This window comes from Ciona robusta, chromosome 6 (assembly GCF_009617815.1).
Source record: "Ciona robusta chromosome 6, ASM961781v2".
NCBI lineage: Eukaryota > Metazoa > Chordata > Ascidiacea > Phlebobranchia > Cionidae > Ciona > Ciona robusta.
In genome coordinates this window covers 13765-580759 of record NC_143240.1, presented here as the reverse complement: position 1 = coordinate 580759, position 566995 = coordinate 13765, and the positions used below count along the sequence as shown (strand labels likewise).

General features: G+C 33.8%; 59 protein-coding genes, 1 long non-coding RNA gene and 1 other non-coding gene across 126 annotated transcripts in view; 31 read left to right on the top strand and 30 right to left on the bottom strand.

Annotated features, from left to right (window-relative positions):
* The window catches only part of LOC149734630 (putative methyltransferase-like protein 24), a 5720-nt gene extending 589 nt beyond the window's left edge, over nt 1-5131 (top strand). The window contains exons 2-8 of the mRNA XM_089879876.1: nt 511-552; nt 808-840; nt 1550-1638; nt 2314-2518; nt 2760-2873; nt 3245-3324; nt 4391-5131. Of these exons, the coding sequence (XP_089736002.1) occupies nt 511-552; nt 808-840; nt 1550-1638; nt 2314-2518; nt 2760-2873; nt 3245-3324; nt 4391-4705 (878 nt within the window). The 3' untranslated portion in view covers nt 4706-5131. The remainder of the gene's footprint in view (nt 1-510; nt 553-807; nt 841-1549; nt 1639-2313; nt 2519-2759; nt 2874-3244; nt 3325-4390) is intronic.
* The window catches only part of LOC149734623 (7SK snRNA methylphosphate capping enzyme-like), a 113952-nt gene extending 57924 nt beyond the window's left edge, over nt 1-56028 (bottom strand). Inside the window, exon 1 of the mRNA XM_089879872.1 lies at nt 56014-56028. The gene's annotated coding sequence lies outside the window, so the exon portion shown is untranslated. The remainder of the gene's footprint in view (nt 1-56013) is intronic.
* Nucleotides 6374-14762, top strand: LOC149734628 (putative methyltransferase-like protein 24). Its single transcript, XM_089879877.1, has 8 exons — nt 6374-6532; nt 7127-7168; nt 7623-7655; nt 8148-8236; nt 8694-8898; nt 9715-9828; nt 10870-10949; nt 11955-14762. Exons 1-8 carry the CDS (start codon nt 6421-6423, stop codon nt 12267-12269), a joined length of 990 nt encoding a protein of 329 aa, XP_089736003.1. The 5' UTR covers nt 6374-6420; the 3' UTR covers nt 12270-14762.
* Nucleotides 12770-13543, top strand: LOC149734629 (thiamine pyrophosphokinase 1-like). Its single transcript, XM_089880204.1, has one exon. It carries the CDS (start codon nt 12770-12772, stop codon nt 13541-13543), a length of 774 nt encoding a protein of 257 aa, XP_089736330.1.
* LOC149734627 (thiamine pyrophosphokinase 1-like) lies at nt 14766-15893 on the top strand. The gene has a single exon (XM_089879879.1). The coding sequence runs from the start codon at nt 14766-14768 to the stop codon at nt 15534-15536; it is 771 nt and encodes a 256-aa protein (XP_089736005.1). The 3' UTR covers nt 15537-15893.
* LOC149734626 (uncharacterized) lies at nt 15705-19404 on the bottom strand. Its single transcript, XM_089879873.1, has 4 exons — nt 19111-19404; nt 18059-18281; nt 17057-17169; nt 15705-16612 (listed from the first exon to the last, which is right to left on the bottom strand). The coding sequence occupies exons 1-4, from the start codon at nt 19287-19289 to the stop codon at nt 16030-16032; spliced, it is 1098 nt and encodes a 365-aa protein (XP_089735999.1). The 5' UTR covers nt 19290-19404; the 3' UTR covers nt 15705-16029.
* LOC149734625 (uncharacterized) lies at nt 21673-26089 on the top strand. The gene is made up of 4 exons (XM_089879882.1): nt 21673-22414; nt 23109-23193; nt 23584-23767; nt 24425-26089. Exons 3-4 carry the CDS (start codon nt 23594-23596, stop codon nt 24551-24553), a joined length of 303 nt encoding a protein of 100 aa, XP_089736008.1. The 5' UTR covers nt 21673-22414; nt 23109-23193; nt 23584-23593; the 3' UTR covers nt 24554-26089.
* LOC149734624 (gamma-aminobutyric acid type B receptor subunit 2-like) lies at nt 29238-49725 on the top strand. Of its 2 annotated transcripts, XM_089879862.1 has the most exons (20): nt 29238-29854; nt 30284-30442; nt 33507-33644; nt 34368-34538; nt 34935-35051; nt 37956-38021; nt 39291-39461; nt 39800-39916; nt 42176-42286; nt 42465-42606; nt 43385-43538; nt 44469-44601; nt 44900-45007; nt 45298-45420; nt 45976-46086; nt 46907-47043; nt 47530-47680; nt 47889-47941; nt 48520-48691; nt 49219-49725. In XM_089879862.1, exons 1-20 carry the CDS (start codon nt 29279-29281, stop codon nt 49327-49329), a joined length of 3021 nt encoding a protein of 1006 aa, XP_089735988.1. In that variant the 5' UTR covers nt 29238-29278; the 3' UTR covers nt 49330-49725. The 2 variants fall into 2 exon arrangements, with proteins under 2 accessions (XP_089735988.1, XP_089735989.1); XM_089879863.1 differs by lacking the exon at nt 33507-33644.
* LOC149734622 (uncharacterized) lies at nt 49868-59517 on the bottom strand. 2 transcript variants are annotated; one of them, XM_089879870.1, is made up of 13 exons: nt 59241-59517; nt 58440-58526; nt 57373-57480; nt 56707-56870; nt 55306-55679; nt 54744-54943; nt 54253-54421; nt 53621-53820; nt 52936-53037; nt 52040-52217; nt 51424-51613; nt 50728-50881; nt 49868-50365 (listed from the first exon to the last, which is right to left on the bottom strand). In XM_089879870.1, exons 1-13 carry the CDS (start codon nt 59346-59348, stop codon nt 50165-50167), a joined length of 2235 nt encoding a protein of 744 aa, XP_089735996.1. In that variant the 5' UTR covers nt 59349-59517; the 3' UTR covers nt 49868-50164. The 2 variants fall into 2 exon arrangements, with proteins under 2 accessions (XP_089735996.1, XP_089735997.1); XM_089879871.1 differs by having other exon boundaries at nt 52085-52217; nt 59241-59516.
* Nucleotides 59518-60379: 862 nt separating this feature from the next.
* On the bottom strand, nt 60380-63201 carry LOC149734621 (uncharacterized). The gene is made up of 3 exons (XM_089879880.1): nt 62963-63201; nt 61977-62076; nt 60380-61298 (listed from the first exon to the last, which is right to left on the bottom strand). Exons 1-3 carry the CDS (start codon nt 63171-63173, stop codon nt 60908-60910), a joined length of 702 nt encoding a protein of 233 aa, XP_089736006.1. The 5' UTR covers nt 63174-63201; the 3' UTR covers nt 60380-60907.
* A 1109-nt stretch (nt 63202-64310) lies between these two features.
* Nucleotides 64311-68233, bottom strand: LOC149734620 (uncharacterized). The gene is made up of 3 exons (XM_089879534.1): nt 67848-68233; nt 67124-67229; nt 64311-66898 (listed from the first exon to the last, which is right to left on the bottom strand). Exons 1-3 carry the CDS (start codon nt 68041-68043, stop codon nt 66454-66456), a joined length of 747 nt encoding a protein of 248 aa, XP_089735660.1. The 5' UTR covers nt 68044-68233; the 3' UTR covers nt 64311-66453.
* Nucleotides 68234-69995: 1762 nt separating this feature from the next.
* LOC149734619 (uncharacterized) lies at nt 69996-72938 on the top strand. Its single transcript, XM_089880020.1, has 5 exons — nt 69996-70220; nt 70386-70615; nt 71385-71462; nt 71901-72015; nt 72539-72938. The coding sequence occupies exons 1-5, from the start codon at nt 70064-70066 to the stop codon at nt 72661-72663; spliced, it is 705 nt and encodes a 234-aa protein (XP_089736146.1). The 5' UTR covers nt 69996-70063; the 3' UTR covers nt 72664-72938.
* A 601-nt stretch (nt 72939-73539) lies between these two features.
* Trnas-uga (transfer RNA serine (anticodon UGA)) lies at nt 73540-73621 on the bottom strand. Its single transcript has one exon. It is a non-coding gene; the product is annotated as a tRNA-Ser (tRNA).
* A 1383-nt stretch (nt 73622-75004) lies between these two features.
* Nucleotides 75005-100105, bottom strand: LOC149734617 (uncharacterized). 3 transcript variants are annotated; one of them, XM_089880006.1, is made up of 13 exons: nt 99716-100105; nt 96426-96486; nt 95756-95868; nt 82782-82863; nt 82086-82170; nt 81106-81348; nt 80479-80656; nt 80002-80109; nt 79706-79751; nt 79016-79091; nt 77576-77657; nt 77006-77245; nt 75005-76322 (listed from the first exon to the last, which is right to left on the bottom strand). In XM_089880006.1, exons 1-13 carry the CDS (start codon nt 99893-99895, stop codon nt 75777-75779), a joined length of 2040 nt encoding a protein of 679 aa, XP_089736132.1. In that variant the 5' UTR covers nt 99896-100105; the 3' UTR covers nt 75005-75776. The 3 variants fall into 3 exon arrangements, with proteins under 3 accessions (XP_089736132.1, XP_089736133.1, XP_089736134.1); XM_089880007.1 differs by lacking the exon at nt 79016-79091 and adding an exon at nt 78747-78816 and having other exon boundaries at nt 99716-100104; XM_089880008.1 differs by lacking the exon at nt 79016-79091 and adding an exon at nt 78762-78816 and having other exon boundaries at nt 99716-100104.
* A 2584-nt stretch (nt 100106-102689) lies between these two features.
* Nucleotides 102690-115276, bottom strand: LOC149734616 (CUGBP Elav-like family member 3). Of its 3 annotated transcripts, XR_016385188.1 has the most exons (17): nt 115138-115231; nt 114695-114810; nt 114388-114468; nt 114176-114328; nt 111438-111520; nt 110309-110357; nt 109958-110066; nt 109122-109224; nt 108625-108768; nt 108058-108166; nt 107134-107337; nt 106800-106859; nt 106266-106403; nt 105846-105989; nt 105373-105521; nt 104797-104925; nt 102690-103559 (listed from the first exon to the last, which is right to left on the bottom strand). XR_016385188.1 is itself a non-coding variant. In XM_089880018.1 (16 exons), the coding sequence occupies exons 2-15, from the start codon at nt 114807-114809 to the stop codon at nt 105394-105396; spliced, it is 1620 nt and encodes a 539-aa protein (XP_089736144.1). In that variant the 5' UTR covers nt 114810; nt 115138-115276; the 3' UTR covers nt 102690-103559; nt 105373-105393. The 3 variants fall into 3 exon arrangements, 2 of the variants coding, with proteins under 2 accessions (XP_089736144.1, XP_089736145.1); XM_089880018.1 differs by lacking the exon at nt 104797-104925 and having other exon boundaries at nt 115138-115276; XM_089880019.1 differs by lacking the exon at nt 104797-104925 and having other exon boundaries at nt 108058-108163; nt 109958-110063.
* Nucleotides 115277-117105: 1829 nt separating this feature from the next.
* LOC149734615 (platelet glycoprotein 4-like) lies at nt 117106-126898 on the bottom strand. The gene is made up of 14 exons (XM_089880017.1): nt 126767-126898; nt 126179-126348; nt 125073-125223; nt 124091-124321; nt 123682-123776; nt 123161-123210; nt 123033-123102; nt 122284-122468; nt 121620-121741; nt 121279-121352; nt 119694-119789; nt 119048-119174; nt 118273-118369; nt 117106-117530 (listed from the first exon to the last, which is right to left on the bottom strand). The coding sequence occupies exons 1-14, from the start codon at nt 126887-126889 to the stop codon at nt 117445-117447; spliced, it is 1677 nt and encodes a 558-aa protein (XP_089736143.1). The 5' UTR covers nt 126890-126898; the 3' UTR covers nt 117106-117444.
* LOC149734613 (lysosomal alpha-mannosidase-like) lies at nt 126779-155359 on the bottom strand. Of its 2 annotated transcripts, none has more exons than XM_089880005.1 (24): nt 155163-155359; nt 153698-153800; nt 152478-152651; nt 151940-152129; nt 151404-151540; nt 150173-150318; nt 148775-148891; nt 148017-148211; nt 147368-147443; nt 146967-147059; nt 146399-146514; nt 145627-145755; nt 145052-145162; nt 144611-144700; nt 143866-144007; nt 143367-143443; nt 142842-142898; nt 142065-142162; nt 141528-141599; nt 140998-141166; nt 140593-140805; nt 139461-139610; nt 138903-139017; nt 126779-126904 (listed from the first exon to the last, which is right to left on the bottom strand). In XM_089880005.1, exons 1-24 carry the CDS (start codon nt 155232-155234, stop codon nt 126897-126899), a joined length of 2850 nt encoding a protein of 949 aa, XP_089736131.1. In that variant the 5' UTR covers nt 155235-155359; the 3' UTR covers nt 126779-126896. The 2 variants fall into 2 exon arrangements, with proteins under 2 accessions (XP_089736131.1, XP_089736130.1); XM_089880004.1 differs by lacking the exon at nt 126779-126904 and adding an exon at nt 136919-137200.
* LOC149734614 (uncharacterized) lies at nt 129995-135205 on the top strand. Of its 7 annotated transcripts, none has more exons than XM_089880010.1 (13): nt 129995-130386; nt 131112-131258; nt 131318-131424; nt 131484-131561; nt 131637-131734; nt 131794-132089; nt 132154-132255; nt 132320-132618; nt 132690-132863; nt 132921-133027; nt 133218-133326; nt 133711-133899; nt 133966-134308. In XM_089880010.1, exons 2-13 carry the CDS (start codon nt 131192-131194, stop codon nt 134140-134142), a joined length of 1803 nt encoding a protein of 600 aa, XP_089736136.1. In that variant the 5' UTR covers nt 129995-130386; nt 131112-131191; the 3' UTR covers nt 134143-134308. The 7 variants fall into 7 exon arrangements, with proteins under 7 accessions (XP_089736136.1, XP_089736140.1, XP_089736141.1 ...); XM_089880011.1 differs by lacking the exon at nt 129995-130386 and adding an exon at nt 134876-135205 and having other exon boundaries at nt 130393-131258; nt 133966-134138; XM_089880013.1 differs by lacking the exon at nt 129995-130386 and having other exon boundaries at nt 130393-131258; nt 131794-131916; nt 131977-132089.
* A 2271-nt stretch (nt 155360-157630) lies between the features above and the next one.
* Nucleotides 157631-158679, bottom strand: LOC149734612 (uncharacterized). Its single transcript, XR_016385189.1, has 3 exons — nt 158507-158679; nt 158252-158293; nt 157631-157743 (listed from the first exon to the last, which is right to left on the bottom strand). It is a non-coding gene; the product is annotated as an uncharacterized LOC149734612 (long non-coding RNA).
* A 3873-nt stretch (nt 158680-162552) lies between these two features.
* On the bottom strand, nt 162553-185495 carry LOC149734611 (uncharacterized). 4 transcript variants are annotated; one of them, XR_016385187.1, is made up of 25 exons: nt 185126-185492; nt 183688-184131; nt 183176-183289; nt 178379-178437; nt 177899-178020; nt 176690-177353; nt 176175-176259; nt 175330-175390; nt 175197-175235; nt 174516-174649; nt 173746-173911; nt 172961-173222; nt 172368-172504; nt 171786-171842; nt 170441-170627; nt 169775-169854; nt 169115-169280; nt 168269-168424; nt 167274-167468; nt 166582-166690; nt 166041-166167; nt 165531-165635; nt 164620-164701; nt 163487-163583; nt 162553-162726 (listed from the first exon to the last, which is right to left on the bottom strand). XR_016385187.1 is itself a non-coding variant. In XM_089879998.1 (25 exons), the coding sequence occupies exons 1-25, from the start codon at nt 185299-185301 to the stop codon at nt 162702-162704; spliced, it is 3822 nt and encodes a 1273-aa protein (XP_089736124.1). In that variant the 5' UTR covers nt 185302-185495; the 3' UTR covers nt 162553-162701. The 4 variants fall into 4 exon arrangements, 3 of the variants coding, with proteins under 3 accessions (XP_089736124.1, XP_089736123.1, XP_089736122.1); XM_089879998.1 differs by having other exon boundaries at nt 163487-163562; nt 183688-184125; nt 185126-185495; XM_089879997.1 differs by having other exon boundaries at nt 163487-163562; nt 177899-178017; nt 185126-185491.
* Nucleotides 185496-186041: 546 nt separating this feature from the next.
* Nucleotides 186042-188030, bottom strand: LOC149734610 (uncharacterized). Of its 2 annotated transcripts, none has more exons than XM_089880003.1 (3): nt 187601-188030; nt 187188-187340; nt 186042-186471 (listed from the first exon to the last, which is right to left on the bottom strand). In XM_089880003.1, the coding sequence occupies exons 1-3, from the start codon at nt 187707-187709 to the stop codon at nt 186278-186280; spliced, it is 456 nt and encodes a 151-aa protein (XP_089736129.1). In that variant the 5' UTR covers nt 187710-188030; the 3' UTR covers nt 186042-186277. The 2 variants fall into 2 exon arrangements, with proteins under 2 accessions (XP_089736129.1, XP_089736128.1); XM_089880002.1 differs by having other exon boundaries at nt 186042-186474; nt 187601-187864.
* Nucleotides 188031-188691: 661 nt separating this feature from the next.
* On the top strand, nt 188692-190885 carry LOC149734609 (NADH dehydrogenase [ubiquinone] 1 alpha subcomplex assembly factor 4-like). The gene is made up of 3 exons (XM_089880001.1): nt 188692-188966; nt 189656-189757; nt 190091-190885. Exons 1-3 carry the CDS (start codon nt 188786-188788, stop codon nt 190378-190380), a joined length of 573 nt encoding a protein of 190 aa, XP_089736127.1. The 5' UTR covers nt 188692-188785; the 3' UTR covers nt 190381-190885.
* A 3-nt stretch (nt 190886-190888) lies between these two features.
* LOC149734608 (tryptophan--tRNA ligase, mitochondrial-like) lies at nt 190889-196459 on the top strand. The gene is made up of 7 exons (XM_089880000.1): nt 190889-191030; nt 191682-191843; nt 192624-192803; nt 194168-194276; nt 194769-194867; nt 195479-195678; nt 196115-196459. Exons 1-7 carry the CDS (start codon nt 190929-190931, stop codon nt 196379-196381), a joined length of 1119 nt encoding a protein of 372 aa, XP_089736126.1. The 5' UTR covers nt 190889-190928; the 3' UTR covers nt 196382-196459.
* Nucleotides 196460-210696: 14237 nt separating this feature from the next.
* LOC149734607 (inactive serine protease 35-like) lies at nt 210697-216288 on the top strand. Its single transcript, XM_089879922.1, has 2 exons — nt 210697-211472; nt 214947-216288. The coding sequence occupies exons 1-2, from the start codon at nt 210897-210899 to the stop codon at nt 215607-215609; spliced, it is 1239 nt and encodes a 412-aa protein (XP_089736048.1). The 5' UTR covers nt 210697-210896; the 3' UTR covers nt 215610-216288.
* Nucleotides 216289-217797: 1509 nt separating this feature from the next.
* LOC149734606 (kelch-like protein 25) lies at nt 217798-224793 on the bottom strand. Its single transcript, XM_089879916.1, has 11 exons — nt 224480-224793; nt 223160-223313; nt 222884-223101; nt 220912-221058; nt 220494-220566; nt 220206-220294; nt 219727-219931; nt 219408-219551; nt 219185-219343; nt 218517-218661; nt 217798-218456 (listed from the first exon to the last, which is right to left on the bottom strand). Exons 1-11 carry the CDS (start codon nt 224708-224710, stop codon nt 218339-218341), a joined length of 1683 nt encoding a protein of 560 aa, XP_089736042.1. The 5' UTR covers nt 224711-224793; the 3' UTR covers nt 217798-218338.
* A 3331-nt stretch (nt 224794-228124) lies between these two features.
* On the top strand, nt 228125-233655 carry LOC149734605 (kelch-like protein 12). Of its 3 annotated transcripts, none has more exons than XM_089879918.1 (12): nt 228126-228435; nt 228540-228693; nt 228768-228985; nt 229363-229509; nt 229570-229642; nt 229847-229935; nt 230197-230398; nt 230762-230905; nt 230964-231122; nt 232331-232475; nt 232562-232693; nt 232902-233061. In XM_089879918.1, exons 1-11 carry the CDS (start codon nt 228211-228213, stop codon nt 232680-232682), a joined length of 1677 nt encoding a protein of 558 aa, XP_089736044.1. In that variant the 5' UTR covers nt 228126-228210; the 3' UTR covers nt 232683-232693; nt 232902-233061. The 3 variants fall into 3 exon arrangements, with proteins under 3 accessions (XP_089736045.1, XP_089736044.1, XP_089736043.1); XM_089879917.1 differs by lacking the exon at nt 232902-233061 and adding an exon at nt 233120-233655 and having other exon boundaries at nt 228127-228435; XM_089879919.1 differs by lacking the exons at nt 230762-230905; nt 232902-233061 and adding an exon at nt 233120-233655 and having other exon boundaries at nt 228125-228435.
* Nucleotides 233656-234405: 750 nt separating this feature from the next.
* On the top strand, nt 234406-249803 carry LOC149734604 (uncharacterized). 4 transcript variants are annotated; one of them, XM_089879907.1, is made up of 26 exons: nt 234407-234588; nt 234717-234803; nt 235409-235573; nt 235926-236027; nt 236798-236935; nt 237819-237912; nt 238640-238753; nt 239419-239537; nt 239824-239878; nt 240053-240154; nt 240390-240601; nt 241380-241539; nt 241679-241786; nt 242204-242331; nt 242794-243273; nt 243936-244112; nt 244660-244708; nt 245254-245337; nt 245665-245818; nt 246048-246249; nt 246770-246959; nt 247489-247599; nt 248144-248215; nt 248274-248431; nt 248771-248975; nt 249265-249803. In XM_089879907.1, the coding sequence occupies exons 1-26, from the start codon at nt 234535-234537 to the stop codon at nt 249393-249395; spliced, it is 3651 nt and encodes a 1216-aa protein (XP_089736033.1). In that variant the 5' UTR covers nt 234407-234534; the 3' UTR covers nt 249396-249803. The 4 variants fall into 4 exon arrangements, with proteins under 4 accessions (XP_089736035.1, XP_089736033.1, XP_089736034.1 ...); XM_089879908.1 differs by having other exon boundaries at nt 239419-239540; nt 241691-241786; XM_089879906.1 differs by having other exon boundaries at nt 239419-239540.
* Nucleotides 249804-250066: 263 nt separating this feature from the next.
* On the bottom strand, nt 250067-259022 carry LOC149734603 (uncharacterized). The gene is made up of 12 exons (XM_089879921.1): nt 258812-259022; nt 258259-258380; nt 256956-257100; nt 256300-256443; nt 255596-255757; nt 255036-255197; nt 254626-254682; nt 253372-253451; nt 252966-253062; nt 252085-252290; nt 251420-251570; nt 250067-250861 (listed from the first exon to the last, which is right to left on the bottom strand). Exons 1-12 carry the CDS (start codon nt 258995-258997, stop codon nt 250757-250759), a joined length of 1617 nt encoding a protein of 538 aa, XP_089736047.1. The 5' UTR covers nt 258998-259022; the 3' UTR covers nt 250067-250756.
* A 6629-nt stretch (nt 259023-265651) lies between these two features.
* LOC149734602 (galectin-6-like) lies at nt 265652-272107 on the top strand. Its single transcript, XM_089879925.1, has 9 exons — nt 265652-265801; nt 266242-266330; nt 266602-266809; nt 267469-267597; nt 268111-268146; nt 268220-268302; nt 268487-268694; nt 268987-269115; nt 271766-272107. Exons 1-9 carry the CDS (start codon nt 265769-265771, stop codon nt 271805-271807), a joined length of 957 nt encoding a protein of 318 aa, XP_089736051.1. The 5' UTR covers nt 265652-265768; the 3' UTR covers nt 271808-272107.
* Nucleotides 272108-272892: 785 nt separating this feature from the next.
* Nucleotides 272893-277992, bottom strand: LOC149734601 (galectin-6-like). 2 transcript variants are annotated; one of them, XM_089879924.1, is made up of 10 exons: nt 277728-277992; nt 277171-277367; nt 276774-276862; nt 276295-276502; nt 276006-276134; nt 275657-275692; nt 275515-275597; nt 275184-275391; nt 274885-275013; nt 272893-274083 (listed from the first exon to the last, which is right to left on the bottom strand). In XM_089879924.1, exons 2-10 carry the CDS (start codon nt 277201-277203, stop codon nt 274045-274047), a joined length of 954 nt encoding a protein of 317 aa, XP_089736050.1. In that variant the 5' UTR covers nt 277204-277367; nt 277728-277992; the 3' UTR covers nt 272893-274044. The 2 variants fall into 2 exon arrangements, with proteins under 2 accessions (XP_089736050.1, XP_089736049.1); XM_089879923.1 differs by lacking the exons at nt 277171-277367; nt 277728-277992 and having other exon boundaries at nt 276774-276919.
* A 289-nt stretch (nt 277993-278281) lies between these two features.
* Nucleotides 278282-279539, top strand: LOC149734600 (S-methyl-5'-thioadenosine phosphorylase). Its single transcript, XM_089879931.1, has 2 exons — nt 278282-278601; nt 278665-279539. The coding sequence occupies exons 1-2, from the start codon at nt 278378-278380 to the stop codon at nt 279281-279283; spliced, it is 843 nt and encodes a 280-aa protein (XP_089736057.1). The 5' UTR covers nt 278282-278377; the 3' UTR covers nt 279284-279539.
* LOC149734599 (microsomal triglyceride transfer protein large subunit-like) lies at nt 279469-289782 on the bottom strand. Its single transcript, XM_089879910.1, has 20 exons — nt 289238-289782; nt 288857-288988; nt 288551-288633; nt 287555-287683; nt 287195-287302; nt 286729-286845; nt 286132-286277; nt 285690-285775; nt 285231-285316; nt 284843-285003; nt 284393-284561; nt 284221-284334; nt 283595-283810; nt 283080-283294; nt 282738-282836; nt 282152-282272; nt 281524-281751; nt 280997-281121; nt 280484-280654; nt 279469-280190 (listed from the first exon to the last, which is right to left on the bottom strand). Exons 1-20 carry the CDS (start codon nt 289293-289295, stop codon nt 280046-280048), a joined length of 2709 nt encoding a protein of 902 aa, XP_089736036.1. The 5' UTR covers nt 289296-289782; the 3' UTR covers nt 279469-280045.
* A 2737-nt stretch (nt 289783-292519) lies between these two features.
* LOC149734598 (uncharacterized) lies at nt 292520-301332 on the top strand. 2 transcript variants are annotated; one of them, XM_089879913.1, is made up of 11 exons: nt 292522-292808; nt 293121-293305; nt 293809-293934; nt 295544-295679; nt 295796-295963; nt 296555-296664; nt 297242-297292; nt 298043-298178; nt 298735-298803; nt 299214-299659; nt 300253-301332. In XM_089879913.1, the coding sequence occupies exons 2-11, from the start codon at nt 293124-293126 to the stop codon at nt 300689-300691; spliced, it is 1863 nt and encodes a 620-aa protein (XP_089736039.1). In that variant the 5' UTR covers nt 292522-292808; nt 293121-293123; the 3' UTR covers nt 300692-301332. The 2 variants fall into 2 exon arrangements, with proteins under 2 accessions (XP_089736040.1, XP_089736039.1); XM_089879914.1 differs by lacking the exon at nt 295796-295963 and having other exon boundaries at nt 292520-292808.
* Nucleotides 301333-301692: 360 nt separating this feature from the next.
* LOC149734597 (prohibitin-2-like) lies at nt 301693-309265 on the bottom strand. Of its 4 annotated transcripts, none has more exons than XM_089879926.1 (10): nt 309071-309265; nt 307943-308040; nt 307356-307426; nt 306525-306634; nt 304461-304544; nt 303956-304085; nt 303325-303428; nt 302795-302872; nt 302285-302361; nt 301693-301847 (listed from the first exon to the last, which is right to left on the bottom strand). In XM_089879926.1, the coding sequence occupies exons 1-10, from the start codon at nt 309161-309163 to the stop codon at nt 301835-301837; spliced, it is 858 nt and encodes a 285-aa protein (XP_089736052.1). In that variant the 5' UTR covers nt 309164-309265; the 3' UTR covers nt 301693-301834. The 4 variants fall into 4 exon arrangements, with proteins under 4 accessions (XP_089736052.1, XP_089736053.1, XP_089736054.1 ...); XM_089879927.1 differs by having other exon boundaries at nt 307921-308040; nt 309071-309166; XM_089879928.1 differs by lacking the exon at nt 309071-309265 and adding an exon at nt 308358-308509 and having other exon boundaries at nt 307921-308040.
* Nucleotides 309266-309579: 314 nt separating this feature from the next.
* On the bottom strand, nt 309580-311541 carry LOC149734596 (uncharacterized). The gene is made up of 4 exons (XM_089879932.1): nt 311173-311541; nt 310483-310627; nt 309998-310104; nt 309580-309943 (listed from the first exon to the last, which is right to left on the bottom strand). The coding sequence occupies exons 1-4, from the start codon at nt 311422-311424 to the stop codon at nt 309710-309712; spliced, it is 738 nt and encodes a 245-aa protein (XP_089736058.1). The 5' UTR covers nt 311425-311541; the 3' UTR covers nt 309580-309709.
* A 1387-nt stretch (nt 311542-312928) lies between these two features.
* LOC149734595 (alpha-(1,6)-fucosyltransferase-like) lies at nt 312929-322788 on the top strand. Of its 2 annotated transcripts, none has more exons than XR_016385181.1 (10): nt 312929-313161; nt 313609-313682; nt 313816-314023; nt 316398-316506; nt 317630-317876; nt 318428-318680; nt 318952-319146; nt 319588-319754; nt 320291-320432; nt 321477-322788. XR_016385181.1 is itself a non-coding variant. In XM_089879915.1 (10 exons), exons 1-10 carry the CDS (start codon nt 312962-312964, stop codon nt 321647-321649), a joined length of 1752 nt encoding a protein of 583 aa, XP_089736041.1. In that variant the 5' UTR covers nt 312932-312961; the 3' UTR covers nt 321650-322788. The 2 variants fall into 2 exon arrangements, 1 of the variants encoding a protein (XP_089736041.1); XM_089879915.1 differs by having other exon boundaries at nt 312932-313161; nt 319588-319738.
* A 1003-nt stretch (nt 322789-323791) lies between these two features.
* LOC149734594 (troponin C, body wall muscle-like) lies at nt 323792-326318 on the top strand. The gene is made up of 6 exons (XM_089879349.1): nt 323792-323913; nt 324089-324113; nt 324482-324625; nt 325063-325232; nt 325664-325763; nt 326170-326318. The coding sequence occupies exons 1-6, from the start codon at nt 323911-323913 to the stop codon at nt 326214-326216; spliced, it is 489 nt and encodes a 162-aa protein (XP_089735475.1). The 5' UTR covers nt 323792-323910; the 3' UTR covers nt 326217-326318.
* On the bottom strand, nt 326292-331718 carry LOC149734593 (uncharacterized). Of its 2 annotated transcripts, XM_089879347.1 has the most exons (6): nt 331223-331718; nt 330320-330694; nt 328714-329786; nt 328225-328433; nt 327912-327985; nt 326292-327294 (listed from the first exon to the last, which is right to left on the bottom strand). In XM_089879347.1, the coding sequence occupies exons 1-6, from the start codon at nt 331299-331301 to the stop codon at nt 326423-326425; spliced, it is 2682 nt and encodes an 893-aa protein (XP_089735473.1). In that variant the 5' UTR covers nt 331302-331718; the 3' UTR covers nt 326292-326422. The 2 variants fall into 2 exon arrangements, with proteins under 2 accessions (XP_089735473.1, XP_089735474.1); XM_089879348.1 differs by lacking the exons at nt 330320-330694; nt 331223-331718 and adding an exon at nt 330082-330233.
* Nucleotides 331719-333336: 1618 nt separating this feature from the next.
* Nucleotides 333337-370898, top strand: LOC149734586 (uncharacterized). 2 transcript variants are annotated; one of them, XM_089879630.1, is made up of 31 exons: nt 333337-333570; nt 334054-334173; nt 335201-335290; nt 335517-335706; nt 336075-336278; nt 336627-336841; nt 337468-337671; nt 338337-338502; nt 338867-339140; nt 339424-339573; nt 340129-340300; nt 340728-341003; nt 341329-341477; nt 341649-341837; nt 342458-342561; nt 342615-342745; nt 342874-343006; nt 343409-343527; nt 343915-344130; nt 344600-344784; nt 364192-364369; nt 364825-364986; nt 365380-365568; nt 365787-366071; nt 366332-366519; nt 366996-367135; nt 367357-367505; nt 368589-368711; nt 369107-369226; nt 369694-370012; nt 370569-370898. In XM_089879630.1, exons 1-31 carry the CDS (start codon nt 333451-333453, stop codon nt 370760-370762), a joined length of 5454 nt encoding a protein of 1817 aa, XP_089735756.1. In that variant the 5' UTR covers nt 333337-333450; the 3' UTR covers nt 370763-370898. The 2 variants fall into 2 exon arrangements, with proteins under 2 accessions (XP_089735756.1, XP_089735755.1); XM_089879629.1 differs by having other exon boundaries at nt 336060-336278.
* On the bottom strand, nt 346304-348048 carry LOC149734592 (uncharacterized). Its single transcript, XM_089879642.1, has 3 exons — nt 347151-348048; nt 346946-347058; nt 346304-346864 (listed from the first exon to the last, which is right to left on the bottom strand). Exons 1-3 carry the CDS (start codon nt 347728-347730, stop codon nt 346385-346387), a joined length of 1173 nt encoding a protein of 390 aa, XP_089735768.1. The 5' UTR covers nt 347731-348048; the 3' UTR covers nt 346304-346384.
* On the top strand, nt 349558-350994 carry LOC149734591 (uncharacterized). Its single transcript, XM_089879645.1, has 3 exons — nt 349558-350171; nt 350264-350376; nt 350459-350994. Exons 1-3 carry the CDS (start codon nt 349592-349594, stop codon nt 350930-350932), a joined length of 1167 nt encoding a protein of 388 aa, XP_089735771.1. The 5' UTR covers nt 349558-349591; the 3' UTR covers nt 350933-350994.
* Nucleotides 353034-354510, bottom strand: LOC149734590 (uncharacterized). Its single transcript, XM_089879646.1, has 3 exons — nt 353852-354510; nt 353647-353759; nt 353034-353565 (listed from the first exon to the last, which is right to left on the bottom strand). Exons 1-3 carry the CDS (start codon nt 354429-354431, stop codon nt 353095-353097), a joined length of 1164 nt encoding a protein of 387 aa, XP_089735772.1. The 5' UTR covers nt 354432-354510; the 3' UTR covers nt 353034-353094.
* On the top strand, nt 356217-357660 carry LOC149734589 (uncharacterized). The gene is made up of 3 exons (XM_089879643.1): nt 356217-356830; nt 356923-357035; nt 357117-357660. The coding sequence occupies exons 1-3, from the start codon at nt 356251-356253 to the stop codon at nt 357588-357590; spliced, it is 1167 nt and encodes a 388-aa protein (XP_089735769.1). The 5' UTR covers nt 356217-356250; the 3' UTR covers nt 357591-357660.
* LOC149734588 (uncharacterized) lies at nt 358532-360139 on the bottom strand. Its single transcript, XM_089879648.1, has 3 exons — nt 359355-360139; nt 359150-359262; nt 358532-359068 (listed from the first exon to the last, which is right to left on the bottom strand). The coding sequence occupies exons 1-3, from the start codon at nt 359932-359934 to the stop codon at nt 358604-358606; spliced, it is 1158 nt and encodes a 385-aa protein (XP_089735774.1). The 5' UTR covers nt 359935-360139; the 3' UTR covers nt 358532-358603.
* On the top strand, nt 361652-363186 carry LOC149734587 (uncharacterized). The gene is made up of 3 exons (XM_089879647.1): nt 361652-362374; nt 362467-362579; nt 362666-363186. The coding sequence occupies exons 1-3, from the start codon at nt 361795-361797 to the stop codon at nt 363134-363136; spliced, it is 1164 nt and encodes a 387-aa protein (XP_089735773.1). The 5' UTR covers nt 361652-361794; the 3' UTR covers nt 363137-363186.
* Nucleotides 370899-371031: 133 nt separating the features above from the next.
* On the top strand, nt 371032-376670 carry LOC149734585 (neuronal acetylcholine receptor subunit alpha-3-like). 3 transcript variants are annotated; one of them, XM_089879637.1, is made up of 10 exons: nt 371032-371347; nt 371399-371538; nt 371976-372130; nt 372390-372525; nt 373062-373195; nt 373429-373633; nt 374082-374285; nt 374351-374482; nt 374878-375018; nt 376048-376670. In XM_089879637.1, exons 1-10 carry the CDS (start codon nt 371290-371292, stop codon nt 376201-376203), a joined length of 1461 nt encoding a protein of 486 aa, XP_089735763.1. In that variant the 5' UTR covers nt 371032-371289; the 3' UTR covers nt 376204-376670. The 3 variants fall into 3 exon arrangements, with proteins under 3 accessions (XP_089735763.1, XP_089735765.1, XP_089735764.1); XM_089879639.1 differs by lacking the exon at nt 371399-371538; XM_089879638.1 differs by lacking the exon at nt 374082-374285.
* Nucleotides 376671-377103: 433 nt separating this feature from the next.
* Nucleotides 377104-379155, bottom strand: LOC149734584 (rhamnose-binding lectin-like). Its single transcript, XM_089879652.1, has 4 exons — nt 378996-379155; nt 378831-378942; nt 378426-378598; nt 377104-377826 (listed from the first exon to the last, which is right to left on the bottom strand). The coding sequence occupies exons 1-4, from the start codon at nt 379123-379125 to the stop codon at nt 377672-377674; spliced, it is 570 nt and encodes a 189-aa protein (XP_089735778.1). The 5' UTR covers nt 379126-379155; the 3' UTR covers nt 377104-377671.
* Nucleotides 379156-379861: 706 nt separating this feature from the next.
* Nucleotides 379862-382805, bottom strand: LOC149734583 (uncharacterized). Its single transcript, XM_089879641.1, has 7 exons — nt 382611-382805; nt 382293-382476; nt 381698-381842; nt 381502-381623; nt 381391-381441; nt 380530-381053; nt 379862-380474 (listed from the first exon to the last, which is right to left on the bottom strand). The coding sequence occupies exons 1-7, from the start codon at nt 382708-382710 to the stop codon at nt 380209-380211; spliced, it is 1392 nt and encodes a 463-aa protein (XP_089735767.1). The 5' UTR covers nt 382711-382805; the 3' UTR covers nt 379862-380208.
* Nucleotides 382806-384682: 1877 nt separating this feature from the next.
* On the top strand, nt 384683-395971 carry LOC149734582 (uncharacterized). Its single transcript, XM_089879635.1, has 18 exons — nt 384683-384913; nt 385177-385274; nt 385342-385493; nt 385848-386024; nt 387038-387171; nt 387896-387999; nt 388317-388499; nt 388945-389094; nt 389721-389873; nt 390516-390665; nt 390982-391143; nt 391552-391704; nt 391972-392127; nt 392956-393108; nt 393545-393700; nt 394118-394270; nt 394742-394900; nt 395412-395971. Exons 1-18 carry the CDS (start codon nt 384813-384815, stop codon nt 395531-395533), a joined length of 2616 nt encoding a protein of 871 aa, XP_089735761.1. The 5' UTR covers nt 384683-384812; the 3' UTR covers nt 395534-395971.
* On the bottom strand, nt 395960-422422 carry LOC149734581 (cubilin-like). Of its 25 annotated transcripts, none has more exons than XM_089879603.1 (55): nt 422209-422407; nt 420294-420478; nt 419912-420050; nt 419789-419836; nt 419314-419495; nt 418858-418996; nt 418735-418782; nt 418261-418442; nt 417802-417940; nt 417676-417723; nt 417046-417227; nt 416552-416690; nt 416438-416476; nt 415963-416144; nt 415505-415643; nt 415379-415426; nt 414747-414928; nt 414253-414391; nt 414131-414178; nt 413657-413838; nt 413159-413297; nt 413033-413080; nt 412402-412583; nt 411908-412046; nt 411782-411829; nt 411307-411488; nt 410814-410952; nt 410688-410735; nt 410213-410394; nt 409721-409859; nt 409595-409642; nt 409120-409301; nt 408662-408800; nt 408536-408583; nt 407905-408086; nt 407414-407552; nt 407292-407339; nt 406818-406999; nt 406327-406465; nt 406201-406248; nt 405726-405907; nt 405268-405406; nt 405142-405189; nt 404510-404691; nt 403990-404128; nt 403864-403911; nt 403389-403570; nt 403026-403164; nt 402903-402950; nt 398554-398722; nt 398202-398274; nt 397836-397984; nt 397374-397479; nt 396842-396975; nt 395960-396609 (listed from the first exon to the last, which is right to left on the bottom strand). In XM_089879603.1, exons 1-54 carry the CDS (start codon nt 422288-422290, stop codon nt 396853-396855), a joined length of 6600 nt encoding a protein of 2199 aa, XP_089735729.1. In that variant the 5' UTR covers nt 422291-422407; the 3' UTR covers nt 395960-396609; nt 396842-396852. The 25 variants fall into 25 exon arrangements, 24 of the variants coding, with proteins under 24 accessions (XP_089735729.1, XP_089735731.1, XP_089735730.1 ...); XM_089879605.1 differs by lacking the exon at nt 422209-422407 and adding an exon at nt 421697-421826; XM_089879604.1 differs by lacking the exon at nt 405142-405189 and having other exon boundaries at nt 422209-422408.
* Nucleotides 422423-425556: 3134 nt separating this feature from the next.
* On the top strand, nt 425557-427363 carry LOC149734580 (EF-hand calcium-binding domain-containing protein 10-like). The gene is made up of 4 exons (XM_089879654.1): nt 425557-425851; nt 426613-426777; nt 427000-427090; nt 427150-427363. The coding sequence occupies exons 1-4, from the start codon at nt 425731-425733 to the stop codon at nt 427190-427192; spliced, it is 420 nt and encodes a 139-aa protein (XP_089735780.1). The 5' UTR covers nt 425557-425730; the 3' UTR covers nt 427193-427363.
* LOC149734579 (small ribosomal subunit protein uS12) lies at nt 427271-430382 on the bottom strand. The gene is made up of 4 exons (XM_089879653.1): nt 430212-430382; nt 429837-429996; nt 427847-427967; nt 427271-427458 (listed from the first exon to the last, which is right to left on the bottom strand). Exons 1-4 carry the CDS (start codon nt 430213-430215, stop codon nt 427312-427314), a joined length of 432 nt encoding a protein of 143 aa, XP_089735779.1. The 5' UTR covers nt 430216-430382; the 3' UTR covers nt 427271-427311.
* Nucleotides 430383-432585: 2203 nt separating this feature from the next.
* On the bottom strand, nt 432586-440068 carry LOC149734578 (NFU1 iron-sulfur cluster scaffold homolog, mitochondrial-like). Of its 2 annotated transcripts, none has more exons than XM_089879650.1 (8): nt 439906-440066; nt 439102-439295; nt 437272-437416; nt 436516-436579; nt 435000-435138; nt 434430-434542; nt 434226-434366; nt 432586-432904 (listed from the first exon to the last, which is right to left on the bottom strand). In XM_089879650.1, the coding sequence occupies exons 1-8, from the start codon at nt 439974-439976 to the stop codon at nt 432878-432880; spliced, it is 894 nt and encodes a 297-aa protein (XP_089735776.1). In that variant the 5' UTR covers nt 439977-440066; the 3' UTR covers nt 432586-432877. The 2 variants fall into 2 exon arrangements, with proteins under 2 accessions (XP_089735776.1, XP_089735775.1); XM_089879649.1 differs by lacking the exon at nt 432586-432904 and adding an exon at nt 432911-434054 and having other exon boundaries at nt 439906-440068.
* A 447-nt stretch (nt 440069-440515) lies between these two features.
* On the top strand, nt 440516-442457 carry LOC149734577 (mediator of RNA polymerase II transcription subunit 18-like). Its single transcript, XM_089879651.1, has one exon. The coding sequence runs from the start codon at nt 440811-440813 to the stop codon at nt 441453-441455; it is 645 nt and encodes a 214-aa protein (XP_089735777.1). The 5' UTR covers nt 440516-440810; the 3' UTR covers nt 441456-442457.
* Nucleotides 442458-442493: 36 nt separating this feature from the next.
* Nucleotides 442494-448274, top strand: LOC149734576 (beta-secretase 1-like). The gene is made up of 8 exons (XM_089879640.1): nt 442494-442700; nt 443056-443292; nt 444176-444354; nt 444833-445034; nt 445707-445880; nt 446230-446400; nt 446718-446807; nt 447273-448274. Exons 1-8 carry the CDS (start codon nt 442494-442496, stop codon nt 447411-447413), a joined length of 1401 nt encoding a protein of 466 aa, XP_089735766.1. The 3' UTR covers nt 447414-448274.
* Nucleotides 448217-450782, top strand: LOC149734575 (uncharacterized). Its single transcript, XM_089880203.1, has 6 exons — nt 448217-448235; nt 448570-448650; nt 448858-448948; nt 449036-449226; nt 449284-449507; nt 449686-450782. The coding sequence occupies exons 1-6, from the start codon at nt 448217-448219 to the stop codon at nt 449899-449901; spliced, it is 822 nt and encodes a 273-aa protein (XP_089736329.1). The 3' UTR covers nt 449902-450782.
* A 1349-nt stretch (nt 450783-452131) lies between these two features.
* Nucleotides 452132-461157, top strand: LOC149734574 (uncharacterized). Its single transcript, XM_089879655.1, has 13 exons — nt 452132-452286; nt 452355-453164; nt 453607-453751; nt 454546-454633; nt 455056-455132; nt 455544-455581; nt 456019-456068; nt 456443-456489; nt 456836-456947; nt 458875-459029; nt 459399-459582; nt 459958-460064; nt 460611-461157. The coding sequence occupies exons 2-13, from the start codon at nt 452435-452437 to the stop codon at nt 460792-460794; spliced, it is 1917 nt and encodes a 638-aa protein (XP_089735781.1). The 5' UTR covers nt 452132-452286; nt 452355-452434; the 3' UTR covers nt 460795-461157.
* Nucleotides 461158-461303: 146 nt separating this feature from the next.
* LOC149734573 (dynein axonemal heavy chain 5-like) lies at nt 461304-519297 on the top strand. 6 transcript variants are annotated; one of them, XM_089879598.1, is made up of 86 exons: nt 461304-461837; nt 465501-465598; nt 465811-465935; nt 466329-466498; nt 466776-467009; nt 467406-467531; nt 468072-468248; nt 468912-469018; nt 469386-469500; nt 469905-470027; nt 470423-470638; nt 471230-471423; nt 471991-472133; nt 472549-472749; nt 473338-473525; nt 473831-474002; nt 474177-474322; nt 474788-474901; nt 475138-475265; nt 475706-475821; nt 476281-476468; nt 476687-476995; nt 477598-477799; nt 478079-478314; nt 478720-478938; nt 479766-479871; nt 480405-480600; nt 480986-481133; nt 481778-481924; nt 482421-482566; nt 483646-483799; nt 484074-484237; nt 484687-484843; nt 485822-486034; nt 486398-486622; nt 487149-487321; nt 487679-487857; nt 488685-488833; nt 489193-489329; nt 489813-489909; nt 490639-490825; nt 491600-491809; nt 492211-492421; nt 492598-492811; nt 492946-493057; nt 494016-494153; nt 494638-494754; nt 494967-495100; nt 495506-495616; nt 496144-496266; nt 497099-497191; nt 497434-497598; nt 498144-498281; nt 498922-499040; nt 499572-499775; nt 500273-500412; nt 500854-500993; nt 501679-501813; nt 502202-502325; nt 502728-502885; nt 503394-503510; nt 504139-504321; nt 505027-505226; nt 505589-505790; nt 506125-506292; nt 506721-506840; nt 507038-507251; nt 508066-508169; nt 508451-508585; nt 508974-509129; nt 509520-509702; nt 510668-510838; nt 511144-511331; nt 511842-512032; nt 512439-512560; nt 513007-513156; nt 513433-513678; nt 514243-514462; nt 514811-515050; nt 515510-515679; nt 516325-516540; nt 516809-516889; nt 517363-517494; nt 517676-517828; nt 518047-518281; nt 518921-519297. In XM_089879598.1, exons 1-86 carry the CDS (start codon nt 461661-461663, stop codon nt 519073-519075), a joined length of 14040 nt encoding a protein of 4679 aa, XP_089735724.1. In that variant the 5' UTR covers nt 461304-461660; the 3' UTR covers nt 519076-519297. The 6 variants fall into 6 exon arrangements, with proteins under 6 accessions (XP_089735724.1, XP_089735727.1, XP_089735723.1 ...); XM_089879601.1 differs by lacking the exon at nt 461304-461837 and adding an exon at nt 461976-462241; XM_089879597.1 differs by lacking the exon at nt 461304-461837 and adding an exon at nt 462347-463628 and having other exon boundaries at nt 466332-466498.
* An 852-nt stretch (nt 519298-520149) lies between these two features.
* Nucleotides 520150-544350, top strand: LOC149734572 (uncharacterized). 4 transcript variants are annotated; one of them, XM_089879631.1, is made up of 27 exons: nt 520182-520901; nt 521431-521622; nt 527265-527412; nt 527581-527647; nt 528209-528242; nt 528394-528465; nt 530858-531025; nt 531543-531620; nt 531712-531774; nt 531833-531970; nt 532476-532608; nt 534824-534883; nt 535700-535768; nt 536949-537011; nt 537323-537514; nt 537910-538057; nt 538457-538593; nt 538833-538895; nt 539334-539396; nt 539737-539772; nt 540144-540317; nt 540640-540816; nt 541224-541383; nt 541927-542031; nt 542928-543066; nt 543568-543681; nt 543902-544350. In XM_089879631.1, the coding sequence occupies exons 2-27, from the start codon at nt 521434-521436 to the stop codon at nt 543998-544000; spliced, it is 2889 nt and encodes a 962-aa protein (XP_089735757.1). In that variant the 5' UTR covers nt 520182-520901; nt 521431-521433; the 3' UTR covers nt 544001-544350. The 4 variants fall into 4 exon arrangements, with proteins under 4 accessions (XP_089735759.1, XP_089735757.1, XP_089735758.1 ...); XM_089879632.1 differs by lacking the exons at nt 520182-520901; nt 521431-521622 and adding exons at nt 525307-525337; nt 525640-525800; XM_089879633.1 differs by lacking the exons at nt 543568-543681; nt 543902-544350 and adding an exon at nt 543184-543554 and having other exon boundaries at nt 520150-520901.
* A 6134-nt stretch (nt 544351-550484) lies between these two features.
* Nucleotides 550485-551291, bottom strand: LOC149734571 (uncharacterized). Its single transcript, XM_089880202.1, has one exon. It carries the CDS (start codon nt 551289-551291, stop codon nt 550485-550487), a length of 807 nt encoding a protein of 268 aa, XP_089736328.1.
* Nucleotides 551292-552386: 1095 nt separating this feature from the next.
* On the bottom strand, nt 552387-553220 carry LOC149734570 (protein CFDP2-like). The gene has a single exon (XM_089880201.1). The coding sequence runs from the start codon at nt 553218-553220 to the stop codon at nt 552387-552389; it is 834 nt and encodes a 277-aa protein (XP_089736327.1).
* Nucleotides 553221-566995: the final 13775 nt, after the last annotated feature.

The following is a 566995-nucleotide window of genomic DNA, read 5'->3' as shown; positions in this document are numbered from 1 at the left end:
GTATCCCATCTTACACCACAGTACTACATTCCCTTTGTACTAGTTTTATAGCACTGTAAAGTTACTGTAAACTACATAGGACTAGACGGGTAGTTAAATATTAACTGGATCTGGCGTTTGTATGTCTGACTATAACCGTTTCTTTAAAGAATGATGAACTACTTCGGGCAATGTTTAAGCTTGAAAACCGTTCATGAAAAAGCCCATTGTTGTTACGCTAGGCTAGGGCTATTATTTAACGTCTAAGTATGGTGTTTTGTTTTATTTATTTTTATAGCGCGGTCTTCAGGTAAATTGGAAAATAAAATTTAAAATTGTTGAAAATAACTTTTGTACATTACATACGCCCAACATCATTTGTTCCTGGGTAGTATTTGAATTTTAAAACATAACCATTGTTTTGTAACACGTATAAAACTATAGCGGTTAATTTAAATTACATTACATGTATTCCCCTATGTCGGAAAACGTTGTCGGAAATTGAATTAACGGTTGCCATTTTTTTTGTAGAATTGACGCTTGCTGTAGAACACGAAGAGCAGGAAGTACACGGTACGGTATGGCTTCGAAAAATATAAGAGAATTTTAGTAGGACCAGCTTTGTTTGCCTTGTCAAAAAACCAAAATGATGTATTTGAGTTCGCTTTGTGTTCTTGTCTAACCAAAGCTATTTACATATCTATTAATTTAATACCCAGGACGTTTTTCTGTGTATTTTACCAATGGTTTTCGCCCCTTTAAACAGTTCATTTATAACCCATTAATAACGTATTGTGTTTCTCCGTTTTTTATCACTTTTCTTTACAGAATTACTTCAAAAGATTCCACCAGTGCAAGAGAGTAAGTATTTTCTAATCTTCTACATTCGTTTAATTACAGTAGTGTGGGGAAAGATGGGACACCTTATCATTCTATTTTTCGTCACATTTAGTCGTAAACAAAAAAATCAAATATATAGTTATAAAACCGTATCCCCACGACTCCTATATACCGTTGTTGATTGTTTAAAACGCGATCAGTACATTTAGATTCACTGTGCTTAACGTGTTCCATCTCCCCTCAACCCTACTATATAAATATTGTGGTGCCCGACTACTTATTTAGAACCAAATGTGCGTGCAACATGTATTATACCAAATACCAGGTCTTATGTCTGGGCATGGTAGAAACTGTGTTTAGACCTAATTGGTCCAGCATTACTTGAGTTAACATGTACTTAGCTTGGCTATTGGTCACGCAGTTCTTTACGTCCAGCAGTTGTTCTTGTTCTTTCTGAATAACTTATACTTTCTGAACTTTTTAATAATTTTTCATATTTAAAACCGCAGAGTTAGTGATTATTATTTAAATGTAATGCTTTAAACTCGTGCAACACACAATTCTCGAATATTTACATATATTTTTGATTAGTCATTGTATAATGAAACGTGCCGTTTAATAATGTTAAGCACTTTTATTGATAAAACGTGTATTATTTGCCCTGAATGTGCGTGTATTTTCCTCTTGAGTAAGCAATCTAAAGTTATTGTTTTTCATTATTTTTTATTAGTACATGAGAACAAAGGATTCGCGAAACCCGGTGAAGCAAGCCCAAAAGAAGAATTTGAACGACTATGGAACTATGTATATACCATGCAGGTAGCGCTATATCCGCACTAATAACACATTCCGTATCCAGACGATACTAGCTTTAAGGCTTGATGTTGCCACAATAGTGAACGTGTACTTCCATGGGCCATTGTGGGCGTATGTGTCCTTGGGCAAGACACTTAACGACAACTGCTCCAACCCAGTGGTCACTAATGGGTTGTCCAAATTATCAGCCATATATAAAAAAATGAAAAAATCTAAAAAAAATAATCACCCACAAAGTAACATACATGGTAACTCGTAAGCTGGCACGAGGTGTTAAACCCGTGTAATAACGACTGTCGTTTTCCGGCCACGCGAGGATAAAGTAAGTTACATTCATTCATTCATGTACCAATACACTTAACGTTCGTTGCTCCAACTCAGCAGTCACTAATAAGTTGTATAAATCTAAACAAATTAAATTATCAACAGACAACGATATTTAATATTTGATAATTTATAAGCCAGTAAAAGGTGTGAAAATTTTAACAACTGTGCTATAAAGCGACTGTCGTTGTACCGCCACACGAGGATAAATAAGTGACATTTTTTTTATTCAATAGGGCATATAATTTATAAAAACACGGAATTCGTTAACATACCTGTTAACATATATTAAAATAAAAAAATAAAAATTTTTGTTGCAAAATAGTCATATTAATCACCCATTTGTTATCGCAGTATAACTGCTCGCATGGTGAATATTTGGGCGGAAATCCAGGAAATGGAGACGGAGCTTATTGGTTATGCAGCGAGCCAAGGTTCTGGCCAAGAGAAACCGACAAGGAATACAAATGCTTAATGTATTCGTTTGGTGTTGGCGGAGACTTTACTTTTGATGATGAAATTGCAAATAGAGGCTGTGAGGTTCACTCGTTTGATCCAAGTAAGAAAAAACATAGATATACACAAAACAAATCTGAAAGAATCAGAAACTCAAAAAAATGCGTCAAAACTTGGTGTTGAGCGAATTTGATTAGAATTTGACTTCATTTTTTTACCGTGTTCAGAAGCACTTAAGTATATATTTCGCTCTGCGGGAATTTCAAAAACTCATTCTGTAAAAACTGGTCATAGAGTTTTGCTAAGAATTTTTGGTTTAGAAATATTTATGTTTCTACTTTCAGCTGAACAATTGGAAGACGGGCTCGTACGAGAATCAGGTGTGACTTTCCATAAGATTGGAATATCAGCTACCGACACAGATAAAGATGGAAACGGATGGAAAATGCGAACTTTAAGTAATTTGAGTCATATTTTAATATAAAGAAAGTTTACCTTTGCGAAGTAACATAGGGGCTAACTTTGTTTCCCTATTTCCATTGCCTGGGAATTTTATTTTCCCTATTTCCAATGTCCGTGGGCAACATGCTTAACGACAATTGCTTTAATCTAGTGATTGTTTATGTCCAAATGTAAGCCATACATAAAAAAAGCAAAAACAAAATCCTATAATAACACTCACGAAGTTATGTATATGTACTGTTACTCTTAACAGACACAAGGTGTATGAACTTATACAACGCACTTAAGTTACATTTTTTTATTCATATTTTTCGGACGTATGCTTTAAGTTTAAAACATATGCTTTGTCTTATAATTTTATTTTTAGAAACCCTAATAAAAGAGCTCGGTCATAACGGAAGGTATATTGATTATTTGAAAATGGACACAGAGTCTTATGAAGAGGGTGTAAGTTGTTTTTGTTGATTTATTTCTTTCACAAATGTTATTTTAACCCACAAAGTAACATACATGGTAATGCAGAAGCTGGCACAAGGTCTATATAGGAATATCCGTGTAATAACGACTGTCGTAGGCCCCGCCACGCAAGGTGAATGAGTACATTCATTTCGGTTCTTTTGTGTTCTTAATTTTCCTGTTTCGTATTGCATGAATGAATGAATTTAAATTACTTTTATCCTCGCGTGACCGAAAAACAACAGTCGTTATAATAACATGGGTGTTTTGTTTCACACACCTCGTGCCTGCTCACGAGTTACCATCTATGCTACTTTGTGGGTGCTTATGTTTTTTTTCATGTATAGCTTCCAATTTGGACCACCCGTTAGTGGCCACTGGGTTGGAGCAGTAGTGTCAGTGTGTATGTGTTGCACAGCGTTGCTTTCTGATAAAACAGTACTTGACGCCCTAATAGGTTTCTGTCTTATTAAATTTTAAAGTTCAAGACCGTTAAACTGCCAGCATGGTTGACATGTATGTACTTGGATGGGATTTAACGCTAATTGCAACAACCCAGTCTTCCATATTAGCTTGCTTATTTAGCAGTCACATACAAAAATAGATATACCCTCCTACATCATGTCCCATGCTTGGTCATTTTTATTGCTGGGAACAAGGGGTATAAAACCACTATATATACGGATAATGGGCATTTCTGTTATAATTATGCACGACCACTCGCATATGGCGTATTATTTTGCTCCTGCTGTGACTCGGTCACTCGGGCTACTGTCTGTTCCACCATACGAGTATTATCGTATAAATAAATTAGTATAGTGGGGTGGGGGAAAATGGGACACCTTTAGCACAAAATATATAAATATCCTGGTCTTGTTTTAAACAAATAACAATGGTCTATGAAAGTCGCGAGGGCAAGGTTTTATAATTCTTTAAATGTTCTTTGTTTACTACCAAAATGTACGAGAAAATAGAATGAAAAGGTGTCCCATCTTCCCCCATCCTACTATATTACCATGACCATAACTCGTACGATAAAACCCGATTTACTCTCCAGTTAATGCAACAAGTACTAGACAACGACTTGGCCAAGTGCGTAAGGCATTACGCTCAGGAAATTCACCTTTTTGGGCCAATATCCAGCCCCGGCAAGCTTGCTAAATGTCGACACCTGTATCGGGCCATGACACAACTGAACGACCACGGCTGGAGACTTTACAATACAACAGATAATTGCCGATATCTAAAATCGCCAGACCCGCACGCAAGACAGCTGCAAGTAAAACCGTCTATGGTGAACAGTGGAAACGCTATTTTGTGGGAAACAATGTTTGTAAACTTTGCCGCTACAGAACCATGCAGAGTTGAATAAACTAGCACTGCATTTTTTCCCCTTGACATTTTATATATAAAAAACTAGGACTGGATATCAATCACTGTCCCGTAAACTTTAGTTCAAGGGATATTACGCATGCGCCGGAACGCCACTAAGCATGCGCAGAAGGTCGGACCAAATATTCAGCAAGATCTGTAAAATTTCATCCGCCATTAAAAAGTCCGAGTATTATATATAAATATTGGCAAACCACTTTTGCATCGGTTCAAGCAGATTCCAAATACAAATATCTTTACACGGACTTAGTATCAAGGAAATTTAACATCCAGAGGACTACATTAACGGTAATCATTGCATATATTAATTAACCGGTAATAAAATAAACACCGAAATCGCTTCATTGTTACACTTGTCATTATATTGTTCTATTTTGTAAAGCAAATACATGGATTACAGTTTGTATTTATAATTCTAATTCTTGCTGGCTTTCTATTAAACAACCTAAATTAAGCACCCGCCGCCGCAAATATTGTGACATTACCTTAGACACGATGACATTTTGAATTAAAACATGTTAACTGATGTGGATTCACATTTTGCCTTCAGTTATGCATTATAAATTGCCCATTTTTGTGTGAATCCGTCGTAAATAAAGAAGTGGGGTGGGAAAAGATGGGACACCTCTTTATTCTATTTTCTCGTTCCATTTGGTAGTTAACCAAAAACATTCAAAGGATTATAAAACCATATCCTAACGTCTCCCATAAACTGTAGTTAGTTGCACTTTACCACGCAGTACTACATAGTAGGATGTGGTATGATAGGATCTGTTTCCTTCTAGTTATTCCAGCCATTTGACATTTAAAGAGAGCTGGTATTTATTGTTTCAAATGGGGGGGATTTAGCTGCTAACAGTATTTTACCCCACAGTACAATAAATAGCGGATGTTAGTTATTTGGCACCTGATTGACCCGCTTCCTCATTGCTAGCATATTAGGTTTCATTCATTTAGATTTTAGAATGAAATCGCTTTACATGTAGCCGGGCTACCAAAATGTACAGCTTCGTAAGTTTTTAAACTCCAAAGTCTAACAGCAGAGATACATATGTTTGGAAATTAACAGTAGAATACATGGCTTTCCAATGAAACGACTAAGGTTAATTTTCTTCTCAACGCCTGGCTGGATACACCCGCGTGAATTATTTACATAGGTTTTCGCATGGATAGAACCATTACACCATAGTACTTCCTAGTCTAGTGCTACACCGTTACAGTCCAGGACTCTAGGCATATTGCAGAAGAATATATCGTATTGTTTCTATAATGTGTTCGGCAACAGGCCGTCATAATTTCCTGGCAATAAAGAAAGACGATCCCACTTCTAGAAGAAGGGTCCGCCCCGTTAGACAATATTGGAACAGTCAAAGTTTCCCCTCTTAGTTGAAAGTTAAGCTAGTAGCGCGCAGTAATTAGGGGGAAATTATCAGTTTTCTACTTCAGTGTACACTGCATCACAGTATAAACGGCTATAAGCTTTCGGTTGCTGCACAGCTTTAAACAACTCCGGAAGTACATAAAACTGGTCATAACATTCTAGGCAAAATTTGTATGATTATGTCATAATGGTATAATAGTAATAGACTGTTACGTCAAAAAAGCTAAGAAGTGAGTGACTAAAATGTACAGTGCGTGTAAATAAAGTAAACTCTAAAGTTTTAACACTAACTTGTACAGTTTCAATGTAGAAAAATGGCGCCGAGTAGAAATGTCTTAGTTGTAATTTTGATCGCTTTTGTAGCAGTATTGGTTGTTATTCATTTAAATTCGTCAACTTTAATGACTCAGTTAAACCAAGTCAAAAGTAAGTATTTATGTCCTTATTTACGCTTGCTTATGTACGACAACGAAAATAATATAATCAATACTAATAGCATCATCACCATGCAGGGTATATTTTTCATGATTTTAGTCATATTCTTGCATGGCGCTTAAAAAACGTAATCGTTCCCTATCACGACGACACTAAATTGCATAATAAATGAGTAAAAACTTTATGTAAGATGCTATAGATACCGTTTAGTTAAATATTAACTAGATCTATTGGTCGTGTAACTGTTCTAAAGCAGTTTTTATTCGGTTCTTTGAAATTAAATGACGTTGTTCACGCGTGACGTTGCTTCAGCAACTTGCTTACTTCGTGAGTCGTGACGTAACCTGCCTTTCGGTTCGAGGAAATTGCTGTTGTTAAAATTAAAGGCAGTTCAATCGTTGTCTTTTCGAATTGCTTGGCTTAGTATCGTTTAACGGATTTACTAATTTTGGCGATTCTGTAATAACATCGCGTCCAAAATTCACATATTTCTAATTCCCGACTTTGAAATGTATAACCACCGTTATTAAAAGCCCACTTAACTCTTGTACCCAATTTGAATACAAGTTGCCATGTTTTTCGCAGAACTGACGCTTGCTGTAGAAAACGAAGAGCAGGAAGTACATGGTAAGTCTTGTCAGTAATGCAGTATGTATGTCTAGAACGAACCAAAGTTAGTGTAGACGACGTTGGCACGAACGCTTTTATATAATAGGTTGGGGGTAGATGGGACACCTTTTTATTCTATTTTCTCGTACATTTTGGTAATAAACAAAGAACGTCCAAAGAATTATAAAACCTTATCTTTGCGACTTTCATGGACCGTTGTTAATTGTTTAAAACACGACCAGGATATTTATATATTTTGTGCTAAAGGTGTTCCATCTTCCCCCACCCCACTATATCATTTAATTTAACCTCCCATTTTGAGTGAAACATATAGGTTTTAATAAAAGTTTTGTTTTGATTTTTCTTAACCAGTCGTTTGTGCTTTTCGGTCGTAACTATTTTCGGGGGTTTCCATACCCACGTTTGAAAACCTGTTTATTTTCTTACTTTTTTTAATTAATTTCTTTTACAGCATTGCTGCAAAATATACCACCGGTACAAGAGAGTAAGTATTTCCTTATCTCATATATCCGTTACTTTATGTGTTTTTAAAATTATGGCACAAAGCTACTTTTAACTGTAAAAACCAAAAGAACGATTTACCATGTATTGTTTATACCCGTGGGTTAGGTCTAACTCGGACCTTTACCCAAAGTTATCATGTATTCGCTTTTTAGTATTGTAAATAGGAAATATTTGCGTTGTTATCTACAAATTACCAGACAACTATTCAGCAGATGCTGCATGATATACTTCAGTAGGTACATATAGGCGCAGGTCCTTATTTATGAGATACTGTCACGCTCTAAAAGTTACGAATTCTATGTTTTTTTACAACGTGTCGTAGGCGAAACTCCTTTTTTGCCTCGTGATTTTTGCTTGTTTACGAGTTACATACACTGGCAACTATTATGTTACGTCACTTGATTTCATTTATAACAATAGCGCGTTCAAATTACCGTTAGCCCTTCATAATACTGTTCTGTACATTGTCTAGTACACGAGAACAAAGGATTCGCGAAACCTGGTGAAGCAAGCCCAAAAGAAGAATTTGAACGACTATGGAACTATGTGTATACCATGCAGGTATAAACAACTTATGTGCACTTTGTGGCTTTACCCGCAGTAACAGTGCTTGTCATATCCTATATCCAAATAAAACAATTTTGAGGCTTGATGATGCCACAATTGTATCGTTCGTCTGGCGCCGTGGCAAAGTGGTTGTCGCGCTGCTTGTAACCCAGGGGTAATGGGTTCAAGGCTCGAGAGAGATATTTTCATTCCGTTTTATCGTCCCAATTGGTAGTAAACAAAGAAAATTCACACAATTATAAAGCCGTATCTTCGCGACTCCCATAGACCGCTGATTATTGTTTAAAACACGATCAGGATACAGGATACTTGAATATTATGTGCAAAAGGCGTCCCATGGTGTGAGATGGGACGCCTTTAGCACATAATAGGTTTTAATGCGACCCAGATTTGGGTGGCGTTAAAACCTTGATTTGATTGCTGTAATATAATCACCCATTTGTTATCGCAGTACAACTGCTCGCATGGTGAATATTTGGGCGGAAAGCCAGGAAATGGAGACGGAGCTTATTGGTTATGCAGCGAGCCAAGGTTCTGGCCAAGAGAAACCGACAAGGAATACAAATGCTTAATGTATTCGTTTGGTGTTGGCGGAGACTTTACTTTTGATGATGAAATTGCAAATAGAGGTTGTGAGGTTCACTCGTTTGATCCAAGTGAGGAATATCTTGGTTTTTATGACACAGATGTTTTTTTATTCACAATTAAGAGCGAAAAACACAACATTTTTTAAACCCCGTTCAAGAAATTGGACGCCCGTGTTATTTTTCTGTTGTTGCCCTGATAAATCACTATCACTCATTTAAAGTAAACGTGGAAGCATCCATGCGTGCTGCTGCGTAAGCTGGCATTTGGCTCATAAGCAAAAATGGGAGTTTTTCTTGCCACAGCAGTGACCGCCATGCAGTACAGTTTGAATGTGAATTTTTTAAAATGAATTTAACTTGACTTATTTTGGCGTTCCGAAACGACTACAGTTATAACGTATATGTAAGCGATTCTGGCTATAGATGCCTTATTAATTACAGTGCAATAGCCTTTTTGGGCCGGCGCCGTGGTTAGCGCGCGCCTGCCTGTAACCCAGAGGTAATGGATTCAAGGCTCGACGCTGATACAATTGTGGGCGTATGTGTCCTTTGTCAAGACACTTAACGGCAATTGCTCCAGCCCAGTGGTCACTAATGGGTTGTCTAAATTATCAGCCATATATAAAAAATGAAATAATCAAAAAACTACTAATAATTACCCACAAAGTAAAATACATTCTAACTCGTAAGCTGGCACGAAGTGTTAAACCCCTGTAATAACGACTGTCGTTTTCCGGCCACGCGAGGATAAAGTAAGTTACATTCATTCATTCATTTATTCATTCATTCATTCATTCTTTTATATTTCAGTATATTCTGCGGGTATCTCCATACACTAACCTATATTGACACCCAAAAATTAATGTCTTTAAAATGTAATTCTAGCTGAACAATTGGAAGACGGACTTGTACGAGAATCAGGTGTGACTTTCCATAAGATTGGAATATCAGCTACCGACACAGATAAAGATGGAAACGGATGGAAAATGCGAACTTTAAGTAACTTAATTCATATTTTACCTACATTATAAAGCTTTCTAGTTCATTATTGTTATTAAAGCCATATTGCCTACCTCCAGGAAAGCTACTTCGAATCTCACAAATGTGGTAACTCGTGAGCAGGCATGAGGTGTATGAAACAAAACACCCGTCTTAAGGTGGCAGTACACAGCAGTATCCGGCGTGCATATTCGCATGCGAAGTCGTATGCAAACCCGTGTCCAATTCCGCATGCGGCAGCGAAATCCGGACAAAACAGACAAAACGGACGAATTCCAGATACTGTGTACAGCCACCTTTATAATGACTGTCGTTTCCCCGCTACATGAAGAATGAATAAATTAGATACGTGGTAACTAACTTGTAAGCAGGCACGAGGGTTATGAAATTAAACACCCATTAGCGCGCATGCCTCTAAACCAGAGGTAATGGGTTCAAGGCTCGTCGCTCCAACCCAGTGGTCACAAATGGCTTGTCCAAATTATAAGCCACGCTTAGAAAAATCGAATAAAATATGACCACTTATAAAGTAACATTAAGCTGGCACGATGTGTATAAAGTATAAAACTAAATGGCAATGAGCCGATTCTGGTCAAAAGCACAGCAGGTCTCTTGGCATGCCTCATCAAGTGACCTTATCCATAAAAGTGCTAAAACTATCTTTGCTTTTAGAGGACAAACAAGTTACATTCTTTCATTTATATATTCATTTTTTACTGTCCAATGCCTTAAGTTTATAAATTTACCCAAAAGAAACTTTTCCCCACTCTATTATATAGTATGGTGGGGAAAGACGGGACGCCTTTAGTCCATAATATTCAAATATCCTGATGTTGTTTTAAACAATTAACAATGGTCTATAGAAGCCGTAAGGGTACGTTTTTATAATTCTTTGAATGTTCTTTGTTCACCAACAAATGGGACGAGAAATAGAATGAAAAGGCGTTCCATCTTCCCCCACCCTACTATACATTAGTTTATTCATAGGTTTCGTGCGAAATGCTTTAAAACATATGCTTTGTCTTATAATTTTATTTTTAGAAACCCTAATAAAAGAGCTCGGTCATAACGGAAGGTACATTGATTATTTGAAAATGGACACAGAGTCTTATGAAGAGGGTGTAAGTTGTTTTTGTTTTTTAATTGGTTTTTGTTCGTAAACAGTATAGTATGGTGGGGTAGATGCGACACCTTTAGCACATACTATTCCAATAGTTTGATCGTGTTTTAATTAATTAACAACGGTCCTTGAAAGTCGTGATATAGTTTTGTAATTCTTTGAATGTTCTTTGTTTACAACTAAGTGGGACAAGAAAATAGAGTTAAAAGGTGTATTAGGGTGGAGAAAGACGGTACACCTTTAGAACATAACATCCAAAAATCCTGATAGTGTTTTGAACAATTAACAACTGTCTATAGAATTCGTCAGGATATATGATTGTATAATTTTTTGAATGTTCGTTGTTTACTACCAAATGGGACAAGAAAATAAAATGAAAATGTGTCCAATCTTGCCCCATCTTACTGTATATATAATCTAGAATTTCTTTCTTAGTCGGCGCCTTATTATGTTCACAGCCCATGACTAGTAAATACATGTGTGTCCTTTGGTATGATTTAAGGGTAATTGCACCAACCCAATTGCCAATAATAAGCTGTCAAAATAACTGCCATATATAACATATAGTGGAGTTGGGGTAGATGGGACACCTTTAGCACATAATATTCAAGTATCCTGATCGTGTTTTAAACAATTAACAAAGGTCCATGGGAGTCGTGGAGATATAGTTTTATCATTATTTAAATGTTCTTTGTTTACTAATAAATGGGACGAGAAAATACAGTTAAAAGATGTCCCATTTTCTTCCACCCTACTGTATAAAAAATACTACTATCCAGTATCCACTAGGTTACGTGCTTTAACTCGTCGCAAAGTGTGTGTGACCGCTTGCAGAAATGGGCCAAATCGGCCCTAAATCCAAGGCCGTATACTCGTAGAATATGATGTAACCGACACCAACGTACAATATCATATGTGGTAAACTCCACGCTGTCCCATTACAAGAATATAAATAAGTGGCCATTACTTTTATTATGGTACATATAATGAGTCTCCTACACTTTAGTTAATGCAACAAGTTCTGGACAACGATATGGCTAAGTGCGTAAGGCATTACGCTCAGGAAATTCACCTTTGGGGGCCAATATCCAACCCCAACAATCTTGCTAAATGTCGACACCTGTATCGGGCCATGACACAACTGAACGACCACGGCTGGAGACTTTACAATACGACAGATAACTGTAGATGGCTACAGGCGCCAGATCCGCATGCAAGACAACTGCAAGTTAAACCGTCTATGGTGAACAGTGGAAACGCTATTTTGTGGGAAACAATGTTTGTAAACTTTGCCGCTACAGAACCATGCAGAGTTGATTAAACTGCATTTTGCAATTTTCGCTGTGAAAAAAAAATGCTTAAATGCGCTATCTCGATATATTTTTAAATGTTATAATTTAACTGAAAACCCCCCTTGTAACATTTTGCTTGATTTAGTATCTGAATTAAGGAAAGTTTCTGGGAGCTCTAATCTGCAAAATCCTGTTTTATGTAGCACAAGTATCTAATACAACCATGCAGCACAAGTATCTAATATTCTAATGCATGTTGCGCAAGTGTGTAATACAACCATGTAGCACGCTAATAAAATGTCTTTTTTTCTCATGGTCCCGTTGTACGCACCAAGGACCTTTTTATACTACGCTAAGGCTACTAATCTTTAAATATACTTGGAAAGGAATTCCCCCAATATTATCAAGGTATCTAAAAGCGTTGTAAAGAAAAGACGAATATATTCTATTAAATTTAGGTACGAGTTATGCATATATAAGGTTATAACTATACTTAGAGCTGATATATAAATGTATATATAAACTTAAGATGAGTTGCAATTCGCAAACAGAGGTTACACTTTCTTTTACGCCCCTTGGGTTTATGGACACAAAAAAGTACAACAAGAAAATCGCTATAGTTGTTGTAAAAGACCACGGATCAGCTGGTTGCAGCACTAAATTAGACTTTTTAAAGGAACTATGGAAACATGCATGTTACAGAACTATCGTGAATCTGGACACGAAACCTTCAAGCTGCAACTGGCTTAAAAAGTTAGAAACCGGAAGTTTTTTATACTTCAATGATGGAAAATTTGATTCTTTATCTATAGAAGCTAACAGTACCATGTTAAGTGCGCAAAAAACGGATACAGAGGGTATTACAAATTTAAACCTCTGTCTAGACCACATTGTTTCTGAAATAAATATGAAAAAATGCGCTGCAACTGAAATACTGATTGTGTCTACTGGAGTTAGGACAACTACAGATGTAATTGAGTATCTACGTACAATGTACTCTGCTCAAAATGCCGCAAAAATTGCTTTGCCAATTTCTCTTGTTGTAAGCGAGTCTTTTATTTCTGTTTTACCGAAAGGTTCTTCTAACCTGGCAGTGGGCACAGGTTTTGAGGGAAAATGGTGCGGCCTTCTGCCTTTTGGTGGAGAAATAGTAGCCACAACTAAAGGTTTAAAATGGAATTTAACTGAGAATATATTACAATACAACCAGCTTATCAGTACTTCAAATGAGCTAGATGGTTCTGGGATTGTATTAATTAAAAGTAATCTACCTGTTGTTTGGACTCAAGGAATTAAATTTTAACAGCAAAAACTTAAATTGTTAATACATGTATAATATAAAAAGTTATATTTCATACGGATAATAATGTTTAACACCCTTTTGCATATATTTCTACTAGCATATATTTATTATGACTTAACACATTAAGATTATGTATGGCCTGTGCATTAATTTTTTTCCTAAATTGCAATGATTTTTGAAAAACTTTGGCACTGTTTTTAATCAGGTATATGGGATTTTGGAATATGTTAAAATTATACATGCGTTTTTAGTACAAATTTACAAACATTTCAGTATGTTTTAGTATAAATTGACACTTAAGTTCCAATTTATTGAAATATTGCTGTTAATGTCCATACCTGACTTGAATGTTGTATGGTATATTCTGTTAATCTGTTACCATGGTTTTTTATTTTCCTAGGTTATTTTACTGCACTTGCGGCAATTTTATTCCAATATTTGCTAAAGGCAGATCATTGTATTTTTAATGAACTTTAGTTTTATTGCGTGTATATTTAGATAAATACAATCCACTATGCAAGGATTATTTTGTGGTTATAATCCTAAACAGCTAAATTGTTTATTGATGCGACATTTATATACAAGGTATAGCTTTATGTAGTATGATATATTCAGAATAATGATGTACAGTCCGTTATTTAAACCATAACGTGTGCAATTTTGTGTATTGCTACTGTTTGGCATTTTTCCATTTGAGTATGTACTAACTGTCACTTTCTTGGTGTTTATATATAATCTGTTTTATAACAGTATTTAAATTTTGTTTTATAACAGTCTATTTTTATTTTTTTTGTGAAAATAACTGTTTATGAATTACTTTGATGTACTGTTTCACTAAATAAATCCCAAATCCCCAACTTCGTAAAGGCAGTTAGTCAAACACTAATATGGTCAGTGGCGCAGCCAGGGGGTTTCGGGGGTCGTAACCCCTCCTTTTAAACCAAAAAAAAAATAATTTTTTTGATTAAACTTTATTTTTTTTTTGGCTGCGCCACTGAATATGGTATTTTAGTATCTAGTTTATGCAAACTTTTAAACTTAATATTAGTTTACATTGAACTAAATTAATTCTTATTTTCGATAAACCAGATTTTGGATGAACTAATTAATTTCAGTAAATGTTTGTCTAAAATTTTACCGCTTTCACACGAAACTACCGTTTTTAAACACGCATTTGAATTATATAAAACACAAACGTTTATAACTTAATCATTTTAGAGCAATGGAAGACACACCGCTAGGATTTTTAAACCCAAATGTTAAAAAGGACATAGTTCTTGTTCTCTTAAACCAAGACTGGTCTTCTGGACTGGAAAAAGATTTATTTCAGCAGAGATTTGATCTCTTATGGAAAAAAGCATGTTTTAAAGCCAGTGTAGATGGTGGTACCAATATACTACACAATATGAATGAAACATTATCAGTACAACAAAAACTTATACCAGATATGATTTCTGGTGATTTTGACTCGGTAACTACTGACTTGTTGGAGTACTACAAGAATTTGGGGACAGAAATTTGCCCCACACCAGACCAGGACTATACTGACTTTACAAAATGTGTTGCTATATTAGGAAATAAGTATAAAACTGGTCAGATACCGAAAGTAATGAAATTAGTTGTGTCTTTGTTAGGCACTACAGACCGATTTGATCATTGTATGGCTAATATAAATACTTTATACACTGCTAGAGACAGCCTACCTCATGATGTAATAACATGTCTATTATTTGGAGACTCTTATGTTAGATTATTGCCTACTGGTAAGTCAGTATTACATGTCAACACTGGATTTGAAGGCTCATGGTGTAGTTTCACACCATTAACTGGGCCAGCTGTTGTAACAACATCTGGATTAACAGACAATCTTTCCAAAGCTTGCTTGAGATTTGACCTTGTCGATAAATTAAGACACGAATTGGATGGCAGTGGGACCTTAACTGTACAAACTGATTGTCCCATAGTGTTTACATTGTCAATATTAACTACTTGACTGCAGAATAATACACTCTATTTGTGTAGTTTAGGTGAATTAAATATTTGTGTTTTATTTCATTATGCTTTTACGTTTAATTTGTGCAATTGTGATGTTTATGAACTAAAAACCTCTTGAACTATTTTATTCATGTTTCGTACAATACTAGTGGTGTTTAAATTTAGGCTGATAATTGACTTATTATGCATTTGCTTTTTTCAGGCATATTTTTAATCTGATTACATTATTTGTAGGCACCATTTTTTGAATAACATGCTTTTATAGATTACTCAAGACTAAAAAAAGATGCAATTGCAACATATTAACAGTGAATCAATGCTTTTGACGGTATATTAAACTGGAACTCCTATTCTATACACAGTGATTTGTATAAAAGTGCATAAAAATGTGATTTCTGCTTTTAAAGGCATTTAAATCACAGTCACAGCTGTAGTTTCCATGAAGTGTGGTAACAAAAAGTGTTTCACTTAAAAATTAAAATATCAATTTGTCATGTCTGTACAGAATATGCTGCAACCCGTTGGCGGCTTGGGAGATGTGAAGCCACATTATAAAGCAGAATAAAGAGCAAAAAAACAACAAAAAGCAAGCAAAGATCAGTAATTAGCATGCTTCTCATTAGAGATGTAAGGTATGGTACATAATAAGTAGCGCAAGTTGTCGCGTATATATACTCGTATCGTGGATTAAAGCTAAAAGCGCAGTCTATCAGTGGTTTTATACCTGACAAGACGACATATCCTTCGCCATTTGCAACTTTTCTGCCAACGAGTGCAACGCAATGTCGTTTGCTTCGAAAGTCAATAAGGCATGAGTTTGGTAGTACAGCATAGGAACTATTTAGGTTATTAGTTCTGTAGATATTTTTTGCCCATTTACTGTACTTCCAGTCTGTATATGAAGTAGTACCACAGCATTCCCAGCGTTCCTGCATTTCTGACCATCCAGAGCTTACTGTGTGACCAGTTAAAGTGTCGTTTATTCCGAGAATAACTTTACTGACAAAGTCTTGGTTCGTAAACTCCGAGACAATAATAGCCGATGCTCCAGCAAATAACAAAATGTAAATGTACCTGTAAATAAAAAAAACAGGTAACTTAAGCGTTTGAAATGTGGTGTAAAAAAATTGCTTTTCATGATAGAATTCGTTGTTTCAATTTATGTCACCCAAAAGCAGGATACGTAAATTGTGTTATAATGATAGTCGTTTCCCGGCCAATGCATTTTAACTTGTCCGCATGTTCAGCGCAATTCGATTATAGTGGGGGGAGGGGGAGACGAGACGGTTATTATAGTGGGGGGAAAATAAAACCTGTTTTCATTCTTTATTTTATAGACCCATTTGTTAGTAAACGCAAAATATTTAAAGAATTACTTATCCGTAGCCTAAACAATGTACGAGAACGTTGTTAAATGTTAAAATCTCGATTACAAAATGTATGATAATGTGTGTCAAACGGTATTCGATCTTACCCCACAGTACTATATATTGCCAAAGAATTAAATATATAGCTTACCCGATAAGTAGGGTACGAAGTCCAGTCATACTCAGATTTAATGTGTCCGTTGTAGTTATTATCGTCTTTAGAGTAAGGAGACTAAGCAGGGAAAGTAGGACACCTCCTATAACCTAAATGTAGTTTGTTTGAATAATTAGAAATATAGTTTAAGTGTTTTGTCAGGTGCTGTGGTATTGTGGTAAGAGCGTTTGCAACATATATATATATAGTAGGATGGGGGAAGTTGGGACACATTTTAACTCTATTTTCTCGTCCAACGTGGTAGTAAACAAGGAACTTTCAAAGAATTATAAAACTATACGCTCAAGACTCTTATGGACCGTTGTTAATTGTTTAAAACACGATCAGGATATTCGGATATTATGTGTCAAAGGTGTCCCATCTTCCCCCACCCGACTATATATTGTCTAAATAAACATACAAAGTACAGCGCTGCTACTTTTGTGGGCGTGTTTGCTTTCACAACCGTTGCTCCAGTCAAAGTTATGTTCATAAAGTAAAAAAAAACAAAATAAAACCAATCCGCTATAAAGTTACATACATGGTAACTCGTGAGCAGGCACAAGATGTGTGAAACAGGACACCCGTGTAGTAACAAATCTTGTTGTGACGTGGGAACAAATGAGTCACACCCAAGTTGTGAATAACGTCACAATCCAGGGTATGGGCCGAGCTGTTTCAAAGGCCGTAAAAAGGAAAAAAACTCCGATTTATTTAACTTTGGCTGATTTTATCAATAGTAGGATAGGGAAAGACGGTACACCTTTAGCACATAATATCCAAATATCCTAATCGTGTTTTAAACTTAACAACAGTCTACGAGATTTGCGAGGACAAGGTTTTATAATTCTTTTGACTGTTCTTCGTTTACTACGAAAGGGGACGAGAACATAAAATGAAAGCTTGTCCCACCTTCCCAACCCATTACAATTAACCTGGATATAGAAAAATAGCTCTTTTATTTTAAGTCAGTTAAAAAACAGGTATTTATACACCCACCATGCATATTCCGAATGTATTTAGTGATAAAATTCCTGAAAGAATAGATACGGCGCTCCCCTCGACGACAGAAGCGAGCCCAATTCCCAATTGAACAAATCCAACGATCATCATAATAATAAAACTGACAATTATGATTATTTCTGGCTTTCTTCTAGTATTGGTATCACAGCACTCAAGGCACAGCATTCGTTTCAACGATTTCATGCAGTTTTCCATATTACTGAAACAAATAAAAAAAATGTGTTTATGTGCCACCCTCGAAAACACCGTGAAAATAAAAGCAATCTAATCATTTGGTATAAGATGTGATATATAGTTCTGTGGGGTAAGATGTGACGCCTTCAGCATGTAATATCCTAATTGTGTTTTAAAAAATTAACAACAGTCTGTGGGATTCGTGTAAAAACAGTATAGTAGGGTGGGGGAAGATGGGACACCTTTAGCACGTAATACCGAAACATTAGATCGTGTTTTAAACAATTAAAACGGTATTTGGGAGTCGGGAGGATACAGTTCTATGATTATTTGAATTTTCCTTGTTTGCTACCAAATGTGACGAGAAAATAGAATGAAAGGGTTTCCCATCTTCCCCCACCCTAGTACATTACATTTCTTTAAATATTCTTTGTTTACTAACAAATGGGGCGAGAACATAGAATAATAAATGTGTACCATCTTACCCAACGCTACTGTCTGTTTTATTTATTTTTCTTGTCGTCCAAAATACGTTGTTAATCGTTTAAATCAAATTCAGGGAATATGGGATTTAGATGCTAAAGGTATCCCATTTTACCCCACTCTTTTATACATTTAATTTGAACATACCACGTATCTATATATAGTAGGAAGGGGGAAGACGGGACACTTTTAGCACATAATATATAAACATCCGGATCCTGTTTTAAACAATTAACAACTATGGCAGTCGTGGGGATACAGTTTTATAATTTATTGACTGTTTTTTGTTTACTGTGAGACGAGAAAATAAAATTAAGAGGTGTCCCATCTTCCCCTGCCTTACTACATACCAAACAGCATCGTATACATACCTTATAGAATCTGGTAATCTTTCAATTTCAACGACCCTATTGGAGTTAGCAAATCTCACGTGATTTCTCGTCGATGGATCACCAATTTGAGTTTGTGTATCTGGCTGTACTGAATCAGTTGGAACTTGAATCGTGACATCGTCATAATTCGGCGGAAGATCGTCGTTTATAACTCCCATGGTAAAGTTATAGAATCCAAATTATACTGAATTGCCAAGGTTTTTGAGTAGTCGTTTTATATCCATGCGAGTACACTTAAAGAATTATGTATTTAACCAATTAAATACAACACGTTTTTTGTTTGTATAGGCTGTATATTAAGAAAGTATAAGCGGACAATACCTTTAATAGGGTGAACTAAGTTCTCCTATGCTTTTATAGTACTGTAGGGTAAGATAGGATACCGTTTATACATAGAGCCCATCAAAATGGGACAAACAAATAGTCTGAAAATCTTACCCCGCCTTACTATAACTAGTAGGGCTATTGTGTATATGAACAGAAACAGTCTATTTTATATAACTTGCACTATAAGCCTACTGTAGGCATAGAGTCAGGATTCTAAACCTGGTTTACCTATGTAAGCCCACTTCAAGGCACATAATACGTTTGGTGTAGATTGCCCGTCTTACAACACAAAAGGACAATAGCAGTCTGTCGTCATAACACAAAAAAAGAAAATGGAATGTTCGTACCGTATCCAATGACAAAGCAATTTCTATGATTTGAAGACACAATAGTCTTAGAAATCGTACCATGATTTTGCTGACCAATCTAGACGGTGTAAAATGTACATATATAGTAGGTTTGGGGAGATGGAACAAGTTTAGCACATAATATCCAAATATCGTGATCGTATTTTAAACAATTATCAACGGTCTACGGAAATCGTGAAGATACGGTTTTATAATTCTTTGAGAATTCTTTGTTTACTTCCAAATGGAACGTAAAATAGAATCAACAGGTGTTCTAACTCCCCCACCCTAATATATGGAAGCAAAATACTTATGATTTACCAGTATTTATTTGTCCAAATTAAAAAAAAAGAAAAGCGTGTCAGTTACAAACCAATTCGCACGTTTAAGGTAAACTGTACACGTTCTGTTGGAGATATTTTTGTTTTAATACTGACGAATGAATGGGCATCACATACTAGAAAACACATACAGTAGGTCAGGGTAAAATGCTGGTCAATATTTACATTCTCTTTCAAAGACATTTACAGAATTTGACAACCGTATTCTCACGACTTTAAAGGGGCATTCTTAATTGATAAAAACACGATTGGAAAATATGGAATATTTGTGCTAGGCCTATAACGAGATTCCATCTAACCCCACTTTACTATACGGCCAATTAACCTCTAAAAATTGCCCAAACAACTATTTATTCCTAAATATACAAAAGCGAATTTACGCATAAGCATGATTTCTTTTATACAATATCTCAATTACTGTTTGCTTTTGAAACAGATATGATTTATGTAACTATATGCCATTAAATACAAGGAACAAACAATTTCTAGGTTCCCAAGGAGCGACATCAGATTTGGTTGCCAGGCTTCAATATACTGCTCTTCCAGCCATATTTCAACCACATTATTTAAACCACTATAAGCTATACCTTTCGTTTCGCTTATGAAACAATGAAATGAATGAATGAATGGAATTTATTTCGTTTCTTCAGTCACAATAACGAAGAACAAGAGAGTTGATAAAAAGCGAAAAGACAGGTAGTAACGGTAAAACAACAGTTGTTAAAATACGCTTATTGATAAAAAAGAAAGAAATATTGTTTTGAATAAAAGGCGTGACCGTTACACCCTTAGTATCGTTTTAGACAGATTATATACTGAAACCTTGCAGTTGGAAAAACAAGATAAGAATTTAGATTTTAGTGATAAAAAAGAAAATTTTAATAAAATTATATGCTCAAAAATGGTTGCACAGTTTAAAATCAATAAGGTGTGTTAGTCGTAGTGATAGGCTTAAAAATGTGGAATTTCTGTTTGCTTAATCTAATAGCTTTCGTCATGTTGGGTAAGTACCTACATACATGGATAAATTTTAATCAACCTATATCATAACTGATTGTTTAACAGTATTTGGGGTCTTTGGAACAGTTTTCGGTGATACCTCAACAACAAGCGCACCAACAATAACTGTATTAACAACTAGCGCATTAATAGCTGGAGTATCAACATCACTCCAATCAACAAAATACGCATCAACAGCAGGCGTTTCAACAGTAATTTGTCCGGCGCCGTGGCATAGTGGTTAGCGCGCCTGCCTGTATACGTAATGGGTTCAAGGCTTGTCGCTGCTACCATTATGGGCGTACGTGTCCTTGGGCAAGACACTTAACGACAATTGCTCCAACCCAGTGGTCACTGATGGGTTGTCCAAATTATTAGCCATACATAAAAAAATGAAAAAATCCTACCAAAAAATAATCACCCACAAAGTAACATACATGGTAACTCGTAAGCTGGCACGAGGTGTTAAACCCGTGTGATAACGACTGTCGTTTTCCGGCCACGCGAGGATAAAGTAAGTTACATTCATTTTACATTCAATCTCCTCAACAAATGTTGCATCAACAGCAGGCGTTTCAACAGTAGGCGCTTCCACAGCTGGTATTTCAACAGTACTCCCATCAACAAATGCTACATCAACAAAATACGCATCAACAAGCGGGCCATCAACAAATTCTCCATTAAAAGGTGGCTTATCAACAAATGCTGCATCAACAAATGCTGCATCAACAGCAGGCGTTTCAACAATAGGTGAAACAACAGCAGGTGTACCAACAGCTAACGTTTCAAAAGTTCCCCCATCGACAAAATACGCATCAACAAGTGCCTTATCAACAAATGCTACACCAACAAGTGGCTTATTAACAGTAGGCGAAACAACAGCAGGCGTTTCAACAGTAGACGTATCAACATTATCCCCAACAACAAAATACGCATCAACAAGTGGTTTATCAACAAATGTTTCATCAACAGCAGACGTTTTAACAGTAGACGTATCAACATTATCCCCAACAACAAAATACGCATCAACAAGTGATTTATCAACAAATTTCGTATCAACAAATGGCGTATCAACATTACCAGAATCAACAAAACACGCATCAACAATTGCTCTATCAACAAATGTTGCATCAACAACGGGCGTTTCAACAAAAGAGGGGGCAGCAGAATCAACAACAACTAACCCATCAATCACAGAAACAACTTCATATATAACGACCGATGGAACACCAGCTGTTAAAGTTCCAACAAATGGACTTTCTACAGGAGGTGATCATTTTTATGTTATTTTTATTGCTTAGCATATAGTAGAGTGGGGGAAGATGGGACACCTTTTTATTCTATTTTCTCGTCACATTAGGTAGTAAACAAATAACATCTAAAGAATTATAAAACCGTATTCTCATGACTCACATAGACCGTTGTTAATTGTTCAAACGCGGTCAGGATACTTGGATATTAAGTGCTAAAGGTGGGGGGAGATGAGACACCTTCAGCACATAATATCTAAATATCCTGATCGAGTTTTAAACGATCAACAACGGTATATGGAAATCGTGGGAATACGGTTTTATATTTCTTTGAAGGTTCTTTGTTTACAGTCAAATGGGACAAGAAAATAGAATAAAAGGGTGTCTCATCTTTTCCCACTCTACTATATGATACTGCTGCCAGGTATGTAGTACTGTGGGGTAATATGGCACATGCCACATACTACCCTATATTTCCTAAATCGAGTTGTTAACCCGTTCGAGTAATGAGGATACGAGAATACAGAAAATAATAAACTGTTAAAAAAAATAAAAAAAACGCTTGATAATATGCCTCACACCAAATTAAAAACGACTCTTAAAGTATTATAGCATGCGTCCTTATTCCAAGGCGTGTATACAAAATAGTTTTTTTAAGAAATGTTTTATAAGATTTAAATTCAAGAATCTATCATAACATGTGTCTCTTTTAGAAATTGTTGCAATTTCTCTTTTGGTGCCTCTTGCTTTTATTCTGATTCTGTACATAACGTTTTCTTTCTGCACAACTTACCAAAGGTATGTATAGTACATTGCAAAACTAAGACTACTTTAGAACTTTATTTATTTGTTGTGTACCTTCAGCGCTGTGGCACACTGCTGGTTAGGGCGACGCCTCTGACCTAGGCTTTACGGGTTCAAGGCTCGTCACTGCTACCACTGTGGGCGTATGTGCCCTTTGGAAAAACGCTAACGGCAATTGTCCAACCCTGTGGTCACTTTAGATTGTCTAAATTGTAAAAAATATACAGAAAAAAACTTTACAATGTTGCATACGCGGTAACTCGTAAACGGGCACGAGGTGCATGAAAGAAATCACTTGTTTTTATCACTACCTTGTTTTCCCGCGAAGCGAGAATAAACGAAGGTAAATTCACTCACTTATTCGTTTATTCATTTATATTATAGAAACAAAAGAATGAAAAATCGTAACGGCGGCATGTTTACATTAACGCCACCAAGCGATAAGGTTGCAGTATATTCACTTGACAGAGGAGGGCGCCCTGAAAACGAGTATAACGTTGAAATTATCGACATCGAACCACCAACCATTTCTACAGGTGAAGCTATGTCGACGTTCAAAAACCTAAACGTGAGTTTAAACATTTTTACAGAGGCTACATGTAAATTGGTAAGTCGTTAAGTTTTAAAACAGTGCATGGCTGGGGGTATTATGCAATCTTAACTTATGAATCCCGTTTTTACACCGGCGCCTTGGCTTAGGTTGATTAGGTGCTTGCATTATTACTAAAATATGCGAAAATTATTCGATACTTTTACTATCGCCCGCACGTGTGACCATGGGCATGACACTTAACTTTTCTTTAACTCAGTAGTGATTAATGGATTGTAGCACATTAGGTGAATGAATGAATGAAATTTATTTCGTCTCTTCGGCCACGATAACGAATAACAAGAAAGTTGATAAAAAGCGAATATACGGGTAGTAACGGTAAAACAACAGTTGTTAAAACACGCTTATTAATAAAAAAGAAAGAAAGAATGTTTTGGATAAAAGGCGTGACCGTTACACCCTACAGACGATAGAATGACAAAATTAAATAAATAACATTTTAGTGTTGGGACAATGAGCTAACTCTGGCTTAAATTTCAAGTACCTCACCCATATAGAATAGAATAACCAAACTGCCACAAACTACCATACAATATTACCCTGCGTTACGTGATTTCGTCAAAAATTTAAAACATATTTCTAACGATATTTGTTTGTTTTTCAAACGTTTTGTAGGTGACTGATCTTGAAACGGCTGATGCTGGTAGCTTAACCAATCAAGCGCCCGCTGCCATGGCAACTGTTGCAAATGAAATAATGGAATTAGCGCCAACTACCGGCGTATCGTATCAAGTATTGGACTAAATGAGCGACAATCTAAACCTTTCACATTTATATTATATGGTGGGGTAAAACGGGTCTTGTTTACAGTCTATTTTCTTGTTCCATTAAATAGTAAAAAAAAAATATTTGTAGAATTGTGTAACCGTAGCTCCGTTACGATAAAAGAGCGTTCTTAAATGTTAAAAACACATCAAGAAAATATGAAATTTAGGAGCTAACGACTTACCAGAGTACTGTACTTTGTAATGGCATTTGTCTGTACTTAAGAGTGTGCCCTGTTATATTGGCCCTTGGCTTCAGACACCAAAAACGCTATCTTTGTATTAACGAATATTTGTTGATCAATATGAACTGACATTATTCTGATGTTAACTGAATCATATTCCTTATACCAAAATATGTGTTTTCTTTATTGTGCTTTTCTTCATAAAAAATCATTTTTTTTCTGCATAACATAATTTTGGAATCGAAATACTGTTATATATTATTATAATTATTATCATATTCTTTGTGCAATCAGATTATATCTTTAAATCGGTGAAATTGTTATATATCGGAATACACATGCAACATGCAACAAAGTAAATAGATAAACAACAAGTAAGGACACCCATTGTTTGAAAACAATGGTCAATGGACGCCATCTTGTTTCCCACATCAGGCGTGAAATGCATGCATCAGCATGGGCGCCAGACGGATATTTTGCGTTTTTTAACGCTTTTTAGACCTTTATTCATTTTTTGTTTCAATAGTTGTATTATAGAATACGGGAAACATTTATGATTCATCAAAATTGAAAATAATTGAATATTTTACAACCCAACCAAAACTCAAGCATTCGCATTTTAAACGTAAATACAGTATTTAAAACTTATGCAATGCCGGTGCCAAATACGTTAAATTTATATATATATAATTGTGTAACATAAATAACCCAAACATTGCTCAAAAATGAGCAAATGTGTCAGTTTACGCTTGTGAAGTTCAACGATGTTTGAGCGGGAAACATGTGGGAAACAAGATGGCGGCCTTGTCCTTTCTTGCTGATATCTGTTCTTTGACATGCAACAGTGGTCGACGTGTAAAAGTATAACCAGAGGGTGCCGGATTTGAGACCCGGTGCTGCTACCATTGAGACCATGTTTCTTATTCAGTAAGACACTTGCATATAAATAGCTTTATGCCCTACGTACAGCAAAACAATCGTTATAATACGGGTGTTATTCATACATCCCATGCCAGCTTACGAGTTACTGTATGTTACTTTGTGAGTGATTATTTTTTGTGTACATGAAACAGAACGTTAGTGTTATAAGGACTGTCTTTGCCCCGCCACGCCAGGATTAAGAAATGCGCTTTATTTATTTCGATTGTAATAAGACAACGTCTTTATTATGTACATTATCTTCTTTATTTAGTTCACCTGCTTGTAAAACGAGTGTGCTTACATGGTACCTAAAATTCATTACTTTAACACAAAATTGTATTTGTTGTACAAGTGGCAATTTATTGCATGTGTCATTTATAGTATATTATCACGTAAAATGGGATACCGCTAGCACCTATGACCCAGATTTTCTAATTTTGTTTTGAACAATTTACAACGCCTTTTTTATAGTCTCACGACTACGGTTTATAGTTTCGTAATGCTCTTTCTTTCCTAGCCAAAAAGACAAGAAAATGGAACAAAAACATGTCCCATCGTGGTTAACTGTTAAAAACGAAACTTTAAAATATAGAATAAAAGTTTTTTTAATACGGTATCCATCTTACCCCACAGTACCATACTACCAATTGTTTGGTCCAATCATTCTTTAGCCGTGCGCTCATTTTACAAGGAAACAAATGCGTTGTACTAGATTAAGAAATCTTTTGACCCACTTGGCAGACATGTTTTCCAGAATGAAATGCCATGGAATTAGATAATGCGGATCGAATCGTAAAAAAAGCAATTCCCGGCAGGATCCGATTAATTTGTTTATGTACACCGCCCGACGTTTCTTAGCGTCTCCCGCTTAGGGAATTAATTGCAAGCCATCAATAGGTCAAATCTGTCTCGGCCAATTGACACAAGATTACCGTTGCGCTAAGATCGGATGCGACAAAGGACCATCCGTGATGAGAATAAATTACTGTTGCGTGCTATGCGCCGAAACGTAACCACACAGCGAGTTTTCAGCAGTTTTTGCAACACGCAGCCTTAAAAGAAAGTTTCGTGTAAAGGTTCAGGTTATCTGTCTTAATTTAAACAACTTAGATGCAAAAAAGTGGTTTCGTTTGATTTATTTTTAAATTCCAGTACCTAACAGCAGCCCGTTTAGTTTTAGCTGTATCTAATATGTGTATACGGTGTATATGAGTTATATGGTTTGCAGAACAACAGTCAGGTTACTACATCAGCATTTTAAAAATGTAATGTTTTAGTATTAATTTTGTTTTATGGATTATTGCTATTTGTTTAGTCTTGTTGTGGGAACTTATTATATTTACCGGCATAAAGGTGTACTGTTTGTATAGTTCTGTCGGGTAAGATAGGACAGCTTTTAGCACATAATATACAAACATCTTGATCGTGTTTTAAACAATTAACAACAGTCTATGGGAGTCGTGAGGATACGATTTTATAATTCTATGAATGTTCTTTGTTTACTATCAAATGGAACGAGGAAATAGAATAAAAAGTTGTCCCGTCTTCCCCTACCTTATACTATGCAACAGTGATTGTTTGTAGTCACAAATATGTCAAATACATAAGCTATTTGAGTCGCATATAGTATATAGGGTTGGGAAATACGGGACGTCTTTTCGTTCTATTTTCTCGTCCTATTTGGTAGTTAACAAAGAACATTCAAAGAATTATTAAACCGTATCTTCACGACTCACATAGACCGTTGTTAATTGTTTAAAACACGATCAGGAAATTTGGATATTATGTGCCAAAGGTGTCTCATCTCCCCCCACCCTACTGTATAGTAGGTTGAGGTAAGATGGTCCATGTTATTTACTCTTATTGTCAAACTTGTTAGTAAACAAAGAATATTTGCAGCGTTATTTTAACGCGTCCCAACCACCCTGTTAAACAGCATTGTTATTTGTAAATAATACGATATCGAAATATTAGATAATATATGTGCCAGCAAGAACCATCTTACCCCACAGTACGGTATGCATATTTATAGTAAAAGTTAAATACACAGAACGTAATACTTCGTAATGAAGACAATGTTTAACATTGTCAATGTACATTTGTGGGTTGACGTCTTTGTCGCCGTTTTATCTTATCTCTTATTTACGTAAAGGCGCGTTTCCAGAAGCGCATTTCAAAGTGCACGTATCTCTTTTTTGTTGTTCTTTAAATCTAGGAACTAAAATATTGATTATGACGTCACAATCCTTGCCGTTGTCTTCTAGCATAGTTGAAATTTAATTTCGGTAAAAGCAAACGAAACATTGCTCGCCAATTGCTGTACATGTAAGCAGAATAGCAATTACATTTGGTTTTTAACAGTATATTTTGGGTACTGTTTATATACAAAAGAAATTTTTGCATATTAAACTTAAACTGTTGCAAAAAGGTTTTAGATAATAAAAGGCAGGAGACAGTGTTTAAGTTTACGCTAAACTAGCGTTAAAGAACATATAGAGAAAAATAAGATAAATATTAAATACGAATAACAGAACGAGGCAAAATAAAATAAGAGTAGGATGGGGGAAGATGGGACACATTTTTATTCTATTTCTTGTCCCAATTGGTAAACAAAAAAACATGATACCGTTGTTTATTGTTTAAAACACTATCAGGATATTTGTATATTACGTGTTAACGGTGTCCCATTTTACCCCACACTGCTACAGCATTACAGAGGAGAGAATAGAAAAACCAGTTCAAACTTAGAATATCAATACATTATTTATCCCGTCATGTAACTAAGACGTGAATTAAATGTATAATCGATTTATTTTAAACATTAGCACCGGTATAGTCTTTATTAATACCCCAAAAATTTACAAAATTTAAAATACAAAATTATAACCTAGATTCCAGTAGATTGTACTTATAGCGAAAGATATAGTAGGCGGGTGGGGTGAGATGGGAAATTTTTCTCCTGTCTCATTTGGTAGTGAACAAAGTATATTTACTAAATTATATGACTGTAACTTAACGACTCTAAAAGAGCGTTGTTAAATGTTAAAACACGTTTAGGAAATTTGGGAATTAGGGGCAAACGCTATCCCATCTTACCCCACAGTGCTATATATTCTTTTCGAAAGTATGAGGTTTTGGAAATGGCTGCTTTTAACTAATTCTCATTTGATCTCAGTATAAGGCGCGCATGAATTATGTATATTATATTCCCAAGCTGTCGGAAACGGGTTTGTTTTCTTGAGATTATTACTCGGCCTAGTTCAGGGCAAAGTAAATGCATACGGGCATGTCAGATTGGCATAGTCTAGACAATGTATTGGATTTATGTCAATTTGAAGCAAGAAGAAGACATTTCGTAACCGAAAGAATTTAGATGATATAACCCAAATAGAATTAATTTTATTTCCCGTTAGCGGTGGCTCCATAATTTTGTCGGCATTGTGTAGTACTGTGGGGTAAGATTGAATTTTGTTTGCACCTAATTTCTATATTTCTATATTTTATGATTTTGTTTTTATATTGAATTTATTTTACTAATGTGCAATTTAAAATTCTCTTAGTTTTACGTTTTATTTTCAGACAATGTTTATTCTGTAAAAATGGTTAAATTCTTTTGTAAAAAACTGGTGATTCTTTTGAGCATTTTTCGAACCGCTTTTCCGCATAATGAAGACTATAAACTATTGAGTGCCGATTCAGAAACCTTACCGGCGCATTCTGATCGACGTACATTAAATTTTAAAGCCGATGGAGCTGTGGTTTCAGCGCCCAAACCAAAATTCACGCTTCAAACTGCTTCGGCTAATACTACGCGACAAGGCATACACTTCAACGGCGTCGCTATTGGTACGTCGCTGCTAATTAAACAAAAGACAAGGCTCACTGAAGCAAGTCCTAAAGTGTTACGAAGGCATCAATACAAAACATCGACCATAGAAAGCCCTCCCAAAAGGACGCGCCGGCACAGCGCTAGGAAAAGACAAATCACATTTTTTCCACCTACGCCCTCAGAACCACAGACGCGGATTTTTTGCAAAAATAACAGACTCAAGGGTACTCAGATCGAATATCACCCACAACCTATGAGAGGAGACAATGTAGATCAGATAACGCCAAAGAAATCGCTCTGGGTTGCAGTATTTCTGCCCTTTCCCTCGGAATGGAGTTACAGCAATGTAAGAGAACCTGTTCTGTTAAATTATTAATCTTTTTATAACAACAGATACACGCACACAAATGGATACAGATATACGAGATGTATTAAACCACATATATACACACGTTGGTTATTACCAACCTATGTATTTGTATTACCACGTATATATCGATTCAAAGTGTTTACTTTATTACCTAAAGCAAACTAATAACGCAACCAGCAATGTAATACTATATGATATGTATTCAGCATAACCATTCATCTTGGTTGTGTGGGGTAAGATGGGACATGTTATCTCTATATTGTTCCATTCAATACTCGTAACCTCACGACTTTAAAAAAAGGTATAAATTGTTTAAAGCATGATTAGGAAATATGGGATTTAGGTGCTAAAAAAATCCCATTTTACCCCACAGTAATATACTATTACAAAACTGTATTTTGACAGACCAATACTTCGAAAGAAAATTTCGACCAAAACTACGATTTGGGTGAAGACAGTTTAATGTCGATTTGGAATGGGATAATTCGTTCTTACACCGATGTTAACAGCGATGTAAACCTACTGGAAGATTACGACTTCTGCTTGGAAGCCGTCCATACACCCGTGAGTATATAGATGTACAGTATAGTGCGGAAACGATATCGCAATTTAAAAATGGATAAAAATCACGGCCTACTATAGAGGTATGGTAAAAATACTAAAATTGACCTGAGCCGTAGTATATTGGTTGGCGCGCCTGTCTCTTTTTAGCTCAAGACTTTTATTTGAATGAATGTATTTACTTTATTCTCGCGTAGCCGGAAAACGAGAGTCGTTACTACACAGGTGTTCTGTTTCATACACCTCGTGCCAGCGTACGAGTTACCGCAGGTATGTCACTTTGTGGGTGATTATATTAGGCGGGGATTTTTCGTTTTTTTTATGTATATGGCTGATTTGGACAACTCATTAGTGACCACTGGTTAGAGCAATTGCCTTCAAGTGTCTTGACCAAGGACACATTTACTGCTGCAAATGTGAGCATATGTGTTCTTGAGAAAGACACGACAATTTTGTTTCAATCCAGATTTCCGTTACAGGTTGTCTTAATTGTCTGCCTTACACTACAAATAAAAAAATAAAAATATTCACCCACAAAATAACATACATGGTAACACGTAAGCGAGCACAAGGTGTAATAAACAGAACACCTGTGTTATAACGACTGTCGTTGCGTTTCACGCGACATAAAGCAAGTTACATTCTAATGTGGCAAAAGGGCATTTATTATGTTAGAAATATTAACAAAATCCACAACAAGCTTACAAAATGCGAAAAATTGGTTTAAGTATTTCTTTACACAAAATCCTTTTTATTTATCCTTTCAAAACAGTAAATAAGATTATTTTATTTAAACACCGAAAAGCAAACAACCAACAACAAAATTTCAGTTCATTGTTCCGAATTTATAAGTTTAAATCAACAAGCATAAATGTCAAACTGCTTTAAGAATTGATTGAAAACAACGGTCGGCAATTCGCTTTCATGGCAATCGTAGTAAACCGCTTTATTTTTATTAATTGTTCAGATAAAAGAGCTATTTCCGTATTGCATGAGTGCCCGAAACGTTACTAATAGTAAACCATTAGAGTATAAGTATATATATATAAGATGTTAAACACGCATTGTGTTTAGTTCCAACGAATCGAATTATGCAGAAAAAGAGCTTCTTTCGCTTATGGAAGAATGAATGAATTAATATAACTTACTTTATCCTCGCGTAGCCGGAAAATGACAGCCGTTATATTACAGGTGTTCTGTTTCATACACTTCGTGTCATCTTATGAGTTACCATGTATGGTACTTTGTGTGTATATATTTTTTCTTTTGTATGTATGGCTGATAATTTGGACAAACCATTAGTGACCACTTTTTTTCTGTCCTATATTACTATTTACCGAAATGTAAATTGTGGGACACTAAAAGAGCTTTGGTATTTGTTTAAAACACGATTAGGAATATGAGATTAATTGCTAACAGTATCCCATCTTACCCCACAGTACTATGTTTTACTTAAAACTTTTTCTTAAAATATATTTCGTAACCATCCGGGCATGCAAAAAAGAAAATTACGGGTTACGTTAGGTCAACTGTGAAAAAATAGTGACATATCACGCAATTAATATTTATATACGCCGGAAGAGACACGCGCTAAAAACTGCCTATTGGGAACAGGTCGATAAATTAACACTGCTGTATTGATCTATGAACTGGTAATAATTGGCACGGCATAATATCCTATAGTGCAGCATAGGAATTTCAAGGTATTTTTCGTCGATTAATTGTCTACTGGCGTGTAGCTTATTTTGTTTATTTGTTTTAATGATCTGGTCAGAAGCACCGACAATGTTTTGTTGTTGTACTGTGGGGTAAGATGGGACACCTTTAGCATATAATATCCAAACATCCTGATCGTGTTTTAAACAATTAACAACGGTCTATGGGAGTCGTAAGGATACAGTTTTATGATTCCTTAAATGTTCTTTGTTCACCCAAACCAAATAGGACAAAAAAGGGAATGAAAACATGTCCTATCTTATCCCGCCCGACTATATTTAAAAACTTGTCTGATGTAAAAAACAAACGTGGTAACTTTATATAACATGAAACTTAGGTTATTTCGTCAAATACGATAACGGTGAGACTTTTTTAATTAGCAGTATAGACGGCAGTAATTAAACACGGTAAGGATAAAGACTAAATACGCAGTAAATATAAATCGAGTCGAACTAACAGTATACGAACAAGTGATAACGGTTTTACTCTTTGAATGTTCTTTGTTTACTACCAAATGGGACGAACAAATAGATTGAAAATGTGTCTCATCTTCCCCCACCCTACTATAGTAGGTAGGCGGCGGATGGTCTATACGTTTTAATTCTATGTTTTTGTCCCATTTGGTAATAAACAAACACAAAAATTATAGCATTATGTAACCGTATCCTCACCACTCGTATAAAAAAGCGTTGTTAATGTTAAAATGAGATTACAGAATATGGAAAATTCTTTTCTAACGGGATTCATCTTACCCCCACACTATCTTCTTTAGAGAGTAAAACAAATATAATTGAAAACTTTTTTCGTTTAAACTTTAAATCTGGTACTTAATTCATTCTATTCAATTATAAATCTCCTTTAATAAAGTTTAAATTGGTAGGAATAAAACAAGTCTAAAGTACACATCAAAATGTGTGTATTCTTTTCGCACGCTTTTATTTTTATTAGAAGTTTAACTTAATAATAATTAAACATAAATGGCTCGTTTGTCTTAGTTTTTTTTGGATTTTTTTATTTCTTTTAATTTATGGCTGATAATTTGGATAACCCATTAGTGACCCATTAGTGACCACTGGGTTGGAGCAATTGCCGTGAAGTGTCTTGCCCAAGAACACATACGCCCATAATGGTAGCAACGTCGAGCCTTTAACCCATCACCTCTGGCTTACAGGCAGGCGCGCTAACCACTATACCATAGCGCCGGACAAATCTTTGCCAGAAATCTTTGCTACCGTAATCAAAGAGAAAAATAGTGTTATTAATATTACCACTATTATGTTATTTACGTTAAAAATATTCATCTTTGATAAATAGAGTGATTTAAATATGAGAATAACTGTTACACTTTTAGTGTAATACGGCAAGCGGCATTCGTAGCCTTTTCACACAAATGAAGCGTCGTCCAGAGACCTTGGCGATGATTGGTCCGTCCTGTAACCACGTGACTAGGGCTCTTGCACAAACGGCACGCTGGTGGAATTTAATCCAGGTGTTTTATTATTTCATGTTTTACTATTGTCAGTTTCAAAATACAGTTCTTCGGAATAAGATGGGATACCGTTAACGCATAATATTTCACATTTCTTTACTGTGTTTTGAACAATTAACAGCACTGATTTAAAGTCGTGGTAATACGGGTATATAATTCTATAATTTTTTTAAATGGGACGATACACGACTATAAATATGGTGTATTTTGTGCTAACGGTACCCATCTTACCCCACAGTACTATATACATTTTTTGTAGCTTTACGCACGTTAACTAACAATTTAAAAATGCTGTAACACATATAACTTATTAACCATACAACCTCCTCAAATTTGGAGGTTTGGAAATGCATGGCAGGGTATACCAAAATATACAAGCATGCGTCTACTGCGTTGTTATTGTTGGTACGAACGACTGTTGGCAATTCCCTATACCGATAATATAAATATATACAACATATTGCTGATTTAGGCACGCTTTTTTGAACATTTGGACTACCCATAAGATACCACGTAACTGAGCTATATTGGCAAGTTCTGTTAAAAGCCTTGTCAAAGGACACACGCACGCCCACAACGTTGACAGTATTAAGCCTTTAACCCGGCAACCTATGGTCATACGATACTCACATAAATGATACACGAATGAACTTAAAGACCATTCTATCGTTTTGATTAGTTTTCAAAATCGATTATTCTTATAAGGGGTATCATATTTTTTAGATGTCGTTTAGTGTCAATGACGTTGCATTGTCTAACCGTGACCTGTACCCTACATTCACTCGTACTATACCAAGCCTAAGGGCCCAGTTCATTGCTGTTGTGTCAGTACTGCAACATTATAATTGGTCCGTGGTGGACGTTATACACTCCAATTCACCAAGCGGATTCGAGGTATTTGTATAAACAGGTCTATTATACCATCCTTAATTTTTAGATTTGTCCATCTTTATTAAAAAAGAATGAATAAAAATATGCCAGAAGATCTCTTTCAGTCTTTTAATATACTGTGGGGGAAGATGGGACACCTTTAGCATATAATATCTAAGTATCCTGATTGTGTTTTAAACAATTAACAATAGAGCTGTGAAGATACAGTTTTAAAATCTTTAATTTTTTCTTGGCTACTATCAAATAGGGCAATAAAATAGAATGAAAAGTTGTCCTATCTTTCCCCACCCTACTATATGCCCGACAGAAGCAACATATAAACATATATAAAATATCATAATTTATCTTTTTACGTGCTCATTATAAATCGGATTTTTATATCTTCACCTTATCTAACAGAACTTCAATAGTTTTCTTGAGGTGGTGGCGAGCACAGGGATTTCAATCGGTACCTCAACACCATATCACCCATACAATGCTGGTGTTTTAAAGGGAAACGGCCTTGACCGTCTAAATGTGAGCAATACATTGTTGTATTGATATTATGCCTGTTTTTTTTGTGAAGGTATATATATATATAGTAAGTTGGGGGAAGACGGGACACCTTTGGCATATAATATCCAAACATCCTGATCGTGTTATAAACAATTAACAACAGTCTATAGGAGTCGTAAGGATACAGTTTTATGATTCCTTAAATGTTCTTTGTTCACCACCAAATAGGACAAAAAAGGGAATGAAAACATGTCCTATCTTACCCCGCCCGACTATATATGAAAACTTGTCTGATATAAAAAACAAACTGGGTAACTTTATATAACATGAAACTTAGGGTATTTCGTCAAATACGATAACAATGAGACTTTTTTAATTAGCAGTATAGACGGCAGTAAATAAACCTGCTATGGATAAAGGATAAATACACAGTAAATATAAATCGAATCTAACTAATAGTATACGGACAAGTAATGTACTCATCGTAGTTATATTTGATTAAAATACTGATAATAATATCGGTAAATATGTCAAATTCAGGACTAGACTTACGATTATGTGATTTTTTTCTGTTAATTTTGTTTATGCTGCTATATTGCGTACGAGAGACGATTAAACTATATAAAGGGTATATAGGGATAAGCTTTTAATATCTTCATGTATTGATTCTGGATAAAGCAAAATCCTGGCAGACACCGCGGTTTCTAATATATGATCAAAACATAAACACGTATGTTACTTTTCTGTGGAAATTGGTATAAGTATTATTGCTATAATAAGTATAGTAGGATGGGGGGAGATGGGACACCTTTTTATCTTATTTTCTCGTGCATTTTGGTAGTAAACAAAGAACATTTAAAGAGTTATAAAACCTTGTCCTCGCGACTTTCATAGACCGTTGTTAATTGTTTAAAACACGATCAGGATATTTATATATTTTGTGCTAACGGTGTCCCATCTTCCCCACCCCACTATTTATAGTTATGTGGGGTAAGATGGGATATTGTTAACCTATACTCCCATATTTCCTGATCGTGTTTTGAGCAATTAACAGAACTATTTAAAAGTCACCAAACTATACGGTTTCATAACTGTAAATATGATTTTGTTTACTACTAAGTGGTACGATTAATGAGAATGAAAACATGTTCCGTCTTACTCCATATCACTAAACTACACCAATATGCTTTAGCAGAGTCCATATATAAACATGAGTTATTTCATCACCATAGAAATCTTACAGGGCAACCAAATGGGGCTAATTTCGCCGATTGTTTACCCTAGCAACGGGAATTTTTAAACAGATTTTTCTGCTAAGTCGCAGTTTATTTATAAAACTCAAAAACTTCAAGTCACTTTTGGGCTTTAATAAATCTACACATCTACTTGAAAATTTGATTTTCTTCAATCTGCATCCTGTATTTGTATTAAAAACATAAAATATATTAGACTTAGCTATATACGTTCATATTTATATTATGTCTATGATCAATTTAGCCCCATTTGCTGTGTGCTATGTGATTTCTATGGGCGACATGAAATAACTCATGTTTATATACGGACTCTGTGCTTTAGCCATTGATAAATAATACATTGTCTAAAATACAAGTTATGCGATGTACACGGCCTACTTTGATAGAGATATCTCTAGTTGTACCAAGTCTAATTCACCTAACGGATTTAGACGAGCGTATCTGCTACACTAAGACTTATGTCAATACGAAAATAAATTATTTACATTCCATCAATCAAAATTTCCACGCAACAAAATCGACAGATCGAATATGCTGTTCGTACACATTGTACTAATATATTGTGACTTTTATGAAATCATATTAAAAAGAATTGATTAAAAGCGCAAAAATCAGTTAAATTATCGTTTCAGTTATAATTAAATAGACACTCCAATTGTGTAATATAACAGTCTATTGGTTTAACAGACATACGCTTTGGAAAAATTAAATGAATGTAAGACAGTTAAAGGTACTAACCTATTGTATACGTCAGTATGGCTATATGCATGACACACAAGCGAAAAAAGTTGTGCGGTTTAGAATATATAGTAGGGTGGGGTAATATGGGACACCTTTTCTTTCTTTTTTCCTTGTCTCATTTGGTAGTGAACAAAGAACATTTAAAGAATTATAAAGCTGTATCCTCACGACTCCCAGAAACCGTAGGTAATTGTTTAAAACATGATCGGGAAATTTGGATATTATGCTTAAGGTGTCCCGTCTCCCCACCCTAAGACTCAGTGCGCGGTTCAAATTATTTAATTAAGACAAAACAAACATCCGTGTTGCGGTGTTCCGGTTGTGGAGCCGAACCTATGCATAATTTAAGCATAATTACGTATAGCTCCTTGTATAGTTAACTTATCGTGGTGTTTAATAGCATTTCTTATCTCTTCTGCAGTTATTTTGCCCCTTGAGGCAGATTGAAAAAAATAAATTCTATAATTCATTTTTAACTGGCAATAATTTGTTTTCTGTTAAGCGGTTATATAGTTCTGTATGGTAAGATGGGACCCCGTTAGCACGTATTGTCTAAATATTCTGATCGTGTTTTACACAATTAACAACGGTCTACCGGAGTCGTGAAGATAACAATTTTACAATTCTTTGAATGTTCTTTGTGTACTACCAAATGGGATATAGACACGGCCTGCAAAAAGAGTCGGCATTCGTTAAGACAAGGCCTGCAAAAAGAGTCGGCATTCGTTAAGACACGGCCTGCAAAAAGAGTCGGCATTCGTAAAGTAACGGCCCATACGAAAAAAGTTGACTGTAATGATGCCTGTCTCTAAACCTGCCACACTTTCATGCTTTATTTATCTATCATTAATCTATCTACACAACAATTCATTGACATATGTACCAATACTTGGTATAAAAAATCTAATTATGTGAATATTTATTTGAACAGGAGACAAGAAACAACGTGAAGATATTCCTCGGGGCAAGCAAAGATGCGTTTGACATGTTTTGCCAGGTAAACAATAGAAAATTCATTGAATAAATAAACGTAACTCATTATCTTCTCGTGGCGGGGCAATATCAACAGTATTAACACGACTAAATTTATTTATGCAAGCAGTTTGGAGTTTCGGTTGCTTTGCAAAACTTCTTACTTTCTGTCCTAATATATTTGTGAATTGTTAAGCATTGCAAAGTTGTTGCTCCATACAAAACTTATTGTACAGTAGGGTGGGGGAAGATGGGACACTTTTTAGCTCTATTTTCTCGTCCCATTTAATAGTAAACGAAGAACATTCAAAGCATTATAAAACTATATCCTCACGTCTTCCATAGACCACCGTTAGTTGTTTTAAACACAATCAGGATACTTAGATATTATGTGCTAAAGGTGTCCCATCTTCCCCCACCCTACTATATGTTTTAAAAATATGCCAGAACCTTTGCATTACGTAAAGAAACGACAACTTTGGTTTACAAAACGATTACAAATATATAGTAGGGTGGGGAAAGATGGGACACCACTAGCACATAACATAAAAATATCCTGATCGTGTTTTAAAGGATTACCAACGGTCTATGGAAGTCATGAAGATACGGTTTTATTCTTAAGATATTCTTTGTTTGCTACCAAATGAGACTGGAAATAGTAATTAAAACGTGTCCCATTTTCACGCCACTATATATGGGTTTCATTGACTATATAATTTAATGTTGCCAGCCCCGCATTTTTTACCGATACTTTAATGTTAAAAGGTGTGGGGCACTATTAAGGTGTCCTAATTATCGATCGCCCAAATTTCTCAAGCGTGATAAAAATGACTTGAAAGCTATTAGTCATGCTATTGGTTGTATTGAAATATTAATGACCACGCCGATTATTATTGAAGGTATTAGAACCGTGGCGGTTTAGTTGGGCGCCGTGGTTCAGCGGTTAAAACGCTCAGTTATAGGTTACGGGTTCGAGGCTCAGTGCTCTCACCGTTTTTGTCGTAAGTGTGTCGTTGGGCAGTTGCTCCAACCCTAAGGTAAATTACGATTTGTCTGAATAGTCCACCATAATAAAACGTATTACCGTTTATAAAGATACATATATGGTAACTCATAGACGGGCACGAGGTGTATCATACAGACATTCGTGTTATAACGAGTGTCGTTGCATGTACATGGTGACTCGTAAGTGGGCACAAGGATAATAAAACACAGCGTGTTATAACTACTACCGTTGCCCCCGCGACGCGAGAATAAAGCAGTTCTATTCATTCATTAGCTGATTACTTTTTAGATTTCCCTTCATTACCCAAACCTCAAAGCCAGTCGAAAAGTGTGGATATTAACTGGGTACGTAAGTGACCATTGGTGGAAACAAAGCGTTGAAAATTGTTCGTCGGATGACGTAAGAAGTGCGATTCAAGGACATTTCCTTGTCGACGCTCGAAGCGTGAATAATATGAAGGTATGTGGTAACATAGCCTATTCAATACATTGAGTGTAATATAATACAGAGGTGTAATTAAGCTTACGTAACGGCGATCTGTTAATTTCTTGCTAAAATTCAGCACACATACATATATAGTAGGGTGGGGATGACGGAACACCTTTGGCACATAATATACAAATATCTTAAGCGCATGTTAAACAATTAACAACAATCCATGTGAGTCGTGGAAACACGGTTTATAATTCTTTGAACTACTTTGTTTACTATCAAATGGGAAGTAAAACTAAAATAAAAAGGTGTTTCTGACTATAAATATTATACGTTTAAACACTAACTAACTTATTTTTTCGTAGAATAAGACCGCAACACAAGATTTCAGTAACGAACGAACCACAGTAACGTCGTCGCTTACATCTTATGCATATGATGCTGTACTGTCCGTGGCAACTGCTCTGGATGAAACGATAAAGGTATTATGTGTAATCTTTATACCAGAGTTCGTATATAAACATATTAGATGCAACTTCCGGCGCCGTGGCGTAGTGGTTAGCGCGCCTGCCTTTAACCATTAGGTAATGGGTTCAAGGCCTTTCGCTGCTACCATTGTGGGCGTATGTGTCCTTGGGCAAGACACTTAACGACAATTGCTCCAACCCAGTGGTCACTAATGGGTTGTCAAAATTATCAGCAAAGTAACATACAAGGTAACTCGTAAGCTGGCACGAGGTGTTAAACCCGTGTGATAACGACTGTCGTTTTCCGGCCACGCGAGGATAAAGTAAGTTTCATTCATTCATTCAACTTTTATTTACGGACTGTTTATATGCGGCCTCTGCTTTGTACCGATGATGTAATACTATTGACCATTGAGAGGGTTAAAGTCGATAGTGGTTTTGTGAGTAAAAAATATTCAAATATACGTCCAACGCAATGCATATAGTTGCGCACTTAGAAGTCTTTAAACGATTTCACTACTGTCCATTTAAAAATAAATAAATACATTTTTAAATATACTTTTTTTATTTTGAAAAAACTTGAAATTTCGGAAATTTCTCAGGGCAAATTTTAGGACTACGTGAAAGGACAACAGTTTTAATGTTCTTTTGTTGTGATTGGTATATAAGCCAATGCTGTTTTTTTTTGTTTGTACCAATTGATAACATTGTATGTCAAATAATGGTGCACCTGCATATGTGCTTACGTTTTGAAACATCTGCTACCAATGTCTTGTAATGAGTTTTTGTAAGAGTTAAGCTGTTACACTGCAGACAATGTTAAATTAAAGAACTGTACTACATTTGAGATTACATGCGGAAAGCGAAAATCATTGCAATACACAATAATGGCAATTTTAAACTGTACTTATACTAAAATGAGCTGTCATTATACCACAAAAAGTGCCTAGAATTTGGGTCCCACATATTTACTTTCAGAGAGGCCCATAAATTTGTTGTAATTGTTTTAATTTATAATGTTAATGTTATGATATAAATATCTGCAAAACATTAAATTAAAATCTTGTAGTTTTTTAAAGGGGTTATTTACATGTCTGTAAGAGTCATTTAGGGTTCAGAACCAAAACTTAGAAGGTATTGGATTTACCTAAATAAAAAAAATATGGTTTTAAGTTGTTTTTTTTTATAAATTTCTTTATTTGTTTGCTTTTTAAAATTTAATATTGTTTTTCAAAGCAAGCCAAAAACTAAAAATAAGTCTATATATCTACATTAAAATCTAATTAGGTGTGAAAGCTTTTGTCTAAAGTGTAATTTGACATTGATATAATCATTGTATGTAAACCTCTTTAATAATGCAATGGCATGAGATTGGCCCTGAAACCTTATAAAAGTATATTAAGGTTTGAGAATACACAACAAATATTTGAGAATACATAACAAAAATTTGTTTTATTTATAAATTTTTGTACATAGTTGTTTAAATATGTAAATTTGTAAGTGATATTTTTTGAGAGGGGCGTGATATTTTAAGACGACCTTTTTGTTTAATGGGTTGAAAGAGAATCTGTCTTGTTAAGGTACACACACAAGCCCAAAATGATGTCAACATTAAAGCAAGATTGTTGTTTCCTTTAATATATGCATGTACAGGCACAAACCTGGGGTGGCGGGGTAGACAGTTCCACCCTGTAATTTTCTGCATTGCATTATTTAATAAATATTCGAACCAAATAAAAACAAAATAATTTTTGTATCTCTGCCCATGCATTTTAAAAAGTTTGAGGCCTATGCAAGCATGCATGTAATGGTTAAAAATCTCTACATAGAAGAATTACTTTCACTACTAGCATTAAAATATATAAATATTAACTTTATTTGTCTAATCGATCGATTACTGTAGCAAAGGATTAGAAATATTTTAATTGAAAAAGTAAGATATAGCGACAAAACAACAGTTGTTAAAACACTCTTACAGTTTTAAACAAATTCACATTAAACTGGAAGAAAATAAGTATAGTTGCTTCACATAGCAGACAAATGTAGCATTTATTATCAATAAATTAATGTTAAAATTTTATTAATTAATTCCTAAGTTTGTAAAACTTATGACTTACTTAACCTAAATTGTATAAATGCCAGTACCACTGCTAGAATATGTGGATAGAGCATTAAGTACTTGTAACTTCCAATCAATAATAAACCTGCCATGCTTTTTGACCAATGAATGATGTATCTTCATAAAATATTAATTAAAACATTTTTTTTTGACAGATGAGGGAAATAAATAAGATTCAGAACTTAAACAACTTATCTCAAGGGAATGAAACTTTTCGTACAACCTTCCAATCATCGTTTAATTTTGTCCAACTTTCAGGAATCTCTGTAAGTCAAAGTAATTGTATTTTAATGCATTGTTTTTTAGAATCAATAACTGTTCAGAGTTTAGCATTTATAAATATTGAATAAATGGGCAACGTCGTTTTAAAATGATTGTTCTGTTTCCTCCACCTTGTACCTGCTAAGGAATTTCCACATAGCAAAGACTAAATTCTATTTGCAGGGCAATGTTAGTTTTAAGAATGGAGAACGAATTGGCACTCTTACAATTCGTCAGTTTATTAACGAAAGTTACGCCAAAATTGGAAACTATGAAATGATAACGTCACAGTTTGTATTGAACAACAGAAAGGTGGTTTGGCCAGGTATGCATTATGTTAAATGAATAATTGACCCACCCCTAACCATAATCGGAGAGAAAAATAAAGTTATTATTATTTGTCTTAGCGTACACCATTTTGAAACATTCTGCCGAAAAATCAAACAAATCTATGAGCACAGCTTTAATCAGTGATTAAATAAGAGAAATATTCCTAGTTTGATATATATAAACCTTATATATAAAATTTTCCATCTAAATTCTAAACCTGCTTTTTATTTGTCTTTTTAATTACTGTAAAAGATTTAAAAGTGTTTTAAACGAAAAGACAGGATATAGTGACAAAACAACAGTTGCTAAAACACAGTTATAGATAAAAACATATTTACATTTACTGTGAAGAAAATAAGCGAAGTCATATTTATAGGAACAAAACAGTAGTTAACACGTTAACTTGTAGAACCGGCGTCGTGGTATAGTGGTTAGCGCGCCTGCCTGTAGGGTAACCCAGAGGTAATGGGTTCAAGGCTCGACGCTGCTATCATTGTGGGCGTATGTGTCCTTGGGCAAGACACTTAACGGCAATTGCTCCAACCCAGTGGTCACTAATGGGTTGTCTAAATTATCAGCCATACATAAAAAAAAACTCCAAAAAAATAATTATCACCCACAAAGTAACATACATGGTAACTCGTAAGCAAGAGGTGTTTAACCCGTGTGATAACGACTGCCGGCCACGAGAGGGTAAAGTAAGTTACATTCATTCATTCATATCATAATAAATTACCATTTAACATGATTTAGCACTATAAAACATTCAACAGGCAATAGAGGGCCACCTTTAGCTGCACCAGAAACAATATTTCGAATCCGATATCTTTCAACTTACGTCATGACTGGTGTTGTATTGATGTCATTCGGTGGGATTACATTAGCATGCGGATTTCTCGGTTTTAACTTCAAACACAAAGAGATAAGGTATTTTTGGTTTATATGTTTCAACACTTAAAAGAAATCAGAGTCAATGCATTACAACTGAATAAATAAAATTATGAAAAGGATACTAGATTCAAAGCTTGGTACTGCTCTATGTAATACAAATATTCAATTTTAATTTGTTTGAGTCGTTTTTTAAATGTAAAAATATTGCCAAAATATTAAATTAATGCTGTCTTTTAATTTCTAAAGTTAAATGCCTATATTTCATAAGATATTATGTAATGCCTTTTTTGTACATTTCTGGTAATTTTAGTTCATTTATTATAGCTATTTTTAAAAAAGCCTCAATCGTTATTTTACCAATTTAGAATGTCACTTGTTGCGTACATGCAAATCAATAGAAAGATTTTCTGTCTTACATTAAGATTATTTTGATAAAATGCTTTTTCATTCTCTGTTGTGTTTTATTTTAGTAAAAAGATAGACTTTGGCCTTCTGCATTTGATAGGCAAATAATTTCGAAAAATTAATAATGAGTTGTAAGGGTGTTTTTTGGCTTTAAGCTAAAGCTTTTTTTAGCTTACAGCAAAGTAAAATACAACTTCTGAGCTGCCCTATTTAGTCAAGCTCTACCAAAGTATTTTTGGTGTTATTGTTTTTTCCAAATTGTCAAGCAAAGGCCTAGGTTTATTAAAAAGTTAAATTTAGCTTAAAAGTATGTTTTTTGCCGCATAATCTGTAAAACTTAATTGCATACTGTATAATAAATGCATGATAGTTTTAAAATTAAAGGAATATATTTTATTTTTTCATACACCCTGTGTCCTTGAACGTCTGGTAAATTTTTGAACATCTGGTAAATTTTTGAATGTTTGGTAACCTTTAGCGGAATTAGGCCTGAGCCCACTACCCTAATTAGGGCTGAAATATTTAAACAAACTTAAATTTTAACGATGTTTTGAATTTTAGGATCATCAAAATGTCCAGCCCCAATCTTAACAATGTGATAGCAACTGGTTGTGTGATTGCTTACATTTCATTGATACTGATGGCAATTGAAAGCAAACAAGTATCTCCGTATATATTTGATGTTCTTTGTAAGGTATGTCTTTATACATATTTAGTTAATGAATGAATGTAACTTACCTTATCCTCGCGTCGCCGGAAAACAACAGTTTTTATAACAACAACAGTCGTTTTGTTTCTTACACCTTTTTCTTGCGTCTTATGCTAGAGTTACCATGCATGTTACTTTGTGTAGTGCATTTGCCTATCTGCTACATACTTTTATTAGGTATCCTCATGACTTTAAAAGCGTGTTGTGAATGTCCAAAATGATAAAATGAAATCTTATACGCTAACAGCATCAATAACCTTGTGTTATATATATTTTTATTCAGGTGCGGCAGTTTTTACCCCCTTGTGCATTTACGTTGGCATTTGGAACAATGTTTCTAAAAACGTGGAGAGTGCACGCCATCTTTACAAATGTCACAGTAAAAAAGCAGGTAAACAGGTGTTAATAAAAACTCAATAGTGTTTTTAAAATCTAGACAATGTTTTTTGGGGTTTGTTTTAATAATTAAAACTTAAATTTGGTAAGGTCTTTAGTCCAACTGTACATACTTATAGCAATGTGTTGAAAAACAACCACAGCGATTCAGAAATAATTAGTCGAACCATTTTGTTAAACTTTTTTTTGATTTTTCGTTGGTTGGACTAATTTATTAGTTGGATTTTTTTTTTTTTTTTTTTAGTAACATATCATTTTTTGCTTAAACCTTTGTTACTTTTTTAGGTTATAAAAGATTACAAACTGTTTGGAATCTTGAGTATATTTCTCTTTGTTGATGTCATAATACTGATCACGTGGTTCGCAGTAGATCCAATGAGGCGCGTTGTAAAAAATTCAACCAATGAGGTAAGATCAGAGGTGACAATCTTTTACATTTGTTGTCGCCCACTGGTCATTAATTAGTTGTTTAAATTTCTATATGAGGAAGTATTAAAACAAACAGAGATCTTCTAAACAAGCATCAGGTGTATGGAAACTATCTGTGTTATTATAACTGCCATTAATGTTTGTATAAAAAAATATTTATAAGAAACAAAAAATCACAATTTACCTATAGTGTTACTCATAAACTAGCATGTGTTGTATAAAATATACCCCCCATATTATAAATTATAACTTTCAAACTTGCCCTGCAAATGCGAGTACTTATATTATTATAACAATAACTATATTTGTCTCTTCGATCATGGTAGCGAAAGTTTAAAAATATTTAAACGAAAAGACAGGATATAGCCAAAAAACAACAGTTGTTAAAACACGCTTACAATTAAAAACATATTTACATTTAATATGAACAAAATAAGCGTGGTCTCTACACCTAGCACTCTAGCAGGACAAACGAGCCATTTATATACTATTATAAGTTAAATATCTAATAGAAACAAAATCCATGTATTCCAGATATGGAAGGAAGGTGGACAATATGTGATTATTCCACAGAATGAGTTCTGCACAAGTGACTACACGTTTATATGGATGGCCATTGTATGTTCATACAAAGGGATACTGCTGGTAGGTTTAAATTTTTTGTGAAAACACAGCATATTCTATTATGTGTGAGAACCTACAACATGTTAGGGAACCTGGGAATAGTCACAGCATAGTTTTTAATATGTGTTTTCAACTAAGATTTCAGAATGTATTTTATCATGAAGTTTTAACTAAAATTGTAAAATAAACTAAGTATCTCATGTAAATGATAATGATCACTTTTTAACCTGTGTCAGACAACTAAAATTTATCTTGTTGTAATATACTGTAATGCATATGAGTATAAGATTGCTTACTATATGTGGTGGATTCACATACCTTTTGCTACTTCCCAGTAAGCAAATTTCCAATTTTGACAAATTTGCCCACCTATCAGAAAAAAGTAAGTTATTTGTTAGTGTTTTAAGTCTTACCCAAAGACACACCCTCCATAATGGTAACAGCATTAAGCTTAGCACCTAATCATTACCACATAATCTACTACATTCGCTATATGAGTGAATGCATGAATGAATGAAATTTATTTTGTTTCCTTGGTTGCGATAACGAAGAACAAGAGAGGGCTTTTTGATAAAGAAAGAAATAATTTTATGCATAAAAAGCATGGATGTTACACCCTACAGGCGATACAATCTCAAAAATAAATAACTAACGTTTAATTAAACATATTAAAGTTCTTCTAATTGAAAGAAAAGTGTGCGTAAGAATAAGTGTGCGTAAGAAAAAGTGTGTGTAAGAAAAAGTGTGTTTACATACCATCTTTTCGTTTCAAATGTTTCTAAATCTTAACTCCCATGATCAAAGAGACAAACATAGTTTTTATTAATGATATTTTATACAGGTTTTTGGTCTTTTCTTGGCATGGAACACTCGACATGTTGCGTTACCTACGCTCAATGATAGCAAGTACATTGGTGTGAGTGTTTACATAACGGTGATTACATGTGTCATTGGACCGACCACTTCATTTGCTCTCAAGTAGGTTTTAATGTGCATCTCCTTGTGCTTAATGTATAAACAGATATATTAATACCCGTATGAGAGAAAAGTTAGACCGGTGATTTTTAAAGAAACGTTCAGAAATTTGTCAACTTTAAGAAAATTCAATAAAATCTTTTTTACTAAAGACTTAATACGAAAAATGCTTATTAGGCATGTATGTGTTATTTTGTTCATGTTGTTGTTTTTGTTTTTCCCAAATAGGCTTTCTGTTTAATGAATAAATAAACAATGGATTGTAACTTATGAACCCTACGGGTTACAATTTTTACAATGCATTAGTAACCAGAGTGGGTTGAAGCAACAACGTAGAATATTTTGCCCAAGAGCGGATTCGCTCACATATTTTGCACATGCCACAATGGTAGCAACATCGAGACTCAAACCCAGTGTCTTTTGGTTTCATTGCAAGTGGTGTAACCACTGCAACGTTTTAAATAAAAAGACCATTTTTTTATTTTTTAGAGATTACCATGATATTTCGTATGCCATTACATCAGTATCAATACTCCTGTGCACTACTGCCACCCTGTGTTTGGTGTTTGTACCCAAAGTAACAGCACTAAGGCGTCTGGGTGACAGGCCGGATAACTCAATGCAGATACGCTTGCATGGGGTAAGTATTCAAACATCATCTAATGCTATCAATCTTTTTAGCGCACCATCAGTTGTTTTATATATAATCTATGTTTCCTTCCCTTTTTAAACAGTTTTTTGGGGGTGAACGTTCTTGATTATTTTTTTTTACTAATAGTCGTTCACTATGAATTCCCATTTTATTTATGTAATATTGTTGCCCATTATTTCTAACTTTGCGCTTACAGTTAAAAAGCAAAGAAAGGCAGCCATTGAGAAGTCTTGTGTCTATGACAGTCAGGTAAAGTATCCAACTATTTTTCTGACAAATAATAGCTTTATTTTCATTGCTTGGTTTAATGACTGTAATTTACTGTTAACCAACGGTTTATGTTTAATATAATAAAATAATGAATGGATGAATGAATGTAACTTACTTTATCCTCGCGTGGCCGGAAAACGACAGTCGTTATCACACGGGTTTAACACCTCGTGCCAGCTTACGAGTTACCATGTATGTTACTTTGTGGGTGATTATTTTTTGGGGATTTTTTATTTTTTTATGTATGGCTGATAATTTGGACAACCCATTAGTGACCCTTGGGTTGGAGCAATTGCCGTTAAGTGTCTTGCCCAAGGACACATACGCCCACAATGGTAGCAGTGTAATGTAACTGATTTATTCCTATGTGATGGCCTAACGTAAGGTTGTAACTTGAAGTGTATGAAACGGAACACCCATGTTATAACAACTGTCATGCGCTACTATGCCAGAATCAATAAGTTACATTTATTCTAAACCAAATGTATACACCTTTGTAGTTGCCTGTTTTTTTCTACTATTTGACGATTCATTTATTTTTTGTAATTTGATTTCAGCCCATTTTCTGGTAATATGTCTGGCTACCCTGCACGCTCTGGAACGGGAGAATCCACTATAGAAGATAAACAAAGCAGTTCAACATCTGAACAAAATGGCTTACTAGCAAATGAAGATATAGTTAAAAAGCTAAAAATTGAGAAAACTAAACTAGAAAAAGATTTTAAAAAGGTGATGGAACTAATATTGTGCAAGTTTTCATTTTTTATGGAACCCAACTTTAAAAGTTATTTTATACACCTCATGCCCATTTACAAATTCAATATTTGTAACTTTGTGTTTTTTTTGGTATGGCTGACAGTTCTGATAATGCATTAGTGATCATTAAATTTGTAAAGTGTCCTTTTTAAATTGTTTTCTGCTGCATAGGCGCCAAACCTGGGTGGCAGAGTAGGCCAGCATACCCTGGAGTTTTTGTACTAAATTGGTAAACATTACAACCGCTTTTACAACGTTTGGCAGATTTGGCTACTATAGATACAGTTTAATATATAAAATGATTCCTTTGGAATATTGGTGTAAAGTGTAGTTAGTATCTATAACACAATAATCATCCACAAAATAACATACATGGTAACTCGTAAGCTGGCACGAGATGTTAAACCTGTGTTATAACGACTGTCGTTTTCCGGCCACGTGAGGATAAAGTAAGTTACATTTATTCATTCATTCATTACATTTATTCAATCTTTTTTTAGGCTTGTGAGCTGCATGAACGACTAGAAAAGACCACACTATCACCAGACTCGTGCTACATACAGATTATGAAAGAATCAAAACCTACACATCAAAGCTTGTCCGGCATATGACATAGCAAACTGTATTAATACCGTTTGCATAAGCTCTACTTTTTACAAAGTATACACTACCAACAAATGTGATATATAGGCAAAGAGACAGTTTCATTGCTCTATGTCAGAGATATATAAAGCAAATGATACTACTGTGGTAAAACTTGGAGCTTAATCATAAGTCCCTTGGCTTGCCTTGCTATAGGACCTTGCTCTAGTAGAGTATATTACACCTGGGGGTATTGTTTTAAATGCACATATGTCAATTAAGGAGCAGAGGTGTCCTGCTTTTATTTATTATGTAAGTCACTTGAGTTTATTGTATTTCTTCCACTGTGGAAACTCTGATGAAATAAGTTTCGTGATCATTCATAAGTTGCATTTCGTCCATTAAAGAGTTTAAAGAATGAATAATGAATGATTGAAAGTAACTTAATTATCCTCTTGTAATAGGGCAAAGATAGTCTTTATACACGAGTTTAGTTTCATACACCTCGTGCCAGCTTATGAGACGACGTATGTTTATGAGACCAAGTATGTTTAGAAATTATTTAGCTTTTTGGTGAATTTTGTTTATTTTCCATAGTTTAAGAACCACTGCTTTAGGCTGTACAAAGCTGTGAAAAAGCAAAGTTGATTTTTAAAAATCTTGTATAGTTTCAGCACAGAGGAAAGCAGTTTACAAGTACTTTTGGGTTTAATGGCCATGGTTTGACTCTTTTCCACACCTTTTACCAATAGTGTGTTTTAACGACTGTCATTCTGTTGATTCCCTTCTCTGCATTTATAATAATAGAATCTTGGCTAATATTTTTAAAGAATTAAACAGAAAAAACATTATATAATATTATCCTTAGGAGTAAGTTAAAAATATTGATGGAAAAACTGATAGTATAAAAACTAAAATTTGTGGGGAAACAGCAGTAGCAGATCCTCTTGGTCTAATGGTAGTACTTGTTCCAACAGTGCTGTGAGGTGAAAACCAGGGCTCATGGTTGCGAAGAATTTCAAGGTTGGGAAAAACTGCTTGATACTGAAGTGCAGCTACAGCGCCCTGGTAATGTAGTTTAGTTTATTTTGACTTATTTACTAAACGTTGGCACCTTGATTTTTTTCCACCTTAGTTATTAAGAGTGTAACCTTATTTTAATGTCTGACTTTTTTAAATTTTTAACAAAATCTAGGGGTATATTTATAAAATGCAATTACACTCATTGTCATTTACCAACTGTTGTTTTATCGTTATATAGTGCCTTTTTGTATAAAATATTTCTAAATCTTTGCTACCGTAATCGAAGAGACAAATAAAGGTATTATTATTATTATCAAACATAGTAAATCTTTTTCATCATTATGATGAATGGGGTAAACTGTGGTTAAATGTCTCGCCCACACTTAACACAATAATTCACTCACTTGAAAACCAGCATTATAATCTAAAGCAACTTCACTTTGCTTAAAATTATTTCTTCTGTCTTGAAAATTATCATTATAGTCAGGACCCCCTACAAGTGCTCCATTTAACACAAAGTGGTTTGGTTGTGGACTCTCTTCGCTTGCCCAGTTACATCTAAAATATATTCAGCATTTAGCCTTTTGAGTGACATGCGGCAATTGCTCCAACCCAGTGGTCATTAATGGGTTGTCCAAATTATCAGCCTTACATAAAAAATCCAAAAAAATAATCACTCACAAAGTAAGATACATGGTAACTCATAAGCTGGAACGAGGTGTATGAACACTTATGTTATAACGACTGTCGTTTTCTGGCCACCCGAGGATATACATTTCATTCATTCATTTTTATGCTGGAGCAACAACAGTCGTTATAACGCGGGTATTCTGTTTCATACACCTAGTTTTGCTTGCAAGTTACCGCATATGTTACTTAGTGGGTGATTATTTTTGGGAGGAGGATTTTTTCGTTTTGTTATGTATGTATAGCTGATAATTTGGACAACCCATTAGTGACCACTGGGTTGAAGCAATTGCTGTTAAGTGTCTTTCCCAATGACACATGCGCCCACAATGATATCAGCGCCAAGCCTTGAACCCATTACCTCTGGGTTACAGGCAGGCGCGCTAATACTCAATGTCTATAAAACTACATACTGCTGTGGTCTAGGTGGGCATGAGCTTGATCTATGATGAGGTCTTTGTGGTGATCGGGTTCCAAACCCAACAACATAACTTCTCCCACTGTCACCTAACATATAGTGGATCTGACGTCGTGCCCAAGCTGCGTTCACCTCCGAATCGATACCAGCATTTGATGCCATCAAGCAAATAAATGCTGTGTTTGCTAAGAAAAAAAACTTTTTAAGTACAGCTATGAAATAGACTCAGATTCTGGATGTGTTGCAAAAGTTTCATTCATTTACAATAAATTATGGCAAAGTTTATTCTAAGTTGACAGGACAACGACAGTCGATATAACATGCATGTTCTGTTTCATACACCTTGTGCCAGCTTACAGCTACCCTATATGTAAAAGAGCCAGGCTTAGAACTAGTATTTTTTTAGCTAGAGGCAGGCCCTCTAACCACTGTGTTATTATTACCATTAGTTAGCTAAATCAATCTGTATAATGTGTTTGTAGCAAACCAAAAAATCACCACAAAGTAACATACATGGTAACCCTAAAGCTGGCACAAGGTGTAAGAAACAGAACACCCGTGTTATAACGACTGTCGTTTCCGGCCAATTGAGCAAAAAACAAGTTACATACATTCATTCATTTGTATTCCCGAAATGTTGATAACACTTATCTCACCAGCATATCTTAAAGGGCTCCATTCATGAAGATATAAAAGACCTCCTTCTGTGTAATTAGTGTTTCGTGACCTCACAGAAGAACAATAATTCTTGACAGTACGTTTTGCTCCATAACCAAGATTCCTGGAAACCTGTAAAATTTGATGGTTATGTTTTGTTGATGTGCGGGGCCGTAGCAAAGTGGTTAGCACGCTTGCCTTCAACCCAGTCTTTGTCTAAATTGTTAGTTTAAGAAAAAACACCCTCAAAGTTTCAGAAGTGGTAAGCTGGCACAAGCTGTATGAAACAGAACACCTGTGTTATATTGACTGTCATTTCTGCGCCATGGGAGAATAAAGTTGGCTAGAAACGGCTACCATTGTGGGCGTATGTGTCCTTGGGCAAGACATTTAACGACAATTGCTCCAACCCAGTGGTCACTAATGGGTTGTCCAAATTATCAGCCATACGTAAAATAAATGAAAAAATCAAAACAAATAATCACCCACAAAGTAACATACATGATAACTCGCAAGCGAGCACGAGGTGCACGCCCGTGTTATAACGACCGTCGTTTCCGACCACGCAAGGATAAAGTAAGTTACATTTATTTATTCATTCATTTATATCTGAACAGTGTTTGCCTATTAATGAATAAATAAAACTTATTTTTCCTTACATGGCAGAGCAATGACAGTCAATATAACATATATTCTGTTTCATACACCTCATGTCCACTTACAAGTTACCACATATGAAATTTTGTGAGTGTTTTTCTCCTTTTTCTAAAACTGACAATTTAGACAACTTCTTGGGTTGGAAGCAGGCGTGCTAACAAACCTACGGTGGCGGATAACTTTAAATTCTTACCTGCACCATTAACATCTGAACACCGGCTTTTTTATCATCCCATGAAAACCTTAACTTATGAGGAAGCTGAAACAATCCCCAATTCATGTATTTTCCCTCAGCCTGTGTTAAAGTAAATATACAAATAATTGCTTTAGTAATCTCCTTGGTTGAAGTAATAATAACATTAATAGCATTTTGCTATAATATTAATAACAAGTTAATAACTTAAATAAACAAAATTAAAAACAGCCTTATTAATCTCTTTGAAGAAATAAAGGTAATATTAATGAATAATAACAGTATATTCGAAATCAGTAAAAAAGGTCAGAACAGTATATAACTATACATATTCAAAATTAAAAAGATGACAAATTATCAATGAAATGACAGTTGTTAATCAGAATATCACACTAAAAGTTTAAAGAGAACTATAAATTACCGTTATACATAACAAATAATATGCAGTATAATCAATAAATTGGTAAAAAATCATAATCAGTATTGAAAGCATAAAATGCCAATAATATGTGTTCAGTAAATATGTTTTTAATTATAAGCGTGTTTTAACAACTGTTGTTCTATATCCTGTCTTTTCGTTTAAAATAGTTCTAAATCTTTGCTACCAAAATCAAAGAGACAAATAAAATTTGTTATTATAAATATACACAACCATTTAAAACCAAACATTACATTGTTAACTTACATCCCTAATATATTTGTCCTCTCCAGTAGCTCTATATATCCACAATGCAGCCCAAATCAGCTCATCTTTAAAACTTGTAGATTTGTAAAACTTTTTAGCTCCAGGAATTGAAACGTGATACAGCTTACGATAAGTTGTGGCGAAATTAAAAAGTTGTTTTGCATGAGTTATTAAGTTTCGAACATAAGGTGTCTCTGAACCTAAAAATTAAAATATTTTCACTTTTTGAATGTAACTTGTTTATAGTCCGGTGGTAAGGCAACAGAAGACGTTTTAAGAATAATTTTTAGTTTCATACCCTTAATGCTGGTTTCGAGTTATTATCTCGTAAACAACTTTCTGGGTGATTAGTTTTGGAAGATTTTTTCACTATTTTTTTTTAACGCAGACAATTTAGAAAACCCAAAGGCCACTGTATGTATAGCAGACAATCCATTATTAACTACTGGATTTGAGTAGTTGCCGTTAAGTGTCTCACCCAAGAACACACATGCCCACAATAGTAATAGCTTGGACCTATGGGCTAGAGGTTGGTGCGCTAACCTCTATCTCTCAGCGCCAAATTACTCAACAGTAAGCATAAGGTATCAAGAAAAACATAAAAAATAGTAAATACACATCCTAAATGTTACCATTTGCTTTTCTTCTTATCGCAAGTGAAGTAGCTGCCATTGCTGCTGCTGTTTCTGCAGCCAAGTCTGTGCCTGGCTTCCTTCTATCCACTTTAAATGCAGGTCTGTTACCAGAAGGCATATCTTCAGGTCTTCCCCAATATCTATGGTCAGCTACACCATCACCAACCTGCATAAAAGCAAGTTAAACTTAAGTTGACCGGCACACACTGGTTTAATGCTTATCACGATACCATTAGGGGTGTATATGTATTTGGACAATATGCTTAACAATTTTTGCTCTCTAAAATTATCTAAATTTGTCACTGTCAGCCATACATAAAAGAACTATCACTTATAAAGTTACATACGTTGTAACTCAAAAGCTGGCATGAGGTGTATAAAACAAAACACCCGAGTTATATCCTCTCTCATATTCCCCCCACACAAATATAATGTAGGTTTCTTACATTCATTCATTCATTTATTTAATAATAGCAACAATAACACACCTGGCCATACAATACATTAGGAGCGACATGAGCCTTTAACAAGTAATCAGTTCCCCATTTCAATGCATCAATTGCATTATCCAATTCCCCTGTTGTTCTGTATACGTCCCAGTACTCCACCACGCCCCATGCTAACAAAGTGATGCTGAATGCCATAGGAAACCCAAACTTTACATGGTCACCTGCATCATAGTAACCACCTGCAAAAAAGGCAGACAAGATTAAAATTGATAATATAACAGCTCTTCTGGCAATTTATCAATATAGTAGTATTTAACCGGAATAAAATGAATTATGGTTGTCCAAATTATCACCCATACATACAAAAATGAAAAAAATCACTTACAAAGTAACATACATGGTAAATTGAAAGTTGGCATGAGGTGTATAAAACAGAACATCCCTGTTATATCGACTGTCGTTTTCCGGCCACTTGGAGATAAAATAATTTACATTCATTCATTCATTTTCTGTTTCATATACCTCATGTCAGAGTTACCATGCATGTTACTTTGTGAGTGATTAATTTTTCATTAATTTTTCATTTTTCATTTGTACTAACCAGTCAAATCTTCCCCATTATTTCCTCTGTCATTCATGGCTGAATTTCCTCTCCAAGGAATTCTATTTCCTGTTGGTAATCTACCTGATCTCTGGGCTTCATAGAAAAGTAAAGATTTGTGTAGAATTTCTGTGTAGTTGTACTTTGTAACTGCAGGAATTGGAACTGGGTTTCTAGGGCGTTGTGTTATTATTGTTGGTCTTGTTGTTGTTGTTGTTGATATGTTTGTTGTTGCTGAGTTGTTTTGAGATTCTGTTGTTGTTGCAGAAGGTTGAATATTATCAGCATTTTGACCGCTGCCATTATTTTCAGTGTTCTCAGTATTTGTAGTGTTGCCATTATTTGTTGAATTGGAATTTATTTCTGCTTCCAAACTGCAATACACTCATGTTATAACTTATAATGACTGTTATTGCCCACCATGTGAGGTTAAACATGTTTTATTCATTAAATAAAAATAATTTTATAAAACTAAAAATGTTTTCCAGATAAAATATTATGAACACGCAAACTGTTTGTTTTGACAGTGTTATACCAACTTTAAAAATGACAAATATCAACCAAACTTGCTTAGTGCTGTCACGTGTGTCGGAAGGTCACGATACGACGTGGTTTAGTTTGGGATTCTGACTCGGAAGTTCTCTTAAAAGACAACACACTAGTACCTTGATCAGATGGTACACGACGTTTATTCTTAACATACACAACCTTATTCAAATAGAAATACAAACACCTTTCTAGAAACGTACAACACATAACAATAAACTGTAAGCCATATAGCATCATGACTACTAAACTCCAAACACTTGCGATACTTTGAGTTTTGAACCAAATGGGACGACGATTTATATGCGAGATACAATGGCTAGCGCACGAAGTGTTAAACTCCATGACTGCTCGTTATCAAGCATACAATAGACGTTTCCATACGCAAATTATCTGGGGCGTAAGTTGCTCCGATGAAACAAAAGAATTAGGCGAGAGGCTATACAGTAAAACAAAAGGCAGACGCGTGATTAATCCGCAGGATAACCACGTTAGCGGTCCAGACAAACCAATTCACAGGATATCGCTTTGATTGATACAAAGCATTTGTGACAAGTGCTTTTTTATTCACTGTAAACTGTACTCTGTACATTTTGAAACCTAAACCACAGGAATATTTATCTGTATTTTTCCAAAGGTTAAAAATTTGTGTGACGTTAATTATAAACAGTCTGTACTTATTCCTTTCTATGTTCCATGAGAACAGTTTTAAATTGTTCTTGGCTAACCTTATATTAAAACTATGAAAAAAATGTTATGTATTTGTTAAAAACTTATGGAATAGATTAGTTGTGATAATATAGTGAATAGTAACAGCATATTAAAAGTTTTGTTTGTTTTTTTTGTAAATTTAACCTGTTTAGAAATGAAAGCAAATCTGTTGTTGAAATTGCCTCTGGAGTCCTCGCTGTACGGGAAGCCCCGGAGCTGCGAAAAATTATGTTGCCTTGAAATCTTATAACAATTGGTGGAGAGATTAAACTGTAAACTCCTGTAGGAAAGCTTGCGATGAAGTTTACCTGCGAAGACATAATAGTATATTAACCTAAAATTTCGCTTTGTTAGGAAAAACTTTTTGTAGACACTGAAAATGCATTAACAAATGCGTCAAACGTTTGTTAAAATCCCGTTTATGGCGGTTAAGAAACTATCATACCAGTTTCTCGCCAACATGCTGTCTTTTAATGTTAAGGACCATCATACGTGTGAATTTTACGTCAAATATGCGTTAGGGGTATCTGTTTGTATTTGCCCTCGTAGTTTTAACTTCCATTGCTTTCATGCGCCCACTAAATGCATTTTTTTATCTACAGTAGCATGGGGGAAGATAGGACACTTTTAAACTCTATTTTCTCGTCCCATTTAGTAGTAAACAAAGAACATTCAAAGAAATATGAAACTATGTCCTCGTGACTCTCATAGACCGTTGTTTATTGTTTAAAACACGATCAGAATATCTGGATATTAAGTGCTAAAGGTGTCCCATCTTCCCCCACCCTACTATATAAAGATTTTTCTTACCAGTAAGATTGTTCCAACTTGAAGCACTTTATTGTAAGGTTTATTAACGATTGTAAACTCGCTTGTCGTTTCGCCGATTTCTGCTTCTTCAACAATGCCCGTCCAACACTGGTTGAAACAGAAAACAACATAAATAGTTCGTATGCTCTCGTTTCTAATACAACAGCATTATAAAGACGACCAGCATGTTTCAGTACAAACATTTCGGAAGTGTATGAAACAGAACATCCATGTTATTGCTGCTGTTGTCGGCCCTCCATGCAAGAAAAATAAATTCACATTTACATTAAATTCTTGTAATATACAAATGAGACAAAAAAAAATGTTCCGCCTTGCCCCAACCTACTATATATTTTACAATATTGTAGACAATTTTTTCAAGCTTATTACAAAACAATTGTATACGCTTCCAAAAAAAATTACTTTCTAAGTTGCATACGTGGTAACACGTAAGGGACACGGGGTGTATGACATTGGACAGCTGTGTTATAAGTTATGACGATGCCCCCCGCATGAGGATAAATAATTTTCATTTATTAATTTTACAAAAAACAACAACAGCATCTTAAGACCTATAAGCAACGTCACTTTACCCATTGCCTCTAACTACAATTGACACGTGGGGTAAAATGGGACATGGGGTAATATGGCACCTTTTATTATGTTTTATATAAGAAACAAACAAAAATTTGACAACATTGTACGACAGTTTGTCAGTAATTTATATAGCGCGCGTCAAGCTTATTACTTTTATTACCTATTAAAATTCACTGTTAAAATATGTGCTTAAGTGTCCCAATTTCCCCACCCACTATATATATTAATGTGGAAAAGATAGGGCGCTTTCATTCTATTTTCTCGTATCATTTGGTAGTGAATAAAAAACATTCAAAGAATCATAAAACCGTATACCCTCACGACTCCCATAAACTGTTGTTAGTTGTTAAAAACACGGTCAGGATATTTGGACATTATGTGCTAACGGTTTCTCGTCTCCTCGACCCTACTATATATCGTTTAAATTAAAAGTTAAAAATAACGTCGTTTTAATATGCCTGACAACATACCTCTATTCTAGGTATAGGTGAATAAATCAGTAACCTGATTCTCCAACCATTGCTTGTTTGTTGATTAATTGGTATTTTGATATCACCCTGCAATGAAATGAATGTCAGTCGTAATTTAAAATTGTAACAATTTCCGTTTTATAGATTACTTACTAGAAAAGAGTTAAATAATAAAATTATGTGTTTATGTGGATTTTTACCGCTGGTTTAGCTTTACGAGAAAAAGTAAATGGCTTACATACATTGTTATGTAAATGAGTTTCTACGGTGAGGCAAACCAGGAAATCCAGGCCTATACGTTAGCCTATTATCCTAACACCCTGATAGCGCACTCATGCTAGAACCGAATTGATACATTCAATTGATATATTCACGTACTATCTATTCTTTTTTTTAAAAAAACATTTTTTTCGTACAAGCAAAATTACAAAAATATCAGAACATTTAATAAACATATATTATTTATTTGTTTTTCAATGCGATAACGGAAATTAAACTTATTAAACCTTCGAAATTGGAAAAATTGCAACAAAACGACAGTCGTTGTAACACGCTATGTGTAAAAATGATATAGTAGGGTGGGGGAAGATGGGACACCTTTAATACATAATATCCAAATAGCCTGATCGTGTTTTAAACAATTAACAACGGTCTGTGGAAGTCGTGAGGATACGGTTTTATAATTCATTGAATGTTCTTTGTTTACTGCCAAATGAAAAGAGAAAACTAAACGAAAAGGTGTCCCATCTTCCCTCACCCTACTATATTAAAACCTATACTATAACATATATACATACATACCTTAAACGCATCTCCCCATGCCGTTGGTGTGTATATTGTACTCGTATTCGTGTTTTGTCCATACGAACACGATATAATAACTGCAAATATGCTTAACGACAAAATCATAGCTGTATATATTTTCTATCAGTGTGTATTTTGTCCATCAGATGGTATTCCAAACTTGTTTACTGACTTGTAAAGTGGGAGTTTTTTCAGACAGTTTTTGGGTAAAAGCTTTTTAACTGTAACTTTGGTAAAACCTAAATATAAAGTAGTTTCCAAATAACATATATATATATATATCCTCGCTGTCGATAATAAACACTGTCACTAAAACTATTGCTTGCAGTTTTGAAAAAAAGGTAAGTTGACAATATGTGAAATACACATATTTACTGAGTTCTTAAAGTTGACAATTTTTACAATTGTATTAAGACAACACTCTCTTTGAGAGGTTTTTCTGTTTTAAAACGGGTATATTACTCTAAAAATATTCTTTATTTACTACTTAATGGGATAAGAAAATAAAATAAAAGCAGGTCCCATCTTACCCCCACCTTACTATATTTTCAACATACCATCTATCAAAAGACCTTTTCTATTTTTTTAATGGTACATCCTCGTTTTCAGCGTACACAGTAAACAACACCTGTGACAACTGTACAACGCTTACAGCTCGCAGCGTAAAACGACTGAATTTTAGTATAGTCATACAACTATACGCCGTGGGCAGTTTTAAAGGCGAACTTGTCGGATTAGTTTTAAATTGGTCTAGTTTCCTCGTGTTTAAAGTTAGACTAATTGGAACCACAATAAAAACAAGCATGTTTTACCGCGGTTAATTTCTTGAAGATATACACGTAATTTGCGTCGTTTTTTTCATAAATCAGCATAGCGAAAAAAATATGTATAATCATATTGTACACTTTACATTTTGAAAGGCTGTTTAAAGTCGTGTTTTTTTAAATGATTACTCATTTAATAAAATGTTACCCATTTATCGCTTGGCAAGGTGCAAAGACAGTTTTAATAACAAGTTTTCCTGTGGCATACACCTCGTGTCCATTTACGAGATAGGCTACCATGTTTGTAACTTTGTAAATATTTTTTTTTTTAATTTTTTACCTATTTTAAACAGTTTTAACAGGAAAATAAAATAAGGTTGCTTTTTATATTTCACAGTTGACAATTTATTAACACGCTTTACATCAAGATGTGATATATAGTAGGGTGGGGGAAGATGGGACACCTTTCCACTCTATTTTCTTGTTCCATTTAATATAGTAAACAAAAAACACTCAAAGAATTATTAAACCGTTTTCTCACGACTCCCATAGACCGTTGTTAATTGTTTAAAACACGATCAGGATATTTGGATATTAAACTAAATATGTCCCGTTTTCCCCACCCTACTATAGATGTATTTGTAAACAGTATCCAACAAATGCGTTGCATTCATTGAAACACGATTGTGTGTGATAAAGATTGTGCTTGTCATACAGTTGCTCGTCCTATAGGAACCAGATTTCCGTGACACCGATAAGAGTCATTGCAATTCAGAGCCCCACAGTATATTTTTAGTTTAGTAATATTTACATTTTCTAATATATAACAATCATTTTAGATTTTCTTAAAAAAGATATTTCACTGTTAGAATACAAACAAAAAATCCGACTAGGCAAGCGTTAATTTACAACAATAAGTACAATTGACAAAACAGAGAGAATTATCTTGGCAGATACTTGTAAATTTGTAGACCCTCCTTTCTGCGTTGTGGCATCTCTTGAATCCAAAACAGAAGTGGTAACTCGTGAATGTACATTTATTTTCGTTGGTCTTGAACTCGTGACGTCAGTGACAGCTGACGTCATAGGACTACCATCTGTTGTTACATCAGAAATTTCAGATTTGGTAACATTAGGTTCTGTGGTCGTTATATTATGCAAAGGCAATCCACGGTTGTCTGTTAAAATACCAGTAGGCACAGTTGCATTAACTGTTGTTGCGGTAGAAGCAGCTGTAGTTGCCATGTCACCGTTACAACCATCGTACGAACAGCAGCTCGCTGTACAAGACCTGTCAATAATCAAACCTTTTATTTGTCTGAAATAGCTGTAGGTATGTAGGTATTGCCCTGCTATTGCATTTTCCTACGTTTTTATGCACAGCGTGTCTAACCACTGCCGTTTTGCTGTTAATTCTTTCGATTTGTTCTTTCATGGTATAGTATCGTTATATTTACTGAACTATCTATAGCCATATCTTAACGAGTCAAAAAGAGTATTGGTAATCGGTAAAAACACGATCGGGAAATATTTATTGTTTGCTAACGGTATAGGTATCTATCTTACTAGACAGTACAATATAATGTTATACACATCTCTTCTGTTATTCGGGTAATTTAAATAGAATTGAATTTAATGTAACTTACTTTATCCTCGCGTGGCCGGAAAACGACAATCGTTATCACACGGGTTCATACACCTCGTGCCAGCTTACCACGTATGTTACTTCGTGGGTGATTTTTTTTTTCATTTTTTTATGTATGGCTGATAATTTAGACAACCCATTAGTGACCACTTGGTTGGATCGATTGCCGTTAAGTGTCTTGCCCAAGGACACATACACCCATAATGGTAGAAACGTCGAGCCTTGAACTCATTCCTTCTGGGTTACAGGCAAGCGCGCTAACCACTATGCCACGGCGCCGGTATTTGAAGTTAGTATATGGCATATAAAAACAAATTCACTTACAGCTTTCTAAAAAACGGATTGATTTGATCCACACGTAGAGTCGAACATAAATCTTCGCTGCACTCGCTCGTAGGTACGCATTTTCCGTACAAAACTGTACCTATATATGCAAAATGGATATGCTTTAGCATAGTAGAGTTGGGGAGACTGAACACCTTTAGCACATAACATCCGAATAACCTAATCGTGTTTTAAACAATTACCAACGGTATATGGGAGTTGTGAGGATAGGCTATACCGTTTTATAATTCTTCGAATGTTCTTTGTTTACTACTAAATGAGACGAGAAAATAGAATGAAAAGTTATTGTCCCATATTTTCTTGTCTCGCAATATTTAAGGATGATGTTTTATGCATATATATATACTTTTTAAAGCTTGATTTACGTTTTAAAGTGCATTTTAAGAATTTCGGTAGCTAATTAAAACAGCGAGTTTATTAAGCTGGGGTAAGATGGTCCATGTTTTCATTTTTTATCGTGCCATTCGGCAAACAGAATAAGCAGTTACATAGTTATATAACCGTATCCTTAAAGTTCTAACATGGTGTTTTTATTAGTTTAATTAAAACGTATTTAGGAAATGCGAGATATTATCTGCAATACACAGCAATATCCATCTTATTTCACAGTATACTATATCAAGTAAAGATTGGTTGTTTCGTGAATGTGTATTAAAATATGCCATTTCTACGTACTATCTTTTCTTATGTGTAATATTAGCGGGAAGTCCAAACCGACACACACACCTATAAGAACCACTATATGATAATCAGTTGCACAAACCACAAAAACGCACCTACTCTGTAAATAAATTGGTACTTATAAATGTGGGCACTTAAACAGAGAGACAACTTTTCGTTGGATTTTTTTTGCTTAATTTGTACGAAGGACAAAACTAAAACAAGTTGGTTCTAAAAATGTTACGATTTTTTACGATTTTGTTTAATTTACATTTTTTATAAAACAATATTTTTAAATTTCTTACCGAATCCGGGTAAGGCTTTTACTCTGCTCTCAAACCTTACACAAGATAAATCAACCGTCGAATTTTCGATGTTGCATTCGCCGATATTGTAATGTGACACGGACCACATAAAACTCGTTACCGTGTAATTTTGGTAGCATCGTAAACCCACAGTTGTTGGTGCTATGGACAAAATAATGCAGATAAAGACGCTTAATTTGCCACAGGGCATGTTAATATCTTGATGTTCTTGTTTACAGTTTTCTGCAAATAATAAAACATTACGTCTTGTGGTTATATTTTTTTTCGATGTAAGTTTCCGCATTAATATATCTTATAAAAAAATTCAGCTTAGTAATTAAATATGGTGGGTTGGGGGGAGATGGGACATCTTTAGCACATAGTATCTAAATAACCTCATCGTGTTTTAAAAAAATAACAACGGTCTATGAGATGTTTTGTTTACTGCTAAATGGGACGAGAAAATAGAGTTTAAAAGGTGTCCCATCTTCACCCACTGTACTGTATAAAGTGAATCACCTAAACTAGTTCTAAAATTTTAAACTAAAAATTATGGCAATTTGACTAGATATCAACATACTAAAAATACGTTTTCACAAAACGAATACAGTCGTATATACGTTCAAATGACTATAGCTCTATTTGCTTATACTTAAGTAAATCTGAATCTTTACAGTTTCTGAGCAGTCGTTTTTCTCTGCGTCTCAAACCTTAATGCTAAGTGTCTCGTCTTCCGTTTTCTTATATTGACCAGACATAAGATATATGGTTTTCTGCGGCCAAAATCATGTCAAACCATCACGCATACGTCAATGCAGCACGCACGGTGTATTCTATTTGTGCGGGAAAATTGCAGGCTTTTATTATCTCATGCGTATTAAAGTTTAATTGTTTTTTTTTATCACGAACAGGCATTTAGGTTCTTTTTCTTATAACAAGTTGATTAATTTCTGCGTTAATAGTTTTACACGTCTGAATTACCAAAATCTAAAGTTCAAAGTTATCACAATAATAATAATATTATCAATTACGGTAGTCTCTTCGATTACGGTAGCGAAGATTTAGAAATATTTTAAACGAAAAGACAGGATTTAGCGACAAAACAACAGTTGTTAAAACACGCTTACAGTTAAAAACATATTTACATTCAATTGTAACAAATACGCGTGGTCGCTACTAAAATAAAAACATAATTTATATTAAAATATGGTATAAAAGGTTACCAATTATACCAACGCGAGTCGCGGAGCTACAGTTATATAATTCTGCAAACATATTTTTACAACAAATGGTACGAGAAAAAAGGAAAATAGATCCCATATTACCCTCCATCTTACTATATATTCCAAAATTCTGGTCAAAAATACAGACAAACCGCCTGAAAAGGCGAATTTCATTATATTGGCAAGCATGAAATATTTAGAGTCAGACCTTCAGTTAGCTGTCATAATCTGGCGTAGCTTCAAGCCGATCTTACTATCTATATACGAATATTTGCCTTAGAATTCCCATAAAACGTTTTAGTGTTTATAAATAATAAAAGCATTTTATAGACAATATAGGTTGCGGTAAAAAAATCCGTAAATAAATGATCTTAAGTACCTTTTGTTTTCGTGTGGCTGGGTAACGACAGTCATTGTATAACACGAGTGTTCTGTTTCATACACCTCGTATACGCATACAAGTAACCATGTAATACATAATATAAATATAATAGGGCGGGGTAAGACGGGACAGATTTAACACATAATATCTAAATAGCCTGATCGTGTTTGAAACAATTATAACGGTCTGTGTGAGTCGTGAGGATACAGTTTTATAAATCTTTGAATGTTCTTTGTTTATTACCAAATGGATGATGAAGTTGAATGAACAGGTGTCCCATCTTCCCCACCCTACTATATGTTAAAAAAATCAAGTGTAACTAAATCGTTTTTTACAAATAGTCAGATGGTAATTTTCAATTTCGTATTTGCTGGCAATAGCAACCATTTCTGTTTGGCAGTTTCATAAATTATACATTTAATGGTACATACATGCTGGGTAATTAGTAAACCACACGTTTGCAAACAATAAGGCATAAATAAACCACTTCTATTTACAAGAATGTGTCATTTCAAAAGCGGGTTACATTTTATTTCGTTGAAACGTGTGCGCTTAAAGAAATGATATAACGACAGTTCAAAGAAATTCGACAGTAAGTTCTGTAACCGTAAACAAATTCTGCAGAAGAATTTAAAAAATGTTACAACTGTATTACGTTTAATATAGTGGGTGGGGGAAGATGGGACACCTTTTCATTTGATTTTCCCATCCTTTTGGTAGCAAACAAAGAAAATTCAATGAACTATAAAACAGTATCCTCACGAGTCCGATAGACCGTTGTTAATTGAAGCACGATCAAGATATTTGGATATTATGTGCTAAAGGTGTCTCGTCTTACCCCATTCTGTAATATTTAGTTATAATCATCCTGGTTGTAATTTGAGATTTAATCATGTTTTGCAATTTCCCTTGGGAAGCATTTATATAGTTAACATTTATATCATCGTGGCGTAAAATTGGATACCGTTAGCATCTAAATACCACATTTCCTGATCGTGTTTTAAACAATTAACAACGCGTATTTAGAGTCGTGAGAATACGGTTATATAATTCTGTAAATATTCTTTGTTTTCCACCAAATGGGATAACAAAATGAAAATATGTTCTGTCTTACCACAGCCTACTATATAAATAACCTGTTCGAGTTTTAAACGATCAACAACATTCTATGGGAATCTTAAGGATACGGCTTTACAGTTGTTTGAATGTTCTTTGTTTACTACCAAATAGGACGAGAAAACAGAACGAAAAGTTGTCCCAACTTCCCCCACCCTATACTGTAACGTTTTCGAAAATATTTACTCGACTTATTGGAGAAAAAAACATATAAAATTTCGCAACTTTCAGCTCGAATTTTACTTACTCACAGTTAAGTTGAATTCTAAACACCAGCCGGTTGATAAATTAGTTCCGCGTCTGTGTTGGAAAAAGTGCCAAAGATTTGTCACATAATTTATTGCTTACGGAAGTCAAGAGCGCCTGAGCTCCAACAACGTATTTGTCTTGTTAAACCGCTTTAACCTATAATGCGCCTGCGGTCTATTTATACAATCTTTGGGGTAGAATCTTTAAGATTCTCAGCTTTTAGATTTACTCTAATTTACTGAACCTATATACGTAAAATATGTTCCTGTACATAAAACATCAACATAGAAATAAATACAAAACAGGAATGTAGAAACAAGTTATTTAGGAATTCATTCAATTTGTAATCGTTCAGTTTCATTTTGTCTGTTCGTAACATGTATAAAACAATAAAAATACAAAAAAAATAGACCTTTATCATGACTATATTCGTGCCACAGTAGATTATTTCCGCTGTCTACTAGTTTAAAATCACAGCTAATTTCGATGACTGTTTTACAACCTCATTTGGACAACATGATTCAGAATGCGATAAATGCACTTGCAACTAAAACTAGTACATAAGCTAAACCTACATGCCTCGTACTAGACGCAGAATTCGTTGTATTGCCTGTATGCGGCCGACCAATCGGTGCAAAAAACGCCGGTGCGTCGCCTCGCGAGTCGTCTCTTGGTGCATTAGTGATTAACATTGTGCCGGCTGGCGTCGTCGATCTGGTTCTTGGCACTTCAAACGCTGGGGCGTCACCTGGCGACTGGGACATTTCTGTGAGAGGTGTAATGGGAGCAGAAATGGTCGTTGTTGTTCTTGTTGTAGTTCGGCCTGTGGGTGCAAATCGTACTGGGGCGTCGAGTGTTGTTGTTCTTGTTGTTGTTGTCGTTGTTGTTGTTGTAGTTGTTGTGGTCGTTGTAAAAGAGAATGGCAAATTACAGTTGTCATCGTAGCAACACGTTGCGTTGCATTTTCTGTTTAAAAACAGCATTTAAAATTATGAAGCTTCCTTATTTTACTAGGGAGACGTTTAACATAACTTAATAATATAAGGTCATTTTAAAAGGAGGCTCTTTCTATACGTTTTAGTTATTTCTTTAATTGAAATAATTGTCTTAAAACATTAGACCAAAATATCTGTTTTTCTATATGCCTATATGGCTTACTATAATCTGGTAAATTTTAAGTGCATTACTTACATTACTTTAATTGTATCGTTTATAGCTTTAAACTTCTTCATGTAACCGTTGCAACCCAAATTCTTGCATTTCATCTTCGATATGCATTCACCATACGCAAGTCGGTCTGTAAAAAAATGGCGATATATTTTGTGTGTGTGTGTGTGTGTAACTTACTTTGTCCTCGCGTGGCCGGAAAACGACAGTCGTTATAACACGGGTGTTCATACACCTCGCGCCAGCTTACGAATTACCAAGTATGTTACTTTGTGGGTGATTATTATTTTTTTTTTTTGGATTTTTTTCATTTTTATGTATGGCTGATAATTTGGACAACCCATTAGTGACCACTGGGTTGGAGCAATTGTCGTTAAGTGTCTTGCTCAAGGACACATACGCCCACAGTGGTAGCAGCGACGAGCCTTGAACCCATTACCTCTGGGTTAGAGGCAGGCGCGCTAACCACTACGCCATGGCGCCGTGCACTATTTTACAATATAATATAACGCTGTTTATACTCGGTACAAATGCATTGAATGTATCTATTTGTGTTCACACCTTTATTTCTGGCGCCGTAGCACAGTGGTTTATGGGCTACTATTTCAATGTGAGTTATTTAAACAGATTGGCAACGACAGCCGTTATACCACGGGTGTTTTTTTTTGTTTCATACAACCTATGCCTGCTTACGAGTTACCACATATGAGACTTTGTAAGTAATTATTTATTACTTTTTAATAATTACCAGGTCCAACAGCGTACACAATGTCGGCTTCTAGTTTTACGCAGCCAGGACGCTGCATTGTACATTCTTGAGTTTGGAAATTCTCAGTTCCGATTAGACCGCTGTCCAGTGTATAGTTAGTGTAGCACTTTAGACATAACACGATTTGTGAAGTAGTTAACATATACAGAGTAGCGTATATACCGTACATCGTCATTTTGTCCTATATTTTTGAAATCTTTATGGGATGCAAAAAAAAGTAATTTATTTTTCTAGTGGGGTAAGATGGGACACCTTTAGCGCATAATATCTAAATATCCTGATCGTATTTTAAACAATTAAAAACGGACTACGAGAGCTGTGATAATAAATTTTCATAATTCTTTAAATTTTCCTTGTTTACTACCAAATATGACGTGAAAATAGAAAGAAAAGGTGTGCCATCTTACCCCACCTACTATATTTTCTAATTTGTGTGTTTTTTAATTTTTTTTAATTTGTGTGTTTTAACAATTAACAACGCTATTACAGAGTCGTGTGGTTACGGTTATATAAGTCTGCAAACATTCATTGTTTACTACCAAATAGAACAACAAAAACAAATAAAAAATGGCCTATCTTACCCCACCTATACTTTATTTAGTTTTGGATGTTGTTAATATAAAAACCTGGCATGCAAAACATGCATATCGTATATTTCCTATTTTAAAAACGCATTTTTTAATTACAAAAACGCTTAAATTGTCGGTTTGTAAGTTAGCCATTTTAGAATATTTCATATTATCAGTATAAACACTTTAACCGGCAAGTTACGTATGGATATTGGATCCATTTCTGAATATAACTATTTTTCTAATGCTATTCTTGTATTAGTAAAATGTATCAACTGTATACTATACCTTTAATTGAAAACTATTAATTACAGAACTGAATTTTACGCAACAAAAAGTAAACAATATTAAATGTAAATTTTTTTCTTTCCTAAATGTAAAAGTAAAATTTGCATAAACTGTTCGCAAAATTCCTCATCAAGTTACTACTGGTTTATACCCTTCCTGTATTCTTCTATTCAAATCTCAAGTTTGGTCTACATTTATAAAATTATTCGAAAAGTACAAATTAACTATCATTTCTGTAAAACATGTGGATTCGACTGTCTTGTAAAAATGTCACACGATTTCTAACTTGGTCCAAGCAACTACGTAATATCCGGGTATAGGTGCGTCAACCCATGTTCGTCACGTGATAGTCACAACATTTTCGGTTTTTCTTTGCAGAAAAATACACACAAAGCGTTTCTATATTTGTAATACAATAGGGTGGGGTAATGCGGGTCTTGTTTTCATTTTTTTTCTCGTTCTATTTGGTAGTAAACAAAAAATATTTACAGAATTATAGAACCGTTTGCTCGCGACTTTAAAAAAGCCTTGTTAATTGTGCAAAATACGATTATAAAATATGGGTTTTTGTTCCTAACAATACCTCATCTTATCTCATAGTACTTTATACTATTTTTTTTGTTAAATGAAATTCTTTTTTTATTATAAAAACCAAAACCACAAATTTGGCTTAACAACAGTTCTCAAAACGTTCGTACATTATTTTGCATTTTCTTAATTGTACAAAAAAGTTTCTTGAGTAAAATATTCAATATGTTGTTCAACATTATATTATTATTATAAAGTTATTTAAAATTGCTGTTGTTTGTGAGTTCGTTAGGTTTAATCTAAACAAATATAAACAAACGTATTTGTTGTTTCTCGTGTGTTGCATAATATTCGTGTCTATGTTTATAAGATACTGCTGTGCGTCAAGTCATGTCGATTGCATCAGATAAAAAGTATTTCTTTTGTGGATTGTATCTTTCTGATGTGGTTTCATACGTAATTAACCAAGAACGCTCTTAAAAGGGGGGCACCTAGTATTATATTTCGCAATCGAAGATCTTGTAAATAGCAAAAATTTAAATCTCAAGTGTCAAATTTTAGATTTTTGATTTAGTCGTAAACTACTTGTGACGTGTTGTAGGTAAAAATACAATATTTTTTGACTGATTTCTAAAACTAGGCACCACATATGAAGCAGTGCCTATCTAAAACCCCATCCCACAAAAAAAAAATTAAAAAAAAATTTTTTTTGGCATCACTTTTTAGCGAATTGATTACAATTCTGACAGAATGATAGAAAAGTTTTATTATATAAATGAGAATACTGATTAGATATTTAACTTATAAAACATGGATGTATCAGCGCACACGCTTTCCCTTCAACAAACTTTAAAGGGAGTTGAAGCCAAATTGTTATTTCTCGGCAATGGGCCACATAATGCCCAACAAGCTAACGAACATCAAACTTTAACAGCTTTAAAACAACGTCTTATGGAACAAATACAAGGTTATTGTCAATCTCATTTTAATCTTGGTATTCTATACTTAAAATCAAGTAACTAGTATTAAAACACTGTAATTGTAAAGCAAATATAATAAACCTTAATAAATGCTTGTATAATTTATAAAATTGATAATTTCTAGATTTTTTGCACAAATGTTTATTTTTCAGCATCAATACAAACCACGGGCCAGCAGCAGCAACAGCAAACCTCTCAAAACACAGCAGTGTTGACGAACCCAAGCCCCCAATCTTCGTCACCCCTAATAACGCCACCCACCCTACCAAACCAAACTGTAGTCAAACCTGCAATTTCCCAACTTCCACAAGTTGTCCTCAGCAAGCCAAGACCACCAGCCCCTCAGTTTATCACCCAAGTACCACAGGAAAAAGATAACAAGGTAGTTTGTTGTTTTAATTCACAAGGAAAAGATATCGAGGTTAATTTGTTGCTTTTAATTAATTTGCGATGTGCAAGAAACCTAGTCTGCAGAGTATGGCAGTTCCTGGCGAAATCTGGTGGGTGCAAGACGGTTATTAAAAAATTCGCGTGCAAACCACATACATTTCCAAGCAACAATACGAAATCCTACTTAATTTAATTCGTTTTTTTTCATTGTTTAATTAATTGGCGTGCGTGGGACAAATTATGGAGTGCATAACCAAAAGTTTGTAAAAAATCGCGCGTGCACCTGCCATACTCTGCAGACTGGCGAGAAACTATGGCGTGCCTAACTATAAGTTTGTAAACAAAATCATACATGCAGCTGGCAATCTCTGCAGGCTAGATAATAGGTTAACCTAGTTTGACCATGAATATTCACATTTGTATAATATCGTAATTGCTTCAATAATCAAGTATTGTGTGGGCAAGTGGTAAGATCACTCGTTTTGTAACCAAAGGATACCTGGTTCAGAACTCAACGCTGTCCCCTTGGCCAAGTCGCCGAGTGAAAATTGCCTTAATGGTCGGCAACATGAAAAACAGTAAAAATCAATCAGGTACAAAGTTAATACTGGTCAATTATAATGGGCACAAAGTGTTTAAAATATGTGACATATGACAACCATGTAATAGCAACAGTTTTCTTTAACATTCGTCATTTGCCAGTTCAATTCTTTGGTTTGACTATCTTTTTTTTTTGAACTAACCAATTTGCATTTGAATAGATTCTTAACAGACAGAGGTTGCAAGAGTTGATAAGAGAGATTGATCCGGCTGAACAACTGGATGAAGACGTTGAAGAGGTTAAAAACTCAAAAATGATTCTTTTAAATATTTTTTTCAGCTGTATTTTCAGCTACAAATTTATAATGATTACTTTAATCAATTTTTCAGCTGTTAAAGTGGGAACATATTCTAACAACTAATAAAACTTAAAAAAAATAATGTTTTTAATTTAACAGTAAAATATAGCCAAAAATAACATTTTCTTTTCAATTTAAGCTGCGTTGCATTTTTCCTGATGTAGAAAGCTGTTTTTTGCTGCAATTCTAATATAAGAGTGACCGTGATGTTATGTTTCTGCAAAACTTAGCTACCTATACTAGAATATGTTTTAAGTTTTATTGCGGTATTTATTTTGACCTACCTATAAAATCTAAAGAAATATTTAGAATATATATGTTATGTGTTTGGTTTAATGCAGTATTTTGTGATTTATCTAAATTTTGAAAGTTTTACAGATGCTGATGCAAATAACGGATGATTTTATCGAAAACGTTGTATCTGCATCATGTGAGTTAGCAAAACACAGGAACTCAAATACATTAGAAGTTAAGGATCTAAAGTTACACCTAGGTAACATTATTTAACATATATATATATTTATATATGGTCCCTTTAATTAAAGCATGTCCACTATGTAGTGAATATTGTGGACATATCGGACATATCGGACATAGTGGACATGCACTAATTAAAGGGACCCCATATATATATATATACATATATATTTTACTTTCTTGATAAAATACAGCTACTGCAAAAAAGGATAAAAGAGAATGAAAACATGTCTCATCTAACTCCAACCTATTATATATATAGGATATTACAATTTCAATTTTAGGAAACACTTTTGTGCAGTTTATTTCACATAAAAATGGTCACTATTGGGTTTTCTAAGTTATCAGTCATACATAAAAAAATAAAATAATCACTAACAAAGTAACATACATGGTAACTCATAAGCTGGCACGAGGTGTATGAAACAGAACACCGGTGTTATAACGACTGTCGTTTTCCGGCCAGGCGATGATAAAGAAGTACATTTATTGATCCATTTTTTATAATTTTCAACATGTATATATTTTGTTTATAACAGATAAACAATGGAATATTTCAATACCTGGTTACGGTTCAGAAGAAATTAAGCCATTTAAGAAACCAACAACAGCGGATGCTCATAAACAACGTTTAGCGCTTATTAGAAAAGCTATCAAAAAATGAATGTCCTAATTGTCAATACTATTGGTCAAGATAAGCTAAAAGCAGTGCAATTTGTGAATTGCAAATGTATATTTTCCAGATTGGCACAGACTGAATCTTTGTTGAAAACATTACATTTTGCTGGAATGCTATTAGTTTAGTTTTGCGTTGTTTATATTTTCTAAATGGAATGGTATAAAATACTGCTGTAATCAAAAGTATTTTGAACTAGTAAGCAGGTTTGAATTATGTGTTTAATATATGAATAAACTTTTCTAATTATCATAAACTATAAAGGGTAAAGTGTTTCGAGGGAATTGGTCCAAGGCTTGTGGCTGCTACCGTTAAAGCTGTATGTGTCTTCGAGAAAGACAATTGCTCCAACCCAGTGGTCACTGATGGGTTGTTGAAATTATGATAAAAAAAATTTAAAAGTAATCTCCACAAAGCAACAGACGTAACTCGTAAGCTGACACGAGGTGTATAAGTACGTGTTATAACGACTGCCCGTGACTGGAAAAGCAAGCTACATTCTTTCATAAAGCATTAAAAAATCTCCCTAAAAATTCCATAGTTGATAATACGTAAGCCGGCAAAAGTACAGAGAAGAGAACAGCTGTTATAACTTTTAGGAAGGTAAATAGATGTCCGTTATTTGGATGTTAATAAAATTCATTCTATTTTCTCGTCCTATTTGGTAGTAAACTAAGAACATTCAAAGAAATATAAAACCGTATTCTCATTTCTATAGATCGTTGTTAATTGTTTAAAACACGATCAGGATACTTGAATAATATGTGGTGAAGGTATTCAGTCTTCCCCTACCCTACAATAATACAATAATATGTACTGTAACAAAAGTGCAAAGATTTGTACAGTTTTAAAAATAAATTCGACCGCTGCGAGTAGGGTTCGAACCTACGCGGGAAGATCCCATTAGATTTCAAGTCTAACGCCTTAACCACTCGGCCATCGCAGCTCGCATATTTTGCAATCGTATTCTGCGACACTTCCTTATCGCTGTTTGACCACAAATATTTTATAAATTCGTCATTATTTAAACAAAAATTAAAACACCCAACATTAGTCAAATCTAATATGAAAGTTTTAAATCAATTTCTATACCAAAGAGTTTTTACTAAGCTAGAATTTTCCTAGCGATTGATGGTAACTTACAATATACAGTAGAGTGGGAGAAGATGGGACACCTTTTTATTCTATTTTTCTGTCTTATTTCGTAGTAAACAAAAAAACTTTTGAAGAATTATACTATATACTCACGACTCCCATTGACCGTTTCTATTTGTTTAAAACACAATCAGGATTTTGGATATTATGTGTGAAAGGTGTCCCGTCTTCCCGCACTCTACTATATCTTTTTAATATCGAGTAAGATCTCTCGATTGATCTGTTTAAAAATCGCTTTGTAACTAATAAAAGTGTGTAGTAGTGTGAAAGAAGAATGGACACTTTTATCACATAATATCCAAATACCCTGATAGTGTTTTAAATAGTCAACAACGGTCTATGGGAGTCGTAAAGGATATACTTTTATAATTTTTTGAATGTTCTTTGTTTACTACAAAATGCGACGAGAAAATAGAATGAAAATGTGTCCCATCTTCCCTCATCTTATACTATACAACTACATATATTCTGCGGACGTTAAACGAAAACTTTTTACCTTGCTTAAACTGTCAAGAGAAGATCTCCAACCCGTTTAAAGCCTTTGTCGCCAGTAACAGGCTTTAATATCAAGTGTGGTACTTTGGGTGTTGGGGTAGTTGGTCAATTCTGCCTGAAACCTCAGGTCCTTTGGCGTGCTCTCCGCAGGACCTTCCTAAACGGAATAGAAACACGATTTGCTTTTGTACGGAGCTGTGATATAGTGGTTAGAACGCTTACCTTTAGCCTAAACTGAAGGATATATGGGTTCGAGGCTTGCCGCTGTTGCCAGCGGGTATAGTGTTCTTGGACTACAGATATTTAGTCCAATCCAGTGGTTCCTTATATGGCCAAATCGCTATTAATATAGTAGGATGGGGGAAGATAGGACACCTTTTCAATCTATACTCCTCCAATTTGGTAGTAAACAAACATTTAACGATTTTTTATAAAACTTTATCCTCACGGCTCCCATAGACCGTTGTTAATTAATTAAAACACGATCAGGATATTTAGTTATTGTGTGTCAAAGGTGTCCCATCTTCCCCCACCCTACTATATACGAAATAAAATATTCCCCCACAGGTCACATACATGGTAACTCCGAAGTGGGCACGAGGTGTATGAAACAGAACACCCGTGTTATACAACTGTGCCATGCCCTGCCATGTAAGGATAACATTCAATTAATGATTGCTTCGTGGTACAAAGGCATATTTATTCACGAACTGCAACGACTAGTAAAGACAGAAGTACACACGGTTAGTGGTTTATGCACGGTACCTAGCTGTGTACAATGATTAGCGTATAAGCGAAGCGAACTGTAGCGTGATGCTCGAGTACTGGAACCTTATTTTCGCTGATTGATATTGGCGTGGAAGTGTGAAGGCCTACGAGATCACCGTTAAAATCGTTCCATTTCGTGTCGCGTGCTAAAAAAGTTCAAAAATACTGTTGGATTGTTCAATACGAATAAAAGGCCACGTGGTAAAAAAAAAACAGTAAAAACGATGCGTGACATTACTTTCACGTGTCCGGAGTCAAAAAAGTTGTCAAAACAAAGCAGCAACGGTACGGAAAAGTAAACGCCCGTCCGCAATCTCGGGTTTAAAAAGACAAGTTCGAAATGAAATGAAAAGAAAAAGTTGAGAACGAATATTCACTGCGCTAAAAGTAAAATTGCGATGGTTTTATAATAATATGCTCCACGAGAGAAAAGATAAAAAAAAAACATGATTTAAACGTCGTAAAAAATCCGAGGCACGAGTAAGGTATGGTTGGCAATTCATGCGGTGTTGGCACCACGCAAAGGTCGCTACACAAAACTTGGACGTGACGTCATCACAAGTGACGTCACAACAAATGACGTCATCAAGCCGGACACGCCCTCTTTTTATCCCACTTGAAGAATGCTGCGTGTTTGGCAACGCTACGTTTTTGGAGGAATCTCGAAAAAAACGACTGAGATTTCAGGATTTTCCTTCCAATGCTGATGTTGCACGGCGGGTGGAATTTGTACCTGGGTGCCCCCCACCGGGGTTAGCAGTCGTTGCTGCCCCACTTAGACTCATGGGTGACTGTAAGCCTTTGAAACCGGGTAGCCCCATGAAACCGTTCAAGGGGGACGGCGGTAAAGCGGCAAGTGTACTCATTTGCAGGTACGGTTGAAAGTGGGGGAAAAAGTTGTTTGAGTGGGGTGAATTCAGACCCCCAATGGGTGAACGGCCGGGGGAAAGTACGGTGGGTGAGAATAGGTTATTGCTATTGTTGGGGTGACTATGGGGCATCGGGGAATTCCCGAACGAGTTCGATCGCCGGTTGCGCAATTCGGTTTGAGTTTTTCCTGCAGTGTTGCCGGATTGAAGATGTCGCGATTGGACGTCGGTAAAAGATTTTGTGCTGGCAACACTGGGTTCTGTCGTTCGAGGTCTCTTTGCACAGTTGTGTCTATCAGCACTATGGTTGCTGTCGGTAGGGGAAGGTTCGTAGCTACTTGATGGTTGGTACATGTCTCTCTGTTGTTAATAGAAAACAAATTTGTAAAAGGGCGGTTACGGGAAATTAAAATACAGTAGGGTGGGGAAAGATGGAACACATATTTATTCCATTTTCTTGACCTATTTGGTATTAAACAAAGAAAAATTGAAATATTTATAAAACTGCATTTTCACGACTCCCATAGACCGTTGTTAATTTCTTAAAACACAATCTAGACAATATGTGCTGAAGGTATCCTATTTCCCCCACCCTACTATAAACTTATTAATATTTCTTTTGGTCAAATTTTCAGTCTTTTGTTAAAATATTTATTTTTATTTTTTTGACCATTCATACGAAAAAAAGTTTTTAAAATCCAGACGAGGACATTCGAATAAAACGTGGGTAAAAAACAAAGTTGGGGAAACAGCTGTTCTAAATTTATATTGTGTCTCGCAGTAACAGAATATAACAATATTGTACTGTGGGGTAAGATGGGACACGTTTAGCACATAATATCCAAATACCCGGATCGTGTTTTAAACAATTAACAACGGTCTATGGGAGCCGTGATGAAACGAATTTATATTTCTTTGAATGTTCTTTGTTTACCACCAAATGGGACGAGAAATGGAATGAAAACATAAAGGTCATCTCCCCCCACACGACTACATAAATTGTCTTAAATCAAAGTCAACATTTTAAACAAAGGAAAACTTACCGCTGATTTGTGGGCCTGCTTGTTAACATTATCATGCGATAAAGGTGGCGACTTTTCTTGCTTTATTAAATCACAAGGTATTTCCACATGCCCCCTGTTAGGTGAGAAACGGTCCCCTACTACAGACGAAGTTGATTGTCCGCCATTGTTGCTGCTTATGACGCTGGAGGTCGATAGTGACGTCATAGAGGGGTCGTCGAAGTTTGAGGGGGGACCGCCACCGTTGTCGGTCGGGGAGGGCTGTTAATCAAATTTGATTAATTATTTTTTTGTTGATGTTGTGATATTTAATATAGAATAAATTAGCTCGATTTTCAGTATATTTTGTTTGCATTATTGAATGAAATGAAACTACCAAGCAGGGTAATAAAAAATAAATCGTAAAAAGCAAAAAAGTTAAAAATTACAGAACCGGAAAAATTAAAAAAACCAAACGTTAAAAATCGAGAAAACAGTAAAACAAAAAAATAAAAACAGAAAAATTACTTTAAAAAAAACAACAAAAAACAAAACAGACGTAAAATACGTAATCTGGAATAGTTTAAAACGTATTCGGGCACATTTGTATACCTGGTAATGAATTGAATCCGAATCGTCATCTGAATCGTCATCGTCGTCATCATGTTGGTATCTTATGCATTTCTTTTTCCTCCTGTGACGTAACAATGTGTTATATTGCGCAACATACACGATGGCTTCATACGCATCGGGGTGAATATAGTAGGGTAGGAGAAGATGGGACACTTTTTCATTCTATTTTTTCTTATTTGGTGGTAAACTAAGAACATTCATAATAAAACCGTACCCCTACGACTCCCATGGACTGTTGTTAATTGTTTAAAACACGATCAGAGTATTTAGATATTATGTTCTAAAGGTGTCCCGTCTTCCCCAACAGACTTAAATATGTGTTACTACTGTGGGGTAAGATGGGATAGTGTTAGCACCTAAATCCCAAATTTTCCGATCGTGTTTTTAACAATAACAACGCTGTTTTAAAATCGTGAGAAAAAGAATGTAAAGTTCTGTAAATATTCTTTGTTTACTACGAAATGAGACGAGAAAACAGAATTAAAAATGTCCCATCTTACCCCCAGTAACATATATATAACTGCGATAAGTTGTCTATATTATATGGCTAACAATTTGGACAACCCATTGGTACACATACGCCCACAATGGTAGCAGCATCGAGTTTTGAACCTGATAACCTACAGTTACAAAACTTTAACCACTATTACATTTCTGGACACTTAGAAAAAATTATTTTTCGCTTTAAAGTAAATCAACACACACATTCCGTACTGGAACCAAATTAGTGTTTGAAAAATGGTCTTATTTAGGTTTAGGCTCTCAAAGAGGGTTTAAATATTCAGTTAAGACTGTGGAAGCTTTTGTCAGTTGGTATGCGCTCAACGGAAGCGGGAATTATAATCTCAATCAGCAGACACGGTCGTAAAATGAAATTAAAATTTAAATTATGCTGTGTCAGTTACGGTTTGGAAATAACGTGGAACGCTGAGTGATTCGGGAGTGCTGTAAATACGAACAATTCAATTAAAACACAGCGGCATGCAATTGTTTTTTTTGTGATTTTTTTTTGGTGGAATTAACACGCACACTTCTACACACTGCAAACCACAGCACGTCTAGCCCGCCCCACAATTTTTAACCCTGTGTGACGTCATGCGTTACGCTTGAGTGCGCACGCGTAGGGGGCGGGCGATACAACAAAGTCTACCTGCACGGTGCGCACCATAATTGCTGTTGTTCTAGACCAAACACAGCTCGGCATTTCTTGGGGTTCTGAGCTGTAGCGTGGATGTGTTGCGCATGCGTGGGTCGACACGGGCATGAGGTATTCCAATTTCGTATGACGGTTTTATGAAAAAGACACAATCCAAATGAAAAAATGCACAAAAATTTTTTTTTAGTAAAAGTTGTTTTTTTAAAAAGGGAAAAAAGGCAGTTCAAAGTGCAAGCATGCATGAGAGCGGACGCATAAGATACCTATCACTTAAGCTGTAATGTTGCATTATATTTGATCGGGGGTAGTGTCCTTGTATTGAAGGAAAGTAACTTGAAGCTGAAGGTAAGAGAAAAGAAAGAAGAAATAAATGAATGTAATTTATCTATTTATCCCCGCGTGGCCGGAAAACGACAGTCGTTATAACACAGGTGTTCTGTTTCATACACCTCGTGCTAGCTTACGAGTTACCATGTATGTTACTTGGTGGGTGACTGTTATTAATTTATTTCTGTATGGTTAACAATTCAAACAACTTAATAGTGACTTGCCAATAACATATCTACTATGGTGAAATAGTGGCAGCAGTGAGCCTCAAACCCAGTACCTTCTGGTTACAGCCATTAAAACAACTGTGCTATGATACCAGTTAGTTGTGTAATTTAAGGTGTCAGACAGAAAAGATTGTAAAAGATCAGAAGGCAGAAAAGAAATAGTAAGTTTTAAAGTGAACATTATATTAACAGGGTAGAAAATAGTTGTTAGATAAATACAGGGTAGAAATTAAATATTACTAAAACTGATAGTATGTGCTTATTTTTAAGGTGTAATAAATTCAGTTACTTTTATGTTTTGCATGTTACACCTATTATCTTGGCAAACAGAAATACTTTGTATAATTTATTTAAATAAGAAAAACAGTTATATAGTAACAGCACAAGTTAGAAACTGACCTGTGCAATCTTGAGTTTTTTCCTTTTTTCTTTTCTTTCTTTTACCCTGTTGATAAAACGTGGATTTCACATTATTTAATGATAGTACGAAATTTTTAAAACTTTACTTTTTTTTTTTTACCTTTTTACACAATTTTTTTTTATAATTTTACACATTTTTTTTTTTACATAGTTTCTCACAATACATGCTGAAACTATGTAAAAAATTGTTCTTAATTAGTAAGTGTTCTAGCAGATATAAGACACAGTTTTTTTGGTAAAAAAGAATTTTTGATAAAAAGCCAAAAATAACTTACATAATTATCTCTGGCACTCCAACCTGGAAACATCTGTTGGTGAAGTTGACGTTCTTTTCGAGCCATCTCGTAATATTTTTGTTGCTCTTCACGGTTAAGACTGTGCCACTGTAGGGTATTTGGGGTTATTTCTATATTTGAATAACCATTTTTGCCCATTTTTCTAAGGAATTACCCATTTTTGATAAAATATTATCCCATTTTTTTGGAATTACCCATTTTTTGATAACTCGTTTTTGCCCATTTTTTTGAGGAATTACTGTTTTTAAGTTATTACCCATTTGTCCTCCATTTTTAGGGTGAATTCAAGAGTTATAACAGGGGTGTTTTATTGTGAATCAGATGTTTATTATTTATATAACAGGGGTGTTTATAATGCGTTAAATGCAGTGGTTCGACACACCTCATGCTTCGACACTTAAAATGGACCTACAAAAAAACTTCCTATTTCTCGGAAATTTAGCAAAAAAAACGAACCTTTCTTCCAAGTATTTGGTTGATTGCCGCACTTTCTTTCAGGGTGCATTCAGCGACCACTTTTGCCCGTTGTTCCTTCATATAGAGCATGAATGCATTGAGTGGTTTCTTCACATATGGCCGACTTGGTTTGTCGCCTTTTTCGCGTTTCTTTGAGCCAGGTTCAGGTCCGAAATTTCTAGGGAAAATTTATGATTTAAAACTAATTTTTTAAATAAATAAATATTTCACTGGGAATTTTCAGATGCAGAAAATTTGGATTTTGGTTTTTAATACAGCAGTGCAAAAACATACATTTGTAACGCATGGACTAGAGTATGATGGGGAAAGATGGGACTTCTTTTCAATTTATTTTCTTGTCCCATTCGGTAGTAAACAAAGAACATTCAAAGAATTATAAACCGTATCCTCACGACTCCAATAGACGGTTGTTAATGGTTTAAAACACGATCAGGATATTTGACTATTATGTGCTAAAGGTGTCCCATCTTCCTCTACTACACATTTTGTGTAAATTATAAGCTTTTTAAATTTGCTGTGCAAACAAAAAATATTCAAGTATGTTGTGGGTCTAAAAAGTTAAAAAAAAACATATTTCTGAAAACAAAATTTAAAAAATGCACTTACTTTTTATCTACACCCCCTTTACTTTGGTTGTGACCATTAGGTAAATGACCAGGTAATGCCATAGCAGGGTGTGGTATCATAGTGGAATGCATGCCACTAACATGGGGGGGCACCAGTGGAAAAGGTGTTATGGCACTCATACCACCCGAAGTTGATGTAAATTGTGATGCAAATGGATATGGATATCGTAACATGCCCGCCATAGCACTAGCAGTACATATGAATGGTGTTGGGCTAGTTGGTCTGAAATAAAAACCATAATTATGAGAAAAAAAAAATTTAGTTGTGCATATCTTTAAGAACTATATGTGTATATATATATGAATGAACGAGTTTAATTTATTCTGTGATGTAATTCTGAAATGTGAATCACTATTACAAAAATAAATTAATTTATTTAAATTTAATATATTTACGTGTGCATACCTTTAAGAACTTATGTCCTATATATATACATATATATATATATATGAATGAATGTATTTATTCATTTTTTTGCATAGCCGGAAAACGAAAGTCGTTATAACATGGGTGTTCTGTTTCATACACCTCGTGGTTTCTTACGAGTTACCATAAACTTTGTGGGTAAATATTTTTTTGGTCATTTTTCCCTTTTTTTGCATTTTATGGCTGACAATTTGGACGGCCCATTTAAATAAGTATTAACATATCCAGTGGTCTAGGCAGCAGATTTTTGAACAAACCATTGTGCTAAACTAAAGTAATATATATGTTTTGTATAGTAAGGTGGGGGAAGATGAGACACATTTTCATTCTATTTTCTGGTCTAATTTTTAGTAAACAAAGAACATTCAAAAAATTATAAAACTGTATCCCCAAAACTCCCATAGAGCTTTGTTAATTGTTTAAAACATGACATGTGCAAAATGTGTCCCGTCTTACCCCACAAGACTATACACCTATATTATATAAAGCACCATGTTATATATATATATATATATGCATTTCAATGTTCTTACCCCCATGGACTAAGTGGGTTAGGTATTTGACCAAGTTGACCAGGTAGTGGGTACATAGCTGGTACATCATTATGTCGTGGTAAACCTGTGTGGGGAAATACTTTGTCAATAGGACTTAATAATATAGTTTATTTTATTTTTTACGAAACTTTATTTTTTCTATATTTTTTATGACAAGAACCATTTTTTTTGATGAAATCCACCTTTTTTGGGCTTTTTCCACTTTCTGTACCATTATACACTCATTGCGTTGGTGTCACGATTTTGGGATTTTATAAAATATTTCGGTTATTGTACCTATTTATAAATTTTCTACTGTTTTGTGCAAACAACAGCTTAATCTGTATACAGTTTTTGTATTGTGGAGGTTTTAGATGACATTAGTGAAACACTTTATATTGTTTTTTTTTTTGTTTCTGAAAGTTGAGTCTTATTTAATCATGTAATGTGGTAACTGATTCAGTATTAAAACATACACACAAATTTATAAGTCGCCAAGTATAGAACTTTTAGGCTTTTATTCTTATTTTGGGGGCTATTTTTCCTATTTCAAAGCCCCCAATTTAGTCAACCTATTAGTGACCACAAAAGAAAAGGAATAAAAAAGTGTTTTTAAGTAAGTAAACACACACGCTCAATGGTAGCAGCACCAAGCCTTAAACCCAGTACCCTCTGGCTATGTAATAAACATCTTACCTGGTTTCCCATCTATATCTGTAGGGGAAGGTGTACCATACAAGAAGTGGTGATATGCATAAGGGTTATAAGGCACTTGACTCTGTAATAAAAAGTTTCTTATGTTATTCAAAATCTTATGTTTAATATTCCACAACTGTCTTGAAATTGGCTTGGGCCTTTGGGAAATTCTAATTATCCTTTTTTGGTTACAACTGTTAGGGGATCACAAGTTTAATTTACTTTAAATATTATCTTCAGGCAGTTATTGCTATGGGGGTATGGAGAAGTACTCTTCAACTCCATATGTTATAACCAACTAAAGAGCTAGAGTTCATATATATGAGTAATGGTCCCATGTGCAATAAGTTAGGTGATTACAGAAGTAAAATAGCTTCATATAACAGATTGCATTACAGAACTGTATACATTTATTACATAGTATGCATATTGATCAGGCTTTATTAAACTACACGCTATGAAACCACTGATAGGCTGCATAACTTTCACTAATTAACAATGATCTGTATAAAAATTTTGACTGGAAAATTTGTAAATATACAAAAATTTTGGGTAAAAAATATGAGTTTTGGGGTCTTGCAAAACTGATTCAAAGTTCCCTAGTCAGTTGGGACCCTAGACAATTAAAAAAACACTAATTTAAAAAAATGTGGCTTTCAAGAACAATACACCATATCACTGACTACAGACAAAGTTTTAAAGTTTTTTTTCCAGAGTTTTTTTTAATTTTAGTGTGTACATTCATAGTAAACTACAAATAAATGATTAAAGTTTTTTTCCGTAATTTTCGCGTGCACATTTTTAGTAAAGTGCTGCAACAACAGATATTTTGTGTTGTCTTTAACTAGCCCTTGTAAAATCGTGTTGCACAATATACAATGTAGTGTGTTATCATAGCACAACATTGGTGCATCATGAGTGGCTTAAAAGTTGCAACAGTAAATTAGTTTTCTACATTTTGTTTGTGTATCTCGCAGCTGAAGAGGATTTTAAGTGAACAAGTGGCGCGAAGGGACAGGGCTTGAAATGGGAACAAAAACTGAAAGTATCTTGTTAACTGTTCCAACTGCACTGAGAGCTTTTGAAAGCAATTAGGAAATCACACACAAAACACTTAAGTGGGGACTCCAATGTATCTCACACTGGTCAGAAACAAAAAAGACAAGTTCAAAGTACACACAACAGTATTAAGTGCCTGGTTGGGCTGAGCTGTTTCAAAGTAACATGTTCAACTAATTAACGTAGCCATTGTGACGTCACACAGAAACCTGGGCTCGAATTTGAACTCTCGTGTGAGGCGCTATCACTTGAGCAACAATAAGCGACCATAATACTTATGTAAATATTTAGAGCGTTACAGGTTAATCCGATTTATCCGTTGCTGTGATCGTAAACTCGTGCGTAATCTGCTCTGTCGTTTACATTCTATATGCGGTTGCCAATTACAAAAATACTTATGGGTTGAAACCAGACGTCGGGTTAAGCACTGAGCGATGTTGGGGCATATACATACGGATATAAATGTCCAAATACTTCCTTCAGCGGCGCATTACTGCGATTTTGAGAGCGAAAGACAACATGCCTACTGCGCACTCACGCATGTGAGTCTCATGTCTATTTTCAGGGAGACGCGTGTCAGATGCGAACCCGAATTGGCTCCGGAAACCCAAAGTGCACCACAAGATAACAGATTTTACGCCCCAATGCGCACTGGTGACACACTGATAAATGTGACAGTCGCGCGGAAAAGTCAAACAAAATCCCACACACGTAAGTATTTTCAAGAAAGAACTGGCAAGATGTTCGTATAGAATAAATCCCACAGCCTTGCTAAGCAATTAGAATCGTTATATAGGTGCTAACGCATGTAGCGTTGACGTATGTAAGCATGTTAGTCAATCTCCTATAACAACCTGTCGTTGAATTAACACCTAATGTGTAAAGGTTGACACGAATTGCTTCAATCGTCGGCGCTGACAGCAAGTTTTCGTATATCCAGTTAAGTTTGGTCTGGACCGGTTTCAGCGGGTTATTTATCTTCGGTTCGATCTGCGCGGCACCATATACACGTCCCACGCGTTGATGTAATTGTTTGTATGGGCCGTTTTGTCAAATATTAATTCGGCGCAATTTGACAAACGAGTCACAGCGAATCAAGGGACACACTATTTGTCTGTGAAGCTATGCTGGGTAGATAGCTTGCGTGTAAGCCAAGATGCCACAGATAATGCAAATGAATACAAACATGTCTGCAGACACCTTGTCAGTGTAGCTTAATTGCCGGCTTGTTCACGCTGAACTAAAGCGTATAATCCAGCTGTGGCTTGAAACACGACTTTAGTCGGTAAATGCCATTACAGTTCGAAAGGTAAGTTTCTGCGGCGGTTGCGAATTTGTATTACAGGGCATTAAGCGCAGAGGTGGCGGGCCCGAAACTTGTTTTGAAAATACAGATTTAGACCGAAAACCGACGCAACTTTACGACGGTGAACGACTCTCTGGCTGCGTCTTAAGAAAACAAAACGGCACGAAGACACCCCCCACCGTGGTATTGTTACAACAGCTTCTGGGGTTGGCCAGCAAAAATATGACCACGTGATAACATCAAGTTAACATACCAACAGCTGGCATTGAACTTAAAATAGGGCGGAACATTATTACAAGTTAAACAGCACAAAAAAACGGTTCCGCAACATTTAGCAGTCTTTAAACAAAGTGAACTTTTCAAAACAGAATTTAATGGGTTGGTGGTTTAAAATGCAGTGTGTGGAATAGACAGTGCTTCAGTTAGGACAACTTGGTAAAAAATCAAGTTTTAATAGTCCAAGTATTTGTATGACTACATGTGCGAGTACCGCGCAGTCGGGCCACTTAAACTATTTTACAATTATCTCAAACGGAAGATCCCACTATGGTGGTACTCTCTTGACATTGTTTATTTTGTAGGAAGTCTCTGCGAGTCGTTCGTGCGTGATTCCGTTGATTAATGGCCCATGGCATGAGAAGTGTCAAGTACAAAAACTCTCCTTTGCGTATTAGCAAATGAGTGACAATACAAAGGCTTAGTGTACTTAGATGCCCAGTAGGGTGACTGTATTGCGTACAAGTGGCCTGTTTCCAAGGCCTGTGCACTTTACCGAGCGTTCGGTGTGGGCTAAATTATAACGCAGTGGGAAACCTAATACAGTGGGCTCCTATAAGTAGGGGGTCGCTTAGTAACTGTGTAACTGAGCGTAGTTTTTAGCGGACAATTGTGCGTAAATGTGCCTGCCAATCACCATGAATTACCCGACAAAACAACGTTTTTAACCTGCTCAGCAGAGCCAAAAACGGCACGGAAATAGAAGACAAATGATTCAAAACTACGACAGTGTAGACTAGGGCAGTTAATTTTAATAAACGATACGTTATAATAACGAATATTTTCTCTTAATTTGTCTTAACTATACCCATATTCACTTAACTATTATGTCAATACTAAAAGGCAAAATTTAATTAAATCTATTTTTCTTGTGGAATAAACGTTACGAACTCATCGTAAGTCAATGTTTTTGCCCCTTTTCCAAAAATATCCAAAAATTTAATGGTCAACGTACGCCAACAATTCAAGTATGTCCTTATCTTTTGAACAATGGGCCAGCCCTGTGGCTGAGTAATCGTAGTTATCTACAACTAATATAGTACTGTGGTGTAAGATGGGATACCGTTAGCACCTAAATCCCATACTTCCTGATCGTGTTTTGAACAATTAACAACGGTATTTTAAGGTTATATAATTTCCTAAATATTCTTTGTTTACTACCGAATGGGGCGAGAAAAGAGAATGGAAACAATACTGTACATCTATAAATAGTTTGGTTGTAATTTTTCGCAGCAAAAAAATGTTCGAATGTGGTAGCATCGTGCCCACAGAGCTATAACGATAGAATAGAATACGGGGATTAGTGGTTCGCGACAGGACATGATAGATTTCACTGTACATTCATTCCTACAGTACAAACAAACACACAAGACAGGCGTGCACTCTAATCGGCTAGACAAAGTGTGAATGGGACGGTAGTCGAATAAAAGCGTAACGCGACACTCGGTAAATAGATAGGTCAATTAATCGCAAGGATAGTGACAGGGGTAGGGGGGAAGTAACACCCACCTTTAGGAGGGTAAGTGATGTTTACAACATAATTGCGTCAACCCCTTTTAATCGAGCGCTTTTGAGCAGGACGACAATCGTGGACGGGGAATTTGTCGTCAAGTGCTGTCCAGCACCTGCGCAAGTGGTTCTACCCTTCTGGTCGCATTTATTCATCTCTTACTCTATATTTCGAGTTTCGAAGGGCTTGAAATCCCATTTAAGCGACACTACCGCAACCCCTTCTATTTAAAACTATTCTCTCAAGAAAAAAAACGACCAATTTAATTTAGTATAAATTATTAAAACGCGAAAGTAGTGATATAAATTGTTTTGGAGTATACAGAAAATTTAGATTTTGTTGGACACAAAACGCACTGTGTTGTTTTAAAAATGCACATATTATGTAACCGCACAGTTAAATTTCAACTGTACTGTTCATAGCACCTTCTAAAAACGTCTTAACCTGACGGGAACTTGGAAACCAAGACGAGAAAAACTACTCGAAACGTAACATAATCCTTAAAATTTTAGCTGCGACGCGTAAAAAAATTAGACGAAAACGCTACTTTTCGAAAACACCCCAAAAACGGTGACTGCTAGTTTGGCGTGACTCAAATCTTAGCGGTCACGCCTTTGATGCGCAGCGTTATCGGCAAGGACAAAACTCATCAAAAGTTAGAAACCGTGGATTTGGAGCCCCTTTGATGTGGCGTGTCGGTAGCATAGAAAAATATACGAATCAAAATGAACGGCCTTGTTGTACGTAATAGGTTACAACAGTCAATCGACTTTTTTGCATTTTTTACATCTTTTTTACCGTTTTTTAATACAAATATACACCATACTTGCGACACTTTCCTTTTGTGCATTTAGCTTAAAAAAATGGCATCCTTTTTAGCGTTTTTTTTTTAATAAAAAGCGGACCGTACCATCGTATAAGTACCAATAGGCATATATTGGCGTTTCCATTTGGGCATTACGTTAAATTGGCTGTCATTTCATGTTGCATTTAGCCGAAAAGATGTCAGAATTTTTTTTAATAGATTATATTAATTTAGTACTTTAAACATTTTCAGTTCATTTTTGTCGCATATACAGCAAAAAATATAGCAAAAATGTCAGATTTATCGGGTAAAATGACCAATAGATAACACTAGGTACAAACTAAGTCACATACATACACATAACGAATAAATCAGATCGGCGTTGGGCTATATATTAACGAATCATATCTGAAAATAAATGATGGTTATTGAAAGCACACACGCCGATCAATTAAACAATTTCTCTCTAAATATGTACGGGTCAACGTCCGTTTAAAATGACAGACTCAATCACACAAGTGTTAATTGAATATATTTCAAGTCCTAATATCCCGTCCTTTTAAAACCCCCAACATTCAAGTACGGAACAATTGGTTACCGCATTCAATCGATTTGGCAAAACTTTGATTAATGACAGATATTTGATATTGTGGGTTTCAGGCCTTTAAACTATATACGTGTATTCCTAACACTACATGTATTGGACTTCTATATATGGTTGAGGTCCTATATGGCGAGGTACGCCGGGGACGTGGCATTTAGGTCAGAGTTGTCCCATTAAATCAGTTCAAGCATATTAATACTGTGCATAAACAAAACAGGACATTTTTTTAATTCTACCCTATTTTTTGGCATCAATAAGTAGGTGTACCGTTTGGCGTATACCATGTATTTAATATTCCTATTTTCTACCATGCATTTATAGCTACTTGTTACGTTATACCAGTGTCTCCTAAGCTTTTGTAGGCGTACCACTTATGTTAAATGATTGTCTTCCAGGTTGTACCTGAGCGACTCATTTAGGTTTACCAATAAAAAATAACGGTAAACTTTAAAGCATGATTTTTTATCTTTTACTACTTTTTTTAAATAAGTAAAAACAGTATAGTTACTTTTGCAAAGGGGATATTCATTTAATACCCGATAAAGAAAACCAACCCAATGTGAAGGTTTCGCGGTTAAAATGGGTTGTAACTTCTAAGTGTGGTAAACTACATTACAAGTAAATTAATCCTTCGCTATTTACAACCAAACGCAAATAACACGGTAATTCTACGACAATAGACAGTTAACACGAGACTTTTCCGCAGTAATCGCCCCGTTTCTAAAGCTATAAACACTTCGACGCCGGTGACCGGCGGCGGGCGACGGAAATTTTTACTAATTGTTATCAAAACACTTCCCAGCGTGGTGCTAACTAATTGAAGATTAAACAAACGAAAAGCGTGTGTGCGTTACGGGATGGGCGAGTGTTCTAACGAATTCCGAGATAATATGTAACATATTTATACTTTGACTTAACTATTTTACCCTAATGAAAGCGGCTTGAATTTGGCGCCGAAACGTCGGTACAAAAAGTAAATTTGCCGGAAGGACTTTTTCAGATTTGTACCCTTTTACCGAAACGACTGTTTTGTGCAGAATTTTTCGAAGGACTGTTTCAGATTTACATGCTATACTGACAGCAACAGTTTTTTTATAAAGATTTCAATTAAATCTTAACATTTCTACAAAAACGAACGACTATACGACTAATTTAAATGAATTCCTTAAGAGATAGAAGACAGCGATTAATTAATGTCAGCTGTTGAAGGATAATACTAAACGTAACCTTGCACTTTTATAGTGCCATAAATAATACGCCATTATTATGATTTAATACCCGCAGAGCGACGCGCCATTTTGCTTGCTGTTAATAGTCTTCAATTTGACAAATGAATTTAATAGGCAGTTTGTGGTGCTTATGCAAAACTTGTGTATATTCGCATTTCAGGGCAATCGATACAAACAAGCCGGTTTTTACGTTGTTTTACCACAATTAACTTATGCGCGCGCTCGAATTGGCGCCAGTGTAACATTCAAAACTATTAAAATAGCCTAATCACGATAAATGACAACAGCATTATAGGATTTAGTGTAGATAATGCAGATATTAAAATATAAATACTTAGGCCAGGGTAAGATAATTAATGCTTTCATTTGACTTATTGTACCAAAAAGACTGTTTACAGAATTTTATAACTGTATATATCCTCATGTCTCCTAATTGTTAAAACGCAAATACAAAAAAATATGGGATATTATGTGCTAATGGTATACATCTTACTCCACAGTACTATATACCTTAAACTAAACAACGTATTTTTTTATAAAATAAACTTAAACTTACAGCTGTTACATAACCTGGTAAAACCCAGATTATACAGAACATAATGTAGTACGTGTGCCATTAATCCCGAATGCAATCGCTCTTATACTGTATTATAAAGCTGAGTCGCTTAAATCTCTCAATATTAATAAACGCCATAAGCATTTTGTGAGATAATCCCAAAACATAAACCGTAACAGAAAAAATATATAGTAGGGTGGGAGAAGACGGGACACTTTCAGCACATACCATCAAAATGTCTTGATCGTGTTTTAAACAATTAACAACGGTCTATGGGAATCTTGAAGGTACGGTTTTATAATTCTTTGAAAGTTCTTTGTTTACTACTAAATAGGACGAGAAAATAGAATAAAAAGGTGTCCCATCTTCCCCTATTCCACTATATAGCTATACATTAAAGCACAAAGCAGCTGCCACACATTCAAGGCATAGTTACAAAGAGCCGTCGGCTGTTTATGTTTTCTTGCATAACTTAACCAACGCAACGCACCATTAAATACCACAGTTCGAAATTTTGGAAAAAAAAATACATAGATATCTCAAACAAAACACACTTTTACTTTAAATGATACAAAAAAAGAAAACTATTTTCACAACTTTCTTAATTATAAATAAACATTTATTTTATAAATCTAAAACAGTCTTTCCGGCAATATATTTTGCGAACCGACAACTTATTTTGCGCACCGACATTTCGGCGACATGCTCGCTTTTATTTGTGTAAAAGGTTACCTAAATAAATACAACGTATGTTTTTAAACATATACATAATTATTGGGTGTACCTATTGTAAAAGTCAAGGTCTTATTGTAGCGGCGATTCGGTAAACGAGCATGGGCGTATATCCGGTCGCATCAACATCGTTAAGCACAAAATAAAAGCCGCTTATCTGAACTGGCGTGTTTGCGCTGGCCGGACAAATATGCTTCGAATATTATCCAAGCTTTTGCGCTGTTATTGATGTGACATGCGACAGATAAGCGGAATAAAGTGAATATGTTTGCAAAGTAACTGCGGGCAGAGAAATACACCATTGGGTAAATGTTTAAATTTAACACATATAGTACTGTGGGGTAAAATGGGATACCGTTAGGAACTAAATTCTAAATTACACAATCGTGTTTTAAACAATTAACAACATTTCAATATGAAGAGTCGCGGAGCTACGATTATATAACTTCGTAAAATTAATTTGTTTATTATCAAATAAGACGAGAACACAGAATGAAATGTCCTATCTTACCCCAACCTACTATACATGAATTGTGTAGTGTATACGAATAAAATTTAGCATTATTTTCGGATATATTGTGTTTAAATGTTTTGCTTTGCACGTTTGCTTTGTTGTACAGTGGGAATTAGGGAACCAGAAAAACCTGAGCACTTTTAAAGAGGGTATTTCCGTATAGAGACTACTGTTCGATATATGATGTGTTAATATATGGGTTTACCGTATTAATATAGAACCCATTATAATAAGATGTTTTGCTGCAGTTGTTGCCAGGCATGTAATACTGAACAGCCTTTTTGGTAATATTGCACAAAAGTTGCATGGTATATGGCAATACGTTATCAGTGTAATATAATCAAATTTACGTTAACACCATCAGTTTAAAATAAAATTTATCTTTTTTTACCAGGAAGGTCATTCGAAAATTATAATATTATGCGTCAGGTATTAGTAAATGGCCTTTCCAGGCTGGATAGGCTGTTTGGTTTTTAAGCTACTTTCATGACCGGGCAAGCGAAGCGAAGAAAATGTCAGCGCAGAACTGAGGTACAATGGTAGGGCAACGGTGCGTGAAGGCCTGGGTAGTGAGTACAGAGTGTACGGTAACTTGTTGTACCATCATATCACTATAATGTCAGATAAAATGACCAATACGTGTAATTAACACGGCCCATTATTTCGTAAAGTCATTTTTTTAGGAATTCGTCCATTTTGATACGAGTTACTACAATAAGCAATACGGTTTAATGATCATAATTTTTCTAAGGTTCCAATGTAGTATAGCGACCATATAAGCCAGTAAGCGTGACAAAACACAGCACAAGCGCATGACACACAGGAAAATCGAGCAGTTCAATTAGAAGGAGTGATGGCCATGCACCGGAACCAAACAGAGTATGTTTAATTCGGGGAGATTTCAAAAAAGGCGCTCTGAACTGTTTCTGCGTATATTACTGCGGGGTAGTATACGATTTTTCAATATCTTGTTTTATAACAATAAACAACGCTCTTTAAAAGTCGTGCGGCTGCGGTTATATAATTCAGTAAAAATTCGTTGTTTACTGCCAAATGGGACGAAGAAACAGAATGAAAATGTCCTATTTTTTCCGCTTTGCTATACTATGCAGCGGTTTATGACTGCCTGGTGTAAATCAGACCTAAATTCGCGCCTGTTCACTGTGGTGAAGTGTTATTTGCCGAGCGGGAACAGAGCGATTTATCCAGCAATAAAAACAAGACAAATTGCGCGCCTTGAGTAATCCACTTCAGGTTTGACACAATTTTTCCGCTTATAAACAGTAGGGGCATTAAACCGGTGATTCTGAATGGGAATAGGCGACCTGGTGTAAAAGCGGGCGTTTGTATGCGACGAGGGTCGTGGTGTTTGTATGAGTTCGTAGATTAAGTTAATCTAGTTCAAGAGACTCCAGTGGACGGTAACCACTTGTGACCAGGACTAGGTATGGAGAAAAGATTTGTGCTTTAAAATCACATTTTCTCTCTTAAATATATGGTACGTTGGGGTAAGATGGTACAGGTTTTTCATTCTCTTTTATCGTTCTATTTGGCAGTAAATAAAGTAAATTTACAAAACGTTAATTGTTAAACACACGAAAATATTAGTTTTAGGTGTTAAAAGTATCTTACCCCACAGTACTATTTAACGAACTTTAAAACAGCAAATAAATTCACAAAAAAAACACATTGTAAATTAGCAACGTTTTTTTCCTGGTGGTCCATACGGTCTTAATACGTTTGTAGCTTGATAAAGAAACTCGGACGCGAGTCGCAAATTATTTTAATGATTATCGTGAAATCCCGTCTTAATCTGAGCGAGCTCACCACTTCACAAGTCATTAAACAAACGAGGTCTGTCTCCGTAATTTGCGTGGGAATTTTAAAACACTTGGTAAATTGTGCTTCTCGTGAGCATTACAGCCGACAGTAGAACGGGTATTCCGATTACTGTCTGAGTGCTTCTTGAGCAGAGTCATTTCGGAAAGATTTGGGTCCCGCTTCCGATGTACCGTGTTCATTGAGGTTTAGCGGATCGTGGCAGTATTATGGACACGAGGCGTCTTTGTAGACATGGGGTTTTGATTGTGGTGATACGGAGTGTTGGTCTGCGAGGCGCGCAACCCTAATTCGTCGGTGAGTCACTCTTTGAACGGAAACCCTGTCGCTTAGTGATTGACACATCGAACATGCATGCTATGGACGACACAATTAGCATCAATTAACCCCACCCTGCCAGTATCGCTGAAAACCGCACTAATTGTGAATGATATTAAACAAAAGCAATCGTGTAATATGTACCGCTCAAGTTTTCGACCAACAGCTGCGGATATTCAATGCTCGCAAACCACTAAGGACGTTGTGAGCGGTAGGGTTAGTCGCTTTTCCACGAAAGTTAACCGAGCTTACTTAAATATTTGTTCGTTTGGTCAATCATTGCCCGCCCCGGCGATTACAGATTGCTGCCAGAATAACATACATAGCATAATTTGTACTGAGGCCTTATTCATAAAACACACAACCACTAAACCAGTAACTCAATGGTCAAGTCATATGCCAACAATTTGCCGAATTTTCTAAATTTTCTTAACCCAACCTCAATTGCGTAGCTGTATCAATGGCGTAATGGTACCGATTCTTGGAAGAGTGTATAGGAAAAATCGTGTCAATCAAAGGAATTTAATAAAGCGAAGTTCTGGTTTATAATGATAGTGGACGTCTACTTGAAGACGCACGGCCGGTTTTAATTTCTTGCGCCACCACAAATTAGCGGCTGTCAGAATTCGGACGCTTCTGCTCAAGCGTCTGCGTGTAATTAGATTGCAATTCATTGCGCAGTAATAAACTAACATACGTGGCACGCATTCCAGAAGCCTTGCCCATCGAACATTAGACGTCAATATTTCACTGATTGAGTTACATTGTTTACGTGTGCTTTGCCATGAGGCATAACACAGCAGATACGGCGCTGGGGTACGTCTGTCAACGAGTACTTCCATACAAACGCATGAGCACTGATACATAAATTATCTACATGGAAATACCTGTTATATCCGACGTGTACTTAGTTACGTGTATATAACGTAGATTGCTTTTGGTCTATGCCGTTTAGTACGCCTTTCTGCATGAATAGCCAATGACACGCGTTGCGATCCGCCCCGGTTTTTGTGCTTTAGGCGAGCCCGTGTTATCGTACATGTATGGTTTGATCCCCCTATGATGTATGACCTAATACAGGCTATTGTTATGCGACAAAGGCACCCGACCACCGACTATCGGGTTGGGTTGTACGTAACACGAAGCAGCAAACGTGGTGAATACGATAGTTGATGGTTTATTTGTGGGCGGTGAGTTAGAGTTACATTAAGTCGCTTCTCACGACGGCTAGATATCTGATATCCCACTTGGCACTCGTTAGGCGCTGGTAGCGCAAATTTTGGCACCGTTAACGCGATGTAGCACTTTGCATCGGCATGCTTAAAATCACAGAATATCTTGGCAATGAGCCAGAAAAATACATTATGGATCGAATTTTATGTTTCGGCGTCAAGGCGGTCGCCTGGAAATAATAAACTTAAAAATTCTGCGCTTTGGTTTAAATAAGATTGGCCAATTTAGAGTTTATTACACAAACTGAAATATGGGAAAAAGCCGGTGATGGACGAGCTGATATAAACGGTGACCCTATGTCTGACCGTTGTGATTACGGCAGATAACAAAACAGGTCTGTCCCTGCCAGACTTAAACAGAATAACCTTGTTATTTCCGAAACGTATCTCCATTTAGTGCGGATTAATAAGCTGGGGTGAAAAATTGGCGCCATCAAGTCATAAAAGGAGTTTTCAATCTCACGGGAGGGACAGCGGAGATTGAGAGGAAGCGGGTTAGATCTGGCTCAAACCGGTATTGTGTATACCACAAGTATCTAAGCGCTGATAAAGCCAGGCGATGCGAAGCATGCTAAATATTGAGTTTTGTGCTGCTTGCACTTAATTAGGGGGTGGCAATGCACTCGAAACTATCCAGGCCATGGTGTAGCATTCTGCCAACGGAAATATAACACGGCGGGGAAACAGGGAAGCACAAGTTTCATTTGTGTCACTCAAATAGGGAGTTAACTGCGGTATTGGAATCTGACATACGGGCAACACAGTAGCGATTCAACACATAGGCGGATTTAAAAACCTTAAATATTCATATAATACAAAAATAGTACCAAAATAAGTCTCGACTCCCGCATGGGTCAATTAAAATTCCTGACGATACCTAACTAGCTAATATACAGAAACTAAAAACAACATTTAAGCTAAGACAAAATAAAAAAAACTATCACAAAATTCGACTGAAATTACATAATGATCCAATAAAAATGATCCAACTTACAGACGATGGTAGAGACGACAACAACGACTGCTGGTTTAAAGCAATAGCAGCTCCTATATCTTGCTGAAGATAAGGGAAGTTTGGACGTGATGATGCTATATCACTTGGAAGATCTGTAAATTAAAATTGATTTGTAATTTTTTTCGAGTTTGTTGGTGAATATGTTTGATAATATTATACGCTACCAAAAAATAGTTCAGTGTTGATTGTATTCAGAAAAATAGGGTGGGGAAGATGGGACACCTTCAGCACATAATATCTAAATATCCGGATCGCATTTTAAACAAATAATAACGGTCTATACGAGTCTTGAGGATACAGCTTTATAATTCTTTAATGTTCTTTGTTTACAACCGAATGGGACGAGAAAATAGAATAAAAAGGTGTCCCATCTTCCCTCACTCTACTATGTTACATATTTTATGTAATTTATAATGGTTAATTTTGAATTGGTGAACATAGAATACTAGTTACGGAAGAAAAATAGAAAACAAATAGGGTGAAAACAAAGCAATTTATATCAAAACCTTAACATTGTAAAATTTTCGCTTTAACAAATCGTTTTTTTTGGGGGGGAATTTTCCTTTACCCAATGAGCAAGTGCCCTATGGATATCAGCTATTTTGTGTATGCTGTCAGTGAGATTAAAATATACGATGCGTTGTTTTACCTCTGTCTAAATCATCTGTACTTCTGTGGCTGGAATCTCTGTGTCGAGAGTTTACTTTTGCCTGTAATTAAAAGAACAGAAAATTAGAATCTAATACCATGCCCAAGGGTGCACTGTATATAGCAACATGACCCAGCGGTAATATCATATTCAAAAGATTTGTCAAACTGTCAAGAGCTAGGGGCTTGGAAAGTGTGAAGTTTAAGCCACATCACAGGGAATAGCAAAAGGGTATGAGGGAAATATTAATAATGTGTTTGTCTGCGGTGACCACCAGCTGTGAGAACATGTGTCAATCATATTTAAATTAAGATATGAAGTCACATATCACCCCAGCGTGCACTGAGGCAATCCTCATGTACACAGCCTCTAAGACAGGAAACCCACATCAATTAATGGAACGCAAAAGTAAAGAGTGTCTAAACTAACCCCCCAAGGATGCAATCTATACCGCTTGTCATATTACTGAGTGGAAAGGTTAAGATTGTAAACTCAAAACACGACTTTCTAAATTGGTAATACAAATACTGCCATTAATGCCTTGTGTACATATATACATAGTGGTGTAATACATTGAAGCAGCATATGAGTAGCTTGTTGTGTGCTTTGTGGCATTTACAGCGATGTAGCCGAGCTGTCAAAATAACTCAAACTGGTTACGCACTGTTGGATAGCAAGAATGGTTTGGTAACAGTTTTCCTTGTGCCCTACAAGATTATACCACCAAAGGTTAGAACGCAGCAGTTTCAAATTCCTATGCCTCACTGCGGTTAGTGCTCGCGAAACCAGCAGATTCTATGTGCTGTCATGAGTCTGAGTGAATGTTATTCAAATTGGAAAATTGAAGATAACACTAACAAATTATGACACTAACATTATATACTCATGTTAAGAAATTTTGTTGTTTTTCTTTAAATAATTTGGAAACAGTTGTACAATATACAACAGAAAGTTAGAATACAACAAAAATGTCATAGTTGAACCAATAAAAATAATCATAGAGCTCTTTTATGCAGATAAATACATAGACATCATTGTAGCACAATGTTCAGATTATGTGGCATATGAACTGACGTGATGTAACTGAATAAGTTGGCTAAGTTGTAGCGCAAAGCCTCAGGCAATTTGACTTGAACAGAAGCACTGGTGCATAAAATACTAATCTTAAGTTACAGGAACGTTAATCGACAGAGCCATCACTGTAAGAAGTGATATCATGCTGTGGCAGTTACTTTTAACAACATGTTAAATACATATGTCATGGATGTCACACTAATGTGCCAAAAAATGCCATAACCAACCACAAGGATATAGTTTACTTTCATGTGAAATGTTTTTAGTGAAAATAAAAGCATTTTGTAATTTTAATAGTCATAAATTTTAAAACTGCATTTGTAAAATTTTGTTGTCAGTATTATATTAATTATTTTTAAATTTACGAAGGTACAAAATGGCTTTAAAACAGACAATGTTACACAGTGTTTGGTTAAAACATAATATTATCACTGATTTCAAGTGAAATGAAACTCTTAATTGAAAGTTAAAATCTAATATGTAGGTGAAGGCTGCTTATTATTATGAAGTCACGAAAGTTTGGCAATTTTAAAAATCGGGTGTAAATTACAAATTTGCAGTCAAAATTTTAAGTATTTGAATCAGAGCCTTGAATTAAGGAGACACCCAGGGCAGTTGCTTCACCATGCTGACTGATAACACAAAGTCAGCCAGGCATGGTAAGATAAGCTGCTCAAATAAATACACCCACAGTGGTGTTTGCTTAAGCCAATTGTGCTTTCTGGAAGGGAAAGCATAGGCACCCACTAACCATGGCAAATTCACATTGAACAAGATTTTTGGGCAACCTTTGAATGGCAACTGATTTATTTGTGTACAGACTGAACAGTTCAAACAAAACACATTACAACCACATTACAGAGAACAAACTCTTTTAACTTTTATACCATGTACAAACTTGATTGGCAATTCAAGTCGCACAGACTTTGGAATTACAATACTTTAAAAACAACAACATTGTAGTGCATGTTGCTCATATTTTTGTAAAAACAAAAGCCTAAAAAAAGTCTCATAAACAACATTCTGTGCCAAGCACACATTCAAGTAAAACAAATTATCTGACAAAATATCTACTTAGCTAATACAGTTAGATTTATTCAGCTAAATATGAATTACATTGACAGCTTAATGCCAAGCAACAGTATGTTTACTCCTGAAGATTTACACTTACTACACAACTTAGTAAGTCATTAGTATAATGGATAACACAATATATAGTTGTTTACTAGAATAACTTGAAACATATTATGTCCACTTTAAGTTGTTGTATCATAATATACATAGTTCAGATTTTTACAACTTTTTTAAAACACCGGTTATTTTTAGACAAAGTAATACTATTCCTTGTAAGTTTACAAGTTTAATTTTTACTTTACTTTAATTGCTACAATTTGATTTAGAGTCTTGACTTTGTTTTGATCAAGCCATAAAACACATGGGACTTCACTAGTCAGTGCATGATACAAAATGGCCACCATAGACAAGAAAGCACTTAACATTAAGTGGCCTACAACATAATTTGATAACTTGGTGTACCAGTACTTAACCAAATTACAAAACTAACCAGTTTTTTAAACACAAACGGACAACAAAAAATTCTCGTTCTTTACCAAAATTTAAGTCTACCCAAACAGAACATTGAAATGCTGCTACAAAATACTTCCCAAAAATAGTATAGCAGTTTTGAAATATAATGTGCCTGGCTGTAACAGTTAAATATTTCTTAGTCAGTGTAAACGCTAAAGGGCAGTGAATGGCTAATAATTTTAACAGGTTTTTGTCTCAAACCATTTGCCATGCTGTACCAATACCATTACTACAGAACACACCATTTTACTCAATATATCACAGCGTTCTTACATTGCATGTTTGATGTTTCACGCATTTCATTAAATACAATTAGTTAGGAAGTTTACACATTCACCATTAACACCCACATGATAAAATTTATCTTCGCAAATATTTTGAGCGCTTAAAAACTGACAGTTTACAAATTTTACCAGAACATGGACAATTTTTGCTGAAAGAACTGATGAGTGTAAATTTTCAAATGTGGTTAAAAAGTAGCCCTATGTAACTTATTTAAGGTGCTTTACTGAGCCACAAGTAGTTTACACACCAACTAAAACGCTAATATGTAATTTTAGAATTACTTTTCAGCCTGCAGCATTCGATTTTCACTGAATACACCAGTTTAAAAGCAGAATTTAACTTACCGGAACATCGTAAGATTGTCGCCTGTGTGGGTCTCTGTCTTCTTCCTCGACTAAATCACCCTTTATGTTGTCAAGTTCATCATTTTCATGCCACCCTCGTTCGTCCTCTTCGCCTACCCTTTCATCGTTATAGGTTTTTGGCTCATCATTGGCAGCTTCATCCGAGTTTAACTGAGGCATTCTTTACTCCGACTCGCTCCAAGTAATCCAGTACGCGCTGTTATGCGATCAAAACTATCTACCGCATCAAAACCAGAGATGCCAATCACCGTGCGAGCGTTTCAATAGCGCCGTATACCGGAAGTTGTTGTGGCAATACCGCCTATCAAACGCCCCTTTTCAAAGGAAATCTGCTAATTCTGTTCGAACACGGTTTATTTATAAATGAATTGAGGTGGGGTTATTTATAACCTCGACACCTGAACCCGACTTATTTTAGGCTGCAGCAGCATACATATCGGATTTCTAGAATTATTAAAATACTGAAAACAGACCGCATGGAACCGGTAGATTTTATAGGTGAGAGCATTTAAGAGAAATGTCTTGATCAATGCTCACAGTACTGGAACCGCATGTATGCTGCAAAAGCTTAGACTCATTGCTTATTCTTGGCTATAATACCATTTAAACAGCGGCCCGACGCGTGCTATTGAAGTATAATGTAATCTTACAGTTATATCAACACACTATACTTAAGATTTCTGCCTTTTTCTTAAATTTTGCGCTAATAATCTGATTAAAAACTCACGCTTCCTACTCTGTAATAATTGCCACATGCGCTCAAGGCCTTCAAACGAGAGTTAATCATGCGGCAGCGCATCGTGTCTTATGCTGCCTGTCATCTGCAATGCAGACTTTGCAATCCTCACAACACACCTACGCATGTACCCTATCATTCCAACATATGGTGTACTGCCTAACTTTTAAAACCTATTTTATAATGGATACCTTTACAGTTGGAAAAAAATAGACGAATTTTAAACATTTAGACATATTTCTAACCAAAATGTTAAATTTTTTGTCTGTACACTGAAACAGCTCTTGGTATGCAAGTGCTTATATGACCAGACGCAGCAGATGAGACGAGACGCCTTCGTCCAAAGACTGATGACCCCAATTCCGTGCGAATAAAGCCAATAAATGGCAATTTTAATCTCGCTCACAAACACAGTATTAACGGATAGAACAAAGCGTTTATTCTTTCCTATTTGCAATATTGCAATCAAAATAAAATCCCGATAAGTGGCCCAGTAGCTTTGATGTAAAGCTAGTTGTCAATTAAAGTGGTTATTAAACCAGCTAGCCAACCGGAAAACGAAATCTGTAATAATATTGCTTAGTGTAAAACAGATTGCCACGATTACGCCAACACAATATGTTAATACTGTTTCTTTTAAGCCGGAATTTAATGCAATGTGACTGCAAACGCGTTGTTTCTCTTAGATCAAGCATAACTTATTATAAGTTTGATACAATACTTGTAAGACCGTGGGGTAAGATGGGATACCGTTAGCACCTTAACCCGATACCTCCTGATGGTGTTTTTAACAATATAAAAGACGCTCTTTTAGAGCCATGTTTACTATAGCAAATAGGGCGGGAAAAGAGAATAAAAACATGTACCATCTTACCCCCCTATTTAACGTACTGTAACTACAAATCTGCTATTTCTCTTTGAATAAGTATTACTTTTTACATTGTGTAAGTTTAATAATATATTTTTATCATTTAAAAACACAATGTATATGCGCTTCATAAATAGTTCACCTTTGTTGAATACGAATAACACGGAGTCTGTGCTATATGGCTAAACGACACCTATAATGACTTTCTGTGCATGGCGTTATCACCACGTGAATGAGTAAACCTATTTATCTGGCTGGTAACTTCTGAATTTATAGCGGGTGGCACACCCTTATATGTTTCATACGCCTTTATATGTCCGTATGTTGCGTATTTAATTCACAAGTGAAAAAAATACAAATGTACAATACACGGCACTAATATATGATATAAACTTATGGTTGCTTTAAACTACAGGCAAATGGAGAGCCCATTTTTTGTTGGTGTTAAAATATCGATGTGGTAGCTTTCTTTTTCGTGCCATGAAACAGCATATTTAATGACAAACTGTAAGTAACACTTTATTGGTTGATACACTAATACAGGTTTAAGCGTGCCTAAAATCGAACCCCAACAATAATAAAGCTCCATTAAGGTTTGACCTAAGTTCCATCGGATTTTAAGAAGAACGCTCTAACTAAACAGCACGGATAAAATGTGCTGCATGCTACAGTCTATACTCTATTTATAAAGCTGGATCTTTTATCTACGATACTGCATATAGTAGGGTGGGGGAAGATGGGACACCTTTAACACGTAATTTCCAAATAGCCTGATCGTGTTTTAAAGAATTAACAACGGCCTGTGGAAGTCGTAAGGATACGGTTTCATAATTCTTAGAATGTTCTTTGTTTACCATACCAAATGGAAAGAGAAAACAAAATGAAAAGGTGTCCCATCTTCCCCTACCCTACTGTACATAGAGGCATTTAGCATTTCACGGTTCCTTTACGGTTTGGTAAAATAGTATATCGTTAGCAATTAAATCTCATATTTCCTGAGAGTTTTTTAATAACTAACTATAATACAGTCGCGGGGCTACGTTTTATATAATTCAGGTAAATAATCTTTATTTACTACCAAATGGGAAGCGAAATGGGTATGAAAACGTGCTCATATTTACGCTATATACATTATGTACACTAGGACAGGGGAAGATGAGACACTTTTATTCTTCTATTTTGCATCCCATTTAGTAGTAAACAAATAACATTAAAAGAATTATAAAACGGTATCCTCACGACTACCATAGACCGTTGTTAAATGTTTAAAACACGATTAGGATATTTGAATATTGTGTGCCTAAGGTGCCCGGTCTCCCCCACCCTACTATACAATAAAATACAGAATACAACGTGCTCTTAATTCTTGTAATTTTTCTCTCACTTTTATGTACACAGGTCCGAAGCACCAAGAAATACCTGTCAGTATGAAGTAATAAAATGACGATTTAGTTCGTTACAGCAGCACACGTGTTGATATGTGAAAAATTTGAGTTTTCAAGCTAGTACCGATGAAACGCACAGTGCGTATAGCGTTCAAAATGGCAAGCGTCCAAAAAAATGCCCAGTGTTGCCGCTTCAAAAATCGAATTAAATTTGGTCAACACTTTTAAGTTATAAAAATAGACTCAAGTAATAGGTGGAGAGCAGCATACGAAAATGAGGGTAATAAATATTTTAACATGTGATATAGCTTCGCGATTTTGAAAGATAAAAACTGCAAATACAAAAAAGGAAAAAACGAGCAAAAATTGAGAACTATATACTTCATTCGGAAATTAATGGGGAATTTCATTTTAGAACTGATTTTAAAATTGAGTACGTTTGGTGGAATGTGTTGCGTAATCACAGTCGTGCACAGTGTGACGTCATACGCAATGACGTCATTATTCAGAAATCTCGTTAGGTTAGAAAACCAATTGAAGACGAAAAACGGTGGTAAGTGGTGTAGAAAGCAGCGGTTCAAGCAGAAACTAGATAGTTGTATGTACAAAAGTAAAATCTCGGTTGCATTGAGCACTAAAAATAAAGTCGCAAAAATACTGAACTAGAAGCAACAAAATTCAGTAAAATTCAGCAGAATTTCGATGCTTCTCGGCGCTTGAAGTCAGTTCAAATAAAAATAGCATTGCACGATTCCCATCCGCTAGAGGCAGTCGAGAGCAGCCAGATAAAAGATGATTGTTGTATGTACATAGTGTACGAAGGTAAATCAACGTCTGTGGGAAAGCATAGGATTTTAAATATATAGTATGATGGTATAGTAGGGTGGGAGAAGATGGGACACCGATATTATGTGGTAAAATTATCCAAATATAATAATCGTGTTTTAAACAATTACCAACGGTTTATGGGAGTCGTGAGGATACGGTTTAACTTTTTTGTTTACTACCTATTGGAAGAAAAAAATAGAATAAAGTGTCCCATCTTCCTCCACCCCACTATAATATAGTGGTTTGAGGTAAGATGGGACATGTCATCATTCCATTTTATCGTCTTATTTGGTAAACAAAGAATATTTACAGAATTAAATAACCGCATCCTCACAACTTTAAAAACCGTTAGTAATTTTTCAAAACATAATGAAAACATAGAACTCAAATTTAATGGTATCCCATCTTATCCCATAGTACTATTAATAATACATTATTATTTGTACATTAAAGTTATTCTTCTGGTAAAATCGTTTTTATTGTACCAACATTTCATATACCATACGACAAGAAACCTTTTTTGGGTTATTTTAAATATTTTTAGTTTATCGTTATTAATATACTGTGTTATATAGTAGGGTGGGGGAATATGGGACATGTTTTTATTTTATTTTTAGTCCTATTTGGTAGTAAATAAATAACATTAATTTTTAGAATGAAAAAACAATATCCTCACGACTTCTATTGATCGTTGTTAATAAGTAAAACACGATCATGATACTTGGATATTATGTGCTAAAGACCTCCTATCTTACCCCACAGTATTATATATCTACGCATGGCATACGAAACGTTGGTGAAATTAAAGTTACTTTTTACCAGAAAAAAATATACATTTAGTAATATTTAGAAATTAAATTTCTTGGAAACAATAATGCAGACAGAACACTGTAAAATAAAATCACCGACACGGACGTTTAAATTTGTTCTGACCAATCACAACGAATAACAGAATACACGTCACAAGGAGACGGCCAATCAGAAACATTTTTGTTACCAAGCAACACAGCGCAAGATTGACATCACAATTTTGAATTTAAAAATAAAACAACGACAAAATTATTTTCACAACATAATAATTTATGCCGAAAGTGTAGTATAATAACCATATATAAATAAATGAGGACAATTTGACCAAGACCACGACGTTTAAGGAACAGAAATCGGGATTTACAAGACGGAGGCACACTGCGCCACCTGACGGTTAACATTTTTGACAACGGTGAACGACATTTATTTTAACCTTGGGCTTAAGAAATCCTTTATGCGAAAATTCCGGGGAAGCCCCGCACTTGATACTTTGTGTTTGGAAACCAAAGTATATTTTATCCCCAGTGGGACACCATTGGTGTGGAAAACACTCTTATGCGCACTGTCGAGTGACAAGCAATATGTGAATATGTGATTGATTTTGGTAACAGCTATGATTAACTTTATATTTGTATTTGTTAGTTCTGAATTCTTTGGTCCAAGTTTGGGTTTAAAAAATGAAAAAAAAATTAGGAGCTTTAAACTGACTTATAACCGGTAAATTCGAATCTCACTAAAAAGCTGTCAGCCAATTTTCAGCGGCCCAGAGGTGTACTGCAGTTAATGTGGTACATACTATGTAGCTTGGTAATGCGCATTTCTTATCATTTCTCTGTAATTGTTTTTTATTTTAAGCTAAACAAGTTACTATCGTGTATTACATATGTACCACAATACGCGTATTTTAGATTTACGGCTAACTTTACCTAGTATACACGCGCGCTAGCATATATATGCATTTTGCATACATAGATTATAACTATAACAAACACGTATACAGTTAACTTACTTGTAAACAAAAATGAATATATTAATACGGTCGACTCTGCTCCTTTGGCCGTTTAAGCTGAACCTTCAGACGTTTCATCCCGATTTGAAACCCGTTCATGGTTTGAATGGCAGCTTGGGAACTAATAGCGTTATCGAAACTGACGAAACCTGTGAATATATTGTTATATACAACCTTATAAATAAATGAATGAATTTGGATGTTTTTTGCCGGCGGGGGAAACTGCAGTCGTTATAACACGGGTGTTCTGTTACATACACCTCGTGCCAGCTTACGAGTCACCATGTATGTAACTTCGTAGGTATTTTTAAATTGTTATTTTTTAGGTATATGGCTGACATTTTTGACATCTAAAAATAGACCAAAATGGTACCAGCGTCGAGCCTCGAACTTAAAACCCATACAGCAACCACTGTGCTAAGGCTCCAGACTAGTCCGAAATCTCTTAAAAATCCAGCAATACAGATACTAACCGAAACATTTGCTTTGGTTGGTTGCTCGGTCTATGAACACTTTTGCCGATATAACATTCCCAAACGGTTGGAAAACGTTAGCCAGGTCAGCGTCGGAGAATTCTTGTGGTAGGTGGTAGATAAATAAGTTGCAACCATCAGGCCCTGTGGTTAAAAACAGTGTTTAAACTACCGTGGTGCAGTGGGGATAAGTTCAAGGCTCGTTGCTGCTACCGTTGTGGGCGTATGTGTTTTTGGGCAAAACACTTAACGGCAATTGCTCCAACCCAGTGGTCACTAATGGGTTGTTTAAATTGTCGGTCACACAGTAAATAAAAATAGAAAAATCTAAAATATTAGGCTCAAAATTATAACTCGTAAGTGGGCACAAGGTGTGTGAAACAGAACACCGGTGTTGTAAATTCTTTGCAAAATTTTTACCTTCTTTTTGTGGGGCGTTCGTGCTACTGGCGAGCAGGGCATTTGTTTGCAGTTGGTTTGCCGTAATACTTTGTGCTACAGGTGCTACAGTTGGTGCGTATTGTGGCGCACCATACGATTGGGCAGGTACATATACCACTGTGGATAAATACGTAATACGGTATTAAATATAAAAGTAATATAAGTATACGTATAACATAAATTTAAAACAGCTTTTCTGGCGTCCCTTTCGGAAGGGTAAAACATGGGGAAAGATGGGACACTTTTCATTCCATTTTCTCGGCCAATTCGGTATTAAACAAAGAACGTTCAAAGATAAAACAGTATCCTCACGACTACCATAAACCGTTGTTAAATGTTTAAAACACGATCAGGTTATTTGGATATTGTGTGCTAATGGTGTCCCGTCTTACCCCACAGCACTATAATAAAAAATAAACAACTAAAAATTCATTGGCGGCATTGAATTAACGGCTTTAAATTGGGGCTTTAAATTTGCGGCTTTTAGATATCAAAATAAACTATACAACTTACCTGTATACGGCTGCGGTTGAGCGTATGCTTGCGACAACTCGATCGAAGGTGGTGACTGAGCTGCATTATTAACGTGGTTAGTTTATATAATGATGACGTCACAAATGACGCATGCAGTACACCATATAGGCCATAAGCAGCAAAAACGAATTTAATTTTAATTTTTTTTCAAATATTAACATTTTTTTTTACTTTTCAAGTTGTAACATAATTTTTTTTTACTTTTTAAAATTTTTAAATGATTTTTTTTTTTTAAATTTTAACATAAAAATGGCGCACATGCATTATGATATGCTTAATGACGTCATAGTGCGACTTATGACGAAACACTTACACATTGGAGTGCTGGCATGCTCGGGCACACGGGGTGCAACCCCTTGGGTACCTGGGTAGGCCTGAATGGGGTAAACCCCTTCTGGGGTCGAGGCAGTAGCACTGGATGGGGGCGGGAGCAAGTTAAGCGTAGTTAGGGGGGCTACGGGGCTTTGGGGGGTGCTAGGGACCCCGCTCATAGGTGTAGCGTGTTGGTGATGTATCACTGTAATAAAGAATAAGTTATTGCTTTTTTGTTCACGAAAATTTGCAATAATATAATATAGTAGGGTGGGGTAAGACGGGACACAACTAGCTCGTAATATTTAAATATAGTGATTGTGTAAACAATAATCAACGGTTTATGGATGGGAGTCGTAAGGATACGGTTTTATAATTCTTAAATGTTCTTTGTTTACTATCAAATGAGCTTAGAAAATGGGAAAGGTATCCCATTTTCCCCAATTCTACTATGTAGTATGTTGGGGAAAGGTGGGACACATTTTTATTCTATTTTCATCCAGTAAAATTAAGAAAAATTAAAGAATTATAAAACGGTATCCTCACGACAGCCATAGACCGTTGTTAATTGTTTAAAACACGATCAGGATATATTGATATTACGCGTTAAAGGTGTCCCGTCTTCTCCCACCCTACTATATACTGAATAAAACACTTCATGATAGAATATAGTAATGTTATTTGATTGAATGTAACTTATTTATCTTCGCATGACGGGACAATGACAGCCGTTATAACAAGGGTGTTCTGTTTCATACCCCTACGAGTTACCGCGTATCTTTGTGGGTGATTTTATTGAGAAAATACAACAAGTACAAAGTGTAGTAATAACTTCCACTAAAAAAATAATTACTCTACAAACAAAAAAGCAAAAAGGGAAAAATGCCATACAACTTTAAAAAAATAAATGAAATTAGTGACTTACCAGTCGGCTGTTGTATAACAGTAGCAGCGGCAGGTGCAAGGCCATTAATAGCAGCAGGTTGGGGAGAAGCAAGCGAATTCCACCCTGGTGTGGCTGGCACCACGTTCTGCTGATAAATAAGCAATTTTTAGGTATTATAGTAAAGTACTGTAAAATAGGGTAATGTTAGCATCTGTGTTTCAAAATTGTGTTTTAAACAATTAAAAATATTTTTGTAAGGATACGGTTATATAACTGTATAAATATTGTTTGTTTACTATCAATTGGTATAAAAGTGAGTGGAACGTTTGAAAACGTGTGGAAACGCCTTGAACAGAGACCATAATACGGTTAATACTTTTATAATTCTAAAGGAAAAGCATTACAGACAGTAAGTACTAATGTTTTGGAAAATGGGCCAACCAAAGTTATATGTCCCATGGCGTGCCTTGCCGTAGAACCTTATTCATACAGAACACAACAAAAGTATTGAAGCTTCACTAAATACGCAGTATCTTGAACAGAAATAGTGTTTGAACAATATCACCTAAAAGGCAAATGTACTCTAGTAGGAATAATAGTATTTACTTGTGCATATGGTAGACCATATGTGCCTATTTGCAGTGGAACTGGACTGATAAGACCATAGGTTTGAGCCATCTGTTGCATTCGACGAACTGCTCGTTCTTTATCCGTGTCGGCGAATTTCACAACAAGACTCGAAGACGCCCCCTACCGACAAAGAAAAATTGTAAAAAAATTGTTTTGAGTGCTAAAATTTTTTAAACTATATGATTTGTGGCAGAAAAAAACAATAAATATTTTGGCGTAAAATGTATTTTAGCATATGTTTCGCCGCTAAAATTACATCATGTGAAATGTTATCATAACAAATTAGTGCTCTTAAAACGGTAGTTAAGTAAAAAACCTAAATTATTTAAAGTTTAGAAAAAAGGGTGTTACAGACAAAAAACAGGTAAATCAGTTCTTGTAAAATGAAAATAAGTTTTAAAAAAACGTTTAAATAAAAATTTACAATTTAAACATAGGGAATAATAGTAATTTACAAAATAATCGAATTTTACCGGCATAGTCTGGCTCCCATGCAAAGCTTCCATGGCAGATTTAGCTTCTTGATGACACGATAGCTTTACAAACGCACAGCCTTTGCTTTGACCTTCTGGAGTTCTGAAAAAAATACATTATTTTAATTATTATGTTATAAGATGGGATAACGTTAACACCCAAATCCAATATTTCCTGATCGTGTTTTGAACAATTAACAACGCTATTTTTGAGACGCGGGGCTATACAGTTAAATAATTCTTTTTTACAACCAAATAGGACATCCCATCCCACCCCCATCCTACTATATGTTTAGTATATAATTGTTCTTAAATTGTTATATAGTAGGGTGGGGGAAGATGGGACACCTTTAATACATAATATCCAAATAGCCTGATCGTGTTTTAAACAATTAACAACGGTCTGTGGAAGTCGTGAGAATACGGTTTTATAATTCATTGAATGTTCTTTGTTTACTACCAAATGGAAAGAGAAAACTAAACGAAAAGGTGTCCCATCTTCCCCCACCCTACTATAATAAAAACAATCTTAAATGATAGCATAGACTGCTTTAAACAAGTTAAGAGTTTTATTTATAAATGTTTAGCAGGCGTAACAGTAAGAAAATTGTTGATACCATATTGAAATGAGCACACTTAAGCTTCATAATTTATACTGAAAAGAACAATTACCCAGAAAGTTACATACATAGTAACTCGTTAGCAGCCACAAGGTGTATGAAATAGAACGCCTATGTTATAACAACTATATTGCCCCTACAGGCAAGGATAATAAATGACAATCAATAACTTAACATAGGATTAAAAGTAGTATAATATAAATAATAACAACAAACCTTAATATAGTGCACTCTTCAATTGTACCGAAAGGCTCGAATAAAATGCGCACGTCGTCTTCGTTCTGTCTTTTACCGAGCATACCAACGAATAATTTTCGATCTTCTGCTAGAAAAAGGTATTTGATAGTCGTGTGTGCGTCATGTTACGTCGGACATCTGCTACCCCCATGCGCAGTTGCCAAGCAACGCGAGTGTATCATTAATTATGAAAGAGCTATGACGTCACGGGTACATATGGTACGCGGCATGCATTATTTATAATCCTTATTTCGGTGAGCTGCATGGTATAAGCTAGCACACGGGTTTAAAGCCTTAAATATATTTATTTTGAAATATGTTCCAACTTACCTCCTTTGCTCACAGTATCTGCTGGTTTGACTTGAATAGGATGATTCATCTGTAAAAATTAACACGTTATATTACTATTATGACCCAAAACTTATTGCAATTTGGAATGGTATATAGTACTGTAAGGGAAAATAGAACACCTTAATGTCCAAACATCCTGATCGTGTTTTAAACAATTAACAACGGTCTATACGGGAGTCGCGGAGATACGGTTTTATATTTCGGTGAATGTTCTTTGTTTACTACCAAATGGGTCGAGAAAATAGAATGAAAAGGTGTCCCCTCTTTCCCACCCTACTATATATTCCTATAAGCTCACCATTTTATTCCTGTTTAGTAATACTCAACTGAATGAAATCTAAAACTGTATTCTGCTGTACTGTCGCTAATTTCTTGCCGTTATCTGATATTTCTTTGTTCTAACTTCGCTCTTGCAAATGTAGCTTACTGCGGGTGTAAGTGTACTGAGTGTGTATGGACGCCGCGGAAGAAAAAAGTCGATGCACAACGACTGAAATATTGATGAGGCAAAATCGATGGAAAATTAATGGCGTGCACCGTCTTTGTTTTAAGCTGGCGTACAAAAAATTGCGTGCGTTTAAATATTTTTTTGTTACTTTTTCAGTCCTGTGGGTAAGATAAATAAAGCTGTCCCTGACTTTTATAACTGCTTATTAGCGCCGTCTCGCGGGAGAAAAATCGTGTTGAACTAAGCTAATTAGGAGAAATATCATTAAAAATATTATTAAAAGATCGATTTTAATATTCAAGTATTACACTGGAAGCGTTATATAGGGTGGGGGATACGGAACACCTTTAGCACATAATATCAAAATATTCTGATCGTGTTTCAAACAATTAACAACGGTCCATATGGGGGTCCTGAGGATATGGTTTTATAACACTTCAAATGTTCTCTGTTTACTACTAAATGGGTCGAAATAATAGAATAAAAATGCGTCCCATCTTCCCTACCCTACTATAATATAACCTATAAATACATTAAATGTTATATTATTTGGAAAAGTAATTAAAATGTGGTATTTCTATACCGTTAAGGTCCGACAGTGAGGCACGCCATTAGACTGTACATTTATGTTGTCCCAAAATATGTATAACGGTAACTTACCCCCGGAAGTGTTTTTCTTTCATGTAGACTGTTTTGTGCGTTCATAGCAGAAGTCTTTTGGGTATATGTAAGAAAAGCACAGCCTGTAAAAAGAAAGGGTAACATAGCCATACGGTCAAATGAGGCCAGCATCGATTTTAACAATCCATAAAACCTATTTTAAACTAAACCGCAGTGGAGAAAGTATTTTGTTTGGTCATTAACATTAACAAAGGCGTATGGAAATTCAAATTCGTTGATTTGTAACCCTTATGGAACATCGGTAGGCAAAATAATTTGCCGGAAGATTTTTTAATTATAGTACTGTGGGGTAAGATGGGACACCTCATATTATCCAAATATTAAAATCGCGTTTTTAGCAATTAACAACGGTCTATGAGAGTCGTGAGAATATGGTTTTACAAATCTTTAAATGTTCTTTGTTTACTACCAAATGGGACGAGAAAATAGAACTACTATATAATGTCTAGAATCTACATTTGACAAAACCTGTGTGTTTTTAATATATTTTCAATTATTTTACGAACTATTTATGATAATATGACTGGAGCTACATCTTCAATAACGGTCGTAGGCTTTTCTTATATAAGTAAACATAATGTTATTTTAAATTTAACAGCGGTGAGTATACAATAAATATCCGGCTTAAAAAAACAATAGTAATATATTTAGCCTACATTTCATCATGTGTTTGGGAATGTATATTCACGAGATTTTTGTTTTTGTTTTTTCATTAAATCAGCCACGTTCTAGTAGATTAAAACGTATTAGGACATCTGTATAGTGATGTTAAGAGCGATCGTACTGTTAATTGGGGCAGAATGAATGCATTGTATAAGAACTAGGTTAAACATGATTGATAAACCTGCCGTACAGTCATGACTTTACAGCACAGAATAGCGAAAACTGGCGGGCATATAAAACTGAATATCCAATAGCATTGGATAATAAATGACTCAAAACAAAGGTATTTGATATGAATAATTCATTGCGTACACTTTGAAAATTAGTGACGGATAAAGAATTGTAAAAAAAAGAAAGCGTGTTCTATTGTAAGTACCGTGCGTGGATGACGCGACGAACGCCCTATTTAAAGTGACGCTGTCCCAGCTTTACGCGTGGCAGATTCTATTGTAAACCGTACAAAAGCACCGAGTGACATATGCGAGTGCGAACGACGAGACGTACACCATATGCTCTCATATAGAAAAGCAGGTGGCCTTCAAGAAAACAAGGTTCTGTACCCTCGTTTACCATAAGGCGTATGTATATACTAAAATATGGGAAATACTCATTTTGGACTACTTGCAATTTGCGATTCTTTTATTTTAAAGCACGATACGTTGTATTGCATGAGTGCACGGCGTAACATAGCGTTTTAAGCCCCTTTTCCGATGGCGTACCGTTTTATACGAAGCTTGTGTACTACATATTTGTATATAAAAACTTTAATTCCAAAAATATGGTAGTAAAAAGTATGCTTTATTTCAAAAACTTGATATATTTTAGTTAACATTAAAGTAGGTACTTCTGTCTTACTAAGAAATCATTTGAGTACCGCAAATGGTAAGCATACCATATGTTGAGATACATGATAGGAAGAAATAAAATGTTATGTATATTACTGTGGGGTAAGATGGGATATCGTTAGCACCTAATTCCTATATTTCCTGAACGTGTTTTGAACAATTAACAACGTTCTTTTAGAGTCGCTGGGCTACGGTTACGTAAATTTGTTAATATTCTTTGTTTACTACCAATTAGGACGAGAAAAGGGAATAAAAGCATTACCGATGTTATTACAACATACGATATATTGGTAGATTTATAACGAACGCCAGTATGTTATTTTCCAGAACAGGTCGACTATTCAATATATTTGAGATTATAATGACTCATAACGCAGTGAAATTGCAATTTATGGCGTTAATTTGGGCCCCAGTAAAGCAAATGCCGCGTGTGGGTCGATTCTACGTTAGAGCCAACCAATCACAACAGCGTATTGATCCTCTGTTACGTCACAATCCAACCGTGGTCGATAAACCGATCGAGAATTGCCATTAATTCGCCAGCGGTCGGGACGACTTTCGGATAACACGGGTATTAACAAGCAATGCTACTCGTACAGGATCATGTCTTGGAACCAGGGCATTACGCGAATGTACAAATACATTTGAGAAACCCATTAGTTAAAGTGCATATTAATAATCGCTTCAGCATAACGCATCAACGTATAGTGTTCGTAATTATTGTATTACAATACAGCAGGTGCTTTGTAATTAAAGTCACTTAGAAACGTGGTTGGAAAGCCTATTGATGACCGCTGTTGTTTCCTGCTCACAACGCTAATAGAGACTCCTTGGTTACCAACATAATTACACCACATACAGGACACGCACACGTTATACGTGGTAAAATAAGCGAAATATGATCGTCCAAACAGCGTTGAACGGCAATCCAGAAAATTACGCCATGTTTTCGTTTATATTTCCTCAGGTTAACTATGATGTATATAGTATTTTTGTGTATTTTTAAGGTCTTACGTAAAGATGTTATTTAAATAACCTTACTTAGGGAAACACCAGAGCTATATTTGTATTTTAGTTTTCTGAGCTTTTACATAAATGCTTTCCTTTAATAACGTTACTTAGGAAGGACCAGCGCTAAATTTGAGCGTATTTTAGTTTTTTAGGTTTTAAATAAAAAATGAAGTATTGTTACTCGCTGTATATACTAACCTTTATGCATGCCTGTATATTTGTCTCGTAAAACCGAAAGTTCGAATATTTCACCGAACGGTGCAAACACTTGACGTAGTTCTTTTTCCTCCCAATTCTTTGGCACTTGACCAATAAACAGTTTAACAGCGTCGTCGTCTTTTTCCGGCGTTTCTGTAGTTTGGTACATTAGAATACAAAGTCCAAATACAAATTGAGAAATAGCGACATACCTTTTAATGGGTGAGAATGTGTGTTGCTCATTATGCTACCGCAGTGTTGTGGCAGTACGGGAACTTGGGGGTATACAAAACCTGGGATTAATGTGGAAAATTAGACTAAATACATGTTTAGGAATAAAAATGTAAAATATATTACTGTGGGGTAAAATGGGATCGCATTAGCACGTAAATCCCATATTCCTAATTGTGTTTTGAACAATTAACAAATATTCTTTGTTTACTACCGAATGGGACGGGCAAAAAGAATGAAAACATCTTTCCCCAACCTACTATGTGGAAAAATGAAACATAAACTTACTGTGACCACCGAATGTTACTGCAGAATTATCATGGTGTACTGCTACAGGTACGTTACTACTCATCACTGGCGTTAAAGCATGTTGCATGTACTGTCCATGGACTGTCATTGCCATTCTGGATAAAGCAATACATACGAGTGAATACAATACAGAGAATCTGCGCGGAATAGCCAGGCAGATCTGACGCACGTCGTTTATCCCCGCTTTGGCGGGCCATTCCACAAGTCAGAACATAATGGCAAAGTATAGGAAGTGGTATAACTAACAGGAAACTGGCGCTTTGTGGTGTGGGCGCATCCCAATGCGTTAGACTAATACTAGCGAACGTTTATAGATAACGCAGTGTTAATTCCACAAAAAAAAGAAAATTAAATCTACTATTAACGCACTTTAAAATTAAACTGAATTTACACGACTAATATGCTTCTATAAAGTCACTTACATATAGAACAAGCAATTCAAATATAATATACTCTTCCAATTTGAACTAAAATGCACTTAGAAAATCACAGCTTATTAAAAACACGACTCCAAATCTGCAAGAGAAAATTTGAGAGTCAAAAAAATGGCTATATTATTGTGACACTAGGCTAGTACTATACTGATAATATAACACACAATACAAAAATCACTCTCTATTCTGTGGTATAGTATCTGTAGTTAACAAGAAATGACTGGGGAAACAGAAAGGGGACAGAATATAAATCTACCAAAGTGAGAGAATGCATGATCTCCAACCAAGAAAAAAGAGAAAAAGGCAACTGGGGTCAAAGAGAGACTTTGTTTTTGCTCAATGACACAAGCTGGTATACCACACAGCTGTCCTTTGTCTATTTCCCAGTTCTCTCTTTGTTTAATTAACTGCAATTAAAAGATAATTATACTGTGTGGTCTCAGCAGAGAGGAACAACCCATAAATTGATGTCACACTATTTGATAAAAACTCTGCTGTATATATTTGTCATTTGTGTGCGTTAACTTAAATGTCATGTAATTTATTAACCATTTAAAGAAATAAAAATAATTTGTTTAAATTCATAAAAAATAGCACAAAAATCGAGTACTATACCTTGAAGAATTGCATTGCTTTAAATATCCCAGTTCACTGTAGCAGCCTGTTTTTAAAGCTTTGTCAAATACATTCGCTGCTGTAATACACATGTACAACACCTATAAAAACAAGTTTTATAAAAAGCATAAGCATATCAAAATTATAGTTATAACTGAAAATGGGACTTAAAATCACCTAATTTAATATAATTGCAAAGTTTGTACTAACATATATTGGTAAGTAACCTATATATTGTCAATATAGTATAGCTAGAAGGCATTATCAGTATCATGACTATAAACATTATCTGATTATTAATACCAATACTATACCAGACTTGCTGGTTCTGCCTGTATACACTATATGCCATGGTTTTTGCTTTTAAAACCATATAGTGCCAATGATTACAGTTGCATGCTTTACATAACCAGTAACCACTACGGTTACATAACCACTATATGGTTTCATAACATAAGATTTTCTCCTTTAAGCAACAAAAACAGTTTCTTTAAGGAGCTTCTCCAGACAAATCTAGGTTAAAATCTTATACAGTTACATAATGATTATAAAATATATTAAAATGCCTTGGGTAAATGAAGCACACGAGAAAACTGTACACCGTATACTGCGTCTAGCTATCACATACAATTACTAACCACAAACGGCTGCCAAATAGCTTCATAGGAAACGGGATCACGTGACGGTACGCATGATTTACGATTACGTAGATAGAAATACAGCAATTTGAATTTACCCATTTTTCAAGAAATATGCAAATGTTTTGGAATATTTTTTACATTTATGTGCGAATATAAGCAGCATATGCTTTCGCTTCCTCGTTGCACAACACCAGTTATTCAAATAATCGATATATCGTGTTTGGAACAAGCCAGCATCTGGTAAACGTCGATATTTTTCGGCAGCCGTCGCCTGATAACTTATTGTACCCGATAGTTGTTTGTTTTGTTGTTCAAAATGTGACGCGTTTAATTGAAGGATTTCTTAAAGTGTGCATGGCGCGTGTCTTTTGTTAAGTAGTGTCTCGTCCGTAGTACATACACAACCATACGTGCTTTTGAACGCAAGCTTCCCTACGGGTATAAAAACTTTTAGTTTAATTGCAATATCCTGTTGCTTGTATCACTGTGCAAGTAAAGAGAGGGATTAATGCAGCAGTCGTGTTTATATAAGGAATATATGCTCGAGCAATCTCTGAATACGCCCGGGGTGCATCCTTTGTGTACCAACGATAAACTGAAAGGCAAATAAGATGCTAAAAGGAAAAGGATATTAGCAGCTTTAAATCTAGTTTATTACAGCGAGAATGGATCTACATAAAAAAAACGTTTTACTAAGATAAACTGAACGTGGAAATGAACTCTCTTTTTACGAAACAGCTGTACACAAAAAAATAGGCTACACGTAAAATCATGCAGTTTGATACCTATTTTTTACATTACTTTTTATGGTAATGAAAAAGAAACCACTATCATTACACAACTGGCCTAAATGCAAAACATTAAGTTTTCGGAAATTTTGCCGAAAGTAAAATTTCCGAATTTCAGAAAATTTCGGAAATTTTACTTTTCTGAAATTTTACTGTTATGTTCTTTGCGCTTCAATAGGTACGGTAAAAGTTGAATACAATGTATTTAAATGCACAATGTGTGACTTCAATATTCGAGGTAGGCTTCTTTTTTAAAACTTCATTCCTTTTTGGTTTTCAATTAACTCCGTGGTCGACGTTGTCGATGTTACACGTGTGTTAGTATGTTCAGGTTCGCCTGTTTTTTGGAAGATTAATCATATATACAGTAGGGTGGGGGAAGTTGGGACACCTTTTTGTTCCATTTTCTCTTCCCATTTAGTAATAAACAAAAACCTAAAAGTTGTAAAACCGTATCCTTAGACCTCAGTTAATTGTTTAAAATACGATCAGGATAGTTCTATGATGTGCTAAAAGTGTCCCATCTTCCCCCACCTCACTCTATATATAGTTCTGTGGGGTAAGATGGGATACCGTTAGACGCTTTACTGATTTTATTTTGCCTAATTACCAACCTTATTGAGAGCCGCGGGGCTATAGGGTTATATATAATGGTTTTCTTTGTTTACTATACCAAATGAGACGAGTAAAGAGAATTCACATCTTACCCCAAACCCAAGAATTCACATCTTAATATATGCTTTTCCTATAGACTATAGGGAAAACATGCAATATATAGTAAACCGCAGCGGTTCCCAAACTGGGGTCCTGCAGCAGTTTCAGACAGTTCGCAATGTACAGCAATAATTGTGATTCGATAATAAAGTTTTAGTTTTTTTTCTTTAATTGGTGTGGTTTTTTTCACTTTTCCTTTAATTCTAATAGGGCCGCGAAATATCAAAGTATTGTGAAGGGTCCATCAGAAATATCTTTAGAAAAGTTTGGAAACCGCTGGTATAGAGTGCTTATACGAATTTCTTTAAATGCCGTCTCTTTTCTTAACTCCTATCGTAAATATCAAAAGCTTTTGTTATACTCACCAATTTTATATTCTTTAACGTCATCAAATACATTTTCATTCTCATAAACGTTATAAGATTTCATTTCAGGCACTGCACCGTTTGGTTTACGGGTGTCCTGTGGAAATTGAATATAGCATATAGTTAAAATATTTTTGTATTGTAGGGTGGGGGAAGATGGGACACTTTTCAATCTATTTTCTTTTCCAATTTGGTAGTAAACAAACATTTCACGATATTTTTATAAAACGTTATTCTCACGGCTTCCATAGACCGTTGTTTATTGTTTAAAACACGATCAGGATATTTAGTTATTATGTGTCAAAGGTGTCCCATCTTCCCCACCCCACTATATCATTTTCTAAATGAGCACGTAACGCATTATAAAGCATTGAACACACGTTTTAGTGTTCAATTACCTATAATAGTAGGGTGAGGGCCGGGCCATTTTGCACAAAATACCCAAATAATGTTCTTCGTTTTTTAAACAATTAACAACGGTCTATGCGGAAGTCGTATATAGGGTTACAGGTTTATAATTCTTTGAATGTTTTTTGTTTAATACCAATTGGGACAAGGAAATAGAATGAAATGTGTCCTATCTAGTGGGTAAGGTAGAACACATTTTCATTCTATTTTCTCGGATCATTTGGTAGTAAACAAAGAACCTTCAAAGAATTAAAAAAACGTATCCTCACGGTCGACGTTAATTGTTTAAAATAACGATCGGGATATTTGGATATTATGTTGTAAAAGTGTCTCATCCTACCCCACAGTACTAAAAAGTATTAAATACCTTTTCGTCAACATTACTGTAATGGAGAACGACAAAATAGAACAAAGGTCCAAGAAATAAAAGCGAACCAAGAATACATAGAATAATTTGTAGAATGTACACAACTTCTGCTGGCAGGACAAGTAACCTGTGTAAAAAGACGTTTAAATATTTGGTTTTCGTATATATAGACTACAGCCGCAACGTAACTTTGAATAGTGATGCATGTTATAGACATAGGGAATTGTAATTTTATTTTATTTGGCGTAGAGTTATTAAACATATATCCTACAAAAGAAAGTGCAAACGAGCTGAAATATACGTTCCGGTGGGGCGTTTGACCAAAACAACAAAATTTTTAATTTTTATGGTACTAATAAATGCAATAAAACGAAAAAAGCGAAATATCATTTCAGGTATACACGACTTATTTACCATACGTTATTTCAAAACACACATTTTAGCTTGTAAAAATTATAAGACCGGAATTTATGTAACACGCGGTAGCAAAAAAAAGGCCGTAATATTTGTTCTTACCATCTGCTTTAATGCACAGTAGCGCGGGAACATTTTTTTTACGATATCCAAATATTACGTAACCATGCATGTGTACTTCATATATTCGACTTTAAGAGAAATATAAAAACTGTATAGTTATACGACTCACCCATACAGTAGATCTGCATCAGATTTACCAACGGTTGCACTTTCGTTTATCCAAACGACTGGAAAAACTAATTCTTCGTTGATTTTACTAAAAACACTGCAAAACACACAATACAACAATATTTATAGTCGTTTACAAATACAATGATAGCTTATAGCTACAGTATATTTTTAAGGGATACCGTTACGACCTAAATCCATATTTTTTATTATGTTTTCTCAAGACTATTTGGGAGTCATGAGGATACGGTTATATATTTTTGAAAATAAATCCTCTGAAATAACGGCTAAAGATGTCGCCCTTGGTATAACTCAAGCGGGAACCAGGTATAGTAGGGTGGGGGAAGATGGGACACCTTTAATACATAATATCCAAATAGCCTGATCGTGTTTTAAACAATTAACAACGGTCTGTGGAAGTCGTGAAAATACGGTTTTATAATTCATTGAATGTTCTTTGTTTACTACCAAATGGAAAGAGAAAACTAAACGAAAAGGTGTTCCATCTTCCCCCACCCTACTATATATATATTTTTTTTTTATCCTGACCAGAGTCAGGTGTCGAAAAATAGTCAAAGTCTCATTTAAATGCTCCCCTCCGCGGAATTCTTTAGAACCAGGTATAAGTCCGGCGCCGTGGCCTAGTGGTTAGCGCGCCTGCCTGTAACCATTAGGTAATGAGTTCAAGGCTCGTCGCTGCTACCATTGTGGGCGTATGTGTCCTTGGGCAAGACACTTAATGGCAATTGCTCCAACCCAGTGGTCACTAATGGGTTGTCTAAATTATCAGTCATACATAAAAAAATGAAAAAATCAACAAAAAAAATAATTACCCACAAAGTAACATACATGGTAACTCGTAAGCTGGCACGAGGTGTTAAACCCGTGTAATAACGACTGTCGTTTTCCGGCCACGCGAGGATAAAGTACGTTACATTCACATTCAAGAAGCACCTCGGTTTTATAACGACTGTCCTTGCGCCGCCACGCATGACAATGGATAACATATAGTCGGTTAGATGGCACGTATTTAAAAATACTATATAACCGTATTCTCATGAAAATGAAGGATTCAGGTCCCAGCGGTATCCCATCTTAATCGAGAGTAGTATATTTATCTATACAGTAACGAACAAATATCAAACATTTTAATTTATTATTTTTTGCTCGTAGAAGACCATTTTTGCTGTGATTTTAGCCGCAACTTATAACATAAACCATTTGTTCCATATATATATAGTATATGGAAAGATGGGACACCTTTTCTTTCTACTTTCTCGTCCTATGTCTCGTCTGCCCTATTTTGCAGTAAACAAAGAACATTAAAAAATTATGAAACTGTATCCTCACGACTCCCATAGACCGTTGTTAATTGTTTAACACACTATCAGATTATTGGGCACGTTAGTGACCATATAGATCCTTTTTCGTCGAACAGTTGTTTTTGGCTTTGTTGTTGTTGATAGGGCGATTTTTTCCGCATTTATCTTAATTCTCAATTCTAGCATTTTTCTTTAATCTCTTGTTTTGATATAATGTGCTAAAGGTGTCCCATCTCCTATATATACTTACTTTATTATACTTACTTTATTTTAGGAGTTGGCTTTAAAAGGATATTGATTTGTAAACGTTTGTCCGCCTTAATTGCTGCCCCTGTAAACTGTAAAAACAACAGCTTTAAGTATACCAAACAAAACATATATTTTTTTACTGAATATAAGCGCTATAGCTTGTGTGCGCTTTATAATCTCACGACCCCCATAGACCGTTGTTAATTGTTAAAAACACGATTAGAATATTTGGGTATTATGTGCTAAAGGTGTCTCGCCTTAACCCACAGTACTATATAAAAGCCAAACTTATAAAATAAAAAGATCAATAAAAAAATAAAGAAATTCTTTTAAAAGACCAATATCATAATACGTACAGGTTCATACACAAGTGCAGCTTCATGTTCTAATACGTTTGGTGGTTCGATACCCGTCGTCATGTTTAGGTAGAAACCGTCACCGTACAAGAAGTGTGGTGAACTTATCATAATGGGAGCACCTGGGATTACAAGGAAATGTATGAAAATTTAATGTTATTTGTGTAACGTTATTTTGAAATTAATTTGATTTTATATAATAGGATGGGGGAAGTTGAAGCACTTTTTAATTTTATTTTTTGTTCCATTGAGTGGTAAACAAAGAACATTGAAAGAATTATAAAACCGCATCCTAACGAATTTCAGCATAGACTGTTGGTAATTGTTTAAAACATGATCAGGATATTTGGATATTATGTGCCTATCTTTCTTCATAGTACTATATACAAAAATATCTTTAGTGTTTACGCACACTTTTGTTTCTATCAGAAGTTTAACTTAAACATAAATTGCTCGTTTGTCTGCTAGGTGTAGTGGTCACGCTTATTTTGTTCCAAATAACTTTGTTTTAACAACTGTTGTTTTGTCGCTATATCCTGTCTTTTGTTTGCAATATTTATTTAAATGTTCTTTGTTTACTGTCAAATAGGACGTAAAAATCGAATGAAAAGTTGTCCCATCTTCCCCACCCTACTATATATAAATACAAACGTCAAACACGAACCAAATTGGCATCTGTTGATCAAAATAGCTCCATCATGATGACATAACGGGCTGGTTGTATCCGGGCAAAAACAAAAGTTGTTTTGATTTTTATCAGGGCACTGAAACACTTCTGGTGGTACAGCGTACTTCCAACCTGGTACACGTTCAAGTACAACTTCTTCAACAAACGTGGCATAAATTGACCTTTTGTAAATGATGACGTTTTAGGATATTGGTATAGCGGTTATAGTGTATACGGTAACCCGTAAGCGCAAACAGAACACACGTGTAATAACGATTATCGTTTTCCCGCCACGCGAGGATAAAGTAAGTTACATTTAAAATTAAGTTACTCTATATACTGGTATTTATATGTATATAAGTTAGTAAGGTAAAATCAGAGTTAAGAATGCAGTAAAAAGTAATAAATGAATAAATATAACATTTAACCTCGCGTGCTAGAACTACGACAGTCGTTATAACACGGATGTTTTGTTTCATATACCTCATGTCCGCTTACGAGTTGCCACATAGCAAACTTTATCTGTGCTTACATATTTTTTTGTATATAGGTTATAATTTTGGCAACCATAAAATGGGACCACTGGTTGGATTTTCGTTAAGTGTCTTGCTTAAGGACACAATTAACGCCGGCAATGGTAGTACAGCGCATTTTTCCATATAATCTCTGATGCAGGGACGTATGCACATAATCATTAGAAAAAAAAACACAAAAATGGAAAAAAGCCTTAATGCTAATCATATAACCTGCAAATATCATCTACAAAGAAATAAACTGGGTTTTCTTGTGTCATGAATGGCGGGGTAGTCGTTCCATCTGTAACGATATTTGTGAGTTAAAAGAAATGAATGTCAAATTCACAAAACTACTCTACCAGTTCCGTTAAGCATGTTGCATTCTTTTGACCCCCAGTAATTTAGTTCCCTGTAATAGTATATGGAAACTGGTAAGTAATGGAAATATGGATTACATGTTTCAACCAAGTAAAGTTATGGTGGGGTGAGGGAATGAACATCTTTACCACATAATAATATCCATAAATGTCCTGAACTTGTTTTTAACAATTAACAACGGTCTTTAAATGTTTTTTTATTTACTACCAAATGGGACGAGAAATAGAATAAATGGCTGTTCTATCTTTCCCAACCCTTGTATTGCTGTGAGGTAATATGGGATATCTTTAGGACCAAAATCACATATTTTCCGATTTGTTATAAACAATTAACAACGCTCTATAAAAGTCTCGAGGCTACGAATATGTTATTCTGTAAATATTATTTGTTTACTACCAAGTGGGACGAGAAAAGGGGAATGAAAATTTCCCATCTTACCCCACCCAACTATATAGGTTTTAATTGACATAATTCACTTTATATAAAAGTAATATTTTCTTACGTTTGATTCTTATAGGCAGTTATTATGTTGGTTAAATCAGTCGCATCTTTTCCAGTGTATACTTGGTAGTCGAACCAGCCGCGGGAATCGTTGTACTGGAAATAAAAATAAACTTGAATGAATAAAAGAACGAATAAATAAATGAATGAATTAACGAATAAAATTTATTTCGTCTCTTCGGTCACGATAACGAAGAAAAAGAGAGTTTACAAAAGCGAAAAGACAGGTAGTATTGGTTAAACAACAGTTGTTAGAGCACGCTTACAGTTAAAAACATATAGTTAAAGAGATTAGGTATAAAATAAGACAATTGTGTTATAACAACGCCAAGTTTCCGATCCTAGGTAAATATATTTAAATCATTCATTCAACTGTCGTTAAATAAAGAACAAAATAGTTTCGTACTTACCGTTGAAAAAAGTCCAAAATCTGGAATTTCAACACCCGTTGTTTCATTCACAAGATTCGCGATCAAGTCAAAAAAATTATCTTGAAAACCGAATAAGATGTCGTTTACGGATCGTGTGAATATTAATTTGGTTCCAGTAGTACGGTATATAGTGTTCAAAGCGGAATAGATTGCATTTGGTGTCGTTTGGTTTCGTTGAGAAAATACAAAGTCCACGATTGCGGGCATGCTCTGTGATATACAGTAACGTTAAACATAGAAATAAATATCATAATAAACCATGTTGAACATTATAAACTAAAAACTAAACTCTTCAGTAGTGCTTACTATAGTAGGATGGGGGAAGACGGGTCACCTTTAGCACCTAATATCCAAATATTTCTGATCGTGTTTTAACAATTAACAACGGTCTATATTGCGGTCGTGAGGATATGGTTTTATAATTCTTTAAAAGTTCTTTGTTTACTACCAAATGGGACAAGAAAATGAGTGATAAGGTGTCCCATCTTCCCCCACGCTACTATATATATTCACGTTATTTTGCGCCGAAAATAGAATGAACAAAACAATAACTGTATTTTGTATTCCGTTAAACTGACCCTCTTTTAGGTTCGTGAAGATGTAGATTTAAATTCTGTAAAATATCCTTGTTTACTACCAAATCATCACCTAAAAGTGGCATACATGGTATAACTCGTAAGCTGCTGGCCGGAGGGGTGTATGAAACAGAACACAGGTGTTATAACGGCCGTCGTTTTCCGGCCACGCGAGGATAAAGCAAGTTACATTCATTCATCAAATTATTTAAATCCAAGAATGTAATAAATGTAACTTACTTTATCCTCGCGTGGCCGGAAAACGACAGTCGTTAAACACGATTTTTTTGTTTTATACACCTCGTTACCATGTATGTTACTTTGTAGGTGATTATTTTTTGATATTATACTAGGGTTATAACATTAACTTGCTTTAAAGTACTCACAGCGCCAATAGGATTAACAGTGGTAACCAAGTCACTTAGATCTCCTGCGGATCTTTCACGGTCGAACACAATCATTGTCTTTTGTCGATAATATACTTGTTGTGGGACGTCATCATCAAGAAAATGCACTGTGTCTTTGGAAAGATACTCCCTTGAAATAATACATTACTGATGGTTTAACTTGTACCAACATATTCTTTATGGATGATAGGCAAAATTTTGCTCTATTACCGCAGCACCCGAAAATTTACGTATTTTCATGTCTTGGAGCATCGAACAGGGTATACCATTTGGTTACGACGCAAACCCCTAAACCAGTGCTTTTCAACCTTTTTTGGGTTGGTGAACCCCTAAAGCTGTTGCGACGAACTCATGCACCCCTGATTGCTTTAACGTAAAAATAATGACGTTTCTCGATTCCCAGTTAAATATATAATTCATATACAAAAAAAAAACTGTGGGAAAGTGGCTAAATATGTTAAAAATGTTCAAAACTGAATAGTATTGCTGGAAATTGTTAAAGTTTGTGATGCATCCTTGTATACCCTTTTGCACTGGTGCACCCCTGGCAAATTTTGGTGCACCCGTGAACCGTACACACCGGTTGAAGAGCACTGACCTAAACCACTGAGCCACAGTGCCGACCTAACTGTACGAACATATGATGAATCGGCCACGCTTTTTAATTGACACTTTTCCCACAATTTTTATCCATACCGTGTTTTAACAAATGTGGTTTTGCTATTGGTTTCCGTATATTCCTTTTTTTTGAATAACATGATTAAATGAATGAATGTAACTTACTTTATGATTTTTGCTATCGTTTTCGAAGAGATAAATAAAAATTATGTTATGTTATGTTTTATTAACTTGTTCGAATAACTTTATCATTGTTTGTGGGCAAGATAATTAACTTTCATTGGTTTAAATCAGTAATCACGAATGGGTTGTCCAAATTTTCAAAAAAAATCCAAACATATCCGAAAAATTACGGGATAGTATGAGCTAAAGCTCTCTTGTGTTATAACAGCAAGGCTCTATCACGCCAGGATAAATAAATTACTATTTTATTAAAATTATAGCACTTTCTAATATTTTAAACCCACCTAAAAACATAAGGTCCGACTTCGTGTAGATTTGGTTTCACGTATGGTTTTCTTGGAGCTAGAAATTCGTCGCCGTTTGTCATGTTATACAGGTAGTAAGATAAATATGTTGGAGTTGCTACTTCGATCCAGTTATCATACATAAGCGTACCAACTGCGATAACGCTTTCCTAAGCAAAATAAAGTTGGTGTAAATTAATGTTTTTTTTTTATTTGGAAATATTAAAAATATGTTGCACGTCGTGGAAAAGTGACTATATATATATAGCGTGTCTGCTTTTAACCCGGAGGTAATGGGTTTAAGGCTCGTCGTTGCTACCATTGTGAGCGTATATATGTCCTTTGATAAGACACTTAACGACAATTGCTCCAACCCAGTGGTTACTAATTGGTTGTCCAAATTATCAGCCATAAATAAAAAATGGAAAAAATCACCCACAAACTTACATACATGGTAACTCGTTAGCTGACATGAGGTGTATAAAACAGAACACCCATGTTATAACGACTGTCGTTTTCCGGCCACGCAAGTATAAAGCAAGCTACATTCATTCAAACATTCAATAGATAAAGTAAATGGTATCTTACCTGTAACAGTATTTGGTTGAAAAGATCTTCAAACACAACGTTAATAATCCCACCAAGGATAACCAATATACCACCCACAATCACTGTAGCAATCAAACCACATTTTTTGTTACAGCAACCCATGTGTGTCTTATTCAGCTAAAAAAGAAAAAGTAGAAAGTTGAACATATATATATATAGTAGAGTAGGGGAAGATGAGACACCTTTGGCACGGAATTTTCAAATATCCTGATCGTATTTTAAACAATTAACAACGGTCTATCGGAGTCGTGAGGATACGGTTTTACAATTCTTTAATTGTTCTTTGTTTACTACCAAATGGGACGAGAAAAGAGAATGAAAAGGTGTCCCATCTTCCCCCACCCACACTATATATATATATATATATATATAGTATATATAGTGCATTAGAAAACATAGCTGTTCTCTGTTCTTAAATAAGGCTATAGTAGATTGTGGTAGATTGGGACACATTTTTATTCTCTTTTTTATTTCCATTTATAAAACAAAGAAAATTTACCCTACCCGTATCCCCCCTGTTAAAAATACGATCAGAAAATGTGGGATTTACGTGCTAACGGTATCCCATCTTACCCCACAGTACGATACATTACAAAACTGCTTATCTAAAAGCTTACCCGAGTTCTCATAATTTATAAATCTTAACTGTAAACCTTTAACTACAAAACTCTGCTATAGGATTGCTTAAATCTGCTAAAAACTGACTTGAATGGCTAAAAAACTTCTTAAAAACCGATTCGCTTTAGGTTGAATAATCATTACACCGCAATTAAGTCTAATTTTTAAACTGTAATAACCCATAACGTTAGCCCATCATATCATGTGTGTGCGGCCAGATTAACCACGTATCGCTTAACACTGGTCGTGTGGTAATGTTAATCAGTTACTAACATTATTTTTTCTGTTGCGTGCGAGAAGCATTAGCAAAAGACAATAAACATGTCAGGATATTTAATCAAGCCAGTGATTTATTTATTTTTCTGGGGTTCCTTGCTTAAAGAAAACATTTTTTAGCGCCTTCGAAAATTCACAAGGTATTTTTAACGTTTACAGTCATTTTTTTCTCAATTAAATAATATAATATATATAATAGCTAGAAAACTAGTAGCCCTATGTTTCTCAATAGTGAACTGTTAATGTGAAACTAAAGGACATTCCCGTGTATTTTCCTAAAAGAGGGCGTTTGCTTGACAGTGTACATAAGGAACACGCGGGGGGTTACTAAAGGTTACTTTTCTGAGGTTACATTCGGCCGGTAAACAATAGCTCTGAGCAACCAAGTGATTAACCACAAATGCCCATTACTAAGCAGAAAAATATGGCATAGATATTCCATAACTTGTATATAGTAGGGTGGGGTAAGACGGGACACCTTTAGAACGTAATATCCAAATATCCTGATCGTGTTTTAAACAATTAACAACGGTCTAAACTCCAAAGGAATTTATAATTCTTTAAATGTTTTTTGTTTATTATTAAATGGGACGAGAAAATAGAATAAAAAGGTGTCCCATCCCATCCCCTCCACTCTACTATACATTATATCCAAATATTCTGATCTTATTTTAAACAATTAGCAACGGATAATACGGTGTCGTGCGGATACGGTTTTAAAATTTTTTGAATGTTATTTTACTATCAAATGAGACGAAAAAGGGAATAAAAGGTGTCCCATCTTCCCCTATCCTACTATCTCACACCTTAACACGCTTTTTATTTATCTCTTTGACTAGGGTATTGACGATCAAATTAATATTTAAACATATATATTTTGATGAAAAAGATATATATTTTGATGAAGGATAAATTATAGTAGGATGGGGAAAATGTGACACCTTTTCATTCTATTTACTCGTCCCATTTAGTAGTACACAAAGAACATTCAAGGAACTATAAAACCGCATCTTCACGACTCCTTTAGACTGTTGTTAATTGCTTAAAACACGACCAGGATATAGGAAAAATATATGCTAAAGGTGCCCCACCTTCCCCCACCCTACTAAAACTAATAAAATTCAACTTAAATAAATGACCCCTCGCATACCAATAGTGGACGATCCAAACGAATTCTAACAGAAAACGAAATAAATTAAAACAATGTTAACAACTGTTACAACCTTTGTCTTTGGAAATTGACTACTTTGCTGTCGAAGCAACTTTGTAGAAAATGTGTGTACCATGTCTCCTAATTGTGTATTTAGCAAACATTTTTCAAAATAGCAATCAAAAGAGTGTATGCAGCGATTCCCACAAACCAAATGTGCGTCATAAAACACACAGGGGTTATTAGACAATGAGTCGGCATATACTTATTAGTGAATTTTTGTTGTTTTGTCGCTATATACTGTCTTTTCGTTTAAAATATGTTTAAATCTACGCTACTGTAATCGAAGAAACAAAACTCAAGTGATTAGACTACTGTTGGGGAAATGGAACACCTTTAGCACACAATATACAAATATTCTGATCGTGTTTTAAACATTTAACAACGGTCTATTGCAGTCGTGGGAAAACACATAAAACTTTTAATTCGAATTAATGTAACTTACTTTATCCTCACATGGCCGGAAAACGACAGTCGTTATTACACGGGCGTTCTGTTTCATACACCTCGTACAAGCTTATTGAGTTACCATGTATGTTACTTTGTGGGTGATTATTTTTCTGTATGGCTGATAATTTGGACAACTGATTAGTGGCCGCTTTTTAATTGTCTTGCCCAAGGAAACATACGCCCACAATGGTGGTAGCGGAACCTCTGTATAATAGCATGGCGCTAACTACTTTGCCACGGCGCCGGAATTTGAAAATATAACGGACATCAGTTTAATGCAAACTTTGTATTTCATATATTGCATGAGAAAATCAAAACAGAACAAAATATTACATTAGCATGATAAATAAACTATATTTCTGTAAATAACATCTGAACTTGCAGGTCGGTGAAATGAAAATGAAAATACACAAAAAAAACAAAAAAATTATTTGATCAGGAAAGTTCTGATTTGCATTGGTTCCAAAGTGACGTCACAGCTGTCCAATTGTTGACGTAAACCAATAGTGACGTCATAGGGCTTTTCGAAATTCGAAACACTATCAATGCCTGGTGCTGCAAGCAAAATGAATTACTTTTATTTATCCTTGCGTGGCGGGGCAGCAACAGTCGTTATAATCCGGGTCACGGGTGTTCTGTTTTACATCGTTACACCATAGTACTCTCTTATGGTAGTCCAGCTCTTTGCTCCTGTTTGTTTCTTTTGTTATGACGTCACATTGTGGTCACGCATGAAAGGTTCGTTACGGGGCAACTGTTGTAAACGAATAACTTCAAAACAAAGAAATTGATTTTACTACAACAGTTTGACGTAGAACGATATAGTATTAATTATGCCTGCAACTCATTGTGCCGTTCCCAATTGCAACTGGTCATCCAAAAAAGCTAAACAAGGTAATACCAGGACATTATTTACCGTATATCGCCCCGAATTTGCCAAAACCAACGATGAAAAAGAACATCGCGAACAGCTGACAAATTTTCTGTTATCTGTACGGGATGCTGGTAAAGGTGACTGCATAAAAGAAATGCTACACAAAGAAACGTAAGGATATGTTGTTTTATTTCCCATATTTACAATACTGTTAAACTTATACTACAAGACTTGAGAAATTTATTTGTACTTTAGGGCAGCTATTTGTGAAGCTCATTTCGACCAGTCTGATTTAAATAGAAGTCATGGTAGTGGGAAATATGTCAAACTACGCAGAGGAGCCAAACCCTGCAAACATCTTCCTAAACAGTCAGCATATTTCTCAGCTCCAAGAAAGCAGCCAGTAGTTAGGCACCACATACCAAAGGACCGACATAGGTGCCTTGAAGATCTAATAAAATCTGCAGAAAAGTTGCCAGCTTCAATGAAAGGTTAAGTTTTAGCAAAGTTTTTTTGTACAGCATATTTACTCAGTTTGTTTAACTTGCTTTTTTTTTATTCAGATAAGTGGGTACATTACCACAAGGGCTCAGATTTTTATGAAATGGTCTATCAGGAGAAAGACATTTTAATTCCAAAAATTCGGTCAGTTCAGTTTACATGTTAAATTTTGCAATTGTGTTCTGATAAAATTTAATATTATACAGGGTATTATTTAGTTCTGCAGCTTCGATACATAGACTCTCAATTTATGGTTGGCCGGTGGATATTAAGGGTTTGTCAGTTGGTGACAGTCGCACAGAAACATTATACTCCATTTTAAGTATGTTTTTAAATGTAACAATACAGTTACTAGTTACAAAAGAATTTGTAGCTTGACATCCACAATTTTACAGCGGGTCTAGAAAATTTGTCAGTGTGTGAAGGTGTTGGTTCAGAGGATATTGGAAGTAGTGAAGTTGTTAATTCACACCCTATGCTTAGTTGGAATGGATCAAACATTTTAACCACAGTTACTTATCGTTCATTGTCATGCAAAATATGTAAGCATATACATTAAACTAAGTGCAAAACATAATTCTAACATGGAATGCCTATGCAGATAGTGATTCTCCAACTACCACAATCTGTAAAGCCTGCTCTGCACATAATAATAAAAGACGAACATCAAGTAACAATACTTTGATAGCATTTTCCAACCTCGATGAAGTAAGTAATTGTTTTTGGGAATGAAATGGATTGTTTTAAGTATGGTAAATTTTTTTCAGTCTGATGATATTGACAAAACCTCCAGTTTCTTTGAAAATGAAGTTGTAGTACCAACAGATTTTCACTGTTCTGTACAGGTACTTATTTTGGGTGTTTCTGTGTAACAGGAAAATATTATGTGTCCATTTAAGGTTAACTCCACTGTTTTGTAGACTATATTTACAAATGAGGTTTCTTCGTTAAACTCCTGGCAAAAACTTTTCATTGACCAGCAAGTAAAGAATGCAAACTCTTCTTCATCCGGTCATCGGTATATGCTTGATACTGTATTTCGTGTTTTAAATATTAACTTCATTTTGTTGTTCTCAGTTACCATCCAGATGTTGTCCGCTGGGCAATTGAACTGTTTAGCAGATCACCTTCTGCATATGAACACCTCCGAACGACTGGAGTTTTAACATTACCAGCTAAGAGTACAATTGCTTCTTATCGGTATGGGTTTCTTATTTTTTCTGGACCAGTGTCCTGCATGTCTAAACTTTTTTACTTTAGCAATAGCATTTCACCTGAACCTGGTTTAAATACAAAGGCCCTGGAAGAAATAGAAAGGGTGGTTAAACTAAACGGGAATTTATCTGCATATGTGACACTCGATGAAATGAAAAGTAAGTGTTTTACATTATGGACAATGTGTTTAATAAGTAATATTTTATATTATTGTAATTCTAGTTCGTGAAAATTTAATCATCAAAAATGGAAAGCTGATTGGTTTTGTTGATTTTGGAAAAGATCTTGTTCAAACCAAGTCACAGCTTGCAAGTCATCTTCTAGGTAAACTGCAGACTATTTTTATAGTCATTGTGATTCACCAGTTGCTTCTATTTTTTCTGTTTAGTGTTCTACCTCCGATCAAGCGATCGCGAAATATCTATTCCCTTGGCATGGTACCCAACCCACAGTACACCACCCCATGTTCTAGCCATGTTGTTTTGGCAACTTCTCTGGGAGTGTGAGTCGAGAGGAGTTCAAATACATGCTGTGGTGTGTGATGGACATCCCAGCAACAGAACTTTTTTCAAACTCATTGCTTGCCGTCCTTTAAATGTGTCAGGCCCAGATTTGTACACAGCAATCAATCCTTATGCATGTGACAGGCATATATTTTTATGCTCTGATCCTTCACATTTGCTGAAGGTATGGTGCCAATCAGTATTTGGCTGTTATCAAAATGTTCATTAATTTCCATGACTGTTTTATTTCCACAGACTGCACGTAATTCACTGTTCAGTTCAAAGCCTGGTGGTTCTAGGTATATGAACAACAATGGTGACATACTCTGGACACACATCTTATCAGTTTATAAGACTGAGCAACAAAACCTCATGCTTAGCAGATGTCGTTTATCTTCAGCACATATATACCTTAACTCCTACACAAAAGTAATTATAAGTTTATAATAATTTAATTAACTTATTTTTAACATGAATAATTCTTAGATGAAAGTGAACTTGGCAAGAGAGGTTTTAAGCTGGAGTGTAGGAAAATGTTTAGAACAAATACCTGCTGCTAATGCAACCGCAAAATTTGTTTTGCTGTTTGCCAAGTAAGATAGCCTGTAGAATCCACACATCTAAATGACTAATATAAACTAGATATAATAAGTCAATTCAATTAATAACTAATTTTATAAGGTTAACGCATAATGATTTAGGATATAATAGTGGGCAATAATAACTGTAATAGCCATTTCTACATTGCAAATTGAAAGTGTTATTATATTATGTTTGTTGTAGATGGTTCGACATTATGAATTGTAGTCGATCCAACCCAATTAAAACGACAAACGATAATCGGTTAAATTGGTTGGAAAATGATTTTCTCAACTATCTTTTGGAATGGGAGGTTAGATATTTCTACTATGAATGAATGTAACTTACTTTATCCTCGCGTGGCCGAAAAAAGACAGTCGTTATAACACGGATGTTCTGTTTCATACACCTCGTGCCAGCTTATGAGTTACCAAGTATATGTTGCTTTGTGGGTAATTATTTTTTTTGCAGATTTTTTTATTTTTTTTTATGTGTGGCTAATAATTTGAACAACCAATTAGTGACCACTGGGTTGGAGCAATTAACGTTAGGTGTCTTGCCCAAGGACACATTCGCCCACAATGGTAGCAACTAGCAACAATGAGCCTTGAACCCATTACCTCTGGGTTAAAGGCAGGTGCACTAAACAACTGTGCTATGGCGCCAGTACTAACGTTCTTACGACCTAATTTTGCAGAGGCTGGTCAATGAAAACCACCCAAATGAGCGAAAAAAGAGATTAATGGCACAGCCGACTTTTGACGGTCTCATTTTTTCAACGAAAAATTATATAGCTCTGGTAAAACAGCTATTAAATGCAGGCAGTAGTTGTGTTTGCCTGAATGTGTTCAGCCAAGATGTTCTCGAGGCAGTATTTGGTAACTTGGTAAGTAGGATTTTGCTGTCGAAACTTATTTCATTATGCTAAATTACTAATCTTTACTTTATATAGAGAACTATTGGCCGGAGGTCACAGAACCCAGATGTGTTTCAGTCTGGTTATGGGCTGGAACACATCACAACTCGCAAAATTATAAAAAAAATAAAAGGAGGGAATACTACTTTTGGGAAAAAAAATGCGTGGACAGAAGTCTGTGAAGAGCCCATAATAAAAAAGAAGAAATGGTAATGATAATATCCATATATTTTATTGCTTTGGTTTAAGGTCGCCCCGAAGACCCTTTGTATTCTTATTGGAGCATTTTAACAATTTTTGCAATAATCGTTTAGCAAAGGTATAGGATAATACACGCACATATAAATCCATCATGTATCGTAGAATACTGCTTACTATTTCGTTATCTATAAATTTTAGAGATAACTTGTTTAAAAGTGTAATATATGATGGATGGGCATATACATTTTGTAGAACTTCATTAAAGTTAATAGATTTTGGCATGTTATTGTGACATTTCTTGCTGCACTTTAAATATACAATTTGCAATAAGTGCATAAACTCCACTGACGGATACTTCAATGCCCCTTTTACCTTTTCCATAACTGGTATTAATTTACCATTTGGTGATTCTTGGCAAAACTCTTGCGCAATTATTGAATTGTTAAATCTTTTTAAAACCTTAAAAATAACATATCCCCTAAATATTCAATAATATCTTTTTCCAGCTCGTTTATCTCATCTGCTTGACTAAGTTCCTCATTGGTTATATGAATTTCAGACTCATTTAAAATTATAGTTAAGACATCCAGCAAATCTTTAGGGCACTTAAAAGTATTTGAAGAAGCTTCAAATAATGAAGATGCCTCACCACACACTTGAGAATACTTTTTGACTAGATCGTTTTTATTTCTTGTCTTTGCAAAATCTTTAATCCAAAGACCTATAACTTTTTTTCCTTTTTCAGAGAAACGAAAATGGCTAAGAGCCAGCCAAAACGGGTTGGTTTCAAAATCTTGTACAACTGGCTGTGCTAAGCAAGCTTCTGTCTCATTAGTTTCCAGACACGAATAAAATTCTATTACCACATTAATGTGCTCTATATTATAATGCGCTTCTTGCGAATTGTATTCCATTATGCATGGATTCAGTCTGCAAGTATTTCACATGATGTTTAGATAAAACAGATACGAGGTATTAAAAAACCTCTATTCGTATAAAGCAAAATAGTTCTGGATATCAAAACCACAGAAATATGCAATAAATTAGGTAATAAAACCATTATTACTGCTTCAAATCTGTATTAACGCAAAACATCCTGTACATATACATTAGTATCGTGGTAAAAATAACGTTTCTTCGCGCACAACTACGCAGAATTTTAGTTAAACCTGTACGAACACTGCTACTTTACCGCCGTAAATTACGTTAGGAGCAAAAGAGAATAGCGAACCTGTCATGCGTGACGGAGACAATGGAGTAAGGAGCTGGACTACCATAAGAGAGTACTATGGTTACACACACTTTTGTTTCTATTAGAAGTTTAACTTGATAATAATTAAACATAAATGGCTCGTTTATCTGCTAGGTGAAGCGTCTACGCTTATTTTTTTCAATTAAATGTAAATATGTTTTTAACTGTAAGCGTGTTTTGACAACTGTTGTTTTGTCGCTATATCCTGTCTTTTTGTTTAAACTATTTCTAAATCTTCGCTACCGTTTAATTTTTGGCGTATTTGTTTCATGTATGGCTGATAATTTGGACAATATATTAGTGACCACTGGGTTGAAGCAATTGCCGTGAAGTGTCTTGCCCAAAGACACATACGCCAACAATGGTAGAAAGAGCCTTAGAATATAACCAGTACGTTGGAGACAAGTGCGCTAACCACTTTGTCACAGCGTCGGGTCTGTTACAATTTACCAAGTACGCAATTTGGCGAGAAATTCTTTCTTCCACAATGTGTACTGAATATAACATGCTTTATCCTCGCGTGGCCGGAAAACGAGAGTCGTTATAACCCGGGTGTTCATACACCTCATGCCAGCTTAGGGAGTTTCCATGTATGTTACTTTGTGGGTGATTTCCTTTTACTGCCAAAACTTATATTTAAAATTTTTATTGACCACAGAAAAACTAACACAGTTACAGCCAGTAACGTATTTCCTAACCATTTATTTTTTTACTCATAAATCAAATACAACTTGATGAAGTCATTAAATTTAACTAGCAATAAACAAGGGGTAATAAAATGTTAATCGTTTAAAACTTTCCAAATTTATATTAGTTCTGTTTTACAATGATTACATAACCTTGAAAAATAAATTTGTTTTGGAAAGTAAATGTTATTGGTAGTTAAAGTCTATTTTTTAAATTTTGTGTGACTGTAATATTGTATGGGTCTTGTTTTTTGACACTTTTTCTGCTATTAGCAATCAGTTTAAATTGATCAGTTGCAATTTAATGGGAAATAAAACATTTTCTACAACCAAGAGATTGGAAATTCGTTTTGCAAAATAAGTATAACGGCGCCGTATTTTCTATATATTTCTAAATCTACGCTACCGTAATCGAAGAAACAAAACTCAAGTGATTATAGTACTGTTGGGGAAATGGGACACCTTTAGCACACAATATACAAATATCCTGATCGTGTTTTAAACATTTAACAACGGTGTATGGCAGTCGTGGGGAAACACATAAAACTTTTAATTCGAATTAATGTAACTTACTTTATCCTCACATGGCCGGAAAACGACAGTCGTTGTAACACGGGCGTTCTGTTTCATACACCTCGTACCAGCTTATTGAGTTACCATGTATGTTACTTTGTGGGTGATTATTTTTCTGTATGGCTGATAATTTGGACAACTGATTGGTGGCCCTTTTTAATTGTCTTGCCCAAGGAAACATACGCCCACAATGGTGGTAGCGGAACCTCTGTATTATAGCGTGGCGCGCTAACCATTTTGCCACGGTGCAGGAATTTGAAAATATAACGGACATCAGTTTAATGCAAACTTTGTATTTCATATATTGCATGAGAAAATCAAAACAGAACAAAATATTACATTAGCATGATAAATAAACTATATTTCTGTAAATAACATCTGAACTTGCAGGTCGGTGAAATGAAAATGAAAAAACACAAAAAAACAGGAAATTATTTGATCAGGAAAGTTCTGATTTGCATTGGTTCCAAAGTGACGTCACAGCTGTCCAATTGTTGACGTAAACCATTAGTGACGTCATAGGGCTTTTCGAAATTCGAAACACTATCAATGCCTGGTGCTGCAAGCAAAATGAATTACTTTTATTTATCCTCGCGTGGCAGGGCAGCAACAGTCGTTATAATCCGGGTCACGGGTGTTCTGTTTTACATCGTTACGCACACTTTTGTTTCTATTAGAAGTTTAACTTGATAATAATTAAACATAAATGGCTCGTTTGTTTGCTAGGTGCAGCGACCACGCTTATTTTCTTCCAATTAAATGTAAATATGTTTTTAACTGTAAGCGTGTTTTGACAACTGTTGTTTTGTCGCTATATCCTGTCTTTCCGTTTAAACTATTTCTAAATCTTCGCTACCGTTTAATTTTTAGCGTATTTGTTTCATGTATGGCTGATAATTTGGACAATATATTAGTGACCACTGGGTTGAAGCAATTGCCATGAAGTGTCTTGCCTAAAGACACACACGCCAACAATGGTAGAAAGGGCCTTAAAATATAACCAGTACGTTGGAGACAAGCGCGCTAACCACTTTGTCACAGCGTCGGGTCTGTTACAATTTACCAAGTACGCAATTTGGCGAGAAATTCTTTCTTCCACAATGTGTACTGAATATAACATGCTTTATCCTCGCGTGGCCGGAAAACGAGAGTCGTTATAACCCGGGTGTTCATACACCTCATGCCAGCTTAGGGAGTTTCCATGTATGTTACTTTGTGGGTGATTTCCTTTTACTGCCAAAATTTATATTTAAAATTTTTATTGACCACAGAAAAACTAACACAGTTACAGCCAGTAACGTATTTCCTAACCATTTATTTTTTTACTCATAAATCAAATACAACTTGATGAAGTCATTAAATTTAACTAGCAATAAACAAGGGGTAATAAAATGTTAATCGTTTAAAACTTTCCAAATTTATATTAGTTCTGTTTTACAATGATTACATAACCTTGAAAAATAAATTTGTTTTGGAAAGTAAATGTTATTGGTAGTTAAAGTCTATTTTTTAAATTTTGTGTGACTGTAATATTGTATGGGTCTTGTTTTTTGACACTTTTTCTGCTATTAGCAATCAGTTTAAATTGATCAGTTGCAATTTAATGGGAAATAAAACATTTTCTACAACCAAGAGATTGGAAATTCGTTTTGCAAAATAAGTATAACGGCGCCGTAGCACAGTTTATTTATTGCTTCTGCCTTAAACCAGAGGTAATGAGTACAAGGCTCATCATTGCTACCATTGTGGGCGTATGTGTCCTTGGGCAAGACATTTAACAGCAATTGCTCCAACCCAGTGATCACTAATGGGTTGTCCAAATTATCAGCCACACATACAAAAAATAATCCCCCCATTAATAGCAAAGATTTGAAAGTAGTCACATAGAATAATAACAACTTTCAAAGTAACATACGTAGTAACTTGTAAGCGACGAGGTGTATAAAACCACCAACTAATATAATATATTAAATATTTTCAACACATTGAAAATAAGTTTTAAAAAAAGCATTTTTTTTACTGAAATTATAAAAATATATTTTTTAACCCGTTACCACTAGGCACTACCCCAAAACAAAATCTCATGTTATATTATAACAACAGTTGTTTTGTCGCTTTGTTTAAAATATTTCTAAATCTTCTCTACGGTAATCGTAAAGACAAAATAAAACTATTACTACTTACATATTTTGACACAAATTTAGGGCTATAAATTATTAACTTTAAAATTTAAATTGAAGACACAAATTTATAAAACTTACCAAATGTAAGTTTTTCTGTTGTTTCCCAATTTAATCTTGTAATATCTTGTTTAAATGCATTTCCACCAAGTAATAACTCCTCACAAGAGCTTACATGAAAGTCAGTAAGCAAATTCTGAAATGTAAATTTTGGATAAAAATTTTAAAACATTTTTTTTGATAAGCATTTTTTTTACAATACATTTTTTATGTCAGGCTGTAATATACTTACAAAACCCTCTGGCTTAAATAGCAGGTCCCCAGGTATGCCTCACTATAAAACCCAGACTTTACACATTTAAAATATGACATACACACCAGATCTTTAGTATATCCACTAAAGCTTTTCCTAACAATTGTATTTCTCATAAATTATTTTTTATTACATTTTTATTTTCCTACAAATTTTTTTTGTTACAAATGTTTTTTTACGATTTTTTTTTAATTTTTGTTTTTTTACAAATTATTTTTTTGTAACAATTTTTTTCTTACAATTTTTTTCTTATAATTTTTTTTCCTACAAAATTAGTTTAAAACTTATACCATCTAACTACAAAGCCAACAAAAGTAGTCGAGTACCTTCAAAGACACAGTAGCGGGTTTAGATAACGTAGAATCTTCATTTTTCTCAAACTGATGTTCGACCCTTACTATATATCCACCATCAGTTGTTGTTGATAACGTGAGTAAATGTAAGTTTGGTGGAAGGGGCGAGGTGACGTGAGATTCCTGAAGAAACTTGTTTTATTAACATATATTTTAATATTGACATTATACATAGTAGGGTGGGGGAAGATGGGACAACTTTCGCATATAATATCTAAATATCCTGATCGTGTTTTAAACAGTTAACAACAGTCTATGGGAGTCGTGAGAATACGATTTATAATTCTTTAAATGTTCTTTGTTTACTACCAATCGTGGTAGAAAATAGAATGATTAGGTGTCCAATCTTCCCCACTCTACTATACCTTCCAAATATATAGTAGGGTGGGGAAAGATGGGAAACTTTGTCAGACAAAACCTTTTTTTAATTTTCTTTTTACGGACCCCTAAAATTCACCTGTTGTGTGGATTTCTAAATAACTCCCCGTGTGTTTTATTACATTTTATTAAATTGGTGTCAATTAATAAAGTAATGATAGTACTAATTCGTGGTATTAACCAAAAACCGTCATCTATTTTGATTTTGGAAATATTTGGCAATATGTGCTTAAGTGTCCTATCTTCCCCCATTGTACTATATATCATTCTAATCACTTTCTTATCATCATGTGGAATAGTAAGTCAGAGTTATAACAAGAGTGTTTTATAAAAACTCTTACAGCAATTTATTATTTAGAAATATTGCCAAAAAATAATTGTATCGTCTTTGCTTAAATATTTGTATCCCTAGATATCAATATAAGTGTCATATTTTTTTTCGCGTGCGTTAAAAAAAATAACCTAACTGTAAAAATTGTGTACAGTTCTTAGTACTTTCTACCCTATCTATGATAGGGTGGGGGAAGATGGTACACCTCTTTATTCTATTTTCTCGCCCCATTCGGTAATAAACAAATTAAATTCAAAGAATTGTTAAACCGCATCTTCACGACTCCGATAGACCGTTGTTAATTGTTTAAAAGACGATCAGGATATTTGGAAATTATGTGCTAAAGGTGTCCCGTCTTCCCCCACCCTATTATATTTAACATAAGCAGTCAATTACATGTGTAGTTGATGGTGCATGGTGTTGAAACGCCACAAGTGGAGACATGTATATTTCTTCTGCCAACAGACGATGTTGTTTTGCTGATGATGTCACTGTATCTAGTAGCAACCAATGTTTTCCTCTCGTAATTAAACCGTCACCAAATTGTCCGGTTTCATTCAATGCTTCACCAACCCCTTTGGAATCCTCTCCAAGAAGTCTTCTGTGTATCTGAAATTAATTAGTTATATCATCAGTTTTTTAGGGAAACCAAGAGCTACAAAACATGTGTCATTTTGTACACATATGCGGTAACTTCATACACCTTTACCCTAAAATGTAAATCCCTTTTTCAATAATTAAAAAAAAACCTAGATGTAAAAAAAAAAATTTTTTTTAAATGTAAATTTCTGTCATATTTACCATTAATTCAAGCTGTCCGGTTGAAAGGCTACTGCCACCTTGTGATCGATCATTAAGCACAGTTAGCTGTACTTGATTATCGTGAATATAAATCCTTGAGTTGACTGGGTAGTAATTACCAGCTACAGACTCAGATTGATTAAGATGCCAGGTTGGCCTGTAATCCTTCCTGGTATTAAAGATATTTAAAGTAAAAAATAGTTGTTTTATTTTGATATTGTAAAGTTTTTGGATTTTTTTGTAGCATATTAAACTTCAAAACTTACAGTTTACTACTTTTTATATCATATTCCAAAACTTAATTAGAAAAGGTTTCAGATTAAATACGCGACAAACTTTTATGTAAATTCACCCTAAGGTGACAATCTGATAATTGAAAAAGCTAAAATGTTAATAAAGCGACATGATAATTCATTTGTTATTATTTTGGACCATCATTTAAAGCTTCATTACGCCAGTTTAAAAACCCTGCCCTGTGACAGTAGCAAAAATACAAGTATTTAAATATTATTATTATAAATATTAAATACCTTCTTTCTAATATTTCTCTTCCGTTTGAATCAGTGTAAAAATAACCATTTGTCTCCAAATTAGTTTCATATCTGTTTTTAAATTGTATATTTAATTACTCATAAGTGGGTACAATGTGTATGAAATTTAGCACCCATGGTATAATACCTGCTGTTTGCCCCACTACGTCAGGCCTAAATCAGTTACACTAAAAATATATCATTTTGCAAAAATTAAAAAAAATTGAACCCACATTAATTTCGCACAAAATATTTTGGCAAAAAAAAATTAAAATTTTGAAAACCCCTAAAACTAAACTGAACAAGCAATCAAACTGTTTGCCAACGACTTGACAATTGACAACATTCATTTTTGCAAAATTTCACAAAATAAAAACAAAATTTGAACCCATTTTATTTCACAGAAAGTGCCAGTTTTGAAAAAAAAATCAAAATTTTGAAAACCCTTCATGTTAAACTGAACACGCAAAAAAATATTTTCCAATGATTTGTTTGCTGGCCCTATTTATACACAGCAAACATTTCTAAGAAACTGACCTTGAAATTATCTCCTTGCCCCATTTATCCTGTACAGGTATTGGACCAACTGTCCATTCTACTTCAATTTGTTTCTTACCAGCATATAATCGTATAACCTGGGTTTATTATAAGTTTTAATAAAACAGGAATGTTTTAATATGAACGTAACTTATTTTATTGTCGTGTGGCCGGAAAACGACAGTCGTTAAACATGGGTGTTCATACACTCGTGTCTGCTTACGAGTTACCATGTATGTTACTTTGTGGGTGATTTTTTTTCTTTTTTATGTGTGGCTGATAATTTGGACAACCCATTGGTGATCACTGGGTTGGAGCAATTGCTGTTAAGTGTCTTGTTCAAGGAAAAATACACCCACAGTGGTAGCATCAACGAGCCTTGAACCCATTACCTCTGGGTTAGAGGCAGCATGCTAAACCACTACGCCACGGCGGCAAATCGAGGTTTGTTTTTTAGTTTAAAATTTAGTAGAAGACCAACAGTTTATGTATTGTAGAGCAACATATAAATATTGTATTGTCACAATACATATATTATAATATAAATATATATAGTAGGGTGGGGGAAGATGGGACGCCTGTTTATTGTATTTTCTCGTCTAATTTAGTAGTAAATAAAGAAAATTCAAAGATTTATAGAACTATATCCTCACGACTCCCGTAAACCGTTGTTAATTGTTTAAAACACGGTCAGGATATTTAGATATTACATGCTAAAGGTGTCCCATCTTCCCCCACCCCACTATATAGATATATTAATAAAACCTTAATACTCACTTGCCAAACCCAATCGCTAAACTTTTGATAAACTTCTTGCACAAGTAGATTGCTACCCTGAATATTAAATACACAACCAATAAATACTAGAATTTACTTGGAAAAACTATCATAATTTATTTAATCTTGAAATGGCATGGCCACGGCAGTCGTTATAATGAGAGTGTTCTGTTTCATACACCTCGTGCTGCTTACAAGGTACCACTTATGTAACTGTATAAATAAAGCAAAGCATAAACATTTCAAACATAATACATTTCCTAACTTTTTCAGATTCTAATATTTGATTACCACATTATAATAAAAGTAATATAATAACTTTAATTATGTCTTCGATTACAGTAACAAAGAATTAGAAAAATTATAAACGAAAAGACTGGATATGCTTAATTTTTTCGGTGTATTAATGAATTTTTTGACACATTAGTATATACAACATACAGTTTTAAATTAAAACCCTGAGATTTAAGTATAAAGTGTAAAAAAAAACAGCAAACAGTATTAAATGGAAAACCAGAAACTTACTTTAAATATAGAAAGCTGTGGTTTACCATTAGAACACTGAAATGGTGTTGAAACATTAGGTCTGAATATGTAAGCACCTGTATGGGAATTTATATCTATGTTTTATTTGTTTTGAATGAATGAATGTAACTTACTTTATCCTTGCGTGCCTGGAAAATGAAAGTCGTTATAACACAGGTGTTTTGTTTCATACACCTCGTGCCAGCTTATGAGTTACCAAGTATGCTACTTTGTGGGCATTACATTACATAATTTGTTATTTATCTCTTTGAAATGATAGTGAAGATCATGTTATTTAAAGAACGAAGTGAAAGAAAACAACAGCAAAACAACAGTTGTCGATAAAAGGGTTCTGTTTGAATAAGAGACTGACGGTGCCATTTAGGCGAAATATATACATTTTATCATACAATTTTTTGAACTATAAGTGTCTTTCCAAAGACACATATCCACAATGGTAGCAGCAATAAATTTCTAAAGCCGTTTTAAAAATATTTACCTGACTGTTGTTTGCTTTCATCGTTCCCCATGCTAGCATTATACCATAACATGTCCTGTTTAACTGGTACAGTGATGCCAGATGCAATATTTTCAATGGATGCCATCAACCCAGTGTTGCCATCAAATTTCACTTTGTAAAACTATAGAAATAAAATAAGTTTTAGGAATAAAAATTAAGACACTATGAATTAAAATTTAACGAAAAAAAAAGTCTTTTAAATTTTAAAAGACAATAACATTTTACAAAATTTTGAAATAGTTTTTGTGGTAAAAATAAAAAAGTATGGCAGATGATATTAATGTTATTTTTTCAAAAAGCAGTTTTGTTACATTATGCCTAGTAGCAAAGGTAGAAAAATGAAAATATGTGATAAATGTAACTTGCTTTATCCTTGCCTGGCTGGAAAACGACAGTTGTTAGTTATTACACAGGTGTTCTGTTTCATACACCTCATGCCAGCTTACGAGTTCCCATGAATTTTAATTTGTAGGTGATTAGTTTTTTGGATATTTTTCTTAATGAATGGCTGACAATTTGGACAACCCATTAGTCACCACTGGATTGGAGCAATTGACGTTAAGTGTCTTGCCCAAGGACACATACGCCAACAATGGTAGCAACAACGAGCCTTGAACCCAATGCCTCTAGGTTAGAGCAGGTGCGCTCTAACTTACCAATGTGCCACATATTTTATTAAATTGTAACTGTAATGTTAATTTTAAAAATAAAAGCAATAGTTCACCTCGTTAGTTATAGTTACATCTTGGTTAATTACTTTCTCAACTTTTGTTTTCAACAAAGAAACAGTTTTTGAAGTTTTATGTTTGGTGACCTGTAGGTAAAAGTATATGGAATTAATTAAATTGTATTTGATTAAAATAGCATTTTTTTTATTTAACTCCCTGATTACAATAAGTGGCTATTAGGTGGGAGAAGATGGGACACCTTTTCGTTCTATTTTCTCGTCCCATGAAAACCCATTTTTTTTAAAATCAAGTTAAAAACACATATTAGACAGAAGTCTAAAATAGCATTTATATCAGATAAAAACGACCTGCATAAGAATTCAAATCTTCAACATTCAAATTTTTATTACTTTTTTTTTTAAATCCCTTAAAAAAAACATTTTTTTTTTGAAAAATTTGGTTTAGATTATTTTAATGCTTGGTACAAATTAAAGTACCTGGAATGTATTATGTCCGAGTGCTGGCAGCTTAGCAAGGAAAACTAATTCACAATTTGCGCTTCCACGATTTCTACGAACAGATAATGTTGCTTCGCTCACGGGGACCAACTGTTGAGCAAATTTGTTCAAAATATAAAAAACAACAAAAATATCAAAGTGAAATTACATTCTACTATTGTTACTAGACATATAGGGTAGGGTGGGAGAAGGTGGGACAGTTTTAGCACATAATATCCAAATATCCTGAATTTGATCGTGTTTTAAACATTTAACAACGGTCTATGAGAGTCCTGAGGATACGGTTTTATAATTCATTGAATGTTCTTTGTTTACTACCAAATGGGACGAGAAAATAGAATGAAAATGTGTCCCATCTTTCCCCACCCTACCATATGTATTAAATAGAAATTGATTATACATAAAACATGAATTTAGTAGGGTAATATTTCAGATTTATAACGATAAGGCAAAAAAAAGTAATTTTAATGAATAAATATCGTCATGCATTTAGAGGTGCAACGACAGTCGTTATAACACAGGTGTTCTGTTTCATAATATTAGTATGATAGTACCTGTACAGTCAACCTTGTACTTGTAGCAAGGTCATCCACCACATACATATAATGATCATCGCAATTAATAGGAATGCGAAGATATTTTGAAACTCCTCTTGCGAGTGGGTTGTATACCATTACTACAAACTAAAAATTAAAGTCTTTTTTAATAAATATAATGTAATCGGTGGAGCAGCCAGGGGGGTTTAGGGTGTCGCAACCTCCCCTTTTAAACCAAAAAAAAATTAATTAAAAAATTTTTTTTAACATTTTTTGATTAAAACCCCCCCCTATGTTTTTTTTCTGGCTGGTCACTGAATGTAATAATACAGTAATTCCTTGATTTTTTAGTTTATTTGGGGGTTATTTTTTACAAATATATAAGCACAAAAATAGGAAGGCCTATTAGAAATCTAACAGATGGAAAATCAAAACTATAAAGTTTAGTGTGCATTAAGAATGTATAAGACCTTAAACCTGTTTCTTTTATTATATTTTCTTCGGAAAAAGACACTTTTGTGGAAAAACTGGTACTCAAATTCAAACTGGTATAGCCTTAACATAAACAGAATATCATTTTTACAAATACAAAACACTTATAGTCAGTGGCACAGCCAGAAAAATAATAAGGTGGGTTTTAATCGAAAAATTTTCAAAAAACTTTTTTTAATTTTCATTTTAATTATTTTTATTTTGGGGGGGGGATTTAAAAGGGGGGTCGTGACTTCCTCAACCCCCTGGCCACTGCATATAGTATACTGTCTTGTACATTAATTATTACTTTGCTAACCTGGTTAGAAGATTGTGTCAAGTCACACAAAGTTATATTGAGATAATCACAGAATATTAATTGTTCATTACCACCAGTCAATGCTGTGCTTATAACTTTGTTGCATTCTTCACGGCCTGCCATATAGAATATTGAATGTAACTTGCCTTATCCTCGCATGGAGTTACAACACTGGTGTTTTGTTTCATACACCTCGTGCCCACTTTAACACATATGTAAATTGGGTATAATTTGCCTGTAAATGTTATATCTGTGAAATTGGGCAAAAGCTGTCTATACCATGTTGTTTTTTGGAAAAACATAAAATGTTTTACAAAAAAAGAAAAATTACGAATAGATTTACAAACCACAAAATAAAGCTAAATTTAAATCTGTTATTTTTTATAAATGGCATGACAACCAATAAGAAACAACTGGGTAGGAGAAATTGCTGTTAAATGTCTTGCACAAGAACATATACACACATAATGGACACAGAGCAAGCCTCAAACCCTCTGGGCTAAAGAAAGGTGTGTTAACTACCGTGCCATGGCATTGAAATGATATGAAATTTAAACAAGTAGCATACCTTCATAAAGTCTTTTTGCGTAATCATTAGCCACATGTTGTTTGCTTGTACCAGACACTGCATCGTGGTGTTGCGCAACACCCATTGCATCTCCTGGAAATGATAAGACACAGAATTAAACATAGTATGGTGGGGTAAGATGGGACACTTGTCATTCTCTTTTCTTACCCCATTTAGTAGTAAACAAAGAGTATTTTCAAAATTATATAAAAGTAGCACCGTGACTCTAAAAGGGCATTTTTAATTGTTTAAAACACAATAAAGCAATATAAGATTTAGATGCTAACGATATCCATCTTACCCCACAGTATATTATCCAAGAAAATGACAATTGGCCATCATAAGATTTATTGCCATAAAAACTGCAGCAAACAATAACATACATATATATATTAACTTACTCAAAACCTTTGAAGATGATGTCAATTTATGTGAAGTTAATTTGAAATGCATGAATGTTTCTAACTGGTTGCACACCTGTTTTATGTAAAAATAAGTAAAACTTAATTGATATTAGTAATTTCGGAACAATAGTCCAGCACTGGTCTTTACTCAATGTATTATATTTTATTTTCTTCTAAAAATTTCTATGTATATATTTCAACTTTTTTTTCAAAAAAGTACATTTAAAGATTTTTAAAACAAGCTTATATTGAGTATTTATTTTTATTAAAACAAATTAAAATATAATTGGAAGAAAGGTGTTGCAAAGACATGAACTGAACGTGAAAATAAACACAACTTTTACACATCACCTGCAAGTGTTTGTTACTTTTACAAATACCTGCAAGTATTTGTTACTTTTACATATCATCTGCAAGTATTTGTTACTTTTACATATCACCTGCAAGTACTTGTTACTTTTACATATACCTGCAAGTATTTGTTACTTTTACATATCACCTGCAAGTACTTGTTACTTTTACATATACCTGCAAGTATTTGTTACTTTTACATATACCTGCAAGTATTTGTTACTTTTACATATCACCTGCAAGTGTTTGTTACTTTTACATATACCTGCAAGTATTTATAAATTTTACACATCACCTGCAAATATTTGTTGCTTTCTCTAACATATCCCTTCAATCCTGGTCTGCTGGTGAAATATCCCGTCCAATACTGGTGTGGGGCATCGGCGTATGGGAAAAAGTCATCCTTTTTAATATTCCACATAACATTAGCTCGGTTTAGTGCGTATAAGTAGCAAGATGGAGTGGAATAAAACAATGTCATGTTTTTATCCTGAAAAAAATATGAATTAGAAAAAGATTTTCGAATGGGCTTACTCAGGTATTTTGGACTTTTATGTTATAGAAAAAGAGCATTTTTTATTTACCCTTAAAAACAAGATATTAACCTGACTCTGCAAATTATAAATGTATATAATATGCATTTACCCCAGAAAATTATATCTCTGTAAAAATGCTTTCAATGTCATTTTTCAGGACACTTTTATTAGGTTAAAACAAAAAGGATATTGAAACATAGAATATAGAAATTTAAATTTTAAAATACAATATAAAAAAGTAAATAAAATCAAGACTTTCTTTAACATACTAACTATATGTATAGTTAACTCTTTTAAACCCCCCAAAAAATATATATAGCAGGGTGGGAGAAGATGGGACATCCCTTCATTTCATCGTTCAAAGAACATTTAAAAAAATATAAAACCTTATCATCAGGACTCACATAGACCATTGTTAAAAATTGTTAAAAATACAATCAGGATTTTCATATATTGTGCACTAAAGTGTCCCATCTTTCCCCACCCTACTATACATTGTTTGTTTTTATTCACTTACAGCTGCATTGACATATTTAATCAACTTATCCAAGTTCTTGTACCAAACATTAGAATTGCTATATTCAAAGTCAGAACCCATCGTCATCATTATATGGTTGGTTTGGAAGTGGTTTGCCTGCAAGTGAATAGTAGGTAAGTAGTGCAAACAATTTATACCAGTATGGTGCAGGGTATGCCAGCCTTTAGACTACTACGCTGAGAATTTTGAAAAAATAAGGGGGGTTTAATCAAAAAAATTTCAAAAATATTTTTTTTAATTAATATTTTTTGGGGGGTTTAAAAGAGGGGGGAGGGGTCCAACACACTTAACCCCCCCGGCTGTGCCACTGGTTGCTGCAAAACCTGGATTTTCAAATTATTAAAGCAATTTACCATTGAGTTATTTTAAAATTTTTTTTTTTTAAATTAAAAAAACCCAGAACACTTTTTTAAGAATTCAATTCTACATAAATCACATACATTTCGCTAATTTGTTAAGACTTAATTGTTTTTTACACCTCATTCTTACTTTATTTTACACCTCATTCTCTCTTACGAGTTACCAAACATGAAAAATTGTAGAAATTGTATTTTATGACTGGCAATTTGTTTTTATACATTTGATTAGTGACCACTGGTTTAAAATAATTGCCATTATATGCCCACAAAGTCAGCAGCACCTAGCTGGTATAATTTTATATGTTAAAGCCCTATTACTATACTACATATGGTGTACAGTACAGCAGTATCTGTACTTTTCCTAGAAATTTAGAAAAGCTTGAAGCTACGGCAGTCACAATAGTTTCTATTGTAAAAGTGACAGCTTTTTCTTGCTGCTTTGCTTAGTAAAGTTACTGAAGTACTTTTAAAATGTTTTTATATTCCAAACAAGGATTTAATACAAATAAAATATGTTCTAAGTGAAATGTTGCATAACCTGTAGAAATGGTCTAAAAAAATACTGTAATACTGTAGTGTGATAGTGTATAATAAAAACATTAAAGAAAGAATGTTTTAAAGCTTTCAAGGCTAGTCAAAATGACAGGCATTTTGAATTAAGGCCTACATATATATATTTAAATTTAAAATATTTGATGTCCAACATACAAAACAGAATACCAATCAAAACTGAAGTTCTGCATTATTTTAAAGCTATAAATATATAAAATATATTATAACCAATATTCCAAATCCTTCTGAAGTCTATTATTTCTAACTACTTTAACACCCAACTTTGATAAAAATCTTAATTTTAAACTTTAAGTTCCGAAATTGCAGCTTCGAATAAGAATAATATAATAATAATAATTTTTATTTGTCTCTTTGATTCAGTAGCAAAGATTTAAGAATATTTTAAACGAAAATACAGGATGTAGCGACAAAACAACAGTTGTTAAAACACGCTTGGCATACACACCTGTTTCAAGGCTGCAGCAACAAATTTGTCAACTTTTTCTTCCACATTATAATCTTCCAAAGCCGGGTTATCCATTATTGGCTGGTCACGACAAAATGCATCAAAACAAAACCCATCAGGGGGGTTGTACCCATTTTCATCTACACCTAGTAATGTATGGGTGATTTTTTAAAAACGAAACAAAATATACTTAAAGTGAGGTTATGTATTAATTTTTGTTAAGTTTTAAGTTTTTTTAGTTTTTGAATTTTTTTTATATTTTTAAGGTTAAAAAAAAACTATCTGCAAATTTTTTTGTAAGATACAGCAGAACAGATATTGCTCCAGCCTAGCGGTCACTAAAAAGCTCTCTAAATTAACAGTTGTCCAAAAAATATAAAACACATCTAGAAAGTTAAACACGCAAGTGAAAACATGGTGTATAAAGCCACTACATAAAGCACTTAAAACACATGTGGTATAACCATAGCACAATGATAGGCACCAAATCTGGGGTGGCGTTTTACAGGAATGAGTGTCTGACTACCCCTGCCTCCCCTGTGTTGTAAAAGGATTTGCGCCGATCTGTAATGAATTGAGCTTTTTCGCACCATCGTTCTCGTGGTTTTGAGCTAATTTGTGGGTAGGGATGCACATTACAGAATAATTAGGTATTCTAGCATATCCTAGAATACTCTATTTCGAATCTAGAATTTCTAATCTTTTTATATTTATGGGAAAAAATAATTTTACCAACATAAGTCAGTTTAATGACTCTTTAATAGCAGCCTTGTTGGATCATAAGCTGTAAAATGATAAAAAAAAATTTTGGGGTAGTTTTTGCGTCATGAATTGGGTAGTTTTTGCGTCACGAAACGTATAGCAGGCTTTGAAAAGACGTTAGGAAACGTTTACTCTCGAAAGTCCCACAAACACAAAAATATTTTTTTTCAAAATTATCAAGTTTCAAAAATTGTTAATATAGTTTTATGAGATGACGTGTGATGACGTAATTAAACAGAATACCAAATCTCGTAATTAGATTTGAATACAAAAGAATTCGAATTTTATAGATCCGGAATTCTGTAATGTGCATCCCTATTTGTGGGTGAAATTGATATTGTAATATAAATAAAACAATCCGTATTTAAAAAAACGTTTTCTTGGATATCCTAGAATACCAAATTATTCTGTAATGTGCATCCCTGGACACAAGCATACGATAATATTAAATTAAGCACAAGCATGTTACCTGTGAAGAGATCAGCATGTGGAGAATTCAAACTTTGACTGCCCCTCCATATTTCTTCCATGTTTCGTATTTTTTCACGGTTTTCTTTGTCTTCGTAATCAAGTCTTCCGAAGAACAGGCCGTCAAAACCCATTTGACTTAAAACAAAAATTTCAAACAGGAATGAACAGGTGTCCTACTTTAACTTTGTAGGTGATTTTTTTTAAATATGTCTGACATTTTGGACAGCCTATAAGCAACCACTTGGTTTAAGCAACTGCAGCGTCAAGTGCGAACACATATCTTTTGGGCTGGAGGCAGATGCACTAACTTCGTCGGACACATTAATCAGTTGTTTTCGATTTTTAATAAATGAGCGCCATATTACATATTGGAGGTAAATCTGATAAGCATCTTTGATAAAAGGGTAAAGCATACAAAAAAGTTTAGGAACCACTGCATTAGATGCTGTTTTAGTTACTAAACTTGCAACTCAAAAGCGGACATGAGGTGTACTATAAAGTAGAACACATGTGTTTAAACAACCTTCAACTTACGCAAAAAGTGATGCTTGTTCCCTCGAGTGTCCAAAAGGGTCGATTTGCCACGCCACACGGGGGCGAGCACAAGCACCAAACGTGTCGTTTAAATATCTTAATCCATGCGTCATTTGATCAATGATTGCATTATAATGTGTGGATGCTTCATCATTCATACACCATCCACCAAGTATAAATTCAAGACGACCTTAGCAGAATATAGATATATAATATATGTATATACATATTATAGGTACAATAATAATATGACGTTATTTGTCTCTTCGAATTTGGTAGCAAAGATTTAGAAATATTTTTTAAACGAAAATACCACAAAGTAACATACATGGTAATTCGAAAGCTGGCACGAGGTGTTAAACCGTGGGGCCGTGTGATAACGAATGTCATTTTCGGCCACGCGAGGATGAAGTAAGTTACATTCATTCATTCATTAACATCCAAAACAGGATATAGCGACAAAACAACGGTTGCTAAAACACGCTTACAGTTAAAAGCATATTTACATTTAATTGGAAGAAAATTAACCCAACATTACCTTCTTGTACAAGTTGTTTCACATTTTCTTTCATTGCATCGTTCTGTTCCTCCCACCAACGAGAGAAAAAAGCAATTTCAACGTAAATAAATCGCTTTGAAGGATCAGATAACAACTGTGGGATCACGGAATCAAGAATATATTGCACACCAGCAATCACTATGCTAGAGTTTGCTGAAAAAATGAATGAATATTATATTTACTGGCGCAGTGCCATAGTGGTTAGCGTGCCTGCCTGTAACCCAGGGGTAATGGATTCAAGGCTCGTTGCTGCTACCATTGTGGGCGTATGTGTCCTTGGGCAAGACACTTCACAGCAATTGCTCCAACTCATTGGTCACTAATGGCCTAATGGGTTGTCCAAATTATCAGTCATACAATAAAAAATGAAAAAAAATCCAAAAAAATAATCACCCACAAAGTTACATACATGGTAACTCGTAAGGTGGCACAAGGTGTTAAACCCGTATAATAACGACTGTCGTTTTCCAGCCACACGAGGATAAAGTAAGTTACATTCATTCATTCATATAACTTATTTCTATCCTTTTTGTCAGGGATTATTTTTTGTATGGCTGATAATTTAGACAACAACCCATAAGTGCCCACTGGGTTGGAGCAATTGCCATAAAAGGCCTTGCACAAGGGCATGTAAGTTGACAATGATAGCAGCAGCGAGCCTTAAACTTATAAACACTATGCCACAGTGCTGGAAAAAATTAAAAAAATTATTTTAAAACACCCCTGGCCTTAAACAGTGTTTTAATTAAATACAGAGTGTGTTATTACAATTAATTACTTCATTTTGACTTTAATGGCACTATTTTTAACTGATGCATATTTATAAGTTTATAACACAAGTTGTTTTGTTACTTTATATATGTGGAAACAATTAAAAGTTTTTGATATATTTGGATATAAATAACTGCGTAATTAACAGTTTTTAATATATTTGGATTTAACATTTAATAAACTGCATATTTAACAGTTTTTGATATATATATTTGAATATAGTTAACTGCGCATATAACAGTTTTTTATATATTTGGATTAAATAAACTGTATACATAATTAACAGTTTTTGTAGTTTTTATAAACTGCTCTTTTTTTAGTGATTGTTTTGGCTTTCATAACTAACTGTACAATAAACAGAAGATAATAAAACTTCACTGTTAGTACAATAAGTGTATATATAAAACTTAAATAAACCTTGCACTTACATCCATAGTAATATTGGTCGACGGTTTTTAACCAACCAACGTCATCATGCGTGTGTGGAACAAGATGTACGTTCAATTTTTCTGCTTCTCCAAGGTTGCATGACTTCAATTGTCATTATGCAACAAAAAATATATATTACAAATAAAAAATGTTATCTTAAAGAGGTCTTTATTCTCTGTAAGGTGGGCCACTCAAGAGTTATAACACAGGTGTCACACTGTGTAACATTATGGTAGTTTCTTATACCTCATGCTAAGATTGAAAACAAAGGTTTGGTTGAAGCATTTAACCTTAGCGGAAAGTTCAGGTTTTTCCTTAAAAAATTCTCTAAACTTGGAAAAAATTGATACCACTGTTGTAAACTGTTTATCGTGTCTGCTCACTGTAGACTTATCGCGCCTTACGCGCTCTAAGCATTGTTGCCCGAGGTTGCCTTGCCGCCGCGTGTCCTTTCCTTGTGTTAGACTTATCGTGCTGCAGTGTTCACTGTATTATAGTAATAGTATGCGAAGGTTGTTGTGTTGAGTATGAATGTAGTACCTTAGAATTACGTTGTATATATTGTGCGCTTTGTGTATTTAACGTTGTGTGCGTTTGCAGATGTAGTCCAATAAAGCCTATATTATTAAAACTTGTAATTAGGTTACGACAACCACATGACTAATGACTTCAGTAATACATATTTCTCCATGAAAACAGCGGTGATTTTGGTGCTAGTGAAGAATTCACCCCACCTTATTTGATAACATCTATAACCACAGAACCACTAACCTCCTAACGATCAACCTCTAACACTTTCCTGAGGATTCTTTACCAGGGCCATTATTTCAATAGGCTTGTCATTTGGAACAAGTAAATAACCCATTAGTAAAAAAAACATTTAGTTATAGCAATTTTACATATCTTGTCCAAGGACATACAATAATAAGCTTTGAACCTTGTATCCTATTGACTCATTCATTCAACTATGATTTTAATGAAGCATGTACTATTGCACTGGTAACTAACAATTTGCAAAGATTCATATTCAGAGTAATGTGAATGTGAATGTAATGTGAATGTAACTTACTTTATCCTCGCGTGGCCGGAAAAAGACAGTCGTTATCACACGGGTTTAACACCTCGTGCCAGCTTACGAGTTGCCATGTATGTTACTTTGTGGGTGATTATTCTTTTTTTTGGATTTTTTCATTTTTTTATGTATGGCTGATAATTTGGACAACCCACTAGTGACCACTGGGTTGAAGCAATTGTCGTTAAGTGTCTTGCCAAAGGACACATATGCCCACAATGGTAGCAGCGACGAGCCTTGAACGGAACCCATTACCTAATGGTTACAGGCAGGCGCGCTAACCACTACGCCACGGCGCCGGAGTAATAAACAACCAGGTTAATTATGCAACTTGTCCACTGTATATATATTCGTCTACAACTCTCCACTACGTGACTACTAGTATAACTTACATGATATCCACAGCTTACATCAGCAGATGCAGTACAACAGGAAGCTAGTATAACAATAAATAAACCCAACATTGTGTCAACTGTGAATTAACTTCAACTAAAAAAAGCAAAATTTTGATATAAGTAAGAGCATTAAAACTCAACTGCTTACATGGCATTGAAATATATATAATAGGCTCAAGGCTGCACAAATGGTAATCCTTAAGCTGGTGGCCACCTGAAATTTTGGTTTCAAAATGTTCTATAGCCCCCACTGATACCTGCTGTCTAATTTTTTTTTCAAAAACGTCGGGCGTTCGTGTCGAAAATTAACTTTAAAAATGCGCAAAAACATGCTGTGTCACCGTAATTCGTCTGATTTGCGTAAGGTTAACGATTTATTACGTCACAATAGTGGTATATTACATACGTTATAAGACGGTATAGCCTTGTTTTTCCCCACTGTTTTAACGTAGGAATCAAACGTAACAATACGCATTCTATGACGTAATAATCCAACCTTGGTTTAATTCATAACGGCTGATGTGGAAAATACGGTGACGCAGCACGATTTCGCGCACTTTCAAAGTTAATTTTCGACACGAACGCCCGAGTTTTTTCAAAAAAAAATTATACAATGAGTATCAGTGAGGCCTAAGGAACATTTTGAAACCAAAATTTCAGGTGGCCACCAGCTAAAGGATTACCGCACAAATTTGTAAGAGCGTGTTGCAAAAACTCTGCTGTGCGTGTCAGTTTTACTATGCTCATTTGTGTGGCATGAACGGCGTCTGTATAGAACCGTTGTTTTCTAACTTCAACGTGATACCATAGGCTTTACATACAATGCACATGTATGTAAAGCATGTGCGTGAAGGCTATCTATACTATAGTTACAAAAAAATGTTAAACAATTTATGGGTCCTACTACAACGCGCCCGACGGGCCCAGTAAGGTCCAGCGGGGCACGGTGGAAAAATATATACTAGATAACGCCCGGTTGGACCCCAGATCTAAAAAGAGCAACGTTTATTTTCAGTTGATTAATTGACAAACTTGTTTATCAAATATATGTCTCAACTTTATTTCATTTCAAACTAATATCTATTCAGATTGAAATCCTCTACAAAGTAACCCAGAAGTTGTGTTTCTTTTTCGCCGATTTCTTGATTAAACATTTAGAATTGAACAAGTTAAATAATTAGCACAACAAGCGTGTTAGTAAAGGTATTTGTATTTCAATAAAACTTCACAAATATATTAACTTATCTCTTGACCAGTCGTCTCTTCTGATTTACAGGTTTACAGTAAATGTATAAACAAAAAAAGCAGAGCTTTAACAAAAAACTTATGTCACAATTGAATCGGGTGCGTCACGCGACTGTAAATAAATTACTTTTAATTTATTATTTGCATTATTAGTTTCTGAATACATTATTTTCGAACCCTTACGTCGCCCAACTTAAATCACATCATAATATATAGTGGGGTGGGGGAAGATGGGACACCTTTAGCACATAATACCTAATAATCCTGATCGTGTTTTAAACAATTAACACCGGTCTAAGGGAGTTGTAAAGGCATAGTTTTATAATTCTTTGAATTGTTTTTGTTTACTACCAAATTGGACGGGAAACTAGAATAAACAGGTGTCCCATCTCCCCCCGCCCTACTATATAGGGGGTGGGGTAAGATGGAACTTGTTTTTATTCTCGTTTCCTGTCCCATTTTGTAATAAATATTTACGGAACTATACAAACGTAGCTTCGGTGTCGTGATATATTCGTTCCGATTAATATATTTGTACCGGGCGCTTCTGCGCATGCGCCGAGACGGAACTAGTGAAGAATCCTCTGGTACATAGCAGAATAGGCCGGTAGAAAGTGCTTATTGTTAAAACACTATTAGCAAATATGGGGTTTAGGTGATAAAGGGATTCCATCTTACCCCATATTACTAGTATAGCCTATGTTTTTTTTTTTAATTTCAAAACCAAAAGCACAGAACTAGTGAGAAATTAAAGATTGATTTGATCGCAAACGTCATTTAAAATATGTTTTAACCTTGATCACAACAAATACAATGCTGTAACTGAACGGATCAATACATTTTAATCTTTTAGGTTACATACTTATAACAATTATAATGCATAAAAACCTTGTGGCAGACAAAGTCGCACAATAGGTAAATATTATTAATTACAACTAAGGATTCGGTACACTAATTCCGTTTTGATTGACCAAATATATTTTAATTACATAACAATGTACCAAGACACTCCACAACAAAAGCATTTCTTTTTTTAATAAGCATTTCATCACGTGTGGTTATCGTTACGTCTTTAAAGACGTGCTGGTGTAAAATTTGTCTGCATATTAAGTTGATTATGATCATAATTATGTGTTTAATATTCCAAATGTTGTCGAATGAGTGTTTACATTTCATCACTAAAATGTTGAATATTTATTTTTAAATTATAAACAAACACATAATGCCATGGTTGAATTTATTTCTGATTGATATTAAATCGTGAATGCGAGTGACATTTATTAATACTTCAACCAGAGGTGGCCATCTTCTGCTTATTGAATGTTCTCTTCAGCTGAAAACAATGGAAATATTAAACAGTCATACGTCGTAAAAAATATAATTCAGTGAAAGTAGCCTATATATGCTCTGTCATTGTTTGAAACTTCGAAATAGTTCATATTCTACATATTTTAATCTATGTATCGTTCGGCGCCGTAGTGCAGTTGGTTAGCGCGCCTGTCTTTAACCCAGCAGAGGTAATGGGTTCAAGGTTAGTCACTGTTACCACTACGGGCGTATGTGTCCTTGGGCAAGACACTTAAAGACAATTGGTCGAACCCAGTGGTCACTAATGGCCTGTCCAAAATAACAACCAGATCTTTAAAAAAAATCTCCCAAAAATAATTACCTATAAAGCAATATACATGGTAACTCGTAGGATGACACGAGGTGTATAAACAGAACACCCATGTTATAAAGACCGTTGTTTTTCGGCAACGCGAGAACAAGTAAGTTACATTTGTTCATTGATATATTTAAATATTTTCCTTCTTTGTTATTTCAAAATAGTTTATATTTACCATCAGAGGAAAGAGCATCGTAATGATCTTCGATATCTTTGACTGAAAAGTAAAACTTGTTTTTATGTATTAATTGAAGCAGCTTATTTTACTGCAATTTTATTCTATGTATTATTACTTATTTCCCTCTGTTTGCTGTTTCTAAGTAATTCACAATTAACGAAATTGGTTCAACGTAGCGACCATCATTGCCCCGCCACAGATAAATAGCCTAAATGTTATTTGCTGTTTTATTTTGTTTGTTTATTTACTTACGATTTTGCTTCTGGCTGTCTGTGTTCCAGGGATGACGACGACGACGATGACGACGACGACGACGACGACCCCACAAACCGTTGGTTGTATCTGTGAGGACAAGAAGTCCGACAAGAAGCAAGATTAGAAGTACTGACTTATTCATCTGTAAAACAAACAAATAAAGCATAAAACATAACTACGTAACTTACATTAATCGACTTGCAATTTCAATTGCAAGTAATATCAGAGAAGTTGCCAAACTCTGATGCTGCTTAAAATATACAAGGCCTTTATATTTGTTTTAACGTGCGAACTATTCTGATATTGCTTCCTTTATGCAAGACAACACACAATCCATTAATCTTTCCAATAACTGTTAACTTTAAGTGTAGGAAAATATATATAAAGTAGCTGATAATTTCCTAATGCTATTGTTGTTCTCTGGGAATGCAAAGCAGAACTCAAGAACAATACTTCGGCTTCACCATAAAGCCCCGTTCCCATTAGTTGTGCTTTGACAAGTATGTGTTCCATGTAAGTTGCCATCAGCAAACCGGATAAGAAAGATTCCATATTCCATTGTTGTATCATGGGAATCATAATAAACGCTGAATAGTTGCAAAACGGCTGACCAACACAATAGGTTTAGAATCTAACCAAACTCATTCTTTCGGATCGTTCTGAAAATTGTTATTTCCAATTACTGGAAATGTGTCATCTCCGCGAATATTATACTGGCGTTTACAAAGATGTGGTGAGATTTTCTGGTGGGAAATACAGTATAGAGATTTTGCAGTTTGCATGAGCACAAACTTTATGAAAATAATCTTGCAGCATCGGTGTCATTCCTGCAGATTGCAGATACACGTCAATAGGAATTAACATTCAAAACCACCTACAATCAAATATATACAACAGATAGCAAACTCGACTTTGCGAGGGTTGTAAATTATTAAACCGTTAACATGCCTTAGAAATGAATAATTTACAATTATTCTTTTATTCACACTAAGTTGTTTACAAGTTATACAGTTGGTATAGTAGGGTGGGGGAAGATGGGACACTTTTTGCGCATGATATCCGAATATCCTGATTGTGTTTTAAACAATTAACAACGGTCTATGGGAGTCTTGAGCAGTTCTACAATTCTTTGAATGTTTTTTGATTACTACCACACGAAAGGAGAAAATAGAGTTAAAATGTCTCCCAACTTCCCCCATCCTACTATATAAATAATTGTAGCGTATAGCCTATTTGTCCTCGCATGGGCAACAACGACAATCGTTATAAAATCATTTTTGTTTCAAACACCTCGTGTCCACTTAGCAGTTCCCACATGTAACTCAGTGGTGATTATTTCAATATACAAAGTATGGCTTGTTCTACGCTCTCCAATTAATTACACAATTAACCAAATATTTATTAAATTAAGTAGGAATTTCTAATGTGCTTTTGAAATGCATATGCTTTACACGCCAAGTTTCAATGATAGCACGCGCCCACGCTAAAATAGCCATTTAGGACGCGCGAGATCTCGTCAGGAACTGCCATATTGTGGGTTAAAATATAATATCCCATATTTCCTGGTCTTGTTTTAACAAGTAACAACGCTCTTTGGTGAGGATACGGTTATATATTTATGTAAATATTCTTTGTTTAGAATCAAATAGAACAAGAACAGTAAATGAAAATACATGTCTCATGTTCTGTCCCACGATACTATACATCGGCGTATTTATAATGGTATAGTATTGTGGGGTAAGAAGGGACACCTTTAACACCTAATATCCTTATTGTGTTTTAAACAATTAACAACGGTTAATGGGAGTCGTCAGAATACGGTTTAATAATTTTTTAAATGTTCTTTGTTTGCTAGCAAATTAAACGAGAAAATAGATTTAAATGGTGTCCCATCTCCCCCCACCCTACTATATATAACTATGGTTTAAATAAAAGCCAATATTTAATGTCTTTAATATCCTTATTTAACCAACGTCCACTTTTAAATATAAGCTTTGAAATGCTATACATTACGATTCTGTTTATAACACATCAGTAACATAACGAAAAGAATTTATTTCACAGAACATGATAAAGAACACAGTAGTTAAGAAATGAGGTGCATGATAAAATGAACTTATGTTGTTTTAAAATAAAAATAAATAAATTGTCTGTATTTGTTTGTGTCCAACATCTTGATAACTTGTTCATGGAATAGAAGGCATCTTCTTACTGAATAAATAAACGTTACTTATTTAGTTTATCAGAACTTGTCAGCAGGCGAGATTCGTATGAAATAAGGGAGCCCAAGCAAGCATAAACAAGTTCCATTAATTAAATGTAACTTACTTTATCCTCACGTGGCCGAAAAAACACTCATTATAACATAGTTGTTTCTAGACCTCATGCCAGCTAACAGGTTACCAATTTGGACTTTTTATTTATTGCTGATAATTTGACCAACCCATTAGTGACCACTGGGTTGAAAAAATCGCGGGTAAGTGCCTTGCCCAAAGGCACTCACAAAGATAGCAGCAACAAGCCTTGAACCCATTACTTCTGGGTTAGAGACAGGCCGCTAACCACTTTGCCACGGCGCCTTTATATTAGGCGCTGTCGTTTTCCTGCCACATGAGGATTTTTGAAGGTCAACTGTTTACCCTGTATGTTGCCACTGTGTACAGCCACCTATAGTGTACTAGACTCCTAGTTACATACAACAATATTATACTGGCGTTTACAAAGATGTGGTGAGATTTTCTGGTGGGGAATACAGTATAGAGATTTTGCAGTTTGCATGAGCACAAACTTTATGAAAATAATCTTGCAGCATCGATGTCATTCCTGCAGATTGCAGATACACGTCAATAGGAATTAACATTCAAAACCACCTACAATCAAATATATACAACAGATAGCAAACTCGACTTTGCGAGGGTTGTAAATTATTAAACCGTTAACATGCTTTAGAAATGAATGATTTACAATTATTCTTTTATTCACACTAAGTTGTTTACAAGTTATACAGTTGGTATAGTAGGGTGGGGGAAGATGGGACACTTTTTGCGCATGATATCCGAATATCCTGATTGTGTTTTAAACAATTAACAACGGTCTATGGGAGTCTTGAGCAGTTCTACAATTCTTTGAAAGTTTTTTGATTACTACCACACGAAACGAGAAAATAGAGTTAAAATGTCTCCCAACTTCCCCCATCCTACTATATAAGTATTGGAAGCGCAGATTATTTGTCCTCGCATGGGCAATAACGACAATCGTTATAAAATCATTTTTGTTTCAAACACCTCGTGTCCACTTAGCAGTTCCCACATGTAACTCAGTGGGTGATTATTTCAATATACAAAGTATGGCTTGTCCTACGCACGCCAATTAATTACACAATGAACCAAATATTTATTAAATTAAGTAGGAATTCCTAATGTGCTTTCGAAATGCATATGCTTTGCACGCCAAGTTTCAATGATAGCACGCGCCCACGCTAAAATAGCCATTTAGGACGCGCGAGATCTCGTCAGGAACTGCCATATTGTGGGTTAAAATATAATATCCCATATTTCCTGGTCTTGTTTTAACAAGTAACAACGCTCTTTGGTGAGGATACGGTTATATATTTATGTAAATATTCTTTGTTTACAATTAAATAGAACAAGAACAGTAAATGAAAATACATGTCTCATGTTCTGTCCCACGATACTATACATCGGCGTATTTATAATGGTATAGTATTGTGGGGTAAGAAGGGACACCTTTAACACCTAATATCCTTATTGTGTTTTAAACAATTAACAACGGTTAATGGGGGTCGTCAGAATACGGTTTAATAATTTTTTAAATGTTCTTTGTTTGCTAGCAAATTAAACGAGAAAATAGATTTAAATGGTGTCCCATCTCCCCCCACCCTACTATATATAACTATGGTTTAAATAAAAGCCAATATTTAATGTCTTTAATATCCTTATTTAAACAACGTTGATTCGTCCACTTTTAAATATAAGCTTTGAAATGCTATACATTACGATTCTGTTTATAACACATCACATCAGTAACATAACGAAAAGAATTTATTTCACAGAACATGATAAAGAACACAGTAGTTAAGAAATGAGGTGCATGATAAAAGGAACTTGTTGTTTTAAAATAAAAATAAATAAATTGTCTGTATTTGTTTGTGTCCAACATCTTGATAACTTGTTCATGGAATAGAAGGCATCTTCTTACTGAATAAATAAACGTTACTTATTTAGTTTAACAGAACTTGTCAGCAGGCGAGATTCGTATGAAATAAGGGAGCCCAAGCAAGCATAAACAAGTTCCGTTAATTAAATGTAACTTACTTTATCCTCACGTGGCCTAAAAAACACTCATTATAACATAGTTGTTTCTAGACCTCATGCCAGCTAACAGGTTACCAATTTGGACTTTTTATTTATTGCTGATAATTTGACCAACCCATTAGTGACCACTGGGTTGGAAAAATCGCGGGTAAGTGCCTTGCCCAAAGGCACTCACAAAGATAGCAGCAACAAGCCTTGAACCCATTACTTCTGGGTTAGAGACAGGCCGCTAACCACTTTGCCACGGCGCCTTTATATTAGGCGCTGTCGTTTTCCTGCCACATGAGGATTTTTGAAGGTCAACTGTTTACCCTGTATAATGCCACTGAACCAATCATCAGACAAAGCTGTATAGTTGTAACTTCTAGGGTCCAGCGCTGTGGATCAGTGGTTCAGGCGCTTGCATCATAACTAAAGTTTCCCAGTTTGATGCTGGACAGCGATTGCAACACTAATCGGCGTATGTGTCCTCAAACATGACACTTAACAGCAATTGCTTTAACCCAGCAATTACTAATGGGTTGTTCATATTATAAGCCATTCCAAAGCAAATTCTCCCATGTTTTGGGGTAATGGGCCGAATCCCCCCTAAATCCCAGGTCCTTGACAAGGACCTCACTCACAAAGAATAGTTGTTACTTACCGAATGATATCATGAAGCACAGACAGCACGGAACTTGCAATATTTTCAGTTGTTTGGTTTTGTGTGCGGTGTCGGCCTGTATGTTTGGTTCAATAAACTGCTAATATTAGTGTTTCAATAGCTCTTAATGTTAAAAACATAACATTAATTCTTACATAATCATAGTCCCCCCACCAAAAAAATACATGCAATCATAAGGTGACTGTACACAGTATCCGGCATGCGAATTCGCTTGCGAAATCGTATGCAAATCCATTACCGAGTTCCGCATGCGGCAGCGAAATCTGGACAAAACAGACAAAACGGACGAATTCCGGATACTGTGTACAGCCACCTATAGTGTACTAGACTCCTAGTTACATACAAACAAATAAAAAATATGGTTTAAAGGTAAAAAGTATAAAAATATATTCATCCTATTTAAAAACAGGCTCAGGAATGCTGTGAAACTTACACTAATTAACAAATTTAGATACAAATTTTGTGAACGAATCTAGGATAAAAGTGTGCTGTCACCTTGAAACATTTGAGAAAAATTTAACTAATTTTTATATAAAAACAGTTTGCTGCAAAACACTTGAGATTTTAACATGGCTTAATGTCTTTTAAAAATATGGCACGTATACAGTAGGATGGGGGAAGATGGGACACTTTTTAACTCTACTTTCTCGTCCTATTTAGTAGTAAACAAGCACATTTAAAGAAATATGAAACTATGTCCTCATGACTCTCATAGACCGTTGTTAATTATTTAAAACTCGATCAGGGTATTTGGATATTATGTGCTAAAGGTGTCCCATGTTCCCCCACCCGACTATATATTAGGTTTAGTTCCAGTGCACCAACAAATCAGAATTATATAAAATTTAGGTGCTACAGGTATAATGTAACAATAATAACTTTATTTGTCTCTTCGAGTACGGTAGCAAAGATTTAGAAATATTTTAAACAAAAAGACAGAATATAGCGACAAAACAACAGTTGTTAAACACGCTTACAGTTAAAAACATATTTACATTTAATTGGAAGAAAATAAGCGTGGTCGCTACACCTAGCAGACAAACGAGCCATTTATGTTTAATTATTATCAAGTTAAACTTCTAATAAAAACAAAAGTGTGCGTAAAAACTAACCTGGTGTAGCATGTTCCTGGTAGTCAGTGTTAGTAAGCATCCATTGTAGAACTGTTAACCCATCCACGTTAATCATTACCTCCTGTCAATAAATTCTGTGTTGATGAATGAATGAAGTTTTTAAATCTAAGCGTGTTTTAACAACTGTTGTTTTGTCACAATATCCTGTATTTTCGTTTAAAATATTTCTGCTGTAATTAAAAAAATAAATAAAGTTATTATTATAATTATAAGTTAACTTGCTTTGTCGTGGTCAGAAAACAACAGTTGTTATAACACGGGTTTACCACCTTGTGCCAGCTTATGAGTTACCATATATGCTATTAATGAGTTATTTGTGGTAACCAATGTACCACAGCACTGTATAATACATGATGCCTGAAATTGTAGCAAAGTAGAGAAAATACTCAGACCAGAGCATGAGTTTACTAACTGTTAAGTGTCTTGCCCAAGACACAAATGCCCACAATTGTATCTTTTAGTTATTATGATGCATGTTATCACTGTAAATTGAACCCACTAAAATTTCAAGTTCCAAGTGCCTTAATCTCAGTAAAACCACTATTTTTTTTTTCTTGTAAGCGACAACAAAACTTTGAGGCTCCTGCTACTAATTTGGGCATATGTGTCCTTGGGCAAGACACTTAACAGCAATTACTCCAACCCAGTGGTCACTAACGGGTTGTCCAAATTATCAGCCACACATAGAAAAAAAATCCCCCAAAAATCGTCCATAAAGTAACATACTTGGTAATTCATAAGATGGCTCGAGGTGTATGAACAGAACACCCAGGTTATGACCACTGTCGTTTTCCGGCCACGCGAGGATAAAGCGAGTTACATACAACTTAAATAATTGCTACAAACGCTTCATTAAATACACTTTGCAAAAACACTAAACATATCTTTACGTTAGGTTGCTTCATCATAAATTTCTTCTGTATATTCAACGCTGGTATCATCCATGTTCGTAATGTTTCAACCAAGCGATTCTCACTGTCATTATACGCCTTCATCTGTAAAGGGTAAATTTGTATTTTAATGTTACAAACAAAAATTGTCCGGCGCCGTGGCATAGTGGTTAGTGCGCCTGCCTGTAACCCAGAGGTAATGGTTCAAGGCTTGCGCTTCTGCCATTGTTGGCGTATGTGTCTAAATTGTCAGCCATACAAATAAAAAACAAGAAAAATTTTTAAAAAGGAAAATATTCACCAACAAAGTTACATATATGGTAACTCTTACACAAGGTGTATGAAACAAAACACTTGTGTTATAACGACTGTGGTTCTTTGCCACAGGAGGATAAATAATTTACATTCAATATAACCTGGGTGTTCTGTTCCATACACCTCGTGCCTTCACTTAGGAGTTACTATGTATGTTACCTTGTGGTCGAACTTTTAAAATAAACAACATCAAACCTTATCTTTATTTTCAGAAAGATCTGCCAAAGCTCCAGTATTATGTGTCAACACAATTCGCAATGGAAGATCACGTTTCAGTTTTTCTTGAATTTCAGTAAGAAATATTGACAGTTCAACCAAATGCCTGCGGAGTGACATGTTTTATCAAAGTATAAAATTAAAATATACCAAAAAAAATGCACGACAAAGGCTTTATTATAACAAATCATAATTCACCACCATATTCTTAAAGTAGAAATCTCATAGGATATAATAAAAATATATGACAGTCCAAAATTACAACTGCAAGCTGTAAGCGGTTTTAACAACTGTTGTTTTGTCGCTATATCCTGTCTTTTCGTTTAACATATTTCTAAATCTTCGCTACCGTAATCAAAAAGACAAATTAAGTTATTTTATTGTTATATATATTAATTTTAAAACCAGAAATTTCAATACTTTTCAGTTTTCCACTTTAAATTCACTGCTTTGAATTTTTGGGGCTATAAATTTTAATTAAAAAATCCGAAAAGCGAATAAATTATATTATTATTATAACCTGTATAATGCAAGTGACATTTCCACAAGACCCATAGTGTGGGGGATAAGAACTAAGTGAGGAAATTGATCTATTTTCGGGTAAGTGTAAATTCCTCTGTTTTCCATGTCTGCAATGAAGAAAAACTATGGCAGTTACTTTTGTACAACATTCGTGTTATAATGTCTGTCGTTTACCGGCCACGCGAGGGTATAGTTTCATTCATATGTACCCGTGTGGGGTGGGACAATTGTAAGTAATAGTGTAGCTTTTTATACTTTTTTTTACAGTTTTTTCGGAGTTTTATTGTATAATTTGGCCGTGCTTGTTTGTATAGACACTTAACAGCAAGTTAAAAGCTGTATTAAGAGGCAAAACACATTTAAAATATCAGTTTCTTTTCTAATATAACAATTGGTTGGACTTGAATTTTGTCGGTTATATTTTCACAACGCCAGATCCTTATGTCAGATTAAATTTAAAATTGGGGTAAATTGTGACCCCAGACAAACATGTTACGTGACTCATATGTCCTAACATGCCAAACGTACCTCACTTTTAAAATATGTTGTACAAAAATATTTATGGTAAACTTTCATGCAGAAAATGTGTTTTGTTGTTTTATATTTTATGTCAGTCTGTTTGAATTTGAAAAATAATATGTAATAACAAATATATATATATATACATAAATAGGTAGTTAAAAAACTCGCATTTATAAACTTCAAGCACGTTTGCGTTCGCCACCCCTTCGTTATTTATAATTTGTCGAACGAGCGAAAGATTTGAAATAAAATTTCGATTGAGAAGTTGATCCAGCGTGATGTGGATGGAGGAGATCACGTTCTCCTCTGTGGATGTTGTGAGGAGATGTTTCAGGATCTGTTCGAGGACTTTCACCTCTATACCTGTGAAATATTAAAGGGCTATAATTTAACCTTTTTATTTCAAAGTTAGAAGTTGCAAGTTTAAAGCAGTGTCTCTAAAATATGCCCGAATATGAATTGCTTGCTACTTTTTTATCAACTAGTATGCAAAAAGAGGCAACAACTAGGGATACAGCTAGGACGCTAAGGACTGTTCTTGGGTGTTTCAGAGGTGCTGTTCGCACATATTTTAGAGACACATTAATAAAACCATAATTTGCATAGTGTCCATTAAATCTTAAAGTTTAAAGGTAAAAAATTAAAAGCAGTTTGGCAGTGACTATTAAAGGTTGTAACTATCAGTTATAAATTTAAAGCAAAAAATTAATAATCAACATTTTGAAGCTAAATATTCAAAACAAAAAATGCGAGTAATATTACAAAACAGAGTATTTCGATTTAAGACAGCAATTTTACAACCAAGTTAAAAGTAAAAGTTGGTTTGTCGCCGTGGCTCATTGGTGCTTGCATGGTAACCAAGGGGTACCCGGTTCGATGCTCTGCAGCGATACTAACACTGATCGGTGTATGTGTCCTTTGGCAAGACAATTAACAACAATTGCTCCAATCCAGTGGTCACTAATTTATTGTCAAAATTATAAGTCATATCAGAGCAAAATCATACACAAAAAGTAGAAAGTGTGGCAACTCGTAAGCACACAAGGATAAAAATGGGTAAACCTGACCTAAATCCCAGGTCCTTGAAATAGACCCACAAAAAATGGAATAGAATGTAGTGGTAAATACAGTTATAAAAAAATATAGATAAATTTTATTATTACCTTTAGAATACTTAAGGGGTATTGACTGAATACAAATCAAGCTTTCATGAATGTCATGTAACTCGAGTAATTGTTGCGCAATCAGATTTAGTAATTCACAAACTGTCTTTCCTTGTACAGGTCCTATTATATCTACATGATGTACTATGAAGAACTCTGGAAGAATAAATATATATGGGTAAAATAATAAATTTAATGTAAATTGTTTTATTCTCGCAAGGAAAACGACAGTCGTTATAACACAGATGTTCTGTTTCATACACCTCTTGCCAGTTTACGAGTTACCATGTATGTTATTTAGTAGGTATATAATTATTTTCTGTTTTATTTTATTTTTTATATATGGCTGATAACTTGGACAACCCATTAGTGACCACTGATTTTGAGTAATTGCTGTTAAGTGTCTTGCCCAACAACACATACACCCACAATAGTAGCAGTGACAAGCCTTGAACCCATTACCTTTTGGCATCATGTCACAATAGTTAGAGTGCTCGTTTATAAATAAAGTATACCAGGTTTTAGAATTGTTGCTTTGTGGGTGTGTGTCCTGGGGTCAACAGTCATTACTCCAACTAAATGGTCACTAAGAGACGGGACACCTCTAGCACATAATATCCAAACATCCTGTTCGTGTTTTAAACAATTAACAAAGGTCTATGGGAATCATGAGGATGGTTTTATAATTCTTTAAATAGTTTTTGTTTACTACCAAATGGGACGAGAAAATAGAATGAAAAGCTGTCCCATCTTCCCCCACCCTACCATTTTTATTTTCGACGGATTCAAACAAAAATGGGCATTTTAAATGCATAACTATATACAATACTATATACAATTTCTTACCTTTAATAAGTTTAACAGCCAACTTATAATCTTCCATCTGTATGCATATTTTAAGACACTTGATTGCGTTAAAACATTTTCCACTTGATGAATCTTTGCTCGGCACAGGGCATGTGGTAATATAATCCAGACTTGTAGAAACCATATACTCTATAACACCATGAGCCTGGTGAAGAATTTATAAATCAATGTGTTTCGAATTTTAAGTCTGCACATTGTACCTTAATTACTATTATTTCATAAAGATTGTTTGACTTTAAAAGCGACTCTAAAGTTGTCCAACATTTTATATAGTAGAGTGGGGGAGATTGGACACTTTTTCATTCTATTTTTTGTCCGAATTGGTAGTAAATAAAAAACATTCAACTGATTATAAAACTGTATCCTCAAAACTCCCGTAGACCGTTGTTAATTGTTTAAAACACGATTAGGATATTTGGTTATTGTGTGCTAAAGGTGTCCCGTCTTCTCCCACCCTACTATACACAGTTTTTGTATAGCTTATTTTATAAAAAAAATACGGTCCTGCACACCAATTATTGCTATTATTTTATTTAGTGTTGATTTACTTTTTAAATAAGTTGCTTACATTGCACTTATAAGAACTTCATGTACCACAAGTGATATACCATAGGTTTTCATATTATCGAACATACTTACAAACTTAATTCCACTGTTATATACAAGCGATATAGCAATTCTTGCCAGACATCTGTTGAGTATCTGTACGTCTTTATAATCTGAGTTTAGAATAATGTTTATATTATAACCTTTTTAATCACAATAACATATCTTGCTAAATCCTAATAAGCCAAATTGATAGCCAATAAAAAAACACTTTATAAAGTTAAATATGGGGTAGCTGTTTATGTAAAAACAAGGTGTGTGAAACAGCACCCATGTTAGTATAACTTTGAGAAAGAAAGAATCTTATGGTTTTAATGTAGAATTAGTGAAAATTTTGCCATGGTATGCTATGAATATGAGTTTTTCCTGCTATGTGTTAACCACCATATAAAGTCATTAAACAAGAATAATTTTTTACGCACATTTTTGTTTGTACTATAAGTTTAACTTGATAATAATTAAACATAAATGGCTGGTTAGTCTGCTTATTTTCTTCCAACTAAGTGTAAATATTTTAACTGTAAGCGTGTTTTAACAACTGTTGTTTTTTCGCTATATCCTGTTTTTTCGCAAAAAAATATTTCTAAATTTTCGCTACCATATTCGAAGAGACAAATAAAGTTAGTTGGTTTTAGTTTTTTTAGTTAGTTTACAATTATTATTATGTTCTTAAATAAGATATATTTATTTATATTTCACCTTTGAAATGCATTCTTGCAGCTTTGTCGAACTTAATAAACACTGAAGCGTCAAATAATTTGTTAACGGACATTATTCCAACGAATGTAAGCAGCATGTCTTCTTCTGTTTGCTTCGAATTAATCAGAAATAAAAGTTGGACAAAGTTTTTACCAAGAGCCGTCCAATCCTCTCTGCTTGCCGCACTCTGTGTAACATAACATAACAACATAATTTATTATTTATCTCCTTGAAAACGACAGCGAATATCGTGTTATTTAAAGAATAAGGAGAAAGGAATCAACAGAGCTATAAATAAAAATTATGAGAGTGTCAATTAAGAAGTGCAGTCGCTGCAGCCAATAATGTATTGTGGTGAAAAATAAATGAAGAAATGACATTTAGTTACCGCCATGTCGTAATTACTGGCATATTTACATGCAAGAATAAAGTTACAGCGCATAACGTTACACTGTAGGAGGCCGGTTGTTACTAAAATTATGCGTGTAAAGAAAAATATGCTAGAAAGACAGTTTCAATTTTAAAAGCCTGATCATTGTTGGGTATTATTTTTACAGTTTTTAGTTGGTAATAGCACCGTAAAGTTTTAAAACTTATAAACTAGATTTAAAAGTATTGTGCTAAAAAAAGCTAACTCAATGTTGATACGCGCATAAACCAATAACCATGCAAAATAATGCTGTTAGCTAATTACCAAACGAGGACTTTATGCGCATCGCTATTCGCATAAACATATTACCATGCAAAAAAGGTTATTGACCACTACGTTGGAGCCATTAACATTAAGTGTATTGTGCGAAGTAACATACACCTAGAATGGTAGCTGAGTGGTGCTTTAAACTGACAATCAAGGGTTAAAAAAAAGGACTTATTTTTTAAGCTTAAAACACGTATGTAAGCTGAAGTGTAATGACCCAACTAGTGTGTAAAGTCCGGCGCCGTGGCATAGTGGTTAGCGCGTGTGCCTGCCTGTAACCCAGAGGTCATGGGTTCAAGACTCGACGTTGCTACCATTGTGGGCGTATGTGTTCTTGGGCAAGACACTTAACGGCAATTGCTCCAACCAAGTGGTCACTAATGGTTGTGCAAATTATCAGTTATACACAAAAATCCCCCAAAAAAATAATCCCCCACAAAGTAACATACAAGGTAACTCATAAGCTGGCACGAGGTGCTAAACCGGTGTGATAACGACTGTCGTTTCCGGCCACGCCAGGATAAAGTAAGTTTCATTCATTCATTCAATACAAAATATGTTTTATAAGTTAACGAGCAGGGTTAAATAAGTGTTAAAATATTAAACAACAAAACACTTCACACAAGCATAATATATTTGAAAAAACACCTGAAACTTTGACACAAGGTTTGACTTGTCTGTTGCATCTATGCCTGGTGTCCTTCTCTGTAATAACATAAATAAAACTTATATGTTTTACATCAAAGTTATCTATACAAACAAGCAGTGCCAAAGTACATTGCATTCGACAGATTAATCAATGAGGTTCCTTATCTTTGACAATTATGAATGTAACTGTATTTTAACAAATGTTACCCAAGCTTTTACACTGATGTTATGTATCTATACAAACAAGCATCTAAAATATAGCGCATTTGCCACATTCGTCAATGAGGTTTTTTAGGATGAGACACATTTCCATTTTATTTTCACGTACCATTTGGTAGTAAACAAAGAACATTCAAAGATTTATTAAACTGCATCCTCACGACCACATAGACTGCTGTTATTTGTTTAAAACACGTTTAAGTTAATTGGATATTACGTGCTTAAGGTGTCCCATCTTCCCCCACCCTAATATGCTAAAATTTAAATAAAAATACTTTACGTATATATATATATTATATATAGTAATAGTTAAACTCTAGCGACCATACTTCTATTTTCCTAAACGTAAATGTTATCACATACTTTGTGTCTTGATGTTCTGTTCATCAACAACATGGATAAGTCCGTGTTACTTCCATTAGGTTTATGTTTATTATCAACAAAGGTTTCGGAATCGATGCTTTTGGATTTGCGAAATGACTTATGTGGACCATAATTTCCTAAAATAAGTTTCTTAAAACATATATTTATCAATGTAACTTATTAATTTTAGAGTAGCAGAAAAGAAATAATAACTTTATTTGTTACTTGGATTAGGTAACGAAGATTTAGAAATATTTTAAACGAAATAACAAGATATAGCGACAAAATAACAGTTGTTACAACATGCTTACTTTTAAAACATTTTTACACAAATGTTCTGTTTTATACACCTTGTGCTAGCTTACGAGTTACCATGTACGTTACTTGGTACTGGTAGGTATATGTTTTTTTTTTAAATTTTAAAAACGTTTTAAAAAAATCTTTCGTGTTTCCTATTATGTGCGTTATTATTTATGTCAGTCAGGGTATGTTTTTATCGAGCACATTGCGTTTATACGCACTCATTTTCTAAACAAAAACTTGCGGACCCCCCCTTTTTTAAATTCCTGGATACACCCCTGCAATCAACTGACCTCTTTTATCCCGAGCTTCAGAACTTTTTGGATCAGAATAGTTTCGAGAATCAGAGTTTTTCCGTTTCGAACCTCGATTTGCACTCTGCTGACTCCGTGTGGAGGTATGTGCTACGTCATATTTATTTGAATCGATAAAAGATTTTTCAGCATTTCTGTCTTCATAGTTATGTTTATCACTTTGTTTTTCTGGAGATTTGTCCAAAAACCGGCATTTTAAATTACGTAGAAGATGTTGGCTGAGCAATGCATGCTGAGAAATCTGTTTGGAAATAATTCGATAAGAAAACAAATGTAAATATTTGCATGGCCACGCAATGTCATGTTGTTATAACACAGGTGTTCTGTTACATACACCTCGTGGCTGCTTACAAGTTACCACATATGCAACTAAATTATCCCAGCATGGCAGTGTATTGACAGTTGTTATAACATGGGTGTTTCATACACCTCGTGGCTGTTGGTTAGCGTACCTGCCTCTAACCCAAAGGTAATGGGTTCAATGCTTGTCGCTGCTACCATTGTGGACGTATGTGTCATTGGGCAATACACTTAACGGCAATTGCTTGAACCCAGTGGTCACTAATTAGTTATCCAAATTATCATCCATATATTAAAAAAAAAATTTCCCTAATAAATAATCACCCACAAAGTAACACACATGGTAACTAGTAAGCTGGCCAGTGTATGAAACAAAACACCGTGTTAGCGACTGTCATTTTCCGGCCACAGGAAAATAAAGCAAGTTACATTCATTCATTCATTCATAATTTAACCATAACTACCTTCTGTATAATAGGTTTAATCTTCCTAGTAAGTCCATTATCTTCATAATAATGAAACAACGCGACAATAATTCGATTTTGTAGTTTCATTTTTCTTTCAACAGCAGCAGCAATAACTTTGTCCAAGTATTCTAACTGGTTGAATTTCACCAGCATTTCACTAACTCTAAAAAAAGGATTTAAAAATGAGATGTATTCTGTTTTCAGTAATCTGTTAGCTCAAGAGTGCTAGATCAGGGCCAGATTCATAGAAAAACAGAATGAGTATCGATAACCAGTCATTTTTTATTCTTTTTTTTAATAAACATGGCTGGCAATTTGGACCATGACTTCCCAAACTTGGCATAATGACTTTTAAAACGCCAAGAGTAAACAAATTTGACAAACGATATGATTTATATTATTCTATTATCGGTAAAGGGTGGCAGAAATTTTAAAGAAAATAAAAGGGGTCACAAAAATTTTTCGGAAACGCTCTTCTAGCTAGACAACCCATAAGGGGACCACTAGGTCATCACAGATGTCGTTATGCGTCTCGCACATGAATACTAAAAAAGTGGAAAATAAAAAAAAATAGTGATAAAGTATTAGGTAGGTGTAGCGTCTACGCTTATTTTCTTCCAATTAAATGTAAATATGTTTTCAACTGTAAGTGTGTTTAACAACTGTTGTTTTGTCGCTATATCCTGTCTTTTCCTTTAAAACATTAATAAATCTTCGCTCCCGTATTCGAAGAGCCAAATAAAAGTTACTACAATTAATATTAATACCTGTTTATCATCCCATGAAGTCTGGGATGTTGAATATTAGAATCCTTACAAACTTGAAGCAATGTATCAGCTGCCATCACCACTTTGGGGCAATTATTAAACTTTAACAACATCTCAAGAAGATCAAGGGATTCCTATTGAGTAATAAACTTGAATGAATGTAACTTGCTTTATTCTTGCAAGGCTGAAAAATAACAGTCTTTTTTCACTGGTCTTGTGTTTCATACACCTCATGCCAGCTTATGAGTTACCATGTATGTTACTTTCTGGGTAATTATTTTTTGGACTTTTTTATGTTTGGCTGATAATTTGAACAACTCATTAGTGACCACTGGGTTGGAGCAATTGTTGTTAAGTGTCTTGCCCCAAAACACATATGCGGATACGCCCACAATGGTAGTAGCAGCGAGCCTTGAACACATTACCACTGGGTTAGAGGCAGGCATGCCAACCATTTTGCCAAGGCGCCGGAAAAAGAGTCAAAATTGTCTATTTTGTTACAGTAAAGAAGATAAAGTTAAGAGTGTTAACAGACGAGAATTATCAGTAAAATTGTACCCATTGTGAATTCAACTCAACGTTTAACACCCACAATTTTAAGTTTTTATACTTTTTTATGCGTTGCATTTTATAGCCAGATAAAACCTACAAACAGTGTAAACAGTACAACGCAACACAAACCTTAATTTCACTTTCATCAACTTTTGAGTTTATTCTTTTCTGAAAATATAAATAACGCCCAATATTTTAATATGTGTTATATATATTACATATTAGTATGTATATATATATATATAGAACTAGAACTGCATACCACAATATTTTGATTATGATCAACAGAATTCGGTTTGTTTTCGTTCCCTGTTGTAACTTTCCTATAAAAAAAATAAGTTTAATACTATTTTTTTTAGAGTCAAGAATAATCAATCTAAAAGTAGAAAAATAAATCTAAAAAAAAGGTTTTCAGCAAATTTATTTGGCATTCTTGTCATTGTATTAGCTGGGTAAGGGTTATGAATGAACGTAACTTACTTTATTCACGCGTGGCTGGAAAATGACAGTCGTTAAAACACCAGTTTTCATTCACCTCTTGTCAGCTTACGAGTTACCATGTATGTTCCTTTGTGGGTGATTATTTTTTTGGATTTTTTTATTTTGTTTAATGAATGGCTGATAATTCGGACAAACCATTAGTGCCCACTGGGTTGGAGCAATTGCTAATAAGTGTCCTACGCACACCAAATATTATTTGCTTTTCAATAAAAAAACGTTTGTCATTAACAAACACACAATTTACAAACACACACTTTTTTAAACCTCTAAATTATTAATATTGAATGAATGAATGAATGTAACTTACTTTATCCTCGCGTGGCCGGAAAACGACAGTCGTTATAACACGGGTGTGGATTTTTTTTTCATTTTTATGTATGGCTGATAATTTGTACAACCCATTAGTGACCACTGGGTTGGAGCAATTGCCGTTAAGTGTCTTGCTCAAGGACACATACGCCCACAATGGTAGCAGCGACGAGCCTTGAACCCATTACCTCTGGGTTAGAGGCAGGCGCGCTAACCACTACGCCACGGCGCCTATATATTAATTGGATTCTACCGCAAATATTGCTGAAAATGTCAACACTGAACAAATATATTTACCTTGACGTGAGATATAAGGAAGCACAGTCTTCAGCTGGTGCGTATTCGTTCATTAACGCATAATCAGCATTTAATGCTTGTAAGTCTGTGTTATGTAATCAATAAAAAGATTTAGACTATAGTAGTGTGAGATACTGCAGTAATGAGCTTTGCACATAAACCTCATGCCCACTTACAAATTACCTTGAAACTTTGGGTAAACTGTTTTTTTTGCATGGCTGTCATTTCGAACGACCAACCAGGCACAAAAGAATCTTTTGGGTCTTACAGCCTTGCTTTTTAACTAAAACCCTTTCTACACTTTTATCCATAGCCTGCTTTACCAATTGGTATTTTGCTGTTGATTCCCTTATCTTTGTTCTTTAAATAATATAGTCTTCGCTATGGTTTTGATAAGGTTAAAAAAGTTAAAGCAACTTGGCGTGTTACCCCTAGAATACACATATTCAAGTCTGTAGTGACCACATAAAAAGCTAGCTGTTATATATTTAGTAAAACAGAATAATTAAAATTACCAAGACAAGCTGGTTCAGTGTTCCTTGAAGTGCGGTTTGTGGCTTGTTTAGATGTCTGAAGATTAGATTCCCTCTGTTGAAATGGCTCTGCACTTTGTAGCTGATGACTTGATTGACTATCCTGAAACATGGCTTTACCAGATGAAGCATCCATAGGAGCTTGGTCATTAGGCTGGTTAACAGGCTGGTTGGAAGTGGTGTTTATGGGCGAAACATTATTTTCAATGTTTTGCACATTATTTTCACATTTTTTAGTATCTGAAGGTTTTCTAACAGTTTCTTTTGTTTGTGGTCCCACTTCTTGAGATCTATTAGAAGCACCATTAATATCCTTCATGTGTGATAAAGACATTGCAACATTACTAGGATTTTGAGTGTTGGAATTTAAAATTGGCAACTGACCACCACTTTTTTCCACGAATTGTTTACTTTGACTCAAATTCTGTTTATCGTTCATTGGATATTTTATCTGGCTTGCATCCGGGTTTTCAGTTTTTATATCCACTTCCAAACTTTTTGAACAAATTCGTTTTGGTGACCGCCACTTTTTGTTTGAGGTAGATGATCTTTTTTTTGTGAATCTTGTCGTTTTTTTGCTTTTCTTTTTCTGATTTTTATCAACTGTCACAGATGTTTTATTTGGCGTAGGTTGTTCATATTTCACCTTTAAGGAAGTTTAATTGTTTAAACCAAAAAAAAGGTAAAATGTAAATATGTTTTACCCGTAAGCGTGTTTTACTTTTAATTACTGTTGTTTTGTCACTATATCCTGACTTTTCGTTTAAAACATTTCTAAAACTTTGCTACCGTAATCGAAGTGACAAATAAAGTTATTATGATTATAAATTTCTCACAAATTTGTTATCTTTATAAAGATAAATTTGATAAGGCTTTTAATATTTAATTTGTAGTTTTATTCAGATACCTTTAGAACGGTACCACTAATAAAATTCGAAAGCATCAAGTAAATTTACCAATTTCCTATTAAGTTTGTACAAAAATAATCAACATTGTTAAATTAAAAATACCTTTTCATTCTATTTTCCCGCCCATTTGGTAGTACACAAAGAACATTTAAAGAAATATAAAACTGTATCCATACAAGTTACGACTTCCATAGACCATTGTTAATTGTTTAAAACATGATCAGTGTATTTGGATAACATGTGCTAAAGGTGTCCCATCTTACCCCACCCTGTTATAACATACCTTGGAAACTGGTTGATTAGAACCAGGTGTTTGTTTATTAGATTTATCCAAAATCTCCGATAAATACGAATAATCAACTGAAGTTTGTGGAGTGTTAAGTTTGCCGCTCTGTTTCTTATCTTCTGCGAAAATGTGGTTGGGAATTTTTATTACTTTAAATATGATAGTCCGTGAATTTAACTTGTGCGTGCTGAAAAAAATGACAGTCATTGACTCACTATAACACAGGTGTTCTGTTGCATACACCTTGTGCCTGCCCAAGGACACTTACACCCACAATGGTAGCAGCGACGAGCCTTGAACCCAGTACCCCTGGGTTAGAGGGGAATGCATTAACCACTGTGCCGCACCATTAAAAGAGCAAAATTAACGAAATTAGCTACAAAATGAAAGTGGTTTAAAAAATGTTAAATGTTACAAGTAAAAAATACTTAAGTGTCAAATAAAAAGTGTTTCTTTGGTATAAAATTACATGCAAACCTGAAACATTTGATGCCACACTACAAGGCAAGTCATCTTCTTTAGAGGAGAATTGTTCGCTGAATGAAAACGCAATTATTTTTAATTATATATGAATAATACACTGTACGGGTAGTGGCTTTAAGCACAATTTTCTTTCTATTAGAAGTTTAACTAATTAAACATAAATGGCTCGTTTGTGTGCTAGATGCAGTGACCACGCTTATTTTCTTTTAATTAAATGTAAATAAGTTTTTACCTGTAAGCGTGTTTTAACAACTGTTGTTTTGTCGCAATATCCTGTCTTTTTGTTTAAAATATTTCTAAATCTTCGTTACCGTAAATGAAGAGACAAATAATGTATATATGTATGAATGAATAAATGGAAATAAAGCTATTATTCAAATAGAAACTTGATTAAGAATTTAAGATACCGATGATTTTTATGCTTTATGATTTTGGTCAGTATACACGTTTTTGCTTTACAATACAACATTAGGAAAAATAAATTAGGGGTGACGTTAAAACCGAAAATTGGAAAAAGTATCCACTTGCAGCACTACTACACCAAAGGCAATGTATGAATATGAACAACGCAGAATGATTGTAACTCAATTATCCTCGTGCGTTGAGGCACTGAGAGCCGTTATGACACAGATTTTTTACTTCACACACCCCATGCCCGCTTATGGCCAAATGTGTAACTTTGTAGGTTGATTTTTTCTTATTGCTAAAAATTTAAACAAATTATTAAGTGTCTATTAAACTGGAGCAATTGCTGTTAGGTAGCTTTTTCAAATACACAAAATCCAACAATGGTAATCAAGACTCAAACCAGTCATCTGGGATAGAGGCAGATGATCTAAGTTCTGTAGCATGCATTGGACAATGTAATGTATAATCACTACAATGTATGCATGTACAAGAATGTGCAATGTTTTCATTTAAAATATTATACTTCTGGTACCATCATGATAGACAAGCTCCAAAGAAAATGGCAGACAAAAAAAACAAGAAAATGCACCTATAACCTCAGATTGTAATATTTACTGTTATTCTTTACTTTACATTCTTAGTCTTATTATTTTCTAACTTTTTATACTATTTTAATGGAAAACTGTTTTACTAATTTTTTAATGTGGGTTTTTCCTTATCCAAATATTCAAAAAAAAGTCAATGAAGGAAATGTTTCTAAAAGTAAAAATTGACTTAAAAAAGAAGATTATTTTAATTACAAAGGAGCCTGTTTAAATTGAAATCCATGCTGTCTGTAGCGTTCAGTAAACCAGTATTTTTTCATAATTCCAATATGGAAATGTAAACACAGAAAGAGAGTGAAAAGAAAAAGGCACCAAATCGCTACACAGGACTCTTCCAGAGTGCATCACTATTCCCTAACTAATTAATGGAATGCAGAGGTGGATGCCATGTTACGTTTCAAGATATCACAAAAAGCAGAAAAAAGAAGCTTGTTGTCTTGTCAATAATCTTTTCTATGTTCTCTATGCACCAGGATTTTCTATTTTACCTTGATAAGTAATTTCAATTTAGCTTTTTCTCTGATGCACCATACACGCGCAATACAGCAGTGCGTAAATTTTGCGAAAGCACAAAACTGCGGCTTCCGTCTTTTTTAAGCTTTCTCTTATTACACAAATATTTTCTTTACACAAAATATTTTCCAACCAAATTCACGATAACGAAATTTGTTCAAAACAACAAACCCTTAATAGTTTATCATAAGACCTGGCTCTATGCAAATGCATACAGGGTGTATGCTCGTTTTAAAAATTGAAACCACAGACAAAGTAAAAGAAAGCAAGGAAATATTACATAAATTAAAGATATAAGAAAAAGAGACTTTTAGAAAAAGCTAGAGTTTCATTTAGTCCCAATCCGCAATGAAAATTTATTATATTGAATAAAACTCAGCGCTCGGACCAGTTTTTAGCAGGGTGTCAAAAAAGGAGACACTCAGACACGAGTATTTTAGCTCAGGGCTCGGCAAATCCCTATTCAGTATTCATTTACATTGCATAAAAAAAATGAGGCCTAAAAATGTGTGATAATGAGTAAGCACCAATTGAAGAAACCCTGCAAAGCCAAATTGCTGATATAATATTTGATCTCATAAGAAATTTTTTATATCTTATGCTTGTATCTGCCACCATAGACCATACTTATAGCAAAAAAACATGTAAAATATCATAAACTGTAAAATTATGCACTTTTTTACTGTGGCTTCTTACTACAATCTGACCAAACCTTAAAATCCATCTAAACCTCATTTATACAATATCAGTTTGAAAAAAACGGATTTTAGAAACCGATTCGCTATATATATAGTTAATACCAAGTTATATACTTGAGCTACATTTACTTTTGAAAAAGCTTTGTCCTAAATGGGCTATACATGCTATTTCTATATACCTGTGGTGAATGCACAAGTGGTTATTAATAAATGGATGGTTATAAAAAATTTATGAATGAAAATTTACCCTTGCGTTGTGGGGCAACAACAGTCGTTATGATTAAGCTGTTTTGTGTTAAATAGGCTATAAGGTATAGAAAGTTATAACTAATTTAACCAGTATGAGTTAAGGAAAACTTTAGTAGAATAATTGTAGTATGTATCAGTGGCGCAACCAGCGCGTTCAAAAGGGGGCTGTCATATTTACGTCCAGTCCACGTTTATCTCTGACGCGATAAAACACTCCCTTTATTGGTTGTGCACACAAATATATATTCTATTTTACGCGGTAAATTAAAACTAACACTACATTATTAAAAAGACGTATCTAAATTAATATAAACGGATGAAACATTGTTGCAGATTTACGCATGTTAATGTTACGATTATTTACGTCAGAATACCTTTGATAAACCATTACGATTGTTCCATCACAAACGAGATTGTTGGTAAACAATCGTGTTTTATTTGCTCCCATACGATCTGTAGTTTTTGTATAATTTCTGTTTCTGATGATTAGTTTAAATCAGTGCTTCCCAAACTATGGTACGTGAAGGCCTCCCAGGTGGTACGCGAGCACCTTATTAAGTTGAAAAGTTCACACCAAACGATCGCAAATGATCTTTTAGTGATGTCGTAAGCATTATTTTAATTTACATAAATTACGTAGAGCGTGACATTCCATGTTATATTCCCTACACCGGTGTTCCTAACTTTTTAAACCTAGGCGTTGCTTTACGCGTGTACAAAGTATTTTTGCAAGCCTATTTTTACTTATGTGCATTCGTGAAAAGCCAAATATTCAACCTGTTTTCAAACACCTGCAGGCTAAATAATCAAGGGAACAATCGCTATTATGACGCAAATAATCAACGTGTGAATTGCTATTATGACGTAATCAATTTCCAGGTCAAACAATCGCTGTTATGACGCGATGAATCCACGTGTGAATTCCTACTGTTTCGTAATAATTATGCTGCTTGGCTGAGGAAAACATCGTAAATATACAGCAGTGCTACTTTTGGAACATATTTAGGTTGTTTATTACCGCGCCTGTTGCCCTGTTTAATAGGCAAATTACTTTTATTTTCACGCAACTTTGAGAAAGGCAGTGCCAAGTTTGTGTTGCGAATGCCCCCGGAAAAAATAGGTGTGCGTCCGGTTTCTAATTTCACTATTTAAAATGAGTTGTTCACGAGCCTTCAGTAGTTTAGTGTGTAGGTGGTTTGAGAACGGTGCTTGAACCAAAAAGTGGTACGCGAGTAGATAAAGTTTGGTAACCACTGTTTAAAATGCAGATAAACCGCGATTATTATGAATTTTAATTGGTGCAAATATAAGTGCGAGGAGCGACGCTATCAGTAAATTGGAACCAACACAAATTGCAATATAATATTTCAAAGTATCTTCCCGGCCGAGCTTGGACAGAAGCCAAAAAACATCTTTGTTGTCACCGCACGAGATACGTCACTTTTCACGAGAATAAATTCACAACGATTGCTTCGTTTGTTAAGTGTTGAATGTATGCTACCACATGCGTCTTGCTTTATTTCCTACGCCGGCGCAGAGCGTAAAAATGTGACGCTCATACACGATGTTTCGATCTCATGGTTGGTTGGGCAGTTAGCACATTCCTCCAGATTGTTATATTATGAAACGTCATAATTAATAGTTACGTTACAATAGGACAAGTAACGTAACAATTGAACGAAAAATTGTTTCAATTTCAGGCGAAGGAATGTAATAATAAATGCAACGCGTGTGTGTGCGTCTTAGCACTTTCTGGCTGCGTGCGTGTCTGCGGAAAAGGGGGCTGTCATGCACTGGCGTAAAGTTACGGGGTTGCAGGGTTGCCTGGCAACCCTTTGATTTTCTCAATACTAATAATGCGTAAAGAATTACGTTCGACCAAACGAAGACGCCATTATTTCTTCGTTTGTAAAATAACCACACACTCGTGCGGGCTTGACGAAAGGCGCATGCGACATAGCTACTGTGACGTCACTCGCCAGGCAATCGGATTCGACCGTTTCTCATTACACGGACTCGCCGAACGCGCGTAATTTTAATTTGTCTCATCCCTACGTAATTCTGAATACGTTTACGTTTGTATGAGCTTTTACAAAGCACATATTTAAAGGGTTGCAAACCGAAAACAAAGGGTTGCAAACCGTTTTTTTTTTCGCGCCTACCGGCGCGAGGACTTCCTTTTTTTCTGGTTTTTGCAACCCTAACGTTTAGTAAAACTTTACGCCTATGCTGTCATGACAGCAAAACAGCCCCCCTGGTTGCGCCCCAGGTATGTATTATGCGGCATTCTACATTCAGAGTATGCCGATATATTAAACCTGTGGTTGCTTTGCTTGGTTGACAGGATAGGAGAATTACTTTGAAATTCTTCATCCAGGAAATTCTCCAGATCGCTTAAATCAAGATGGTCTGATGATCCACTTAATATATGGCTGAAAATAAATCAGTTTACACAGCATAATATGTTAAAACTTTTAAAAATTCTCATAGGCAGAAAACGACAATTGTTAAACAAGGGTGTTCTGTTTCATACACCTCGTGCTTACAAGTTACTATGTATTTTTTTTGTTGGTGGGTTATCATTTTTGGGCGTTTTTTTTTTATTTATTTATGGCTACTAATTTAGACAACCCATTAGTGACCACTAGGTTTGAGCAATTGCCGTTAAGTGTCTTGCCCGAGGACACATACCCCCAAAGCACAGTGATAGCAGCGATGAGCCCTGAACCCATTACATCTGGTTCAAAAGCAGGCGTGCTTACCACTTTGTGGCAGCTGAATTTCCCCTCAACCAATACATCCAACAACAAACAAAAAGTTAAATGTATACCTGCCCGTTTCAAGTGACCCACAATCTTTGGTTTCAGAAATAACAGGTTGCTGGACTTCTTGAGCAACAGCAGGTACAGTTTTAATTGGATTTTCCACCAGATCTTCAATCTCAGAAAACTCAGCCATATTTGATGAATCGGTGCCCGACAAGTTTGCGTCATTTTCATTTTCATTTTTTGCATTCAAATTCTTATTTAGGACAGACATATTTTCATATTCATTGTTCTCTGCTGTCTTATTTGCAAGAATATTCGCACAGTTGCCGACGTGAGAGGAGATATTGCCTCTTGGATCTCTGTGTTGCAAACCAGATGATCTTGAGGGTGATCTCTTTCGGTTAAATTCAGATGAATATGGGGGTCGGGAGTTTTTTAGATGATAATCATGTTGCGGCGGTGGCCGCCATTCACTTTCTCTTGAATTAAATCTTGGAGGCCTGTGACTAAAAACTAGATTGGTTTGGAATGACAATGTTATGAATAAATGAATTAATAAAACTTATGTAAACTCTTATTGGGATAACGGAACAAATCTGGCCTAAATACCAGGTCCTTTAGGACCTAGAATAGCCTTGTGTTGTCGGGGCAATGGCAGTCGTTATAACGCCGTAGTTTTGTTTTGTACAACTTGTGCAATCCAGGAGTTACTGTGGGCGTCAAGTGATAAGACGTTAGCCCACAGTCCAACTCCATAACATGTCCAGGTTTAAAACTCAGTTTATTCACCAAAACAGTTCGGGTTACAACGACAAAACAACAACGACGTCACGATACTCTCCGGCCTCCAACTGGCTGGTCCAGGCTCACACTGCCTAGCTGTACAGTACAGGGCAGGGCTTATAAAGGAGATAACTCAAAGGCGAGAACTCCCAAGGCGAGAAGAAGCGTTATACACGAGAAAACATTATACACATTATACAGCAAGGCAAAGTCTCTCAGCATTGTTACAGGGCAAAGTCTCTCAGCATTGTATATAAAGAAGCATTGTTATACATGGGTTACAGGAAACAATCCAGGCGCATACACATTATGCCAGCTGGCCAGCTGTTAAAGTTACACAACGCAAAATTCAATCTTCATGCATTAAGTTAAATTTAGATAATTATATATATATTAAATATTTGTGCTCGGAGCACCCTCAACCGCTACATTACTATGTATGTAACTTTGTAGATGATTGCTTTAACTTCAATAAATGACCACTTGGTTTAAGCAATTGCAGGTAAGTGTCTTGCACAAGGACACATATGCCAACAGTGGTAGCAGCGACGAGCTTTGAACAGGTAACCTTTGGGTTGAAGGCAAGCAAAACATGATCGAATCTTAAAATGTACAGTTCGCCCGGTACAAATACATCAGTGGATACAATTCATACAAATATTTCATACAAATACAGAATAAAACAGTAAAAATAATAAAAATTCACACATAACATACCGTGCAACTAAGTCTTGTCTCCTCTCAGGCCTACAAATTGCACCTCTTGCATACATATCACAACTAGTTTCATCTTTTCTTCTGTGGTGAACATTTAATGGTGAACGGTTTCTGGTTTGCCATGGAGGACAGGCTTGATTCGATGCAGAATATTTATCCTTTTTAATATAATCCATTTTTGCGCACAAAATATCTGCAAATTGGGTTCTAGCAAAGTATCTAAAAGTATCGTATAGTTCTCAACACGAACTGGGATAATACGCATGACCGCAAGCAAGTGGTTATTTATATCAATTTTATTTTGCTAAACATAAACAGTAGCAGTAAAAGTAGAATTTACGAACATGCTTTTGGTCAGAAATTTTAGGCGCGCAGCAAGACCACGTGAAAAATAACCACGTGACATTGTCTCAAAAAAAACATTCCCGTCGGGCGAGGGCAGATCAGAGATCATAGGAATATAAAATGATTTGTTTAGCGCCGTGGCAAAGTGGTTACATGCCTCTAACCCAGAGGTAATGGATTCAAGGCTCGTTGCTGCTACCATTGTGAGCGTATCTCGTATATGTCCATGTGCTAGAGGCTACATGGTTACTCGTAAGCTGGCACAAAATTTATCCATAAGACCCCGCCATATGCATATAAAAGCCAGCCATAAATTGTCCTTGAGGTTTCGGTGCATAGTACCTGCGTTAGTTCAATCTCTATACCTATCTGTGTTGTAACAAATGGCAAATTACATTCCAAGAATGATATCGCGTACGGTATTATAACAGCCTTAGCCTACGGGATGGCCTATCAATATCTGGACCAATTACAGGTCTAAAAGTTTGTCTTTATCAGAATAGTCCACCCCAGAGATAACAGGTAAACAAACTGTCAGCCTTCTGTTTTTTTACATATATATATTGAACTATTACCGTGTATTTCGACACTATGCCGAATCATTGTATTTATTATTATAACACGAATGACACGAAATATTAAACCGGTAAAAAAAGTGCTTGCTAAATGACTAGCGTTGTTAAATGTTTCAAACACAATCAGGATACTGTATTTGCATATTCTGTGCTAAAGGTGTCCCATTTTACCCCCCAGTACCACAATATAACAATATTAATTTTGTACATTTTCGGGTTCTGCTTATTTTTATTAATTGTCTAAAATTTGAACTTTAACTTCAGCTTCGTAACCAACTTTCTTTAACTCCTGGTTTATATTCGTTGTGTTGTCCCTCACCGATGCCATTAACTTTTCCATAACGTCCACTGATTTTATTTCGACAGTTGCTTGAAGGTCTTTAAAGGAACACAACTCAACGGTGACAACATACTCTGTGTCGCAAACTACTGCAAAAAATAATTAGAGGTAACGTTACCATCGTAACTGATATACTTATTCTCTCATGGCGGATTATTTAGGGTTATAACATGCCTGTCTTACAGTATAACAAGTGTGCTAGCTTTATAAATCTGGTAGGTTATTTTGTCCAAATATATTATGTACCATAGTGCCTGTATTTATACGAAATACCAAAAATGCATGTGAGCAATCGTTTATATGCTCAAGCAGCAGTCTATACAATGTGCGTAAAGAAGAAAAAATCTTTAGTTAACGGTGCAAGAATTCTTTGTTTACAATCTCGTATAAATAGGCTACTCTCCTGGATAGTGTATTGTAAACCACGTTTATTAGGAATACCACCGTCGAGTACCAGAATTAATAATTCTTTTAACGCATTTGTAGATTTTTTGCGGGTTTTAAACCGGATTCTTTGAATTTATACAGAACTTATAGTTCGGCTGAGTGAATCAAATGTATAAGTGAAAACACCGCTTAACGGGCACACTTGTATTTACTTATATACTTACGCCATAGTTTAACAATAAAAAATTAAAAAATCCACAAAACAATCACCCACTAAGTAACATACTTGGTAACTCCTAAGTTGGCACGAGGTGTTTGAAACACCCGTGTTATAAGGACTGTCGTTTTCGGGGCACGCGAGGGTAAAGTATAAGTTATATACATGCAACTAACCTGGAAAAACTTAATAATGTACCTGATTGCACAGTACTTTCAACCGCACGTTCAATTTCCTCTGGAAACAACATCCAATGCTCAGTAATGGTTGTTCCAAACTTCCCTACATTTCTGGCACTGCTAGTGTTCGATATAATCAACGCCACACATCGTTTGTTCTTTGCAATTTCGCCTTTGAAAATAAGGTTCACAATTTTTAAAATTAAAAAAGACAGACTCACTGACAGAAATTGTTACTATAAAAAAACTGCGGGGTAAGATGGGATACCGTTAACTCCTCGTGTTTGGAACAATTAACGATCTTTTGGAGAACGGGAATATGGTTTTGTATTACTTTTAATATTCTTCATTTACTATAATATGCGAAAAAAAAAATTAAGTAAAAATGTATTAAGTACCCTAACCTACTATAACTAATGAAATAAGTAAAACCTGATGCTTTGGTTGGAGTTTGACTCTCAACAGTATAATCAGGTATCCGATTGAAACTGACTAACGCTTCGTATTCTTTAATGGCAGATGTAAGATTGAGTTCATCCATTGTGGCAACAACAGCATTCAAGTTTTATCAAGGTGATCTGTATCACGTACATAATTTTAATGTATAGATGGTTTAATTACTGCTCAGTCTCTTTATTCAAAGTTGGCACGCGTAATAATGTATAATATACACCTTTCTAAGCATTTGTAAATGCGAACAGTTTAACAGTGTCCTTAATCGCACACACAACGATTTACCGTAAGAAGATGTTTGCGACGACCAATTTAAGGTATACAATAATTTGTAATCAATTATATTTTGGTCAGAACCTAACGTTAGCTGCATATACATGGTAGCTGCATACACGTTTCTACTAGTAGGCATTGGACACAAAAAAGCTTTACAAACTATAAACACTTTATAAACTATAAACACTTTATGAACTTTTAAAACTTTAATGAACATCTTTATCATTCAAACTAAACAAAACAATGAACAGAACAGCAATTACTATTAACAAATCAGGATACGGTCACATGCGTAGGCGCACCTGTCTCTCGCTATGACATTATTTCCGTTGACGTATTATGTTGGTACGGCTGCTTTGCTTTCATTTGCATAATACCGCATTTGCATTTCTTAAACAATATTCAAATATAGTAGGGTGGGGGGGAGACTGGACACCTTTAACACACATGGCCTATCCAAATGTCCTGATTGTGTTTTAAACAATAACCAACGGTCTATGGGAATCGTGAGGATGCGAGTTTATATTTCTTTGAATGTTCTTTGTATACTACCAAATTGGACGAGAAAAAAAGAAAAAGCTTTCCCATCTTTCCCCATCCGACTATAAAACTATCTTAAAATTTAACGCTTCTTGAATGGAATATAAATTTCACTTAATACGTATAGATTGTAATATCTATAAAGAAAAAAATACATAAATACATATAGTGCATTAACCTATGTACATGTATTTCGACACAATTCGCATCAAGCTTTAAAAGTGAACTACGTGCCCAACAACTTATAGGGGTCCGTTAGGGGATTTCCCTTAATTTTGTTGCATGTTTTCAAAATGTTTCAATTTGAGAATTTGAAGATATAGTTTACGTTAATTTTTGTAGTTGATCATGGGATTTTTTAGAAAATTTGCAGATATCGGAAAGTTTCTTGGTAAGCAAGCCCAAGTAAAGGCAAAGAAACCATTGCAGCAATACAGAGCTATGGAAAGGGCACAAAAAGTTATTGAAGAACATAAAACCAATCCTAAACGAGCACCCATGAATTTACCAAACAGAAAGTTTACAGAAGGTAAGAATTTGTTTGGCTAGTTTGATATCATGTTCTATGCATCGCCTATATATATTCTTGTACATCAAAATATGAATAGGCATTGAGGTTTTGATTTAAAATGTAAACTTTACTATAAATGTATAAAACAAAATACCACTGTTAAATTGACTGTCATTGCCCCCCTACTTTTTTATTTATCTATTACATTATATTTTATATTATATTTAAATACATCATTAAAAATTGGTTTTAAGTTTTATAGGTATCACTTGTGCTTTTTAAACTATTAATAATAAACTTACAACTTGAATTACAACTTACATATGGGCCTGTCTACGTTAGACACATGTATGTTACAGCTAAGGTGCCAAAGTTGTTACCGCGTCTGCCCCCAACCCCGAGGTAATAGGTTCAATGCTCATCCTTGTTACCATTGTGGGAGTTGGCATATGTATCCTTGGGCAAAACACTTATCGGCAATTGCTCCAACCCAGTAGTCACTAATGGATTGTCCAAATTATTAGCTATACATGAAAATAAAAAGTTCCCCTCCAAAATAATCACCAACAAAGTAACATATAATTACATGGTAACTTGTAAGCTGGCATGAGGTTTATAAAACAGAACACCCGTGTTATAACCACTGTCGTTTTCCGGCGACGCAAGGATAAAACAAGTTGCTTTCAATTATGTTCATTTGTTTACAGAGGAAATTGAAAGTTCAAAGAAATATTTAAAAGCTACTTTAGAAGTTGACGACAAGTTTATTTCAAAACTATCCCAAGTTAAAGTTACTTCGGATGCTTCAGGTAATTATTGAAAAAATATGTTTAGGTATTTTTACTCATAAATATTACTCTAAATAACCAGCACATGTTAAATAGAACAAAACCTAAAACTAAGTTGTAAAATAAAAGTTGCATAATGTCTAATTTAATCAACATGCTTTTAAAGCTATATCACTTGTACTCAAGTGGGCACTACACACAGTTACAATGAATGTACAGCCCTGCAACGTGGTATATTTTTAATATTAAAATGTTTCTAGGCAGTTTATAACAGTGCATAAACACATTTGAGATATGGCTGTCAGCAACAGTGTCAGTGTATATGTCATTTGTGTTTTATATTTATTTATTCAGATATTTCCAAGTTTACTTCTGATCAACACAGCCATGAGAGGCCTAAAGAGTTGACAGAAAAATTACCAATAAAAGGGAAATTTCTCTTCCAGTCTAATGAACCAACTGAAATACCAAGAGGTTTGGCCGAAATACAAACATTGGTAGATATTCTTCATAACCATAAACTTGACCCAAATGATTGGACAGCTGAAGTTTTATCTGAAAAATTTAAGTTGCGAACATCTGACGTTGCGGGTCTTTTAAAATATTCTGCTTTAATTGATCCACAAGACAAGGGAAAACTGTGATGTTTTTTTTAAGTAAATGGATTCCTGTTCCACAACAATTGGATCTTTTTGATTATATTAACTTATAGTAGGGTGGGAGGAGATGGGACACTTTTTCATTCTATTTTCTTGTCCCATTTGGTACAAAACAAAGAATAATCAAAGAATCTTAAAACTATATGCCCACGACTCCAACAGATCATTGTAATTGTTTAAAACCCGATTAGCATATTTGGATATTATGTGCTAAAGGTGTCCTATTTTCCCCACCCTACTATATATAGTTCGCCATATTTGCTACTGGAAACTTTTTTCAAGACAATCAGACACTAAAAAATAAATAAATCCAGTTAAACTCTTGTTTTAAAAAAACGTTTTAATTGTATAAACAATTGCTGTTGTTTCCTTTATAATATTAATAATTTATTAAAATCAGTTAAATTAAATGTCATTGGAAAAAATTGTCGTTTATGATTACTGTATTTATTGTATTGCAGCTTGCTTAATATTTCGTATCTTTCCCCAGCGCTAACAATAGGTAGCTTATTGTAGCTGGTAATGTTATAATTATGAGAAATCTATCTTCACTTTGTTGTTTATTTTGTGCATACCCTAAAAACAAGTTTCTTTCCAAGTATTTCTCCAACCAAGTTCACACGAAAGCAGAACAGGTTAAATAAATTATAATAAAAATAACTTTTATTATTCTCTTCAATTACGAATGCAAAGATAAAAAATATTTTAAATGAAATGAGTTATTTTGTTGAGTATGCTTATGCTTATTTAAATGCAATAGTTGTTAATTGCTACATTGTTAACAGTTAATATATTTCACTTAAACCAAAAAGTTCGAATTGTTAGTGGTTTAAAACCGATATATACCATTATGTTTCGGTTTAATAGTTTACACGTTTTTAAGTTATTGAATGAGTGTAACTTGTTTTATTCTCGCGTTCTTCAAAATGTCAGTCTTTATAACACGGGTGTTCTGTTTCTTACACCTTGTTTCAGTTTTTGAGTTACATACTGTATGTTACTTTTTGAATGATAATTTTTGTGGTATATTTTCTGTATGGCTAATAATTTTAATAACCCATAAGTGACCACTGGGTTGGAGCAATTGCCGTTAAGTGCCCAATAAAATATACACCTACAATGGTAGCAGCGGTAAGCCTTGAATTCATTACCTCTGGGTTAAAGACAAACTAACTACTTTGCATAGGCTGATGGTTTTAAAAGAATATTTTTCATCACAAGCAATTGCCCTTGAATGTGTTCCACTTTGTTTAAGTACCATTTAAACATAAGCATACTATATACAGATCATCAAAGAAAAACGTGTCATATTTTCTGGTATCCAACCAACGGGGATTCCCCACATCGGAAACTACCTCGGAGCACTAAAACATTGGGTGGAATTACAAGATGAATCTGATGATATTTATTACAGCATTGTAGATCTACACTCACTAACTATTCCTAAGGTATGTGATTTTATGATATTTTTATTGAATAATTCTTAGTAAATTTTTCTGTATATTTTATATTAATCTGTAGTAATAAATATATACGTCTCATTTTTAAATTTTTTAGTGATGGTTTGACAGTAAAATTTTAAAGAATGTACAGTTTGAGAGAGTATTAACATTTAATATCTGGAATAGTAAAGTAGCTTGTAATATTTTGAGTTATATATATCAGTGCTTCTCAACCTTTTTTGGGTTGGTGAACCCCTAAAGTTGTTGCGACGAACTCATGCACCCCTGATTGCTTTAAAGTAAAATGAATTATGTTTCACAATTCCCAGTGATATAAGATATAGAATTCATATAAAAAGAAAACTAGAAAAGTGACTAAATTTGCTAAAAATGTTCAAAACCAAATAATGTTGCTGGAAATTGTTGAAGTTTGTGATGCACCCTTGTATACCCTTTTGTTCTGGTGCACCCCTGGCAAATTTTGCACATCCGTTGAAAAGCACTGATATATATTAACGTTTGATACATTACTCACAAACAACTAATAGTCTAATACTATTTCTTTCTTGGTGCTTTTTCTATCTAATCTAGGTGTAGCAACTACGCTTATTTTCTTACAACTAAATGTTAATATGTTTTAAACTGTAAGCTTGTTTTAACGACTGTTGTTTTGTTGCTATATCCTTATTTTAGTTTAAACTATTTCTAAATCTTCACCATCGTAATCGAAGAGACAAAAAAAACGTTATTATTTGATATTAAAACTTAAGTATTATATTTTGCCAGAGTAGAGACTTCATGCAAGACAGCATATTTAACATTACGGCTTGCTTACTTGCATGCGGTGTTGATCCTGACACAACAGTGTTATATCAGCAATCATCTGTACCTGAACACACACAGTTATCATGGGTGATTGGGTGTATTGTGCCCGTCAATCGACTCAAACATTTGCCTCAATGGAAGGTAAAATATATGTGCAACGTTTTTGTTTTATTTTTTTGCAAATGCTTTTTCAAAAGCTGGGGTGTCTTGTTAAAAAAATATAAATAAATTTAGACATTTGCCTAACTGGAAGGTAATATATGGGCAACGTTTTTATTTTTGGCAAAATTTAGAGTGCCTACCATATTAAATTATTCGTAAAGTGTATAAATTATACAGTAAATGAATAACTACTAAATGGCGCATGTGGTAATTTTAAGCAGATTCTATTCTATTCTAAACATTGGTGTTATAATAACTCAATGTCCAAGCGAAAATGAATAACTTAAAATAGGTGTTAACTTGTTATAACGTAACATGAGCAGTATGAATATGATATCTATGTTATTGAAACCTGCTAATGTGCAATATATGAATTATAATTGAATATTTTAACCTGTAAGGGTGTTGGCAATTGTGAGTGACTTAATGATAGTTGTTACTCTCATTGCTGACATGGAGTTACATAGCGTATATGCATATTGCTATTATAGTATGTCAATCTGTAAATCTGGTGACTTGCTGTGGTTTAAGTTTGAGTGAATACCTAAAAACTGAAGAAAGTTATTACCCACTTCTACCATTATGCTTGAAGCTCTTACCAATATGCTGACTAGTTTGCCAGACACAAATTAATAAAAAGTAACCCACAATATCCACAAAGTTTCAAGTTACATTGCAAGCACAGGCTTGAGGCAGACGCACAATAAGACATCATTGTTATAACCATCAAGTCGTCCTAGCCACATAAGCTTATAATGATTACCGCTTAAGTTGAATGAATGAACCTAATTGATCTATTTACCACTTAACAGGGATGTTGTTTCATATACCTTGTGCTCGCTTACTTCTGCTCACTTACATCATGTATAACTTTATTGGCGATTGTTTAATTTTTTTTATGTGTGGCTGGTAGTTTGGACAATTCATTAGTGACCACTGGGTTGGAGCAATAAACAGTAAAGGTTTTGACCAAGACATTCCCTTAATGTTAACAGATACAACTATGGAAATAGCCTTTAGTGACAATGCGAGTGTTTTAACCACTTTGTCATGGTGACACTTTTAACATAAAAAAGAGGTAATGGGTTCAAGGCTCACTGCTACCATTATGGGCGTATGTGTCCTTGGACAAGACACTTAACGACAATTGCTCAAACCCAGTGGTCACTAACGGGTTGTCCAAATTATTAGCCACATTTAAAAAAATGAAAAACTCCCCCAAAAATATCCCCTTACAAAGTAACATACTTGGTAACTTGTAAACTGGCACAAAATCGGACACATTAAACTAATTTTTATATGATTATGAATCATAACTCATAATTCCAAACAATTGATTGCAGGAAAAATTAGAGTCGAGTATAGATGGAGGGGGTCATATAGGAAGATATACTTATCCTGTTTTACAAACAGCTGATATTCTTCTGTACAAAGCGACGCATGTTCCTGCAGGTAGTACCATGATGCAGAAGTAGAAAAAACAATTGTGAACTGAATTAGGGTGTCTATGTAGTATATACCAATTAAAAGTAAGGTTTTTTTAAATTTTGCACTCAAATCTTGGGGGACATTGACAAATACAGTAATATTTATCAAACATTAAAACTCAGGGTAAAACCTTTTTAAAGTGTCTTACTGGCGGTGCTGAACAGCTAAAACACATGATGTCATTCTGTCTCAAAAAGACATGTCATCCTAGGAAACCCTAACAATACAGCCATTGTTTGGTCTGTCCATAACTGAAACTAACAAATTACCTAGGTTAGCGACCGCTCTTATTTTCTTCCAACTAAATGTTAATGTTTTTTTTAACTGTAAGCATGTTTTAGCAGCTGTTTTTTGTTGCTATATCCTGTCTTTTCGTTTAAAATATTTCTAAATCTTCGCTGCCGTAATTAAAAGAGACAAATAAAGTTGTTATTATTATTCCTTTAAATGTTTCAGGTGAAGACCAAGCAATCCACCTTGTGCTTACAAACGAGTTCGCAAAATCATTTAATCGCATGCATGGAAACTTCTTTCCAGAAACACAAATGATATCAAGTAAATGCTTCTTCTGTGCATATTTATAACTTGTATGTGTTGTAATATTACAGTATTTTTTATTTTATTTTTTGCAATCTTTATTTTTAGTCAATAAACTACGCTTATTTAATCTTGTTTGACAGGGCAATAACAGTTGTATAACATGGGTGTTCTGTTTCTTTGTTTCACACACCTTTGCCTACTTTTGAGTTACCACATATGTCATTTGGTGGTTGATTATTTTTGAAGGATTTATTCTTCATATGGCTGACAATTTTTTTCTGTATTGCTGATAATTTGGACAACCCATAAGATTAGAACAATTACTTTGCGCAAATTTCAAGAATCTTGCCCAAAGACGTGCCTGCTATGGTGGCAGCATCTAGCCTTGAACCTGTATCCTATGGTCTAGACTCTAGAGGCATGCAAATGGCTTGTTTTCTGCTAGGTGTAGCGACCACGCTTATTTTCTTTCAATTAAATGAAAATTAATTTTTAACTGTAAGCATGTTTTGCCAACTGTTGTTTTGTTGCTATATCCTGCCTTTTCGTTTAAAATATTTTTAAATCTTCACTACTGTAATCAAAGAGACAAATAAAGTTATTAATATTTTCACTTCTCTTTACAGATCCAACTTTTGCTCGCATCAGAGATTTTCGTGACCCTCGCGTTAAAATGAGCAAATCTTCACCAAGTATTAATGGAAGAATAGAATTAACCGACACAGATTCGGAAATTCGTTCAAAAATCAAACGAGCTGTAACTGATTCTACTTCTCAAGTAACTTATGATCCTGAAAATAGACCGGGTGTTTCAAACCTTATCCAGGTATTTATATATGTTTACAGAGTTTGCATTTATACTGGTATGTTAGCTGATTTTTTTTGCTGTTTTTAGGACTATTTGTATATTTTTTTATAACAATTAACAAAGTTTAAAAAAAAAAATATTTGATGTCTGATTATTTGTAATTTTTTTACCATAGCATATGTATTGCTTATACATTAATTACTCACAACTGGCGCCATGCCAGAATTGACACTTTTTTAAAAATTTTTTTTATGGTTGATAATTCAGAGAACCGGTTAATGACCACACGGTTGGAGCAATTGCCTTTAAGTGTCTTGCCCAAAGACACATATGCCTACAAAATGGTAGCAGTAAACAGCCTGGAACCCATTACCTCTGGGTTAGAAGTGGCTCGCTTACCATTTTGCCACAACGCAGCCTTAAACTAGGTGATAGTTATCATGTTTTTTAATAGATTCATTGCGGAATGTGTGACATTACCCCAGAGAAGGCATGTTCTCTTGCATGTAATATGGACACTGGTAAATACAAGTCACTCGTTGCTGATGCTGTGATAGAACAATTGTCTCCAATAAGAGAAAAATATCTTAACATTCGAAAAGATGAGGTGAAATTAAAAATGGTTTTGGATCATGGTGCTAAACGTGCACGAGTTGTTGCCAAGTCAAACTGGGAATCCATACGAGAGTTATTGGGAATTAATATAGCAGAAATTTCATGATATTTTTGTATTATATGCATTAGAAAAATAAATCATTTAAAATGATGACTTAAATAAATAAATGTACTTTGCTTTCTCCTCGCGTGGCCGGAAAACGAAGTCGGTATACCACCGGTGTTCATACACATCGTGCCAGCTTACGAGTAACCATGTTTGTAGCTGTATGGGTGCGACATACAATTAAAACTTCTTTCAATTTGTAACGTTACATACCAACTGGTTGCCAGGTAATTTATATTGTAACACAAAATCTTTAAAACGTTTGATAGTAGTAGTGTTGTGTATGTTATTTGCGATAAGAAGTACAGTCTTACTGCCGATATATGTAACCGTTAGGTGGCGTACAAGCCTAAAGTAGTTCAGTTACACACAGTCCAATGCTATGTTTGATCATTCGTGAGCATAGACAGCATTTGTCATTAAGATTTAGTGGGTAGACATTTTCGTTTTGTAAATGGGACAATAGCTGTATAGAAATCGTTTTAATATCAGGCAGACTTTGTAAGCATACTCATATATTTTATGATTTTCCAACACAGTATGTTTGCATTACTGACTAGACGGACGTCACGTTTCTAACTGTCTAGCCGTGTTACATAAGGATGAACACGCCCACTATTGTTATTGTGCGGCATGAGAATTCATAATATGTGCATTGTAACACAATCATATTTACGCACACTTCCCTTCCAATTACATTTGTTCAAACTAAATACAACTCATGTAATTTATATCGCACTGTGAGTTTAGCAGCTAAACTTTTTAGGATGGGAGAAGATGGGGGAAGATGGGACAACGTTAGCACATAATATCCAATTTATATTTCTTTGAATGTTTTTGTTTACTATCAAATGGGACGAAAAATTAGAATGTGTCCCATCTTCTCCCAGCCTACTATATAGCTTTTAACCGCAGCGTGTTTTTACGACTGTCGTTTTGCTGCTAATTTCCTCTTTTCGTTGTTTAAGTTAATCTGACCTTCGTTATGTATTGGAAAAGATATTTATTCATGTATTTATGAGACAAGTCACTTTAGAACAAACGTTTATTACCAGTTACTGTACAATTATATATAACGCTGGTGAACAGGGTAAAGCAGGTGTGTAATGTGGTATTGCTTCGGCCTAACTATGTTACGGCATGCCTTTTGTTGAAAAAGGTCACGGCTAAAGGTCAGTTATTTGAGCCTGTTCAAACATTGAGCCTATGGCTTTCCGCCAACCGCAAACATGCATCATGACGTTCTACCGGAAAAAGATTTTTGGACTTCACGAAACAGTTTAATATGGTCAAACGTAACATATAATTTGTATCCAGCTTTTTTAAGTATATCACCCTAATTCCAATACCGTGTAATACTGTAAAATTATTGTTTGTTTGGTTTCGTTTTAAGTATGTAGTATAGAAGTATATATACCTTTAACATATACTATGTAAAAATCTTGATGGTGTTTTGAACAATTAACAACGGTCTATGGGAGTCGAGAGGATACGGTTTTAGAATTTTGTGAATGTTCTTTGTTTACTACTAAATGGGATGATAAAATCGAATAAAAAGGTTTTCCATCTTTTCCCACCCTACTATATATGAAGCCTATATATGGGCTACAACTAATATACAATTTTTATTAAAACCTATTATAATCATTACACAAGGTACCTTTACACTCGTCAAATAAAATTTTAAAGGTTCACCATGTAATTTTGAGCCTTTATGGATTTATCTCAATGGAAATTAAGGTGTGTCCTTGGATATGTGCAAAACGTTTGCTATCATATATAGTAGGGTGGGGGAAGATGGGACATCTTTAACGCATAATATCCAAATAGCCTGATCGTGTTTTAAACAATTAACAACGGTCTGTGGAAGTCGTGGGGATACGGTTTTATAATTCATTGAATTTTCTCTGTTTACTACCAAATAAAAAGAGAAAACTAAACGAAAAGGTGTCCCATCTTCCCCCATCCTACTATATTATAGTTTAAAACTATTGTGATCAAAAATATGCACTTTGCACCTTTGCAACAATAAATCTATCAAAACGCATAATTGAATGGTTTATGCCTTTATGGTGTGAAAAATTTATAATATTGTGGACTGGTAAAATTTACGGTCACGACTCATGTGCGTCACAGGTAAAACATTTCATTGCACCCAGTAAAAAATAACAGCCTAAACGTTTCCATAAATTATTCATTCGTAATCTAACGCTAAAAGTAATCTTTACAGTGCCGTACGCCGCTCTTTTTCTACAAGAAGCACTTACGTTAAACACACCGTTACGTTATCATCACAAATAGTGTTTTTACCGTCCGACCGCAGACATTTCGTCAACTCTGCTGTGAACATTGGCATATGACGTAAGAAGCTTGAAAATAGTAACCACAACCGCAAACGAGCACTTTGGTTACGTCATAATTCTACCATTGTTTCCTACTTCGTTGCTTTTAACGTAGAATCAGTAAAACGATAGCGGCTTTTATTCTTTCGCTGCTGTGTCCTATTTTGTGCGTTTCAGTAAGATGGGGTAAAATGGTACATGTTTCATGCTCTTTTTTCGTTCCATTTGGTAGTAAACCAAGAATATGAACAGAATTATATAATCATAGTAACGCGACTCTATAAAACAGTGTTATTAATTGTTATAAATAGGACTAGGAAATACATAAGATTTAGGTGCTAACGTTTTCCCAACTTACCCCACAGAATTATACACCAGGAAGGCTACAGATGTTAAATTTTATAAACATTGAATAAAATAAAAATTTCCATTTTTTTATTTGACCTAATCATATCACAGTCTTTGTAATACCTGGTAGCTTCTGCATGGGGGATACAGGACGCCCTGCTAACAAACAGCAGTTAAACATCTTGGCAAACATTAAATATGCTTAAGGCCGCTTTAATCACCCGCTATTCAAACATCGTGTATGGTTCAAGTGCAGCTTTTACAGCAAGTTACTAATTAACATAGATTTAATAGAGAAAAATGGTTTCCGAACTCGGCGAGACATTATAAGGTGGGAAAAAATATACTGCGGGAATCTATTGTCCTTTTTGTGGCGGTTGTTTGTTTTTTAAATATCCTTTATTTGTCTCCGTAAGCCCGGAAAATGTCGGCTCATTTTAAAGTGCAGTCTCTCAAGTTCGAATGTTGGGAAGAAAGTGTAGCCTGATGACATCATCGAGTTGCAATGCATACATAGTTCAAACGACCTACGCAGACTCACATGTCACACCTGACAATGAATAATGCTTTTCTACGCGTAATTATCAACACCAGGTTTCCCCAGCGCACAAACTAGTGTGTGCTGTGATAATATTAGCTAGTGGGAAAGACCTTGAGCTTAGCAGCGCACCGTGGGCCATGGTTCAACTTACCCACGAACACTGATGACTTTTTGCTGCCAAGGCTTCAACACCACATAGGAAACGTTAGCACTGAACCGCATTAGCCAGAGCTAATGGCTGCTACAAACTTCCTGTAATGCACCGCGGTCACGGCATTGATTTTAACAGTGCTTTCTGAAGCTTCTAATCCATGAACTATGCAAAAGCAGTACATGACCCTCTTCACAAACCCCCAAATTTAGCTTTGTAGTTGTGTTTACCTATCCTATTTCCTGTCTACCGAAAATATACAAATAAAATTAAATACTAGAATACACAGAAAACTGTGTACGTCAGTTTCCGAATTGTCTGTGATCTTTGACATCCTCACGTCCCTCCAGGTCTGTAAAGGTCACACCGTGTCAAAGTTGGAAAGGTGTATTTGGAGAAAAAACCATAAATGACTCAAAGCGGTTATAGAGCTAAAAGTTAATGCAGTGAAAACGTAAACTAATGCGCAAGACATAATCCCCTCAGTAAATAAGGAACCAGCGGGTTCGTTACGCATGGCTGCTAGTGCAAAGTTCAACGTCAACTAATAGATACGGTTGAATACTAATGCTAATGATGCATTTCATGCAACATAAAATACACACAAAATATCCCCAGGTTAGCATGTCCACTAGTGACACATAGAAATTTGTGTAGATGGGAATCAGACAGATTACAACGATTGTGTCAAACGGGTTTGCTATAATTAACCTCATGTCTGCGGTGTAGTTTGTCCCTCAAGGCCCAAAATAACCCTTTTCTAACGCCTTTGCAACAAGCAATTGCATTATTAAATGTAATAACTGCAATATAATGCTTAAGTGCAATATTGCCGGTATTTTTACAGTCTGCCATGCAACACAAATTTATCATCAGTTTTGCTCCGTCAGCTTCAACTTAGTTGGTGGTATTTATTTCCTACCTACAGAGTTGCTGCTGGCATGCAGGAAATCTCTTATGTTTGTCGGTAAACGTGCCAGTGTGTAAACTTTCAGGGCGTACATAATTTGTAATTTCATACACCAAATTTTTCTATGAAACTAATGAAAAGCAAACGTGATGTAGCGGTTACAGCTTGTCTTGAAAATGAGCTTATTTACCAAAGTCATGATGTCTCGTCCAAGGAAAACACGCGCTTGTTTGTGTATTGCGCAGTTGAAGAGGTTATACAAACCCAGGGTCTCGGTTATCTCGGTTTTAAGCTGATGAAAGATTAAAACCAGATGCCGGTTTGCAAGTAGGCGCTGTACGCTGCTTGAGATGTAATATGTTTTGTATATTTTTACATATCAACAAAGATAAACATATTCAGCATACTATATTGTATTGTAATTAGACGAGTCAAACATTCATTCCGATTTTGCGCCAATTTAACGAGCGATGGGCTGTGTCTTGAGTATTATGTGTGTTATATCCCTTAATAACAGAAGACAAACGTATAATAAAATCACAATTCAATAATATAGCATGGCTGTAGAAAAGCAATAAGGTGTCAAACTAAGAATAGAATATGGGAGTATGTGTGTTTGGTAGATCATATCTATGAAATTTGGCGCCGCTCTGGTGTGAAAGTAGAAAAAAATTATCTTCTTAAGTCCACCGACTCTGGTGTTAAATTACATGTCATTACCGTCTTGCCACTCTGAGGGAACGCCAAGTGGTAAATCCATATATATCTCCAGCGACCTTTTAGGTGTAAGACTCATTGAAATTGCCAGGAACCCGGTATGGAGTTCAGTCAATACAAGAACTCACTTGTGGTGGCGCATTACTGTTGGGCGTGTGCGGCATTGGCGGGGAGATGTTTAAATAGCTGCACTTGAAATGAACGCACAATGATTCACTGAATTGTGGTTAGTTCAACTTCTATGTAAGGTCGGGTGACATTTAATAAGTAAATACCAACCATATGTGAATAATCGTTTCTAGCCGGTCCGACCTTTTTAATGTAGACATACGTTTTACAAGTGACTGGTTTGTACATGTGAAGTCTGGAATGCAGTTACAGATTCACAAAACCAATAAATAAACAAAGATTTTATGAATTTTAAACAGTAAAAAAGTACGAAAGCTGTTTTACAAATATCATATAGTAGGGTGGAAGAAGATGGGACACCTTTAGCACATAATATTCAGAAATCCTGATCGTTTTTTAAACAATTAACAACGGTCTATGAGAGTCATGAGGACATAGTTTCATATTTCTTTGAATGTTCTTTGTTAACTACTGAATAGGATGAGGAAATAGAGTTATAAAGTGTTCCATCTTTCCCGATCCTACTGTACAACTTGTAATATTGGATTATGTAACAGAACTGATTTACTGGATGTGCGGTTTCTGAAACAATTCAACATGCACGTGCACGTATACCGCTGTAACTTAATTATGTGGCGGCGACATGGGCGTCCGGGGTATAGATTGTAATCTAAACGTTTTCCGCAGTACCGTAGTTTATAAAAGTTATACACCAATTACTAACTCATTAATCAACGAATACAATCATCAACCTCAAACCCGAGGTTAATTTGGTCTCGACACGGGAGAAATTAGCTGCCAACCCCGCCAGATTCGGCGGCGGTGTCGTTCCTCCGTTTCCGACGTCAGAGATGCGTGGGCGCCTATTTTGGTCGCGCATTCTTCGGATGTTTGTTCTCGTACTCATTATGGATTGGAACACTGTCGTTTCCGCATCCAACCTGTTAACTCCAAATTAGGCCATGTCTGGTGCTTAGGAAAACCACAGCATGCTAATTTGCGTAAAAAGAAACCCATCTAATATTCCAACGCTCCGTACGGTGCTTTAAAACTCATTCCCACAATGGATTTTCATTTTAAAATAAAGTGTAAAAAAAATTCAAATAATATTTTTTTATGGATATTTTTCTGTTGGTATTTAAATTTTAGGCCTTTACTAAAATAGCTTACATAAGTTATAGTAGGGTGGGAGAAAATGGGACACTCTTAGCACATAATATCCAATAACCTGATTGTGTTTTAAACAATTACCAACGGTCAATGGGAGTCGGTGGCATATAGTTTTTGAATGTTCTTTGTTTACCACTAAATGGGGCAAGAAAATAGAGTTAAAAGGTGTCCCGTCTTCCCCACCCTACTTTCTATGTACATAACTAAGATACCTGCGTTGGTATTACTAATGAGATCTTATCAAACTATTTGACGATAACTGCACCCAGTTTTAACAGGAAACCGTATGACCATCGATTCTATCGGAAAATATCACTGGTTTTAAAAAAACGCCTCTCATTTCGCATTGTGTTTGCAACCTAAAACTTAAAATTGTGTAATTTGACTTAAAAAGACGACACGAGCTTTTAATTTAACTGTGACTCATGACGGTATTTGGTCTTTTTGTAAGTGTTATTTCTCAAATTGTTTTGAGTTTAAGCATAAATATTTTGCATTCGATATGCAAGAATCATCATACGCCACAGATTAAGTCGCCAGAACATTACATTAACCGCAAATAATTTTAATAACCTAACAGTAATAATACCTTTATTATTTGTCTTTTTACGGTGGCGAAGATTTTGAGAAATTGTAAACAAAAAGACAGGATATAGTGACAAAACAACAGTTGTTAAAACATGCAAAAAATAAATAAATGTTAAGAGGAAATGTTCTAAACAGCAATAAACGAAAAGGGAATGTCATTGGCGGATTTACATGCTAAACATGATCGACTAACTTAATATACGTGATGTACGGATCTTAAATGTTAATTAAGAGCATGCTTAAGGCAGTTGGGAATCTAGATTGATAATCCAATTTATTTCATGTCAATTGTCGTACGTGACTCAACGTTCGGTTTTACGCCCAGGAGATTTTGTAGGAGTGTGTAACACCGCCAACACAGTCACGAAATCTAAGGTTTTTCTTATAAGCTGAACTACAATTCCCTTTATCTATATTTTTACTAAAACATTAAACTTTATTTGCATTTTTCAACTTTTTGGCTATCAAGTAAATTACGGTCGCAATTTAAAGCAATTTGTGAGAAGAGACGAAACTAGGAAACCAAAATTTGATTATTTGTCCACTGCTATAACGATCAAACCACAGCTCTTTATATGTCGTAGTCGTCTGCTTCGTGTTGTTGTACGTACATCAAGCCAGCGTCGAAAATCCGCTAATCCATTCACTGTTATGCGCCGTGTGTGACGAAGTGTGGCCCGCCCGACAAAATCGCCAGAGAGAAACCTGGGTGGCCATGATGTACACATAATGTTGTCTTTTCCTTATCTTTCTTTGGATATTAAACCAACCATTTCTTTCCCTGACGAAAAATGAAAGTAGAAACATACAACTGACAGCACACGCTTCATTAGATCACAAGGCATAGAAGTCGAAAGTAAGATTATTTACCTTACATGTTCCGAATATCAAACGAAAATTTAATAAAATCAAAGTATATGTTTCAAGCAGAGGACACGTTCACCCCAAATAACTATAATGCCAGCAATTGTACTGTGGAAATTAAATTTGTGGATTGGGTTCAGATCAAAGCGTTCCACAGCGTCTTGAGAATGGTATTTGTGTTCTGTCAATGACGATTATACTCTGGGAATACGGAGGCGGTGTGCAGACGTGACTCAGAACGAAGTTTAAAACTCACGCGTAATATTGAGTGGGGTGGAATTTCTTCGTATACCTAGTTACAAAGGTTACACTTCATTAACGCGGCAAATCTCACTCGGTAATTACGATTTACGATACCTGGTTGTTGGGATAGTAAGGCGACGGTAAAGGAGATTGGTTTTCGCTCGCATTCCTACCAAAACAACAAATGAAGTTCTTCGTAATGATAACGAGATAACCCCCCTAAGTCTACGGAGGTGGGAACCTTATGCTAACCGGTGACCAATAAGGTAGACCACACATTACCACTCGATCACATGCAAGTCGACATTTAAGACCCTTTCGTTTTGTGATGCAAGCATTAACGTTTCGGTTCTGCTTTGACGCTGAGAACAAAGACAAATCAGATCGAGGGCCATTAGGAAGAACCACCTGGCATAACACAACTCAGGTGGATTGAATAACAGGTGTGAGGGAATGGCCGCAATTTAGCAAGACCCTTCATCATGGGAGTGTAGGTTAGTGTACCTGACATAGTTAAGCAAGAGGTAAAATTACCCGAGATTTTTTCTCTAACGACTAAGTGCCAAGTTCGTTCTGGCAATGTACCAGATATGGAATTTTAAAACTCTGTGTACGGATTTTTAAGTTGACATGTAAACTACACACTGGCGCGTAAATGCATTAGACCTGCCAGCCCTCTGCAGTAAACATGCGGAGTACGAAGGCGAAGATCGGTTAAGACGAGTACGGACGGGCGCATATTTCAAATACCCGAGACAAACCGGGCGAAACGGAAACCGGTTCAATTTTGCTCTCTGGTCTTTCTCCTGCGTTTCAAAGCCTCGATTTTTCACCTATACCGAGACTGAAGGTTAGACTTAATGCCCAAGACGAACGCAACCCGTGTGAATATAGAGTATATTTTGGGAAGCAGTCCGAATCAAGTTTAAAAGACCACGCTAAGAAAATGTGGAAACCGTTTTGCAGGTGCAATATACAGGGTTACCACAGCTTTGGGTTTATTGGCAGAACAAAGAGATTAGAGCTATTTAATTCGTAAGACGCCGAATAAGGAGATGGATCAGGTCACTGAAGCAGTGACAGTGCCACTCAGTCGAATCGTAAACTGATCAATTTTCAATATCGGGGGGTGTGACATTGTATACCAGTGGCAGCTTAAATGGGCAAACCATGCGGTTCCGGTATATTTTCGTACAGGAACATTACTTTAACATTACGTAAGTGGTTTATGTCGGCTAGGGTCAAGAGTTTTGTGCCAGAGTCTGGAAATAGTGATTGTTATGGTTCAAAGTGACGACAGCTAATGACGTTTGTAGTCTACACGTATAATGCCAAACATGGTTACTTGGCTAGCAGAGCGGAAAAGCAAATTACACCACAAGCTTAAGTGATGCGCCTACGGTCGTTTTCATTTTTTTAATTTGTACTTTCCATTACCTGTCAATGACTGACGGCGCACTGAGCCGATTGACCTGCAAAAAGATTTTGCATTGACGTTGTTTCCAAATTACATTAAAAGGACTTTTTCTTGTCCCGTTTAAAGTTAACGACACCCGCATTGGGGAATTTCGCTGCAGTTAAATAATTCAGTGCATTACGTCAGCGTCATTCCTGTTTAAATATTCATAGTCTTACTGATTGCTCACGTTCTTGGTCATATAAACATTTGACCCAGCTATATCTCCTAACATACGTTAATAATTCATTTACATTAATATTAAAGTTGTCATTTTGCAATATATAAACTGTTGCAGCCAGACATAATACAAACTTAAAAACGATCTTCCGGAAAATTCGGACTGGACTTTTTATATTGCCTATATTTCATTAGGATGAAAATTGTTTTTAAAACGTAGCCACGGAAAATAAATGTGCGAAATAGCTGTTTTAGATTTGTCATACACATATCTATTATTGTACTTAATAAATGCGATTGATTTGAGGCCCAGCTGCGATTTTATGAGGCTGTGTATCGTCTTACTTAGAAAGCGTTGGTTAACATTTTCGGTAAAACAGGCTTTCGTAAATCTGTCTGATATACAACGTACTCAGTAAAGAGATTACAATATGGCTTTAACACAAGTTTTGCCCTGAAGGGAAAGAAGTAAAGAGATATACGCGCTTAAGCTATCAGGTGTCAACAGCGCTGAATTAACATTGCTCAACCGGGCGATCAAAATGATATGAAGCGTTTTTGCAACAAATAAGTTGTCAAATAGAGAACGTATTTCATATTTCCTGTATTCCTTTTTAGGGTCTCAAACCTTACATAAAATTTACTTGCGTACTTGATTAACTTTAAAGATATTTACTATACAACAGTTCGTGGAAATACGTTTTACGCTCGTAAAGTATAACCTATGAGCGTGTGTAAAAATAACCGGCTTGCAGTTTACTAAGTACATATAAGTAGTTCAATAATCGATTTGCTTCTACTTCCTTACGTCAGAGGCTCAAGACGCTAAGTCAGACAGGATTGCATTAGAGTTCGGTATAATTGTATTACTCGAGACAGGACTGCGTCGCTAACGCATCTTATGCTTATACCGCAACGATGACTTGAAACGCATTATCAAAAAGTTTGCCGCCCTTTGCTTAAAAAGATAATCACCGTTTACGGATAAACGGTTTCGGTATTTCGTGATAGTTCTTTAAAGACTATGTCACCATATATATAGTTAAGCGGATTTGGTTGGACTGTTTTAGTGATTTGCTGTTCAGCCATATCAAAAGAACATGATGCCATGCCTTATGCAGTAACCTGTAATTTTGTTTCACTGTTACTAATCACATGTGCAGTGATAGTAAAATATGTTACCGGTTAAAATTTCGTAAGTATGAACCATCGACGTTGAGCTTGTGTATGTTTTAAATCTATAAGACTACGATATGCGCGGGAAAAGCAATTCCAAGGACACGGGAACTGGTTGCGTCTAGCGTTGAGTTATTTTCTCAGACGTTTTTTGTGAAATTTGCTTCTCTGCAAAGAAATAATTTAAAGTGATGGCTCGAAATTGTGGTGAAAGGTATCCGGGCATGAGTAAACAACTCCATCTCCATTTATGAAGTTTGCAAATAATTGAGTGCGTCGCATTTCCTCTTTTCATCAATTCGTAATTGAAATCCTTTGTGTACCGTACATAATGGGGGAATGGAGCGTCACGAGATCGTATACCCCGAAAAATTAAATGTTTATTTTGTTTGCGAATAACTAGATGAGCTTGTCTTGCACCACCGCAGCGGAAATCCAGTTATCTCTATACCGATCTATCACCGTATCATACGACCACACGGTGCATATATATCCGGAGTGGGTTATATTACAACGATTTATTATAAGCTCGAATATCTGTTATCGAATCAGGGTTCACAAAGAATCTTGAGTGTTAGTCCTGTGCAAACATAGTCTTGTTGTGGAATGCTAAGGGTCGTGTATATAGCATATTATTTTGCCCAAGCCACAAATATGTCATATATCGTACTTAACGATGTGCTTAAGTCACACGACGATGTTATACCACCACATTTGTGGACGTTTCCGTAATACTAAATCTCAGGGTTAAAACTAAGGGGCGAGTTAAAGTGTCCTACACTGTCCAGCGCGTACGTTTTGTTGACGAAAACAAAAAGGTCAACATGTATAAAAGGAACACGAGCGTACACTGTATATGGAGTCGTGTGAATGCCCGATGTCCAAGAATCACCAGTGTAACATGACACCTATACCCACGTATACAAGGGTCATGGATAATTGCACTTTGCCTTTTAAATACTTGGCCTATACTTCTTAAAAGTCTGACATCGTAACACAAGTTTTTCTGGGCTTTTAGATGATTGATTATGCCGAGCCGGCTTCAATGGGCTGTAATGCTGTAAATTAAAGACTGGCTATTAGCTAAGCTGGTGTAAGTACACATATGCGGTAATGCTAATCATCAAGGTATTAACGCATTGAAGGCGTGGTTAAGTACACCCGTTATATGCAATTGTGGGAATTTAATTAAAAGATCGCTTTACGACTTTACGTAATCGTTGAAATATCGACGTACTCATAAGCTAGGTATCAACAAGAACAGATGCGAGCAAGGTTTACCGCTAAGTGCCGTTGATGTAGTTTAAAACGAATATGACGTAACGGTAAATAAGTATTGTTAGATGTTCTGGTATTATTTCTAATGGTGGTTTATTTGGTAACAATCGGATTCATGACTCATTATTTAAACTTAGATACTGACATAAACGTGAAGCCAGACTATACTTACACTGCGACAACACAATACCACTGTACTATACTGGACTACGGCGAGCAAAGGAAATGAAAGTGATTGTAAATGTAGCGACGTACAGCTTGTACATTGTTATAGGTTAACAATGTGGGTTCTGTAGTTTGAATCTAGAAATGAATGTTGCGTGTCAAACCTCAGAAATGCGATTTCCTCTGCATTGAGCATGTTGTAGGTTTCGACATAATTTAGGGTTGCAGGCCAACAGTTTGCACTGAATTGTGTCCGGAAAAAAGACCGGTAATACTCACTGTTCTTACCACCCAGTAGTTAATCATATAATGTCAGCTTTTATGTGCAATGGCCGTGACCATTTCATGTGTGTTTGTTGCCACCTTCTCAATTTCGAGATATTTCCGACAAAGGTGATGTTTTGTAAGGTTACCAGATGGCTTACCGAAACTAAATGCAATGATTTCGAGTGCTTGTCTTTCGCATAAAACAAACCACGTTCGTAACGTTTGACCTGCTTCATTGTACATGTTTGTTATGCTACATATGGCCGGCTCATTTAAATTCTTTTAACACTCATTCCTATACACATGAACTATTTGGTGTATAACTTAACTGCATCAATACTCTAGCCACAACTGAACCTCTTAGCTGACAGATACGATATATAGCACGGTAGTCTAGGAGTTCACGGGTTCGGCACACGACCGTATCACGTAGCACGATTAATCGTTTGGGTTGCCCCTATAAACATTGCTATTGACATACCAACAAAGGCACCCTGATTGACCAATAGATAGCACACGTATAATGGTCAAAATGTTTGTTCAGCAAACGCTGCATAATGTGTTGCTGAATGTATTTTCTGAATGTTTTTTTTCTTCTTAAGCTGTATTAACTTGTAATAAAGTAAGTCTTCTAGCTATAATTGTACATCCGTCAGTATCAATACATTCGTAATAAATAATTAAGTTCATTTAAGGTCTGTACGAAGCCAAGGGTTCAAAATACGCACTTAAGTTAAGTTCAATGTTGATGTATTATTATTCTATCCCCACCGGAAATTAGTGACTTGTAAATATAGTTTACACAAGTTCATATCACTTCTTTCAACGCCGTTTAATTTCCCCATAGAGTATAAATTAAATTTTACATTCAATACTGTGACCACCTACAACATAATGGATTTATTTTTCTTTTAGCAAAATACCTTAGCCTTGACTCCTCAGCTACCGTGACGTAATTGTGAATAAAGATCTATTACAAATTGAGTCCGTATGTGGTGGCCACAATACGTCACAATATGTGACGTCAGCGCTATAAACGTAGTACAACTCAGTTGTCGCCCTTTTTCGTCCAAGGAAGTTATGGCTAGACTGCGGTTCCAATAAACCGCTGTTAGAAATCATAATTACAACTTAGTACAAGGCTCAAGTGTTGTCTTCCGTTTAGATCGCCGAGAAATTACAACGTATTTAAGCCTGATAGCCGTGGCTTTAAGTTAGAGTCCTGAAGAACAGCTATTTTCTCTTTGTAATAGCTCTAGCTTTGATTCGAGATTGTGTTGGTGTGACTATAGAGTACAATTCGGCAGGTGTACTATATTTTCGGATATCGTAACTAGAGTTCAGCTGCAGTGGATGTATCTGTTCCTTTTGTGCTTAAAATAGAAATGCCAGGCTGGGATTTTAACAATCGAAACCCTTTTGAAATTTAGTCATACCTCGTTGGTTACGTTTCGCGTATTTAACATTGGCATACAGCTGACTCAGTTGGACAGACAAGCAAATAATCGCAATATTTATACCAGCTGCGTTAGTTACGGTTCTGTTTACAGATATGATGGTTAAACGGCCACACGCGAAGTATATTACGCTCGATTTGCGGTCTCTTTAAACATAACATTGTTAAGGTATTTAAGGGTTTAGAATCAGTTAGGTTATTTGTATGTGTATTTTATTATAAATAAACCTTAAAAGCTAAAACTCAGTTCTGTTTTCTGTATTGCCAATGCCTTTTTTGTAACGTCTGCTGCGTAGGCGACAGGTTCAACTAATAACCTTTCTCTTTTTTTTCTTCAATCCACACAGGCCAGAAAGAAGTTAGCCGTATTCAAACACTCGCATTTCGTGCGTAGAGTGCTTGTTGTTCTCCGCTAGCTGGTTTGCGACTGTGAGTGTGCGGTGGGAAGCGTTAGTGAATGGATGCAATCAGGGCACTGCTGAAAAATACTGCTTGACTTTTCTTAAGTACAGTGGTATCGGAAGAATAACAACAATGAATTTTTGTGTTGTTGTTGGTGTAATTTCACTCGTCGTCGTTGGGTTATTTCACCCAGCATCATGTGTACGAGTGAACATCGAGAATTATTCTTGGCAACGGCCGCGTTTGCCGCATCTTGCCTCGGTTGCCGAAATCGAAGAGGGTCGAGCTGAATATCACGGCCATGTTGCTCAAGTTTTGAAAGGCGATTGCGACCTGGACTGTCAGATACAAAAGGACAATCAACCAATATCGATTGAAGAGCTGGACAGAGATATGAGTTTTGAAACCTTGGACGTGGTGAAGCAACTCAAGTTTAAAACCATTGTCAACGTAACCGAATCCAGCACATTGCCCAGCGAACCTGCACTGGACACGCAAGTTGAAATTGAAGACGAACCAAGCAGTAGGCACAAGCGGGCAATCTTTGGTTTAGACACCCGGTTTCAATTACCTGCCAAAAAGTTTTCAACCATGTTTCCGTTTTCCACTGCTGTAAAATTGTCCACCGGATGCGCGGGAGTTCTTTTATCACCAAAGCACGTTTTAACCTCAGCTCACTGTTTGCATGACGGGAAACGGTATCTTAAGGTGAGTTAATATATATTATATATATACAGTATTGTGGAGTACGATGGGATACCGTTAACACCTAAATCCCATATTTCTTTATAGTGTTTTTGAAGCATTATTAACGCTCTCCCAGAGTCGCGGTGCTATGGTTATATAATTTTGCTGTAAATATTCGTCGTTTACCAGCGAACGTAGACGCCATGTGACGGGGAAAGAGAATGAAAACGTTTTCTATTTTATCCTACCCTACTATAGCAAACATGCTTAAAATGCTTTAGTTGTTTTGTAGAACTAAACAGGGTGTGACTTTGTATTTAATTTCGCGTGGCGGAGATGTAGAGTTATAACACGGGTGGTTCCCAATTGCGCACCATTTGCGGTGGCTTACTTCGTGTGCGAATTACCAAGTATGTAACTTTGTCATTGAGTTTAACCGCAACGTAAAGCGTGAACAAGCAATAAGAAGTTGCAGCACGTGCTTCACATTTCTCGAGTCCACGTAATCTTGGTACAAGTACTTAACTACGCTCTTTATAAAGCTAATTGGACAAGTGGATTGTCTAATCGCCCTTGGTTTTAAAATAGGAGAAAGTGAGAGAAAACGGCTGCGCAGAACAGTAGGGTATTGTTCTGTTCGGAAATGTTTTCACGAGCTCGGTGCTGAAAATCCATCGTGGTTTTCTTAAACAAACTTAAGGTTCCAAACGAATTTGCAAGTTAAACTACAGGAAATAAAAGCAGTATATTACCAGCTAAGAAAACAGACACACAGTGCTATAGAGTGCTAGACGATTCATTAACTTAGATCACTGTTTAACCAAAAGTATCTATGCTATGCGGCTATCGACGCCTTTTCTATTTATGGCCCGTTTCGCACCGGTGTAACGTATTTCTCACAACGCTGAGGCATTACATGCATACCTTAGTGTGTATGACGCCTGTGATGGCCTTGGGTTGTAAACTTCTTATTCTGTGGTTGTCAATGCTTTCGCAACATACCAGAGAAGCTGCTTGTTCCGCACGACTCGTCCACATAACCAAGACTCATGTTTCGGCAAAAACAAACATTGAATAGCTCGGACATAACCCGGTCGTGCTGTATTTCAACAGACATATCTTAATCTGCAGAATAGTGTAAACGCAGATATGGCATGTTTGCTGAGTATACGATCGGATGGCCAACAACGAGCTTGTTTGGCGAGCATCAGCTGTCTCTCTATATAAAACAAATTCGGCGGATTTCATTTTAATCCGTTGATTACTTTTCGGAAGGTGCGTTTATCATTTTCGCAACGTTAAAGTGTCACCGTGTTTTCCTGCTTGGGTTTGCCTTCAGTTCAATGAGTTAGTAGTTCCATTTCAATTCCCTACCTTAGGTTTTGTTTGGAGTTGTCTAAATGTTTGACTATATTGCTCAACTTATTGTCTATTCGTTTCTGCTTAAACTCGAGTTTCAGCAGTAGATCAAATTGAATGAAACCGCAGACTTGATGCCAGACGTGCCGATAACGCGACTAACGGCGACAGTTTGCGGGTTTCTAAAATTGACGATGCCTGGTTTTGGGTTAAGTGCCGAAAAATTGCCGGCAAAATATTAAAGTAAATTTCTTCTTGCTAAAAAATAGCCGCATATTAAATTGTAGATATACATGTTTTCTTTCTAGAATAAGTAATTTAATTAACTTCTAATATAAAAATGTATATAAAGTTGATTTATAATTCAAGTTTATCCTGTGCTGTGTTGTAGTTGTATGTGATTGACAACGACAAAAAGCGGTCTAACATTTCCACATTGCCTTTGGATTGAATACCTTGCCCCAAGGGGTTACAGCAATGTCTGCGGCTTTAAGGTCGTCTTACATCTCTTAATGAGGCTAAATTATACATTATTGGTCTCACTTCTCATAGGTTAATTCGCAAGGGACTGTTTTGTATTAGCGCAATAGCTGTACACACATATACGTATGACCTATTATGTGAACTTGCATTAGCCAAAAGTGATTCGAATATTAGCAGTCATAAAGGGGTTCTTTGAAAATTGTAAATGTTTAAACTATAGCAGTTGTAAGTTCGATCAAAACAAAGAGAGCTCTGTTCAAACTGTCGCAGGGCTAAATTATGTCGTGACGTTACATAGTGTGACGGCAGAGGAACATTCACTAAACACCACAAAGGAATCGTTGTTGCTTTTCGCTTGAGTTGTAACGCGCATATAGGAATTTGCGACCCCCATATAGCTATTGAGGTGTTAATATTGTAATGTACATCTAAAATAGATACACAAGATACTGTTACGTTCAAAAAATAGGATTTTTTGAATTTATACCATTTAAATCGAATACAGTATCCTTACACAAAATATAACTTTTTAAAAACGAATTATTACATTCTAGTTACATTTTTGCTTTTCTTCAAGCACTGATCGAACGTAATGTAGAGTTATATATTATATTATCATAAATATGTATATTACTGTGAAATAAGATGGAAACTGTTTTAAATATTTTTTGTTTTCTGATGTATGATACGATAAAATAGAGTAAAGGTACGGACCATCTTACCCCAACCTGTTATATGATCGCAACATACATAAATAAATTAGCAAAACATAATTGTATTAAAAGTATTCTTTTTTTTTTTTTTTTATTATTATAATAAAAAGGCGCAACAGCACAGTTGGTTGAAAATACACAGCAGCAAATAGAAAATACGATGTATATAATTGACTTTTAAGTATATTAAAAGTATTCACTAACGAGTAAAATTCAATAAGCGCTTTGTCCCCTCCTAGCGGATATCAAATGAAATATTTTAACAATGGTAAATGAATGTGTATTATGTGGTAATAAAGTGAGCAATTATGACGTAACAAACAATATAAGTGATCTGACCGAAACTTTTAATCTCGTTGGTGACGCTTATAATTATAACGTTACGACATATATTTATAACGTCATCTGTATTGAGATCATCAGTTAGAATAAATGTTTTGATCTTAATTGGATAACACTACGGTTCCTCATCAGTAAATATTCCGGTGGTCTAATGCCGCTCGCCACTTCAAACATAATTTGAAGTTAACAAAATAATGCCATTGAGGCTTGTTGAATGGTGGGTAGTGAATTTAGACGCTACATGGTTAGGCTGTTAGCGGCTAGGGGCAAAAACATTAGAGGTAGCTTTAAAGTTGGGTCGGTCTGTAAAACTACCTTTGTGGTGTAGTTGTACAGTGAAAAGTCTCTTATTAAGTATTACAAATGCAAATTAACTTATATTATTTTACTTCTGCTACAAGGCATAATGTAAACAATCTTCTGCCCCCTCATCTGGTATAAAAAAACATTCCCTGATAAATTCTAGCAGCATGGCAGAGGAAACGGCGGAAAATACTACGTTTTCATCCCAGATGAGCCGCTGAATTATTGTTTAAATTAACTGATGTTTCAGTTTAGGCCTATTTTTACAACTTAACATTCATTGTTTGCTCTGCAGGGTGTCAAAAAACTTCGCGTTGGTCGTGTAGTGAAGAAAAAGCTTCGTAAGCGTAACAAGAAACGAAGAAAGAAGGGGCGAAAGAACAGAAAGTCTGCGGCTCTTTCTAGATCCAAGAGATCCAGTACCCCTACTTACAAACTAAAATTCAAGTGGACGAGAGCGAAGAGAACTCACCTACCCGAAGGCTGGATAAGACGACCTGGACAACCTAACAGTGGACTAAGTGTTGAATACGATTATGCTGTTGTAGAACTAAAGAAACCCCTTGGAAACGCCTCAATGAAAATGGGCATCAGTCCAGCAAGAGAGCATTTGCCCGGCAGTCATAGAATTCATTTCACCGCATTTGGACAGAATAAGGATAACGATTTGCTTTATCGGTATTGCGCTGTGGATGAGCAGTCGAACGACATCATGTATCATAGATGTGACGCTCAAAGAGGTACATCCGGCGCTGGCGTCTATGTTCGCTTGTACGACCGTGATACACGTTCTTGGGACCGTAGAGTAATCGGGATTTTCTCTGGGCACCAATGGGTCAATATGGGCGAAGGACAACCACGCAAGGAGTACAACACAGCTGTGAGAATTACTCCACGCAAGTTTGCGCAGATTTGCTTTTGGACCACGGACGATGACAGCGAATGTCGCGGTAATTGACGTCAACAGACTGGTGCTACGTAACACGCGTCTGCTTTGCATCGTATCATCATCTGGTTCGTGTACTTGCTCGGTTGTCGCACGCACGGGCGCTTCGCAAATAGAGAAGCGGTAATAAAACGCATTTTTATTAAACAAGCTAGCGCTGTCACATCATGTATTCATACTTGCTTTTCTGCAGTTATATTCGCACTGCGACCTACACATGCAGCATACGTGTTACCGAAATTATTGTATACCGCAGCATATTCCTCTTACAAGTATACAGAAATGTCTAGACCGTTTTCATTTTCTGGACCGACTCATCACAGCCAACTGACTAACAGCATCTCGATTCGACTTTGTTGCAAATGGTTCCGATATTTAATCACGCGTTTCCTTTTTTGTTTCTTCAGCATATTTTTCGTCTTTTTGCGTTGTGTTTGTTATTATCGTTATATACGTGGACAGCTAGGCGAAATTCATGCACATATGTAGCTTGACCCAAATCCTGTATATCGTATAAACATCTTACATGTCAAACAGTCTCAAATATTTAATGATCTTTTACTATAGACACCTTGTCGATTATAAAGAATATTTAAATAACCTCTTTAATTGGGTCTTTGATATTTTATTGGCGTGTGTATTACAAGATCATCTGTCGCTTATTTAAAGAATACAGATGCGATGTTGTGTATATGGTTTTACGATTGATGAAAACAGACTGGAGCTCAGCCAAAATGCAGAATTGCTTACCAGAGATACAAAGCTTAAAACACACAGGCATTATATGCCATGGTTTAACATTATAATGTGTTTAAGACTTTTTGTTAAATGTCATAATTAGTAGGAAAGATATCAGCCTGTATGGTCTGTTAGCCAGTACATTTTCTAAGCCGATTTTCAATGTACTATGGAGTAAGATGGAATACCGTTAGCACCCAATTCCATATTTCCTAATCGCGTTTTAAACAATTACCAATATGTTGCGTGGATACGGTTATATATTTCTGTAAATAGTTTTTGTTTACTATTAAATATGTCTAGAAAAGAGAATCAAGACATGATCTATCTCATCCATCTCACTACAACCACTGACCTACATTTAAACGTTTATATACACTAGACTCGTAACGCCAACACCAGAGTTTTTAAATGTGGAACCCTTCCCGCCACCATGCGTTTACAATACAGTTGAACCCGACCGCCACGCTAAAATAAGTGAAGTTGGTGATAATGATTAAATATAACTTGTCTTTCCTTGCTGGCGGGGCAACGCGGTTGTTACCAGCCCTAAACGTCAATGTGTGTAATATATAAACTTAGCAGTTGTTCAGAGATAAGCACGAAGAAAACAAAGTTACGTCTTGCGACTGAACGAAGGCTCTTCAGATCCAAGGTAAAGAGCTCCAAGTCGTATTATTTTAGTTTAAAATGTTTTTGAACAAGCCACTTTGTTTTGGCTAATGTAAAATCGTATTCTCTTTTGGTCACTTAAAACGAACCTAGAGATACCGTTACATGTGCAGTGTGCATTGGTGGGGTTGAGCGAAACACCGGAACGACTAAATCAAAGAAGGCCGAAGTAAATGTCCTGAAGAATATTTTAATAAAACATAAGGACGTATTTTTAAATGCATCCAAAACAATCTTGACCAGATTTTATTGCGAGTAATTTGGCATTTAATCCAAGATGAAGTATATATCACGACACCGGGCAACTGATATAATATATATCACGGCACCGGGCAACTGATATAATTGTTGACTGTACTTTTAGCACAGATTTAGTAGCACATTTGTTTATCCAAACTTAACCTAATGCATCAAGATTGTATATTAAAGGGTTGTTTTTCGTAACGATAACATCTGGCGCAACTGTGTAGCTTATGTGTATAAGCGACACATCTTGCGTGTTTCATGCGACTAAGAAATGATATGTTAGTCTGCCATTCTTTGCTGTAAAATATCTCTTCCCTAATACTCGGCTGTCCTCACGTTTTGTCTGTAGCCTGACGCCGCTCGTCGTTTGATAAACCGAGTTGCCGATCTATCGTTATGCAGTCGGACACTAGTGAAATAGGTGCGAGGTATGCAACCTATAAGTTAAAACGAGAATGGACCGAACTGTAGCAGCACCCCCCCCAACTATTTGTTGCGGTTGATATTGGTTTGAATAAACTCGTTACACCACCCACAAAATGATCATTCAGTTAAAAGTTTATTAAAATACTAACATACAGCAATGGTATAGAAGTTAATGGAAAATATGCTATAGATAATAATGTACAAAAAAATATTAACGAAAGGTGCGTGGCCATTAAACATCCAAAACAGATATATTTTATAACAAAACAAATAACTTTTTAAATTAATTTTGAAGCATACTTAGAGTAAAGGGACATATTATTAATAATAATTTAATTTCATCCTTTCAGTTACAGTAACAAAGGCAAGAATAGTTATATAGTATACATAAACGATAAAGAACAAAAAGGAACGGTAAAAAGATAGTTATTATAACATTCTAGTTGTTAAAATAGAAGTACAAGACTCAACTGAAACAGTAAAGAGGCAATTTATCATATTGTGAACTTTTGGACTACTAACCTTGCTCAAATAAAGTAAAGTCAAATTTTAAAATGCATACAGAGTCTGTAATAATTGTAGGCACAAACTCAAATTGTAAACATACAATGTTAAATATGTGACTATCAATGCAAAAGAAAACTGTTCCTGTTTGCAATTTAAACAGCAACTAAAGAATGGTTAAATAATCCATCATCAGTTTCACCAATAACATTCCACTTGTCAGTTTGATCATCGTAACATTCAATTGATTTCAAAGCATTTTTAGAATCCAGACTAAAATAAATAATTAAAAACAAAAAATTAATCATAAACAAAACATTTTCAAGTATTTACCCTCCTACTACATATATCTTGTTTTGTGCAACACAAGCTGCATGTAAATCTCTCTCTGTGTTCATATTTCCCACATAAACCCATTTGTCATCATCAACATTGTATTTCTCAACTGATTTAAGACGTTGTTTTCCATCATAACCACCTGATATTCAATAAGCGCAAAGATAAATAACTTTGAAATATTTGTTACCTGATCTTTTATCATAAAATGTTGGTTAAGAATATGTAGGAAAAAATCACATTCGAACTAAAATGAAGAAAATAGCATTGAAAATAGTCATTATAATTCAGGTCGTTTGACACTTTTTTAAAATTTTATACTGGTCTTGAGCTTGTGTATTTTAAGAATAGTACGTTTCAGTAGTTTTTAGGTTTTACAGAATTTGTGCAAATATTTTAATATAGTAAAAGGAAATAAACCACTTAACTATGTTGGTTTAGGGTTATTGAACATTTTTTCTTATTCATAATTTCTTCCTGTATATCAGTGACTAATTATTATTCTAATTAATATCATTATTAATAACTGAAATAAAAATCCCCATATTCAAAATTCGAATAACAATTCTTGTAAGGGTTGGGTGTCGAATACCATAGGTAAATTTGAAAGGAAATAAGAATTTATTGAACATGGAATTTCTTATTTGTTGTTTAAAATTACTTACCAATAGCATAAATAGCATTGTTAAGCACCACAGCAGCAAACCAACCACGTTGTGTTTGCATTGGAGCAACATCTTTCCACTCATCTGATATTGGATCGTAACATGCAACTGAACTTAAATACTGTTGGCCATGACGTCCACCAAGTGAATACAAATGACCTGATTTAATATAAAAGTTTATGTTGGTCAAATAAAACCAAACTAATTGACTGGAATAACTAACCATTGTGAGCAACAACAGAATGGCCACGTCTGGAAATCTTCATTGGTTTAAGTTGAATCCACTTGTTAAGTGAAACAACATAACATTCTCCTGATAATAGACTTCTGTAATTGTCAACAGGTCCACCAAATACAAAGATGGTACCTATGTTATGAACAGCAATGTACCAAACAGGCTAAATGATGGGAAAAAAACATTTATTACATAAGTGAAAAGATTACAAATCAAGAATAGGACCATAGTGTATTTTAAAAATTTCGGAAATAAAAGTAACTACTAAATATTTGTAATATGAGTCAATATATTAATGTAAACTTACCATTTAAAACCGCAGCACCGAATCCCCATCTTTTAACATTCATTGAAGCTACCTTCTCCCATTTTAAAACCTTTTCCTTTAATTTCATTCGATGAACAATGTTAGTTGCAGTTGCTTTACCATCAGTTCTTAAATCTCCTCCAAGATAATACAAAACATCATCGATGACAACGGCTGCTGCGTTATCTCGACCAACTGGTAAATCCTAAAATCAAATCAAACCTTTTTAATTATATCTCATAATTAGGAAAAGTGTGCTTAAAAAATTCTGAAATGCAAAAATTAACAAGAAAAAATAAATAAATGCCAATTAAAAATTAACATTTGCTTAAACTGAAATACACTATATGTTAAGAATTGCCCAAACAAATTATTTTAGGGCACGAATCATATTGCTTACAATATGTATTATTTGTGGGATTTAACTGTTTAGTAAATTATGTGATTTCGTTATTGTACAAAACACATATTAAACTTACTGGAAGCTGACTCCATTGTTTTGTTTGTAAATCCAACTTTGTTACTTTGGTTAGACTATTTGCTCCACCAAGTGTTATGAGAAAAATCCCTAAATAATAAAAAGTGTTAACTTTACTTTGATTAAAAAAAATTGCTAGATACAGTATTTAAATAATATTAACTGTGACATGAAACCTTTATGTTTACTAACTTAAAATAAATCAATTTCACAATTTATAATAAAACATAAAATAAGATTACTATTAGTGATTAAATATGATGCTTATACTATACATTTTAGACTATACCTGTTTTCTTTGAATATTGCACCAAAGCATCAAATAATGAATCAACCAAATCATCAACTTTTCTGATGAGGGGCTAAATAACAACTTTAATATAAATTTGTTTGTCATTACTGATAAACTAAGAAAGAATTTTTAATTCCCACATGGCAGGATAATGCTAGTCATTATAACACATGTATTCTGTTTCATACACCTTAAACTTAAAAGTTACCACATGTGTAACATTGTAGGCGATTATATTTTTTTAATACATGGTTTACAAATTTGTCAATACATAAAGGACCACAGGGTTGGAGCAATTGTCATTTCTTTTCTTGCCCACATATTCCAACAATGGTAGCTGTGTCAAGTCTCCTACCCATAACCTCTTTGAGGCAGGGACGCTAAGCACAGGGCTGAAAAAAGCAAGAGCATTCACCTCAACAGAGACCACATCTTTAAGCATATTTGAAGATAATTTATAAAAATCTACAAATTTAATGACTTCACTCAAGTAACTTTCATTTGAAGATAAATCAAACTTCACCCAGTTCATAACAGTAGTGTAAACCAAATCTGAAGAAACCTAAAAAAAGACATGTTTATTTACGTCGCTAATTAAAATAATACAGGTTAAAGAGACGTCTCGTTTCTTAATTTCTAGTGTTGCAAAATGTAAAATTCATACAAAAATAATTAATTAAAAATTATTTATAGGTGTTACTTCCAGTGGCGCAACCAGCGCGATATTTACGCCCAGTCAACATCATCTCTGAGACTCTGACCCGATATAAACACAATATTGGTCTTGCACACTAATATCTATTCTACTGTATGCGGTAATCGGTAAATTAAGGTAAAACACGATTAGGAAATATGGGATTTTATTAAAAATAAATTTCTAATTTAGTATAAACTGATGAAACATTGGTGCAAGTTCTACGCATGTTCATCGTGGATAATGTAATGATTATTTACGTCAAACTCAGAATAAACCTTTATGATTGTTACATTACAAACGAGATTGTTGGAAAACAATCATGTTTTTTCGCTTCCATACGATCTGTAGTTTGTGTAGTTTAAATGCAGGAAAATCGCGATTATGTGATTTTTAATTGCTGCAAATATAAGAGCGAGTAGCATCGCTTTTAGTAAATTAGAACCAACAAAATTTGTAATATGATATTACAAAGCATCTTCCCGACAGAGCTTGGACAAAAGCCAAAAAACATCTTTGTCGGCACAGCACGAGAACCAGAGTTTCATTACGTCATTTTTTCAAGAGAATAAATTCACAACGATTGCTGGATGTGGAATGTATGCTACGTTGCTACCACATGCCTCTTCCTTTATATCCTACGCCGGTGCAGAGCGTAAAAATGTGACGCTCATATTCGATGTTTTGATCTCGTGGTTGGTTGAACAGTGGGCACATTCTCCCAATTGGTATATTATGAAATGACATAATTAATAGTTACATTGCGATAGGACAAGTGACGTAACAATTGAATCAATAATTGTTCTAATTCCAAGCGAAGGAATGTAATACTGAATGCAACGCGTGTGTGTGCGTCTTAGCACTCTCTGGCTATGTGCGTGTCTGCGGAAAAGTGGGGACAGCACAACAGCCCCCAAGATTGTAGCAGTTTATATTATTTCATTATAAAAGAGTTTTTTAGGAGTTTTTGGCTTTCTGTTTAAAATCAGATACAAAAACATTGCGCGCTCGTGTAATTTGACACCGGCTGTAATTCGATACGGCCAAATTCGCTGAAGTTACGAATCGTTACTTCCGAGAGAGCAAATTCACGAGAACGAAAAATAATTAAAGAAAACGCTACACTGACTAGTCTCGTTCTCTTAGTAGCTTTACTTTTTTTATTTTTAATATTTTTCGCTCTCGCGTGCAACATTATTTTAATAACATAGGGCTTGGCGCTCGGCCCAGTTTTCAGCCAAGCGCCCAGAGTTAAAAAAGGGAAATGCTCGGGTTCGGCTTTTAAGTTCGGGCTCCACTCAGCACATCCCTAGTGTTCATACACCTCGTGCCAGCTTACGAGTTACCACGTATGTTACTTTGTAAGTGATTATTTTAGGGGATTTTTTTTAATGTATGGCAGATAATTTGGACAACCTATTAGTGGCCACTGGGTTGGAGCAATTGCCGTTATAGGCATCTTGCCCAAGCACACATACACCCACAATGATAGCAGCTACAAGCCTTGAACTCATTTTTTCTAGGTTAAAGGCAGGAGGGCTAAATACTTTGCCACTGCGCCGGACAAAAATTATGCATAACTATAAATATGTAGCTAAATAATAATTAATCCAAGTATTATAAATTCTAGTTTAACATTATGCTTAGTTGAGAATTTGAACAATTTGTTTATGTCACATTTAATTAAACTAACCTTGTCATGTGTTAATTGTAATAACTTGATGACATAATTTTTTGATAGTTTCTTAACTTGATCACCAGAAACAACTTGTTGATAATTTTCAAGCACAAAGTTGTTAAATTTTTCAGTTAACCTAGGAATGGTGAAACGGTCCGCCAAAGCTTGAATTGTGAAGCAATTTTGTGGCGAGACTGTTGTCAACAAATATTCAATGCAAAGTTTCCTGACAGCTGAAACAGTTATGATAAGGTTAATCAAAATTGAATATTTAAATCATGTTGTACGTACAAGGCATTTGAAGGAAATCAGAAACTGCAAGAAGGTCGCACACATTGTTGGTGTTGATGTTGATTTTTCCTGTGTACATGAAATCAACAAGTTTCTCCACACTTTCCGCATCTACACCATGAACTTCAACAACATCTTTATACTTTTCCACCATCTATAACAATATTGTTTAGAACTTGGAAATGATTTATTCATTGACTGCAAAAGTTTCATATAAAGGCAACACAACAGCATCACCCATTAGCTTATAACTGGTAAAAAGCAAACACATACTGAGGGTGGTATGCAAAATGTATGATTAACTTTGATCATTTATAAATTTTCTTGTCGGCATGGCAATAAGTTAAAGGTATGCGAAGGTATATTTAAAGTTAATTAATGATTTTTGATCAGAGATTATCGCTAAAAACTTATATACTGAAATTGGTTAAGTAGTAGTTTAAGTGACTGGCAACGTGGCAAATTGATATTTTTCCTAGTTGATAACTTGCTATAAGATCAATAGATTAAACATATTAAGTTATAGATTAAACATATTAAGTTCGACCGTTTATAAATAATTTTGCCCACCTAAACTCACTGCTAAAATTTCCGTACTGTTTATATTAATTACTATTCTTTTAAATGTCTGAAAACACTAAAAATACAATATTGCCTTTGTACCGGACATTTCACTGCTGTTTTAATAAGATTTGCCTTCTATGTGAATTGCCCTCTTCTTCTTTGTTATTTGCAATGGTAGTCACGTATTCAAAGAGTAATTTTTGCAAGAAAATCATATTCCTACTTGCAAGCATTGTTACGCCACACACACAGAAAACATAATCATTAATTAACTGAGAGTCACTAATCATACCTTTTGCATACTACCCTTAATGTATAGTTTATTTAATTAATTTTGGTTTAAAAAATAATACACAAAAGTTATAGGCATATAACTTTTGAAAAGACAAGGTACCCACTACCCATAAATTTTAAAAGATAAAAGTTTATGCGGACATAAACAAGAACATTTTTTCATGTCACATTGTGATTTTTATTTGGAAAATAAACTCGACTGATCATTGCATTATCACTACTGTATGTCTGTACTCTGTATAGTGTTTGTTTAAAGCCATTTTTGTAAAAAGGGTATTAAATTATGCATTTATACTGAGTACTCATGGTACACTGGTTTATTTTCAGGGTATAGATGCATACCTTGCCTACCCATGTTGGGCGCCTATAATAAAAGATTATATATACTCTATTAAAAATAAACAAAAAAATATGCAAGTTATATTTCTGTAAACAAGAAAGAAACAATATATGCACCTGTACCTCAGTGTTAAACATGGTGTTGAAATATTTAGAATAGCAAGAAAGAACCATCTTGTTTGCTGGGATGTTTTTCTCTCCGACACGAACGATGATGTCATTAAAACAACCATCTTGTCGTGATTCATTGGCAAATTGAAGAAGATCAGATGAATGATCAATATTGTGAGTTTGTTCTTCAACTGAGCATGTTCCATTGATAGAAAATGATGTTTCTGCCGCTGCCATGGCCATTTTAACGTTTGTTTACAGCTATGAATTAAATATCAATCTTCAATTTACCTATTTTTAGTGCTTTTGATAAAATTTAATTTATTAACATCAGTGGTTCCCAAACTGTGGTACGCGTCTCCCGAAGGTCTCCCAGGTGGTACGCGAGCTACTTATTAAGTTTTAGGTGCGTACGAAGTATTCTTTACAAACATATCTATACTTTAGTTTTGCGCACATGTGAAAATGCATTTTAAGCACCTGCAGGATAAATATCCAAGGAGACAATCGATATTATGACGCAAATAATCGCCGTGTGAATTGCTATTATGTCGTAAATAATTGCCAGGACAAACAATCGCAATTATGATGCAATAAATCCATGTGTAAATCCTTACTATTTCGTAATAAACATGCTGCTTGGCTGAGAAAACAAAGTAAATATACAGCAGTGCTACTTTTGGAACATATTTAGGTTGTTTATTACTGCCTGTTGCCCTGTAATAAGTTAGTTACAATAAAGGTGGTACAAGAACGCTACATAAACCAAAAAATTGTACGCGAGTTAATATAGTTTGGGAATATCTGAATAACATGAACAGTATGTGGCTTTCTTGGTTTAATGAAAGTAAATAAATAAAACTAAGTATTGTCTTCTATTGTTTATGAACGATACACAATGGATGGTATTTTGTTTTACACATGATGTGTAGAACAAAAAATTTCATTAATTTACACTGTAAGTCTCTATACTCTAAAATCATTTTTGTGGAAAATACTTTCTTATTTTAATTCTTGATTTAGTTTTTTTAAGTCATATTTTAACGCTAAACAACTATGCGAAACAAGATGGCATCCATTTTTGACCGAAACCTTACTAGCTTATATTTATATTCTTTCTACACGATTAGTTCATAACTTACCAAAAATAACCTAACCAACACCATGTTATATTAACTACAAGAAATAAAAGTAAAAACAAAATAACAGAGTATGAAAATTTTCAACAAGAATTAGCATATAAAGATTTCTTATTTCTCCTGTGGTTGTATATGGTATTTTATTCTAGTATAAAACAATGTAACGTATTTATTTGTTAAAAAAATGTAACTTGCCACTCGAGATCAACTCAAGCAAGTAACATTCATTCAATCATTAAGCAGCAGCACTGAACAAATACGTCTTAATGCAAAAATGAAAAGTTTGTACAGTCGATTACGATCAGGAAATAAGTTTTTTCTCGCTACATTTGCGACGCGACTGGTATATTTTTCAAGATATAAAGTATATAATACTGTACTTAATATTCTTTCACTGATTATTACTGTTTATATCGGCCGTTCATCATGACCATGACTGGTCCCCATCGAAATACGATTTGTGCTTTCTTTGGGGAATTTCCCTAAACATACCGTCCCTTCAGTACAATTCTTTCCATGCTTGCATAACGATTCAGAACAACGTTGTTGTAGACAGACTTAGGAAAAAGGACACCGGAAATTGAAACGCGTTAGCTCGTACAACTTAAGTTGCAGAGCACGCCTTCCAAGTTAATGCGCTTGCTTCACAACGTGGTGAAATTTTTAACCTTAAGTTTTACGCAGTATAGTTATTAGTTTTAGTTACAGTCCAAGATAAATATTGTAAGTTGTAGCGGTGTGGGTAGGTCGTGTACACTGTACAGTACACAAATAAATAAGTCATGTCTTTATTTAAAAGTCATTTGTTTAGAATTAAGCAACCACTCTAGTACTTATAGTATATATTGCTGTTGGTCTTTACTAAAGACTCTTTAAGCAAAGTTTCTACCTTTCTCATAGCTGCGTGTAAAATAAATGTAATTTGCCTATTAATCGGGGCAACAGGCAGTAATATACAACCTAAATATGTTCCAGAAATATAACTGCTATGTATTTACGATGTTTTCCTCAACCAAGCAGCATGTTTATTACGAAGTAGTGAGAATTTACACGTCACAATACCGATTGTCTGGCCTGGTAATTGATTACGACACAATAGCAATCCACATGTCAACTATAGTATTAACGTTTGCAATAAATACTTCTTACGCACGTAAATGCAACGTATTGTGCTCTTGCTTTAGTGATTAGAATGAGACCGCTCGACAGCTTTAGCGTTAGAAATGGGCATGGCACGTACCCTATAAATATTTTGAAGTATGCACCGCATACCGGCATACCCAGGATCGACGCCCATGATTGTGTAACAACGCATTATCACTATCAACGCAAAAGCGAAATAAAATAATCAATCGGTTTGCGTCATACTTTAGCCTTATATTTACCATGTTTTTCTATGCTGGGTAGACTGTTTGTTACGTAATAGTAGTGGATTCATTGCATTATAATAGCAATTGTTTTACCTGGCAATTGATTGCGACATAATAGCAATTCACACGTTGATTGTTTGCGTCATAATAGGCATTTACACCTTCATCCTTTAGCATGTAGGAGGTTCATCATTTAGCTTTTAGCATGTAGGAGGTTTCAAAACAGATTAAATGTTTGCGTTTTTAAGTAAACCTTTACGTGCGTCCTAGTTTAACCTTCCTGTGCGTCGTATTTTAGTCTCACGTGGGTCAGAATTTAGTCTTCATGTGTGTCGTAGTTTAGCCTTCACGTGCATCATGTTTTAGGCTTAGTCTTCTGTTCACGTGCCTCGTCTTTAGCCTTCATGTGAGTCATAGTTTAACCTTCATGTGTTTCAGAGATTAGCCTTCACGTGCGTCGTATTCTAGGCGCCACGTGTGTCGAAGTTTAGCCTTTATGTGTGTTATAGTTCAGTCTTCACGTGGGTCAGAATTTAGCCTTCACGTGCGTTGCAGTTTAACCTTTCATGTTTTAGAATTTAGCCTTTACGTGCGTCGTAGTTTAGCCTTAACATGGGTCAGAATTTAGCCTTCACATGCATCGTAGTTTGGCCATTTCGTGCGTCGTAGTTTAGCCTTCACGTTAGTCGAAGTTTAGCCTTCACGTGCGTCGTAGTTTAACCTTTACGTGTGTTGTAGTTTAGCCTTCAGAAACGCCGTACTTTAGCCTTCACACACATCGTAGTTTAGCCATCACGTGCCTTGTTGTTTAGCCTTTACGTGTGTCTTAGTTTGGCTTTCATGTACGTCAAAGTATAACCTTCACATGTGTTGTATTTTAGCCTTAACGTTCTCCCCATTTAAGCGCACACTGACATTTTTGTGCATAATTGGAAGTAGTGGCACTAGTGTTTACTCTTGTTTTAACGTACACCAGTTTATTCTTCTATAATTTTACTTAAACAATTTGTTACATGTCTGATACAAATTTATTAAAACTGTGTTTATGATCTGTATGTTTTGCACTGGTCAATTATGTCTTTTTTGTCAACCATTGAACCATTAGCCACTGGTTGCACATTTAAGTGAGTCTCCATAGCTTTACATGTTCTTATTTAGTTAATGAAATCTTTTCCACTAAGGCAAGGAAAAAGTAATTTTTCTCTGAAAATCATAGCTGTAAACAGACACTAAAATGGCCCTGGTAGACAAGTCAATTTCTTTTAATGGGACATGTTCAGTTGAAGAAAAAAATCACTTTGTTAATCATTCATATAACCTTCTTAAATTTGCCAATGAAGCAAGACAAGATGGTCGTTTTAATGACATCACCATTCATTTTGAAAAGAAACTTATCAGAGCAAACAAGATGGTTCTTTCTTGCTATTCTGAATATTTCAACGCCATGTTTAACACTGAGGTACAAGTGTATATATTGTTTGATTTGTTTTTGTCTTGTTTACAGAATGTTATTGTGTTGCCATTGTGTAAAGCCTTTATAAAACACAGTGTCTTGTTTTTCAGTTGGACGAAAAGTATAAAGATGATGTTGAAGTTCATGGTGTAGAACCAGAAAGTTTTGAGAAACTTGTTGATTTCATGTACACAGGAAAAATCAACATCAACACCAACAATGTGTGTGAACTTCTTGCAGTTTGTGATTACCTGCAAGTATTAGGTGAGTCAATTTTTTTAATATTGTATCGAAAATTATTAGATGTAAAGTTAGTTTACAACACTTATGTTTTTTAGCTGTCAAAGAACTTTGCATTAGGTATTTGTCGAAAATGATGACTCCACAAAATTGCATCACAATTCAAGTATTGGCCGACCGTTTCACCATTCCACAAATAACTGAGCAATTCAACAAATGTTTTGTTACAAATTATCAACAAGTTGTTTCTAGTAAACATTTCAAGAAACTTTCAAAAGATGATGTCATCAAGTTACTACAGTCAACACATGGCAAGGTAAATTTAAATAAAATGTTTTGTGCTAATTAGGATGTGTTACCTGATACTGATTTTGTCTAGGTTTGGTTTGTAAAGTCTTAGCTCAACATAATAGTAAACAACCAAATGCTTATTACTAAAACTAAGAGGTGATCATTTAAGGCTAAATATTTTAGATTATATAGTAGGTCGGGGAAAGATGGGACACCTTATCATTCTATTTTCTCGTCCCATTTAGTAGTAAATGAAGAACATGCACAGAATTCTAAAAGCCTATCTTCGTGACTTCCATAGACCGTTGTTAATTGTTTAAAACACAATCAGGATATTTGGATATCATGTGCTATAGGTGTCCCATCTTCCCCCACCCTACTATACATTAAAATATTTCTTAGGTTTCTTCAGACTTGCTTTATAAAGCTGTTATGAACTGGGTGAAGCTTGATCTGGCTTCAAATGAAAATTATTTGAGTGAAATCATCAAATTCGTCGATTTTTATCAAATGTCTCCAAAGATGCTTCAAAATGAGGTTTCTGTTGAGGTAAATGTTCATACTATATTCAGTAATGACAATCAAATCTAATATAAAGTTGTTAATTAGCCTCTCATAAGAAAACTTGGTGATTTGAGTTATCCATTATTTGATGCTGTGCTGCAACAATCAAAGAACACAGGTACAGTAAATGTTGGTTTTTTTAATTTATCATGACTTGCGAAACTGAATTATACTAAGTAAAAATAAAATCTGTAATTTTCATGGCACAGTTAATAAAATTCATTACAGTATTTCTGTAACCTGAACATTCTTTAAAGTTTTTTCAACTGTTTTTAATATTTTTAAATTTTATTAATTCCATAAACGCGGTTTTATTATTTAGAGAAATCTGTCATATCACTTAGTGGAACAAATATTCTAACCAAAGTAACAAAGTTTGATTTACGAACAAAACAATGGAGTCAACTTCCGGTAAGCCGAGTGCAATTTTTTACAATACTGAAATTACACAAACAATTCTTCATATAGTACGAGCAATAGGGCTTTATAGAATAATTAAGTAGGCAGTTCATTTTGTGTGCTGCGTTTCATTAATTAAGCTAATATTGACTTTTAAAGAAAGCGTTTTAATATTTTTTGTTTATACTTGCACTTCACATTTTTTTATTTGCAATTCATATATTTCTTATTCTCAGTATGAGATACAGAACAAATGTTTCACATGATTTGTAGGATTTACCAGTTGGTCAAGATAAAGCAGCGGCCGTTGTCATCGATGATGTTCTGTATTATCTTGGGGGAGATGCAATGAGGAATGGTAGATGCACAACTAACATTGTTCATCGATTAAATTTAAAAGGAAAAATTTTAAAATGGGAGAAGGTAGCTCCAATGAATGTTAAGCGATGGGGATTTGGTGCTGCTGTTTTAAATGGTGAGTTTACATAAATATATTGACCTCTAGTACAAATAAGAACTCATAATCTTGGAACTTTTAAATTAAACATAATTTTCATTTTGGATCTTTAATATCCTGCGCTTAGGAATTTGACCATTTTGGTACTTGATAAATTAAAGGAAAACCTGGTACTTTTTATGTCCCACTATGGACAATATATAAAAACATGGTATCATATGGTTATTACGGCATATAATAATATGATATAAATTTAATAAAGCAATAATATATATTTATGGTAAACAACAGAGAAAGGGGATTATTAAATAATATTTATCATATATAATCTGAAGCAGTTCATCATTTAGCCTGTCTTTTAATTTTCTGTTTATAACAAAGGTACTATCTTTGTATTTGGTGGAGCGGATGATCGGCTTGCAAAAGTTATATCAGGAGAATATTATGTTGTTTCACTCAATAAATGGATTAAACTTAAACCAATGAAGATTGCCAGACATGGCCATTCTATTGTTGCTCACAATGGTTAGTTGTAATGAATTTTGTTGTTTCAAATTGTTTATCCAACTTTTATATTAAACAGGTCATTTGTATTCACTTGGTGGACACAGTGGTAAACAAATTACATCTTCAGTAGAACGATATGATCCATTCTTAGATGAGTGGAATGATGTTGCTCCAATGCAAACACCACGTGGTTGGTTTGCTGCTGTGGTGCTTAACAATGCTATTTATGCTATTGGTAAGCATTTTTCAGTTGTAAATAATATTTAGATTTGATTATTTTTAAACATTTCTGCTCAAACTTAATGAATGTATGAATGTAACTTACTTTATCCTCACGTGACCGGAAAATGACAGTCGTTATCAGAAGAGTTTACCACCTCGTGCCAGCTTAAAAGTTACCATGTATGTTACTTTGCGGGTAATTATTTTTGGGGGGATTTTTTTCATTTTTTTATGTATGGCTGATAATTTGGACAACCCATTAGTGACCACTGTATTATTAAATTGATCCTATTTATGACAGTTATTAGTTACTGATATATAGGAAGAAAGCAGAATTAGGAAAAGGGGTAGAATAATTTAAATCAAGAATATTTTGTATGTTTTTTCTTTCGGTTACTTGAAATACTCGCATGCAGTTCTGTAAAAACACCAACTTCACTATTGGAACTAGAGCTGTCTGAAAAACGAAAGTCAAAAATATACTCTACACATCAAGTGTTCTGAATTAAAATGACCATATTCAGTGCTTTTTACCCATTTTTCTTTATTTATACGCACGTCATGTTAGGGTTAACTGGTCTAAGTTGCAATTTACCTGCCAGAGTTATGTACAGCATATTTTTTAACAATCACTTAATTCTCACATCTTAAATCCCCTACAGCTAAAATTAAATCTTGATTTTATTCATTATTTTTATTGATTTAAAACCGCATAATTAGACTATGTGTAAATAACGATAACTTTTCTGTTAAATCAAAATCAGTAACAAAAATGACAAACGATTTTGTCTTCCATTAAAAAATACGGTCCCTTCTCTATATTATACTGATTTACCCATTAACGGTTTAAATCAGTGGCTCCCAAAGTGGGTGTCCCAATTAGAATCAAGTTTTTTCTGCCGCTGAAAGAGGCTGATGACATCACCCTACTTATTATATTTGGACTTTAAGTTGCGATGAAAAAAAGCTAGTTTTGGATTTCCTTTTTGTTTGTCAAGGCCCAAGGGTGCGTTTGATAATTTGATTGTTGTCCAGGGGGTGTGCTATTAAGTTTAGGAACACATTGGTCTAAATAATGTTTTAGTGTTCGTGCACATTACTTAAAGCTGCTCTTGTTTTGATAATGTTTTCTATATCTGAACAATACTAACAACAGTTTATAAAAAAATAAAATTGACAAATATTTTAGGGTTATTTATATTTACACCTACTGATTTTTAGGTGGTTATGATGGAAATGAAAGTCTTTCATCTGTTGAGAAATACAATCTTAGTAATGACACATGGGTTTATGCGAAGGATATGAAAATAGAAAAAAATCGTCATTCAGCTTGTGTTGCACAAAACAAGATTTATGTAGTAGGAGGGTAAATACTTAAAATATAATTTCTTTATGATTACTTGAAAATGATGTATTTATGTTTGATTTTTCTGTTTTAAATGTTTATTGTAGTGTGAATTCTAATGGCAAAGTTGTGAAATCAATTGAATGTTACGATGATCAAACTGACAAGTGGAGTGTTGTTGGTGAAACTGAAGTTGAATTATACAACCATTCTCTGGTTGCTGTTTAAACAGCAAAGAGGTAAAATACCTTCATTTGCATTCATAAGTCATATATTACCTGTAACACTTTTACAGCTTAAGTTTGTAGATTTCATTTTTCTATTTGAATGATTGAATGTACCTTATTTTATTCTGGCGTGGCCAGAAAACAACAGTCGTTAAATGTTGCTGTTCTGTTTCATACACCCCGTGCCTGCTTATAAGTTACTGATCATGGTACTTCGTAGGTGACTAATTTTTGGGAGATTTTTTTCATTTGTTGGCCGATAGTTTGGACAACCCAAGGACAAATACACCCTCGATGGTAACAGTGGACTTAAACCCATTACCTCTAGGTTTGAGACCGGTGGCTAAACCTACGGTGCTGGATTTTTATGCATTTAAATCATAATGTGACTTTATTTTTTGCATTCAGTTATTAACCTTGTGCGTAACATTACTTTAGGAACAGGGACATGTACCTTTCATCAAGACAATGTTAAAATTCGATCTACAGCAAGCAACAGCATTTGCAAGGTCTAGACTGAAATCAAACCTAGTACTTCTTTTTCTATCCCTAAAAAAACTTTTGTTATTGTTACTGTATGACATTTGGCTTCGGTATGAACCTTGATTACGGCAACTCAAAAGGCATTTTTAAAATTATACTTTCCATTTTGATTTTAAAAAATGTACACATTTGTGTTTTACCTTTTATTTCTAGATGTTAATTTGAAAGATTATAATGCTGTGACATGCGTTAAGCAATATGTATGAGATTTTGATAGTTGGTATAATTTTTAAAACTTTTTTTTTATAATTTTTATCCTTTCTTCAAATTAAAAATTAATTTGCTGTGACTAATACTTTTTTATTCTATAAATTTTCACAAATTTTATCCTTAGCGTGTCGTAAACTACTGCCATTTTACAGTTTAACTACCTCCCCTGTGTATTTACATACTAATTGGAATAAAGTTAAATGAATGTGTTGTACTATGAATATTACACGGATACTTGGGTACAATTATATGCCTGTGAATGAATGAATGATATTTATTTTGTTTCTTTGGCCATGATAACAAAGAACTGGAAAGTATACAAACGCAAAAAGTAAGATAGTAACAGTAACAACAGTTGGAAAAAATTCCTATTGATAAAAAGAAAAGAATGTATGTTTTGAAGAAAAGGCAGGACCGCCACACCCTACAGACAATACAATGCAAATTAAGTAAATAACATTAATTAAAGTTCTAATTGGAAGAAAAGCATGCGTAAGAACACAACTCGTACAAAAGGGGGAGTTGGCCTTAAAGAAGACTGATCCAAGGATTGAAGCATGATGGAAAAACACCTCCCCCCCCAAAAAAGAAAAATTTTACCAAAGTTTACAATAAACAGTTTCCAAGGCACACTTCTGTACATTACATTATAATGCATATGGTTACAAGTGAAGGTTAATAAAAAACTTTTGTCAGCAGATATTATATTGTGGGTTGTTTAAATTGGGTCACAGTTTAAAATAAACATTTTAAAACCAGGTTACAAAATCACACTGAATTTCAGTTCTGAATTTGGTTTTGCTCTCTTTAAAAATATTTTTTGGGAAAACCCCTGTTTTAATCCCAAAGTTCTAAAAAGCCGTAGACATCTTGTATCTTGTAAATATACATATTTTATTTTACCTTTGCTGGTATAGAAATAAAGCATGACTTTATTAAACGTAGATAGCACGTTGAAACAAAATATTACTTTAACGCTAAGATATATTGGTTTATTTAATCAAAGAAAACGTGGAAATATTTTTATTTTTTCTTTTTACTTGTGAAGCGGGGTAAATATATATATATTTAAGTTACTAGTTGAATTTGGCTTTAAAAGAATGGCAAACGACGGTGCAAGCGGAGGTGTTGATTCACAAACAGCAACTTCTGAGGTAAATAGAAAAATTGCTTAAAATATAAATAACTGCTGAGTGACTTTTTCCTATTTTATTGATTCAATCTTATGTCTAATTTGTTTAACAACGATAGATAAAAAAAGTAATAAAACTCTATAATTTAGATAAAAAGCACAACTGAAGACAAAATATTATCATTTAATGACCTACGTCAACATGCAGATCATTGGTCATTAGGTTCAGATGCCGCGGTAAGAATTGTTTAAATTATTGATTTCTACTCTACTTTATAAGGTCCCATTACATGAAATATTAAAAAAGCTTAAAATTTATTAATTGTACAAAAGTTGTTTTTTATAAATTACAGTAACCTAAAATTACTGATATGTGTATTACAGTAATCTTTTAAATGAATGAATGTAAATTCTTCTGGTAATCCTTTAGCTGGTGACCACCTGAAATTTTGGTTTCAAAATGTTCCTTAGGTCTCACTGATACCCACTGTGTAATTAAAAAAAAAAAACTCTGGCGTTCGTGTCGAAAATTAACTTTGAAAGTGCGCGAAATCGTGCTGCGTCTTTCAGGTGGCCACCAGCTAAAGGATTACCATTCTTCCGTTGGTAATATGTACTTTTTTTCAAAAAGATTCTACAGTGGATATCGGTGACCCCTAAGGAACAGTTTGAAACAAATTGTTACTGGTCACTGGTTAAAGCATTACCATATAATACTGTAACATAAATTGAGTTTTATTATTGAGTTTATGCATATTTGCATGAACTTAAAATTTGTGTTATGCAACCACACTGGTACCCCAAAGTTACATTATATTGTTTAAAATAAATGTTTATTCCAGTTGCTGGAACAGCTTCAACAATTTGCATCACGACTCACGACACGTGCACACCAGATGTCACGTGATGTATCCCAACTTATTCATGATACTCGACTTACTGATGCAAAGATAGAAAGTGTTACGGATTACTTTCTTACACTGAGTGACCACCAGTTTATTGAAAATGTAAGATTTTTTATTGAAACTGTAAGGTCAGTAGCCATGTACCTATTTTCCCATCCGTTTATGTCTGGTTTTGTTCTAGTACGTTTCTTTGTCTAAAATAAAGGTTCGAAATTACAAGTTAAAAATAATTTAAAATTTTCCCAAGACAAGCTACTCCTTGGATTTTTTATTACCCCTCTTGACTATACATATTTTAGAGCCAAAAAATGTGGAGGTTTTTCTTTTCTTTTTTTACAATGCTTTTTTTACAAAATGTCAAAAACTTTAAAAAAATACTCCTTTGGTGTCGTGCCAGATAGCAGACAAAATGTTGATTCAAGCAACACATTAAAATTTTTGGTAATTTTAATAGAGAGTGTATGACGAAGACACCACTTCTGCTAAACAAGAAACGAACAATGAAGAAAAAGCAGCAAAAACAAAAGAGGAAAGAGAAGCTGATATGATGATGAAGGTAACATTATAATTCACCCAACACTTAACTATTGTTCTGTCTAATGAATGAATTGTACGTTAAGCGCTTATTTGGTGTTGTTAACATGATATGTTTCTATCAGACTTGAAAGTTAAATCAAGGTTTACTGATATGGGACTTCTGGTAGTTTAATTGATCTGTTACAAGAATAACACAAAACTAATGAATAGATTATTAGTTAAGTGTTTAGCTGGTAGTTGTTAACATGATAATATGGTTGGTTTCGAAATCTGCCATTTTGAAAGCTTTGTTGAATTTGGCTTTAAAAGAATGGCTTAAAGGTCTACAGACATGGGGTCTACAGAACTTGTGGTAGTTTGTTTAATCTGTTAGGGAAATTACTGTAAGAAACTTAACATTCCAGTTAAGAAGTAATTTTTTTTCAAATTGCTTTAGCAAAAATATATTAAATATTTGATTTATCATGTTAGTTCCGCAAGACCGCAATAATAGTAATATAGATAGTAGTGTTATGGTACCTAACGCACTTTATGGGCAGATCTGACAATTTGTGAGGTTTAGTTTATGGCTGGGTAGCTTACTTCAACTGTTTTATAGTTTTAAACTTGAATATCATAATCATGTTTTTGTTTCCTCGGTTAAAAAGTTTGTAAACTTTAAAACAAGAATTTTAGGAAAATAAGGCAAAAATTTAATATTTTGATTTTCCAGTTTTGATTTTCCAATCTGTAAACTTTTAGGCAATACTTTTAGAAAAATAGGGCAAATTTTTTTTTTTTATTCTCTAGTTAAAAGAATCTGTAAACTTTGGCATCAAAGTAATTGACGAGTCGTTCGACATCCTCGATATGAAAGTCGATGATTCCGATGTTGATTCTGATGATGAAGATGATATCGTGCCCGATGAAATACTTCTCGAAGCTAAGGTGATAAAAAATAAAATTGTAGAAATAATATTATACTGTGTGTGTTCTGTAATATTTAAAAAGTTTTTTTCTTGTGTTTGTTCTGTGTTGTTTTACACTTTTTAACATGTTTTTAATGAGATTGGGTAGTGTGAGGTGAGCATAGGCGCCTAACGCGGTCAGCATTTGCCTAACCTGGAATTTGGCACATTGTCCATTAATTGCTCCATAATAAGGTAAGCAAACGCGAACGATTTACGTATAAAAGTTAAAAAAAGATAAACTGCAACCAGTTTATAAAGTTAAAAAAAGATAAACTGCAACCAGTGCATAATGTGCAAGTGCGGTAATTACCTTATTAGTTTACGTAAACATGTAAGAAGTAGTTGATATTTGTAGTTGATATTTGTAACTAGGAGTTTGCCTAACTTGGACAATCAAAACTTAGGCACCTATGAGTTTGAGTCTGTTTTTTTTACTCTATGTTGTATTAATATGTTTTTAGTAAATGCGCGATATAAAATAAATAAAAAGATAGAAGCAATGATATATTATACTGTTTGTGTTTCGTTTTGTCTCTTAACATGTTTTAAATATGATTGGGTAGTTTGACATTTTTTAGGTTTTCTGACTATATAACACATTAATATTTTTTTAGTACGGTAATAATTATTTTCGGAGCTTTACTAAATGGGTTATACCCAATTATATATAGAGACAGTAGCTTTAAATTATTTCTTTTTATTTAAACCTTTACTTTAGTTCATCCTTTTTTAATGAGAATTACAACTGATTGATTCTGTGATCTTTGCACTATTATTTACACTTAAAAATTTTGGTTTAATTTTCTTAATATATTTTAATTTTATTCAAATTGTAATTGATAAAATGAACATTAAACAAGGATCCGTACGTGCATCGACCGTTACCTCACTTAATTGGAAGCCGATCATTTTATCAAGAAGATGATGTTGGCATTGGTGATCTTGTGGCTTCAGGTGAGTTTTAATAAATGACATTTATTCAAATTCTTGTGCAGGGGCAATGGGAAACGTTAAAATATGGATTCCTAGTTTATGCATCTTGTGCTTGCGAGTTACAACATTCGTAAATTTGCATTTTTTGTGTACAATTGGTTATTTGAAGTGATTTGGACCATTATTAGTGACCACTGGGTTGGAGTAATAAATGTTAAGAGTCTTGCCTAAGAATACAAACAACCAAGGCAGATTGGTAACACTGTAGCAGCATCGAGGCTTGAACCCAGCATCTAAAGCTGTGTGCACCATGTTGCAACTTGTACCATCACACGAAAATTATTGAATATTCAACAATCATTTTGACTTTTTAAAATTTCTCAAATAAATATGTTTGATATTTTAATCTGATTTATAAAAAAGTAAAGTTTGTAGTTGGGTTTTACAGCTCCTTACAAGAGTCACAACACAAGCACTTATTTAGAAACGAATGTTCAACATAGTCAGACAGTAGGCCCGAGAAAAAAAGAAAAAAGGCAAAATCACTGAGGCAGAATATAATAATAATAAGATATACTGTAACTTTTTTTTGTCTCTTTAAGTAAGGTAGCACAGATTTTAAACTATTTTAAACCAAAAGACAGGATATAGCGTCAAAACAACAGTTGTTAAAAATGATGCAAATGATTGGGGAAAGCACCTCTTAGATACAACTGGAACTAAAACAATGCTAACGATCTTTATACAGATGTTGAAAGTGAGGTTGGTTCGGTGAGTGAATCGGAAGATGAAATCGAGGAAGCGGTTGTTGTGTCCGACTCTTCGTCTTCATCTGATTATCCATCTAGTGAAGATGGATCAGGTTTTTCATTATTTTAAAATTTGATATTTAAAAATCCTTATCTATACTTGATGGCTACATCCTTGTTGGACAGTATTAGATTAATTTTTTTTCGGTCATTCGCCTTTTTTTCGCTTTTGTTTTAAGTAAAGATAAATAGATATTTCACTATTTGTTTAATTTAAAAATGTAAGTTATGTGCTAGTAGTTTGAAGCGTTAATTCACGCTAATTTATTGGACAGTATTGGAATTGGGTTTATAATTCAGTTATCTGCTTTTTTATAAACTAAAGTTCGAAAGTGGTTTTATTGCAAAAGTACAATAAAACAATCCAATTGATAAGTCACTTACATTTTAAATGTAAACCATTTTTGAAGTGTTATCATTATTTTATTCATTTCTGGGAAATCTATACATTTTCAACATTTCACTTGTTACTGTCTCTGGTTGATCGGGCGTTATCGCAGTTTCATACGTGGCATTTCTATCTATATTTCTGCTTATTCAAGTAGTTTTTAAAATAATTTTTCTTATACAGTATCACCAAAAGTACTTTTAGTTTTTTTTGTTATAGAACCAGTCCAAACCCTCCCATGATAGTTTATGAAATATTTGTGAATTCATACTAACACCATTGTTAAACCAAAAATCCCAAATTTTCATGATATATTTATTTTGTTGTAAGTCGACGAAAGTGAAGACGATGAAATTGCTCCAAAGAGAACTGCTCCTCCTAGTGACAGTTTATCATCAAGTGACGAGAGCGAAGATTTATTCGATGAACAATCTGATGATTCAGATCAAGTAGTAAGTCAAGGAAATATTGTGTATTTCCATAATGGTTGTTTCTGTTATATAGATTGTTTTAACTTAAAATACTGAAAATATCACTTATTATTACTGTTAAATATTTTTAAAGGTAATGGGTCAACTTTCCCCTTTTTAATCTAGATAAAATAGTTTAAATTTGTTTTTATTACTACATAGTAATAATAATAATAACTTTATTTATCTCTTTGATTATCAAGATGAAGATTTAGAAATATTCATTAAACTATCTAGTTACATATTGTGATTGTTTTATTCTTAGATAACCAAGCAGAAACCATCGAAAAAAGCAAGCAAACCTAGAAAGCCAAGCAATGGTAAAGGTTTATATTAATAAGACCTGATTATAATATAGTAATATAACTGATTTATCCCAGGAATTTTATGTCAAAAAACAATTAGAATTTTGAATTTGATTAAATTAATACTAAATCGATAATTTGGTAATGTTTTGTATTTTTCGAAAAAAATGAAATTAATGTTTTACTTAGAAATGTTTGGAGGGGAAGCCCCTGAGGATGATCTCTTTGCTACCTCGAGTGGTGGATTATTCGGGAGTGGAAAAGGTTTATTTGATGCTCCCAAGTCTGGAGGTTTCTTTTCTGTTTTTATATTTTTTTTATCAAAAAATAAATGTATAATAATTATAATTCATTTGTGGCGCTTGTTTCGTAACTTGAGGTAACTTGTTTCTTGTTTTATTGCTGATAAATAACAGAATACATAAATATTGATGGTTATTATTATTATATTGATGATAAATATACATACATTTTCATAGCACCACATATTTTTTGTCCTTTATACTAATACATTTATTTTGTTCAGGATTATTTGATGATGTTGAAATTGAGGAAGACGAAGAAGAGGATGATGTTAAAGATCATGATGATGACACTGATCATGAGTCAGCAGATGATGAAAAAGTTGAAAAACCACCAGTTGAAAAAATTTCAAAAAAAGTTGACAAACCTGTTAAAAAAGCTCCCCAGGGGGGTGTGTCATTGTTTGGTGGAGCTATTGGAAAGGGGTTCTTTAAAGTAAGTTTTCTTCATTATATTAGAGTGAATTTTAAGCAAAAGATGTTATTTTTTTCCAACTGTATGCCCTATTTCATTACTTCTCAATTTTTTTTTACCCCATTCTATATTAAGAATATATTAACAGTGGGGTTTTGGCAATCCAATTTATCCAATTTACTGAACTACATTCTACAAATTTTTATTTGGAAAAACATGCACATATAGGAACATTTAACGAAAAATATAGAAGTTAAACTGCGGTAAATTTTCAAACACTTGAACAACAAAAAAATTAAATAGACACTTACGGTTTGGACGCATAGCAGAGGACCTGGAATTTTGGCCCAGGTTGGTCCATGACCAAGCCTGTATTGAAATGTATACATAATATAGTAAATAGTTCTAAAAGAAAAAAAAAACGCAATTGAAAATAAAACGTTTTTAATCCAGTTTCCTGCATTGTCTGGCTATGTGTTGAAATGTATATAGAAAATAATTTAGCGGCTCATCTGGTATAAAAAACGTAGTGTATTTCCGACATTATAAACATACTTCTACTTGCTGTAACCCAGTGGTGGGTAGTCCAAATTATCAGCCATACATAAAAAATTTCAAGGAAATAATCACAAACAAAGTAACATATGGTAACTCGTAAGCTGGCACATGGTGTATGAACACCCGTGTTATAACGACTGTCGTTTTCCAGCCATGCGAGGATAAAGTAAGTTACGTTCTTTCTTGCTGTATATAGTAAGTACATTTGTACAAAGTAAAAACAGATTTTTTTTAAATCCAGGGAAGAAAATCTTCTTCTTCATCACTTAGTACAGATGATGATGATGATGGTGATGTTACCGTAGCAACCCAACCTCCCGTGAAGCACCAATCATCAGCATCATCTAGTGATGACGATTTGTTTGCTGTCGAATCAAAACCAACAATTAAAAAGAAACCAGGTAATATTATTAAAACATTTGGGGAATATTTTAAAGAAAGTTGCAACATTTCAATAAGCAAATTTTTTTAATTTTTAAGGTTATTTTGTATTTAAACATTTTTCACACCTTCCGAAACTGTTTCCTAAATTATTATTAGTTTTAATTACAGAATCCACAAAGGTTGTCAGGGAGAAGAAGGCAGTTGGAGGTTTATTTGATGAAGATAATAATGATGATGATGATTTGTTTAATGATATCAATAAGGGTTAGTAATGTGTCTTATATGTGGTTGAATATATGAACTTTTTTTGTTTTTAGCATTGACAGTTGTCATAACACTTTATGTGTTATAACAGAGTTATATGACATTTTAGAAGTTTATTTTTAAATTATGTTCCTCAAGTTGGACAATGGGTTGGAGCAATTGTATTAATAACAATGACAGTCATTATAGCACTTTCGCACTCCAATGTTTTTAAGTTAAATTTTGTATGTAAATTTTGGGGTATTATATTTTTAAATTGTTGTACTAAAGTTTGGACAACGTGTTTGTGACTATTGGGTTGGAGCAATTGTTGTTAAATGTCTTGCCCAAGGACACATACGCCCATAATGGTAGCACAGCAGACCTTGAAAATAATCCAAAAAAATTTCAACTGAAATTATTACCTCGTTTGCATAGAACCACCAAAAGCAGCAAAGAGCAAGCCACCAGTAGGGGGAGTATCATTGTTCGGAGCAAGTCAAGAAGATTTTAAAAAATCTTTGAATAAAAAATCAAAAATGTCAATATTGGATACAGATAGTGAGGTATTTAACTTTATTTTAATTTGTGTACAATTTTTTTATTTTAAGAGTTTTTATTACATTAAACATATTTATAAAACCACCCCAGCTGTCATAATTTATTTGTTTATATTATAGAAATCCAATATTATTCAACTATATGTTTCTATAGTGTTTAATTAATGTTGCAAAAAAATGTTTTTTGTTTTTTATTGTAATTTGGCCACTGTTCATTTGTTATGTATAGTAGGGGAGGAAAGATGGGACACCTTTTCATCCTATTTTCTTGACCCATTTATGGTAAACAAAAAAAATCATTTTGAGGAAAACTATAAAATCGTAATCTCACGACTCTCATAGACCGTTGGTAATTGTTTAAAACACAATCAGGATATTTGGAAATTATGTGCTAAAGATGTTCCGTCTTCCCCAACTTTACTCTATTTTACTTTTTCTTATAATAATCGTTCAATTCTTTCATGGCAGCAAGAATCTGATACTATACTTGATCAGCCGAGTAAAAAAAGGAACAAAATCAAATCCAAGAATAATTTAAAACCTAATTCCAATAAAACTGAGTTGAAAGCGAATAATTTGTTTCATGCAAGCGACGACGATGACGATTTATTTTCAACAAAAATTGCAACGAAAAAATCAACAAAAAAATCAACTGAAAATTCAATAAAATCTTCAACAAAATCTGTGAAAAAAGTCAGTTTATTTGGAGATGATGTTGAAAATGATGATTTGTTTTCAACAAAATCAACTTCTGTAAAAAGTAAAAAAACAAAAGGATTATTTTCTGATGATGACGAAGATCAACAATCAACAATAAATCAACCTCAACACAATTCAGCGAAACAACAAACAAACAATTTATTTGAAAATCAAGACGATGTTGATGATTTATTTTCAACAAAATCAAATCCTACGAAATCAACAAAACCCATCAACAAACTCCAATCGGTATTTTTCATTCAAATCAAACAATAATTAATTAGTTCATATTTTATCCTGTTGTAATTTAAAGCAATTCAGCTACAGCGATAATTCAAAGCTGCAAATTGATGGCTAACATGTAAAAATATTAAAGTTTACTAAAATTGCCAACATATTAAAATATTGAGTTTAACATATTAGAATTTATGGAAAGATATTAAAATGTTTAAGTTCATAAAATAATGTTTATCAACCATTAATGGTCTTGTGGCTATTTTTAAATGGTCACTGTCACTATGTTTAAATGTGTAGTATATTGTTTAAAAAAAACTGTAGCGCTAAATTAAATAACGTCATCAGCCTCCTGTCTTTCCCTACCCCTCAATAAAGCTTTGCTGTGGGTCATATAGACCCCCCTCACTGAAAAACCTTAATCAAATATCAAATTAAAATATATGATGTATTTCTGTGGGGTAAGATGGGATACCTTTTAATACAGAATATCCAACTGTCCTGATCGTGTTTTAAACAATTAACAATGGTATATGGGAGACACGAGACGTGAGGATACAATTTTATAATTCTTTGAATGGTGTTTATTTAAGAAAATAGAATAAAAAAGTGTCCCATCTTCCCCCACCCTACTATAAGTGAAATTTATCAAACGATCATCCAATGATCTTCCTCAGGATGAAGATGACTTTATGAAACCTCCATCCATCAAATCACCATCAATTTCATCTAGAGAAAGCTCCAAGAAGATGCGGAGCAAGGTGAAAATGGGATTATTTGATGAGAGTTCCGATGATGATGGTTTATTCACGGCTGCTCCAAAAACTAAACTTACTGAGAAACCTGTATTGGAGGTAAGATTCAGCCATAATGTTCAGTTAACTTTGTTTTAGTTCCCAATTCCCATTATATCTAAGTGGTGACCCCAATCGTTTGCATTATGTGTTGCCTCAGTGATTTTGCTTTATTTTGCTTTTATCTGCCTCAGTGATTTTGCTTTACCCCCAATATCAATGGTCATTCATTCTAAGCGAGGACACCAGATTCAAAGCTCCATGCTGCTGCAACTTTTATTTAGTATGTAATTGGACAATTCATCTAATTGTAACTTGTCTAATTAAGTGGTCATGAGTTCCAAAATGACAGTCGTTTGAAAAAATCCCCTAGTTACAATACTTGTTAAGCCTAATGCAGGCACTTTTGTTCCAATTTTAACTGAAGGGTCTTAAATGGATTAATTAGATTTTATTGCCTTGAACGATTAGATTTTACCTTAGGATTCAGATGTTCAATATGACATAAAATTGACCCAATTTTCAACTTAAAACATTCTGTTTTGATCATTTTTATTTCCTACCATATAATTTCTATCTATTTACAACTTTTTATATTTTTCTACAGAAGCCTTCACCCAATAAAAAGAACATCAAAACTGCATCTGACAAAAAAAGTAAGTTAATACAGAAATATATATTGTTTCTATAAAATTGTAAATATAATACTATTGTATAAATGAATAAAATGTAGTTATTTTCATGTGGTGGGGAAAGACAGTCATTATAACATGGGTGTTCTGTTTCATACACCTCTTGCCTGCTTACGAGTTACCGCATATGTAACTTATTTATCTTTGCGTGGCAGGGCAACGACAGTCGCTAAAACAAATGTGTTTTGTTTCATACACCACAAGTCAGCTTAGAGTTACTATGTATGTAATTTATTTATCCTCGCATGACGGGGCAACAATGACAGTCATTGTAACAAATGTTTTCTGTTTCATACACCACGTATATCTTCAAACAATATACCCTATAAAGATCTTTAAATAATTTTTTTTTAGGATTTGATTTGTGTCTAAGTCTGTACGACCTATTGTTAAAATACGACTTATTTTTGAAAAAATAATTTTTTGAAAAATATGAATGCTATTTGAACATCAATTAAGTATCAAAATGCTGGTACTAAAATATTAGGATATTTATTTTTAAAACACAGAGAGCAGTTTATTTGATGATGATGACGACGACGACCTGTTTGATGAAATATCAGATAAATCTTCGATTACAAAACAAGAAACAGGTTTGTATGATCATATAAAAAAATTTGAAATAGTGGTTATTGCAGCCAAGTTTGTGATTTAAATAGTTTACAGATAAAATTATACACAACTAATTGGCTTTGCTACCAAAAGATTAAACAAATTAAAAGATACAGATATTAATAAAGTTTAAAATTAACCAAAGCAATAAAGAGAGGCATTAACAACAAAACAAATGTTAACGAAACATTTTACATAAACCTTGTGATAAGTATTGGTTTGAAAAGACTTGCCATTAAACAAGTTTAGCAAGTTTTACAATATACTTCATAAAATTTCAACCAGTCCTATTAAGAGTTTTGATGTAGATGTTAGTCTTCAAGAAGATGAACTTCTTCAAGATGAAGATCCTGTTCAAGATGAACCTGTTCAAGATGATCCTCCAAAGAAGCAGCTAGCAGGAGCAGTTTCGATGTTTGGAGCAGGAGGAGGAGAGTTGCTCGCTGCAATTGGGAAGAGAAGGTATTGTGATGTCATAAAGATAAATTATCATAAAATGAAGAATTTTGTAGTTGATGTTTATAAGTTGTTTGTGTTATTTTATCCCGATTTAAACTTGTTTATTCCATAGATATTGTTGAAAATAAATACACCATTTTAGTTGATATTTACAAAATGAAAGCATATGCTATAAGAAACTCCCTATTCAGCATGAGTTGTAGTTTTAGATAAAACCCAACCTTTATTACAGAGCTGCCTCCCATGTGTCCACATCATCCAACAGTAGTTTAAAATCGGATCCTCTCGAATCCTCATCAGGTCCAACCGTGGATAAGGAAGATGTTAAACCTACAACAAACATGTCAGCAAAACCGTTTAACTTGACCCCAAGTAACTCAAAACCTGTTACTACAAAGGTCCATCCACCTACAGTCAAATCCAGCAAAACACAGGTGTTAGTTTTTTTAATTTTGATTTTTAAAGTGTAAATATTAATTGTATGTTTAACACTTTTGGTGCAAAATAGCCTATTTTCGCTTTGTTATAAAATAAATAAAGCAAAATCAGTGAAATCTGTAGATCTATATTCATAAAACTACCCCAACCTATTTTTTTGCTGTTTTCAGTATTTTTTCCACCAAAACAACAAAGTAAATTTACACCTATAAACATTGAAGAGAAATAACTTAGATAATTTTACCAACAAAATGTATATTTTAATCAACGCCAAAAATACCTAAATTATTTAACATAATTTTTTTATATTAATTTTTTCACAAAAAATCGTTTCTATTAGAAGACTAACTTGATAAAATTTAAACATAAATGGCTCGTTTGTGTGCTAGGTGAAGCGACCACACTTATTTTCTTCCAATTAAATGTAAATATGTTTTTAACTGTAAGCATGTTTTAACAACTGTTGTTTCTATACTATTTTCCGTTAGTTTTAAACTTTTTATTTTATTTTCACAGCCATCCAGTTTACCCACATTAAACATTGACCCAACTGCCTTGCTACCTGGGGCTGCCCCTAAACCAAGACCAGCCCCTGACACAAGCAAGCCGCTTGAAAGCGCGACGAAAACGAGGTCAAGAGGTCAAGCAGGTCGACGACCCCCAAGTCGCCAGGCACGCAGGAAAGTTGCCACACAAGTTGATACAGGTGGTTGCATTATTATTAATTCGGACCGAAAACTTAACTAGGGTTGTTTAATATTTTATGCCACAATTAACTTTTTAAAAAAATTTGATATTTTGAGCCATGTGTTTTGGGATTTTTATATTTTTTCTTTTTTTAAAAAATATTTTTTGGTTATTTTATATTTTATTTTTTGGTTATTTTATATTTTATATGACATTTAACATAAAAAAATTAGGCTTATTAAACAAAACTACTAATAATATTTAAATGGATAACTTTTTTATGTTTAAAAATGAATGCTCAAAATCTGCATACAGATTTTGAGAAGATTTAGAATTTAAAATTGTCAGTTTTGAATTTTCAGTTACTATATTTATGGCAAGACATCAAAAAATAATAATAATTTTTATTCAAGGTTTTTAGACTTATAAGGAGATAATTTTTATATTTAATTAAGTCTAGAGACAGCAAGATACAGCAGAATATATGCTCCATATATTCCTTAGTTAGATTTTTAAATTCCCTTTATACCGTTTTTTTTTTCAAACAGCTGATGATTTTTTTGACACAACAACAACAACAACAACAAGTAGTATTGATCAACAAGCAAAACCATCAACATCGAAATCTAAACCTGATGATAAAGTGGATGATTTTCTTGGTAATTTATAATAATACTTATACAGTTGATGTAAAAACCAAAAAAAATTTCTTTAAATTTTTAAATTACCCTAAAAGCGCAAAAATATTTGAATTTATTTCTTTATACATATGAATAAGTGGCAAAAGTATTAGTTGGGGTAATGGAATAATTTTTTTACATCTTATAACCCTTACAACACCCTTAATGTGTTGTAAGTTATGCCAATAGCTTGATGGTTCTTGATGGGTCAATGGGTAATTTAGCAAGTTGTTACTCCCTTGGTTGTCGTATGTGTCCTTGACTCCTTGGGCAAGACACTTAACGGCAATTGCTCCGACCCAGTGATCACTAATGGTTGTGCAAATTATCAGCCATGCATGAAAAAATAATCCCCTCCTCCGAAAAAAAATCACCCACAAAGTTACATACATGGTAACTCGTAAGTGGGCAGTAGGTGTATGAAACAGAACACCTATGTTGTATGCTTGCCCCCTACACAAGGAAAAATAACAAATAATAGTGATATATATTAATTATTTTTATCAATTGTGATTTATTTCAGATGATCTGTTGGGGAATACCTTGACACCTAAGTCATCTGTAATCAAGAAAAAAGAATCCAAAAGTTTATTCGGTAATTTTGATTGACAGCTGTCAATCAAACTTAATAAATAAACCTTCCATGTTTCTAGATGATGATGAAGATATCTTCAAACCAACATCCAGGACCTCTAAGAGCAAAGTTAAAGATGTTGATTTATTTGCTGATGATGATGATTTGTTCGCATCAACCAAAGATCAACCTCCAACATCAACATCCGATAAAAAAAAGAAAAAAATCCCCAAACAAGTTCGTGATATTTTTTTCAAAAATATAATAGTATTTTTTTATAAAAATAAAATTAAAAAAAACAAGGTTTTGTGATATTTTTTACTAAAACAGCAAAGTACTGCCTAGATTTTGGCAAAACTAGTTTTAATATTTTGTACTTAAAACCAGAGAATGTTTTGGGCAGGAAAAGTATAAAATAGTTTAAATTTAGCAACAAATATCAGGGAATTTGCGACTTTTAACTTTTTCAAATAGACTTTCGGTAAAGACGTATGTGTAGTGACCAAACTGATCATGTGTGAAATAGGTAAAAAATTAATAAACTTTCACTTTTACTTGATCAAACTTGTTGAACAGGATCTTGATGATTTATTTGGAGATGATTTTGATCCAGTGTTGCCCAAGAAAAAGGTTGAATCCAAGCAAACAACAGTAACACACGAGGATAATTTATTTGATGACAACACTGATATTTTTGCTGATCTTCCAAAACCTAAAAAGAAAGTTCCAAAAACGAAGAAAAGCAAAGCGCCAGCAACATCTTTATTTGATGATGATTTAGGTAAAAAATTCCGGTACTTGTTTAAGGTTTCTAGAACTGTGTATCATAAAATGAGTTACATTGTAAATTTCATAAGATGAGTTAGAGGTGCTGTAGTAAATTTTTTACTGATTAAAAAAAAAGTTATGAAAGAAATTTTGGCATGTTATGTCACTCATGTGTATGTAAAAAAATGACCAAGATGATACGAGTTACTTTAAAAATATAATCTGGATTGATGTTAATTTATTATTATTGTTATTTGGCAATTATAATTTTTATTCATAAGTTGCGTTTTATTTTCCAACAGATGACATTTTTGCCCAACCTACTAAATCAAGCAGTAAAAAAGTTTCCAAAAAATCAACCAAACAAAGTGAGAAAAATGGGAGCAAAGATGGAGACTTGTTTGATGATCCATTGAATGCTTTACTTTCATAAAATATAATTTACTTCAAGCCATAAATTATTTATCATGATTATTTTATTTTTAACCACATATATATTCCACGTGTTCAATAATTTTAAAATTGGAAACAACAAAAATTGTAACGAAATTTTACACATAAACTATACATAATATAAATCTAATAAAGCTTTTTTGTTAAATTATTTTTTGTACCAAAATTTCAACATATTTTTATTCTTGATATATGACATAAATAAGACAGAAACTTGAGTATAGAAAAAATTTGGCAGAATTTTTTTTTCTGATTTGAGATTAATTTTCACAAAAATAAATAAAGTGCAATAATAAAAATATATTTTCATGAGTGTGTTTCAAATATTTTACGTTAATTTGTTTCCTGTGTTCATTATTTCTGATTATTAATATAAACATCATTTTAACACTTGGTATTTTTAACTTTTAAGCTGCCAACCGTCGAATATTTAGTTACAAACGCAAACTGTCCATCAGATACTTACGTTTTGAGATGTATGTCACAGACAGTATCAACATAGGCTACATTTTGCCTACATAGGCACATCTGTTCTAAAGAAACAATTACATGCCTTGTGCAAGTAACATTTACCTCCAAAATTTCAGGGTTTATCTTTTATCACAATACAATTTGATTTAAACTTCACTCATTTTTAATAAACTTCACTCATTTTTAATTAATAAAAGCAATTTAATTTAACGAAATTTAAGAACAATTTAACAAATATCTTAAGTGTTTATTACAATTAAATTAAATGAGGTATTAAGTGCATGATTAGAAAATCCAGACAAATGTGTTTTGTTATAAAATGAATTCAAAGCAACAAAATATGAATGGGTTATCATTGAGGGTTAAGGCTATTGAATTGGCATGGAACTTTTTACAGAAAGTATAGCCATGTTTAAAATTAATATTTAAAACATAAACAGTACAAAGTGATCGAAAAAATGAGCCAACTCTGGCAAAAATTCCAGGTCATATAATGTACTACATTGTACATGTCCCACATAGAGTAGAAAGTGCTAAGTGATGAAGGCAGAAATTTATCTAGGTATTAATTGTGTGAACAATACAGTCAAGTAATTGAAAAAAACTGCAGTAAATGAATTAAAATAAAACATGAAGAGTTACCATAAAAATAACCTTTATTATAATTAAAAACGATTTATAAAAATTAGGAAGTAAATTACATATGAAACAGGTTTAAACTTTTCATGTCATAAAAATATTGGATGCTCTAGGTCACGCAACATTTTAGAAATCCATATTTCAACAACACATGCTGAAGTATTTAAAAAAAATAATGTTGGTTAGTAAAAGTTTTGCTACACATCTGTGCACAAGTTTGAAGACCATGGTTTAGAAGCAATTTGATTGGACCAACTGTTCAAGCTTTACAAGCTGCATTCCAGTTGCTTTGTCAACGTTTTTCACATTTTCTGCGACAACTGTTGATTTTTGGAGCTGAAAAATAGTTATTATGTTAATATACATTGTTTGCAGAATGATTGTCTAACACTGTGGCAAAGTGATTAGCATGCATACATACAACTTAGAGGTAATGGACTCAAGGTTCATTGCGGTTACCATTGTGGGTGTATGTGTGGGCAAGATTAACAGCAATTGCTTTAACCCAGTGGTCATGGGTTGTCCAAATTATCAGTTGGCCATACATAAAAAATAATAACCCGAAATAACATACATAGTAACTTGTAAGCTGGCACATGGTGTAAGAAACAGAACACCCGTGTCTAACAACTGTCAAGGGGAGGATAAAGTAAGTTACATTCATTCATTCAACCATAGAATACTGGGTTTTATGCTACCATTGCTGACATTGTCCTTGAGGTCATTTCTCCAACCCAGTGGTCACTAATCAGTTGTTTATGCAAAAACTAACTAGATGGTAACTTTAAGCAAGCATGAAACAGGAAACCTGTGTTATAATGACTGTCACTGCTTCCTTACGCAAGGATAAACAAGTTTCATCCATTCATTATATCAACAGCAAATAAATAAAACCTTGAGATTTCCATCCAAACTCCGAATATTTGAAATAAAATTTCTTGCCGCGCTATCGGGCCCGCTGTCATGGAAATCATATTTTAGTTTCATCATCGATAAATCGAACGTGGGCGATGGAATGTAGTCGACGAATACATCAAGAAAACAACTGAAATAAAAAACGAAATTATTTATAGTAGGGTGGGAGAAGATGGGACACCTGTTCATTTTATTTTTTCGTCCCATTTGGTGGTAAACAAAGAATATTTAGAGGATATTTGGATATTTTGTGCTAAAGGTGTCCTAACTTCCCCCACTCTACAATATATCATATACTAGCACAGTAGGTGTCCGCCCATGAGAAAATATTATAATAATAACAACTTCATTTGTCTCTTCGATTATTGTAGCGAAGATTTAATATATTGTAATTGAAAAGACAGGAAATAGCAACAAAACAACAGTTGTTAAAACAGATGTATCAATAAGTGTTCTAGTGCTTGCTAATTTGTTTAATCAAGTAGTCAAAAATAAACAAAAAATCACCCACAAAGTTACATACATGAGTTGTCAAGCGGGCACAAGGTGTATGAAACAGAACACCTGTGTTATAACAACTGTTGTTTTCTGCCATTTGAATATAAACAATATACAATAAAAATCGAGGTAAAAATTCAACTTACTTTGTCCTCATAACATCGAGAGGATGAACAAGTAGAAGAGGATCTCTCTTCACCTCATCTATCCTGATCCCTGTTTGCTCCTCATACATCTTCCAATCTTGTGGATCATCAAACGTATGGAACGGGTATCTGATGGCGGTACATCCAAACTTTCGAGCAAAGAAATCCAAGTAAGATTGATGGTCAGCTGAATGAACAACTGATGACTGTGGAAAATAGTGTTTTTTTTAAATATTTTTTTTTAAATACAGTTGGTTGGGGTAAGATGAGACACGTTTTCATTCTATTTTCTCGCCCAATTTGATACACAAAGAACATTTAAAAAGTTATATATTCGTAACCACAAGACTCCTATTTGTTTGTATTAGAGGAAGTTTAACTTGATAATAACCAAACATAAATGGCTCGTCTGTCTGCTAGGTGTAGCGACCACACTTTTTTTCTCCAATTAAATGTAAATATGTTTTTAACTGTAAGCGTGTTTTAACAACTGTTGTTTTGTCGCTATATCCTGTATTGTCGTTTAAAATATTTCTAAATCTTTGCTACCGTAATCGAAGAGACAAATAAAGTTATTATTATTAATAATTTTAAAAACATACAACAAAAGTTGCAAGATTTTTAAACAAAATTATATATAGAGTACTGTGGGGGAAGATGGGATACCATTAGCTTATAATATCCAAACATCCAGATTGTGTTTTAAATACTCTATGAAAGTCGTAAAAATATAATTTTATAAATGTTTGAATATTCTTTGTTTACTGCCAAATAGGACGAGAAAATAGAATGTTTAGGTGTCCCATCTTCCCCCACACTACTGTACCATATCATTTTAATTAAAACAACTCAAAGTTTGCAATTAAAAAATAATTAAATACCAGATGTATGAAAGTAGCGATACCATCAACCATATTCACTGCATTAAACCTTGGTACACGTGTTTGGATGGATTGGGACAATAATAACCATTCGGATCTGAAAATAAACCAGATGATTCGTGTTTGAAATAAAAAAAAATATATATATATATAACGTTTTTGTGTTAAATTAATTTTAAGCAATTAGAATTCAGAACTATTTCAATCACAGTTAATTTAAAATCCAGTTTTGTTTTGTTTGAAATTTGTTTACAAAAATTATAGACCACTCATTAGGTCCATACAGTACACATTGTATTCAAGGTTTAAAATTTTCCATGAAACGAATATATATTTTTATATTTATAGATATATATTTTTTTAAACAATTTTAAAATTTTGTTTTAGACAAATTATATTAACTTACTCATCAATATATGGAACCATCTCTTCAACAAATGAACGAATCACTTGATAATATTGTCGCAAGTATTCAAAGTATGGTATCTGGTATATTTATATATTGTTAGAAATAGAATTAATATGGCAGCCATGTTTAGTATGGTGGGGAAAGATGGGACACCTCTTTATTCAATTTTCACGTCCCATTTGGGTAGTAAACAAAAAACATTCAAAAATTATGAAACTTAGGACTCTTACAGACCGTAGGTAATTGTTTAAAACATAATTAGATTTTGGATATTATGTGTAAGTGGTAAATGTGTCCCATCTTACCCTACAGTACTATATATGTATATAAATATAATATAAGAATATAAATTACCATATAATTATAATATATAAATATAATAACATAAGCTTCATTATGTTAAAATACTGATATGCTATATTTATATATCTTATTGGCATATCTTTTTTATTTTATTTTATGTTATGCTCACACAAATGTGTTTGTCACCTGTCAATACAGTCATAAAATTATAAGAAGGTAATTTATCATATGATTCATATATATATATATATTATATATATATAAATATAGCCTATATATGTATGAATATAGTAACATAAAATTAGATAGTTAGATTATATTATTGTAAGAATTCTGGCAAATCAATTTTACTTTGTTCATTTTATGTTATGCTCACAAAAATGTGTCGGTCAATAAAGTGAGAAAACCTTATTTAAATAAACATATTATGTCAATGCTTTTTCACAAAAAGCCAACATTAAGTATAAACTAATAACAAAATCACCCAATTTTCGAAACGTATTTTACACTTTTTTGTTAGCATAAAATAAAACGATTTAAATTTTTACAATAACAGTTAAAACTATGTTTGAACTACTGTAGTAGGTAACTAATTAAATAACGATATATTTGAGATTAAAAGGTTTTGCTCTAATGTTTTTAAAGTAAAAATCTGCGTTAAAAGCTTGGTAAAAAACAAAATAGTGGGCACACTTTTAATGTTTAAGTTTAGATACAGTTTTACAGAATTTACAATAATTGTTTTATTATTTATAGTAATAATTAGTAGTATCGAACTTTGTCAACGTATTTCAACAATTCCCTTCCATTATTATTTAACGACTCCCAAAACTACAGTGGAAAGCATTTAATTCATGCTCTGTTACATTCAAGTGTTTTGCTTCTACAAATACTATGTGTGGTTAGGAATCCATTAACACATAAAATATAGACGTAACATATCAACACCTTTGTATCTTCTGTCACATATTCTGGTGGAAACAACTGATGATCACGATCATTAGTCTGTGTGGTAAACAAGTTAGAACAAGTTAATGTAGCTAATATTAATGAGATGTTTTGTAATATTCATATATTAATGTATATAATATTTAATTTTTCATAAACAATGGTGCAAATTCTTGTGTCTAAACCAGAGGATACTAGGTTCAAGGCTCGACGATGCTACTACTGTGGTTTTATCGCATGTTTTCTTGGGCAAGGCCAAACAGTTAAAGTTAGACATAATAACTTGCAAGCGAGCAAAAAGTATATGTAATAGAACACATGTAGTATAACTTTAAGTTGCCACATGCAGAACCTAAATAAATTTATTTATTCAACTATTATTAATTACAATCATAACATAATAAACTTACGTTTGCACAACTCTTAGATCCATTTACAATATAATAATCATGTAATTTAGTTTCAATTCCAGAAGAAAACTGTCGTCGATTAACAGGAAAAGATTTCCAGAAACAAAAATAACGATCGATCACTGATTGGTTGTTATCGGTGGCGTGGCAAATACGGAGCGCCTGATTGGTGGAAAATAAAATTTAAAATAAAAGCTGTTTCAATGTTAACATGAGTTTGTTTATATAATATTCACTAGGGTGGGGGAAGATGTTCATCTCATTTCCTAGTAAACAAAGGATTTTAATACCATATCTTTACAACTTCCATAGACCGTTTTTTAATTGTTTAAAAGACGAATGTTTGGATAAATTAATATATGTTAAAGGTGTCCCTTCTTACCCCCTGGTAATATATCATCACAAATTGAAAGTAGCTGTAATCAACTATGTAAATCAAACCCTGATTTGGTGCGCATAAAGTTGGGCGATTCTTGTAACGAAATAACAGGATCAAATGTTACGAAATATAAAACATACAAAATTCAACAGTTTGGTTTAAATTATTGAGATGCACTTACCTGATAATTAAGTCGTTCAACAAATCGAAAATGTGGAGCAAGCAGTTTGAACAATACTCCTTCATGGTTGAGCTGTTTCTTCGCATAAACACAAACAGCACTTGGGAAAACGAAGTGAACGTAATTATGCGCAAATCCTGGTGCATAGTACGTGAGGCATATCTGGTGAAAAGTAAACAATTTTTATATTATATATATAATAATTTAAATATTTGTTGTTTCTTTTTGCAAAAGTTAAAATAATGTCAGCATAAGTTGGCAGTGTTAAGGAACTCAATTCTATATTATAACTTATTTATTATTGAGGGGCAAATTGAGATTAACAAGGAGCTGTCATATTGTGCACCATACATGGTGTGCCTGCCAAAGTGGTTAGTGCGCCTGCCTGTAACCGGGCGGTAATGGGTTCAAGGCTCGACGCTGCTACTATTGTAGTTGTATGAGTAGTATGACGGTATGTGTCCTTGGGCAAGACACTTAACGACAATTACTCCAATCCAGTGGTCACTAATGGGTTGTCACCAAATTATCAGCCATGCCCATACATAAAAAAAAATAATCACCCACAAAGTAACATACATGGTAACTTGCAAGCTGGCACGAGGTGTTCAACCCATGGAATAACGACTGTCGTTTTCCAGCCACGCAAGGATAAAGTAAGTTACATTCATTCATTCATTTTAACTTATTGTTAGTTTACAAACCTGAGCATGAAGTTTAGCAAGTTCATAGTTCGGTCGATGCAATGATCCTGAATCAGAATGAAAAATTCCACCATTTCCCATTTCAATAGAAATCTTATGTTTTGCAAGGTCGACATATATGCGACGCACATCCCAATAAAATCCCTGGAAATCAAAATTTAAATTGGGAGAATCTTGAAGCTTGTCTAGCACATGTTTATTAATGGAAGATTAAATTAGTTTGAAATGAAGTTGGTTTTATATTTGATAGTTTATTTACACTTTAAATCCATTAATAGTTAGTTATTTAAAATAGCACAGTGTCTTACAAAACCTTACAGTTAGAGCAGCTTTTAATAGCTGCCTACTTTAAATAAATGAATGAACGTCACTTGCTTTATCCTCGCATGGCCGGAAAACAACAGTGGTTACTGGTTATAACACGGGTGTTCTGTTTCATACACTTCGTGCCTACTTACAAATTACCAAGTGTTACTTTGTGGCTTGTAGGTGATTATTTTTTTATTTCTTATGTATGACTGATAATTTGGTCAACCCATTAGTGACTACTGAGTTTTAGCAATTACTGTTGAGTGGCTTGCTTACAACTTTACAACTAAACTTCGATGCTTGATAAATTAAATAATTATTTAGAAATTCAAAAAATTCCCACTAACTTTAAATATTTTGACATCTTTAAATTCACACAGATTGACGCAAAACATTTGTTTCTCATCATTCCACTTAATGGCATAAGCAATAGCGGTATGAAATAATGTGTAAATAAGTTGCTCATCTGATATTAGATCAATGGATTGTTGTCTGTGGAAAAATATTAAACACACTTAGATAATAATAAAAAAATACATCGATTATAGATTAAAATTAAAGGGTGTCTTTTTATGTGTTTCTCAGTACACTGAATTAAAAACATAAATAATTGCCACTTTAAATGCAATGTTTAAATACATATGTATGTACATTTGTTAATTTATAGTTTTATTCGGTTACTGTGTTTAAACTTTACAGTATCAAAAATGCAGATACGAAAAAGATTGAAAAGTAACGCTTACAGTAAAATCAAAGTCATTATGACAAAATAATGTTAAAACAGTTCATATCACTTTTGGATAAAGGCGTTACCGTTACACCCATCAATTTTACACTGTGTTGTAACAACACACCTATTAGAAACCAGTATATGACTCATTCTTACAGTAGTTATGGTGTTCGTGCTGATGTCATATGATTTCATTTGCCACTTGTTTAAAACTAGGTCTATATTTAGCACCAGCAATTATCATGCTATGTAGCGGAATAAAATGTCAGCAATTTGCAAACACTTAAGATTTCAGCTCAAACTTTAGTAATTTTAACTCTGCTGACGTAAATTGCTTTAACCCTAACGGTTCAAATTCCAAAACCAAATGCTTTTGATTATTGTGCTCCCCATACGGCTATGTTTAATAGAAATAAAATGTTAATCTTGTATTGGTCATTCAGGTCATAATTATCCGATCTGATTAGCAACACTCTTGTCTTTGATTACATACCTATGTAATTTAATTACATAGACTGGGCTATATTTATATATAGCCTATACAAATATTATATATATACATTTTTTATCACAAAGCGTGTGTTAATTTAAATGTAACCTTCTTAATAAATTAGTGAAGCACTAGTGTACACCAACACATTAATGCAAAATTTAAAATAAAAACTTTGGTTTATCAAGGACAAACATGGCCGTGGACAAAGGTGTGCATCTTACGATATATTATTCGCGTTAAATGCATGCTAATGCCGCCCAGCTGTAGTGTACAAATGGCAGAGATTTTACTGGGAGACACTTTCTGGGACCTGTGGCCAAAGTTGGCTCTTAACAAATGCATAACTATTAAAATTCATAATAGAAGAGTATTAATCGGACTACTGTATTTTAAACTAGTACTCCTATAAATGTATGTAACATAATACCCCGTCACAAGTTTAGCAAGTTGCTTGGCCACACCTAATGTCATCCTTGTAACATAACATGGACTTCTATGACGCAAAAAATCAATTTCTTCATCTGTGGAAATGCAACCAACGTCCTCGACCTGAAGCAATAAAAGTACTTAATATTTAAATTGAAATATTTTATAATTATATATACATTTTTGGGCAAAAAAATTAAAATATTTCTACACTGTATTATAAACACTACAACTCCAAATAAAGATACTTATTCTAAGAATCCAGGTAAAGATATTTTGATTAAAAGTTATATAAAACACTTGCAAGCAAGGTAAATTGTTTTCAATAGGAATTTAATAAGATGTATATGCAATCTCATAAGATATGCAATGACAGTTCTATGCTTTATTGTTTTGTAATCTGTATAAAAGGAGACACGTATTCTCAATTGCATGGCTAATAATTAAAACCACAGCTTTAAACTGCTTTCTTTGCATTTAGCTTGAGCAAGTTTTATGAGCTACTAAATTTTAATGTGAATTTCAAGATTTGAATTGTCAATAACTTGACCTACCTTTCCCCCTTCAGTTAGTGGCATCATGTTGGAATGTTTAACACACCCAATTCCTGTGAACCGTTTTATTTTGTTTACAACTATCTTCAATTTAATCATAAATATACCAATCAAATATAAAGGTAGATACACTTGCAATAATGCATAATATACCACACACTCTACTAAATGCAATGAACTGAACATTTTGTACCTGTAAAAAATTAAGCATAAAATATAAAATGAAATTTAGAATCAGACCAACAAAAACTAAATATATACATATATATATATATATTAAGCTTAGGTAGTCCTTTAAATTTTAGATTTACCCTTAAAAATTCATGTATATATAGGTTATATAAATATACATATTATATATATATAATATACGCACATTATATCTATATATTCCTCAAATTTAAATCTTTACGCTGATAATCTGTCTCACAACAAATAAATTTGCTATTAAAACTGCTTACTAGGGATGTGCCGAGCCGAGCCCGAACTCAAAAGCTCGTGCCCGAGCGTCTCCTTTTTTGACGCTCGGCGCTCGGCTGAAAACTGGGCCGAGCGCCGAGCCTTATGCTATAATGTTGCACGCGAGAGCGAAAAATATTAAAAATGAAAAAAGTGAAGCTACTAAAAGATAACGAGACTAGTCAGCGTAGCTTTCTCTTTAATTGTTTTTCGTTCGTTGTGAATTTGCTCTCTCGCAAGTAACGAATCGCAACGTCAGCAATTTGCCGGTATCGAGTTACAGCCGGTGTCGAATTACACGAGCGCCCAATGTTTTCGTATCACATTTTAAATAAAAAGCCAAAAACTCTTAAACTTTTTTATAATGAAATAATATAAATTGCTGCAACCACGGTTTTGCAACCACAGGGTTTTGCAACCCCTAAGCCACCTTTACCGCAGACACGCACGCAGCCAGAAAGTGCTAAGACGCACACACACGCGTTGCATTCAATATAACATTCCTTCGCTTGGAATTAGAACAATTTTTCATTCAATTGTTACGTAACGTGTCCTATCGCAACGTAACTATTAATTATGACGTTTTATAATATAACAATCGGGAGGAATGTGCCCACTGCCCAAGTTGGGCAGCCCAACCAACCACGAGATCAAAACATCGTGTATCAGCGTCACATTTTTACACTCTTTTTTACACTTTTTTTGCGCCGGCGTATGAAATAAAGGAAGACGCATGCGGTAGCATACATTCCACACGTAACAAACGAAGCAATCGTTGTGAATTTATTCTCGTGAAAAATGACGTAATGAAACTCTGGTTCTCGTGCGGCGCCATCAAACGATGTTTTTTGGCTTCTGTCCAAGCTCGACCGGGACGATACTTTGTAATATCATATTACAATTTGCGTTGGTTCTAATTTACTGATAGCGTCGCTCCTCGCTCTTATATTTGCACCAATTAAAATTTACATAATCGCGATTTACCTGCATTAAACTAATCATCAGAAACAAAAATTATACACAAACTACAGATCGTATGGAAGCGAATAAAACACGATTGTTTTCCAACAATCTCGTTTGTGATGTAACGATCGTAAAGGTTTATTCTGACGTAAATAATCGTTACATTATCCAAGATGAACATGCGTAGAAACTTGCTAGTTGCGCCACTGGCTGTAACAGTTATAAATATTTTTTTAATTAAATACTTTTTGTATGAATTTTACATTTTGCAACAATAGGAATTATGAAAAGCGAGACGCGTCTTTAACCGCAAACCACGTGTTCTGTATTATTTTGATTAGCGGCGCTTTTCGGCTGAATAGGAACGCATTCTCGTACGCCTTTCTCCTTGATGACGTCATAGGTGCTCGGGCTCGTGCCGAGCTTTTCGTTAAAGCTCGGCGCTCGGCGAACCCGAGCTTTTTCAACTTCAGCACATCCCTACTGCTTACATTAATATATATATATAGAGAGAGAGAGAAAGAGAAGCAACAGTTTAAATAAAGATTAATCCTTATTTGATTGCAACATGCAATCTTATATGTAAACGTATTTATTTAGTCTAATTTTAAACAAGACGAACCACGTTATTGTAGTAACTTCCTGTAGTAATTAACTAATTATGACATCATGAATCATGCAATCTTAGACGGTGTGTTCGTATGTCAGCGAATACTTTCCTATGTAGCTGTAGTGAATACTTCCATACCATAAGCATCACTTAATAACATCAAAGCTTTGTAGACCCACAATTACCAAAAGTACACTGCACTTCCTAAATCGTAAATCATATAAATAATAATTTTATTACAGAGAAATCAGGGCCCAATCTTTGGGTCAATCCTCTTTAAAGTCGACTCCCTCAGTTGTACGGGTCGTGTCTTTACGCACACTTTTGTTTCTATTAGAATTTTAAATCAATCAAAATAAATGGCTCGCCTGTCCGCTAGGTGTAGCGACCACGCTTATTTTCTTCCAAATAAATGTAAATATGTTTTTAACCGTGTTTTAACAACTGTTGTTTTGTCGCTATTTCCTGTCTTTTTGTTTAAAATATTTTTAAATCTTCGCTACCGTAATCGAAGAGACAAATAAAAGTTGTTATTATTATTATTATTAAAGAGAAACAAAAAGTAACTGTTACACAATATTTGAGAATCACTTGTCTTACACCTACATTTGCAACAACAAATTACAATAAGTTAGCATTTAATTTTCTTTTTAATGTAGTTATTAAAAAACCTGTCCATATTTTTAGCATGTTCTGCTCCTAATTATAGTTTAAGCATTAAAATCAGGACCAATTACCCTGTTTTTTAAGCATTGCGATAAATTTACAACAATCATTTTCATACTTGCTTATTTATATTATGACATTTTTTTTCTTTACTTACTTACATTTTAAAAGCAAATTAAACTAAAAAATTACCCTGAATTTGCAGTGTAATTTTTATTTTTACCTACATTCTACAGAGTACTAACATAATAATTTAAAACAAAAACTTGGCCGAAAGCTATTACTTAGTCCTAAAAAATTATGCGCGAAAAATACTTTATCAACAGTTTCGAAAATTTAGAAAATATTTCCTTGAATATAACCTATGTACCTCTCTTTTTGACACGTATTTAACACAAAAACAATACATAAATTTAAGTTATAAAATCGGGTAAGAGCATAAATATTGGTAAATTCATTGTATACTCTTAAAATTAAGTATACGATGGTAAATTTACATATCAGTATTTACTATTTAAATAACACGGCTATTTTTATCTTCCGCTAGGCGCTAATAATAACACCACAACCATTTTCGATGCCACGTTTATGACGTCAGAATGTAAATATTCACGCATGAGTAACTCGTGGAGTTATAAAAAATACAAGACGCCAGAGCTCTATTCACTGGGGAGGCATAAATATAAAATGATTGGTCAATATCAGAGTCCGTATATAAACATACGTACTCAGGTCAATAATATACGGACTCTGGTCTATAATATACGGACTCTGGTCAACATGTAAATTCATAGTACTTTAAACAGAGTACTATGGTACACGGCCTACTAGAGATAGTAGACCGTGTATGGTAAAGTTCTGCGACATTTTATGTCTGCATGTTGTATCACGGCCTACTAGAGATACGGCCTGATAATTCACATTTTACGTTTGAAATTAGAAGGCCTATTAGTAGGCCGTGGTTGTATTAAGTAGTTTTTCACTAATGTAAACTAACATTATTGATAACTGTGTCAAAAGCAATGGTAATACATGTTCATACATTAATATTGGTTCAAAGCTTCCAGTTCCAATCAAATATACGACATTCGCAGTTACGTTTTGGTAGTTTTGGCAGAACACTTAAATCAGTCCAGATTGATTGTTGTGTTGGATAGCGCGCCTTTAACCCATAGGTAATGGGTTCAAGGCTCTTTGCTGCTACTATTATGGCGTATGTGTCCTTGGCAAGACACGGCAATTGCTTCAACCGAGTGGCCATGAACGGGTTGTCCAAATTATCAACCACACATAAAAAATAAAAACAAATCCTCTCAAAATAAACCCCAACACGGTAACATAAAACTAGTTTTATTTTGTGAAAAAAACTAGGATATAACATGGCCTACTAAAGATATCTTTAGTAGGCCATGGATATAAACATGAGGAAAATAGGCAGGAGTCCATTTCACTTTAATTTGGTATAAAAACAACAAAAAATATTGTTTTAAAGTTATATATATAAAGTTTACAGGGCAACGAAAATAGCACAGCCGGTTAATTGATAATACTGTTGCAATTACGAATATGTTTGTTGTTTTTCTTTCGTTTCCCGCCAGTGTATTGTGACGTTATTTTGGTGTTTGTAATGAGAAGAAGACACATTACCCACGTTTTTATTTGCAGTTTAGTCTAGTTCTGTTTCAGTGTAGTGTGTTGTTGTGTTGTCTGGCGTTTACATACGCATCAGCGACTGAACCATGACTGTTTTAAATCTCCCTTAATAATAACCGTCGCTTTAATTGGTTTGGGTGTTGCCAAAACATTCTGTATATAGTATATTCAATTCGTATGAGAGAGCATTCATTAAGTTACTAACTAATCAGTCGCTTGTTGATTACGGCAGCCGAGTTGGAGCTCACTATAGCTTCAACAATGTTAATATAAAAATATTTCAATTTTGTGTCCCTTCTTTCCCCACATTGTAATTTTGTAGGTTTTTTATTGCTAACCTTAAAAAAGTTGGCCGTTATTTTAGCAATACATAATGGGTAATTAAAATATAATATACTCATATATAAAACAAGGTAATATAAGAAAAATAAATATATATTCGACATTCAGTCATTTGCACCTAAAGATAGTTTATGAGAAGTGGCTTGTGCCAAAAATAGTGTAGCAATACCCAATTTGTAGCAAAAAAATTAAATTTAATTTTCAATTTTCTGTTAAATATTTTTCAATGGTGTTCAAACAATACCTATTATCTATTAAACAAGACAAGGGTTTTTTTAGCATAATATAATGAAGGTAGAACATGTTAAAAGCTATAGCGGTAAGGCAATGAATACAATATTTGAACTTGACAAAGCATACAGTTTTATTTTGTGTTATTTACGTGTATTTCTAATGGTTAAATCACTTATTAATCAAAATTAACAATGATTTTAAACTGTCCCGACTTACCCTGTTTATTTTCGAATTTGTAAAATTACACCCGTTTTGCGAATCAGTAAAACACTCTTCGTGTGTTTTAATATATTTTTTGCAATTGTTGTCAATTTATAAAGTAATGATAGTACTAATTCGTTGTATCACCCAAAAACCGTTATTTGTTTTAAATTTGGAAATATTTAGCAATATGTGCTTAAGGGTCTCATCTCCCCAACGCTGCTATATGATAGAAACTGAATTCCTCAAATTCCCTCCCACGCTGATTACTTACTCAGTCTCCAACGCAGTGAGGTGGAGACGGGCGTGGTCTAAGTGTAAAGCAAGTAACCTACTGTGTCGCGTTAAGAGTCGGACGTTCCTTGTTTTTGAGCACGTTAGTGGTTGAGCACGTTAGTGGTCATATAGATCCTTTTTCGTCAGTTGTTGTTGTTGTTGTTTTTTGGACGACTTTTTTCCGCACTTACCTCAGTTTTCAATTCTAGCATTTATTCTTTATTCTCTTGATTGAAATCAAATCATAATATATATTTATAATTTTTAGACTGAATTTTCAGATTTAAAACCGCACGATGAGCGATTAATTAACGATTACTTTCCTTGTGCACTTTACGTAGCGGAAACACTGTCTGGCAGTTTGGCGGGGAAACGACGGCACGCGTGTTGTATCCACACAACGATTCACGACTGAATCAAACTATTAGCATTTAAGTGGGGACGCATTGAATGCACTACTCTTATACCGTATTATCATTAATCGTAATTGAAACAATATTTTTAATTCAACATCTTATGCTTAATGTTAACTCCTAACATTACCTGATTACTGCGTGGTTACGGTTTGTCAAAATTCATGAAAACAAACGTTTTTAAGCGACGACAACGTTAACTAGTGTAAGCTTACAATAAACACATGGTACAGGAGTTGTTCAATGCGTATTTACACATATTCTTCACCAATCACTCAATCCTCATACGTCATAAGTTTCATTAGTCATAATACATGTATAAATACATTCTGCCTACTGCTCCACAGTCACCAATGGCGACTAGAACCCGTTTTGTTGGTTACTTCAGATTTGTTTTTGATCGAGCCTAGTCGACCGTTGTAGTAAAAGGATTAATTAATACAGCAGGGTGGGGGTAGATGGGACACCTTTTCATTTGGTAGTAAACAAAAAAAAATTAATGAATTATAAAACCGTATCTTCACGACTTCCACAGACCGTTGTTAATTGTTTAAAACACGATCAGGCTATTTGGATATTATGTGTTAAAGGTGTCCCATCTCCCCCGACTCTACTATCTTATGCTAATTAGTTTAAAACGTGCTCATTCATTAGATCTGTGATCTCTTGGTATGCAGTTTTATATTACAATACGATTTTATCTGATCACGGGTGTTTTACGAACTTGAAGACTATACAAAAGTGTAACATATACATTCATCTAACAAAATAGTTTAATTCAAAACAATGTTTGGTAACTATACTGTTAGCTCAAACATGACAGAGCAACCAAGAATAATTTGCCTGCAGTGGGCTATACAGGAAAAGCTCACGACTTCCAAACTGCGTCTAGCGTTGAAAAACATAAACGACGGGCGGGCCGGTGACGTCACATTTTGTAATTCTACTTCTGCGCTTTCATTCCAGACGACGCATTGCTAATATTGACTTTTAAACAACCATCAGGTAATCGGATACGCCGCGAAATTCACAACAGCCAGGCTCAGAAACGTGTTTACCCGGTAGCCTATGTTGTAACAAATCATTGTATTTTAGGTCAGTTAGATTGTTTGATTTACAGAAAACTGCTGTATATTTGCAATGTTTCGAACTCAGCGTAAGTTGAACCGCCCGGTAAGTTGAAATTATAAATATTTAATGTATTAGTTGTATATCTGCGTTTTCGTTGCATTGTATATTCGTGTTGTCTAAGTGGAGAAGGTCAGTTCATTTCTGACAAACTCTCATCCCACTAATATGCATTATTGAATTTGGCGTTTTGAGCAATATATGTCTAGTTTATTTCTTTCAAGTGTTATTTGTTGCAAGGTTTTGCCAAGCAATAGCAGTATTCAGTGGCGTTATAAGATGTAGTAGGGTAGGGGGAATGGGAAATCTTTAGCCCACAATATCCAAATCGTGTTTTAAACAATTAACAGCGATTTATGGGAGTCGTATAAGGATTCATTTTTATAACACTTTGAAAGTTCTTCGTTTACTAGCAAGTTGTATAAGAAAATGCAGTTAAAAGGTGTCCCATCTTCCCTCCCCTACTGCATGGTTTTAATTTACAGGCTATTCCACTTGTCCAACTGCTGGATTTCGTCCCACGACCTGGTATGCGATGGATTGTTAGTGGAAAACCTAAACCGTCTAGCGAAGGGTAGGTTTTGTTATTTAGGTATTGGAGTCAGCTTCTTCATTGTGGTACTTACGAGGTTGAATCTACCGTGGTTGTGTATATAATTTAACCATAGTGTATTGATGTGTAGAGCCAACTATGGTTTAATAGCGTCAGGAAGCAGGATCTTCAATGTGCGGGTGGAACGAACGGAAATTGATAAATCACATTAAGCTTGTGGATTGTTTATGAAGCTCTACCAACACAGAACATTATTTCAAACATTTCTTTATTCATTATCACCTTGTTTCAGATTTAGCATTAATTTCAAAGTTGGGCCAGCAGAGCAAGATGACATCGCATTTCACTTCAACCCAAGGTTTGTCAAGCGACAAGTTGCGCGAAACGCGAGAACAAACAAGGCGTGGCGTTCAGATCATGAAGACTCGACTCCTTACTTTCCATTTGAAAAATACAAACACTTTCAAGTTGAGATTACGTGTTTAGCCGATGGGTTTGAGGTGATACTTTAATACCATATTAACCATACTTCTATGTAAAGACCGCTCACCACGTAAACTATCAGAATGAAGCTCGGTTTTAACATCCACCAATAGTGGTGATTTATGATTAAACTTAAATCACCCTGAAAGTTGAATAATAAATACTTGGAAACTTTTTGTAAGCACACACACCTATTAAATTTTCATTGAGTTACGATTTTCCAAGTAATTAATCTGTAATACGTGTGTAACTCACCAGCAGCCAACACTAGCAACATTCTAGTTGTCATTGGCAAACAAAGCACGCCTGCTTCCCAACAACACAAACATGCCACAGTATCTCGAAGGAAAAATGAACAGACTAAAAATTTAAATATATAATTTTTGCTCGAATGTCGCTTAATTAACCTCGATGCAAGACAACCATTTAAAAAAATATATTATAAGTGTCATGTTTTATATAACTTGCGTCCTCTTTTATTATTACAATGTTGTAATTTTTTTCAGTATGCTTATTATTGAGACAACTAGTTTGTAACAAACAACATTGTAGCAGATATCAATTCAGTATACCTTGCCATAAATACACCACACGCTAATATATTGGAGAGGCATTTAGCTTTGCACTCGCCATGACGTTCCAAGGATAAAGATAAATATTTTTCCTTATTATTTAGGTCAAGGTAAACGGGGAAAGTTTCACTAAGTTCAAACACCGCTACGACCTTCACCGTATCACACACTTAAACATAGATGGTCAGGTCGATGTGGATTCAGTGGAGTTTGGATACGTGGGAAACGACAGGGTAGGATATGTTTGATTAAATTCTAACATTAGTCGAAATCAGAAGGTAGTCAGAAATACTGCTTCATTTTTCCAGGGTTTACTTAATATTGTGTATAGGCTGTGTTAAAATGTATAACAACACGTTATATGTCACAGCATCGCGGATACGCCACTTGTATTAGAATACATTATATAGGCGTATAAATAATGTAGTATAGGGTGGGGGTAGACGGAACACCTTTAGCACATAATATCCAAATAACCTCATCATGTTTTAAACAATTAACAACGGTTTACGAGAGTCGTAAAGATACGGTTTTATAATTCTTTGAATTTTCATTGTTTACTACTAAATGGGACGAGAAAATAGAATGAATAAGGGTCCCATCTTCCCCCACCCTATTGTACAAAACGTGTGTACATGGCTAGAAAAGACACTCCCTCTTATAAGAGAGTGCGAGTAGGTTTACGAAGACAGCACATATCACATGTATTTTCTACATGGTTTAAAATCTAACATTATACCTTACAGAGCATCCAAGAACCGTTCCTCACATTTCACAACCCAGTGAGTATCTTTTACCCTTGACCGCCTTAACTGACTTTGATTAATCGTTTATTTTGTTAATGTTTGTCAACAGATGTCAATGTTTACTTTGCCGTTGGATCGCCGTCTTACTAGAGGATCTGAAATGATAATCACTGGACGAGCCACTGCCGACAAGTAAATTATGATTTTGTCGATATTACCATTTAAATTTTGAGACGTGTCGCACGATTTTAATCTTGTGTTGTCCCATTATTGTACGTGGTCGATAATATTTGTTTGGTAGTTTTGTTTTCGTACATGCTTATTTGGGCATCGAGGAAGTATTTAGGGAAAATAAAATAAATTTTCTGTGTTTCAGGTTTGGGTTCAACTACCACTGTGGTCCGGATGCGACATACGATTATGCTTTCCGATTTTCACCAGAATTCGGAGCTCAAAGAGTTGTTCGTAACTCAATGGTCAGACAGAAGTGGAATCCGAACGCTGAGTTCATTTCATCTTACTTTCCATTCAGACAGAGAGAGCTGTTCACCATACGCTGCGTTTGTCATAACGATAAGTTCTCGGTCAGATCTTTGTCCATGTCTTACCAAAGGCGTATTTTAAATTAAATTTAATTATGCCATTTGTCAGTGATTGTTCAGCTTTCAGTAAAGCCTTTCCAATTATTGATCGATTGTTGCACGGTCACGCCTTTTCTTGTAAAGGCTGTTAAGAAAAAAAGTTATTTTTCAAAAGTGTGCATAAAAGTCTACTAATTCAAAAGTGTGCATAAAAGTCAATTGTGTAATCTTACTTTGTTAATATACACCAGTACACAAACAAATTCGTACAAGGCATTTTTAAATCGGATGACAGGTGTATGTGAACGATGTTCACTTCTGCGACTTCACATACAAGGTGCCGCTCTACCGTGTATCTTATTTTGAAATCGATGGCGGGATTGACATTGAAAACGTCACTGTTCAATGGCAACCAATGGATGACGTAAGATTTTCAATTTTTATTGCTGTTTTTTAAAAAACTTATTTTAGATTGCGCGATATCATAATTCCAAAACGTTAATCCAGCAAATGTAGCAAAATTTAACTTACTTTTAAAACGTCAGTATTTTGCCGCTTCCAACAAACCTTAGTGAGTTCTTGTACCACTTTATATAAAGACTATCGCATATGTATCGGTGTCTCGGTTTCTTAACTTGTTGTTGCGAGTCATATTATATTGCGGAGCGGGATTTCCCCCTTAGAGTGACTCTGGTTTCTGCTACGTCAGTTGTCGTGGGACTCGTTATCCTGTTACAGCATAGTTTGAAAATGCAAAGGATTCATATTCTAACCAGTCATTTCCTCTATATAGTACAATGGGGGAAGATAGGACACTTAAGCACATATTGCCAAATATTTTTAAAGTCAAAATAGATGGCGGCTTTTGGTTAATACCACGAATTAGTACTATCATTCCTTTATTAATTGACACCAATTTAATAAAATATAATAAAACACACGAGGAGTTATTTAACTCTCCGCACAACAAGTGAAATTTTACAAATTTGAAAACACACAGGATAAGATGGGACAGTTTGGAATCATTGTTAATTTTGATTATTAAGTGTATTTATAAATAGGAATATGCGTAAATAACAAAAAGAAATAATAAGGTTGTTATATGAAGCTATGAAACTAGTTTAATCGTTCGCACACGCAAACTAAAAAAATCATTGGCTTTACTATGACTTGGCGAGCATTCAAAAAATGGTACCTTACTATTTCGCATTTTTTTAACCTGTTCAAAGTATACTGTTTCTATTTTACATATTTTTGTAATATTTAAAAACAGTAATCAGCTTTGACGGGCGTTTTATAAAGTCGTGATAATACTGTCGAATAATTCTGTAACCTTATTTTCCTGATTATCATTAAATGGGGGTCCGGAAAAGAAAATTAAAAAAGAGTCTCGTCTGACAGTCCCATTTTCCCCCACCCTACTATATTTACTTTTTTTTAAAGCGGGGTTAGTGGGCAAAAATTGCTCAAACGCAGTAACACATAAAAGGTACCACTTCATCCAGCAGCACAAACAATCACTTAGTTAGTATATAAAGATACCGCCCATTTGCGCAAAAGGACCGCTTCATAACTGTAAGGTCCGCATCTAAAATAGTGAATATAATTTATACCTTTCAACCATCTCTTTGATTGAAAAAATAAATGGCAATTTAACATAGCTGGAATATGTGGTTATGTTGCACACGGAGACGTCCTGGTACCAGGGTGCCAAAACTGATTTTAAAAAACTGGAAGTACGGCCGTTATAAAGTTATTAAATAATATTAAATTTGATCTGGCATAAAATAGGCTCTATTGAAACTAAAGCGTAGGAAAATCGCGTTTATCAATTTGTTCTTTTCATTTAAAAACCTTATTCAAATAAAATCAAATTAAAACAGTTAGAAATGTAAAATATAAAAGTAAATAGATATTGCAACACAAACACGCGTTGCGAGTAATAGAACGTTCTATCACGTCGCCTGTACCAAATGTGACTGCAGAGAAGAGTCGATGACCAAACGGTAAGGCAAGGTTACAAGAAAAGGAGCCAACGTAGGTTCACCGAGTCGTGACGGTATAAATCACGGAAAACAATAGCGGGGACGAATTACGAACGAATAAACAACGTGGTTAAATTGAAAATAAATGAAACACCACAAAGCCCTTACCTATATGCGTAGTTGGCCTTATTTTATGGGATGGGGAGGAGATGGGACACCTTCAGCACATTATATCCAAATAGCCTGATCGTGTTTAAAGAACGGTCAATGGAAGTCGTGAAGATACGGTTTTATAATACTTTAAATGTTCTTTGTTTACTATTAAATAGAACGTAAAAACAAAACAATAAGGTGTCCCATCTTTCCCCACCCTACTGTTATGTTAAAAGTTGGGTTGATGGTTTTTAATACACAATTAAACAATGTGTCGTAGCTTGACTCTTATCTTCATGTGGCGATCCGTGTTACTCTAATGCGGGTTTCCCCCTTGAGAACAACTCTGGTTTCTGTTGTATGCGTTGTCATGGATATTGTTTACCGTCCCGTTGGTCCTGTAGGTAAATATTAGTTGCGAACACAAAAGCTAACCGAAAAACGACAGTCGTTAAAAACACGGGCGTTCTGTTTTATATACCTCGTGCCTGTTACCGAGATACCAAGAATGTAATTTTGTGGATAATTGTTTGTGGGATTTTTTTCTTTTTGTATATGGCTGACATTTTAGACAACCCATTAGTGACCACTGGGTCCACAACAAAATACGTACTTATATGGTAAGCTCGTGAGCAAATGTTTAAAGATATACAGACTCGTTTATATTCAATCAAATTGATCCGTAACCCTTCCGTTAGGTTTCATTTTCCGCAACTTTATAAATAAGAACGTCCAGTTTTAAAATACCCAGAGCGATTTATTTGCTTAATATAGCGGATGGAAGCGTTGGTTTGTATTATTAAAATAAGCGCTCGGGATATTTGATATATGAAGCCACCACGTATGTATAATGCATGCACTTACATAAATGTATTAGTTATACCGTTATCGTTATGTAAATGTGATAATGATGTCATATCTGTTTTAATGTTTCAGCCGAAGGTCCAACAAGAGAACTGGGGAAAGCCCCTGTACTGATCCAAAGTACGTTTTTTATATAGAGGATGGTGAAGATGTGGCACCTTTTTATTATACTTTCATGACTCATTTGGGAGTAAACAAACATCATTTTAAAAATCATATCACTATATCCTAAGGACTCCCATAGACTGTTCTTAATTATTGAAAACACGATCAGGATATTTGGATATTATGTGCTCCTACTATATTATGAATTTTCAAAACGATATCGTCAAATACTTTAATTAACTGTATCATGTTTAATTGTTACTTACATGCTGGACGTTAATGAATTAATGTTAATATTGATCAATTATTTAATAAAACGAATATATCACGACAAAAAAGTGAAAGTCTTCTGGCGTAGCAGGTGGAACGCTATCCTCCGTCTTGTATGATCTAAATCTAATTGTTCATTTGGAATATCCAGCCTCGATTATAAGAATGACTTGGCCAGTATAATTTAAATCTGTTCGGTTGAACATATGACTCGACAGTTGTATCTTAATTGTTGATTCGTATTTGACGTTACATAGATTGCAGCAGTGGGCATGATCAAAGCTAGTATAGACCAAGTTAGGAAACGGATTGTAAAACAACGAGTCTTGTTATCCATTGTCCCGCGTCTATGACGTCATAGTCGCCACCATTACGGAGCCCACGGCATAGCATTTTATCATTGCTGGGTGCTGTTTTTCGTTTAAATATTGCGATTTTTTAAAAATCAAGCACTTCTGCGAGTAAAAATGGCTTTTTACTAATGTTATATCTTATCACAATAATAAACCTCACAAAAATAACCAACTTTTATTGAACACTCAATCGATTAAAGAGTAAAAAAACAGAAAATATCAAGTTTACTATAGCCAAAAACATAAAAGAACATGTTTAAAATATAAAAATACAAACAAAAACGCATAACATTACCATAAACTGGTGTATCTAGCTGCAGTTTTGCATGTAAATTGTCGTGATTTTACTTTTTGGCTCACAAACTTAACACGTATACCCGGCAACGAAACTTAAGGTATCTTTGTAAAATTTGCCTAATATCGAAGTGACATTGAGGAAAACAATACTGAGTTACTATTTTTGGTCCTCTGCTTGAATTAGTAAGTTACGGGTCTTTATGAAATCGGAAAACGCGAACACCTTATCTGCTAGTACTTAAGTAGTTTGGAGCTGCATGTCCACTCATGTTGGATTATACATGTAGTAAAGAATGGCTCTGTAGGTTTGTAGGTATGATCATATACTATTATGTAAACTAAGCTGATTGCTGCTAGTCTTAATCGCCAACGTAAAGTACCCTGTTAAACCACACTGTACGCCGAAAACCAGTCAAAATATTAATTTACTTCACATTAATTCCTAGATTTAATATTATATAACAAGATTTATATTAGAAATTATATTTTAAATGTTAAAACAACCGCTATATGTGTTTTCTAGCTTTGTATCGCTTACAAGAACTAAATGAACACATGCCGACCATGCTTTTGTATAGGCGATTCACGCTCTGTGGGCTCCGTAATGGCGGACACGAGCGCCGTTTCCTAACTTGGTCTATACTAACTTTGGGCATGACTACTTATTCAATGTACTCAGAATAAACGTAGCTCACTTTCTCCTCGCGTGGCCGGAAAACGACAGTATAGTTATAACACGTGTGTTGATACACCTTGTGCCAGCGAGTTACCAAGTTTGTTACTTCGTGTGAGATTATTGTTTTTATTTTGTTGTGTGGCTGATAAGTTTTTGCCGTAATAAAATTGGCGGATTCAAGTTAAAAACAATGGAACTGTTTACAGTTAAAAATAAAATAAACTACAATATGATAAACAAAAAATGCACAAATTTTACGCATTTAAGATACCTAATACAAACATATATACAAATATATATTGTATGGTCGGTTGGGGAAAGACGGGACACCTTTAGCACATATTATCCAAATTTCCTTACCGTGTTTTAAACAATTAATAGCGGCTCATGGGAATCGTGAGGTTACGGTTTTATAATTCTTTTTAATGTTTTTGTTTAATACCAAATGGGACAAGAAAATTAAATGAAAAGGTGTACCATCTTTCCCCATACTGCTATATATTTTGTAGAAATTATCTTTACGTACACCAGTTACACTACCAGCAAGTATACTATAGTTTTGGGCTACATAATTTATGCATTGACATTACAATACAAGTCGTTTGTCTGTCCTCTGAAAATGTCATTCTTTAAAAAATAGGTTTAGACCTTTAGCTCTCACAACGTTCTTGTTGCTGTTGGTATCTTGGCTGAAACAACAAAGTAAATGAGAAGTCAAGATTATCTGAACGCTGAGTATGGGGGCCCAACCTGGTCAAATTACAACACGAAAAAAAGCACTGATGCAATAAGTTGTATTATAATGCGATTTATTCGTGTTGTATTTTTACCAGGCTGGGCCCCCATATAGCTGAGAAATCTAAAACCTCAGAGTGTCCTCATTTATGCAAACTCTGGAGGGACTCTATGTATATTTGCTGTATAGGTGTAGCGTCCGCTTATTTTATTTGAAGTAAATGTAAATGTGTTTTTAACTGTAAGCGTGTTTTAACAACTGTTGTTTTGTCGCTATATCCTGTCTTTTCGTTTAAAATATTTCTAAATCTTTGCTACCGCAGCCATTATTATTATATATTTTGTGGCTGTAGCAAAGTATATCTATATGTGGTGCACATGTGCTTGGAGTCCGCGTGTATCATTTATCTATAGCCTACACAAATCGCTCTAATAAAAAGTGCGTTAATTGTGGACTAGCCAATAAAATATGAATGTAATGAATGAATGTAACTTGCTTTATTCTCGTGTGGCCGGAAAACGACAGTCGTTACCACACGGTTGTTCTGTTTCATACACCTCGTGCCAGCTTACGAGTTACTATGTATATTACTTTGTGGGTGATTAGTTTATTTTAGACTTTTTCAATTTTCATATATGGCTGATAATTTTAGTGACCAGCCATTATAGCAACCACTGAGTTACTTGCCCTATGAAACTAATGAATAGAAAATCGGTTTTGTTTATAAAACAACAAAGACTTCTGAAAAGCTTACGTCTTCTAATGGTTGCCATTGAACAGTGATGTTTTCAATGTCAATCCCGCCATCGATTTCAAAAAAAGATATGCGGTAGAGCGGCACCTTGTATGTGAAGTCGCAGAAGTGAACATCGTTCACATACACCTGTCATCCGATATAAACATTAGGAAAGTTATAAGAGAAACCTATTTTGATATGGGTATATAGTATAGAGTTGGGGAAAGTGGGACACCTTTTTATTCTATTTTCTCGTCCTGTTATTTCCTCGTTTTAATTAACAAGACCTTCGTGATTACCCATTGTAGAATTCTTACCGAGAACTTATCGTTATGACAAACGCAGCGTATGGTGAACAGCTCTCTCTGTCTGAACGGAAAGTAAGATGAAATGACTTCAGGATTAGGATTCCAAACTTTATTGATCATAAAATTACGAACAACTCTTTGAGTTCCAAAATCGGGAAAGAATCGGAAAGCATAATCGTTTGTCGGATCCGGACCACAGTGGTAGTTAAACCCAAACCTGAAACACAGTAAAGTTATAGCAACTATGTATGATACGTTTCATTTCTGAGTGCAGTTTAAGTTTAAAGCAATTTAAAACCATAGAAAGCAAAAACATCGTAAATATTCGAACAAAAATTACATGTGAGCAGTGGCTCGTCCAATTATGGTTATTTCATATCCTGAAGTGAGACGGCGTTCCAACGGTAAAGTAAACATTGATTTCTGTTTAAAGTAAGCGATTAAATGGTCGGTTAAGGTGGTCAAGGGTAAATGATACTTACCGGGTTGTGGAATGTAACGAAACGTTCCTGGATGTTCTGTAAGGTATAACATGTATTTTACTGTTAGTTTGGTCCATGCAGCGAAAGGATTTCCCATTTGATGACAGACAAAAACAAACGTTATTGGACAGTATATTCTCACACTCCAAACAAGTGGGCGACAAAGACGATTACTGTTGTTAAGTATTAAAGTCCGGTGTCAAATAAAGGTATGATAGTATACGGTACTAATTGGTGGTTTTACCCCAAAACTGTCACATATTTTGAGTTTGGAAATGTTTAGCAATATGTGATTAAAACAGACATATACGATCAAACGTATGTTCAAATTTATTCAAACATATCCAACCCTGTCGCTTCCCACGTATCCAAACTCCACTGAATCCACATCGACCTGACCATCTATGTTTAAGTGTGTGATACGGTGAAGGTCGTAGCGGTGCTTGAACTTAGTGAAACTTTCCCCGTTTACCTTGACCTAAGAAAGAGTAATATTAATTTTCTATGTTTTTTTTTCTGTGTTGAGGCAATTAATATTATTGCGCGCCCACAAAGCGGTATCTGAAGTTCTTGGTGAGTTTCGAGATTAGTGCTTTATAGACCGAACTAAATGTGGTGTCAAGTTTGGTAAGTTTTACCTTGAACGTATCGGCCAAACACGTAATCTCAACTTGAAAGTGTTTGTATTTTTCAAATGGAAAGTAAGGAGTCGAGTCTTCATGATCTGAACGCCACGCCATGTTTGTTCTCGCGTTTCGCGCAACTTGTCGCTTGACAAACCTTGGGTTGAAGTGAAATGCGATGTCATCTTGCTCTGCTGGCCCAACTTTGAAATTAATGCTAAATCTGAAACAAGGTGATATTGAATAAAGAAATGTTTGAAATAATGTTCTGTGTTGGTGGAGCTTCATAAACAATCCACAAGCTTAATGTGATTTATCAATTTCCGTTCGTTCCACCCGCACATTGAAGATCCTGCTTCCTGACGCTATTAAACCATTGTTGGCTCTACACATCAATACACTATGGTTAAATTATATACACAACCACGGTAGATTCAACCTCGTAAGTACCACAATAAATAAGCTGACTCCAATAACTGAAAAACAAAACCTACCCTTCGCTAGACGGTTTAGGTTTCCCACTAACAATCCATCGCATACCAGGTCGTGGGACGAAATCCAGCAGTTGGACAAGTGGAATAGCCTGTAAATTAAAACCATGCAGTAAAAGCATACCATAACCCATGGTAAGCGTTTTTCGTGTTAAATATTTTTAGTGTTGTATGCCATGTCCTACTGAGTGTATTAATACCATAAATGTGTGGCGGTTTACCGTTAAATTAATTCAACATAAAGTGATGCTAACTTCCTTTTCTTTGTTGTATTAATTAACCTGATCTTCGCTACTTTGTCCGAAGAGATAATATGATTCGTATTTAGTAAATTCAACCATTACTCAGTCAACAAGCCAAACTACAAACAAAAGTTTACATCTTTTTCATGCATACTTACCGGGCGGTTTAATAATTGTTGTGTTCGAAACATTGTAGGTATACAGCAGTTACTTGGTGTTAGGTAAACGACCTCACTAAACTACAATACAAATATTTATTGCAAAAGACTGCTGTGACTTTATAAAACACTCTTGTCCGCTTTTGTACAACGAATGAAGCAGACGAAACACACGTCAACGTTCAACAGCGAGTCTACTGAAATAAAAGAACAACGCAGTATCGAATTTCAAAACATGACGACTCCATCCTTTTGCATTCCGAAATACCACAACGGTTTGAGCACCAGGGGTTTCTGAACACAAGCCATACATTGTTGAATTGAACAGCAAGCCATACATTGTTGAATTGAATTATATTGTTGTCACAAAACAGTCGAATCAGACTGATCTCATTGTCCTGCCAAAAATGGAACTGTGCGTTGCCTATTTAAGTTTATTAAAAACCAAGTTAAGCGTGGGCTTTTGACACAATAAATATGTTAGCTAGCCATATACGACACGCGCTTATAAAGATATGCTTTTCAGTTATATAAATGCATGCCTAGTTATAAATTACTTGCTTATCACGCGGTGTTAGCTGCAAATACTCGTATGCTGATGCCTATAGTTTAAAACACTGCTTTAGATTCCATCAACAGTATTATATCCTCGCATGAAGAGTCGTAGAAACACCGAGTAGTCCAACTGCCGCCATCTTGTTTTTTAAATGGAGCAAAAGCGGTGACTTTTGCAATGTATTTAAACGAACTTGTTCATTTTGCAATTTCCTTTATGGAAAGGCGTAAAATAGCTCTTATTTACCTTATCGAACATTCTTTGCGAAAAATGTATAAAATTACCTGTATTAAATGACTAAAATGTCACAAATTCACCACTGATGGGCCGGTAGGCTGGGTTTTCCTCATAAACGAAATATTGCATTGTGACGTCACAGTGCCCGCTAGTAACGTTTTTCACAACTTTGAAATCTGATTTTTTAAACGTTTATAACTTTTAAATCAAAGCAATTTTTACAAACTAGCTGTTAATTTAGCATCAGTAGACATAAAACTTTGTTCTTACGCAAAAAAATGCGCAACAATGAAAACCGTGGGCCGGGCTCTTTAGATTTCTATGTTAAACATGTGAAAGGTTTCAGGTTTGGTAATGGCCTTATCATAAACTTTGTAAAAAAGAATTGTAAAGTGTCGACTGGCGAGTACTTTTATGATGGAAAGCGGGGACAGGCAAAATAACAAAATAGGGATCATTGGGGGATCCGGGTTAGAATCAATTGAACTCTTCACAGTTAAAGATAAAGTGAACTGCAACACACCGTATGGTAAGCCAAGCAGTTCGCTTATAAATGGGACACTGAATGGTATAGAATGTGTTCTGTTATCGAGACATGGGGATTCACACGATATCATGCCGACTGATGTCAATTATAGGTTTGTAGTTTAATGGTGTCACTTAATATTATAATGTGTAAAATTAATCCATTGAATCTATAGGGCTAATTTGTACGCATTGAAAGAAGCGGGTTGTTCTATTATCTTAGCAACTACAGCGTGTGGATCTTTACAGGAAGAACTAAAACCAACAGATTTTGTTGTAATTGATCAGTTTATTGACCGTACAACAAAACGTCATTCCACTTTTTATGATGGACAAAATGTTCAAATGAAAGGTGTTTGTCATATTCCAATGCGAAACCCATTTTGTGAAAAGTTGCAAAATGTGCTGCTATCAGCATGTAATGTAAATAATGTTAGTTGTCACTCTAAGGGTACTATGGTAACTATTGAAGGGCCACGGTTTTCCACATATGCTGAAAGTAATTTATTCCGTAAATGGGGTGGCTCTCTTATTAATATGACAACTGTACCTGAAGTAGTGTTAGCAAATGAACTGGGTATGTTGTATGCTGCCTTGGCCATGGTGACCGATTATGATTGTTGGAAAGAGGACCATGCTTCAGTAAACGTGGAAAATGTTATGAAAACCATGAAAGTTAATCGAGGCAATGCTTTAAAAGTTCTTGTTTCAGCCGTTGAGATTATTTCAAAACAAAACTTGCAACCTGATATTCAACTTGCTGAAAAAAATGCCAAAAACTCTGTTATGTTGTAAAGAAAACTGCCGAAAACTTCGTTATGTTTTAAAAAAATGCCTAAAGCTCCTATGTTGTAAAAGAACACCAGTGCAACAATCTTCACTTTTTAACAGTGTATTTTATAACTGCCGAAAATTTTGTTATGTTATAAAAAACTGCCCAAAGCTCCGTTATGTTGTAAAAGAACATCAGAGAAACAATCTTCACTTTTTAACAGTGTATTTCATAAACCATTGCATCATTGGTACATTTAATAAACTTATAATATTAGAATTCATCAGCAGTTATTATGAAAGGTAGTTTGAAAAGGCAACACAGAATATATCAATTACGGAAGTAGAATAACACATGAAGTTATTTTTGTCGAAGGTGTAGCTGTTATAAACAAATACAGTTTAACAAAGTTTACCCAATTTCATAGCTTAAAAAATTAGAAATGCACAACACATCAAAATGTAATTTGATTGACATAATATAAAGTTTGCAACAACCACATAACTTGCACTGCAAAATACTGGAAACCAGTTAATTCTTTTAATACTCTGAATAGCACAGTTCAAATACACTACTACTATACTTTTAATATGATTTTTTTAATTATCTGAAAATACTGTTTCAAAAGTACAAAAATTATTAAAAAATCTAAACAAGCACACCTGAAAGTGTTGCATATGAATTACATTGGCACGAAAACAAATAATAAACTGCTGTGTGGAAGACTTCACCTAAAGCAACCATCGCTGTGTAATAGCACTCAATTTCAAGTTCACATTACTTATCTATGTAGTTAGAATTTTTCCACACATTTCTGAATTTCCTTGATGTAATGGAAGTGTTATACCTTGTACATTAGTTTGTTGTCTTCTCATGGCAAGCAACTTTTTCTCAGATCCTCGAACTTTTTCGAATTTTCTCAGTGTTTCACTAATAATAGGGAACGGATTCTGATAAAGTGCTTATGAAACTGAACACGTGTTAAGATTAAAAAGTTTTGTTGCCATTGAATTTGGTTAGATAGCTACTAACGGCATATAAAGTACTTTGGTTGGTATGTTAGGACTCAAATAAATGCCAGAAAAGCTGTTTTAAAAAAACAATTAAAATATGCTTGGCATTTTAGTATTAAATTATTATATTTGTTTACACCAAAAATGTTTGAGAAGCATTGCCTTACCTGGTCACCCCTATTACAATTTAAAAACATTTTAATAACTTACACAAATGTTAATGAAGGGTACGAGAGTCTCATGCAAGACTTTGGTGGCAAGCTTGAGAAGTCAGTGAAAACTGAGAACTCCAACGCACTTTGTGTGTCAAGTGCATTACGTACAGATGCACGAATCATGGGCGATTCTAATGTCAACCTGCATTGCACTGATAATGCACCTCTGTAAAATAAATAAACATAATCAGACAATTCCAAGCTGATTAAAAACGAGTAAGAGTTATGAGCGCCTAACATGGGCATATAAGGTATGCACCCCTGAAAATAAATCAGACTACACATGAGTACCCAGTCAAGTTCTCAAATGATTTCATAGCCTATTTTAAAGACTTCTCTTGACAATACTTTAAAACCTCTTAATTTTCTTTTCACAAAGGCAGGTTAAAGCATACAACAAGTTTTTTTATCTCTTGTTTTGTATTAAAAATGTAACATACCCACAGTATAAGAACTCCTGAATTAGTAAAGAAAATATCAGTTTAAATTGTTCTTATATTATACTGACCCATTAGTAGTAACAATCTCCACGTTCCGATTCCACAACGAGAAGGTTATCTCTGCAGTTATCTTGGTAGATATGGCACCCATCACTTCTGCTTTAACTCGTAGACCAGATGAAAGTAAAACATGCTAAAAAGTTAAGATATTTTTTACCTTGACAGCTCTAGAAATAAAACATGCTAAAATTGTCAAGTCTTGAAATTCAGGAAACTTTAAAACTAAAGCTTCTATAAAGTAAAAGGTAGAAGCTTTTTTAGCTTTCCCATTCAGGTTGCTGTTAACTTATATAGACCCAGAAAAAGTCATATACCGTTTTAATGACATCTATCTTACTGTTTCTAAATATTAACACCTAAATCAAATACAGGCTGTATTAGAATTACTTTATATTAGGAGCACTAGTTCGCATACTATCATAAATACACCTAAATTATCAGACATCAAAAATCCAAAGTAAGCTGTATTAGAAGGACATTACATTAGCAGCTACAGTTTGCATAATACACACTATTATAAACACATGGTACACACCTGTAAATAATCAGTGAGCATCAACATTGCTTCAACACCAGTAGGATCACCCGAGCTACCCGACCATATAAGGGACATCATGTTGCTGTAACCACGGAAGAAGGTCAAAGGCCGTAACTTGACCCCCATCATGGACGACGCCATGCCAACCATAGAGTCGAGCTCTTCCTCGCCCTCGTCTGGTGTACTTCCCGTTAAACCTTCTAATCCTTGTGCTACGATACCAAGCTGTGAATGGAATTGTGTGTTATTTATTATAATACGGTTGTTTTGTTTTATATACCTCATGACCGCTTACGAGTTACCACTAATGTAACTTAGTGGGTCATTTTTTTATTTTTTATGTGTATGGCAGTGGGAGAACAAATGTAACTTGCTTTATTCTTGGGTGGTGGAAAAAGGACAGTCATTATAAAATGGGTGTTCTGTTTTTACCAATAAGTACTAGGAACTTTACCACATACTAGGTTGGTTATATAAATGAAAAGTGCAAGATTACCTTGCGCAAAAACGCACACCCCCACAATGATGGCAGCCTAAGTTTTAAATGTAACTCGCTTTTTAAACACATGTCTGGAAACTTTACCATATAGGTTAGGTATATAAATAAAAACAAAATCAAGATTACTTGTGTCAGAGATATAGATGAGTTCTGACTATGTAAGCTGAAGTCAACAGCTGTCCTTCTCATCATACCAGCATTACTATATTCCATAAACAAAGCATAAGTACCAGATGAGTCAGAAAATCTGTACAGAATATATAAATATTCTATTAGAAGTTTAACTTGATAATACTTAAACATAAATAGCTGGTTTGTCTGCTAGGTATAGCGACCACGCTTATTTTCTTCCAATTAAATGTAAATATGTTTTTAACTGTAAGTGTGTTTTGCCAACTGTTGTTTTGTCGCTATATCATGTCTTTTCGTTTAAAATATTATTTATTTTCACTACCGTAATTGAAGATACAAACAAAGTTATTATTATTATTTATCAGTGTAATGTAGTTTATGTATATAACTTTAAAAAAATGGTAATTTTTAATTCGTGTTACAATAGTTTTATGCCTATAGTATTTATATACTTTAATATAAAAAATAGAAAAAGGGAAAAATGTAAAAAGATAATTTAAGACAAGAAATATGAAAAATGGCGTGCTAATGCACAGCATAAAATTTAGGCTACAATAACAACACAAGTTATTTAAATTACCTGTGCAAATAACCTGTGAAAGCAGATGCCATTCCTGATTGTGCTAAGGTCCAGTAGTTTGAATATTTTGAATTTGTCATAACTTTAACAAGAACATCTCTGTAGGCAGAATGAATGATTAAATTTAAGTGTTGAAAATGGATACTATCAAATTAAAACACAAGCGGACATATAAATTTAATAAATTTAAAGTAAAAAAACGAAAGTTTTAAATGAAAAAGTAGTTATAAAAAGTACATTATAAAATTTAAAATTAAAAAAATGTAAATAAATTTAAAATATTAAATTCAATTAATGCCTCAAAAAAACACAATATAAAACATAAAAGTAGTTTCAACACACCTGGACGGATGGCCAGTTTTAATAAGATCATTTATCCTTGCAAGAATAAAATTTGCAAGTTCACGTGATTTTAAATATGATAAAGACATGATTATGTTTTGAACTTCGCGCTCTGATGGGTTCGCCACTAATAGAAGATTAGCTGCAGCCGAACGAACTGTGCTCTCATATTTTAAGTTGTTTTGGTGAAAAATTCGACCCATTGCCTTTTTCACCTGAAAAAGCAACACCATTAAACTGTTTTTTTTATGAAAAGCACCTCTATTTTTTTAAGTAATGTTGAATGAATGTAATTTACTTTATTCTCGCGTGCCTGGAAAATGATCGTCGTTAAAACAAGAGTGTTCTGTTTAATACACCTTATGACAGCTTACGAGTTACAATGTACGTTATTATTTGTATGGCTGTAATTTGGACAACCCATTAGTGATCATTGGGTTGGAGCAATTGCTGTTAACTGTCTTGCAGGCATGCCAAACAACTGTGCCACGACACAACAACATATTTAAACATACCTTGTTATCAAGATGCTGTACATCATAAATATTCAATGTAGATATTGCTAGGTGGTGGACCAGTGGAAATTCACTGAACTCGGCAAATTTTAACAAGTGTTCTATAAATTCTGGTTGTCCAGAGTTTCTAACAAACTGTATGTACATCGTTTCTTCATCTTCAGTTTTTGCTTCTTTTAAGCCTCGTTTAATTAAATTTCGAATTTCCTGAGCTACCTGTATGTAACGTGATGTTAAACATATTTTTTGTGGGTTAAATATTTTGCGATGCTTATTTTTAGAGTATTAATAGATTTGAGAATATTAATACCTACGATACACCCTTCCAAAACTGCCATTATTCATGGATTTCCACATACTTTTACTACGTTTTTGTTTAGGGAAGCAGTTTTTTTAAACTTTAATATGGTATCCAGGAAAATTAAAGTATAAGATTGCAGCTTTCTGAGTTGCACCATTCAAGTTACATATGAAGGATTTCCCTATAATCGGATGCAAAATAAGTTTTGCAAAAGAGACACCTATTTATTTAAGATGTGGGCATAATGCGGATATTTTAGTTAAGAGAGTAGGAGGCCTGCATGCTAATATTATGGGACAAATCACTTATAAAAGCATGAGCTTACCTTAGACTCACAGTTTTCAGCTTTAGTATTACAGAATTTATTCAAAACAGCTCCCAGTGTAAGTCCCACAGTTTCTCGAACTTTGTCGCTTCCAATCTTTTGTTTGAACACAGCCTGCCATAAAACACCATGTATAAAAATGAGTTGAGTCATATAATTTGACAGCACTTACTGTCAGTTCAATTAAAGCAGCTTCAGATGGATGAGATGAAAATGCTATGCCGGTTAATGCACGTTCAATATATCCTGTGTTTTCAGTTGAGGCAAAATCTAATTCTTTCATTAAAACTGAGAGAGCAGCTCTTGTCTGTGCAGCAGCTAATACATCAATAAGTGTGAATCTAAATGTGAAAAAATGTAATAAATAAACACTTAATAATAAAAATACAATGGTAAAATGACAGTTTCTATAACAAACACTACGGCAATTTTGTTTTGTTTAAATTTTTGTGTTAGTAAATTAAAGCAGTGCTCACTGTTTTAGTAGAAAATTGGCTCAAAAACACCAAACAAATTCAAAATTAGAATTTTTAAATTTGATTTTAGGTATATTGTGTTGAATTATCAATATATATGGTAGGTCAACAAAATTCAAAAAAAATATTTGGTAAAAAAAACTTACTTAATATCCTCATTAGTTTTAAGTTTCATTAGTTTTGATAAAGTTTTTTGATCAGCTTGTCTGGCAGCCCGTACAGCAGTTATATACGCTTGTACTGAACTCGTATTCGCCATGTTTTCCTTGGTAAGATCATCGTGAAACTGGTCCACAACTTCTATTATCTAAAATATATTTTTAAAAAATTAAACAGCTATAGTTAACGGAGCAGAGAACATATAAAAAAACAACAGTTGTTAAAACATGCTTACAGTTTAAATATTTACATTTAGTTGGAAGAAAATTAAGTGTCATTAATACGATAAAAAATAATATTTTGTATTTTTAGCATGTAATATGTACAATTATAAAAACAGCATTAACGAAATAAAAAATGGCTTTAATCACTCACATTCAGACAACCTTCTGCACAATCTCTTACGTCTCTCTCAGATACGATTGAATGTTTAACATATTTTGCTCCGTCCTTTTTCTGTTCTGTTTCATATTTTAAAAGTAAAACATATAAACTTTGTTTTTTCTAATATATATTAGGGTGTGTAAGATAGTACACCTTCAGCACATAACATCCAAATATCCTGATTGAGTTTTAAACAACTAACAACGGTCTATGGGAGTGGTCTAATAAGTGGCCCAAATTATCAGCCACACATAAAAAAGAAAAAATTCCCCAACAAAGTAAGTAGTAACATACATGGTAACTTGTAAGCTGACACATGGTGTATGAACACCCGTGTTATAATGACTGTTGTTTTTCGGCCACGCGAGGGTAGAGCAAGTTATATTCCTTCATGCATTTATACATATATTTACAAGTTAACTACAAATATGAATGATTAGGCCAAAGAACCTGTTGCAAACTTTTTCAAAGCTTCTTCTTTTGTTTTTGAAACTTTTGCGGTTTGTTGCGAATAATCAAGTAGACCAAGCTTTTGTCTGGTGAAGAAAATTAATAAGATAATCATGCTCATCTGTTTGTCCTCAAAGAAAATGTCATGGTATGCATTATTTTATAGCTTCATACACCTTGTGTGTTATGCATTTACTAAGTGTGCAACTTGTGGGTAAATGTTTAATTCTTTTTGTTCGTATTCCATTTTTTGCAATTTAGCCATTAGTGACCAGTGACCACTATGTTAAAGTAAAAATTTAAAACAGCTTCCTCCAAACATAAACACCAAAAAATTGCGACAATGGTGGCAGCATCAAGCTTTGAACCTGAAGTTTTATGATGACAGAGTAATCACCCTACTGTGCTACATCATAATAATATTCACAATAAATCCTCATACCTTCCAACTATATACAAACTGATGTCTTGCTTGACATTAACGCGAACAGAATGCGATTCCATAGCAACAGCGAATAGAATGTGGCTTAAATCACCAGATAAAGTATATATTGCACGACTTGTAGCAGCACTTGTAACTCCCAGTGCCTACAAAGCAGATTATTATAACTTAGACTTATTTATAAATGAATATAATATTATATAATAATATTAGTATTTTTAAGTGTAACCATCGTTTAACCATTATCTGTTGATCTGCACATTATCAAAAAACACCCATTTAAATACATTTTTTCTGTTGGTGCTAAAAATATTATGGTGGTACATATAGTATGATAAATAGGTTACATGAACAACTGCATGTTAAAAGAAATACCCAAAATGTCAAAGCCCAAAAGTCAATGTTTAAAATGTATGTTTTAATTAGTATAAAAGCAATCTCCAAATAGTCTTGACTCTTGATAAAATTATGTGCATTCACATTTTTCACTGATATTTTGCCAAATAAACCAGATTTGGTAAGACTTTTTAGGACAGAGCCCTGAAAATCGGTTGATATTAAATATATTATGCCTGGTAGCAAGTAGCAACATAATACCTTGTTCATACTTGTATACCTTTCTTCTTTATTTACACAAGATGAAACATCTTTAATTTTTTGCACCTCAGTTCCATCAGTAACATAAGATACAAGACAACTTCCGGATGGATCATCCTGTGTTTAATGTAATGAATGGTGATGTAAAGACATAATGGGAACTGAAAAGCTAAAGCTGAGGTAATTTATAGTTTTTTTAATGTAAAACACATATTGTTTTTGTCTTAAACTTAGTCAAGCCATCGTAGTATTTCTGATGTGGTCACATGGAACATTATAAGTTCTGAGCACCAGATTTAACAATACAAATTTGATTTTTAAAAAATGGATTGTGTGGTTTTTTTTGAAAAGGCCCAATAAATTTCACGGCAGCTACAAAGTTGCTCTCATTTTAGTAAGGTCGGCTTTTAACTGATCTTACGTGAAAGTTGCAGTCAAATATAGGAAAAATAACATAAAATCTTACCTCTTTTCTTTGACCAGTGTGTGTTTGGAGTTGCAACAAACCAAGCATTCCACGTTTGACATTAAGTGATGTCACAGTTTCAGCACTGTTCACATACAACTCGGAAATCTATAAAATTAGAATAGAAACATTAAAATAGATAATCTCATTGCAAACAAAACTAAAATCAAATATAACTCTTCTGGCACATTTAGTTTCGGTTCGTTTGAACTTTGGACGTTCTATTCAGGCCATGTTGATTAAGGTACATAAAGGGCAATAGTCAAAGTATATATACAGAAGCTTTAAATAATAAGCAAAATAGACACAAATGTAACAGTACAAAACAGAAATTTGAAAACAATACAATAGTGTAGCTACCTGTCCATTTGTCCACCGGAATATTAGAGGTTTACTGATACTTCTTAAAGCTTTGCTTCTACGTGTTGAATAAAAACTGTTATCTTTCTTTCTTCTGTCACTAACGTTGAATATTTCCGCTTCTTCAAACTAGTTAAAGATAACCATGATAATACATTGATGATGCTTTGTTTATCTTCACATGGCAGAAGAACTTAAAGATTTATAACACAGTTGTTCTAGTGTATGTGTACACCATACACCGGCGCCGTGGCATAGTGGTTAGCGCGCCTGCCTGTAACCAAGAGGTAATGGGTTCAAGGCTCGACGCTGCTACCATTGTGGGCGTATGTGTCCTTGGGCAAGACACTTAACGGAAATTGCTCCAACCCAGTGGTCACTAATGGGTGGTCTAAATTATCCGCCATACTTAAAAAAAAAGAAAAAATCCCCCCAAAAAATAATCACCCACAAAGTAACATACAAGGTAACTCGTAAGCTGGCACGAGGTGTTAAACCCGTGTGATAACGACTGTCGTTTTCTGGCCACGCGATGATAAAGTAAGTTACATTCATTTATTCATTCATATAATATGCCTTTTAAGTACATCTTATGCTGGCTTATATGTTAGAAAGTATAAATGAAACTTGGTTTATCCTTGCGTGACAGGAAAATGACAGTCGTTTAACATGGGTGTTCTGATTCATACACCTCGTGCCCACTGACGAGTTAATATGCATGTAACTTTGTTCGGGATTGTTTTTTTTCTGCTGACAATTTAGACAACCCTTTAGTGACCATCACATTGGAGCAATTTTGTAGTTAGCATCTTGCCCAATGACACATGCGCCAACAATGGTAGCAGCGAATTAGGGATATGCGATTATGACCCCCAGTATGCTGCAGTTATAAGTTACAACAGTGTGCTTGAAACCCCATAAAGTCTAATAAGCACTCTAACCATTGTGCAACATCAGCATGATAAAGTGAAATACAGAAAACAAACTTAAACTAACCTGCATTTCAATGATTTGATCGAGATTGTTGTTTGGATTCGTCCATCTTGAAGATAGTTGAAACACAGCACCAACTTTTAAACCTGTTGTTTTTAATGTATTAACACAGAATTTATTTGACCATACAACAACCAGTATAGCCAAGTTAAATAGTCATTCGTTGGTTTAATTTTGATAATACTATTTAACTGTCACACTCTTGAGTTTCAAACACACATCGTGCATTTCCATTTTGTCAAGGTATAACATTCCGTACTCTCGCTGTGGTTTTTTTTTATTTTGCTACTTCTTTTTACATTTACCTACCAACATCTGCGTGCATACGATGTACTTTATCTTCTGTCATCAGGTCTGCTTCGTTTAATGTAACTTCTGCTTCGTAACTATATCGATACATATTTGCCCCATCATAATATAAACCAGATGAACCAACCGGAACTGTTGAAGGAAAAAAACTATTCAAATATATTGTTTTTAACATAACTTTATTACCTATCTCTTCGATTAGGAAGATCATATGCATGAAAACACAAAGAGGTGTAAATCATTGGCTAAATTTATAAAATATAAAATATTGGTTTAAAACGCGGCTTTTAAACCAATAGTATTTTAAGACTAAACCAAAATCAGGGTATTTATATACATTAAATACATATAATATGGTTTATATAACATAATGAAACTTACCTGTCATACAGCAGCACACAGATAAAGTAAGACAAAATATTTCAACAATTAATTTCATTGTAAAATTTCACAGCCTAATGATCAGACAAAAACTGTATTAAAATGTTTGGAAACATTAGATTTATACACATACTGAATATAAACTTTTTAAATGCACTTAATCAAAGAAAAAAACTAACACACTAAACACTTTGTTTAAAACTGCATTCAGTTTCAAGACGATGACCATTACGCCAACAAATAAGTTACACTCATGACGAGTAAACGTGTGTGCAGATAAAAAGGACAAAGTCCACCAACGAGTACTTTGACCTGCTTTATATTACGTTGGTAAACTGCTAACTCAACACAACAGTTCTATTCTATAACTACTTAAAGCGGTCTCAGAGACAGACAAGACATGGTACATCACTGCTAAACAACAATATATCATTGCACGATCGTAAAACACTTCGCCGTCGATTTTTTTCTGCTTGTCTTAATTTTACCAATGCTAATAGCGTTGATTTGAATATGCACCTAAATAAGAAAGCTACTAAATAAAAATATATTGAAGATTTAAAACTTCTGGTGTGGTAATATTTATTGTACTAATGTGGTTGTTAAGTGTATTGAATTAAAAACTGCAGAGACGTTCCAATAGCACTGTCTTTGTTAAGTAAGCTGCAAAAGTGCAAACTTTGGAAAGCGAGCTCTTCAATCGACGGGTTTTCCCCGCACCACATATTATATCTCATCGGTCTGTCTGAGGAATTGGGTTTTAGATCCTCCCTTTTTGGTTCTAGCTAGGCAAACAAAGCATCGCCGCACCAGCGTTTAGACCTTGAACTAGAAGATACCGAGTTCGATTATTGATGCCGACGACGTTATATTGTATTGTTCGCGATGACCGTTGTGGGATTTTAGAAGGCATTTACTACGTTAGTTATTGCTTCTTGGCAATACTCGGTCCAAAATTATTATTTTGATGTGCTTCAAGTAACATTTAAATAATTGTTTCTTGTTTATTTTTTCGTGGCGGGGCTACGGCAGTTGTTTTACGTGGGTGTTCTGTTTCATATAGGCTACTTCGTGTCCACCTACGAGTTTACCACGTATGCAACTATGGGGACTTTCTCATTTTATTTGTCATGTTTATAGTAGAACGGGTTAAGATGAGACATATTTTGATTGTCCTTTTTCGTCCCAGTTGGTAGTTAACGAAATATATAAATTACATTCATTTATTCGTTCATTAATTCATGTATAGTTAGGTGGCGGAAGATGGGACACCTTTTCAATATACTCTTTCGTCCTATTTGGTAATAAAAAGGAACGTTCAAATAATTATAGAACCATATATCCTCACGATTCCTACAGTGACCGTTGTTAATTGTTTAAAACAAGATTATATTATATTTGGTTATTATGTGCTAAAGGTGCCCGCCGTCTTTCCCCACCCTACTATGTATTAGGGAGGGGGGAGATGGGACACCTTTTTATTTACTTTCCTCTTTCCTTTCGGTAGTAAACAAAAGAACATTCAATGAATTATAAAACCGCATTCTAACGACTTCCACAGACCGTTGTAATTGTTTAAAAAACGACCAGGCTATTTGAATATTATGTGTTAAACCCATTAACTTAACAGGGACAACATATTCCGCACAATATGCAAAAATCTCCCAGCCCCTTGTAGCCTACATTATAAATAAATGAATTAATAAAATAATGTAACTTACTTTATCCTCGCGTGGCCGGAAAACTACAATAGTTATAACACGGGTGTTCTGTTTCATACATCTTATTGTGCCAGCTTACGAGTTATACCATGTTATGTTACTTTGTGGATGGTTATTCGTTGAATTAGTTTTAGTGACCACTTGGTTGGAGCAATTGCCGTTAAGTGTCTTGCCCAAGGACACATACGCCCACAGTGGTAGCTGCGTCGAACTTTGAACCCGTTACCCCTGGGCTAGAGACAGGCGCGCTAACCACCGTACCACAGCGCTTAAAATTCGCAATGATGTCCAAAAATAAGTATGCTATATTCCAAAATGAAGGTGGTTAAGGAGATATTTCTGTGACAGAAACATACTTCGGTTTGGGCTGTTTATTTAGCGCAGCCTTTCTTTTGCGACAGGTTTTATGTAATCTAGGGGTGAAAAACGATCCTGATGTGCGGTACCAAGCCCCACTTTATCATAGGGCAGTGTGGAACAAACCAAGCAACTTCATTCTAAGTGTCAACGCGACGAGAAAGTAAACTTTGTTGAATGTAAATGAATGAATGAATGTAACTTACTTTATCCTCGCGTGGCCGGAAAACGACAGTCGTTATAACACGGGTGTGCACCTCGCGCCAGATTACGAGTTACCAAGTATGTTACTTTGTCGGTGATCATTTTTTTGGGGATTTTTTTATTTTTTTTTATTTTTATGTATGGCTGATAATTTTGACAACCCATTAGTGACCACTGGGTTGGAGCAATTGCCGTTAAGTGTCTTGCTCAAGGACACATACGCCCACAATGGTAGCAGCGACGAGCCTTGAACCTATTACCTCTGGGTTAGAGGCAGGCGCGCTAACCACTACGCCACGGCGCCGGACAAGTTCAGTCGAATCGTGTGATACTTTTCTTGCTGCAATAAAAATCGTCATATTTCTGATTTCAATGGTTCAAAAGTTTTGCTTCCTGCGGATCTGAACGATCCTTAATCGGCAGTGGTCCGACAAGGCGTTGCTTCTATAATAATATAGTCTAATGGGGAAAGATGGTACACTTACTTAAGCACATGTTGACTAACATTTCCAAGTTTAAAATACATGAAGTTTTTTCGGTGATACCACGAATTAGTACTATCATTCCAAAAAGATTAAGACCAAGTAATTTGAAATTGGTTTTAATCTCTTTGATCGTCCTTTTATAATGGACAACAATTCCATTTTATTAATTGGCAATAAATAATTTTATTGTGGTAGTATCGTATAATGAGCAAGGTATTTTTACTTGAAAACATTGTACGAAAACCTGTTTCAGCCAATGTCAAAATCAGAGATACATAAATATCTCTGGTAAAATGGTATGCGAAAATATGCAAAACATGACGTCACAGAAACGAATCGATGTGTAAACAAGAGTCATCATTTTACAATCGTTTGCAAAACTTGTCTATATTATAACGGCGGTTTATATGTGCGCACCGAAACCTACGCAGGGTTCAATACTTGAAATAGGTAGTCGCTAGACGACGCAACGTTCTGCATTACGTCATCACACCGGCGGCACTGGTTTGATGTTTTCTTTTTCGTGCACTCGCCGAATGTACACAAAGAAAGGCAGCGCGACCTCGTGTTCCCTGCGTCGTTGGACCCACGCGCTTATCTCTCACTTGGAATGTTAGGTGTCCCAGGAATTCTCTATTACTGCGTAGGTGGTTCGGCAGTCATGTTACTGGCATTTGAGGTTAAACTGTCAAAGCCTTGAAAGTCCATATATCGTGAAATTTCAAGGAAACATATTGATTCACACGTCAATTACAAAGTTTCCAAAGCCAAGCTCTGAAAGACAGCGACAAGTTGTGGCGCTAGGTTGGTGTGTCCACGTTATAGCCTATCTTATATTGTACACAGTTTCGTTAGGTTGGTGTGCCCACGTTATAGCCTACTTTATATTGTACACAACACAGGCTGTTGCTGTAAATACCAAATCAACTATTTCAGCTGTAGAGTTATATAATGCAGTAAAAGCTCTGTAGAAGTGGTATTGTTCAGTATTATATATTGTACAGCTTTATTGTTTAACTTTGTATCCATACTTTATACTGTATTAATGTACTTGTATATTCTATATGTATTTTCGGTAATTTACATAGTTGACTAATGAATGTTATGGCTGTTTAGGTGATGACAAGTGAACAGAGTCATGATGCAGATGAAGCACCAAGTGCTCGTGCCAGTCAGTCATCCTTACATGCCGAACCTACCAGCAGTCCATGGACAAACCAGCGTTACCATACACTATCTGAGATTGGTGTTGGTGCTTATGGTGTTGTGTTTAAGGCACAAGACATGCAGAGTGATGATGAGTATGTTATGCCATATAAAGGATTCTCACTAACTTAAATTCAAAGAATATGGACTCAAATTCACAAATGCCTTCATTAGCAAGGCTTAGGTTGAGTAAGATGGTTATGCCGCTTTTTTCTCTTTGGTCGTTATTTTTAATAGTACACAAAGAATATTTACAGAATTATATAATCATGTTCGAAGGACTAAAAAAGTGTGGTTAATTGTTAAAAACACAATTAGAAAATATCGAATCCATCTTACTCCACAGTGTGCCTAATTTCTGGGGTTTCGAAAGAGTATTGTATAGCCTATAATATAGGTCCCATATTGTATGTATACTTCATACATAGTTTTTTTTGAACTCTTCAGATGTGTAAAAATGCTGATGATAGTCAGTTAATAAACAGTGTTGTCCCAAAAGGCTGGTTTATTATGAAACATCAACAAAATTAATTTAAAGTTGTACTACGTGCCCATTTATTGGTAAATGTTCTAAAACTTCTTTTAATTTATTCGACAGGAATAAGTTTGTGGCAATAAAATGTGTTCGAGTGGAAAATTCTGAGCAAGGTATGCCTTTGAGTACGGTCCGTGAAATAGCTTTACTGAGGCAGCTTGAGTCTTGTGAACACCCTAATGTTGTCAGGTGAGGATTTAGGACTTTATAAAATATATTTCATTCATGTGCTGTATATTTAGCTGTTAAATGTTTCTTTCATGTCAATTCAACATTGACAAATAAGGTTTAAATTAGGGGCTTATTTTATAATTCATAAGCTCCGCTTCTAACCTTTAAGCAACATTCCAAAGCCATAAGCTAATAACCTCTAATCATAAACCGTATAATGTCAGCTTTTCGTTTTCATATTTTCATTGTGAGATTTGAATTTATAATTACATTTATGAATATATACGTATGATTTTGAATTCTGAAGATAACTTGGAAAGTTTAACCTACTGCCACATGTACATTGCTGGATTTTTAGGACAATAGCTCAGTTGAAGCCTGATTTCTTAATAGTTAACTGTAAGAGCTACTTAAAATTCCACACAGCAATTCACTATTATTCAAAGCATTGCGTCGATAGCTATTTCCAAGTGCTGCTACAAATATATAAGTTTTAAATTACTTGTCTCTTATTTTTTGTTTAACTTGTTGCTACTGTATTTAAAATATTGGTCCATGCATTAATATATGTATATTGTATATATATACTTAATGGTAAAATATATTTACTTTTCTATAAATTAAAAGAAATTAATGTATTTATGTTTTAATTAAATATTATATATATATATATATATATATGTGACTGTCTTATAAATTGGGCTAATTTCAGACTACACTAGTATGTTTTTCACGGTTAATAATGTTCATTCTTATATGTTGGTTGTTTTAAATTAAGACATTATTTGAAAAATAATTAAAGTTCATGTTATTAAAATAGTTGTTACGTATATATAAGATTGAATGGCTTAACATGGTGGTATTTTCTCTACTATTAAGGGTAGGCCTAACTTCTAATGCCCGAAGTTGGTGTAATGTGTAACAGCGCGTGAATTAAGGAAGGAAATATCATTTGATCGTGTATTTAACTGTCAACTTGCGATGTAGTTTACGCAAATCCTAAACAGTTGTTCGAGAATATTTTGTTCGCTTCACTTGCGTGAATTAATTTTAAGTAACATTTTATAATTTATGAATGGATTTCAAAAATGTATACAGAGTATTTAGTAGAATAAAATCAAATGCGATGATTAAATGAGTGAGTTTGTCGTTAATTGATTCAATTACTTCCGCTCTGTATGTATCCTGCTGCGTTACTCATAATATTTATGAATGGAATTTCTTTTTCAATGAATGAAGTAACACTGATGTCTGCAGCTGTACAACCCACCAAGTGTTGTGTATGAATTGTGAATGCACTTGCTTTACATTTAAAGATTTTTTAACTTTTGGTCCCAACGTTTTGAAGTTACCACAAAGTTCACCTAAAAAGTTTAATCTTTAGACACCCAAAAAAATGTTATTACTGGGTGCTTTACAGCTAACCAAACAACTATTGTTACAAATTTATATTATTAAATCTGTGATTGAGATTTTGAAATATCACAAACTCAGAGTTTGACTGAGTTGGGTAGCTTGTCAAAGCTATGTCCTTATCCTTAACTTTAGAGAAGCATTGAGACAGCTTCAAGCTTATTTGGATTTTCAAGCTTCAGTAGAAAACTAATTAAAATGTTTTTTCTTACAGATTACTTGACATTTGTGCTGGCCACCATTCAAAACGTGAAACACAACTCATGCTTGTGTTTGAATATGTTGACCAGGATCTTGACGTGTTTTTAAAAAAATGCCCCGACTCTGGATTAGAACCGGAAAAAGTCACAGTAAGTTGAACTTAAGTTTTAATTGACTTTGAATTATCCGCGAGATTAATTGACAATTTAATTTGCATGTAAGTCTGTGTTAAGCAACACAATGGTTCTAAATTTGAACTGTTCAGGATATTATGCGGCAAATGTTGGGGGGTTTGGATTTCCTTCATTCCATGAGGGTCGTTCATCGAGACATGAAACCACAAAATATTCTCATCACCACAACTGGTCAAGTTAAAATCGCAGATTTTGGTCTTGCCAGAATTTACAGCATTGATATGGCACTAACTGAAGTGGTAACATTTTTAAAAGGATTTTAAAACTAAAAATTTTATTAAAAAAAAAAAGAATTTTAAAAGTGGTAACATTTTTCATAGATTTTTAAAACCTATGCAAGTAGGGTATATCACATTGATTGAAGCCCCCAAACTTATCTAAAATTACATCAGGTCATCAAAGCTGGCCTAACCACAATGAGGGCACCATTTAGGCTGGGGGAAAATTACTGACACCACCAATTTGGGAATTTTCAACTGTGTAGTTTAAGCAGGGCAGCTCAAAAATGCAATTACCTTTTACTTTCAGTCAGCTTTGCAACAGTTTTTTCCCCAAGGTTCCTTGAATTGAATAGCATATAAACTATCTGTGTTTTTAAATATACTTGAAAAAGTGCATAATTTTTAAATGAATATATTAGTTTGACTTTCACATAGTTATATAGTTAACAACTGTTGTTTTGTCGCTATATCCTGTCTTTTGTTTAAAATCTTTCTAAATGTTCGCTACCGTAATCGAAGAAGCGAATAAAGTTCTTAATATTATTAATTTATTATTATTATTATTAGACACTGTATGTATTGCAAATTTACATTGTGCCTACTTTAAAGGTAGTAACTTTATGGTATCGGTCACCAGAAGTTCTACTACTTGACAGTTACGCAACACCAGTTGATATTTGGAGCGCTGGTTGTATCTTTGCCGAGTTATTTAATAGAAGGTAAATAACTTATTGTATTTTTATAAACTATAATTTAAGCACGTATATTTGTCTGGCACCGTGGCATAGTGGTTGGCGCGCCTGCATGTAATCCAGAGGTAATGGGTTCAAGGCTCAACGCTGCTACCATTGTGGGTGTATGAGTCCTTGGGCAAGACACTGTGGTCACTAATGGGTTGTCCAAGTTATCAGCCATATATATAAAAATGAAAAAATCCCCCCAAAAAATAATCACCGACAAAGTAACATACATAGTAACTCACAAGCTGTCACGAAGTGTTAAACCCGTGTGATAACAACTGTCGTTTTCCAGCCACGCGAGGATAAAGTAAGTTACATCTATCCATATACTTATCAAGACAATATACGGTATACACCTCTTCTGGCATTTTTGTGCACTGACATTTTGACTTTACTTTGAGTATTGGAAAAATTTGTATGATAAGGAAGATCATATTCATTAAAAACAATAAAGAGACAAGAAATAAACACAAACTGTCAAGCCTTAATGTAATATGAAAAAGTATTTGTTATAAACCAAAAATAATATTTTTAAAGTGCGGACATTTTATTGCAGACCTTTATTCCGGGGCACCGGAGATGTGAATCAACTCAAGAAAATATTCGAGTAAGTTTAACGTGTCAATATTGGGAGAAGTGCCGGTATGCATAATGTTAATTTATAACATGGGGATAACCAGGACTAAAAGACAAAGCAGGGTGTGTCTTATGTCAAGCTACTTACTGTAATTGCTTCAGCGTAGTCGCCACTAATGGGTTGTAAACATTCATACAAAAAATAATCACCCACAAAGTTGCATACCAGGTAACTTATAAGCAGGTTGAAGGTGTATGAAGTGACAGCAATGAGCGCGCTATACTGCTATAAGCCACCCATGTTATAAGTCCTTTCCCTACCGCAAACAAACAGAGCCATAATTTGCATAGAGAAATAAAGCAAACTAAGATGGTTGCTGGGAATCTGTTATGAGAGACTCTCCTTAATAACAATCACTGATACTGTTATGTGGTATATTTTGTGCACAAATTGTAAAACTTTTTTTTTTTTTTTAAAAAATAGGTTGTTATAATCATTATAAGCCTATGTAAGTAATTTTATGCCCATTATATACACATGGTACCCTCATATAGACCTTTGTGGGTGCTTATTTTACTTGGTAGGGTTTTCGTTTTGACTCAAATGACTCAATTTATGCAAAAGTTTATAAAAGTTGTTTTGCCGTTGTTACTACTTGTCTTTTCGTTGTAAACTCTCCCGTTCTTTGTTATCGTGACCGAAAATACAAAATAAATTTCTTTCTTTCATTCATTTATTTTTATTTATTCTTTCGAAGTTAAATTGAATTTTTCAATTTAGTTTCATTGGTCGACCAAGTGAAGCAGAATGGCCACTTAATGTTGCTGTTCCGATTGATTCTTTCCCTCCCCAACCACCTAGACCTCCACAAAAGTTTGTTCCTTCTATCACTGAAGATGCTGCTGACTTTTTAATGGTGAATATGTTTAACTGTTTCAGGTTCTACTGCCATGTTAAAATGTATTTTTGTATTGTTTAACTGCTAACATTCGATTCTGTGAAATGTACATTTTCAAACAGGTTTGACATTTATTTGATCTTTATATTTATGTGGCAATTACAAAATGTGGACACACACTATGTTAAATGGACTTTTACAAACTATGTTTCTTAGGTTAGCGCACCAATATGCTGCTAAATGCTTTATTTTATGTTTTACACTAAACCTGTGGTCTTTGTACTAAAACTGGACTAAAAAATGAAATTTTCAACTTGTAACTTGTGTTGAGTAAAGGAAAGTTTCAAATTGAAATATGTTGCCCCAAAAGTTTTAGGTTTTTAGAAAAGATTTTCTGGCACATTTTTTTTACATGGATTCCATTCAGCCACACATAAAAAAATCACCTTAAAAATAAAATATCTTGGTTATGTTGCACTTCGCATTGCGTTTACCGACAAGACAATGGGTTACTTCTGTTAGCAATGGCAGTTGCACATTTGATTTATTTATATTCAATTTTTTTTCGTCACAGAAACTCCTTGTGTTTGATCCTGGTAAGAGACTTACTGCACAGAGTGCATTGCAACATAAATATGTTCAGGTTTGTATAAAGTACCTTACTACTTGATGATTCATATCTCGTTTATCCAGAATTAAATTATCCGCTAAAGCTTTTTGGTGTGAAAGTACAAACAAAACTTTCAAACATCGTTACTGTAGACCATAATCTGTATTTTTTTGATTTTACCAACACTTTCTCGTATTACTTTTCAGAAAATAAAATAGTAGTCATTTTTGTTATACATGTTGCTGGTTTATTTAAAAAAACTAGTCTGGATAATTTAAATACAAAAGTACAAAACTGTCATTAAAAAAAACTGTCATTTATTTCTAGTATATCGTAATTGTAGACTAAAATTTATACTTTATGCTGTTATCACCACTTCGCCCATTACTGTTCTATATATGTGAATTTAAATAGTTAATTTGTCTTACTAAGTTCTGTTTCAGAAAGCATCGACATCAAATGAGCCTAACTTTCTATCAAGTGCAGTGAATCAAGCTGTTATGTATGGTAGCACCAGCCAAGGGGGTAGCAGTTCAAGTCATCGGAGACTGCCGTACACAAAGCAGATGACAACGTTACAAAATCATGTTTCACGATCATATGATGAGAGATATGATTCATCACATAGAGGAGTTGATTGCCCAGACAGCTCACGAAGATCACGCGTCACGCCAGCCATGGAAAACATAACAACCGATGACGTAAAAACACCAACCAATGACGACCAGAAACAATCACTTGATGATCGTCTTTCTGGGAGAAGAAAAGATAAATCATCCTCTCATTCTGCATCACCATCTCAACACCATCAGGATGAATCAGAATTCTTAACTCCTCCATCAGATCTTGCATCTTCATCATCAGGATTTATGACTTCTTCTTCATCAAGGTTAAATATTGTGTTTCATTTATTAAGCAAGTGTGTGGGTTACTTAGTTTCAATTTCAATTCAAGTTCCAAATCCTAAAGCTGACAATACTAAAGCTTTAACTTTAACATCTACTGTCTAACTATTAACCACTAACACCTAACCGCCAAAAATACTGTATGTTTTACTTTAAATTGTCTGCATCAAAATCTTCTCTTAAATTCTGAAACTCTTTTATGAACTTTAATCAAAAAGTGAAATGTTTATGGCTTCTCTGTTTTATGATACATTACAATAGTTTGACAAACACTTTAAGAAGTCTGTTTCACATTGCTTGCATGTGTGTGAATATCCACTGTAGTTATAACCCAAATTTGAGCACTATTTCATAAAGTTGCTTGCTAAGTCTTTTGAGTGTTATTCTAAAAGTAATTGATTTTATACTTAAAATTTATGTGAAATAAGCCAAAGAAAGACCAATATAGCTAAATGCCAGAAGGCCCTTAAAGTAATATTTATATTGTGCAAAAGACCTTGTATTAATTTTACCCTGCCTACCCTGTAAAAATATGTAAAAATATTTAAAATAATGATGAATGTTTTATACAACCCAGGTCATCATCCCCATCTGAAAGTGGTGTTCCATCGTTCGTAACAGATTCAACTCAACAATCATCAACATTTGAAGTTGAAACATCGTTGCGTCGGTCAGTCACACCAGCGGAACGAATAGACGAGGTACAACTTAGACCCAAAAAATCGACAGACATTGATGATCAAAGTCGAATGTCATGGGCGTTTGAGCCGATAACTGACGCAGAAAGTCAGTTGGAAATAGAATCACAAATACAATCGAAAAATCAAATTACACAATTTAAAACGCCAACTAAAACACCCACATATCAAATGCTTGAGTCCGGTAAGTACGTGCCGTATGTGACACAAAAACCACATACTGAAGCCAGCCACGCTATATGTGGCCATTCATCACAAAGCTCATATAGCAGTAGTGAAGGAGATTCGCAAGCATCTCAACCAAGGCCAGAAAAGTAAATTTACATGTATAGTAGGGTTGGGCAGAATGAGACACTTTTTGTTCTATTTTCTAGGCCCATTCAGTAGTAAACAAAGAACATTCAAAGAATTATAAAACCGTCTTCTCACGACTTCGATAGGCCGTTGTAATTGTTTAAAATACGATCAGGATAATTGGATATTATGTGCTAAAAGTGTTCCGTCTCCCTCACCCTACTATGTATTGTTTCAAACTGCATATCAATGCAATCCTACCCCAATAGTGAAATTAGCATGCATGTGTTGTTTCCTACAATTGTCTGCATATTATTTCCACTATATGCACAAGAGGTTGCCTCTCTTAATTGAACGTTTAATTCCTAACCTCTGCTACACACCTCTGCCATTTTTTGAGACCTCTCAATGCTGCTACTTACTCACTGCCTTAATGTTGTGTTTTTGTTTAGATGATTTGGTTATTGATGAATTATCCGAATGAATTTGAAAGTTCATGTTAATACATTTAAGAATTTAGTTCGTTGCTTTGTCAACACAATGCATTTGATAAAGGAAATAATTTACCTTTTGTAATCTTAATGAAAACAATCGAGGTGTATTTTATATTTTACCGCCATTGCTGCTACAATATTGTACTGTTTAATAAATTTACGTTTTCCTAATTATTGGTTGCTGTTGTCTGTCAGTTCTTTGTTTTAAAAGTAAGATCAAAGTTATAATAGAGGATATGTTAGTTCAGTGATCTTATCAACCAGACATTTTATATCCGTCACAAATATTTATGTCTCTAACCCTTGAATTACCTATAACAAAATCCTTTCTATGGTCATTTTATGTTATTTATATTAACAAAGACATAAAATGCCTTATCCATTTTGTGCAGATTTCGATTAATTTTATGAGTGATACAGGTGTTAGCACTGATTTTAACCAGCTTGGTACAAATTGAAAATACTAACATTTCCTGTATTTTTTTCCTTTTTAAAAAGTTTGATTTCCAATTAAATGTTAAACAATTGAAATACAAGATAATTGTTTATTGAATTTCACAACACGTAATGTACAAATGGTGCAGCCGGTGTGGATCAAGAATTAGTCAATGTTGCAACTTCACGCAAGAAATCAATTGAACCAGGAATCCATGTACGCAGAATGGAAATTATTTTAAAGTTTTCTTCTAAAAACACAAAAAAAATATTTAACCCAATGAAACATACATGAATTGAATTTAATCAAAACAATCAATAATTTGCGTCCTAGATTTAGATATTTTGAATTACAGTAACAGTTTTATACAATCCATTAAATCTAGTTTACTCACTATAATTAGGTATAAATAAATGTAACTTGCTTTATCCTTACTTGGCTGGAAAACGACAGTCGTTATAACACAGGTGTTGTGTTTCATACACCTTATGCCAGCTTATGAGTTACCATGTACTACGAGTTACTGCTTACTATGTATATAAAAACTAATTGTATACATTATTATGAACATTTAATTAGCCTAACTTGTTTAAAATATGGCTTTATAAAAATTGTATGTTGTAAACAAACTAGATCAAATTATGTTGTGGGGTAAAAGTTCTAGAATCCCTGAGTGTTTGTACTTACTTTTCATAAACATCATCACCAATTTTAAGCATGAGACTGTTTGCATCAAGATATACTTTGTTCTGGCCTTGTGAAAGCTGAAATATATGAAACCTTGTAAGTGAGTAATTCCTTTGCCTACATAAATAATTTTATTTATCCTTTCCAATCAAAAACAAACACCAAATTAATTAAAACAAGTAAGAGAAGGAACTAAAAATCTTAGTCATAAAACCTGCTGGGCATTTTAATACTAGAGGAAAGTGTTAAATAAAACATACAAAAAACTATTGCAAAGTAAGATGTATGACAATTTAGAATGTCTCCCAACACACTGTGATTAGCAACTGCTATTGATCAATGACCCTGTTCCAAGTTATAATTGTTAAAAAAATCAATCTATGCTGGTTTAACACAGGCTTTGTACTCTATATATGTATTAGCACTGTACACATTTGTATTTATTATGTATTCTCTTTCTTAATGAAGCCGTATGATATCAAGTAACTTGTTAATCATATTTCTGCTTACTGTTTTAGCAATGCTCTGTGCTGCTCGGATTCTCCTTAATTTAAGGTAAGCTGGGTTTTTACTGATGGCTTCTCCTAAGTTATACTAGATAAGGAAATTTAGCATCTTATGTTTTACAGTTAATAATGTTAATTGATAACCGTTTATTTTTTATTGGAGGATGTGGAAAAAAAGGAGTTATAACACAGGTATCCAATTATACACAATTTATGTTTCATGGCTTTATTCACCTCAACAATTTGTGGGTGATTATGTTTGAAAGATTCTATTCTATGTGCACAAGGTGCCGCAACAGGAAACGCCCCGAGATTTAAAGATTACTTTTTTCTTTATGGCAGTTTAAACAAATCATTGGAGAGCCTTGGTTTAGTTCTTAACCAAGGACACACACGCCCACAATGGTTGCAGCATCAACCTTTAACTTCAACCAGTATCATCTAGTTACATATTGTACAATCTAACCACCAACACCAGCTTGAGCACTAGTTATATAAACATTCAAGAAACCAATATTTTATAATGAAGGATATTGTTTTAGCAATTTGTGCTTCTCCCTCGGCTTGTACAATCTTTTGTTGTCTGTCTTGTTTCGCTCGTTCAACTATGTATTGAGCACGCTGGGCATCTTGCTGAGCTGTACAAATTAAAAACATTTCAATTAATAAGTTGTGCATGGTGTAACTAGGTGTAGCGATTTTTTCCAATTAAATGTAATTATGTTTTTAATTGTAAGTGTGTTTAACAACTGTTGTTTTGTTGCTATATTCGGTCTTTCATTTAAATCTTTCTAAATTTTTCGTTACCATAATCAAGAGATATCTAAAGTTAATATTAATTACACACATGTGGTAAACTACCATGTTAACTAAGTGTTCCTAAATATTTTAGGATACATTCTATGGATCTGCTTGTGGCACACCCAATTTTAAAAGAACCTATATTTTAGTAGCATATATATAGGCCTATAGATATGTATGTTTGAATAACAGTTCTGCGTCACATCTAAAGAACGTTTCACAACACACCAGTGTGTCTAAAGTTATTCCTAGGTTATACTAAAACGTTTTAAAAAGTTGAACACCCTAGCTGCACCACTTGTCTTGACATACAGTTTGAGAACCTTTATCTTAGATAACAATACAGTTGATTACTTCCACTTACCAACTTGTTTAGCTTCAATTGCATGTGTGTATTCTCTACTGAAGGATAAATCAGTGATAGCAACATCATCTAACACCAGATGAAAATCTTTGGCTCTTTCAGTTAACTCTTGCTTAATTAATAGCGAAACCTATGACATAACATAGTGTTTTTATTAATAAATTGTTACTGTCATGCCAGATTCAAATCGAACTTAGTTTTTCTAGCAAATTGAAATGAAACAACCAAGAGACAGATTAAAGAAAAAATTTATTTTGGAATAAGGGATAATTCCAACAGATAACTTATTTGGGCCTCTATTCAGATGAACTATTTTTGTAAAGATGAACAAGAGCCTATATTCCTCCCCCATTTCATACAAGACATATATTAAATTGGTGGAAAGTGATACACAGTATGAATCCTTATGACACTATGTGCCTTTTCGGTGCGTCAAATCAGTGTTAAAGATCTGTGAAATGTTTTATATGTATATATATATTAACAGACAACATTTTATACCAACCTGTGCTCGCTGTGTAATCAATTGCGAAGCATTAAACTTGGCAACAACACTTTTTAAAACTTCATTTACAATTGATGGTAAGACCTGAAAAATTTAATATTTTATTGTTAATATAAGACTGCACCAAAAAATAATTATATACTATATAAAGAAGGAAGGTTAGCTTAACTACAGTGAATTTTATTAAAAAAGTTCTTTTTTTTAAAGTCAAATTAAACTGCTATACAATTTGAAAAATCAGGAGAAGTCCGAAACATTCCCTATGAACTTGACGTGAAGCAGTTTAACAAAGCTGCATTTATTATTATAGAGACACTTTGCGGCAGCCTTAAATGTGATGTATGAACAGTGGCGCAACCAGCGCGTTCAAAAGGGGGCTGTCATATTTACGTCTAGTCCACGTTTATCTCTGACGCGATAAAACACTCCCTTTATTGGTTGTGCACACGAATATATATTCTATTTTACGCGGTAAATTAAAACTAACACTACATTATTAAAAAGACGTATCTAAATTAATATAAACAGAGGAAACATTGTTGCAGATTTACGCATGTTAATGTAACGATTATTTACGTCAGAATACCTTTGATAAACCATTACGATTGTTCCATCAAAAACGAGATTGTTGGTAAACAATCATGTTTTATTTGCTTCCATATGATCTGTAGCTTTTGTATAATTTCTGTTTCTGATGATTAGTTTAAATCAGTGCTTCCCAAACTATGGTATGCGAAGGCCTCCCAGGTGGTACGCGAGCACCTTATTAAGTTCACACCAAACGATCGCAAATGATCTTTTAGTGATTGTCGTGAGCATTATTTTAATCCACATAAATTACGTAGAGCGTGACATTCCATGCTATATTCCCTACACCGGTGTTCCTAACTTTTTAAACCTAGGCGTTGCTTTACGCGTGTACAGAATATTTTTGCAAGCCTATCTTTACTTATGCGCACGAAAAGGCAAATATTCAACCTGTTTTCAAGCACCTGCAGGCTAAATAATCAAGGGGACAATCGCTAATATGACGCAAATAATCAACGTGTGAACTGCTATTATGACGTAATCAATTCCCAGGTCAAACAATCGCTATTATGACGCGATGAATCCACGTGTGAATCCCTACTGTTTCGTAATAATTATGCTGCTTGGCTGAGGAAAACATCGTAAATATACAGCAGTGCTACTTCTGGAACTGGAACATATTTAGGTTGTTTATTACCGCGCCTGTTGCCCTGTTTAATAGGCAAATTACTTTTATTTTCAACTTTGAGAAAGGCAGTGCCAAGTTCATGCCCGCGGAAAAAATAGGTGTGCGTGCGGTTTTTAATTTCTACTATTTAAAATGTATTGTTCACGAGCCTTTAGTAGTTTAGTATGTAGGTGGTTTGAGAACGCTGCTTGAACCAAAAAGTGGTACGCGAGTAGATAAAGTTTGGTAACCACTGATTTAAATGCTGATAAACCGCGCTTATTATGCATTTTAATTGGTGCAAATATAAGTGCGAGGAGCGACACTATCAGTAAATTGGAACCAACACAAATTGTAATATATTATTACAAAGTATCGCCCCGGCAGAGCTTGGACAAAGGCCAAAAAACGTGTTGTTGGCACCGCACGAGAACCAGAGTTTTATTACGTCACTTTTCACGAGAATAAATTCACAACGATTGCTTCGTTTGTTAAGTGTTGAATGTATGCTACCACATGCGTTTTCCTTTATTTCCTACGCCGGCGCAGAGCGTAAAAATGTGACGCTCATACACGATGTTTCGATCTCGTGGTTGGTTGGGCAGTTAGCACATTCCTCCAGATTGTTATATTATGAAACGTCATAATTAATAGTTACGTTACAATAGGACAAGTGACGTAACAATTGAACGAAAAGTTATTCCAATTTTAAGCGAAGGAATGTAATATTAAATGCAACGCGTGTGTGTGCGTCTTAGCACTTTCTGGCTGCGTGCGTGTCTGCGGAAAAGGGGGCTGTCATGACAGCAAAACAGCCCCCCTGGTTGCGCCCCTGTGTATGAACAAAAGTATAGAAGGAGATATCTTACTTTCTCATCATAATCTGTTCCAAGTGTTTGTGTTATCAATGGTAGAGAACTTGCTTCCGGTCGAGTTAAAACTCTCAAGTTAATATTCACCATTTGAAGATCCTTACTACCTGAAATACACAATAACTTAAACTAGTAAAATGTTGTCCTGGACTCCTAATTCATAGGCATGACTTAGCAAGATAAACAAAAACTATGTTATGGTATAATAGCCTTTTACTTAATAAGCAAGCATTGCATAAAGACCGCAATTTTGCAGTAGTTTCTAAAAAGTCTAGACACTACTCTATAAAAGGTTGGGTTGAAAAATATGTCATCAGATTACTAAAGACGTAAAACATATTCTTTGCTCTGCATAAAACGACAAGACATCACCAAGATATAAAAAGAATAGAAAATAAATGTGCCTTCTATAACAATCAGTAAATACAGTTACTTCAGTATTACTGGAGTCTTAGATAGAAGGGTTACTGGGATCCTGTGGTTACAATACATAACTACATATGGAACAGGTCATTTAAAAAAAATTCACTTATTCCAAGCTGTGTATCAAGAAAACAGGACGCAGGGTGATGTCAAATCAAGCAAAGTCAAAGCTCTTATTCGCCTTGTAAATCATCATATGACAAAATATCAAAAAACAGAAATATATATGATACCAACACTTAATGTAGAGTTGATATGACAAAAGTATTGAACAGGCTTCAGTAGAGCTTCAAGCTCAACTACCAAAAACCGACTCCCTAAGTGTTGAAGGCATTAGCCCAACATACTACCTTAACACAGCATAGTTAATGCTAATAGGGCTATTTTGAGTTAAAAAATAAATACCTGTAGGAGAGCCAACTCTAGTTGGGCGGGATCTTATGTTGTAGATGATTGGATATTGAAACCATGGTAACCTATGATGGAACAAATTGTTACTGTAGTAGAAATATAGCCAGCATAATGCATGGATATTATATTATTAATAATAAATAACTTTTATTGTCTATAGACTTTATTTACAGTTTTTAGAAAATATTTTAAACGAAAACATGCTTACATGAAAAACATATTTACATTTAATTGGAAGAAAAAAGGCGTGGTCGCTACACCAGCAGACAAACAAGCCAATTACATTTATTTATTTTAAGTTCAACGTCAGAAGTTTTTTACTGATAGAAACAAAATATTTATTTATGAAAAGAATTTAAATATTTTATGTTTAGTTATTCATATTGTAGTTATAATTATACTAGTTTTGTGTATATGATGTATTATATAAAATACAAAAAAAAAAAAAATATATATATATATATATATATATACAGATTAATAAATACCACTTCTTGGATAAAATACATTACACATATCAAAAAGCAAGAATGTTATCTGAGTTTTCAAAAATACTTTCATCATGAGTATTGTATGTTCACCTAAAATGCAACCCTTCACCATATGTGACTTGTTGTACACCTCCTATCCTGTTGAATAAAACAGCTCTGTGACCGCCTTCCACAGAATAGATGGACTCCTGAAGGTAAAATATTTGTATCAAATATATATAAAAAATAATATATATAATTCTTAGGTTAAGAGACCACGCTTATTTTAAATATGTTTTTTACTGTAAGCTTGTTTTAACAACTGTTGTTTTGCCACTATATCCTGTCTTTTCGTTTAAAATGTTTTTAAATCTTTGCTACCGTAATCGAAGAGACAAATCAGGTTATTAAAATCAAATCAACCACAGATAGTCAGATACCAAAACTTTAACACATGGTTAGAAGGGGGAACACAACTTCAAGACTTAGTGGGAACTTAAGACCGCTACTGTATTAGTATGCTTACCTACCCCCTCCCATACTCAAAACTCATGCCTTAGTAAATAGCATTAGAACTTCTCCTGAGGCAACTAAGGCATAATAAACGGCAATGTACTTATAGTCACACATGAGAACTTAATGTCAAAACCATTCATGTTCCCCACTTTTAAATTGTCAAAGGCGTAAAGATAAATATGAAAAAGGCAATTAGAGCTTGCACCTCTGCTGTTAGACATCCTAACACAAACAAGATTAATTGCCTTTTTCTCTTAAAATCACAGTTGGTAATCAGGTCAAACTGTTTCACTAATTAAGGTCAAAGCTGTCATGATAAAATTAAACTATTTAAATATGATAGACTTATTAAACTTAAAGAATATTTGCAACATGTATATAGCGTTTCATATTCAATGTCCAAAAATGATCATGGCACTTTCTGCAGTTTAAAACTATTGGGGGGGGGGGGTTGACACATATATTACATTTCAGGTAATAGATGTTAAGACAATACTCTTCCACAAAATGTAAACTGATATTTTTGCTCATTAACTGGACAGATTCAGAAAAAAACACAAATTTGGTCCTTTGGGAAGACCATTTCTAATAGACTATTTTTTGGGTAAAAACATAGACGTAGGATATATTTAAACTAGGGCACTGATAAAGTAACTACAGAATATATACTTGTACCAGACTGGAATACCAAAAACATGCATCCAACTTTAAAAACTTAAGTACCTTAACTCCATAAATTAGAGCAGCGACCCCACCCAACGCGACACCACTTCCACCGAGTTTAGTAAGACGACCTAATAAATCTTTCCCGGCCATGATCTAAATAACTTTAGTGATTAAGTAAACCTAACTTAACGTTGAATATAACATAAATTTGCACTGGCAATTAATTGTGTTTCAACTCTCTTGCAATTTCAAAAATGATGATGTAACACGTGCGTAAAAGGCGCTGCTAGTGTGCTTGAACGACGGATTTTGCGGAAGTTTGTTTCATTAACGAAACTTTTATCAATTTGGATGTAGTAAGTTACAAATATTAAAGGGCAAAATGACTAAAACTATCTAATAAATAATTAATATGTTAATTGATTGATTCAAAAGATGATTACAACTGCGTTAATAAGAACTCGTGTTTTCTTTTTACGGTATCCGTCTTTTTCCCAGTGCTTTTACTTCGCTTTTTGCCCTTCGAAAATACCAACTCATCAACGTGCTTTAATAATACATGGATGTTTTTTTTTTAAACCGGTGTTTTATTTATAAAATAAGCAAAGCAATAACACCACTTTTGAAGGCAACGCGCATAAAATAGGGGTGTTTCGATTTTACTCTTTTGCTGCCAAGAAACAATTCGTTTAACCTTCAGAACAGAAATATAACAAATGATATAATGACAGCTATGAGTGAGAGCATCGTTATCATTTCATTTTTCATGCGCAATAGTACGGGGTGTGTTTCCATATTATCTCGGAAAAACGTCCCACCAACGTTTGCATGGGGAAATGCAATTTCGGGAACGTCTTTCTGCAAGAATTGACACAGTGGTTCCCAACCGTCCTTGACTTGATACACCAGCAGTTTGTCGGCATCGACCACCTAAAATTTGTTTGATTTCTGTGCTCATTTACTATAATATAGAAGATGATTTACCTCTGTTACATATTTGTTGTGCTGACGGTATCGTGTTCTGTATAAAAGTTCGTTCACCGGTGTTTTATGAAACGCAGTTTTCAATGGCGTACCCAATGCTGCGGTTACTGTAATTGAAATTGTTGGTCATACAGAAAATACAGTCACTCCCCTAAAACACACACACGTCCCTTAAAATGGTAACGCGCAAGTGCGGTATCATGAAATACTACACCCGCTTTATAAACGGCAGTCGTTTGCCCAGCCACGCGAAGAAAATGACATTTGTTTTTTCCAATGGTTTAGAAAAGATGATACAAAACAGAATATAATAATAGTATGGTGGGGGAAAACGGGACACCTTTTGCGCATTTATTATAACTAACAGCGGTCTAACGAAACGGTGTCCCATATTCCCCCACCCTACTATATATACAAACATAAAATTAAAAAAAAACTGGTTTATATAAAACCAAATTTCAGTAAATGCGTTTGTTCGAACATACCCCACGTTTGTGTGAATGCTTGGTACTTTCTTCCAGTTGGCGTGAAGAACTTATAAAATTTCATCAAAACGTGATCATCAATCTGCTTGCACTGCTTTTTTAAACTAACTATCCATTTATCTTCGTCTCGGATTGGAAGTATAACCTTGTTGTAGGAATGCATTAACAGCGTTATGTACGGATAATTGAATTTTAAAATAAAAAAAATGTACCAGTCTGTTCCAGAGACCATATATAGGCTACTGGTTGTAAGCGCAGGTTATTATTTTGAACGTGAATGAATGAATGTAACTTAAACTTACTTTATCCTCGCGTGCCCGGAAAACGACAGTTGTTATAACACGGGTTTAACACCTCGTGCCAGCTTACGAGTTGCCGTGTATGTTACTTTGTAAGGAAATTTTTCATATTTTCTATGTATGGCTGATAATTTGGACAACCCATTAGTGACCACTGGGTTGGAGCAAGTGCCGTTAAGTGTATTGCCCAATGACACAAATAGGCCCACAATGGTAGCAGCGTCGAGCCTTGAACCGGTTACCTCTGGGTTACAGGCACGCGCACTAACTACTATATGCCACGGCGCCGGAGTGCTTATTTTTTGTAAAATTTAATTAGAATACGAATGTATTTAAAATGGGGATTTATAATTTATCAACGGCTTAAAAACTCTTTAGCTAGCCTATATACCTTGGCGTCAGGAAAAGTTCGATGCAGTTCTTCCCAAAAGACAAAAACCGGAGAATCCAAAGTTGCATCCACCCCGTTGTACATTCTATAAAAGTCTTCACTATTTCCACCTTCCGTCAAAACCTTTTCCCAATCATTGCAAAGAAATTGAAAGTTTTCCAAATAATCATAGACAGTATATCCAAGTGTTCGCAACGCCGACGTTAAGGACTTTGTTCCTGTCTTCGGATATCCAGCAATAATTACTTTCATGGTACATATATATTGCTAATATAGTTTGCACAACTTTAAATTAACCTTACATACACAAGAGTTATGTAATGTATTTACAGATACCATATAGGTAGACCTATGGTTTAACTGATAGTTATTAGGACTAAGCATTCTTTAAAAGAAGACAAAACCAGTCGGCATTATAATAGCGGATTTGCTTTGAGCTTCACGAAACATCATACGAATCTACACAACGTTTGTCACAGATCTACTTTGCCGGGTTTACTAAACAATTTATTGTATATTTGTAGAAGCGTACTCGGTATAGGTTGGACGTGCTTCGCTTTTATAGCTCATGTAAGACCCAGATGAACTAGTTAATGATTGTGCAGGCTACTCAAGGTAACAAGTCAAAGAAAGAATTAACGAGCAAGGCAAACACCACTGTTAATCCCGTTATGCTGTTACGGCAGTTTGCTTTAGAGTTTAGACCATTTTGGTCTAACAGCTGTTTTTATTGCTAATCTCACATCAAACTTATTTTGACCAAAATCAAATCATGACATATAGGGCGGGGAAAGATTGTATAGCCTCATGCAAATGTAGTCTCTATATCTGAAATACACAATATATAACGGTATTTGGATAATACATAATACTTTGTATTATTACAGCTTTACTGGTTGACAACAATTTAAGAAATATATAATTATTGATAGAAGCACACGTGGTATTATATTGGCAATGCGACAAATGTGACCATCCCACTCCTACAGTCTATAGCCTACTGTGTTACCTATGGTGCGATTCAGCAATGTGTTCTTAGCTGTTATTTAGCGACCCACGTACAGGTGTTATAGCGGGGTAAGACGGTGCAGGATGGGGTAAGATGCTATCTCGAAAATCCTACCATCTATACACGTAAAACACACGAAATAAGATTTTACTCTTTGAAACTCAGGTCTAAACAGTTTCTTTCTCGCCACACTCCTATATGGGTTAACATGATGTACCTATATGGTATACTGTGTGTAGTAAAGGTATTGTTATAACAACAATTGGTATTGTTGGAACAACAACTGCAATATTTTCATAACGACGATTGCATGGTAATGTTGAAACTTTATTTGATGAATATCTTACACATGTTTATAATAACAGGTAAGTTGTAACAACTAGCCTAATAACAAAAGCTCAAATTCACAAATATTTACTTTAAGCTGATAGTCCAACCTATGAATAATCTGTCATTATTAAGCTGGCCCAAAGTAATTATTGGTCTGTGCTGCCATACAATGGGTATTTGGTTTGTATTAACGTTTGTCTGTATTTAAAACCACATTGAACGCTTTTGTTGCACACCGACGAAATGTGAATAAATGAATGAATGTAACTTACTTTATCCTCGCGGGGACAAAACACAATGTCGTTCTACTCTTTTTTATTTCTGTGTTCGAACTAAATCCCCAACTTCCATTATTGAAGCTCTGCCGTCTTGTTGTTTCGTTTATTACTTCGATGCTTTTGTCACGTGACGTAAGATATTTTACGACATTTCGACTAAGGGGAATTTTATATGACGTATTCAATTAATATTGGATTTTGCTTTTTCAGTAAATCATGTAGCTTCTCTGTAGTTTATTATACGTTATACCTTATACGGTACAAAGAAATGGCCGGTCGAAAATATTTCAAGTCGCTCTATGCTATATTTGGCATGGTCACTTTAGTGATAATATTATTTATGGTATATAGTCGTCACCATCTTTATTCAAGGTAAGCAAAGAAAAATTCTTGTATATATATAGTAAAGTAGTTGCTATTGAAGAATCCTGCCCCTTCGTTATCTCAAAGAGATTAAAACCAGACTAAAACCCTCATGGGCACCAGTTAAGAATCCTCCGGTACATAGCAGATAAGCAGAATAGGCTGGTGGAAAGTGTTAGAGGTTAGTGGTTAGGGGTTGATGGTTAGGGGGTTAGTGGTTAGTAAATAAGTTTTTTTGACACTTTTGAACAGCCTAACTAAATCTACCAGAGGATTCTTCACTAGCGTGGTAAAGTATACCAAACGTATTGACAAACTATTTTCTCCCTTTTTTGCTGGTGACACAGCATTTCATCTTTACATATGAATAGGCCAATAGGGTATTCCTTTAAATTAAAAAATATGTGTGATTCTGTTAAAAGTAAATAATTATTTATTGAATAAATTACTTTACAGTTTTTCTGTGGTGCAACGTTTTAAATCACCGCTGCCAGAATGTCCGACCATACCTTCAATTAAAACAACTCCAGGTAACTATCTACATTAATTTTATTTTGTATATAACATTATATTCCTATTTTCTATACTATTTTTTTGGTATATTTTTTTGAATACAATATTTTTGTTTTTTGCTTAAAACATTTGTTTTTTATCTTTTTGTAGAATCGCAGCAAATCTCTTCGCAACAAACCAACATTTTGGAAAGTGAAATACCAGAGGATGTTAAACTTCATGTCCAGTTAACTAATGATATAGATACAGGAATAATTGCTTTGCGTAACTTAACATTTCAAATAATGGAAACCATAAACAGTCAAAACTCATCTCAAGATTTAATCAGTTCAACTGACTCTATGAAAATTCGTTTAAGGTAATTTTATTTATGGACTTTCGGTAGTTTTTAAATTTTATATAGGCTATTTTTTAAGAAGATAATATATATTATGATTCTTTTGTGCCATGCATGTATATATGTAGGGTAGGAGGTTATAGTTTTACAAGTGGTCAAAATACAGTAATAATAACTAGTTAATTGCAATGCACTTATATTAAGAATAGTAAGTGCAGTTAACCCTATTAAAATAAATGTAAACAATAAACATGTTATTAACTGATGCAGTAATAAGTTCTGCTGGTACTGTGGCACAGCTGGTTAGCGCCCCTGCCTCCAACCCAGAGGTAATGGGTTCAAGGCTCATCGCTGCTAGGATTGTGGGCTTATGTGCATTTGGGCAAGACACTTAACGGCAATTGCTCCAACCCAGTAGTCACTAATGGGTTGTCCAAATTATCAGTCATACATAAAAAAGAAAAAACTCAAAAAGAACCCACAAAGTAACATACATAGTAACCACTGGCGTAAAGTTACGGGGTTGCAGGGTTGCCTGGCAACCCTTTGATTTTCTCCAGACTAATAATGCGTAAGGAATAACGTTCAACCAAACAAAGACGCTTATTACTGCGAACAATTTGGAACAAACTTCGTTTACGTTCGTTAAAATATGTCAATACTGATGCGTCATTCACTACACAAGTGCGTTCAACTGGTATTTAAACTCCTGTTTGCTAAATAATTCACGTGTGAATCGCTATTATGACGTAAATAATCAACTTGTGAATTGCTATTATGTTGAATTAATTGCCAGATTCAAACAACCGCTATTATGATGCAATGAATCCACGTGTGAATCCCTACTATTTCGTAATAAACATGCTGCTTGCCTGAGGAAAACATTGTATATAAATATAAAGCAGTGTTGAAAACGATTCAGGCAGTTTATTTCCGAGATATTTCGTTCTGGAAACCTACTATTTCCGACGGACAGGTCTTTGTTTGTAAGATAACCACACACTCAAGTGGAAATACATTTCCGTTTGTATGAGCGTTTACAAAGCACATATTTAAAGGGTTGCAAACCGAAAAGAAAGGGTTGCAAACCGTTTTTTTTTTGGGGGGGGGGCTTACCGGCGCGAAGACTTCTTTTTTTTCTGGTTTTTGCAACCCTAACGTTTAGTAAAACTTTACGCCTATGATGGTAACTCTTAAGCTTGAGGTGTTGAGAAGACAAGGTGTATGAACACCTGTGTTATAAAGACTGATGTATTGCGGCCATAAGAGGATAAAGCAAGTTACATTCATTCATTCATTCATGTACAGAACTATTCTGTTACAAATTTTGCGTTTATAGGTTAGAAGAATTACATTGCTAGCCGCACACTAGAAATTAGCCACATACTATAGCAGTTATAGCACTGTTATCACTATAATGTTGGATACTGTAAACAATTAATACGGAAACAGGAACAATAGATTTGTAAGCACAATCTAACAATTACTAAAACTGACAATGGGCTACAGATCAGGAAATATCAACTTAGATTGCCACATATTGTTTGCTATTGTAACATATAACAGGTAACCTGAAGATTAATTTAGTTTGAAAAACATACAGTTCAATAGTGTAAAATGGACCAAACAAATATATTAATATAAGTATAATGTGTTAATTGCCGTATGAGGTCGCTTAATCACTTTATTTAGACTTTGATTATTGCTGGTAGTTACGTACTGATTCATACAATATGACTGATTTGTGTATTATAATATTTGTTATGATTAGTATAAAATAACCAATCAATAAATGTTCTTGATGATACAAGAGTAGCCTACTTAATCAAATTTGCATTAAATTGCATTAATGTCAAAGGAGCTGAATGCAAGAGTTTTATTCTACATAAGTTTTACCTTTTGAGTGATATTTTTTCTTAATGGCTTTTGTACAAACGACTTCCACTGGGTTGAAGCCAATATTACTAATATCAAATATAATGTATCATAAAAAACACACCTCAAAACTAGAAGTACATCAAACCAAGCAGACTTAAACATTAACATAATTTGAAATCTGTTTTTTTAGTTCAAAAAATTTAATAATTAAATTGTTGTGATAGATATTGAGCTAAGGAAATCTCATCATATGAATGAATGAATGTAGCTTACTTTATCCTCGCGTGGCCGGAAAACGACAGTCGTTATAACTAGGGTGTGCACCTTGCGCCAGCTTACGGGTTACCAAGTATGTTACTTCGTGGGTGATTATTTTTTTGGGGGGGATTTTTTTCATTTTTATGTATGGCTGATAATTTGGACAACCCATTAGTGACCACTGGGTTGGAGCAATATAACATGTAGGGCATTGGTTATCAAATATCTTATGTTTACTTTCTGATACATTACTTCACAGAGCATTGGAAATTGCAAATAAAGGTTTGAAATTGATACAAGAAAAGAAATTTCAGAAATTGATGGAAAATTTATCTAAAAGAGTACAAGAAGCAATTCAGTCTTCACAGGTAGTTGTTTTGAGTAATTCATTAAAAATTTGTGATTTAGGCATTTCTGAATTTATATGTAATTTAGAAATGCCACAACTACAATATATATAGTAGGTTGGGGGAAGATGGGACACCTTTTCGTTCTATTATCTCGCTCTATTTGGTAGTAAACAAGAAACATTCAAAGATTTATAAAACTATATCCTCACGACTCTTTTAGACCATTGTTAATTGTTTAAAACACCATCAAGACATTTAGATATTATGTGCTAAAAGTGTCCCATCTTCCCCCACCCTACTGTACATATATATATACTTGTTATTTTTAGAAAATCTTAGAAAACTAAAGTTTTATGTTTTTGTATTCAAAACACTGTAAAGTTGGGTTTAGTTGGTAGCGTACACAATGTAACATTATATTTTATTAGAAAAGTCAGTGGTAACTAATGGGTTGTCTAAAATTGTCATTGGGACAGTAAAAAAACAATAAAAATACCACCTGCTGTTGCTGCGTCGGATGATAAATAAATTTCATTTGTTATCTACACCTGCTGTTAATACAGCTAACTAGTTAATAATTAAAAGTTCATGGAATAGTCAAATGTAAGTAGTTGGTAACACAAGTAAACCGTTGGACATTTTTATTGCTCTTATCATTTATAAATATTAAGTTGTTGCCAAGGAACCTTTGGTCTTAAAAATTGGTAGGCCCGATATTATATATATATATATATATATATAGTTGCTTTAAATTGTTTGTCAACCAAAATAAACCATTCCTTTGTATTAACAGTTTAAAAAATAACACACTTAGTTAATGCACATTTTTATAAATTACGATTAAATAAGAACCTAATAAAGTGCTTCTCAATCACTTTAATAAAACAATCAATTTATTTTTCAAATTTAAAAAATGTTTTTCAAGACCAGATAGTTGAGGAAATAGTTTCAGTTTTACAAAAACAAAAATTCATTTTGGTTTTTGATTTTTTCATGGAACCAGATCCACACTTATGCAAGCATTGTTTAACACATTGTTGTCTTTATAAAACGATAAAACAATAATCCATATGTTTATACAATCAGTTTAAAAAAAAGTAAATTATTTTTCTTGTAAACTCCAATACCTTCACAAATATAGAATCCAAGCAACTGTAACAATGCACGAAGGTTAGTTTGCCACGTGAAACACTTATGTGGATTTGGATGTATGTCGCATCACATTGCTCTTTGTTTATCCATCGCGATTGGCACGAAACGAACATTGATGTTGAAACTGGATAATTTTAAATACAGTCGTAATGAAGGATGGGAAGCATTGTTTTTACCTTTAAGTGAAACTTGTGACGTTTCTTCACTTAATCTTACCAACGTTGCTGAATGGACAGGTGAGATACATCCTCATACATATTCTGTGTTTACTATTTAATTTGGAATTTTTTCAAGTCAACATAGGTATTTAGGCACATATGTGTCAATATCCATTCATTTTTTACAAACATTTTTTTCTGATTGTTTCCTAGGTTTCTCACCCAAACTAATTTTTAAAGCAGCTTAGGCTATTGGTGCAATTAATTTTTTTTACATATACCTTTTATAACATAACTTTACTGTACAACACTATCTGGTTTTTGTTTTTTTTAAATACAATTTTTTTTATCCAGGCATTTATTAGAAGAGTGACCCTGTTTTTCCTAAATGTTTGATTTGATAATTGTTGATTATCAACAATTATCAAATCAGGCTTTGATGTGTTCAGTAAAACGCAAATTAGTAGAAAATCATTAACAATATATTACAGCAAATTGGCAGAATTAATCAATTTTTATAATATGAATATTTTACATACTAATGAAGGTGTCCTGAATGTGAAATTTGACAAAAAAAACTTAAGTTTGTATATTTTTTTTAATTTATGTATTTTTTTTACAAATCTCAGGAAAAGGAGATTTGGAATTAACAAAAAATGAGACTGTGGCAAAAATTACAATCAATACAGCTATCAATCCTAACAGTAAGTTTGCTGCTAACACCCTGCCACGTGATTTGATGGAAGATGTGAAAAAGTTTCATGCTTATCCAGCACTATGGTATATTGGTCAAATTATGAAATACATTTTAAGATCAAAGCCAGAAATATCAAAGCAACTTTCTCAAAAATTAAATTCAACAAAAATTTATCCCCTTGTTGGGTAAGTAGTTTTGAATTTAATTTAATAAACAGGTCTTATTTATCTTCCCGTGGACGGGCAATAACTGTTGTTTTAACATAGTTAGTTATTTAATACACCTCGTGCCCACTTTTGATTTGCTATATACATGTATGCAGCTTGATGGGTGATTATTTTTATATGGCTAGCAATTTGAGAAGCCCATTACTGGCCATTTGGTTGGAAAAATTGCTGTTGAGTGTTTTTATTTTATATATATTTTATTTTAAGTTTTAATTTGGTTTCGTTTTAGCATCCAGGTACGAAGAACAGACAAATTAGTAAAAGAAGCAAAACTTGTAGCTTTGGAGAAATATATGCTTCATGTAAAGGAATGGTATGACAAGTATATGTTGGAAAATATTGGAGTAAATGCCGACACTAAGTTTGTTAAAAGTGTTTACGTTGCTACTGATGATGATACGTTGCTGGATGAAGCTAAGAAAATGTAAGAAGAATGTAACTTGCTTTATCCTTGCGTGGCTGGAAACGTCGGTCATTATAACACGAGTGTTCTGTTTCATACACCTCGTGCCAGCTTACAAGTTACCATGAATGTAACTTTGTAGGTGATTTATTTTGCAGGAATTTTGATGTTTTTTTATGTATGAATGACAATTTAAACAGCCCATTAGTGACCACTGGGTTGGAGCAATTGTCGTTAAGTGTCTTGCCCATGGCCAACAATGGTAACAGCGACAAGCCTTAAACATATTACCTCCGGGTTGGAGGCAGGCGCGTTAACCAACTGTGCCATGGTGTTTGATCTCTATGTATCTATGGTTAAATAACTTTTTTAATTTTAATCTTAATAAATGGCCATAACTTAAACACAAAATCTAAAATTGTTCAAATATTAACAAATTCTGAAACTATATTTTTCTTACAGGTATCCAGATTATAATTTCATAAATGACAAATCCATAACTGCAGCTGCTAGTGTAAAGGAACGTTATTCTGTTGATGGTTTATTTGGAATATTAACAGATGTTCACATACTTACTCATTGTGATTATGTTGTTTGCACCTTTTCATCAAATGTAATTTTTCAATTAAGTATCTTAATTTTGTTGTGTTAGTTTTAATAGTTAATTGTACAACTGGGCAACCAGTTTAAGTTATGATATCTACAAAGACCTTAAAAACTTTTATAAAAAGGATGGGTTATATAGAAAAATACCACTTTTAATTTCAAATCTAATTTTGTTAAATGTAAGCTGATTTTGTCAATTTTAATATAATTGTCAAAAATACTCTTGACAAACTGTTGTCTTACTTTGGTATTTTTTAAGGAGCTTCAAGCTAGGTTTAATTTCAGGAATAATAATATTATTTTATTTTAATTTTATTATTATTTTGCATTACATTACCGAAATGACAAATTTATGAACGTAACTTGCTTTATCCACACCAATTGGACACATACACCCACAATGGTTGCAGCTACGAGTCTGAACCCATTACCTCTGGGTTAGAGGCAGGCACGCTAACTCTGCTATGGCACAAGACAAATATATTTATTTTGACATGCCTTTCTATCCATATACAAAAGTCAAATTATAATCATATTCTAACTTTTACTTTATAAATAGGTATGTCGGCTTGTTTATGAGTTGATGCAAACCTTGCACATTGATGCAACTACAAGAATTCACTCATTAGACAAGAGTTATTATTTTATTGGACAATGGATGCATCAACATATTGCTATATACAATTATACTAAAACTGCAGGTAATAATAATACTAATAATACCTTTACCTGTCTCTTTTTACGGTAGCGAAGATTTAGAAATATTTTAAACAAAAAGCTAGAATATAGCAACAAAACAACAGCTGTTAAAACACGCTTACAGTTAAAAACATATTTACATTTAGTTGAAAGAAAATAAGCGTGGTTGCTACACCGAGCAGACAAACAAGCCGTTTATGCTTAATTATTTTCAAGTTAAACTTCTTATAGAAACAAAGGTGTTTAAAATAACTTGTGTGTGCCATAAGTTCACAGGAAATAAGTGTGCCAGGAAGCCAAGAAAGGAAGAAAAAGTACATAATCTGTCCTTTATCATCCCAACATTTTCAGTGAAAAATATCTAAAACTTTATAGATCAGCTTTAACTTTGTATCTAAACAGGAATGTCCTTTAAGTTTATTGGATAAAAATAATAAATATATATATACATGATAGTACATCGTATTAATATTTGCATTTTGTATGTAAAGAAACACTGTTCCGATGCCATGGTTAATGCTACCACTATTATGTGTTAGTAGTTGTTGCTTTAACCCAGTAAGCATTAATGCTGTAAAAAGCCAAACAATAAAATAAGCACTTATGGTGTGTATGAAACTAAACATAAATGATTGAATGAATGAATGTAACTTACTTTACCCTCGCGTGGTCGGAAAACGACAGTCGTTATCACACGGGTTTAACACCTCGTGCCAGCTTACAAGTTACCATGTATGTTATTTTTTAGGTGATTATTTTTTAAAGTTTTTTTCTTTTTTTAATTTATGGCTGATAATTTGGATAACTCATTAGTGACCACTGGGTTAGAGCAATTGCCGTTGAGTGTTTTGCCCAAGGACACATATGCCCACAATGGCAGCAGCGTAGAGTTTTGAACTTGTTATCTCTGGGTTACAGGCAGAGGCGGCCACGCTAACCGCTATACCACGGCGCCGGACACCAAAAATCTTTACCAGAATATAAATATAATATTTTTTTTTGTTTCCTTTTTTCCTTTTTTTTTAATATATTATTTGTCTGTATAGATACTAAAGAAATAAGTCTTAAAGCTGGTGATCATATTGGCGTTGACAATCGTGTAGAATGGGGAGTTACAACATGGCGGGGGACAAACTTACGAACATGGAAAACTGGAATATATCCATCGTATATAGCTCGTGAATACACTGAGGAATCTCCATATGATTTACTTGGATAAAATTGACCGAAAACTCTCACTGTATTTTTGTATTAGATAACTGTATATGCACTACTCGAATAGAAAGAGAAAATGTCTTTAGCACGTAATGCATGTTTTTTTTACAAAAAATCATAACTTTTAACGGTGTTTTTATATCAATACTTTTTTGTTCCTTTATTTCCACTTCACTTATTTAATTAATTATCTGTGTAGAACACTAAGTATGCAACTTTGTAGGTGTGTTGTGTTGCCCACAATGATAGCTTTAAACTATGCTGCAGTACCTTAAAAGTCACAAGCTTAATTTAGTAGGGTGGGGTAAGATGGGACGTTTTATTTTCTTTTCTCGACCCACTTGGTTATAAATTTTTTATAAAGAATTATATATCGGTAGAACACGACTCTAATTGATCGTTGTTATTTGTTAAAAACACGATTAGAAAATATGGGTTTTAGGTGCTAACCATATCCATCTTTCCCCACAGTACTGTATAACAATTAATATGTTGTTCCAGTCTACCACCTATTGAAAGCAATTTGATTGATTGTTGATCATATCTTTTTTTTAGATAGTTTTGCTACTAAATACCTTCTCCACTTTTTTACTTAATCCGAATAAATGAATGTACTTCATCCGAGGAGATAAAAAATTATAAATAAAAATTATACAAATTTACCTGTTACACTTTTTTTTCAACTTATATACCGATTTACATCAATGCCTTACAGTTACAGGTGATGGACATTCATGCCAAAGTGTTTTTGCACTAGTTTTTTGCGCACACTTTTCTACAAATACCATAACAACTTGTATAACTAATTAAACTGTGTTTAAAGAGGATCTAAAGTCATATATTAGGGTGGGGGAAGATGGGACACCTTTTCATTTTATTTTCTCCTCCTATTTGGTTGCAAACATATTCAAAAAAATTCCAAAAATATAAAATCGTTTCCTTACGGCTCCCATAAACCGTTAATTGTTAAAAACACGTTCAGGATATTTGAATATTATGAGCTAAACGTTTCCCATCTTCCCCTACCCAACGATATGCAGTTTTCAAATTACTGTTATTTGTATTTCAATAAGTTCCGCCACTAGTGTTTGTAGGTTAAGCAGGCCAATGTTTTATAATCGAAAATAAATAATAATAACTCTATTTGTGTCTTCGATTATGGCAGCAAAGATTTATAAATATTTTAAACAAAAAGACTGAATATAGTCTGACGAGCCCCCTGGTGGTGGTGTGTATCGTAAGTTTTATCGTCCCTTCGTTTGTGTTCACACTGGATTGGCTGTGTTTATTCATGCATTTCGCGCTCGTTGCTTGCCCTTTGAAAATTCGGCATTCTTATTTTGTGAGTCGCGGTGAGAAGTCGTTTTTCCTCTAATAAAACGCTACAATAGCAACAAAACAGCAGTTATTAAAACACGCTTACAGTTAAAAACATCTAGTAGACAAACGAGACATTTAAAAGTTAAACTTCTAATGGAAACAAAAGTGTGCGCAAAGACACGACCCGTACTTGGTCGGATATTTGCAAATACACAATTTTTAAATCTGATTATCCATTTGCGCAATAGAACCAATTAAGCATGAAAAAACTTATCACAATTATAGCTTTAAACTGTGCAGTTGGACGTTGACATGCATAATATATTATGGTGGGGTAATGTGGGACATGTTTTCATTCTCGTTTATCGTCGCACTTAGCAGTAAACAAGGACTTCAAAAAAGCGTTTGTTATTGTTCAAAACACGACAATGAAATACGGGTTTTATGTGCTAGCCTTATCCAACTTAACTAACTGACCTATATTTTTATTAAATATAGTAGGGTGGGAGGAGACGATACGCTTTTAGCACATGATATTCAAATATCCTGATCATATTTTAAACAATTAACAACGGTGTATGATAGTCGTTTTTATAAGTCTTTGAATGTTTTAAGTCTACAACCAAATGGGACGAGAAAATAGAATGAAAAGGGGTCCCATCTTCCCCAACCTACCATATAACCCCCTAACTTAAGTATAAAGTGAACAACTGTATACAGAGTTGACAGCATTTATCATTACAAGGATAAACATCTCATCGCCCGTAATCTGGTGAATCCATCATCATACGTCATTGTCACCTTACGATACAAGGTTGACACCTCCAATGTACGAAACCTTTTTCTTTTCATTCACCACAGCACTATAGAAGCAATTGCTCTGCTCAGTTATCCGCATTACCTCAGTTTAGATTCACAAGCATCAAGCGACGAGTTATCAACGAAATGGTAAGCTGTATGCTGCTTATAGGGTTATTCTACATGTAGTAATGCTTGGATATCGTGTATGATAAGGATACGGTTATAAGATGCTTGTTAACGACTATTCGTAGTTGGAAAATGTTTACTTTAGGTAAAAGTTAAACATTGAAGTTTTCATTTACTAATCGAAATCTTTTTTCAGTCTCTTCCAGAAGAACTTAAGAACGGTAAGTTATTCGATGTTTCATTAGTTTGCTTGTTTCTCATGTTTTAGATTTATTGTTAGTTTATCGTAACGCATCAGTGGTTACGAGACTCGTAACCCGAAAGTATAAGATTCAAATCCCAACGCTGCTAGCAATATAAATGTTTGCCAATAAGCAAAAACTTGAACTGTCTCAAATTCAGTTTCTATTCCTTTTGATACCTGGCAGTCGCATTAAAACGAAATTGAAACGCGCTATCTAGACCGTGTCAGGCTACTGTATGGAAGGGTGGGGAAAGGTGGGATAGACAAGTCGTAAGATGTGTTGCCTCGCCACGCGAGGATAAAGCAAGTTAGATTTTATTTAAACGATGATGGTGTTTTATATAGAGTGCACCGCTGCGTTCGAAATATTCACCAAAGATTCTACCGATGGTAAACTTGGTGCTGATGAACTTGGAAAAGTCATGAGAATGTTAGGACAATCACCAAGCGACGATGAGGTTCAGGAAATCATCCGTGACTTTGCTGAAGGTAAGCTGAGTTTTATGGCTCGAGCCAATGCTATATGGAAAAGAGTTTGTGTACAATTTTCTTACAATTGTTGAAGTAATAATTGTTAATAATTTAAATTTAAACTATTGGTTGTTGGTGTACCGTCTCTTCAACTTTCCACTTTGTTTATTTAACAGCGTAATCGTTTCATCATAATTTTTCATTGTAGTTTATTCTCGCTTTTTTGTTATTTTTTGTTCAACGTGCTGTATAGTACTGTGGGTGAGATTGGATACCGTTAGTACACGAATTCCTTATTTCCTGATCGCGTTTTTAACAATTAACAACACTGTGATAATACGGTATATGTAACTCTTTGAATGTTCTTCGTTTACTATCAAACGGAACGAGAAATAGAATAAAGACATGTACCATCTTACCCCAACCTATTATATCTAATACAATGTTGCTTTTAGGTGATACACTGGCGTTGGATGAATTTCTTGATTTTATGGCAAAGCAGTTGAATGGTGGGCAAGACAAACGCGAAGAAGATTTGAGCAAAGAATTTAAATTACTTCTGAAAGAAACCTTCCGTTGGTATGACACTGACGCCGATGGTATTATCAGCTGGAGTGAACTTAAGGTAACATAATATATATATAGCAGAGTGGGGGGGAGATGGGACACCGTTAACACATTATATCCAAATACCCTGATCGTGTCTAAAACAATTAACAATTATCTATGGGAGTCGTGAGACTACGGTTCTACATTTCTGTGAATATTCTTTGTTTACTACCAAATGGGTCAGGAAAAAAGAAACGACAATATGTCCCGTCTTTTCCACCCTCCTACATTAATATCTGTCCCTTCGATTACGATACAAAAGATCGAATTAAGTAAAAACAATGAAAAGTATCTTCAATGAAAAACATGCTTTAAGTTATTGATATACTAAAAAGTGCCAATATGAATTACAAGTTTAAAAGATTGTAAAAAGAGAAACAAATATTGTGAACTTCTCCAGAACCTTAGATTCTAGCTACATCACTTTAAATAAATATTAACCGTTAGACGGCGCTAAAGAACACTGGAGAGAAAATCGAAGATTGGGAAATCGATGAACTCATGAAGGACGGAGATGAAAACATGGATAAACATATTGATTTTGATGGTTTGTTATTTTAACCGTGTACATCTCTTTACTTAATTTGTATGTTTATTTGAATTTGCGGCTCGCACAATCAATTTTGCAATTAGTGTAAAATTTGGGTCTTTCACACAGCGATAACTTCGTGGTATCTTAAAAGTTAAAATAAAAATTTAAAATGTACAGTACTGTTACTACATAAGTATAATACCGTTAGCACACAATAACATATTCTTTGAATGTGTTTTGAACACCTAACAATGTTTTTTTATTGTAGCGAGGTTACTGTTATAACATTATGTAATTATTCTTTGTTTATGCTACTACTAAATAGGATGAGATTAACCGACCCTATTATGAGCATTAGTCATGAAAAGCTGCAGTATGCCATACTGACACGACCCCTGTAAAATAATATTTTATTTTTCAGAATGGATCAACATGATGAAGGAATTGGAAGGCCAAATACAATGCTAATGTTTCGCTGTAAATACCATGCATTTCACAGTGTTTTGCACACATTTTTTTTGAGTAATGTTCATTACAATAAACTTAAAACGTATACGTTTTATTGAACAATGCGTCAATAGATTTAAACTAATCTCAACGTGAACGAAAATATCAACAGAAATAAATAGTTGGAATGGTTACAAAATAAAACAAAACTTTAAAATAAATGACTCCTATTCATGGCTATTGTTGTTCAGCGCTTGTCTTACAACGGGGTTTCGTTCGTTATAAACAGATTTCGTTTTTGATTTTCGATTATAAGTAAACTTCGGTCTTTCTTCGACTGCTAGTTTAGGCGGAGTTGGTTTAATCGATTTCTCTTCATTACAAGATAAATTTTCATTCAGTCTCCACTTTCGTATCTCCGCCGTTTTCGTATTTTCATCATCAGCTGGTACGGTAGAACTGCTGCGTTTAGATCGCAGGCCTGTGTCGACTCTCTTCTTTTGATCCATTATTTTCTTGATCCGTCGCTTGGCGAGGTCAGATATAAACTCATTGCTCATTGGATCGTGAATTGGGATTTGAGGCTTCTTAACCTTTTTTACTGTATTAGAACGCGGTGGAGCCTTTTTACCAGTACGTACCCAGGTATTGTACATTTTCCTTTCTTTATCTGCGGCTGCGTCTTTCTTCGCGGATGCAACTGGTTTATTTTGTGTTTCAGATTCTGATTTACGGACATCAGTACCAGCACTAGTAGAAATATCAAACATTGATGGTTTCTTGTTTGTTACTTCCAAGAATTCCTTTAGAAAATTACCAGTTTTTGATCCGGTACCATCATTGCTCATCAAGGGCTCACGAGCAGACAGATGACTTCCAAAACTCGCTTCATTTTCTCTTAATATCGTCACATCACCACTTTCGAAATCTATTTTCACCGGAACAAGATTGTCTTCCCGGAAGTTAAAAGAAACTTTAGTAGGAGCTGACTTGGGTCGGATTTTTTTCTCTGGTAACATTTTCATTGAACTTGCACTGTTTGCTGAACTTCGTAAATCGGAAAACTTTACGCTGTTGCTTGCCTCTTCTATGCTGTCTTCTGTACAGAGAAAATGTAAATATAAATATAATGTTTAAATAGATGAAAATGTAACACCCCGGGTGTTGGGTAATGGGCCAATCTTGACCTAAATCCTAGGAACCATGGCGTGTCACGTCGCAGGTCCTCACCAACATAGAATAGAATATATAGCTGAAACAGTAAAACCAAAACGATAGACAAATCAAAGAAGTAAAATTAAGTATGACGTCGGGTTTTTATAGAACCGAGCATTTTAAGCTTTATTTATTTTTTATTTTATAAAGATAAAGATGCATCCAACGTTATAAAGCACTGCAAGGGGTCAGATTACTTTCGGCATTTCTTTGTGAAACTTAAACTAAAACGATATCGTATATATAGCAGGGTGGGAAAGATAGGACACTTTCCATTCTGTTTTTTTGTCTCATTCGGTAATAAACGCAAATAAAATCCAAAGAATTATAAAACCATTTCCTCGCGACTCCCATAGACCGTTGTTAATTGTTTAAAACATCACATTCAGGATATTTGAATAATATGTGATAAAGGCGCCTAATTTCTCCCCATCTTACTATACCAACTTATAAAGACAAGATTTATATTTGTAAACAATCCAAACCATCAACAGCACTCACCCGTGCATTTAACCTCACATGATGATCCAATGCTTGCTTCATGCGCTTCTTTACGTCGTCGCAGAAGTATTTCCCTGAGATTTCATAAATATTAAACAAATATATATTAGGGTGGGAGAAGACCAATAGTATTCAAATATTCAGATCGTCTTGTAAACAATAAACAACGGTCTATGGGAGTCGTGAGAATACGGTGTTATGACTCTATCAATGTTCTTTGTTCACCACCAAATGAGATAATAGGACGGGAAAATGGATTCAAAAGGTGTCCCATCTTCCCCACTTTACTATACCTATAAATAAAATATTTTACCGATTTTTTCTCTTTTTCCACTTTTCATATTCAATCTGCGCTTCTTCTCTTTTATTTTCTCGCTCATTAAACTCGTTCATCAACTTTTCTCTCTTCACTCGATTTTTCCTCGTGTCATAAATTCGTCGTTGTCTTTCCAGTTGGTTCTTACGCTTCAGCCACTCAGCAATGGCCGGGTTGTCCGTGTTTTTCAGTTGGTGGTCGGAGGCCTAAAACATGTTTTGGATTATTGAAAATATTCATAAAATAAACCGAGGACAAACAGCTTTCCAGGGTGACAAGGGTTCGTTCTGTATTCAATCAAAATACCATTGAATTTGATTTAGAAATATTTTAAACGAAAAGACAGTATAGCGACAAAACAATAGTTGTTGAAACACACTTACAGTTATTTACAAATATATTTGAAAGAAAATAAGCGTGGTCGCTACACCTAGCAGACAAACAAGCCACCTACGTTCATAAACCACTTAAAATTATTGTACTTGCCTTTATCTGTGGTTTAGGGTCGGAATCTTCAGGCACCCAGCTACACTTTATGGATGCACTACCTGGTCTTACTTGCGGTCCATTCTTTATAGCTGACGGAGGGGAATTTTTCGTGCTAGTAACTTTTGGTGGTGTCGGTGTTTTTAAGCTCATACCATTCTCCGTGTCTTCTTCTGTGCGATTGGGCAGAGTTTGAGTTGTTTTTTCCCGTGTTTTCCTGCGCAAGGGTGCTGATTTAGGTCGAACTGGTCTGATTGGTCGTGATCGAATAGGAGAGGGCACAAGTGTAACCTGATTCCCTTTATAAAAATAACCAGCGCCCTGCTGTTTAGTTTGAAGGGTGTTAAGCAGAGACATAAGGTACGAATACGAAAACATTTCTCCGGGCAGATTCAATTTGTTACTAGAATTCAGGAAATCTTTCCGTGTGGATTTTTTCGACGTTGTCGGGCCGACCTTTATCTGGCTTTTAGATTTCCTTCTTTCTTTTTGAGTGTGAGGGGTTTGGTTTAGACGTACGTGTTTTTTGCTTGAGGAATCCGGTGCACGACTGCTGTCTTTCAAAATACTTTTTGTTGTCGGAGCTTTGTTGTCAGGCCCCAGTTGTTTCGTTTCTTGCGTTTTGATTGACTGATCCAAAGATGAGCCTTGCTTTATACTCACTTTGCGTGCTGGAGGCGGTTTCGTGCTCGGATTTGAATTTGCCGACTGAGTAACGTTTGATCCCATGGTGCGGTCGTCACTTTCTCGCTCGGCTATTTTTCGCAAGTCTTTTACGAGTCTACGAATTGCTCGCTTTGCTTGGGCTTCGTTTACAGAAGTTGTGCAAACAGAAGAATTAATTTGTAAACTTTTCTCACCGTTTACGTGTGGCTGAATTTTGATTTTCTTTCCTCGTTTACATCGACTACTAGGGGTCTTGTTTTGTTTGCTTATTTGCTTGTTCAAACCAGTGTGAATACACTGTTTGTACAAATCAAGATTTTCTGTGTAATGCTGGTCCAAAAAGCGGTGCAATAGAAACTCACGAGCTTTACTTTCTGTTAAATGCAGTAACGCTGCGTCTTTGTTTTCTGAATAATAAAAACCACAAAGTTACTTTCTGTATTAAAATATTTTTGTCTTGCCCTAGAAGACATACGCCTACAATTGACCCTAGCGAGTTTTGAATAAACATCGTTTGGTTACGCTGTGAGCGCTCAAACCACTCTGTCACGACGAGAACATTGAAACACAGCGTTTGTGAAATGTAATCGAAAACGATATAATTATTGAATGAACGTAACTTGCTAAATTCTCGAGTAGCCGGAAACGACAGTCGTTATAACACGCGGGTGTTCATACAGTTCGTGCTAGCTTACGACTTACCAAATTTGTTACTTTGTCGGTGATTTTTTATTTGTGTTTGAAAAACCATTGGTGACAACAGGGTTGGAGTAATTGCCGCTAAATGTCTTGCCCAATAAATTATACACCTACAATGGTAGCAGCACCGAGTCTTGAGCTCATTACCTTAGAGGCATGCGTGGTTAGAGGCATGCGTGCTAACCACTTTGCCACGGCGTCGGGCTATATTAACATGATAAACAGATGAGAAATAGCTTACCTATTTGCTTATCTTGTATTTCTTCTATCGTGCCTTCCCAGGTAGAAATACTTGAAACACTTGTTGATGATGAACTGCTATATTTATATTTCGTTTTTTCCACGACTGTGTCAACCATTGAACTGCTACTGGTGTTACTTTGTGATTCGGACAGATTTGAATTATTTATCTCAGTCGACTGTTTTGTTGAACTTGTATTAGAAGATAGTTCGTCTGATTTTTTAAATATCTTCGGTTGGGAATTTAGTGCAGAATCGTCCGTTGTTGAGTTACCGTCACTTGTATCTGTTTTAGTGTGAGGTTTATTTCCTAAAATTGTTTGCAGCAGTACAACGCCCTTTTCACTCAGTGGCACATCAGTAGTTTCTTCTTTTCCTTTTGTAAAAATATTTATAATAACGACTTTATTTGTCACTTCGATTACGGTAGCAAAGATTTAGAATTAATTTAAACAAAAAGACAGAATATAGCGAAAAAACAACAGTGATTAAAACTAGTTAAAAGCATATTTTCAATACTAAATATAATAGCGCGTAATTATATTAAAATAACATCGTAATATAAACTAGAAACCAAATAAAATAACAAAGAAAGACTATCAACAAACCAACTGTCGTTATAACACGCTCGAATAAAAACTATACTCAAGGAAAATATTTAAAACCGTGGCTTCTTTATCTCCACATATACTACAATAAACAATGTGATACCGGTATATTGACAGTCTGACAGACTAGCCTAACTCAAACACTACTTTAGCTTCTATATAAACCTTAATACATTACGTGACCATAAAACCGCCTTTCTGGGGATTTTTCGTACTGATGTTTTTAAGTCTTAATTTAAGCTAAAAGGCGACCTGAATAGATTGCGAAACATTGGTTCAAAAATAGCTTAACTTACGTTGTTGTGCTGTCGCAATAGTTTCAGCATTGCTTGAAGCAGTTTGATCGTGCGTTGAATCTAACCCACACATCGTCATGTTACACTTGACGACCACTTGATCACGTGATACGTTGTTTTCTTCGTTACCCAAGACGCTATAGGTATTCACAGATTTGTTTTGTCCTGTTGCGTGACTCGAATTGTTAAGTGTTCCATTGTATTTAAGTGGTAAGCGAGCACGAGCAAACAAAACAAACCAAACAAACCAATGCAAGTCTGAACGTTGCCTATGGTAGTTAATGTTTAAGATTCGTTTAAGTTATATAACAACAGTATAAGCATTAATACAATATTTATCTCATATACTGCCTGGCCGAACACTTTTTATAATAACACAAACTCCTTTCTTTCATACACTAACGATATTCTCGGTTTCCAAGTCTAATATATAGTTTGATGTATTCTTTAATCTCATTTTTTAAAGAGTTTAACATGACCGGTTTGCTTTAGCTACGAAGCTTGCTGTCATTAAAATGCTCGGGTCACTTCAACAGGTTTAGCTCCCATGGCAACTAACCTAAATACACACACCAGGCTTTGTCATTCACTCCATGATGGGCGTGTTATGACATGGAGGCCACTATTCAATTACGAGTGTCAACATAATCACGGATTTAAACAAAAGATTAATAGTGATTAAAATTCACATACTGAAACGAAACGCTTTGGTAGTTTTATATTACACTTTATGGGAAGCTTTTAGGGTGATCAGTTATTGTCCGTTGCCGTGGTACTTTGCTGAACCATACCGGATTCGAGGCTCGATGCTGCTATCAATGTGGGTATACCCATCAATGCTCTGACGCAGTGGTCACTATAATGAACTGTCAAGTTTTTAGCAATAAACACTAAAATATTTATCCACAAAGCTACGTATGTGGTTACTCGTAAACGACACGAATTGTGTGAAATAGGCTTTTGTGTTATAACGACTGTAGTTTATTCGTTCGTAAAGTTACCTTTACGGTGGACATTTAATCATGAGTTCTCACCACATGCATACTTTACTATATTACTATATATAGTAGGGTGTGGGAGATGGGACACCTTTAGCACATAATATCCAAATGTCCTGATAGAGTTTTGAACAATTAACAATTGGGAGTCGTGAGGATACGGTTTTATAATTCCTTGAACGTTTTTTGTTTACTATCAAATTGTACGAGAAAATAGAATAAACGGGTGTTCCATCTTTCCCCACCCTACTGTATATACTTCCGTCCACATAAAAAGCAAAATGATTCAAAGACACGTTTTGGAAATATGTCAAAACTTTGTGGCTGGGATAAGATCGTAATATATTTGAATACTCGGCCATAAAGATAAAAACAATTGCTTAACAGCGACACCTCAGTCTTAAATTTCTGAGTCTCGCAAAATGTTTGGTAAAATCTTTACCAAGTTGACACATTGTCATGCAACGATCATAAACGCGTTTTGTAGATCTAGAAAAAAAAAACTCGTTAAAACTTCTTGTATTTTCAGATGATTTTTACATCTCTTCAGCTTTGTAGGTTCTTTGTAATACCAGAGCTATAAACAGAATACATCAGGGCATGAAAACCTTTTAACGCAGTATATTTGATATTTTGTATCAAACAAGCTGCATCAAGTAAAATATAGGTACCACAACATAGAAAGCACAGAATTTACGATAAAGCTTTACACTCAAAATATCTTTGGTGATTAAAAAAACATTTCGATTACGCGTGAACTTATAAATACACAGAACGAGACAACTAACCGCTCATAACAAGCAATATCGGTTGTTTATATCCCTATTAACAAACCATCTGGCGCCCCTTAATGCCGATACGTCTTGGTGGGGAAACCAGCAATAAAGAACATTGGTAAGCTTCAATGGAGTATAGGAAACGATATGCGAGGTGCTTGGAAGACATGCAGCATTCATTTACAAGTCAACTTCCCAATGCATTTCCTGTGCCCTGCTGTTCACTCTCCCATGAGAAATAATCCAAAAGAAAAATGTTGGCGCTGCGCTGCACAAGCGTATGTGATTTTAGGGTTAACTAAATCATTGTTTGTTTTTTAGTGAGAAAGCTCTACTAATGTTAATTTTATGTTTACAGTAAGAATAGACATTTGATTGCAGCACAGGATTTGATGCGTAGTTTGAGGGCGACGTTGTGTTGTTAATTACACAGTTAGGTCTTCATACCTTCGCAATGTTGTATTCCCATTGGTTGCTATTGATGTATTTGTTATACTCGTTTACTACATGCACGATGACAAAACGAGTGTTGGATCATCGTCGAGTTCACAATCAGCAACGTAGCCATGGCAGAGTAGGTGTATATACTTTACTACCTGCACTTATGAATGAATGTAACTTGCTTTTACCTCGCGTGGCCGGAAAACGATAGTCGTTAAACACAAGTGTTATGTTTCATGCACCTCGTGTCAGCTTATTATACATGTTACTTTGTAGGTTATTATTTCTTGGGACTTTTATTTTTGTCATGTTTGGCTTATAATTTAGACAGCCTATTAGTGATCACTGGATTGGAGTAATTGCCGCTAAGTATCTTTCCCAAGGATACATACGTCCACACACGGCCTGCCGTGGTCAACAGCAATGTTAGCAGCTGCAAGCCTTGAACCACAACCTCTGGACGTAACCTATTTATCCTTGCTTGTCGGGAAACTACAGTCGTTATAACACGGATCTTCTGAAAGTACACCATCATGTTTATGGCCATCGCATAAACTGATGTATAGTTTATAGTAAAATCTATTTTAGTCGAATAAATCAGTTATATTTATAACAGCACCACCACCGAAGAAAGACGTCCGCATCACCTGTCAGTAGATTAGATGAACTACTTCGTGGTCCTAATGTAAGTTACGTGCAACATCAAAGTTTGAATCCTAAACAACTAGAAACCCAGGTATTTTTAGTTTTGTTTATAATATTAAGCACCTCGGGCCGGCATTTTTTTAAAGAACAGACATTGAAAGGAATATTTTTCTATATCACGTGTAAAGTAATTGTTTTAACTAAGTTACTTAAACACACATGTTCACTAAGGTACAACCATCCATCCCGCAGGGGTATATACATATATATGTATTGTAGGGCGAGGAAAGATGGGACACCTTTTATTCTATTTTTTCGTCCTATTTGGCTGTAAACAAAGAAAATTCAAAGAATTATAAACCTGTATCCGCACGACTTCCATAGACCGTTGTTAATTGTTTAAAATACGATCAGGATATTTAGATATTATGTGTTAAAGGTGTCCCATCATAATTCATAGTACTGAAGCTTGCTGGAGTGAGATGAGACAAGTTTTCTTTTTTCTTGTTCCATTTGATATAGAAAAAAAAACATTCAAAGAAATATAAAACTATTTCCTCACGACTATGAAACAGCGTTGTTAATTGTTTAAAACACGATCAGGACATTTAGATCACGTGTTGGGCTGTCCCACCTTACCCCACAGTCCTGTACTTGTAGTTAGGATAACACTACTTTACTCGGCCACGACTCCGTTCGGAATATCTGACGCTCTTAAATTATTACATAAGAACATAATATAACATGATGATGATTTTTATTCATCTCGTGTAAAATAATATAGTAGGCTGGGGGAGACGGGACACCTTTAGCACGTAATACTCGAATATCCTGATCGTGTTTTAAGCAATTTACAACGGTCCATGTAAGTCGTGAGCATACGGTTTTATATTTCTTTGAATGTTCTTTGTTTACTACTAAATGGGAGAAGATAAAGGAATAAAAAGATGTCCCATCTTCCCCCACCCTACTATAAAATTATAATTCAAGCCAGTGATGATATTGTTTTCAAAAAATGCAAATCCGTTTATTCTCATGTACAAAACTATAATGCGCAATCGTGTTTTTAATGCTGAAGTACAAATACATTGTTTTTTTTACGTAACATTTTTTTAAAGAAAAGTTTGAAAAATGAGCTAAAAAAGTTGGAGAGGCGAACAAGATGGGTTCCACCTGTTCCTTGTCTTAACTGCAGATCAGGATACTCGGTGAGTAGTTTTTAAGATTTGTTTCATGTAAAGCGGCCGCTAAAATTAAGATAAGAAAACACATTTAATTCAACATAAAAGTTCAACTTAGGGAAATTCCCCTCACTGAAAGTTTGGGGAACTCTCTACACTGAGAGCTCATAAAAAATTAGGTACCGGAAGTTTCTTCACTAGCACCTTATATTTAGTAAGTATGCATTGCATAATATAACACGATTGCTGTTAGTTGTACAGTTCACCACGAAACTATGGACCAAACCAAGTGCTGTATCTGCAACGTCTTGTACAAAAACTGAACTCAGATGTCGGCAGGTTACATACGTCTGTAGATAGTTTAATAAGATGGAAGTCAAGTGCTGAGCATAATGTACAACGTTTGGAAGAGCAGATAGAGACAATGAATGAACAGTTATCAGGTAAAATTAGTTTCATAGTTGTATGTCTGGTCCAAATATTGTAAACACCCACCACACTAATACAGCTAGAGTAGCTTTGTAACCAGAGGATACTAGGTTCTATGCTTAATGTAGCTACTATACCAGATAAAAAATTGTACTCATAAAATTGTATTTTGATACTTAAGTTACAAAGCACAAAAATTAAATTGGTTTTTAAAGATTTATGTAATAAAATTCTTATCACATCAGTTATAAATCTCTATTACAGCTGCTCCATCGACTGCAATTTAAAAAAAGAACGTGGTATTTTTTTATAATAGATGCTATGAAATTTATTATCAGGATTTGGATTTTTAATAAACTATTCACAGATCATAATCACTCAGATAGAACAAACATTGGAAGTCAATCAACAGCAACAAATAACAATTTTGACCAATCAAGGCAAGTACAAGCTCTTCAAACCATGGTTATTGAGTTGCAAAGTTCTGTCAGGAGTCTACAACAACAACAACTACAACAGGCGCATATTCCAGATAGTGGTTCAAACACAAACCATGTTGTTGCAGTAAACAGCAATAATGATGAAGGTATAATGTAAATATATAATATGTTTTAACTTTTTATGTTTTTCACCAACTTTTGTTCGGCATCATATTGGTCAAAAATAACACATATAACCGTATTGTGTATACGGCACTGTAGCATAGTGGTAAGCGCGCCTGCCTGTAACCCAGAGGTTATGGGTTCAAGACTCGACGTTGCTACCATTGTGGGCATATGTGTTCTTGGGCAAGACACTTAATGGCAATTGCTCCAACCCAGTGGTCACTATGTATGAAACAGAACACCTGTGTTATGAGAATCATTGTTTCCTGGCCACTCGTGGATAAAGCAAGTTACATTCATTTACAATTTATTTTTGTTTATATATTTAGGCACACCTGCTTCAGTAGATACTGGTGTAAACGATTTACTCAACTTGCATGGGAGGCGTTTAAATTCTCATGATAATGTTTTACGCAAAACCTCAATTGACATTACAAGTCTTCAACATCATCTTGTCAGCATACTCAGCAAAAATTCGAAACAAGATCGTCAAATTTCTTTTCTTCGATCTGTCTGTTCTAACACTACAACATCTGTGGCTTCGGTAATTGTTTCATTAAAATCATTTTTTAAAAACATCTTTTTAAACCATATTGTTCAATTTATTGTAGATATAATAATGCTAACTTTCTTAAACATCTGAATTCTAAATTCTTGAACTACTTGGTAAAATCAGTTAATAAATGCGAAAATTAAAAAAAATATAATATTACTAGCTATGAACAAATGAACAATAATAAAAGCAGAAGTGGGCGTGTCTTATCGTTTACAGATCTCTGTCTTAATGTAAGTTTTGATTTGTTTAAATGTGAACAAACAACTAACCTTCATTATTTATAGTGGTCACTGATTGATTCTCCCATTGTAATTAATACAAAAAAATATGTGTAACATTGCGTTACCCTGTCACACAAGGACACAACATGTTTAAGTTAATGTTTATTTTAACGATGTATTTATGCATATTTACATTTATTTTCTTACAACTCAATCTAAATTTGTTTTTAACTGTAACCGTGTTTTAACAACTGTTGTTTTGTCGCTATATGCTGTTTTTTCGTTTAAAATAGTTTTAAATCTTCGCTACCATAATTTGAAGAGACAAATAAATTTATTATTTTTTTTATAATTATTGCTTAATTATATTTATTATTGTATTGCCTAACATAGATACCACACATGATTGCAACTGAGAATGATGGTGGAATAGGACCTGGTCAAAGCAGGTCAATTGAAAATTTACGAAGATCATATCAAACTCAAGAACGTGAAATTAATTTGCTGAAACGCAAAGTTTCTGAATCACAATCTTGTTGTAGAGACGTGGTAACTTTATCTCGGCGACTGGATAGCACCGTTGCACATGTAGAAGAGGTGAGATTACCATATTTGCCGCTTTGTTATCTATAGTATTAACTTTAATCAGTGTTGGTTATACATTACAGTCATTAGGATGCATGTCTTATTATCAAGGTACCAGGTTTAAATCCCAATGCTGCTACCATTGAGGCCTTTTTTTTGAGTGAGGCGCTCTGTTTATTTGCTTTAACCCAATGGGAAATAATACGTTGTCTAACTGCTGATTAGAAATATAGTGTTTGAACTGCCACCCTTGTTACAAGATTAAGTAAGGCCTAATTAATTAATGACTGCTAAAATAAGTATTAAAACTTTGATGCATTCAAATCAATTCTTTACACATACTTTTGTTTTTTTAAAGGATTCACTTGATAATAATTAAACATAAATGACTTGTTTGTCTGCTAGGTGTAGCGGCCACACTTATTTTTTTCCAAATAAATGTAAATATGTTTTTAACTGAAAATGTCTTTTAATGAATATTTTTTTTGTTCACTATATCCTGTCTTTTAGTTTAAAGTATTTTTAAATTTTCTCTACATAACAACAATACTTTGCGAAAAAGACAAATAAAGTTATTATATTATTATATTAGTATTACATCATTATAAGTAATTATCGCTAAAATAAGTATTAACTATTCAAATCAATTTTTAACCCTTTTATACATTTTATACCAGGCTCGAATAAGAGCAGATGAAAGCATGGCTGTCATTGTATTACAAGATCACAAAGTAAATGAAGTGGTTGGGAAACTTGATAGACAACGAGTTGTTATTCAGCGTCTTCAAGAATCTGTTCGCAACCAACAGCATTCATTGTCTGTTATGAATAGAAACATTAGAGGTGGGTTTGTCTTGTGTAGCTATAGTTATAAATACATTTTTTCTTTAACAAGGCAGTTTATCATTTTTTGTAAAATTCTATTTTATTTTGTGTAAATAATATATTAGGGTTGCATTGTCAAAATTATTTTATGATGGCAATCAAGACTAGATTTATAATGGGGAAATGTAAGATGAATTATGGAAATGTAAGTTATACTACATTAAAAAGCAATTAAATTCATTGAGATCTGTACTTAAACAGTCTGGCAACTGCTGGATTACATTAACCATTAAATATATATATTGTGTCTTTGGGATAATATTCTAATGGGCTCTGTCTAAATTTCAGATTTAATGGGAGATACATTTTCTTATATTTTTAGATTCACTGAATCGTCGAACTCAGCGAATAAACGAGACTTTGTTTGCAAACATAACTGCTTTCATGACATCATTTGAAAATCAAGTTCACAACAGATGGTCCGCCATGTCTACTCAGTTGGAACGTAACAACAATACTTTGCAAACTGTTGGACAATATCTTGATCAAGTGAGTCAACAGACGAGTGAAAATAGTCAGTACATTGAAGAGTTGGAGACAAAGTTACTGGAGCATGTTAACCAAGCTGGAAACAATATGACTCTTGTTGCACAAAGGTAATTTCCGACAAATGTTAAATTTTGGTTTGTTGGTTTTTATTTGTACAAAAGATAAAAGATGTATAAAATGTTGCTGTTAAACATAAATCTATTAAAGCTCTTCCAAAAAACTTATTTTCTTGAAGCCAGAAAGTTGGAAAAATAAAATTTGTTCTGTGTAACTAATTTATATGTTTTTTCGTTTTGTTATTCCTAATGCATATCTTTGATATATTAAACAATGCATATAAAAGCTTTTCACTGTGAAGTTATTTTTACAATAAACAGATTCTTTTTTAAGATTAAATATGAATGAACGAACTTTAATTGGTATGATGTCACGCTTGGATGAGATTGGAAATCTTGCCAAAGTGCAACGAAAAGCTGTGGAAATTAGAATAAAAAATGCTGAAACAAAAATTCTTTTACTTGAAGATAATTTAACACATTTGTAAGTATCTGCTGTATGTTACAATTTTGTTTTATTATTAGATACAGCTCTTCTGTTAAAAATGTCATGGACCTGATGTTTTTGCCACAAGAGCATCGAGTTTTATTATTTAAATTTTTACTGACTACAAATACAATGTATGTAAACATATGTTTTAGTAATTATTCCAGTGTGCCTTTTCTTACATCAATTTATAATCTCACATGATTCTAGTACAAAGTTCTGATTTAAAACCGAATGAACTTGTTTGTCTGCTAGGACCTTGCTTATTTTCTTTCAATTAAATGTAAATATAACTGTTGTTTCGTCGTTATATCCTGTTTTTATTTGTTTAAAATATTTATAAATCTTCGCTACCATAGTCGATGGAACAAAAATTATATCGCGTTGGGGCTTTGTTTTCAACCACATTATAACAGTCATTAGGGTAAAAGACAAAACTGTTTTAGTTTGATAAAGGAGTTACCTAATGAATAATACTCTAAAGTTGGTTTCCTTACATTGATACATACAAAGTTTATTTTGGTATTTTTCTTCACCTTACATTTATTTCAGGGGCGATTCACCCGATTTATCTTCTTCAGTAGAAGAGTCGGTTGTGTTTTTAAACAGCTCCTTTCATCGTCTTCGTTCTGCTCTTCACCGTTTATCCAACAGAGTGGATGGAGTTAACACAGCTGTTCATAAACATAGTGCAACAGATAGGAGGACCAAGAATCGATTTTCGGTATTTTTTATTTTATTCAAATATAAATTCAGTTTTCTTTTATGAATTTTACCAAGAGTCACATACCACCGACATACAGGGTGCAGAGTTTGAAATATTTATATTTAAATTGTTCTTTTCAAGCAACTATAAGTGTTATCACCGAATTTAACTCTTGGATAATTATCAACCACACATAAAAATATTCCCGCAAAAGTATTCACCCACAAAGTAACCTACACTGTAACTCATAAGCTGGCATAAGGTGTATGAAACAGAACACCCTTCTTTAGCGACTGTCGTTTTCCGGCCACACGAGGGTAAAGTGAGTTACATTTATTCCTTAGATGCTAGTATAAATGTTTAAATGCCTAAATGTGTATTATAGTAATGTTTATTGATGTAAAGATTTTGGTTTTAATTTAATTTCTTTTCGTTTTTCATGCAGAGAATTCATTCATTAATAAAAGAACAAAATGAAAGATCAAACAACGAGTCCATGTTGTTGCGTCGAATGATAAACAGTGATGCTGACTCACTACGACACACTGTGGCTTTACGGTTATCTTTATTATCAAGTCGTATAAGCAATATCACGTCCTCTGTTACTGACATTGCTAGCCAACGTGACACTTTGTACGATCACATCATGAGTGTTGAGCAATCTCTTAATCTTTCATTAGACAGACTTCAAAGAGACACAGATCATATTCAAGTTAACCTGGTAAGTGAATCTATGGAAAAAGTTGTATATTATATTATGTATTATTGTTAAAACTCTGTATAGATTCTTTTGTTGTTACTACCTGGCATATTATTCTCAGAACTTATCTTTTGAAAAATAAGTAAAATCTTACACAATATATTTTGCCAAACATATATGTGTAAAACAATAGTTCCTTGATTAAGGCGGAAAAAAAATTCATTTTGGTGGATAAACTGTTTAAGTAATTTAAGTTGTCAAAAAATCATTAATGTAGCTTGAATGGTCAAATATTTTTTGTTTTTATTTGTTTTGTTTTTTTTCTTTTTGTTTTATTTGTTTATAGGACCTCAACCATGAAAGAATGAAAACAAATGATTCTGATCTAAGAAGAAAAATTTACCTTTTAAATGAAACAATGAATGAGCTTGTTGCTCAAAGTCAAAATGGACTCCATGAAAATTTAATGGAAATAACAAATATTTTAAACACAAGGTTCAAACATTAATATATTTATTACTTAAGTTATATTTTTTTAATAACATAATGTTTGAAGATTAATTTATTATTTTTGTTAAGCGGTCATAAGAAAGTGTTGATAAAATGCAAATTTCCCCAAAATAAACAGCGTTGTTTTAATACTAAATATAAATAGTTTATACACAGGGTAACATCAGTACATCGCAATTTTACGAATCTAAGTTCTAATCTGGAAGCTGTTCAGCGAAGTTTGGGAGATGCCGAGACAAATATAAATAATGTCACGAATCATTATCATGACATGACAAATCATATGAACATTGTGAAAGGCAATGTTGAAGAACTAATGACATCACAACATGATCTGCAAACCAGGTTTTTATCACTTTTTTTATTCAAATATTGATGTCATTCTAAGGAAGAACGTGCAGCTGATTGTGTTTGTTAAAATAGCTTTATCTGTTACGTTAATAAACTTTAAACTACAGAGTTTTAAACTTGTAAAATATTTAGCATGTTAAAAACCACCCTTGATATTAAGAAAAATCCACCAACTAGAACAATAACTTAATTTTAATATCCTGACAATTAAAATTAATTATTAGCTGTTTAAAATAAGAAGGAGGGGAAAGGGAGGTTTAGAAATATTGTCTTAAAATGTTCAAATTTGGTCAATTTAATTCTATGCAAGGCCTTGGAATACCTGGCTTTTAATTTTTATGGAACAATAAAAGTGGGATCACTTAAACAGAATATCAACTTCTGGAACCTTTTTTAAGCGCCTAAGTCTTTATATTGTACAACTGTGTTTAAAAACCATTGTGTTTACTATGCAAAAATCTGGACACCAAAACAGTAAATAAATTAATTCATCTATGCCCCCAAAATTTGCATTTCCAAAGTTATTAAATTTGTTGCAAATTAGATTTAAACTATCTGGCTGAATTTTATCCTATTTGGTATTACACAGTTGAATAAGCCAACACTAATTTTAGATTACGCACTGTGGATCAAACAGTACATAATCAAATGATTAACATTTCTTTGAATCAAGAAAACATCAATCTAAACAAACAACTTGCTTTAAATCTTCACTCAGGTAAACTTGAACATATTTTAATGTGTATGGTGAAATAAAATAATCTGTTTTAGTTTGTCAAGAAGAACGAAATGCAACAAGACAGTTTGAAAAGTCTGTTCAAGAACAATTTAAACAGATTGGTGAAAATGTTGCTAGAAATCAACTGACCATTAATTCAAGGTTAACAACTGTATCGAATAAGGTAAAGTATAGAATGTAAAATAAATACAATTTATTTAACGTTTTTAAGCATGCTAATGGACTGTCCAAGTTGGCAGTCATCTGGAAAAACAGTTAGCGAAAGGACTGCTAAATTACCACATGTTTTAGGTGGTTGAAGTTAAAACTTCTCTACATGATGTCACTTCTCTGCATAACACACGTTTGATGTCACTTGAATCATTAAATGGAAGTTGGATTCCATTATTTGGAAACTGCAACAATAATCTTGCTTTAGTCAGAGGTAGCCCATTTGTTTTATGTTTTGTAAATTACTGTAGGTAGTAGAGTTAACTCTTAACTGTAAAATGTCAGCATAAGGTCGCACATGCTGATAATATTAGTTATATATAATACGGCACCGTGGCAAAGTGGTTAGTGCGCCTGCCTCCAACCTAAAGGTAATGGGTTCAAGGCTGGTTACTGCTACCATTGTGATGGTATGTGTCTTTGGGCAGGACACTTAACGGCGATTGCTCAACCTACAAAGTAACATACATGGTAACTCGTAAGCAAGGTTAAAGCAAGTTTCATTCATTTATTCATATTTGGTATACTCTAGTTTCAAGCAATGAGTTCAAACAGATGTGCTATTAGATATTTCACATGTTCATTAGCTTGTTAGTATACAGTAATTGTATTGCAGATGATATTAGAGCATTACAAAGAACAGATGGAAATTTTCAAGTATCTTTGGAGTTACATGAGCGAGCTTTAATAGAACACAGAAGACTACATACCAATCTAAGTGCTATATCTGAAGATGTAAGTAATATGCAATGTGTTTTACTTGTCTTAGTATTGTCTATTAAATTGTACCAAATAACAATACTGATTTTTTTATTATTCAAAATAATTTATACATTTTCAATGAAACTTATTTTTTTTTGAGTTTTTTGAGTTATTTCAGAATATGTAATTTGTTTGTAGTGGATTAAGCAGCATTTGGGTGAGAACATACTTGTAAAATATAAAGCAATGCTGTTAATGAATTGTTTTGTCTAGGTTAGCAGTGTAATGAACTATATTTATTTTATCTTTGCGATACTTTATTAATCAAACTCGATTTTGTATGTTGTGGATTAACTAGCTTAAAGTAAAAAAGTAAAATACATGTGATATTTTAAATTTTTCATGAATTGCTTCGTCTAGGTTAGCAGTGTAATAAATGAACATGAGGTTGCACTTCATTCTGTAAAAGGAGTCGTGTTGCAATTGAATGAAACTCTTGTGGAAGGTGAAGAACGGATAGGGGAAGAAATTGAAGCTCAATTGAAGCGCCACATGAGGGAAGTAGTGGGTTTGCGTGGAATCATGCGGAACTTTACATCTATTGTACAAACTATGATAAGCAATCGACTTGATCAAGTAATTCATGTTTAATATAATATATTTTAAGTATTTCTGTTTGTATATTAATAATTTAGTCCTTATAAATCTTATCCAGTGCTATAGTTTTCTTACAATATCTTACATGTTGGCTAACCATATAGCACAGTTACTGCCAAATCACAGTGATGAGTTTTTCCGTAATTAGATAGATATTACTTAGTTCGAAAAAAAACCTACTTAAGTCATTTTAGGTTTAACAGTAGTTGCTCCAACCTTTGGTGACTAACCAGTCATCCAGAAAGAAAGAAAAACATCCACTGACATACTCTACATGGTACCTCTTAATCAGGCACTAGCTGTATGCAATCGCTGTACAATATGACATGTTTATGTTAAGTTTCCTCTGCATTGAATAAATAAATGATGATTAACAATTTTATTGTTGAAAACCACTGCTTTAGTTGCACGTTTTTAAAAATTCAGCCAAAATGTTATCTAATTACAGGAAATATCAATTGCATCAGTACGAATGCATCAGCGTGGTCTTGTTGAGACTGTGGACAGCCACACTGCGTCTTTGGATCGACTCAATCACGATAATATTCAGATTAAATCTGAAATTGCTGGTGTTGGTGCAGACACTGAAAACAATTTAAGAAAAATTACGAATCTGATAAGGATTTCTGACAGGTAAGTGATAGTTTTGGTCAGGACTGGAATAAAACATGTGCTTGGCCTTCCTGTCTGTCGATATTTTTAAACACCAAAGTCTTAAAAATGTAACTGACATTTCGTAGTATTTTAACGAATAAGCATGAATGAACAATGCTGGTTTATCCTTCCATGGCGGCACAACGATAACAGTTATAACAAAAGTGCTCTATTTTTACTATAACTATTAAGTGTATATGCGTCTGATGACCATATTAATAAAAAAGTACAATTGTAACCCAGGAATGACTGTCCATAAAATCACACGATTGTATCAAAATCCCAATCCTTTTTGTCTTGAGCTTTATAAGCTTCTTTGATAAAATTTAAATCTAAATATTTTCTTGGGAAACAATTTTTATCGAAACTACAAACTGTAACATGACAGTGGCATCATAGCTATTTTAATATTCACAATCATGTTTGAATAATAATACGTGTTGTTTGCGTGGGGTAGGCCTGGTCTGGTCTGGGTGATGTTTCGCCACTTTTATGATAGTAAAAAAGCAGCCATGCAGATAGTCTAAAGATTATATATTTGTTTACGTTAGGTAGATTCAGAAGTTAAATTAGTAAAGTGGAGTTAGTCTAAAGAAAGAAATCAAAAAACAACTATAGAACGTTTAAAGTCTTTAAGAGACTACATTTTATCAGACTACCAGTTGTTTGCGCAAATAGGCTCCGCGACTTGGGTCAGCTTACTACTTTTACTAATTTTGTTGCACGACACAGAAAAGATTGGCAAAACACAAGGCATATACACAAAGGTAACGAAGAACACTTTGGCACCATATGCTGATTGACTGTACTAAACGAATGTCACAATAGCGTGGACTATTATGTTGTCTAATTCCTATGTTTTTTAAACGGTTTTATATTAGAGGAGAACCACGTGATTGTCACACGTCGTAACGGCAATCTAGCCAGTAAAAAAAACGACGTTTCGCCCACAGTCCTTTACGGCCGCGTGAAAAAATAATTCGTCCCATCAGTGGTAGCGAACTTCCATACTGCACCGACGACCTAGTTCTCTTGTGGTACCGATATGAATGTAACTTACTTTATCCTCGCTAGGCGACAAACAACAGTTGTTATAACACGGATGTTCTGCACATACACCTCATGCCGGCTTCCAAGTTACCACGAATGTAACTTTGTTGATTGTTGATTATGTATGACTGACAATTTGGACAACCTATTAGTGGGGTGGATCAATTGCCAATAAGTGTCTTGCCCCAAAGGACACATGTGATCACAACGGTAGCAGCGACGAGCCTTAATCCATCACCTATGGATTACAGGCATGTGTGCTAACCAACTGCGCCACGGCGCCAGAGAATACGTTGCAGTCAGAAAGTCATTTGGATTTTCCACGTTCAGGGATATATGCACTATAGCTAAGCGCATTCTTAATTGGCTAAATTGCTAAATAGGTTGTTGCGGTTTTAAATTTGACTTTACCATTTCGCGGCAAGTTGTTGTAGGTGTGTGTTCAGGTACATTTTGTTAAGCCATTTCAAAAAGTTTATATTTTACAAAAACAATATGACAGGAAAAACAGTCTGATATCATATAACAATCAAGCAACGAAGTGAGCTGTACAGTGAGCAGGGACATCGAAATATGCGGGCATCAGTGATTTAGGTAAAGAGTTGGAGTTTTGAGGAAATTGATATTCGTTGTAACAATCTTCGGTTGAAGCTGTGTTCAAGTTTAATTGAGGTAGAGATGATGTCATATCTTGTCCGTGGTTTATAAAATGTTCTGTGGATTTAGCTTGCTTCTCAATAGGGGGAAACTTTTGTTTTAAACTTTCTGAAGCATCATAAGTGGCTAAAGGTGCATGAATCGGCGATGACGTAAATCGTGGAGGTAAATATGTTTGAACGAAATTATTTTCAATGGAGTTTTGTTCTCGAGCTACATCTTCTACTGAACCACACGAGCTTGTGGGAGAATGAATGGAACCTTTGTCGATTACGTCACCATTGGATTGATGCATACGTATGTGCTTACGTAGTGAACTGGGATGAGTGTAGCTTCGGTCGCAACCTTCGTACTGTAAAGTAAACATTTCGTTAGATCATCACGACTTACAAGAAGTCAGAAAATATTCGTTACTTGTTGCTCGTCAACTTACCTTACACGCATAAAGTTTTTCAGTGTTGTGCATATAACTATGCTTCTTACGATCGGAACTGTTTGCAAACCGTCTTTCACATCCGGGAAATTTACAAGGAAAGGGTCGTTCACCTGTACAAATTTGAATATTGGATTATTTACATCTTAATTTATTGTTATATATTATAAATTCAAATTATTAATTAAAAGTTCATGGTGCTTACCTGTGTGGGTTCTTTGATGGATTTTTAAATTCTCGCTTCTTCCAAACGTTTTTCCACAATCAGGAAAAGGGCAAACAAATGGTTTCTCCCCAGTATGAACTCGAATATGATTCACCAATTTGTACTTTGCTTTGAAACCTTTGCGTTTTCTTGAACAATCTTCCCAGTAGCAGGTGTGGTCGGTTTGATCCATACCACCCACGTGATCCCGTGTCACGTGGTTTACCAACTCGTGCATATCGTGAAATATGACGTCACACGAGCGACCGCCATTCTTAACATTTCTCCACTTGCAAGCAATCGGATTCGTGAGAGTCGAATGCGTCGGATATTGCACTGGATGAAAATTTTCTCTACTGTTGAAGTTGTGCATTCCTTGAAGGTGAGACTCCAAGGATTGAGCAAAATGAGGAATCATCCCATATCCTGGGTAATATGACGCACTTGGATGATTAGCCATCGAGTAAGACTTGGAATCAATGGGTTGTTGGTGTCCTTGAAGAAACGATGCGTGAGCTGTTAGACTTGCTCTTGGATCATATGCTGCATAGGGACGATCAACCATTACATTAGAATACATATTGTAAGATGGAGATGTTCTCTGGTATGCTGACTGCCGTAAACTAATGACATCACGCTGATTGACCTTGGTATTTGTACCTGTCGCGTGCTACGCCTTCCTTTCGTAACACAATGACTTAATTATCTTCTTTATCTTTATTTATTTGACTTCCGATCGCCCGTCGCTTTCCCATGCGCACGTGGTTCGATCCCCCCACCTCCGATATTTGCCTCGCGAAGGTAATTATCGTGTCGATCGCGCGTCTCACGCTACTTTTGGCACGCTTTCGCTCGTGCCTGTCGACGCAAGGTTTACGTATGGCACTTTCTCTACGTGATGTCAACAACAAGTCAACAAATTTACTCATCGTAGAGAATAATTGCAAAAGTAAAAAATGTTTTTCGTTCGTTCGAAAATAATACAACACATTGTAGGGTGGGGGAGGTTAGACCCTTTTGATTCTATCCCCATTGGTAACAAGCAAAGTACATTCAAACAATTATCAACCGTCTTCTCACGACTTTGATAGACCTATGTTAATTTTTTTATACATGGTTAGAATATTGGGATATTATGTGCTAAAGGGGTCCTGTCTCCCCCCACCCTACTATATAAAATTTCAAGCAAGATTGAAGTTAAGTATTTACGCAATATTGTGTCCCAAGCGTTGCTTGAAAATTCATGGAATTTAAATTTCAGAAACTCATTGCGTAATTAACCAAGTAGAATTACGATAATTACACGTATTGTTAAACTTCCTCTATAAAAACCCGTCATCATGACGTCATCACTCGACGACTAGTTCGACGTCAAAACGATTTAGTCGAATAAAAAAATAATCCGTATCTGGAATACTCGATTTTCTGTTCAATTTTTATTATGTTCTTGTTTGCAAAGTAAGTTTGATAGGTAATTTTTGATCAGCAAATTTAATAAAAACAAGAAAACTGCGCTCTAATAAATAATATTATAACTTGATTCTAAAACAAGATACGTAATTGCACATTGTAAAACACTATAATCAAATATTAAACTGCAAACTTGGTCATTGTATAAGTTATAGCATTACAATTTATGTTCCATTTATTTGGGTTGAATCGTTTGTGTCATTTCCGTTCACTAAACTATAATCCTTTATAATCTTTACACACGCTACAATGACTCGAGACAAACCGATTTATAAACAATGATGACGTAACAATTAACAAGGGTCTGGAATGTTGAATTCGCAATAACTTGCTGTTATCGAGTTTATTATAAGATTATTTTTGAAATTTAAAAGGTTTAGTATTAAGTCAGGACTCAGGAGTATGAAAATGATAACTGACAGATAATAATAATTTTTATCAGGTCGGTAAGCTAGCATTACTATATTGGAAAAAACCTAAAGGGAATAAACAAGTAAAACACGCAAATTTTTTATTAAAATAATTGGGAATCGGTAATTTAAAAATTACTGTTAATTATGATCTGGTAATAACTTTCAAAATATTAATAGACGTTTTCTATGTATCTTACTTGTGTAAATATTTTTTACAACGTGTAAATTTGTTGTTGACATCACGTAGAGAAAGTGCCATACGTAAACCTTGCGTCGACAGGCACGAGCGAAAGCGTGCCAAAAGTAGCGTGAGACGCGCGATCGACACGATAATTACCTTCGCGAGGCAAATATCGGAGGTGGGGGGATCGTACCACGTGCGCATGGGAAAGCGACGGGCGATCGGAAGTCAAATAAATAAAGATAAAGAAGATAATTAAGTCATTGTGTTACGAAAGGAAGGCGTAGCACGCGACAGGTACAAATAGCAAGGTCAATCAGCGTGATGTCATTAGTTTACGGCAGTCAGCATACCAGAGAACATTTCCATCTTACAATATGTATTCTAATGTAATGGTTGATCGTCCCTATGCAGCATATGATCCAAGAGAAAGTCTAACAGCTCACGCATCGTTTCTTCAAGGACACCAACAACCAATTGATTCCAAGTCTTACTCGATGGCTAATCATCCAAGTGCGTCATATTACCCAGGATATGAGATGATTCCTCATTTTGCTCAATCCTTGGAGTCTCACCTTCAAGGAATGCATAATTCCAACAGTAGAGAGAATTTTCATCCAGTGCAATATCCGACGCACTCGACTCTCACCAATCCGATTGCTTGCAAGTGGAGAAATATGAAGAATGGCGGTCGTTCGTGTGACGTCATATTTCACGACATGCACGAGTTGGTAAACCACGTGACACGGGATCACGTGGGTGGTATGGATCAAACCGACCACACTTGCTACTGGGAAGATTGTTCAAGAAAACGCAAAGGTTTTAAAGCGAAGTACAAATTGGTGAATCATATTCGAGTTCATACTGGGGAGAAACCATTTGTTTGCCCTTTTCCTGATTGTGGAAAAACGTTTGGAAGAAGCGAGAATTTAAAGATCCATCACAGAACACACACAGGTAAGCACCATGAACTTTTAATTAATAATTTGAATGTATAACATATGACAATCGATTAAGGTGTAAATATTCTAACGTTCAAATTTGTACAGGTGAACGACCTTTTCCTTGCAAATTTCCCGGATGTGAAAGACGGTTTGCAAACAGTTCCGATCGTAAGAAGCATAGTTACATGCACAACACTGAAAAACTTTATGCGTGTAAGGTAAGTTGACAAGCATCAAGTTACGAATATTTTTTTTATTTCTTGTAAGTCGTGATGATCTAACGCAATGCTTACTTTACAGTACGAAGGTTGCGACCGAAGCTACACTCATCCAAGTTCACTACGTAAGCACATACGTATGCACGAATCCAAAGGTGACGTAATCGACAACGGTTCCATTCATTCTCCCACGAGCTCGTGTGGTTCAGTAGATGATGTAGCTCGAGAACAAAACTCCGTTGAAAATAATTCTGTTCAAGCATATTTACCTCCACGATTTACGTCATCACCGATTCATGCACCTTTAGCCATGTATGATGCTTCAGAAAGTTTGAAACAAAAGTTTCCACTTGTTGAGAAGCAAGCTAAATTTACAGAACATTTTATAAATCACGGACAAGATATGACATTATCTCTACCTCAAAAAAATTTGAACATAGCTTTAAATAAAGATTGTTACAACGATTATTTTTTACCCCAATACTCGCTTTCTAATTCAATTAAACCTGCTTATCTAGATGGTCCTTCCTATTTACCTTCTCGTGTGGTCGCTTAAATGTTCCGTTCTCGCATATGCCTTTATTGTAACCTAATAAATATATCGCATATATCCAATAACCTACGAATATTCATTTGTTCAGATATTCCCATAATGCAGTTGAGACAAAATTCAGCCAGTTGTATTACCAACTTAAACATTTACAACAATAATTCTAATGGTTTGTGAGTGAGAACAGTATTTCCAAGAAGCAGTATTATCACGACCTTATAAAACGCCCGTCAAAGCTGATTACTGTTTTTAAATATTAAAAAAATATGTAAAATAGAAACAGTATACTTTGAACAGGTAAAAAAATGCGAAATAGTAAGGTGCAATTTTTTAATGCTCGCTAAATCATAGTAAAGCCAATGATTTTTTTTAGTTTGCGTGTGCGAACGATTAAACTAGTTTCATACCTTCATATAACAACCTTGAATATTTCGTACAGTTTGATTTTGTCCTATAAAACTAGTTTTAGTTTTGTAAAAAAACACTGAGATATAAGTATAAAGAAAACAGGCAGGGGCAATATGACTCTAATTGGGAAATAAAAACAACAAAAAATATCAGTTTAACGGTATATATATGAAGTTTACATGGCAAAGAAACTAGCACAGCCTGTTAAACTCGGTAGGTTAACTACAAGTTGCAGAATACTGCTAATGTAAATCTATTTCAATTTAGAGTTCTATCTTCCCCCACATTGTAGTTTTGTATGTTTTCATTGCCAAACTTTGAAAGATTTGCTTTTAATCAAGTAATTTATACCTCAGGGGGTCTTCAACTATAAGATATTGATATAATAAAAAGATAATATTTTGAAAATATGTTCGAAATTTGGTCATTTGCACTTGGTGATAATTTATAAGAAGGGGCTTGTGCCAAAAACAGAGTAGTAATACCCAATTTGTAGCAAAAATAAAAACTTTATCAATACTTATAGTCAATTTTCGGTTAATTCAAGTTCATATACATTTGTAGGATACAATATTTATCCATTGATGTTCGAACATTACCCATTGTCGTTCTAACAATATCAATTGTTATGCAATAATATAATGTATAGGTAACACGTTAAAAACTATAGCAGTAGGGCAAGAAAAAATATGTTTAGACTTAATTTTCAAATCGTACAGTATTATTTCGTGTTATTTATGTATATTCCTATTTATAAATACACTTAATAATCAAAATTAACAATGATTTCAAACTGTCCCATCTTATCCTGTGTGTTTTCGAATTTGTAAAATTTCACTTGTTGTGCGGATAGTTAAATAACTCCTCGTGTGTTTTATTATATTTTATTAAATTGGTGTCAATTAATAAAGTAATGATAGTACTAATTCGTGGTATTAACCAAAAACCGTCATCTATTTTGATTTTGGAAATATTTGGCAAAATGTGCTTAAGTGTCCTATCTTCTCCCATATACTATAACTATAACGATAGTGTTTTAACATGTTTATTAGTCGCTAACTTGAAAAAATGTTGTCAGGCTAATTAACTTGAAAATGTATTTTCCAATATATATTAAAGTATTTAATCTTTTAAGTCAAAACGAAGATTTGTTGAGACCTATAAACATATTACAAAAAGTGTGCAAATTTCATGTTATTTTGAAATATTTTAAAACTAACATGTCAACGAATAATTTAAAAGTAGCAGCCAACCTATTCCTGGCAATTATGTTCCAAAGAAACTCAAAGTCTTTCATGTATTTACAATTCTTGGCTGTCTTTAAATGCTTGACTAGCATTATTTTTAAGATATCGCTGTGAAATTATATATATCGTCTTACACAGACTAAAGAGCGAGTCGTTAACACTTATACACCTTTGAATCTATGAAGGTAAATTCCTCCGTTCAAATATTTGCTTTACTACCTAATTCGCAATAGGAGTTTATATAAGCGATTAAACAAAAGTGTTAACGTATGCTAGTGCAACACTCTGCTTTGTACTTAAGAAGTAGGTATAAAAATTACCATTCATTAGCGCTGTGCTTTTTTTTCTTTGCTGCACCGAATTAAGTCAATACTTTTTTTCGTCGAAAACCGATTACAATAACAATTATTTTGTTTTTCCTTAAAAGCACGCCGAGTATAAAATACTGTAACTGTTTCATAGATATACTGTATTTTGTTATAAGGTAACGCATATAACAAACAAATAAAGATTTTACGCGACAAAATGCGTGGGTAATTGAAACGACACAGGAGAAAAGAAAGATTTATAAGTTTCATTAGATATTTGAGGTGTATAGTAATTGTTGTAACAATCTTCGGTTGAAGCTGTGTTCAAGTTTAATTGAGGTATTGATGATGTCATACCTTGTCCGTGGTTTATAAAATCTTCTGTGAATTTAGCTTGCTTCTCAATAGGGGGAAACTTTTGTTTTAAACTTTCTGAAGCATCATACGTGGCTAAAGGTGCATGAATCGGCGATGACGTAAATCGTGGAGGTAAATATGTTTGAACGGAATTATTTTTAACGGAGTTTTGTTCTCGAGCTACATCTTCTACTGAACCACACGAACTCGTGGGAGAATAAATGGAACTGTTGTCGATTACGTCACCATTGGATTCGTGCATACGTATGTGCTTACGTAGTGAACTGGGATGAGTGTAGCTTCGGTCGCAACCTTCGTACTGTAAAGTAAACATTACGTTAGTTCATCACGGCGTACAAGAAGTCAGAAAATATTCGTTACTTGTTGCTCGTCAACTTACCTTACACGCATAAAGTTTTTCAGTGTTGTGCATATAACTATGCTTCTTACGATCGGAACTGTTTGCAAACCGTCTTTCACATCCGGGAAATTTACAAGGAAAGGGTCGTTCACCTGTACCAATTTGAACGTTAGAATATTTACACCTTAATCGATTGTCATATGTTATAAATTCAAATTATTAATTAAAAGTCCATGGTGCTTACCTGTGTGGGTTCTTTGATGGATTTTTAAATTCTCGCTTCTTCCAAACGTTTTTCCACAATCAGGAAAAGGGCAAACAAATGGTTTCTCCCCAGTATGAACTCGAATATGATTCACCAATTTGTACTTCGCTTTGAAACCTTTGCGTTTTCTTGAACAATCTTCCCAGTAGCAAGTGTGGTCGGTTTGATCCATACCACCCACGTGATCCCGTGTCACGTGGTTTACCAACTCGTGCATATCGTGAAATATGACGTCACACGAGCGACCGCCATTCTTCATATTTCTCCACTTGCAAGCAATCGGATTGGCGAGAGTCGAATGCGTCGGATATTGCACTGGATGAAAATTCTCTCTACTGTTGGAATTGTGCATTCCTTGAAGGTGAGACTCCAAGGATTGAGCAAAATGAGGAATCATCTCATATCCTGGGTAATATGACGCACTTGGATGATTAGCCATCGAGTAAGACTTGGAATCAATGGGTTGTTGGTGTCCTTGAAGAAACGATGCGTGAGCTGTTAGACTTGCTCTTGGATCATATGCTGCATAGGGACGATCAACCATTACATTAGAATACATATTGTTGATATAGATGTTATCTGGTATGCTGACTGCCGTAAACTAATGACATCACGCTGATTGACCTTGGTATTTGTACCTGTCGCGTGCTACGCCTTCCTTTCGTAACACAATGACTTAATTATTCTCTTTATCTTTATTTATTTGACTTCCGATCGCCCGTCGCTTTCCCATGCGCACGTGGTTCGATCCCCCCACCTCCGATATTTGCCTCGCGAAGGTAATTATCATGTCAATCGCGCGTCTCACGCTACTTTTGGCACGCTTTCGCTCGTGCCTGTCGACGCAAGGTTTACGTATGGCACTTTCTCTACGTGATGTCAACAACAAATTTACACATTGTAAAAAATATTTACACAAGTAAAACACAATCAATTCGTTTTTCGAAAATAATACAACATATAGTAGAGTTGGGAAAATTGACATCTTTCATTCTACTTTCTCTTCCTTTTATGTAGTTAAGAATATTCGAAGAATTATAAACCGTTGTTAATTGTTCAAAACACGATTAGGACATTTAAATATTATGTGCTAAAAGTGTCCTGTCTTCCCTTACCTTACTTTATTAAATTTTACGATTGAAGTAGCATTTACGCAATCTTGTGTTTTAAGCGTTGCTTGAAAATTCACGGAATTTGGTTTTCGGAAACTCATTGGGTAATTAACCTAGTATAATTACGATAATTACATGTATTGTTAAACTTCCTCTATGAAAACCCTGCATGACGTCATCACTCGACGACTAGTCTGACGTCAAAACGATTTTGTCCAACAAAAAATAACCTTAAACTGGAATACTCGATTTTCTGTTTATTAAATTATCAAAGAAATTTTATTATGGTTTTGTCCGCAGTTTATTAGGTCAGTTTCAAAGAAACAAATTTAACAAAACAAGAAAGCTTGCCTTTAATAAATGAGCACGTACTATTATAACATGTTTTCAAAACAAGATACGCAATTGCACATTATAAAACGTCAGAATCAAATGTTTAACTGTAAACTTGGTCATTTTTAACCCAAACTAATTACAACTTATGAAATATTTATTTGGGTTAAATGGTTTGTGTCATTTCCGTTCACTAAATGATATTTAAATTATAATCCTCTATAATCTTCACACACGCTACAATGGCTCGAGACAAACTGAATTATAAACAATGATGACGTAACAATCAACCAAGGGTCTAAACTGACTTGTGTTATCTAGGTTGTTATAAAATTATTGTATAATTTTAAAAATTTTAAAATCATGCATCAACCGGAATATAAAAATGATAATCTGATAAACTATAATTTTAACACCATCGGTATGCTAATAAAACATAAAAAACGCCGCCAAATACATGCAATATTTTTTATTAAACAAAATAATTAAAAGTCGAATACGTACAAATTATTAACACATATAATTTATTACATATTTTTTTTACTATAAATGAACGTTTTGTTTTTTGTCTGTTTTGCATAAACCACTCTGCAATGTGTAACTTGTTGTTGACATCACGTAGAGAAAGTGCCATACGTAAACCTTGCGTCGACAGGCACGAGCGAAAGCGTGCCAAAAGTAGCGTGAGACGCGCGATCGACATGATAATTACCTTCGCGAGGCAAATATCGGAGGTGGGGGGATCGAACCACGTGCGCATGGGAAAGCGACGGGCGATCGGAAGTCAAATAAATAAAGATAAAGAAGATAATTAAGTCATTGTGTTACGAAAGGAAGGCGTAGCACGCGACAGATACAAATACCAAGGTCAATCAGCGTGATGTCATTAGTTTACGGCAGTCAGCATACCAGAGAACATCTATATATTACAATATGTATTCTAATGTATTGGTTGATCGTCCCTATGCAGCATATGATCCAAAAGCAAGTCTAACAGCTCACGCATCGTTTCTTCAAGGACACCAACAACCCATTGATTCCAAGTCTTACCCGATGGCTAATCATCCAAGTGCGTCATATTACCCAGGATATGAGATAATTCCTCATTTTGCTCAATCCTTGGAGTCTCACCTTCAAGGAATGCATAATTCCAACAGTAGAGAGAATTTTCATCCAGTGCAATATCCGACGCATTCGACTCTTACCAATCCGATTGCTTGCAAGTGGAGAAATATGAAGAATGGCGGTCGCTCGTGTGACGTCATATTTCACGATATGCACGAGTTGGTAAACCACGTGACACGGGATCACGTGGGTGGTATGGATCAAACCGACCACACTTGCTACTGGGAAGATTGTTCAAGAAAACGCCAAGGTTTTAAAGCGAAGTACAAATTGGTGAATCATATTCGAGTTCATACTGGGGAGAAACCATTTGTTTGCCCTTTTCCTGATTGTGGAAAAACATTTGGAAGAAGCGAGAATTTAAAGATCCATCACAGAACACACACAGGTAAGCACCATGAACTTTTAATCAACATTTTGAATTTATAACATATGACAATCGATTAAGGTGTAAATATTCTAACGTTTAAATTGGTACAGGTGAACGACCTTTTCCTTGCAAATTTCCCGGATGTGAAAGACGGTTTGCAAACAGTTCCGATCGTAAGAAGCATAGTTACATGCACAACACTGAAAAACTTTATGCGTGTAAGGTAAGTTGACAAGCATCAAGTTACGAATATTTTCTGACTTCTTGTTCGTCGTGATGAACTAACGTAATGTTTACTTTACAGTACGAAGGTTGCGACCGAAGCTACACTCATCCCAGTTCACTACGTAAGCACATACGTATGCATGAATCCAATGGTGACGTAATCGACAAAGGTTCCATTCATTCTCCCACGAGTTCGTGTGGTTCAGTAGAAGATGTAGCTCGAGAACAAAACTCCGTTGAAAATAATTTCGTTCAAACATATTTACCTCCACGATTTACGTCATCGCCGATTCATGCACCTTTAGCCACGTATGATACTTCAGAAAGTTTAAAACAAAAGTTTCCCCCTATTGAGAAGCAAGCTAAATTCACAGAACATTTTATAAACCACGGACAAGATATGACATTAACTCTACCTCAATTAAACTTGAACACAGCTTCAACCGAAGATTGTTACAACGATTACTATTTACCTCAATCCTCCCTTTCTAATTCAATTAAACCTGCTTATTTAGATGGTCCTTCCTATTTACCTTTTCGTGTGGTCGCTTAAAAGTTCTGTTCTCGTATATGCCTTTATATTTATAACCTAATAAATGTATCGCACACACACAGTAACCAAAGATTATATTCAACTGTTCGAAGACCCTCAAAAGGCATTTCTGACAAAACGTATTAAATTTTAATAACAACTCAAATAATTACAACAGTAATTTTCGAAACAAACCATAACGAATTTTTTATTGTTAAATACAGAAAAGCTAATATGTATATTGACAGTTGCTCCTGTGAATGAAAGTAGTATTTCTAAGTAATCACACAAAGCTGCTTATTGGTCGCTAACTTGGAAAAATGTAAATGAACTAGGCAACTTGAAAATATTTAATGCAAAACATTTAATGCATTACAGCATTTAATTCTTTTAAGTCAAAACAAATATTTGTTGAGACATATTAAACATATTACCAAAAATGTGCAAACATTAATGTGTTATTTCAAAGGAAGTAAGTCAACAAATAAATGGAAAGTAGCAGGGGCCAACCAATTTGTGGCAATCATTGTTGAACAGAAATAAAAAAATCTTTGATGGATTTATAAACCTTGATGGTCTTTAATAATTTATTGATATATTTTTTTAACTTAACGCTGCAAAATCAAAGATATCGTCCAACACGGATCAAACAGCGAGTGTTTAACATATAAACATCTTTAAATCTATGAAAGCAAATCCCTCCATTCAAATAACCTGCCCTGTGTTATGTGGGAACTCATTCAAAGGATTTGCTTTACTACTTAATTCGCATTAGGAGTCTATATATAAACGATTGAACAAAAGTTGAGGGTGTTTACTTATGCTAGTGCAACACTCTGCTTTGTACTTGAGAAGTAAGTATAATAATTCCCATTCATTAGAGCTTTGCTTTGTTTTTACGTTACTTCATTTCTTCGTCGAAACGATTACAGTTTTATTCAATGAAAAGCACGCCGCATAAAGGAGATTTAATTGTTTCATAGATATATTGTATTTTGTTATAAAGTACCGCAAATAAAAAACGAGTAAACATTTTACGCAACAAAATGCGTGGGTAATTGAAACGAGACAGGAGAAAAGGAAGATTTATAAGTTTCATTAGATATTTGAGGTATATAGTAATTGTTGTAACAATCTTCGGTTAAAGCTGTGTTCAAGTTTAATTGAGGTGGAGATGATGTCACATCTTGTTCGTGGTTCATAAAATCTTCTGTGAATTTAGCTTGCTTCTCAACACGGGAAAATTTTTGTTTTTCTGAAGCATCATAAGTGGCTAAAGGTGCATGAATCGGCGATGACGTAAATCGTGGAGGTAAATATGTTGAAACGGAATTATTTTCAACGGAGTTTTGTTCTCGAGCTACATCTTCTACTGAACCACACGAGCTCGTGGGAGAATGATTGGATCCGTTGTCGATTACGTCACCATTGGATTCATGCATACGTATGTGCTTACGTAGTGAACTTGGATGAGTGTAGCTTCGGTCGCAACCTTCGTACTGTAAAGTAAACATTACGTTAGTTCATCACGACGAACAAGAAGTCAGACAATATTCGTAACTTGATGCTTGTCAACTTACCTTACACGCATAAAGTTTTTCAGTGTTGTGCATGTAACTATGCTTCTTACGATCGGAACTGTTTGCAAACCGTCTTTCACATCCGGGAAATTTACAAGGAAAGGGTCGTTCACCTATACCAATTTGAACGCTAGATTATTTACACCTTAAACGATTGTCGTATGTTATAAATTCAAATTATTAATTAAAAGTTCATGGTGCTTACCTGTGTGCGTTCTTTGATGGATCTTTAAATTCTCGCTTCTTCCAAACGTTTTACCACAATCAGGAAAGGGGCAAATAAATGGTTTCTCCCCAGTATGAACTCGAATATGATTCACCAATTTGTACTTTGCTTTGAAACCTTTGCGTTTTCTTGAACAATCTTCCCAGTAGCAAGTGTGGTCGGTTTGATCCATACCACCCACGTGATCCCGTGTCACGTGATTTACCAACTCGTGCATATCGTGAAATATGAAGTCACACGAGCGACCGCCGTTCTTAACATTTCTCCACTTGCAAGCAATCGGATTCGTGAGAGTCGAATGCGTCGGATATTGCACTGGATGAAAATTCTCTCTACTGTTGGAATTGTGCATTCCTTGAAGGTGAGACTCCAAGGATTGAGCAAAATGAGGAATCATCCCATATCCTGGGTAATATGACGCACTTGGATGATTAGCCATCGAGTAAGACTTGGAATTAATGGGTTGTTGGTGTCCTTGAAGAAACGATGCGTGAGCTGTTAGACTTTCTCTTGGATCATATGCTGCATAGGGACGATCAACCATTACATTAGAATACATATTGTAAGATGGAGATGTTCTCTGGTATGCTGACTGCCGTAAACTAATGACATCACGCTGATTGACCTTGGTATTTGTACCTGTCGCGTGCTACGCCTTCCTTTCGTAACACAATGACTTAATTATCTTCTTTATCTTTATTTATTTGACTTCCGATCGCCCGTCGCTTTCCCATGCGCACGTGGTTCGACCCCCCCACCTCCGAAATTTGCATCGCAAAGGTAATTATCGTGTCGATCGCTCGTCTCGCGCTACTTTTGACACGCTTTCGCTCGTGCCTGTCTACGCAAGGTTTACCTATGGCACTTTCTCTACGTGAAGTCAACAACAAGTTACACATTGCAGAGTGGTTTATGCAAAAAAGACCAAAAAACAGGACGTTCATCGATATTTAAAAAAAATATGTAATAAATTATAATTGTTAATAATTTTTACGTATTCGATTTTTAATTATTTTGTTTAATAAAAAATATTGCATGTATTTGCCGGCTTATTTTTTATGTTTGATTTAACTACTAATATTAGCATACCGATTGTGTTAAAATTATAGTTTATCAGATTTTTTTTATATGCATGTTCTTAAACTTTTTAAAATTATAAAATAATCTTATAACAACCTAGATAACAGCAAGTCATTGCGAATTCAACATTCCAGACCCTTTGTTAATTGTTACGTCATCATTGTTTAAAATTCGGGTTGTCTCGAGCCATTGTAGCGTGTGTGAAGATTATAGAGGATTATAATTTAAATATCATTTAGTGAACGGAAATGACATAAACTATTTAACCCAAATAAATATTACATAAGTTGTAATTAAAAATGACCAAGTTTTCAGTTAAACATTTGATTCTGACATTTTATAATGTGCAGTTGCGTATCTTGTTTTGAAAACATGTTATAATAGTACGTGCTCATTTATTAAATGCAAGCTTTCTTGTTTTGTTAAAAACTTTTCTTTGAAAATGACCTAATAAACAACACACAAGAACATAATAAAATTTCCTTGGTAATTTAATGAACAGAAAATCGAGTATTCCAGTTTAAGATTATTTTTTGTTGGACAAAATCGTTTTGACGTCAGACTAGTCGTCGAGTGATGACGTCATGCAGGGTTTTCGTAGAGGAAGTTTAACAATACATGTAATTATCGTAATTATGCTGGGTTAATTACCCAATGAGTTTCCGAAAATCAAATTCTGTGAATTTTCAAGCAACGCTCAAAACACAAAATTGCGTAAATGCTACTTCAATCTTGAAATTTAATAAAGTAAGGTAAGGGAAGACAGGACACTTTTAGCACATAATATTTAAATGTCCTAATCGTGTTTTGAACAATTAACAACGGTTTATAGGAGTCGTGGGTATACGGTTTTATATATTTTTTGAATGTTCTTTACTTACTTCCAAAAAGTAGAATGAAAAGGTGTCCCATTTTCCCAATTGTACTGTATGTTGTATTATTTTCGAACGATCGAAAAACGAATTGTTTGTATCTTACTTGTGTAAATATTTTGTACAATGTGTAAATTTGTTGTTGACATCACGTAGAGAAAGTGCCATACGTAAACCTTGCGTCGACAGGCACGAGCGAAAGCGTGCCAAAAGTAGCGTGAGACGCGCGATCGACAAGATAATTACCTTCGCGAGGCAAATATCGGTGGTGGGGGGATCGAACCACGTGCGCATGGGAAAGCGACGGGCGATCGGAAGTCAAATAAATAAAGATAAAGAAGATAATTAAGTCATTGTGTTACGAAAGGAAGGCGTAGCACGCGTCAGGTACAAATACCAAGGTCAATCAGCGTGATGTCATTAGTTTACGGCAGTCAGCATACCAGAGAACATCTCCACCTTACAATATGTATTCTAATGTAATAGTTGATCGTCCCTATGCAGCATATGATCCAAGGGCAAGTCTAACAGCTCACGTATCGTTTTTTCAAGGACACCAACAACCCATTGATTCCAAGTCTTACCCGATGGCTAATCATCCAAGTGCGTCATATTACCCAGGATATGGGATGATTCCTCATTTTGCTCAATCCTTGGAGTCTCACCTTCAAGAAATGCACAATTCCAACAGTAGAGAAAATTTTCATCCAGTGCAATATCCGACGAATTCGACTCTCACGAATCCGATAGCTTGCAAGTGGAGAAATGTTAAGAACGGCGGTCGCTCGTGTGACGTCATATTTCACGATATGCACGAGTTGGTAAACCACGTGACACGGGATCACGTGGGTGGTATGGATCAAACCGACCACACTTGCTACTGGGAAGATTGTTCAAGAAAATGCAAAGGTTTTAAAGCGAAGTACAAATTGGTGAATCATATTCGAGTTCATACTGGGGAGAAACCATTTGTTTGCCCTTTTCCTGATTGTGGAAAAACGTTTGGAAGAAGCGAGAATTTAAAGATCCATCAAAGAACTCACACAGGTAAGCACCATGAACTTTTAATTAATAATTTGAATTTATAACATACGACAATCGTTTAAGGTGGAAATAATCTAGCGTTCAAATTGGTACAGGTGAACGACCTTTTCCTTGCAAATTTCCCGGATGTGAAAGACGGTTTGCAAACAGTTCCGATCGTAAGAAGCATAGTTATATGCACAACACTGAAAAACTTTATGCGTGTAAGGTAAGTTGACAAGCATCAAGTTACGAATACTTTATGACTTCTTGTAAGTCGTAATTATCCAACCTAACTTAATGTTTACTTTACAGTACGAAGGTTGCGACCGAAGCTACACTCATCCCAGTTCACTACGTAAGCACATACGTATGCATGAATCCAATGGTGACGTAATCGACAACGGATCCAATCATTCTCCCACGAGTTCGTGTGGTTCAGTCGAAGATGTAGCTCGAGAACAAAACTCCGTTGAAAATAATTTTGTTCAGACGTATTTACCTCCACGATTTACGTCATCACCGATTCATGCACCTTTAGCCACTTATGATGCTTCAGAAAGTTTGAAACAAAAGTTTCCCCCTATTGAGAAGCAAGCTAAATTCACAGAAGATTTTATAAACCACGGACAAGATATGACATCATCTCTACCTCAATTAAACTTGAACACAGCTTCAACCGAAGATTGTTACAACAATTACTATATACCTCAAATATCTAATGTAACTTATAAATCTTCTTTTTCTCCTGTCTCGTTTCAATTACCTTCGCATTTTGTCGCTTAAACATTTTTACGTATTGTTTTTTTATTAATAAAAATACCGTTTAACCAAAACATACTTACGCTTCTGTGTTTGACTTTTTGCAGGTATGAAGATATAACTGTATAACAGAATAGACCAGGCATAAAAATAAAAAAAGCAAAATTTGGAAGATTTCTTTGTCAATTATTACGTATTAAATTTAATGAATTGGTTAACAAAATTTACATCTATTTTATTATTGTGCATTTTTTGGTCTGATAACGTTTTTGAAACAGCGATGATCGCTTTGTTTGTGTCCTTTTATTTTTCTCTGGCAAATTCGTTGACTTGTTGTTGACATCACGTAGAGAAAGTGCCATACGTAAACCTTGCGTCGACGGGCACGAGCGAAAGCGTGCCAAAAGTAGCGTGAGACGCGCGATCGACATGATAATTACCTTCGCGAGGCAAATATCGGAGGTGGGGGGATCGAACCACGTGCGCATGGGAAAGCGACGGGCGATCGGAAGTCAAATAAATAAAGATAAAGAAGATAATTAAGTCATTGTGTTACGGGAAGTCAAAAAAGTGAAAAGTGCAATAACAAGTTTGCAGTTTAGTGATTTTTTCAAGGAACACCGTGTTGTGGGGAAATTAGTTCATTGCAACTATAACAATTTCGCGTCATATTATTACTCTGAGTTTGCGAAATGAATTACATCCAATCTAGTAATTATGCAAAGTTACCTTAATAGTTTAAAACATGATTATAAATTGTGATTTCAAATATATGGACAAGTGTAATGTGCGTGAGGCTGTTAATCTAAGTATTATACAACTTTTAAACTTGTTAAGATTTTCTGCAATATAATAGGGCGAGAAAGATGGGACACCCTTATTTACCGCATAATATCTAATTATTCTGATCGTGTTTTAAACAATTAACATCGGTGTATGGGAGTTGTGAGGATACGGTTTAATAATTCTTTGAATGTTTTTTGTTTACTAACAAATGCAACGAGAAAATAGATTGCAATGTTACCCTACCATATATATTTGTTTATTTATTTATTTTAAAAAGATTTCTTTAAAAACAGTCATGATCGAAACATTGAAAGACTTGACAGCTCTGTCTTCTACCTTAATGACGTCACAGCCCGACTGAATACGTCACTGGTTGGCCACGTGAGAAACTTGGAGTCCGTTGAACACAGAACCTCCTCATACAGAACTGTTATATCAGATTTAGTTGAACAGCAAACCACCCACGAGAATGTAGGTGTTGATTGTAAAACTATTATAGAAGTGTAGGGTAAGATGGGACACGTTTAGCACATCATTTCCATATCCTGATTGTGTTTTAAACAATTGACAACGGTGTATGGGAGTCGTGAAGATACGATTGCATAATTGTTTAAATGTTACATGTTTACTATCACTCGATTTGGAAATATGGGTTTTAGGTGCCATCGGTATCCCATCTTACCTTACAGTAAGATATATACAGTGGGGTGGGGGAAGATGGGACACCTTTTGACTCTATTTTCTTATCCCATTTAATAGTAAACAAGAAACATTCAAAGATTTATAAAACTATATCCTCACGACTCTTATAGGCCATTGTTAATTGTTTAAAACTCGATCAGGACATTTAGATATTATGTGCTAAAGGTGTCCCATCTTCCCCCACCCTACTATATATATAACAACCAGCAAAATATTTTAATTAGGAATTTGATCGCTTCAAGCACACTATCACCGGCACCGTCAATCGAATTCACGATCATCACCAACAATATTGGGACCAAATAGAAAGAAACAACAACTCAATTACCAGATTTGAAACTTGGATTAAATCCGCAGAAGAATGGCTGCAGCAACTGGATGAAAATGTTGGTAAAAATATTTTATTTATTAACTATATGAATGAATGTAACTTACTTTTTCCTCGCGTGACCGGAAAACTACAGTCGTAATCACACGCGTTTAACACCTCGTGTCAGCTTACGAGTTAGCATGTATGTTACTTCGTGGGTGATTATTTGTTTTGGATTTTTTTCATTTTTTATGTATGGCTGATAATTTGGACAACCCATTAGTGACCACTGGGTTGGAGCAATTTTTGTTAAGTGTCTTGCCCAAGGAAACATACGCCCACAATAATAGCAGCGAAGAGCCTTGAAACTTTAAATATAATTCGTTAATGGTTGGGTCATTATTTAAAGTTTTTATTAAAGTGTTGTACTTTCCAAACGTTAGTAATGATTATAAACGTTTTTCTTAAGGCTGACTTGGTGGACACAAGATTTGATCTTGTCATCCGTTCATTGGAAGTTTTACCCATCCTCGAACACAATGTGTCTGCACTTACTCTTTCTCTTGGTGAAACTATTTACACTTGCGATCGCAACTATCAAAACCTGATGGACTTTCAGAATGATCTTGAAAACATTGAAACGTCCTTGTCCCAATTGGTAACTATTGCTAATCATATCATGTATTAACCCACTTCACAATAATGTATTACTGCGGGGTGAGATGGGACACCTTTAGCACATGATAACCAAATATACAAATCGTATAAACAATTAATAACAACGGTCTGTTGTAGTCGTGGTAGTCGGGACTCGCAAATATAATAATAAAGTTTCCTACCTTCTCCGTCCAACTATATTTAATAATTATTTTATAGAAATCCAAAAGCTATTCTCAAAAGATTCAAAACGACAACACACACAATCGAATTTTGGGTCGTATTTCTACCCTCCAACAAACTTCTGAAGCAACGTCTACTGCTGTAACTGAGAGTAGTAACAGCATAAGAGAACTTGGCAGCACTTTACAAACGTTCAAATTGAATACCCAAGATCAAATAGAGAGTTTCGAACACAGACTCGACACTCAATCTTTAATAGTCGAATCATCAATTGCTCAACTGCAAGAAGAAAAAAGGAAAAACGATGCGATTCTTGTCAAGGTAGGAAAATTTGACAACAACCAATACGCTAAAAGCATGTGTTTTCGTTTTGTTGTAAAAATGCACAGTAATAACTATTGATAAGGTGTAACGACCACGCTTATTTTCCTCCAACTAAATGTAAATATGTTTTTAAATTAAAGCTTCATTTAACAACTTTTGCTTGTCGCTATATCCTGTCTTTTCATTTAAAATATAATCGAATGGACAAATGTTATCGAATAGACAGTAAAGTTATTATTATTATAAATTAATCACAGCTTGAAACACATGGTGACGCCTTCACATTATTCAACCTCACCTTGGATAAATGGAAGACAACCTTGGATAGCTTGACGTCATCCTCATCTCAGCATTCCCAAACTATAAGAAGAATTTTGCGCAACAATGCCGAAAATACGGAATTATTACAACTGTTTCAAACGAACTCGTGGAACGCAGCGTCCAGGTGGTAACCCTATGCTAATATATAGTAGGATGGGGGGAGATGGGACACCTTTTTATTCTATTTTCTCGTCTCATTAGGTAGTTAACAAAGAAAATTAAAAGAAATATAAAACTATATTTTTACGACAGCCATAGACCGTTGTTAATTGTTTAAAACACGATCAGGATATTTGAATATTATGTGCTAAAGGTGTCCCATCTTACCCCACAGAACTATACGCAAAATGCAGTTTGGAGGTGTGGTCTAATTAAACATAGTTTTTTTTCTCTCTTTAGTTTTAGTTAAGTTACGAGGCCTGTAAAAGAATCGAATTAACGATTAAACAGCATACATTAAGGAATTGACACTAAACAATATGACTAATCTTTTGTTGGAGTATATATTAGATTAAAAAAGTATATATTCGAATAAAAGTTGTAATACATATTCGATTAGTTAGTAATGTCAACAGAAAATATTGGTACATTTTTACACAGGCTGAACGAATTGTCAACGAGAACAGATAGCGTTGAAGATCAGGTAAGTTATTTGGAAGGAAAAGTTCGTGGTGGTCGTGTGTTGAGTGGACAGAATCAGGAGGAAATTGATGATTTACAACGATATGTTCAAATATTAGGTAACATTATTTCATAGGTTGCAAAACCTTTGGTTAAAAAACTCAAAATGAAAGGATTTTTTGGTAAAACTAAACATTACCACTTCATGACCGCTGTAACACTCAAGCATTTATTCAAAGCAAAGTTTCTGTATTTAATTTGCAAAAGTAAACTCATTTTTTAGGTATGTTCTGTTTAACAAATGATTCCAGTTAATTTATATTTTTGTTTTATTTTTAAGTCGCAAATGTAAGTGAAACGTTGGTGGAAACACAGAAGTTATCCACGTTGCAGCATGCCCTACAAAACACCACCGACCGCCTGTCAAGCAACCTGGAACGACAAACTTATACACTTCAAACTCTCAATCAATCAATCTCGTTTTCAATGGTATTTTTTTTTTTTTTTTTTTTTTTATGGGTGAGGTCCTTGTCAAGGACCTGGGATTTAGACCAGATTTGGCCCATTACCCCAACACCCGGAAAAGCCCATTTAAGTCCTTTTTGCGTGCGGTGCCGCGACACCGCATCGCAGTCAGACGCGTATTGTTGGCACCATTTTTTATCCTCGTGTGCTTACGAGTTACCATACTTTTCAACTTTGTGTATGATTTTATTTGATATGGCTTACAATTTAGACAACCCATTAGTGACCGCTGGGTTGGAGCAATGTCCGTTAAGTGTCTTGCCCAAGGACACATACGCCGATCAGTGTTAGTACCGCTGCCGAGCACCGAACCGGGGACACTTTGGTTTCGATGCAAGCGCCTAAACCACTGGGCCACGGCGCCGGTTTTCAATGGTATACGTTCTTGGTTTATTTTAGAAAATATGGTTTGTTATGCTTGTTAAAAATGGGTTGTATGTTATGTTGGCTCATAATAACTGGCATATCTAAAATATATAGTACCGTGGGGTAAGATGAGACACTTTTAACACATAATATCCAAATATCCTGATTGTGTTTTAAACAAATAACAACGGTCAATGGGATTCGTAAAGACGCGGTTTTATAATTCTGTAATTGTTCTTCGATTACTACCAAATGGGACGAGAAAATAGAACTGCAAGGTTTTCTTGGGAATTTTAAATTTTGCAAGTTTTTCACCCGTGAAATATCTTTAGTTTATAGAAGGTGTTTACAAAATACGAAACACAATTTATTGTAACTTAACGAATGAAAAACAATTTTATTCAAAGAAAGAAGTCATACCAGAATTTCTCAAACCCTAATGGGCATGAATATATTCATTGTGTTTTTGAATTCGTTGGCGTCAATAAAAAAAATCGCCTTTTTATTGGGCACAAAAAACGAACACCTATATTATAAATTATGGTTAACTATCAAACTTTTAGAAAACATCTGAAGTCGTTTAAAAATAACACCAACAGTTTAAACATTTCTTGAAATTCTGTTCCATGTTATTTATTTATGTAATGATAACAATATTTAAACCTTTGTTTTTATTAATAGAATAGCCAGTTACTAGCAAGCATCATATCCAGTGTATCTGCATTGGAAGATACAGTACGTGATGTCAACGACACGTTATCGGAAGAAATTATGACGATGGATGATTTGTTAACTGACTTCCAGGTGGGGACACATCATAAAGCCTATATAGATAAATATTCTTAATATTCGTATTTAAATTGAAATGTTAATAGGTTAGTAGACACTTTAATACGAGTGCTCCATTTAAAAGCTAGAGATGTTTAGGCCTACACATTTTTAAAGTGTAAGACCACCAGAAATGATACTAAAAAAAGCACACGTGTTATAAGTTTGAGTTACTCATTTTCGCCATGTTACTGGCCTGCGAGGATAAATAGGTAATCATTTTTGTTAATTTTCGAAAAGGCTCTAAATTTCTAAAACCTACTGAAGTCGTCAGTTTATCAAACAGAACTTTTTTGACTTTGTATTAGTTGTTATTTCTTGTAATTAGTTAACGCAAATAAGTGATGATTGCAATAATCGATTTACTGTAGCTGGCATTTGACACCTCTGGTCGTCGCTTGGAGAAACATGGCCACGAACTTCGTATATTGACTGCAAATACGAGTAACTATTTCAGTTTTGTATCTTCTACCATCGATGTTCTAAGAATGGTAAGAAAGTCTATTGGTTTAAATACAATTATATATATAGTACATCAGAGCCTAATGAGTAGGGGTAAATTTAATTGAAACAAAAACGTTAAACCTAAAATATTTTTTGATTGAGACCAATAGTCAAAGGTTTAAAGGGTATATACTAATAAATGGGATGGGAAAAAACTGAAGACATGTCCCATTTCACCCTACCCCTACGTGCCGATAGACAATTACATCGAAGCTACAATATATAGTAGGGTGGGGGGAGACGGGGCACCTTTAGCACATAATATCCAAACATCGTGGTCGTGTTTTAAACAGTTTTCAACGGTTTATCAGAGTCGTGAGGATACGGCTATATAATTCTTTGAATGTTCTTTGTTTACTATACTAAATTGGACGGGAAAATAGAATTAATACATGTTCCGACTTCCCCAACCTAGTATACTAAGCAACAAAATTAATAAAAAAATGAAAACTAGATTGTGAGCGAAACGAATGAAGCTGTTGTTGAAAATAATGAAAGAATCCGTTTGATCAATGAATCTCTTCTTCAACTTGCATTCTCACAATACGTGGTTACCGTTCCTCCTCCACGGGACAATATCACCATGTTACCGCCCAGGGACCTGAACCTAGCCCCTGATGAAGTAGAGGCGAACGGAGATGGGAGTCAATCTGTCGATGCCTTTTATCCGGACTCTGTCCTGGCTAGGATGAGCATACCTGCAGGAATTCAGTTGAAACCGGCACAAGAAGACTCGCCGCATTATGAAGATTATGAAAGATCGTTTTTTAAAGGTCAGTGTTTTTTTTCCTTCTTTCGGAAAATACCGAGCAACATCATACCAGCTTGTTTTGTATAACTAAAATTATTGTACAGAACCATTAAGATACATTAGGGTGGGGGAAGACGGGACACTTTTAGTATATAATATATAACTATCCTGATCGTGTTTTAAACCATTCCCAACAGTCTGTGGAAGACGTGAGAATACGTTTTTTTAATTCTTTAAATGTTCTTTGTCCACTACCCAAATGGAACGAGAAAACAGATAAATAAATGCGTTCCTTCTTCCCCCACCTTCCCAGTATAGTACATTTTTACATTAAACAAATATTTTTGTTTTTGAATAAAATAACATTCATTTGTTTTATTGATCAGAATAACAAAAACAATATATTTAAAAATCCAGTTTAACAACAAACGACAAATATTAATGAGACATAATAACACCAAAAGTTAAAGTATGAATTTCTGATGTTTTAAACTCAGAGGGAATTGTTTCAAAATAAATAAAAACCATATTGTTGTTGGAAAATTGTGCACAAATTAAAATAATCCTAATTGTTTCAGACATATTAAGCGAAATGAACACCTACGAGAATGTACCAAGTCATTACAATGAGTACGAAACCGATGGCGAATATGATTTATCGTCTATATTGAACGGTGAGGCCGATGCTGACAGAATAGAGCGACGACGGGCGGCGTTAAGAGACCCAAGCTACGTACAGATTGAAGAAATGTACGATGACTTGGACTATTAAACACAACACGTTGAACGAGAGCTTTCTGTGTTTTTTCGTAATCGCACATTTTTGTACCATTGCATCATCGTGTGCCGTTATCCTCGTCTTCGATCATGCTGAAGTTTTAAAGGAATACACAGAGTAGGATAAAGTGTGACGTAGTTAATTAGTGGTTGCTTTTGAAGCCGAGGGAAATTCATTCCAGTGTCACGGAAAGTATTATCGATCCAATCTCAGTAAACAGAATCACTCACCATTGAGTCTATAAGTGCTCGTGTTGAAATTATTCACAGTCTAGATCGACTTTGTGTAGCGTTGTACGTAGATTATGCAGGAGATAGATAAAAGCGAAAATTGCCCGTATGCAAAGCTTAGATATGGAACAGGCAACCCTACCGTTACTTAAGAAAATGGTTTCACATTTTGAATTTCTTTTACTGCTCATTGGCAGACTGTATCGATTTATGCGTTTTGCATTAAATTGCTAACATATGAGGCATTGATTTACAGAGTTCGTCATTTCAACGTAAATGGTCTGAAAAACGATGGTGTGCTCAATCAGTTTTATTCCAATTATAAGCCTTACGTTGCTTAGACTCTTATGTAAGTGGAATTAAAGTAAATAGGTTCAAATATTCATCGAATATATTTCAGTTTGCACAGCTTCCCGGCACGAGGAAGATTTATACAAGATACTTTTCGATGATTATAATATTTGGATTCGACCTGTTGCACAAAGCAACCAAAGCGTTTTAATTAAGTTTGAATTATTCGTTTCGCAACTGGTTAAAGTGGTAGGTGAACAATATGCTATACTTAGGCTGCACCGTGGTCGAATGTTTGTAAGAGCAAAAATAGGTTTTGTCAAATTTATATTGCCTGCTGGGTCGTTAGGCACATGTAATGCTTTATGCAATTGAATTTGTTGCTTAATGATTTCCCTTTGAACTTGAGCATACGGACTCTGACTCGTGTAATTTAGAGTATGATAACGACCCACTCGCTTTACCTTTAATTTCCATATTTATGTTTTGCTTCTGATATTCTCACCTGCGATAATGGAACTTATAGAGTTATATTATAGGTTCGAATTGTTTATGCGTTCAATGCATTTTTTTAACTTTGTGGCTCCTTTTTGTTCCCTAAATTTTTCGCTTGGTTTTAATAAACTTTCGCTTTAACAATAAATAACAGTCTACTGACTCAATAGAAATGAAACATTTTTCTACAGGATGAAATAAATCAAATTATGATGACCAATCTATGGTTAAAACAAGAATGGAATGATAACAAACTAAGATGGAAACCCAACGATTACGGGGGTGTTGAATATCTGAGAATACCAAGCGAAAATATATGGAAGCCAGATATAGTGCTTTATAACACGTGAGTGCTTTTTTACACCCGGAGCTTGTATTAAACTTTAATGTATGAAAGTTTTTAATGTATTTCCATCTCTTCGGTTTTGAATTGTTGTCTAAAAAGATAAGTCAATTTAAACAAAGAAGCACTTTACAAGGATGTTTCTGTGCTTAAAAATCAATCAAACAAAACAGCAATTGATCTAACGGTTTGTCTGACACACTTTCCTAAACAAAAACAAAAACACATCTTTCGACATTTGTGTTAATTTACTTTGCTTCAGAGCTGTTGGGAAATTCCAAGTAGATCAAAACACGAAAGCTTTATTGAAATACAACGGCGATATATCATGGATGCCACCAGCAATATTCAAAAGCTCATGTAGCATAGATGTCACTTATTTTCCTTTTGACACGCAGGTACGTTTAAATAATGCAGCGTGTAATCGCACTAATTAACATTCGCAGGAACCAAATGTTTCAAAACTTTGTTCAAAATTCCATGCCTGTAGTGTGAACGGAATGTCGTACAGTATGTATGAAATTCGCAAATGTTCCAACCCAGTGCTTACTTGTAGTAATTTACAGCAATAGAGACTAAACAATAACTGTTACAAAGTTGCATCCGTGGTAACTTGTAAGAAAAAGTATTCTTTGTATGGAACACCCGTGTTGTTCATCAGGTCTGGCTTACTACGCGAGAATAAATATAGCGGGGTGGGGAAAGACAGGACACCTTTAGCACATAACATCCAAATATCCTGATCGAGTTTTAAACAATTAACAACGGTCTATGGGAGTTGTGAAGATACGGTTTTATAATTGTTTGAATGTTATTTATTTACTACCAAATGTTACCAGAAAATATAATGAAAAGGTGTCCTATCTTCTCCCACCCTACTATATAACAATAATAATTATCATTATAATGTTCCTAATGATAAACTTATTATTAGAACTGTACAATGAAGTTTGGATCATGGACTTACGATAAGGCACGAGTCAACTTGGTTATGAAGGGCAAAGAGGCGAATAGAAAGGAATATTGGGAAAGTGGGGAATGGGAAGTCCTTGGAGTATTTGGATATCGGTATGTTAGATTATATTATAAAGTGTTTTGTCCATGTCGTAACACTTTCGTTGTAACTAAATCTGTATAGCCTCACCATTTAATGTCGCTGGGAACTTAGTAAAACTTATACTGTGTTTTCAAACGAATAAATATAATATTCTTAAACTCTCTTTAAAATGTATCGGTGCTTTTTTTATTTCGACTCAGCTTTTATCGTAAACGTAAACAATGTAAAATTTCTTTTTTTTCAGACACGAAAGAAAATATAATTGTTGCCCAGAAGTTTACCCAGATGTTACATACTCGTTTCATATTCGTCGTCTGCCTCTCTTCTACATGATAAACTTAATCATCCCATGTCTTCTTATATCTTTCCTCACAGTACTTGTATTTTACCTGCCGTCAGATTGTGGAGAAAAGATAACACTCTGCATATCAGTTCTTCTTTCATTGACGGTATGTAGAGTTTGTCATTACCAAGCGCCGTAGGTGAGTTGGTTAGCGCGCATGCCTCTAACCCAGAGGTAATGGGTTCAAGGCACGTCACTGCTACGTTTTGGGCGTATGTGTCTTTAGGCAATACATTTACTAACAATTGTTCCAACCCAGTGGTCACTAAGTTATTTTCCAGTCACGCGGGGATAAAGCAAGCGCTTTTATATTAATATTCGAATAGATTTAAAAGAATATTCAAGGTCATAAAACGCTGGTGATGTTACTGGTAAGATTTGCCAGTGAAACAGTTTTGTAGATAACTATTACAAAGCACACAGCAAAATAGGTTACAATTTTTTTATAGCTAAAACAACAGTTTGCAATCGGAAGTGTCAAAAATATCGTTGACATAAATGAGTGTTTTATTATGGTATGATTATTTTGGAAAGTAAACGTATTTTAATAACAGGTCTTTTTACTCGTGATAACTGAAATAATTCCATCTACGTCACTCGTGATACCACTTATCGGACAATATCTTCTTTTCACCATGATTTTCGTGACACTGTCGATCGTGATCACTGTGTTTGTTCTAAACGTTCATTATCGTTCTGAGAACACACATACTATGCCACCGTGGATCAGGAGAGTGTTTCTGGAGTGTTTACCCAAGGCATGACATTTAAACATGAACTAATATTCCGAATGATTTATGTAATTAATAAAACATATGTTTAGGTCATGTTCATGAAACGACCAAAGAAACGAAAACGTGCAGTTTATAAATTAGCAAAAAATCTTGTTAATTTTACTCCGGTTGAAAAACTAGACACCCATGTGTTTGATGAAAATGGAGATTACAAGATTGCCGTAAGTTATTTAATACTTTTCTAAAAACATAAACTAAACCATAATTTTCCTACGCCTTTGCACAGATGTTTATCGCGCCTGCCTCTTATCCATAGGTAATGGGTTAAGGCTCTTCGTTGCTACCATTGTGGGCGTGTGTGTCTCTAGGCAAAACACTTAGCGTCAAATATACTCCGACCCAGTGGTCACTAATAGGTTATTCAAATTTTCAGCCACACCTAAAAAAATCCTCAAATTAATATTCACCTACAAAGTAACATACATGGTAACTCGTAAGCTGCACGAAGTGTATGAAATAAAACACCCGTGTGACGATTGTCGTTTTACGGCCACGCGATGATAAAGTAAAAACTTACATACATGAATACAATTTTAATATTTTTACCCTATTTCAGTTTTTCGGCCAAGATTCAAACAGAAAAGCACAAACGCAAGCTTCTAACACGGACAATAATTTGCCTAAAGAAGTGAAACGAGCAATAGAAAGTGTAATATACATTGCCAATCATTTAAAAGTGGACGATGAGTCAACGGAGGTAAACATTGAATTTTGATGTTTTCTATATTTATATGGAGTATTATCGTATGACACTACATAATAATAATATGAATTTATTTGTCTCTTCGATCATGGTATAATTGGTTTAAAAATATTGTAAACAAAAACACGTACAGGATATACCAGCAAAACAAAAGTTGTTAAAACACGATTACAGTTAAACTTTTAACTGGAAGAAAATAAGCGTGGTCGCTACACCTAGCAGACAAACGAGCCATTTATGTTTAATTAGTTAAACTTCTAATAGAAACAAAAGTGCGCGCAAAGATACGACCCATAGAATTAATATAACTTTTGTATGGTCTTGCATTGGTCATAAAATTACCAATGCAAGTAAAGTAATTTTAAAAAAAACGGAAAGTAAAGTACTATGGGATAAGATAATATACCGTTTGCACCTAAACTTATTTTTTCAAATTGTATTTTTAACAACTAACAACGCTTTTTGTCGCCTCGTGGCTACGGTGATATAATTCTATAAATTATTTCTTGTCTACTCCCGAGTTAAACGATAAAAAAAATTAAAAACATGCTACTATATAGTGAAGTGGGGTAAGATGGGACTCTTTTTTAAATCTCATTGGAGAACTGTTGTTGGTATAATGTTAAAATATATTTTGAAAGCTTGGGAAATATGTGTGTCCCGCCGTATTACCCTCACTCCACTATATTTAGTTACAAAGTTTGCCCATGAGTTTTAGACGATATATATTGAACGGTAAGGTTATTATATCAGAATGTAAGTCATGATAATGCGGTACATGAACTGACCTGGTTGAACCTTGGTAAGCTGACGCATTGATTATATCTGTGATCGATATATCATTGCATCATCATTTGTATTATATATATATGGCACTGCGTATTTACGGAAAGTTTCAATCTTTAATTTCATCAAATATCGTATTCTATGTAATACGAGCCTCGTAATAATTTTTTTGTCAAAACGTGTAATCTTCATAACTGCATATTCAAAATGCATTAAACAAATTCCATTCAACTGCAGATTGAAAACGATTGGAAATATGTTGGCATGGTTATTGACCGAATATTTCTATGGATTTTTATCGTTGTTTGCATACTTGGTACTACAGGCCTGTTCTTACGTCCGTTATTAGATGATGAACATGTTAGTTCAGCACACGCACACGAAGACAAATAACAATGTTTCAATTTTATCTTTTAAGTTGTGTATTTTGTTTTGATATTTTCATTTAAAAGATTTATAAATTTAGTTTTAAAAAACCTATGTTTGCGTTGGGAATATAAACTTCTGTTTTACCCAAATCCTTCTTCGTGTACTGTATGTGTACTGTATGTGTGTGTGTGTGTGTGTATGTGTGTGTGTATGTGTACTGTATGTGTGTGTGTGTGTATGTGTGTGTGTGTGTGTGTGTGTTTGTGTGTGTATGTGTGTATGTGTGTGTGTGTGTGTGTGTGTGTGTGTGTATGTGTTTGTGTGTGTGCGTGCGTGCGTCTCTGTACATTTACGTTATAACGCCATGAATCGTATATAGCTTTCTAATGTTGTACGAAAAGTTGGAGCAGTCGTTAATAACGAGTTACAAGGTAATGCCCTTTTCACGTAAATCGTTACATTTTTTGGCAATAAAATAAAACAAGTCTTTACTATTTGTATTAGGCTGTAACATTGTGTGAAAAAGCAATAAACTGTATTTCTTAATGTGACAATGTTGCGTCCACGCTCAACATGATTTTAGGAAATTATCTTTATGGAAAATAACGTGTATTTTTCGCACTAACGTTATGTTTGCCATACTTGGGAAAACCAATATATCGCAATGTGGAGTAAGCTGGGATACTGTTAACACCGAAATCCCATATTTTCTTACTATAGGTTTTGAACAAATGACAACGCCACTTTAGAGTCACGTGCCAAGGTTGTATAATTCTGTAAATATTCTTTGTTTGTTACCAAATGAAACGGGAAAAGAAAAGGGAAACTACCCCGTATAAACCACAGCCTTAAGATATTTTTATTTACCAAGAACGCTGTTCTTTGAACTGTGTTTTTTCTTATTGTATGGATTTCCAGATACAGTTGGGTCAGCATGTTATAATGTTATTCTTTTTTTATTTAATCGGTTAAATAATCAAGATTAGTAAGAAATGCCAGAATATATAGCGAAAAACGAAAGTGGTTAATTAAGCTCATGGTTATTTACAATTAAGTTTAACATAGCTGTAGTTTGTCTGTGGGAGATAAAAAAAAATGATTGAATGAAACATTTTACATTGGAGTCGTGAGGATAAGGTTTAATAAATCTTTGATTGTTTTTTGTTTACTACCTAATGGAACGAGAAAATGGGATAAAGAGGTGTCCCATCTTTTCCCACTTTACTATATATTGAGTATAAGTGCATAAAAAACCATAACATTTTTTTAATCTATTTCATAATAAATACGAATTATTTTTACCTTTAGTGTACAAGTAAGATGTTTGACACTGTACTTGCATTTTTATTGACAGTCGTTATAACACGACATTTTTAATGCATGGCTGACAATTTAGACAACCAACAACCAAAAATGCACAACTAGGTCGGAGCGATTGTTGTTAAGTGTCTTATCTATGAGTACCAGCGACAACATCAAGACGAGCTAACCGTTATAACAGGGAAGAGATATTTATAACCCACGTGGTTCTGTCGATTATTCCATAAAAGGAATCCAAGACATTAATTGTGGAACCTTGTTCACAAGATATGGTTGATTGACTGTTTTCACAAATTGTGGCTGTCTGAACGCCGGAATTTACGTTTTCTGTGAATAATTTTGATTAGTTTAGTGCACTTGCGTATCATTATTTTTAGTAAATATTTTTTAAACAACATCATGAAATTTGAGTATTATGAAAATCCCCAAAAAACGCAATAGTATATTTATTTTTTTGTACGGCTGTCGTTCGAAAGCACATTCGTGACCATCGCATTATTGAAGCAATAACCGTTAAAAAAGACAGGGTAACACTAATTTACTGACGCGCGGATGTGCGGATACTTACGGACAACAACCAAAAGTCAATAAACGTCCATATTACTTACGGATGGTGGTATATATGCAATACATATAGTTACGGATGGTGGTATATATGCAATATATATAGTTACGGATGGTGGTATATATGCAATATATATAGTTACGGATGGTGGTACATATGCAATACATATAGTTATACGGATGGTGGTATATATGCATTATAGTTACGGAATCCGTGCGCTGTTATACCACCCAAATGATGCGCTGTTATATTCTTTATGTCAACACCGGAGTTCTGGTGCGAATTACCCACAAACTTAATAACTTAAAGCATTCGAGGGTTTCAAAGCATAAATAAGTGATAATCATTACACTCAACACACCTTTGCATTGATATTCCAAATAAATATACTTGAACGTCCCCCTGCAAGGATCACCAAACACACTGTTGCTTGCTAACAGACTACATGAGTTACGACCTTGGCATTTCCCTCTAATTAAGGTCTCTGACGTCGATGCTCTGCAGGTTGTTGTGTGTATGGGTCCTGACGGGCACCTAGGTTTACAGAGTCATTAAGCTAAAATAGAGATATGGTTTGTCTACGATACCGTTCATATAACAGAACTCAGTTTGAGACATTCAAAATTATTCCATTATATAGTATTGTGGGGAAATTGGAACACCTAAGCACATATTTTTCTAATACTTTGATAGTGATTTTTATACTTAATATCTGTCATCGCCATTGGCACACGTTTCATATAATAGTCGCGAGACTATTGCTTACGTGTGCTGATTATCCCTTCCATAAAACGCCTCACGAATGTCAATTACATAACCTGGGAGACAGGTCACCGTTGTTCGCCCTCCCTCGCAAATTGACAGATACCGTGCGCTCACTGAATATAAGTCGTTAATGTAGGTAATATATTATGAAACTAATTTAAGTTACCAGGGTTTAGCAGTGCAATACACAAGAGAAAGGAACAGAATCTGTCAATCAAAGTCATACTACCAATTATAAAGAAAAGATTTACAATAACTAAAACCCTAAAGGCAAACTGTAATAGAATGGCCAACATAGTGTTAAAGCATACAAACTGTAACCACAACGTAAAGCGTAAGGTAAAACGCCTAAGCAGTTAAAACTGCAACGCAAACGTTTAGTGCACAATTTGCAAGTAGAGCTGACAAGCGAAAAACAAAATTGCTGTGAGCCAGTGAAGTGTAAAAACCCACAGCTGTTTACCGATGGAGACTCAAATATTTCGAGTCCATACCTTATGCTATATAAGTATGTAGTTATAATATATACAAACTGAGCAGTGCATTTTGGCACAAAAACCTAATTTTTGTCAAATATACATATACGACACCCAATGAACACACACTATATTCACTATAAACCGTTTTCGTTGAGATTTTTGTTTGACTTTTGCTGCGTGACGTTAAATTAAATAATGAATATTAAAGAGTATGTTAACATTAGAGTTGTACAGTTCCGGGACGATGTGGTGTATTTTAAACTAGTCAAACTTGTCATTGGTTTAAAATGTTCATATTTCATGAATTTTGATATTCGTTATTTTGGCGCTAATTTTGCATTGTTAGCAGGTCAGATTAATTATGTCATATTAGGGTGAAAATAATTCTTTTGGTAATATTAACAATGTAAGCTATAGAAAAATAATGGGTAATAGTTTGACAGGTCCATCGGCAAGTGCTTGAAAGAAGAATAATAAATTTAATTACTCGCTAATTAGGTGTTTAGGCTCATATAGATTCATCTAATTGGTTCAAAATATCAGACTGCATCAAATGCTATTAACGGTTTATTGTTTAGGATATATTTGAAAGTATCGCATTTAACCAATCGTTAACTAACTCGGTGTGCAGTTTTAAACTGAACATTTTTATTACGAAAACCTAAAGACCACGTATCATATAGATTATAACGTGTATGGTAGGCCATGTATGAGTGCATATAGAGAGTATAATGGTACCGATATTTAAATCTTGAGTACCATTAGTACACAGTTGGGTAAGTGATATTTTCGTAATCTTTACTTTAATACAAGGATCACCCACAATAATGGTTAAGCAAAAGTGTTAACATTTACAAACTTAAAAGTTCTCCTGATGCGAAAAACAGTTAATACACTGCATTATCCTTGCAATCGACGTGGTCCATTTTGTCGTGGTCGATTTTGTTGTCTGTTTTGTTGAATTGCACGAAGTAACCATTTAGGCATAGCAGCACTATTTGGTAAATAAGGGTTTGGCAGCATCGGCCAGTTCTGTCCATTTAACCAAGATACTTGGTTCAATAGATTTTGGATTTGCCTTGGACTAAGTCGTTGTCCGTTGTTTGTTATGTAAAACCAAAACGGAACATTTGTCCAGAAAGGTACATAGTTTGTGGTTGTTGTTTCTGAAATGATAACTTATGATTCAAAATATTCCCGAAATAGTTTGCGCGAACTTACCGGGTGTTGTTGTTGTTGTTGTTGGAGGTTCTGTTGTTGTTGTCCACGGTTGTGTAGAAGTTGTATACCATGGCTGTGTTATTGTCATCCACGGAAACGTTATTGTTGACCACGGTTGCGTTGTTGTTGATGGTTGTGTTGTTGTTGGGGGTTGTGTTGTTGTTGGGGGTTGTGTTGTTGTTGGGGGTTGCGTTGTTGTTGGGGGTTGTGTTGTTGTTGGGGGTTGTGTTGTTGTTGGGGGTTGTGTTGTTGTTGGTGGTTGTGTTGTTGTTGGTGGTTGTGTTGTTGTTGGGGGTTGTGTTGTTGGTGGTGGTTGTGTTGTTGTTGGTGGTTGTGTTGTTGTTGGCACAGGGGGTGTAACAACACGTGTTGTTGTAGTTAAAGGTTGAGGTGATATGACGTCTCCCCGGTTTACATTTGCACATAAACCATCAGAGCAAACATCTGTTGAGTCTGTACAGCTGGAACATCTACTACCAACTTTATATGGCTTTCCTACCCTCCCAGTGTTCCAATCCAAATAACTGAAATTAAATTAATTTAATGCCGTTGTGGTAGGGGGTTTCAAATTAAATTAAATTCCGCTAAATGTAAACGGTCGATTTGTTGAAAGTTATCACTTTAATTAGTAATATCATAGGGTGAAAGAAGATGGGACACCTTTGAAACATAATATTCAAATATACTGATCGTGCTTTATTTAAACAATAAATAGCAACGGTCCATGAGAGTCGTGAGGATGCAGTTTTATAATTCTTTGAATGATTTTTGTTTACTACCAATTGGGACGAGAAAATAGAATGAAAGGTGTCCCATTTCCTCCCACCCTACTATACATATTGTGATTTTATGTAGACTTACTTTCCCGACGGTCCATAGTTGCAAACAACGTAAATTGAGTGACTGGCGAATCTGTTTTAAATGATAACAAAATTATTTCTATAAGTTTAAAGGTAATTAAGTCGAACTCACTGATGTTGGCAAAAAGCAGCTCCGCATCCAACTTTGTGACTGTCAGCCCACACCACCTGTGTGTAATGTCCACACTGTCTCCCGGGTTTGCATATTTGTGTGCTGTACGTAAAATCGTGTGTCTGCAACACTTTTTCACATTAGTACATTTGGATTATCATCTACCTACAACACTATTTATGCCAACAGTCAATACCTCGTTCCACCAATTAAATGTTGTTTCTTTGATAAAGTCCCGACTAACCGGCGAAAATGCGTACGCCATTGCTAGATTTTCTCCAAGAACACTGAAATCTTTTGTTTTCCGAGTGTCTGCTGGGCTATGTTCCCACAAGCACTTGCTAGATAAGTTATACACAGTAGTTTAACTTGATAAACTATAATTTTTAATAAGTTTCCTTTAAAAAAATCTTTAAACTTTTAATTTAAAGGTAATGATTTTGACTATTTATCTTCGCATGGCGGGACAACTTCGAAACGAAACCAGATGTTATATACTGCGCACCATATGCTGTGATTTCATATGTAAGTCGTGACCGATTGCAAGTATATTAGTGTAGGGTAAATGGGGAACCTTTTTTTGCTAAACATTTAAATAGTTATAAAATCGTATCCCTAAAACCCCTGTAGACCGGTTTAACTGTTTAAAACACGATCAAGATATTTGGATATTATGTGCGGAAGCTGTCCCGTCTTCCCCTACCCTACTATATGCAACTTTGGTAGGAAAAAATTATAACAAATTCTCTAGATAACAAACAGCCCAATTATATACAACATCAGTTGCTTACTTGGCGTATGCCTTTGCGACCGCTGCGACATCATTATCCCATGCCATGAGCCTCATATTTGAAGCCGGGTCCATTCTTCTATACTTGTTATGTTCACTGACAAAATGAGTAATTTCATCTTCAGTAAGTGCTATTTCTCCATTTACAGCAAGCGCACCAGCTAAACTCCTCCGAAATCGTTCATCTGCACGGTTTGGAAAATTATTCCATAAATAAATAATTAGGAATAGATAAGATATACCGCACATAAAGGCTACAATTATTTTATGCAGGGTTATTTATATAAAATACGATTATATTTATGTTTATGCTACTCACGTTTCAATTCATTTAGAATATTTGCATCTGATATAACAGACAGAGCAAAGATAAAAAATAAAACTTTTAAACCGAACTGAAAATTCATTTTTGCAAGCATTTCAACCTTAGCAAATTTATCTGGCAAGTATGTAACAACACAACTTATAAATGACTATCTTGCATAGTTTAACAAGCCTGGTTGCACAAGTGATCTAATAAAGTTACAGTCGTATTTTAGTGACATCCCCGCACCTCGCGAAGTTGTAAACCACTGCAAAGATTCGATGTTTGACCACGTTAATTACTTTATTGCAGCTGTTATACATCACCTGCGATAAATTGATAGATGATTTCATATGAACGACGTTATATAACAGCAACATAACCATACTTCATCTATTCTTACAAACTCTAACTAAATATTTTCAAAAATATCAACATACAGTACTATGGGGTAAGATGAGACACCCTTAGCACAAACAACCCATAGTTCCTGATCGTGTTTTATCAATTATCAACGCTGTTTTGGAGTCGCGGTTTTAGTGGTTTAGAATTCCGTAAATATCCTTTGTTTACTACGAACCAAAATAAAAAGAGCTTAAAAAATGTCCCATATTACCCAACCCAGTATATGTTGTTTAAAGAAACATTCTTTTCGCCAAATTGAAACTTACTTTTGAAGTTGGGCGAAACATTGGTTGCAAACACTGATACTTGCGGTAATAACAAGCTCGTAAAACTTATAAATAACTTTTATGCTTTGATTGAAACAATAACAACCTTTCATTTAAAAATTTAAAAGCATTGTTTATGTCTGCACTAAATGTATGGTATAGTATTTTTTTTAATTTGATTTAAGCTTTATTACTTAATATTAAGCATGTTTTGCATCCATAATCCTACTTAAATTCGGAAGTAATGTTTTATTGGCGCACCTATTCAGTATCTTGAACTATAACATTAATGTCAACTACAAACAGACGACCAGTCGTCGTGCGTGCTGCGTATGGAGTATATTTGATTTTAATTTTGTCGTTTTAGCATTATAGTAATTATAGACATTATAGACATTATTTTGCTTATATGTGTAATATAGTGGGGTGGGGGAAGATGGGACACCTTTAGCACAAAATATATAAATATCCTGGTCGTGTTTTAAACAAATAACAACGGTCTATGAAAGTCGCGAGGACAAGGTTTTATAATTCTTTGAATGTTCTTTGTTTACTACCAAAATGTACGAGGAAATAGAATGAAAAGAAGGTGTCCCATCTTCCCCCATCCTACTATATACTAGAGTGGGGTAAAATTGGACACCCTTTTCGATCTATTTTCTAAAGAACAATCCAAGAATTATAAAACCGTCTTTCCACGGCTCCAACACACCGCTGTTGATCGTTTAAAATACGATCAGGATATTTGAATTTTATGTGCTAAAGGTGTCCCGTCTACCCCAACCCTATCTATTTAAAACATTGTGAGACTTTATAGGTGGTTTTCTTGGTCATTTAACATCATATACGGCGATTTGTGTCCAATATGTTGAACTTTCACTGTCGTTTGTACATTTAATGTATAAGTCGTCCAAATAAAACTTCCCCTAAATTACATTTACTAATATTCGGCCTGCTTTTCCCTGACGCATACTACAGTTAACTTAAATGTAAATCCCGATTTTTAATCGGCGTGCAGTGATCACTGCTGGTTCCGGAATTATGTAATCTTTGTGCGACATCTACTACGTTTGTTTTGTTGTGACTGCGTTCGGTTACGTCACTGATTTACAAAGCATGTACAACGAAGCGACAACACAAACCGACTTTTATCTGCTACGAATTTAAGAAGAAAGTTGAGTTTAGGTTCCACTAAAATATTTTAGATTAATTTGTTTTTAAGGTCAAGCAATATATAAAATTAAAGGATTACTTTCGTATGATAAAGTAAACGTAGCTCTTTCGATATATGAGTCAGTCGAATACATATGTTTCTTGGACGAAACATATACAAGACGTATTTAATATTATGCATAGAAATCAATTTATCCAATAAGCAGTTTATATTATTACAAATGTATTTAAAAAGTATTAAAACTTAATGTACTTTGCCAGATTAACTGTAGAATTTCGCCGTAAGCAGTCACGTATTTTAATGACTTAAATATAAATTTAAAGTCAGACTTTTTATATCATTTTTACTCGTTTTGTTTAAAACATATCAAAGATGGCATGGATTCTTTGTTTTTGTTGTTTGTTTGTAACCAGTCTTCTACATGACGTCACCGTTAATGCGTCACAAACAGTAATCGAAGATGCGGATGTGAGGTTTGTCGTTTAATTTGACGTGAACGTATGGTGTAATGGCTCACTTATCACATACAGTACAATGTACATACATAAGCTCATCAGTAACATACGGAAAATATTTGCTAATTTGTTGTTGCCTGTCATATCATGATAATGTGTCATACTCATGATACATCTAATTAGCTTCTTAAATAATTAATTTATTGTGATGACTAGTTGGTTTTAAGTACTGCTTGAACCCTTGGTTTATTTTCTAACGACATAACAGCTCTTATTAACAGATGGTCAATTGACGCCCCTTTTACTTCCCCGAGTTCTCCAAATAACCTTGCACCCGGCTCACTTACCAGTTTACCTGGGACCACAGTTGCACTTGCAAGTAATGTTATATACTTTAAATATATTATATAAAAGTTCTTATTGTTTTTGATCACCTGCCTTTGTAGGTTCACATCGAGATGTTCTTGTAAACGCACATAACCAGGCCCGAAGAACGACTTCGCCAACTGCAACAAATATGTTGAAAATGACGTGGGATAACGAACTCGCTGTCTTGGCAGCAAACTACGCAAGAAAATGTTTATTTGCTCACAATAGAGTAGGTAGTAAATGGATGAATGTTGCTATTTATCTTCAGGTTGCGTGGCCAACATAACACGGCGTCATACTTTTGACATCTCGTGTCCTTTTACAAGTTATTACGATTAGTGGGTGATCATTTTATATCGCTTTTACTTCTTTTCTGCATAGCTGAATTTTAATGCGTCATTTGTAATCGTTCATTTCTGAACTTTACGTCTAAATTTTATACGTAATTATTTAAAGCTAAAATTGACTTTTCCGGGACATGCGCGTCGTATTGGTGGCAACATCGAGTTTCGTACCCTTCCACGTTCCGCATGCAGCATATTAAATATGTTGTCTTTGTTTTAAAGTTTTATTTCGAACACAGGATCGCAGTCACAGTCGTTTTCACCCAGTGGGGGAAAACATTTACATATCTTCTGGAAAGGCGTTTAACACGCGGTACGGATCGGATGCTGTTCGAGATTGGAATAATGAAAAAGTTGATTATAACTATCAGACGAGGACATGTACGCCCAACAGAATGTGTGGGCATTATACCCAGGTATAAATCACTTTAATAATCGTGGCCTCGTTTCTACTTCAAAAGCCAGAACTGTTTTCGCTGCTTTATTTAAACCACTTATATAGTAGGGTGGGTAAAGACGGGAGACATTTAGCACATAATATTGAAATGTCCCGATCGTGTTTAAAACTATTAAAAACATCTATGGGAGTCGTGAGAATATGGTTTAAATTTTTTTGAATCTTCTTTGTTTACTACCAAATGGTATGAGAAAATAGAATGAAGCTGTATCCCATCTTCTCCCACCCTACTATATAGCCTATATTAACCACGGTTTGCTGGTGCTATCTCCAGTGAGCTGTTTTCCTAAACATAAATGTAATATATTTAAAATGTATTGTAAGCTATATCAATGGTACAACGTGATGTAAACAGTAGCGAAACTTTTTTATTTTAAAAGTCTAACGTGCTACAGTATTGGTTGTGTGTGGCGTATGGTAGATACTTGGCGGTAAAACAATATAGCTCTAAAGGTGGTAATTAATAGGATTTATTGTTTAGCTAAGAAACAAAAGCAATCACCTATAAATCTGCTTCCTTTCTAGACTTTAAATTGTTATAAGCGACTTTAGTTTATGAACCTGTGTGTAATTTCATCAGCTTGGATACGTTTTACGGTAACATATAGTAGAGTGGGGGAAGATGGGACACCTTTTCGTTTAGTTTTCTCTTTTCATTTGGTAGTAAACAAAAAACATTCAATGAAATAAAAAACCGTATCTTCACGACTTCCACAGACCGTTGTTAATTGTTTAAAACACGATCAGGCTATTTGGATATTTTGTGTTAAAAGTGCCCCATCTTCCCCCACTCTACTATATATACAAACCGGTTATCACCAATAAGTTGTGCGTATCCGGAAATTAAATTAAAACTGCTAAATTAAAAAACGACCCGGAAAGGTAAGAAGATATCGAATATGTTGCGTAATACAAGAGTAAAAAGGAGTATGTAAGTAATTATCAGAACAATTCTGATCCAAATATTAACAGGTGGTATGGGCGGAGACGTTTAAAGTTGGTTGCGGAGTGGCAACATGTCCAACTGTAAATGTTCGCGGAAATCGCTGGACTGATGCGACTATTTTAATATGTAATTATGGACCTGGGGGAAACTATATAAACAGGTATGTTGAGTTTGGCGGTGCCTTTAAAATAGTTGTACGTTCACCATGTTACAGAATATGTTTAACATGTTACATGCTTTTAAATTAAATTGAAATTCAAGTCCGGTAAACGGAACAATGTCGTGCGCTTTTCAAGTTTTAGCTGTTTACGCTTATTCTTGATTGAAAACAAAGTTATATCGTTTTGAGTCATTGTGACGTCAACCACAGAAGTATAGTTGAGTGGGGAAGACGGGACACGTTCAACACATAACATCTAACTTTAATTAAACAATTACCAACGGTCTTTGAGAGTCGCAAGGTTACGGTTTTATATTTTTTTGAATGTTCTTTGTTTACTACTAAATGATACGAAAAAATAGAACGATAGGTGTCCCATCTACTTCGATTCCATTTTCTCACTGTGTTTTTTCTATAACTAACAACGCTCTTTTAGTGTCGCGGGGCTATACGGTTATAAAATTTTGTAAATATTCTTTGTTGAGACGTGGAGACAGAATTAATGTCTCATCTTACTCAACCCAACCATACGTGTTCACGAATTACGTTAAACTAATGGCCTTGCCTTTCATTGCAGCTATGCTACTGTTTTCGAATAAAGCTAGTCTTGGTCAACTTTGGTCTTGGTCACTGTAGACCTGATTTCTTTATTATCTAATAGCTTTAAACTGATCAACTATTTTCGAATTTCCTTGGTACGCTTAAAGTTTATTTATTTTTAAAGTGCACCTTTTGAAAGTGGAGCAACTTGTTCAAACTGTCACTCAAGCGATTCGTGCGAAAACAAATTGTGCACCAATCGTGGAAGAGATGCATTAAACCGACCGGGTAAAGGGTTATAATTACGAACTACATTTGAATGCGAATGCGAAAGAGTTGGACATTTCCAACGTTTGTTTTAATTGAAATGTTCACCCTTAAAAAATGGCAAGAGTAAAAATCGTGCTCAATAATGGTTCTCTATATACTTTTTATACGCGACATTACAAAATTTAACTCTTCGAGAACGATGGCGAAAATCATGTTATATAAAGAACGAAGAGAATGATCATTAAAGTGTTCAATAAAAAGCGTGACTGTTGCACTCAACATATGGTGAACTCACACTGAGTTGCTAAAGTTGAATATATATTGTGTAATTGCAGCGGCCAGTTGGTTAAGTTGGACGCCATGGACAACTTGTAGCAAGACATGTGGATATGTTGGTACACGTCGTAGGTCAAGAGAATGCAACACATTCGTAAACAAGGATTGTGGTAACAAAGCAACCGAGTTCGATTTTACTTGCGCATCAATTCCTTGTGGTGGAACAACTACTTCAGGATCAAGTTAGTGAAATACATTTGTATTTAAAGCAAGCCGTGGGAACTGTGGAATCACCCCCTTTGTCAAATGCAACTCCTGACTACCTCTGCCCTTATTTTGTTTCTTTGTTTTTATCATGACGTAACATGTGCAGGATTCTACGCTAGCATGAGAATATTTTGTTGTTGCTTTAAGTACAGTTAACGGCAATTGCTCCAACCCAGTGGCCATGAATGGTTTGTCTCTAAATTATCAGCCACACATAAAAATGAAATATTCACCACAAACTACCATACATGGTAACTCGTAAGCTGGCACAAGGTGTATGAAATAAAAACACCCCTGGTTAACGACTGTCGTTTTCCAGCCACACGAATGTAAAGTTACATTTAAGTATTATTTTAAACCAATTTAACTTTAAACGTTTTAGGTAAACAAGTGATTGATATTTTATATTTACTTGTACAGGGTGGAACAGTTGGACACAATGGACTTCATGCCCGGTGACGTGTGGTGGAGGAAGAAAGACAAGAGAAAGAACTTGTACAACAGGACGTATCCAAGATTGTGACGGACCAAATCAGCAGTTATTATCGTGTAATAGACGACCTTGTCCAAGTATGTAGTAACTGGCCTTTCAAAGTGTGGACTAGAGTATTCTGCATTTGGCATATATATAAAGAAGCTGTTTGAAAAGTGGGTTCTGTAATAATTGTATGAATTGCAATTTTGTATTTAGGGTAAATATAGTTATGATAAAATGTAAATGAATTTTATTTTAACAAATTTATGGATCTTTAATGGAGTAGTGATGTAATGTGTGTAGTTATGTCATAAGTTAAAAGCATTGCATAAACAGAACATTCATGGTATGACAGCTGTCATTGCTCTACTTCTCATAAATAATTCACCCCCTTCCGGCGCCGTGCCGTAGTGGTTAGCGCGCCTGCCTGTAACCCAGAGATAATGGGTTCATGGCTCGACGCTGCTACTTTTGTGGGCGTATGTGTTTTTATGCAAGACACTTAACGCCAATTGCTCCAACCCAGTGGTCACTAATGGGTTGTCCAAATTATCAGCCATACATAAAAAAATAAAAATAATCACCCACAAAGTAACATACATGGTAACTCGTAAGCTGGCATAAGGTCTTAAACTCGTGTTATAACGACTGTCGGTTTCTGGCCACGCGAGGATAAAGTAAGTTACATTACATTCTTGTTCTTCCGCTCTGTTCATTGAAGATTGGAACAGTTGGAGACAATGGGGGAGTTGTTCTGAAACTTGTGGAAGTGGTCGTAGAAGAAGAAGCAGATCATGCAACACGGGAACAGATTCTGATTGCGTTGGAACATCTGAAAGCTCCGATGTCTGCAACACCAATGTTTGTCCAACAGGTTACAATATTTTTATCTTAAAAAAAATATTTTAAATTTATTTTAGTGTTAAAAACAGCTTATATAAAACAGGGCATCTGTGTTTGAAGCTTTTAAATTGTGTGTCAAAGGTTGCAAAAGTTCCAAATAGCCGAAAATGGTTTTAAAGTGGCCTATATTTTGTTAATCTCAACACAATTAAAACTTCAATAATTTATTAAGAAGAAAATAAAATAAAACATATATATATATATAGAAAAGCTACAATATTATTACACTACAGTATTAGCAGGGAAAAACCATTATGGTATGATGGGGAGATATGGGACATCCTTAGCACATAATGTCCCATGATCCCAATTTTTTAAATTAACAATAGTCTATGAAAGTCGTGAGGATATGGTTTTATAATTCTTCGAATGATATTTGTTTATGACCAGATGGGACAAGAAAATAGAATAAAAAAGTGTCCCATTTTCCCCACCCTACTATATTTTTATTCAAAAGAAAAATATTTTACCTTCAGGCATCAAAATGTAAAAGCATATATTTAAAGTGTAACAATTAAGAAACACGCCCTAGACCCAACAAAGAGTAACAACAAGCGACTAGGAAACTAAGCAGATTGTGATTGGGTTTTCCTGAATGTTTTGTTTTACACAGGTTGGAGCGCATGGGAACCATGGGGGAGGTGTTCACATTCTTGTAACAGAGGCATTCAGTTACGCAGAAGAAGATGTCTTTCTTTATCTTCAACTGATTGCCCTGGATCACCAAGCCAAACCCAAGCTTGTAATTCCCAATCATGCACAAGTAACTTTACAGTTCTACAACAATTTTAAATTTATTTTTTGTTCAAAGTTTATAAAAAATTACAATCCCACAACAATTTTCAAATTATAAATGGCCTATTTAAAATCTATTAAAAGCAGTCCCCTATAGCTTTTAACCTCATACCAATAACTATATGCCAAGTAACGTCAGATTTAAATTATTAATGAGAATTTTTAGCATATAAAAAGTATCTTTTTGGTGTATGACAATAAAAGCTTCTGATATCAGCCACATTTCTTATTATGATGCTTAGATATTCATTGCAGTAAGCAGTAACTTTGTATTATGTTTGTAGGCCAACAAGCCGTATGGTCAAATTGGTCTGCTTGGTCTGCATGTTCTACAAGTTGTGGTAACTCCGTTAGCACAAGCACACGTACATGTTCACAAACTAATGCTTGCACAGGAAGAACTCAAAAAACAAAAAATTGCAGAAAGCCTGCTTGCACCACATCTAGTCAGTGATGTTGATTGATGATCCTATAATAATGCTTAAGTTATAGAAAATATTGATAACAATAAGAATAGCTTTTTAACACTACTGTTGGGTAAAAGCTGTTTTTTTAGAGGCAAAAAAAAACAAAAACAGAAAGATTTATTACATTGGTATAAATGAATGTCATTCATTTATATTTAAATGATGGCACAACTTTTAAACTTATAGGATAGGTTTTCTGTTTTAAACAATTTTTGCACAACTTCTTTAGAGTGACCATGTCTAGAACTTTTGTACCTTATTTATAATAGCAATGTGTGTCTGAATGATTCTTAGGAAACAGTTGATTTAGATTTTAATCATTGGAATACACAGTAAAATGTTTAAATTGTAATATTTAAATAGATGATCAATATTTTCACTTTTCAGATTGGTCAGCATGGGGATTGTGGTCAACTTGTTCGAAAACTTGTGGTTCTGGTACAAGGTCAAAGCAACGGACCTGTATCCTTGGAAACACTGGCCCTGCTTGCTCAGGTCAGAGTGTTGCCAGACAAGCTTGTGCTACAAATAGATGCCCATGTGAGTGTTTTTTACGGAGTTGATTAAATTAAATAATTGTGAAGCACTTGTAATGGAGAAAGTAATAGAGGCATTAGATTAATTATTTGATCAAGAAAGCATAAAACTCCAAAAACAATAAGGAAATTATAGGTTATGGATAACATTGTTATCCACCCGTTAGTACTGATTTACGATTACAATACACCAAAACCATGAAGCCTAGTTTAAGGTGTAGCAAGCTGTTTCAGCTGTTAATGCTCTAATTACAAACAATACTGTTGTTAGATTTCTTAAGTTGGGGATCTTGGTCAGTTTGTTCAACGACTTGCGGAAGTGGAACAAAACACAGAAGTCGTCCATGTTCTACTGGCAATACTGCCGATTGTAGAGGAAGGAAAAGACAACAGAGACAATGTTCAGTGACATCTTGCACTTTGTCTGGTAAGTGAAATCAATATTGTATTTTAATCTATGTGGGTGAGGTCCTTGTCAAGGATTTAGTCCAGGTTTGGCCCATTACCCAAACACCGAGAAAGCCCCTCATGCGACCAATGCAATACGCCAATCAGTATCTGTATTGGCGTCAAGCATCCGGCGCTAGGCATAGTGGTTAGCGTGCCTGTCGGTAACCCAGAGGTAATGGGTTCAAGGCTCCTTGTTGCTACCATTGGGGGCGTATGTGTCCTTGGACAAGACACTTAACGGCAATTGCTCCAACCCAGTGGTCACTAATGGGTTGTCCAAATTATTAGCTAGAAAGTAAAAAATAATAAAAAATCCCCCAAAAAATAATTACCCACAAAGTAAGATACATGGTAACTTGAAGCTGGCACGAGGTGTTAAAAACCTGCGTGATAACGACTGTTGTTTTCCAGCCCCGCGATGATAAAGTAAGTTACATACACTCATTCAAGCATTGAAATCGGTGCCATGTAGTTATACCGCAGGCGCCTATAATAATAAAAAATACTGACAAAATTTCACTTCAGCAGGCTCAAGGAAAAAGAACATCAAAAGTATACATTCATTTGTTCAGTAATAAAATTATAGTGAAGACAAGACTTGATATTAATTTTAATAAATTAATATTGTTACTTATTTAGTCTGTGTAGTAGGGCAACTGAGTTGTTTAGGTGTCTTTTTGGAAACCTCAACCGGTAGCATTATACATTTGGTTTTTAATTATTCATAAGTAAGTGTGTTTATACAATTTTGCTAAAGCTTTCAAAAGATTTATTTCTTTTATAAAGCTTGTGAATAAACTTTTAGGTTGGCAGTCATGGGGGGTTTGGGGGCAATGTTCAAAAACATGTGGTGGTGGTATAAGGGAACGTATTCGACAATGTGATCGTGGAAATAGTGACCAAGGATGTGACGGTGATACCACGTCTACACAAAGATGCAATCAACAGATATGTCCAGGTATTTGAAAGAATAAGAAAGTATTTTAATTAGGATTTTAAATTTAAAAAATGCATGCAAAATATTTACTGCTGTTTTTTTTAAGTTTACCAACTAGTATATTTACTGGAATTTTATCAATAAATGATTTAGTTGAGGCCACCCATCATATAATAATAATAGTTTTATTTGTCTCTTCGGTTACGGTAGCAAAGATTTAAAAATATTTTACGCAAAAGGTCCGACAAAACAACAGTTGTTAAAACACGCTTACAGGTAAAAACATATTTAGATTTAATTGGAAAAAATAAGCGTGGTCGCTAAACCTAGCAGACAAACAAGCCGTTTATGTTTAATTATTATCAAGTTAAACTTTTACTTGACCCATACTATATATCACTTCAAACAAATCTGTATGCTGATACATTTAAATAAACATATTTATGTCACTGTGTAGCATACAGTGGGTGGAGTGGTTGGAGCTCATGTTCAGTTACGTGTGGTCATGGTGTCAAAATAAGGAACAGAATCTGCAATACTGGAAGAAACTCTGATTGTACTGGGGCTGCTTCAAATTCTCAAGCTTGTATGAAAAGACAATGTACTGTTTCAGGTGGGAATAAGAAGTATTTGTGCATGCGTGATTAAACTTTAATATATCTTATCAAATCAAAACCCAACTGTCAAAAGTAATAATATATATATTAAATTGCGCAAATTTGTTATAAATATCTTTACTCGGTGCTGTGACATAGTGGCTGGAGTGTTTGCTTTGTACCCATTTAAAAGTTGGTTCAAATAATGTCTATTCTTCGACCATTGTAAGCATATGTGCATTGGAACCTAATACTTAACAGCGGCTGCTCCTATCTATTAGTCACTCAGGGTTTGTTCATATTGCAGTCAAGCACATAAGCATTCACCGACAAAACTAATATTTAAATGGGACAATTATGTTATAAGTCTGAAGTTCTCCACCTAAACAAGAAGAAATAAGTTAATCATCATAACTTCCATTAATAATAATCAGGGTGGAGTCCATGGACAAGTTGGGTGGAATGTTCTAAAACATGTGGTGGTGGAACAACATCACGTAATAGATTGTGTAATGTTGGGACAACAGGGGGTAGTTGTTCAGGAGCGACTTCACAAGATCAAATCTGCAATTCTCATTCCTGTCCCGGTGTGTTTGTATTTTTTTATTTAAAGTATAAACTACGGTTACATATGTAACAAAACAAGTATCATCAAAGTTTTGTGCTTGGTGTCTTGTTTGCTGACTGGGACAACATATGGTAGACATGCTAAACCTTTACTTTTTTAACAACTTAATCATAATAGACATTCATTCACTATGTTCTGATAAAAGGCATACCTCCATGAATCCTTTAAAAAATATTGATGTATGTAAATGTATACACATATAAAACGTGTGTAAGATAAAACTGATGTAAACTGAAAAACATAATTTACTTAGCTAAACACAGTAAACTATTACACCACTGTGAGGTATTATATTTACTGTGACTTTAACACAAAAATAAATAAGTTTGTTTTAACCTACCGATACTAATATTCGGTAAAAGTAATAGTAAAACAGAAAATACAAAACAGGAAACAGTTGTTATTAAAATTTAAACAATATTTGATCTAGTGTATTCTGCATGGTCTCAATGGTCAACATGTTCCACTACGTGCGGTGTTGGATACAATACAAGAAAACGTGAATGTTCAAGTCAAACAGATGCTTGCTCCGGTGCATCAACTCTAACAAGAGTTTGTTCTATTGGAAGGAATTGTACAAGAGTACTAGGTACAACTTTATTTTTGTTAGTTTAAATTTTAAGCATATTATGGAAACAACGGATAAGAAACTCATTAGCAAGTTAAAACATAATTTGGCAGGCTTGTCATTCGTATAAGAGCAAATATTGTAGTCTGCACATTAAATGTAGGATTTTAGATATACAATTGATTAAAAAAAAACTAGTAGTTTAAAATTAACTTTACCTGTAACTTAAATGATTTTTTTGGATGCTTACAAAAAGCACTGATAAAAGTATTAAGGTTAATGGTTTTTACCAAAATTTATCAGTTGCCAATGGTGCTCTAAAGTGATATATTTCAACATTAACTAGCATCGTCAGTCTCTATTTGAGCAGAGTTATTCGTTTATGCAAAGAACAGATTAGTACACAAACACAATATAAGAATGAAGTAAACCTTTATAAAGACAATATTTGTAGATGCATTGCAGTAAGTTAACTTCAGGGAAAAATGTTGTCATTTCAATATATAATGATTCTTACCAAATCAATTAACAGAAGATCCATCTTCACGTTCGGATGTAACTAGATCACCAAATTCAGCTTCCAGAATCTACACTTCGTCTTATTTGTCTATTTATATTATTGTTGCCTTAATTATGTTATTTTTTACTTACTGATACATGTTACTATACTTTAACTTAACTTTCTGTAACTTGCATTCCTGCAATTAATTTATTTAACATTGCAATAAAATTATTTTTAATCCATTCACACAAACAGTTTGAAGACATTCATAACATTTACTTTATAAATATTTGAAAATAAAAAGAAATCAAAAATCAATGTACTATATATAAGCAACCAAGGATGTCAAACACATTGTATGTATCAGTATTGTTCAATCAGTTTTTAATTTTATTTAATTTGTGTCAAATCTGATATCCGCATGTGAAACCATAAACCTACTCTTTATCACAACGTGCTCTACATTCCAAGAATGCTAAGAAACAAATTTAGCAACAAAACAACAACAGCCATACAATTACTATAAACAATATATCTACATACTTTGTGTCCGGTTACAAAATACCACCAATACAACATTTAAAATGATATACTTTTATTTGTATTCATGGCAAAAATTTGGATGACACATTAGTGATCACTGGGTTTGGACAACAACAGTTTGGGTGTATGTCTTTTATAAAAATGCACATAACTCGGAAGCCTGATGCTGGGTACTCGAATCCTTAAACTCCAACAGGTTATGAATGAATGTAACTTACTTTATGCTTGTGTGGCCAGAAAACAATAATTGTTATAACACAGGTGTTCTGTTTCATACACCTCGTGCCAGCTTACGAGCTACCATGTGTGTTGTACTTTGCGGGTGATTACTTTGGGAGGATGGTGTTTATATGTGTCTGATAATTTAGACAACCCATTAGTAACCACTGGGTTGGATAAATTGCGTCTTGCCCAAGGACACATACACCCACAATGGCAGCAGCAACAACCCATTACCTCTGGGTTGGAGGCAGGCTCACTAACCAACTATGCTACGGCGTCGGACTAATCATATAATAAGCACTGTTATAACTGTTAACAAGTTGACACTGGTCATAAGGGTGGCTGATTCGACTTCTTGGAGATGGAGTTCAAAAATTAATGGATGATTGTGAATGTTATACAAAGCAGTTAAAATGTGGTGGAGTTAGAAACAAGGGTGGATTCCATTGAGATGTGGCTGAAACTAAAAAAATGTTCTTTGCCACGATTTGTTTTTAGGTAATATTTTATTCATAATCATAATTAAGTTTTGGGTAATATTTTATTCATAACTATTTTTTTAAGTACTAAAAATTTTTTTTACCTTAGTTTCATAGCTCACGCTTTGTGTCAAACCAATTACACTGGTTGTGATAATGTTTACTCTTAATAGCACACAAATTTAATTTTACAGATATTAATGAAACAATACTTACTATAGAGTAATTTATGGCATATTTTGCAATCTATGCAAATCATGACTAACATCTGGCACAAGCTCATGAAGTCGATCAAAATCTTGTATTACATGTACATTCTCAGTACTGTCAATTCTGCTCTGTGTTATCTGCTAAAAAACGTTCGGAAAATGGGTTGTTAAGTTTTTAAGGGATTAAAAGTATATTTAAGAAATTATCCTATATGGTTTAGAGAATTACGATAAAAGGGACATCCTAACGAAAAATAAAAACTTGAGTATGAATACTCAAATATGATCTAAAAATAACACCAAAATTTCTAACAACAGCTAATGAAAAAAATGTTGTAAATATAAATGGCTGAAGTAAAAAAAAGAATTTGGCTGTGTGAGAGTAAATGATATTTTCCATAAGAAAAAAAAGTCACTTAAGTTTACATTAATTCAGTGCTTCAAGCATAAATCCTCAAATCTTATGATTTATAAAAAAAACAATCAATAAATGTGTTTTCTTTTTATTGCTTTAATCAAGATATATTTAAAGTACTTACCCTAAGCTGTATGAGAGAATATTTATTTACACCAACAGCAATTAAGACGATCTGTCTTTCGCTTGCTTTGTTTGCAACACTTCGTAAATGAGAACTGTCTGTTGCTCTAAATAGAATTTTCTGTTTGTCTGTACTTTGTTCAGTTAAAGTGCAAAGCAGTTAATTCCAATTTATGAAATAGTAAGGATGAATGAATGAATGAATGTAACCGTTTTATTCTTGCATGGTCGAAAAATGATAGTCGTTTTAACACGGTTGTTCTGTTGTATACACGTCCTACCAGCTCATGAGTTACCGTGTATGTTAGTTTGTGGGGAAATATTTTTTGGTATTTTTTTTTTATGTATAGCTGATAATTTGAACACAACCCATTAGTGACCATTGGATAAGAGCAGTTGCCGTTAAGTGTCAAAGTACTAAAGTTTGTTCATTCTAAAACAGCAATAAAACTATCCAACTTACGACCCCCCTGTTACCACGACGATTGCCTTTTTCCTGCATGGGTCATGAAATCTTTCGGATCCAGCAAGATCATTCATTATTGCTTGCTCTATAGCATGTGCTGTATACGCTGTACTTCTGTGATGATGTCTAATCTTTTCTGCTATCAACTATAAGTCAAAAAGACTCAAGATTAAACAGATATATTGTACAAGTTAACTTTAGAAATAAATAAATTGGAAATAATAGAAACGAAAAAATTAAACATGATATTCTCCAGGTATGCTGATTAAAGCCTAAACTTTAATATTATCATTGTACTTTATGGCTTATTTATTTCTCAAAAGTGTATAATTATATTCTTTATTATAAAAAAATATAACTCACATTAAATTGAGCATTAGATGAATATTGTCCCAATTCAATTTCTGTTTTTAAATACTCTTGTCTAGATGCTTCTCTGTAGGAAAAAATGTGTTAATCAGTTATTTTACATAAATACTGAAATAAAATAATTGTTTTATTATTTAAAAAAAGTATAATCTTTGTTCACTGCAATATTTATTAGCAATTAGTATATTATGTTAAAACGCAAAAATAATTCTCCAGTTAAATCAGGCCCATAAGACAGTTAAATAAAACAATAAATAATAAGACAAAATAAGTTAAATAAGACAGTTAAATCAGGCCCAGATTTACAGAATCCACAATAGTTATATATGACATACATTTCTTTCACCTGTCACTGAACCAATGTGAAAATTGCATAATACCAATTCTGGCTTGATTCAAATTAAATGTGTCAGAAACTTGCTTCACAAAATTTATTGAATATTCAAAATCAAGTGTGTTCAATGAGTCTGAACCATCCAATAGAAACATAAGGTCGAGACCAAATGATAAACAACCTACAAAGAAAATTTGTTTCATATTTGGTGCTGTAGCGACGATGCTTATTGCTCGTTGTATATATTGTAATGATTCAGTTTTGAACGCACGCGAAACACGAAAGAGAACGGAAGAAGAAGGCAAATAAAAAGGGGCGTTTCGCACACACACGCACGCACACAGGAATGAGCGCTACACACCTCCCCCCAGAAACGACTTAATTTTTTCGAGGCCGACCACGCTTTTTAAGGTTTGGAATTGGTAAGGGTTGCGATAGGTCAACATTGGCTGGTTTAAGTCTGTCGATGGACACAGTTTGTGATTTGCCACCAATGTCCAAAACAAAATATTTTTCGTGGCGTTGTTCAACTTTAAATGGGCCTTCATATGGAGGATTAAGGGGGGGGTTATAGGAATCTTTTCTGACAAAAACAAATGAACTGCGCAATAAAATACGAGGAATAAAATGTTTACGGTAACAATGTTTTGTAGTAGGCATTGGCAGCAGTTTAGCCAGTGCTTCGCGCAGTGTTCGAAGATACTCTGATGGTGCGGGTTCTTGGTGTTTGGTGGCGACGAAATCTCCCGGAACTTGCAGGGTCGACCCGTATACCAGCTCTGCGCTTGAGGTGTTTAAATCTTCTTTCGGCATGGTGCGAATTCCCAGCAGTACCCATGGTAGCTCATCGCGCCAATTTGTGTTTGAAAGGCGTGAGGTCAGTGCCGACTTGAGGTGTCTGTGGAAACGTTCGACCAGGCCATTGGCCTGGGGATGAAATGCCGTGGTGCACTGGTGCTTGATGCCAAGCATATTACAAACTTCTTTCCACATACTTGATGTGAATTGTGGCCCTCTGTCAGACGTCATGTTGTTTGGAACACCGAACCGGGAGATCCAATTATAAGCAAAAGCTCTTGCACAACTAACGGTTGTGGTTTCTTCCAAAGGAATAGCTTCTGGCCATCGGGTGTATCGGTCTACGATAGTTAGCAGGTATTTATATCCCTTTGACTCTGGTAATGGCCCAACGATGTCGATGTGTATGTGGCTGAACCGCGCATCGGGCACAGCAATTTGTTCGAGCGGTGCTTGGACGTGGCGATGGATTTTGGATCTTTGGCATTGTATGCATTGTTGTGCCCAAAGACGAACTTCCTTTTTGATTCCATGCCATACGAATTTACTTGTTATGATTTTCTGAGTCGTCCGCACTGAAGGATGACATAACCCGTGAACAGCATCAAAGATTCGCCGTTTCCAACTTGTGGGAATTACTGGTCTCGGGGTTCCAGTAGATACGTCACACAATAATGTCGATTGCGATTGATTGACGGCTATATCTTCGAACTGTAAAGATGTCATCGCTGTGCGGTATGCAGTGATTTCGTCACAACATTGCGCTTCAGCTAGTTTGCTGAAATCCAGATCGATTGGTTGGGTCTGTATTGCGGAAACATAAGAACGTGACAGAGCGTCTGCCACCACGTTGTTCTTTCCTTTAACATATCGAACATCAGTTGTATATTCAGATATGCTACTAAGATGTCGTTGTTGTCTAGCGGACCAAGGATCAGCTGCCTTTTGAAAGGCAAATGTTAATGGCTTATGGTCGGTATATGCTGTAAACTTTGTTCCTTCTACAAAGTAACGAAAATGGCGAACGGCCAGATGAAGAGCCAGTAACTCTCTGTCGAAGGTGCTGTATTTCTTTTCTGCAGGTCGTAACTGTCGGCTGAAGAATGCCAGCGGTCTCCAGTGACCATCAACGTGTTGTTCCAAAACACCGCCAACAGCATGGTCTGAAGCGTCCGTTGTCAACGATATTGGCGCTTGTGGCTTTGGATGAACAAGCGTTACCGCTTCTTTTAATGCAGTTTTTGCGTTATTGAAGCTGGATTCTAATTCCTTCGTCCAAAGTAGTTGTTTAGGTTTGTTTGCTAACGCTTTGTATATTTCTTGCATGATACTTGCTGCAGAAGGTATGAACCGGTGGTAGAAATTTACCATTCCTGCGAATTGTTGCAGGGCTTTGATAGTATCAGGTCGTGGAAAGCGTTGTATTGCTGCTACCTTGCGGGGAAGTGGTTTGGCTCCATTTGCATCAACGTGATGACCTAAAAAGTCGATATGTGGTTTCCCAAAAGAACATTTTTTCAAATTAATCACCAAGCCATTGTCCGACAAACGTTGGAAAAGTTCATTGAGATGAGAAAGGTGTTGCTTCAGTGATTTGCTTGCGATGAGTATGTCGTCCAAGTAAACGAAGGCGAACTTCATGGATTGGCAAATGCTGTCCATCAATCGTTGGAAAACTTGTGCAGAGTTCTTCATTCCGAAAGGCATTCGAATGAACTCGAACAAACCGAATGGAGTAACGACTGCAGTTTTTGGTATGTCTTGCTCTGCGACAGGGACTTGGTGGTAGCCACGAACCAAATCTATTTTTGAAAAAAACTTTGCACCTGATAAGCCGACTGAGAAGTCCTGGATATGCGGCAATGCATACCTATCCGGTTCAGTGACAGCGTTTAACCTGCGATAATCACCGCATGGACGCCAACCAGTACCGTCCTTTGGAACCATGTGGAGTGGTGATGACCATGGGCTCGATGATCTTCGAATTACTCCCATCTCCAGCATTTTCCGAAATTCTTGTTTAGCTATCGAAAGTTTCTCAGGTGATAATCTTCGAGCTTTTGAGTGTATGGGCGGTCCTGTTGTAGCAATGTAATGTTCGACGTTGTGTTTGGGTAATGAAGCAGGAAGTGTTGGTGCTGTAATGTCCGGATATTTAGAGAGAAGTCTTGCGAACACGTTATCACTAGAAGCAATTGTGTTCAGCTGCGGCGCGGCTTCATTGGTAGTTTGAAGAGGGACGCTTGAGAAAAACTTTGCATGCAGCAGACGATTACGCTTGAGGTCGACCATCAACGAATGTGCGCGCAAGAAGTCTGCGCCGAGAAGCGGTTGCGTAACTTTGGCAAGAGTAAATGTCCAAGAAAACGTGCCGATTTCGAAATCCAATTGGAGTTGTCTCGAACCATACGTTGGAATGTTCGTGCCGTTTGCTGCCAAAAGCTCTTTGCCACGTGTTGAACTCCTGCGCTGTAACGCAGACGCAGGATAGACACTTATTTCAGCGCCGGTGTCTACTAAGAATTTTTGACACGTATTTCTGTCCCGGATGTAAAATAAAGTATTGCTTCGGCCGGTCGCTGATGATGTTAAAAGCGACCGGCTTATTCGTTTCCCTGCCAATTGCAAGGTTTCTGACATTTGGTAGCCCTTTGTCCAAAACGTTCGTGGTAATAGCACAGTTTTGGTGCGTTCCGGGTTCTTGTTTTGAACTTCTTCAGTTCTTCATCGCGTTCCTTCACCTTTGAAATGTGATAATCGTGACTTTGCGAATTCCAGAGAACATCGGCTTGTAGAGCGGTGGCTCGGGGGTCTTCAAAGTCTTCTTTTGCTACGACTAAGCGTATTTCTTCAGGGAGGGCTTGTAGGAAAATGTAGCGGAACACAAAGCAATTGGTATGTCCGCACATAAGAGACAACATCTCATCCATGAGCTCAGAAGGCTTTTTGTCTCCTAGCTCTTTTATGTTTAGTAGCTTTGCCGCTCGTTCATATTCAGAGAGACTAAACACATCCAGAAGTCGCTGTTTAATCTTCCCATATTTATTGTCCCTTGGTGGTTCTTCTAACAGATCGACCAACCTGCTTGCAGTTTTTTGATCAAGCGACGAGACGACGTAGAAGTATTTAGTTTCATCGCAAGTTATTTTTCTTAAGGCAAATTGCGCTTCTGTTTGTTGAAACCAGACTCTTGCTTGTTCTGTCCAAAAGGTAGGAAGTTTCAAAGTCACTGCGCTTTCTGTCATTTTTAACCAGCAAGATAAAACGTATCTTGCGTCGAGGTCACCAAAATGTAGCGACGATGCTTATTGCTCGTTGTATATATTGTAATGATTCAGTTTTGAACGCACGCGAAACACGAAAGAGAACGGAAGAAGAAGGCAAATAAAAAGGGGCGTTTCGCACACACACGCACGCACACAGGAATGAGCGCTACAGTGCAATACTTTTTACATTGATTTTTATAAATTATATTCTCGTAACTTATTTATCAACACAGACACGTTATAACAATGTTGATTAATTGATTCTATATAAAAACCACATATAATACACCACTGTACCTGGTGTTGTAGTTGGTATAGGTGTTGTTGTTGGTAGGTCAGCTGTTTCTGGAAATAAGGTTGAGAGATTAGTTTGAAATCAAGCATTAAATGTTATACAGATACATCTAAATAACAACTAACCAACAAATGAAGCATTAAAGCCTTTTCTTTGTACTGAACCATCTGAATGGAAATGTAGGTAAAGAACTTGTGCAGTATATGTTTTATGAGAGTAGGAACCCTTTAGTTTCGCAAGTTCATTGTCCCGGCCATCTCTGATCTGGTGAATTAAATTGTTTTAGTATCAATGCATAGCTTTACAATGAGTATGTTTTTGCACACGGTATTTATATACACATATGTTTTATACATTGCTGATTGCATATGTAAGACTTACAATATTATTCATATTCTAAACTTTTTTTGTGGCAGTAATAGCATTCTATGTATGATCTAATTTAAACAAAACTAAGTTTTAAAGTAAGTAAATACTTATTACCACACCTGCAAGTAATCACAGCAACTCTCTGTTAAAAACTCGTGAATGTTAAATTGAACAAATTTTCCAACAGAAGCGGTCAACGACCACTGACAGTCTTGGCTATTATCGTAATTAGACGGCCAGTTTGGTGAATTTAATGGTTGCTCTACATCGATTGCTAGTGACTCAAATCCACAAGATGTCGCTAGAACAAATATTTTGTTTAAATATAGAAAAGTGTCTGAGTAATCAGAAATTTTTTAATCAATAGGAAAGTTTTACATTTACTTAAACTAAAATATTTGTAAGAAAGTGGTTGGTGGTATCGAGTTGATATTACTTGAATGTGCCTGCCAAAGCAAACTTGAAAGTCTTTAAATAAAATTGTAATTTAGATACCAATTAAGTCAGTTTAATACAACGGTATTTATTTATTGTTATAAAGTCCATTTACAGGAACTTGGTGAACAGCTAACTACTTTTAATACACCACTGTACCTGGTGTTGTAGTTGGTATAGGTGTTGTTGTTGGTAGGTCAGTTGTTTCTGGAAATAAGGTTGAAAGTTTATTTCGAAATCATTCTGTATTAAATGTTATTCAGATACATCTAAATAACAACTAACCAACAAATGAAGCATTAAAGCCTTTTCTTTGTACTGAACCATCTGAATGGAAATGTAGGTGAAGAACTTGTGCAGTATATGTTTTATGAGAGTAGGAACCCTTTAGTTTCGCAAGTTCATTGTCCTGGCCATCTCTGATCTGGTGAATTAAATTGTTTTATTATGTATGCATTGCTTTACTATGAGTGTGTTTTTTTAGACAATATTTAAAAAAACATATTTTTATTTACAAGACTAAAAAACATATTTTTATTTACAAGACTAAAACATTTTTTCAGGGTTAAATTGAAACATTGTTGAAGGCATATGCAAGCCAAACAAATGTATTCAATTTGCTAACTTTTGTTCCATTAATTAGGATATAATGCAAAATCTTAATAAGCAAAGTTTATATCAAAACTATAAAAATACTGGCTAATACATGGTTAAGATGGTGACAATATAGCAGTAATATCATTTTCATGCATGATCTACTTTAACAAAACTAAGTTTTAAAGTAATTAAATACTTATTACCACACCTGCAAGTAATCACAGCAACTCTCTGTTAAAAACTCGTGAATGTTAAATTGAACAAATTTTCCAACAGAAGCGGTCAACGACCACTGACAGTCATGGCTATTATCGTAATTAGACGGCCAGTTTGGTGAATTTAATAGTTGCTCTACATCGGTTGCTAGTGCCTCAAATCCACAAGGTGTCGCTAGAATTATTAGTTTGTTTAAATATAGAAAGTGTCTGTGTAATCATAAATTAACAACAAAATTTAAAATTTTAGAATAAATCATTGTAATATAATACAAAAGAGTTATAAAGAGTTATTTATAATATACAGAGACAATATTTTAAAAGATTTAAATACAGGATTTGCCAACCATGTAAGAATTGCATTATTTTGATTTTTTTTTCTTTTTATTGGATTAACAGGAAAGTTTTACATTTACTTGAATTAAAATATTTGTAAGAGAGTGGTTGGTGGTATAGAGTTGATATTACTTGCATGTGGCTGCCAAAGCAAACTTGGGAGTTTCTAAGTAAAAAGCAATTTAGATACCAATTAAGTCAGTTTTGCACAATATTATTTATTAATTATTATAAAGCCCTTTTACTGAATCTTGGTAAACAGCTAACTACTTTTAATACACCACTGTACCTGGTGTGGTAGTTAGTGTAGGTGTTGTTGTTGGAAGGTCAGTTGTTTCTGGAAATAAGGTTGAAAGTTTAGTTTAAAATCATCAAGTAATAAATGTTATACAGATACATCTAAATAACAACTAACCAACAAATGAAGCATTAAAGCCTTTTCTTTGTACTGAACCATCTGAATGAAAATGTAGGTGAAGAACTTGTGCAGTATATGTTTTATGAGAGTAGGAACCCTTTAGTTTCGCAAGTTCATTGTCCTGGCCATCTCTGATCTGGTGAATTAAATTGTTTTAGTATCAATGCATAGCTTTACTATGAGTATGTCTTTGCACACGGTATTTATATACACATATGTTTTATACATTGCTGATTGCATATGCAGGACGTACAATATTATTCATTTTTTAAACTTTTTTTTTGGTAATTATGATATAATGCAAAATCCTAATAAGCAAAGTTTATATCAAAACTATAAAAGAACTGGTTAATACATGATTAAGATGGTGACAATGTGGCAGTAATATCACTTTTATGCATAATCTAATTTAAACAAAACTAGGTTTTAAAGTAAGTAAATACTTATTACCACACCTGCAAGTAATCACAGCAACTCTCTGTTAAAAACTCGTGAATGTTAAATTGAACAAATTTTCCAACAGAAGCGGTCAAAGACCACCGACAGTCTTGGCTATTATCGTAGTTAGACGGCCAGTTTGTTGAATTTAATGGTTGCTCTACATCGGTTGCTAGTGACTCAAATCCACAAGATGTCGCTAGAACAAATATTTTGTTTAAATATAGAAAAGTGTCTGTGTAATCAGAAATTGTTTAATCAATAGGAAAGTTCTACATTTACTTAAACTAAAATATTTGTAAGAAAGTGGTTGGTGGTATCGAGTTGATATTACTTGAATGTGCCTGCCAAAGCAAACTTGAAAGTCTTTAAATAAAATTGTAATTTAGATACCAATTAAGTCAGTTTAATACAACGGTATTTATTAATTGTTATAAAGTCCATTTACAGGAACTTGGTGAACAGCTAACTACTTTTAATACACCACTGTACCTGGTGTTGTAGTTGGTATAGGTGTTGTTGTTGGTAGGTCAGTTGTTTCTGGAAATAAGGTTGAAAGTTTATTTCGAAATCATTCTGTATTAAATGTTATTCAGATACATCTAAATAACAACTAACCAACAAATGAAGCATTAAAGCCTTTTCTTTGTACTGAACCATCTGAATGGAAATGTAGGTGAAGAACTTGGGCAGTATATGTTTTATGAGAGTAGGAACCTTTTAGTTTCACAAGTTCATTGTCCCGGCCATCTCTGATCTGGTGGATTAAATTGTTTTATTATGTATGCATTGCTTTACTATGAGTGTGTTTTTAGACAATATTTAAAAACACATATTTTTATTTACAAGACTAAAACATTTTTCCAGGTTGAAATTGATACATTGTTGAAGGCATATGCAAGCCAAACAAATGTATTCAATTTTCGAACTTTTGTTCCATTAATTAGGATATAATGCAAAATCTTAATAAGCAAAGTTTATATCAACACTATAAAAATACTGGCTAATACATGGTTAAGATGGTGACAATGTGGCAGTAATATCATTTTCATGCATGATCTACTTTAACAAAACTAAGTTTTAAAGTAATTAAATACTTAATACCACACCTGCAAGTAATCACAGCAACTCTCTGTTAAAAACTCGTGAATGTTAAATTGAACAAATTTTCCAACAGAAGCGGTCAACGACCACTGACAGTCATGGCTATTATCGTAATTAGACGGCCAGTTTGGTGAATTTAATAGTTGCTCTACATCGGTTGCTAGTCCCTCAAACCCACAAGATGTCGCTAAAACAAATATTTAGTTTAAATATAGAAAAGTGTCTGTGTAATCATAATTTTTTAATCAGCAAGAAAGTTTTACATTTACTTAAATTAAAATATTAGTAATGGAGTGGTTGGTGGAATCGAGTTGATATTACTTGCATGTGGGGGCCAAAGCAAACTTGGAAGTCTTTAAATAAAATTGTAATTTTGGTACCAATTAAGTCAGTTTAATACAACGGTATTTATTTATTGTTATAAAGTCCATTTACAGGAACTTGGTGAACAGCTAACTACTTTTAATACACCACTGTACCTGGTGTTGTAGTTGGTATAGGTGTTGTTGTTGGTAGGTCAGCTGTTTCTGGAAATAAGGTTGAAAGCTAATTTAAAATCAAGTATTAAATGTTATACAGATACATCTAAATAACAACTAACCAACAAATGAAGCATTAAAGCCTTTTCTTTGTACTGAACCATCTGAATGGAAATGTAGGTGAAGAACTTGGGCAGTATATGTTTTATGAGAGTAGGAACCTTTTAGTTTCGCAAGTTCATTGTCCCGGCCATCTCTGATCTGGTGGATTATATTGTTTTATTATGTATGCATTGCTTTACTATGAGTGTTTTTTTAAACAATATTTAAAAAAACATATTTTTATTTACAAGACTAAAACATTTTTCCAGGGTTAAATTGATACATTGTTGAAGGCATATGCAAGCCAAACAAATGTATTCAATTTGCTAACTTTTGTTCCATTAATTAGGATATAATGCAAAATCTTAATAAGCAAAGTTTATATCAAAACTATAAAAATACTGGCTAATACATGGTCAAGATGGTGACAATATAGCAGTAATATCTTATTCATGCATGATCTACTTTAACAAAACTAAGTTTTAAAGTAATTAAATACTTATTACCACACCTGCAAGTAATCACAGCAACTCTCTGTTAAAAACTCGTGAATGTTAAATTGAACAAATTTTCCAACAGAAGCGGTCAACGACCACTGACAGTCATGGCTATTATCGTAATTAGACGGCCAGTTTGGTGAATTTAATAGTTGCTCTACATCGGTTGCTAGTGCCTCAAATCCACAAGGTGTCGCTAGAATTATTAGTTTGTTTAAATATAGAAAGTGTCTGTGTAATCATAAATTAACAAAAATTTAATATTTTAGATTAAATCATTGTAATATAATACAAAAGAGTTATAAAGAGGTATTTATAATATACAGAGACGACATTTTAAAAGATTTAAATACAGGATTTGCCAACCATGTAAGAATTGCATTATTTTGAATTTTTTTTTCTTTTTATTGGATTAACAGGAAAGTTTTACATTTACTTGAATTAAAATATTTGTAAGAGAGTGGTTGGTGGTATCGAGTTGATATTACTTGCATGTGGCTGCCAAAGCAAACTTGGGAGTTTCTAAGTAAAAAGTAATTTAGATACCAATTAAGTCAGTTTTGCACAATATTATTTATTAATTATTATAAAGCCCTTTTACTGAATCTTGGTGAACAGCTAACTACTTTTAATACACCACTGTACCTGGTGTGGTAGTTGGTATGGGTGTTGTTGTTGGAAGGTCAGTTGTTTCTGGAAATAATTTTGAGAGTTTAGTTCGAAATCATCAAGTAATAAATGTTATACAAATACATCTAAATAACAACTAACCAACAAATGAAGCATTGAAGCCTTTCCTTTGTACTGAACCATCTGAATGGAAATGTAGGTGAAGAACTTGTGCAGTATATGTTTTATGAGAGTAGGAACCCTTTAGTTTCGCAAGTTCATTATCCCGGCCATCTCTGATCTGGTGAATTAAATTGTTTTAGTATCAATGCATAGCTTTACTATGAGTATGTTTTTGCACACGGTATTTATATACACATACGTTATATACATTGCTGATTGCATATGCAGGACGTACAATATTATTCATTTTTTAAACTTTTGTTTTGGTAATTATGATATAATGCAAAATCCTAATAAGCAAAGTTTATATCAAAACTATAAAAGATCTGGTTAATACATGATTAAGATGGTGACAATATGGCAGTAATACCACTTTTATGCATAATCTAATTTAAACAAAACTAGGTTTTAAAGTAAGTAAATACTTATTACCACACCTGCAAGTAATCACAGCAACTCTCTGTTAAAAACTCGTGAATGTTAAATCGAACAAATTTTCCAACAGAAGCGGTCAACGACCACCGACAGTCTTGGCTATTATCGTAATTAGACGGCCAGTTTGATGAATTTAATGGTTGCTCTACATCGGTTGCTAGTGCATCAAATCCACAAGATGTCGCTGGAACAAATATTTTGTTTAAATATAGAAAAGTGTCTGAGTAATCAGAAATTTTTTAATCAATAGGAAAGTTTTACATTTACTTAAACTAAAATCTTTGTAAGAAAGTGGTTGGTGGTATCGAGTTGATATTACTTGAATGTGCCTGCCAAAGCAAACTTGAAAGTCTTTAAATAAAATTGTAATTTAGATACCAATTAAGTCAGTTTAATACAACGGTATTTATTAATTGTTATAAAGTCCATTTACAGGAACTTGGTGAACAGCTAACTACTTTTAATACACCACTGTACCTGGTGTTGTAGTTGGTATAGGTGTTGTTGTTGGTAGGTCAGCTGTTTCTGGAAATAAGGTTGAAAGTTTATTTCGAAATCATTCTGTATTAAATGTTATTCAGATACATCTAAATAACAACTAACCAACAAATGAAGCATTAAAGCCTTTTCTTTGTACTGAACCATCTGAATGGAAATGTAGGTGAAGAACTTGGGCAGTATATGTTTTATGAGAGTAGGAACCTTTTAGTTTCGCAAGTTCATTATCCCGGCCATCTCTGATCTGGTGGATTAAATTGTTTTATTATGTATGCATTGCTTTACTATGAGTGTGTTTTTTAGACAATATTTAAAAACACATATTTTTATTTACAAGACTAAAACATTTTTCCAGGTTGAAATTGATACATTGTTGAAGGCATATGCAAGCCAAACAAATGTATTCAATTTTCGAACTTTTGTTCCATTAATTAGGATATAATGCAAAATCTTAATAAGCAAAGTTTATATCAACACTATAAAAATACTGGCTAATACATGGTTAAGATGGTAACAATGTGGCAGTAATATCATTTTCATGCATGATCTACTTTAACAAAACTAAGTTTTAAAGTAATTAAATACTTATTACCACACCTGCAAGTAATCACAGCAACTCTCTGTTAAAAACTCGTGAATGTTAAATTGAACAAATTTTCCAACAGAAGCGGTAAACGACCACCGACAGTCTTGGCTATTATCGTAATTAGACGGCCAGTTTGGTGAATTTAATGGTTGCTCTACATCGGTTGCTAGTGCATCAAATCCACAAGATGTCGCTAGAACAAATATTTTGTTTAAATATAGAAAAGTGTCTGAGTAATCAGAAATTTTTTAATCAATAGGAAAGTTTTACATTTACTTAAACTAAAATCTTTGTAAGAAAGTGGTTGGTGGAATCGAGTTGATATTACTTGAATGTGCCTGCCAAAGCAAACTTGAAAGTCTTTAAATAAAATTGTAATTTAGATACCAATTAAGTCAGTTTAATACAACGGTATTTATTAATTGTTATAAAGTCCATTTACAGGAACTTGGTGAACAGCTAACTACTTTTAATACACCACTGTACCTGGTGTTGTAGTTGGTATAGGTGTTGTTGTTGGTAGGTCAGTTGTTTCTGGAAATAAGGTTGAAAGTTTATTTCGAAATCATTCTGTATTAAATGTTATTCAGATACATCTAAATAACAACTAACCAACAAATGAAGCATTAAAGCCTTTTCTTTGTACTGAACCATCTGAATGGAAATGTAGGTGAAGAACTTGGGCAGTATATGTTTTATGAGAGTAGGAACCTTTTAGTTTCGCAAGTTCATTGTCCCGGCCATCTCTGATCTGGTGGATTAAATTGTTTTATTATGTATGCATTGCTTTACTATGAGTGTGTTTTTTTAGACAATATTTAAAAACACATATTTTTATTTACAAGACTAAAACATTTTTCCAGGTTGAAATTGATACATTGTTGAAGGCATATGCAAGCCAAACAAATGTATTCAATTTTCGAACTTTTGTTCCATTAATTAGGATATAATGCAAAATCTTAATAAGCAAAGTTTATATCAACACTATAAAAATACTGGCTAATACATGGTTAAGATGGTGACAATGTGGCAGTAATATCATTTTCATGCATGATCTACTTTAACAAAACTAAGTTTTAAAGTAATTAAATACTTAATACCACACCTGCAAGTAATCACAGCAACTCTCTGTTAAAAACTCGTGAATGTTAAATTGAACAAATTTTCCAACAGAAGCGGTAAACGACCACCGACAGTCTTGGCTATTATCGTAATTAGACGGCCAGTTTGGTGAATTTAATAGTTGCTCTACATCGGTTGCTAGTGCATCAAATCCACAAGATGTCGCTAGAACAAATATTTTGTTTAAATATAGAAAAGTGTCTGAGTAATCAGAAATTTTTTAATCAATAGGAAAGTTTTACATTTACTTAAACTAAAATCTTTGTAAAAAAGTGGTTGGTGGTATCGAGTTGATATTACTTGAATGTGCCTGCCAAAGCAAACTTGAAAGTCTTTAAATAAAATTGTAATTTAGATACCAATTAAGTCAGTTTAATACAACGGTATTTATTAATTGTTATAAAGTCCATTTACAGGAACTTGGTGAACAGCTAACTACTTTTAATACACCACTGTACCTGGTGTTGTAGTTGGTATAGGTGTTGTTGTTGGTAGGTCAGTTGTTTCTGGAAATAAGGTTGAAAGTTTATTTCGAAATCATTCTGTATTAAATGTTATTCAGATACATCTAAATAACAACTAACCAACAAATGAAGCATTAAAGCCTTTTCTTTGTACTGAACCATCTGAATGGAAATGTAGGTGAAGAACTTGTGCAGTATATGTTTTATGAGAGTAGGAACCTTTTAGTTTCACAAGTTCATTGTCCCGGCCATCTCTGATCTGGTGGATTAAATTGTTTTATTATGTATGCATTGCTTTACTATGAGTGTGTTTTTTTACACAATATTTAAAAAAAACATATTTTTATTTACAGGACTAAAACATTTTTTCAGGGTTAAATTGAAACATTGTTGAAGGCATATGCAAGCCAAACAAATGTATTCAATTTGCTAACTTTTGTTCCATTAATTAGGATATAATGCAAAATCTTAATAAGCAAAGTTTATATCAAAACTATAAAAATACTGGCTAATACATGGTTAAGATGGTGACAATATAGCAGTAATATCATTTTCATGCATGATCTACTTTAACAAAACTAAGTTTTAAAGTAATTAAATACTTATTACCACACCTGCAAGTAATCACAGCAACTCTCTGTTAAAAACTCGTGAATGTTAAATTGAACAAATTTTCCAACAGAAGCGGTCAACGACCACTGACAGTCATGGCTATTATCATAAATAGACGGCCAGTTTGGTGAATTTAATAGTTGCTCTACATCGGTTGCTAGTGCCTCAAATCCACAAGGTGTCGCTAGAATTATTAGTTTGTTTAAATATAGAAAGTGTCTGTGTAATCATAAATTAACAAAAATTTAATATTTTAGATTAAATCATTGTAATATAATACAAAAGAGTTATAAAGAGTTATTTATAATATACAGAGACGACATTTTAAAAGATTTAAATACAGGATTTGCCAACCATGTAAGAATTGCATTATTTTGAATTTTTTTTTCTTTTTATTGGATTAACAGGAAAGTTTTACATTTACTTGAATTAAAATATTTGTAAGAGAGTGGTTGGTGGTATCGAGTTGATATTACTTGCATGTGGCTGCCAAAGCAAACTTGGGAGTTTCTAAGTAAAAAGTAATTTAGATACCAATTAAGTCAGTTTTGCACAATATTATTTATTAATTATTATAAAGCCCTTTTACTGAATCTTGGTGAACAGCTAACTACTTTTAATACACCACTGTACCTGGTGTTGTAGTTGGTATGGGTGTTGTTGTTGGAAGGTCAGTTGTTTCTGGAAATAATTTTGAGAGTTTAGTTCGAAATCATCAAGTAATAAATGTTATACAGATACATCTAAATAACAACTAACCAACAAATGAAGCATTGAAACCTTTCCTTTGTACTGAACCATCTGAATGGAAATGTAGGTAAAGAACTTGTGCAATATATGTTTTATGAGAGTAGGAACCCTTTACTTTCGCAAGTTCATTGTCCTGGCCATCTCTGATCTGGTGGATTAAGTTGTTTTATTATCTATGCATAGCTATAATATGAGTGTGTTTTTGAACACAATATTTATATACACATATATTGTATTTTAAGGACTAAACTGTTTTTTTTTCCACTGTTGAATTGATACATTGGTGATTGCATATGCAAGACGTACAATATTATTCATATTCTAAACCTTTTTTTCAGTAATTATGATATAATGCAAAATCCTCATAAAAAAAGTTTATATTAAAACTATAAAAGAACTGGCTAATACATGGTCAAGATGGTGGCAATATGGCAGTAATATTATTTTCATGCATGATCTACTTTAACAAAATTGAGTTTTAAAATAAGTAAACACTTTTTACCACACCTGCAAGTAATCACAGCAACTCTCTGTTAAAAACTCGTGAATGTTAAATTGAACAAATTTTCCAACAGAAGCGGTCAACGACCACCGACAGTCTTGGCTATTATTGTAGATGGACGGCCAGTTTGGTGAATTTAATAGTTGCTCTACATCGGTTGCTAGTCCCTCAAACCCACAAGATGTCGCTAAAACAAATATTTAGTTTAAATATAGAAAAGTGTCTGTGTAATCATAATTTTTTAATCAGCAAGAAAGTTTTACATTTACTTGAACTAAAATATTCGTAATGGAGTGGTTGGTGGAATCAAGTTGATACTACTTGCATGTGGGGGCCAAAGCAAACTTGGAAGTCTTTAAATAAAATTGTAATTTTGGTACCAATTAAGTCAGTTTAATACAACGGTATTTATTTATTGTTATAAAGTCCATTTACAGGAACTTGGTGAACAGCTAACTACTTTTAATACACCACTGTACCTGGTGTTGTAGTTGGTATAGGTGTTGTTGTTGGTAGGTCAGCTGTTTCTGGAAATAAGGTTGAAAGCTAATTCAAAATCAAGTATTAAATGTTATACAGATACATCTAAATAACAACTAACCAACAAATGAAGCATTAAAGCCTTTTCTTTGTACTGAACCATCTGAATGGAAATGTAGGTGAAGAACTTGGGCAGTATATGTTTTATGAGAGTAGGAACCTTTTAATTTCGCAAGTTCATTGTCCTGGCCATCTCTGATCTGGTGGATTAAATTGTTTTAGTATGTATGCATTGCTTTACTATGAGTGTGTTTTTTTACACAATATTTAAAAAAAACATATTTTTATTTACAGGACTAAAACATTTTTTCAGGGTTAAATTGATACATTGTTGAAGGCATATGCAAGCCAAACAAATGTATTCAATTTGCTAACTTTTGTTCCATTAATTAGGATATAATGCAAAATCTTAATAAGCAAAGTTTATATGAAAACTATAAAAATACTGGCTAATACATGGTTAAGATGGTGACAATATAGCAGTAATATCTTATTCATGCAAGATCTACTTTAACAAAACTAAGTTTTAAAGTAATTAAATACTTATTACCACACCTGCAAGTAATCACAGCAACTCTCTGTTAAAAACTCGTGAATGTTAAATTGAACAAATTTTCCAACAGAAGCGGTCAAAGACCACCGACAGTCTTGACTATTATCGTAAGTAGACGGCCAGTTTGGTGAATTTAATAGTTGCTCTACATCGGTTGCTAGTGCCTCAAATCCACAAGGTGTCGCTAGAATTATTAGTTTGTTTAAATAAAGAAAGTGTCTGTGTAATCATAAATTAACAACAAAATTTAATATTTTAGATTAAATCATTGTAATATAATACAAAAGAGTTATAAAGAGTTATTTATAATATACAGAGACGACATTTTAAAAGATTTAAATACAGGATTTGCCAACCATATAAGAATTGCATTATTTTGATTTTTTTTTTTTTTTATTGGATTAACAGGAAAGTTTTACATTTATTTGAATTAAAATATTTGTAAGAGAGTGGTTGGTGGTATCGAGTTGATATTACTTGCATGTGGCTGCCAAAGCAAACTTGGGAGTTTCTAAGTAAAAAGTAATTTAGATACCAATTAAGTCAGTTTTGCACAATATTATTTATTAATTATTATAAAGCCCTTTTACTGAATCTTGGTAAAGAGCTAACTACTTTTAATACACCACTGTACCTGGTGTTGTAGTTAGTGTAGGTGTTGTTGTTGGAAGGTCAGTTGTTTCTGGAAATAAGGTTGAGAGTTTAGTTCGAAATCATCAAGTAATAAATGTTATACAAATACATCTAAATAACAACTAACCAACAAATGAAGCATTGAAGCCTTTCCTTTGTACTGAACCATCTGAATGAAAATGTAGGTGAAGAACTTGTGCAGTATATGTTTTATAAGAGTAGGAACCCTTTAGTTTCGCAAGTTCATTGTCCTGGCCATCTCTGATCTGGTGAATTAAATTGTTTTAGTATCAATGCATAGGTTTACTATGAGTATGTTTTTGCACACGGTATTTATATACACATATGTTTTATACATTGCTGATTGCATATGCAGGACGTACAATATTATTCATTTTTTAAACTTTTGTTTTGGTAATTATGATATAATGCAAAATCTTAATAAGCAAAGTTTATATCAAAACTATAAAAGAACTGGCTAATACATGGTCAAGATGGTGACAATGTAGCAGTAATATCAATTTTATGCATGATCTAATGTAAACAAAACTAAGTTTTAAAGTAAGTAAATACTTATTACCATACCTGCAAGTAATCACAGCAACTCTCTGTTAAAAACTCGTGAATGTTAAATCGAACAAATTTTCCAACAGAAGCGGTCAACGACCACCGACAGTCTTGGCTATTATCGTAATTGGACGGCCAGTTTGGTGAATTTAATGGTTGCTCTACATCGGTTGCTAGTGACTCAAATCCACAAGATGTCGCTAGAACAAATATTTTGTTTAAATATAGAAAAGTGTCTGAGTAATCAGTAATTTTTTAATCAATAGGAAAGTTTTACATTTACTTAAACTAAAATATTTGTAAGAAAGTGGTTGGTGGTATCGAGTTGATATTACTTAAATGTGCCTGCCAAAGCAAACTTGGAAGTCTTTAAATAATAATGTAATTTAGCTACCAATTAAGTCAGTTTAATACAACGGTATTTATTTATTGTTATAAAGTCCATTTACAGGAACTTGGTGAACAGCTAACTACTTTTAATACACCACTGTACCTGGTGTTGTAGTTGTTGTTGTTGGTACGTCAGCTGTTTCTGGAAATAAGGTTGAAAGTTTAATTCAAAATCAAGTATTAAATGTTATTCAGATACATCTAAATAACAACCAACCAACAAATGAAGCATTAAAGCCTTTTCTTTGTACTGAACCATCTGAATGGAAATGTAGGTGGAGAACTTGTGCAGTATATGTTTTATGAGAGTAGGAACCTTTTAGTTTCGCAAGTTCATTGTCCCGGCCATCTCTGATCTGGTGGATTAAATTGTTTTATTATGTATGCATTGCTTTACTATGAGTGTGTTTTTTTACACAATATTTAAAAAAAACATATTTTTATTTACAGGACTAAAACATTTTTTCAGGGTTAAATTGAAACATTGTTGAAGGCATATGCAAGCCAAACAAATGTATTCAATTTGCTAACTTTTGTTCCATTAATTAGGATATAATGTAAAATCTTAATAAGCAAAGTTTATATCAAAACTATAAAAATACTGGCTAATACATGGTTAAGATGGTGACAATATAGCAGTAATATCATTTTCATGCATGATCTACTTTAACAAAACTAAGTTTTAAAGTAATTAAATACTTATTACCACACCTGCAAGTAATCACAGCAACTCTCTGTTAAAAACTCGTGAATGTTAAATTGAACAAATTTTCCAACAGAAGCGGTCAACGACCACTGACAGTCATGGCTATTATCGTAATTAGACGGCCAGTTTGGTGAATTTAATAGTTGCTCTACATCGGTTGCTAGTGCCTCAAATCCACAAGGTGTCGCTAGAATTATTAGTTTGTTTAAATATAGAAAGTGTCTGTGTAATCATAAATTAACAAAAATTTAATATTTTAGATTAAATCATTGTAATATAAAACAAAAGAGTTATAAAGAGTTATTTATAACATACAGAGACGACATTTTAAAAGATTTAAATACAGGATTTGCCAACCATGTAAGAATTGCATTATTTTGAGTTTTTTTTTTTTTTATTGGATTAACAGGAAAGATTTACATTTACTCGAATTAAAATATTTGTAAGAGAGTGGTTGGTGGTATCGAGTTGATATTACTTGCATGTGGCTGCCAAAGCAAACTTGGGAGTTTCTAAGTAAAAAGTAATTTAGATACCAATTAAGTCAGTTTTGCACAATATTATTTATTAATTATTATAAAGCCCTTTTACTGAATCTTGGTGAACAGCTAACTACTTTTAATACACCACTGTACCTGGTGTGGTAGTTGGTATGGGTGTTGTTGTTGGAAGGTCAGTTGTTTCTGGAAATAAGGTTGAGAGTTTAGTTCGAAATCATCAAGTAATAAATGTTATACAAATATATCTAAATAACAACTAACCAACAAATGAAGCATTGAAGCCTTTCCTTTGTACTGAACCATCTGAATAGAAATGTAGGTGAAGAACTTGTGCAGTATATGTTTTATGAGAGTAGGAGCCCTTTAGTTTCGCAAGTTCATTGTCCCGGCCATCTCTGATCTGGTGAATTAAATTGTTTTAGTATCAATGCATAGCTTTACCATAATTTTTTTTTTTGCACACGGTATTTATATACACATATGTTTTATACATTGCTGATTGCATATGCAGGACGTACAATATTATTCATTTTTTAAACTTTTGTTTTGGTAATTATGATATAATGCAAAATCCTAATAAGCAAAGTTTATATCAAAACTATAAAAATACTGGCTAATACATGGTTAAGATGGTGACAATATAGCAGTAATATCAATTTTATGCATGATCTAATTTAAACAAAACTAGGTTTTAAAGTAAGTAAATACTTATTACCACACCTGCAAGTAATCACAGCAACTCTCTGTTAAAAACTCGAGAATGTTAAATTGAACAAATTTTCCAACAGAAGCGGTCAAAGACCACCGACAGTCTTGGCTATTATCGTAATTAGACGGCCAGTTTGGTGAATTTAATGGTTGCTCTACATCGGTTGCTAGTGACTCAAATCCACAAGATGTCGCTAGAACAAATATTTTGTTTAAATATAGAAAAGTGTCTGTGTAATCAGAAATTTTTAATCAATAGGAAAGTTTTACATTTACTTAAACTAAAATATTTGTAAGAAAGTGGTTGGTGGTATCGAGTTGATATTACTTAAATGTGCCTGCCAAAGCAAACTTGGAAGTCTTTAAATAATAATGTAATTTAGCTACCAATTAAGTCAGTTTAATACAACGGTATTTATTTATTGTTATAAAGTCCATTTACAGGAACTTGGTGAACAGCTAACTACTTTTAATACACCACTGTACCTGGTGTTGTAGTTGGTATAGGTGTTGTTGTTGGTAGGTCAGCTGTTTCTGGAAATAAGGTTGAAAGTTTAATTCAAAATCAAGTATTAAATGTTATACAAATATATCTAAATAACAACTAACCAACAAATGAAGCATTGAAGCCTTTTTTTTGTACTGAACCATCTGAATAGAAATGTAGGTGGAGAACTTGTGCAGTATATGTTTTTTGAGAGTAGGAACCCTTTAGTTTCGCAAGTTCATTGTCCTGGCCATCTCTGATCTGGTGAATTAAATTGTTTTAGTATCAATGCATAGCTTTACCATAACTTTTTTTTGCACACGGTATTTATATACACATATGTTTTATACATTGCTGATTGCATATGCAGGACGTACAATATCATGCATTTTCTAAACTTTTGTTTTGGTAATTATGATATAATGCAAAATCCTGATAAGCAAATTTATATCAAAACTATAAAAGAACTGGTTAATACATGATTAAGATGGTGACAATGTGGCAGTAATATCAATTTTATGCATGATCTAATTTAAACAAAACTAAGTTTTAAAGTAATTAAATACTTATTACCACACCTGCAAGTAATCACAGCAACTCTCTGTTAAAAACTCGTGAATGTTAAATTGAACAAATTTTCCAACAGAAGCGGTCAAAGACCACCGACAGTCTTGGCTATTATCGTAATTAGACGGCCAGTTTGGTGAATTTAATAGTTGCTCTACATCGGTTGCTAGTACCTCAAATCCACAAGATGTCGCTAGAACAAATATTTTGTTTAAATACAGAAAAGTGTCTGTGTAATCATAATTTTTTTAATCAGCAAGAAAGTTTTACATTTACTTAAACTAAAATATTAGTAATGGAGTGGTTGGTGGAATCGAGTTGATATTACTTGCATGTGGCCGCCAAAGCAAACTTGGAAGTCTTTAAATAAAATTGTAATTTTGGTACCAATTAAGTCAGTTTAATACAACGGTATTTATTTATTGTTATAAAGTCCATTTACAGGAACTTGGTGAACAGCTAACTACTTTTAATACACCACTGTACCTGGTGTTGTAGTTGGTATAGGTGTTGTTGTAGGTAGGTCAGCTGTTTCTGGAAATAAGGTTGAAAGTTTAATTCAAAATCAAGTATTAAATGTTATACAGATACATCTAAATAACAACTAACCAACAAATGAAGCATTAAAGCCTTTTCCTTGTACTGAACCATCTGAATGGAAATGTAGGTGAAGAACTTGTGCAGTATATGTTTTATGAGAGTAGGAACCCTTTAGTTTTGCAAGTTCATTATCCTGGCCATCTTTGATCTGGTGGATTAAGTTTTTAGAGTTCTTGTGAAGGTATAACATTGATGATTTCTTGAACACTATTTTTACAGTTCTATATTTTAGACATCACACCTACTGTTGAAATAGTTGTTTATTACATGGCAAATTATGTAAACTGTTCGTACATAACCTGTTATACCAACAATTGATTAGCTTAAAATACCAGTTTAAATATTTCCACATTAGCAAAAAGTTGTAAACCACATGCTAAATTCTGCATACTTGAAGATAGTCACAACATGCTTCGGTGAAAAATCTGCTGATGGTTAATTTGACATGTAGGTTGCGGGAAGTAGTAGTTAATGTCCATTTGCAATCACTTCTCTCAGGATATTGGTTGGGCCAGTTAGGTGAGTTGAGTCGCCCACTGACAATGGTGGCTGTAGCATTAAATCCACATAAACGTCCTAAAAGAATCACAATTATGAATATGATTGTCTGTTTATTCTTGTTTGGCAGAGCAACTGTCCAAAAGTTATAAGCTACCACAGGTGACCTAACATGCAAAATACGCAGTCCCTTTATGTATATAGTTTTGTTCTTCCCATTTTCTGGTTTCCTATAGGTAACCAGGTATGTACTTTAAAAGTGTGTTTTTTATTGTACATAAAAAATATAAATATGTAAGATTGTTTAAATATTAAAACCTATTAGGCATGTTCAAGACATAGTGTTTCCTTTTATGAGTGTGAACCAGATCATAGATGCACTGAATCTAATTTTCTTTGTTCTCGCGTAGCCGAAACACATATGGCTAAAATAAGCATAACAGGAAGATGTTTCATTTTAAATGCTCGCTAAAACATTTTGTTTGTAAGTTTAAAAAGTTTGTAAGTTTGAATTATTATTTCAGTATTGTAGTTTAATAAAAATAGGCTGAAATACTTGGTACAGTTTCATTTTGTCTTGTAAAACTAGTTTGAGTTTTATGTAAAACATTGAGATATAAACATAAGAAATAGGCATGGGTTAATATTGCTTTAATTAGGCATAAAAGCATCGTTTTAAAGTTATATATGGAAAAGGTATATTTGGTAAAGAAACTCACACAGCCGATTACCTTTAGTAGGTTAACTACAGGTTGCAGAACACTACATATTATATAAAAATATTTTAATTTTTTGTCCCTTCTTACCCCACATTTTTGGTTTTATTGTCAAAGTTTGAAAGGTTTGCAAATCCCATTATCATTCAAACAATACCAATTTTTACACAATAATAAACTGTAAATAAAATGTTAAAAATTATAGCAGTTTTGCAAGAAAAAGAATCTTTAAACTAGATTTTCAAAATGTTTAATATTTTTTCGGGGTATTTACGTTTATTTCTAACAATAAAACCATTTATGAATTAAAATAAACAAAGATTTTAAACTGTCCCGTCTTATCCTTTGTCGGTAAAATTACACCTGATGAGCAAATCACGGGTATGATAGTACTAGTTCGTGGTATCACATAAAACTGTCAAATATTTTTTGATTTAAAAATATTATGCAATAGCCTATGTGTTTGAGTGTCCCGCTTTACCCCACTCTACTATACAATAACACACTTTTATAACAACATGTTATTAACTAGAGCAGTGGCAAGACACAGAATCTTCAAACTTTATACAGAACACCTCACCTCGAGACTTCATTGACCCAGGAAACAATTGGAATTATATCCCAAAAGTCTTGGGGCAACTTTGCACTGACTGCGCCAAAAGAATGAATGAATGTAAGTTATGTAACTTACCTTATCCTTGCGTGGCCGGAAAACGACAGTCGTTATCACACGGGTTTAACACCTCGTGCCAGCTTACGAGTTACCATCTTTGTTACTTCGTGAGTGAATTTTTTTATTTTTTTTTTATGTATGGCTAATAATTTGGACAACCCATTAGTGACCATTGGGTTGGAGCAATTGCCGTTAAGTGTATTAGTCTTACCCAACACATACGCCCAAAATGGTAGCAGCGACGAGCCTTAAACCTATTACCTCCGGGTTACAGGCAGGCGCGCTAACCACTATGCCACGGGTGCCGCACGAAGACGCGGCCTCAGACAACATAATCGCCTCAAAGAAACGTTTGATACGGATTAGTAAATTAAAGTTTCCAGTTATTATTTAGAATAGAAAAAAGAATAAAGTATTACCTGTCCCGACTGCATACACATCGTTCACCAGGTAAAGAAACAGTATACAAGATTGTAAACAATTTCGATAGAATGTCATCATCTCAGAAAAACGCAGCACATTAAAATTTAACACAGTTGCAAAATTGTGATTTTACCTGCACTACCAAACACGATATATGAGTGAGTGTTGCTAAAACGAGTACTTAACTGTAGCGCGAGAAACTGCATTCGTTCCTTCGCTTAAAAAAATCGAAAGTTCCCTCGCGCATTTTTTTTAGCATAACCGTTTCTATAATTCTACAAATAGAGTTTGGGAAACCACGCACGCAAGTATTTACAGTAGTTAAGGAACCATTAATGTTCGTTTGCCAAACTGCAAAACATACACTTGCTTTTATTAAAATCCATAACGATTCTGCTGTATATAATTCTTCTAAAAGCTTTCGTTTTTTTGTAGAACTTTGTTTTAGTTAAAAATTTGCTCAGCCTCAGAAACCTTTTATTTTGTTTACAAGTCATGCTTTTGTGTTCGTTTATTCAAAGTGTTCTATTTTTATTTATACGGCCGATATTTAGTGTTTTGATTTACGTCTCCATATAGCTTTAAACGGATCATTGCTATCACGAGATAATTTTTTTGTAGTGCTATTTTAAGTATTTCCAAAGTTACATGGGCGTGGCCAACGTCACGTATGAAAACAGCGCCTGTGTCCGCCATTACGAAGCCCACAGAGCGTGAATCGCCCATACAAATGCATGGTCGGCGTTTGTTCATTCGGTTTTTGTAAGCGATGCAAAGCTAGAAAACACTTCTAGCGGTTGTTTTAACATTTAAAATATAAGTTCTAATATAAATCTTGTTATATAATATTAAATCCAAAAATTTATTTCTAGTAAATTAGTATTTTAACTGGTTTTCAGCGTACAGTGTGGTTTAACAGGGTACTTTACGTTGGAGATTAATACTAGCAGCAATCAGCTTAGTTTACATAATAGTATATGCTCATACCTACGAATCTACAGAACCGTAATATACTACATTTATAATCCAACATGAGTGACTATGAAGCTCCAAACTGCTTAAGTACTAGCAGATAAGGTGTTCGCGGTTCCCGATTTTATAAACGTAGAAAGGGTGGTTTATTATTATTAATTCAAGGAGAAGACCAAAAATAGTAACTCAGTAATGTTATCCTTAGTGTCATTTTAATATTAGGACAATTTTACAGAGATACCTTAAGTTTCGTTGCCGGGTATACGTGTTAAGTTTGTGATTGAGTGTTTAATAAAATTTGATTATTTATGTGAAGTTTGTTATCGTAATACGATATAACATTAGTAGAAAGACATTTCTACGCGCAGAAGTGCTTGGTTCTTAAAAATACGCAATATTTGGAAAATAAGCAGTACTCACTACTCAGCAATGATAAAATGTGCTATGCCGTGGGCTCCGTAATGGCTGGGACTATGACGTCACAGGCGCGCGACAATGGAAAACAAAACTCATTGTTTTACAATCCGTTTTCTAACTTGGTCTATACTAGCTTTGGGCGTGGCTGGTCCTACTTAAAATGGCACTACAGACGAGATCAAAACCTGATAAATATTTTTTTATCCATTTAAGTTTTTACTAATATAGGCGATCGCATTGTAACATATATGATGCCGACGTCAAGGGCGTCTCGTAACCGCAGCCAGGTGTTATGTTGGATATCGTCGCTTAGCCATGTTGTGATAAATACGTTTTATTCATTCAATGAAACTACTTTCGGTCAGATTTGCCATTTGATCGTACTGAATAAATAAATGAAACTTATTTTATCCTCGTGTAGTCGGAAAACCACAGTCGTTAAACATGCTGAATGTTATGTTTAATACACCTCGTGCCAGCTTACGAATTACCACGTATGTTACTATGTGGGTTATTATTTTTTAAGATTGTTTTTGACTTCTTTTATGCGTGGCAGATAATTTGGACAACCCATTAGTGACCACTGAGTTGGAGCAATAGCAGTTATTAGGTGTCTTGCCCAATAACGCGTAGCCTATACGCCCACAATAGTGGCGGCAAAAGTCTTGATCCCATTCCTTCTGGGTTAAAGTCAGGCGCGCCAACCAACTGTGCTACGTTGCTGGACTAATGTTATTCTAAGTGGATGTTATATTCTTGTCCAAATTATCAGCCACACATAAAAATGAACTGTAAGTGCATTCATTTGCCACTGATGTCGACTGAAACACTTGAACAATAACGCACAAAGCACTTGCTTTCGTTCTTTATTCCATTGTGAAATTGATTTGGCATAACCTATCACTAAGCAGAAAACGGAAACATTTGATTGCCATTAAACGTTCGGTCAACAACGGAATTTCCCTCCAAGCATTACAAGAGGAAACAATCAAAACCTTGTGCAAAGGGCATGAGTTTGTACTTCTTTGCTTTGAAATGCTTTAAGTTATCCAATCAACACTTTAGCAACATGTTATGCTACAAACTATATCAATTTAGTATCCTGTCATTTGAATAAGCAAAAATGCGTGCTTTTCATTGCATAAATGTGACGGTACGATAATATTTCAAATACAAACCGGTAAGCAGCCATCACGGTTTATAACCTTTTAAATCATTCTGGCCCTTTAGTAAATAGAAGTCGAGGGTCAAGGGTCGATCGTATTTGGAACGTTTTCAACGGAGGATCGTAGTAATAAATTTGAACCAGTGTCGTAATATATTCGTTTTGATTGATAGATTTGTACCGGGCGCTATAGGCATTCGGCGAGACGCTACTGCGCATGCGCAACAGCTCGAAACAATTACATTGACCACCCGGTCCAAATTTATTACGACCCTCCATTGAAAACGTTCCAGACAAGATGTTTACACGTTAAAACTTTAGTTTTAGATTTAAAGTCTGTTAAAACTTTATGTTATAGCGCTACGTAACACCTAAAAATGAATCATAGCGACACCAACAGTACAGATGGTAGAATATGTTTTGTGTTAATTTTCCCCGGAACTTTTTTAGTCGGTACGTATTTATTGGAGCTCGTATTGTATTTGTTCCGAGCTATCGGAACGAATATATCACGACACCAGATGGTCTTTGTATTAGATCCGACCTACTTCGCATGCGCAGTAGGTTCTCGGCGCATGCGCAATCGTGCACGGTACCTCTTTAAAGTCAATAGGTAGCAAACCCAAACGTACACTATTTTTCCAAGTTTGTTCAAGCTTTTAATTGTTACTGGATATCAATTAAAATGTTAGGAACAGTTTCGGTGGTCGCATAAACACATGTAAAGTCCAAGTGGTCTGACATCTACCATATATCTTTTGTTTACAGTGCATAAACGAACAAAATAGGTCAATATTATAACAAGAATTTAAAGGTGTATTTCGTGCCCCTCAAAACGACGAAAAATTTCACTACGTGCACAGTAGATGGTTCTTGAAATTTTAAACCTCTATGGTTGTCATAGACAACGTTGGATACTTCATTTTCCCAAAACTCACATTTTCAACTGTTAAAAATATTGAAGATGGTTTCCAAAATGGAGAACCAGAATCCTCGTGAACTTGAAGCTGGTACTTACTTGGAAAAACATCGAGTACTAGATTTGCTCGATAATATGACCTCCATGTTAATATTCGGGAGACCAGGTATCTGAATACATTATTGTGTTGTTTATACATAAAGCTGCTTTTACAATAAAAAGTAATATACTACCCTTAATTTCGTGTTTGTAAACACACATGTGATAAGACACACAAAACGAATTGTTCAGTCTCTATCAAAAGCACAGAAATTAATAATTATTCTCTGGTATGAACGTGTATTGAAAAAACAAATCGATTTATATTTTAAGTTTTTAACTGTACTTGTGGATATAGCAAAAGCATAATATTGTACTTGTGTTTTTATCCAGTTATAGTTTCATACTTTCATAAAAACCCTTTAGTGTTGTAATCTAGATTTCTATGAACTAAACTGGGGGGTAACAACCGGTTGTTGTAACATGCAGATATTTTGGGATTTTTCTGGGTAACTAATAAAACTACGAGTTGCAAATATTTTGGTTATTTCAACCAGAAACGCTATGCAGCTACGTATAATAGATGTCAAATGACCATACAAGTTTAACAAACTAATTTTTGGTCCGATACCTCAAATGGCTTTTTAATTATGGTCAAAAAACCAATACGCAGTTGCACGTGGTTGCAAATATTTTAATAATTCAAAAATCATTTGAAATAGTGAATGTAACTGTAACACATTATAAACTAAAGTAGATAGGTTATAGAATGTCAATATTCATTCAGAATGCATATTTTAAGAGGTGTTCTTTTTATCGAATGATTTAAAGTATGATTTCAAATTAATAAAGTGACAACAATTGAATTTCCAAACTACTATATTCCAGATGATCCAAAAACTTTCCTTATTCAACAACTTGAAAAGCTAAAGATTGCAAAACAGAGTGGAATGTATTATCCCTGCCTGTTTGATGATAGCAACTTGACCTCAATATTTGGAATGCTGGATCCAACTAAACGAGGATTTATTACAAGAGAACAATTTGTTGAAGGTAAAAAAACTTTTTCATATTTTACCTTTTCAACAGCAACTCAATCTTAAGCATTAGTAGAAAATATTTGATGAACCAATTTTATTTCAGGGAAGTCATCATTTTTACAAAAAGCCTAGTAAACTACTATCTTTAACTGAACCAAATCGCATAGTAACCCATCACTATAGGCCTGTTATTTTTCTGTTATAATGGTTTCTAAAGGAATAAGTTTATTTACAGCACTATCTACTCTTGGTGTGAAAAACTTTGATGAATATCCACCTGGATCTGAAGTTAATAAAATAACTCTTGATACTTTTCTTAGAGAATCGTAAGTTAACTTTATATCTAATGTAAAAACTTCTTTTTAACTTCATTTCTTTCTTACAGGAAACAGGGCTTGACTAAATCTTCATCTACGTTCAAACAATGAATATTCTTCTTTACATTTTGTTCTCCATATTTCTTTCAGGTCGATACATTTTATAAATATGGACTTGCAATAAAACCATTGTATTTTGTGCATGGTTTATTTAGCCAGCATTAAATATTTTATGATCGTGGTCGTTCTTTTTTGCCTGTGAATAAAGCATGAAGTGAAACATTTGCCACTTTTACAATTTTAAATCGGACACCAGGGATGTCACCAACAGCGTGACCACTTCGACCGAATCCAGCAACAAGAACTTCATCGTTTTCCTACAAGAAATCAAAAAATCAAGATTACAGCTTATTCTGCAGAAAAAATACCACAACAGTGCTTCTGCCTTCTTCACCCATAATTAGGCAGTTATTTTAATGTAGTTTAGTAACTAATGGTTGTTCAAAAAGGCTAATTGCAACACCAGTAAAGTTGTACTATACATCTGTACTTAAAAACAATTGCATAAAAATGGGAATAAAATATCAAAAACCTGGTCAGATAAGCAGAATAATCTTAATTAAAACCTTAAGCAAATAGACGATTAAAAAACAATGTAAGAGATCTATTTTTATTTACACTGCTGATCACAGTTAAACAAGAGTAAAAATAATCAAGCAAACACAAAATTAATTTGTGTCAACACCCGTAGAACTAGAATCCTACCTCAATATAGTTGAGACAACCATCATTAGGAACGAAAGCTGTGATTTTCTTTCCATTCTTGATCAGTTGCACTCGGACACATTTTCTAATAGCTGAGTTTGGTTGTTTAGCTTCAACACCACTACAAATATGTTTCATTGTTAATAAAATCATAAATTATAAACTGTTTTTTCTTTTTATTTATTTAACAAAAACTTTTATTACAAACATCCAACATGAGATAAGTAAATAATGGAAGCATTTTTAAACTGATGTTTTTACGCCACAGCGCCACACATTAGTATACTGCGTAATGTCTGATATTTAAATAGTTTTAACTATGTGATGAGTGTTATGGTGAAGCTTTAACATGCGTCATGGTTTAAAAAGTCATAAATATGTATAATGTTTAGGGCTGTGGAAAAGTTAACAGTTAAACGGTTAACCACTAATAGAAAGTTCAAGTCGTTACCCTAAATATGACATCATAAAGCATACAGGTATATCAATATCTGTCTTATTTACACGAAAGGTGACAGAACGCAGCAACGCTGTGGCTTTGATCGTGCCCCACAACTGCAATCCCATCGCCAATCTCGATTGTTAATAGAAATACCACAGGGTAACTAGTTTTGCAACATTATTAGGGTGTAATAGACAACCTAAATGTTTCCCTCAGCCAGGCAGTATGTTTATTATGCAATAGCAAGCATTGACATGTGGATTCATTACATCATAGGAGTGATCGTTTAGCCCGTCAATTAAATACGACATAACAGCAATTCTCACGTTAAGTATTTGCATCATAATTGCAATTCACACGTTCATTACTTAGCCGACTGGTGCTTTAAAACAGGTTTGAATACAAATAAGAAAGCATTACTTTGACCTTGAGGACATTTGCGTGTGTATTCATAGTCCATACGCACATTGTAAAGTTGCCTTTAAATTCGCAAAAGAAAAGCGATTAAACAAGACACCTTTATTGTAGCGGTTAAACGGTAAAACTGAACGGTTACTGGTTAAACAAAAATTGGGAAAATCCACAGCCCTATGATGAATATGCTGCCTGGCTGGGGAAAATATTGTAAATAAAATATTAAACAGCGCTACTTCTAGAACAGATCTTTGTTGATTATATTTACTTTTTTATTTGTCTCTTCGATTACAGTAGCAAAGATTTAGAAATATTTTAAACGAGAAGGCAGGATGCAGGCTATAGAGACAAAACAACAGTTGTTAAAACACGCTTACAGTTAAAAACAGATTATTGCGACCTACATTGTTTGAAATGCGATACAGCGAAAAATCCTCGTACGTATTACCACGTCCATGTGTAATTGGATAGTGTCACAATACCGCTTGTTATGTTAAATAGAGTCATTCAATACGCAGATAACCGCAATAAAAGAACTAACTACGTAACAATATTACTTGTGACGTAACAATGTTTCATATTTAGAAACATGTGGAATTTGTGGTTTATGGAGTTAAAAACAGAATATGTATGTATTATTATTTACAATTTCACGTAACTTTCATTGCATCACGGAACAACGTGCGTACGAAATGAAATTTAAAATATTTGTTTCGCGTAAAATATTTCCGCATTCCTTACGCATTTCCGCCGCGGCCATGGGAAAATTGTACACTGCACTCTTGCGGGCTTGACGAAGGGCGCATACGACATAGCTACTGTGACGTCACTTGCCGGGCAATTAGATTCGACCGTTTCTCATTACACAAACTCGCCAAACCTGCGTAATTTTAATTTGTCTTATCCCTAAGTAATTCGGAATACATTTTCGTTTGTATGAGCATTTACAAAGCATGCAAACGGAAAACAAAAGGTTGCAAAACCGAGGACTTAGTTTTTTTCTGGTTTTTGCAACCCTAACGTTTAGTAAAACTTTACGCCTATGACTCCAACAATTTGAAAAGCGGATATTTGAATATTATGTGCTATAGGTGTCCCATCTTACATCACATTACAATTTATAAAGAGACTCACATCTTTTCAAGTACGATCCCTTTTGCATGTGAAGCTCCTCCAAAAGGATTGGCTTTTAAAGCAGTTCCCAAGTGAGACTTTTTGTAATCCTTATCGTGCCATTTCTGATCACGACGTCTGTTCTTCAACTTTCGGGCACAACGAAGACCACTGGGTTTACCTGTTGCAATTTTACGTGTCGTGATTATTCATACTACTGCTATCTATTTTACAAAGGTTTATGCAGATTTTTGGTGCAAAGGGAAAGTAACGCATAAACAGCAAGGACTACAAGAATTTACATTAAATTTGTCTTCAAAGCAAACATATTACAAGTTATAAAACTACTTTAACGGCTTGGTTTTAATTTAAAATCAATAAGTTCAAAACACAAACCCATTTTCTCACGGCGTGTAGTAAAAAGGAACGACCCACAATGCAACGCCGACAACTACCTAAATCAGATAAGCTGTAATGCCACGTTTTGGTATGTTTTCTATGGCTTTATTTTGGTGGTGCTATTAATGCTGGCGTGCTAGACAGTTAGGTACAAGAAACAGTATTCGTCGGCGTGTTTGTTGCATAAAATTAATGTAAGGGCGTTTAATTATTTCACAAAAAACTTTTATTATTTACACAGATCTGACAAAAATATCGAAGTTCGAATTTTCATTATCATCACCTTCTCTTTCCAACAGAGTTTTAAAAACAAGTCGGTAGTCCAACTGTCGCTTTTAGAAAAACGTTAAAAATAGCTTAGCCTTTGTTTATCTTATAAAACGTTTTATGCGAAATTAATTTAAAATGACTCCTATTAAATGACTAAAATGCCACAAGTTGACACCTTCGTACCCCGTTCTTGACATTGTTTAACAAAGAAAACAAATTACCGATGTGTGTTTTAGACTTACTAATTCTTGAAGTCAAGGCTTTCGGATAATTTACCGAAAAACATACATTTCCCTATACTTGCTGTCGTATTTTGGACACAAATTGGCGTTCAGTTTTTTCGTAATAATGTGACGTTTAGTTGGTCTACTTGAAGTTTCTCTGGCTCTGCTCACAAGTACCGCCTGCCCGCTAAATGTAATCGACAAATAAACATGTCAGACTTCATTTTATATCGGTCATTGTAACTACCAATACCGCCATAACTTATTAATTATAAGAATATCGTGCGTATAGGCTTAAACATACTGACAAATAAAAGCGAAACTACAAAGCTACACACATAGTAATTCAAAAACGGGCACGGTGTGACTGCTATGTGGCATCCGTGTCATAAGGACTGTCCACCGACTTTTAAATCGACATCTAGTCCGTCGAGTTAGTACATTAAGTGGGACACATTTCAACCTAAAGGACTCCTTAAAGGCTCAAAGGCATAACAATTTTGAAAGTTAACGCAACACCTGCAATACAAAATGATATAGTAAGGATGTTTTGAAATATAATAGGGTGGGAAAGATGAAACACCGTTTCATTCTGTTTTCTGAGACGCAAATGAACAACTCTCTAAGAATTATAGAGCCGGATAATCACGACTCCCATAGGCCGTTGTTAATTGTTTAAAACTCGATCAGGATATTTGGATATTATGTGCTAAATGTGTCCCGTCTTTCACCACGCAGCTATACTTAAAAAGGCCAAGGATTTCTAACTATTTGGTTAAAATAAAAAAATAATATGAAATGATAGACCTCTGGGTTTTAGATCATAATAATAACAATAATCATTAATGTACGTCAGTGACAGCTTTCGATAATTTAATTTATTTAGGCGATTTTGAATGAATGAATGTTACTTGCTCTATTTTTTGGCCAGAAAAGGACAGTCGTTATTACACGGATTAAACACCTTGTGCCAGCTTACGAGTTACCTTCTTTGTTATTTTGTTGTTTTTTTCCCTTTTTATGTATGGCTGATAATTTGGACAACCCATTAGTGACCATCACTGGGTTAGAGCAATTGCCGTAAAGTGTCTTACACAAGGACACATAGGCCAACAATGGTAGCAGCGACGAGCCTTGAACCCAATACCTCCGAGTTAAAGGTATGGGCGCTAACCACTTATTTGGTACGGCGCCAGTGTCGTAATATAGTAGGATGGGGGAAGATGGGACACCTTTAACACGTGACATCCAAATGTCCTGAACAGGTTTCAAACATTTTACAACGGCCTATAGGAGTCCTGGAAATACGGTTTTATATTTCTTTAAATGTTCTTTGTTTAGTATCAAATGCGACGAGAAAATAGAATGAAAAGGTGTCCCATTTTTCCCCACCCTACTATATATATTCGTTCCTATTGGTATATTCGTACAGGGCGCTGTTTCATATTTGATATATTTGTAAGGGCGCATCTGTAAATTATAAGTAAAATTTGCTTAATAAACTAGCACAAAATATTTTTTTTAGTAGTCCTTACCTTTTCTATGCTACAAACAACATACCAACTCATTTTTGCTAACTTTAAATCAAAAACTAAAGTTTTAACGTGAAAACGTCGTGTCTGGGACATTTTCAACGGAGGGTTGTAATAAATTCGGATCAAGTGGTCATTGTATTTGCATGCGCAGTAGTTTCTAGGGGCAAGCGCAATAGCGCGAGATATACACATATATCAATCGGGACGAATATATCACGGCACCAGACTTTTCTGTAGAATTGTTAGTTTGAAGTTAACAACCCACCACTGGGCTGGATAAATTACTCTTAATTGAACTACCTTTGTGATATCAAATTAGCACTGCGTTACAGCAAAACACAATTAAACTTTGGAACTTGATTGTATTATAAATATTTACACATTTTTCACATCAATTAAGGAAACAGCAAAAAACAAATAATAACACAAATCAAATCACAAACTAATGAGAAACAGTTACATATTAAATCCATGAATTCCGACACAGTGTTTTAAACACAACTAATGTGGTGGTTTAAAGATAACAAGTATGGACGACGATTTATTGCAAGTGTTTCAGCTGTTATTGTTCATCAAGCATACGGCTGCATGATATTTAACTGAATAAATAGGAAACGACGTAAAGAATTGTTCGTTACAATGTAGGGCCTTTTGATGATATCTGTTAATAAAGGTACGATTATGTACAAAGGTTTCACGAAAATAAAAACACCGAGTTAAAAAGTAACTTGTACGAAGTACACGTATATTATACTTGTTAGAAAAAATGGTAACTTGATAATCTTCGCGTGGCGAGAAAACGAGTCGTTATAACACGTGTGTTCACTTTCATATATCTCGTGTCAGCTTACGAGTAACAACGAAGTTGACTTTGTTTTTCTGTATGGTTGGCAATTTATACAACCCGTCAGTGAACAACGGGTTTGAGCAACTATCATATAATGTTTTGCCTCAAAGGCCCAAGGTGCTAGCAACGAAGTGTTTTAAACCGTATAACTTCTGAGCTAGACGGAGACGCCTCACTGTGCAATGGGCCAGGGTTAACTATATCGCATTATGAATTGCTTAGAGAAATTTTTGCCAACTCGATAAATACTAATTATGTGATAAATAGGCGGGTTAGTCGCCAACATTCATTCGATTTTTTTGTAAAAATATACATCGATTGTGACAACTAGTTAAGGTTTAAAGCAAATGCATGAAAACAAACACTAAGAACAAAAGTTCGACAACAAATTGGAAAGGATCACATTTACACATTCTACATATCAAACAAAAACACTTTTCAACAAAAACAATAAATAAATTTATCATTCAGTATTTTTAATCAAGACTGCTAAAAATAGGGTATGATAAGCACGTAATATTGATCGTCGTACGTCGATGGCGGATCGATGATTGAATACGCAATCAACGATTGATGGGAAACCAGTAAACGACAGCGGGCTTTTGGGAATTAATATCCAAGCCTAACTAATTTACTTTTTCAGATCAATTTTATTTATCCAATTATTAAGTGTCTTTAAGACATGACCTTATATGACACAATCGATGGAGTGTGTGATATACATGTCAGTCTGAACACGTAAATTTGATGCAAATCGCCAGCGACTGTAATATTTCGCAATTTTAACTGCAATTCCGAATGTGACTCTTGGTTTAAAGATGAAACAATTGTTAACGTGTACAGTATTGTTTAATTCTTATTTAACATTATACGCGGATTTATTCGTTACGTTTACGAATATATTTGACTTTATTCATAGCTTCATGTTACGGCTGTCGTTCTGCGATAAATTCTCGTCTCTTTTCTGATTTTAGGTAAGAGAATCTCCGTTATCGTGATTGGAGTGATAAACAAATTCATGGTGTATTAATACGAGCCAACGGCCTTTTGGCTGACATTTAACACCAAAAGCCGCAAAATTAAAAGACGCGAATTCAATGATACATAAAAGAAGACGCATTTACATTATAGTTACCTGAACAACAGATGTAACACAAGGTACATGATACTGAAGTAGAAGTAGAGTGGCCGAAGTAATAGCATTGGTGGCTTTAGGTGTGTAGAGACAAGAGCCGAGTAACAACACATAGACCGTTCCATTACCACGATTAAAATCCTGAAAACATATGTTTGTTGGATTGCGAATCTATGACAAAACAATTGTTGTTGTGGTGCTTACTTTATATATGACGTCACCTCCTTCATCTTGTACAGTTGGTCGGATGCGTGAGTTGATGAGGTCATCAATGACGTATTCTATGTCATCAAGTTTACCGTATGCAACACATTCACCTGTATGGTTGTAAGTCATCGTTTATTTATCCTTGCATGGCATAGCAAAACTACGAGTGTTCTATTGCATACCATTTTTAATGGTTTGTAATTTTTTAAAAACATTTTGTATGACTGTAAATCTGGACAATCCATTAGTGACCTCTGGGTTGAAGCAATTACTTCCAAGTTGTTTGCACAAGAACACATGTCATACCCCACACCTTTGATATTTTAACCTGGTATCCAGTAGTAACAAGTCAAGTGCTGCAACCACCCAACCACGGTGCTTGGTTATTATGCGAGCACATTATGCATTAAGCATTAGCACATAATGATTTTTGAATATAAAAATATTAATAATAACTTTGTTTGTCACTTTAATTACGGTAATGAAGATTTAAAAGAATTTTAAACAAAAAGAAAGAAAATAGCAACAAAACAAGATTGTTAAACTACACGAACAATTTTGACTTACCTGATTCTTTATGGTAATGTAACCTCTTCGATTGATGGTGTGTTGTGGTTGGGAGTTGAGAGGCAAAGAAATTGATCAAAGTCGCTACAATTATTGGTTTAATTGAACTCCATTGTGGAGATAAGGTGTCTGTATTCTTCTGCATGTATTAGAACAAGTTGGTTAAAATTTGTTGAATATTGATAACCAATTAAATTTATTTACCTTAGAGTTGGTTGCCATTAAGATTTACCAACTAATTAATTGAATGAAATTACATGGAAATGGAAGAAAATCATATTATACAAGACCTGTGCTAATTAATCTTAATGGTTTTAAGTTTTCTAAGTATTATATATTTAAATGTTTATAACGGTGTACTTTCCCAAACAATTTATAACAAGCAAGCTTTTGGAAATTGGTCTTTTGGGAAAGGCTTAACAATCTGTTAGCCTGAGTATTGATTTAGGTTTGCAGTTGGACAAAGAAATGTTACATTAAAGCAGCCAATAAGCATACAAGAATTTTATATGCATATAAAATATCACACATTTGACCACACCAATACTTTTTAACCCCGTTGTCACAATCTGGCAACACTAAGTAGGCACTGGTAGCCAATTAAATTAATTGAGTTGAAAACTTGTGTTTTACAAAGATTATTGTTGTGAAAGTTGACATTTTATTGTATGCTTATAAATTTTTTTGGGAAATGTAGTTTAAGTAATTAAGTCTGTAAATGTTCTGTTCATTCATGTTTAAAATGCAAATTCCTTATTATTTAGATCACAAGTAGAGGTTAGATTATGAAAAGCAATATTCTAATTAAACTGTACATGGGAACACTGTGAAAAGTGGTGCAAGCGCAGATCAAGCTTGGGAACCACTGCTGTTCGGATAGAGAGAATAAATATTGTTCTTTTCAAGCCGTTTGGGAATTTTTATAATTGTGAATCATCATGAATCATGATGAAGTATAAACATAAAATAATAAATAATTAATGAAAGTAGTGACTCTTTATGTTAGTTTACCAACACAAATATTCTGAACTGTTTTTTGTTAATCAAACTAAGTAACAGTGGGCTAAATATGTAATGATGAAATCCAAATGTGTATATTGTAATCGCCTACTCCACAACATCATATTTTATCCATATTAGAGTTTCTTAATCTGTGTGGACTGAAGCAGACCATGGTATGAAGCGAGAATACACAATTAAAACTAAAGGGTTTTGATGTGAAAAATTTTAATATATTATTTATATATATATATATATGTTTTGTTTTTAAAATTTGTTGTAAAATACAGGATTTAAAAAAACATTGGATCCAAGTGTACGGTGACCCTAAATGTTATTTAACACTTATCCTACTGAGAATATTAACTTGAAATAATTCCTTAAACTACAAGCTTACAAAGTTAGTACATGGCCCAGATGGCTGTTCGTGTACATACATAAGATGTAACATGAGTAACAACACTGAGAAACATAAAATATTTATCAAGCAATCAATGAAAGGAAAGTGAGAAGTTACCTGTACGTGGATGTGTTTTGTAAACAATGTAACGCTCTCAATGCCATCTATCTTCATTATTTGTCTGTTTAAAAAAATGAAATACTATGGAACATAATCCTTATTATTTATATATTATATATACATAATCACTATTTAAAAAAAACAAAATAAAAAAATCGCTCTTTTAATAAAAAAATAGCTTGCTAAAATAGTTCTTTTTAGAATTAAAAAAATATATATGAAGCGGCAATAACCAAAACTAACATGGTATGACATACCTAATTACCTAAAAAAACACAGATAGGTAGGAATGTAAGATCAAACAAATGTTCTACTAAAATTTTAGGTCCATAAAAACCATCTAACAAATCTAGTCATAATTGACCTAACTTTTAAAAAACGAAGAGTACATTTAAGTGATAGGTCACAATACCATTGTTTTCTAATTGGAAAGTGGCATTTTTCCAATTACCACGCAGACCTTGATCAATATATTACATGAATGTGCCTGAATCTATTTTACGACTTCATTGTTTGGTGGATACTAGTGCACACTACTTACCCATGAATTTAATGTGCATATGAATATATATAATCATTTCGTTGAACCATAAAATGTGCAATTATTTTCTGTTTTTTTAACCATATGTATAATGCAATTACTTTACCAATTCTATCCTAATTTCTAAACAACAATAAATGTTTAAATTGAACTTAGAATTAACAACTGTACAATCAGATGTTCTCTAAACGCCCCAAACTCACTATCATTACCTTACTAATGGTGAATGATAACAAGGATGTCTTGAATGATATTTAATCTTCTGCTCATTTAAATTGTGCAACACTGGACAGCCTGGATGGAATATCATGGACCTCCCACTTTCAACTTCAACTGAATGGATGTTCAAACTCGGAGCTAAAGATCATGTAAGAAATATAAGTGAGGTGAACGCTTCTTAATATTAGTTGCATATAGCAAATTGGGCACAGTAAAAGCTGCTTAGGTTGTGACAAAACACAAGCAGTTAGTAGAATTTATAAAAAAAAATATTTGTAAATGTGTTTTAAAAATTGTAATTAATTTGTGGTGCATACTAAAGCTACTAAGCTTAGTTTTATGGAGCCTCAAACATTATACAGTCTAACTTTACTTTAACGCGTTTCAAACTTCAAGTAACTGTAAATGATAGACTTTTTATAAAAAAAAAAAGGTATATATACCTGCAAATACTGCTGATTAATTTGAATTATTTGTCTTATAAAATGCCAAGGAAAAAACATGCATAAAGCCATAGATTAATATAACACAACATGGTTAACCAAATGAAATTGGATTTTAGGTTTATGTACAAAATAAAATGATAGACTGACATACCTAAATATTTCTGCTTGTAGGGTTATTATTACATGACCATGCAAAAGACTCTCACAACATCAAAGCAATCCAAACATAGAAATGATGAAACAAATATCAACATCTTGTTTGAAGGTTACCTATGTAATGTGGGACTGTAAGATATTTTTTTGGGGGGGAAAAGATTGCTAAATAGAGTTATAAAAGGGTGGGGGAAGATGGGACACCTTTTCATTCTATTTTCTTGTCCCATTTGGTAGTAGACAAAGAAAATTAAAAGAATTATAAAACCGTATTTTCATGGCTACCGTTGAATATTGTGAATTTGTTTAAAATACGACCTGAACATTTGGATATTATGTGTTAAAGGTGTCCTGCCTTCCCCCACAGTACTATATATTTATATTTGCATGTTTTTAACAACATGCCTTTTCTTAATCATGGCAGCTTTGTCTTCTAAATACAGAGGTTCCTAAAGTGGGCGCTATTAAAAAAAGGTTGGGGAAACACCACACTAAAACAACTTTTAATAAATTTCTTCATATTAAAACTTAAAGTACACTACTGTACAACACTCAACACACCGTGCATCCATTTAAATATTCATATCAACACACATATATAATTTTAAATAATCGTAAATATATTAAATTTAAAATACACCACTGTTTCCAGACTTTTTTAGAAGATGTTTTTAAAAATGTTTAACATAACCAAAACCATGCAGCAGTTCAACTACATGCAACAACAAGTCACAAGCATCCATAGTTGCTGTAAACATAATATATTCTTTCGTATATACTGTACATTGTACATATAGGGGCCTAACATGGTTAGACAAAATGCAAGATATGTGTATATACCCTAAACATAAATCAGAGTATCGACTATCATTTGTAGACTACCCAGTAATCAGTATAAATGCATAAACAATTGAATAGGCTAGTCTATATTACAAACATGTCTTAACGTAATCACTATACAGTAGTGATAGTGCAATGATCAGTCTATTTACCAAAAAAGCTAATAATGTGACATGAAAAAAGTTCATGTTTTCACCGACACAAACTTTTATCTTTTAAAACTTATGTGTGCTTTGTCTTTTTAAAAGTTAGGCGCCTATAATACTGTATAATTTCAAATATTGTTCTAAACACAACCAAACAAGAAATGATCATGGAGAACACATTGTTCCTACTAAAGGGTTTTAACATACATATATATATATATACAAATAAGTTACCTACCATTTTTCACAACAACAAGACCAGGTCTCGCAACCATTATATTCCGACTTAAGACATTTCTTAACGCTGGTTCTTCTTCATAAATATTGTAAGTGTTTCCAGCTAGTTGTTCATAGTTGCATTTTGTTTGGTTAAGAGTTGGTGCTTTAGATATTGTGTATTTGTATTGATTGCTTCGGTGGATTGTAGAAACACTGTTTAGCATATTTGAAAAGTTAATATTTTTAACAGAAGATTTATTCATTCTTCTTAAAACAGGTAATCCACATTAGCAAAGTCTAATCTTTATCTGTTATGTAACTTGCTTAATCGTCACTGGGTGGAAAACGACGGTCGTCACATACCAGTTACAAATAATGTAACTGTCAAACTGTGTGCGTGGTTGTTTTAGACAAACTATTAGTGACCACTGGAACCTGAGTTGGAGCAATTGCCATAAAGTATCTTGCCCAAGGACACATGCGCCCACAATCCTAACAGTGCTAAAGGACCTTAAACCATCACCTCTTCAGTTAGAGACATGCTGAACACTGAGCTACGACAGCAGTGTTATTGCAGCTTAAGATATAAAAACTGTGCAATGCAATGTGAATCATACTTGTGTATAGAACTGACTAAATCACTAAGTTATCATAAAGGCCAAACAAATTAGTTATACAATCGGTATTTTGACAAAATCATACTCTCAACCTGAGAAACTCACTATAAACATTAAACACTAGCAATGATAGGAATACCTGATACATTCCAAACCAAGGTAGCTAAGACAGTTTAAACTGTCAATAAAGTCGGTATAAAACTCACCTTACTTCTGATGTAGATTGCCGTGAAAAGGGTGTACAAAACATGGTGGAAATGGAACAGTTATAGAACATTATACATCTAATTTGATTTTTAAACCATCCTATACTTAAAACTCTACTCTAAATGTAAAGTAAACATTTTTATTCCTTGGATTACCTTAAATTAAAAAAAGGTTTATTCCTTGGATTACCTTAAATTAAAAAAAGGTTGTAACTTCCGCACTGAATAATATTTATATTAAAAAGTATATTAAAGAAAGTATATTAAAAACAAAACCAACAAAACATCCGTTACTACCATAATACTGGCTTACTACGAACAAAAAACTACCCCTGACATTCTGACAGAATCCTCGATAACATTGAAGTCCAGTGATGCTTAGCAAATCTTGTCAGAAAAAAGGGTCAACATTTAGCGCTACAACGTATCCAAAGCTTTTTTCTATAAAATTCATGAATAAATAATATTCTTCGGCAAACATTAATATCCATAATTCATATTTTCGAAATTATTTTTTATTTTACTAATGAATTTAGATTCGTACTACCAGTAGAACGGACCGAAAACGATGCTGACACAGTCAATTCGTATTCGTATACTATATACCAGAACTACCTTATGTTCATGTTTATAAGCAGGTACCTTATAAGCAGGTTTTAGCACTTCGAAATATTTTGCTATAGCTAGTATTTCGACTGGTAGTTTTAATCTTATTCCTCATACGTCATATTTGATACTTATATACCACTTTTCCTTTTGTGCCGTGAAAACTCTTATTAAAAATTTGCTTTAAAACGTGCGAAAAGTTGCTTTGGGTATCGGTTATTCACATATCACCTTTGGATTATGTTTATAGGTTGCGGTTGGATTGCATTTAACTGTGGCTTTGAACAGTTAGTGGCATAATGGTAGATGCTGCTGATTATCAACCGTTGTCGGGAGATGCTCCTGTAATTGCGAACATGCAGGAGTTTTTCTTGCAAGGAAGTGTTCTTGATACTTGTGTTGATAAAATACACGAAAGATTGCAAGGTTTATGCGACAATGTCTCACCAGAAGCATTTACAGACCATGAGCGAACCTATGTTATGAGAAACACAACATCGAACATGCCAATAACAGTTAAAGCATGTCAGTCCCTTGTAGATAAATCTGCAGTACCATGGCAGATCAAATACATGGGAAACACTGATGTTGGTGACCGCACCAAGAGTGCTATGATAAGAAGCAGTGTTTCGGTTGCAGTTTCAAAAGATCCATCTGAGTTTCTTGAGGACCTTGGATTTGTTCTACAATTTGAAGTTATTTTAAAAGGATATTTTTATCGCAAAGGTCGCTTGAAAATAACTGTTGCAAAGCTATCAGGTTCGATAGATCCAAATAAACACGAGGCAGGAAATATGTCTCATTTGATTGAAGTAAGCGCGCTTGCCTCACCACTTGATGAATCTGCTGGAGACGAAGTTCGTATTTTTTCACAATTTCTTCGCCCAATCGTCTTTTTAGATAAAGTAGATGTCAGGAGGTTACAACAAAAAACCGCAAACTGATGAGTGATGTGTATTGATTGTGTTTTTTTTCATTTTTTTATCGCAAACCTAAAATCATCAGTTTAGTTTATATGACATAATTCTATTTTTTTGTAAGCATACAATAATTTAAATTTTAAGTTGCAAAAATTTGTTGATTACTTAAAGTTCAATGTAAAAAATTACTTATGTGTTTGTGTTTATACAGTGCTCTGAGATATTTAAATTCAACAGCTTAAATATTAGGAATAATAATATTAAATATTAGGAGTGGGACCTAATTTGAAAAACTGTAAAAACTATTTACAACATTTTGTAAGTTCACAAACTTTTGCCATCTTTTTTCGTTTGCAGATAAATATCAATTCTGCTCACAGTTTAAGATATACGAATATGAACTTTTTTTAATGTTAATAAAATGTACTGCCTCCAGTGGTTGCTACCAGTTCTGCTCCTGCCGTGCCCAGCCAACCCTGCTTTATATTGGAATCACTTTATGTTTCTTGGACTCTATTTAACATCGTTTTACGTGAAGCACAGACCTTGCATCATCTGCTCACTCGTCTTCTTCATCACAATGTTCATGATATCCTACAGTAACTGCCACTTGTTTATATTCCGTATGTTCAACGAAGATTGTGCAAATTGTGAATTCTCAGAAGTAGACGTGACACTGGATATAATACACGCTGTTTAAGTTTCTGCTTCAATTTTGGTTAAAGTTTTTGCTTTGAGACATGTGGCATTGAAAAAAAGATTCACAATTAATATTGATTTCCTTAATCTAATTCCATCAGCCATCACATACAATACTCTAGCTTGGCGATGCGTTGTTTTTATACTTGATTTATAAACGCTAATATTAGATGCTGCTTTATGTTCTTAATTTACAATTAAACAGCCATGTAATGTTAAACAATACATGTTTGTATGTATTATATTTATTACTGTTGTTTGGTAATTAGAAGTGAGTATTTCTCATTTTAAATACTTTTCGTTTCATAGTTCTTTTTAATATTGCAGTATTGGATTTAAGTTATTTCACTTTGTTGGAGTGAAATGGAATTTAATTTTGGTAATTTATTGTTCATGGCTGTGCTTTTATGTATGGGTGATGCAAAAATAAGAATTCCACTTCGATATAAAAGAGCATCAGCAAATAATTTGAAAGGAACAACCGTCACTGGTTATTACATTACAGTGAACCTTGGAACACCACCACAAACATTTAATGTCATAGTTGATACTGGAAGCAGCAACTTTGCTGTAAGTTAAACCTTAGTTTTTACTTCTTTGTGATTTTTTTCCTAAAGTTAATTATTGGAGTTTAAAACTATGGATTAAAATCTTGAAATTTACAACATTCAGTTCTTTGCTTTGAATTAACATGAATCTAGGAATTATGTGTTTGTAATTATAGAAAGCAGATTATACCTCATGTGTTTAATAAGATTATGGATAAATAGCAGCCACACTTTGTTTAAACTCAATGTATTATAAATAAATGTTTAAATGATATAGTGATTTAATGAAGGTTATGCTGTATATTTATTATTTCATATTAGCTAGCCCTGAACTGTTCATAGTATATAAGTAACCTAATTTTTTTTTACCCATGTAGGTATCTGGGACAAAAACTTCATTTTCGGACTCGTTTTATAACAAAGCATTGTCCAACACCAGCATAGACACAACATTACCAACTGTAGATGTCCATTATACTGAGGGTTGGTGGAAGGGAAACATCGTCAGTGATTTGCTCACAATACCATCAGCCAACCTTATTCAACCTGTGAGGGTTCATGTAGCTGATATTAGTAAAACTAAAAACTTCTTCATAAATGAATCACAATGGATTGTAAGTAAATATTATTTAACGTTAGATATTTATATTCATCACTTATTTATCGTTGAATAGATGAGTTAAACAACAGTATTGTATTATGCCTGTGCATCGTATGCAGTAGCTTTCAACACCTTGTGCATGCTTTATACAACGAATAGTTTATGATGATTTGTTCCTGTTTAACTGGCAATTTGGACAAGTCATTTGTAAAAGTTAGTTGCAATTTTCTGCAAACCTTTTTAATAGTTTATGAGGAAGCCTCCAAATAGGTTCAAGTTATTAAGATAAGGGAAACAAAAAAAATAGGTGTAAGATATTAAAGAACTTTTCACAGCCTCATCCAGCAATGATGTTTAGTGTATTCTTTCTTAGCCACTTCATTTATTTACTCTTTTAATCTTGTTATACAAATTTACAGAGTTACAGGGTTTATTATACCATTATACGCACCGTTTATAAAATACAGGTATATATATAATATATATTTATACTCTCACTGCTGTATACTATAGTGGGGTGGGGGAAGATGGGACACGTTTAGCACATAATATCTAAATATACTGACCCTGGTTTTAAAATAACACCAGTCTATTGGAGTCGCTAGGAAATGGTTTTTGTAAAATTTTGATTTTTCTTTGTTTACTACCAAATGGGACTTGAAAATAAAATTAAAAAGTGCCTCTTCTCCCCCCTGCCCTGCTTTGTATATATTTATACCCTCAGTCTCACTACCCCCCCAATTTTTTAGTGATTTTTATTTTGAAATGTAGGGATCAGGTTTCCGGAATAGTAGATGTCATAAAATGCAAGTGTTGAACATCTCTATAATTATGTAGCTTATGGCCTATGTTGTATGGTGCCAGTAGTTATTATAATTAATTTCCTCATTTTTTAGGGTATTCTTGGACTTGCATATTCAAGTCTAGTACTTCCAAAGAACGGAGGTTTATGGTCAGTGATGCATGATATTGTTGAACAAACAACACTTGAAGATATTTTGTCAATGCAACTTTGTTCAACCCCTACAAGAGATGAAACCCAAGGTGTATTATTATTCGGTGAATGGGACAGAAGGTAGCATATATTCTAGAACATACCTGAAGATATTATAAATGTTAGTAACGAATAAGATATTAAGGCCATGGTATACACTACTACAGTATACAGACCACCTGCAATCACCAGTCTAAAGGAAAAGTGTATTCAATTAATTGTAACTCTATTTCTTCATAAATACAAGTTTTTTTATGTTTGGTGTTTTGTTTATTAACACTAAAGCCCATTGTTTATTAACACTAACAGTACTGTTTATGTAGGAACATATTAAAGATGTACTGTACAATATAAGTCTTATACCTTAAATTGTTAATATTACTTGAAACATTGTTTTTACCATAATACCATGTCATTAATATTATATTGTAGAACTGGGTAATTAGCACATAGTTGTTGGCATCTATTACAATTGGAAAGCAATGTCTTATTTTTCCTGAATTTGATTCCCCTTTAATTTTATCAAATATATAACCTTTACAATGACATTACTCTTCAGTCTTGCAACTGGTCAAATATACTGGACACGAATAGTAAAGCAGTGGTATTATGACATCTTAATCACTGGTTTAAAAGTTGGTGACACAATGATTGAAGTTGATTGTGAAGAATTAAACAATGATCGTACCATCGTGGATAGTGGGACAACTAACTTAAGGCTTCCACAAAAAGTTTACAAGCTAGTGGTTAGCGTGATTAAGGTGGGAGTGTTTCTTATTTTAACACTTTGGTTGCTTTTGCGCCAGTGGATGAGTTCGATGAATGCCTACTACAAGTTCGATAAATGTCAGTAGTGCTGTTATATTTTAATATCTCTGCTTCTTTTTTAAATAGTTAATTGTTTAAGATTTATTATGATGTCATCAATTTTATAATGACGCTATCAAAAAAAATAAAATATGATTTTGAAGATAATTTTATACTGCACAAACTTCCCAAAAAGTTTTGGTATAGCAGCTAGCTGCTATGCTTTGCTTGCAAAATCCAATCAAGTAAGTAGTAAGAAAATTGAAAAAGAATCTCGTAATCAAATGGTTGACCAGTCTTTTAAAGCGGGGGTTTCCACACGGTTTTCCTTGCAGTGTTTTTTGTTGATTGCGATAGTAGAAGCCACACAGGCAGACTTTCTATCACTCTATTTTTGTTTTGGCTAGTTTTTCAATGTTGCTTTTTATTGAGTGTGATTAATATGATTTAATGATTTACATATAACTATTTAAAAATGTAGAAATTTTTAATTAATGGAGCAAAGGGTTCATATTCTTACAAAAATATTTTACAATAAGTATCTTTATTGTGACAATATGTAAAAGAGAACACAGACCAAAACATAGATTTGATGATCCAAGGTTTTATTTTTTTAAATATTCCAGACAAAACTTGTAAAAGATGATTTTGATGACGATTTTTATGATGGAACAAAAATGTTTTGCACAAGTGAACCAAATGTTTTGTTTTCCTGGTTTCCTAATCTTTCCATATTTCTTCCATCAACCGAAGCAAACAAAACCATTGAACTGACTGTGTTTCCACAAAGTTACCTCCAGGTATTACATTGTTTAACTAGATTTAAATATTGGTGTTTAAACACCGGCGCTGTGTAAAATAGGATATAGGTTTTTTTATTATATGATTACTACCTCATTGAACGGAAATTAGAATGTCTCTTTGTTGACAAAAGAGTTTTTTAGAAATAAATACAATACATCACAGACACGACTTTACCACTGCTAAGAATGCTTCACCAATTAATTACCCATATCAATTTATTTTTGGGTATCCAGCCAGATGTTTAAATTTTTTTTTACAATTAGACCAAATAACCATTAAGATTTTGTTTTAAATTTAGGTTTAACTTTTAAATTCAATATTGCTAAATAAAATTTTTTAATTTAGTTGACAGAAGGTTCGGTGACTGAAACTTTATTGGGAAGATCTTGTTACAAATTTGCTATTTTTCCTTCAACAAGTGGATCAGTGTTAGGAACCGTGGTCATGGAACAATATTATGTTGTGTTTGATCGTGGTAACAACACAGTCGGTTTCGCAACTTCCAAATGTGCAGTGGTAAGCTGAACTTAAAGCTAGAACTCAGCAAACGTACGGCTGCTTTTAAGCAGACCTGTTTTAACAAACTCTTTAAGACAGTTATTCAAATTAAAATTGTCAAGTCCAGGTTTTATAATACAAAATGAATTTAAAATAAAACCTGAAAGTTGGTATATATGTTGTATAATCTGTAATGTGAGTTTGGATATCCAATTAATTTGATCTTCCCTATTTCATTCTAAGAGTTGGTATATAGGCTATAGTATAATATATATATAGTATGTTAAGAACTTAAGATATATTATCCAGAAATGATAAACATATTAATAATCCAGCTACCAAGCACTTCAATCCAAATAAGAAATGGTTGGATTAATTCAACAAGTTGTCAATATATTTCACATTCAGTTAAATCTCCATTAACCGTAAGTAGTGAAGACTCATTTATAATTATGTATAGAATAAAATAAACGTTATTTTATTCTTAACTGCTCTAAACTAAGCGCAGGCTTCTAGACAAAGAAAATTGATTTAGGGTTTGCCACTGCAAGCCTAACCATAGCGGGCATACCGCGTACGTGTTCTTGGCCCATGGCATTCTTCTAGTGCTCCCTTATATGTTGTTTAAATCCATGCACAAAATATATAATAATGACTTGATTTACACCCATTTAAGAACCTAAAAGATAACATACCATATTAGCAGTAAAATAAAATTAAAGATCTATATGTTTTAATAACATATACTTAGTTAGTAAGTATTTTTGTTGAGAAATTAAACAAGGGATTTATGATATTAAAATTTCAATTTATCTGAAGTAAAACAAGCACTTGTATTTTAATGTCTGGTTGTCTGATAAGTTTATTGATTACATATATATGTTTTACAGTTGGCAGCATACATTGTGTTGGGATTATTTTGTATTTGTCTTCTGCCAGTATGTTTCCTTATTGCATATAATTTCTTTCGCAAAAAATCACCAGGTATTGGGTGCTGCAGTGGTAGTTATAATCAACTCAATGATACTTAGAATTTCAGTTTATTATGTTTGTGTTATTAAAAGTGCAGTGAAATTTTATTTTATTTTAGTATGTACAATATTTTGTTTATTTGTTAAGCATTTTTTAATCATAGTACGCAACATTTTTAGGTGTAATACAGCTATTTCGGCAAAATTATTCGACAGTTCAGCCGATGTAACTTTTTCTTTATTTTTGAACTTCCATTTTTCATGCACAAATTAGAATTGCCAAAACAGCTGTTTAGCCGTTTAGGAGTTATACAATGTTAATATTATGAAATTTTTAATGTGAATCATGTTGGAGTGAAATGATATGCACCTATAATACTATGTGAACAATAAGATTAACATTGGTTTATTTTTTAGGCATACCCTGTCGCCTATATTAATATTTAGTCGCAGTTTAGTTTTTATGTGTTAAAGATTTTGTGCATATATAATATTTTTATTATTCCTATTTTAATATTGAAAATTGATCTTACAGATATTATTTTTCTATAAGTTTTTTAAATCGTTTAATGAATTTATGTATTACTGTATGTCTGTATAGTAGTATAACATGTTTCCCTTTTATTAAAATGTGTCATTTTATTAGGCGCTTACTCATTTTATTCAATTTTTAAATTTCATATTAAAATTTCTATAATATTTCATTGTTCTTTTTCTGTTTCTGTAACTAATGCTCTGTACACAAGCTTATTTAGCCCAAATATTTCCATTCTTGGTTTGGCTATTACATATTACACGAATTCCCATATTTAGCGTGATCGTATAACATAACATTATGACGGCAATTGCTCCAGTTGTTCATGATGGGTCGAGAGTCCAACGGTCTATACTAACTTTGGTCCAGTCATACATGCACTAAAATGTAACTTACTTCATACTCGCGTGATAGAAAAACGTTATAATACGGGTGTTTATACACCTCTTGCCAGCTTACGAGTTGCCGTGTACGTTGCTTTGTGACTAATAATTTGGACAACCCGTTAGTAACCATTGGTTTAAAGCAATTGCCGTTAAGTGTCCTGCCAAAGGACACATATGCCCACAATGTTAGCAGCGACCTTATATTACAATCAGAAACAAGTACTAGACAAAACCAGCGCTCACACAAAGTGTTGTACATTTACAAAATAATAAAAGTCATACATCCGAACCACAGATGTTCGTTATTTCGAAGAATGTAGTTCAATTTCTTACGACGAACACGACGATATATTGAACCGAACAAACAGTTCAAAAGGTTCGTTAACTGTAGAGACTTTATTAGAATAGTTATGTGTCACTTCATTGCCTGAAACAACATCTACAATGAAACTGCTTGCTGGTTTTTTTATTTGCTCGTTTGTCTGTTACGCCAGTTCAAGTAAGAATATTTAAGAACTTATTATTACGTTTGCACAGTATAGGCGTGTATATATACAATTTGTTTATATATTGTAACACGTAGGTAGTGCTCAGAAACCGATTGTGCATACCGGCATTTACGAAACCTCGTCAAGATCGGAGATTTCAGATGAATTTCACCACATTTTTTACAGGTGAGATTATGCGTAAGAATCTGGCAGTAAAATCGTCCTTTTTAAGTAGGCTAAAACACATGTTAGAATTCACGCTTGTATATATAGACGGTGTCTGAATTCGATTCCAAGTTACGTCTACGCCACAGCGAAACCAAGCAATCATACTAAGCCCCACCAGTTCAGAGTAACTGTGATCGAAATATTTCAAAGCAGTGTGATGATAAAAGTTACACGAACTGACCAGGCATCAGGGTGGGATACTTTGGACTTGAAAATAAAATGGACTTTGTACATTGGTAAGTTGCTGCTAATACATAACTCCCAGTACAATAACATCGAAAATATTTCTGCAGATAATGGCACTGGATACAGACAGCACTTCATATGGCTGCCCTACCATTCCGGAGATTACATATGGGATAAATATGGTACATCAGATTTTTGCAATTCTTTGAATGGCAAACTTGTTGACGTCGAAAACAAAGAGATGTATGACGTCATATACAAATACATGGAATCTACATTTACTTCCGAATTCCACTACGTTCAATCCTGGTTTGCAATGACTTATGACGGGGTAGGCTGAAGCACGGCCTACTAGAGATATCTCAATAAAAGTCATTACATCGATATCTCCAGTAGGCCGTGGCTGAAGTTTTTAGTGTTTATAGTTGTATTAGTCGAGCTATAACAGCACGGCCTAATGGAGATATCTCTAGTAGGCCGTCACTAAAGACATTTTAATCCTTAAACAGAATGCTACCATAACTCAAAGCAACGGTCGACCTGGTTATAATGGTGATTGGGCTTACAATTTTCCTAACACCGGCGACCCTACGTGGACCAGTGTCGGTATCAGGGTAGGAATGCAGCCTCATACTCGTGGACACGGTGGTATGTGGAATTGGGCTCCTACAGCTGCAGGTAGCACCCAGGCACCTTTGTGTGTTTACAACACAACAACTGATTAAATAACTTTTCTGTATAATTGTTATATCGTCTTGGTTTATACGCTTGATGTGAATAATAATTATTATTCTCTGTATACATATAGTAGTATATGGGAGAAGACGGGTCACCTTCAGCACATAATATCCAAATACCGTGTTTCGAGCAACCAACGGTCTATGGGAGCCGTGGGGATACGGTTTTATAATTCTTTGAATACACTTTGGCTACTACCAAATTGAACGAAAAATATGATAAAAAAGTGTCCCATCCTTCCCCACCCTACTATAATAATTATTATACTCTGCATATATATTTAACACGTGTGTTATAATTAAAATACAGTCTTTTTGTAAATCATCATTAATTTCAACACTAAACTAGTAGCCGCATAATTAAAACGTTGCTTATTTTGGTCGGTAGATTTTGACTGTAACTACTGTAATAAGTAATGCAGAGGATTTTAGTCGGCAGACTAAACATGAAAATATACACCGCCAACTAAAACGCGATAGCCATAGTGAACCCTGGCCGACCAATTTTAGTCGGTGGACCAGAATACCAACACTGATCTCTTTGGCACCTTTAACCAAATGCATGCGGCCACAATAACAAATAACTGAAAACTTACAAAAGCGAACGGAGAGGTAGTAACGGTAAAAGAACAGTTATTAAACAGTACGCTTGTTAATAATAAACAAAAAGAATGTTTTAGATAAAAGGCGTGACCGTTACACTCTACCGAAAATACAAGATAAATTAAGTAAACAACATTTAATTAAACATATGAAAGTTCTAATTGGAAGAAAAATGAGTGTGAGGACATAATCCGTACAATGGGGGCAGTCGGCCTTAAAGAAGATTGATCCAAAGATTGGAGCATGCAAAACAAAACCCCCCAAAATGAATTCATCAAAGTTTACAATAAACAGCTTTGAGTGCACACTTTGAGTGTAAGATTTAGAACAAGTTCATTACATTAATACACGCATGGCCATGATACACGCCATAGCTTAAAGAAACATGAAAGTATATTGCTGTTTTAGTTGCGAGTCGATTGTTTGAAATATGATTGACCATAGTTTAATCATAGATAATACGTATATATATATATGTATTATGTATGGTTTAATATACACCTCTTTATTAAACCATAGTTAATAAGAATAAAGGGTTTAGCATTAAGTTGACATGAACCATACTTTTAGTATTTCTCATCATTTTTTTTTGATTTGATGAGGACGTTCCACAAAAATAAAGAGGTTTTTATTTCTATGGGACGTTCACGCAAACCAAAGAAGCGCGAGTTGGGACTTCCCCTTGCGTTGTTTGAACAAACGCAAGTCATACGAATTAACGTGACGAAGCATGTCTTTCATCAATTTAAAAATTAATTTTTGAGACAACTGCCTAACTTTTAATAGAAATTATGCAGCAGGTATCAGTGATACCCATTGAGCATTTTTCAGGGCACCAGCTAAAGGAATACCGAGAGTCTGAGAGCAAAGCAGTTTTTAATCGATTCATTTTTTTATTTAGATATTTGTTGATCATCTATACGCAAGTGATGCAGTGCAATAGACTTGCAGCTCAAAATGTATATGCATTATTATTATTATTATTTAGTTCTGACCATAAGTGGGTTTATTTAACTTTATATCCATATTTTATATTCTGCATTATGCCCTGCTATTATGGAATTAAAAACACATGGGACTATACAAAGAAGACGGAAAATTTTTTCCGCTAGAGGCGGTAATTATTTAAATTAAAAAATACGAAAAAACGAACAAAACAGCACTACAAAGTGTTAATAAGTGTAAAACAAATTAATTAAATAATAAAAATAACTTTCCAAATACATAAAACACTAGTAAGAACATATTTCCCACATTAGGTCGGTTATATACGCTCTTTCGTTGTGTTTACTGTTGTCGAGTCTATGGTGTAGCGGTTTGCGTGCGGTCGTAAAGTCTATTTGTTTCATTTTTACCGGGTTCGAGTCCCGCACAGTGGAATACTTTTTTTTATCTTTTTTTTCAATTTTTGTTTGTTTGACGAGTTTGGGGTTAGGAGTTAGGGGTTAGGGGTTAGGGGTTAGGGGTTAGGGGTTAGGGGTTAGGGGTTAGGGGTTTATATCTTATGTGTATAAACCGTGAAACTAACTGCTCCCCATAAAATAGAGAAACGAATTTGCATCGCCTCCTAGCGGAAAAATTTTTCCGTCTTCTCTGTATAGCTCCATGTATTAAAAACTTAGTAGTTTATTCTGTGACAATATTATTTGTCTATTTCACAACAAAACATATTTTGAATTTCCACAAGAGTTTAGGGTATTACCCATTGTGCTTTTTGTTAGAACAAAACCAACTTGTTTTTTGCAAATTTTGGAATAATTGAGTTTTCAGGTGAGTTTGAATAGTTGTTTCATGTACATCACTTCTTTCTATGTTTATTAACACTTTTTTATTTCAAGGAAAAGAGATGTGAAAAAAAAAACAGCTCATCAGTAGAAGAAAGTTTCATTAATTTAAGTGTGGAAGGTACTTGTGTACAATGCAACATGATGTGCCATTAGATACTCCATATACAGTCGTTGACTTCAATGAAAATGGAGGCACCATAGAGAGGAATGTTCACCTCGTACATGGCGAAACAACACAATTTGTTGAAGACGTTCAACAAGTTCTATGTTCAAGTGCAAATATAAATTCTCTTATTGACAGAGATGTCAGTGCAATTACTAATTTACCTTCAATGCAAAGCAGAGATTCCACTCCAGTCATAACACCTTCAGGGTATTGTCAACCATCTGCCGTCACTGACACTGTGCAATCTACTAATGCTGCTTCTTTACCTATTCTTGAAAATATATTAAATCCCAACAGTGCTGTGAATGAACCGCAACAAATCAATGACAGTTCAGATGACCTACTTAAAATGATGTCTGCTATGAGCATAAGCAGTGGAACACAACCAACTGTCTTACATTTAAATAAATCGGAGGATAAAGTGTCGGATGGTCCATTATTATCAAGTTCCTTAATTTCAGAAGATGGAAGCATATCAAGTGGTAATGATTCCCCATCCACTGTTGTTGCTGATGATATTAACTTCTACGCAAAACAGTTGGATGAATTTAAAGTTTCAAATGCACTTCACTCAACAACAGATGATCAAGATTATAATGCGAGTGAAAAACAAACAGATCTCGCTACAGATGATGTTCATGTTGTGACTGTGGAGGGTGTGGAAGGAAAACTTACTGAACCATCTTTTGATGAAGGTGTGTATACGAAGGAAGTTGAATTATATTTATATATTTTTTAACTTAATAATACTAGGGGCAAGTTAACATAAATTTTAAGGTAGTAATAATGGCATTACTAAGTAATAAACAGAGAAAGTTAATAAAAACAAAAAGTGAGAAATGGAGCATAAAAAAAAGGTTCTATAATTTTTAGTTTTGCAAGTTGCAACCCCTTGTGTTGGGTCCGCAAACGTTTGAATCTGCTTTTTTAACAATCTCACAAAAGTAAAATTCTTCCTTATTCAGTTACATATGTATGCATTTAGCTAAAGCAGGGACATATTTAGTATTAAACAAAGAAAGGCATCTAATCCTCTGCTCTACACATGCAGAATATAAGCTGTGAAATATAAATTTCTTTTTAATCTGCGCAATATAAATATCTTGAATATGAATTTATCAAAATACAAAATTACAGAAAGCAATGAATTAAAATATAATTACGATGATGAAAAATGTTCATTTACTGAAATAACATCAACTGAGAATGATATCATTGGATATGAGATTGGAAGAAGTGATGACATCATAGCACCAAGTGAAATGACCATTAGTAGAAGTAAGTGTCAAGTGATATTTTCACTATTGTACATTGTTATCTAATAGAACTTTTTTAGGCCTAAAAACGTAATTTTGTGCATTAACATTTATTTCAGACCACCGCTTTTATCTTTCACTATTGTACATTGTTATCTAATAGAACTTTTTTAGGCCTAAAAACGTAATTTTGTGCATTGACATTTATTTCAGACCGCCGCTTTTATCTTTCACTATTGTACATTGTTATCTAATAGAACTTTTTTAGGCCTAAAAACGTAATTTTGTGCATTGACATTTATTTCAGACCACCGCTTTTATCTAAGGACTAAGTCTATTTATTTTAAAAGTTTTCTTATAAAAATATATCCGTAAGATGACAAGTGACAACACATGTCTGGTGTGGCACAGTAGTTCAGCATCCTGGCACACACAGTTTAAAATGTGTTTAACAAGTAAGTCTCATTGCTTATATATTTATATTTATTTTAATCACTTGTAGAACCATAAAATATTTTAGGGGGTGGTTATAACTTACGAGGAAAAGAAATTCAAAATTTGTTTTGATGGTTATTAAATTGTGACTAATAAAATCTCTAAATGTTATACAATGACTATGCCACTCGGTGTGCGCAAAATTCTTTGTAATGAGATGTGTTAGACTTAAAGTATTATTATTAGAATCGAAATGTAAAAATTTAAATGTGCAAAATATGCATTTCAAACAAAATAAAACAAGCGGTTGGGACTTGGAAGCTTATGATTAGGGATTAGAAAGTTTAGCATTGCGTTGACATGGACCATACTTTTAATAATAAAGCACATGTTTATCCATCATTGCAGAAGTTGAATCCGACACTGATACAATAGCTTGGGATGAGTTTCAAAACAAGGAACTTATAAAACATGTAAGCTTACTTTACTCACTTTACTCATCCTATTTAATTTTTTCTAAACTACTAAGTTACTGTGTCTTGTAAGTATGAATATGCAGAATGGTTATCAGTATCATCATTATATTAGCGCGCCTGGCTCTAACCCAGAGGTTGCGAGTTTAAGGCTCACCGTTATCATTGTGGGAGTATGACTTGTGTCCTTGGGTAAGACACTTAACGGCAATTGCTTAAATTCAGTGGTCACTACTAAAAATTTAAAAAAGTAACATTCATGGTAACTTGTAAGCTGGCACGATGTGTAGAAAACTGAACACCTGTGTAATAAGTACTAACAACTGTCATTTTCTGGCCCCGCGAGGTAGAGCAAAATATATTCATCCTAAAATGCTCAATGCAAAATGTAAATGTGGTTATTCTATTTCTATTTTACCCAGGTATCCTCAAGTGAATGTGAACTACTTGAGCAATCATTATATGTTCAGTTTGACCCTTTGTTAAAACAATCTCCAATGTAAGTTTAAATAAAATACTGTTAAAATAACTGTATGGTCAGATTTTTAGTGACCAAAATTTAAGCTGACCAGATTTTTAATGTTTAATATCGGACAGAGTTAAAGAACTGGCTCAGAAAAGAATCTGTGTTCTATCTAAACCTGCTTTTTAACTATCTACTAAAAAAATCGTTTTACATACTGTATGCCTAACCGCATTGTTATTTTTTTTATTAATTGTGTATGGGGAGCTAAACAAAGATAATTTGGATTGAAGTTAGAGTTCTCTAGGAGTGTAAGTAAGGTAAACACAAATCTTTGTTGTGTAAGATTTGGTTACTTTCAACTTTGTGACACTATGTACTTGCATTTTACTAATCATTATCAATTATCACATCTGTGTTTATTTTTCTCATGTTTAAATCTTACAGGGAAAAAGATCCCAAATTGGAAGATTTACAAAATAAAGGTAATTACTATTCATTACATCATTGAACAACACAATCTACTATTTATTTTACGCTAGCTTTGTTAAATATTTACATTGGAGAGAAAGGAAGACATTCCATTGTTATACAAGTGCCTTGAAAAGGTAGTGTGTTATTTGTTCTCAACTCCAGTGTGTTATTTGTTCTCAACGAACAGAAATTTAAGTCGCACACTACTCACTGTGGTGTTATGTCTAGTGTTGAGTTGTATTTCTGTAGTGTCTGAAATCATTTTAACAGCTTCGAAATAAATTTTTCGCTTATGAGTATATTATATGAACTATTGCTGTCAGGCGGACAAACTGTTTAAAAGAGCGCTATAAATTTAAATATGATTTAACACCTTTTATATTTCTTAATTTTTTAATACTGTGAGTGTGCGACCAGTACTTTAAAGTCTCCTTTATTCTATACATAGGGACAGTGTTACTATCATGTGGTGACAATGCATTTGCTGCGACTAATCAGGTAATTTAGATGTTTCAAGTTTGTTTAATGTTAGTTTGATATACTAGTTAGAGGACACTTAGTTTTTGATGAAATAAGTTACTTACAGTTGGAAGAACAAAAGTATAAGAGAATTTTATTGAAAAAAACAAACAAATCAATTGATTGCAATCTTAGCTTAAGTGTTTTGAAACTAGTGGATAGCCGTTTTTCAACCTTACAGTCAAAGGCATCTTCTCTTATACAAGGTTGCAATCACAATCACATTTTCATTACTTCGATAAAATGCAAAACTATATGAAAGATCTTTTTATATAACATTTCGAAAGTAATGAAATAGACGAAAATATATTTAACATACCTCATGTAAATATAAAATTGAAGTATATTTATAGAAATTAATTGATATCGAAAGTGATGAAATAGAAGACGGTGCTGAAAGGTAAATCACTTAAATAATTAGTTTACCACAAATTGAAATGCTTGTAGACTAAGTAGAGTTGCAATGATTAAATCTATGGCTCAGTTGTTAGCACATCTGCGTCTGGCTTTAAGGGTTTGAAACCTTTGCAGCAAGGCTTCCATTGTGGGCTTATGTGTTCTACACTTATCTGAAATTGCTTCAACCCACTGTTCTCTAATGGGTTGTCCAAAACAAATCATCAATCATTCAAACTAAAACACAGTCCCACGCAACCACATACTATCTGCAATGATTCACCTATGGTTTAAGTGTGTTTGAATTAACAATGAACTTAATTTAACACCTACTATACACGAAACTTTAGAACTTCACCATCTCTTATCACAATAAACATGGATGAATATGAAGTTGATGTTGATGGGAGATCCTCAATCATGATACCTTCACATAAACCAACACATACAACTTTATATGTGGTAGGTTAATTATATTTTGTTGATATAAATTTTTGCAGACTTGCGGATAAGCATAATGAAAATCTACTGTCCCAATTGTTTGTTACCCTAATAAAGGTGACCTAAATAACAAATCAGAAACGCCAGTGTGATAATTAATTTTAGCCATGTTAATAATGTTTTATGTGTATGTAGATATATATATATAAACATATATACATGAAATAATATTAATCATAGTGCATATATATATATATATATATATATATACATATTAATTTAAACATAGTGGTTTGTCATTTAATTATATTTATTTTTCAACTACTACATCTACATGTAATAATCATTGTTGTTCTAATCATAGGCGCCAAGTTTTGCTTCATTCATGGGGTGGCCGGCTATAGTGACGTAAAAATCGTATGACGTAATAATCATTATGACGTCATAGATGACGGCAAATGTTTAGAGCAGCGCTTCATGTGCGAGGACATGCAACACGGCAAAGTATTGTTCAGTGCGCGAATAAGCAACATAATATTAATTGGGTTGCCTTAGCAGATTGTTTATTACAACATAGTAGCGATTGTGACGTGAATTTTCAGGGTCATAATACCAATTGACGCGTTGATTGTTTGCATCACAATAGCGATTGACGGGTTCATTGTAAACCTTGCAAAAGTAAACTAAATGCGCGTGTTTTATGTTTGAGGTCAGTAAAGATTAAAGTAGCTGTGTTTTATTAAACGTTTATATTGGGATTGGCGTATTTGGCCATAATTACACTGCCTTACCAATTGTTTTCTCCCAATCAAAACAGTTTAATGTTGTTTACTGCAGCAACACGTTTGCCGATCGCAATGGGTGTTCCACGAGTACAACAATCTGTACTTACAAAGTTTTAAATGTCATTTTTATGATTGTAAAAATAAGAACGGTCCTCAAACCTTCGTTTTATATTTGCATTTCAATTTTGAAAAAAAACAACGATCTTCCGACGTGCATAAACATTTCACCTTTGATTAGCGAGTGAACGAGATATAATATAGATAAGGATTGCAACATCGTGCGCAATTGGACAGAAGCCAAAAAAACATCGTTTGTTGAAAACACCGCACGAGAACCACAGTTTCATTACGTTGTTTTTCACGAGAATAAATTCACAACGATTGCTTCGCTTGTTAGGTGTGGAATGTATGCTACCGCATGCATTCCTTTATTTCCTATGCCGGCGCAGAGCGTAAAAATGTGACGCTTATACACGATGTTTTGAATTTTGATTGGTCGGGCAGTTAGCACATTCCTCCAGATTGTTATATTATGAAACGTCATAATTAATAGTTACGTTGTAATAGGACAAGTGACAAAACAATTGAACGAAAAAATGTTCCAATTCCAAGCGAAGGAATGTAATATGGAATGCAACGCGTGTGTGTGTGCGTCTTAGCACTTTCTGGCTGCGTGCGTGTCTGCAGAAAAAAGGACCGGTCATGACAGCAAAACAGCCTCCCCTGATAATGCGTAATCAGTTATTCTGACCTCCCCTGGTCCCAGTATAGGTTGGCTTACAACCCAAAGGCATCGCGCGTAATATTTCAGCTTAGTTTTCGGTAATTAAAATAACGTTACGACCACGAATTTGACGTATCACTTTCCAGCCAAAAAATCAAAAATTTTAATTTTTGTCAAATTTTTTTTTTTTTTTTTTTAATTTTTTTTTTAATAAAAAGATCTATGGGGTGGCCAACTGGCCATGCCACCCCAACACCCCGTAACTTGGCGCCTATGGTTCTAATGCATGGCTTTGGGCAAAATATTTAAGTTCATTGGAAGTATGATATTAAGTGTCAAAACACACTGTATAAGTTAACTGCTCTTTAGTAAAGCATTTTGACCTTTAATTGTTCTTTTTAACTGTGTGAATTTATAATGAGGTAAAACTGTTGTGTAGGGTGGGTATGATGAAAGGAATCTGGAAATGGAAGAAGAGATTAAAAATAAGAGGAGAGAGCGAGAACTTGAGGTAGTTAAGAAGGAAGAAGAGTTAAAACAACTTAATAAAGAACTTGATGATCAACCAAGTCATTCCGATGTTGATCAACTTATGTAAGTTTATGCAATTACAAATACCACTAAGTAAACAGCATAAGAATACAAATAGTTTGAGTTTGATCAAAAAAATAAAACATATATATTTAAGAATATATTTTGACAAAAAAATATATTAAAAAAGAACACGCATTTTTTATACCAAATCCCCTCAAAAAATTGTTTTTCTTTAGTAGTTTAGAAACAGAAAAAAAAACGGTCAAAATTTAGTAACACTTTTTCTTTACTGAAATCCCTGGATTGCGGTTTTGACCCCTTTAAAAAAACGCTAATGTTTGATAAAGGTTTTTTTTAGATTTCTGAAGTTTTTGTGCATTAACTAAAATTAAAGTAAAATTTAAAAATAAATATGTTTTAATATTTTAGGAGATTCATTAAAGAATGTGAAAGTGAAGCAAAAGAGGTTTGGGAAAATGTTCAGTTAGATTTGAATGCACATAAACAATTGGTTCATGAGAATACAAGTGATTGTATTTCTTCAAATGAAGTTTTGGAAAATTATCGAAAAAAAGTGAAAAATCTTCTTTCCGTTCTGACTAACAAGATGCAGGTAAATAAATCAAAATTTCCTTTTATAAAACATCAAGCACTTGCAAACAGATCCAGGAATCCAAGTGTGTCTTAGTCATTTAATATCTTACCATAAAATTATTTTCACAAAATTTTGCATCGAACTACACCGTTTTCCATGCATTATAAATGTTCGGATTACAAAACTTTTGGGTAACTTTGTTTTTTATGTATAATATTATGCAGGTGTCCTAAAGATAACTAATAAAACATTTTAAAGGTCACGAGTTTAAGGTCAACAAAATAAGAGAGCTGAAAATTAGTAGCTAAAGCTTAAATTATATGAGCCTAAGGGTTACCAACTGTAGAAGTTGGGAAATGCGATTTTAAATTGACCTTAGATTTTGTATAATAGGTAGAGAACTTGCTTCGAAGCGAACTTGATAAATATCTTCAAATATTTGCTCAAGATCTTCAGGAAGGAAACAGAGTTGAAAGAAATAGTAAAGAAGAACATTTGAAGTAAATAAATAATCATATTTTATACTTTCAGTGCCAACCTGACATAAGCATGATGTGATTTTATTTTTTTTATTGTACTTCCTTTTATACAATATTCAACTGTTTTATAAAAAAATGACTGGATTATGGAAAGACTTAAATATTTAGATCGCTTTACTGCGTGACTAATTGTTTGCTGCACAGTTTTGAATAGGAAAATTTAGATATGTGTTAAAATGGAAGCTTCTTACATTTATTTAAGTCAATTAGTCTTTCTTTACTTTTATTCCAATCTTATATTGAACTAACATTCCACCTATCAAGCGTGGAATAATAATACATAGTTATAAATAATTAACAATTGGTTGTTAAAGGGGCATACCAACGAAAAGTTGTGTTTTGATAGAAATGCTCAAATGTGATCTAAAGGTACCACATTGAAACAACGATACAGCTTTTTTAGAAAAAATGTTATTAGGTTTGTGTAATTCAGGGTGGAAAACCTTGCAATAATTAATTAAATTTAAAAATATAACTGCATCGCTGATCACATTTATTTACATGAAGATTTACAAAAGAGACAAGTGATATGATGGCAATGGAAGATCGTGAGATATTAGCAGTCGAGTCAAATCTTAAAAAAGAAAAATTAGAAGTTGAAGGACTGGAAGTTGAACTAAAGGAAACTCGTCAGAAAAAAGAAGAACTTACAAAAATGTGCGATGACTTAATTGCAGCAGTTGAAAACTAGATTACGAATACTCATAATGGATCATATTTCAACACTAAGTAACAATACACCTCCTTTAACCTGGAAGTGCCTTAACAAAGTTTTATTTTTATGACATAATGCTTGCCTCGCCACAAATTTCTTTATTCACTTCTTTTAAAGTATATATATATATATTATATGTTTCTGCTTATTTATTTTATGTTATATTTCGGTGGTCAAGTGTTATTTTGGTTCAATGTGCTTTTTATTGTTTCAGACATAAAATAATAGCTTGCATCGTTTTAATTAGCAAAGTTGACACCTAACGGCAATTGCGCCAGTGGTCACTAATGGGTTGTCCAAATTATCGGCCATGCATAAAAAATAACAACGTGCAAATAACATACATGGTAACTAGTAAGCTGGCACGATGAGTATTAAAGACGTTTATTCAGTCAAATGCTTTGTGAACTAATATAAGCTCATAGGAACTGTGTCAGCATTTTATCAGATTAGATTCGCAGACGACTTGACATTCGAAGTTTGTTGGAAACGTCGATTCTAGCTTAACATAACATTAACTTTTAACAACAGGACTTTAATTTCATGTTTTCTTAATCGATTCGTATCAAAATAAGGCCATTTTCATGTAGCGTATTGTTTTGATAAGCTACCACTTTAAATTTGAGAGCCACACAAGTTTTGATTCGTGGAAGTTCGGTTACTTTTGCTGTAGGTTTAGGTTTTACTTAGCTAGGTGGGATATAAATTCAGGTAGGCTATACACGGCAACTGTGTGAAGAAATGTGTGGGTTACCAACTTTATATGCAGTAATGACAAATGTAATAGTGATCTGTTAAGCGAAAATGTAATTAACTGTTAAATCACGGCATTCTGAAACACAATGAATCCGCTCTTTGGTCCAAAGCGAGATCTGCCGGTTGAGATACCTGTAGGATCTCCACCCCCAAGGAGGATTTCACTATCCACACCATCAGCCAGCAGGTTATCGGGATGTCAGTCACGTGGTACACGAACCAGAATGACGGCTATACAATCTGAACAAATCAAAGAAATTCAGGTTGGTTATTTTTATTGACGTCATGTATGAACTAGGTTAACCTTATTAAACGGTTGACCAGTTAAAATGCGCCCTACAGTGAATTGCTTTGTTACGAACAATGACAATTCAATTTCCCACTGATCTATGACGTCACAAGCATAATCCAATGTTTTCGAGAAAAAACATTTTTTCGGACAAGTAGAATAAACTACACAATGGACAGTTAATATTTTTGAAAAATGAGTTCGCTTAAGTGGCTTTAAAGTTAGGGTTTATTGTTCAGTATATATTACTGGTGTATATAAGTGCACTCGATACCAGGCGTTGTCGCGCTAACAAGCGAATACTGCTGTTATGCAGAATATACCAAATAGGAATATATCAGTATGTTATGTGAAAGCAGAAGCATGGCACTGACACAGGTAAATATATTTCAAATTCTGTTTTATTTATATCACCGTATAGTTAGCCTATTAAAAGGTATTGTTTTTGATTGCTTTGAAACTGTTTCTGATAGTTAATACGGAACTGGTTTGGTTAGATTGAAGAACGAACACTGTTTGCAAAGTCAATTTAGTCTTCATTTAAATATTTGTATAAGTCGGTGATTGGTGATTTTTTAACAATTTATTTTTACTCACCACACCTCCTGCTCAGAAAGTATTATTTTGTTCCAGTTTATTTACTTAACTCGAAGAATAAATTTAAATATATTTCCTATATCAGTGCAGTGACAGCAATTCGTCGACGTGTGTTAAACTCCATAGCGTTTGATCTCCCAGCTTATGCCTAGTTTTTGTTACAGCAATAAAACCAAACGTTGTGTATTCGCGGTTTATTTTACGATGGTCGCGATGACAAACGAGAGAGATCTGCTCGTTGTTTAAGCAACGTTATGCGGGTTTAATGGCACCGCCTATGCTTGGCAAACAACAAGCAATGGTGGAACAAAAGGCGATGTATGTCTAGCTAGAGTCATAGCAACGAAACGCTGAATAGGATGTACCAGCATAGTTAGTCATTAAGCTTATTGCAAGGACAAGACTCTAGACGGAATTAAGAATTTGTTCGAATTGAGTATCTGTGTGTTTTTTTAAAACTTATTACTTCATATAAGGTTTCGGTTAATATTAAAATATGTCTCGAACTTCTTCATCAAGTTCATCAAGCTCGTCAAGTTCGTCGTCTGAAGACGAAGAAGCAAGTTTTCTACCGAATATAAAAAGTCGCATCTCATCTGTTAATTCACAAGTCAGTGGTGAAAGCTCGCAAGGTAAAAAATCACCAAGGACATCTGTGAGTGGCGGTAATGTAGTGACGTTAGTAGGTTCTGCCGGATTAAAAGAAGCTAGTGTTGCAGAGATACAACATAGCAACGGTGAGAAAGATAGGTCTGATGACAACATGGGGGTACGCAGAAGAAGTCGTCAATCCTCGCTTAATTCTTTAAGATCAAGTTCTCGTGTTTCCAGCGCCGAGTCGGATACTTCTGTTTCGTTACCTGTAGATGTACACAGCCGTGAGCATTCACCAAATATACCACAGCATAAAGTATCAAGTTCGAAAAGCTCGGTTCATTCAGCGGTTGGAGATCTTAAGACGCCAAAACAATCAACAACCCAACATACCGAGTTGAAACGGCGCAGCTCTAGCGCCGCTATCGAGAATTTATTCACTGACCAACCAGAAAGCGATCGTATGGAATTGGGACGACGCTTGAGCTCCACCGTGCGGCAAGTTTTATTGGGCCAACACTTACCGGATCATTTAAAAGCGCGACATGTAGCAAACATGTTCATATCTAGTGTGGTAAGTGAGTTAACAGTATTACAGACAGGTCAGTTTTACAATTAGTATCCAAAGTTACATCGATAAATCAACAGTTTTCGTCGCTTTAATAGTTCGAAATTTCGGTATTAAGGAATTTCGGTAACTTTAAATTATTTGTCGTCTCAACCAGCCTACTATAAGTTAGGGGATATTAATTTGATAAATAAGAAATATTGTGGACCGGTTATGGTGAGAGGGTGTACCGGTAACTAGAATCTAAATATAATCGATGTTTTTAAAGTAATGTGGGGTAAGATGGGATACTGTTAGAACCTAAATCCCATATTTCCTAATCATGCTTTTAATAATTAACACAGTTCTTTTAGAGTCGCTGAATACGGTTATTTAATTCTGTACATATTCTTTAGGTACTATCATGGGAAAAGAGAATGAAAATGTCCCATATTACCCCACCCTAACTTTGTGTTAAAACATAATTTGTCATAATATTCCTTAACTTTTCGTTTCGTAACTTAGCGAACTACGTAACAATGATAAGGATATTTAAATTTGTTCTGCGCCAAAGTAAACGAGCGTTGCCGTATGACAACAATATTTTCAAATTTTATTATATTTCATGTTGTGTTAGGAAACAAAGTCAATTGTTGCAGAACAAAGTCGGTTGTTCTGTTCAACAATAGCGGGTTATATATGTTCTATGGTGTGTTTAAAATAACAGCCTTGGTTATTGACTGAACGTGCGCGGTTATAAAGCGCGTATCGGTTGGCTGGTAGCTATTAGCAACAAAATCGCCGAAACAGCGAAGCATAACCAGACAACAGAGCGAAAGTATAACGTCTGGTACAGGAGCTTACGTTTTTATGGTAGCTTAATTTAGCCAACGACAGCAAAACCTATGATATTGGATGTTTTAATTATGGTTTTATCTTGAGATTAGAATGGTAGGTAAATTATTATGTCAGAAGTTAGTCACCCTAAGATGACGTCAACTAGTGGCAAATATCGTCAAAGCACTCACAATGTGGTTGAGGCATTGGTAAGTTTGATCGAACCGAAAACTGATGTTCTTTTATGTCTGCGTTGCAGCAGAGTTAATATTCACAGCAAAATTTATTTATTTCCTATAAAAAGTTTATAAATTTGGCAGTAATAAGTATAGTGGAAGCTGGTAAAAAATATTATGCGCCAAAATGTAATTTCCATTTCATGACGTATCTTATTTAGTTTGAAGACTGGTTTGAAGAGTGCTTGCCAATGTTGGAAAGCAAGCAATGTTTACTTTGTACGCGAAAGTGTTTCAACAAACAAGTTTTGAGTCGGCGATTTTACTTAAAGCCTATTTTGTTCTTACGCAAACTTTTGTACAGTACGCCTGTACTGTTAATTCCAAACACGAGTTCAAAAAGCTTTTAAGTAGATAATCCTGTTTACTGTAAATTATGAGTTGTGTTATACACTGGTGGTGTCTTGTGCGTACATCCTCTATACAAACATGTGTTGCCTATTAAAATATCACGATATCAGCGAACATGTTAAGCGTTAATGTAATTAAATGATTTAGGTAAATGACATTAATACACTGTAAACGTTCGTCAATGTCAGAAATGATAAAATAGACTTTCTAAACGACTGACATCATATGACATGTGTCGCTAATTATTATTAACTACTTATATTAATGGAAAGAACCGAATGGGGACTCCCCGGTCGTGGGAGACATATAAGAGCATCTGACTATGATGACGTGCTTTGTTTATCATTCTTTAAAATATTTATTTATTGAATAAAATAGTAGAGTTTATTTTTAAACATTTTGTGTCAAATCCATAAACATTTGTTGATTTATGGTTTAGATATAGTTTTTTCATTCTTTTTTTATAATTTTTTAGCAAAAAATGAAAGAGGAGAAAGAGACCAAGAGAGCTCACCTGGATGGACGACATGAATATATCATCGATGCTGTGGCTAGAGCTCTTAATTTAGAAAGGTTTATTTAGTTTTTTTAAATAAATATCAAAAAGGATTGTTATTTATAAAAAACAGCAATCAAAATTTCATATCTTTTTATTTCAATTTCCAATATCTTTAGCTGGCCAATGGTATTGGCTTTATAATATCAATATAACTACACATGACCTACAACAAAAAACTAATAATATTTATATAAATTAGGCATAAAACTATTATTCTAATCTATAGAAGTGAAGTTGAAGAAGCTTTTCTTGAAGGGTCGCAAATATCGACCACTGATCACTTCTTTGCTCCACGTGGTGGCGCCAAACTCATGTTTTTCTATCAAGAAGTTGAAGTCCCTCCAGATGGAGGTTGGATGTTGATGTTATTTAGGGCATAGGCTATATATATATATGTTGATATATATATGTTGATATAACATGAATTCTTTGTTACCTTTCTGTAGTTTTTACTAAAGTTAAGGCAAAAAATAATTGATCGTGGCTAACGGTGTAAAATAATTGATGGCGAACAAAGACTGCAAAAACATATTTTTTGACATTAACTGACATCATTTTAAAAATGGCCCATCGAGCCTAATTTTGTTTTATATGTGAGTTGCTGCGTAATGCTGAAAACCACTGTATGTGGGGTGGTTGGCTTTGAATAGAATTGTTTCCCAATATATATCAACTGTTGGCCGTGTTGTTGTAATATGTTATGAACATAAAACTGTAAATAGTAATTAAATATTCGTTTTACAGCAGTCGCTCATATACAACTTGGAAGATCTGAAAACAAACCAGTTTCCCCAAGATCAAGCAGGATGAAACTGTTCATAACGGATGGCACAGAAGCTGCGTTGACAGGCCAATGTGTTTTCTTTCTTCGAACCAACACAAACAAACCGATTACCGCTGAAAATATTCATAGGGTGAGGCTATCTTATATTGGGTTTAATGGACACACTTCATAATTAACTTTTTGTATATATACTGTTAATTAGAGCACTTGCCTTTAAACCATATAATACCAAGTGTGTGACTCTTGTCCCAGACAGATAGGTGAATGAATGAATGTAACTTGCTTTACCAACTGTTGTTTTGTCGCTATACTCTGTATTTCATTTAAAATATTTCTAAATCTTCGCTACCGTAATTGATAGATGAATAAAGTTATTAATATATTATTTTTGTTATTAAAAATATTAGGAGATTAACATGCAAATGATGGACGCGACAGAAGGTGGTGTTCTATCTGCAATTGAAAAGATGTTATCCCAAATATATATTCCCGCGTTAAAAGCAAACAAGTCAGGTTGGGGAGAGTTAGCTGCTTCAAGTCAAGGGGAAGAAATTCGAAATCAATTTTTGAATGGGTTGGATTCATTTGTTGGAGTTTTGGCAGGAGCTCAACAAAGTTTGGAAGAGAAAGTTTTATTGGAGGTTGATTTGTTTCTGTACTGCTAAAGTTATGCTAAACCTTATTTAGTTTTATTATTTTGTAAAACTTTATTCAATAGCATAAGATAGCAAAATAACAATACAAAAGCCATAGAACGTTGTTTGTTCCACAAACTTTGTGTCAGATTAAAATCCTTTATTTTTTAAAAAAGATTTGTATTTGTTGTTTTAGTTTTTGGTTTGGGTGATGGGCCAATCCTGGCCCAAATCCTAGGACACATGGGGTGCCACCCTGCGGGACCTCACCCACATAGAATTCAGTTGTTCGTTTCCACATTAAAATATGTCTAAATTTTAAATTTTTTTTGTGTATTCTTTTAGAATATATATTTTTTAGTTTTTGCCCCGTTATGTAAGCCCTGTTATATTTTGTTATAGGAATGCCCATATATTGATTTCTCATGTTATCATGGACCAACTGAATATGCAGTGGCTGCTGCTTCCACTGAAACATTGGAACATGTAGAGAACTGCATGAAAATGTGGATTAAACAAATACAACAAGTAAGTGTGGCAGGTGTACATGCAGTTTAAACCCTTTCTTTAAAAACCATCAGGGTTAGAATATTCATTTGTCACTTCGATTACAGTAAGTTTTTGGAAATATTTTAAATAAAAAGACAGGATATGGCAACAAAACAACAGTTGTTAAAACATGCTCACGGTTAAAACATATTAACATTTAATTGAAAGAAAATAAGTGTAGTCGCTACATCTAGCAGAAAAACGAGACATTTATGTTTAGTTAAAATTTAGGTAGAGTTCCTTTAATAAACCAATGACAGAAACAAATCAAAAATCAAAAGGTTACACTAAAATATGAAAATATGAAGCTGTTATGCATTTGTATTGTAGGATAAGTAATATTAAAACATTTTCTATTATAACTCACTAATCATCCTATTTCATTCTACGTACATAAACAAAATTTTAATGGATGTTTTAAACTGATAATTAGATTCCATTTAAAAACTTATGGATAATACTGTTGCGTTTGAAATAATTTAAATTTTCAAGAAAATCTAAACTGTTACATACCCCTAGGTCTTAGCAGAAGGCCAGCAACTACGTAGAGAAGCAGATAACATCGGACCTAGAGCGGAGTTGGAACATTGGAAGAGAAGAACTTCAAGATTTAATTATTTACTTGAACAATTAAAGACACAACGTGTTAGAGCAGTTCTTGGTATTCTTCACATTGCTAAGTCTAAACTATTACCGGTAGGTTTTTGAATTTACATTACCTATATTGTTTATTTTTGTGTGGTTGGTCAACCAAGAGTTATAGCATTAGTGTCATATTATGCAATGTAAACAGTGGCTTCATACACCTTGCTTCAGTGCTCTGTGTTACCATGTATAATAGAACACCTCACAGTGAATAATAACTGATTAGTTTTTTAAACTCACAGTAATATAACCACCAATATTGCATACATATCAACTTGGATATTTATAAGTTGTATTATGCAATCATGTATAGTAGGGCGGGAAAAGATAGAACACCTTTTCATTCTATTCTCCGGTCCCAGTTGGTAGTAAACAAAGAACACTCAAAGAATTATAAAACACACAACTCCTATACACTGTTGTGTTCTGTCCGGCGCCATGGCATAGTGGTTAGCGCGCCTGCCCAGTGGTCACTAATGGGTTGTCCAAATTATCAGCCACACTTAAAAAAATGAAAAAATATGAAAAAAATAATCACTCACAAAGTAACATACGTGGTAACTCGTAAGCTGGCACGAGGTGTAAGTTACATTCATTCAGTAAGTTACATTCATTCATTCATTCATTCACTGTTCTTAATTGTTTGAAACATGATCATTTTATTAAGATATTATGTGCTAACGGTGTGTAGAAAATGAATCCATATTTTGATAGGTGTGGAGAGAGTTGGATGCTCGTATCACAGACACAGCTAACGAAGCTAAAGATAATGTCAAATATTTACAAACACTCGAGAAATTTTGTGATCCGTTGTATAACAGGTGCCGACTTTTGAGATTTCTGTGTACCTATGACTTTTACATATGATAAATACACCATTAGATTCTTTACGTTTTTATGCACAAATCTTTTTAGGCTATTTTATAGGATGGTGCACAACAGCCTTTCTTCAATTAATGTAACCATTATGGTTTTTACGTTTATTTATTAAATCTGGTTGATTTTAATTTTTTTTTACTAGATCTTGTTTCACAACTGTTGGTTGTTGTTAATTTCTTTTCTTTGTTGTTTTTATTTAATTTTATCTTTGTTATTGTTATCATAGAGAATTTATTAATTTAGGTTGAATACCTTTAAAAAGAAGTATGATAGTTATTTGTTAAATATCAGTTTATATCTTTGTACCAGTGATCCAATTGCCATGGTTGATGGAGTTGCTCATCTCATCAATGCAATACGAATGATACACAGTATAAGCAGATATTATAATACCTCGGAAAAGATGACATCATTGTTTGTTAAGGTAGGTCAAACCTCTAATTTATATGAAAAGTGGGGAGCTCATAAGAGTTGCCTGAACACAAGTAAAATAACTACCATACAAAGTCAAGTTTTAATGCCGCCATGGATTTGATAATGCAGTGTGCAGTTTTCTAATATATAGTAGGGTGGAGAAAAGATAAGATACCTTTTTTTTGTCTCGTCTTTCCCCATCCTACTATACATCATAAAGTGTTCAAAATCTTTTATTTTTTTTAATTTAGATTTTTTCAACCTGTGCTGGACAGTTCAGAATATTAAAAATGTTAAAATTTTCAAATAGTACGGTAGTTCTTTTATTTTAAAAAAGCTTAACTTGGCATAATATTGTGTGAACACTTAACTATACAATAGAATAATTAATATGTGAACAAATTTATTCCAAAGGTTACAAATCAAATGGTATCAAGTTGCAAGTCATATATAACTTCGAATGATACGGAAACTATATGGGATCAACCACGACATGAAATAATTCAAAAACTTGAAGCCTGCATCAAGTTAAACAGGGTATACCTATTTATATTTACGTGTAAACGTGTTATTTGTGCAATACTAAAATAAAATTATAAACACATTTGCCTATAAATATAAATATTTGGGCAAAAAATTATAAAATATTGTTTTATATTTCAATGTATTTTATCCTATATTGTTAAGCTTAAACTCAGACAAGTATTTTTATGAAGACAAAAACTTAATGGCTGTTATTTAAAACTTTAAAGCATTATTAATGATTAATAATACAAATGCAAATGAATTGGTTTGCCAAGTATGACTTTTTGTAAGCCTAAAGTTTGTCATATATAAACAGCACTTTTTAACATACGAGTTGAACTATTGTAGTAGATGACAATACTTTTGAATGGAGCACGGGTTTAGTGTTTAAAACCCTTTTTTTACAGGAATATCAACGATGTTTTCAACGTACAAAGCAAAAGTTAGAACAGACACCAAATGAAAGGAAGTTTGACTTCAGTGAAATGTACATATTTGGAAAGTTTGAATCTTTTGTTCGACGTTTACAAAAGATTCTTTCCATGTTTGAAACAATGAAGGTTTACTCTGCATTGGAGCGTTCCAAAATTGAAGGCTTAGATCCCATGATTGGGAAGTATCAGGTGGATATAATATTTCTATTGTATCATATGTGATACAACATTGCAGAACATTTAAATATTCAATTTGTATTTGTTAATGAACTAGGGTTTTTATAAACAAAGTGTTTTGTTAAAAAAGTTGGTAAAATACAAACTTGTAGTTAAAGATGATAAAGTTTATAAAAACTTGTAACCGCTTACATTGGAATGTGTCTTTGGTTACACTTAATGGCAATACAACTGCACAGTAATCTGAGTTGTCAAAATTTAGAATCATACCCACATACCACCATAGACTTTTATTCTTCCTAAATCATAAATTAGCAAAAGCTGTATGAACTACTGATAATGGTGGGGACAAGATGTTCACATTCATGTTATAACTCATAACATTTCAGCTACATATTGATAAAGACAATAAAACTGAAAAATTAGCAAGGCTGTAGCGACCACGCTTATTTTCTTCCAATTAAATGTAAATATGTTTTAAACTGTAAGCATGTTTTACCAACTTTTGTTTTGTCGCTATATCCTGTCTTTTCGTTAAGTATGTTTCTAAATCTTCGCTGCCCCGTAATCGAAGAGACAAATAAAGTTGATGTTGTTGTCCAGGTTATTGTGGCGACAATAAAGAAGAAGCCGTACAATGTGTTGGATCAACGAAGGGGAGATTATGATGAAGACTTCTATGATTTTAACGCAAGTATCACTGATTTGCACAACCAGTTAATTCTTTTCATTGATCAACAATTTGCCAAACTATCAAACACACAAAGAGCTGTAATGTTGCTTAGAAAATTTGAAAGGTAAATGTTTGTAGTTAGTTAATATTACATGTTGTTAATTTAATTCCCCACAAAGTAACATACATGGTAACTCGTAAGCTAACACCGGGTGTATAAAACAGAACACCCGTGTTATAACCACTGTCATTTTCGGGCCACCTAAGGATAAAGCAAGTTACATTCGTTACAATTACATAAATGAATTGTTAGACATCAAGTAATAGATAAACTAATAAAATGTAAATTTAAAACAGTTTATTTGGTTAATGTATTTAGCATACTAAAATAGTAAGTAATACTTATGAATAATTTTTATACCACGTGTTACATAGTACCTAAGAAAAATTTTTTTATATATAATTACCCACAAGGTAACATACATGGTAACTTGTAATCTGGCACGAGGTGCACACCCGTGTTATAACGACTGTCGTTTTTGGGCTACGCGAGGATAAAGTAAGTAAGTTACATAATACACATTACCTGTTTGTACTGTGAAGAAATATTAACACAGCACAATTTTTTAAGAACCATTTTGTATTTTTGTCAAGTGATACTATAATTAGCTGATATTTGTTCTTTTTTCAGACTTGGAATTCCTGACTTGAACATTGAAGAGAAATATGAGAATATATTGATGAATTATGGTCGTGATGTTGAAGCAATATCGAAGATATATACTCGACAAAGAAATGATCCTGTCATACCCCGAGACATGCCTCCAATTGCTGGTATGATAGTTCAAGCTAAGTACACTACTATCTTGATTATTGTTTAAGTAGTGGGATTTATCTGTGTCTTGAACAAATGAATGTAACATATTTATCTTCATGTGGGGCACAGTATTTTATACATCCCTGGCCATCACAATTTTCCATGTATGTTACTTTGTGTTGGTCTATTTTTTACTATATGGGACTGGGTTGAAACAATTGCTGTTAAGCCGTAAGTGTGTTGTCAAAGGACACATACGCCCACAATGATGGCATCCCTGAGCATTTAGCCGGTGCGTTATTATTGCTTCAACCATTATGTTTCTGTTATTTAGTTTTGCTGCTCAAAAATGACCAGATAATTAAAGTGCTTCCATATTATATACAAACCTGTTATTAAGTGTGCAAATAAGTTAAACAATTTTGTTTACAGGTAAGATCATGTGGGCCCGTCAGTTATTTCGAAGAATCCAAGATCCCATGGAATTACTTCAGGAAGAAGCACCTCATGTTCTTCAGATTCCCAATGCAAAAAGAATCATTCGAAATTTTAATAAAGTTGCAAAAGTTCTTCTTGAGTTTGAAGTTCTATATCATAGAGGTTGGCTACGACAGGTCGATCTCGCCAAAGCAGGTGACTTAATATATTTACTGCTGTTGTTTAGCATACAATTTCAATACAGCTTCTCTGTCAAATTTACTCTACAAACATTTGGACATCTTGTTTAATATGGTAAAATTCCTTAAAATCAGTATATTTTGATGAAGAAAACTTCATAAAAAATGAAACATTGGTTATGAATTTGGGCAACTTGGCTGTCATTTTTTAAAATCGTTTTTTTAGATACGTGCTTGTCTGTTGTTATTGTTTTCTATATGTGTTAATATCAAGTTAAATTTTTTGGACTGATTCTGTTTTAATTAAACCATTGATTTGGTAAAAACTATTTTACAGTTACACACGCTACATACTATATACTTTGAATTATTATAATTCAACTCTAAAGTTTCAATTTAAACTTTAGTTTTAATCTAACATTTCAAACTATGTTTTACTTTTTAATCTACAAAACAAAAATGTCAATTTTAATAATAATAATAACTTAATTTGTCACTTCGATTACTGTAGCAAATTTAGAAATATTTTAAACAAAAAAAACAAAAAAAAAGAGTTGTTAAAATGCTTACAGTTAAAAATAACATATCCTCCCATGATTACAAGGTCTTCAAGCTTCTCTACTTGTTCGTCACCCCGAGACAAATGAACTTTATGTGAACTTTGACCCCATGATACTGACCCTTATCAAAGAAACTGAAGCAATGACGAGAATGGGTTTGGAAATCCCTCTTACGGCTGCTAAGATTAGTCAAAAGCAAGCAAGTTTGAAAGAACATAGCAACCAGTTGAAGGTTATTATTTAATGCAATAACCAATTGTTCATTTAAATGCAAGTCATTGGAACAATTGTTCATCTGTGTCCTTGGGCAAGACATGTTAATTTTTATATCCAATTATCACTAATTGATTGTTCAGATTGTAAATCATACAGAAAAAACAAAGTAACAATCAATCACAATACTTTCGTATTTATTAACTTTTGAAATGGTACAAGGTGTATGAGATGGAATAAGACACCTTCTATAACTAAACAGATGAGATAAATAATATAAAATTATACGATGCACAATTATATAAAACAAAAATTTTCTATTAGTTCTTACTGAGTGAAAATACAAGAATCCGTGATAAGATTCATTCATCAATCCTCCCACTTACCACTCCACACACTATGAAAGTGGATGATGCACTTGAACCTGGCCTCACACTATTAAGTTGGACTTCAATAAATATCGAGCAGTTCATTCAGAATTCTCATTCTTCACTTGGTTTGTATTATATCATTTTATTCAATATTTATGTTGTGAAAGAGGAAAAAAACTAAAAACATTAAAATAAAATAGTTGGTATAAAGTGTGTTGCCTTAAGGTGTATGAAGCCTCTAGTAGCAACATATAAAACATACTATCATCATATAACATGCTTACAAAATATTATTGCAGCTGAGTTGGAGTTGTTGTTAGATCGTGTAAATGATTTGATGAAATATCGAATCGATTCCGTTTTAACTGACATGTCGTCCATATCACTTGTTCGACTTCCATCTGACCAACCACTCACCATTCATGAGTTTCTACAAGAAACAAAGGTTTGGTTTTAAATATAAACTCCTTATTTGGTTATCAGAGTTTTTAATATTTCTTTTTTTTATTACAAATGTTTTGAATGTGTTTCACCCTGATGAAAGTAATCTTAATAGGATTTCCTCTGGCCCGGTGGCACAGTAGTTAGCACGTATGCCTCCAACTTAAAGGCTATGGGTTCAAGGCCGGTTAATGCTACCATTTTTGGCATGTGTCCTTGGGCAAGACATTTAACGGCAATTGCTCCAACCCAGTGCACACTATTGAGTTGTCCAAGTTGTCAGCCATACATAAAACATAAAAATTGAATTAAAACAATTGCCGACAAAGTTACATACATAGTAACTCGTAAGCCGGCAGGAAGTGTATGAAACAGAGCCCCTAAGTTATACTGACTGTAGTTTTGAAAAGCTGTATTATATCTTAAGTTTGCTTGCATCACATGGTTTTAAATCGATTTACACCCTCAGGAACTTTGCACGGTTGGTTCTCAAACTCTACAAGCAAAGTCAAGGTTGGTACAAGAGGCCACCAATGAGTTGATAGATATGCTCATGCAGTTTCCGCATAATAAAGATGTGGAGGTTAGTTTGATGTGTTATTAGTACGTGTAGCTATTGTTATTAATAATGATAATATAAGAGTATTGGTGCCATTAGACATACATTTGATACCACTTTTTCATTTTAAAAAGAAAAGAATTTTGAGAACGAATTAATTTTTGAGAACAAAATTTTGAAAAAAAATATGTTTACTTTGGGAAGAAAGGAAATGTGTTTAAAACTCTGCCACTAATTCATTGGAAATGATGTTGATTTAGGTTGAAGAGGATGTTGTAGTTCCTCCAAGTGCTCAGAGCATGAGGACTTCTTCAACTATATCACGAGCTGTGAGTGCTAAGAAAAAGAAGAAGAAAGACATGATGCAAATAATGGAGGATGAAGCAAAGTATGTTGGCATTATTTATGTAAAGACAAATAGGTTAATATATATATTTTATTGGTGGAAAGGAGAGCAAAATGCTTCTTCTTTCAAATAAGACCAAATTTAGGACCATGAGCTGTTAAATACCCACACTACCGACATTTATGTAACTTGTGGTAGGATCGCACCATCTGGCGAGGAACACAACCAAAGAGTTTAGGCCTTTTATTCAAATCTCATAAACCCTTGCCCCTAGAGTTGGGGTTCAAACTTGGGTAGATGTCTAAAAGTTACCCCTGCCATAGACTCAAATACCAGACATCATACTTTCAAACTCATTTTGGTTACTTTAAATTTATCCAGTTAAATGTTTGGCTTTGAACTGTTATCTTTGGATTGAGAGTGATTTGCAACTTTAAACTTTCAGGATACCAACGTTCCTACTTATATGTTGTTTGTTTCAGGGAGTTGTTGTCATATTTTAATCATCGAAACATGGAAGCTTTGATTAAAGTTGTGAAAGTAACATTAGAGGCGGTTCGTAAACGAATCATATCGCCAATCTCACAGCGATATATATGTAAGTAACATATTTGGTAACTCGTAAGCTGGCACAAGGTTTATGAAACAGAACGCCCGTGTTTTTTGACTGTGGTTTTCTGGCCATGCAAAGATAAAGATTAAGTTACGATCATTCATTTAAGATTTTTGCTAGCTTTGGTGGCTATGCTTTTTAAATCTAAAGTTAAACAAGCAGTTTTTAATCTATTAAAGTTACGACCCGTTTGGATTCTCTGCATTTTCAATCAACACAGTTTTGAGAAACTTTATTATCTTTCTCAATACCATGTCAATCATTTATGTTCATATTTGTAACTAATGTTCTAAGACCTCCATTCAAACAGATAACTAATATTTGATAAATCTTATAATACCTTAAGTTTTTTGGCTTCTTTTAACATTTTTGTATTTTTTACTTCATTTTATCATTTTTGTCTGTTTAAAAAAAAAGTTTAAAATAAATATTTAAAATTAACAGCTGATGCAAACGGGATTGACGTTCCACGTGTCGTGCCATTACTACGTGCAAACGCAGTTTTAACTATCCCACAAATTGGAATGAATCCAAGATTAGATGAAATTCAGCACTCGTTATCTCGTGTTGCTGAATATGTGCTCGTTGTTATGAAAGGAGTTGCTCAGTGGAGTAAAGAACGTTTGCAAAAGGTTATATACTTAAATAAGCCTTAAGTTTACTATGTACATAAGCACCTTAATTTCAAGCAAACGTTACCTAATTTATGTGTTTTATACAGGTACTTCTGGTGTATTTCTAACCAGTTTTACTTACTTTATTGATATTTTTTTATCAGATTAAGATTTTCATTTATAATCTACTGTCTCTGTAAAAGTTAAAATAAATTTTAATATTTTGCATGTAACAGGGGGCAGATAACAGGCGAGTCAGCGTTTGTAGCATCAGTGGTTTATCCGAGTCATCCGTTTCCGGGGCAACGGTCACATCGGGACTTACTTCTCAAACGCAACAGAAAAGTCAGGGAGCCGCGAGCAATCGTGCCGTGTCATTATCAAGGTCACGAAGTAAGATTTCTATGGTTGAAGTGACATCATCGGGACCTGTGACACTAGATGTCCTCACACAACCAAGAAATTATTACAAATCAATCAAAGATAACAAGGAAGTCAACAAGCTTTATCTTCAACTTTGCAACTGCATAAACTCAACACGAAAAGTGGGTACAAGTCAATTATCTGTAGTTTATTTACCCAGATTTTTATATTCTATTAATCTGTATATGACCGTCAATTTTGACAACCTATCAGTAAACCCCAGTTTGTAGCAATTACTGTTAAGCATCTATTTTAGATTAACTTTAAACAAACCAGCAAGATACTTAACAGTAATTGCTTCAGTCAAAGGTTTACTAATAGTTTGTCAAAATTAACAGCAATAAAAACAACTGACTACAAAGTTGCTGTTTTGGTTATCCTATCTGATATGATAGGGCCCATCATAAGCGTGCATGAGGTGTATTAAGCCACACAATGGAATAGCTATGTTAAAACTATAAGTTTAAACATATCAGTATGAACAATAAGTTACCATCATCGGCAGATAGTAAATGTACAATTCATATAATTTGTTGACATTTAACAATAATATAGTATTTTTACGCACATTATGGCTTGTTTGTCTGATAGGTATAGCGACCGCGCTAATTTTTTTCCAAATAAATGTAAATTGTTTTTTACTGTAAGCGTCATGTCTTTTCGATAAAATATTTCTAAATATTCACTACTGTAATTGAAGAGACAAATAAAATTATTGTTATAGGAGGTTGAAAGTGCATTGTCACAATATGAACGATACCATCACGTGTGGAAACTTAACCAAGATGAAGTTCTTGATGACATCATGGAAAGGTCACCAAGTGTTGATGAATTCGAACAACATATTTTATCTTACAAATCATTGATCGAACAAATCAATTGTGAACCTCAATATTTAGTTGTTGGATCAATTGCTGTATTTACAGGTAACAACTTTCGAATATTTTTTTATTTTCACCACTAAATAAACTGGTAAACCTATTTAACAAAAAAACTATTTGAAAAAAAATTTCTTTTGTAAACTCCTTGTTTATAGTTAAAAAAAATATACTTAAAAAAAGTTGTTTTTTAAATATGATCTAACATAGAGAAAATCTATAGTGAGCTGCAATACTATGTGTTTGAATTATTTGGGAGTCATGCAAAAATGCAGTAAAACAGGGACTGACAATGTTGGTAGCAGACTTAAAGAGTTTTTTTTACAGAGGATTTAAAACTTGCTCTTGTCACTGAATGCAAATCTTGGATGGACTTTTATGGAAAACTCTGTAATAATAAATATCGAAGTAAACTCGAAGAAATATTTGCTTTCATTGATGATGTCACAAAGAGAATAAGTCGACCAATCAAAGACCTCGATGACATTAGGATAGTGATGGGTAGTTTGCGTGAAATTCGTGAACGACAGATTGATATTGATATGAACATCACTCCTATTGAGGTGAGACTTGTTGCTGCAAGTTGGAATATATATATGAAACTATTCTGGCAAACTCACCAGATTTATACAACCTAAATAGGAAAAACAGCACGTTTTTTATTAAAGTAAAGCTTTAAGTGTTCGCAAAATAAATTTGCCAGTATTGCTGTAACAGATTTGAGGTAAATCAGGTTTTGTAAGATAATTATAAATATTTGCATTTTCACCAGAACACTGATTTATATCGTTTAACTATGGGTTTATCGTAGTTAAAGCACGCATCTTTTAAATAGAGGATGTAAAGAACAATTACCTACAAACTTAAGTTCTAAAAGGAACACAGGGTATATAATAGGCCACCTGTGTTGCATCTACCAAGATAGTTTCACCATCACATGGAAATAAAAAACAATATTTATCTTCCAGACAAGTTATAGCATGCACAACAAATATGAGCTTGCTGTGCCAAAAGAGGAGTCGGAGAGAGTGGACACGCTTCGTTACACATGGGAGCGAGTGTTAATACAAGCAACTGACTATCAACATCAACTCGGTGAAATTCAACCAAGTTTTCGTGGTGGTCTCATCACAAATATTGCTCAGTTTCAAGAAGATTGTCAAAATTTCTTCCATGATTATCATCAGGTGTAGATTTATTTTATTGATGCTAATTCTAATACAGCTGTTATTCACACTGTATTTATGATGTCTGGCGCAGTGGCAAAGTGGATTACGTGTCTGTCTTTAACCTAGAGATAATGGGTTCAAGGCTCGTCGCTGCTACCATTATCGCCGTATTTGACCTTAGGCAAGACACTTAACAACAATTGCTTCAACCCAGTGGCCACTAATGAGTTGTCCAAATTACCAGCCATACATAAAACTATTTCTCAAAAATAATCACCCACAAAGTAACATACATGGTAACTCATAAGCTGGCACAAGGTGTATGAAACAGAACACCCGTGTTTAACGACTGTTGTTTTCCTGCCGCGTGAGGATAAAACAAGTCACATTCATGTATCCTATCAATTTAAAATAAAAGTTTCTTACTATATGTGTTCCAATTTATATACAATAATTTAACTGTTTTTACCTTATGACTGATTTATTCTGTGCACCAATGTTTAAATGTTCTTTTCAGGTCATCATTATAACTTTACCCCCCAAAAAGTTATCCTGTGTATTTAAGCCCCTGAATAACACTTTAAAAGTCAGCAAGAAAAACTTTTAGAAGTTTTATATAGTAGAGTGTGGGTAGATGGGACACCTTTTTATTCCATTTTCTCGTCCCATTTTTTGGTAAACAAAAAAAGATTCAAAAAATTTTAAAATTGTTTTCTTATGACTCCCATAGACCGTTGTTAATTGTTTAAAATACGATCAGGATATTTGAATATTATGTGCTAAAGGTGTCCCGTCTTACCCCACCCCACCCTACAATACCTAATAACTAACATCTCACATAATAGGATGGACCAATGGTTGAAGGGTTCAAACCACAGGAAGCCAGTGATAGGTTGATTGTTTTTCAAAATAAATTTGACACAATTTGGAGAAAGTTCATCACTTATTCTGGTATAAACATTATATTAAAACTTTGATTGTTAAAGTGCCACTATTGTTTATTAAATTTTTATTGTTGTTTGCAACTTGGATTGTTTAGTGTGAGCTTTTGTGTTCTTAAGCCAATTTTTTAGTTGTTTTAGTTACAAGTGAATGAATGTTATTATATTAGCTGCATATAAAGATCTGCATACTTTAAACATTGAATTTCTTGTGGAAATGATGCAATGTTATACCAAAATGTTATAACCAGCATAATTAATCTATATTCATGTGAATGTATAGGAATGTTTTCAAGTAAATGATAAGTTTACCAAGTAAGGTAAAATTTTGTTTAATGCACTGCGTAATCATGTTACATATTTGAGTCACGAAACCTAAGCTTATCATTTAGAAGGTCATTATAAATATATAGTCTGTAGGAATTTGGTGCTTTCTGGTTAATTTATAATTAGAATTAAAAATTATTATTTTTAAATGTTTTGGTTTACAGATAATTATGTTTTTAGTTTACTAAATATTTTAGTTTGATTAATTTTCTACAGGTGGTGAAGAGTTGTTTGGATTACCGGTCACGCCCTACCCAGAACTACACGAGATAAGACGACAACTTAACTTATTACAGAAGTTATATGGCTTGTATAACAATGTTATTGAAACTGTAAATGGATATTACGATATTTTGTGGTCGGAAATCAACATCGACAAAATCAACGATGAATTAAGCGAGTTCCAAAATAGGTTTGTTTTATTTCTAATTTTTTGCTGCACAACTATTACAGTTTCTTTTTTTAAATAATGATTACATCTGAATGTGTAAGATTACACATTTTGACACCCATACTTTTATTTTATTATCGTTTTTAACCAAGAATTTTTCATATTTAATTTAATTCATGGTTAGTTTTTAAGACCCAAATTGTTTGTCATTTTTAATTATTATCGTGACCAAAAAGAAAAACCTAACTTTCAAAAAACAACTGTTGTTTTGTTGCTATATCGAGTATTTTCGTTTAAAATATTTCTAAATCTTTGCTACCGTATTCAAAGAGACAAATAAAGTTATTGTTATAAAATTTTCTGTTATTACTTGTGTATCAAATTATAAGATGCAATTACTTTACAGATGTCGTAAACTACCTCGTGCATTACGCGAGTGGCAAGCCTTCCTTGATCTTAAGAAAACAATCGATGACTTCAGTGAAACTTGTCCTTTACTTGAACTTATGTCAAACAATGCAATGAAAGAAAGACATTGGGACAGAATTGCTGCTGTGAGTGTTTTATTTAATCTTATTAAAAGTTTTATTTAATTTTAATTCACACAAAAAATGTAATAATATTGTCATCGTTTATCAGTTTTGAATTTTTTTTGTTGGGATAAAACGGATAAATCACATTGTAGATTTTACAAAAAAACAAATAGATCTTTGTGTCTCATGTTAAATGTAGGCTGGGTTTTATAGTTTTTAGTTTAATTATCGTTTTACCCATAAGTAGCTGAGCAACATTTTACTTCTTACTGTCCTTGGTTGATTGGAGCATTACCACTGCTTCATACATGGCATTTCTAACACACAGTTTGTTTAATTATCTCGCCTACTGCCTAGATTTTTTAATATAGTAGGGTGGGGAAAGAAGGAAACCTTTAGCACATAATATCCAAATATCCTGATCTTGTTTTAAACAATTAACAAAAGTCTATGGAAGTCATGAGAGTACAGTTTTATAATTCTTTGAATGTTCTTTGTTTACTATTAAATAGGTTGAGAAAATAGAATAAAAAGGTTTCCCATCTTCTCCCAGCATACTATATAATTTCCTCATTTATTTTATTCGTAAAACTGTGTAAATTATAATGAGATTAGTAATCACGCATGTGTGTTATATATGTAACATCCAAAAATATATTTTCCAGATAACCGGCCACAGTTTTGATGTGGAAAACGAGTCTTTTGCTTTACGTGGAATCATGGAAGCACCTCTACTTAAATACAAAGAAGACATCGAAGATATTTGTATTGCTGCTGTTAAAGAAAGAGATATTGAAGCTAAACTTAAACAGGTTTTTACCCTTCTTAACTTTGTTAATAATAATCACTTATTTGTCCCAACATGATGAAATGATTTAGGTTAATTATACCAAATACCTAAGTTTTTATTAGGTACGGTAGGGTGGGGGAGATGGGACTCTTTTTTATTCTATTTTTTCCGTCCCATTTTGGTTGTAAACAAAAAAGGTTTAAATAAATATAAAACTGTATCTCCACGACTCCCATAGACCATTGTTATTTGTTTAAAACTTGATTAGGATGTTTGGATATTATGTGCTGAAGGTGCCCTGTCTTACCCCACAGTACTATATAAATTAAAGCTAAGATATTTTGAATTTTTATTAAATGGCCTTTAAGAAATATTTTAAGGAAATTGTATTTTTATATTTTGACATGTAATTAAGTCACAGCTATTGCTATTTTAATTCCATTCAAAACGTTACTCTGTGTTTTACTTTACTTAATATAAACAACATATACTTAGCTTATTTTTTTAAATATTTATAGGTTGTTGCTGAATGGGATAATCATGAGTTTGTGTTTGCTTTGTTTAAAAGCAGAGGTGAATTATTATTAAGAGGTGACCATACAAGTGAGATTGTTACGGCAATCGAAGACAGTCTCATGGTGCTTAGTTCTCTTATGAGCAACAGGTAAAGTTGTGTCATTACGCACACTTTTGTTTCTATTAGAAGTTTAACTTGATAATAAATAAACATAAATGACTCATTTGTCTGCTAGGTGTAGCGACCACACTTATTTTCTTCCAATTAAATGTAAATATGTTTTTAATTGTAAAATGTTTTAACAACTGTTGTTTTGCTGCTGTATCCTGTCTTTTGGTTTAAATATTTCTAAACCTTTGCTACCGTAATCGAAAGAACAAGTAAATTTGTTATCCTTATTAAGTTAAACAAGCAATTAGATATTTAGAATCTGGTGCCACGAAAATGTAACAGACAAAAATCAACCAACTATTGTATTTAATTATAGATATATATTTTACCTAAATGGCATCGGCACTCTTTTATTCAAATGAAAGCAGTTAGATGTTGTTTGAATGTTACATATACCTATAACTTAACTGCTTCCACAACTTATGCTAATATATTTTATTAGAAAATGGTTGATCTTTCCAACAGCTCTGCACAAATACTAATGTAACATTTTGTTTAATTTTTTTACCAATATAATCAAATTCCCACAAATTGTCATGGTTCTGTGTGGTATCAGTTTTTTCAAGTATGGCACCAGGCTAATACCAGTGGTTGCGGACACCGAATTAAAGTATTAATGTAATGCACTTGTTTCTAAATTCTATATAGGTGTGCACTCGCAACTGTTTACTGTAAACTTTGATTGAATTTCTTTTTGGGGGTTTGTTTTTTCATCATGCTCCAATCTTTGGATCAATCTTCTTTAAGGCCAACTCCCCCCATTGTACGGGTTGTGTCCTTACGCACACTTTTTTTCCAATTAGAACTTTAATATGTCAAATTAAATGTTATTTATTTAATTTTGACATTGTATCGCTGTAGGGTGTAAGTGTAACGGTCACGCCTTTTATACAAAACATTATTTCTTTCTTTTTTATCAATAAGCGTGTTTTAACAACTGTTGTTTTACCGTTACTACCCGTCTTTTCGCTTTTTATCAACTCTCTTGTTCTTCGTTATCGTGACCGAAGAGACGAAATAAATTTCATTCATTCAATTTTTCTGTCTATTCATAGATACAACACACCATTTCGACCCCGCATACAAAAGTGGGTCCAAAATCTTACAAACACGACAGAAATTATTGAGAATTGGATGACGGTTCAAAACTTGTGGGTTTACTTGGAAGCTGTGTTCGTGGGTGGAGACATTGCTAAACAACTTCCAAAGGTGCCGGAAAACTTATTATTATTTGTTATTATATTTATCATTACAGTATTAAAGCAGTTAGAGTGCTTGTCTTAATGCTACTATTATTGTTGTAATCGTGTGGATTTTAATTGGTTGTGATCAGAATGAATGGAAAAAAAATAAGGAAAAAGGGAAAATGGCCAACCAACCTTTATACCTGGTTACTTAAGTTGCTTATTACATGAGAATATATAAGTTTTGATCCTGATAATTTAACTTTATATTATAACAGAAATTTTTCTATCAAAAATAGGAGGCAAAAAGGTTTTCTAACATTGACAAGACGTGGGTTCGAATAATGACGCGAGCTCATGAGACCGTGAAGGTCGTTCAATGTTGCGTCGGAGATGAAACATTACAACAATTACTTCCACATCTATTGGAACAACTTGAACTTTGCCAAAAGTCACTCACAGGGTATGTTGTTTATTTGTGAAGTATTTCCATGAATATATGTTTTGATCTCTATCTGGTAAGGTTGAGAGTATGTTTAAATGAAATGGTAATAATATGCAGGTCAACCAGGTAAAGAGAAACAAAAAAGTATTTTCGTTTAAAAAAAAAACACAAATAAATAAAATTATATATATGGGTGTGGGGGAAGATGGGGCACCTTTAGCGCATAATATCCAAATATCCTGGTCGTGTTAACAACAGTCTATGGGAGTCGTGAGTATACAGTTTTATAATTCTTTAAATGTTCTTTGTTTACCACCAAGTAGAATGAAAATGTGTCCCAACTTCCCCCACCCTACTATATAACACAATTTGGATTTGCATACTAATAAAAAGTTATGTGAAAATGAAACCGCTTGCCAAAACCATTTATTTTTCCTTATGTTCAAAATATATTTATATTTTTCAAGTTATTTGGAGAAAAAGAGATTGCTTTTTCCACGTTTCTTTTTCGTTTCTGATCCTGCCCTGTTGGAAATTCTTGGGCAAGCATCCGACTCACATACCATACAAGCTCATCTACTTAATGTGTTCGACAATATTAAGACTGTTCGCTTCCATGACAAGGTTGGATTAAATAACTAAGAATAATAACTTTATTTGATTATGGTAACAAAAAATTAGAAATACTTTAAACAAAAAGACAGAAAATATTACAAAACAACAGTTGTTAAACACGCTTACAGTTAAAACCATATTTACACTCAATTGGAAGAAAAGAAGTGTGGTCGCTATCCCTAGCAGACAAACAAGGCAAATCATTGACAATTCCTAACTTACTTTATTTACACTAAATCAAATATATTGTTTTTTGATCTTTGTAGTTTTTGATTTTCGAATAATTTAAATCCAGCTGTCCGGCGCCGTGTCGTAGTGGTTAGCGCGCTTGCCTGTAACCATTAGGTAATTGGTTCAAGGCTCGTCGCTGCTACCATTGTGGGCGTATGTGTCCTTGGGCAAGACACTTAACGACAATTGCTTCAACCCAGTGGTCACTAATGGGTTGTCCAAATTATCAGCCATACATAAAAAAATGAAAAAAATCCCCCAAAAAATAATTACTTACAAAGTAACATACATGGCAACTCGTAAGCTGGCACGAGGTGTTAAACCCGTGTTATAACGACTGTCGTTTTCCGGCCACGCGAGGATAAAGTAAGTTACATTCATTCATTCATTCATTCAAATCCGATTTTCCAAGAATTTAGTAACATGACACATTTGGATCCTGTAGATTGGGCTAAAGGTTTTTTAAAATTTTTATGTACTTTTTTTATTTCGTTGCACACCTGGAGCCTTTTCATATAAAGACACCAAAAATGATAACACAACAATAAGTGAATTTAGAGTCGTTAAAATAATATTAATAAATATACTTATATGAATAAATGTAACTATCATGTGGTAAATATTACATCTTGTATTAAATATGCTGTTTGTTTAAAAAAATTTGTGAATTGGTAATTTACACAAAAACATTTGAACTGTTTGTAAAATAATAAGTGCATTCTGGTGTTTAAAAAATATCTTTGCATTAAATTTTAGATCTATGATCGAATTCTGTCAATATCTTCAAGAGAAGGTGAAACAATAGACTTAATTCAACCTGTGTTAGCTGAGGGTAATGTAGAAGTATGGTTGCAACATTTGCTTAACAAATCACAAATGTCGGTACATAGTATCATACGTACAGCATACATGGCAATACAAGATCCCAGCTTTATGCTTATTGACTTTTTGAACACATTTCCTGGACAGGTATAGTGCCACCAAATTATAACTAACATAATAGCCAAATTTTATTGTATAGTAGTTTGTGCAAAAATATTTTTTCTGCATAATATAAAACTGTTATTTTTCATTTTTTTTGCTTTTTAAACAATATTTATTTACTCTTGTTTTATGAATAAATTTAATATGAACTGTTGCTGCCAGGCAAAATGTAAATACAAAACAGCTTTCCCTTATTTATTTTCTAAAGTAATCCTTTGACAACTTATATGAATTGCCATCATTAGGGTTATTCACCTGAATGGTTGAAACGATGCCTATATTGTCCGAAGGTCACTTTTACATTTGAATATGATTCGTATTATCAATTTTTAAATGTCAAAAACACAGGTTGGTGTTCTCGGGTTGCAACTTTTATGGACACGTGACGCAACAGAAGCTCTTGCGAACGCAAAGTTCGATCGAAAGATTATGCAAACGACCAACCAAGTTTTCCTTGCTTTGCTAAACAATCTCATTGAAATGACAACAAAAGAACTGAGTAAAGCAGAGCGAACAAAATATGAAACACTTATCACTATTCATGTTCATCAGAGAGATATATTTGACGACTTGGTAAATCAAATGTGGCGTACAATATTATATTATAAGAAGCTTGTTTTAAACAAACAATAGCCTGTACTTAATGTAAACGAAAGATCGATGCTGCTAAACGTGTGTGGCAAGATACTTAATGCTGTTTTAATCCTTTGGTTACTAATGGGTTGTCCAAACTTTCACTTATGTAGAAAATGGGACTTAAAACCTTACAAGGTGCATACAACATTTTACAAACAGGACAAATATGTGTATGAGGCAACAGTATATGGTGTATTGGTGTGTAATATGATAACAGTGTTAAAACCTCGAATTATCCTCGTTACTCAAGTGACAATAAATCTCTCCAAATGTCCAAATTATCAGCCAGATATAAAAAATGTAAAAAACATTTTTCATGGTTAGTAAGCTGGTAAGAAGTGTATGAAACGGAACACTCATGTTTAACGACTGTTGTTTTCCAGCCATGCAAGGATAAAGCAAGTTACTTAAAAAATATGTCCGGAAATACTTTTTAAAATTTTTCTTTATTGTTCCATCTCAGGTGAAACTTCATATTAAAAGTCCCGCTGACTTTGAGTGGCAGAAACAATGTCGATTCTATTTTGACGAGGACCGAGATAAAACTGTTACCTCAATCACTGATGTGAACTTTGAATATCAAAATGAGTTTCTTGGTTGCACAGAAAGACTTGTCATCACACCTCTAACTGATAGGTTTGTATTTCATCTATTGGTGTTTTGAATGAATGTAGCTTGCTTTATCTTGTGTGGCCTGAAAACGACAGTTTTTATAACAGGAGTGTTCTGTTTTATACACCTTGTGCTAGTTTACGAGTTAAAAAGAATGTTACTTCCCTTTTTTCTTTGGGGGGAGGGAATTTTTTATGTATGGTTGACGATTTAGACAATCCATTTGTGACCACTGGGTTGGAGTAATTTAGTGTCTTGCCTAAGGAAACATATGCCCACAATGATAGCACCAACGAGCATTGAACCCATTCCTTTTTGGGTTAGAGGCATGCGCTCCAACCAACTGTGCCACGCCAGCGGATTTTTATTGATTATTTTCAGGTGTTACATAACGCTTGCTCAAGCGCTTGGTATGAGCATGGGTGGCTCACCTGCAGGACCAGCGGGCACAGGTAAAACAGAGACAACTAAAGACATGGGAAAGGCGTTGGGAAAATATGTTGTTGTGTTCAACTGTTCTGATCAAATGGACTTCAGGGGTCTTGGAAGAATATTCAAAGGTATTTTATGTCAACAATTAAAAAATAATATAAACCCCCCCAAAAAAATTCTGTACAAGTTGTATGTATAATATTTTTACTTGATAAAATTTGATCAACATTATTGTGCTCAATAACTTAATTACCAGGATATTTATTGTCTAACTATCACAAAGTTATAAGGGGTTCCGTATACAATTTATTTTAAAGTTTGTGAAGCTTTGGTCATGATAACACAGGTGTCACATTTAATACACCTTATGCCTACCTACATGTTACCACGCATTTCAGTTTGTAAGAAATTTATTTTGTGTATGTTGTGCTTATGTATTTGAATGTCCGGCGCCGAAGCATATTGGTTAGCGCGCCCGCCACTAACCCAGAGGTAATGGGTTCAAAGCTCGTCGCTGCTACCATTGTGAGCGTATTTATCCTTGGGCAAAACACTTAACGGAAATTGCTTCAACCCAGTGGTCACCATTGACTTGTCCAAATTATTAGCCATACATAAAAAAATGAAAAAAAAAATAATCACTAACAAACTAACATATATGGTAACTCGTAAGCTGGCACGAGGTGTATGAACACCCGTGTTATAACGACTGTCGTTTCCGGCCACTCGAGGATAAAGTAAGTTACATACATTACATACAACGACTACTATTGACTGTTGGGTTAAAGCAATGACTATTAAGTGTCTTGCCCAAAGGTATACACGCCAACAAAAGTCGCAACATTGAATCTTGAACACAGTATCGTCTAGTTAAGAGGCAAATAAGCCTTATAGCTAAATTTTTATCTGAATACAATTGTTAACACTATAGCTCATTAGCTACATGTCACTATAGGTTTAGCACAATCTGGTTCATGGGGATGCTTTGATGAATTCAATCGAATTGAGCTCCCAGTATTATCAGTGGCTGCTCAACAAATTGCTGTCGTGCTTCAGTGTAAGAAAGAAAGGAAAAAGCGATTTATATTCACAGATGGTGATCAAGTGGGTGGTTATGTATAATATTATAATAATAACTTTATTTGTCTCTTCGATTACGGTAGCGAAGATTTAGAAATATTTTAAACGAAAAGACAGGAAATAGCGACAAAACAACAGTTGTTAAAACATTTTACAGTTAAAAACATACTTACATTTAACTGGAAGAAAATAAGCGTGGTCGCTACACCTAGCAGACTAACGAACTTTAAATTTGTCAAGAATAATTTGAAGTGCAGCTACTAACTCAAAAATATTAAACCATTTTTTAGCAAGATAAAAAAAGTTATAAAAGCGCATATGATAGTTAGGTACTATGGAAATATAGGTGTAAGTAAATTTGGCTTTCAATTATTCTCTACCAGGTGAAAATGAATCCAGAGTTTGGTATTTTTCTCACAATGAACCCTGGATATGCTGGAAGACAAGAATTGCCCGAAAATCTCAAAATTCATTTTCGAAATGTTGCAATGATGGTTCCCGACAGACAGATAATTATTCGGTAAATGTTCCATATTCAATATTATATGATTACTTATTTATCATCATGTTTATTACCTCAAAAGGTATATCACTGGTATCTTACGCTACACCATAGGCTATGCAACAGCTTTCCTCTTATTTGAATAAATGAATGAATGTAACTTACTTTATCTTCGCTTGGCGGGAAAACTTTAGTTGTTATAACATGGATGTTTTGTTTCATACACCTCATGCTAGCCTATGAGTTACCACTAATGTAACTTTGTGAGTGATTGGTTTTATAGGATTTGTTTATGTATAGCTGACAGTTCAGACAACTCATTAGTGACCACTGGGTTGGAGCAATTGCAGTTAAGTGTCTTGCCCAAGAACACATATGCCCCCAAATGGTCGCAGCATTAAGCATCAAACCTAGTAATCTCTGGTTACAAATCCTGTTTTCCCTGGCTAGTTTTATCAACACTTTTTGAAATTTTCATATTTAAAAACAAATCTTCTGCAGAGTAAAGTTGGCAGCTGTTGGATTCATTGACAACATAGTTCTTGCAAGGAAGTTTTATATACTTTACACATTGTGTGAAGAACAACTTACTAAGCAGGTAATACCTAATGTTAATTATTATGATTATTCTTCTCCTGTTGCTTTTAATTTACTCTTTTGATAAAATATTAACAATTAGTAGATATATATACCTTAAAGGGGCATACCAACGAAAAAAAAAGTTTCTAAAATACTAAGGTAAATTCAAATTTTATTTCTGATTTGGTATAATAAATGCTTCTTCTTCAAGAATATATAAAAAAATTGTACAACATAGACTTTATTATGTTTTAATTTTTCGATTGAACGTAGGTACATACCAGATTATGGTGACTCAGCATATTTTTATACCGAATGTTCAACACGAAAAAATGAATTTGCGGTTTTAAAACTCATTTTTTCAAAAGCTGTTTTATCATTTAAAACTTTGATGGTAGCTTTAGATCACATTTGAGCATATCTATCAATACATAAATTTTGATTTTTCGTTGGTATGTCCCTTTAATAAAGTCTCGCCATATGACAGACAAAGTGTGGTCACAATAATGCTCATTTTTATAAGCTGTTTTAAAAATTATTCTATTTTCTGTTTAAGCCATTTCAAAATATTTTTTTAAGTCATTTAAAAAATTATTTAATTTAAGGTCTTTAGTTAAAAAACTTTTTGATTGCTTAACATGAATAAACTGTATGTAAAATTTATCTAAACATATAAACAATTACTAACAGGCATAATATAATTCGAAATATATTAAAGCAATATACGAATATTATTATCACATCATAGGTTCATTATGATTTTGGATTGCGCAATATTCTCTCGGTTCTTCGGACACTTGGTGCCGCCAAACGAGCAAATCCGAACGACACAGAAAACATGACAGTGATGCGAGTTCTTCGCGATATGAATCTTTCAAAGTTGATCGACGAAGATGAACCTTTGTTTTTATCACTTATCGGAGATCTGTTTCCAGGTATTTTGTTGAATGACTACAACGTTTTTTTTCCCACGTGATGGGGCAAAGACAGTCAATATAACACATGTGTTTTGTTTCATACAACTCGTGTACCTTTACGTTACGATTTACCACGCAGGTAACTTCGTCGGTGAAAATTTTGGAAGATTTTTTTTGTATTGTATGTCTGATAATTTAGACAACCCATGAAACCACTGGGTTGGAGCAATTACACTTATATGTCTTGCCCATGAACACACACACCAACAGTGGGAAAAGTATCAAGTCATGTACCCCTAAATTCTGTGCTTTCTTTCGTACTAGCTTGGGCCAGGTACTGTTGGTTAGTCAGGTGTTACAAGCTTGCACCTTAAATTGCGACTTTAAATGATCAGTTTTAAATTTATGTGGTTAGCGTGCTTGCCTCCAACCCAGAGGTAATGGGTTTAAGTGGGTAGCGTGCTTGCCTCCAACCCAGAGGTAATGGGTTTAATGCTTGTCGCTGCTACCATTGTGGGCGTATGTGTCCTTGGGCAAGACACTTAACGGCAAATGCTCCAACTCGTTGTTCACTAATGGGTTGTCCAAATTATCAGACATACATAAAAAAATAAGCAAAATGAAAAAAAATTACCTACAAAGTTGAATACATGACAACTCGTCAGCTGGCCAGGGTATATAAACACCTGTGTTATAAATACTGTTGTTTTCTAACCAAGCAAGATTAAAGCAAGTTATATTCATAACCTCATATACCATACAAAGTTTAATATTCTTTATATTAATACTTAGGTATAAACTTGGATAAAGGAGGTTATGTAGATTTGGAAGCAGCCATCAAACACCGGGTTAATGAAGCTGGGTTGGTTCACCATCAACCGTGGGTGCTTAAAGTTATTCAGTTGTTTGAAACACAACGTGTTAGACATGGTATGATGGCACTAGGTCCAAGTGGAGGAGGGAAAACTGCATGCATACATGTGCTTATGAAAGCTATGACAGGTATTTAGATAATCAATATGTTTGAATATTATTATCCTTTACCATGTTATACACATGTTCAACATTTTATACATATATAGTTTAGTAATTTATTCTTGTATTGAGTACCTGACTGCTTTCGAAAAATCATGAAACAGTTTTGTATAATGACTGAATTACTTTGTACAACGGACAATAAAAACAAATATTCAGTGTGAAAAAAAAACATATAAATTATTGTACATTAGATCATTTTCAATATTAATTTTTTTACAAATTTTTGATCTATTTTTGTAAAGGTTTATTCTTTTTATACTGTGACAGAACAGAACGTCAAAATAGTTGAAACATATGTTTTGCCAATTGGCAATACAGGATACTGAGTAGCAACAGTTTATAAAATACACTTATTCTTAAAACAGATTGTGGAGAACCACATAGGGAAATGCGAATGAACCCGAAAGCCATTACGGCACCTCAGATGTTTGGTAGACTTGATGTTGCTACAAATGATTGGACGGATGGAATATTCAGCACGTTGTGGCGACGAACACTTCGTTCTAAGAAGGGTGAACATGTGTGGCTTGTACTTGATGGTCCAGTGGATACAATTTGGATTGAAAACTTAAACAGGTAAAACACTGATGTTGGTAATCACTTCTTGCATGGTGGAACAACTTAGAGTTAGAATAATAATAATAATTAATTTTATTTTTTATTAACTTATTAATTAACAGAACTTTATGTTCTTTCAACATGTGTAAAAAGACCTAAATAACATGATAAATGTTAACATATAATTCATACAGTGTGTTGGATGACAACAAGACATTGACCCTTGCCAATGGTGATCGAATACCTATGGCACCAAACTGTAAAGTCATATTTGAACCACACAACATTGATAATGCATCTCCTGCAACTGTGTCAAGGAATGGAATGGTTTTCATGAGTTCTTCAGTTTTAGATTGGAGTCCAATATTACAAGCTTGGCTTAAAACAAGAACCAGCCATGAGAGTAACGTGAGTTTCCATAAACTGTTTGAGTTTGTAATACTTTCTTTTAAAAAAACTTTTTTTTCTTGATACAGTCCACCTATTTATTTTATAATTACATATTTCAATACCAGTTTTATTATTGCAATATTTCATTTCAGGTTATTCAGTTATTGTTTGAACGTTGCTTCAGTATTGTATACAGATATGCGATTCAAAATCTTCATTTCAAGATGGAAATACTGGAAGCATTTGTGATCAGACAGTGTATTGGTAAGAATGATAACTTTAAGGGTGTTTTAACAACTGTTGTTTTTTCGCTATAACTTGTCTTTTCGTTAAAAAAATTCTAAATCTTCGCTACTGTAATCGAAGATACAAATAAAGTTATTAATAATATTACGACAATAATGATTCATTGAAAGGTGTTTTATTGCTCACTATAAATGATGCGTTGATAAATAAATAGTTGTTCAACAAATAACTATGGGTTTAAGGTTTGTTACTGCTACCATTATGGGTATATGTGTCATTTGGCAATACACTACAGGGGCTATATTCACCCATCAAGTTATATACGTGTTGATTAGTAAGTGGGCACGAGGTGTATGAAATAGAACACCTGTGTTATAACGACTTTCGTTGCCTCTTCACATAACAATTTACATTCATTTAACTTCATTCACTTTATATTCATTTACAAGTAATTAAATATGCAACTTTGTGAGCATTTTTTGTTTTGAATGTTCTATTTGTATATGTATGTTCCATTTGTATAACCCATTAGTGATTATGGGTTGGAGCAATTGTCGTTCTGTGTCTTAAGGACACATACTCCTGTCTGATTGACAGATTCTTCTGTTGGTATTAGCATCGTGTATTGAACCTGGTATACGAATATTGAAGCAAGAGCTTTTCACTGCTACCATTGTGGGCAGATCTGTCCTTGGTGAATTGTCCAAGCTAACAGCCTCACAATTAAAAAAATGCTCTCCCAAAAAAATAATCAACCACAAAGTAACATACTTGGTAACTCGTAAGCTGGCACATGGTGTATGAAACAGAACACCCATGTTATAACGACTGTTGTTTTCCAGCCACGCGAGGATGAAGTAAGTTACATTCATTCATTCATTCATTCATTCATTCATTCATTCATTCAACCACTGTGTAGACTTAGGGTATGATGTTTTAAATATAATTAGTTGATTCTATAAGTTTATTGTTCTAGTTCTCATGGATGGGATGATTCAAAAGAAAGATTCATCAAAAGATCATTTGAACAAAATCTTTGTCTTTACAATAATGTGGAGCATCGGTGCTTTGTTGGAGTTGGATGATAGAAGGAAATTACAAGATTTTCTTATTGGTGAAAAATCTTTTTTTGTTAATTTAAGTAGTCTAATTAAGTGTATAAAACGGAAATAAACATTGTTATACAGTGATTATTTAATTATCTTTACTTTTGTCAATTTGTTTTCTAAATTGTCTTTATTTCGTTAAAACAGGTAAGTTTTGTGAGACTTATTCGTTTAATATAGACCATGAGACCATGCGTTAGTTTTAGTGTATAAAATAAATCAAATATATCTATTCTGGAAAACTTATTACATTGGTATACCGGTTGACTTTATAAAGAGTTTTCATTTGAATAAATGCATTCTTTTATGTGTAAAATTTCAAATGAATATGCATGTCATACGGTGGCAGAAATATCTATAATAATAAAGTTGCACGAACTATTTATATAACTACTTGTGCATTTTAATAATGTTCACCTTTAAAAAGTTGTTGTTTGTTTTTTGGAAGAACACACACATATATTAAATTAAAATTTGAAATATGTTGAACAGAAACTGAAGGTTTAGAATTGGATATTCCACACGTGGATGGAAGTGGTGAATTCACAATATTTGATTATATGGTGAATAACGATGGCGAATGGGTACATTGGTCAAGCAGAGTATCAGGTAAGTGTTATAAGTACTGATGCTAAAGTTGCTATTAAACAACCATAACATTTTAGGTGAATTCTCATTAACTATTTGATTTTTCCATGAATTCTAATCTTTGTATGGGTATTTAAATATATGGCAATGACATATATAAATAACTACTAAAGTCTATTAAAAACTATGGTATCACCCCCAAAAAACATTAAAAAATGTGATTTCACTTTAAGAGTACATCTACCCAAGTGATTCAACACCTGAATATGGATCTATACTTGTTCCCAATGTTGATAATGTTCGAGCTGATTATTTGATATCTATTTGTGCCAAGCAAGGAAAAGGTGTCTTACTTATTGGAGAACAGGTAGGTCAAACATTTGGTCAATTTTACTTTTATATAGTAGGGTGGGGAAAGACAGGACATGTTTAGCACATAATATCGAAATATTCTGATCAAGTTTTAAACATTTATCAACGATCTACTGGAGTCGTGAGGATACAGTTTTATAATTCTTCAAATAATTCTTGTTTACTAGCAAAAATATATAGATTAATTTCGGCTTTTGGAGAGTGTGTATTTTTTTCGGTCATCTATAAACCAGTTACCTGTAGTGCAAATTGTTAAAGCGTAACTACAAGTGCTAAAACCTAACAACGCAGATGTTATGTCTCTGGATGCTCCACTTATCACTTTGTTGTATCTGTAAAGTATATAAGCATATTATTTACAAATTAAGTAAATAATAATAAAATAATTCATTACCAACAGGGCACAGCAAAGACAGTGATAGTAAAAGGGGTGATGTCAAGTTATAACTCAGATAATCATTTATCAAAAAACATGAACTTTTCAAGTGCTACAACGCCCATGATGTTCCAGGTACAAAATAAAATTGCTTTATAGTTTTTTTTGAAAATAACATTACTTTATTAAGTTACAACGATTATGGTAACTTAGATGTACATTATATGCATAAATGAAAATAAGTAGAGTAGAAGTAAAAAATTTATTCTTAATGTTCATGAGACATGAGATTACAAAACACATACTGTTACATTTTTTTATAAATAAGTAGAGAATGTTTGGTCACACATATTACTCATATAATTTAAGAAACTTTATGCTGAAGGATAAATAGATTTAAACCAATGTTTCCCAACCCATGGTATGTTTTCACTTTAAGCATTTGTATAATTAATCAATATTAATATATAAGGTGTAGCGACCTCGCTTATTTTCTTCCAATTAATGAAAATATGTTTTCAACTGTAAGCGTGTTTTAACAACTGTTGTTTTCTCGCTGTATCCTTTTTTTTAGTTTCAAATATTTTTTAATCTTTGCTACCGTAATCGAAGAGACAAATAAAAGCTATTATTATCATAATATTACATGAGTTTCTTGATAGAGAACAATTGAAAGTTATGTTGAGAAGCGAATGGGAAGCACTTATGGACCTCCTGCTGGTAAGAAAATGACGGTGTTTATTGATGATGTTAACATGCCCATTATCAATGAATGGGGAGACCAGGTAAAACAACATTTATGATTCAATTTATTTTGTACCTACAGAAAGTTTAATAAGAATCTGGTGCTTCGAAAAAAACAGACAAAAGTCAAGTCCCACTATTTGTTGTACTAGAAATATATATTTCGCCTAAAATTTCATAACACCAGATTCTTATCATATTTTACTAAACAAGAATCGTTCAATTATATGAGCATCAGATCAGGGTAAGATTTGTGGAATTTATTTCAATTTACAGAAAGTATAGTGATAAAATGTATAAAGCTTACACATAATGTTCAACATGGCACACCTCCATTATAACTCTTGTCAAATCAAAATAAATAAGTGATCAGTATTTTAATATTGCATTAGCACTTTAGTTCTATTTTCACATATTTAAAAAAAAAATTAAAGAAAATTTGAAACTTAAGATTCCGAAAACAGTTTAATGCCAATGCCAACAATATTCTCCCCATACTTAAATCCTTTGCGCACACTTTTGTTTCTATTGGAAGTTTAATTTGATAATAATTAAACATAAATGGCTGGTTTGTCTGGTAGGTGTAGCGACCACACTTATTTTCTTTCAATTAAATGTAAATATGTTTTAACTGTAAGCATGTTTTAAAACCTGTTGTTTTTTTGCTATATCCTGTCTTTTCGTTTAAATTTTTTTTAAGCTATCGCTTTCGTAAAAATAACAAATAAATTTGTTATATATTACTATTAGAACCCTCAAGGCCCTACATTATAGAATAAATTGCTGGTAGTCATATTACTATAATAATTATTAGCCGAAAGCACATAAATTGGATTAACAATTTTAAAAACATATTTGATCAAAATGTTGCAGATTACAAACGAAATTGTTCGTCAATTATTGGAAACTGGTGGATTTTACAACTTAGATAAACCTGGTGATTTTACTAACATTGTTGATATGCAGGTAATCTTTTCATTCTATATAAATAATAATGCTTTGCTTATTGTTGCATAAAATATAACATATTATTTGTTTAACATACTTATTGAATATTGGACAACATTAAAAAATAATAATATTGAGACTACCAAGTTTGGTTCAGTCTTATTATTTCAACAAAACTGAGGAATTTATTCGCGCATCAAATGTCTGTGCCAGCCTGTAAATTGAAAAACTAATTTATCAATTTAATAATTCACATTTAGTTTATTGCTGCAATGATCCATCCTGGTGGGGGGAGAAACGATATTCCTCAACGGTTGAAACGACAGTTTGTAATATTTAACTGCACACTTCCATCAAATTCATCTATGGATAAAATATTTGGCGTCATCGGTCGTGGACATTATTGCACTGGAAGAGGATTTTCGGTAAATTTGTTTTATATCTGATAAGAAAATTCAATTACTTTTGTTGCGTGCCAGGGCAACAACAGTAGTTATAACACAGGTGTTCTGTTTTATACTCCTTGTGCCAGCTTACCAGTTACCATGTATGTAATTTTGGGAGATATTCTTTATCATAAATTGAAGCAAATACCATTAGTGTCTTGCCTAAGGAAACACATGTCCACAATAAATATAACTTGCTTTATCCTTGCTAGCCTGAAAACGACAGTCGTTATAACACTAGTCTTTTGTTTCATACACCATAGCCAGTCAACCAGTTACTACATGTGTAACTTTGTGGGTAATTTTGTTTAGGTTTTTTATTTTTTAATTTAATTTTTGCAGTACTGTCTGGGTTATTGACAGACGCATCCTTTTTTTATAAATAAACTTTATTGAAAACTAAAACCTTTGTTAAAATGTCACAGCCCAAAGGTTGAGAAGATCTTTGTCATGGTTTAGGGATTGTCTACTTTAAATTCCTGATGTTAAATTGATGTAAAATTATATATTTTTTTATTTATTAGAACGAAGTTCGGGAATTACTGCAGGAACTTGTTCCTCTAACAAGAAAACTTTGGCAAATTACGAAAACCAAAATGTTACCAACACCAGCAAAGTTTCATTATGTTTTTAATCTGAGAGATCTAAGTCGAATATGGCAGGTAAGAAATATTTAGCTACAAAGTAACTTTTATTTTCTAGGAAGAAAGAACACATTATTAAAGTTTACAAAGAAATAGGAATGGCTGCTACCATGACATACAGTTTTCATGTAACACAATGTATATTTATATAAGATGTTGCTGTCAAGCAGAATATAAATCCAAAAAAGTTTTTAGGGATGCATGTTTATTACCAACGCTTCAATGTCGTATTCAGACTGTCTTTACAGAGGAACTATAATTACAATCAATAAATTTACCAGAAGAACTTTTATATACAGAAAAAAAGATAGAAATTAAAGATAACTCACGTTAAAATCAAGCACCAAAAAAATTTAAAAACAAACCACCAAAATTTATTTAATGACACTATTGATAACCTATTTAAGAAAAAATATCACATAAAAAGTGTTGCGGCTAAACAAGTTAAAAGAGCTAAACGAGTCAATGAGTTAAAAGGAAGTAATTAATTAAACAAATTAATATGTCGTTAAATTCGATAGATATGTAAGAATGTAAAAAAACAAAAGTTGAATGAAATATTTATTGTTTATCTTGTCCTACTCATGTGTTTCATTTATAAATAAATCATTTTTAATTTTTTTTAAATGTTTTTCAATAAATTTAACACCCTATACAGGGAATGTTAAATTCCATCAGTGAAGTTGTCGATAGCAAGTTTAAGTTGCTACAACTGTGGAAACATGAATGTACACGAGTTATTGCTGATAGATTCACAAACCAAACTGACAGAGATTGGTGAGTTATCATGTATTGATTTGTAAACATTTCGTTATCTTCACTTATTTGATTTCATATTCTTAGATATAACACATGTGTTTTACTGCTTCTTATTTGTTAGGGCTTCATTCACCTTGTAGGCTATTCAAAGAATTTTAATTTTCTGACAGGTTTTATATTGTTTTTAAGTTTAAAATCCCGATTAATGGTTTCTGTAGTTTCATTGGCAAGGAATAGTTTGACATGGTTATCACATTAGAGTTGTTTTGAATAAATAAATGTAACTTACTTTATCCTTGCGTGGTCGGAAAATGACAGTTGTTATAACACGGGTGTAAACACACACAACATGCCAATAATGGTTGGGTCGTTAAGCCTTGAAGTGAAGAATAAAGGTGCTAACATTTGACATGACAATAATTTTTTACAATAGCCTATTGTAACAAACAATATTGTAATAAAAGTAAATACTAAACCTTTCTTTTAATTTTTTCATCCTTTTTTCTTTTTTTTCTTCTTTTTTTTAAATTTCACTTTGTGTTGTGTTAGGTTTGATAAAACTTTGAAGTCAGTTGGTGTAAGTGAATTGGGAGATGGTTGTTCAACAATGTTGGACGGTGAACCTTATTTTGTTGACTTTCTGCGTGAACCTCCGGAACCAACAGGAGACGAACCGGATGATTTCGATTTCTCGGCTCCAAAAGTTTACGATCCAATTCCTTCATTTGATTTCCTGCAAGAAAAATTAACTGGGTAAGTTAATATGGCTTGTTTTGCGTTAGGTTTGTGAAGTTCAACATTATGTTTTAGTATTTAGATTGTTCTGTGTGTGGGTTTAGCAGTCACTTTTATTCAATACTTTACTTTTACTCAAGTAGTGTTTACCTGCAAGTAGTGTTTTACCTGTGTGTATAACCGCTGTTGTTTTGTTGCTAATTTCCTTCTCTTTGTTGAATTAAACAATTAACCTGATTTTCGCTACTGTATCCAAACAAATTATGTTATATGTATTTTTATGCATAATATTATATGCAAGGTATCTCAACAATCAACGTCAAAAACTGTAATTCCTACATGCATGCCATAAATTTAAATCTGACAAAAAAGTGGATTAGAGAATATATATAGGCCAAAGCGTTTTGAATAAAAAGTAAAATGTCATGAACGAAATAATCCTGGCTTTGTAAATCCTTTGTAATGTGTGTTTATGCAGTGTTTATTGTGTCATAACAAGTTTATTAATATTGCAGGTACATGGAACAAATGAATGAAACTATCAGAGGTTCAAAAATGGATCTCGTGTTTTTCCGTGATGCAATGATTCACCTGATCAAAATATCTCGAATAATTGCAACTCCTCGTGGAAATGCTTTGTTGGTTGGAGTTGGAGGTTAAACATTGAATTTATAACAACTGTCCTGCCAACTTTATTTCTTTTGTTTTGCCATACATTTTAAGTGGCATTTATCAGCAATTAAAAAATTGTGTAAATTTAGATTATAAGTTGAAATACTTGTGCAAAGTTAAATTCAATTTAAATGATTTTTTATAAAGCCATGGTATTACTTTTTAAAACCGTTGTTATTGTTGGATTGAAATACTAAATTAATATTTCTGTAATAATACCTTTATTTGTTTCTTCGATTACAGTTGCGAAGATTTAGAAATATTTTTAACCAAAAGACAGGATATAGCGAAAAAAACAACAGTTGTTAAAACATGCTTATTTTTAGCTGGAAGAAATTAAATGTGGTTCCTACACCCAGCAGACAATATTTGAATGGGCAGTAAGTCTTATAATACAAAAAAACAAACTCTAATTTTCACTCAGGTTCGGGAAAACAAAGTTTAACAAAGTTAGCTTCATTTATATCCGGGTATTCAACTTTTCAAATCACATTGTCACGATCATACAATGCAAGCAACTTATTGGATGATTTGAAGATATTGTATAAGACTACTGGAGTCCAGGTAAAATTATCTGTATTAATTAAAGTGAAATACTGGTTATAACTTGATAATGGTGATCACTTGTTTATATACACAACTCAGACTAATAATGTAGACATGGTACATGGTATTGCACATCATATGTTGGTGTGTAGCTTCGTATATGGGAGCTTTTGTGTGTGTAGCTTTGTATCTTGCACCTGCTTACACCAATCATGATTTTTTGGCGGATAATTTTTGATTTGGATAACTAATTGGGGACACTGAGTTAATGTATGTTACCATGGGCAAGAAACTTAAATAATATTAACCCTAATTAAGCAGTAAATTGTCTGGCGTGGTGGCTTAGTACTTTGGGCGCCTGCATCGTAACCAATGTGCCCCCCCGTTCGATGCTTGACGATGATAATAATATTGATTTGGCATATATGGTCTTGGACAAGACACATAAAGGATTGCTCCAACCCAGCGAGCACTAATGGTGCGAAACGTGTCTGACTGCGATGCGGTGTCATTGCACAGGTTGCATTATTGACTTAAAAATAGGCTTTTCCGGTGTTAAGGTAATGGGCCAAATCTAACTTAAATCCCAGGTTTTTGTACTAAAACTCCATGTTAGAATAAATCAAATCCTCATTCTTATACCAATAATAACATAGTGATCAAAACCATGTTTATATTTATATCAGATGATTCCACTTTACAGGGCAAGGGGTTAACTTTCATTTTCACGGATAATGAAATAAAAGAAGAATCCTTTCTTGAATATCTCAATAATATTCTCTCTTCGGGGGAAGTACCCAACCTATTTGCTCGGGATGAAATGGATGAAATTCTTCAAGTAAAAAAATCTTCATTTCATTTTATGTGTATAACTTATGAATATCATTAAGAAACAAGAAATTATCACAAATTATTTTTTTACATTAAAGGGCAAAGATCAAAGACTATAATTTTAAAATTGTTTTTTTTTATAAAAAAAAAAAATGATTTGTTCATTTAAAAACATTTTGTTTAAAAATATGATTCATGATGCTTAGATTCTCACATAGTTGGATTCACACAATGTAAGTGTGTTTAAGTGTCACAACTTTTAACATAGCTTTTCCATGTTTTACCAGTTAGCGACCATTATTTTGCTAATAGAAAATGTCTATTTTTTTGTTAATTTGTATGCTTTATGTTGTCTTGATCCAGAGATAGGTAATTAATTTAATTTATCCAACCAGCAATTGATCCCTGTGATGAAAAAAGAGTTTCCACGACGACCACCGACCAACGAAGAACTTTACGATTATTTTATGTCAAGAATTCGCAAGAATTTGCATGTGGTCTTATGTTTTTCACCAGTTGGTGAGTGATATTTTGAACAATGTTTGGGTTTTAATGTTTTTTTATAAGATGGTTCCCACATTGCATACTTTTTTCATACTTTTTTATAATATATAGGCTTTAATTATTTTTTTATAAAAAAATGGTAATTTTTTTTCAGTTTTCATGTTCAGTTTTATACACCTTATACCAGCTTATGAGTTACCACATCTTTAACTTTCTTGGTTATGTTTTTTTAAAAGTTTTGTTCGCCTGACAGTTTGGACAACCTATTAAGAATACATACGCCCAGCAATAAAACCTGTAACTTTTTGTCCAGAAACTTGGTTTATCCACTCTACCACAGCACATGATAGTGTTTGTGTAAGTTCCTATAGTAGTCAGATTGTCACTTTAAAAAAATTCACTAATATTTATATGCAGGTGAAAAGTTCAGAAATCGTTCTTTAAAGTTCCCTGCCCTAATATCGGGTTGTACCATGGATTGGTTTCGTAGATGGCCAAAGGACGCTCTGATTGCCGTGTCAACTAATTTCCTCAACTCCTACCAGATCAAATGTTCACCTGAAGTAAAGAAACAAGTAAGATCACTTTTTATTATTTCCTGTTGTTTAGAAATGTATTTTAATAATAATAAGTGATTTGGAAAAATTTTAAACGAAAAGTCAGGATATTGTTCAAAATGAATTTATTGCCGACAAATCAAATTAGGAACTTGTGAATCCTTTACAATTTCATTGACAATTCTCGGCCTATTAAAAATAAATAGTCGGTAAAAAATGACCACAGCGGGTTACACTTCAAGTGAGTTGTCAGGTTTATTTCAGAGACTGTTTTGATTTTTAAAACTTTGTTGATACCTTCAAATCACAATTGAGCATCACTATCTTTATACATATTTTGATTTTTCATTGGGTATGCTCTTTTACAATATAACAAACCAACTGTATACCCTATTGGATTTCTGTTATCGTGTCAAATTACGTTTACCAATTGCTTGCCTAAGTTTTAAAGCCTGAAGCCATATTAAAAAACTCATTTGGGTAAAAATGTAGAATTCCAAAATAATAATTTTCACTTAACATCCAGGTACAAGAAGCCATGGGTTCATACCATGATGGGGTTGCAGTCAACTGCACTAACTATTTCCAAAGATTCCGAAGATCTACTCATGTTACACCCAAGTCATATCTTTCATTCATTCAGGCAAGTCAACACATCAAATTACAACATTAGTTTTTTATAGTAGGATGGGGGAAGTTGGGACACATTTTTATTTTATTTTCTTGTCCCATTTGGTAGTAAACATTTAAAAGAAATAAAAACCTTATTCTCACAACTCTCATATAAATCTGTGATAAATTCTTAAAACACGATCAGGATATTTGGATGTTATGTGCTGAAGGTGTCCCATCTTGCCCCATTCTACTATGTATAACATTAGGATTGAACTATTTTATTCTTCTGTTGCGACACAACAACAGTCGTTTTTTCTGTTGCGACGCAACAACAGTCCGCTTATCAGTTACCACTCATTTACACTCATGAGCGATTTATTTTATTGAAACTTTTTTTTGTATGGCTGATAATTTGGATTGCCCAAAATCAACCACTAGGTGGAATAATTGAGATTAAGAGTATTACCTAGACAATTTAAAGTTTTATCCTCGGCAAAATACAAAATAATTACCCATTAGTTTCATACTTGATCAATCACAAAGATTAAGGTGTATGAAGACACCATAGATGTTTTACGCAATATGCCGCATACCTGGCTTATGTGAGCAGAAATAAGTGATAACAACAATTCTATAATCTTGGTTGTTTTACACAGGGATATAAAAAGTTGTACAGTTCAAAGCAGCAGCAACTAAATGAGCAGGCAGCTAGAATGCAGCTTGGACTTGAAAAACTACAGGAAGCTGGTCAGTCGGTGGCAGTATTGAGTGAGGAACTCGTCATAAAAGAAAAAGAGTTGGAAGTGGCAAATGAACGAGCCCAGAAAATACTGGAGGAGGTCGGTAACAAATATTTATCGTTTGGGTTAATTTATATGAAAAGTGTTATCCTGACATTACACATCCAACATAATATTATGTTGGATGAGTAGCGACTCCCAAACTTCAACCCCCGGACTAGCAGGGTTTGGTGGTGTGGAAAACAGCTTTGTTTTTTTTGTAATTTTGTTTTGAAAAACTAAATTCCAATTTAATGGACTAGAGTTCTATTATTTTTACGCATTTTGTAATGTTCTAAAAATAAAGTAAGTTTAGTCTGTGAGTGAACTGCTTGCTATTTAAATAGGTTTGTTAATTGTTATTGTAACAAAAAACACCCATGGCCTACTTAATGTGTTTTGGGTAGGACTTGGAACATCTTAATTTTTGTTTGTTGTGATTTCTAAGGCCTAATTATATATGACGTCATGGGTTAAGAAAGTGGCAGCTTCTTCAACTTTTTACTTTTCTGGACAAATTTAAATTAAATTTTACAAGTGTAGTAAAGTGTTTTTCGGTGCTAGTTAGTTCATATAATTTTGTTGCAAAGTATCATACATTGAGCAAGATTTTGTTATTTAATAAAAACTTGTTAATGTTTGCTTTTGACATGTTTATATAATCGCTGCTAAAGAAAAAAGGGTAGATGGTTATCAAACTATTAGTTCACAATTGACAATTGACATATAAATTTCTTGGAAACCTGTCATGGTAAAACTTTTCAGGTTACCCACCAAGCTCAAGCAGCAGAACGAGTCAAACAAGAAGTTCAAAAAGTTAAAGATAAAGCTCAATCTATTGTTGATGTGATTGCTGTAGATAAAGCAGCTGCTGAAGTTAAGTTACAAGATGCTAAACCTGCATTAGAAATGGCTGAAGCTGCATTAAAGACAATTCAACCTGCAGACATTGCAACAGTTAGAAGGTAATGTGAGAAACATAAATTTTGCAAAAAAACAGTTTTAACAATTTTTTTATATGTTTGGTTTTGTATTATATTAAGTAAATAATTAAGATGTATTACATCTTTAGTTTTTCAGTTTAGTTGAAAAAACATTTTTAAAAAGTCTATCTGTATAAGTATTTTTTTTTTATTCTTTATGAGTGAGGTCAAGGACCTGAAATTTAGGCCAGATTTGGGCCATTACCCCAACACCCGGAAAGGCCATTTAAGTTTAAAACACAATCAGAATATTTTGATATTAAAAGGTGTCCCATTTTTCCCTACCTTGCTACACAAAATAGATTAATAATTCCATTCACAACTTCATTAACATTCCATTACAGACTTGCCCATCCACCCCATCTTATCCAGCGAATCATGGATTGTGTTCTTATTTTATTTCAACGTCGACTTGACACAGTGACTCCTGACCCCGAAAAATCCACTTTCATTCGTCCCTCATGGAGCGAGTCTATGAAAATGATGACCGAATCAGGATTTCTAAATAATCTGCAAAATTTTAACAAAGATTCAATAAATGATGAGGTAATTTAAATTTTTTATATCGCGTGTTTATTTGAAGATAGATATCTAACTTATCTTATTCAACAAGTGGATGTGTATTACATAACATAAAAGCCATATTAAAACTGCAATTTTGTTACGTAAGATTGATTTTCAATTTTTGGTAATTTTAGGAGACAGTTGCTAATTATCAACCACGCTTTTTTTCTTCCAACTAAATGTAGATATGTTTTAAACTGTAAGCATGTTTTAACAACTGTTGTTTTGTCGCTATATTCTGTTTTTTTTGTTTAAAATATTTCTAAATCTTTGCTACTGGAATTGAGAATAACAAAGAATATTAAACTATTTTTAGGTTGTTGAGTTGATGAAGCCATATTTCGATGCACCTGATTACAACCTTGATGTTGCACGGCGTGTGTGTGGCAATGTTGCTGGTTTGTGTTCATGGACAACCGCTATGGCAAACTTCTATGTAATTAACAAGGAAGTTTTACCTTTGAAAGCAAATCTGGCAGTTCAGGTAAACTTAGTAATTATTATTTATCAAATCATTTTTGTGCTTACTAACTTTGCAGCTTCAATGAGTTAGTAAAAATACTTAAAATATTAAAATTGATATTGCCTAGATTTTGTCCTGGTCAAATCAACTCACTGTGTTTACTGTATGTTGTGTTTAACAACCATGCTTTTTAAGCTATACTTTTTATATCTTTTATCTAATGTCTCAGTTTCATGGGTAAGTCCAGTCTCTGTGTGTTTTTATATTAATATGAACTTCATTATCAAAAAGTAAACAAATTTATTTCATGTTTTACCCAAGCGATTGCTAACCATAAATAACCATATATTTGAATGAATAAATGTAACTAAAATTATGAGTTGCACATCTTTTTAAATGATGAGTTTCAGTAAAAAACTATTTATTATCAAAATACTTTGAATTAACAGGAGTCATTGTATAATAATGCAATGATGGCTTTAAAGAAGGCTGAAGCGGAATTAGATGAAAAAAATCGTGAACTTGCAGTTGTACAAGCTCGTTATGACGCAGCAATGAAAGAAAAACAGGTTTTTTTATTAATCTAAAAATGAACATTGTATTTTTTAGAAGGACATTTTTTAAAAATATTTGTTTAAAGAAGTTTAACTGGATTGTGTGTTTTATTAACTGCACAAGCATAATAAAGTGACTTTAAACTTTACTAAAAAACGTTTAGAAGGAACTTACAGATTTTTCCCATAATTTATACATCACACAAACACAGGATCTGGCAGCAAGCGCTGAGCAATGCAGGAGGAAGATGCAAACTGCTTCGTCACTTATCAGTGTCTTGGGAGGAGAGAAGGAAAGATGGACAGATCAAAGTCGTGAGTTCACAGCACAATCCAGAAGATTAGTTGGTGACGTTCTCATGGCAACAGCATTCCTATCATATGCTGGTCCATTTAACCAGGAGTTTCGTAATGTGTTACTACAAGGTGGGTCTATTTGTATTTATTTGTTAATTTTTTTGGCGCCGATGTAAAATCATAATTCCTTCTTATGTCCCACAAGTTTTTGGTTTATATTAAAGATTTTTTGTGTATGTACTTTCACATATTGCTTGGTGGTTGTGTTTGGATTATATTGTATTGTAGCTTCTTACTTTATCTTCGTGTGGCCGGGAAATGATCGTCGTTTAACACAAGTGTTTTGTTTCATACACCTCACAGCTTACGAGTTGTTTATGTCCAACTCGGTACATGGACCAGGAGAAGTCTGTTTAATGTAGCTGACAGTGGTGTATTATTGGTTTGGCTTTCAAACTACACTATTAAATATATTTAACATAAAACATGACCTAAAAAAACATTTCATTTAATATGCTATTATAGAACAGATCAATTATAATAAAGGCATGTGGTATAACAGCAAAACAACACTCATTAATGCTACATAGACTTGTTTAAACCTGGTTACCCTTTTATGTAATGTGTATTTATGCCAACTTTTCCTACAATTATGGAATAATTTGTTTTAAAAAATTAGTTACAATTCAGTTGGTGGGCTTAATAGCGTTATTAACCAATAGTTATCTGTATAGTTTTCACCCAACTGTGTGTTAAGTACAGTTGTCTCTACATTGGTTTTTGATCTTTGTTATCGTAGTGAAAAGATAATCAAGTTTTTGGTATATTAGGATACACTGTAACAAGTAATGTACCACTTAATAGTTAACATTTTAACTTAACTTGAGCATATTGACTGGTGACATGCAAATATGAATAACGTGAGTGACCCTTAATTTTACAGAATGGCAAAGAGACATGAAAATGAGGCGAATACCTTACACTGATGGATTGAATTTAATCGAAATGTTGTCAGATTCAGCAACAATCACAGAATGGAATCTTCAAGTAAGATAAGAACATTCCCTTTCGAATATATGTCAAACCTCTATTTCTGTTCGTTACAACCGAAAAAAAATATTTTTTTTAAACTTTTTATATTTAACACCCATTTAAGATTTTCTAACTTCTAATAATAGTGAAATATATATGTTTATAGTAGTACGTCTAAAAAAACCATGTTGTGTTTATAATATTAGTGAATCTTATAACTGTTTTAACGAAGTCATATTATGCATGCCTTTTCATTAGAGTATTGCTCTCTTGTTACATCATCACTTAACGTACAGGGTCTTCCTAATGATGAACTGTCCATACAAAATGGAATAATCGTCACAAAATCTCCAAGATTTCCACTTTTAGTTGATCCACAAGGTCAAGGTAAACAATGGATCAACAACAAGGAATCACAGAATGATCTACAGGTTCCTATTCTTATAAACTCTTGCTTTTACACCTAACATTATTAAAACACTTTTTTATCAAATAATTTTTCGCACCGACATTTCAACGCCCTGTTCAGGTTGCCATTTTTGATGAATTCACCTGAATAGGATATGAAAAAGTCAATACCAAATTAAAAAAAACACAAAAAAATTGGAAAAGAGATATATTTGCACCTAAACTAAAATTTTGGTATAAATATTTTCAAATACTAAATTGTGTGTGATAGTATTTTTTATTTAATCCAAACCTGTAACCAACATCTTCAAACACATAACCGCTACAGTCTCTAAATTTTGCTACTTTTGTCATATTTATCATTCTTTTTAATAAACTTTTTTTGAAACATTATTTTTTACCACTTTTAAGACAACATTCTTGAACCATAAATACTTCCGGACACATTTGGAAGATTGTTTATCTCTTGGACGACCTCTCCTTATAGAGGATGTTGGAGAAGAGCTTGATCCTGCTCTTGATAATGTGCTCGATAAAAACTTTATTAAGTTAGGAACAACTTATAAGGTTGGAGCAATATTCTATGCTGAATGATCCATGAATGTATAACTTAATATCCTCGCGTGGCCGGGGAACCACAGTCGTTATAACACAGGTGTTCTGTTTCATACACCTCGTGCCAGTTTACGAGTTACCATGTATGTTACTTTGTGGGTGATTGTTTCTTTGGATTTTTTGTTTTTGTCTATGACTGACTATTAAGACAACCCATTAGTGACCACTGCCGTAAAGTGTCTTGCCCAAGGACACAAAGCCTTGAACCCATTACCTCTGGGTTAGAGGAAATCGGGCTAACCAACTGTGCCATGGCATCAGGCAATATTTAAAATAAAGCAGTATTTCTTTATTTTTGTATATAGATATAAGACTTGATAAAATTGAAACCTAAATTTGCAGGTGAAAGTTGGTGACAAAGAAGTTGATATTATGGATGGTTTTCAACTTTACATAACAACCAAGCTACCAAATCCAGCTTATACTCCTGAAATAAGTGCACGAACCTCAATTATAGATTTCACGGTTACTGTTAAAGGTTTGGAAGACCAATTACTTGGAAGAGCGATTCTAACAGAAAAACAGGTTCATAATTTAGGTTAAAAATTGAATGTATGAATGAATGAATGTAACTTACTTTATCCTGGCGTGGCCGGATAACAACAGTCGTTATTACACGGGTTTAACACCTCGTGCCACATGGTAAAGTACGAGTTACCATGTATGTAACTTTGTAGGTGAATATTTTTTTGGATTTTTTCATTTTTTGATGTATGGCTGATAATTTAGACAACCCATTAGTGACCACTGGGTTGGAGCAATTGCCATTAAGTGTCTTGCCCAAAGACACATACCCCCACAATGGTAGTGTCAAGCCTTGAAACCATTACCTCTGGGTTACAGGCAGGACGCTAACCACTATACCTCGGCGCCGGACGATTATTTACAATTTAGTTGAATTGCTGTTGTATCATAATGTTTACAACCTAGTTACATAAGCAGTGTATAGACTTGTGAAGCTTAATGCTGCTAACATTATTGGCATGAGTGTAACTTGCTTTATCCTCGCATGGCTGGAAAACAACAGTCTTATAAAACACAAACAACAGTCTTACCTGGGTGTTCTGTTTCATACACCTAATGCCAGCTCATGAGTTACCATGTATAATACTTTGTGGTTGAATATATATATATATTTTTTATGTATGACTGATAATTTGGAAAACCCATTAGTGACTCCTGGTTTGGAGCAATTGTCATTAAGTGTCTTGCCCAAGGACACATATGCCAACAATGATAGCAGCGACAAGCATTGAACCCATTACCTCTGCGTTAGGGGCGCGCTAACTACTTGTGTCATTAGTCAACATTTTATGCTAATTTCTTTGACCCAGTGCTGACTTATGTGTTCCTCATTTATATAAAAAATTCACAGTTGCATGTTTTGTTATTTGGGAGGTGGTGTGCCACTAATAAATTGCCCTATCATACAGGAATAATAAATAATATTGATGCAATTTGTGTTTTCTAAAAAAAGAAATTATTTTTAGGAACTTGAAAAAGAAAGAAATGAATTATTAAGTGGTGTCACATCAAACAAGAGAAAAATGAAGGAACTTGAAGATAATTTGCTTTTCCGACTTACTTCAACTAAAGGATCTTTGGTGGAAGATGAAAGTTTGTTGGGAGTATTACGAATTACCAAACAAACTGCTGAAGAAGTAAGATTTTCAATATTCTACATTATTTAATGTTAATTTCTTACTTAAGGCAAGGTATATATCTGGTAAACTTTTTGTAGCATGTTTATGTTTTTTAAATCAATGATTTGGCAACTTCTGATTGCTTTTATCATAATACAAAAAATGTTTCTACAAGAGCTGTTATAAAAATAATAATAACTATATTTGTTTCTTTTGGTAGCAAAGATTTAGAAAGATTTTAATCGAAAAGATAAGATGTAGTGACAAAACAACAGTTTTTACAACACAAAATAATAAGGTTTTTTAAATTTTTAATTGTTTAGGTGACAAAAAAATTACAAACTGCAGCCGAAACTGAAGTTCAGATAAATATTGCTCGTGAAGAATACAGACCTGTTGCTACCAGAGGCAGTATACTCTATTTCTTGATAGTTGAGATGTCTATGGTGAATGTGATGTATCAAACATCTTTGAAACAATTTCTTGGTTTATTTGATCTTTCTCTATCAAGGTATGTTTTTTATATTATTAAATTTATTAGGACTTTCAGTACAAGGCAAGACACTAAATGGCAATTGCTCAACCAGTGGTCACTAATGGGTTGTCCAAATCAAAAGCCATACATCAAAACAAAAATTTAAAAAAATAATTACTTACAAAGTTGCATATACATGATAACTTGTAAATGGACACAAGGTGCATGGAACAGAACACTCGTGTTATGACTGTCGTTGCCCTGCCATGCGAGGGTAAATTACATTAATTCATTTAATTGATTTGTGCCTAAACTAATGTTTGTTTTACTTTATAAAGTTTGCATCATAAGCAGTGGTACAAGTTGTGTTAGAGATTATAATCATCAATGAACCGTCTGAACTCCATATTTAAAACTGTAAACACTAATAATAAATACCAATATAAATAATTTAACTAATTAAAGAAGTTTTCACATGCACTTATAACTAGTATTTACTTCATTAATGTTAACTAGTTATGCTTTATGTTTGTAAATTTTCAATAGTGCAAAGAAGAGTCCGATTACAAGCAAACGAATCCAAAACATTATATCAGTAATGACGCACGAGGTTTATATTTATGCGGCTCGTGGATTTTATGAAACTCACAAAATACTTTTTACACTTTTGATGGCGCTTAAGATTCAACTTGCATCTGGAGATATCAACCACAAAGAACTGCTGACTTTTATTAAAGGTTTGGATTTTATATTAATATATATGACGTCTTTGATTCTCAGGTCTGGTAGAGGATAAAATATTTTTAAAAGTCTGACTTGATTACTTATGATAGACAGGAAAAAATGACAAAAATATAATGGGTAATGCGTGATGGTGCTTGATGAACAGGGACAGTAATGACTGAAACAGTGATAACTGATAACGTTTAATTCTACCAAATATTTTGTGAAATATTAATCATACTAAGATAAGAAATCTTGATCTCAATTTAATTGTACAAGCCTGTTTAATTTTTTATTATATTTCTAACTAATAGGGTTTAAAAAATAAAAGTATAATTGAATTTTTGTTAATGAGATAACATTGCACAATATAAACATAAATAAACACATGACCCATTAAATTGTTACTTCTTTATACAGGTGGAGCATCATTGGATTTGAAAGCTTGTCCAACAAAACCATGCAAATGGATTCTTGATATGACTTGGTTGAATCTTGTAGAATTATCAAAACTTCAACATTTTAATGATATCTTAAGACAGGTAACGGCACACACCATTTTGAACGATATATATTAAATGTTGTTTTATTGTGACTTTTATTGCATGTACAGTCTACTGTTAGTCACAAAAATGTTTCTTCTTACCATTGTACAATTACTTTGTTCTATGCAGTCTGATATACTTCCACAATAATGTTGAATAAATATATTGTAATACTCCATGGTTTAAGACTCACTTCACGCCTCGGCAAAGTGGTTAGAGTGCCTATCTCTAACCCAGAGGTAATGGGTTTAAGGCTCTTTGCTACTACTGTTGTGGGCATATGTGTTCTTGGGCAAGACACTTAACAGCATACATGATAACTCATAAGCTGGTACAAAGGTGATGAAACAGAACTTCCCTGTTATAACGACTGTCGTTTTCCGGCCCCACACGGATAAACAAGTCACACCCATTCATTCACTTACACACTTAATTTTCAAAAGATTCAAAACAATGAGAAACAATGGAAGCAATGGTTTGATAAAGAAGCACCAGAAGATGCAGTGATCCCTGATGGATATGAAGTTTCATTAAAAGTTTTTCATCGACTTTTACTCATAAGATGTTGGTGTCCTGATCGTACAATGTTACAGGTGATTTATTCAAGTTTATTTTATTATATTATTTGCTTTGTGTTGTTGGTTTGTCTGAATAATTCTGTATAAACACTCGGTTTTATTCTTGGAATATAAATACTGATTGGGGTATGTATCCTTGGGCAAGACACTTAATAGACATTGCTCCAACCCAGTGGTCAGTAATTAGATGTCTTTTACTCTACAAACAAATGTATAAGTTGCGTGTAATAATATATCATATATTTGTATAACAAGAAACTTTTGTTAATTGTGGTTGATTAAAATGAACAGAGTCGACGTTACATCATCGAAACACTTGGTGAGGAGTTTGCTGAAGGATTTATTCTTGATCTTGAAAAGATGTGGGCTGAAAGTAACCCACGTACTCCACTAATATGTTTCCTGTCTATGGGATCGGATCCAACCGTCCAAATTGAAGGTTTGGCAAAAAAAATGAAGTTGGAATGTCGTGACGTGAGCATGGGGCAAGGTCAGGAAGTTCATGCGAGAAGATTGATACAACATTCCATGATTAATGTAAGTTTAGCTTACCAATTTCACATGATATTATATAATAATAATAACTTGATTTGTATCGTCTATTACGGTAGTAAAATTTTAGAAATATTTTAAACGATAAGACAGGACATAGCGACAAAACAACAGTTGTTAAAACACGCTTACAAACATATTTGCATACAATTAAAAGAAAATAAACAAAATAAATATTATTGACTTACATTTGAAACAGTATAGAAACTTAATGTACAATAATGTACATGTCTAAAACAGCCATTCATATATTTTGCTTGCTGGTATTTCAAGCAAATTTTCTTTCATCAAATGCATCTAATTAGGTGTAAACTTTTGGGGTCTACAAATTTGTTTTCAGTTATAATAATAACAAAATAATTTTCAGTTATAATAATAAAAGTACAAACAATAATAGACAAAGTAAAAACGGAAGGTGAATGAATTTGTTGTGTATTGTCAAAAACAGAAATTTAACTTCTTTATCAAGCAACAGACAACACACATTAAGCTTTTGATTTATAAATTATAATAAATTACAAGATGAATATTTGTTTCATTTATTTGAAGGGTGGGTGGGCTCTTCTACAAAACTGTCATCTTGCTCTTGACTTCCTGGATGAATTGCTCACAACCATCCTCACAGCTGTTGATGTCCATCCATCATTTCGATTATGGATCACCACTGAAGTACATGCAAAATTTCCAATCACTTTGCTTCAGACTTCAATTAAATTCACAAACGAACCACCACAGGGGTTGAAGGCAGGATTGAAACGTTCATACACAGGTACATAGCGGCTCACTGCAACAATCATATATCTTCTACGCCTATCTCTAATACTCTGACATTTTTACAAAAAAAAATCAATATTGCACAAACTTGTTATATTTAAAACTCTTTAAAGTCGTCTCTTTATATAGACTCTATTATAGAGTTGATAGACAATGTCTTAAACTCCACATTATTTAATTAAAATAGAACGTTGCATAAATTACATGTCAGCTAAGAAACGATGCCCTTTATCAAATAATCAATGTAAACATTTTATGATTGCATAACCACTCCCATGTTATCATTGTTTTTTGTCTATCATTTCCTATAACTGCCAACATTATTAAATGTTATGGGCCTTAGGAATAACACAAGACCAGTTGGAAATATCGAACATGCCACAATGGAGGCCCATGTTATACGGTGTTGCTTTCCTACACACTACAGTACAAGAACGTCGTAAGTTTGGCGCCATTGGTTGGAATATTCCTTATGAGTTCAACCAAGCTGATTTCAATGCCACCGTTCAATTTGTTCAAAACCATCTTGATGATGTTGATATTAAGAAGGGTGTATCGTGGAACACAGTGCGTTATATGATAGGTATGTGAACCATGTAGTTGTATGTTTAATGTGATTGAAGGTTTTTCATATGGTGTGAATGAATGAATTTAACTCGCTTCATCCTCACGTGGCCCGAAAATTACAGTCGTTATAACACAGCTGTTCATACACCTCCCGCCGGCTTACGAGTTACCAGTTACAATGTATGTTACTTTGGGGGGGATTTTTATTTTTTTATGTATGGTTGAAACTTAGACAATCCATTAGTGACCACTGGGTTTAAACAATTACCATAAGATGTCTTGCTCGAGGACACATACACCCACAGTGGTAGCAGCGATGAGTATTAAACCCATTACCTCTGGGTTGGAGATATGTGCACTAACAACTTTGCTACAGAGCCACATATTTTGTATTATAAAGTTAACAAACATTCTTGTACCAAATACTTTTGTCATTACAAAATTGTACAAGTTGCTGACAGATGTTTTAATGCAGGGGAAATACAATATGGTGGTCGAGTTACTGATGATTATGATAAAACTTTATTGAACACATTCGCTCGCGTGTGGTTCAGTGAAGCAATGTTTCAAGTGAACTTCAGATTCTACAAAGGTTACAGCATACCTCATTGTAAAACTATTACGCAATACTTGGAACATATTCAGGTAAACACTTTTATTTGAGCATTCAAGGTCAAATACAATGTAAATATATGTTTTTAATGTATAGTGTATCATAAATTCAAAGTGAACATTTTAGTTCTGCAATTTCATAGTCGATAAAGAAAAAAGGGTATGGGTTTGTGGTTAAAGCAATGTTTACCAAACTACATACTAGATTTTTCTAAACTAAATAAAAAATAAAAGCCCACTATATATTAGATACATTTATAGGTACCCCAAAACAGTTGCATTACTTTTTTAAAAGCAACTTTTTTTTACAATTATTATTCTTTTTTTATTTTCTTAGTATGCCATAAGCTAAAAACTTCGAGAACTACTGGGTTTGAGAACGTTTATTTTAAAAAGAAAATGTTGGCTTTGGATGATTAAATTGATTAGAACTTTTAGTAGGGTAGGGTAAGATGGGACACCTTTTTTATTCCATGTTGTCGTTCCATTTGGTAGTAATCAAAGAATATTAAAAAATTTATAAAACTATATTCTCACGACTCCTTTAGACTGTTGTTAATAGTTTAAAACACAATCATGATATTTGGATAATATGTGCTTAGGGTTTTCCAACATTCCCCACACAGTACTATATATTTTTCATTGTGTTTCTGCATTTCAACTTATCTACATGTGTAGGCACTTCCCATAACTGACACACCGGAAGTATTTGGTTTGCATCCAAATGCTGATATAACATACCAGACAAACTCTGCAAAAGAAGTTCTTGATACAATACTTAATATTCAACCCAAGGATAGCAGTTCAGGTACAGGAGAGACAAGGGAAGATATAGCGTATAATATGGCTGAAGATATGTTGGAAAAGTTACCAAAGAACTACGTTCCATATGAGGTAAGATAAATGTATTTGTTAATTTTTATTGAGGAGTTGTTTCTTGGGTTTCAATGTTAACTTCTACATTAAAAACGTGTATTAAATTGTTGTAATTCGAATTTTCGCTTAAAATTTCCACCAATTCTAAGTAATCAGTTTATATTATGTCTTAAAAAATTAACAAACTCCAATTTTGAATATAACCCTTAAATTGATGTCTAAATATATTACAATATAATATGTTAATTGTCCTGTAACTTATAAACTACGTGCGGATTCATTGTAGGTAAAGGAAAGACTGAAAATATTAGGAGCTTTGCAGCCGATGAATATTTTCTTACGACAAGAAATTGATAGAATGCAAAGGGTAAGTTATGTTATATTTATGTACAATTCAGTATGTAGTGTTGATATAAATTCTCTCAAAGTTTAATAACAATAATGAAGACTTTATCTCTGTGATTACGGTAGCGAAAATTTAGAAATATTTTAAATAAAAAAAGAATATAGCGACAAAACAACAGTTTTTTTTAAAACATGCTTACAGTTAAAAACATATTTACATTTAATTGGAAGAAAATAAGCGTGGTTGCTACACCTTCAAGCGCGGTCAGGTTTTAACATAAGAGACTCGTATTTAACACCATACGTGGTAGTTTGCAAAGATTTTTTCATGTTGAAATTAGAACAACCCATTAGTGACCACTGGGTTGGAGTAATTGCTGTTAAGTGTCTTGCTCAATAACACACATTGATATTAATCAGTTTAAACCAATAACCGCTGGTTAAAAGCAAACGCTTAATCCAATTCGGTTTCAGTTAAACATTGTTTTGTTGCAGGTTATAAATATAGTTCGATCAACATTATTGGATTTGAAATTAGCAATAGAAGGAACAATTATAATGAGTGAGAACTTAAGAGATGCGCTTGACTGCATGTATGATGCACGAATACCTGCATTGTGGTTGAAAGTAAGCTGTTTTAGGATGAAATATTTATGTAGTATTTTCCATTTTTATTAATACTGTTTTTTTATTTGGCATTTTAAAGTTATTTCCCAGCTTTTCATTTAATTGATAAAGTAAATTTCAGAGATCAAATATTTTTATGTTATGTATGTTCTATTTTAAATATTGTTATTATTTCCCCCAGGTATCCTGGCCATCCAGCACTTTAGGATTCTGGTTTACTGAGTTATTGGATCGCAACACACAGTTTCACAAATGGTGTTTTGAAGGCCAACCGAAGTCATTTTGGATGACTGGCTTCTTTAACCCACAAGGATTTTTAACAGCAATGAAACAGGTTACCTTTAAATTTATGTGCATACAGATTATTGTTTTGATAGGCACCCTAGAATATGAGGAATTTATTTAAAAGTTATTATTTGGTGTGTTTGTGAGACTTTCATCATAAGTTAATATATCACAATAAACTTAAACAATACAATTTGTAACAGAATGTTAAGATGATTTTTGATTTAATAAACTTACGCTTGTTTAAAACACAACTTTGTGCAATAGGAAGTAACAAGAGCACATAAAGGATGGGCATTAGATAGTGTTATTCTTCACAATGAAGTCACCAAATTTTCTACAAGCGATGATGTGATATATGCACCAGAAGAAGGGGTTTATGTTTATGGTTTATACTTAGAAGGTGCAGGTTGGGATAAGAGAGGACAGAAACTTGTAGAATCAAAATCAAAAGTTTTGTTTGAGCTGATGCCCATCATCCACATTGATGCTGTACAAGCAGGTGAGTGTTTCACTTTATTTTGATTCAGTGCTTTAAAATATGTAACTGACCAGTTATAATGTTATATGACCCAAAAAAAATAATCACCCACAAAGTAACATACATGGTAACTCGTCAGCTGTCACGAGGGGTCACAACGACTGTCATTTTCCGGCCACGTGAGGATACAATAAGTTACATTCATTCAATCATGATTAGGACTTATGTTTCCTTGGTAACAATCCAAAGACACGGGTGCCTTATTGCACAGCATTTGTGGTCTTTCGTCTATCAATTTTTAACATATTACTAAACACTGGTTTCTACTCTAGCAATGACTGTTAAGTGTCTTAGGCACACACACAATAATGGCAACATCCAGCCTTAAATCTGTGTAGTGTTGGGGCGAGTGTCTTACCACTCGTATGGTCTTTCTTGGTACATAAATGCCTTGTTTGTCTGCTAGGTGTAGCGACCACGCTTATTTTCTTCCAATTAAATGTAAATATGTTTTTACCTGTAAGCGTGTTTTAACAACTGGTGTTTTATGGGTATATATTGTCTTTTCGTTTAAACTATTTCTAAATCTTCACTACTATAATCAAGAGACAAATAAAGTTATTATTATTAATATTATACTAAAGTAATATTATTACTTAGGTGGAAAACAAGAGAGCAAAATGTATGGTTGTCCAATTTACAAAAAACCATCAAGAACAGATCGCAACTTCATTGCTCAAGTCAACTTAAAAACTGTGGTTAACCCAGATAACTGGGTGTTACGTGGGGTAGCTTTGCTTTGTGATGTTAAGTAATTAACAAATGCAGCTTTATGTATGATAGAGTGGGGAAGATGGAACAATTTTAGCACATAATATCCAAGTATTCTGATCATGTATTAAACAATTAACAATGGCCTTGCTCTCTTTTGTAAAGTGTTTATCAAGTAGTACCTAATTTGCACTAGTTAAAATTGTAAACCTATAAACAGATGTATATTTTATTCTTGTAGATAATAAATATAGCAAAAACATTGATGTGTGATCACTTATATTGGATTGGTATGTGGTTAGCATTACATTAAATCTTTGTTGCAATTTAACGCTTAAAAGATGAGGTTGAATAATGAACGTTTACGGTCGAGTGCTGTGCGGGCTTATTCGGCGGTGATTTTTTTTCTAATTTGTTCAGCCGGGCTAAACCAAGCTCAAAATTTTTAAACTCTAAAACATGCTGTTCGTTATTGGAAGACCTTAGTCCGTTATTAAAGGCATCGCGTGTTAAAGATATTTTAAAATATATTCGCCAAGTTTTTGGTAGCGGCTTACAAGTAGATAACTAGCTAGACGTTGTTCTTCTGATAGAGGTATAGTCTAAGGTCGAACCTTCAACACATTTTATCCAAATATCATGATCGTGTTTTAAACAATTGACAACGGTCTATGGGATTCGTGGAGTTACAGTTATTTAATTCTTTGAATGTTCTTAGGTTACTACTAAATTGGACGGAAAATTAGAACGAAAAGGCGTCCCATTTTTCCCCACTCTACTATATAACTTTTGAAACCCGATTCTGAATTTGAAATTAACTTGAAAAGAAATGATAAAATTGTAAGGTCTTTTTACTGTCTTATTTTGTTTTACTCAAGTGATTAGTAGCGAAAATTTTTCAGAAAAATATTTTGTTATAAGCACCCCTAAATGTTTTCCAAAGAGAAAACGCCATCTGGCGGAAATGTATTTGTTCTACAGTTTAAAGGTTTTTTTTTTAACTAATAGTAAATCGAATAATAGTTTTTTTTTTGTATTTGTTGGTTTGTTTTGCGTTTTTCAATGTTTCTTTTATATTGAAACTACGAGATGGATAAGGGGTTAATAATCTCGATGACATTTTTTACGTTTTTTCTCTTTATATATTACGATTTGGCCCCCAATGAAATGAAGTGTAAATTGCATGTTTTAACTCAAAATCTGTTAAGAAAAAAAAAATATAATTCTGTAACTAAACTCTCGTAAACTAAGATCAATTTGAGGCTACATTAATTAGTACATTTGGGAATACATGTAAATGTCATAACCTCTAAACATTAAAACATATGTGGCTTAAGTGGCTAACCTGAGATATATTGTACCAAAATTGTTTCAATACTGCATGATAGGCATTTAGTTTGTTGAACTGTTATGGTTATTTTCTGTGTAATGAGTTCGGACGCATAGTGTTTTTAATCAAAAAACTTTTGTTATTCACCACCGCTTGAGACCTGTTATTCTATAAGAAACCCCATATGGTCCTATCTTGAACGGTTATATAGATTATTGTCCATTATGTATATAATGCAAAAGCAATTTAATCAAATGAAACCACACACTAAACTCACATCAGGGTTAGTCAAATTGTAATTTCCCACCGAGGATTATCCATTTCTATTACTATTACAGAGTCCGAGAGACGTACAATGTTTCAACAGTTTACCTGTGGTTACTAGTAGTTAGTTATTCTATATTTTTCTGAATTAATTCAGGCATTGAATTCATTTTGATCACATTCCTAGACTTAATTAACCATTATTTGAAATAACCCATATTGAGCTTTAAGCATAAATGAGTTCAGTGTATTTGTGACCACCGCATACATTTTCAGGCAAGGATAAAACCAATTTTCTCTATAATAATTTTATTTTAGTCTTATTTACTATGGTGCCTACACACACTAGGGATATACATGTTTTGGTTTGCATGCTATAAATAGGCCATACACTTACTTTCGTTTAACAGAGTGTTGTGTCACTATATATATAATATATGACATTTTATTGTTTTACCTTAAAGGTACTTCCTCCCTGTAACCATTTATTACACACACACACGCACACACAGGAAATATTTCTTGTACACCAAATAACATACGCCACTTGTATTTTTGGACTGCTCGATTTTAATCAATTTTGTCATGAATTAATGTTATATGTATGTAGATGTAGTGTATTTCTATTAATTAATATTTATAAATATATATATATATATATATATATATATAGTGCATTTCTATGCCCTTTTAATATCCAGCATCTAAAATTATTGTATTATTTGTCTAATAGTAATAGCTTTTATGTTCCAATTTGGTTTATTCTAAGATTTTAATATTTTAAGTGGATAATATTCAATAACAGGAAATGACTGCAGTAGCTCATTTTTGTTGTTGTCCTAATTCTCACCCATTTAAAGACCGACAAGTTCCACTTAAAGAACCAACTAAGATCGGACGTTCAGTTGCAAGGTCGAGACCAGCAACTAATAATGCCGTGTTTGATTGCAAGGTCTTGTCACGAAACCATGCATTGCTGTGGTATGAAAATGGAAAAGTAAGATGTTTTATTTAGAAAAAATAAAACTGTTTTTATTAATATATACATTGGCGTAGAGTTTTGCAATTGCGCGGGAGTGCGGCAAACACGCAAAGTAGAGCACGACCGATTATCGGTTAGCCGATATATCGGCCGCATTTTTGGTGATTTACCGATTATCGGCAAGGGCAAAAAACGGCCGATATTATCGGCGCTAAGTAACCAGACGGCCAGCAACGTGCGTACGTAAGAATTAATGCAGAGCGATACCTTGTTCATAAACATAAACTCACTCGTATACCTAATTCAACACACTCGTATACCTAATTCAACTCACTCGTATACCTAATTCAACTCGTTCGTAAAAATCTAACGTATTAAACTAGGTCAAAGCGTCTGATCACGCACCCACCGCATGTCATGTTTATCAGGCGCGTGTAACGTCGAGGTTACTTTAGGTCACTTACGCGTCTTTACGCGTCAACGTGATACACAAATAAACTGCATTAGCTGATAAATATAATGTTTGTTTAATGGAAGGGAGGTAAAATTTATTTGAAAAAATTACAAATTAACCAATTAAGTAATTACAAGTTCACTAATAACTAATTAATAATAATAATTAAATCTGTTAGTTGATTTTTATTAGCTATATCAGATTTTTCCGTTTTATTCAGTCAAGTTTTTTAGGTGCACTAAAATATCGGTTATCGGCAACTGAAATTTACAAAATATCGGTATCGGTATCGGTTCGAAAAAAGCAATATCGGTCGGGCTCTAACGCAAAGACAATTTAATTTGGATGTATCTTAACGCAATAGTTAGACCTTCTACGCGACAAGAACACTTATCGCAATGTAACAGCGTTTAACTTGCAAGTGTAATATCGCTCAATATTTTAGAAGCGGACTATTAGTTACTTCGTCGCCTACAGAACAAATCGTATGATGTTAACCTAAGTTACCTATTCGTGCAGTTCTGACGTAACAAACAGCTTTATTTTATCATAAATCCGGCATTTATACGGGCAAGAAACATTCGCAATTGTGACGTAACACAACTAGCTATTTCGTAATACACGGTATTTGTTTGCGCAATAATAGGAATTGTGACGAATGCGTATTACGTGAGCAATTTAAACCAGTATTTCGACATGTGTATGTTTGGGGATTACTTACAAAACACAGGCATTCTAAAACCGTCACTAAATTCCTGGTAATTTAAAATAAGGAAGTTAGTTGTCGGTAGAAATGAAAGTGTTGGTTGCCTCGGTTGCCATAAACTGCGGTCGGTGATCGCCGATTAGTTTTACAGTTTTTTAAACTAGCTTTTGTTAATAATTTGAATGCTGACCAAACACAGTTTGGGAAGTATGGTACATGAAACTGGGCCGTATTTATATCAGGAGAGCTGTTTTTTATAAACAAAAATTCATTTTTAATGCCCGAATATTTGGTACCGACAGTTTGTGTGTGATGCAAGCTAAAATCGTCGCGTTAATCTGACTTTGATAGGGAAAAGACGAAACTAGATTGACACTTGTTTATTTAATTTCGTGCGCTGCGATCACCACAAGGAATTGTTGGCTTATACAAAAAAACACTGTCACTGGGACAGCAGAAGAAAGTTCGTTAAAATATAGGTAAAAATCTAAAACACTACTGTGCAAATTTAGTATTTTTAACACGATTTTAGCAATTTGTAAAACAAAAATTGTCGTAAGCAGAACGCATCTACCAGGGGCGCAACTAGCGGGGACCCCCTGTAAGATTTGTGACTAATTAGATTGAACGTCGGTTTACGCGAAGCGCGATTTTTTTTTACACGAACGAGGTAAAACACGTGAACGGGCGGTTTACGAGCAGCGCACACTTCGCGTACGAAAAGGGGTTTTTCGTTCTCGTTTCGCGCTCGAGACGCATATGCCACACTGAAAAATAACACACTGTCATTTAGTCAACAAACTTGTATTAATCGTCCAACGAAAATTAAACCTAACCCAAACCGTAACACAACGATGAACCTTTGTTCAAAAGGTATTAACTGAATGAAAAAAAACACAAAATAAATAAAGTTGTCCTCATAACACACTCCGGTTACATTTGTGCCTATCTACGTGGAGCATCTACAAGAAATTTCTCAACCACTTCTTTGTAGTATACCTTCACTTCTCTGTGCAAAGCCATCATTGCAATCCCAGTCAATCTCTGAGCACCACAACTATTTCGCAAATATGTTTTAACTCTTTTTAAATCAGAAAAGCTTCTCTCCACTGACGCAGTCGTGCAAGGTATAGTTAGAAAAATCTTTAAAAATGTACGAACGTTTGGGTACATTTCTTGTTTGGCATGAGGGAGAGCTTCGTCAATAGACGCCGGCAGTTCAAGAAAGTTAATATATTTCCATTTGATGGCCCACATGAAAATCTCTTGCGCCACAACGTCTGCTGAATAACACAAGTCGATGCTGTACATTCCAATAAGATCATCAAAGTGAGCCTTCGCGTCGCTAGGACAAGTGATATTGCAGTTTGCGATATTTACCGGAATAAGATCAGATATTTTTGCTACTTTCCGGAAATGTGAGCTAAAACGACTGGAAAGTTCAGATATTATAGATCCCACATAAAGCCGGAATACACTTTCATAAAAATAACCTTTAATATCTTCGCCCCTGGGATTTGAACGTAAGTGTTTGCTGGATATTTGAATAAAGTTTTCATCTGCGATTTTACAAGCTTGATGGTAAACATTTTCAAATGTTTTCATTTCATCGTCTGCAAGCACATACTCAAACATGCGCTTGAGGTCCTGTATTAACTCACAGACCGTGAGATAGTGTCATCATAGTGCCAGACACAAACTTTATAATGGCAATGGATACAATGAAGTCAAAAGATTTCAACTTGCAGCTTAGCAGTTCCTCTTTATCTGATGTATTGGTGTCGTGGTCATTTTCTAAAGAGTGTAAGCTTTGCACAATTGCCGGAAACAGCTCTACAAAGCGCACCACAGCATCATGTCGTTCAACCCATCTGACAGTACAAAGGGCAACAAGGGTGGTCTTGTTATATTCGGGCAAAATTACTCCAATGGCTTTGCGTAATGCTGTTGTACGTTTAGGACCGGAACGTAAGAACGTTATGCAATCTTGAATTGTTTTCATTGGACGCCGTATGGTTGGAATGCCATTTGAAGAGGATAAGGTCAGGTTTAAACAGTGGCAGGCACAGTGCACATAGACAGCTAACGGATACTGCCTAGATATCACAGCTTGCACTCCTTTTATTTTTCCTGCCATAGACGCTGCGCCGTCGTAGCCCTGCCCTCTAAGCTTATCGGGTTCCAAACCCCATTGTGTAAGCAACTGGAGTATTTGTACACTCGGGCCTTTCCCCGTTAAATCATCAGCTTCACTAAATCCTAAAAAACTTTCTTTTAACACTGATGTATCATCTGGAAGATCATGGACGTATCGCACCACCAGAGACAATTGTTCGGAATTAGTGACGTCGCTCGTTTCATCTGGCAATATTGAGCAAATTCCGGCTTTCTTGACGTCCTGTACAACTTTTTCGCAAATTTGTTTTGAAATTAGGTCAATAAATTCGTTTTGTATTTTCCAGCTAAGATAAATTGCATTTTTGGGAGCCTGCTGCCTTCATTGCCTTTTGAATCCAGTGAAAGCGGTCCACTATCACGGTGACCGCGAAAGGCAATGTTTTGCCTTCCAAGTAAGTGTATACCTGAGGCAAACCCTTCTAAATATTTTTTTTGGAATTTAAAAGTCGCTGGCTGGCAGAACTTAAGTTGTCGACGACTGTACCAGTACTTAAGGTTTTAAGAAAACTGTCCGATTTAACTGCAGCCGCCAGGTGATATTGTTTGCTTGCATGCTCACGTAGAACCTTTCTCCCAACTACACAGTATTGTGCTCCAGAAATTGCTACTTTTACATGCAGTCCGAGATCTAAACCAGCAACAGATTTTGGTGCAAATATCACACAGAACTTACAAAAACCCCCTTGCTTTACAGCGCTCTATACCAACCAATTAAATTCTGAGAAATTACTGGAGAACAAATCGTTACTTGGGTTGAGGAAATATTTGAAGCTTCTGAGTGAGAAATTACTGGAGAACAATCTAAGGATTTTTGAAAATAATCTGTCAGTTTTCTTATTTTTCCAGGCGGAGGAGGCATGATGATAAGATATTAATAATATTATATTTAAACTGCGCGTTTAAGGCTGAAAACAAATATAACTGGCCGTCTTCCTAAGCAAAATACTGGAAACCATATCCCCATACCACGAGTTACGATAATGGATATCTTCACAATAACGATTGTGATGCAACAGATGTATTTCCGGATAAACAAAAACACAATTTTAAAGCTGCAGGAAACGTAGGCGTTCGCATTGACGTTTTCTGGAATGTTACGCGGTGCTTCGCGACCGGTCGCCGTTGTTCGAATGAAGCATATAACGTGCTATTGTCGCGAGCGCTAATGACGTCACTTTTACTGGTCAGTTCGTTGCCAACTCCCTTTATTTTTTCTAGTTGCGCCGCTGGCATCTACGATTTACGAAACTGCCAGATAAATTTAAATACGAATCAATATCGGCCGTATTTTTGTTTTTTTACATGCCTGACGCACATTCGCAACACGCAATCAAGTAAATTAAACATTGCTATTCTAAATACTCCATATCCCATCCCATGCATATTATGCGATTGTCTGGTCTCGCACACGTAATAGTGCTAGTTGATTCACGATTCATTTGTTTCTGATTGGTCAATCAGAGAGGTGTAAAATGGGCGTGATTTGCTGCATATTTACAAACAATACGATGGTATGTTGTAATAATCATTATTGCGCAAATAGAAGTCAAGTTTTTACACATTTCTTTACGAATTAATTTGTCGATTGTCATCGTCGAAACATTATACGGATGTGCAGTATTGTGCATTAAACAAGAGTAGCAAATTTCTAAAATGGCAGGAGTGCGTCGCACTCCCGCACGCCCGTACTCTACGCCAGTGTATATCATTTTTTTATCTTTGGCTGAAAACTTATACTCGCAAGAACGAAGTTAGCCAACATAACGTCATAAGTGTGTGATCCGCTGTAGAAGGTTGGTTGTTACTCGATTATGAGAGTAAAGAAAAGTATGGTGGAAGTACAGCTTCACTTTTAAGAGCCTAATCTTTTTCGGGTATTATTTTTACAGTTTTTAGTTGGTAATAGCACCATAAAGTATCAAAACTTCTTTTCTAAACTAGATTTAACAATATTGCGCTAAAATAAGCTAACTCAATGTTGATACGCACATAAACCAATGACCATGCAAAATAACGCGGTTAGCGAGTTATCATATGACTAGTTAGTGCGGATCGCTATTCGCATTAACTTTTTACCCTGCAAAAAGGGTATTGGAGGTTTAAAAAATGTGCTATTCCACTATGTGTTGTAGTTTACTACACCCTATTTACAGAGTGTATAACTACCTAACTTATATTATTGATATTGAAATTTCAAAAATAATTGACACATTTTGTAAAAATTAATCTATTAATAGTTAAATATCATTGTTTTGATATGGGAGTAATAGCTTGTATATTGTGTTTGTACGTTGCGTAACTTGTATTTCTATATTTCAGTTCTACTTGCAAGATACACGTAGCAGTAATGGAACATTTGTAAATAATCAGCGACTTAGTAAAGCAACTGAAGAAAGTGCTGCAGTCGAAGTTAATTCGTGTGATATTGTGCAGTTCGGGGTTGATGTTGTCGATAATACAAGAAAATGTTTGTTTTATTTAATATTTATATCAATTGGATAATCAATAATTTATTAAAATATTTGTTACATGTTTCCTTACACATACGTCAACAGTTTTGTAATGTAAAGATCTTACCGTACGAATTTTAAAACCTATATATATATAGATCTTAATTATTAAACATATTATTTAGTGACACACGGGTGCATAGTATCACAGATCAGGTTGTATCTTCCTAATGGAGAGGAATCAAAACAAAGGTGAACAAAAGACATGGAGTTTGAGTGTTTCCTATTTCTGCCATTTCAAGGCTAATCAGCCATACAGTGATAATTAAAGTTTAATTTAGATAGTTACCATGTGCCACATAAGCCTTTTAAATGTAATCACCAAAACCCACAAGTGATGTAATGTTGGGTAAAATTATTTAGCTTTTAACCATAAGTTCAGTTATACTGTAAAACTTCTTACAGTTGTTTTTACTTAAAAAAAGAAGGAAATATTTATCCTTTTAGCCATACCCATTCTATAGCCTCATAGGCGAAAAAATTTTACAGTAATGTTCGACAGTATTGGCTTGGTCCACAACTGTTGTGTGATTCGATTCTTGTGTCTTGTGTGTTTTAATCTTTTTTTAAATGTTGTCAATTAATAAAGGTATGATAGTACTAATTCGTGGTAAAACCTCCAAAACGGTCATATATTTGATTTTGGAAATATTGGGCAATATGTCCTTAAGGGTCCCATCTTTCCTCATTTTACTATAAATTAAATAAGATCATGACAACAATGTATTTACATATATATCATTTATTTTTCAGTTCCACCTCAAGAAACACAAGTTTAATTGAAAAGGTATGACCAAGTCACTGCCATAATACTTTTTCTAAGAACTAATCTTCTGACACAAAAGAAAGTTGGACAAAAAAAGCCTTTAAATAAAATAATGAAAAAACAAATAATGATGCAATAAAAATATGTTAATTGAGGCATACTTGTTTTTTAGGTTCCATTCCATAATATTCAACAACCTACTGTCCAATCACAAGATTTATACCAATTGCATCAGTATCTTCAAGTATGTATATATTAATATGGTGCATATATGTATGGTGGCATGGCCCCAATACTCAGTTAGTTTCCGTGCATGCCTGTTACTCAGACTTTATGGGTTCAAGGCTGGTTAATGCTGCCATTGTGGTCATGAATGGGTTGTCCTAATTATCAGCCAAACATAAAAAATTCAAAAAACAATCACTTACAAAGTTACAGTCGTGGTAACTGGTAAGCTGGCGCGAGGTGTATGAAACAGAACACCGTGTTATAACCACTGTCCTTTTATGGCTCTGTGAGGATAAAGCAAGTTATATTCATTCTTTCATTAACAATGCCCCAATAATTTTTTTGTGCGGAAATGCAAAATTAAGCCCAAGCATGCTTGTGATTAGTCCAGCCAACATCAGGTTTTTTAATTGCAACATTAAATAGTCAGTGCTTATCAGGTACACGTGATCTGCAATTATAATAATGTATTAAATTAAAAGTTTAAAAAACAAAGCAAGTGAAATAAGGTAAACATAACAACAGTACAACACATGCAGTTTACTCTATTTTTAATAAAGTATTAATTGTCGTGAATTTACTGTTCATAAAAATACAAAAATATTTTGTCAGTGTCATGTTAACTTTAATGTTTTTATTTGTATTTAAGAATAAAATAAAACAAGTTGAACTTTTCTCAGAATAATGATAAAGATAAAAAATGTAAACAGTTTTAATTTATTAGGTTTATGTATTTAATAATATTATTGGGTTGGGTACATGGTGTTGATCCATAAGTATGCAATACTCAACATAATGATTTATACTCAGTTTGACACATTCTAAGTTTTGTTACTTGTTATTAATAAGTTGTTAATACAATAAGCTTTGTCTGTGTTTAATTAAATGCCAACCTATTTGGGTTTTTAAAATAAGCACATTCCTAGGTTTTGATACAACAATACTGTTAACGGTGTGTTTGATTGTAATTACATATAATGCGTTCCTACTTTATGGTTTTATAAATTTCTGGGTTCTAGGTTTTTCTACAGATTTAATATAAAATTTCTTGGAACTTCTCTACAAATATGCTGAGTTTTAATTAACCTTTATAATACGTATGTGAAGCAAATATGTTACCATATATATTTGCGCTTTCTGTACGCCTAAGTTATTTGCCAAATAAATAAATAGAGATAGAATAAGTTTTAATCTTGAAACGTGCATATATATTTAATGTAAATGGTTAAAACGAATGGTATGCGTGATAAACCAAGCATAAAGTTCCACACATTTGACCTTGTTCACTTGGTGTGAAGATATTTGTAGCAATGCACAGTAACAGTAAGCAAACGTTGCTTTATTAGAAGTTAAAAGATAAGGCAGTGAAAACAATAACAATATCATTATTACTTCCTCATATTCTTATAAGGTTGTTGTGTACATTATGCAGTGTGGTATTGGTAGGAATGGCTTGTATATTATTGTGAAATTCTATACATATCATATTGATTATTGTCACAGGTTAACTTAATAATTGCCTCAGGCTGCACATGTAATCCTGACTGTCATCACCTGGATTTCTCGAATAGCAATGAAGCAAATGTTAGTTGTGTTCAGTTGGTTAGGGAAACTGTTGCTGCCAGGCCTAATGTTAAGATTATTAAGATATTCTGCTTAATTTATTTTGGGAACAGAAGCTATATTAAACTTGCTTTTATCAGGGTAAAAATTTAAGATTGTTTAATGTGATTTTGTTATTTAATATGAACTTGTCAGATGAACTGTGTTAGAGTGATGTTTAGTTGTCTGTTATAATTAAACCTATAAATTAAATAATTTAATTGAAGATTGATTGTTTACATTTGTGTTACTGATGGATTCAGTTATACGTAAATATTTTTTGATAAGTTAGTGTAAAAGTCATGAATAAGGTTGTTGGAAAAAAAATATTGTTGCATAACAGTTGTTTGTATTTTATTTAGTTTGTAACAACTTAGGAGTTGTATTATCATGTCATGTAATATTTCACAATTCTTTGAGCAATATGGGTGTATGCTTGAATCTTCCGATTCCTTTCTTAGAGGTCTTTTTATTATTTCCAATCTGCAATTCAGTTTGTTAGTAAAGGTGACAATATATATTTAAACTTTCAAGTACCATTTTTGTACGCAGACTGTCTGATACAAACAGCACAATAAATAGCATGAGTGTTATAGGTAAATTATAATATGTTTTGGTGTTTTGCAGAAAGTGCTGCTCCAAGTATGTACACTTGACTTCTAATATACAAGATGTGTTTTTTTATAGCAGTGCCTAGGTAAAGATGTGAAAAAAGTGACAACACAGTGTATAGTTTTCATCTAACCTATTAAGTGACCACAGCAATACACTGTACACCGACACTTAATTTGTATTATTGTATATAGGAAGCATTGCATCGAGAGCAAATGCTTGAGCAGAAACTTGCTTTACTTCAACGCTTGGTGATCAACTCGCACGATGCATCAGAGAAAGGTTGGCAAGCGCTTATTAACGAAGATCGACTTTTATCACGACTTGAGTTTCTTGAAAACCAACTACAAACTTTAAACAAGGTATGTAACGTTTCTTGATTATCTGTAGCGTGGCCATATAGGTATTTTTTGTCAACAGTTGTTCTGGGTATTATTTGTGATTTTTTTCCACACATTTTAATTCTTCTATCCTATGTCTTAAATAGCAAAAATCAAATCATAATATATATATAAAACATAATTACAAATATAATTATTTATATAGTATTATTTTATGTTTATGAATTTTAGAATAGTATGATTTGGAACTGTTTAAGAAAGAAATCAAAGTTACTTAAATACTTCTAAACATAGTTGACCATTTAATAACAAAGTGGTTAACATGCTTTGGCGCTGTTATCATTGTGGATGAGTGGGTCTTTGGGCAAGTCACTTAACATAAATTGCTCCAACCCAGTGATCACTTATGGTGTTTTCATATGTAGACATGAGGTGTATAAAACAGAACATCTATGTTATAACAACTGCCCTGCCCCCTTCCTGCTAGGATAAGTAAGTTACATTTATTTAAATATTCATTTATTCATTTACACTTTAGACACAAAGTGAAGACGAACTTCAAACAAAACTTCAACAACTACAAGAAGAGAAATACAACTATGAGAATACTTCAAAGGTTTTTAGATACTTATGCACACATTTTATCTAGCAAAAAAAAACCATAAAAGATTTGTCGTAAACATATTATTACTTTCTTTATTTTGTAGGAGACACTTCGTAAAGCTCTGCAGGAAAAGCTTGAAGCTGTTCGGAAACTTTCTAATCTTGAAGTAATTGAATCGTGAATCCACATGTGTGTAGTGTTGTTAATGTTTGTTTATACCATAGAGGTCACTCAGTAATACAGAAGATGAATGTACGCACATACGTCTCATGCATGAACAGACACAGAATGAACTAGCAGAATTAGCAGCTGCTCATCAAACTAAAATTAAAGACGTTCAAGACTTAACTGAACAACTAAAAGTAAGCCTTTCTAAGTTCAATTTGCATGTTATTTGTTGCCCAAACTGGTACCGAATCCCTGCGTTATTGTTCATAGGTAGGTAGTTGTTTGCTTTAGTAAGGTTACCCACCAATGGTAGCCTCGTAGTCGTGACTGTTTTTTTGCTCACAAAAAGCTGTTTAAAAATGTTTTGGAAAATTGGCTGCCAAATTATTATCGTTTTACCTAATATTTGATTTGAAGTTTTCGTGTAAAGTGTAATTCTATGTTGGTAGTGGTAATACATTTTCACACGTTTGATCAATGCCTGTCTATATTTTTTGTAACAGTATTTTCCACCATTTTTTATATGTATACATACAATTTATAAGTTAAATATATAAAAACCACTTTGTGAACTACTCAAATCTAAATCAAATGCATGGTTTTAGTCTTAATACAATAGACATTGATTGCGCATTTCCTATGAATTACTTCTTCCTCATCTTTCACTTCCTTGTTGTTTAAACCTTATTTCATCATCAGGATTCAAAATCTAAGCTTGAAACCGAACAGAATGAATTACAGCAGGAATTAACTGATGTACAAAAAGAAAAATCTGTTTTATGTGAAAAGTTGATAACCTTGGAAGCAGATAACGAGGAACTTCAAAAATCAGGTATGTTTATTATTTTTTGATGATTTCATTAAAGTGTGGATGTAAAATGAGTGGTGAAAAAAAGAAACTTCTTCCAAACTTTCATAAACCAGTAGTATTACTTACATTGTAATCACTGGCGTAAAACACGGGTATGCAAGGTAAGCCTGCATATCCTGACATTTTTGAGGGTATGCCTGCATACCCTGCTAAACTGATATAAAATAACGTGAATTATACTTTTCGGGAAGTTTATTCCAACATATTTTAATATATTATGCACGATTTTCGGATAGGAACGGTTTCGCAGCCTACGCATTTTTCATTGCTTTTGTTACGTTTACACGGTTACGTAGCGATTATTTCATTTACAATAAACAATTGCACATGCAACGCAACAAAAGTAAATAAAAATATCATCCAATCATAAACAAGAGAATCGTATCTTCAAATAATGTAGCCTGTCACAGTTATTTCGTTCAAGTGAAAAGGCCCTTTAGGAATAAAAACTAAAGGTTTGTCAAAATGGAAGTTGCAACCCAAGCGAGTGGCCAGTGTTTCTGCGTATGATTTCGTAATTAAAGGCAGAAATTGTAAAATTACTTTTATTTTAATATTGCAAATATTTTGTAACAATTATAAATAAATTTTATTTACAATAATTCTACATTCTGCAACACTGCAATTCCTGAAACTCGTAGTCTTTTGCGGCTTCTTTGATCGTGAACCACGTGTTCGTTTGATCGGAAACCACGTGTTCTGTGCGATTTTGATTAGCGGCTCCTTCCAACTAAACCAAACCTGTTCGCGTGCACTTTTTCTCCTTAATGACGTCATTAGCGCTCGGGCCCAGGCTATTATCAACTGTTCACAGAAGCTTATTAAAGAAACTATAACGATTTGCACATTTTACATGTCTGGCTACAGGTGCAATATCATGAAACGTAATGTGAATTAAATATTTCAATTCAACTGTATTTATGACGAGACCAGTCGTCAATACAACATTTCACTCTGCCAACTTTGTAATTGAATAATATGTATATCATTTGTGAAATCGAGTTTAACCTTTGATTGCATGTGGTCAATAGAGATGCGCCGCCTTTTCTCGACACTCGGTCGGCGTTGATTGACAGGTTTTTAACTTATTTCTTCGCTTGTAGAAAACGCTGAAATAAAACGTTACCAATAGAAACGATGCTAGATTTGCACCGGTTATACAATATCGGTTGTTTCACCACAGTAAATTAGGTTAAATAAAACACATCGAATATGCTAAACGGTCCTTTCCCAGCTCACCTACGCAGCACCATGCGTCAAGATGTTACAGTAGAAAGTGAGGGGGGTTAAAGCAACATTTTTTTGCGCCTTCGCCGCTAATTACAACCCCTCCTTTCCACACGTCTATTTGCGCCGTTGGTTGTAGTAATCATGATTCAATAATATATGTCAAATTTTAACACATTCTTTTCAAATTAATTTTATGATTGTCCCCGTAGTAACGTTATACGTGCACGCAGTGGTCGTGCATTAAAGAGTAACGAAATTGGCAGGAGTGCGGCGCAAGCCTGTACTCTACGCCAGTGCTGGCCTGCATATGTTTGTATTTTTAGAAATTTGTTGATATTAAAATAATTTTAAATTTAAAAAAATGCATCCGATATAGATGGATGCAGTCACCAGCCTTAACATTGCAACTAGTTGTAGCAAAACTAAACGCGATTACGCACAAAAGAGTACACGAATAGACGTAACGACGTAAATAACACGCAGGCGAAGTTTCGCACACGCTAAGTAACCGCTGCAATGCCGACACAATGTAGTTCATTGTTAAACGAGCATATTAACGTTTGCCGCCCCGACATATTGAAAGTTTTATGCCTATGATTGTAATGGAATCATCATTTCAACTGTTGCATTTCTGTTATCTGTTTTTTTTGTTGTATGGACAGGTTTGTCAAAATAGTTTCTATATATATTTAGAATACACAAGTTGCTGGTAGTGCTAGTGTAATAATACTACTATCGGATAGTAGTTATTACTTTAAGTTTAAGATTAATGTAATTGTAACCCCTTATATATTACAATGTACCCTCAACCTTAAACATAAACACAAACTAGATTTATATTTGCAACGCATAGCATTTGTTTTGCAGCAACCTATATTCAATAACCTGGTCGACTGTTATATGGTTAACCTGTGTTTGTTTTTTTTAGTAATTTATGTGATTGCAGGTGAACAAAGTGAAGTAGAAACGCTTGAAAAGTTGTTGATCAATAATGAAGAAATAACAAGTAAGTTAACATTTAGTTCTTGTTGTTTTATGTTAGTCGTTTTAATTGAACATTAGAAATTAATACTAACATCAGATGTTTCAACTCATGATCATTTAATTTGTGAATAAGCTGTTGCTGGTGTTACATTCTTTTGAAGCTGAAAATTCGAATCTGATATTTAAAGCATTATAACAACTATACCAACAAACCTAATTATCAACTACTTTTGGTGGCCTTGAATTTGCAATATACCATTGAGTTGGCAAGTTTGTAGAAGTTAAGCATGTATTGTGTGGGATCACCGTCACGTGTTAGTGATATTCTGCTGCGTAGGTCTATGGAGATGAGATCATTGTATAGCTTACTTTTCAATATAACAGTAAACATGATAATGTTAACCTAATGTTGCATGAGAAATGAAATTTGGTGAATAAATTGTAGGATTATTATTCAAAGCAGGATTATAAACGGTAGGATAACATTAATTATACATAATCACTTTTAAGCTGCTCATTATAAAACTTTATTGTCGTAAGCTGATTTTGTTTGCTATAAATACCTATTGCTGTTTGGCCTGTTTACTGTTTGGTTGGTGCAGGTCTGCAGGGTTACTTAAACTGTGTTATGTACGGGCTCATGTCAGTCATGTATTTTGCTTTTTAATAATTAAGAATGGTTTATACAGTTTGAAGCATGTGTTGTTTAAAAATTAAATTGTATATTTTTAACTTTCATGGACAATCTTGGCTAATACAAATAGACTTTTGCATACATTTCAAACCCAACAATCAGTGATTTATTATACTGTAAATGAGTTTATTTATTTTGTTTCAGATTTAATAAACTCCGGAAAATTAAATCATAATTTTAAGAAGAAATTAGAAAATCTGCTGCAACTACAAGGTAGTGTGTTCTTAGATTACGTTGTTATTTAAAATTTAAAAGATTGATTAAACTCATAGAGCTGTTATAACTGCCATGCGGGAAGCTTTTAACCCTTTGGGGACGAGATATATTTTTACAAATTTTCCATTTTCGACCGACTGTCACATATTGCTCTCTAGCGACACAGGTGTTTGTGCTGGCGAAAAATGACCAATTAGACTTTTGTTCTTTGGAAAAATTGCTACAAGATTGTATTTTGATTTTTTTGATGACGTCATCAAATTTTGAATGACATCATCAGAAATCTTGTATTTATGTGTAATTAGGGTTTTTAGGTAAAAATTACATAATGAATCTATTGCAAAGTTGATTCCTGGTTTGTTTACTACCCAACTAAAATGATTGTTTGAGTTGGTGATGTCAAAGGGATCAATTACGTCACTTATAACCTGATGACGCCATTTTTTGAAAGTTCATTTTCGCTAAAATCCTAACAAAACTTGCCAAAAACGTTTTATTATGAATTTAAAGGTAGAAACAACATGTAGAAGCAAAATGAAGTTAGATAATACACGCAAAAACATATTTTATGTAAAAATTGTTTCATAATACCTAAAAAACTTGTAGAAACAGCTGACATAGCTGTTTTTACGCAAAACCACATTTTTAACCGGTAACTTAGACGGGGAAGCCCCAGAGCAACATAGAGATCAAAAAAAATCTCTTTTATTGGACAAAATGACGTTAAAACCTTGATTTTTGGGCAGAATATAAACCATCTTCTTAAAAAATACTTTAGGGTTTTTAAATCAAGTTTGGTAAAAACTTTTAAATGCTATGATGCCTTTTTCAAACGTTATATTGGTAGATAATTCCTTCCTCTTTCGAACAAAACCAACTGGAAGAACTTTTACCAACTATAAGTTAACCTATGAACATTTTTGTGAACACCTGTTTCAAAATGCATATTTGCATTACTTGTCCCTAAGGAGTTAAGCCGTAATAAATCGTTTAGATTTCACCCAAGCAATGTACAACATATATTTATAGGAAGTTTCATTTGCTTTTTAAACCTGTATGGGGATTTAAAATATCAACATATGTCAGAAATTATTTTAAGAGTATAACTAATTAGGTTTGTGCTGATTTAACTCATTTTTTTAATGTTTTAGTATTATGGTTTTTCATATTTTTGCAGAAGAGATGGATCTAAAAAACCAAGCTGTTGAAAATGCTGAACGAGAAATACTTGATTTGAAAAGTAAGTTATTCGTATGCTGCTTACACAACTATCCAGTCTAAGTGGAAAATTTAAAATTATTACTGGATAAGCTGTTGGTAATATGAAGATTAACCATATAATGATTACACCAAAAATTATAGTCTGGTTTACATTTAAAATGTGCAAGAATAGATGTAAAAGTTTAATTGTATTGTCCTATTTTCCTGTTATAAAGCAGCTTATGTGGACAAATGAATATTACAATTCCACTTAATCGAGAAAATACTTTACTACAGTTGTATTTATTTATGGTGGAACTGCTTGTTCATGTATTTAATTTTTTTCGTCAGATGAATTGGAACTTGCTCGCACAGAAGCCGTGGAAAACTTAAATGAAGTTCAATTATTGCGACACAAATTAAAGGAAAGAGATGATGAAATGAAAGTGTTGTTGGATCAAACGACCTCAAACCTTCAGCATCAACTTGATGATGCTAAGCTTGAAATTGAAGATCGGATGAAAACAGCAAATCAATTGAACGGTAAATAATTTGTTTTATCATTGCTTTTATTTCAAGTATTTTCCTTACTCCATTATCCACATCTTGTTAGAGCATGACTTTAAGTATTTGTTTATTCAGTAAAACCGCTTCATGACACAAATATACAGTAACAATTTCAATTTTTATACATCTGGTATGTAGATTGGCTGTCATAGTTTTTATTATTTTACCTGTTGTATGGTTGATAGTGATTATCAGTGCTATATTCTGTGAAAATCGGATGAAATAAAGCCAACATTGGGAATGCTTTAAAAACTATTAGTATAAAGTATGATGTTTGATTGTATGAGATTTTCCAATTACTTTTGTCAGTATTGTTGTAACGACATATAAAATCATCATAATTTTAGTTTTGATTTATTATTTCCCACCAGAACAACTTGTTTTGTTGCAAGAAGAAATGGCAATGCTACAAAATGACCACAAGATGGAGATAGAAAGCAGGGAGAAATGTGAAGAACAATTAGTTGTTTTTAAGCAAGAGAAAGAACGACAATCTATTTCACTTACTGAAACTAATAGGTCAAATATTTTTATAAATTTACCTTTATATTGAACCATATTCATAGGCTCAATATGTAACCTGATATTTTATCATACCTGGAAGTTGGAGTACCAAGTGGACCAGATTGTAATCTATTGTTTTTGGGAAGACTTGTAATTGTTGTAACATGGGCTTATCATGAACTTCGAAGCTTTAAAGTCCCAATAATGTCACATGATCATAAACTTCAAAGCTTCCTAACAAAAGTCCCAACAAAAAACCTTGTGGCCACAACTCATATTCAATATTAAGTTAAGTTTGTGACTGTAAAATGTTAACTTTAAATCGTTTGGACTTTCAATTCAAGGTTTATGGACTTTTACAAAATTAGTAATTTTATATTTAAACTTAATTTTTGAAGTAGTTTTATAAAACAGAGAGTTACAAGACGCTCTTCTTGCTCGTGAGAACTTGTTGGAAAGAGAGGAAAGTCTCCGGATGCAAGTTGAAGAATCAGAGAAGATGTTACGGCTTTGTCAATCTTCCTCGGAAAGTGATGAGGTTGATTCAGAAGGTTAGTGTTCAATATATTCGTTCCTATGTTAAACATATTCACAGATATTTGTTTGATATCAGATGGGGCAAAAAATCAACACTCTTTCTTACCCAAATACCCCGTTGTTTTTATTACCCCACTTGACTATACTATAGATTTTGAAAAATATATTTTTTCCCCACCCAATATATTTGTAGATTGTATAAGTTAAGCAAAATACTGTTGAAATATCAGCTTATCTATCAATCTATGTTTAGATGAGAGAAACCTTAGTTCAACAGCATTTGTTATATGTCGAGCCAAACTGCATAATCTGCGAGGTATTGTTCACATAATTTATACTTTCATGTTTTTTTTTATGATACTGTGTCATCCATGTTATACAAAGTCTGGTTTTACCATAAAGTTTGATAGAAACGAAAGGTTAAAAAATGTTGGTTGGATGCTGTTTTCCAACATTGTTCGTTTGGTAAATTCAATTTTCATAAACTTTGATATTTGAAGTTGGTTAAGATATAATATAATGACTATCATGTGATATCTGTTACTACAAACAATAAACACGCTTTTTAACATGATGCAAATGTAGGTAAATATCAAGGCAACCAAGTGAAAACAACTGTTTATCACCTCAGCTGTTACTTAAGTAATGTCACACTTGGATGTGACGTGATGAGTATAAACATGTGTGTTACTCCGTGGGGAAACTTTATAAATATCTTATTAAGACTTTGAAATCAAACTTTTCTGTTTATCAGGCAGACTAAAGGAATCAGACAGGTTGTTGGAAAATGCAAACACAGAAAATTCACGATTAAAAGGCAATATTTGTTATTGGTTACCGTAGGTTATTTTTAACTTTAATCTGACTTTTTCTTACTTAGTTTAATTTGAATTGAATTTTATCTAAAAGTTTCCTATGGTTTCTGAGTATATAGTTTTGTTTATAGTTTTGAGAGGTAATTGTAATGCAGGTAATTCACAAAACTAAAGCTATCAATTTTAAAATATTCCACACCAGCCATCTTTTAACCTTAAACTTTTTACTAGTTTAATACAGAATAACATTTGCATGAGAAAATGTCAGTATAAAATTAAGGTTTTTTTTTATTTAAATATAAACACACTATTGTAAATCTAACTAGTTTAATTATTTAACAGAGCAATTAATGGAAAAGCAGCAAACAATGGAAATAGGTAAGTTTTGTTTTTTTTTCTAGTAAAACATACCAATTATTAATTTTATTTCAATTGTTGCTGACAGGTATAATACTCATCTAATCAGTTAATTCTGTCTATTTTATCTTGCAAACCAGAATCATGTTTAGTTACCATCCACCTATGTCTAACTAAAATCATAAAAATCTAAAAACAACAATGGAACAGGGAAGACAAAATAAAACTAAAAATACTTTCTGAGGTTGAAATGGAATTATAGAAGGTTGGGAAAGACGGGACACTTTTACCTCATAATATCCAAGTATTATAAACGTGGTTTTCCGTGGGAGTGTTAAAGATAAGGTTTTATAATTGAAGTCATGTATACTAGTAAAAACTATGGTTTTCAGCCGAATTAGTGACCACAGAAAATGTACATGTTGAGTCTGACTGCAAGGAAACTGATGAACCAACTAACACGAAAACCCCAGACACCAACAATTTGGTTAACGATGTACAAGAGCAGTTAGAAAGTGCAAACGAGACTATACGGTTAAAAGAAATTCAAATACTTCAATTAAAGGGTAAATATTTCAGCATGTGCACCTACCAATTGTGAAGTTATTTGTGGCGCACACCCATAGGTAAAACCATGTTTAAACTAAATGTATTAAAATGACATCATGAAATTGAGTTCTTGTTCAATATTTTGTCTGAAATACATTTAGACTTAAATACATTTAGGCAGAAAGAATGTTATGGTTGAAGCAAGTGGTGGTAACAATTAACCAAGGACATTTATACAATTGGTTGTTACAACATACCAGCATGCTATACATTTACTTTAAAATAAGCACAGTTGTTTCGAATTTGGTCTACAGTTGTTTAACTTTTCATATCAAACAGATAATCTGTCGATAAAAGAAGAAACAATCTCCAGTATTCCAGGTCTCCAACAACAAATATTCTCCATGCAAAGCCAAGTTGAAAGTGCAAGTGTGGAAATTCTAAGCTTGAGAGAGCAAATTATGCATCAACAACAAAATCTGTCGGACATGGATAAGCAAATGCAGAAACTGATCGGTATACTTTGTTTAGTTCTAATAACAGAATAATATAATAACATTTACAACTCGATGAGTTTAACATAAAGTCTCCTTTTTATTATAAACCTTTACCATGACGCTGGATGCGTGGTTAGCATGCATGCCTCTAACCCAGAAGTAATCGTTTCAAGGCTTGTTGCTGCTACCATTGTGGGCGTGTGTGTCCTTGGGCAAGACACCTAACAGCAATTGCTTCAACCCAGTGGCCACTAACGGGTTGTCCAAACAAATTATCAGCCATACATAAGAAAAACAATAAAAAAATAATCACCCACAAAGTAACATACATGGTAAGCTGGCACGAGGTGTATGAACACCCGTGTTATAACGACTGTCGTTATTGGCCACTCAAGGACCCCTGTGTTATACATAACATTATTTCAGAGGAATTAGACTGTGAAAAGTCTTCGAACAATAAACACGAAGAAGAAATTGATTGTCTTCGACTTGAAATGGAACAGAAATCACAAGTTATTGAATCTATGGCTCAAAATGAAGTAGAAATAAATGAAAAACTTGCAGAGGCTTTGAAAAGATTAACTGAGTAAGTGTTTGCATCGATTAGTTGTTTAAATCGTTTTTGTCTGGCAGGTCATTTATCACTTTTGTTACCATCAAAACACTTACTTTTCTGTGGCTTTGCTTAAACGCATTAAAGGGGCATACCAACGAAAAATCAAAATTTGTGTATTGATAGATATGCTCAAATGTGATCTAAAGCTTCCATCAAAGTTTTGAAATACAAAACAGCTTATGAAAAAAATCACTTAACTTTGATCGTTTCTAGCTTCTAAAATACTAAAGAAAAATCAAATTTTATTTCTGATTTTGTATAATGAATGCATCTTCTTCAAAACTATATAAAAAAAATTGGTAAAACATATACGTTTTGTAACATTACAAAATATAAGAGTTGATGACGTCGGTAGCCCTGATTTTAAGTGTGCTGTCTATAAACTATGTTTACGCACAGTTTATATACCTTTATATTGCTTGTTATGTCGGACTATGACGTAACATAGAGTATTATCTTTTTGTTCACGTCACAAGCAAAGTAATTGGTGACGTCATATTGCTGTTTTTACAGAAAACAAGACAGAATTAATGAATTGGAAAGTGAAATTATTGAATGCATGCGTATGAAAGAAGCAATAACCGTTGATTTTAACGATTTGACTTCTTCATTGGAAAAGTAAGTTTTGTTTTATATTAAGTTTAAAGAAGTTATTTAAATATTGTATGTCGATGTCGAAAGTTTAAATTGTTGCCAAATATGTTATGTATGAAAATTAGATATTTTAATTTATTAAGCAAATAATTTTTCCTAATACGTCCTCGCCAATAATTTATTTATTCAATACCTTGATGAAAAGACGCTGGTTGAACGTCGAACGTCGAAACGTTCTGCGGAAATATATTTGTCAGTAGATCAGTTCTAGATGATGCTTTACTAGATATATATATTTAAGTGTTTATATAGACTTTGTCTAATACTCTAAAAAGTCAGGTTTATTCGCGTTTATTTCGAACAATCATTGGTTACAGTTTACACTGTTTAGTTTTGATGCGACTGTCATTTCGTGAATAAATTCAAGTTGAGGTTAGCATGGCAACATCGCTGTCTAAGATTCCCGCAAAGGGAGTTTCTTCAAGTCCCCGTCATCCTCCGTGTTCATTCAAGAGCAAACTTGTCCCACCATCCCCAAGGAAATTCACCAAACCCCCCAGCAAAAACGTCGCCAATAAAAATGCGCCTCAACCACAATGTATGGATAGCGAGCTGATAGAAAGCAAAAAGTTTCAGAAATCTATGAATAAAATCGACCACCGTGATCTGCTCTCTGACGTGATTTTTGAAAATACTCTCAAAAACGTCACTGTCGATTCGGTGGTTTCGCAAGGGGTATATCATGTGGGCGAGAATGGTAAACAAGTGTTTATACCAAAGTTACGCGGCCTCGGTGAAGATGAGACAGTAGAAGTTGAAAGGAACAAGTTATCCGATATTTTATCATGGTCAGAATAGACGAGATTTATTTGAGGTTAATGGTGTCGAACTTTCTTTTTACATGTTGTTTTAACATGTAGGGCTGAATGCGAAAAATCTGCGATAAACGATGAACTACGACGGTTGGAAGATGTTCGTAAACAAACAGAGGCAAGTCTTGATCAAGAAATCGGTAAATGTAAAACTTTGCACGAAAATTCAATGAAGGAACAACAGAAGGTTAGACGAGACGTCACTTGATCAATTTTATTTAATAATAATATAAATGCTGTAACATCAGAATACATGGCTGGGATTCGTCACTTATTTAAATGTTCACGGTGTAAACTTTGGCAGGTCGAAAGCAAGTGAATCCTCAAATTTCTTCATTCTTTTATCTTTGTAGCTTTGGTGATCTCTTAACATGAGTTTTTTAACCCACAGTATGAATAACAGCCGTGTAGTTCGGTAGGCATGCTAACTTATATAGTTGTAAATACATAGTAACCTACGTGGTTATCATCGCGCACTGTAGCTCTGACAATAAATGTTTCGCATGTCCCATATTAAAGTATTAGTTGTGCATTAAATATTCCTGTTTATGTTTCATACATAACGCCGTCACCAACCTCGCCATGCATTCTGCTTGCCTCTAACATAATGTAACTAACTTAATAACAACGCAACTGCTAACACGGGGTTTTCCTTCTAACCCTCCTACCCTCTTTACCTCGGCAACAGTGGGAGGAAGTTCTTTTTATGAAAGGGGAAGAACTGACCGAAGTAACGTCACGTTGCAATCACCTGATACGGGAACGCGAAGAGGCCGCGCGAAAATTTGAACAAGCGTCTTCGGTGAGTAATATTCATTGTTATGATCATGCCCACTTCGAGTTGCTTAGGTGTGTGTGTTTTCCCTGTATATGGCTGACAATTTTCATACCTCATTCGTGACCATTTGGCTAGAGAAAGTGTTTTGCCCAAAGATACACACGACCACAATGGTTGTAAGTTTGAGATATGGCTGATCTTATTATTGTTACATTACAGCGACATTAAATAACCATTGTTTTAGACAAAGAAACATTTCATCGCAGCTGTGGTACTTCTCATTGCTGTCGTCGTTTATATTCTACTTGCTTGTGGAAATGGCGTGTCTACAACACCATCATAACTTACCGTGTATCTTCCCTTCATAAATAGATATCGTATAAACATTTGTCTTCATTCACTGTGTGAACCTTATTATTACGTCATAAAAAGAATATAACGGGCGATGACATATTTCGTGTAGTGTATAAAGTTGCGTGCCTTGATTACACTGGGATTCCCGGTTAACGCAGTTCGTATGCATGTCTTATATATTAAACCATCGTCTATTTGGCCGCACTGTCGACTGAAAAATATAAGCAGGTGCTTAATATTGAACCTAGCAACATACGCTCGCTTTGCCACCATTTCGTTTTCGTTGCTTTATACCATTCATTGTGGATCTAGTAGAATAAACATTCTATACAGAGCGGACTTTATGTAAAAATTGTACAAATCTTCGGAACCGTTTGAGGTGTTAGGCCTAAGGTAAAGAATGAATAGATAAATAAGCGCATAGTAGTAGCCTGCGGTATTCAAGTATCAACCTGCGGCATTCAAGTATCAACCAGGGACATTGGATGCTTCAACTTCCCCACGTTAGAACTATCATTTACCAGTACGAACTAAAGGCAACTCCGTTTATTTATTAAATAAACGAGCGATATCATGGTATAAAATGCGACGACAACCAAGTGTTAAAAAATGGGCAGACAAAATATAGTACAGTAGGGAAGAAAGTCAAAATACATAACGTTTTTCAGGTGATACCACAAATTAATATATATAGTACAGTGGGGGAAGATAGGACACTTAAGCACATATTGCCTAATATTTCCGAATTCACAATAAAGGACGTTTTTGTTAGGTGATACCACGAATTGGTATAGTAGGGTTGGGGAAGATGGGACACTTTGTCAAAGCAGATTTCTTTTTACAGACCCCCATTTAATGATAATCAGAAAAATAAGGTTACAGAATTATTCGACAGTATTATCACAACTTTATAAAACGCCTGTCAAAGCTGATTACTGTTTTTAAATATTACAAAAATATGTAAAGTAGAAACAGTATACTTTAAACAGGTAAAAAATGCGAAATAAAGGAGCTATTTTTTAATGCTCGCTGAAACACAGTAAAGCCGATGATTTTTTTAGTGTGCGTGTGCGAACCACAGAAATAAAAACAGAGTAAAACGCGCAACCGCCCAAAACCGTGATATATATTTTTTTTCTATTCACGCGTGACCGCCAACTCCGTTCCCATTTTGCTTGGTCTCCATTGTAAAAGATAGGCGCATGGTAGTTTTAAGAGGTTTAAGCTGTTTATTTCAAAAACTACACCAACTATTCGAGTTTATTAGGCCAGTTTGGTTATTTGGTAGGTTAACGCTTACAGTTTACCACTTGTTTAGGAAATTTTTTATTTAAATTTAGTTAAAAACCTTCAAAAAACGGGTTGTTAGAAATATATATATATTAAAAAATAGTTGTTTTACCCTATGACTTAAAATTAAGTCAAAACACGAAGAAAAACAAAAAAAATAAAACGCTCCCGACTCCATTGACTACAATGGTAAACGGGACGACCCGCGAAAGAGAGAGAGAGTGTATCATCATAGTATACTGAAGTGTATGGTATCATGCTCTCTCCTTTGCGCCATTGGAGATGCGCGTTCTATTCTTTTTTATTTCTGTGGTGCAAACGATTAAACTAGTTTCATAGCTTCATAAAACAACCTTGAATATTTCGTACAGTTTGATTTTGTCTCATAAAACTAGTTTTAGTTTTGTAAAAAACACCGAGATATAAGCATGAAGAAAATAGGCAGGGGTCAATATAACTTTAATTTGAGATAAAAACAACAAAAAAATATCGGTTTAACGTTATATATATGAAGTTTACATAGCAAAGAAACTAGCACAGCCTGTTAAACTCGGTAGGTTAACTACAAGTTGCAGAATACTGCTAATATAAGTATATTTCAATTTAGAGTCCCGTCTTCCCCCACACTGTAGTTTTGTATGTTGTCATTGCCAAACTTTGAAAGATTAGCTTTTAATTAAGTAATTTATACCTCAGGGGGTCTTCAACTATAAGATATTGATGTAATAAAATGATAATATTTTAAAAATATTTTCGAAATATGGTCATTTGCACTTGGTGATAATTTATGAAAAGTGGCTTATGCCAAAAACAGAGTAGTAATACCCAGGTTGTAGCAAAAATAAAAACTTTATCAATAGTTATTATCAATTTTCTGTTATTACAAGTTTATATACATTTGTAGGATACAATATTTACCCATTGATGTTCGAACATTATCCGTTGTCGTTCAAACATTACCAAATGTTATGCAATAATACAAGGTATAGGTAACATGTAAAAACTAGAGCAGTAGGGCAAGAAAAAGAATGTTTAGACTTAATTTTCAAAGCGTACAGTATTATTTCGTGTTATTTACGTATATTCTCATTTATAAACACACTTATTGGTCAAAATTAACAATGATTCTAAACTGTCCTATCTTTAATAAAGGAATGATAGTACTAAACGACAGTCGTTATCACACGGGTTTAGCACCTTGTGCCAGCTTACGAGTTACCGTGTATGTTACTTTGTGGGTGATTTAGCTCTTCTCGAAGGGCTGCAATTTCTTCCTGGTGTTTATATCGTTCCTTCTTTAATTTGGAATCTAAACTAACAGATGATAATTTAGAGACACTTGAACGATTTGACGACATCTCTTGTGCAACTTGCTTGATAGCGTCTCTAGAATTTTACGACAATTTAGAGACGGTTTCATTTACTTTCACTTTAGTACTCTGCGTTCGTTCGTGCTGGTCCTTAAAACGTGCGTCCGCAATAGAGCTACAGTTAGGCTTTCAAATTTACACAATGCAACTAAAAGTTGTTCAGAGTTCGCTAAATCATACCTTAGCGATTTAACTTCGTCTGCTTCGCAGCGAACGTCCTTTCGACGCTGCGTGATGTGTTGTTCGTCAATGGTCCGGCGCCGTGGTGTAGTGGTTAGCGCGCCTGCCAGCTGTAACCCAGAGGCAATGAGTTCAAGGCTCGACGTTGCTACCATTGTGGGCGTATGTATTCTTGGGCAAGACACTTAACGGCAATTGCTCCAACCCAGTGGTCACTAATGGGTTGTCTAAATTATCAGCCATACATAAAAAAAAAGAAAAATTCCAAAAAAATAAATAATTACCCACAAAAGTAACATATATACATGGTAACTCGTAAGCTGGCACGCGGTGTTAAACCCGTGTGATAACGACTGTCGTTTTCCGGCCACGCGAGGATAAAGTAAGTTACATTCATTCATTCATTCCATTCATTCCATCCATTCATTCCATCCATTCATTCCATCCATTCATTCCATCCATTCATTCCATTCATTCCATCCATTCATTCCATCCATTCATTCCATCCATTCATTCCATCCATTCATCCATTCATTCCATCCATTCATTCCATCCATTCATTCCATCCATTCATTCATTCCATTCATTCCATTCATTCCATTCATTCCATTCATTCCATTCATTCATTCCATTCATTCCATTCATTCCATTCATTCCATTCATTCCATTCATTCCATTCATTCCATTCATTCCATTCATTCCATTCATTCCATTCATTCATTCATTCATTCCATTCATTCATTCATTCCATTCATTCCATTCATTCCATTCATTCATTCCATTCATTCATTCATTCATTCATTCATTCATTCATTCATTCATTCATTCATTCATTCATTCATTCATTCATTCATTCATTCATTCATTGGAATTCCATTCCATTCCATTCCATTCCATTCCATTCCATTCCATTCCATTCCATCCATTCATTCCATCCATTCATTCCATCCATTCATTCCATTCATTCCATCCATTCATTCCATCCATTCATTCCATCCATTCATTCCATCCATTCATTCCATCCATTCATTCCATCCATTCATTCATTCCATTCATTCCATTCATTCCATTCATTCCATTCATTCCATTCATTCCATTCATTCCATTCATTCCATTCATTCCATTCATTCCATTCATTCCATTCATTCCATTCATTCCATTCATTCCATTCATTCCATTCATTCCATTCATTCATTCATTCATTCATTCCATTCATTCATCCATTCATTCATCCATTCATTCCATCCATTCATTCATTCCATTCATTCCATTCATTCCATTCATTCCATTCATTCCATTCATTCCATTCATTCCATTCATTCCATTCATTCCATTCATTCCATTCATTCCATTCATTCCATTCATTCCATTCATTCCATTCATTCCATTCATTCATTCATTCCATTCATTCCATTCATTCATTCCATTCATTCATTCATTCATTCATTCATTCATTCATTCATTCATTCATTCATTCATTGGAATTCCATTCCATTCCATTCCATTCCATTCCATTCCATTCCATTCCATTCCATTCCATTCCATTCCATTCCATTCCATTCCATTCCATTCCATTCCATTCCATTCCATTCCATTCCATTCCATTCCATTCCATTCCATTCCATTCCATTCCATTCCATTCCATTCCATTCCATTCCATTCCATTCCATTCCATTCCATTCCATTCCATTCCATTCCATTCCATTCCATTCCATTCCATTCCATTCCATTCCATTCCATTCCATTCCATTCCATTCCATTCCATTCCATTCCATTCCATTCCATTCCATTCCATTCCATTCCATTCCATTCCATTCCATTCCATTCCATTCCATTCCATTCCATTCCATTCCATTCCATTCCATTCCATTCCATTCCATTCCATTCCATTCCATTCCATTCCATTCCATTCCATTCCATTCCATTCCATTCCATTCCATTCCATTCCATTCCATTCCATTCCATTCCATTCCATTCCATTCCATTCCATTCCATTCCATTCCATTCCATTCCATTCCATTCCATTCCATTCCATTCCATTCCATTCCATTCCATTCCATTCCATTCCATTCCATTCCATTCCATTCCATTCCATTCCATTCCATTCCATTCCATTCCATTCCATTCCATTCCATTCCATTCCATTCCATTCCATTCCATTCCATTCCATTCCTTTTATCCAAAATATTCTCGTTCTTTTTTTTATTAGAGGCGTGTTTTATAAACTGTTGTTTTACCATTACTACCTGTCTTTTCGCGTTTGTCAACTCTCGTGTTCTTCGTTATCGTGACCGAAGAAACGAAATAAAGTTCATTTATTCATTCCACCCAATCAACTGTGTCCGCTATATTCACTATATCAAGTACAATCAATCTCCTCAATCATCGAGCCTATAGCCTACATACTACAAAACAAAAGGTGCCGATCTTCAACCTACAAACTGTCGTGAAATCCACTGCTGAAACAGTGAAGTAGCGACAAAACAATTTCAAGATGAGGTACAATGAAAACTATGCGCGCGTATTGCCTGCGTATGAAAACATTTTTCGGTGGAGCCAGCCTATATGTACCGGTTGAGTAAGCTTCGAGCACAGATATTTCATATATAAAATGATCTAAATTTCACTATGTGCATAAAGAATGCGTGCCGTGTAAAATTGCCAGCTGGCGCGACGCGGAAGGTACTTAATCGTTTCCCTTCCCACATGTAACAATGACAATCGCACACAAACGCATTAAAGAGGAAACACCATTGTTAGGACAATGCCGAGAAACTTTGCTCTGTGACAATACGGAGCCTTGCTGTATAATCATAGTATATTGAAGTGATAGTATGCTAACGAGACCACGTAACCACTTTTGACGCATAAGTCCACATTTACACTTCGCCCGACAGTTCAGCCAGACAGGGCCGTACAACAGTGCAAGGCTGAGTCCGTATATAGGCATTTTTGAACACGTTATTGAACACGTTAGTGGTCATATCCTTTTCCGTCGAACAGTTGTTCTTGGCTTTGTTGTTGTTGTTGTTGCTGATAGGGTGATTATTTTTCGCACTTATCCTAATTCTCAATTCTAGCATTTTTTTTAATCTCTTGATTGAAATCAAATCGTAATATATATTTATAATTTTTAGACTGAATTTTCAGATTTAAAACCGCACGATGAGCGATTAATTAACGATTACTATCCTCATGCACTTTACATAACGGAAACACTGTCTGTAGTTTGGCGGGGAACGACGGCGCGTGTTATATAAGATAAGAAATCCACACAACAATTCACGACTGAATCAAACTATTAGCATTTGTGGGGACGCATTAAATGCACTACTCTTATACCGTATTATCATTAATCGTAATTGAAACATTATTTTTAATTCAACAGCATATGATTAATATTAACTTCTAACATTACCTAATTACTGCGTGATTACGGTTCGTCAAAATTCATGAAAACAAACGTTTTTAAGTGACGACAACGTTAACTAGTGTAAGTTTACAATAAACACATGGTACAGGACTTGTACAAAGCGTATTTACACATATTCTTTACCAAACACTCAATCCTCATACGTCATAAGTTTCATTAGTTATAATACATGTATGTATGTATGTATTGTGCTATAGCCCTCATGGAGCCGTAGGCCTCATTTTCATGGCATTTCTGTGTGCCTCCTGCACCGTTCCTTCAGAAGTTAGGATATTAGAGATCCACTCCATCCTTCTCCTTCCTCTTCGCCCTCTTCCTTCTGCCTCTCCCTCAACTGATGTCAACACCAGACTCTCTCCTCTTCTCTTCCAATGCCTATACTTTCGCATTTTCCGTCTTTTCACTTCTCGTACCAACCCTTGTTCTTCTGTCGCGTCAACTCTCTTTCTCACCCACTCGTTTGTCCTCCTCTCAATCCAACTTATTCTTAGTACCCTTCTCCATAACCACATCTCAAATGCTTGTATCATCTTTTCTTCTTGCTTTCTAAGCGTCCAAGTCTCACATGCGTAAAGGGCCACACTCCAGATCAGAGCTTTGGCGAGTCGTACCTTGAGTCTTACATTCATTTCTGACGACTTCCAGACCTCACCCATGTTGCTGGCAATGGACTTGGCCATGCCAATTCTAGTTCTGATGTCTGCGGTGCTATCACCATCTGGAGTCAAGTACGACCCCAGGAACTTCATTTTCTTGACTCTCTCTGTCTCCTCTCCGTCTAGCACAATCGCACCCGTTCCGTGCACTGCCATGGCTGAGGTTTTGCTTCGGTTGATCTTCAGTCCAAATTCAGCGCTAACATTCATCAAAGTCTCACCAATCACACCACATTCTTCTCTCGACTTCGCAACCATTGTTGTATCGTCAGCGTAGCGGATGTTCCATATCAACCTTCCACCAATCACTTTTCCACTTCTCTCTGTCAGTCTCTCTTCCACCTCTCTCATGATTCTCTCTCCTACTGTGTTGAACAAGAGCGGTGATATTAGGCATCCTTGTCTTACACCTTTCAGGAAGGAAAACTCTTCTGTATGTTGATCGTTGACGCGCACAACACCCCTTGCCCTGTCATATAGACTTAATCAACCATATCAAATGCTGTGGGACTCCAAATTCTTTAAGTGTTTTCCATAAAACGTCATGGAAAACTGAGTCGAAAGCTTTGCTATAGTCAACGAAAAGGAACCATACTTGGTTTTCATCATCTTTCTTGGCAACTTTTTGTATAATATTTCGAACCACAAGGATAGCGTCCGTGGTGCCCTTGCCAAGTGTGAACCCAAATTGTTCTTCTGCAATTTCTGGGTCTAGGTAGTGCTGCAAACGTTTTCTCAGAATTTCCAGTAAGACCTTTGACGCGTGACTTATCAGGCTTATCGTACGATACTTAATACATTCGTGACTGCCTGCTACTTTGGGAAGTGTCACTAGTTCAGATAGTCCACTCTTTTGGCCATTCACCAGTTCTCCATATCTTGTCAATTGTGTTCTTAAGTGCTTTGACCACAGTTTGGCCACCTGCCTTGAGGGCCTCTGCAGAAATCTGATCCATTCCTACAGCCTTCTCTGTTTTCAGCTTCTTAATTGCGGCTTCTATTTCAGTCTCCAACACAAACGGTTCTTCTTCCCCTCTTTCTCGCTCTGCCTGGACGTAATCTTCTCGGCTCGCATAGATGGTCTTATAATCGCCTCTTGCTTGTGCTGCCTCTGCCTCTTCCATTCTCTCAGTGTACCACTTTCTTTTCGCTTTTCTCAACTCTTTCTTAGCTCTCTTGGCTGCCGCTCGATGTTCTGGGCCATTTTCATTTCTTTTTCGTTGTTCCGCTCTCTCCTCAATAATTCTCCAACATTCTGCCGTAATCCAAGGCTTCCTAATAGGCGGCTTCAAAGGGCATTCTTCTTCTATTATTGCTTTTAACGCAGGCTGGAGTGATGCCCATGTCCGCTCTTCTCCCATCTTGTTCATAAGTTTTTCTTCAAATATTCTTTTTTTCTCTGTCTTTGTCAATACACTCATGTCTCTCTTTCTACTACGTTTCTTTTCAGTCGCAATCAGCGCTCACCAATGACCTAGAGTCAATCACTTCGATTTTCTCTCTTTTCCTAACAATCACATAATCAATCATGTTTTTGTACTGGCCGTTTGGCGATGTCCACGTGTATCGTTCTTTAGACCTGTGACGGAAACATGTATTTGCGGCGATTAGTCCACTAGCCTCCATCCAATCTAATAGCATTTCACCTCTCTCATTTGTCTCTCCTAGTCCAAACATTCCCCAGGACACATGTCGTTGGTTCTCTCCAATTCTGGCATTAAAATCACCCATAACAACCAATCTCTCTCTTTTTGGGACGTTCTCAATAACTCTCTGCATTTCTGCATACACCCCCCTCACTTCCTCCTCTTCACAGGCCGATGTTGGTAAATATACCTGTAGGAAGTTTATTGGTCTGGGCTTTGCTTTCACTCTCATCATGATGATGCGGTTGGTAACTGGTCTCATTCCTGTTATGGCTTCTTTAAAGCTTGATGTTACTAGCAGACCAACACCTGCGTATCTTGTGTCTCCTCCTGAGTAGAAGAACACCCTCCCATCTTCTGTCACTTCTTTTCCATTTTCCTTCCAATGTGTCTCTGATATTCCTAACACATCGATTCTCAATCTTTCTGCTTCTTTCTCTATCTGCTCCATGCTTCCAGGTGGAATCATGGTTCTAACGTTCCACGTTGCCACATTAATTTTTCTGTTCGGCAGAGGGTTTCGCTGGATGACGGACGGAGATACCTCTAAAGATCTTCTTCCGAGAGCGACACCATCAGCAGGTTCGCTGATGGTCCCGTTAACGCTGTTGGTGGGGGTTCTTTTGTTTGTCATTCATAAAAGGATCAGGGGCTGATAATTGAAGGGGCGCCACTCCGCATTCAATGGTTTTATATCAGAGTTGTCCTTCTCCTAGCCTTTACCTTACAGGCAAACTTTGCAAGGCAGCAAATGGGCTGTAGTTTAGCGTCATACCCAGGACACCAATGACGACTGGAACCCGTTTTGTTGGTTACTTCAGATTTGTTTTTGATCGAGCCCAGTCGACCGTTGTAGTAAAAGGATTAACTAGTATAGCAGAGTGGGGGTAGATGGGATACCTTTTCATTTTGTTTTCTCTTTTCATTTGGTAGTAAACAAAGAACATTTAATGAATTATAAAACCGTATCTTCACGACTTCCACAGACCATTGTTAATTGTTTAAAACACGATCAGGCTATTTGGATAATATGTGTTAAAGGTGTCCCATCTTCCCCGACTCTACTATCTTATGCTAATTAGTTTAAAACGTGTTCATTCATTAGATCTGTGATCTCTTGTTATATGTTTATATACGAAAAAGGATCACGAAAATTAGTGTATAGTGTACAGTGACACATTTTTATTAGTTTAGCGAAATTAATTGATCGTTTGCATAACGAAATTACATCTGTAGATTGGAAATATTCAACATAGAGTAGCATATATAACGACCTCTGCTTAAACGAAAGTTTTCTGGACGACCTATTTGCTGGTTCACTGACAAGGCAGCACCATAAGGACTTCACAAGTAAAAATCTTCTATGCATTAAGTCCTGATCTGGCAGACATTCAACCCATTGTAAATATTCGGAAACAATTCTAATGCAATTATTGACATAATGGAGAAAGTGCACGTACTGCTTAAAAAGCCCATCTGTAGATTACCTGTATGTGCTCCAGCAAATCTATGTTCTTGCTGTGAAGGAAACACACAAAAACCCAAGGGAAATTGATTTTATTTCACTGTTTTATAAACATGAAAAACAACTTTTATGAAAATATTTGATTTTGGTTTATACAACCATTTGCTGCCTCAAGATCCTAGAATACAGATATTACAGCATTTTTACAATACCGGTCCTGATTTTTTTTGCGGCAAGCTCGCCTCGCCACCCTTTTTCCCTGGTCACGCAAGTTTTCCTGGTCACGCCACTTCTGTTATAGGTTGTCGTTTTGCACGTACAACAGAACCAAGGTTCACTTGAAATAACTTAAAAATTTGATGCCTTGATTCCCAAACATATTCGGTAAAACCACCTTCTGCATTGGTCAAAGAAAAACTGTTGTAAAAAAACAACAAGACCAATTAATTGTCGAATGACGAATGTAGATTTTGAAATTATTTTTAATCCTACCCAATCCAATACTTTTTCGCATGTATTTTGCCCGCACAAACTACAAAATTCATCATTGGATCTAAATAAAAGGAACAACAAATGCTTGTGTTAATTTTTCTTCGCTTGTTATGAAGATCAGTTGTGGAAAAAAACAAGTACTCTTGTTTTCCACAACTGCTTTAGCAATCTATAGAAACGAAAAAAAAATGAATCCAAACTAGCGCTTGAACACAATTACATTTTTCAGATAGGCAATAAGGTAAGCTTACTTTCAGTACAAATATCCCGCAATTGAAAGAGTCCCTCCGTATAGGGTGCTGAATGGACCATTTGTATCACTGAATTTTCAACATCTTTTTGTCTTTTTCATTTTTTCTTACTTGAAGGTAGTTCCTGGTAAGAATAGAAATATTTTTATTCTGTATGAAATAATACAAGTTGTACACAGTGCACTATATTAAAAATATTACCGAAACCTTCCGGTCACATTTAGAGAATCTGCTGTGTTGTCCACACCAGTTGGCTAAACAACACCAAGTGACTGTTCATCTATGTTTACAATCTGCATTTATCGAACAAATTTTAAATAAACATTTTGTTCCAAGTTGTTACAGTCAAACATACCAATAGTTTCCATTTTTGTTGAAACCACGAATAACATTGGTATATGTCAGGATGATGACATAAAATATATAGAGAGCAGGATATAAGATTACAAAAATATTTCAAAAAAAAGATTTAATTAAAAGTGTACAGATACTTGTTTAAAGAAATCAAAAAATAAAATTTTATTAAATTTTTTTTACATTAGGTTTTACAAAATTTTTTTTTCGCTAAATAAATTTAAAAAAAAATTCAACTTTAAAACAGTAAAATTACTTCTTTCATGCAAAAAAACAAACAATTTTTTTATAGTTTCTAAAGAAATTTAAAAAAAATGTTTCAATTAAAACTGTACAGTTACTTGTTTTAAACAATAAAAAAAAATTTTTATTAAATAAAAAATTTTTAACATTAGTTTCTACAACATTTTTTTTTTAATTTTTTAAAAAAAAAATTAAAGTTTATATGAGTACAACTACAATTTTTATGCAAAAATAACAAAATAAAAATCAATTTTTTCATGTTTCCCAAAGGAATTCAAAAAATGTTTTAATTAAAACAGTACAGTTACTTGATTTAAACAATAAAAAATTGAAATTTTATTAAAAAAGAATTTTTAACATTAGTTTTTACAACATTTTTTTTTTTGCAAATTTTCTTCGAAAAAACTTGAAGTTTATATCAGTACAACTACAATTTTTATGCAAAAAAACAAAAAAAATTCAATTTTGTCATGTTTCCTGAAGGTATTCAAAAAAATGTTTTAATTAAAACAGTTACTTGTTTAAACAATAAGAAATTAAAATTTTATTGAAAAATTTGTTTTACCATTAGTTTTTACAACATTTTTTTTTTGCAAAATTTTTTTTTTAAATTTTAAGTTTATATCAGTACAACTACAATTTGTATGCAAAAACCCAAAAAAAATTATTTTTTTCCTGTTTCCCAAAGGAATTCAAAAAATGTTTTATTTAAAACTGTACAGTTACATGTTTTAAACAATAAAAAATGGAAATTTTATTAAAAAGAATTTTTAACATTAGTTTTCACAACAATTTTTTTTTGCAAAATTTTTTCGAAAAAACTTGAAGTTTATATCAGTACAACTACAATTTTTATGCAAAAAAAACAAAAAAAAATCAATTTTTTCATGTTACTCAAAGGAATTCAAAAAATGTTTTATTTAAATCTGTACAGTTACTTGTTTTAAACAATAAAATGTTAAAATTATATTAAACAAATATTTTAACATTAGTTTTTACAACAATTATTTTTTTTTGCAAAATTTTTTTAAATTTTTTTTTAAGTTTATATCAGAACAACTACAATTTTTATGCAAAAAAACAAAATAAAATCAATTTCTTCATGTTTCCCAAAGGAATTTAAAAAAATGTTTTAATTAAAACTGTACAGTTACTTGTTTTAAACATCAAAAAAATAAAATTTTATTAAAAAAAATATTTTTAACATTAGTTTTTACATTTTTTTTTGCAAATTTAAAAAAAAAAATTTTTAAATTTATATCAGTACAACTACAATTTGTATGCAAAAACCAAAAAAAAAATCATTTTTTTTTATGTTTCCCAAAGGAATTCAAAAAATGTTTTATTTAAAACTGTACAGTTACATGTTTTAAACAATAAAAAATGGAAATTTTATTAAAAAGAATTTTTAACATTAGTTTTCACAACAATTTTTTTTTTGCAAAATTTTTACGAAAAAACTTGAAGTTTATATCAGTACAACTACAATTTTTATGCAAAAAAACAAAAAAAAATCAATTTTTTAATGTTTCTCAAAGGAATTCAAAAAATGTTTTAATTAAAACTGTACAGTTACATGTTTTAAACAATAAAAAATTAAAATTTTATTAAAAAAAATTTTAACATTAGTTTTTACATCAATTTTTTTTTTTTGCAAATTTCTTTTTGAATAAATTTTAAGTTTATAACGGTACAACTACAATTTTTATGCAAAAAAAAACAAAATAAAATCAATTTCTTCATGTTTCCCAAAGGAATTCAAAAAAATGTTTTAATTAAAACTGTACAGTTACTTGTTTTAAACAATAAAAAATGGAAATTTTATTAAAAAAAATTTTCAAAATTAGTTTTTACAACAATTTTTTTTTTTGCAAAATTTTTTTGAAAAAATTTTAAGTTCATATCAGTACAACTACAATTTTTCAGCAAAAAACAAAAACAAATCACTTTTTTCATGTTTCCCAAAGGAATTCAAAAAAATGTTTTAATTAAAACTGTACAGTTACTTGTTTTCAACAATAAAAAATTAAAATTTTATTAAAAAAATATATTTAACATTAGTTTTTACATTTTTTTTTGCAAATTTTTTTAAAAAGTTTTTAAAGTTTATATCAGTACAACTACAATTTGTATGCAAAAACCAAAAAAAAAACATTTTTTTTCATGTTTTCCAAAGGAATTTAAAAAATGTTTTATTTAAAACTGTACAATTACTTGTTTTAAACAACGTAAAATAGAAATTTTTTTGAAAAAAATTTTTAACATTAGTTTTTACAACAATTTTTTTTTTGCAATTTTTTTTTGAATAAATTTTAAGTTCATATCAGTACAACTACAATTTTTATGCAAAAAAACAAAAAAATAAACAATTTTTTCATGTTTTCCAAAAGAATTCAAAAAAATGTCCTTATGAAAACTGTACAGTTACTTGTTTTAAACAATAAAAAAAAATAATTTTCAAAAAAAAAAAATTGTTAACATTAGTTTTTACAACATTTTTTTTTTTTTTCAAAATTTTTTCAAAAAAATTTTAAGTCTATAACGGTACAACTACAATTTTTATGCAAAAAAACAAAAAAAATCAAATTTGTCAAGTTTCTCAAAGGAATTCAAAAAATGTTTTGATTAAAACTGTACAGTTCCTTGTTTTAAACAATAAAAAAATTAAATTTTATTAAAAAAAATTTTTTAACATTAGTTTTTACAACAATTGTTTTTCTTTTTAAACTTTTTCAAAAAAATTTTAAGTTTATAATGGTACAACTACAATTTTTATGCAAAAAAACAAAAAAAAATCATTTTTTCAGGTTTCCCAAAGGAATTCAAAAAAATGTTTTAATTAAAACTGTACAGTTGCTTGTTTTAAACAATAAAAAATTAAAATTTTATTAAAAAAAATATTTTTAACATTAGTTTTTATATCAATTTTTTTTTGCAAATTTCATTTTGAATAAATTTTAAGTTCATATCAGTACAACTACAATTTTTATGCAAAAACCAAAAAAAAAATCAATTTTTTTATGTTTTCCAAAGGAATTCAAAAAATGTTTTAATTAAAACTGTACAGTTACTTGTTTTAAACAATAAAAAAAATAAATTTTATTAAAAAAAAATTTTTAACATTAGTTTTAACAACAATTTTTTTTTTTTTCAAAATTGTTTAAAAAAAATTTTAAGTTTATAACGGTACAACTACAATTTTTATGCAAAAAAAAAACAAAATAAAATTAATTTCTTCATGTTTCCCAAAGGAATTCAAAAAAATGTTTTAATTAAAACTGTACAGTTACTTGTTTTAAACAATAAAAAATGGAAATTTTATTAAAAAACAATTTTCAAAATTAGTTTTTACAACAATTTTTTTTTTTTGCAAAATTTTTTTGAAAAAATTTTAAGTTCATATCAGTACAACTACAATTTTTCAGCAAAAAACAAAAACAAATCACTTTTTTCATGTTTCCCAAAGGAATTCAAGAAAATGTTTTAATTAAAACTGTACAGTTACATGTTTTAAACAATAAAAAATTAAAATTTTATTAAAAAAAAATTTTAACATTAGTTTTTACATCAATTTTTTTTTTTGCAAATTTCTTTTTGAATAAATTTTAAGTTTATAACGGTACAACTACAATTTTTATGCAAAAAAAAACAAAATAAAATCAATTTCTTCATGTTTCCCAAAGGAATTCAAAAAAATGTTTTAATTAAAACTGTACAGTTACTTGTTTTAAACAATAAAAAATGGAAATTTTATTAAAAAAAAATTTTCAAAATTAGTTTTTACAACAATTTTTTTTTTTGCAAAATTTTTTTGAAAAAATTTTAAGTTCATATCAGTACAACTACAATTTTTCAGCAAAAAACAAAAACAAATCACTTTTTTCATGTTTCCCAAAGGAATTCAAAAAAATGTTTTAATTAAAACTGTACAGTTACTTGTTTTCAACAATAAAAAATTAAAATTTTATTAAAAAAATATATTTAACATTAGTTTTTACATTTTTTTTTGCAAATTTTTTTAAAAAGTTTTTAAAGTTTATATCAGTACAACTACAATTTGTATGCAAAAACCAAAAAAAAACATTTTTTTTCATGTTTTCCAAAGGAATTTAAAAAATGTTTTATTTAAAACTGTACAATTACTTGTTTTAAACAACGTAAAATAGAAATTTTATTGAAAAAAATTTTTAACATTAGTTTTTACAACAATTTTTTTTTGCAATTTTTTTTTGAATAAATTTTAAGTTCATATCAGTACAACTACAATTTTTATGCAAAAAAACAAAAAAATAAACAATTTTTTCATGTTTTCCAAAAGAATTCAAAAAAATGTCTTAATGAAAACTGTACAGTTACTTGTTTTAAACAATAAAAAAAATATTTTATTAAAAAAATATATTTAACATTAGTTTTTACATTTTTTTTTGCAAATTTTTTTAAAAAGTTTTTAAAGTTTATATCAGTACAACTACAATTTGTATGCAAAAACCAAAAAAAAACATTTTTTTTCATGTTTTCCAAAGGAATTTAAAAAATGTTTTATTTAAAACTGTACAATTACTTGTTTTAAACAACGTAAAATAGAAATTTTATTGAAAAAAATTTTTAACATTAGTTTTTACAACAATTTTTTTTTGCAATTTTTTTTTGAATAAATTTTAAGTTCATATCAGTACAACTACAATTTTTATGCAAAAAAACAAAAAAATAAACAATTTTTTCATGTTTTCCAAAAGAATTCAAAAAAATGTCTTAATGAAAACTGTACAGTTACTTGTTTTAAACAATAAAAAAAATAATTTTCAAAAAAAAAAAAAATTGTTAACATTAGTTTTTACAACATTTTTTTTTTTTCAAAATTTTTTCAAAAAATTTTTAAGTCTATAACGGTACAACTACAATTTTTATGCAAAAAAACAAAAAAAATCAAATTTGTCAAGTTTCTCAAAGGAATTCAAAAAATGTTTTGATTAAAACTGTACAGTTCCTTGTTTTAAACAATAAAAAAATTAAATTTTATTAAAAAAAAATTTTTAACATTAGTTTTTACAACAATTGTTTTTCTTTTTAAACTTTTTCAAAAAAATTTTAAGTTTATAATGGTACAACTACAATTTTTATGCAAAAAAACAAAAAAAAATCATTTTTTCAGGTTTCCCAAAGGAATTCAAAAAAATGTTTTAATTAAAACTGTACAGTTGCTTGTTTTAAACAATAAAAAAACTAAATTTTATTAAAAAAAAAATTTTAACATTAGTTTTTACAACAATTTTTTTTTTTTTTAAATTTTTTCAAAAAAATTTTAAGTTTATAACGGCACAACTACAATTTTTATTCCAAAAAAAACAAAAAAAAATCATTTTTTTCATGTTTCCCAAAGGAATTCAAAAAAATGTTTTAATTAAAACTGTACATTTACTTGTTTTAAACAATATAAAATTAAATTTTATTAAAAAATATTTTTAACATTAGTTTTTACAACAATTTTTTTTTTTTCAAAATTTTTTCAAAAAAATTTTAAGTTTATAACGGCACAACTACAATTTTTATGCAAAAAAAAACAAAAAAAAATCATTTTTTTCATGTTTCCCAAAGGAATTCAAAAAAATGTTTTATTTAAAACTGTACAGTTACTTGTTTTAAACAATAAAAAAATTTAATATTATTAAAAAAAAATTTTTAACATTAGTTTTAACAACAATTTTTTTTTTTCAAAATTGTTTAAAAAAATTTTTAAGTTTATAACGGTACAACTACAATTTTTATGCAAAAAAACAAAAAAAATCAAATTTGTCAAGTTTTTCAAAGGAATTCAAAAAATGTTTTGATTAAAACTGTACAGTTACATGTTTTAAACAATAAAAAATTAAAATTTTATTAAAAAAAAATTTTAACATTAGTTTTTACATCAATTTTTTTTTTTGCAAATTTCTTTTTGAATAAATTTTAAGTTTATAACGGTACAACTACAATTTTTATGCAAAAAAAACAAAATAAAATCAATTTCTTCATGTTTCCCAAAGGAATTCAAAAAAATGTTTTAATTAAAACTGTACAGTTACTTGTTTTAAACAATAAAAAATGGAAATTTTATTAAAAAAAAATTTTCAAAATTAGTTTTTACAACAATTTTTTTTTTTGCAAAATTTTTTTGAAAAAATTTTAAGTTCATATCAGTACAACTACAATTTTTCAGCAAAAAACAAAAACAAATCACTTTTTTCATGTTTCCCAAAGGAATTCAAAAAAATGTTTTAATTAAAACTGTACAGTTACTTGTTTTCAACAATAAAAAATTAAAATTTTATTAAAAAAATATATTTAACATTAGTTTTTACATTTTTTTTTGCAAATTTTTTTAAAAAGTTTTTAAAGTTTATATCAGTACAACTACAATTTGTATGCAAAAATCAAAAAAAAAACATTTTTTTTCATGTTTTCCAAAGGAATTTAAAAAATGTTTTATTTAAAACTGTACAACTACTTGTTTTAAACAACGTAAAATAGAAATTTTATTGAAAAAAATTTTTAACATTAGTTTTTACAACAATTTTTTTTTTGCAATTTTTTTTTGAATAAATTTTAAGTTCATATCAGTACAACTACAATTTTTATGCAAAAAAACAAAAAAATAAACAATTTTTTCATGTTTTCCAAAAGAATTCAAAAAAATGTCCTTATGAAAACTGTACAGTTACTTGTTTTAAACAATAAAAAAAATAATTTTCAAAAAAAAAAAAATTGTTAACATTAGTTTTTACAACATTTTTTTTTTTTTTCAAAATTTTTTTAAAAAAATTTTAAGTCTATAACGGTACAACTACAATTTTTATGCAAAAAAACAAAAAAAATCAAATTTGTCAAGTTTCTCAAAGGAATTCAAAAAATGTTTTGATTAAAACTGTACAGTTCCTTGTTTTAAACAATAAAAAAATTAAATTTTATTAAAAAAAATTTTTTAACATTAGTTTTTACAACAATTGTTTTTCTTTTTAAACTTTTTCAAAAAAATTTTAAGTTTATAATGGTACAACTACAATTTTTATGCAAAAAAACAAAAAAAAATCATTTTTTCAGGTTTCCCAAAGGAATTCAAAAAAATGTTTTAATTAAAACTGTACAGTTGCTTGTTTTAAACAATAAAAAAACTAAATTTTATTAAAAAAAAAATTTTAACATTAGTTTTTACAACAATTTTTTTTTTTTTTAATTTTTTCAAAAAAATTTTAAGTTTATAACGGCACAACTACAATTTTTATTCCAAAAAAAACAAAAAAAAATCATTTTTTTCATGTTTCCCAAAGGAATTCAAAAAAATGTTTTAATTAAAACTGTACATTTACTTGTTTTAAACAATATAAAATTAAATTTTATTAAAAAATATTTTTAACATTAGTTTTTACAACAATTTTTTTTTTTTCAAAATTTTTTCAAAAAAATTTCAAGTTTATAACGGCACAACTACAATTTTTATGCAAAAAAAAAACAAAAAAAAATCATTTTTTTCATGTTTCCCAAAGGAATTCAAAAAAATGTTTTATTTAAAACTGTACAGTTACTTGTTTTAAACAATAAAAAAATTAAATATTATTAAAAAAAAATTTTTAACATTAGTTTTAACAACAATTTTTTTTTTTTCAAAATTGTTTAAAAAAATTTTAAGTTTATAACGGTACAACTACAATTTTTATGCAAAAAAACAAAAAAAATCAAATTTGTCAAGTTTCTCAAAGGAATTCAAAAAATGTTTTGATTAAAACTGTACAGTTACTTGTTTTAAACAATAAAAAAATTAAATTTTATTAAAAAAAAATTTTTAACATTAGTTTTTACAACAATTGTTTTTCTTTTTAAACTTTTTCAAAAAAATTTTAAGTTTATAATGGTACAACTACAATTTTTATGCAAAAAAACAAAAAAAAAATCATTTTTTTCATGTTTCCCAAAGGAATTCAAAAAAATGTTTTAATTAAAACTGTACATTTACTTGTTTTAAACAATAAAAAATTAAATTTTATTAAAAAAAATTTTTAACATTAGTTTTTACAACAATTTTTTTTTTTTTTCAAAATTTTTTTAAAAAATTTTTAAGTTTATAACGGCACAACTACAATGTTTATGCAAAAAAAACAAAAAAAATCATTTTCTTCATGTTTCCCAAAGGAATTCAAAAAAATGTTTTAATTAAAACTGTACATTTACTTGTTTTAAACAATAAAAAATTAAATTTTATAAAAAAAAATTTTTAACATTAGTTTTTACAACAATTTTTTTTTTTCAAAATTTTTTCAAAAAAAGTTTAATTTTAAAACGGCACAACTACAATTTTTATGCAAAAAAAAAACAAAAAAAAATCATTTTTTTCATGTTTCCCAAAGGAATTCAAAAAAATGTTTTAATTAAAACTGTACATTTACTTGTTTTAAACAATAAAAAATTAAATTTTATTAAAAAAAATTTTTAACATTAGTTTTTACAACAATTTTTTTTTTTTTAAATTTTTTCAAAAAAATTTTAAGTTTATAACGGTACAACTACAATTTTTATGCAAAAAAACAAAAAAAAATCAATTTTTTTATGTTTCTTAAAGGAATTTAAAAAAATGTTTTAAATAAAACTGTACAGTTACTGTACAATTTCTTGTTCTAAACAATAAAAAAAAAAAATTTATTAAAAAAAAATTTTTAACATTAGTTTTTACAACAATTTTATTTTTTTTTTCAAAATTTTTTTTAAAACATTTTAAGTTTACAACGGTACAACTACAGTTTTTATGCAAAAAAAACAAAAAAAAATCAATTTTTTCATGTTTCCCAAAGGAATTCAAAAAAATGTTTTAATTAAAACTGTACAGTTACTTGTTTTAAACAATAAAAAAAAAATATTATTAAAAAAAAATTTTTAACATTAGTTTTTACAACAATTTTTTTTTTCAAAATTTCTTCAAAAAAATTTTAAGTTTATAACGGTACAACTACAATTTTTATGCAAAAAAAACAAAAAAATCAATTTTTTCATGTTTTCCAAAGGAATTCAAAAATGTTTTAATTAAAACTGTACAGTTACTTGTTTTAAACAATAAAAAAATTTTTAACATTAATTTTTACAACAATTTTTTTATTTTTTTTCAAAATTGTTTAAAAAAAATTTTAAGTTTATAACGGTACAACTACAATTTTTATGCAAAAAAACAAAAAAATCAAATTTTTCATGTTTCTCAAAGGAATTCAAAAAATGTTTTAATTAAAACTGTACAGCTACTTGTTTTAAACAATAAAAAATTAAATTTTATAAAAAAAAAATTTTAACATTAGTTTTTACAACAATTTTTTTTTTCAAAATTTTTTCAAAAAAAGTTTAATTTTAAAACGGCACAACTACAATTTTTATGCAAAAAAAAACAAAAAAAAATCATTTTTTTCATGTTTCCCAAAGGAATTCAAAAAAATGTTTTAATTAAAACTGTACATTTACTTGTTTTAAAATATAAAAAATTAAATTTTATTAAAAAAAATTTTTAACATTAGTTTTTACAACAATTTTTTTTTTTTTAAATTTTTTCAAAAAAATTTTAAGTTTATAATGGTACAACTACAATTTTTATGCAAAAAAACAAAAAAAAATCATTTTTTCAGGTTTCCCAAAGGAATTCAAAAAAATGTTTTTATTAAAACTGTACAGTTGCTTGTTTTAAACAATAAAAAAACTAAATTTTATTAAAAAAAAAATTTTAACATTAGTTTTTACAACAATTTTTTTTTTTTTTAATTTTTTCAAAAAAATTTTAAGTTTATAACGGCACAACTACAATTTTTATTCCAAAAAAAACAAAAAAAAATCATTTTTTTCTTGTTTCCCAAAGGAATTCAAAAAAATGTTTTAATTAAAACTGTACATTTACTTGTTTTAAACAATATAAAATTAAATTTTATTAAAAAATATTTTTAACATTAGTTTTTACAACAATTTTTTTTTTTTCAAAATTTTTTCAAAAAAATTTTAAGTTTATAACGGCACAACTACAATTTTTATGCAAAAAAAACAAAAAAAAAATCATTTTTTTCATGTTTCCCAAAGGAATTCAAAAAAATGTTTTAATTAAAACTGTACAGTTACTTGTTTTAAACAATAAAAAAATTAAATATTATTAAAAAAAAATTTTTAACATTAGTTTTAACAACAATTTTTTTTTTTTTTCAAAATTGTTTAAAAAAAATTTTAAGTTTATAACGGTACAACTACAATTTTTATGCAAAAAAACAAAAAAAATCAAATTTGTCAAGTTTCTCAAAGGAATTCAAAAAATGTTTTGATTAAAACTTTACAGTTACTTGTTTTAAACAATAAAAAATTAAATTTTATTAAAAAAAATTTTTAACATTAGTTTTTACAACAATTTTTTTTTTTTTTCAAAATTTTTTCAAAAAATTTTTAAGTTTATAACGGCACAACTACAATGTTTATGAAAAAAAAAACAAAAAAAATCATTTTTTTCATGTTTCCCAAAGGAATTCAAAAAAATGTTTTAATTAAAACTGTACATTTACTTGTTTTAAACAATAAAAAAATTAAATTTTATAAAAAAAAATTTTTAACATTAGTTTTTACAACAATTTTTTTTTTTTCAAAATTTTTTCAAAAAAAGTTTAATTTTAAAACGGCACAACTACAATTTTTATGCAAAAAAAAACAAAAAAAATCATTTTTTTCATGTTTCCCAAAGGAATTCAAAAAAATGTTTTAATTAAAACTGTACATTTACTTGTTTTAAACAATAAAAAATTAAATTTTATTAAAAAAAATTTTTAACTTTAGTTTTTACAACAATTTTTTTTTTTTTTTAATTTTTTCAAAAAAATTTTAAGTTTATAACGGTACAACTACAATTTTTATGCAAAAAAACAAAAAAAAATCAATTTTTTTATGTTTCCCAAAGGAATTTAAAAAAATGTTTTAAATAAAACTGTACAGTTACTGTACAGTTTCTTGTTCTAAACAATAAAAAAAAAAAATTTATTAAAAAAAAATTTTTAACATTAGTTTTTACAACAATTTTATTTTTTTTTAAAACATTTTAAGTTTACAACGGTACAACTAAAGTTTTTATGCAAAAAAAACAAAAAAAATCAATTTTTTCATGTTTCCCAAAGGAATTCAAAAAATTGTTTTAATTAAAACTGTACAGTTACTTGTTTTAAACAATAAAAAAAAATATTATTAAAAAAAAATTTTTAACATTAGTTTTTACAACAATTTTTTTTTTTTTAAATTTTTTCAAAAAAATTTTAAGTTTATAACGGTACAACTACAATTTTTATGCAAAAAAACAAAAAAAAATCAATTTTTTTATGTTTCCCAAAGGAATTTAAAAAAATGTTTTAAATAAAACTGTACAGTTACTGTACAGTTTCTTGTTCTAAACAATAAAAAAAAAAAATTTATTAAAAAAAAATTTTTAACATTAGTTTTTACAACAATTTTATTTTTTTTTTCAAATTTTTTTTTAAAACATTTTAAGTTTACAACGGTACAACTACAGTTTTTATGCAAAAAAAACAAAAAAAAATCAATTTTTTCATGTTTCCCAAAGGAATTCAAAAAAAT

What these genes read in the sequence shown, in the direction of transcription:
- LOC149734628 (XM_089879877.1), top strand. Translation starts at nt 6,421, where the DNA reads ATGGCGCCGAGTAGAAATGTCTTAGTTGTAATTTTGATCGCTTTTGTA. An exon ending in CGAAGAGCAGGAAGTACATG is followed by an intron (nt 7,169 to 7,622) that starts GTAAGTCTTGTC and finishes TTTCTTTTACAG; the next exon opens with CATTGCTGCAAAATATACCA. An exon ending in GGTTCACTCGTTTGATCCAA is followed by an intron (nt 8,899 to 9,714) that starts GTGAGGAATATC and finishes ATGTAATTCTAG; the next exon opens with CTGAACAATTGGAAGACGGA.
- LOC149734629 (XM_089880204.1), top strand. Translation starts at nt 12,770, where the DNA reads ATGAGTTGCAATTCGCAAACAGAGGTTACACTTTCTTTTACGCCCCTT.
- LOC149734627 (XM_089879879.1), top strand. Translation starts at nt 14,766, where the DNA reads ATGGAAGACACACCGCTAGGATTTTTAAACCCAAATGTTAAAAAGGAC.
- LOC149734626 (XM_089879873.1), bottom strand. Translation starts at nt 19,289, where the DNA reads ATGGGAGTTATAAACGACGATCTTCCGCCGAATTATGACGATGTCACG. An exon ending in AGATTACCAGATTCTATAAG is followed by an intron (nt 18,282 to 19,110) that starts GTATGTATACGA and finishes TATTTGTTTCAG; the next exon opens with TAATATGGAAAACTGCATGA. An exon ending in ATACATTCGGAATATGCATG is followed by an intron (nt 17,170 to 18,058) that starts GTGGGTGTATAA and finishes AACTACATTTAG; the next exon opens with GTTATAGGAGGTGTCCTACT.
- LOC149734625 (XM_089879882.1), top strand. Translation starts at nt 23,594, where the DNA reads ATGAAAAATCGTAACGGCGGCATGTTTACATTAACGCCACCAAGCGAT. An exon ending in CGACGTTCAAAAACCTAAAC is followed by an intron (nt 23,768 to 24,424) that starts GTGAGTTTAAAC and finishes AACGTTTTGTAG; the next exon opens with GTGACTGATCTTGAAACGGC.
- LOC149734624 (XM_089879862.1), top strand. Translation starts at nt 29,279, where the DNA reads ATGGTTAAATTCTTTTGTAAAAAACTGGTGATTCTTTTGAGCATTTTT. An exon ending in ATTCACCAAGCGGATTCGAG is followed by an intron (nt 34,539 to 34,934) that starts GTATTTGTATAA and finishes CTTATCTAACAG; the next exon opens with AACTTCAATAGTTTTCTTGA. An exon ending in ATGTCACAGTAAAAAAGCAG is followed by an intron (nt 45,008 to 45,297) that starts GTAAACAGGTGT and finishes TTACTTTTTTAG; the next exon opens with GTTATAAAAGATTACAAACT.
- LOC149734622 (XM_089879870.1), bottom strand. Translation starts at nt 59,348, where the DNA reads ATGATTTTGTCGTTAAGCATATTTGCAGTTATTATATCGTGTTCGTAT. An exon ending in AGGACAAATATATTAGGGAT is followed by an intron (nt 53,038 to 53,620) that starts GTAAGTTAACAA and finishes ACTTTAACACAG; the next exon opens with GCTGAGGGAAAATACATGAA. An exon ending in TTCAGATGTTAATGGTGCAG is followed by an intron (nt 52,218 to 52,935) that starts GTAAGAATTTAA and finishes CAAATTTTACAG; the next exon opens with GTTTCCAGGAATCTTGGTTA.
- LOC149734621 (XM_089879880.1), bottom strand. Translation starts at nt 63,173, where the DNA reads ATGCCCTGTGGCAAATTAAGCGTCTTTATCTGCATTATTTTGTCCATA. An exon ending in AAAAGCCTTACCCGGATTCG is followed by an intron (nt 62,077 to 62,962) that starts GTAAGAAATTTA and finishes TTGCATATATAG; the next exon opens with GTACAGTTTTGTACGGAAAA. An exon ending in AATCCGTTTTTTAGAAAGCT is followed by an intron (nt 61,299 to 61,976) that starts GTAAGTGAATTT and finishes GATTATTGACAG; the next exon opens with GTCTTGTACAGCGAGCTGCT.
- LOC149734620 (XM_089879534.1), bottom strand. Translation starts at nt 68,043, where the DNA reads ATGACGATGTACGGTATATACGCTACTCTGTATATGTTAACTACTTCA. An exon ending in TGTGTACGCTGTTGGACCTG is followed by an intron (nt 67,230 to 67,847) that starts GTAATTATTAAA and finishes ATTTTTTTACAG; the next exon opens with ACCGACTTGCGTATGGTGAA. An exon ending in AACGATACAATTAAAGTAAT is followed by an intron (nt 66,899 to 67,123) that starts GTAAGTAATGCA and finishes GTTTTTAAACAG; the next exon opens with AAAATGCAACGCAACGTGTT.
- LOC149734619 (XM_089880020.1), top strand. Translation starts at nt 70,064, where the DNA reads ATGGATGTATCAGCGCACACGCTTTCCCTTCAACAAACTTTAAAGGGA. An exon ending in TCTTATGGAACAAATACAAG is followed by an intron (nt 70,221 to 70,385) that starts GTTATTGTCAAT and finishes TTTATTTTTCAG; the next exon opens with CATCAATACAAACCACGGGC. An exon ending in TGGATGAAGACGTTGAAGAG is followed by an intron (nt 71,463 to 71,900) that starts GTTAAAAACTCA and finishes AAAGTTTTACAG; the next exon opens with ATGCTGATGCAAATAACGGA.
- LOC149734617 (XM_089880006.1), bottom strand. Translation starts at nt 99,895, where the DNA reads ATGCCTCAGTTAAACTCGGATGAAGCTGCCAATGATGAGCCAAAAACC. An exon ending in AAAAACTCAAGATTGCACAG is followed by an intron (nt 79,092 to 79,705) that starts GTCAGTTTCTAA and finishes TCTTACCTTCAG; the next exon opens with CTTCAAGTTACTTTCCTTCA. An exon ending in CGGATTCAATTCATTACCAG is followed by an intron (nt 77,246 to 77,575) that starts GTATACAAATGT and finishes TTTGATTAACAG; the next exon opens with CCCTCCCCGACCGACAACGG.
- LOC149734616 (XM_089880018.1), bottom strand. Translation starts at nt 114,809, where the DNA reads ATGGCAATGACAGTCCATGGACAGTACATGCAACATGCTTTAACGCCA. An exon ending in ATGGGAGCCAGACTATGCCG is followed by an intron (nt 108,769 to 109,121) that starts GTAAAATTCGAT and finishes CTTTGTCGGTAG; the next exon opens with GGGGCGTCTTCGAGTCTTGT. An exon ending in TCAACCGCAGCCGTATACAG is followed by an intron (nt 106,404 to 106,799) that starts GTAAGTTGTATA and finishes ATTTATCCACAG; the next exon opens with TGGTATATGTACCTGCCCAA.
- LOC149734615 (XM_089880017.1), bottom strand. Translation starts at nt 126,889, where the DNA reads ATGGGTTGCTGTAACAAAAAATGTGGTTTGATTGCTACAGTGATTGTG. An exon ending in TCAACCAAATACTGTTACAG is followed by an intron (nt 126,349 to 126,766) that starts GTAAGATACCAT and finishes TATTTTGCTTAG; the next exon opens with GAAAGCGTTATCGCAGTTGG. An exon ending in CTGTTAATCCTATTGGCGCT is followed by an intron (nt 124,322 to 125,072) that starts GTGAGTACTTTA and finishes TGTATATCACAG; the next exon opens with AGCATGCCCGCAATCGTGGA.
- LOC149734614 (XM_089880010.1), top strand. Translation starts at nt 131,192, where the DNA reads ATGCTTAGTTGGAATGGATCAAACATTTTAACCACAGTTACTTATCGT. An exon ending in ATCCTTCACATTTGCTGAAG is followed by an intron (nt 132,619 to 132,689) that starts GTATGGTGCCAA and finishes TTATTTCCACAG; the next exon opens with ACTGCACGTAATTCACTGTT. An exon ending in ACTATCTTTTGGAATGGGAG is followed by an intron (nt 133,327 to 133,710) that starts GTTAGATATTTC and finishes CTAATTTTGCAG; the next exon opens with AGGCTGGTCAATGAAAACCA.
- LOC149734613 (XM_089880004.1), bottom strand. Translation starts at nt 155,234, where the DNA reads ATGTTGGGTTTATTTATTGTTATACTAGCTTCCTGTTGTACTGCATCT. An exon ending in ATGTAAGCTGTGGATATCAT is followed by an intron (nt 153,801 to 155,162) that starts GTAAGTTATACT and finishes TGACAATTGAAG; the next exon opens with TCATGCAACCTTGGAGAAGC. An exon ending in TCGGACATAATACATTCCAG is followed by an intron (nt 144,701 to 145,051) that starts GTACTTTAATTT and finishes TTTTACCTACAG; the next exon opens with GTCACCAAACATAAAACTTC.
- LOC149734611 (XM_089879996.1), bottom strand. Translation starts at nt 185,301, where the DNA reads ATGGATTATATTAAAAAGGATAAATATTCTGCATCGAATCAAGCCTGT. An exon ending in ACCAAGCAAAGCAACCACAG is followed by an intron (nt 178,438 to 183,175) that starts GTTTAATATATC and finishes GTTTTCATTCAG; the next exon opens with CGAACAATTCTCCTCTAAAG. An exon ending in CTAATCAACCAGTTTCCAAG is followed by an intron (nt 177,354 to 177,898) that starts GTATGTTATAAC and finishes ACTTCCTTAAAG; the next exon opens with GTGAAATATGAACAACCTAC.
- LOC149734610 (XM_089880002.1), bottom strand. Translation starts at nt 187,709, where the DNA reads ATGGATGAACTCAATCTTACATCTGCCATTAAAGAATACGAAGCGTTA. An exon ending in AACTCCAACCAAAGCATCAG is followed by an intron (nt 187,341 to 187,600) that starts GTTTTACTTATT and finishes TTATTTTCAAAG; the next exon opens with GCGAAATTGCAAAGAACAAA. An exon ending in TGAAAGTACTGTGCAATCAG is followed by an intron (nt 186,475 to 187,187) that starts GTACATTATTAA and finishes TATTTTTTGCAG; the next exon opens with TAGTTTGCGACACAGAGTAT.
- LOC149734609 (XM_089880001.1), top strand. Translation starts at nt 188,786, where the DNA reads ATGGGATTTTTTAGAAAATTTGCAGATATCGGAAAGTTTCTTGGTAAG. An exon ending in AAACAGAAAGTTTACAGAAG is followed by an intron (nt 188,967 to 189,655) that starts GTAAGAATTTGT and finishes ATTTGTTTACAG; the next exon opens with AGGAAATTGAAAGTTCAAAG. An exon ending in AGTTACTTCGGATGCTTCAG is followed by an intron (nt 189,758 to 190,090) that starts GTAATTATTGAA and finishes TTATTTATTCAG; the next exon opens with ATATTTCCAAGTTTACTTCT.
- LOC149734608 (XM_089880000.1), top strand. Translation starts at nt 190,929, where the DNA reads ATGAGAAATCTATCTTCACTTTGTTGTTTATTTTGTGCATACCCTAAA. An exon ending in AGAAACACAAATGATATCAA is followed by an intron (nt 194,868 to 195,478) that starts GTAAATGCTTCT and finishes TTCTCTTTACAG; the next exon opens with ATCCAACTTTTGCTCGCATC. An exon ending in GTGTTTCAAACCTTATCCAG is followed by an intron (nt 195,679 to 196,114) that starts GTATTTATATAT and finishes GTTTTTTAATAG; the next exon opens with ATTCATTGCGGAATGTGTGA.
- LOC149734607 (XM_089879922.1), top strand. Translation starts at nt 210,897, where the DNA reads ATGAATTTTTGTGTTGTTGTTGGTGTAATTTCACTCGTCGTCGTTGGG. An exon ending in ACGGGAAACGGTATCTTAAG is followed by an intron (nt 211,473 to 214,946) that starts GTGAGTTAATAT and finishes TTTGCTCTGCAG; the next exon opens with GGTGTCAAAAAACTTCGCGT.
- LOC149734606 (XM_089879916.1), bottom strand. Translation starts at nt 224,710, where the DNA reads ATGGCCATGGCAGCGGCAGAAACATCATTTTCTATCAATGGAACATGC. An exon ending in AACAATGGAGTCAGCTTCCA is followed by an intron (nt 219,932 to 220,205) that starts GTAAGTTTAATA and finishes ATTTGATTTTAG; the next exon opens with GATTTACCAGTTGGTCGAGA. An exon ending in CAATGCTATTTATGCTATTG is followed by an intron (nt 218,662 to 219,184) that starts GTAAGTAATTTT and finishes ATTGAATATCAG; the next exon opens with GTGGTTATGATGGAAAACAA.
- LOC149734605 (XM_089879917.1), top strand. Translation starts at nt 228,211, where the DNA reads ATGGCCCTGGTAGACAAGTCAATTTCTTTTAATGGGACATGTTCAGTT. An exon ending in AAAATGAGGTTTCTGTTGAG is followed by an intron (nt 229,510 to 229,569) that starts GTAAATGTTCAT and finishes GTTGTTAATTAG; the next exon opens with CCTCTCATAAGAAAACTTGG. An exon ending in AACAATGGAGTCAACTTCCG is followed by an intron (nt 229,936 to 230,196) that starts GTAAGCCGAGTG and finishes CATGATTTGTAG; the next exon opens with GATTTACCAGTTGGTCAAGA.
- LOC149734604 (XM_089879906.1), top strand. Translation starts at nt 234,535, where the DNA reads ATGGCAAACGACGGTGCAAGCGGAGGTGTTGATTCACAAACAGCAACT. An exon ending in AACTGCATCTGACAAAAAAA is followed by an intron (nt 244,709 to 245,253) that starts GTAAGTTAATAC and finishes TTTAAAACACAG; the next exon opens with AGAGCAGTTTATTTGATGAT. An exon ending in AGAATCCAAAAGTTTATTCG is followed by an intron (nt 248,216 to 248,273) that starts GTAATTTTGATT and finishes CCATGTTTCTAG; the next exon opens with ATGATGATGAAGATATCTTC.
- LOC149734603 (XM_089879921.1), bottom strand. Translation starts at nt 258,997, where the DNA reads ATGTTCAGTTCATTGCATTTAGTAGAGTGTGTGGTATATTATGCATTA. An exon ending in CTTGCTAAACTTGTGACGGG is followed by an intron (nt 257,101 to 258,258) that starts GTATTATGTTAC and finishes ATTTTTCCACAG; the next exon opens with ACAACAATCCATTGATCTAA. An exon ending in ATGTGACAGAAGATACAAAG is followed by an intron (nt 253,452 to 254,625) that starts GTGTTGATATGT and finishes TAAATATACCAG; the next exon opens with ATACCATACTTTGAATACTT.
- LOC149734602 (XM_089879925.1), top strand. Translation starts at nt 265,769, where the DNA reads ATGTTTCGAACTCAGCGTAAGTTGAACCGCCCG. An exon ending in TCCTCACATTTCACAACCCA is followed by an intron (nt 268,147 to 268,219) that starts GTGAGTATCTTT and finishes GTTTGTCAACAG; the next exon opens with ATGTCAATGTTTACTTTGCC. An exon ending in GGACGAGCCACTGCCGACAA is followed by an intron (nt 268,303 to 268,486) that starts GTAAATTATGAT and finishes TCTGTGTTTCAG; the next exon opens with GTTTGGGTTCAACTACCACT.
- LOC149734601 (XM_089879923.1), bottom strand. Translation starts at nt 276,904, where the DNA reads ATGGGTTATGGTATGCTTTTACTGCATGGTTTTAATTTACAGGCTATT. An exon ending in GTTTGGCCGATACGTTCAAG is followed by an intron (nt 276,135 to 276,294) that starts GTAAAACTTACC and finishes ACTCTTTCTTAG; the next exon opens with GTCAAGGTAAACGGGGAAAG. An exon ending in TCGTTACATTCCACAACCCG is followed by an intron (nt 275,598 to 275,656) that starts GTAAGTATCATT and finishes TACTTTAAACAG; the next exon opens with AAATCAATGTTTACTTTACC.
- LOC149734600 (XM_089879931.1), top strand. Translation starts at nt 278,378, where the DNA reads ATGATGGAAAGCGGGGACAGGCAAAATAACAAAATAGGGATCATTGGG. An exon ending in CCGACTGATGTCAATTATAG is followed by an intron (nt 278,602 to 278,664) that starts GTTTGTAGTTTA and finishes TTGAATCTATAG; the next exon opens with GGCTAATTTGTACGCATTGA.
- LOC149734599 (XM_089879910.1), bottom strand. Translation starts at nt 289,295, where the DNA reads ATGAAATTAATTGTTGAAATATTTTGTCTTACTTTATCTGTGTGCTGC. An exon ending in ATCAAATCATTGAAATGCAG is followed by an intron (nt 287,684 to 288,550) that starts GTTAGTTTAAGT and finishes ATCTTTAACTAG; the next exon opens with TTTGAAGAAGCGGAAATATT. An exon ending in ACACTGGTCAAAGAAAAGAG is followed by an intron (nt 286,846 to 287,194) that starts GTAAGATTTTAT and finishes CATTAAACACAG; the next exon opens with GATGATCCATCCGGAAGTTG.
- LOC149734598 (XM_089879913.1), top strand. Translation starts at nt 293,124, where the DNA reads ATGACAAGTGAACAGAGTCATGATGCAGATGAAGCACCAAGTGCTCGT. An exon ending in GAACACCCTAATGTTGTCAG is followed by an intron (nt 293,935 to 295,543) that starts GTGAGGATTTAG and finishes TTTTTCTTACAG; the next exon opens with ATTACTTGACATTTGTGCTG. An exon ending in TGCAACATAAATATGTTCAG is followed by an intron (nt 298,804 to 299,213) that starts GTTTGTATAAAG and finishes GTTCTGTTTCAG; the next exon opens with AAAGCATCGACATCAAATGA.
- LOC149734597 (XM_089879926.1), bottom strand. Translation starts at nt 309,163, where the DNA reads ATGGCCGGGAAAGATTTATTAGGTCGTCTTACTAAACTCGGTGGAAGT. An exon ending in GGTGAAGGGTTGCATTTTAG is followed by an intron (nt 307,427 to 307,942) that starts GTGAACATACAA and finishes GTTCCATCATAG; the next exon opens with GTTACCATGGTTTCAATATC. An exon ending in AATTGAAGCTAAACAAGTTG is followed by an intron (nt 303,429 to 303,955) that starts GTAAGTGGAAGT and finishes TAATTTGTACAG; the next exon opens with CTCAGCAAGATGCCCAGCGT.
- LOC149734596 (XM_089879932.1), bottom strand. Translation starts at nt 311,424, where the DNA reads ATGAAAGTAATTATTGCTGGATATCCGAAGACAGGAACAAAGTCCTTA. An exon ending in GAACTTTTCCTGACGCCAAG is followed by an intron (nt 310,628 to 311,172) that starts GTATATAGGCTA and finishes TCCTACAACAAG; the next exon opens with GTTATACTTCCAATCCGAGA. An exon ending in ACAACAAATATGTAACAGAG is followed by an intron (nt 309,944 to 309,997) that starts GTAAATCATCTT and finishes AACAAATTTTAG; the next exon opens with GTGGTCGATGCCGACAAACT.
- LOC149734595 (XM_089879915.1), top strand. Translation starts at nt 312,962, where the DNA reads ATGACGTATTCAATTAATATTGGATTTTGCTTTTTCAGTAAATCATGT. An exon ending in CGTCACCATCTTTATTCAAG is followed by an intron (nt 313,162 to 313,608) that starts GTAAGCAAAGAA and finishes ATTACTTTACAG; the next exon opens with TTTTTCTGTGGTGCAACGTT. An exon ending in TTTGCACCTTTTCATCAAAT is followed by an intron (nt 319,739 to 320,290) that starts GTAATTTTTCAA and finishes CTTTATAAATAG; the next exon opens with GTATGTCGGCTTGTTTATGA.
- LOC149734594 (XM_089879349.1), top strand. An exon ending in TCCAGAAGAACTTAAGAACG is followed by an intron (nt 324,114 to 324,481) that starts GTAAGTTATTCG and finishes TGTTTTATATAG; the next exon opens with AGTGCACCGCTGCGTTCGAA. An exon ending in TCAGCTGGAGTGAACTTAAG is followed by an intron (nt 325,233 to 325,663) that starts GTAACATAATAT and finishes ATTAACCGTTAG; the next exon opens with ACGGCGCTAAAGAACACTGG.
- LOC149734593 (XM_089879347.1), bottom strand. Translation starts at nt 331,301, where the DNA reads ATGACGATGTGTGGGTTAGATTCAACGCACGATCAAACTGCTTCAAGC. An exon ending in TATTGCGACAGCACAACAAC is followed by an intron (nt 330,695 to 331,222) that starts GTAAGTTAAGCT and finishes TTTTTACAAAAG; the next exon opens with GAAAAGAAGAAACTACTGAT. An exon ending in ATGTGAGGTTAAATGCACGG is followed by an intron (nt 327,295 to 327,911) that starts GTGAGTGCTGTT and finishes TTCTCTGTACAG; the next exon opens with AAGACAGCATAGAAGAGGCA.
- LOC149734586 (XM_089879629.1), top strand. Translation starts at nt 333,451, where the DNA reads ATGTTGTATTCCCATTGGTTGCTATTGATGTATTTGTTATACTCGTTT. An exon ending in TATGAATAGAAACATTAGAG is followed by an intron (nt 338,503 to 338,866) that starts GTGGGTTTGTCT and finishes TTATATTTTTAG; the next exon opens with ATTCACTGAATCGTCGAACT. An exon ending in AGCAAACCACCCACGAGAAT is followed by an intron (nt 364,370 to 364,824) that starts GTAGGTGTTGAT and finishes TATTTTAATTAG; the next exon opens with GAATTTGATCGCTTCAAGCA.
- LOC149734592 (XM_089879642.1), bottom strand. Translation starts at nt 347,730, where the DNA reads ATGTATTCTAATGTAATGGTTGATCGTCCCTATGCAGCATATGATCCA. An exon ending in CCATCAAAGAACCCACACAG is followed by an intron (nt 347,059 to 347,150) that starts GTAAGCACCATG and finishes AAATTTGTACAG; the next exon opens with GTGAACGACCCTTTCCTTGT. An exon ending in AAAAACTTTATGCGTGTAAG is followed by an intron (nt 346,865 to 346,945) that starts GTAAGTTGACGA and finishes TTTACTTTACAG; the next exon opens with TACGAAGGTTGCGACCGAAG.
- LOC149734591 (XM_089879645.1), top strand. Translation starts at nt 349,592, where the DNA reads ATGTATTCTAATGTAATGGTTGATCGTCCCTATGCAGCATATGATCCA. An exon ending in CCATCACAGAACACACACAG is followed by an intron (nt 350,172 to 350,263) that starts GTAAGCACCATG and finishes AAATTTGTACAG; the next exon opens with GTGAACGACCTTTTCCTTGC. An exon ending in AAAAACTTTATGCGTGTAAG is followed by an intron (nt 350,377 to 350,458) that starts GTAAGTTGACAA and finishes CTTACTTTACAG; the next exon opens with TACGAAGGTTGCGACCGAAG.
- LOC149734590 (XM_089879646.1), bottom strand. Translation starts at nt 354,431, where the DNA reads ATGTATTCTAATGTAATGGTTGATCGTCCCTATGCAGCATATGATCCA. An exon ending in CCATCAAAGAACCCACACAG is followed by an intron (nt 353,760 to 353,851) that starts GTAAGCACCATG and finishes AAATTGGTACAG; the next exon opens with GTGAACGACCCTTTCCTTGT. An exon ending in AAAAACTTTATGCGTGTAAG is followed by an intron (nt 353,566 to 353,646) that starts GTAAGTTGACGA and finishes TTTACTTTACAG; the next exon opens with TACGAAGGTTGCGACCGAAG.
- LOC149734589 (XM_089879643.1), top strand. Translation starts at nt 356,251, where the DNA reads ATGTATTCTAATGTATTGGTTGATCGTCCCTATGCAGCATATGATCCA. An exon ending in CCATCACAGAACACACACAG is followed by an intron (nt 356,831 to 356,922) that starts GTAAGCACCATG and finishes AAATTGGTACAG; the next exon opens with GTGAACGACCTTTTCCTTGC. An exon ending in AAAAACTTTATGCGTGTAAG is followed by an intron (nt 357,036 to 357,116) that starts GTAAGTTGACAA and finishes TTTACTTTACAG; the next exon opens with TACGAAGGTTGCGACCGAAG.
- LOC149734588 (XM_089879648.1), bottom strand. Translation starts at nt 359,934, where the DNA reads ATGTATTCTAATGTAATGGTTGATCGTCCCTATGCAGCATATGATCCA. An exon ending in CCATCAAAGAACGCACACAG is followed by an intron (nt 359,263 to 359,354) that starts GTAAGCACCATG and finishes AAATTGGTATAG; the next exon opens with GTGAACGACCCTTTCCTTGT. An exon ending in AAAAACTTTATGCGTGTAAG is followed by an intron (nt 359,069 to 359,149) that starts GTAAGTTGACAA and finishes TTTACTTTACAG; the next exon opens with TACGAAGGTTGCGACCGAAG.
- LOC149734587 (XM_089879647.1), top strand. Translation starts at nt 361,795, where the DNA reads ATGTATTCTAATGTAATAGTTGATCGTCCCTATGCAGCATATGATCCA. An exon ending in CCATCAAAGAACTCACACAG is followed by an intron (nt 362,375 to 362,466) that starts GTAAGCACCATG and finishes AAATTGGTACAG; the next exon opens with GTGAACGACCTTTTCCTTGC. An exon ending in AAAAACTTTATGCGTGTAAG is followed by an intron (nt 362,580 to 362,665) that starts GTAAGTTGACAA and finishes TTTACTTTACAG; the next exon opens with TACGAAGGTTGCGACCGAAG.
- LOC149734585 (XM_089879637.1), top strand. Translation starts at nt 371,290, where the DNA reads ATGGTGTGCTCAATCAGTTTTATTCCAATTATAAGCCTTACGTTGCTT. An exon ending in ATTTTCCTTTTGACACGCAG is followed by an intron (nt 372,526 to 373,061) that starts GTACGTTTAAAT and finishes ACTTATTATTAG; the next exon opens with AACTGTACAATGAAGTTTGG. An exon ending in TTCTGGAGTGTTTACCCAAG is followed by an intron (nt 374,286 to 374,350) that starts GCATGACATTTA and finishes ACATATGTTTAG; the next exon opens with GTCATGTTCATGAAACGACC.
- LOC149734584 (XM_089879652.1), bottom strand. Translation starts at nt 379,125, where the DNA reads ATGTTGGCCATTCTATTACAGTTTGCCTTTAGGGTTTTAGTTATTGTA. An exon ending in TATTGCACTGCTAAACCCTG is followed by an intron (nt 378,943 to 378,995) that starts GTAACTTAAATT and finishes ACTTATATTCAG; the next exon opens with TGAGCGCACGGTATCTGTCA. An exon ending in TTTGGAATATCAATGCAAAG is followed by an intron (nt 377,827 to 378,425) that starts GTGTGTTGAGTG and finishes AATTATTCACAG; the next exon opens with AAAACGTAAATTCCGGCGTT.
- LOC149734583 (XM_089879641.1), bottom strand. Translation starts at nt 382,710, where the DNA reads ATGCTTGCAAAAATGAATTTTCAGTTCGGTTTAAAAGTTTTATTTTTT. An exon ending in GCTGCTTTTTGCCAACATCA is followed by an intron (nt 381,442 to 381,501) that starts GTGAGTTCGACT and finishes CATTTAAAACAG; the next exon opens with ATTCGCCAGTCACTCAATTT. An exon ending in AACTATGGACCGTCGGGAAA is followed by an intron (nt 381,054 to 381,390) that starts GTAAGTCTACAT and finishes ATTTAATTTCAG; the next exon opens with TTATTTGGATTGGAACACTG.
- LOC149734582 (XM_089879635.1), top strand. Translation starts at nt 384,813, where the DNA reads ATGGCATGGATTCTTTGTTTTTGTTGTTTGTTTGTAACCAGTCTTCTA. An exon ending in TGTGTGGGCATTATACCCAG is followed by an intron (nt 386,025 to 387,037) that starts GTATAAATCACT and finishes AAATATTAACAG; the next exon opens with GTGGTATGGGCGGAGACGTT. An exon ending in AACAACTACTTCAGGATCAA is followed by an intron (nt 388,500 to 388,944) that starts GTTAGTGAAATA and finishes TTACTTGTACAG; the next exon opens with GGTGGAACAGTTGGACACAA.
- LOC149734581 (XM_089879603.1), bottom strand. Translation starts at nt 422,290, where the DNA reads ATGATGACATTCTATCGAAATTGTTTACAATCTTGTATACTGTTTCTT. An exon ending in CTTCAATGCTTCATTTGTTG is followed by an intron (nt 417,724 to 417,801) that starts GTTAGTTGTTAT and finishes CCTTATTTCCAG; the next exon opens with AAACAACTGACCTTCCAACA. An exon ending in GTTGCTGTGATTACTTGCAG is followed by an intron (nt 409,860 to 410,212) that starts GTGTGGTAATAA and finishes TTAATCCACCAG; the next exon opens with ATCAGAGATGGCCGGGATAA.
- LOC149734580 (XM_089879654.1), top strand. Translation starts at nt 425,731, where the DNA reads ATGGTTTCCAAAATGGAGAACCAGAATCCTCGTGAACTTGAAGCTGGT. An exon ending in AAGAGAACAATTTGTTGAAG is followed by an intron (nt 426,778 to 426,999) that starts GTAAAAAAACTT and finishes GTTTATTTACAG; the next exon opens with CACTATCTACTCTTGGTGTG. An exon ending in GATACTTTTCTTAGAGAATC is followed by an intron (nt 427,091 to 427,149) that starts GTAAGTTAACTT and finishes TCTTTCTTACAG; the next exon opens with GAAACAGGGCTTGACTAAAT.
- LOC149734579 (XM_089879653.1), bottom strand. An exon ending in GGGATCGTACTTGAAAAGAT is followed by an intron (nt 427,968 to 429,836) that starts GTGAGTCTCTTT and finishes ACATATTTGTAG; the next exon opens with TGGTGTTGAAGCTAAACAAC. An exon ending in GTTGTCTCAACTATATTGAG is followed by an intron (nt 427,459 to 427,846) that starts GTAGGATTCTAG and finishes GATTTCTTGTAG; the next exon opens with GAAAACGATGAAGTTCTTGT.
- LOC149734578 (XM_089879649.1), bottom strand. Translation starts at nt 439,976, where the DNA reads ATGTTCTATAACTGTTCCATTTCCACCATGTTTTGTACACCCTTTTCA. An exon ending in CAAAACACATCCACGTACAG is followed by an intron (nt 435,139 to 436,515) that starts GTAACTTCTCAC and finishes TAATACATGCAG; the next exon opens with AAGAATACAGACACCTTATC. An exon ending in ACATTACCATAAAGAATCAG is followed by an intron (nt 434,543 to 434,999) that starts GTAAGTCAAAAT and finishes ACAACCATACAG; the next exon opens with GTGAATGTGTTGCATACGGT.
- LOC149734577 (XM_089879651.1), top strand. Translation starts at nt 440,811, where the DNA reads ATGGTAGATGCTGCTGATTATCAACCGTTGTCGGGAGATGCTCCTGTA.
- LOC149734576 (XM_089879640.1), top strand. Translation starts at nt 442,494, where the DNA reads ATGGAATTTAATTTTGGTAATTTATTGTTCATGGCTGTGCTTTTATGT. An exon ending in CTGGAAGCAGCAACTTTGCT is followed by an intron (nt 442,701 to 443,055) that starts GTAAGTTAAACC and finishes TTACCCATGTAG; the next exon opens with GTATCTGGGACAAAAACTTC. An exon ending in CAGTTAAATCTCCATTAACC is followed by an intron (nt 446,808 to 447,272) that starts GTAAGTAGTGAA and finishes TATGTTTTACAG; the next exon opens with TTGGCAGCATACATTGTGTT.
- LOC149734575 (XM_089880203.1), top strand. An exon ending in TTTCACCACATTTTTTACAG is followed by an intron (nt 448,949 to 449,035) that starts GTGAGATTATGC and finishes TTGTATATATAG; the next exon opens with ACGGTGTCTGAATTCGATTC. An exon ending in TTGCAATGACTTATGACGGG is followed by an intron (nt 449,508 to 449,685) that starts GTAGGCTGAAGC and finishes ATCCTTAAACAG; the next exon opens with AATGCTACCATAACTCAAAG.
- LOC149734574 (XM_089879655.1), top strand. Translation starts at nt 452,435, where the DNA reads ATGCAACATGATGTGCCATTAGATACTCCATATACAGTCGTTGACTTC. An exon ending in ATGACCATTAGTAGAAGTAA is followed by an intron (nt 453,752 to 454,545) that starts GTGTCAAGTGAT and finishes TTAATAATAAAG; the next exon opens with CACATGTTTATCCATCATTG. An exon ending in CATTTGCTGCGACTAATCAG is followed by an intron (nt 456,069 to 456,442) that starts GTAATTTAGATG and finishes GTATATTTATAG; the next exon opens with AAATTAATTGATATCGAAAG.
- LOC149734573 (XM_089879596.1), top strand. Translation starts at nt 462,957, where the DNA reads ATGTCTCGAACTTCTTCATCAAGTTCATCAAGCTCGTCAAGTTCGTCG. An exon ending in GGTCGATCTCGCCAAAGCAG is followed by an intron (nt 472,750 to 473,337) that starts GTGACTTAATAT and finishes CATGATTACAAG; the next exon opens with GTCTTCAAGCTTCTCTACTT. An exon ending in AGTTCTCTTATGAGCAACAG is followed by an intron (nt 482,567 to 483,645) that starts GTAAAGTTGTGT and finishes GTCTATTCATAG; the next exon opens with ATACAACACACCATTTCGAC.
- LOC149734572 (XM_089879631.1), top strand. Translation starts at nt 521,434, where the DNA reads ATGACTGCAGTAGCTCATTTTTGTTGTTGTCCTAATTCTCACCCATTT. An exon ending in AATTGCATCAGTATCTTCAA is followed by an intron (nt 528,466 to 530,857) that starts GTATGTATATAT and finishes TATTGTATATAG; the next exon opens with GAAGCATTGCATCGAGAGCA. An exon ending in ACTATGAGAATACTTCAAAG is followed by an intron (nt 531,621 to 531,711) that starts GTTTTTAGATAC and finishes TTTATTTTGTAG; the next exon opens with GAGACACTTCGTAAAGCTCT.
- LOC149734571 (XM_089880202.1), bottom strand. Translation starts at nt 551,291, where the DNA reads ATGAGAGAGGTGGAAGAGAGACTGACAGAGAGAAGTGGAAAAGTGATT.
- LOC149734570 (XM_089880201.1), bottom strand. Translation starts at nt 553,220, where the DNA reads ATGACAAACAAAAGAACCCCCACCAACAGCGTTAACGGGACCATCAGC.